Source organism: Desmodus rotundus, chromosome 8 (assembly GCF_022682495.2).
Source record: "Desmodus rotundus isolate HL8 chromosome 8, HLdesRot8A.1, whole genome shotgun sequence".
NCBI lineage: Eukaryota > Metazoa > Chordata > Mammalia > Chiroptera > Phyllostomidae > Desmodus > Desmodus rotundus.
In genome coordinates, this window is record NC_071394.1 from 6735909 (window position 1) to 7310508 (window position 574600).

The 574600-nt window shown below is 47.1% G+C and overlaps 5 protein-coding genes, 1 non-coding gene and 1 pseudogene across 24 annotated transcripts; all 7 read left to right on the forward strand.

Moving 5' to 3' along the window:
• The first annotated feature begins 49484 nt into the window (after positions 1-49484).
• On the forward strand, positions 49485-325283 carry ASAP1 (ArfGAP with SH3 domain, ankyrin repeat and PH domain 1). Of its 4 annotated transcripts, none has more exons than XM_045204925.2 (30): positions 49795-49923; positions 76611-76693; positions 103841-103967; positions 206262-206334; positions 225516-225661; positions 245350-245424; positions 245924-245973; positions 250368-250497; positions 251900-251985; positions 258065-258140; positions 259263-259349; positions 264958-265058; positions 267508-267577; positions 278772-278859; positions 280912-280960; positions 285844-286007; positions 286454-286587; positions 288218-288309; positions 290397-290583; positions 290823-290908; positions 291914-292029; positions 292184-292251; positions 293211-293318; positions 294942-295170; positions 304517-304687; positions 311968-312037; positions 314166-314224; positions 317574-318073; positions 319893-320015; positions 322605-325283. In XM_045204925.2, exons 2-30 carry the CDS (start codon positions 76638-76640, stop codon positions 322677-322679), a joined length of 3396 nt encoding a protein of 1131 aa, XP_045060860.2. In that variant the 5' UTR covers positions 49795-49923; positions 76611-76637; the 3' UTR covers positions 322680-325283. The 4 variants fall into 4 exon arrangements, with proteins under 4 accessions (XP_053785522.1, XP_053785521.1, XP_045060860.2 ...); XM_071222205.1 differs by lacking the exon at positions 49795-49923 and adding an exon at positions 66900-66920; XM_053929546.2 differs by lacking the exon at positions 76611-76693 and having other exon boundaries at positions 49486-49923.
• Positions 325284-327849: 2566 nt separating this feature from the next.
• Positions 327850-327927, forward strand: LOC128781556 (small nucleolar RNA U3; annotated as a pseudogene).
• A 14154-nt stretch (positions 327928-342081) lies between these two features.
• On the forward strand, positions 342082-473819 carry CYRIB (CYFIP related Rac1 interactor B). 16 transcript variants are annotated; one of them, XM_053929602.2, is made up of 14 exons: positions 342082-342561; positions 378048-378100; positions 394589-394793; positions 396075-396195; positions 422584-422622; positions 446340-446461; positions 451883-451988; positions 460205-460341; positions 461356-461433; positions 463558-463674; positions 464715-464794; positions 466006-466132; positions 468484-468554; positions 473082-473819. In XM_053929602.2, the coding sequence occupies exons 3-14, from the start codon at positions 394647-394649 to the stop codon at positions 473143-473145; spliced, it is 1209 nt and encodes a 402-aa protein (XP_053785577.1). In that variant the 5' UTR covers positions 342082-342561; positions 378048-378100; positions 394589-394646; the 3' UTR covers positions 473146-473819. The 16 variants fall into 16 exon arrangements, with proteins under 16 accessions (XP_053785577.1, XP_053785579.1, XP_053785578.1 ...); XM_053929604.2 differs by lacking the exons at positions 394589-394793; positions 396075-396195 and adding an exon at positions 438303-438385 and having other exon boundaries at positions 342092-342561; XM_053929603.2 differs by lacking the exons at positions 394589-394793; positions 396075-396195 and adding an exon at positions 439280-439362 and having other exon boundaries at positions 342095-342561.
• Positions 427062-427129, forward strand: LOC112315811 (small nucleolar RNA SNORD102). Its single transcript, XR_002975949.1, has one exon. It is a non-coding gene; the product is annotated as a small nucleolar RNA SNORD102 (small nucleolar RNA).
• Positions 473820-480033: 6214 nt separating the features above from the next.
• On the forward strand, positions 480034-493438 carry LOC112315384 (gasdermin-C). The gene is made up of 8 exons (XM_053929891.1): positions 480034-480096; positions 480177-480347; positions 482305-482522; positions 483177-483360; positions 488000-488168; positions 490680-490791; positions 492847-492888; positions 493166-493438. Exons 3-8 carry the CDS (start codon positions 482309-482311, stop codon positions 493264-493266), a joined length of 822 nt encoding a protein of 273 aa, XP_053785866.1. The 5' UTR covers positions 480034-480096; positions 480177-480347; positions 482305-482308; the 3' UTR covers positions 493267-493438.
• On the forward strand, positions 493341-497038 carry LOC128781510 (gasdermin-C-like). The gene is made up of 7 exons (XM_053929855.1): positions 493341-493356; positions 493438-493467; positions 493739-493765; positions 494550-494689; positions 495013-495145; positions 495586-495659; positions 496327-497038. The coding sequence occupies exons 1-7, from the start codon at positions 493341-493343 to the stop codon at positions 496564-496566; spliced, it is 660 nt and encodes a 219-aa protein (XP_053785830.1). The 3' UTR covers positions 496567-497038.
• Positions 497039-522710: 25672 nt separating this feature from the next.
• Positions 522711-541206, forward strand: LOC123480915 (gasdermin-C). Its single transcript, XM_071222192.1, has 14 exons — positions 522711-522852; positions 522933-523103; positions 524705-524922; positions 525583-525766; positions 529302-529470; positions 534690-534801; positions 536868-536909; positions 537209-537276; positions 537423-537510; positions 537782-537808; positions 538710-538849; positions 539172-539304; positions 539745-539818; positions 540486-541206. The coding sequence occupies exons 3-14, from the start codon at positions 524709-524711 to the stop codon at positions 540723-540725; spliced, it is 1491 nt and encodes a 496-aa protein (XP_071078293.1). The 5' UTR covers positions 522711-522852; positions 522933-523103; positions 524705-524708; the 3' UTR covers positions 540726-541206.
• Positions 541207-574600: the final 33394 nt, after the last annotated feature.

Below are 574600 nucleotides of genomic sequence, written 5' to 3' on the forward strand. Positions count from 1 at the left end.
TGTTTCTATGGACTTTCCTATTGTAGATCTTCCATATAAATGGACTCATATATACAGCATGTGTTTTTTGTGTCTGGCACACATGCCCAAGGGCTCGGTCCATAGACCTTTCCTCTTTTCCAACTCAGACTCACTCCTTTGGAGATTATCATCCAGTCTCATGGCTTTAAATTTCATTTCCCAACTTATCTCCAGCCAGATGTCTCCCCTGACCCCCAGCCGGCCAACTGAGCATCTCTACCTGAGTTTCTAACAGACAGCACCAACCTCATTGGTCCAAAACAAACCACTGATCTCTTTCTCTCCCCTCACATTAAACCTCGCTCCTTATCTCCTCCTTAAACGAAACTTCATCCTTCCAGACTCAGGCCAAATATCTAGGAGTCCTTGACTTACCTCTATATCACCTCTATCCAATCAGTAAGTGCAGCCGACTCTGCCTTCAGAACATTAGCCAGCATCCCACCACTTCTGGTCCAAGCCACCATAACCTCTCACCTGGATTCCTGCCTCCCAGTTCTTCCTGCCTCTGCCGTGGGCCCCCTTCGATCTGTCAACACAGCAGTTCAGGAGATCCTGTTCAAATATAAGTGAGATCACACCCAGTTACATTTGTGTTTCAGGTGAAAAAAAAAAGAGTAACTTTTAGCATAAGTATGTCCATTGCAAAATTTGGGATATTTTTGCATAGGGCAAACTTACGATTGAACATTATCTGTTGCACCAGTCTAACCAGGGGTCCTGTATTTTTTATTTGCTAAGTCTGGCAGCCCTAACTAAAATTGTAATCATCACCCCAATACTGGCAAACCCCCTTCCCTGCTTTTATTTTTCTCCTTAGCATATCACCATATAACATACTGCATGTGTTATTATACTCACTAGAACAGGGCTGTCTGATAAAGTAGCCACTAGCCACATGTGGCTACTGGGTGTTTGAAATGAGGCTCGCACTATTGAGGAACTGAATGTTTTATTTCGATTATTTTCAATATTAAAATGCACGCCCGATTCCATTGTTAGAAAACTTTTAAGTGTGTTTAGAAAAACTGGCATCTGAGAATATACTTTCCCAACTATACATAGCATTCCAATCGAGATGTGCCACTAGTGCAAACCACACATCGAATTTTGAAGACTTAGTACAGAAGAAAGAACGAAAGTATCTCATTAATAAGTTTTCATACTGATGTTGAAATGATAATACTGAGAGTACACTGGATTAAATGTAACTCTATGAGAACTAACATCGCCTCTTTCTCTTTACTTTTATTAATGTGGCTATAAGAAATTATCTAATTGCCTACGTGGCTCCCATGGTACTTCTTTTGGGCAGCACTGCGCTAAAACACAGCCTCCTTCAGGGCTTGATTTCCCTGACAGCACAGCTACCACCAGACTTGGGAGCCTGTAGTTTATTCCAGAATGTGATATCAGAAGCAGGAATGAGGAACTGGGGATAGTGAGAAAGAAAAGGAAGTCCATATAAGTGTTCATTATCAAGGTCACTGTTGGTAACAGGGGGTCCATTCCATGGAGACTCGCTGAAAAGTTACAGAAAATGCCTCCCAGAATTGTCCGCTGAGACGCAGGAAGCTACAGCCTTTATCCACCATCTCCCAACAGTCTCCCACTATTGAGGGCTGCTTCCAGGGTGTTACTCGTCCACACTTCTGGGCTGCACTTGTTCACAGGACAAAGAATAGAAAATCCCACAGTTCGAGTCATAGGTGGGACACTGGCAGTCTGACTGTCCACCACATCTACAGCTGACCTCAGAGGTGGACCAAGGGACATGACGGATGCACCAGGAGAAATTGTCTTGTTCAGTTTTTAATCCCCAAAGCCTAGAACGGGGCCTGGAACATAGTACATTCTCAATAAATAATTCAGAAAAAGATAAATGAAAATATCTGAGGGGAGTGGGGAGGAGATAGTGGGGAGAGGGGTCTATAGGAGCTACTATAAAGGACAAAATCAAGGGGGAGGGTAGAGGTGGGGGAGGGAGGTGGGACTGGCTGGGGTGGGGTGAAGGGATGGGGAGAAAATGCAGACAATTGTAACTGAATAAAAATAAATACATAAATTTTTTTAAAAAAGAAAATATCTGCCTTCCAAAAAACATTTATTGAGTAACTGCTATGGACTCAGTATACAAAGGCCTAATAAACGACAGTTCTTTGTCTCTATTTTCTCTTTGACTACCAACTTAGAATTCCTGGCCTCAAATTTCAATAGTTTTTCCAACCAGAAATTGTTCTTCTTGCTTCTTATAAACACTTACATCAAATACCTCAACCTTCCCCAGGAAGTCACGGCAACAGTCTTTTCTGAACTTCCTTCCACAAGACCTGAGATAGCAGATGAGGTTGAGAAGTGGAACATGAGTCTCCCCAGCAAGAAAATTAGTCTGCTCCTTCAGACGATGGTCCTCAATGGGAGCAGGAAACCTTGGGTGTTTATTCACAGCCCGTACAAAGTGCTTAGTAAATGTAGTTCTCTCTCCTTTGTAGCATCTCCTATATTTGTGCGCACAGCAAGTGCTCATAAATGCTTACTAACACCTTCCAAGCATCCACGAAAAGGACAGCAAAAAAGGCATCCAGCAAAGCGTCCCCAGTCCCTGGGACTAGCCCCTGGGGAAATGCCTACACTCCCAGCATGCCTACATGCCTATGTAGCATGTGCTGGTAGGCATAAAAAACTGAAGTTGCTACTTGTACCACACGCCTCCTTGGTCGGTAAAATTTATCTCCTGAACTGAGGCACTACAGTTTCCACCTCTAATCAGGGCCCTTAATTACCCACCCTCTTACTCCTGTCTACAACATTCATCTCCTGCAAGGCTGACCTTCCAGGTGTGATTAAGTAAAGCAATTCCTCAGGCTTCGAGAGGCAGCACCTTCCATTTTCCAGAGCAGGTGGAACCCAAGGGTAAAGGAGTGATTCTGAGTCTGCGCACAGTAAGGGGTACAGGAGGACATTCGGCCTTGAACAACACAGGTTTGAACTGTTGGGATTCACTTATGCACAGATTTTTTTTTCAGTGATGATACACTTGGCCCTCCAAATCCCCGAGTTTCGCATCTGCAGATTCAACAACAGCGGCTGGAAAACAGTATTCTTCCATCAGCGGTTGGGAGTCCACGGGTGCCGAGGGCCAACAGGGTGCCTTGTTCCGGGTCATTTTATATGAGGGACTTGTGGGGGATCCTGGAGGCAATCCCTAGTTACCGAGGGCTGATTGTAGTTAAATTTTGGGGGGAGTCAAAAGCTATATGGGATTTTCCACCAGCCCCCACATTGTTCAAGAAGGACACATTCATGTAAAGAAAACAGCAATTCCACAATGGAGACTTGTCAAGCAAAATTACCTTCGAAAACACAGCTTTAACGCAGGCTGAAGCTGAGCCAAGGCCGAAGGTTTCCCGAATCCTATTTCACTTTCCACATCCGGGGTACGTGGAAAGACTACATTTCCCAGCAACCTTTGTAGTTAAGTTGATGCCATGTGACCAGTTCAGGCCAATGGGCTAGGAGCGCAGATGATATAATTAGGACGCCCTTTCCCCCCACCTCATATTGAAAGGCACGGGTTGAGAAGGTGGCACGACTAATGGGGCGATGTAGATCAGGGAATCACTGCAGGCAGGACAGCTGCCCTGGAGAGTCACCAGACTTTGCACGAGTCAGAGACAGGTGCTTGATGGATTCGCCCCAGCAGCATGAGTAAGCCTGGCCCGTCCCAAACAAAACAGAGGCCTTCTGTCATGTTTACAGGGTGTCATAACACATTCAAGAACCTTCTGTTGAGTGTTAAAATTATATAATCCAAGTAGATGGGAAAACAAGTTACAGATTGAAGAGGTGATTTCATTCATTTACGTGCTTTAGTGCCTCTTCCTCTGAGAGGGGAGTAAAAATAACACCTACCTCAGGGTGTGACCATGAGATTCTTAAAAATAATTTACCAAATACGTAGGTTACTTACCCTGGTTACCAATGTTAACATATTCAATCTTTGTTTTAGTTTCTTGTGGCTGCTGTAACAAATCACCGCAAACTGGATGTCATAAAACAATAGAAGTTCATTCTCTTACAGGTCTGGAGCCTAGAAGTCTGGAATCGAGGCTACCCCAGGTCCATGCTCCCTCCAAAGGCTCTAGGGAAGGATATCAGGCTTAAGAAAGGGGACCGGAGGTAGGAGGAAGAACTTATTGTATGCTTCTCCAGGGTGTTTAGATTTCTTTTACAAGATACACACAGTCCTTTTTTTTTTTTAAACACTGACAACACTAATTTAAAAAATAAACTACCTCTACCTGAAAAAGTAGACTCTGTCCCAGTGGAAGGGAATTTCAGGAATCAGTGATAGGTGCAAGGGTGGATTTGTTTACTTTGCTTTTGTTTAACAGGGCAGGGGTGGGGGTCTTGAGGGGTTGGGGTAGGGCAGGAGTCTGGACCAGGGATTCCTCAGCCCTGACCTATCACCTGCCCAGAAGGTTGTCCCTAGAAAGTCTTTCTAACTGGGTGGACATCCGTGGCCACATTTTCTTTCTCTTCTCTGTTCTGTTGTTGTTACAGAAGGTGGGAGTGATATATAATTAGAGATCTCTGATTATTTTTTCCTAATTTCCCTTCTCCTTACCGTTCAAGTATCTTTGTCCACAAAAGACCCACATGCTGTCCCCAGGGACGACCAATTCTTGTCTCCATAAGGTGTTTTTGGTGTATTCAAAACACTAGCAGTGTCCACATGAATTGTTGTTCTCCTTGGTGCCGTGGGAGAATCCAGGCTGGTCGCTGAGGCAACAACTGGCACCCTGTTTCTGCTTTCAACAGGGTGCCCTCATTATATGCCAGTGGCAACATTCTGACAGTTTTGGTCTGTCCAGCTGATGGCTCTGGAATTAGGCAAACCTGGGTTCAAATATGTACTCTGAATTCACTAGCTGTGTGATCTGGGGCAAGCTAATCACATTTGCTGATCAGAGCCAAAAGAATAGAAGGAACACTCTTTACCTGGCATAAGAACACAAGCTCTGGGGCCAAAGAGATACACCTGGGTTTCTACCCACTCCAGACAAGTTACTGCACCTCTCAAAGCCTCAGTTACCTTTCTTCTGATGATGATCCCTCTCATTATGAAGGTTCAGCAAGCCCGTGCTAACAGAGCACTGAGTGCAGTGCCTCTCGCGTACCAAACAGTCAGTGTTGGAGATGATGTTGCTGCTGGGATGGTGACAACTGTGATGATGTGGGCTGGCTCCCTCCTTTCACTCCTCCCCTCGCCTCGCATCTGCTGCCATAGTGCCTTCACAGCATTGGGGTTAATCATGGAAAAGGGACTTTTTTGGTGGTTGTGATGGTGGTTATTGTTATTGTTGATGTTGTTTTTTAAAATTGTAAACAATTTGCTTTCATCTATGAGGGAGAAACACCTCACGGACAGTGCGGGGTAGGGAAACGATTACCACCCGAACGCAGACAGACCTGGGACCTAATTCCAGATCAGCCGCTTGTGAGTGGGGTGGCCTTGGGCAAATGAGTTAATAATTCTGAGTCTCAGCTTCCTTATCTGTAAAACAGGCACAATAATCACCAATTCATTTAACTGATTTGTATTAGGTTTCCTTCAGTGCTAGATACTGTGGTAGGTGCTGAGGATACAAGAGTGGAGAAAAATTCATCCCTAACTTGAAAGAGATCACCATCTGGAGTTCTCTGTGCCAGAGAACTGTGATTACGAGCACGAGTCTTGGGCCCTGCCTGGGTAGCTCAGTTAGTTAGAGCATCATCCTGATATGTCAAGATTGCAGGTTCAATCCCCGGTCAGGGCACATACAAGAATTTAACCAATGAATGCCTGAATAAGCAGAATGACAAATTGGTGTTTCTCTGTCTCTCTCTTCCTTCCTCTCTCTGTAAAAAAAAAAAAAAAAAAATCAATAAATAAAACATTTCTTTAAAAAAAAAAAGAGCATGAGCTTTTGGAATTAGACAAACCTGAGTTCAATTATGTACTCTGAATTCGCTAAGCTGTGTGACCTTGGGCAAGTTAATCAACTTTGCTGATCCTTAGTTCTCTCTTTCAAAATGGAGATGGTAGTAACAGCACCTGTGTCTTAAGTGTTTTTGAGGCCTTTAGTAAATCCTGATGTGAAGCCCTTAGTTTAGTGCCGACACCCAGCAAGCACCCAGCAAAAGTTAGCTGCTGTGACAAAGTGTACTCAAGTGTTGCTGGTGCCATGCACGGATTTTGTGCTGGTTTCAGTGGGAAATTCCATGGGGGGGCCAGGGGTGTGGGCATTAGGAAAGGCTTCAAAGAGGCCGTGATGTCTGGACAGTCTTGAAATGTGACTAGATGTCCGCCAAGAAGAGAAGGGAGAACTGAGTGACATGTTCAGGAAGACCAGAATGACAGGAATGTAATGTCCGGGGTGATTAGCAGGGTGGAAGCGGAGTAAGAGATGGGCCAGAGGCAGACGTTGGCAGGAGCCAGAGCACTGAGCATCTTAAATGAAATTCCAAATTCCCAGGAGCTCAGAATTTCATTTCAGGGGACTGTCCAGCCATTGAGGGCTCTTCAGTAGAGCGATGATGATATTAGGTTAGCGTGAAAAGGACAACCATCTGTCATGTCTATCGGAAAGTTCTATGGAAGGCAGGGCAGAAGATGGCCTGTTGGCCAGGAGCCCAGTGAGGACATGGCGCCAGAGCCCCAGGAGAGATGAGGAAGGCTGCACCAGGGCAGCAGTGAGAGGGGGGCGGAGCCACACGGGCATCCTCCCAGGCAGGCTGAGCTGCTTGTGAAGGCCCTGACGCTTCCTGTGCACCATTTCTCCCTCCTCTCTCCCCTTCTCTGTCACCTGCCAGTGTCTCCTCTCTCCTCCTATCCCCACTCTATCCTCCATCCTTTCTCCTCTCCGTTGGACCTTTGCTTAGAGCCAGGAACTGAAAAACCCAGCTGTGGTTTGACCCAGATGTGCGACATCTCAGGAGGATGGAGCAGGACAGAGAGAAAACAGAAGAACACCGTCATTCACTCCATTTCCAATTTTTCTTTAAAAAAAAAAATCCCTTTTGGTGCCAGGCAAACCCCCCAGGGAAAATTAGCAACCCTTGTGATGATTTCTCCTCCACCCACGTCATTTTGCAAGCCACCCCTGTAGCCAGAGGCCTGGTAGCTGCTGGGTTGCCGCCTTCAATCTTACCTTCTGGCAACAAAACATGATGATAAGCTTACTGCAAGTCAGAAACTGGGCAGGCACGGGGCAAACAGGGACAAATAGGCCAGAGTGCTTACACACGGGAGCTCGGACCCGGTACAGGAGAATACATGTACACAGAGAGTTCCAGGACAGTGCAATAACTCTTCCAGCAGAAGTCCATACAAAGTCCCGCAGGACAACAATCGTAACAACCGATTGATCGAGCTCTTACTAAGTTCGAGGACCAGTGCTAAGCCCTTTATACAAGTGACTGCATCAAAGCCCCAGAATACTCTGCTGGCATACGGTGGGCACTTGGGAAGTATTCACTTGAGAAAAACAGCCCCATTACACGGGTCTCTATTGCCTCCAGCACACAGATGAGGACACTGAGGCTCAGAGAAGTGAGGTGTCTGGTCCGAGGTCACAGAGCAAGTAACAGAGCTGGAAGTTGCACCAGGTCTGCCTCAGCCCATGACCTTGACCACTGTGCACTAGGGCTGGTCATAGGGAGAAAAGCAATGAAATGTCCTGGGGAAGGAAGTGGTTGAGGAAGGCTTTCCGAGGGAGGTGATTCTTGAGCATGAGAGCTGGACATGCAAAGAAGGGGCGTCTGGGAGGGTGGGGGGAGTAGGGCTCAGTCTCCTGTGCCTGAGCATCAGCTGCAACCAGAGAGCAGCAGGAAAGGCTGGAAAGGTGGGGGAGGGGAGGTCAGATGATCTCGTGGGAGACAGAGGCTCATCTTTTCCCCTCTACTTCCCTTCTGTGGCTCTGGTCTGGAAGGTTCCCCTGAACGGTGTAGGCGGATCGTATGCCTGGGTTTGATTTATTTTATAGCTGGAGTTCCGGAGCTTTTGTGGTGGCTGCAACATATAATATGGAATTTCCCTCCCCAGCAATTCTTCCTCTTTGGCAGCCCACTGGAGCGTGAGTTTGGCACGCTGAGGGACGTGGTGGGGGCTCAGCTGGTGCAAGCCCAGGACCCCCTGCAGCTGCCCTGCTAGCTGCTCAGCCAAGGCACCAGGGTCCTGCCGGAGGGCCGAGCCTACCCTGGTGGTGGCATCAGTAATGCATCCTCTTCATTTTCTCCACTTCGCTTTTGTTCTCCATGGAGAGGAGGGAAGAAGCGGGACAGCGTGTTTTCAGCTGTGTCTGTTTCCAGCCCTCCTAGTGTGCTTTCATCTCTGTTGGAATACGCGTCCCCTCCTCCCTTGAGGTCATGAAGACGTCACAGGCTTCTGAATCAAAACTCTGTTGGGTTCCAATCCCAGATCTTGTAGACTGACTTATTGTAGGACCTTGAGGCGGGAATATTCTAACCTCCTCTAAGTACCAGTTTCCTCATCTGCAAGATTGTGATACGTATATCAGAGGGCCGTTCTGAGGTTTAACAATAACTGTGTAAAGCATCAGGGGTGACATTTAGCACATAGTAGGCAGTATGAACTGTATGTTTGCATCTCCTCCAGCTTCATGTAACAAATCCCTCAGCCCCTGTTCTGATGGTGTTTGGAGATGGGGCTTTGGGAGGTGAGTAGAATTAGATGAGGGCACAAAGGGGGAGCCCTGGTCCAGTGTGATTGGTGTCCTTATAAGGAGGAACACTAGACCTCTCTCTCCCCCCACCCCCAACCAGGAAGACAGCACTGACCGAGAACCAAAGCGGCTCTGGGTTAGGTCATTCAGTGTGGTATTTCATTGGGACAGCCCCAGCTAAGACCGCAGACACTCAGCAACTACCAGCTCATTAGTCAGCCGAGGGGCTGAAGGTGCAGAAATGGCACAATCTAGGACATCAGTGTCCTCAGGAGCATCCAACTCTTCGCCATGAAGTCCAAGAACCAGATCCAGTGGCTACATGGCCATACAGCAGTAGGCATCTGTGGGCGACCTGAAGGGCCGACCCAGGACCTCCCGCAGCTGCCGGAGACTGAGCAGCTAGTAGACCACCAGATTCACATCTGCGCCGTGCAGCTGTGGCTGCCAACAGCAATATCCTTGGACTGTCCGGAGGCCGGCCCTGAAGAACAGACCTGGCGGGCTAGGCCCCTCCAAGGGGGACCAGAGAGACTCCCGAGGCCCTGGATTTTGGAGAAGGCCCTGCCTCACAGTGTGACAGTGGACAAGTTCCTGAACCCCTTTGAGCCTCAGATTCATCTGGAAAAGGAGGAAAATACCCACTTCTGAAATTGCACAGATTAAAACAAGAAAAGTTAGTACCAGCAATAACAAACATTTAGTGCAGTGAATGATTCAGTACATAGCTATAGCTTCAGGGTTTGAGACAGAAGTTTTTATTTCTCTTCCATTCACAAAAATAAAAACTTTATTTTAAAATAAGCTCTTTTTGGGGAATACCCACATTATGTTTATAAATTTTGGAGACAACCTCTAATTGACACCAAGATCATGGGACAGAACACACTCTCAGCACCAGGAAACAAAACGAAACAAAGGACCTACCAGGTCATCTTACACACAGCTTCTCTCTGTTCCCCTCGAGGGCAGGATCCATCAGAAATCTTCTCTGTTCCCTATACTGTCAGGTAGAGTGCCTTGTGCAAAATAGAGACCCCTGTAAATATTAGTTGAAAAATTAGTGAGTGGGGAAAAAGTACAAGGGAATGAATGAATGAGTGAGTGAATGAATGGAGAGGAAGAGAGGAAGCCCAAGGAATCCACTGATTCAAGCAGCAGGTTCTCCTTCCTCCAGATCTTCTTGGGGCACAAATATGGATTCACACAGTGGGCAGCCCCCTTTGAGCCCCTCCCAGCTCTTTAGAGCCCCCTGCAGGATGGCCCAGCCTGGGCACTGCTAAGACTTCTTACCCAGGCCACGCCCAAGGCCCTGGAACTCTTGGCATGGAGAGAGGGGCCTCCACCCCAGGCATAATCAGGGTCCCCCACCCTACATCTAAACAGAGGGATCCCCACTCAGTTCTAAGCAGAGAGGCAGCCCACCGCATCTCTGCAGAGGAGGTCCATACCTCAGACCTAATCCGGGGCCCCTACCTTAGATCTGCAGAGAGGTCACACTCCAGGTGTGAACAGAGAAGGGCCCCACCCCAGGCCTGCAAAGAGGTGTTCTCGCAAGACCATAGACTTGCTTAAAGTGGGCATTGCTTAAAGAAAGCCCAGCGCTCAGCGTGTTCACCAATTTGCGTTCCGAAAAGGCCCCCGAGTTCCCCAGCCCTCCCCACACCCTGCCCGTCAGAACGCTGGCATCAGGTTGTTGGCAAAACGCCTTCATTTATAAATGCCTTTGTTCTCCTGTCCCCACAGAGCACCTCCTCAGTCCCCTCTCCCTTGCCTCCCCTCCCCAAGTTCGCACAAAAACACCACTTGTGGGAGCAAGACTCCCAAGCCCTGGCCCAGAGCCACAAAGTGAAGTAATTGTGCAATAGAACTTAATTGCTGGATTTAATTTCGTTTTTGGTTTTCTTTAATTTGTGTCTCAGTTGCTGCAAACATGTAGTTCCACCTTGGGATGTCTGATGAGTTCCTTGTGTCTTCCCCTAGGAAGGGATGAGATTGGGGGAGAGAGAGGCAAGGACAGCTGGCTGGAGTTTTCACCTCAAAGAGAAGTCACAGAGTAAACCTTCCCCAGCTGCTCAAAGCCAAGGAGGAAGAGATTTAACTCCAAGATTTTGTGGCAAAGGATTTTCCCCTTGAGGCCAGATTTTCAGTGACCTTCAACAAAAGCCGTGCCTGGGCTTTGGCAGCTGTGTGGCACTAGCCACCATTCATGGAGCACTTACCACGAGACATCCCATCCAAATCCTCCCAACAACCCTGCCTTCAGAGGGCCACCGTCCATCTCTGTGAGGCTCAGAGAGGTTCAGCAACTCGCCTCAGCTCAACCCAGCTCGTCAATGCTAGAGCTGGAAAGTGAGGGCAGGAGCTAGCTTTTCCCTCCTCCTTTACCCAAAAGGCCTAGCACAGTGCCCCAGAGCCCAGTAGCCACTCCAGAGAATGGGCTCCCGCTGCCCTGCTCCCTGCTTAGGAGCCGGGAGGCTCTGCAGTGGACGCCCTCCACACACAGCCACTCACAAGCTGCAGTGCAGGCCTCGCTGCTCTGCCCCGGCCGCACTGCGTGCAGCCTGTCCTCAGGTCCTCAACAGCCGCCAGCCACGGCTGCTGCCAACGCTTTCCTTCTCGGCCCTGGGTCGCGGCACCACAGCGCCCTCCAGCCTCCTGGGGCATCTTCTGAGAACCAACGGTGTGAAGAGGGCGCCCCACTCTTGGCTCAGGGACGGCCCCCTCCTGCCTTCCCCAGGCGCTGCTGGTGGACACCTTGGAAGCCCAGGAACGTGGATGTGCTGACAGCCAGAGCTCCGAGAAGAGGCATTTGTCTGCCACCTGGCTCGGAGTTCTCGTCTTTCTTGTGTTCAGAGAGCTATCGTCGATGCTAGACGCTTTGGGGGTTTGCTAGATAAAATGCAGTCCTCAGAAACCAGGCTGCGCCCTTTTGTTCTTGTTACCATTCGCATGGTGCCCTAACTGTGTTCTCTTCTGTCCTCCCCATGGGGCAAAGTACTTGCATGTTTCCGCAAACAAGCACCAGCTTGAGTCTGTTGCAGGTCTGCGCCCCGCGGCCCGTGGGCCACATCCAGCTTGCCACTTGGTTTTGAGCAGCCATTGGCCAAAGGATGGTGTCTGCATTTTCCAGTGATTGGCTGGGGAGGGGGAAGGGAATCAGAAGAAAAATACTTATTTGTAACACATGGAAATTATCTGAAATTCAAAGCTGTGTTGATAAAGTTTTGTTGGAACACAGCCACGCTCATTCATTTGTGTACTGTACGCGGAACAGCTGTGACAGAGACCGTATGGCCTGCCATGCCTAAGTTCTCTGCCCTCCAGCCCCTTGCTAACCCCTGGTCTATACCATGTGACTTGCCTCTTACAGCAACTCTGAAGCCCTTTCGACACCTACTTCTCCACCCCACCTGACGGATACCTGTGAGATTCTGAGTTCAGCCCATTCACAGTAATGCCCTGCCACAGGGCGCAGCATCCTAAGGGGACACTGATGGACCCAGACCTTTGCCTGATCCCTGCCGGCAGTGAGAAGGGCCCGGCCAGGGGGTGCGAGTTTGGAACTTAGGTGCCTGAGTATAGATCCTGGATTCTCCCTGGCCCTCCCTCAGTTCCTTCCCTGTAACCGGGGACTGGCAGTGCCCACAGCACCAGGCTGACGTGAGGATTAGGTGAAAGGATTCGGGTACCGAGCTTACCACAGTGCCCATCCCATGCTAAACGCCCAGTACATGGGAAGTCGCTGATGGGCTGAGCAGACAAGACCATGATCCCAAAAGCTTTTCCAGAAACATTCCTGGGCTGTGCACCTGTGTCATTTCCGCAGTTCTACCAGCCGCCTTACTGCCCTTCTCCCCTCCCACCATCCAATGCCTGTCTTTTCCCTTAGTATTAGCAGCTTCACACGTGCCCTTGATTTTCATTTAAAATGCCTTGCAATTCAACTTTCCCGACTGTAAAATGGGCATAGTATTCCCTCTGAATCTGCTTGACAGAACTGCCGAGCCAATGGGACAAGGGAGAGGGTCCGGAGAATCGATTTGGAAATGCCCTACGCAGATGTTACTCCTGACTCCTCCTACCTTGGAAGCAACGGAACTTGTGTTCTGAGCTGAAGAATGTCTCCCCAAAGAGACACATTCAAGTCCTAAGCCCCAGTATGAGTGTGACCTTATTCGGGAAGTGGGTCTTTGTGGATATAATCAAGTTAAAGATGAATTCATACAGGGGTGAGCTGGCTCCTACTGCGTTGACTAGTGTCCTTAGAAGAAGAAGGCAGTGTGGACACACAGAAGAATGCCATATGCTAAGGGAGGCAGACACTGGAGGGACGCAGCTATAAGCCAAAGAATGCCAAGGAATGCCAGCAACCATCACAAACTGGGAAGAGACGAGGAAGAATTCTTCCTTGGAGCCTTCAGAGACAGCCCAGCCCTGCAGTTTCAGACTGTGGCTTCCAGCACTGTGCGGGTAAATTTCTGTTGTCGTCAGCTCCCAAGTTTGTGGTCATTTGTCACGGCAGCTCCACAGTGCAGTGCGCAGTGGGAGGGGGCTGGCACCGGCGAAGCACCCCAGGGCACATGGTGGTAGACGTGCTGTTAACTCTGACAAGACCACCTCCCGGCCAGGTCCCCGTCACACCGGCCCCCCACCACTCTCCACCACCAGCACGCTCGGGTCATATTTTCCTTCCCCTCAATGCTGTGTCTGTCACACTGTGGCTGGCGTGACAAACACAAGGCAGCCTGGTGCACCAGGGCGTCAGCAGAGCAGATGCCTGGTGGCACGGCTGCTGACGTCACTGGGCCCCGTGCCGACAATTGTGTGTGTGCAAGGCCTTCCTTGCTGGGGCCCTTGTTTAGTGGCAAAGGAGAGAAATGGAAAAGAACCCAACCCAGTTAGGGCTGAGCTTCTGCATGGTGCACCTATTTCATCAAGCCCTAATGAAACTCAAAAATTGCCTCTGATGTCCCCAGGGCCAGAGTTCACCTGTGATTCATGAAACCCACCCCTAAATTGAGCTCAGAGGAAGGAGACTTGGTCCTTTTTTTTTTTTTTTTTTTAAACAATGAAAGAAAGTCTCCATCCACTTCCCCTTGCCATGCCTGCCCATTTCCCTGCCTCTGCCATTCTGTTCCTTTCTCTGAGAAGGTCCTTCCCCAGGCCCAGATTAATCCAGCTCAAAGGCCACCTCCTCCATGAAGCTTTCCAGGATCCACTCCAACCAGAGCCATCTCATGGACGTTTGTCCCGTGCAGTCACACAGGCCCCTGAATTCAGAAGGACCTGTGCTTGGGTTAATGATCTGCCTCTATCTTGAAATTCTTAATCCATTTTGCATTTTTATTTTACACTGGGCCTCAAACATTGTGTAGCCGGACCTGACTCCAGCCTTCTGCAGCCCAGTAGACGGAGCCATCCCTCCTCCCTCTGGACCCTCACAATACTCTGCTTCCTGGCAAATCTCTTTGTTCTTCATCCCAGGAAGAGTTAACGAGAACCAGGTAGGGTGTCAGACACTGTTCTAGGCAATGAAGATCCAGCCGGAGCAGCGAACGGGCCAGGCCCAGCCCCTGCTCTCACAGAGCTGGCAGTCCAGCAGGAGGGAGACACGAAAAACAAACTCAGTACGATAATGGAAGCTTCAGAATCCCCTTGCTGTCTGGAAGTAATCACCAGTTTCTACCTGTATGTTAATTTCTATACACTTGTCACTCCTCCATGGCTAATATGTCAGTAGCTCCTAAAATAAGGATCAAAATCCCTCACTGGCCTGTGGGGCCTGACTCCTCCACAGCCTCTGTCCTCTCTGGGTCTGGCTAGGCCTGCGAGGGCTGCTGTAGCAGAGACCGGGTGGCTTAAACGACAGACTTGTATTTTCTCACAGTTCTCAGGGCTGGAGGCCCAAGATCAAGGTGTCAGCAGGACTGGTTTTTCCCAAGGCCCATCTCCTTGGCTTGTAAATTGCCGTCTTTTCTCTGAGTCCTCACGTGGTCTTTGCAATGTGCACGTACATCCCTGGTGTCTCTGCCTCGTATAAGGACACCATGCTATGTGATTAAGACCCCACCCTTGCGGCATGACTCATTTAACCTTAGTCACCTCCTTAAGGCCCAACCTCCAAACACAGTCACATTGGAGGTTAGAGCTTCATATGAATGGGGGGGGGGGTACCATTCAGCTTACAACTCACTTATCACAGGCCTTTGTACACTCAGTGTCCTCTGCTTAAAATGCTCTTTATTTCATAAACTCCTGGGCATCTTCTGGGTCTCAGAACCAGTACCACTGCCTCCCGGAAGCCTTCTCAAATCCCTGAATCTCTCTCCATGTCTCACCCCACCACAGCACCCCAACCACACTTCACCTGGATGTGTGAGTAATGTAGTCACGTGCACCTCCTCCAGCAGTCTGGGGGCCCTGCTGTGAGTTAGGGGTTCATGGCATCTCTTTCATCAGACTGGGGGCCCTGCTGCAACTGGGGCTTGTGCTTCTGCTACCCAGTGTATCCCCAGCACTCAGCCCTGTGCCTGGAACAGAGAAGGCACTTGATTAATAGATGTTGAGCTTACCCAGACAAGAAAGAACTTGAGCTCCTGATGAGACCAGGATCCACCCACATTCCCCCAAGGCAGTTGGCAATTACTAAATAAGTGATCACCCGTAAAAAAAAAAAAGCACCAACTCCGCTCGCTTCTCTCCAACTCCCCCCTCCCTAGTGGTTTTTCCTCCATACAATCCCACTCAACTATTCTCACCCCACCCAATGTGGTATGTGGGGAAGGTAAAGCACCCCCCAGACCTTGCAAAGCCCCAGTAAGGAGGAGGTTTCTTGAAGACACTTTGAAGTCATGAACTCCAGGCTGGAATTGCGGACACAGCGAGGAACTCTGCGGCGCAGGACTCATCATTGAGATGCACACATGTGTGAGCACACACATCACTGCCCCTCAGAGAGCACTCACCATGGCCACGTGTTCCCAGTGGTTTCCCCCTTACAGGGTCTGCTCGGGGAACTTTGGCTCCGGGAATCTCACTCAAAACTGCCAAAAAGGAGAATGTGGGAAGCCCCTCCAGAGGCAACCCTGAGGCCTAAAGATTGTACATTGCACGTGTGTGCCGTGTGTGAAAGCAAACCAGCCATTCCTGGAACTGAGCACAGGTGGGGAGGGCCCGACTCTCACACGCGGCTGCACATAAGCACACCTATGACATGTGTGCAGAAGTAACTTTCTCTGTAGATGTTTGGGTGCGTGCCTCACACACTGCCCACGGCTCCTACCAAAAACAAAAAAAGTCCTTTCTTTTCCCCGCTGCATCTGTTTCTATTCCCCCCCCCCCAACACCTGTTTCTCCCCGCTGCACAGGTGATGATGGCCGCACCCTGGCTGGCTCTGTGCTACTTTAAGAACTAAGTCTTGGCTGCAGACTGGTCTCCTGTCTTCCAGAAGAATGGTGCAGAGGCACTTGGGAGAAGGCTTCCCAGTGCAGAGCAGAGTATGCTAATTAAGTGGCTGGGTCCCCACCCACAGCCTCGCCCCCCTCCTTCTGGGCCCCTGACAGCCGGCTCCACCCACAGGCTGCAGGGAAAAGAAGCGGAGTGCTGCTGGAGAGCCTGAAATGCCAAGCTCTGCACTCCTGCGCTGGAGTCTGGGAGCCGCAATCCTACAGCCGCCGAGGAAGTAGTCTTCCCCCCAAAAATTGAATTTAAATTTGGTTAAGCTTCTTGACCTTTAAATGTGCAGTAGAAGGTTTTGCAACGACGGACACATTCTGTAGTCTGCACTGCCCAGTACCCAATATGGCAACAGTACCCCATGGGGCTACTGGGCACCTGAGATTTAATTTAATCACTTTGTGGCTTCTGGCTACTGGATTGGACAGTGCCACTCTAGGTCACAGTACCGATTTACAGAAATGTGAAGGAAATAAACTATACCATGGGCAGGCACGCCACCAGCAAAGTCCAGGCAGGAGAACAAAGCAAAAAACAGTTTCTTCTACAAGTAAATTGCAATGGTTAAAAAGGAGAGAGACAGAGGGGAATCTTTAGGTTAAAGGATAGTTAAAAGACTTGCAAACCAGTCACAATGTTGGGTGTTGCCTAGATCTGATTCGAGCAAAAGAATTATAAAGAAAAACATGACATTGACTAAACAATTAAAATTTGAACACTACCTGTATAACTGATGATATTAAGGAATATGATTAATCCCTTAGTATGATTATGGTCTTGTGGTTGTGTTTATTAAAGTTTTTATTTTAAAGACATCCCTACAGAAATATTTATGGACAATGTAAGATGATGGCATTTGCTTTAAGATAATAAGGGAGGGGAGATGGATGGGAATAGGACGGAACTGGCCATGAGTTCATGGCCAGGGGCAGGGGTGGTCTCAATCAGGTTCAAGAGACCATTCTGTCTACTTTTGCATATGCTAGAACTTCCCCATATTATAACATTAAATTAAGCAAAACTAACCTGCCCCCAAATAAAAAATATCTCAGGCGTCACCTTGCCAGACCACAGAGACCCCCCCTATGGGTGTGTCATCATAACATCGTTGTCCCAGCCCTGGTTAGCAACAGCTCAACATTTGAGAGACAGCCCTTCTCTCCACTCAGCCAACACCTTTCAGTCTTGTGAAAGCAAAATAAAGCTTAATGGAAGGCGTGCTTTTATTTCTACCTGCAGAGAACCTCTGTTTCCCTCCCAGGCAGTGCGACCCTCTCTCCTGCCTCTTGCACGTGCTGCATTGGCATGTCTGGAATGAGAGTCAGGGCAGGTGCAAAGCCAAGGGCAGGATTACAAGCAGAGCGCAAACCTGAGTTTGAGCGAATTCCGTGAACATTCAAAAAACTGAGCTTCCATCCCATGCAACGGAATGAGGGACATCCTCCATTGGCGGTCACCCTTTCCCTGCAGGATTCCTGGGGCACGTGTCCTTAAATACCAATTAGGATACTGACTAAGACTCTCTAACAGAGAGACCAAGTAAACATCAGTGGCTTAAATGAGACAAGAGCTTCTTTATTTCTCACTTGGCAGGTTTTCAGGAACGGGGCATTTGGCTGGCCCACGATTTGGTCCAGGTAGACCGCCTACCAGGTCTGAAGCCCAGTTTGGTGAGAGCTGCTCTAAGGTCCTGTGTAAAGGGACGCACCTGACTGGGGGCTGTCCATTTGTGCTCACCTGGCCATCTGTGCATCTCAGTGTCTCAAATTTCACAATCAAATCCTGGCAAACCCCTCACCTGGGACACGCTGTGCTTTGCACATAATCAGGACTCAGTAATGGCCCTGCCAAGAGGTTATGAACAGCATGCCCCAGCAATGCTGGAAAGGGCTGCTTTCCACCCTGAGCCCTGTGTGAGCAAGCATCTTCATTTTGGAGGGCGAGCAGGTGAATGCAGTGTCTCACGGGAGTTTTAGTTTGCATCTTTTTATAAGTGAGAGTGAGCATGTTTATATGTTTAAAGGCCACTGGTATCTTTTTTCCTGTGAACTTGGCTGGAACTTTCTGCTGATGCCTTTTCTCCTTCTGCAGGAGTTTACTTAGCTATTGAGGAAATCAGCTCTTTGTCTATATCTCACACATTGGAAAACTTTTCTCCTAACAAAGTTTATTGCTTATCTTTTGACTTTATAGTAATTTTTTTAATTTTTCACTTGCAGTTCACATTCAGTATTATTTTCCATGAGTTTTAGGTTGATAGCATAGTGGTCAGACAATCATCTACTTCACAAAGTGTCCCTCCTGTAAGTCCAGTACCCACGCGGCACCTCGCATGATTATTGTTGTACAATATTATTTCCTATGCTGTACTTTATAGCCCTGTGATTACTGTTTTAAGAGGGGGGGGGAAGGAGGGAGAAAAACATCGATGTGAGAGAACCATCGATCGGTTGCCCTGATCTCGTATGTGCCCTGAGGGCCAAACCTACAACCTAGGCATGTGCCCTGACTGGGAATCGAACTGCAACCTTTAGGTTCATAGGACTACGCCCAGCTAACTGAACCATACCTGCCAGGGCGCCATGGCTATTCTGTAGCTACCCATCAGTACTTCTAACCCCTTCACCTTTTTTACCCAGCCCCCCAACCTCCTTCCCCTCTGGCATCCATCAGTCTGTTCTCTGTGCCTGTAAGTCTGTTTCCATTTTGTGGGCTCATTTTGTTCTTTAGATTCCACCTATAAGTGAAATTATATAGCACTTGTCTTTCTCTGCCTTAGGAAAGCAGAAAATTTTAATTTTGTGATAACATATGTGCCAGTGTTTCCTTTTATGGATTCCGGATTTTGTGTCATGTTTAAAAAGACAAAGTCCTTCCCCATTTGGATAGTATTTAAATAAAATCTCCCATGTTTTCTTTTAATACTTTTATGGGGGTTTTTAAAAAATTTAAATCTTGCCCCATCTGGAGTTTATTTTGGTATAAGAATCTAAGAAGGAATTCTAAAGTTTGTTTTAGATGGCTACCATTTGTCTAAATATCACACCATTTATTAAATAATTTCCTTTCTCCCACTGATTTAAAATGACCTTTTAATCATAAATGAAGTTTCTATGGCTATTTGGATCTATTTCTATGGCTATTTGGACTCGCCACAATGTTTTATTGGTCTGTCTGTCTATTCAAGTGCCATTACCAAACAGCTTAATTTGTTTTAGCTTTATATTTTAATTTCTTTCAGGCCTAGACTAGCTTTTATTTTTCTGATTTTGATTATTCCCATCTGTTTCTTTTTCATATAAACTTTACATATTTAATTCCAGAAGAAGTCATATTTTTTAAAATTAGTGTTACGTTGAATTAAATATTAATTTAGAGACGGTTGGCTTATGTATAGAATGCAGGTTCCTCTCTATGGATATCTTTCCATTTATTGAGGGATTCATATGTAATCCTTAGTAGCATCTTCAAATTTCACTCATACACTTCTTACACATAACTTAGTATTTCCAGGTATGTAATCTGTAGTTATTATAAATGGACTTTTTTCTTTCATTGTATTTTTCTGTCTACTCTATTAGAAGTTACTGACATTGTTACCTGGACACCTTACTGAATTCTACTGCTGGTAATGCTTTCTGAGTGAATATACGGGTGTTGTGAGTATAAAGTCACATCTATGTGCAGAGAGTTGGCCTCCTCTTAATTGCTGCTTCTTATTCTTCCTGCTTTCTAATCACATTGGCTGTGATCGTGACCATCGTCCAGCAGTGACAGACAGACAGATCACAGACATGCCCTGTTCCCAACTGGAAGGGGGCCCCTGGGGTTCGTGGTTTAGCACATGGTTAAGCGTGTGTGTGTTCCCCACTCTCCCCTCCACCCACATTGCCCGTGTGTGCCCTGTTGTTTTCACAGCTGGGACTGGGGGGAGGACAGTCCAAGGGGACAGACGGAGAGCAGAACTGACTCAGAAAATGAGCAAAATAGAGGAAGTCTGTGGCACCAGCCCAGGTACCCACAGAGATGCCTCCTTCTCCTTTCTCCTCATCTCCCGAGCTCTCCGACTGTGGCTGCCCGTGCCCAGGACCTCATACCTCATCGCAAAGGCTCCCTGGAGCTCAGATTCTAGTCCCAGCCCTGCAACTGTCCTGAGCCTGGGCTTTCTCATTGGCCTACCTCCCGGTGTGGGTGTGAAAACCACTTTTTGTAAACAACAGTGCAACCAGGGGATTAGGCAGCTGATGGGCCTCCAGCCGAGCTGCACAAACTGCACTTGAAATGATGCTCAGTCTCTCCAGCCAGCGGGACCTGAATGGAGTCATGTGCCTGCATAGCCATGCGGTTGGACTGTTCCTTTCAGCGGCATCTAGGCTTATACACGGGCTCCGAGGACCGGGCCGGGATGAACCTTCCGGGCCTGTCGGGCCTGGCTCTCAGCCCCTGCAGCAGAGCTCTGCACTTCCCAGGAAAGGAAAATAAATGGTAACAGCATTTCTGGCTGGTGCCCTGGGGCCTCCGAGGGCAGGGCTGCTTCTTCCCCAGTGGAGAAGAGCCTTGACAGCCATGGGCAAACCTTGGCCGCGGCCGATGCCCAGGCCTGTCTGCCTGCCACCGCAGCTGGGCTGCTCCTACACCACGGAGGGGCGGGGTGTCTGCAGGGCCACGGATGGCTCTGTTCCACTCCAGGCAGCCTCTCCCGACTTCCAAAAGCATTTGTCCAAGTGCAACAACAAACAGCAAATGGGGAGTGGGAGACATCCACCACAATTATGAGTGTAAAGCAAATTGCTCAGGGAATCACTGAAACCATCAAGGGATAAATGGACAAGGACATGAACAGTTTCCAGAAGGCACAGCCTTCTTTTAATTTATTCACGGGTGCTCGATGTTCTGCAAAGAGCATTGATATTACTTTGGCAATCAGAGAAGAATTATTGTATTACTCTAGACAGCTATTCAAAAAAGGCCTAAGGTGTCTCCCTTGCTGTCTGTTCACAGCAAAACAGCACCCAGTGTGCACTTAAGTATCAGAAGCTGACAGATACTTGGCACAGGGACTAGGAGCCACCCTGGGCTCGGAGGGGAGGGCCGTGAGTCAGGGCACAGGAGCAGATAGAAGACACAGACTACGAAGGAAAAGAATAGGTGTCATGGCCCGGGATCCATTGTCAGATGTCCCCGTGTATGTACCAGCTTGGCTGCTTAGCAGCTGTGTGACCTTGACCAGCACACTTAGGCTGGCTAAGAGTCATCACCTTTGTAAACTGGGGGCAGTGCTATGTACCTTTCAGGGTCATTGTGAGAAGCCACTGGGATGCTGTGACTATAGAAAGGACTCAACCCTGTGCCCGACACATGGTAAGCATTCAGTAAGTGTAAGCTTCAATCTGCGTGGTTCCTCTGATTGAAGAGGGCTCATTCCAGGGTTGGAAAGAGCACTTTCAGGTGGGGTGTTAGTCCTAGCTGCTGGATTTGTGCTGTGTGGCTTGGGCAAGTCCCATCACTCCTGGGTCTCCGAAGCCTCTTCCAACCCAGACGTTCTGAATCTTGTTCTTAGACCACCCCTGTTGGCCTGCTTCTGGTTGGGCCTCTCTGCCATCTCCATGGAAATGAGGGACAGAGCAGGGTACTGAAAATCCTTCCTTCAGGAAAAGTTTCCTCCCCTCCCCAGGGAGCCAGCATCCCAGTGACTCAGTTTCCTGGATCCACTGAAACCGAAGGGATTTCCCATCCCAGAGGCCTCTGGGGCATTCTGGAGCAAGGAAACGGGGCCAGGTGGCCTTTTGAGGTGACGCCCTGGGGAGCCAGACTGACTGGAGGGTGGCTCTGCCTACACCTGGGCAGCTTTCTTCAGGTTGGCGCCAGATCCTCCCTCTCCTGCGAGTACATGCTTGTCCTTAGGACGCAGGAGGAATTTTCCACAATCCCTGCTCTGGGAACCAAGCTCTCCAGCTCCAGAAGACAAAACCTCATAAAAAGGCCTGGAATGGATGGTCTCTTCTCTCGGCAGAGCTCAGACTGCGAGCACCTCACACCCACCTGGACAAAGCAGGACTCTCGCCTCTTTCCGACACTCCATGCTGACTCAGGAGCAGTGCCTCCTGCCTGAGATCCACTCACCCAGGGCTCCCAACCACAACTGCATAGCCCACAAGTGCAGGGATTGAATGTCCCACTTAGTGGTACTTTGGCCAATGCAAGCCAGAAGCTTCTGGATGTATTATGCCCCTGGGAAAGGTCCCACTATACATTCTACATGGTGTCTTTAGGGCACAGTCCTGTGAATTGAGCAGTTTCACTTACAGATGGCTAGTGTGATATTGTCTCCTTTTGGATTCTTTCCAGAGTGCCCGCAGATTACTGGTTCTGCTTCCTGGAAAAGTGAGTCTGTCCCTCACTATCACTATCAAAATCTGCCTGTTTTGCATAATAATAATAGCAAACATTTATTTAATATTTATTCTGTTCTAATGAATGTCCCTTAGCACTTTGCACCCACTGATTGGAATTCGCACAATAAACTGACGAGACAGGCATTTGACGGGCAGGGAAACTGACGCATGGAGAGGTGTAAGAACCTGCCCACGTTGTCACAGCTGGGAAGCAGTAGATCTAGGATGTGCACCTGGGTACTCTTGCTGCAGAGTCTGCTTTCTTGGAGTTAAACACTGACAGAGCCTCTTGGGGCATCGCTTCCTTACGCCACAGTTTAGGAAGAGTTTTCACACCTGGTTTATCGTATGAGCCTAAACGGCAATCCTGAGCTGCATCCGCAGCGGACACAGTGCTGTCTCGTTTTGCTAGCTGGAAAATCGAGACCCAGAGGCTATTAGGAAGCTTTCCAAAGTCACGAAAAGCTAGCAAGCAGCAGAACTGGTACTAGAAATAGTCCTTATAGTTAATCATACGATAACTTTGTTACCATGTGTCATGCCCTACGCTGAAAGCATTACATGCATCGTGCATTTTTGCTCTTCGACCCCTCCTACAAGGTAGTTGTTAGCTCCCTCATTTTAGAGAGGGCAACGCCAGCATGCAGAGAGGCTTAGCAAGGTGACAACCAGGAAAACGCAGAACTGACATTTCTGGTAAACAGCTTTATTGAGATATAATTCAAACACCATATAGTTTGCCCATTTAAATTTGATGGTTTTTAGTATATCCAGAGTTGTGCAACCATCACCACAGTTAATTGTAGAATATTGTCATCACCGGAGCTGGGGTTTGAACCCACATCCATCTAGCTCCACGTTTATGCACATACTCCCCACATTACATTGCCCCCAAAATGCTGGGTCGAAGCTGCATCCATGGTACAACCCTGTCTCTCAGAATGAAAACCACCACTCCAAGGCCCAGGCACTTTCCACCAAAGGGCCATGCCTTCCACGTGGGATGCAGAAATCCCTGAGGCTGCTGAGGAGGGTGTGGAGAGAACCCCCGAGACCCAAGAGCCGAAGCAAAACTTCCCTCACATTTGTAAACCTCATGCCTCCCTCCTTCCCTGCAAACCCTAGCAAGGCTGGCTGTTTCTCCACCTCCGGGCCTGTCCTAATCACGCAGTCTCAGGTAGCCCCACCTGCCCCAGGCACGGTCAGTTGCATTGACTTATTTCATTTCTTTCATAGCACTTATTTTATCCAGATTTCCCTGTTTGTTACCGGTTTGTTTGTGCGCTGATCTGTCCTGCTGCCCACGAGGAGAACATGAACTCCCTGAGGACAGCCTTTCCTGCCCATCTTGTATGCATTACCTGGCATACCCAGCACCATGCTTGTCACTCTGTGCAGAATTCTAGCCCCTGGCAGAATTCACGTCCCCATAGCAGGCCCGTATTTGCTGAGTAAATGGCCTGGAGGCTCAGTTTAAGTGGAACCATCCATGAAGCCTTTGCCAATTCCCTGGCCTGGACCTCATCTCCCTCTGAATGGCAAAGCCACGCTCTCTCCCTCTGGTAAGGTCCTTGGTACCACACCGTCTGCCAGTGAGCGGCCTGTGCAGTTATTCGTGGGTTTTCCCCTCTCAGACCTCAGGCTCCTCGATCTAGCTTCACGCCTAATTCATCTCTGTGCCTCCCGCCTACTCCCAGCCCTTGGCAAAGTGCCTCCTCGTACACTGTCGTTGCTCCATCAATGCTGAGTGAGTGGTGTTGACTGTTGTCATGGACACCTAAGAATAATTTGGAGTTCCGTGCCTGTGCATACCAAGCACCATGCTTGTCACTCTGTTCAAAAGGTCTGTGGATTGATGGGAATGGGATTCCAAAGATGAATATTGCTGGACAATAGGATCGAATAAACACAGGACTTGGCTGGCAGGTTGTTCCGATGATAATTTCTCCCTGCCTTCAGCATAATTGGAGGGTTGCACCTGGGTTGTTTTACACCATCTCTCTGCAGAGGAGGGTGATTAAATGCAGGGAAGGTGAAAATTAAATGCAACAATCTTATTAAGGAAATGGGAAAATGACAAATGTCACAGGGTCTCTAAGACGACGCAGGGAAGAGAGGGACCTTTTTTCAGTGCTGACTGGAACTTGAATTTAAGGGGTTTTAAGGCTTGTGACTTTGTCTCCTGTCTGGTAGGTTTCCACCCGCAGACTTGACGCTGCAGTAGGTGGTGTGCATTTCGGCAGCATGTTCCACGGTGCTTTCTTGGTACAAGAACTTATCAGTTGTTACCTAGCAGTGGATGGATTTGGGGAACGTTTTGCTTCACCAGGAGAAATGCAGCTCCCTCTGGCACCCACTGTGCCCTCCCCACTCTTCCCTGCCCTCCATGAGCATGCTCCTGCCAAACCACATTACAGCTTCCCAAATGCATCACCTCGCCTTCTCACTGCTGGCGCTCAAGGCTTCTTCCCCAGGGGATGCTCTGTGCTCGCCACCACTTCCACATCCTTCCACCAGGTGGCTTCATATTTGCCCCTTAAGGCCAGCCCCAGCTGCCTGCCCTCAGCAAGTCCTTCCCTGAGCCATCTGTCCTTCCTCGTGACTTCACTACATCTTGTTCTTGCCTTCATCGTGGCAATTGTGTTGAGTTGTCTACGTCTGTCTGCCTCCCCCACCAGACTCTGAGGTCCCAGAGGCAGGGGCTGAGTCTTCATTAGCTCTGTATCCCTCATGCCTAGCCCAGGGCCTGGCACCCAGGAGACACTCAATAAATGTTTGCACAACATGCTATAGGACATGGGTCAAAGTGCCGACTGCTGCCCAGGAGCACACAGTTGGTTCAGGTCCTTGTCAGTTGCCCTGGACCAGTGCAGTGGCCTCCTCCAGAATCTGTCCCCTGGGGCCTTTCTCACTCTGGGTCCCCTGGCCATATTTCTGTGCTGAATCATGGGCCTAATAACTGTGTGCTGAATGAATGACCCTGTATCTTTAAAAACCCAAGTACTACATCACCAGTCAAAGGCATGGTTGGCATTTCTTAGAGACAAGTTGGAGTGAGGATGAGGTCTGAAAGGCCAGAGAAAAGAAATGCACTGACCAATGAGGTGATGCTGGGAGCTCTCTGGAGCTCTGAAGACGGTGGGGGAAAGTTGGCACGTGCCCTCTCAGCTGTAGGAAGCGCCCCTGCCTCCTCATCCTCACCGGTCACAAAGGGAATTCCCGCTCTGTGTGTTCTGTTCTGCAGGGCTTTGAAATATATTTGTACCCCGCCCCTGCTGGGCTGTGAGCTCCTTGAGGACAGGGACCATGTCTTAGTGAGTCTGTGCATCCCCGATGCGTAGTACATTGAAGAGAAGCCAAATGAGTGCTGATGAATTGCACTGCTGGACTCAGACGCCCAGTGATTCCGCCTCACCTGCCTCCGGTCAGGGTCTTCCTTCTCTGCCAAAGCCAACAGGATCCTGTCACACATCCAAGGTCTGAACACACCCCTGTGTGGTTTGCAAGAAGGATAATTTGCTTCTTGTTAGGAGATCTTGTCAGCCTCTTCTTTGTGGAGGTGAAGTTAAAAAAAAATCTTGGCAGAAAACTAATCCAAATGGAAAGCGACTTGGAGGGCGGTTCAGCAACAGTCCAAAAGGTGTCTCTTCCAACAACCTCTTACTTACGTCTCCAGAAACTCAGAGTAACAATCACTGCAGGTCACTACCATCTTCCGCTGCCAACAGTATAATTAAATCAGCTTTGTCAGAGACCACTGGCCCCCATGGACCTTAGAGAAGGAAAGCCAGTCATTCAAATGCAAGTCTGGCACGGGACCCTGTCCTTTGCTGCCCCAACCCAGGCGGGTTTCTCATTCCAGTTTCATGAGTACTATGTGCCAGGGTTACAAGGTGGTTGTTTTAGTAAGGCCCATTTTGCAGCTGCAGGATTGAGGTCCAGAGAAGTCAAGTAACTGCCCAAGGTCACACAGCAATCAGCTCAGCCAGCACTCACAGTGTACATAACCAGTGCCCATAACCATTACACACCCTGCCCACGGTCCTCACTGACCACCAGCCTTCCCAAGTCCTGATCCCCATCTGCCTGGGAAGAGGTCAGCATGACAGCTCCCGACCCCTCGTCTTCAGAGGGAAGGGTGCTCTAAAAACAGAGGGGTAGAAAAACATCTTTCAACTCATTGAACATGTAACAGACCAGACATAAGTTTCCAATCAGACATTCTCCAGCCCTGCCAATGAGTAATAAAAATAGGGAACATTGAATGTCAACTGTAATTGGAAAACAAAATAAAATAAAATCAGGGAACGTTTACTGAGCACTTAGGCGCTGCAGTATTGTCCTCAATAGCTCAGTGGGTGCTGCTGTTATCCCCATTACACAGATGTGGGAACTGAGACAGGGAGAGGTTAGGGAGCTCGCCCAAAGTCGCAGAAGTGGTTGGTGGAGGAGCTGGGATTTCCTCAGGTGAACAGTTCTTTATCGAGTGCCTTCCATGTGTTGTTCCAGGGCTGGGGAATCAGTGAACAAGGTGGTCAGAACCCTCCTGCATCCAAGCTTTCTATTCATCAGTCCACATGCCTGGGGGGATGATGATGACAATGACGACACCGCGACTGCTGCCATTTCCAGGGTACCTGCTATGTGCCAGGCCTCAGTCTGCTCAACTATAAAATGGGGCTTATTGCTTACCTCGTGACAGGGTAGGGGTGTATTGTTTCTTTTAACCCTCAGACAAACTCTGTAAAATACGACAGAGCCCTTTTTACGTTGAACAAAGCACAGCTGAATCAAGTTATGTCCCTTGCCCCTCCCTGACCCGTGAATCCCAAAGCCCCCAGGCTCCAGGGCCCAGCTCAAATCACCTAAGAAGCCTTTCCTGGCCTCCCCAGCCTGGCCAACCCTGGCTCCTCTAGAGTCCTATAACGACAATAATCTGAGCAATCAGGAGGTAGGCATCTGAAACCAGAGCAATGTAAGAGTGCATTGGGCAATGCTTGTAAGTGCTGGCACAGGGTCCGGGCCAGAGCTGCGGCTTGTTTTCACCCTGCCCCCCAAAACCACTGGTTGGAAGAGGCGTCAGGGCTGCAGGGCTGCAGCTTCTCGAAATGTCAGTACCTTCATTCTTTGAACGACAATAAATCATTTATCGGGCTGGATGTGCACAGCCAAACTCAGGTGGTATTACTTTCTTGGAAAGGTGACTTCACTATGTGATATTGTTCATCCCCAGAGAGGAATTGGGTGTGGCTGTCCCTGGGAACACTGCTTATGGTGACAAATGAACTCTGTCTGGACTGTTCTAAACTGAACCAACTGCTTAGGCCTGGCCAGGCCAGATAATCTTCAGGAAAACCAGACAGCTCGTCCCTGGGGCCAAGGGACTGAGTTCCTCGGCCCAGATTCTCATGCCTTTCCTCACAATCTTCACCTGGTAAACCGCTATGCATCCTTCAAAACCCAAACTAAGGACCATCTTCCCTGAATTTTACCTGACTCTCAGAGGCAGCTCAGCCCCTCCTTCATCTGTGTTCCCCATGTACCTTATTCATGTGCTCATTAGAGTATACCACATGTTATAAATGCACATGGGCATTTATACACACATACATATTTAGAATTCTTTTCAGTCTGTGAACTCCACAAGGGCTTGGGCCCCTTTTCCCTATGGTAAACTTCCCCTTCAAGGCCCAGCTCAAATGGCACCTCCTCTATGAAGCCTTCCTTGATTCCCCTGCCCCTACACCTTGTATAACTTTCCACCATCGCATTTGAGCCTTGATGCCTGTGTGTATGAGTGTGTGTGTGTGTGTGTGTGTGTGTAAAATCTGGTGCTTCCTCTAACTGTGAGCTCCTTGAGGGCATGACTATTTTGTAATTTGTTTCTGTATCCCTGAGTCCTTACCCAGTTCCTGACACATGGTGAGTGCTCATTATTGGTATAAGGCTAATAAATCCTGAGGCCCATGTGGCTGGTTTCTGGGTGCTCTTCAGTTGAAAGAACCACAGTCCAGCAACCAACGGCAAGAGTCCTTCCCTTTTTTCTTCCATATCTTTGGTATTCTGCCTTTCTCTACCCATCCTCCCATTTTTAGATTCTTCCCCAAGCCTAGGGAACAAGCTCACAAAATCCTCCCCAGAAATGAGACAAAAAGGATTCAACATGAGCAGGTGGCTGCAGGGGCCACGCAGAGGGCCCAAGGCAGGAAGCACCCACATGGTAAGGAACCTTTACCTGGGCCCCCTGCACTTACTGGCTAATGGGGAGATGGATGCCTGGGCCAGTCTACTCATTTATCCACTCAGCACGTGTCTGCACCGTGCCTACTGTAAACCACTTACAGGCACTAGGCACTGTGTACAGAGTACCTGGGCGGGGGGCATGGGTGGAAATCCCGGTTGGTAAGGTACCTCATCAAGTTTTCCCTTTCCCTGGGAAGAGGGCCATAGTGTGTATTTCCAACCCCCCGGGATGTAGGTTATTCTGTTTTAGGCAAAAATCCCAGAGCTCGTAGCCTTTATCTCCATTTGTTAGATAGGAAACTGAACTCAGAGAAGTCAAGTAAGTTACTCAGAGATCTTCCAGGAGGAAAATACGGGATCCTGGGCCTTCGCTCTTTATCTGAGTTCTTAATGAAGAGATTGTCTTGCTTGGAAAGTCACGATGGAGTCTTTTGGCCCATTAACAGCTGAGTGCAGTTATTTTGGGATCTGGGTTGAGCCAGAAGGCCAAAATTGAGTCATAACATTAATATAATTATTATAACCACAACAAACAGTGAGAGCTACCATTCATCGAGCATCTGCTGTGTGCGAAGCACAGTGCTATACCCTCTACAATGCACGATCTCATGTAATTCTTTCAACAGTCCCACAAGATAGATATTACGGACCAGGAGACTGAAACTACAGTGAGATTAACTAACTTGACCGTGGTCACGCAGTCAGTGCCAGAGTGAAGACTCAAACAGAGGCCTGTGGGATTCAAACTACTGTGCTCTTGGCCCTGATGGTCAACTCCTCTCCATCGTCCCAGATCCCCAGTGCCACTCAGGGGAATCTCCCGGATGCTGTGAGCCAGAGTGATCTTTCTGGCCCATATTTGGTTTCCTACTCCACTTCTTGCTTCTGATTCCTGACCACACACACATGCATACACATACACACACATCTGGTAAAGGCTGTGACTTAGAGAGGTAGTTAGTGGTTAAAGAAAAGGTGACCCACCAGTTGGTGATTAAGAAGCCACGAAGCTCACGCACTGGAACATGGATGTGTTCTGAATAACCTCAGCACCCGGAACAGCTCCACAGCTCCTTCCCACCTGCAGGACAGTGCCCAGTGGAGCCCCTGCAGGAGGCTCCAGGCTTGGGGCACACCTCCAGGGCTGCCTCTCCCTCCCTCCTGAAGCAGCCTGCTCTGCATATCACAGCCTCTGTCCCATATCACAGCCTCAGCCCAGTTTCCACCTCACGCCCAGCCTCTGGGTTGACATTTCATCCACTGCTTCCTTCGGAATGCTGCTTTTCAGCCAGACGAATCATTCTGCCCCTGCAAATGGATATTCTTGGGGAACAGTTAGCAGCCACAGTAGCTTTGGGGAGATCTCCCCCATAAGCATCTTCTCAAAATACTTCTCACAATCACATACTGTATTCTTCTTGGAAGGAACACTGGGATAATTGTTTCTTTCATCTTTCATCTCCAGCACTGGCCAGTTAGGTCCCAACGCCTGGCTAGTGGATCCCTTCTGCATTCCGATCTCTCTAAGCTCCACCCTGAGCCCCTAAGCTGTTCTGCTCACCCCTCAGCTGAGAACAGACTTCCGGAGTCCCCACCAGGTGTAGGAGATCCAAGCTTTAACAGAAAGGGAGTTCAAACAGTACTAGTTCACAGTGTTAACTTTTCTGTGATGTATCTTATAACCGATGTGAACATTCAGTGTGACGGTACATCTGATTGTTTACCCCAAAGCTGTCACTGACTCAGAGAACAGCTTACAATCCGTGGTGTCTTGGAAACTTTGGTAGCCTTAGCTCACCGACACCACTGCATAGCGCACACACCCAGACGGAATTGTTTTGTCTCAGTCTTTCCCCACAGCGCTTTCTGTCTGCCTCTCTTACAGCCCTTGTCGGGAGCATCATCACCGTGTGTTTGTGTGTGTCTCACCCCTAGACAGCGAGCTCCTCCAGGGCAAAGCCCGTCTAATTCACTCTTACACTCCACCGCCAGCACTGTGCCCAGCGCCTGGGAGACAACTGCATTCAATTAGACTGAATTCGAAAGAGAGTGAATTCAAATGACTCATGTAGGGGAGCCATCAGTCCTGGGACCACGAGGTTGCTTTTTGCACTAATTAGGGTCGGTGGCTATGTCTCTCTCTAGGGGGGTTCAGTGCATCTGTCTTGGGGTGAGATGGCCCAGGCTGATGATGGATTTTCAGGGGAACCCCCAGCCCTGACATTGGTCTGCCATGAAGGGCCCCTTCTCCAGAGCCTCAGAGCTCCCTCTCTGGCCCCTGCATCAAGGTCAGGGGCAAGAAATCCAGTGAGTGACTCACAGTGGCAACTGGAAAGAACAAGAGCTTGTATCACAGGGCCCTTGCTGGCAATTGTGTCACTGATTGTTTAGCCTCAGGTTTTCGGTAAGGTCTTTGGGGACTTCACTCCAGACAGATGACCTCACGAGGAAGGAGATTTGTGGCCCTTGAAGCAGGAGGAAGGCTATGAGGTAACGGAGAAAGAGACATAATTGTGCATGAAACTGCATCATTCTCATGTTCCCTAATGAATGAGGTCAAGGCTGAGATGTGGCAGTTGCCATTTTGAGAAGGTATGACAAAATTCACCCACCAGCTTGTCTCTTTTTAGTAATTATAATATTCACCAACATGCGTCTGTGTTTCTGTGTGTCAGATACAGTCCGTGACATATAGTGAGTACTCAATACCTGACTGGACAGAAGGAATGAGTGAGTGCTCTCCCATACTTATCATCTCTTTTAAAGCTCATGACTATGAGGTGGACATTCATAGATCAGTCCTCCGGGGCTGCCACAACAAGGTACCACAAAGTAAGGGAGTGGCTCCAACAGCAGACATTTATTTCCTCACAATTTTGGAGGCTGGAAGCCTGAGATCAAGGTGTCAGCAGGGTCGGTTTCTCCTGAGGCCTCTCTCCTTGGCTTGCAGATGGTCACCTCCTCCCTGTGCCCTCACATGGTCATCTCTCTGTATGTGACATGTCCTAATCTCCTCTTCTTGTAAGGGCACCAGTCAGAGTGATTAGGGCCCATCCTACTGACCTTCTTGGCACACCGTCACCTGCCAATGCAGGTCTTCTATAAGTATTTGGATAGTTTGAAAGTTTTCTCAGTTGGTCTCCCCATCAGCTAGGCTTCCCTCCCTTCTCCCCAGGTCAGAGTGGCCAGGTCAGTGGGGACCACTTGTGAAACACCTTGACGGTGAAGGCTAAGGGGTTTCGTTTTTATCTTTTGGCAACAGGGGGATTTGACTCTTTTTAAGAAGGACCAAGTTGATTTTCCAGGAATGTAACAGGCAGGAAGAGGGAAGATGGAATAGTCTAATCAGAAGTACCAATAATAATACTTTTTGGGGGGACATGTGACCATCCTTCTACGGTTTTCTCATCTGCAACACCCCCCCCCACACACACAAAAAACCCTGAAAACAATATCTGGCTCTAGTGTGGTTGGGAGTCTCAGTCTCAAATAAGGCACTATAGGTGCAATTTGTAAAACCGCACTGGAGTTTAATCTCCAGTGAATGAATTAGCCACCTCTCGGGTGACCAGTGTGCCTCTGCCCGAGATCGGTCCTGACTGGGACCGCTGAACAAAGATGGCAGGAGGAAGGGGCAGGAATCCAGTCTGATTCTAGAGACAGAGCATCGGTCTGACATTCTGACCAGAAGCTCATCAGCCCTGCAGGCAAACACCCTTCCCATACGTCCCAGCAAGTTACGAGTAGCTCCCACAATGCACTGCTGATGTGGCCACTCAGGAACATCAAGGATGCCATAGCCCAGATGAGACATGAGGTCTCAGGGAGGCTCAGACCTCAGCGAAGGGTAAGCAAACACAGAACTGGTTACCTTAATGTTCACGTTCCAAGCTAAAAGGAAATGTGTGCAAACACCACGCTGTCAACTAACCACCAATTGCTGTCTGGGGGAAAAAAAACACATGCCAGTCAGTGCCCCATTTGTATATTTCAGTGAGAAATACCAGGGAGAGATGCTTTGTTTTCCACTTGCGCAATTTACTGCATTTCATGTTTAAATCGAAGTACCCAATTATACAATTATGAATCATCCTGATTCAAATAAAGTTCACCAAAATAATTTCCTTACGTAACATATCTTCCAATATACCTGCTATCTTCGTTTCATTATGTGCTTTTATTCTGCCTGAGTCTAAAGATCTAATTGTATTTTTAAAGTGTCCCATTAAATCAAAATAGCAATTCTGCTACAATAACCATCACGAATGAGCTAGTCAGCCCTGACTTGTATTCCATTTTGAAATGTCATGCTTTTTTTTTTTTAATGGTTGTTTTCCCAAGAGGCTTTACAGCTTTTGCAATTAGGCAGCCTTGTAAAGCATGGTTTTAAATGATTTTAATGTTTTAAACTAACTGAGCATTTCGCACACCAATTTCCTTTGCCTTTTTAAAAAAACTAATAACAATGCCTTTCCTGTAGTTTCGTTCTTTGCAATTGACAACACATGATCACACTTGTTGTTTCCCTTGATGCGACTTCCCTGACCTGGGCTCCGTGCTAGGGAAAGGCCTGGATCCCCAGAGAAGTGGGAGACTCAGGCTCACTCACACACAAAGACTCGGTTGTATGATTTTACCTAAATGTTCTGTCCATTCTATTTTTTATGGCCATTTGGATTATTTCTAGTTGTTTGTTATGGCAGAGTTACTCATTTATGTTTCTCTCAATCTGTATTGCATGTGCCTGCATTGACTCTGTTTTCTATCAGTGGCAGACAGAGGCAAGATCGAGGTTTTAAAATGTAATGAGAGGCCAGTCCTCATATTTTGATAAATAACAAATTAAGCACACACACACACACACACACAAATCAAATAAATCAATAATTATATTAAGTGTACCTGAACTAAATAATCCTATCAAAAGATAAAGATGGTCAGATTGGATTTTTAAAAAAGCAAGCTATATACATGCTACTTTCAAGAGACACACTTTAAAGATATGGAACAGTGGGAAACAACAAGGTAGAAAAAAAAGATACATAATGTAAACCCTTACCAAAAGAAAGCTGGCCTCGCTGTACTGTATCAGAAAATACAGACTTGAGGCCAAGAAGAATTTACAAGACGTAAAAAAGTTAAATCCATTAGGAAGATATAACAATTCTAAATTTAGAGGCATTTAATGATATTGTCTCAAATACAAATAAAGTAAAAGTTGATCGAACTAAAAAGAGAAAGAGAAAAATCTACAATCACTGTGGGAGACTTGAGCACACAGACTCACGTTTCTTTCCTTACTATGTGCTTGCTTCTTCCTCATTTTCAAAAAGATTTCATGGTAATTTGTATTTCAGAGGGTGATCCTAAATTTTTAAAAGAAAACTAGAAATGTAAACAATTACAGATAGTATTTATCACATTGCACTTAAAAGAATTAAGCAAAAATGAATGCAAGCTATAGTTTACTATAACCCAGTGATCAGCTGAGGTCACCTGTCTTCTGATGAACTGAAATAGGCCTAAATCCCCATCCCATGTGTGGCAGGGAACCCTACAACCCTCCCAGTGAATCTAGGGCTGTGGGGGGCAGCATTCCACTCTGATGCCCCACCTCTGCTGGACACCCCTTGCTTCTTGTCTTAGCTTTATGCCCTGGTCCTAGCTCACCATCCTGTGTTGTATAGTGGAAATGAAGCCCTTTTGGATCTTAGTTTTCCTATCTGTAGAGGAGGAAACTAACTGTAAAATCTACCATTGATTTAACACATTTGGTCGGGAATAAAGAATTAGATGGTGAACCTCTTTTGATGACACTGACGCATTCAAATGAGGGGAAATATATTTTCTAGATTTGAAACAACAAATCATATAAAACAGATCAAAAGGGCTATTATAGCTCAGGCTGAAGTGGACACGGGGGCTTGGGACCCTGAAACTCAGCCTCCCTCTCTGTCTTCTTGCCTTTCCCACTACATTTCCCAAGGCACCTTCTCAGAACCCTGCCTAGTGGAAGAGGCTTCTGTTTTAGAATCAGGCAGATATGTGGCCTTGAGCTAGTGGCTTCAAGTGCGTTGAGCTCTGAGCTTCAGTTTCCTCGTCTGGGGATAATAAAATGATTCCACTGACATGAGTACCCAGACAAGCCCAGTTAATAGAGAAAGAAAGTAGAATGGCGGTTGCCAAGGCTTGAGGGAGCGAGGAGTGGGTGGTTAGTGGTTAATGGGGACAGAGCTCCTGTTCAGGAGGGTGAACACGTCCTGGAGATGGATGACGGTGACAGTTATGCAACAGTGTGAATGCACTTATCGCCACTGGACTATACATTTAAAAATGGTTAAAATGGTAAGCTTTGCTATGTTTATTTACCACAATAGAAAGAAAAAAGGCAGCCTTGGCTCCATCTCATCCCAGTCCTCCTAATCCCCCCTTACCCTGCTCTACTGCTCTCTTCAGCTCCATAGACTTTGTCACCTCCCAGATTGCCATTTACTAATTTTCTGCACTCATTTTCCCCACTAGAATTGTAAGCTCCCCAAGGACAGAAATTCTTGTCTCTTTTGTTTATGTTTTTTGTTCACTGAGATATTCTAAGAACCAAGGACAGTATCTGGCCCATTGTTGGTGCTCAGAAAATATCTGTTGAATGAGTGAACCTCGGTGATGCTCAATAAATCCTTGGTGAGTACATGAATCAGTGGGGGAATGGATGGATGGAATTGATGCTGTCACCTGGCTTACTGGGTACCACTTTCCTGCAGGGGTGTCCAACCTTTTGGTGTCTATGGACCACACATTAAATACATTGTGACATGTAATCACAAAAAATCTCAGTGTTTTAAGTAAATTTACAATTTTGTGTTGGGCCACATTCATAGCCATCCTGAGCCGCATGCAGCCCGCAGGCCGCAGGTTGGACACCCCTGATGGTTATTAGAGGCCCCATGAAAGCTTGTTCTACACCTGAGTAAAGTGAGGCACAGACAGGAGTAATGATTTTTCCACAGTTCGAGTAGAAGACTGGCTCAGAGGTGATGTTCAGAGAAAATAGCAAGTCCACTAGGAAAGGAACACTGGCTCTCAGACTCAGAAAAATGAGATTCACCTGCTAATCTTTTTTTAGCATTTGCCCTCAAGGAAAAACTTGTTCAACTTACAGTTTAAAAAAAAATACTTCATGTTTTCTAGCAATATCACTGCTGGATTCCTCTTCCTAGCTGAAACCTTGCCAGTATATAATGGAAAGGAACAGGAAAAGATTGGGGTGATGGGAGAGAGATGGATTGGGTGAACTATTAGGATTTAACACACACATAATTTTGTAATGACTTTAAAAAAATATCTTGAAGTTTGCAGATAAATTTCATGAAGGTGCCTAACTTTATTAGGAATTTTTGGGGCATTTGATTTCCTGGGCAGGGGGGTGGGGATGGATCTCAGGAGACCAGATTTATTTCTGGTTTTAACACTTTACACCGTCTCTCTGCCTAAATAACATCCTGTTGAGTTTCAGGTGGTTCATATGAACGGGATGGGGAGTGGGGGCACAGGAAATGCGATTGGTGATCTGGAGGGTTTCAGAGTTGTGCTTGGATGGCTGTTTTTGCGTACTTTGTGTCAGAGATCGAAGTGGCAAAGACTTCTAAAGAGGCTTCTACGCCGCCTGACCAGTGTGGTTCAGTGGGTTGGGCGTCGTTCCGCAAGGTGAAGCATCCCCGGTTTGATTCCCGGCCAGGGCACGTACATGGGTTGCAGGTTTGGTTCCTGGTCAGGGCACATGCAAGAGGCAGCTGATCAACGTTTCTCTCTCACATTAGTGTTTCTCTCCCTCTGTTTCTCTCTCCTTCACTCCTCTCTAAAAATAAATAAATAAAATAATTTTTAAAAGACAGATTTCTATTGGATTGGGGGTGACTGGTGAAGAGTGAAGGCACAGGAACCCTTGTGTCCATCCCTGCAGAAGGGGCTGGAACAGAAGGGGTTTGGTGAGATGAAGGCATGAACAGAACCAAGTGTTCCGTTTGTGGCTTTGGAGGCTCTGAGGAGACATCAGACTGGGCACGGACTCCCTGTTTTGGTGCCTGGTGCTGGGAACCCTAGTGGGGCCAGGCACCTGTTAGGGGTTGGTGGGGGGGTGGGGGGGCTTCAAGGGCAGAGGGCAGCCACAAAGGGCCTGGAGCAGCAAACCTGAGAGGTCTCTTCAGAGCCCACATGAGAGAGCCGGTGGGGATCCCAGAAATGACCGGGTCAGATTCTGAGGGGAAGGGGGCGAAATGTGGCCAGTGAGGACAACAGCCTGTGAAACACGAGACCTGACTGTGAACGGGTAAGGACTAGAGAAGTTCCGGATGCAAATTAATTATCGCTTCAGAGCAATGGGTGAAAAGGCACTGAAACAATTGGCATGGCTCCGTGACCACTCAGCGGGCGCATAGTGCACCTAAATATTTCAGGCAATCTGAAGTTTTAAATACACTTGTTGATTGAGCTGGGGGCTGACCGAGGGCGTGGGTGATTAAACAGGCTGACTTTGGGTTTATAGTTCAGTTTAAAAACATAACGGATATTTGGATTCAGTTCCGGATCCAGCAAATTGGGGGCCACATCATGGAAATGATAACTTGGCTCTTCCCTGCACTGGTCAGATGCCATCTGGGGCGGGGGGGTTGACTTCTAAGAGCCCTGTTTTAAGAAGACGCTAGTGAACTGCATGGGAACACTTGGGGACTATCAGCCCAGCTGTGTTTGAGCGTATGAATCGCTGCTGGATGGGAAAAGGGGCTGGGCCTGCCCTGTGTTGTTCCAGAAGGTAGAATTTGAACCACAGGAAGGAAAGTTATAAGGACAGAGAGGCCTTGGCTCTAATTAAGAAAGCACTTTTGATCTGACTCTTTCTGCCAAGGAGGCTGTCCTGAGCTGGGTGCTGAGTCCTTTGGGTTTGTCTGGGGTGGGGCCCATTAGCTGTGGGAGTCTGGGGCAGAGACAGCCACTGGGGAAGAGCCACGCCCAGTCCGCAAGGGAGAACAGAACAGTGCCAAGACCACAGGCGGGCCTGGAGGAGAAACCGGGAGAGGGGCCAAGCCTCAGGAGCCAGGCAGAGAGAGATGGATGGGGAGCTAGCAGCACTGGCCCGACCTCAGCTGGCCATCACCCATCAGTGGCTCTGTGAAAAATGTGCAGAGCCATTATCTCAACGAATCCAAGTTATAATAGAGGTCGTGCGCTGGTCCCTGGCACCACCACGGTGTCAGGAAACGCTCCCGTCCTGGGGGTATTCGCGAATGCCTGGTGACCATCCCCACTTGCTCCTCCAAGTTTTTCCTCATGGTAAAGTGTACATGACAGAAAACCTACCGTCTTCCATTTCCTCAGTCTGCACCGTTTTTAGTGTCCATTTCAGTGGCATTACGTAGATTCCCGCTGCTGTGCCACCGTCACCACCATCCGTCTCCGGGACCCGTCTGTCTTATGCAACTGAAACTGTCCCTGTGGAGCACTAAGTCCCCACTCCTCCCACCCCGGCCCCTGGCAGTGCCGTTCTACTTTCTGTCTCTTTGAATGTGACTCTCGAGATACTTACGGTGGTGGAATCGTGCAGTATTTGTCTTTTCGTGACTGGCTTATTTCACTTAGCGTATTCATGTCCTCAAGGTTCAATCCACATTGTAGCACATGTCAGAGGCTTCTTCCATTTTTATGATTGAATAACATATGTATATACCACATCTTGTAATCCATTCACCTATCAATGGCCACTTGGATCAGTTGATTGAATCAATTGATCCAAAATTGGATCAGTTTTGTCTCAGGCCCTCTGGTGATCTCCAAGGACCTCCCAGGTCCTTGGGAGTGGGGGAAAGGGCTGGGGAGGGGTGTGAGAATGTGAGATACGTAAACGGATTTTAATAAGAGCTTTTGATCAATAAAATGGTAAAAAGTCTGCACAGATTATAGTGAGCACACAGCAAAGGGAGACATCAGTTCTGCAGGTGGTACCGGGTAGGACTACTTCTTCAGGAGGCACTGTCTGAGCTCATGAGACCAAGAATGCCAGAGAACCTTTTTTGAAAAACTTGCATCTGAACTACCCTGCAGCCAGTGGCTCCCAAAAGCTGGATCAGTTGCATCTAATTCACTGGGACAGCTTTTTAAAAATGTGGATCCCAGTTTCCAAGCCCAGAAGCACTGACTCAGTGAATCTAGGGTGGAGAGCAGGGCTCAGCCCCTCATGGTGATTTTGATGAATCAACAGGCTTGGCAGGCACTGGGGAAACATTGAAGTTTATCATGTCAGGTTTACATTTTAGATAAACCTCTCTGACCTCACTGTGCAGGGGGCAGAGACGAGGAGTCAAAAAGAACCCAAGGTAGAAGAAGTTGTTCTAGGGCATTAGGACAATATTTCATGGGCAGGAGATGCTGAGGACAGGCTGTGTGGTGTGTTCATCATCCCATTCATTCAAGTAACCTTTCGCACACACCTGCTGTTTGTTACCTGGACTAGACTCCACTGAAAATCCCTTCCATTTCTAAGAATCTCTATCCTATTGATGACATTGGAAGATGCTTTGACCCATAATACAATGTGACAGAAATGAGGCTGTGTGAGCTCAGAGTCCAGGCTGTGAAAAGCCTTTGCAGCTTCCTCTCTTGTTCCTCTCAGAACCCTGCTGCTGTGTCAACAAACCTGGACAAACCTGCTAGAGGGTGAGCAACCACAGAAGAGAGCTAGGCCTTTCCGGCTGCCCTGGGAATGACCCCAAGTGTATAATAAGATCGGAGGAAATCTGCCCCACCCATTCCAGCCAAATTGCCAATCTATAGAATTAAGGGCCAAATGGTTGCTGTTCAAGCCACTAAGTTTTGGGGTGTTTTGTTAGGCAGCAAAAGCTGACTGATACACCGCTGTGACCCTAGGGCTTTTATACACGGTGTTCCCTCTGGTTAAAACTCTTTTCCCTCTTTGCTGAATTAACTCTTATTCATGATGCTGGCTCAGAAAAGTTTTCCTTATCTTAATTAGGGTAAATCCCTCCATTTTGGGCTCACTTCATACTTCTTGCCTCTCTAGCCTTAGCACTGCAGTAGTTGTAACTTTGCATTTATCTGTGTATATTATTTAATTATGGCCTCTCTCCTCGACTAGACCATAAGCTTCATGAGTAGAACAGCATCTGTTTTGTTCACCCTTACATCCCATCACCTAGTCCAGTCCCTAGCACAGAGTAGGTGCTCACCAAAGGCCTATGGAATGAAGAAGGATGCCATTGCCTGGCAGGAAACAAGCCTTTGGTGCTCTTCTTTAAAATAACACCCCTCACACCAGTTCCCCCCTCCCGCTACCACGGGAAGTGGTAAACTAGGTAAAGTTACTATACAAAGTTATGTTGTGTGATTTTTAAAGGACTGCACCAATGTTAGTTATTACTTGTTGGTGCTATTATTCTGGGGTGGCAGCAGCTGGCTTGAGGGGAGTCCTGTCTCTTTCTCAGTCCCCTGAAATGGCCCCAGGCAGTTTCCTAGCAGTTACCAGCAGCTAGGTTAGCAAGTTACTGCTGAAAGTCTCCCCCGAGTTAAAATGTGACTATGCAAATGTTCCTGTCACTGCAACCCAGCAAGAGCTCTCGGGGCTGGTCCGATAATTGCAGAATTTGGTGATAATGATACCAACGCTGAGTCCAATTAAGGACCATTTACAAAACCCCTCGGGGGAAGGATTCCCCTATTTCTGAAACAGTAGGTGCTGACTAGAGGGACCTGTTATTTTTACAGTATCAAATGATGGCTGAGGAACACCTAAGCTCCTTAGGTTCGGAGTCTACCAACTCCAGGCCCTATTTTGACCCACGGAGCTCAGTCTGCAGCAAGAGAGCACGTGGCTGTAGTGAATTGCTCCAAGGAAAATCAGCGCGCCACTTTTCTGAGCCTCAGTTTCTTCACCTGCAAAACCTCCGTATTAATAGTGCTACCTCCTAAATTGACTTTGAGATTAAGTGAGGTAATCACTGGAAAGCGCTATTAGAATCATCAGGAGAGTGTTGGGCGTAAGGTAAGCGCTCGATACATTTTAGCTCTTATTGCTCATTATCATCATTATCGCTACTGTTATTAACACCCACAGCTGCTTCTGCCCTGGACAAGGAACCAGCGTGAGGAGGCCGCTCTGAAAGCCTCCTCACCCGGTTTCACCTACTCAGGAAGTGAGAGGGTTTTCTCACGTAGCTGGTGAGCAGTGATGTTCCCTAAAGTGCGCACTCACCCACAAGACGTGGCCCCATCCATGAGATGTGGCCCCATCCACGAGACGTGGCTGGAGCACATGCCGGGAACTGGCATTCTGATCGGTGCTGCCTGTGTGCAGGTGAATGAGGGAGTCCTCGCCTGCAGGGTCTGAGGGGAGAGGCCGGGGGCTCTACAGTGAACGCTGCACCAGCACTGATCTCCCAGAGGCTTTGGGAACAGAAATGAGAGGCTGCCCCACCCCAAAAGGTCAGGGACGTCTTGTCGGAGGCTGCCTGGGAGTGCCAGGTGGAGAAGAGGGTGAAGCCCTTATTAATGTCACACAAAAGGGAAGATGACCTTCCTTCCTTTAGAAGATTATTGCAATGACTCAACTGGCTTGTCTGACCTTTTATCACAAAGCTCCATTATAGCTGTAAACCTAAGGACAGAAAGCACTTTCCCTTGATGTTCAGCCACCTCTGGAGACAATGCCCCTGGGAGCGTATCTTCCAGGTCCTGGCAGGGTCGGCTTTTGCAAAGAGGGAGTTTCATGGGCACTGTGAAGGGATAGACCTCACCACACCTCACATTCCCGTGACCTGGGCTCACACATGGTGGCGGTGCGATCGACAGCGACTAGACATAGCACCGTGGCCAGGTTCTCGTGGAGAAACGCCTCCCTGGCCAGTAGGAAATCTGGATTCTGTCCCTGCCCAGGCTGGCCAGGCATGTGTGACCCTTGTCCAGTCATTAACTTTTGTGTGAATTGGCAAGTTCAACTTGAGGACGTTTAACAGGCCCTCACAGCTCCAGTGGGGAATCACAGCTCGGCGGCTCGCTGCCCGCTTCTGTCTGCCTCTCTCCACTGGCTTCTCTTGCTTTCCCAACTGGAAAACCAACCAACCACCAACCAACCAACCAAAAGCCTCCCTGGAATCCCCAAAAAGATTCATGTCACTGTTCCATCTCTCTCCTTCATTATTCTGTAACTTGAAAAATAATGATGAAAATGCTGACATCACAATGAAAACACTATTTATTATATTCAAGCACTTTTCTGTGGCTTAATTCATGTTATCCTCCGAAACACTTGATGATATGGGTACTTACCTTATCCCCATTTTATAGCCAGGAAGCTGAGGCTTAACACTCTAAGTTACAGCACTAGGCAAAAATCTCAGTTAGTATGTGAGCCAGAATTTCCACCCAGCTGTGTTCGTGTGAGCTGACGCCACCTCCCATCTCCCTGGCCCTCCTCTTGCCACTCCCCACCATGCTTTCTTCTCTGCACCATGGGTCTCCAGGGGGCCCAAAGAGGAACCTCTTGTGGTGGACATTTCTTTGGTGTGGGTGCCCAGGATCCACTTCCTCTTCCAAAGGCACTTGGTTTCCTGTGGCATTGCCTCTTCCCCAGTGGCTTTTGTTCTGTGGGGCTGCAATCAGGCAGGACCCTGGCCTTCTCCCGGCTAAGGGGCGGGAGAGATGCAGGCTGAATATGAATGGTAAGCAGTGAGGTCAAGGAGGCTGAAGAGTTCAGCATTTTCTTCCACCCATCAGAGCAGGAGCCAACAAATTCAGTAATCAAGATAAAAGTATTTTAATGCAGTATTTTCATTTATTGATTTTGAGAGAGAGAGAAAGAGACCAATTTGGTGTTCCACCTGTTCACACGCCCTTGTATGTGCCCTGACCAGAATTGAACTGGAAACCTTGGGATTTTGACTTATAGGGATGATGCACCAATGAACTGAGCCACTGGCCAGGGCTGAAATATTTTCAAAAAAGAAAAATCAATGTATAAGTTGCAAGATGAACAAAATACCACAGTTTTATATAAAGATAGGGTCAGTGTCACTGAGTTTTTCTTTTGCCTTGGGTTCCAGCGTGGTTGGTTCCACCTGGCACAGCCCCTCGAGTCTTTGTCCCACAGGTGCTGACAGTGTATAAAGGTGGGCCCTGTTTTTACTCCTGTGGCCCTCTCTGCAGGAACAGCCCTTTCTGTCTGCAGCCACGCCACCCCGCACGTACCCGGTCTCATCTGGTCTTGGGAGCTAAGCAGGGTCGGGTCTGGTTAGTGCTTGGGTGGGAGGACAGGCCCTTTCTCCTTCTTCCCCGCCTCTCTGCCGAGCTCATCTCGCTGACCAGCTGGCCCTTCTTTACCAGGGTGCTTCTCTTGAGTCAGTTCGTGTGTATGAAATGGGGATAAAAAGTGGTACCTAAGGCACAACCTTGTTGCGATCCTTCAGTGAGTATTTTTAAATTTTATTGTTCAATCACAGTTGACATTCAATATTATTTTGTATTAGTTTCAGGTGTACAGCACAGTGGTTAGACAGTCATAAACTTTACAAAGTGTCTTCCTGATATTTCCACTACCCACCTGGTACCCTACATGATTATTACAGTATTATTGACTATATTCCCTATGCTGTACTTTACATCTCTGTGATTATTTTCATAACTACCAATTTGTACTTAATCCCTTTACCTCCCCACCCATCCCCCAACCACCTCCCATCTGTCAACCATCAGTCTGATCTCTGTATCCCTGAGTCTGTTTCTATTTTGTTCGTTAGTTTATTTTGCTCTTTAGGTTCCACATATAAATGAAATCACATGGTATTTGTCTTTCTCTCTCTGACTTCTGTCACTTAGCATAATACCCTTTAGGTCCACCCATGCTGTCATAAATTGGTAAGATTTCATTCTTTTTTGTGGCCAAGTAATATTCCATTGTATATATGCACTGCAACATTTTTATCCACTCGTGTACTGATGGGCACGTGGGCTGCTTCCGTATCTTGGCTACTATAAACAATGCTGCAAGGGAACACGGGGGTCAGTGAGCATTACCGTCTACGTAGCACCTGACGCCAGGTGAGCCCTCCGTGACTGCATCAACACCGTCACCACTCCACAGTACCGCCATCAGCTGATGTAGCCCCCCCCAACCCCCAGGTCAGGTGTGCTGCTTAATGTTGGCAGATTTGGAAAACACACACCCAGTTCCCGATCTACATTCGTGGCCACCCAGACCCCCATTACAGACTGTCTTCCTCCAGCTGCTCTGTAAACGGAGGTGTTCCCTGGGGCTCAGTGTTACCAACGACATAGGTGGCGGTGGGACGCTGACTGTGTGTGCTCCGTACAGGCCAAGCACTGCACATGGGTGATTTCTTTTCATCCTCTTACCTTGTTTTACGGGGAAAACAAAACACAACACAACACATCCAAACAACCATAAAACCAGAGGAGCGACCAGGACTTAAACCCAGGCCATCTGACTCCACAGCTGGGGTTAGAAGCTTCTGCTAAAAAACATGGTGCACACCTGCACACCTGCAACATTTTAAAGTGACGTGACAGGGCGGTGGTTCTCAACTGGGTCCAGTTTTGCCCCCCAGGGGATGTTTTGCACTGTCTGGAGACCGTTTGGTTGTCACAACTGGGGGTTTGCTACTGGCATCCCGTGGGTGGAGGCCAGAGGTGCTGTTAATCATCCTACTGAGCATAGGAAGCCCCCACAACACAGAATGATCTGGTTCAGTGTGTTGACAGGGCCAAGGTCGAGAACCACTGAATTAGAAAAGTGGATATGAAACAAGATTGAGAAGCTAGCAAAGGGTTTTGGCTTTTAGATGCTGACTCCCCCACTCACCAGCTGTGCAGGTCCCCCTCCCACCACCCTCAAACCTACCACCCCCTCCTCCCCAGCCCGACAAAGCTGCAGACTCATACCCGCCACCCACACCACCTTCCCACCTTCCCAGCACAAATCACAAACAGGAACTCATTATGTTCCTCCTCAAAACCTTCCCCTCCCTTGCTCTTTATCAGGGTTAAAAACATCACCCTCCTCCTCCCCCTCCTCACAGGTGAGCACCATTGTCCCCACCTTGCATGTTCTCACCCTCCACCCCCCGCCCCACCATTAGTCACCAAGCTGTATCTGTTCTGGCTCCTAGGTCTCTCCTGCTCATCCTCTCCTTCCTACTTCCCTAACCTACTTTGGGCCAAAATAGCTTCTTATGCTATTTCATTACCAGTGATGAGGCTGAAGTCACTTTTTACTCATCTACATTTGAATGAATTCATCTCACCCAGAGCATAAATTTCATGAGGAATTAAACTAGAGGGCTCTTAAGAGCCCACCTAACGCCTAGTCTGTAAATCCAGGGTAAGATCCGATGGAACTTGAGAGTTCTGTACCTGCTCCCTCTGGCGCTCTACTCCCCTGGACGAGATGGCCCTCGATGGGTCCAGTGCTTGTCTCCTCCCACCGCACTCTAGATCCAATCCCCTTTCACCCTCAGGGCCTGTTCCATCAGTGACCTCCCCCCTTCCTCCTCAACCTCTTCCCCTCCCTGGGACCTTTCCATCAACCACAGATGCTCACTCTCCCACCCTCTCTAAAGAATCCTGCGCACTCACCTCCCACCAGCTAGATGGCCATGTTTCTGTAGAGAAGTGTCTACACTTGCTATCTCCCACTCAGTCCTCAACCCACTGCAATCTGGCTTCCAATCCCTCCACTCCATTGAGACAGCTCTGCCAAAAGTTACCAGCCTTCTAATTGCCGGATAAAATGACACTTGCTTTCCAGCCCTGATTGATTGAATTTTCTGGGGCAACCAAGCGTGTTGGCCATTCCTTCCTTTTAGAAGCAATTTCGTCCCTTGACCCCTGGTTTTCCTTCACTCCCTTCCTCTGATCATTCCCTCTGTCTTGTTTGAGGGTACCTCTTCCTCTGCCACCTACAGGGTCCCTCAGTTTTCAACCCTGATCCCAGTATCTTCTCTCTCTATACCTTCCTCATGGGTGAGCTCACCTGCAGCCTGCACCCACAGCTTTGACCACCGAGAGAGGAAGCACAGGTGGTGGGTAAGAGCCCGGACTCCAAAGCGCCTCTACACACTAAGTGTTTGGCCTTGAGCCAGTTACTCAACACTCCTGTACCTCAGTTTCCTCAACTGTAAAATGGTGCAAAGCTTTTTAGTCTCATTGCTTTCCATGCCTGAACATGCACCGTTCCCTCAGACGGTGCTGAACCCTGTAGAGCTACCCAAATAGATTATGTGCTCGTACTCAGTCTCTCAGTCTTTGCTCAGGCCCCCAGGGAGCGCCTGGTCAATATCTGTGAATAAATGAGTGAATGCTGCCCTGGATTGGGTTTCCCCAGAAACAAATCTTGAGACAACGAAGTGGGTGCAGCTGGGTTATTTGGCAGGTGATAGATCCCAGGAAGAACAAATGAGGGAGTGAGAAAGTGAGGCAGGGAAGAGAGATGAAGCATGAATTGTAAGTTAAGGAGAGTCACTTGTGGGTAGCCATCTGACGGAATGTGTTGAAAGTCCTGTAGGGCTGTTTCCCACTTAGGGATGGGAGGCTGGGACCTGCCTCCACTGATTGGTTGGGGGGCTACCCTGAGGCTATTGGGCACTCACAGTCTGGCCAAGATCCCACAGCTCTGGAGAAAGGCCTCAGGCAGAGAGGAGAGGTATGTGCTTCGGGTAGGCAGTTCCTTGGACCAATGGCACAAATTGCAACGGCAGGTGAGCTCAGAGGTGGGCACAGGGACACAGAGCTGAGCATCAGCAGCACCCATGGTTTCTGCTTGGGCTGACAGGCCTGTGCCTCCTTATCTGGCTGGAGAAAGCTCACCTCTTCCCTGAAACTTGGTCTCTGGGTCCCCATTTTTTGAGAGTGGTTTGTAACCTCCTGCTATGGATTAAATGTTTGTGTCCCTGCCCCCCAAACTTATAGGTTGAGATCCTAACCCTCAAAGTGATGGAATTAGGAGGTGAGGTCTTGGAAGGAGATTAGGTCATGAGGGTGGAGCCCTCAGGAATGGGGTTAGTGCCTTACTAAAACAGACCCCAGGGAGCAATCTTGCCCTTGGCCCTTGTACCGTGTGAGGATACAGTGAAAAGATGGCTGTCCATGAATTAGGAAGGAGGTCCTCACCAGATGCCAAATCTGTCCACACCTATGTCAGACTTCCCAGCCTCCAGACCTGTGAGAAATAAATGTGTGTTGTTTAGAAGTCACTGCATCTATGGTATTATTATAGCAACCTGTACAGACTAAGACCCCCCACCAGCTGATACAGGAACGCGCCCCCCCACCCCGCCATGCTCCATACAGCCCCATGACACCCTGGACAGACCTCTTTTAGAGTTATTATCGCTCTGCTTTCTATACAGAACTTTTTTGTCTGTCTTTCTTAGAGAGCAACAAGTTTATCTTTGCTAATCTAGTGCCCCAGAAGGTTTCTGAGCCCATCATAGGCCCTTAACCAATGCCTTTTCATGAGTTCAAATCCACCTTGCCCAGGGCCCCGCTCAGAGTAAGTGCTCAATAAATGCAGGCTCCTTTCTCTCCAACACAAAGGATGTGCCATCTGACGTAGGGGGCCGCTCACCGAGCAAACGTATAACACGATAAATACGTCCTTTAAATGGACATAGTGCAGGGTGGGAGAGCAATTAACTGGGACTGTACCAAGGAGACTGCACTTACCTCCTCTGCCAGTCTTAATTACTTAGAGTTTTCACTTTCCAGAACCACTAACAGAGCCGACCAGCACTTCCTCCATTACACTGGGCTTTCCCATTTGAAAGCTTCTCGGCCAAAGCAGAAGACACAGGCAGCTAAGGGGCAGAGTGAACTTGCAGCTCTCATCTCCTTTGTCCCCTTCGTTCATTGGACGTGTCTTGGTTGAGGGTCCCCTGTGGGCCAGCACTGGTCTTGACACTGAGTGACAGAGACAAGCAGCAGTCCCACTCTCATGCAGCTTTTGCCCGTGCAGGGGAGACAGACAATAAACGGGAAAAATTAAATAGTGACCAAGGCTATGGGGCAATGAAACAGGGCGTGGGATGCGGGGAGAGGTGGGGGTGGGAGCGCAGATGTCGAAGACAAGTAGATCAAATGGCTGGTGGAAGCCCCCTTTGAGGAGCTGACTTGAGTTGAGAGCTGAGTGCCAAGAACAGCAGACTGGAGACTCTACCAGGCAGAGGGAACGGCAGCTGCAAAGGGCCTGGGGCAGGACCCTGGACTCTCAGTGCCAAGCCCGGAGCTCCCACCACCTCTGACCACTGAAGAAGAGTTGCAGAAACGAGAGAAACCTGGGTCTAAAACTGGTGTCCGGTCCTTTGTGGGAGTAGAGGAGCTGATGCCCAACTTTCAGTTCCTCGCAGGTTCATTTCAAGCTTTGGTTTTCACTCATGGGCGTATTGTTCCCTCTTCAAAGTCTAACTGGGTTTCAAGGGAATTTGAAATGCTTGCAGCAAAACCGCCAAGCTGCAGCCTCCACCCAAATGTAGAAAACCCCCAGATGTGGCATTTCCATGGGAAACCACAGTGAATCACTGCCGCCGGCTGCCCAGTTCAGGCCTGACTGGACGGAGATTTACTTCGGTTTTCTCCACCTCTATAAAGCCTCTCCAGACTTCTTCACAAGCCCCGACAACGTCCTGACTCTGGGGTGAAGAGCAAAATCCCCAATTCTGTGCAGTTTGCTGAGTTTCAGATTTCCCCGGAGGAGGGTCTGCCACAGCCCTAACCTTTTCCTCTGCTGAGGGCAGTTTCTGAAACGCTGCAGTCGTCATCGTCGTCATCATCCTCCTCCTCCTCATCATCATTACCACGGGAGATCATCATCATCATCATCACCACGGGAGATTAGGAGGAAAATGATGTTCTAAGGCTTTGTGAGTAGCCACAGAGGTGCACAGCACACACCCCGCAGGTTACACCCCTGCTCTCTCAGGTCTCTGACAGAATAAGACAACGATGGCTGTCATTTCTGTGAGCATTAGCAATGTGTCCATCAGTCCCCGTCTAAACATTCGGTTTCCAAATCAAACCCGAGGGGGCATTATCGCCTCATTTCACATTTAAGGATAGGGAGGCTCAGAGGAGTTCAGCGACTTACCTAAGGTAACACAGCTGGCAAAAAGGCAAAGCCAAATTCCAACCCAGGTCCCAGTCTGAAGTCCACACTATTACTGTTGTACTGTTACTATATACTGTTCTTTCTCTTAACGTTTCTGCCCCTTGACACTGGGCAACATTTGAGGAAATTAGCAGGGCGGAGGCAGCGAAAGGGGCATCCAGGTAAAAAGTCATTTCTTTCATAGAAAACAGGGGAAGGAGCTTGGAGTTTCCAGGTTCGTCCTCTGCAGGATGGGAAGAGAGAGGCCAAGGCACTTTCCTGCAGTCTGGGGCCTTAGAAAGGCATCTTCCTAGGCCAAGGTTTCATGCAGACAAATCCCATGCTTCCACCCCTGCGCAAGGAGGAGACAGGCTGGGGCGGGAGTGGGGCGGAGCGGCAGGACTCCAGACCCCGGGCCGGGCCGGCTCGCTCACCGGAATCCATGGTGCCCGCCTCCAGGCGTTGGAGACCCCGCCCGTCCCGCGCCTTCTGCTGGCTGGCCAAGGGTTAAGCGAGGCGGGAGCCCCCGGCGCGGAGCGGCGGCCGGACGGGAATGCTTAGTCAGGATCCCGATTTCCTGTCGAAGTGTTTGGATTTCCTGAAACCTGCGCCCTCGCAGCGGAGCGGGATCGTCCGAGCAGCGCGCGTCGCTAGGGCCTCCTCCCCCCGGCACATGGTCGCCCGCCCCTTCCTGCGCCGTGCTCGCCGCCCGTGCCTCCCCTGGCCGCCGCCGCTGCGGGCAGGCACTCTGCATTCGGGCAGCCCAGCCCGCGCCCCCCTCCCCGCCTGCCGCTCCCCACCGCACCCTGCGTTCCTCTCCCAGAGCCGCGATCGCTCGGCCGAGGGGGCCCGGGCGCCGGCGTCTGCGGAGCCGTCGCCGAGCCCGCGATGGAATAATGCCCAGCGGCCCGCCTGGTCCCGGTGAGTTGCGGGTCGCCCACTAGTGCAAGGCTGGGTCGCCCTGGGTCATCGGTACCCCTGGCCCACACCCTGCGTGGAGAGGCTCTGGGACAGTGCGCTGGGCTCGCTCCGGGCTGTATTCCCAGTGGGGTGTCTCTATCTGCGGGGAGGGTTCCGGCCAGCCCCAGCTCTGCAGGGCCCAGGGGGTCTGATCCCCAGAGGAGGCGCCCAGGTGGGGCGTGTGGGGCCCTGAGGCGGCTCCGCACATCCTCCGTAGAGGGCCCGGGACAGCCTGGTGGCGGAGCCCAACTGATGGGGCGCCTTCTCGGCGCGGAGCGCGGGCGCTGGCATTGTCTCCCTGGCGTGGCGGAAGAAAGTTCCCCGCCGTTCCTGGAAGGGTTGGCCTGGCCTCTCGGGCCCCTGGATTCCCGGCCCTGCCTGGACGCAGCGCTGCCCGGCAGGCCCCGGGGCACTTGCTTAAAGCAAATGAATCAAAGGGGAAAAAAGATTCCCACTTGGGGCTTGTTGTTTGCTATAGGCAATACTGGGAAGTGGTTTGTGATTTAACACTTACACCATTTGGGGACCTGCTGCATTTTCTGAGAGCGACTTGAAGTTTGAAAGCAAAAAAGAAACTCACTGGCGTCTGGCATTCTGCGGTTTCAGACATCCCGAGAGTTCTCGGGCATTCCTAAAGCGGTTTCCTTTAATAATTTATTTTTCCACTAGGCAGGGGGATGCAGAGCCAAGTGCAGATTACCGTTAACGTGACCTCAACTTTACCTGCACTAATCATGAAGAACAAGAACTTTCTGCCGCTTTTCCCATAGACTTGGTCAGATTGTCTGGGCATCATTGAGCAGACGGCAGGGCTGGGCTGCTGAGTAGTTAATGTTTGAGATTGTAAAGTGTAATTCAGTGTCGAGGCCAGTTTTATGTCTACTGCCACCCCTACTGCAAGGCCTTTCCGTTTTGCAAGTGGAGGGTGAGAGTAATAGAAAAAGATGTAGGTCTTCGGGAAACTCCAACAGTTCATCTCAACAGTTAAGAAGGAAAAAAGGATTTGAGAACAATTGTTTCATCCCCTTCTTGTGCAATACAGTGAGGCTGGGAGACGTGCAATGACTTACCCAGGGTCACACGGCTGTTTTCAGACTCCCAGGCCATTGCTCCTTTCCCTATGCCAGTTTGTGATCTGTCAACCATAACACACTTGGGAATATGTCTTCTTTGCATCGTAACCTTTCTTGTTTAGTGCCATCTCTTGCCCTGTGTTATCTATGACTGCTATTTTTGAAATAGGCCATTACTTCAAACTGCATGTTTTGAGATAAAGAGTTAAAAAAAAATTTCCTAACCCCTGCTGTTCAGACACTAAATGGATTTGGAGATTCAGCCACCAAATGGATTTGAAATATAAAATGAGTGGCTTATTATATAGGGAATTACTTTTCTTGCTCCTATTCTTTTGTAAAAAATAGAAACTTCCAGGTCCAAAAAAGGGCAGCGTCTTAGCACATAATGTACCTTATGATGTTCCCCAGACTCGATTTTCAGCCCTCTTGTATCTTGTGAGCTAAGCAGCCCATCTATTTTCCGCCGAATGGCTGGTTTTTCATTTTTAGTACGTGATAATGTTAGAGAGAAAGGACTTTTTCGCAAGCTTGCCATTTGGTGAAGGAAATTGAAATTCTCTCCACCTCCCTAGTCCTCACCAGCCACAGTGAGCCAGATCTGCAAAGCCAGTTGGAGCCTTGCAGGCCCCCCAATAACCACGTGCGTTCAGATGGGGCCCTTCCTGATCCCTCCTAAGGTCCCCCTGCCCAGCTGGCCTCTCCACGCTGCACCCAGGTGGCTGACGTCGGGAGGAAAGAAGTGACTTTGACTGGATCCTGCATCCCATTCTCATCTTCCCCTCCTGTGTTGCTTCCTCCCACTTCCCTCCCACCCACTGTATCTGGCATGGGCTCGAGAGGAAGCCTTTTCTGTGGGATGCACGAATCAATCCCACATGAGCAACAGTGACAAGGACAGCTAGCATGTATTGAGCCTGTGCTGTCAGCGCTAGACGTGGTGCCTCCTAAGAGGTCCCAAGGAGGAGAGGGAACCCCGTGGGGAGACTTGGCCAGAAAGGACACTTCAGATTCCTGTGGACTGGCCATGCTTTCCTTCAGCCAGTATACATTTGCTGAGTGGCTCCCCTCAGAGTGGGAGGTGCAGGTGTACAGGACGACTGGGACCCTATGTTCAAGGCCTTCTATTTCAAGCCTCATCTTTCAGTGTTAGTCTCACACTTTCTCTTTTAATTAGTCAATTCCACAAGCCTCTGTTGAGCATCTGCCCCATGCTAAGCACTGTGGGAAGTCCCAATGAACCAGATAGACCTGGCCCTGCCCTCATGGAGCCTGCATTCCAGGGGAGGAGCTAGGCAAAAATAAAGAAGCTGGTAACTTCTAACAGATGAAAGGTTGTGATTCTTATTACCAAGGAAACACATAAGGGATGGAAATCATGCCCCCAGTGGAGTGGGGGTAGTCCCAATTTTGCTAGAGAAAGGCTCCTCTGAGACCGAAGAGTTTAGAAGGAACTGGCCAGGTTGCAGGGGAGTACATTCCAGACAGGGGATCAGAACCTGTGAAGTCCTCTGTGCACAAAAGAGCTTGATATGTTCCTGGGAGTGATGGAAGTCGGGGGGCCAGGATGTAAGGGAGCAATGGAGAGAGTGGCATAAGGTGAAGTTTTAGAGGGAGACAGGGGCCAGATTACACAGCAGGTTCTAGGCCATGCTGGGTAGGTTCCTCCCAGCACTACAAAGGGAAGCATTGGTGAGTGTAGCCTCAGCCATGGAATTTGATGGACATTAAGAGAGTACTGCTTTATGAACTACTGATCACAGGGGACAAAAAGTCGAAGCAGGGACACCAGTTAGGACACCATTGGGCCAAGCCAGAAGCCATGATGATAGCTTGGGGGGGGGTGGTAGCAGTGGAGGTGGAGGTAAGTGAGAGTCACCTGTTAAACCTCGGGGATAGGATTAATGAGATTCAGTGATGGATCAAATGGGGGTGGGGCGGGGGAAGGACTCCAGGATGACTGCTGGGTTCTGGCTTGAACAGCTGGGTGGTCACTTGGGGAGACCAGGAAGACTAGTGGAGGAACGTGTTCCTGCAGGGAATGAGTTTCCATACTGGCCATGCTAAGCTGAAATGTCTGTGAGTCATCCAGGTGCAGACTGCAAGCAGACATGAGGGCATGTGATTCTGGATCTCGGAGAAGACTTATGGGCTGGAGACACTAATGCAGGAATTATCAGCCTGGAGCTGAGCCCCCAAAGTGCTTGCCAGCACACATCTGCATCTCATTTCTCTTATGTCCTTCCCCCTGCCTGGGCTTTTCTTCCCCTCTTCCAGGCTAACTCCTACTCATCTTTTAAAATATACCTGTCTTTTTTTTTTTAATCTTCACCCGAGGACATGTTTAATGATTTTAGAGAGAGGGAGGAAGGAAGAGAAAGACAGAAAAACATCAATGTGAGAAAGAAACATCAATCATTTACCTCTAGTATGCACCGTGACTGAGGATCAAACCTGCCACCTAGGTATGTGCCCTGGCTGGGGATCAAACCCACAACCTATCGGTGTACAGGACAATGCTCCAACCAACTGAGCCACTTGGCCAGGGCTATACCTGTGGCTGAATCTTCTTGAAGACCCTCTAGTTCCCTCCTGCACTCTCAGTTCCCTGTGTGTACCTTCCTCTTAGTGGTCTATCAAAGTTACCTTTTCATACTGTGTTGCCTTTAATGAAAAACTTGGTAAAACGCTCAGAAAAGCTGTGCTGCATAGTAAGTGCTCAACAAATGTGAGCTGCAATTATTATTATCATCATCATTACTGAAGGGAGTGTTAGGCATATAATAAAAATTACATTAGCATAAGTATAATGATAAATGGTGCATCAGTTTCTTCTTGCTGCTGTAACAAATTGCCGTAAACTTAGGGGCTTCAACAACACAAACTGATTCTCTCCCAGTGGTCAGAGGTCTGAAATGGGTCTCTCTGGGCTAAAATCAAGGTGTTGGCAGGACTCTGTTCCTTCTGGAGCCTCCAGGGGAGACCCTGTTCCCTTGCCTTTTGTGGTTACTAGAGGCCTCCCGCATTCCTTGGCTCACAGTCTCCTTCTGCTGTCTCCAAAGCCACTGACGTTGGTCTCAGTCCTCATGCTGCCATCTTTCTGTTCCCCTTTTCATTACATCAGGCCACCTGTATAATCTAGAATGATCCCCCTCTTTTAAGGTCACCTGATTAGCAAACCTTACTTCCCTCTTCTGCCTTCATCCCCCATGGCCATGGAGCCTCACTCTTGCATAGTTCCTGGTGGGGTTTGGGATGGGGACGTCTGCAGGAGCTGCTAAGGGAAGGTGTTATGGGAGCTCTGGGAGAGGCGGCCAGGGCAGTCTTAGCAATGGGAGTGACGCATGTGTAGGGGTCAACCTCCTCCTGTGTCCTAATGGTCTCCCCAGATTCACTCCTTCATTGAGGTGTATTCATTCCTACATTCCAGCTCTTCTCCATGCTCGGCTCCATGAGAGGAGTTTGCGTGGAGGATTCATTTCACTGCACGCTTCAGGCTGCAGACCTGATTGTTTATTTTCTGCTCAAGGACACTAACTCTTCTCACCCTGACTCATGAGAAAATGAAGTTCCCCAACCCATGAAAGCCCTCTCCCAGCCCACCTACCCGGTACCCACTCCCAGGACGGAGTAGGAAGCGTGATGAGTTGGTACTCTCTTTAAAAATCGGTGTGGTTCATTTCTGGCACATCATGAATGCCAACACCTGGGCCTTTTGTACAGTCAAAACCTTGGTTCCAGAGCCTTAGCTAGTGCCCTCAGCCTCAGCCAGCCCTGTTCCCAAAGCAAGAGAGACCAGGAAAGAGTGTGTGGTTCAAGCAGGATGCATCCACCCTAACCATGGGGGAGAAAGGAACGCAAGGGCCTGGCCTCGTGTGTGGCAGGTGACCCTATCTTGTGCGAGTCGGGGAAACACCGTGATGTGTGTATAGCCATGGAGCTGCAAGGGCGTAATTAAGACCAGATTTTTAACATCCTCTCAGTTATTTGGAGAAGATGGGCTTCTGTCTCAGGTACTCCCCAGAGATAGGCAGCTCCCTGAGCCCTATAGCACTTTGGAGAGCCACATGACTCCCTGTTGGCCACCAGCGAGCTGGGTTGCAAAGAGACTGAGGTCCCTTGATGCCAAGGTCCCCCTGCCAGTCCCTTCCATCCCCATCCCTTGGAAATGTCACGAACTAGCTTGTCTTGTAATATTTTTGGTGTTTCCTCTTCCTCTCTTGCTCTAAGACAGGAAATGAGAAAGTGCATAGTTTGAAAAACACAGAAGTTAGCAAGTGGTACGTTTCCAATGGAGGCATCTTGGTTGGGGTCCAGTTAAACGCGGGATGAAGAAGAACGCCCATCTGCACTTCCCCCAGATGTGACTGGGAGTTCTGGAGACCAAGTGGGTGCAGGGCACCCGTGGGCAGAACAGGAAGGAGAGAGTCATGGCTTCCACAGAACAAATTGCATTTATTTCCCTCATCAGGGCTAATTATGAGTCTCCCATCAAGGATGCTGCCTTTATAACACCCTCTCTGCCCATAGCTGTATTGGGTGCCTGTTTCATTGTAGTTTTGTGTCTAAATAATTATCCTTTGGTGTAGAAATGCAGACGTGATCTAGTAGAAGGCCATGATAGATACAACTTGCCCTCCAGTGGTTCAGAAAAAAATGATACTATAAGAATTATATGTGAGTGAAAATAAAAAAATAAGGCAAATGGAGTAAAATCTTAATAATAATAATAGGTGAACTTGGCATATTGGGGTTCTTTGCACTATTCTTATTCTTGAAATTATTTCCAAATAAAAAGATTTTGGCAAATTCAAAAAAATGCTCAACTATTCCTTTGTAATTGTGACAAGGTGGTTGAGTGGAATGGTCAGTGGACAAGAAACCCGTAGATTCTGGGGTCTCCCACGGACCCTGCCCTTCCTTCTGTTCCTGTACTTTCTGTACTGAGCTGAGATAATGTAGCAATCCCACACCCGGATTCCATTCTTGTCTGGAAATGTGTTTGCTCAGAGAGTTGCCTTGCCTGCAGACTGAGCATCTTTTGAAGGGGGGTGGAGGGGGAAGGGACTCTGTGTCATTCCTCCTGTCCCCTTGTTCCCATCACATGGCACATGTGAATGTCAGGCACTGACCAAATGCACTGGCTTCTTTTGCTCAGCTGTGTTGCCACGTTTGTTGAATTTTCTCATCATTCAGTTTTTAGTGACTCTGTTTCTCATACTTCTAGAAATTCTCTTTGGTTCTCTTTTCAAATCATCCTGACCTTTGATCCTCGGGTCAAATTCTTTCACTAGAGTTTCTCATTCTTATTTCATATCTTTATTTTAAACAGGCTGACTTCATCCTTCAGATTGCTCTGTTTTGTCCATTCTCTCATTTTCTGCATCTTCTGGTCTTGGGGCATGACAGTTCGAACCCCCTGAGACTGTTCCTGTCCTGGGTCCTGGACAGGTTTTTGCGGTAACTTCTGGGCCCCAGACTTTTAGCTCCACACTGGCGGTGTATGTTTGGGCTCCACACCCGTACGTACGTCGGGCTTTAAAGTTTGCATAGGAGCTTTTTCCTCCCCCATCCAGATCCTGGCAGGCAAAGCTTTCTTGCCATTTCTCCACTCTGACGGGAGAAATGCAGGCATAGTTCAGGCCCTTTTTCTGAGGAGGCTGGGATCCCTCTGGGGTCCTGGCTTTGCAGAGAGGTCTCAGCTCTCCTGTCCTTCTGGTAGACACCACGCGGAAACCAGCCAGAGTAATACATTCAGTCTGCCTTTCCAGACTAGGGAAAGAAAGGCCATTTACAAAAATGACAAAATCGCCATTTTGGGGAGAGAAAATCAGAATCCTTATCAGAATGGCAGCAATAAAAAGATTTGATTCCCATCAGCGAGCACTTACCAAGTACCTCCTTTGTGCGCACCCTGCAGAACAGGGTGGGGGTGGGAGGCGACGGGGTGTCCGCAGCCAGTTGGAGCCCGGTCTTAAAGCGATTTGCTCGTGTTTGTAACCCCTAGCACGGAGAAGACAGATGTTCAGGGAGAAAGGACAGCAGGAAGAAAGAGGGGACATTCTTGTGGTTGAAGAAGACAAATACTGAGGCAGAAGGTGGAATAAGGTAATGAAAATTAGCACTGAATCGAGACTCAGAAGCCCTGAGGTCCAGCCCAGGAATTGATATTGGCTAGTTATGGGACCTTTACGACAGCCACTCGCCCTCTTGGAGCCTCACTTCCTCACTTGCGTAAAGGGGGTGAGTCCTCCTACCCAAGACCCTTTCCCCCAGGTCACAGTGAGGTCATGCAGGTGGGAGGGTTAGGGCTCTTGTCTTCCAGGCAGGTGGGCCTTTGCTCTGAAGAGACCCTCCTCCTCGTCTCAAAACCACGTGGGCGCTGGGTTTCCAGGGAGGGCTGCGGTGTTGCCGATCCTCAAAGCTTGTCCTAACTAAAGGGCTGTCTTTGGTGTGTAGTCAAGAGGTGGGCGTTGGGGAGCTGTGCTTGTTCCTGCCTCACATGATGCTCTTTCTCTTAGAAGTGCCCCCTCGCGGGCCCCCATAAGTGGGTGATGAGCTGCAGCCGACGGCCATTGTGGGGTGGCATTCGGGCATGGCGCTGCCTTCTGTCCTCTGCGGCTGCTCTTCTGGACAGTGGAACTCGCGATCCCTCTGTGGTCTTTCCCCTGGCCGGGCCACTCTTTCTTTCCTGAGCCGATTTGGTGGGTGGAGGGCAGAAGCCTTTGTCATGATGCAATGGGGTGACCGTCGACTTTGGAATCAATAAAGATAGCTAATGTTTATTGTGTATTAATACACGTCAAACACTATACTAAGCAGTTTTTATATTTGAACTCATTCAATCCTCGTAATAACCCTATGAAATAGATACTATCTTCATCCTTATTTTATACATGAGGAAATTGACATTCACAGAGGCTAACTAACTTCCCCCAAGATCATATGACTCATAGGGAGCAAGAGTTTAAGCCAGGTGATCTGTGTTCAGTGCCCACATTCTTGACCATGATGCATTATTGCCTCCAAAGACTTGAACTTCATTGAATTCCATGCCCTCATTCCTTGTGTGGTCCCAGGAAGAGTCTGTCCTTAGCCTTCCCCTGAGCCTCCTGAGCTTGTTTCCTCTTCAGTAAATTTTGTGCAAGTGTGCAGGTTTCTAAAAAGGTGTTCAGTAAAGCGGCACCGAACAAAAGTGGCTCATTTGCATGATCAATAGGGAGAGGAAGCATGGAAGAACTAATTCAACTTCAGGAGGGTCTCCTGCAGACCCTCTCCTGTGCCAGGCACCCAGGACACAAAGATGAGAAATCGTGGTCCACACACTAAGATTTCTTACAGTTGATTAGAAGAGAAAGATGTATAACTGTTCATTAGTTTGGACTGATGTCCACATCATAGGAAAGTTACAAAAGAATAGCCATGAGTGTACAGGGAAGGGAGAGAGTGGTCCCAGAGGGGTGGTCAGAGGAAGTTTGGGGGGAAAGAGGTGCCGTCGGAGCTTACTGTTCCTGGAGCTGGGGAAGCAGGACCTCAGCAAGTGGACAGAGTGGGGAAGGGTTGTCAAGGCTCAGGGTATTTGCATCAAAGTCTTTGTGGTAGAAATGTGCAGATTATTATTTCGGAGGTCTAAGGAAACCATTTGTCCAAGGGGAAAGGTAAAACTCTGAGTTAAGATGAAGTGGCATTTGGGGTTTCTCTCTGGAATGCAGTCCTCCTTGCTATTTCCTACCCCTCACCCCCACTGTCCCAGAACTCCAGACTACAAGAACGAACTGCGTGCGGTATTGTTTACAGGTCTTTCCGTAATAACCATTAGCGATTTCCTCTCCTAGGACAGCTTCTTCCTCAGACCTAAAATAGACCGCCAGAAGGGTGGAGATGTGGGATCTTTGCCTGCTACCCTCTGTTGAGCCGTGTACTTTGGAAATGAGTGGGTGAGAAGGTGTGGGTGGATGCTCTTGGTTGCTGATCAAACCCCCTTTCCCCTTCTTCCTTGCTGACAGAACACTGATCTTCAGAAGTTCAGTCCTAGTGCTATGGGTGAATCACTGTTGTCCTGTCCCCCTTGGCAGTGACTACTTTAGGCACAGGTGTCTCTTCTGTTAGGTACATAGTAGGGTTGGCATGTGATGCCAGGTACTGTTGCAGCCATCTTAGGACCATGAGGGGGCCTTGCTTTGGGAGAATGTTGAGTGTATCAGAGCAGAAAGATGGAAGGAATGAGACACTGCACACTCTCTCTACCTTTAGACTATTTTGAGTTGAGTTTTCTGTTACTTGTAGCCCCAAAATATCTTAACTAATATACAATGGGATGGCCACTTCACATGATATCTAGATGATTCTGGGTCCCCTGCACCCTTCCCCACTCCCCCTGCTTTATGCCACTGTGTTTCAAATCCACCACCAAAACACACTTTTATACTTTTGCGGTCTCACTATTTTTTCCACTTGAATTGCCCTTTCTTTACCTTCCCCGCCTATGAAAAAATCCAACTTATTCTTTAAAGTATGGCTCAAATGTACCTTCTCCATGAAGCCTTTCCCGGTCCTTCCTGTTGCAATTTTTTTTTTTTTTTTTTGAGCATCCATGACATTTGTTGCCCTTCCCTCCTTCCCTCCCTTCCTCCTTCCCTCCCTCCCTCCCTCCTCCCACCTCCCTCCTTCCCTCTTCCCTCCCCTACCATTCTTTACTAAGTGGCTACTGTTCACCCGCTCTTGTGTTACACGCTGACACCCTCCTTTGTGAGCAGGGGCAGGCATGCACAGCACATCATGAGCCAGTGTGTTTTGTGAGGTCATATGGGAACAGAAGGGATCACAGGGTGCTTATGAAGGGGTACCTGACCCCCACCTTGCAGGGCGGGTCTGAGACTTGTTACAGGGTATAATCCTTGAGCTGAATCCTAAATAATGAATAGGAATTAGGCAGAAGAGCAGAGGGAAGGGAGGGGGAGTTCTAGGTATGGGGAACCGCCTAAGTAAAGACGTGGGTGGCAGAAATAGCACACTTTGTGCTGGGAACCTAGTCACTCAATATGGCTGGACCGCATGGTTTGAGCTGGGGTGCCTTGGGGGCAGAAAAGAAGGTGGGAGCTACATCCTGTCTTTAATGTGTGGCCACTGAGGAGCCACTGAAGACTTAAAGCAGGGCAATGATATAACTCTTGCCCTTTAGAAAGATGGTTCTGGCAACATTTGACGGAATGGAGTAGGTGAGAGCAAGGAAAGGAAGCAGGAGGCCGCATAGGATGGGCTTGTCGGGGACTGGGAGTGAGCGGCCCAGGAGATGGAAGGGGCAGGTATCTAGGCTGTAGGATGGCCTTGCCTGGGGACTGGTCGGAGGAGGGGGAGCCCTTGATGACACTGAGCTTTCTGGCTTGTTCGTGAGGCTGAGTCATGTCTGTGTCTCACAAGACTGCCACCTCCTCAGGGTCCTGTCCTTTTGTGGCTCTGCATCCCCTCGAGTGCTGGGTTCCAGATTTCAAGGCAAGACCGGGTGATGAGGAAGCAAGTCTGTCCCTCTCCTTTCTTTTCTTCTCCTCCCACAGCTTGGGCTCTTCAGTTCCCATTTAAGTGGAACAAAAGTGGAGCTGTGACGGGGTTTTCCTGGTGTCCTCGCTTCCTAGGTCTGAGCCTTGAGAAGACGGAGGACTTTCTTAATGCCTGTTGCTCATCGCTTTTCTTTTCATGCCTCTCCCGAACCGAACCAATTCTGAATAAGCCTTTTTAAGTATCTCTGGTCTGGTCCATTCTGTGTGGCCCTGCCTCAGGCCAGGCTTTCCTGGGACCTCCCCTGAGTCATCCAGCCTTTTCCTAACTCTGCGCCCTCCCCTGAGTCCATTCTCCAAGCTACTGCCAGGGGAATCTCCTTAACACTTCAGATGAGGGGCACCCCCCTGCTTGGCAAACTCAGTCCCCCCTCCAATGCCTGGGTGGTCAGATGAGGAAGAAAACAGCCTGGCTTTTCAGCTGCTCAGACCTGGGGCCAGCTGGGTTCTCAGTTTACTTGCCCAGTGCCCTTGGACAAGTCACTTCACTGTGAACTGGAATGAGTGATGCGTGAGTGAAAAACTACATTGAAGTGCCTGCCTGAGACACACACACAGGTTTCCTTTTTCCTCTGCAGTCTTTTTCATCTCGGCGAATCCTTCGAGCCCGCCCCACAGGAGACCAGATGTGTGCTTTGGGTTTGATGAATGAATCATTCCTTCATTCTCTTAGCTGAGAGTTTGACAATCTTTTTTTTTTTTTTTTTTTGATTTTAAGAAATTTTTCCAAGTTGTCCTACCAGGACCAGAAGGAGTGTGGCCCTGACGCTAGGGGGGATTAATCTGGAGGAGGAAACGGAAATCAAGACTCCAGCACCGCTTCCTGACTCTATGCCCACGCTCTTTGCACTGGCCCCTCTGTGACTTCCTGGGCAGTCCGGAGCCCGGGCTCCCGGAAGTACCATCCTGAAAAAGGGTGGGTGCCCTGTGCACAGCTGTGATCGACAACCGCAGATTCAAGCGTTTGCATAAGCAGGGCCGCGTGAATCAGTCTGTGAAGTCTCCGTGCGTTTTTCCGAACGAATCTTAATGGACGTAACATATGTGTGTGGGGGGTGTTCCCGTCCTGGAACAAGTGGGGAGCTGGTTGGGGTGAGCTGAGTTCAGTGCTGATATTTTAGACTGCTGGTTTGAAGGAAGTAACATATGCGATGGGAGCTGTGTTGGAGCTGAAATAGAAAATGTGCAGAGGCTAGCCACATCATCAGAAAACACCTTCTGTGGTGGAGACGACTGGGGAAGGTTTTGGATCCTGGATTTAGGTGGAGTCCTAACTTGGCCTTTTCATGGCCACTTGCTGACCTTGGGCAAGTTCCAAGCCTCTTGGAGTCTCAGTTTTGCTGGTTGTCAGAGAAGCTGAGACTGCCGTCCTCTGGGGTTGTGGTGAGCACTCTGGGCAGTGGTGCCTGGACAGCAGTGAGGGTGGTGCCTGGCCCACGGTGGCCACAGGTGGCAATGGGAGCCATCCTTATGGTGAGGATTGTTCGAGTTTGAATTGTGTCCTCCATGAAGGCTGTGTTGAAGTCCTCCCCCCGCCCAGTGCTTCAGGATGTGACCTTATTTAAAAACAAGGTCCCTACAGAGGTGGTGAAGTTAAAATGATGTCACTAGGGTGGGTGACCCTAATCCACATGACTGGTGTCCTTATAAGAGAGAAGTTTGGACATAGAGGCAGATATTCACAGAGAGAAGGGGATGTGAAGACAGAGGCAGGAGGCAGCCATGTGATTGGAGTGATGCATCTCCCAGCCAAGGGAGATCGCAAAGGATCGCTGGCACCCACCACCGTCTGGGGAGAGGCATGGGAGGGTCTCCCCAGGAACATCAGAGAGAGCACAGCCCTGATGACACCTTGATTTCAGACTTCCAGTCTCCGGAACTGTGGGAGAATACATTTCTTTTGCTTTAAGCCAGTTGTCAGTTGTTGGTACTTTCTTATGGCAGCCCTAGCAAACTAAGATGATGGTGGTGATGATGAGGAGGACAATGATGGAGAAGATGCATCATCGTCAACATCCTCCTCATCCTCCTCCTCATCTGGCCTAAACACTGAACAAGAAGATGCTCATACGTGCTGACTATGGTGGGCTTGTGGCATTAACTCAGCCGACACTGGTGTGGACACACCTTCCCACTGTGTACTCTGGCCATGCCCCCAGGCGACCCTTGTGCAGAGCTTCCTTGGTGCTAAACTAGAAGTCAGCGCTCCTGGTGTTAACGGCGGAGAGGGACCCTGAGGGAGCAGTCCTCAGGAAGCAGAGTGACGTTCAGTCTGCTGCGTGACTGCGTGGAGAAGAGGGTCCTAGATCGGACAAGGGACTTTGGGGCGGAGGGAGAGGCTTGCATAGCACGGGACAGCAGTGTGTGCCGGGGGCGCAAGGAGGGGCACCGTGGTCCCCTCTCAGGACCTCAGTTTTCTCACTTGTAGATTGAAAGGGTTGGCTAATGATATCAAAGTAGAAAGCATTCTACGATTCTGTGACAATCGTAGTGTTTTAGGTCCGCCTGTATTTATTTAGTATCATTGAGTTAGACTTTACGCAGTGTCTCTTTAAATATCAGAACGTAATAAATGAAATGGAAAGCGGCATGAATATGGACTATAGCAATTGTTGCAAACAGACCTAATATTGCACTTTTACACAGACTTCGGTTCTAGATTTGATTTTGCCAACAACTGTGACCCGAAGCCACTGGCTCCACCTCTGAGCGCTCACTCTCCTCATCTCTATGATGAGGGAGATGAAGCAGTGGACATGGAGGTCATCTCCTGCTTCATCTTTATTATTCCTTGTCGAGAGCAATAGAAAGAAGCAACTCTGAGGGAGTGGAGGCTTCCGCCTGCCTACTGACCCATTTGAGGTCCCAGAATTCACAAGCGACTTCTAGATTGGAGCCCAGGCCCGGTGCCTCCAAGCTCTTTTCCCGACTCCAAGCCTCTTGATGGACAATGAACCAGGACCTGCCACAACCATCATTCATCACCCGGCTCCTTCAATGGTCCTGCGAATCCGCTTCAAGAGGTTGATCTGTGGGAGAGAGTTTTGGGAGCACCAAGAAGGAGGAAGGGCAAAGGTGACAGGGGACAAGTCTGGATTTCTAAGGACAACGGGTGAGTCTGGGCACAGAGAATTTAGGAGGAGCTGCAGAGAAGCCAAGATAAATGAAGAGGCAGGAAGAGACGCTGCGTGGAGAGAAACACGGGACAGGGTACGGGAGCCAGGGAGTACCTGGTAATCGGATGCTCGAGATCACCTCTGCAAATTACAGTAGTGAAAACAATGGTTATCATCCATATTTATGCCGCTTTCTATTGAATATTTAGTTACGACATTCTGATAGTGGTATCATGAGCTCTGGCAACCACTCGTCTGCTTTGTGTCTCTGCGGATTTAGCTATTTTGGGTGTTTCATGTAAGTGGAATCATACAATGTGTGACCTTTTGTTTCTGGCTCCTTTCATCTCACTTAGCATCATTTTTTGAGGTTCATCCAGGTTGAAGCAGGTATCAGAGCCTCATTCTTTTCTATGGCTAAACCCTATTCCGTTGTATTTTGTTTGTCCACCCATCCGTTGATAGACAGGTGGGCTGTTTCCACCTCCTAGCTCTTACAAACAAACAGCGCTGCTGCGAACAGCCACATATGCGTATTTGTTTGAACAACCCTTTCCAAGCCTTTGGGGTATGTGCCTATGGACAGAACCAACGAGTCAGCTGGTAGCTCTATGTTGAACTTTTTGAGAACCTGCCAGACTTTCCAAAGTGGCTGCACCATTTTACATTCCCCCCGCAATGTATGAGCGTTCTGATTTCTCCACATCCTCACCAACACTTGTTATTTATGTGGGGTTTTTAAGTTATTATTATAGCTGACCTATTGCATACCAAGTGGTAGGCCATTGTGGTTTTGATTTGCATTTTCCTCATGACTAATGCCCTTGAGCATCTTTTCCTGTGCTCATGGGCCTTTTCATCTTTGCAAAGGTGTGGGCAGGTGTGGCGAATCTCCAGGGATGGTGCAATGGCCAGGGCAGAGGACCTGGGTGAGGAGGGAACAGTAGCTGGAACCTGGAAACAGCAAGGGCCGTGCACAAGGGCCCAACCAGAGCTGAGAGTTGGGTTGACGGCGGCAGCCAGGTCACTGTGACCCCATAGAGAGGGAGCATGGTGAGGGAGGTGGCAGGGGGATGCACGCCTCATTCTCCCCTGTCCATTGGCTCTTGCATCATCAGCCCCTAAGGGTCCCTTTGAGTCACGGAGAAGAGGAAGATGAGGGCGAAGGGAATATGAGGGACATGCAGCACAGTGGGATCCGTTTCCTGTAGTCTGTGTGTCTGTCCATTGTCTGTTCCCTTCCCCTTGCTGGTGGTGACACTGGCCAGCCACCATCATCATGAGTTTCACACATGCATTGCAACATCCAGTGAGGACTAGAGAAAAGACCATTTCCAGAACTGCTTGGGGAGGATGGAGAAAGGGCTTTGCCAGAAACCTGCAGCTTCAAGTCTCATCGACCCCACTGGGCCCACAGGCCCCTCTGAACTAATTTCCTGGCAAATTCCCGGGAAGGTTTTGAGTCAGTTGGGCCCACACCCGGGAACTGCAGGAACTTGCACTTCCTGGGAGAAGGGGAATCCCAAGTGCAATCGAGAAAGAGGAAGGACGGTGGGGGAAACCCACAGTGTCCTTCTCTGGGGCTTCCTTGGGACATGTTTGACAAGAGCCCACACTTTTTCCCCCGCACACCAAGCCCTGGTTGCTGCAGGGCTGATCCTCGGTGGAGTCCTGCGGGCAACATGCCTTCCCAGGCCTCCTCCGAGGGTCTCCAGCCCCTGTGATGTCCCCTCTGGCTCGGGGCCATAGTAACCATTCCAGAGAGTGAGGCCTGACTCTTAGAACCAGAGGCCTGAGTTTAGCCAGGAGTTCAGGAAACAGGATCTGTTTATGGATGTTCCACAAAAGACAGAATTGAAAAAAATCCTATGTATGATGCCATTTATATGAAATCTCCAGAACAGGTAAATCTATAGAAAGTTCACTGTTTCATTGTTGTTATTATTATTATTAATTAATTGATTAATTTTGCCAGGATTGGGTAGAGGTTGGGGAGTAACTGCTGATGGGTATGGGGTTTCTTTTGAGGGAAATGGAAATATTCTAAAATCAGTTGTGGCAATTGTGGCCCAACTCTGTGAACTATATTCAAGCCATCAAACTGTATACTTTAAATTGGTGAATTGGATGGTATATGAATTATATGTTGACAAAGTTGTCATAGAAAAAAGTTACATAAAAGCTTGGTCTGCTTCCGTTTGCTTTTATTTAAAGTTGAAGTTAATTGCTACTGTATTCCCAGTAATAAAAATGATCTGTAGCTTACACCATGTTTCCTTTTCCCTTCCCTTCCTTCCTTCCTCCTTTCCTTCCTTCCTTCCTTCCTTCCTTCCTTCCTTCCTTCCTTCCTTCCTTCCTTCCTTCCTTCCCTCCCTCCTTCCCTCCCTCCCTCCCTCCCTCCCTCTCCCTTCCCTCTCCCTTCTCCCACTCCTGGGAGTGGAACAAAGAGCTGTGGCCTTTGTTTCTGCCATGGGGTTCCCCTTTTTTCTTTCCATTTTGGCTAAGTATTGTAAACCATTGGACCCATTTAAGATTTTACATGTTTGTAACAGGGCAGAAGGGGGCCCATGTCAGCTTGGCCTCCTATGTGACCAGAGCAGCAGGTGTCTGATTATGATGCAGTCTGCTCTGTCACCCTGTCTCCCAGGCAACACAACTCTCAGAACTCAGGCATTGAGGCTGAGCCAACGGAATTTTCCTTAGTTGGTTTTTGTCTTCAGAGCAGGTAACACTTGCTGCACCTTGGAGACAATAACTGCGAAATAGAAGAGATTTTGATCCTCCTCAGGAGGAACAAGTCTTTGATTTTGGAGAAATTTTACTTTCAAAAGAAGTGTTAGAGACATTGGCTGATCTCAGTAAGTTAACAGGCAGGAAGATTCCTAAGAAGCAGAGATGGGTTTCCAGAAAGAAGTTGGAGGGTTGGGGTTATCTCAACAGTGGTGTCCTCTGTCATAAGCTTCCTAGAGTAGGGCCCAAAGGTCGTGTCTTCTGGGGCTTTCTGTTCAGCTGGAGGTGGTGGGGTGGTTCAGGTGTGTGTAGGTCACATGACTTATTTCCCCATGGTTTAAAAGGAGCCTCAGTTTCTCATTTGAACACTCACACAGAAGTCTGTCTGACGTTTCCCTTTCTTGTTTTCTATCTCATTCCGATCGTGTATTCATTCAACAGGTGTTAATTCCGTACCTGTAAAGCCTGTGGCATCATCGTGTCAGGTGAGTTTATTATTGTGTTGAGTCTTAGACACAAACTGCCTCCGCCTTCAGGAATGAGGTGACACTAATGAGTCAGATATCTGCTCTTCCTTTTTCTCTGCCAGACTGTCCTCTCCCTCTTTCAAAGCCATCTTCTTCCAGGAAGCTTTCCTTGATTGAACCTGCCCTTTTGTAACCATTCAGCAAATGCTGCTCTGTGCCTGCTGTACACCTGCCCCAGTGCCATGGCCTTGGGGGTGACAACTACATGAACCTTCAAGACATTATGCTGTGCGTGCTAAGCCAATCACAAAACAGATGAAGTACTGTATGATTCCATGTACTCATATATGAGATACCTAGAGTAGTCAAATTCATACAAAGTAGAATGGTGGTTGCTAGGGGCTGGGGAGGGGGTTGCTAGGGGCGGAATTGTTGGTAAACGGATACAGAGTTTTAGTTTTATAAAATGAAAAAGCTCTGGAGATTGATCGTACAATAATCTGAATATACTTTACTGAACTGTACACTTAAAAATGGTTAGAATGGTAAATTCTATGCCATGTGGATTTTTTTTTTTTTACATAATCAAATTAAAAAATACACATATATTTAACCAGGCCTTTAGAGCAGACATATTCTAAGTACTAAGAATTTTCTGGTGAGTAAGCCAGACAAGGGCCTCGCCTCATGGACCGTCCACTGTAGGCAGAACCCACGATATGCCAGGAACCGCACAACAGTCCCACGAACAGTCCCACGCGGCTGCTGCTAACTGTGCTGCTTGTGCAGATGAGGAAGTAGAAACGGAGATGTGAAACCGCTTGGCCAGGTCCTCAGGATGAAAACCACCTCCAGGGTGGGAGGGCTGAGGACCTGGAGCAGGAGGCTGGCCTGGCGGGGTCGGCAGGAATTGGGCACACAGACAGGGCCTGGCTCAGCATGCGGGTGCAGGGTGCCCAGGAGCGCCGTTCAGCGGGCCGGGCGTCGTGACAGAAGTGTCAGCACTGTGCCTTGGGCATGGCAAGGGGGGCAGCAAACATTTGACCAGTATAAGCTCTTGGTTAGGTTGTGACTTTGAACTTACTGCTCTGTGAACCCAGAAGTCCCTCTTCCTGTCTTTTCTGTCGGGTGCTCCCCCACTCACCCCTCAAAGCCTGGAGGAAGCCACTCTGTGATCGAGCCTCTGTATTGTGACTATGCTTTGTCCAAAGTTCATTTTTACAGCTTTCTGCCTTACAGATGCCCAACTTGGATGGGCACCTAATAGCATCTGTTGAATTGTTATAAGAATGAATATCGATAATAGAGTCAAATATTTATTTCATAGCTGTATCATATAATGGGCATTCATTAGACCTTGTTACCTGTAGACGCGATGAGTGAGGAATTCCCTTCCTTTTCTTATCAGAAGTGCAAATACTGGACTCCAAGCCTGGGATTCCTGAGCCACAGGCAGATGGAGAGTACGGGGTGAAACCTCAGGTGGGGGCAGGTGTGCTCTGATGGATTCTTCGGGTGGTCTGAAGGGGATTGTTTAGGCTCCTCACTTCTCAGATTCACAACCTTTAAGGACTGCACTGGGCTCTAGCCAGATGAGATTTGAAAATTTCTAAGATATACTTTCTTTCCTTTGATAATTTTTTTCTCAAGTTTTAAAAAAAGATATTATTATCATTTTTTAAAATTTTATTGTTCGAGTACAGTGTTTTGGGTTTTTTTTAATTTTATGGTTCAAGTACAGTTTGATTCTGAGATGGCTGTGATTGCCACATGCATTTTTGACATCATCACGGCATTAGAGGTGAAGGCGGAAGCTCTGCCATGTTAAGTTTCATTGCTAGGAAGACACGTGTTTTTCTCAGTAGTGGTAAAATATGAAAATATGGCTGTCACCAAAGGGAAGGAGTAAGGTGACTGCAAACACGGCTGGGTTGCTGGGCAAGGGAGGCTGATTGGACCTACTCCAGGGAGTTAGGAGTGAGCTGGAGTGGTGAGGCTGGCCTCGCTAGCTTGTCACAGGTCTTTTTTTAGTCCTAGTGCCAGGGGAGAGATGCATACAGCAGAGACCTGTCTCCTGAGGCTGCCACTGCTCTGAACGGCTGATGGGATTCGGAGGAAAGAGGAGGCTCCTGGAATCAGACACGTGTAGGTTCCGCACACTGGCTGGGAAAACCCTCGCAAGATGCTCATCCCGTATAGCCTCAGTTTCCATTTCTGTAGAATGGGACAATAGTAATACCTGTCTCCTAGGTTTGAGAGGAGGATTTTAGAAGTTACTGTCTGTGTAGTATCTGATAACAGACAGGAAACATGCAGTATGTGCCGGCTCTAGTATCTTTCTCAATTACTGTTTGCTCAGCCAGAGCTGTGGTCTCCTTTAGGACTGGGTTCATAATGACAGCTGTGCTTCTCCCTGCTTGGAGCTGGGTGAAGAGTCACTAATTGAAGGTACCCACGTGCTGCTCCTGGAAGGTGACTTCCAGGCCTCAGTTACATCCTCCCTGGCTGTCCCTGGGGAAGTGGCCGGTGGCCAACAACACGATGACCAGCTACAGGAACCAAGTCCACAGTGCTAGCCTTGCTGAGTCAGGACCTGCTGACGTCCCTTCTAGTTATGGGTCATCACACCCTGCTCTGGGCTGACATTTCTCATATCCCTGGCTGGGGGCCGTACTTGGGAATAGTAGTTGGTGGGCACTTCTGGCCTGCACTATGGTGGCCCAAGCTCCTGGGCAGAAAGTTTCAGGTGTGACTTCAGTAGCACGTGCTTGGCCTTTAATGGACTTGCGAGCATCAAGACTGTGTGTGGGCAGCATCATAGGCTGCTCCCGTGTCCTTTTTCCAGAAGACAGGCTCAGAGAGGTGAACTTCATTGCCCAAGATCACACAGCAGTTCCATGGGAGAGCCCTTGTGGGAAGGTCTGTCTCCCTGCCCCAAAGTCTGTCCTCCTGTCACTGCTCGGGAAACTCCCCCGGTGCCAGGCTGCCTTCTCCTACTCAGGGAGCCCAGGGGAGCAGCCGCACAGATGGCTCCGTGCTCAGCGTGCTCACAGGGAGTAAACACGCTGTAGTCTGCAAGGCCCTGGTCGTACTGTTAGAACAGGGGGTGGCACCACACACCCTAGGCACATCTCGGGAGATTCCACAGGCCGCACTTGCAGTCTTCCAGGGAACCCTGAGGGGACCGTGTGATTCTGTAGAGGCACAGACTGAGATGAGTCTGCTCCTGCCGGCTTGAGGAGCGGGTGGTGTGGCTGGTGAGTGAGCCTAGCGGGCCTCCCCGCGCCCGGCTCTCAAGGTTCCTCGGCTGTTCTTTCCTTGGGTCACTGAAGCCGTTTCTCTGGCATTCGCTTAGTTTAAGAGTTACGAAATTCTCAGGATGCAACTTTTTAAAATGCTGAGGATTTACTAATTATCTCTGGTACGTAGGTCCCTGTGGCACCCAGTACGTTGCCTTTTTCTAATAACCTGTGAGGTTATTTGATTAAGGTCTGATTCTCTTAAACACGGGCTCTAAGTAAGCAGAGCCAGTCTGTTTTGCTAACCATCATTATATTCTTGATATTTAGCTTAATAAATATTTTTTTCAATAAACGAATGGATGAATGAATGCATTTCCCCAATGGAGGATCCTCATTATGGGATGTTCTGGCCAGTGGGAAGCAGCATGCATAAGGCACTAACTGAATGTCTATGAGGCAGCGCCTAGGACGCTGGGCTCATCCTGTCTGTTGTTTCTAAACCTGTCCTCCTGCCCCCACTGGACTGTCAGCAGAACCTGCTCGACTTCACCTCCCTGCCGCCTGGCCCAGGGTGTGTCCAGTCAGGGAACAGGATGTATTAAGTCATGTGGTCACAGTCATCACGATTCATCACCCAACAAAGCAGCGGCCCTGCTGTTTCTCTCTCTCTCTTTTTCTTAAAGATTTTATTTATTTTTATTTTTAGAGAGAGGGGAAGGGAAGGATAAAGAGAGGAAGAAATACATCAATGTGTGGATTGCCTCTTGCTTGCCCCCAGCTGGGCACCTGGCCGGCAACCCAGGCATGTGCCCTGACTGGGAATCAAACTAGCGACTCTTTGGTTCATAGGCTGGCACTCAATCCACTAAGCCACACCAGCTAGGGCTGGTGTTTCTAATCATGGGTCCTTCACAGTGACTCCTTTGGAGAAGAGAGACCCAGACCATCTTTGATCGTTATTTTAACTAGTGAGTGAAGCAAGGGAATGCGGCCCCAGGTCCAGAGATATCAGCATTGTTAGGCAGAGCACCTCAGCCTTCCTTGGCTTCTTTGGGGTCTTGTCTGCTTCCTTCTATTCCAGACCTTGATTGGGTCATCCTGGGGGTCAGGAGGAGCTGCCCATCCCAAACACTTGCTGGTAGGCAGGGGGTAGGTGGGGTTGGAAGAAATTACAGGAGTCCAGAGTTACCTGGGCAAAGGCCACAGGTGCATAACTTGGGTTTCCTCCGGGCAGGTAGGGAGGCAGGACTTACTGCTTGCTAGTGGATATGGAAACTGAGAGACCTAGTAATTGATATGAAGTCTCAATAACCAACTCCGACATCTCTGGATTCACCATTCAATAATCGGCACAGGAAAGGAGATTTGACTTACCTATTTGAAACAATCAGAAAGTAATACAGAATGAGTTATACTCAATCATAATCCACACTGCCTTGTTTAGCGTAGTGAGTAAAGCCCTGAACTTCAATGTCAAGCCATTCCCAGTTTGAATCCTGAATGTACCATCAGCAACTAGCCATGGGGCTTGGGAAGTGTTACATCACTTTGGGGAGGGAGCCTCAGTTTCCTTATCTGTAAAATGCAGACAGTCACAGCTGCTTGCAGGGTTATGGTGAGGATTGAATGAGATAATGAACATGCCTAGAATGGGCCTACTACATAGGAGTTGCTCAAGAAGGGGTCACTTGTTATTATTACTATTAGTAAGAGTTCAGAAATGGATAGCTTGCTGGGCTGGGGATGTTGGAGGAAGCTTCTGGAAGAAGGGGAATTTCAAGGGAGGGGTGCCTAGAGAAGGTGAGCTTTGGCTAGATGAGAGGAAGATTGGTGTAAATACATGTTGGACTACCTTCTTTTGGTCCCTGATTTTCTAAGTACTGCTTCCACAGAACAGGGAAGACCCGTATCAGTAACTAGGAAGACTGTTTGCAGTGATGTTGTAGGAAACAAGGAATTGTCTAGGCTGTAGCCAGTTGCAGATGACTCAAGAGTTCCTAACATCCTCTGGAAAAGGATGCGAATCCCAACATCCGCAAAGTCCCGTTGAATAAGACTCAACACCTATTTGGGGATTTGGCAGCAACAAAGGGTTTGTGCGCCAGATGATTTATGTCGCTTATTTCTGCCTGGCACGCGGGAATCGCTGTCCTGACTGACATACCGTAAGTCACAGAATAGAATTTCAGCAGAAAAGCAGGAATGTGGGTGGATGAAAAATGCGACGGTTGACGATAATGAATTCTGGTTCACTCTAGCAGGTAGACACTTTAAATCTTTCTTCAGCGGTGGCAGCAGGAAGTGAGAGGTGGTGGAGAAGAGCACGGGGGCTGGTGTCCCGCGTTCACTGATGTATTTATTGAGCACTTACAGACTCTGTGTGCACCCTGCCCATGACTTGAGCCCGCTCCGGAAGGCACAGAAGGGCCTTCTGATCTCTGTCTGAGCCCTTGCCCTGGCCTTGCTCAGGCGTTGGTGCATAAATGCCCCAGTTTCCTTACCCCTGGAGGGCACGACTCTGAGGTGTGTTCTCCACTCTCAGAGGGTCCCAGGGAGGATGGTGCCCGAGGCTCCTAAGTGGTAACCTGCATGACCTTGGGCAAATTCCTTCACCTCTGAGTGTTCGCTTCTTGTGGGAGGATTGTGCAGATTAAATGAGACAATAGTATCACCACCACTGCGGCTGGGACCATTCATTCATCTAGGACCATTCATTCATCGAATACTGGGAAGCAGGCGTGTTGCTCAGTGCTTTCACTCCATGACGTTACTAATTCTCACAGGGACTGGATGAGGTGAGTACTTTATCCCCGTTTCAAAGATGAGGATGTTTCCTTGAGATTACGAATGTTCTTTTGTTCTTGGGTCTTCTTCAGGCATCCAGAAGAATCCCTGGTAATTGATGGTACAAAACAAATATTTGCTTCATGAAAGACTGAATGAATGAAAACAAAATGGAATTCTTTTTCTAGATATTAGTACTTCACTGGTTCTAAGAAAATTATGTTAATTAAAATGCATCATTTATTTTACCCTTACAGAGTCCCAGAAAGGAAATAGCCTTAAAATCCTAACAGTATTTATCTGCAGGTGTTGGGATAATAAGAACTTTTAGTTCCATGCCTTACTATTTTTCAGGATGGACCTGGATTACTTTCATAGCTGGAAAGAAATGACCTATCTCTGTCTGAAAAAAAATCAGTCCCAAAGCATAAATGGGCACCAAAGCCGTGTGGGTGCAACACTCACGTAGCCGCAGAAGCTGGCCTAATTTGAGTGGGTTCACAGGCGAAGGAGCAGGATGTGACCTGACTCCGCTGTCACAGCTCACACGGCTCTTTCACACACCACCTCTCTGGAGGTTCACGCCAGTCGAGTGACGTAGGCCAGGCTAAGATTAGCGTCCTCATTTCACAAACCAAGGGGCCTCAGCACCAAAAAGGCTCACTGACCAGGATGAGGCTTTGCTCGGGCGGAGCTGGGTCAGAACTCAGGGCATCCAACTTTCAGCCCAGTGGCCTTTGCATTCTGTTCTGGGAACCTCTCATGAAAGGAAGTGGAACATAGGCCAGGGTGGACCAGCAACTCCTGTGACAGCTGTTTCTGAGTATCTACAAGACCCTTTTATACAGGGAAAGCCTGGCTGGGACTTTCTGCATTAGACAACCTGGGTTGGAGTCCTACTTCTGCCTCACACTGTCCTGGACACACAACAGCATATCTGTGAGCCTTGATTTGCTCATCGGTAAAGCTGGCCCGAAATTACCTTGCAGGAATGTTGGAGGGCATCACGCCTGTGCTGTTCGTGTGCAAGGCTCTCAGTTTTTCCCAGCCCGTGTTGATACTCACTGGTGTCCATCAGTTAGTGCTCCCGTGTGTATTAGTCTGTTTCTACCACCTAACAAAAACCTCAGAATCGCAGTGGGTTGCTTCAGTGCGTATTTATTTTCATGCTCATGGGTCTGTGGGTCAATTGTAGTCCAGCTGGTCTAAGTTAGTCTTGGCTGGCTCAGGCTCAACCTCAGGGTGCATGCTGGTCTGTCACCCTGTCGTTCACCAGTCTGGGGTCCAGAGGGAAAGGCAGCAGCTGACAGGACCTAGGGAGACTTACTCCTGTCATGGCCCATCAGAGGAGTGCAACAGGGAGGGACTTGGGACCCGCACTTTGTCACCTCTATCCACATTCCATTGGCTTCCAAACAAGTCAGTGGTCCAGTCCAGAATCCAGGGGGACAGGGAACTAACCACCATCCCCCTGTAGCGGGAGGTGCTACAAAGTCCATGGCCAAGGTCACCAAATTCAAGTCGGAAGTGAAGAGTGAGGAGCTGTGATGCAGCCTTTCTAGACACTGTCTCAGCTTGGGCACCTGGGTGAAGCAAGGAAAGCAAAGGCAAAGAAGTTGAATAGCGGGCTGGGAGAGGCACTGATGAGTTATGCCAACAACAAGGCTTTGGTTTTCATAGACGTGTGCTGGGTAAAGTTGCGGCTGGGAGGCGAAAGTTGCAGGAAGATCGTGGTGCGAGATTCTGAGGGAGACACGTTTCCCCCTCTGCCAGGACCACACTGTCTTGATTACTGTAGCTTCCTGGTAGGTTTGGAGATTGGGAGCTGTGAGCCCTCCGACCATGTCCTTCCTTTTCCAGGTCGTCTGGCTGTCCCAAATCCATGACATTTCCATAAGAACTTGGGGATGAGACCGTCAATTCCCCATCTACTTTAAGTGTGTGATTGACAATTCAGAAAGACTCGGTCAGTCACCCTCAGCATTTAAGTTTGAAGGAAGTGGTTCAATCATTTATCTGACAAATATTGATTATTACTATGGAGGGCATTTTATGGTTGAAGTAAGACGTAAGGAAGTATAGGAGTCCATTAAGCAAAGACAGTGAATGTGTCCCAGGCCCAGGGAACAGCATGGGCAAAGGACCTGGGGAAGAAGGACCGGGCGGGTTCCAGGATCTGAAAGCAGGTCATGTGTCTGTAGCAGTGAGCCCAGGTGAGCAAGAAGAGGCCAGAGAAGTGGGCAAGAGTCAGACTGTGTTCAGTGATTTGGGTTTTTATCCTAAAGCACTAAGAGGCCACTGGAAAATGTCACGCTGGGGGTGGAGAGGCGGGTAATGACACGGCCAGGCATGTGGCTTAAAGTTTTCATTCTGCCTGTTGGCCCTTTAGAAGGTGTGGACCTTATTTGGATCTGGATTTTTCAAAAAACAGTTGTTATTTTTTTTTTAACATTTATAAGACTTAGAAATCTGAACATTGAGTATTGGGTAAATTGAGGAATTATCTTTTTAGGTATGACAATAGTATTGTAGTTCTAATTTTATAAAAGACCTTATCTTGCTGTACTATTTATGACTAAAAATTAATATGTCTGGAATTTGCTTTGAAATAATAGTGTCAGGCAGGGGAATGATTAGGGTGCAGATGGAGTTGGATTAGTTTTGAATTGATGGTGGTAGGGGCTGGGTGGTGGGTGTTTGGGGTGCATGATGCTCTTCTCTATTTTTGGTGTTTACAAAATTCTCCATAATAAAACATAAAAAAAGAAAAAGATAATTCTAGCTGCCACGTGGGGGACCAGATGTCAGAAGAAGAAATGATGATGTTGGAGACCAGTTAGGAGGCAGTTGGGGTGGCCCAGGTGGGAATGATGGAGGCTTGGTCCCGGGCTGTGTCTCTGGAGGCTGAGAGAGGGACTAAGGGAGACAGGACTTGGGGATGGATGGGATACAGGAGTGACAGAGATGGTGGGTCAAGAGTGTCCCTCAGTTTTTGGCCACAGGTACAAGTGCCACTCTGAGCTAGGGATCACTGGAGAAGGACCACACGGGTCCCTCTGTTCATCTTATTTTCACAGCCCCCGCTCCACATCCCATCCACTCCCAGATACTGAAGCCGTTCCCTTATGTAACACCTTGTATCCCAGACTTCCTGCGCTCTGTGCACTCAGCGATTAATTAAGCTTTGATATGCACGAATTAATTAAAATCCTCTCTCAGGTTCAGAGGGGCTGAAATATGTATCTTCATCTCTATCTCCCCCTTTCCCGGGGCTAGTTCCTTTTGCTGGGGACACCTCTGCCTTCCCTTGTGCACACAACTGCAGGTGTCTGTCTGTCTGTCACAGCTGTCAGCACACTTTCGTTTCTCGTTTAGGAGTCTAGGTCTAGGGAAGTTAATGACTTGTAAATTGCTCTCCTGTGTAGAGCTAGAAATTGAATATGAGGTGATTCCTGAGCCCTCGCTCGATGCAGCGATGGTGATGTCAGCCCCAAAATGGGTTGCTGACGTGGTGGCTTCCTGGCTGTGTCCCTCCATGTGCCTGGACAGCCACCCTGTGCTGTAAGAACATTCCTGACAAGGGTGCTGGCCTCCAAATGAAATCATAAACTGATCTGAGACACAATCTTCTGCCCAGTCCCACTGGATGACTCTTGTCACTTTCTTCCTGCCCCTCATCCAGGTAATTTTCTGGTGTGACAGCTGAGACATGAGATCTTCAGGCTGCAGGCTCCCCAGTTTTTCGAAAGATTCACTATGGAATCGGTGAGTGGTCTTATCCATCCTGTCCAGAGAGCCTGGCCTGGGAACGTGGAGGGATTCTTTTGGGGGCATTGAAATGCGCAATTTGACCAAGCCCGAGCACACGAATCTGACAGAGATACCGTGAGTGTGAGCACTTGTGGTGAACAGATTGCTAGGGAGCACTTGTAGAGCTGTGGACTTCTCAAAGTGTTTCCTGTCCCCCCACCTGTTCCCTTCATGCAGGAGGAAAGGTGAGGGGTGCTGGACCACAGTGAAGTCAGAAACAGCAATAACACAGGCCCCGCCCACAGTAATAGGCGCTCTTCTAGCTGGGTGGCTTTTCGGAAATACTCCTTCCTTCAGTCCTGCCAATAATCCCACCAGACATGAAGTACTCCATCCATTTCACAGATAAAGAACTTGCCCAGCCGGATGTGAGGTCGTTTTTTCCACGCCTCCTGCCTTTTTCCTCTATCCAGGGGTGTCCAACCTTCTGGCGTCTGTGGGCCACACTGGAAAAAGAATTGTCTTGGGCCACACATTAAATATACAAACACTAACGCAAACAAAAAATCTCACGATGTTTTAAGTAAGTTTACGATTTTGTGTTGGGCTGCCCTCACAGCCGTCCTGGACTGCGTGTAGCCCGCGGGCCATGGCTAGACACCCCTGCATGGTGCCTCTTGGGAAAAGTATGCTTTGCCCCTTTTTGCAGCTGGGACTCCTAGGGCCTGATGTAGGGGCACCCGATGGAGCCTGAGGAGTCTGACCGCAGTGGATGGAGGTTTATGTTAGAGGATGGTAAAAAATTATGCTGGACGGGAAGAGCCATGAAAACTAGGCGGAGGAGATGCCTGCAGTCCGAGAGAATCTCAGATCACCAGGGTGCCTGACCCGGGGTTGACCTGCTGTGGCTGGCTTTTCCCAAGTCAGTTTAGTGGCGGAAAGAGTATGGGGCCTGGAGGGGTGGTTGAATCCTGGCTCTGCCACCGGCTTTTTGTCTGACCGCAGGAAAGTCACCAACCCCTGTATCTTCTGTTTTCTTATCTGCAAAAGGGAGGGAAGTATGATGTTTATTTTTCAGGGTTTTTGTATAGATCAGGAGAAAGTGGTGTATACTATAGTGTCTTCTATAAAGCAGGCACATAGAGTATTATCATTATTCCAAATTTTGGGTTGACAGCAATTTTCAAGGGTAATTAGACAAGCAGAAGTGCCCAGAATGGGTGACAGAGGGGTATGGCTGGAGGGAGGGAGGCCATTCTGAGGGGCTGGATGGGACCCAGATACGAGGTGACAGAGGAGACACGAGGTGACAGGGCTGTTACCACTTCCCTGGATGACAAACGCTTTGCCTGCGTATTGTCAGAGTTTGACAATTACAGGATTATCTGCAGTCATATTTTATTTTGTTTTGTTTTTTAAATTGAGAATCCAACACAGAGGTGACATTAGTTTTGCAGGTGTCTTTTTTGGTGATATGGATTACAATTGCAATAACTCGGTGCATAATTTAGGATGAGGTTTTGTTGTGAATGATGTGAAATCTAAAAGAACATTGGTTTAATGAAGATAGAAGTGTATTTCTGTCTTACCTACAAGTTCAGACACAGGTGGGACAGGCTGCCACAGCCGTGTAGGAGAGACCCAGGCACATAGGGGATAATGACGGGAAGGGACATGGGTGGGCTCCGGAGGGTCAGCGAATGTTCTGTTTCCTGGGCTGGGTGCTGGTTACATGGGTGTAAAAAATTTCTTGAATGGGATACTTCTGACATAGACAATTTTATATACAGTAAGTTCTCACTTAACATCATTTAAGTTCTGTGACTTTGAGCAAAATAACATAGAACAAAACCAGTTTTACCACAGGCTAATTGATGTAAAAAGAGAGTTCAGTTCCAACAGCATCTCATTAATGTTATAATGATGTTAACCGAGGACCTGCTGTATTCATATATGGTTATATTATATGGAAATGTAATATGAATACAGCAAAACCCCAGTCTTTTACCTCTGACATAAGGCCAAACCCCTTTCTTTCTTTCTTTCTTTCTTGGTTGGCTCATTCCTACAACACAGATCAGTTACTTACTACTTCTGTGGCAGGAACAGGGCTAGGTTGCTTGTGATACAAAGATGCAAGCAGCAGACACAGCCCTCTTCTCACAGGGCTTTCTGTCCAGAGGAAAAGGAAAGGTGTAAACATGGTACAGATGGACAGCCACTGGATTAGGCTCAGTGTGGGATGTGCTGGGACATGTAGGTCCAGCCGTGCAAATAACAGAGATTTCTATCTCCACCGGTTCCTTTGATAGGTCGAAGAGATTTAGGAGGCAGAAGAGTTGCAACAACACTTGGTAAGATTGTAGATCACATTAAGGCTACGTTAGAAATATAAAGTAGCTTCCTCTGTTCACTGTCAACCAGCTCACAGAAGGGGTCAGGTTTTCCTTTCCTTGTCTGTCTCTGTGACAGATGCCGACCTCCCCCTGGCATCTGTGGAGCAGACAGGTGTTACAGCTTGGAGTTCAGCAGATGAAAGGGGAACTCACAGCAGCAGAGACTAGTTCCATTCATTAAGACGTAGTCCAGAGACCTCTTACTTTGTTTGGTTATTAAAATAAGTGGGTGAATGAATGAGTGGGTGAATGAATGAATGAATTAATGATATCACACCTCACAACAGTGCATTTGTCATCCCTGGGGAAGCTCATGGCCAGGGGACGAAAGAACATGATGTCTCCTTTATTCACCCCAGATGCCACTAGGATGCCAGGAGGGGAGGGACAGCAGACAGAAGCGGAACTCAGTTCTGAGCCAGCAGTACAAATCCATTGGCCTTATTTTTAGGGGTTTCCTCCATGGGTACAAATGAACTGACCTAAACCCTAGGCTAGACCCCCACCCCCCCACCAAGCCCAAGAGAAACCTCCGTGAATGCTTCCCCGCCTCTGCCTTTCCAGAGGTCAAGGCAGACGCCCTGTCGTCATCATGCCGCCAGCTGTCAGCCCAAATTGAATCTCCCGGAGCACAGCTGATGTCCCTGTTTGGCCGCAGGACAGGGGTCAGGAATAAATGCTGCACACGGACGGGAAATGCATCCCTTGAGCTGAACGCAGAAGCGCTGACCCCTCAACTCTGAGCTGCATTTCTGACATTGTTGGGAGGGTTGGCTGGAAAGCCGTAGGGTTTCTGGATGTGAAAGGAGAAGCAATGTTTTAGAAAAACACTAATACTCAAGTTCAGTATAATTGAGGCTGCTTAAAATCCAACTGGAAATGCCAGGGCAGCAGCCATTCCTCAGTTGGAAACACAGAGGAAGGACGTTTCCACCTGGACTGGGATTGGGAAGTGGTGATCCCGGTCTTGCTTCCTGCCCTCCCGCCCTCCTTTTATTTTGTCCTTCCATCCTTTAAAATTTATCAGGTGCCCTACCCTGAATTTGGGGGCAATAGATGAAAGACATTACAAAGTGTTCCTGAGCTTTACTCCTTTTGTTTTAAAAAGCTTATTCTACAAATATTTATTGAGCACCTAATTTGCTCCAGTCTCTGAGTAAATTACAGTTCCTCCTTCTGCTGAGTTTATGCTTAAGTTTTTTACTTGCTCACTCACCAAGCAGTTTTGGGCACCTACAGTATGCCAGGGACAGGGTCAACGGCTGGGACACCAAGGTGAACAAAACATAGAGTCTGTCTTGATGGAGCTAAAGGATTGGACCAGGGGTGTCAAGCTCATTTTCACCGGGGGCCACATCAGCTTTGCGGTTGCCTTCAAAGGGCTGAATGTATTAGGACTGTGTAAATGTAACTACTTAACAGTTAAGTGAGAGCTCAGCGCTGCCACAGGGTAGAAACAAGGTGGAGGGCTGGATTCAGCCCACGGGCCTTGTGTTTGCCACCTGTGGATTAGACAATGTTGTATTTGTCTCCTAGGGCTGTGGTAACAAAGTACAACCAACTCACTGGCTTAATAGAAATGTATTGTAATTCTGGAGGCTCAAAGTCAGGTACTGCTGTTTTCTCCATCGTGAGGACGTGCTCATGGGGATTTGGAGACTGTGTAAACCCACACTGCTGATAAACTGCCGAAGTGGAATTCAGCTGCAGGGAGCCTGGCCCCGGGCCTGGAACTCCCACTTTTACTGGCTGCTTGTTATTATATCTTCCCCAGGCTCTAAGGAAAGCCTTTTTAAGATAAGCCCTTCCCCACCCCACCCCCAAATCTCAAACCTTGGGGATTATTGTACAGTCAGCTCAGTTTTCCAGAAGGCATTTGACTCAGCCGACCACTCCTTCCCTCTAAAAACCCTGTTTTCTTTGGACTTTGTGGAACACCCCCCCCACCGCCCCCCCCCCGCCCCCCGCTCTGGCCTGGGTTTCTTCCTGTGAATCTGCCCTCTTTCTCGGTCTCATAGCAGGGTACCCCTTGCTCCAGCCAACTTCAGATGTTGTTGAAGACCACCTGTATGCTGACTCCTTCCAGATTATGCCTCTCACTCCACCTGTCCTCTGAGTTCCAGACTTGAGTATCCCAGATGCCTAATTAATATTTCCATTTGGAAGTCTCGCAGGCACCTCAGACTTAGTAAACCCAACATGGCTTTTTCTCCCAGCATCCCCTTGGTGAGAGGCTGTGCCTCTGCCTGAAACCCATCAGTGGTCCCTGGGCCCCTTGCCCATGGTATGTAGAATGAAGTCCAGATTCCTTCCTATGGTATGCAAAGGCCAGCATGACCTAGCCCCCCGCACACTTGTGGGCCCCTGACGTGGGTCACCAGCAAGCAGTGTCTGCGGCGTTGTGGCTGAGACGAGACAAATTCACATGGACTACCAAGTCCTGTGGAGGAAAAGGAACAGCATGGCCACGCTCTCAAGGTGAGAGCACCCTGGAGCGCCTGGGCCACTCTCTCAAGAGGAGGGCACGACCCTGGCCACCACAGGCTTTTATTGGCTTAATTTACATAGGAATACAGGGTGTATATGGAAAGCTCATCAATCATTGTCAGGCAGTAATAATCAAATAGATAACATTCAAAGAACTGGGAGGGCTTATCTAGAGTAAGAGTCAGAGAGCTAAAGGACCATAAAACTTGAGGGAAACAAACTCATTTAATGCTTGGACCCTTATCATTTAAATTGAGGGTATTAGCAAAGCAGGTTTCACAGGATTTTATGCATTCTTTCTTAGGCCTGATCGCCCTAGGGAACCCACCCTTTCCAGCACAGGGCCGCACCCACCTCCAGCGTTGTTTCAGGCTTAGGTCAAGCAGGGGAAGTAAGGCAGCCAAGAGATTAGGAGACTTCTTGCAGACCAAATGAGGACTCAGGCTATGTCAAAGAGGAGGGGCAAGGGTCCATCACTCCCTTTCTCCATAGTCTCCCAAATCCTTCCCTGAGGGCCCCCTCATGACCATGCCTGTCTTAGGTTGTCCCTCTCTTGAGGGATCTTACCTGTCATTGGTTAACCAGTCATGCACTGGGGGCCAGGCAGGGTAAAGTGGGTAGAGGCGGTGCTCCTGCCAGGGAGATAAGCTTTGTCTCCTTAGTGGCTTAGGGTCTCAAGGTCTCTCACAGCCTTAGCCATGTAAGGTTACAGTCTCTGAAACCAGGCAGGGTGGTTCCCAACAGGCCCCTACCCCATTCCCTCTAAGGCTTCAGCTGCTGGCCTCTCTGGTCCCAGCACCCAGCCTCATGCTGTTTTTCTGCCTGCAGGGCCCCTCTTCCCGCACCTCCTGTCCCCCAAGTCCCTACTCTTCCCATGAGTGACAGCCCTTATCCTGGAGTCTGCTCAGGCAGATCTTCCCTCCCCGCCCCCACCCGACCAAAGCTCCCAGTGGACAGTGGTGATGACTGGTTGTCCACTAATGCCACCCTGGAGCCTGGCACCGAGCCTGGCACGTAGTGGATGTTCAGTCAGTACGTTGAAATCAAATCAGTGGCCCCTGCTAAGTGAATCAGAAACATAAAATGCCAGTAGTAGGCCTGTTACTTGTAGGAGAATCCTTTCCCAAGGGAGGCAATCCTAATATGTGTATACAAGTGATTGAAAAGTGGGTGGAAGTGAATAACCAGACTCACGGGTACTGATGACCAGAATGATGGTTACCAGAGGGGAAGGGGGATGGGGAGAGGGCAAAATGGGTAAAGGAGGTCAGGTGTCTGGTGATGGATCTAAACTAGACTTTGGGTGTATGTAGATATCAATTACAATGCTGTACAACTGAAATGTATATAATTTTGTTAACCAACATTATGTCAGCTGAAAAAAGACAGAAAGAAACAGTTGGGTGGGACCTGGGCTTTTTTATATACCTTGGTCTCTGCTTTCACATTTCTCCTTGCTGTGTTATCCAAAATGTTAGCGCTCACAACGATAATCCTAGGGAAAACAGCAGCCCCCGGAGACCCAGTCCATGTTAAAGTTGATTTGATTTGGGTTTAAAATGGAAACTGTGAGTTAATGCATTTTATAGAATTGAATAGAGAACAATTTTCTCTGTTAAAAAAAAAAAAAGAAGAAAGAAAGAGACAGGGAATGCTCTGTGTGGGTTACCGTCGTGCCAAAAGCTCCTGTAAAGGATTCTTTGCAAATATTTGGGGTTTGCTGACCAAAAACAGCTACGCAGGTTTCCCTGAGAATGGATAGCCGCCACAGCAATGCTGTGGCTTCCGAAGCGAGGATGAGCTTGCCACAGGGAGGGGGAGGATGGTGGTGCTGGCTGAGGTTTACAGGGTCGTTGCAGACAGGTCGTCAGCGTGACTGGCTGCCGTGAGCCCCGCCAAGCTCATCATCGCGCCACCTCTTCAGCAGCAGCAAGCAGTCGACTGCTGAGTTCCCCAGCCACAAACCCTGGCTGAGGCGTCAGCTTCTGGCTGCTCCTCCAGGGTGAGTTATGGCTGTCAGACGTTTCCCAACACTGAGAATCTGGTGAGGGAGGAGACTGGAAGTGGAGTTTTCACCTGGAGATCTGTGAGAGATCGTGCGTCTACCGTGGGTAAGGCTCTGTGCTCAGGTCTGTGGCCGGCGTGGTGGCCGAGGCTGCTGGGTGAATTGTCTTGTCCCCTGCACTCCCATCCTCCTCATCACCACATCGGAGGTGGGGGTTCTCTAGGTAGGAGGAAAGGGAAGGTGATCATTATAACCCAGAATGAATGCTTGTCTGCAGACCAAGTCATAACTTACACAGCGATGCTGACGGCTTTGGTGTTGCATCTGAAAAGTTGTAATTGTCCCATCCCTCGTGCGGGTCTGTCTTACGCATGGAGGAAAAGTGGTTTGTGCCTTTATTTTAGTCAGAGAAGACCTTCCCTGCTAACAACCTGAGGTCATCCCATTTCACCTCAGAGTGCTCCGTCTGGTTTGAGTTTTTGATCACTTTGGATGGCCTTTATCTTATTTGGTATTAATGGGCCCGACGGGACCTGGAGGGGCACAACGGAAAGTTGACTTACCACGTTATTAGCACATGTAGTCTTAGAAGCTTCAGGTTCCCTTCCCAGGGACCCAAATGAGAGTAGAGATGAGTGTGGCCTGTGCACAAGGGGCCATCTCCCCCACGAGCTGGGAGAAGGTCTGGTGGCCTGTCCTGGAGGGGAGGCAGGAGACACAGTGCTCCCGTGGTACCCAGACTGATGGAGAGATTGGGCCAGTCCTTTCACTTCTCTAGGATGCTGTGCTGTATCAGTTGGGCATCTTTCCATGGCAAACAGTGGAACAGAAAGAAAAGTCCAAGGGCAGATCTGGATTCAGGCACTCCCAGGTCACCTGGACTCGGTCCTTTCATCTGTGATGGTACCATATATATAAACGTTGAGACTCCCGTCTCATACCTCCTTGCTCTGTGACCTTGGACAAACCACTCACCCCCATGAGCCCTGGTTTCCTCCTGCAGTGAGGACTAAAGGACCCAGTTCAGGGAAGCACCTAGCACAGTTCCTGGTACGCAGCGGGCCCTCTTGGCTCCACCCTTCCCTCAGCTGTCTTTCACCCCTTGCTGGCTTCTAGGGTCTGGGGCTCACAAACTTCTGGCTTCTCATCCACTGTAAAGAGAGTTTCTCTTTCCCAAAAGCAGTCAGGAAGATGAACATAGGTCTCAAGGTCTCTGGCTGCAGGCATGCGCCACCAGCAGGCACATGCTAGCAGCCAGGAGGTTATCTTTAAAGTGGCTGGAGCTTGAGGAGCCCCTTGGGGGAGAGGTCTGAGAAGCAAGCAGCCTGTCTGCCAGATCGGACAAGGGCGGGATGTTATATCCAGGGAAAGGTTGAAAAAAATGAGCCTGCAAACCCTTGTTTTATGAGGGGGTTTACTTAGAGAGGGTGGCAATTAATGTGTCGGCCACATACAACAAGCTCTTCCACGCTTCTGTGCTTTTGCCCATGTTGTTCCCTCTGCCAGGGATGCCATACCCAGCCTGCACACTCCCATTCATCTCCCGAGACGCAGCTCTTCCCTGTAGCCCTCCCAGGCTAAAGTAGCCAGCACCACTGCCCGCCCCAGCCCCTTCCCCTGTCAGTAGTTGCCTTTCCGTTTTGAAACAAGCGTCTATAGGGTGATTGATGGCCCTCTGTGCTGGGAATACAAAAGAGAAGAAATCCCAGTGCCTGCGTCAGAATTAGATTCTTCTCTGCTGTTTCTTCTCCGAGAAGTTATTTGTATATTCACTTAGTCAACATATATTATTAAGCACCTTCTCTTTGCCAGGCATTGCTTTAGGAGCCGGGGATTCAGGGGATAGTGGAAAAGATAGTAAAATGATTAATTAATCAATAATCATATCCTTGGGGGATATGTTCCAAGATGCCCAGTGGGTGCCTGAAACTATGAAGAGTACTGAACTTTATAAGCACTACATTTTCCCCCTATGCATTCATACACACATACGTATGATAAAGTTTATAGATCAGGCACAGAAGGAGAGTGACAACAATGACAACATAGAGCCATTGAAACAAATGCTGTAATAAAAGTTACGTGAATGTGGTTTCTCTCTTTCAAAAGAGCTCCCTGTTCTGTCCTCACCTTTCTTGGGCTGATGGGAGATGACGAGGCGAAGGGAGGGGCTCAGAATGGAGCGCAACTTCACGCACCTGCGTTTTTCGTTTCTGGAATTTTCCAGTTAATAGTTTCAGTTGACCACAGGTAGCTGAAACTGTGGAGAGCAAAACTCCGGATAAGTGGTGAGGACTATAAACGGTAACAAAAAATGAAAATTAATGATGGCGTGTAACTTAACACAATAAACAAAGGTAAAGATTGCCAGAGGGGAGGCGACTTGTGGGAGGGGGCTGGGAGAAGAAGGGGAAGGGATTGAGAAGTACAAACTGGTAGTTACAGAACTGTCACCGGCACCTAAGGTACAGCGTCGGGGACAGAGTCAGTCATACTGCAGACACTGTGTGGTGCCAGGTGGGCGCTACACCTAATCAGGGGTTCACTTCGTAAATTACATAAATGTCTAGTCACTATCCTGTATGCCTGAAACCAGTATAAAATAATCTTGAATGTCACCTGTAATTGAAAATTTAAAACTAAATGTGAAAAACAGAAGTAAAACTAAATAAGGGAAAGGGAGATGAAGAGATGGGGAGCGGGTGGGAGGAGGGAGCCTGGGGCGTGTGAGGAGAAGGGTGACGGGAAGAAGTGTGAAGACGACTGGGTGCAGGGTGTTGGGGGGGGGAGCAGGGGGGGACAGGTGCAGCCGTGACACGTCCCAGAGTGACACGAAGCAGGGCTGCAGCGGAGGAGAGGAGGAAGGTGTGGAAAGGGAGGCCAGGGGCCAGGTCGGGTAAGGCCTGGAGACCCCGTGAGGCCCTGTGTCAGAGGGGAGCTGGTTGCTGAGCACCCAGCTAGTATCCGGGGTGTAGAGAGCTGCCTTGGGTTTTGTTCCAAGTGCCTTGGGAAGCCGCCATTGTCTGTCCTTGTCTGGTCTTGAGTCAGTACGTCTCATTGGTGCCCCAACACTGCTTCCGGTCTGGCAGCCACTGGCCACAAGTGGCCACTAAAGACTGAAGCGTGGCTGGTCTGAACTGAGGTGCCCCGTGAGTATAAAAGCAACCAGTTTCCAAAGACTTTGTCTGAAAAATAAGGGATATCAACTGTGATATTCATAATTCTTCTGTTGATCACATGTTGAAATGGTAATATTTTGGAAATACTAGGATAAGTGACACTAAAGCAAATTTTACTTTTTTAAATGCAGTGACTGAAAACGTACAACTGTTTCCCACCCATGTACCTGGGATCATTTCCTTCCCTCCTCGTCTCAGGCTCTGCTTCTGGGGGACTTGGCCCGAGATGAGGAGGAGACAGAGAGGGGTCATCTGTCCAGCACATCACTGGGTACAGGTGTGGGGGTGAGAGTCAGGGGGATGGGCTCACTGACCAGCCTTCTCCAGCCTTTGGACCTCTGAGCCAGAAGGCAAGGAGCAAGGCCACGGTGCCAGGCATGGGGCATGGTGTCTGGCTGGTCCGTGTGCTTCCAGCTGCCACACCCAGAGGGACAGGTGAGTCAGCAGCTGAGTCAGAGGACGGAGCTGCCCAGAGGAGCTCATGCGGTTCTGGCAGTGGGTCCCAGGAGTCTCTCAGGGGTGGGGGCAGGGAGGGAGTGTTTATGGGTGCAGTGTCTTTTTCTAACGCCACCCATGACCCAGGCGACGTCCCAACTCTGACAGCAGCTGGGTGTGCAGCCATCCATCCATTCACTTCTGACGCTAACTACCCAGAGTCCGTGCAGACCCCGCAGTAGGGCCTCGCGCCCCTGGACTGCTCCTGCTTTGGATGCCAGTCCCAAGTCTCAGGGGTGCTTCTGATCGACAGGCTATAAATTGGGAGGTTTCTACAACCCTCTCACGTTCAGTAATTTGTCAAAATGACTCACTAAACTCAGGAAAGCACTGTACGTACTATTACCCGTGTATTATAAAGAATGCAACTCAGGAACGGCCAGATAGAAGACATACGTAGGGCGAGGTATTCGGTGGGGGTGCGCACAGAGCTTCCGTGACCTCCCTGGGTCGCTGCCCCCCCAGCATGTTGATGTGGTCACTAACCCAGCAGCTCCCCATCTCTGTTGTTTAGGGGTTTTTATGGAGGTTTCATTACATAGGCTTGATTGATTAAGTCATTGGCCATTGGTGATGGAGCTTCAACCCCTCTTCCCTCCCTGGGGGGGGGTCTTTCTGGTCTTCATCATGAAGCTTTTTAGCCCCCTACCTGGGAGTCATCTCATTAGCATACAAAAGACCCCCTTGCCTTCTGCAGGCTCTAAGGGTGTTAGGAGCTCTGTGCCAGGAACCAGGGACAAAGACCAAATATATTTTTTATTACTCTGAAGTGGGGCATAATATTAATGAGATCAGATGAGGAACATGTGGGAAGACCTGTAACTGGCAAGTTGCCTGGATCGTGGCGTGCTATATGTTGGCATGTGTATTGGAAGGAGGGAGCGAGGGAGGTGGTAGATCTCGCTGTATAGAACTGCTGGTGAACGTGCATTCCTCAACAGGCATACAAAGCACCTACTGTGTGCTCATGTTGTGCCCAGATCTGGGCTAACATTGCAGCCAGATGGGAGTTTCTCAGCATCAAATCTGTTCATGACCACTGCCAGCTTAGAAGCTCAGTTTGCTTTTAAGGTAAAGACCAACTCCTTGGCATGACGTCCAAGCCCTTCCCTGGCAGCCCCTGCCTTTCTCTCTGCCCTTGGCTCTGATCCCTCCCAGCATGCGTCCTTCATACTCATTGCATGGAGCCGTTTGCAGGGTCCTACATCTGACATACCTGTCAGACCTCCACCCACTTGTACTTGCTGGTCCCTCTGCCTAGAACACCCTTTGCCAGCCAGTTGACTCGCTCACTCCTCCTCCAGGAGGCAGCTCAGCATCACCTCCTCCAGGCAGTCCGTCCAGATTCTACTATTGCCCTGTCGCTTCTCCATGTCCCGTGTTTATTTCTCTTAGCACTTCAGTCATGCAACAGATACATACTGGCCACTCGCTGTGTTGAAGAGACTGCACAGTTAACTCTAAGAATCTCCCCACTATCTATCAGCATTGACGAAGTGCCAGAGGCTGAGCTGACCAACATCATGTATTTCACTGAATTCTCATGCTGCTGTGTGAAATAGGCACTAGTGTTGACCCACTTTTCAGAGGTGGAAACTGAGGATTAAAGAGGCTAACAGAGATAATAAGTGATGGACCAGGATACACAACCCAAGCAGTCCGACCCCAGAGCTCTTGTACTTCGTTGGGAAAAAACGTTGTCTTTATTGCATTATCCCGCAATTCTCTGTTCACTCTGCCCCCCCAGATCAGTCTGGGTCCCAGCAGGAAGCAGGTGGCACACTCAAAACAGGGTAACTCAAGCAGAGTTTAATGAAGGACTCACTCAAGAGGTGTGGGCAAGGGGTCAGGAAACCGCATGGGGTGGTGGGAGGCTCTAGGTTTCTCTAAAGAGAAGCCTACTTTAATCTGGCTTCTCCCTACTTAAGGTTGGTTGCTATTAATCTCCCTTTGTTATGAATATACATATGTTGGAATCAACCTTGGCAAAGCTCTGAAAGCTCCAGGGACAGAGTTACCATTGGGTTCTGGAATGTGGCTATTTTCTGGCCAGAAGAGGTGCCTCTTTTTTAGAATCATTGAATGTAAAACACAGCTTGGGCCAAATCTTCTATGTGTGAGTTACATATATATGTTTTTATACTCCACTGTATTCCTTAGAGAATAGGGCAAATTGCATTATAAAACATAAAATCGGTGGAAAGATATATGCATACAATTCAAAACCACAAGCACTCTGGAATATCGATACTAAGCGTGGAAGTGTAGCTGTGTATACCTCAGGATCTTACAGAGTTGTTACTTTGAAACTACAGATTTCTTCCTGAGCTTTTTATGCACAGATACGCAGTACTTTCATGAACATTATTGTATGTCTTTTGGTGATCATATGCGTGCATATCTGTTGGGTATATACCCAGGAGTGTAATTACTGGCTCATATTATTCTTTCATCCGAATTGACATCATCAAAGCAAATAATAATTAGGGTAATAGTTTCATGGAAAGCGACGAAGATTACACACAGCACAATTTCAGTTCACGCTGAGTGAACATTATGGGAGACAGTCATTGTGTTCTCGTGCACGTGAGCTCGTTTAGTTTTCACAGCGATGTTGCTGCCATTCTTCCCGCTGCAGACCTGGGGAGTGCTGGGTGTTTCGCCCAGTGTCACACAGCTCGGAAACGGTGGTGCCAGGGTTTGATTCCAGGTCCTTCCCCTCTTGATCTGGGCTCAGCGTGGCCATTGATTCTTTCCTTGAGATATTGGTGTTTTCTGCAAAGCCTTCGAGCACCAAATATTTCTGGTTTTAGGTTATCTTTGCTGATCTGATTGAAAACCCCTCTAAAAGACCTGCCCATAGTAAGGTCCCTTAGAATACAGCATCATGTGCCGAACCTCCTCTGGATGAGAAAGGGTCTTCACTTTGGTTGCCATCAGCTGAGCAGAATGGTTTGCCCGCATCAGCAGCCACATGTATTTAGAATTTCATTTTGGGGGGGGGGTGTGCGTTAGCAAATTTCTACAGTTTTTGTTGGTGTTTTTTCCCTTCTTGGTAGCCCCTTCTCACCATTCCCAACATAACTGCTCCGTTCAGTTTGCCGAAGGCCTAAAAACCAGCTCGCCAAACTTGTTAGCACGGAGTGTAAAGTAAGAGAAAATGGGGGCCAGGCAAGAGCTGAGAGGGCGCTGCTGTGATTAAAATGCGTGCATTTGGTGCACGGGCTTTGTAGAAATGAGTTCGACTCCCTGGGGGTCTGTGTGGTTCTTTACTTCCTGGTTTCTGTGCGCTAGAAGAGATGAGCTAGGGTGTGTGAGTGTGTGTGAGTGTGTGTGTGTGTCCACATGCATAGATGTGCACAATTAGGAAAGGAAAAAGTAGAGTAAAAATTCCACTCCAGTTCTTGAGAAAGGGCTGTAATAAGTTTTCATCTGAATTCTCCTTCTTCTTACTAACTTGCATACGTATGTGGAATGCTGCCTATAATACACAGTAACAGTGGAATTTTTTACCCTCATAAAACATATTTGGGGTACCAGGTCTAGCCGTCCACACAGTGCGTGCAAAATCAGATAGATTAAGCCACAGAATAAAACAGTGTGGGAAAAAAAGACTTTTCTTTCTCCAGATGTTCCATTTTGACTTCTGTCATTGTGGTTTGAATTCTTAACCCTAAATAGAAAGAAGGGTAATGAAAGAAAACCCAGTCTCGACCCCACAATATTGTACCAACCTGCTGTTGGGTCATAAATAATATACAGACTAATAAATATCACATCTGTCTTATGTAAACACATGAGCGAACAACAAAACTGTGATTCTGTTTCATTGTGGAAAGGCCACGACCGTTTGTCTTTGTGGCAGGGAAAATCCGGAATTTTAACTGATCACCCTTGAAAAATAGGGCAGAATGTTGATTCTAAAGCACAGAATTCTTTGAGCATTATCATCCTACTTCCTGTTTGGAATCTGCCCCGTTTCTTCTCTCTTAACCAAATTGTGCAGGGGTTGTGTAAATAAATTTGCCTCTTCAGAAATCCACTCTGGGAGCCTGCTGGCTCCTCTGTGGCTGTATTTCTGAATCCATTCCTGAGATGACATTTAAGTGTTTCTAAGATGTATTGTCTGTACTTGGTAAATTGAGACCAATCTTTTCAGTGATTCCATAACTTCACAAAACAGGCCGTGGTGACTATCCTCAATGTAATTCAACAGGCTTCTAAGCCCCTGCATGTAGAATCCGAACCAGAGAGGACAAGCTGGGGAAAATGACTCTGATAGAATCCTTCTAATTTGACCACTTCTGAGATTTGCTGTGTTTTGGTTTAATCTTTGTTGGTTCAGTGTGTTCCTAGGCCGAACATAAGTTAGAATTAGATTTCAACTGCAGATCAATCAAAATTCAAATAACATTAGCAGTTAGGGCTTTTTTCTTCTCTTTCTCAGACCAAAGAAGTCTGGAATGGTCCAAAGCCAGATGGTGCCTCCATGGTTATCAGGGACCCAAGCTGTTTCTGTCTCTGGCTTTGCCGTCCTTGTCATATTACCTAGTGATCCAACACGGCTGCTGGAGCGTCAGCCATCACACCCACATTACCAGCCGAAGGACGGGAGAAGAGGGGAAGGATAACAGGTCATCTTCTTGCCGAATTAGCTCTTTTTAAGGCACTTTGCCAAAAAGTCCTACAGAACTTACACCTCACAGGCTAGACTTAGGCACACCAGCTGCAGTGGAGGCTGGAAGATGAGTCTTTTAGCTGAACACATGACTGCCCTCAACCGAATGAGGCTCTGTTACTGAAGAAAGGGAGACTAGGTAGAGGGGATAGAACTAGTAGTCCCTGCCACATCCAGCTAGGCACTATTTATATAAAGCCTATAGTATAGTAGAAAGGGCCTGAACTCTGAAATCAGATACGCTTGAATTTGAAGCCTACTTATCTCTTCCTGTTACTAGTTGCGGGACCACTTCTCTGAGCCTCAATTTCCTATCCATTACACAGGAGGAGAGTAATCGCTACTTTGTAGGGCTGTTGTGAGGTTTAAACAAAACACGAATGTGGATTTCCTTGTCCACAGTAGGTACTAAACGGCAGCCATTGTAGCTGTTATTATTAATGGATGCCTTGTGCCTTAAACCGGTATTACCATAGTGATTATTTTTTAAATTGAGGTATAATTTATATAACATAAAATGTACCCTTTTAAGGCGTACAATTCAGCGGCTTTTAGTGTATTCACAAACCTGTATGACCATCACCGCAGTCTAATTCCAAAACATTGTCAGCGCTCCCCCTAAGAAACCCGGTCTCCAATGGCAGTCACTCCCCCTCCCTCCCTTCCCCCAGGCCCTATCTCTCTGGATTTTCCTCTCTGGACGTTTCCTATAAATGGAATCATACGATTTGTGACTTTTGTGTCTTTCCCTTGGCATAATGTGTTTTCAAGTTTCCTCCAGGTTGTAGCATGTATGAGTACTTTATTCATTTTGTGTGTGTGTGGCTGAGTAATATTCCCCTGTGAGGATAGACCATATTTTGTACATTCATTCATCTGTTGATGGAATTTGGGTTCTTCGCACTAAGTTGTCTGTTGTGAATAATGCTACTTACGAACATCCTTGTACCAGGTTTTGTGTGGATGTGCATTTTCACTTCTCTTTGGTACGTACCTAGGAGTGCAACTGCTGGGTCATATGGTGACACTTTCTGAGGAATTGCCAGATGGTTTTCGAAGGCTGCCGCACCATTTTACATTGCCACCAGCAACGGAGGCGGGTTCTGGCGTCTCCACATCCTCTCCAACACTTGTACCTCTCCATCTTTCTTCTTGTAGCCATCCTACTGGGTGTGAAGTGCTGTCTCCTTCTGATTTTGACTTGCGTTTCTTTAATGACTAGTGATGTCGAGCATCTTTTCATGTGCTTATCCACTTTCATATCTTCTTTGGAAAATGTCTTTTCAAAAATTAGTTACTTGTCTTTTTATTGTTGAATTGTAAGAGTTTATGTACTTTCAATACTAGACCCTTATCAGGTACCTGATTTGCAGATATTTCCTCCCATTCTGTTATGTGTGTTACCTGACTCACTCTTTACGACAGTCCTCTGAGGTGGGTGTTAGGGTTCCCATTTCACAGAAGAGGCAGTGACTGGCTTATGCAGGGTAACATGCCTGCTAACTGTGCAGGTGGTTCTGGAACCTGGAAAAAGATTAGCCAGGGCTCTATTAGTTTTATTGGTAGAAACCCATCTTAGACCAGCTTTTGCTGTTATATTGGGTTGGCCAAAAAGTTTGTTTAGTTTTTTCTGTACGATGGCTGTAGTAGTGCTCAGTTGTCTTTAACGTCATCTAAAACTATTGTGTCAGATTGTATGGTGATAGCTGTCATATCAGTGTGCACTTGAAAAAAACTTGTCAGAATTGGTGAACTTCTGTGCAGCCGTTTTAATATTGAAGATGGAAGAGGATAGGCAACATTTTTGGCATATTATGCTTTATTATTTCAAGAAAGGTAAAAACACAACTGAAATTAAAAAAAAAAAAGATTTGTGTAGTGTTTGGAGAAGGTGCTGTGACTGATCAAACGCATCAAAAGTGGTTTGCGAAGTGTTTTGGTCCTATTGACGTTTTGGCCAAATGCTTTGCTGTGAGGCTGTCTTATGCATTGGAAAATGTTTAGCAGCACCTCTGGCCTCTGCCCACTAGAAGCCAATAGAGGGAGAGGGCTGACATACTCAAAATATCCAAATCAATAAAGTTATTGTTGAAAATGAAAAAAGTGTCTTTTATTTTACAGAACAAACTTAACGGACTTTTAGGCCAACCCAAGAGAAGTATAGTTGCTCATATACCCGGGACGTCCGGGGCTGGACTGGCCCAGGCGTGGGATAGGTTCTGTAGACCCAGCGATTCAAGTGATGTCACCAGGACACTCCCTTCCTGTCTCCAACACTTGCCAACTCTTGGTTGGCATCACTCTTAGGCAGGCTCTCTCCCGTGTGGCAGTAGGGCTACCAGCAGCTGAAGGCTTACTAAGTCCTTTGAGTTGGACCTTCTAGAGAAGAAGGATGTTGCTCTCGACTAGCATCCATCTCAGACCTCCATAAGAGCTCCCCAGCTAGCCTCGTTTGAGTTCAACGCCCTCTCAGGGCTGCTTTCAGGAGTCTCGGGAGATCTGACTGGACAGCCTGGGTCCAGCCCTCTGGTTGGGAATGTGGAGACGTATGCTGACGGTGTCTGGAGAATCATGTGGAGTCAGGAAGCTGTAGTTCCTGAGAGAAGGGCATGTGTAGGGCAGACAGAAAACAGAGTCCATGTCTGGCAAGGTGGGTCTGAACTGCTAAGTTCAAGATGCTGAAGTTAGGTGGGGGTAAGTGAAAGTTAATTCCCCAAACCGAATAGAAGAAGAAAAGTCAGCTTGCTCACAAAAGAAAAATGAAAGATACTGAAAATAATTATCTCTAGATCCAGTCGCCACTGTATTCTCTGCTGTCCACTTAAACATAGTAATTTTATAAATTAGCTTGTATTGTTCTTCTAAACTGTTAAGGCCAGCGCAAAAAGACTCCTTTTTTTCAACAACATAAAACAAAATTTAAAACCAGGAACAGAAGCTTGATGTGTTTGTCAAAAGGTTTGCTAGCAATTACAGAGGTTTTTTTTTTAATTTGAACCCCTAATGTGATTCAGAATGTTCACATCTGAGAAAGATGTTAACCAAATAGCATATGCTAAGAAAACTCTGTAGTGAGTGAGCAATTTTCCCTTTGCAAATGGAGCAATGCCCTACATTTGACATAATTACAGAAATATTCTAATACAGCTCATTGTAGATTCAAATACGTTTGCAGGTGAAAGCAAGTTTTTGAAAGGCGACAAGTGGACACTGTGATAGATGCATATAAGGGACACCTCCTAGGGGTCCAGAACTGATGACTTCCAGACTGTTCTTGGCCTACAAGTAGCTCTCGAGGCAGAGCTGGGGACCCCACGGTGTTTGGAGTCGGTTGTAACACTGATGTCCAAAGAGAATTCATTGAATTCTAGGATGGTAGTGCCCTAGAACCTCAGAGAGCTTCTGTCTGAGGCCCTGGTTTTCAGTACAGGGAAAACGAAGCCAAAGGGGGTGAGCTTGCTAGCATTCTGTGTTCCAGCTCAGTACTGAAGTCACAAATAGCTGCCATTAATAAAATTTTTCTTATTGATTAGTGTTTCAGATGATTGGCAGTTTTGAAAAGTAATCATACAAAAAGATCTGACTGGGATTTGGGCAAATCAGAGAGATATCCATACACGAAATAACCTTTTATTGGACTTGACATTCATAGGTACACATTTGTTCTGTTTGAATCCTTCGAGCACTTCATTAGTTGTGCTGAAAACTTGTATCTCTGTCTAAATATGAGGACAGGTGCTGTGTCCTATGTATCTTTTTGGCTTCTAAAGAGTCTAGCATAGGACCTGTTTAGAATACAAATAATAACATTAGAGACTAACATTTATTGATCATTTACTATATACCAGACACTGTGCTAAGCATCTTGCATTGATTATGTCCTTCATACCTTACAACAGCCTTGTAAGAGAGAGATCTTCTCATTATCCTCCTTTTAAAGGCGAAGAAACTGACATTAAGTAATTTGCCTAAAGTTAACAGCCCCTATTAAGTGGCTGAGCTGGGATTTGAACCCAGGTAATCTGAATCCAGATGGTGTACTCTTAACCGCTGGAAAGGTTATAGTCCTGCTTAGTAACTGTGGGATGGAACTGAACCAATGGGTTCCAGCCTAATACCTCTAACCATCCCATTGTGGAATGTCCTCAGGGACCAGGAGATGGTGCCCTCATATCTGAAAATGCCCAAGGGGCAAAGAACTTGCCAGTCAGGAGAGGAAAGTGGACTTGGCCTTAAGGAGAAATCTCACCTACCCTCTGCAGTGTGCTGTAGAGCTGCCGGGGGTGGGGGCAGGGTGGATTGTTTACAGAAATATCACTTGCCATTGATAAGGTCACTGAACATCTCTACCCTTGTTTCTCCTGACTTCTTACCTTTTATAAAGGGGCTCTCAAGGAAGGGCACAGGGTGGGGTGGCGGCCTTAGCCTGTCTACCCACTGCCAGTGGTTGCCCTCAAGTCCCCCAGCTTCATTGGTTCTGGAGAGCAGGAGAGAAGGGAACAAGACAAGGGAATGGAGAAGGAGGTAGGAGTGCTAGCCTGGACTCAGTGTACTCACAGCCTTCTTGCTCAAAACCAGGGCCACCAGTGAGGGGAGCCTGTGCCAAATTTTGTATGGTTGCAGTTTTTAGGTAGCAGGCAAATGTCTGTGTGTGTCCCTGGACACCGTGATGCAAAGACCAGCATGGGCCTTCTGAAATGGGAGTGTGAGGTGTTTTTCTGAAGACTAGGTCTTTAATCCCCTCCTTCCGCTCAGACCCCGAGGGGCACTTGTGTGCTGCCACGGGGCACGTCACGGTCGCCAACCCACCGACACTGGAGCTCCAGAGGCGAGGGAGGACCACCCGTGTCCCCTCCCTGCAGTTGGATGGAGGGGACCCCAACCAGCCTGATGACTGTTCGGCAGAAAAACTGCAGCAGCTAGTGACTGAGAACCTGGGGAAGTCCATCTCTGTCTTTATTAACCGTGATGATGTCACGAGGCCCCATTTCAGAATTGATAAATTTTTATGAGCATTTTGCTGCCTTTTTTCCCCGCTCTCGTTCTAAAAGTCTCATCATGTGTTGTGAACTGTCTTTCTGTAGAATGTAACTGGGAAAGGAGAAAGTGGGACACCCCTTGGGAACCAGGATACCTGGGATCCCGCCCTGGTTCCCCACAGATCTGCCAGGGAATGCTGTGCAAGTCATTCAACTACTTGAGAATCAGCTTCCTCATCTGAAAAATGAAAGGAGGAGAAACTGCATTACCTTTGAAAATCTTTCTGGCCCTGGTGGTTTATGATGTTAGATGGGGGACGAGACTCTTAAGAACCAGGGTTCCTCGTTCTAATTCTCCTCCCCCAATTCCTCTCACACTCCTCTCCCTATAAATGTTCATTCGTTCACTCATTCTTCCATCTATTCAGTGATTATTTCTAAAGCACCTGGGACTCTGGGCCAGTAACAGTGGATGGACAGCCCCCTGGTCTCAAGGAGCTCACGGTCGAATTGGAGAAATATAAATATTTGGAAAATGGTACCATGAAAAAGGGCCATAAAATAGGCATGTTCTCTGTCTTGGGGGCACAGAAGTGGGCACGGCTAAGAGTGGTAACTACAATGAAGACAAACTCATCAAGAAAAGCAAAGAAACCTGAATGTTCTATAAATTCTTTTCATTTTTCAGATTAGTGTTTCTTTTTCAGCAACAAACTAAGATTTAAAACCCCTCACTCCAACAGATTGCAAACTTTTAGGAGTCCCGTGTCACACCATACTTTTTCTTCCCTGGAGGTTGTTTTACTTACGTTGGAAATGATGTGGCTCATAAAAGGGAGTTGGTTTAACCCGAGTCACAATTATTGGGGGCTCTCAGGGGGCTCTACTGGGCAGTGCCTTCTGTGGGGAAGGAAAAGCCTGCAAGGTTGGGATTCAGACTGGCTGTGAATAGCAGGTCTCCACTTAGTAGCTGCTGACCCTGCGTAGAATGTGCATGTCTGAATTCTCTCAGTGGAAAGCATGGTACCCCCTGAGGCTGCCCGGGAGGTTTCAGGAGGTGGTGCTTATGCCAAGCCTGGGCTCTAGGAACCTCCTGTCCGCCCCTCAGTTCCTGGGGGAGGTAGGTGATACAGAGAAGGATATGACTTACTCCCCAGTGTGCTCGGGGTTGCACGCTCTGGGACTTCTAATGCAGGGAACTCAGCAGGAAGATCTGAGTTCTGAGCCGAGCGCAGCCACTAACAGAGCTCCTTGTCACTGGGGAGGTTCTCGGTCTGTCCCTGTGTACACAAGTCTGAAGTCCCTCTGAGTGGTGCCAGCATGGTCCCGTTGCTTACACAGAGTGGGAGGCTGTATTGCAAACACCCCTGTGAAGATGAATCCCAGCTGGAGGACTGGGGTGAGGGGAGCGCTCTCCAGGCCAGACAAGCTGGCATTGGAGTTGGGGTTGTTATAAGTTCCCCAGGAGGAAAAAAAAAACCCACACATAGGCTGAAACAGAAAATTATCCTGAAGCTGTGGACCCATGGTCTTGTATGAGCTCGTGGCTGATCACATGCGCTGTGAAATCTGACTGGTCCTTCTCACTCTACCATCTGCCAAGGTGACCTCTAAGCTTCAGGTTCCCCTCATGTATGAAATGGGAATAATTGCTTTATATGGTTGCTGCAAGTGTTAAGTGAGGTTGTGCCTGCCGTGAATCAGAATAGCGCAGGGAATATAATACACAAGCAGTGATTAGTTGACATTATTCTTTTACAAGACAGAACAGAAATGTATTCCTGAGTTCATTCAGCTGATATTTACACTACGAGTCGACTCTCCTGGGTTTCCCAGCTCTGTCTGACTCTTCTCCTCCTCTTTCTATCAGAAGTAACAATCAGGGAGCAGGGAGGTAAAACTGAGTGGCTTTTGTCTCTCCAAACAAGCCGTGTTCTCTCTACCTTCTGAGAACACTCCAGTGGTTCTACCTGGAGTATTTACACTGAGTACATTTGGGACTGGAGTAGACCTTTGTTGTTGTTGTTGTTATTATTACATGAAACCGCATGAGTGCACTTGGGAGGGACTTATACGAGGCACGTGAAAACAGCAGTCTTTAGCTCAGGTAGAATATGGCCATAGATGTCTGACAGTAAGACAGGTGGAATGAAGTTCATCCTGGCCTCCTCCTGCCCCCCGCAGCTGTTTTTGTTCTTCTGTGGCTTCATTAAGATGACAGAAAACGAATTTGTACGTTCTCAGGTGAAATAAGGAAATGAGAACCCTTTCTCTGGTTGCCTGGGTTGGGAAACATATCTAACAGAGAAGCACAACATGAGGTGTAGTCAAGAGACCGATTTTGCAGGCGGTGGGGAAAGCCCTGGATTTAATCTGCCCGGCTCAGGGACATTCACTTGCGGGGAGACGTCACTGTGTCTCAGTTTCCATTGTCACAGTACTCCCATTTCAGGACTGTCACATGACTGAATTCAGACACTGCATATGTGACAGGCTGTGCGGAGCCTGGCCTGGGGTCGGAGCTCAGAAAGTTGGATCCTGTACCTCAGTAGCCTAACGTTTCTCTCTGGTAAACTAGGGATAATTATACTCGCCTTACGAAATTGCCCTGAAGTTTAAAGGGGGATATGTGTGTGTCCAAAATCTATACTTAGCAAGAGTGTCTGTCGGGGCAGATCCCAGTAAAAATTTTTATAAGGACTATCAGAATTTGTATCTCCAGATAAAGTTTTCAATATCCTGTAAGCTATCTGGAAGCTATTGTCTACCCTGCCAAGCACTTTATGTGCCTAGGCCCATTGAATCCTCGGAGATAGTTACTATTCACTGCCCCCACTTTGCAGAGGAGAAAACTGAGGCTCGGGGTCGTAATTCACTTTAACAAGGTCTGGTAGCCTAGAGAAGTTAATTGCTTTAACAAGGCCTGATAGCCTCAACCTGGCAGAGACCTGAGCCTGTCTTTCTCATGTGTGAGTCAGCCTGTAACTCATGCTCCTGCGAAATAAATGTCTTTCTAGCCTTCAGAAGTTGCCTTGCTCAGAACAGCCTTCTGTGCAGGAACGGTGTTCCATGAAAATGAGGCTTTTATATTATGGCCTCCGCTCACTTCTGGTCTCAATTAGTGTTTATCCTGTTTCTCTAGATAACTGCTTATTTACTTCCCAAATCCATAACCGTTACTAATGGATCTGTCTCACAACAGATCTTTACAAGAATAAGCGAGGTCTCTGAAGATGTTTCCCAAATCCGAGATCCCAAACATTGGGGATTGCTGTGCATGCAGCCTCTCCCTCCACCTCTTCCTTCCCTCCTCCAGGTGACTAATTTAGAGACATATCTGAGTCCTGGAATGCAAAGAGATGTATTTATAGTCACACTTCTCATAAAAAGGGAGTTCAAAGGGAACTAACACTGGTTGATTACTCACTATACGTCAACTGTGTTATTCCCATCTTCTCCTTTTATTTCACGTAACAACCTGTAACATAGTTTTATTATTACCCTAATTTTGCAGATGAGAAAGCAAGGCTAATAATGACAGACTAGAGATTCAAACCCACGTCTCCATCACACAAAGCATTTTCTCTGCCTACACTACCCATTGCCCTGTCCCATGAAGGCCTGGGGACCCTTTGATGAGTGCTGTGATTCCATCCCATCATCTTGGGGTGCTGGTGAGCACTGTCGATGAGAGCACCAATAACCCCTTGGTTTCTTGCACTCAGAGAGCACCCCAAACTCCACCGCTGACTCCCCACCTCTGGTGCGTCGTCAGCTATCTTGCAGAGGTGGTCCCTTGGTGGTTAGGCAGGTGCATGGGAGTGATACCCGCAACTGCAAATATAACTCAGGCAATTCCTGAGGACAGTGGGGTCAGCAGTGCCACCACTGTCCCTGAGGATATGCCACCACTGTTCTGTCTCTTTTCAAGGAAGTAAAAAACATCCCCTCTCAGGCCACTGTCAGCAGTGCTCAGAGTAAGAAACTGGGCTGAGGAGTCCAACGGTGCTGAATAGTCTTTGATGGGGATGATGATGATGGTGATAAGATGACCCCACTTTATACAAAGCTGGCATGCACAAGTGTAAATGTGCGTGTGTCTGCATGCGCATGTGTGACTCCTGGCTCTGGAAAGGATGGTGTATATTTCTGAGCGGCTCCACACAAAAAAATTCAGCGTTTTAAGTTCTGCCCAAATCAGAGTCTATTCACTTGCAGATATCCAGGAATGGTTTTCAGGGTACTTGAGAAAATGAGAGGTGCAGATGGTTTGCACTGGGGCATGGTTTCCAATTTAAAGAGGATGATGGCCCATGAACCCCAGAAATGGTGTGAGCCTTTGAAATTCTAATTGCGGACCCATGTGAGGAGGTATATTCTTACCAGGGCCCAGTATCACATTGTTCACACGTTCCTTTCTTGGCGGGAGGACATGGGGAGGAGGAGCAGATATATAACATAATCTTCAAATGGAAGCGAAACACCAATTGACAGCAAGTTTGGGCTCTGGTGAATTCAGGCAAGAAAGAAATCCGTGGCTGTTTACCATCGCAATCAGCTTGGCTTGTAACGATCTCTCGTATCTGTAGAGCTGAGGGCATACACAGACTCAGCTCCAGCGGGAAGAAATCTGTGCAGTCCTTTGACACATCCCCCCTTTATTTTACAAGTGATGGCACCAAGGCCCAAGGTGACGGCATCAATTATTAGGAGAGAAAGCTCTGGAACACAGGGCTTCTGGAATTGAGGCAGTCATTCACTGACTAGGCTTTTAATAACGGCTCATATTTATTGAGCCATAGTAAGGCTTTTCCTATAAGCCATACATATAGGATGGAAGGAGCTGTCAGCCCAGCAGAGGTGGCAGGCATTAGATGACAAATTGGAATAGAGGGAAGAAAAGAATAAATGCAAAGTTGATGTCTAAATTGATTTGCAGCCTAGAGGAAAGCTCTCTTGGAGTGGATGGAGGTGGAAGTGTTGGTTGTTATGCTCTCAGCTGCTCCATGGCCTAGCACGGGGTTACTGAGGCTCAGAGAACTTAACTAGCCCACACTGACAGGGGCCACATTTCCTCCAAGTCACTGAACCTGCCACATGCAGGATGACCTTGTCACACAAAATGCTTCAAACTCTCAGAACGGCTTTCCTGTGCACAAAGCACTTTCTCATCCATTATCATATAACAGCCTTATGGGGCTGGTGCCCTTATCTTAGCTCTTCATATGAGGCAACTGAAGGCCAAGATCCCTTAGCCAACCGATATCAGTGGGACTTAGCCTATTCTCTCTTCTGCTCGAGGCCTTCTCTGAACATTCCTTTCACCTCCATCATTTTCTTAACTTTATACATAATCCCGTTCATCTGATGTATTTGCTGGCTGACTGTTGCCCTACTGGAAGGTTCCTCACCAGAGCAGGGGCATGGTCACTATTGAATTTCCAGGGCCGTTGGCACCTATTTGTTGACAGTAAGTGAACTGATGCATTTTCATTTGACAACCACTTGGCTACTTATCTGCCCCAGGCCTGATGCAAAGACAAGTTCCCTTACCTTGACATGCTGTTGTAGTTGGGGTTAAAGACCAGAGGACACAGGTAACCTTTCAAGATAGCAGGAGCTCAATCCTGTCGTAGGCCACAGAGCCAGTCGTCTGCCCTAAGGGGGCGCATTTGGGTGCTGAGTTTTGAGGTGGCTATGGAAGGCTCCTACGGGCTCCAATTACAGGAGCCAATCGTGTGTTGCTTCCCAAGTGCCCAGGTTTTGTTTTCTTTTTAAACCAATTTCATCCGCAATCAATAGTGAGAAATTAAATGGATTCTTTGGACCAAGTAGACTGAGCTAGTGAGAAAAATAGACATCTGCCGGGGCCGAGGAATGAGCAATCTGTTGGTGCTTTTTCCGTGGAAATTTGGCATCTGCTTAGCGTTGTACACCATTTGCACCTCGGGAAATGCGTCTTACAGCCTCTGACCCTGGTCTTTCCTCCGGGTTAAAAAAAAATTGGCAATGAAAGATTAGAAAATTGTCAAAAAATAAAAACCCTTTCGTTTGTTTTCAGTTAGCATTTTAGCGACTTACGCGAACTGCACACAGACTAACCTCCCAGTGGACGTGAGCGCCCCGCACAGGGAATGTAGGCGGGAGCAGGGCGAGCAGGCAGCTGCAAGCCTGGGCACCCGGCTGGCTCCTCGCTCCGATCCCCGGCCGCCCCGCGCCCCTCACAGCAGGAGGCGACTCTCCACGCTCGTTTCCTGCACCCACATCGGACTAAAAAAGAATGCGTACAACTTTTTTTGGTCCCCCTTCGCTGCAAACGCTGGCGTAAGGAGCTCGCCGCAGTCCGCGCTCCGGGGCCGCCCCGGCCCCACGCCCGAGACTGAACGCGACACAGGAGGCGGTGCAAGGGCGGGGGCGGGGGCGGGGCCGCGGGCGGCGGGGGCGGGGCGGGGGCCGCAGCGGGGGGCGGGGGCGCGTGCGCAGAGCACTTCCTTGTTTGTTCCCGTGACTATAGCGGGAGCGCCTCCGCCCGCCGCCAGCCCGCCTGCCCGCGGGAGCGTGTGCTCAGTCAGTAGGTGTCCTCGCCGCCGCCTGTCAGAGCATCTGAGGAGGCAGCTGCCCGGCCGGATCCTTCTGCGTCGCGCAGCCCCGTCCCCTCCCCCGCCGCCGAAGAGCCTCCGCCGGCATGACCACAGGGAGGCGGGTCCCCGAGAGCCCCCTGCCTCGCGCGCGGCTCGGAGTTTGAAGGGCTGCCGCCGCCCGCATCGCCCGCCCGCCCTTTCTCCTGCCGCCGCCGCCGCCGCCGCCGCCGGGGACGGGAGCTGCTCCAGGCCGGGCGGCGGGTGGCGGGCTTCGCGGGGCGTTCATGAGCCGTCCGGCGGCCCGCGGCCCCGGGAGCCTGCGCCGTGACTCACCCCCCGCCTGTGTCTCGCCCCCCCGGCAGGATGCCGGACCAGATCTCCGTCTCCGAGTTCATCGCCGAGACCACCGAGGACTACAACTCGCCTACCACGTCCAGCTTCACCACGCGGCTGCACAACTGCAGGAACACCGTTACCCTGCTGGAGGAGGTAGGTCGCGGCCGGCGGCCCCCGCACGCCCCTCCGGGGACCCCTGGCTGCCTCCGCTCACAGCCGCTGCCTAGCAGTTGGATCGCCTTGATTCCTGAGACGGGGATGTTTGGGGCTGGGGAGCCACACCCCCTCGGGGACCCCCGGCTCCTGGCTGGACCGGGGACCTCGGATGTGCAGCCCCCTGCCCCATGTGCCGGGGGCGTCGAACCCCCGGAGGTTGGAGGTGGGCAGAGGACTGAGCAAGCTCCGGACACCCCCAAGAAGAAGAGGGAAGTCTTCCCCCTATCTTTCGCCCGTCCTGGGTGTTAGGCAGTCTGCTAGATGCTTTCCACATCTTTGACCCTGTCATAACCCGCGAAGTAGGTGGTGTCAGGCCACCGAGGGCAGAGCGAGGCTCAGCAACGTGGCCAAGGTCACCAGCAAGGGACAGGGAGATGGTCAGTGAATGCACTTCTCCAGGGCTTGGCCAGGGAGGTTTAGCCGCATAGGCAAGGGAACGCTGGCTGGGGCTGCTCCACCCCAGGATTCCTACCCTTTAGTCCTGGTGCCTAAAGCCCTGAGTGCAAGGAGAGAGCTGTGCAGACAGGTCCCCACCGGGCTCCCCTCAGGAGGCTTTGGTTGCTGCGCCAGCAGGACCTGCCTGCAGGGCACTCATAGCTGTGAAAGAGACCTGAGGCCCTTCTGCCTGGACGCGTTGGCCAGACGCGGAGAAGGGCGGGCGGGGGGTGGGGGGGTGGGGTGCAGAAACTGCAGGAAGAACAGCTCCTTCTATCTAGACCCTCCAGGGAACCCTTGTGAGTGTCTGGGGACAGGGCCAAGGGCATAGCGATTTCCTTTAAAATTGTAAGTGAATTGGTGATAGGGTGGGGTGGGAAGGTAAGGAGGAACCCACACGCCCAAGAGCTGCAGAAGCCTCTGAACCTCAATGAAAATAGGACATCTGCCCTGGAACTTGGCACCATCTGTAAGTGCCATAAAGCACCACTCCCCTCCAAACAAGCCAAACCTATTTCAGCTGAAAAAGACAGCATTGGGGGAAGTTAAGAAAGCAGATCTTTTTTTTTTTTTTTTCTTGGTGGATTATCCTGGGTTGGCTTATTTGAGGTTTGGGGAGTTCCTTCTGATGTAAGCTCACCGTGGCTAGTGCTCTTTTTATGTTGAGAAGCTTGGGCTTCTGTGGGCAAACTGCTCTTGATAATGGAGTTTTAATACTTGCTCTTCAGACCAGGTAACACGTAGGTCTGGTATTCTGAAGCACAGGAGTTCTAAATTATAGGAGAGGAGAGATTTCTGTTAGTACTGGGGGGCGGGGGGAGGGGGAGACGGTCCATCTTGCCTGCTGGGTGCTGCAAATTAGTCTGAACATTTTATGCCTGTTGAGGTTGAGGAAGGTTCGTAGAGTTCTTTCTTCAGTAAATGTTGGGTTATGGAACTGAAATTCAGTTGGAGAAATAGCACCTAACTAGGTTTGTTTGAAAGCCAGAGAGGTAAATGGATCTTTGTGTGTTTGTTTTTTGTGGACTGCCAGTCTCGCACTCGCCTGAAGCTTAGTGTCCAGGATTAGATGGAGTTGCCAGGCATTCCGCCCCATCGAGGGTCTGTCCTGCACTTAATTGTGATCAGTTGGAATATGCTGATATAGGAGCATTTTGCATCCTTTTTCTGCACTAATTGTATATGCCTTTGAAGGATGCAATACTGGTTAGACTGTGACATTATTTTCCTCCTAGACAACTTTTTCAGTGTCTGCTGATAGAACTGTCAGTTATTTTAACTTTCGCTTCCTGCACTTTCAGATAGTGTTACTGTATTCTGTTTGGGTGGGGTGTGATAAGGGTAAGTAGTTGGTGATGCTATTTGTAGGGGTATGTTCCCATATTTTGCAGCAATACCAGAGGATAGGCTTAATGTTGAATTAATGTGCTGTTGCTCTTGGTCTTAGTGTGATGTAACTAAATTTAAAAGCAAATGCAAGAGCTGTGTGTGTGTGTGTGCGCGACAGAGAGAGAGAGAGAGAGAGAGAGAGAGAGAGAGAGAGTGTTTTGCAAGGATAAGTAGAAAAATAGATCCAATCACAATATAAATGTGGTCACCTATGAACTTGAGAAGGAAATTGGAACCAGGCTATAAGTTTAAAAGTGGCATGTTAAAGTGCATGATAGTATTCATTTTCTCAAAAATATAACAGTAAATGTCTTACTCAGAATGGCACAGTAATTTTGTAACTCTCTTTCTGAACTTGAGTACAGTACTGGTCAAGAAGTCATTGTCCCCAGTCTGTATCTTTTAACTCTTGAATCATATCCCATGAGTTTGGACTCATGAGTGATTGCCATTTGCATAAATGTGAACTGTACCCCTTAGTTTCTTATTGATAGATAACCACCACAATTGAATTTTTATTTCCCCCCTTAGCTTACATATATAGCAGGGGTGCATTATTATAAATATCTTCAGCAGATCAGAATTCAGCTCTTAAAAAATATGAGGCTTAAGGTTATTACCCTCAAAATACAAGGAGAAGTTTTGGGGCAAACCACAAACTCTTGTTGGCATTTGCTTCACAAGTGAGATGCTTGGAAACTTGAAGAACACTGTGTTGTCTTGTGGTTATTCTTAGGAATAGAACTTTTGGGTACTTTTTTGGTGATGTGGAAACTCAGGAATGAATAGGAATTAATTTGGGCAGTTTGGAATTATTTCTTTAAAAAAAAGTCTTTTTAAAGAAATAATTCTCGTAGTTGAATGTTCTTGTTTGTTTACTAGCTTTTTTGTTCTTTGGGTTCCTAATTAACATGCATAAGTCTCAACTAAAAAACTATTAGAGCTCCAAGCTTGGAACCCGAGATTAACCCACACTTTCCCTTTTGCTCTGTCATTGGCAAAGAGTGTTGTGCTTTGCAGACGATGGTGCTTTCACTGAAATCTCTCTGTAGGAAATGGGGCAGAAATACAGTAAAGGAGGCAGAGTTTACTTCTGGGCTTCACTGTTGGGGGTGAAGGGTCCCCCGTGATTCTGGGAGTCAGGATGTGGCTGGCACGCAATGAGTGGCTGCCTTTGGGAAGCAAGGATGGATTGGCTGCCAAGGTTTCATCCTGGTGTGTGAGTGTTTTCCAAGCAGAAAGCCAGTGTTTTGCTTATTCAGCAACCAAAGCACACTGACGTGTCTATTTTACTCGTGACCATTTGGAAGTTATGAGTAAATGACTAGGAGGCCAGGAGAAGACAGTTTTCCTGAGAAGGGAGCAAGCAGGCATTCCGGACCACTGTTGAGGGCGGGGGCAGGGGGGTGTAGGAGAGACCCTCCATTTAAAAGCTTGGATTGGTCATTGCTTAGCGCTTGGTGAAAGGGAGACTCCAACGAAGGTTTGCTTGGTTATTTAATATTGGGCTAGCCCTTTGTCCTTGGCGCCTGTGAAGGAGGCTTGTTCTGCCCATTTTTTGAGCGGCTGCTCTGCAGCAGGCCCGTGTGGGCAGCTGGCACGCATGCTCTCTTTGAACCCTCAAAAGAGCTTTAGGGGGGAGGGACAATTGTTAGCTCCATTTTACAGAGAAGAAAATTGAGGCCTGGAGATGAAGTGATTTGTCTCCAGGGTCACATGGCTAGTAAGTAAATGGAGTTAGGAAATACTTCAGCAGTTAAGACAGACAACAGACATTCTAAATGTCTACAAAGACCTGTTTCAGTGGCTTTGTAGAGAGCGTAGGAGGCTGCACTTTCATTGTACCTTTAATTTTGGTCTCATGAAACAGAGGTACCTAAGCTCTTGAGTGGCTTAGTTTTTCCTCAGGCTCACATTCCAGCGCGTTCTTAATTGCAGTACTTAAAGGCACTGTTTTTCCCCCAAGTGCCTTCAAATATTTGGTTATGGTTTTTCAGATTCAAGTGTGGGAACGTACTTGGTTGTAATCCAGGAACCGCATTTACCCAACACCCTTCTTGAGAGCACCTGCCATGTGCAGGTCACTCCGCTAGGCTGAGCCGGGGCGTCGGGGTGGTCATCTGCATTGTGTCACGCAGAAACTAGTGGTCTTTGAGAAAGAGAGAAATAGGGCCGACAATCTTAACAAGGTAGAAAGGGACAGTTCATGGGAAATACTATAGGACATTCACCCCAGCAATACAAGCTAAATCACTCAAATGGCCACCCAGTCAACATACAAGCTGTCCTGTTACGTGCACAGCAGTGTGCCAGACCCCGGGGTTATGCAGACGAACAGCCCTGCCCTCCAGAAGTGCAGCCTGAGTTTTCTTAAGGGGGCTGGCAATCAAGGGAGGGTCTTGTGTTAGAGGCTAGCCTGGCTTAACGTATGCAGGTGATGTGTTCAATCCCCTCTGAAGGCATAGAAATGTTTGGCTGAATGAAGAATGAAGGTGTGGAATGTAGATTATCAATATTCATCCTTTCATAATAACAGTAGTCCCTGGTTGTTAGTGTTCCTGCTAGGTACAAGCCCAATTCATACTGTTACTCATCCTTACATTCCCCCTACCGTTATCGCTGACGCCGTCTTATAGCAGTTATGTCTTGGGCAGGTCATACCAATAGTCATTAGTGGATTTGGGAATTAATCCCATTTCTGTGGCGTTTGTATTCTTGCCAGTCAGACTTCATCTGTGCTCCCTCGCTCTCTGTGTAGGTTTTGCTTTTTACCCGTGTTCTTTTGGGTATCTTCCATGTTGATGACTAGAGGTCATCAGTCACTAATTAAGTGCTTTTAGGTTCTCCCGTGTTCCTCTGTGAAACGTCACACATGAGACCTCAGTGGCCAGAGACTGAGGAATGATCTTGTTCATCGGCTCCCAGTGCTCCAAAATCCAAGTGCATTACTTCTCTTAAATGTTGAAGGCGGATGAGCTTAATAGGAAAGTGCTTATTTATAAAGCAGCTGCTAAACTTGGGTGTAGTCTTACTGGAAAGGTAGTCTCAGGAAGGCTTTACATAAAGTCTAGGCTGGTCCTGTGCATTCTTAAGGTAAAAACCATGTCCTTAGTTTGTCCCTGATCTCGTGAAGATAAAGCAGCAAAAGATGAACAAGCCCTCCCTGGATGCCTTCCCCTGTCTGTGCCACACACAACTCTGGGCTCTGTGGCCCCAGCCCTCTGACCCAGTCCAGAGATACCTAGGGTGAGTTGTTTTGGGGTTTTTTAGACATCACTGGCCAAGGTCAGTGAGTGAAGAATACACTTGCCGGTAGACGCAGAGAGAGAAGGAACCTTCCTTGTGTACCAGAACTCCTGCTTTTCCTAAAACAAGGTGGACATCTATTGGCCAGATATTCTAGTCTAATGCTGTCAGCCCTTTATCCACCCTCTTTAGGGATTAAAAAACATTTCCACACCTACCATCCAATAAAAGCCCTGTCTGATAGCATTCCATCGTTTCTTTACATGTGCAGAGACCATGGGAGACGGAGGCCTAAGGATGGGGAGGAAATCAGGCAGGGGTTTGCCTGCCTCTCAGCCCTTTGCACTGTACTCTCCAAAGGCTCTGGCGGCTGGTTGTATGGGCTGGTGGCAACTCTTCTCTTGTTGTCCCCTAGAACTTGCTTCCAGGTAGGATGGGTGGAGAGCGAGCTTGAATTTAGGAACCTAACCGTGCTGGCCAGTCCGCGCTCTCACAAGGCATACTGTGACCTCTGCAAGGCCGCAGCAGGTCTCACAGGACTCCCTGACGTCGGGCTGAGAGGCCTTCATTAGAAGCACTGGTGTGCTGTTGGATGTTCACATGCCACCCAGGTCTCTGCCTTATGTGTGTGAGTCAAGGGAGCCTCAGAGAGGTGGTTTCCATTTCGGTAACCTAGTCATTTGGGGACTAGAGCCAGACCTTGGCCTCAGCCAGTTCCACATGTATTATTTAAACATGAGTAAGTGATGGGCTAGAGATCACTTTGCAGCTCAGCCTCAGTTTCCTCATTTGATAAATGGAGTTGTATTGAGTCTTAAGAGAGATAATGCATGTGAGGCACTCAAGTGACTTCCTTCTGGTAAAAGGTGGCCCTGTGAAGGGCAGGGTCTGACCAGTCACGTTAGTCAGCTTTTCTGCTGTGGGGTGGGGAGGGAGGAGGCGAGAGGCTTCCACTGGTGGGGAGATGGGCAGAGTTCTCTCCGCTCTGGACCGGTGGTCACCTTTGGGTTGGTGAGGAAGATGGTTCCTTGCCGAGGTTCATTGCAGCCCTGGTGTCTTCTAGTGTGTGTCAGGCAGGGCATCAGGCGGGTCACCGATCCTTCCTGTGCCTCCGTTCCTCGTGGAGACTGTACCTACCTCTTAGTGAGTCAGTGTCCGTGAAGCACTGAGGACAGTGCCTGGCATAGTAAGCACTCAGTAAATGATTATTCTCGTTACCCTCATCGCTCTCGCTGTTCATTGTTATTGGACTAGAGCCTTGACTGTGTAATTGTGAGGAGACTTGGTGGATTTGTTTTGGGGAGTGAGTGGTGAGGTCAGATGATAGAGCCAGCTGTGTACCTTCCAGGACCTGATACCGGAGGTGCAGATGGGACCGGAGGCAATGCTAAACACTTTGAGCCAGTTTGATCTGAAACAGATTGCCAACTCACTTTTACTTTACACTCAGTCCTTGGTGGGTGCTACTCCGAGGTCAGGGCACCAGTGGGCCGTGCTGCCCTCTGACCCAGGCCAGCCCGGTGGGCTCTACTGATGCGGCCTCACTGGGTGGTCTTCCTCATGTCACTGCTGATTCTTTCTGCTTCGCACCCCACCCCCATCCCCACCCCTTCTGCCATGTTTCCTCCACTGGTGCATCAAAGCCAGTAAATGCGGGTATTTGTGGTTATCTGCGCAGAGGCACGGGGGAAGCATCTGTGCCCTGGCCCCGGCCGGGACAGAGCACGGCAGCCAGGCCGTATGTGTTCCTGATGACGGCTTGAAGCACGGAGCCCAAGGGGAATTCTGTCTCGGTTTGGAGGTAGGCTCCTCAAAGAGCAAAGGAGCTACTTGTGTCTCTGGGTGCCTCGTGACCCTTGTCAGTGTCAGTGAAATGAGTTCCAGTTACCTGTGGGGTGGGAGGGTAGGTCGGAGCTGCAGGCACTGGGCTCCATTTGGTCGTTACGGAGTCGGGAGCCCGCAGCGGCTCTTCCTGCCTGGAGCATGTCCCGAGCATCTGTGGGTCATGGTGCCACTTGTGGCCACTTATGTAAGAACTGAATTTTAATGCTGAGGCTATGGTATAATTTTCTCAAAAGAACTGGAACATAGTCCCTTTGAGAAGACAGCACCCAATTTAGCCCCAGGAGCTAGGAAAACAAAAGCAGAACCTCATGCGCCAGGGAGGGAAAGCCCCCAAAACGATTGCATTTTTGGTGCCAACCATGACAGAAAGCAGAGTTGGCTGTGCTGTGCCAGGCTGTCTTTGTCCCTGCCAGGTGCTTCGGATGGAGGAAAATAGAAGCGCTTCCAGGCTCTTCCTGTTACAAGTACAGCCTAGAGAGCTTGTATTTCTGTCGCATGGTGCTCAGTGGCCAGGGCAAGGATGGCCATGTCCCCAGGGCACAGCCTAGCACCTGGCCTGATGACTGTATCATTATGGAGTACACTCCACAGAGCTGGGAAGGGCCTTCCACACCATCTAGCCCAACCCCTCCTTTCTATGGATAAGGAAGCTGAGCCCCAGAACACCCAAGGGTGTTAGGCTTCTTTGTTTTGAGTAACAGGCTCCACCTCACCCCCTAAAATAAAATACAGCTAATTCACGCAAAGGGAAGGCTTATTGGAAGGACTCATGGAATGTGAGTGGCAAAAATAGTAGGAAATGAGGATGTTCTCTTTGGGCAAAACAGCCAAGGATGGCAGCCCCAGCCCTGAATGCCCCCAACTCCAGTGCCTCTCACCAACTGAATCTCCAGGGAGGATTGGATGGGCCCAGCTTGGAAAACACTTTGGCCAGGCTGTCAGGCTTCCCTGATGGGCGGGGCTGAGCCCTGCACTTCAGCAGGGACTGGGTGGGGTGGGGAGGTGAGAGTGGGGGCCAGGTTGCAGTGGTGGACCTCAGAGGGGAGGGAAGCACCCTTTCTGTTTGCCCAGATCACACTAGGAAGCTGGAACTAGGACCTGGGTCTCCGGCGCCATCATCTGCATCTTCCTTTGGAGTGAGAACTCAGTGGAGAGGCCAGTGATTCCCAGAGTTCACAGGAGGACCAGTGGGGCCAGCAGGGCAGCTGTGGGCCTGGCACCCAGCAGCACTGGGAGCGTGTTAGTTTCTCTGCTCTTCTCTCTGCAAGTTTTGCCTCCCTTTGACCTCTCTGCGGGGTACTCATTTGGGACACTTTAAAGGGCTGTGGTCAGAGTACTGTGCTGCCTAGTTGTAACTTTCCTGACGTGGTCAAGAAACACCAACATTCCACACAGGGTGTGGGCAGAGAAGAAACTCCCTATTGATGTTTAAATCCACAGTGATCACATGGTTCTCAAAAATAACCTTCCATAGATACTGCCTATGCTGGGAGTTGGGCTGTTTGGGGGAATTTTCTGGTTCCATCGCCTTCTCTCTGTGTTAAGTAACAGGCGCCTGCTCAAAGGTCTGACAAGGGCGAACAGCTTTCCTTCCATTAAGTGGCTTCTTCACCGACCAGTGACACACAAAATAAAATTTGAGCATCTTCATTTTCTTAAAATGTGGGGAGTCTTCCTTTGTGTTTCATTAATCATTTTTTTTATGAAGCCCATTTCCTTTTCCTTGTAATGTTTATGCACATTAATAGCACTTACATAAAATTAGATACTCCTTATTTCTACAAAGTGCAAATCAAAATCAGCGTTCATGGCTGGCCGGCAGCTGCTGCCGCTTTAATGATAGTAAGATGTTTGTTTCATCGCAGTGCCAGTGAGTGCACTGCCTCCCCGGAAGTAAGTAGATGGTGCCAACACAGATCACGCTGTCACCGTCCCAGGGCATCTGCATTTGTGATAGGAGTTGGAACAAATCAGGATATGTGAGCACTACAGCTAAGCTCCTACTGTGTGCTGGTTGCTATGCTGGATGCCCTGCTTACATCATCTCCTTTAATTTAATCCTTCCAACAGCTCTGCGGGGTGAGTGCTTTCCCCCTATTTCACAAATGACGAGCCAGGCTTAGAAAGGATTTGGCCCAATCCATGCTGATTCTGCCTCCAACTCATTCTCAAGAAAAATTGCTTTATATTGTGCATAGAAGGTTAATGAAATAGAAACATCAGGAAATACTCTTCGGCTGACGCATGAGATATTTAGGTTAGGGTTGAATAAGAACTTCCTGGCAGGGCATTAAAATACCAGTTGGATGGCCACGGAAGTAGCATTTCTTCCTGTGATTTTAGGATAATTGTCATTGACGGGCTAATGAACTAAATTATGTGCTTATTCATGTCCATACATGTCTTCACTTTAGTGGAGTCAGATCAAAAGTACTGCAGAGCCATGGACAACTCCCCCCACCTTTTCTCTTACCTGTTGGTCCTCATAAGTTTGACGAAAACTATGAAGATTGTAGTGAAACTGCATTTGATTTATAATCGTTGAGAGCAGAACTGGTAAAAGTTTTTCAGATTCTGCTGTGTACCTCTTTGGACTTTAGTTACACGCCTGCCAATTGCACAGAACAGTCGGAAAAACCCTCAGTTCTTCCGTTTGCCGAGATGTCGTTTGGCAGATTCATGGCAGACCTGGATGCCCAGCCAGATTCTTGGTCTGCCCTTTCGTGTCTGCCGTCTGTCACTGGCTTAGCCATGTCTGGAATGGTGGTAGCTCCCCCTTTTTGGAGTTCCGACGCTGGACTGAGTACTCTACATAGGTTCTTCCTAACCCACACGTCACCCAGCTCACATGGGATGGAACCCAGCATCAAACCTGGGTCTGTGGGGCTCCCCGTCCCCCACCCTCCCTCCACTGCCCCAACCCCGGAATCTGAGAGTCAGCACAATACTCACTCTCTCGGTGGGAACAAATGCACACACACATAGACAAGACCCTTCTCCCGGTGGGAAAGGAAAACATTTTTCCCTCCTGGTTTGTTTCCTTTACACTGAGTGGGAAGCATTCAAATTTAGGTAATTTCTGTCTGTCGTCGGGGGCAGCCAGTTCATGACGTGGTATTGGAGGGATTAATGAGAGATGTGGTATTTCACAAAGAGTTGACTTCTCTGATTTTCCTTCATAAATGGTAAGTAGTGAATCACACGATTTTATGAGCAGCGGTGCCCCGGGTTTACTCTCCACCATTTCTCTATTGTAACAACTTACAAAGCGCTTTCCTGCGAATTGACTCATTTTACCCACACAACACTTTCTAAAGCAGCAGAGCCACTGCTTCCGCATTTGACAGATAGGAAAACTGAGGCTCAGAAAGTTGCAGTGATGTCACAGGTCACAAGACTGACAAAGTAGCATGCTGATGCTTGAGGTCAGTTCTGCCTTCTAGGGTTGAATGTCCTACCCACCCCCCACCCTGTGCTAATGCGCCATCTGAAAGAGATGGACCTGTGAGATGTTTCGTCAAGTAATTTTCAACCTAATGCATGCTTTTCCAATTAAAAAATGGTTTTTATTGTTGGATAGTTTTGTACTACTTTGCATTATTAGAGTCTCCCCTACGCACACATGTACCTTTCTAGTCCTTTTTCAAGTGGTTTTTTACTTTGGGCGTGTTTCTGTCTGGTTTGTTGGTTTGTTTTTAGCTTGTACACATTTATGAAAGTAGAGCGATCAGTGTGAATCTCGGCACGATGTGTCGCTCAGCTTGCACACCGGTCTGCTTTGGCCAGTCTTGTGTTTATCTCTCCCCCTCCCTGATGTTTAAGAATCAATCCCAGATACTGTTTCACTTCACCCGTAAGTATTTTAGTGTGTATGTCGAAAAGATCAGGACTCGAGAAACAACAACTGAGTCATAGTACCATGACCACATAAAAAAAATTGAACATTTACTCAATATCATTAGTCAGCGTTCAAATTTCCCCAGTTGTCTTTTTTAAAATGACGTGTTCAAATCAGGACCCACGTGAGATCTATGTTGAAAGAGACTGACATCTATTTAAAATCTCTTTAATCTATGGGTATCCCTTCCCCCCTTTTTTATGCTTGTAATTTGTTGACTGAATGGGTTGGTTCTGTGGAGTTTCCCATAGTCTGGATAGAGTTGACTATCTTTCTGGTGTCACTTGACATGTGCTACAATCTCTTTTTAACATAGCATTGTTCCTAATAATTTTTTCATCTTGAAAAATAAAAGGAATGCATGCCCTTTGTTTAAAAAAAAAAAAAAAAAGCCCTAAGGAAAGCATGAGAAACGAAAACTCAGAAGTCATCCCTGATCCCACCAGCTAGCTCGCCTCTGGTGTCACCTCAGGTGTTCCTTCCAGATGGACCCTGTTTGTTCTCATTCGACACATCGTGAGCATTTTCCCGCATTATTAAAAAAATCTTCAGTACAGTTTTATAAGGCATGTCATTGTATTAATGGTACCTCCCTCCAGTCGCCCCCAGTTGAGGAACACAAGCTCAGCCGTTGCTCCAAAGGAAGACCATGTTGAAAAGAGAACAGTGACTGTTTGAATACATCTGTTATTATCTGCACCAGTGTTGATAGGAGTAGTATTATCAGGTCAAAGCCAGGGGTATTCACAAATTTCCGATACAGTTGTCATACTGCCAGATTCCCCCAGGAAGGTGGTCTGAGCCACGTTACACACCCCCAGCCCTGGCCAGCCTGTGAGAGGGTTTTTCCACACAGGGACAGCTTGCAGTGAGGTCTGGGCTTAGAGGAACAGATTGGCCTTCAGGTATGCTGTCGCTCTCCCTCACGTGCAGGTGATGTACAAGTTGCCATGAGTAGCAAGGGGGAAAAGGAGTGAGCGTGGGTGTTTGCAAACTGCTCAGCACAGTGGAGCGCTGAGAGCCCGTGTCAGTTCCGTGTCACGGGGAAGTGGGCAGCTCGGCTTTGCAGCCCGGCAACCTCTTCGTGGTGACTCCTTTCTTCATGAGTTGAGGAATAAAGAAATAACATTTACTAGGAACAGAGGGTATGTGTAGAAACCCAGACGTGCAGTCCAGGGGACTCCTAGCCAGGGCATCACCTGGCCTGAGGTAGCTCCTCTGCTTTCTCTTTGCTGTCTAGACACCTTTATGATCCCCTTCCCACCCCACCGAGGTTGTCCTGGCTTAGGACCTTTATCTTCCTTACCAGAGTCTGTTTCAGCTATCTCTCCTGGAAGAAACTCTCACCAGTGATTCACTTAAATGTATTAATGCCTAATAAGGTGTACAGCCCTCACCTCTCCCAGAGCTGTATGCACTTCTCACAGTGTGTGACTCCCTGACCCAACAGAACCGTGGGCTTTCCGGCCTTGTGGGGAGGTAGTCGTAGTAGGTGTGGAGCATGCAGTATCCTCACCTTAGCGTGTAGCTGGCCGTCTCCCCGTGGCTCAGTCCAGTGAACCCGTAGAAACAATGCCTAGTTAAAGACGTTGCCTAATTTAATCTTTGCATCAGCCTCAGGAGGTGGTTTCTCCAGTCCCGGTGTTACAGATTGTGGAAACAGAGACTCGGAGAGCTGCCAGGCTCTCGACATACATTGTATCGTTCAGTCCTCACAACAAATCTATGATGTAACACTGAATTTTCAGATGAGGAGCCTGAGGCTTGGTGATGGGCCGTTTTGCTGGCTCGGGTTATACTGTTGAAGGGAAAAAACCAAGGTCCAGACTGGGATCTGTCTGTCTTCCAAGTATCCAGGTCTCTACTCTGCTTGTAGTTCTTACCCAAGGTCTCCACCACTGCTGCGTGGTCAAGTCTCCTCAGGGCGCTAGATGCTGTGGGCGCTTCACCCAGACTGACTCTTACAAGCATGAGTAGTGGACAGGAGCTTGACGTTGTGACTCTTGAGTCACATCCATTTGGGGGGGCGGGTGGCCTTCCTGGTGCCCTGCGCCTAATCAGGCATGCTGTGGGCGGTGGGTGTCCTTTACTCTGAAGCTGTCATTGAGAGTTTAGTGTCAAATTCACTTCCTGCTGCAATGCATCATATCACTTGACTTAATGACTTAGGTGTGGTCTATTAGCAGCCCCCCAATCATGTGGCATTGCTAAATTATGCTGAATTCTGGTTTAAAAAAAAAAGAAACTCACTCCATATCACCCCCCTCCCAATAAAAACAAACCTAGTCTTTTGCTAGGAAGCCTTCTGGAAATGTTTCAGCATTCATCACCATGCTGGAACTGTCTTAAGAAGCATTCAGAAGCCATTGTAATGCTGTAATAGCCACAGTTTATTCAGCTCTCTGTGGAACGTAGTGCCATGTCGAGTTCTTTACGTATTTCTGATCCCTAAGACAGCTTAGAGGGAGTTTCTCCACTTTATAGGGAGCAAATAGATGCTTAGAACAGATCAGTAAGTGCTCAGGTGGTACGGCTGGTGCACAGTAGAGCTAAGCTTCTGACCAGATCTGTTTGGCTCCTCGGTGCCACACCACTGCCTTAGGTATCATAGCCTGCTCAAAAGCAGACATGGAATGAGAATTCACACCTTTAAGTCCATAGTTTTTAAATCCGCAGTTTAAATAGATATGTACACTTTATGCATTGAGTACGAAAGTACGAATACCACAAATGTTATTCATCAGATACTCCATTTCCGCTCGTTCTCCTCCCCTAGAAACGTTGTAGAGTGGGAAGGGAGAGAGACTGGCTCCACACCCAGCGTAAATTGTTACCCAGGATGAGTTAATTGGTGTTTATTTCTGAAACGGCAGCGGTTGCTTCCTGAGGGCCTAACCTTGCTTGGCTCTCTTGTGGGATAAATTGCTATGTTAGTCTGTGTCCTCACTCCCGGAGAAGACCCAGTGGCGTTTCATTCCCCAGGCAGTTCCCCTTTGCCCGGGAGCCACCCATTCTTCCTCACGGCTGCACGACGCTTGGAAAACAGAGAATTATCTGGGGTCCCTGCCTTCTCCGATCAGCTCAGCCTTTTCTCCGTGCAGAACCCGCCACATTGAGATGTGGGTGCTGAGTCTGTCACGGTGCTGTTTGGAGGACAGGATGCTGTCTTGTTTGTTTGTCAATCTCCTAAGCCACAGAGCCAGGAGAATGAACCACGTTTGAGTAAATAAATGGACACGCCTGCGTGCACACACGCACACACGCAGTGGGTGGGGGTCTTGGAGGATTTAGGAAAGGTGAACCGTGGAAAAACTGAGAATGTGGCGAGTCTGGGAGAAGTATTGTCTGTGGGACTGACCAGAAGGGGGCAGGGAGGACTTTCAGGTCTCGGAAGAGTTCGAGGGGAATAATATAAACTTGCCGTTTGAGAGCCAGACAGGGCCCTAGAGATCATGGAGGTCAAACACCCCGTTTCCGGACCTTTGAGATTCCTCATCAGCCCTGAGTTTGCAGCCCCCGCCCAGTCAGAGCCCAGAACCGGACAGATGTCTTTGAATGATGGTTTTTATTGGTAGAAACATTTGTGAATCATCCCATTGTGTTGTATGTGTTAAGTAACTGATTTTGTGTTTGAGCCCGAGATCATTTTGTCGGGATGGAAAAACAGTTTGAAAAAATCCTGGAAATTAATGAAAAAGAACAGTGCCTTCTGGTGGGAGAGAATGGCCGCGTGCTGACCCTGTGACAGCCGCAGTCGCCACCCTGCTCCTTCCTCTTCCTCACTTCCCATTCTGGGCTGTTTCCCCCGTGGCCTGCTTGCTCTATTCAAGATGACTTGTACATTCGTTGACTCCTAAAACTCATTCTTTGCAAAGACCTCAGTTTTCTTTCTGCATTCCTTCCACAGCACACTTCTTTAACGTAACAGCTGAGAAGGTTCTGGCATATTAGGTATGTCAGCGCCCTACAGTTTACAAAGAATTATCTTACTCTGTGAGGTATCGATGAAGAACCGATAGTGCAGAGAAGGCAGCTCGCCTAAAACCTTGCAGAGGATGCATGCTGGTTCAGTGTTGATCCCTGGTGACGGGAACTCGAGCCCCCCTCGGCTTCTTCCATGACGAAGACTTGTGTGTGTGTTTATATGTATTTTAAAGTCTCCCTGATGAAGCGTCTCTCTCGGTGTCTATCAAGCTTACCTGGAATCCCTTGAACTTGAGGATTCATTTCCCACCTCTCCTCGGGCACTCCCTGATTCCTGCATGCCAAGGTCAGGGAACAGGTGCCCCTTGGTCCTGGGGTGTTTCTCTTCTCTGCCCCCACCCTGTGAGTTTGACTGTGAGGCCAGCAGCCCCAGGTCTGGGGCAGGCACTCAGCAGAAAGAGCCCGGCAGTAGCTGTCGGGGTTGGGGGTGGGGGTCTGCGTTCTGTGGCAGACACTAGCTGGCCAGGGCAGCAGCAGGACATCCGCGCTGGTGGCACAGGGAAGTGGGGATGGTGCTCTGCACGCAGCTGAGGAAGCCCAGGCCCAGCGATGTTGTGCAGTCAGAAGGCTACAGAACCAGGGCCTCTGCTACCCAGCATGCGCATCTTCCACCACACTGCACCGCGTGCTTTTAATAGCAGAACCGAATGATTTTCACAGCTCAGCATGGCCAGCTAGTCTTTGGAGATATCACAGAGGTTTGCTGGGTGGCTGTGGGCACTGAAGCTATTCAGGAATAGTTGGGATAAAGTCCTTGAAGGAGCATCCCTCTCTGTTCACCTGACACATCTGCGGCTGGCTCCTCTTTGTCGAACACTTCCTGTGTACATGGTCCTCTGAGCAGCTGAGTGTCGTCGAGTGCTTGCTGTGTGTCAGATGCCACTCTCAGTTAACTGCAGCCACTTGTTTAGACCTCGAGGTTGGTGCTGTTCAGGGCCTGCCACTGCCAGTTACTGACTTGCCCAAAGGGGCAAGTTACTGAACGTCTCTGTGCCTTAGGTGCCCACTCCCAGCCTCACCTGGAAATGTGTGCTTCATTCTCCGCTGTAGTGTTTAGACTGGCCACGTGCACAGGGCAGCCGTGCGGGTGAAGTGCAGCGCCCCCCAGGGCCTCAGGGTGTGATCTGGGACCAGCCACGGCAGCCCTCTGAGCCTGCTTCTGTGTCTGTGCTGTGGGCATAACGCGCATTGGAAGCGTGGCTGTGAGAGACCAGCTGTGGGGCACCTTGTGCTACGCCGCGGTACACGTGTCCCCCGTAGCTGTACACTCCTCCCGTCTCCATGGGCATTGGTTCTCACCCTTTTACCTGTAGGCTGCTGGGCCAAGGGGTCCTGTCGACAAGGTTGGCCACTAGCCACTCTGCTCAGACTTCAAAGGGAGGATGATTTGATGGAGAGAGATCTCAGGTTGGGGTAGAGGAGGGTTCAAAGATACGGCAAAACCAAAGGAAATACCAGAAAGCAGGTGGAACAGAAGTCCTCTGAGGAGCTGTGGATAGGTTGGGCCCGACTTTCGTTCTCTACATCATGGGATGGAAGGAAACCCCCCACTATCACCTCCATCCACACCCAGCATTCATTTCCTGGTAGGGTTATATTCCTGTCTTAGTTCACGCTGCTAAAATATCCATAGGCATGGTGGCTTGTAAACCATGGAAATTTGCTTCCCACAGTTCTGGAGGCTGGAAATCCAAGGTCAGTGGCAGCATGGTCGGTCAGGCTCTGGGGAGCACCCTCTTCTGGGGTGTGACCTGCCAGCTTCTTGTGTCCCCACATGGTGGAAGGGGCCAGGGAATTCCCTGAGATCCCATTTGTAAGGGCACTCATCCTGTTCGTGAGGGCTCCACACCCATGACATAACCACCTCCCGAAGGCCACCCCTCCTGGTACCACCAAGCTGGGAGGTTGGGATTTCATCGTATGAATTGGGAAAATGCAAACATTAGTCCTACAACATTTTTTTTTCTGTTAATTATCATAGACATGTCAGGTTTTGATACTGGGGAAGGACTAGCATGCTTCATTAGCATTCAGAATTTCTATTTTATAGTTGAGTCTTTGGAGCGCGTTCATTTTTGTTACACTGTGGAGACATTTCTGAAAAAGCAACACGTTGCATTGATTCCCGGTGAGGGATCAGACGAGCGATTGGTGGTACTATCGGAAGTGAACCCGGCTGTCACTGAATATGGGAGTTGTATCGGTTGATAGTTCTATAATCTAGCTGAAGCTCGCGCCGCGCATTTGGAGTTAAGACGATGGATGTATTAAGTAGATGCCAAATCAGACTTTAAAAATGGTTTAACTTGGAAAACACATTGACATCTTGTGAAATATTTTGGGCTCCATCCCATCCTTTCCACCAGCCTGTGCCTTTATTTTCTTGCTGTCAACCAGCCGAGCCTTTTCTTATTGGCTGATAAAGTTCTGGAATGAGCTTGTCTGACAGCTTAGCTGTTGGTCATTGCCCCTATTATAGTGGTTCTCAAACCGTGGTCTCTGGGGCCTGGGGGGTCCTAAGACCCTTGCTGGGCTTCTGTGAGGTCACAACTTACTTTCATACCCACACCGAGGCAGTATTTGTCCCGTCACTCTTCCTCTCTCAGAACTGCGTAGTGGTGTGGCTACATGCCGTGGGCTGCCGTCATCCTCTGACAGACAGCTCGTTAAGTGTGCATTCTTGACTTTGGAAAACTTTCTCCACTTTAATTTCTCTTGTAGCCAATATCAGTGGGTACAACCCGCTTTCAAATAGTAACAAACCTCTTTGGGATCCTCTCACTTTTTAAAGAAAGGGGTCCTGAGACTAAAATGTTTGAGAACCGTTGCTGTGTTGGGCAGGGCCTGCCCCAGCAGGCCACCTCCTGGGCCACTGCCAGCCAGTGGAAGAGCCTCCCAGGAATCAGATGCCTGCCCTGGGCTGAGGCGTCCGCCCTGGGCAGAGGGCACTGGGGCTGTTTCTCCCAGCAGGGGCGCCCTGGCCGGCGGTCACCCAGGCCGCCAAGCCCGTGTCCTTGCCTTGACCCCAGGGGACCTTTTCTTTCTGTAGATGCAGTGGTTTCAGCTTGTCTTCCTTGAGGCATGGCCTATTTTTGTGAAATGCCTAATTTCGGTTGACATGTGAAGAATTTGAAAACAAAAGGACTGGGGTGTAGTGGAGTTAGATTCCTTCTGGCAGCTGTTGTGCAAGAGTTGTTTTCCGAATGAAAATGAACTAGGAATTGAGGCGGTAGTGATTTTCTTCAGCAATTCGGTGCTCTGTCCATGAGATGAACTGTTGGACGTTGCAGTTTTTCTGGTGGTTTTTAGTGTAGAGCTTTTAGAATGCTCCCAATGTGTGACCCTGGCCTGAATGGCAGAATTCTAACGGCACTAACTGCCCTTCCAGATCCTCTCCCCTTTTCCCTCCTTCCTCTTGTGGTTTGCCAGGAGGCCATCCCTTCGCCCCTCACCCCCTTTTTCCTGGTCTGAAATTCTCGCTTTCTCTGACAGATGTTAGAGGAGTGGAGCACAGAAGAGGGCAGGGTTCAGTGCCAGCTTCCATCCGCTAAGAAGAAGGTGTGCCTTCCCCTAGAGGTGAGGGATGGAGAAGTACAGATTGGTAGTTCCACAATAGTCCCAGGGATATAAGGTACAGCATAGGGGGTATAGTCAGTAGTATTGGAATAACTGTGCATAGTCCCAAGCGGGTTCTTGAAATATCAGGGGCATCACTTCGTAAGTCAATGAGTGACTGGCCACTATGTTGTATACCCGACACTAATATAAAATATTTTTGAATGCTGAAAAAAAGAGGCAGGAAATACCAGAGAGAAAGGAAAAAAAAAAAGAGGGGGTGGTTCAGGATCTCCAGAAAGCCCCTTCTTTCTCCGACAGCTTGTGATCCTTCTGGAGAAACCTTGGGTCCTCCAGCCTGTGCCTTTGGTGACACCAAGGCACCTAGCACCCTCCACTGTTGTTGCTGGTTTACAGGGCTGTCTTCATCCAGACTAAAATCTACAGAGTAACCATGTCTTGCTGCTTCTGTGTTAATACGTAGTCCCTATTTAGAGAGCAGATGTTGCTCATTAAGTATTTATTGCATGAATATATTAACCAGTGACCTCTTTCTCCATGTGGGGGTCAGCCTGAGACAAGGGAGCCCTCTCTACAGCTGGGGCCTCAGAGAGAGAGACTGCTGGCACCAGAGCTCTCCCTCCCCTGTCTTGTCCCCAGCAATTCTGCTCTGACCCCGAGCTTGCATACCTCCCTCCGCCAAACGTGTTCCCGTGGCGCTCTCATCGTCCTGGACTGTGGGCCTACCACTCTCACCTTTTCAGGGAGAAGGAATAGGATATGTATTTTTCCACCTAGCTACTTTACAAGTATATTTTAGTGCTCTGTTTCCATGTATGCCCTGAGGACTGGTCTGGCTGGCACACCCTTGTTTGGGGTCAGTCCCAAGCAGTCGCAGCAGGGTGTCCATAGACACTGGTTGCAGTGTGTGTCTTCATTTCTTTTTACCTGATTTCCTTCCTTCAGGTACTCCCAGGGTGTCTGCTCCCAGCCTAGCACCATCACATAAACAATAGGATCACAACCCAGATCTAGAATGAGTGAATGTACATCTATATTGCTTGAGAGCATTGGACTGCATCCAGGCTTTTCTCATTAGTACCTCAGTGCAGGAAGTTGATCTGATTAGCTGTGTAGCACCCTGGGGAGACCTTGACCTTGAAAAGAAGAGCAGGACATAAGGAGGAGGTCTTATTTCTGGATGCTTAGATTAGGGAGGGAGCAGGTCCTAGAGCCTTTGCCATGAGGGGCTTCAGCCATGGTATCCTGAGGGGGGAGAAGGATATTTCTGCATTTCTGTAGTTCTTTCCCATTTCTGGGGGGTAGGCTGGGGTCTCTCTCTCCTCCCCCCATCTTCTTCCTCCCTCTCTATCCTGTTCCTCCCCTTTTCTCTCTCTTTCCTTCTGCTCTTGGGGGTTAGGTTGGAGACTGTCTGTTTCTCTCTCTCCCTCCCTCTCCCCCTCCTCCCCTTTTATTTCTCTCTTCTTTCCGATTCTGGTGGCAGTGTGTGTAGTTGCCATCGGTAACTGATGAGTAAGTTCTAGGAACTGCGCAGAGCCAAGGAGCTTCGAGTAAGTGACAGAGCTGGAACGCATTAGGTTCTCCTCTCTTGACCCTCCACTTGGTTCTCTTTCCACCAGCCTGGGGAGAGCAGGCTGCCAGGTGCCCCTCCCCAGTGCAGAGAGACTGTTTGGGGGGTGGAGGAGGTGCTCTGACCCCTGAGTCATTTCCCTGCAGCTGGCCTTCTGAGTTAAGTTTGCTGCCATGTGTTTAGTTGTCAGTGGCTTCTATGTGAGCTGTTTTTCCAGAGAAATACAACTGTTTGTTTGTTTCTTTGTTTTGAAGAACCAATATTTTATATTAGAAACATTGTGAATTTTTCTGTTCTGGACTTTGATAAACAGACACGCTGTGCATTTTGGATTTGCATTGGCTGTTAAGGAAAATACCATCTTTGATAAGGTTTTTCGAGCTCCCCACAGGGCATTTTTCAAGCCCCTTCAAGTAAGAGGGAAGCTCCCTATCATAGTCTAGGTATTGCATTATTAATTCCGGCTGAGTGCTATTTAATTATTGATGTTTTATTGAAGGCTGATTTGGCCAGCAGAAGGAAGCAGCTTGACTGGGAAGAGGCCCGCCGGTCCACTGCTGGGTCAGAACCGTCCGCACTGTCCCCTGACTGCTCAGCGACTGTGTCTGAGGGTCCCTCTGCAGCTCAGTGTGTGCTGTTTTCTCCTGGTGAGACGTGAGGGGACTTTTGCTCCTAACTGGAAACGCTCAGTAAAGAGACAGTTCCTCTCCATGTTCTCCGGTCGTCCTGTTGGTGTTTTAACATCGTTCCAGTCCTCCTCCTGCATCTCATGTCTGGTTTGGACACAGGGTAAAATCCCCCATTCTGCTTTCCTAGAATCTGTTACTGAGGATGCAAATAGCTTTCTCGGGAGCAGGGGTTTGGTTTCGTAGCTGACGTGGAAGTGAGGACTGTCACAAAGTGCTGTGTTTCCCGGCTCACCCTGCCTCTCCCAGGCCCTGAGCACGGCAGGATTTCTGACTCCTGCCGTCATCACGTGATCGGTGCTGACACCAGCCCTCCAGCCTCACTCCCTTTCTCACTCACTGTGATTTTTCTTAAAATACCGTATCCTTTAGTTTAGTGCTTTGTCCTTATGTAGCTTGCTTTGACTGTGTTTCATAGTCCCCGGCCATGTTTCTCAAACTACACTGTACATACACATGGCCTGGGGAGTTGGATAAAGTGCCGATTCCGACTTAGCAGGTTTGGGGTGGGCCCAATAATTTGCGTTTCTGACAAGCTCTCAGGTGATGCCGCTGCTGTTGGGGGACTAGTAGGGACGAGAACCCTGGAGCTACAGCCTTGCACACCTGCTCACACGGGTGCACACACACCTTTGTTTAACTTCTCCGCCTTCCCTGCTACTGTGATTTTAAGGGTGTGGTAAGAATCATTGCCTTAGGTTGATTGGTCATTCTTTAAGCAAACATTTATCGCAGGTCCTACAAAGGGTGTGGCCCGATTGTTTACAGAGGGCAGTTTCTGAGGCTTCTTTTTGTAGTGTTTTAATCCCAGGGGTCTGTCTCTGGTGGGCCGTGGTCGGAGTTGATCACTGCATGCCGCTTGTCCCCCCATCCTGGGCCTCCATGCCCCACGTGTCACTTGGAAATCTCCTTTCCCAGTAGTCATACTTCATAGTCATTAATGTAGTTCACAGGTTTTTTTAACATCCTGAAAACTTACTGCAAGTCATCGGACCGACTGAGAGATAATAGTGTCCACAACAGTTTTACCAGCAGCTTCTTGCCTAGGCTCGTGCTTGCAGAGTAGCTACCCCTGATGTGTTTGCAGGGCTTTCTCATGAGCTCCATTTCCCAGCCGCCCCCCACTGTCTGCTTCTGTCTGGCCAAGGAGCCCCAGGAGTCACTGGTGTGGTGGGGTGGGGTGCGGTGGGGAACAGCCCCAGCAGCAGGGTCTGCTGTGTGCCCTCTGTCACCATGACAGGCAAAGTCAGGCCCAGAACCTGCCTCCCAGCTCCTTCCCACGAGGGTGCTTGTATGCTGTTGAGCACTGTGGATTTCTGGCTTTGGATTACAGCCTTCCCATGTTCTGGCATTTGTGAGGAGGGTGAGTCCCGTCATTCACATGGCCGGTTGTGAGTACGAGTAAGCATGGCCGTGGTTCGGGTCTGATGGACCTGGGTTTGGATTCCGGCCACGTTGCTGACTGTCAGTTCACTACACCTCTGTGTGCCTCGTTGCTTCTTTTCTTTTGAGCTTTGGTTTCTCCATCTGTAAAACAGGGCTCATACGCTGACCTTACTGAATGGGAGTGAGGCTCTCATGAATTAGTCTGCTTTAATGCCTGCTGGAGGAGGGTCTGCTGTGTGGTAGGTGTGCCGTTAGTGGGTGTTCTGGTGGTGATGCCGATGACCCGTGTCATCAATTGACAAGGAGCAGAGCACAGTCTGAGGTCATAGTTTGGGGAAGACAGTGCTGATGGGAGGGCAGGAAGGTGCTCTAGCTCTCTGGACCCCAGTCCACTCTGAAGGGGGGAGAGAGTACATCAGCCATGTTTATGCTTCTCGGGTCAGTGACAAACCAGTGTGACCAAAGAGCAATTTGGGACGGGGATGAGCACAGGGAGGTAGTGAAGGAATGAGGGAAAGGAGAAGGGCTTGGTATTCAGAAAGGAAGGGGTGACGGCCTGGCGTGCATTTGGATAATCTGGAGGGAAGGTTTATTAATGAAGTACTTTGTTAGTGGGATGCTTGTTCCTCCTCATATTGCCGTTTTATATTAGTAAATGGAGAGCTGTTGGCATTTGAGAGAGATGCCCAGTTTCTCCAGAGTCTGAAAAGGGATTTTTGTTGGTGTTGTAGTATAAAAAGTACTCTGTGAATACGGTAGCGGGCTGCCAAAAGTGTGAAAGGAAGAGGAAATCACTACACACATGAAATATAACAGATCTTTCATTCATTTTGTGTTCTGCCTTCTCCAGATTGTTAAATAAAAGTTTATTTTTGGTCACACGCTACAGTAGAAGTCATTTTTCAGCCATCAGAGTGGTTGTGAGGAACTGCGGAACAATAACAAGATAACTGTCTGCTTCATGGCGTGGAGTTCTATTTCAATTTGGTTCCTCGTCTTCCGGTTTATAAGTGAAAAACAGATCAAATACATTGTGTCCTGAAGTCTGGCTGACTGAGTGGCACGCAGGCAGAGTACCAGGGAGGCTGAGCTCTGTAGACCTCAGTAGTAAATGAATGAAGATTGGACTTTGTGATAGCATTTTCTGTTTCCATTACCCAAGAAGTGGGCCTAATACACCCCATTCTTGTTACCTGGAAATGAAGGTGTAACCGTTTGTTTGGGTAGCTTTCCATGGCTTATGGGGTAATGTCCCTTCTCCTTAGCAGCCAAGCCTACAGACCGCGTTCCTCTGCCTTCTATTCCCGCTGCCCAAAGGTGCAGAAGCAACTGGAACGCATCTTGCTGTTTCCCATTTCCGTGCCTCCCCCCTTAGCAGATGAGCACTGGTCATCCCGGGCTGAACTCGGGGTGTCACGGCGTGAAGACGCCTTTGCTTGCGCACGCCTGTGGTGCTTTGTAGGACTGACTTTTGGCTGTGGGTGACATCTGTAGTCTCAGCTTCTGTGGGACAGTCCAGCACCATGCTTGTCACATAACGGGCCCTCCAGAAATACTGCTGAATGAGTGAATATATCGAATACTGTGACAGTTTTGTTTTATCAATATGCTCAGTGGAAATGTTAATCTTTTGGTATTGTGACCACTGGGTATAACCTTTCTGCCCCAGGATGGGAAATGCCCTGACCTAACTATTTTTTATATTATAATGGCCATGTCCGCTTATTGTAGGAATAAAGGAGAAACTAAAAATCACCCATAATCCCATCACCCAAAGATGATCATAGTTAACATTTTGGTGTATAATCCTTTGGACACTAATCTTTTCAGTTATCCAACTGGTTTGGACGGGGGCCAGGGCTCGGGAGGCGAGGGGCGGATAGAAAGGTAGTCTAAAGGAGATGTGTAATTGTAACTTCCACTTGAGGATTGAGAGCCACTCGTGTAAAACCGAGCATGACATGGTTGGCCTCCGAACAGAAGTTGACCGTGACAGGTTGAACTGTGTTGCACCAAACCCTTTAAGAATGTTGTTGTTGCTAGTTTTTTTCTCTAATGTGAATACGTTTTTCTTAGTCCGTAACTTTATTGTTTCAGTTCTTAATAAACATTCCTCTGTAGCCATCACACATTTTTTAGATTTTTATATGAAAATATTTTTTAAAGTATTTTTTAATAAAAATGAAGTGAAAATTGTGCCTGTCTGCTGTGCGTGCCTTCAGTTTTCAGATGGACTTTGGCCTGTCGATGGGCTTCAGCTCCAGGAGGGAGGTGGATAAAGCTCACCCTGTTACTTGGAAGAGGTGATAAAGGAAGTAGAAAGTAAATTAGGGTGGGATTGACCAGGGAAGCAGGCTTTTTTCCCCACTACTCTCAGCCATTTAGAACCCGGGGGTGGGGGGCTGGGAGGAGGGGGAGGGGTTTTTTATAAGAAAAGGAAAAGTTCTTGCATTCTGGAATATGATGTTGAATCTATTGATGTTGAATTCCATTTTGGTTGTGGAATTACAAAATTTTTTTAAGTGTCGTAGTAAAACTGGTCACTCTTTTTATTATTTTTTGACAGTAGACAACAATACCACAAATGAACTTAAAATTACATAATCAGAGAAACTAATATAAATGTGGTTACTTAATTTGAAGTGGGGCTGAACATTCAAAAAATCAGGGGGCCTGGATGGGTTTACGGGCAAAATGAGGTTTCCTTTCTGAGCAGGGAGTTAGGCTTTGATGCCAGCTCACTGTGTGACTGTTTTACTTACCACCTGGCTCATCATCTTCAGCGGGTACCCAGGGAGGTGAGGTAAACTGACCACGCTGACTTAGGTGGTAAGGAGTGACCGGTGTTCCTTCCCAGCATCCTAGTGCTGGGTTTGGCAATGAAGTCATCATGGCTCAGAGGGAAGGGTCTAAGAGCAAATGACCTTGTAACAGCAACTAACGTCATAGGATGTGGTCCAAGTGGTGATAGGGGCCCTCCTTGCCCTATTCCCTCAAAATAGCCACAGCCCTCATCTCTTCCTTAAGTAAAATATCCGTCCCTTCTTGTCTAACCCTGGAACCCCCCACACGTATTTTTAAGGTTGGCTGCCACTGAATGTGCGCTGGCCAGGTTCTAGGCCCTTTACTCGTTCTGTCTGTCCCTAACACCGGCCTCTGGGAAGTAGTCTACCCTTATTTTGCACCTCAGGGAAGTGAACATTGGAAAGGCTTGTCAGGCCAAGGCCACAGCTAAAAACCAGCAGGTTTTGGACCCAGATCTTTCTGATGCCAAAGCCTGTTTTGGGCACACTATACCAAGCAAGTGGTGAGAAAAAAGGGAGGGTTTGGGGTTTGTTTGCACCTTCAGGAGCACCCCATGGGGCTGTAGAATTGGATCGGACATATTCGTCTGGGATTCATACATAGCTTGGGGGGCACTTTGGGAAGCTCAAGAAGGATTGTATATAAAGACAGGCAGAATTCCCAGAAGATGACAAAAAGTAACCATGGATTGGCTTGGTAGATCCCGGTACTCTGCCCGTCTCTCCTGTGGAAACGGAGAGCCATCACAAAGCTTACCCATGGGACAAATTCCCTTTGGCAGTAGAAGTCATAAGTGCTTAGGAAGGCCTCACATCAGACTGAGTTCAGTATAATTTGATTCTCACATTGCTTGAGCACCTACCGAGTTCCCGGTCTGTGGTGGATGCTGAGAAAAAGACAGTGAATCGGACATGATTCGTGCTGCAGTGGTGTTCGCAAGTGAACAATGGGAGTGGGCGGAGCGTGCAGGGGCACTAATACAGCCTCCACTGGGGTCAGCGCTGGGAGGGTAGTTCAGGGGACTGAGAGCACAAGGGAAGCCACCACTGATTCTAGCTGTAGAAGGCTTAGAAGTCCTTTCTGACCCGAACCACGAAGGATAGGTGAAGAGCATAGGTGAATAGCAAAGCCCTGAGTGGGAAGTTCAGGGTGGGGTGGGGACTTCCATTAGGTGGGTTAGTAGGGGCCAGCATCCCGTGGTGATGCTATTGGCTTTAGTTCATGCCTGTGCGGTGTGATTTGATGAAGCAATCAATCTCTCTCTGTCTTTCCCTGTTAAATACCTTTTATGTTTTATGTTTTGTTGGGGGTGTATGCGGGAGAGATTCATTCCAGCTGGGGCTAGCCGCTGTGAACATGTCTGACTTGGCAGGTTGAGGAATTGGATCACAAGCCCCTCTCCCTGAAGGCTGGGGCACTAGTTGTAACATCAGACATCCCTCCCTTTGCGGGCAGGACAGGAGGGAAGTGGTGATTTAGGGCTACTGGGTGTGTTGACTGGAAATTACTTGAAAAAACAGGGTTCTGTTGCTCAGTGGATGAATAAATATGGGTCCTCACTGAGCAGCGTGCGTTTTCTCCCAGGAGAACCAGCACGACCTGGGGCTGCCCTAGTGCAGAAATACAGCCTATCAGAGGTGGTCGAATTTTTTATGGAAAGAATTAATGCATTTATGTGGCATGTTCTTTAGTCCTCACTTCACAGCTCTTCTTCTTCTTTTTCAATATGAAGGATTCTCTACTTTTTAAAGTTTGAAAGCACCTGGAATTCTTAGCTAGCTACACGCTTGAGATAAGCCCGTAGCGTACTTGCCTGGGAGATCTGGAGTCTGGAGACCAGTGTCCCTGGTGGAACGTTAAGCGGTTGCGTAGCCACCTTCCCAGGCCACTCTGCATCGGTGAGGTGATGTATCCGGACCAGCTCACCGCCAAGGGCCCCTCACACAGAGCCCCTCGGGAACGGAAGGCATAAATGCAAGGTCCCGGATCCTTGCTCTGCACTGGCTGTGTCCCTGCTGTGCGAGTTGGCACAGTCTTACGTGAGAGGAACCAGGTCAAAGCTGTGAATCACTGTAGTGTCCTCACCGGGGAGGTTCCCAGCCAGGTCTGCACCACGGCCGGTGCCATGTTTTGAGAGGAGCACCAGAGCTCAGCATGGTCACAGAACTGGAAGTCGCCCTGCACCAGTGGTTTAGGGAGTTTCGCAGTGACGCCCAGAGAAGCAGTAGTGATGGAGACACTGGGGGGCACGCTGGCCTTTGGGCACTGGGAGGCCCCACACGCTCTGAGTACTGGCTCACAGTGAGGAAGCGCCACGGTGGTCTGGTCTGCGTGGAAATGAGGCTCCCCAGGGAGCAGCGGGACCGCTTAAGAAGATGCTGTAATCTGACTGTCAGCAGTGAGGCCAAGAGAACCACCGCCCTTCCAGCTAGTCCAGCAGGCCTTGCCTCTTCCAGGTGTTAAGAATCTGTATGAGTCATGAAAAATTCATTGGGTTTTTACAGATTTTTGCCTTAACACTGGAAAAGTTTGCTGCCACTAGCTAAGGAAGCAAGTTGCCACTAGCCAAGGGCTTTCTGTTCTTTCAGAGGGTGCTTTACCATCTGAGTGGGGTGAGAATGTAGGCCTCGTGTATGTTTGTTACAAGAATCTTAAGCATCTGGTGAAAACAGATGAAATTGTAAGCTCCACTGAAAGTTCATAGCCCTATTCAAGCATCCATAAAATCAGAGGCCTGTATTTTCACTGATTTTATGAATTCTGCTTCCTAAACTGATGTAGCATGGAAAAGGATATAATTAATTCTGCTTGAACACATGAGTCATCCAGTGGATGTGCAGTCAGCTCCTGGGGGTCTGATGCCCTTCCTTCCAGCCAGGTGATTCCCTAAGTCAGTTCCTGTCACTGTACCCCCATTTCCTCCTCTGGAGAACGAGGTGGTCAGACTTAGAGTCTCTGAAGACTTTTAACTGTAGTTTATTAAAAAATGACTTTCAGCAAGTGGAACCAGCGCTCCAGATGGGTGTGGAATTCAATCTCCTGATCCTTGCCAGCTTCCAAGTCAGCCAGAGGGCCCTCAGTCGGAGTTCCCAGACCTCTTGGTGCTGGTCTCTGAGGCTTACCTTCTCGTTCTGTTGGAAGAGAAGCTGGCCTAAGATTTCTGGAGGGAAAAGGTTGACAGCCTGAGAAGGGGTAGCTGAGTAATGTTCCTGCAGGATCAGGAGGCCCCTGCCAAAACTGGCCAGATCTTCTGATGAGAAGCTCCCAGCCTTTTACAGAAAGTTGGATCCTGCTGGTGTGATCCAACCGCGGGATCATGGACCTGCGGTTGGATCACTGACCCCGAGGGTTTGGTTAGTTGGTGTCTAAGAGACCTGGCAGGGCAGGGGAGAGAGGACATGTTTCTCAGCCCCTGGCGGAATTTGGGGGGGTGGTGGGGCGGCAGTGTAAGGAAATCCTGGCAGGTCCAGGAGCCCTGGGCGAGAAGGGAAAAGCTCGGTGTTTCTGGGTCTATGTCCAGGTAAGCTGTTCTCGTGCCTGGTGCTGTGCTAGGCTCTGGGATATGAAGATGAGAACAGGCCCCCCGGGACCTTGTAGGCGAGAGCAGAGATACCTACCTCTGCTGAGTGCCCAGCAGACGCTGGCGTGTTCTACACATATGACCCCCTAATTCTCGCACAGTGATCGGAGTTCACAGCAAAGGGCTATGGGAACATAGGGAGAGAAGCATTCTGCCTGGGGATGAGCGATAAGGGGAATAATGGTGTTCGATTTCTTATCCAGCAGTACAGGGACTAACAAAAGTAGGAATTTGTGCCTTGAGAAGACATGTGTTTGTCCTGGGAATGGTCTCCCAGACTTCTCTGCAACACAGGTCTTTGTATCTCTCTTTTTGCCCTTTTCACTTTCTACCCTTTGTTAGTTATTTGTATGCATATTCTGTCTCTCCCACCAGATCGTAAACTCACTTTGGCAAGGACTGTGTTCTATACATTCTCCACAATCCCCAGCCTGAGGATTTGCCACAGTCAGCGTTCAACAAATATTTGTTGAACTGAATCCAGACAGCATTATTTATTCTGAGCGAGGCCCTCATCAAGTGCAAAAGGCATTGTTTTTAGAAAGGCCAATATTTACTTTCCTTTGTCCAATTCTTTGCCCTCAAGTCTGTATTTAGTTAGTTATGTGTTCCATCTGTATCCTGAAGAGTATGGCAGCCAAAAGACTAGGATACAAGGTAAAATGAGGCAGCGGGGGATGAGATCAATAGAATTCTGTAAGAGGCAACAGGGACTCCGACCCTGGAATTCAGCAGATGGTACAATAGCAACTCCACAATTTGTTTGCCTTTAAGCTACGAAGGAATCCTGCTTAGTTACAGTGTTTTCATTGTTTACTAGGCTGCTTCTTGGTGCTAAGCTGGAGGGTGAATTTGTATCTCTTAGGTCCTTAGGCAGTTTCTCACTGCGCATCCCTACCTAGTCAGTCTTCCTTCAGAAGCTGTTTCAGTGAATTTTTTGGGTTTTGTATGTTTCACTTGCTGCTTCTCTGGTCTCCCCTACACCTCATTTTTCTCAACGAGAAACTCTAGAGATTAAGGACTGCGTCAGCACGACCGTGCTCGGTACAATATTTATGGCGTGCTGTCCAGCTCAGGGCGGTCTGCTGCACGTGTTCACAGCCGGTTTCATCTGACAAAGAAAACACATCCGTTCGATTCAGATTGAGCTTCGATCCTTTGACCATCTGGTAGGAGCCAGGCACTTGCATGTACATTATTTCATTTTATCATAAAAAGTTACAACAGGGAGAGAATTCTGTGATTCTTAAGAACTGTGCATCTCATTCTAGCGAGTGAGCTCTCTAGGGGTTTACGCGATAGACTGGACGAGCTGACTGATGTTACAGGACAAGCCTAGGGTGTCTTCCTGGAGCATCAGTTTTACTCAGAGACGGGGGGAGTGCAGACTTAGCTGACTCAAGGTACTAGTTGTTACTGTGAAATATCCCCAGGGGGAGAGACCGGACAAAGAGGCTAACATCTCCAGCATTATCACAGCAAGAGTTTAAGGGAACTTACATACGAGGCACATTGTAGGCAGTGGCAGGATGACGTAAATGTGCTCCACTCCATGTGGCAGGCACTAAAGGGTTATACAGGATGGACAGGGACATGGGGGCGTGACCCGCCCCGAGAAGGCAGAAACACCTCGCTTGCCCAGCACAGGACAAGGGCCTGTTTTAGGCAGTCTCTGTTCTAGCTGGATGTAGCAGGATCTAGCATGAGGGTTCTGCAACAGTCAGGACATGGAACCGTGTCTCCTCCACACAGTAAATTATTTTACATTTAAACCACTATGTTTAAGTTAGAAGTATCTAGACATACAGAGGGGAATGCAAAACCTGCGTGACTGTTGTTGCTAAAACAGAGGCTGCGTTAGGGTTATGTACTGAGAGTGAGTGTTTTAGGGGCTACCCTGTGGCCGGGTGCATTGGGAAAGAGTCAGAGAGAGACCCTGGTCCCGGGGCCTGACACTGAGGTCTCAGAGTTCACGGCCCCGTTGGTGGAGATGTGACTTGCACTCCGAAGGCAATGGTTTCACCTCTGACCCGCCCCATGGCCAACTTCTCCCTGCCCATCAGACGCTGGAGCGCAGGCCCAGAAGTCTATGAGCTCAGATGGTCAGGAGCGGCTGAACTTGAAAGCCCGTTGTCCTCACAGAGGCGGCACAGCATAATAGCAGAGTGAGGACAGGGTAGGTTGTAAGCGCCAACCGCCGGTCTTGGTCTATACCCTGTTCCACTACATTCCACTACAATCCATTTGTTTCTGCAGGAAATTGACTACCCTTTGGAAGACTTAATTAGCTGCTCTTCTAGGACAAGATGACTTAATATGCCAGAAATTAAATTTATGTCTTGCAATCACAGGATTTAAAAATTGAAAGGGTTCTAGGGCTTGTGTCCTCATTTTGTGTGCATATAGGATAGGGCACTAAAGTTTTCTCTGTTTGAAGTTAGATACGTGGCCAGCCTGTTAGGTGTTTACCTGTTTCATTGTCCTGATGCCTTTAACTGAAGACTGGGCGTGTTGCTCTCTCTGGCAGAGTGAACTAGGGCGATGGTGTTGATGTCTGCTGACCCGGTCGTGTCTCTGGGTAGGTAATTTTACTCTTTTCCATAGACAAATTCCACTTTGAGAGTGGCCGACTGGAAACTACGAGAAGCTATGAATTTTCTCTCCTGTTTTAGTGCCTGACACGGAAAAGGAGGAGACTTGTCCCTGTAGTGTGGAAAGCTAGAACTAGGTTGCTTATCACTTTCCCTGTAACTCTTCCTGCCTCAGACATTCCTGGTCTTCTCAGTGTCTCCGTCCGGGTGTCAGGTCTCATTTCTCTCTCCCTCTCTGTTTCTTGTGGTCCCACAGCCTAGGAGCATGGGACGTATGCTCATTGATAGTCTCTTGGGCAGTGAAAACCAGACTCCTTGATAGGCATGATAAATTTGGATTCTGCATTAAAATATGTTGACTTTTCGGATTATGAAAGTAATGTCTCCTTATTATAAGAATACAGAAAAATATAAAGAAACTTGCATACCCCAGACACTTCTAATAGTATTAACTAGACAGGAATATGTTAACGTTTATTTTTCTGTGCATTTATGTACCAATAGTTGGGATTATCTGTAGCACCTGTAATAATTATTGCATGAAGTAGTTATAAGGCTGTGTTGAACAGACTTATGTTCTGCTTTTTTCACTTACAAAGTTTTTCCCTCATCTCATTAAAAATTTTACCCTCTATTTTAGTGGCTGCATGATACTGCATTTTATGGCTCTACTTTAGTATTTGTATTCCCGTTACTGATGTTGGGTTTTCCATTCTTTTTACTGTTCTAATGCACGAATTCCTCTGCTCATCTTCCTGATGACTCCTTTAGGTTTAAGGTTTTTTTGACACATTGCAAAACACTTTGCAGAAATGTTACATTAATCCCACCAGTGAGATCCGAGTGTGTCCTCTCTCTAGTGGCAAGGTGGCTCTGACTCCCCATTCTTAGGGCCTGTAAATATTGGTCCTGGGCTGCCTCAGTGTCCCCACCTCTGCGTCAAAGGAGGCACCCTCCATCGAAGTCATTGTCGCCCTTAGAATTGGCTGCTGCTTCCCCATTGCTTTTGCGTCTTCACTCACAAGTAGCTTCATCTGCACAGGAAGTGCCAGGGATTTTGCTCAACATACTTTTCTCCCCGCCACCCCCCACCCCGCTTTTTTAAGGACAGAAATGGCTCTATTAAAATTAGGCGCAGCTGGGGGCTGTTTCTGGCTACCTGACCCAATGTGACCGTGACTTCAGTGGGGGTGCCACTCTGTCTCTGGCTGTGCACGCACCCTTTGCCGAGATACTCAGCGGCCAGGCAGTTTCTCCTGCAGGCAACCACAGCGGTTGCCACAGGGGAAGTGAAACTGTAAAAACGCTCGGGGAGACTGACAGTAGTGCTGATTGCAGCGGGGACTGCTCTTCAGTTCTAGTGAATGGTGCAGCCTGGCCTTTTCATTCTCCTTGTAGGCCGCAGAGTTGCTAGGTTTTCTCCCTTCCCAGTTCTCCTGAAACTGGCCGGCGTTGCCCCGGAGGGACCCGTGAGCCCTGTTGGCCCCTCCACTCTGAACTGCCCATCTTTTTTCCGTTCATACGTTCTCCCTCTGGTAGGTTTGACTCCACGTCTTATTTCCAAGGTGGAGAGAAAAGGTTTATTCAAGGGTTTGGTCCTTACTGAAGTTAGACAAATGTGGGCTGATCCTGAGCCCTATCACATATTAGTTGTTTTTTTTTTTTTAATTGTGGTATATTTGACATATATTAGTTTCACGTGTACAAAATGATTCAGTACTTGTCTACATTGCAAAATGATCACTACAAGTCCAAATAACAGCCATCACTCTGTGTAGTAACAACAAAGTTGTTGTTTTTTTTTTTTCTTTCTTATAATCAGATAATCTGTTTTAAGACCTTGAGACAGGAACCTAACTTTCACTCGCCATATCCGCCATATCCGTAAAAGGAAATGACAGTGCCCCTCACAGGGCTCCTGGGAGGATGAACCAGCGTGGTGGAGGAAGTGCGCAGAGTGAACGGTGCGCATCTGATCCCCGCTCCGCCCGTTGCCCTTGGGCAGGTTCAGCCCGCGGGCCCGCTGCATTGCCATGCAGATGAGCGGACGAGCACATGCAGTGCCCTCTGCGAGGCCTGCGTGGGGTCGTGTGTCTCCCTCTGACTCCCCCTGCACCCCACCCTGGCACCCACGTCACAGCAGGGGCTCCATCCACATCAGAAAAATGCCATCTGCTTCGTGGGGTCCATCCGACTAGCAAGTGCTCTCCCTTTCCATCTTGTCATTGAAACGCTACCAGGGGGTGCTCTCTGCACATCCATTTGCAAGCAGTTTCCTGTTCCTTATTTTAGCTGTTTCTGTAAAAGTAACAATGAAGCAACCATTTCTTCACCAGTCCTTCCTCAACCTTCCCCTCCACTCTCGCCTTCCCCGGTGTCAGCGGGTCTTGCTTGCTGCCCTGTCAGTGGGCGACTCGTTCGTTCTTTGAGGAAAGGGCCTCCCACCCCACATTCGTCTCCCCTGCCAGTGTTCGCCAGACTAGCAGCGGGCGCTGCTGGACCAAGAGCTGATGTGTAAAGGATGGTGGTGGGTGAGGTCTCAGGAGCCGGTGCCCAGCTCCCTGGCTGGCTCACTGACTCAGTCATCATACCTTTGCCCATTTATTCAGCGACCATTTGTTGAATTTCTGTGTTCTAGACACCCCCAGACAGGGTGGCACTGGAGCCCCAGGCCTCTCCAAAGCTCACAGTGAAGTTCACTAGTTTTGAGGTCAAGTGCAGCAATCTGTGGGAGTGTTAGGAGAGCAGGTGTGCGGGGTCTGGTGGAGGCAGAGATGACGGACTGGACTTTTCCGTTTGGGGGAGGAGGCTATAAACAGCCTTCATGTAGCACTTGGGCTCATCCTGATTCACAGAGCAGGTCGCACCCCTTTCACTTTGAACTCTGAATTGTTCGTGGTGGAATCCGGGACACTCGGGCAGCTCGGTGACTCCCAGAGCTCAGCCCTCCTTCTCCTTGCTGTGGTTGAAACCCTGTCAGTGTCTGACAGCGTTTTGGCTGGTTGTAGTGAAGGCTTTTCCCTGCAAGGGCCACTCGCTCCTTCCAGGCTGAGAAGGGGCGTGTTTTGACCATTTGGGCTGGGTGGTGTCAGCATGAATGGTGGAATGGTGTTGGGGTGGGTGAGAAGATTAAAATGCACCTTCGTTCGCCTGGGTAATATTTATTTGAACTTTGAGAACAAACTCAGAGTTTATGCACATTTTTCAGAATTATTTTTTTCTTTTAATGTATCTGTGGTACTTTCCTGAAATGTTATATCAGAGACACCTATAGAGACTTAAAAGGAAAAGTGAAAGATGAAACTAAGTGCAAAAGGGGAATAAGCCTAAAGGTATAAAATGCACCAAATGATGGCAGGGTCTCCTGTACTTAAAGGATTAGAAAACATTGGCTTCAGTCTCTCTGGACCCTTCCTAATCACCACGGTGGGGACCCTGCCCCTGTTCGTTTCTCTGTTTGGCTGCTACAGTCATGGGCCTGCAATAGGATTAGGTTGAGTTGCATATTACAGGAAAACAACAAAAACAAATGGAGAGGCTTAAATATGATCATTCATTTCTCTCTCACCTCAGAGGAGTCTGGATGTAGCCCTGGATTGTTGGACTCTGGTGCCGTCATGGGTTCAGGTTTCTATTTTCCCACGCCCTCCGCACGCCCCTTCCTCAGCACATGGCTTCTGTCCTCCAGGTCGCACCTTGGTTCAGGATAGATGCTGGAGCTCCAGCTCTCATTTCTCAGGTGTACTGAAGAAGAAAGGGAAAAGTGGATCCTCCCAAGTGAATCCGTTCTCTTCCAGACCCCACAAAACACTCCCATCTTACTGGCTACAGCCGGCTGCCAGAGAGACTGGAACATGGATTTCCTGTTACTAAGAAGAAGAGGAGCCCATACAGATGTTGGGCAGGCAGTCAGCAACGTCCGTCCCCCAATCACATCTGGGGCATTTGGTATAGAGAGGAGATAAAAGCTCAGTGCGTTAGAGAGGTGGCAAAAGTCAGGGTTCATGGTCACTAGCAGAGATACGATGTTGCTGAGAGTGATGTTGGGTGGAAGGAATCGTGGGTTGGATAGTTATTGAATTGTTCGAGTCTCGGGGCTGGGGAGGAAGGTGCTCGGCACAGCCTCAAACAGGAGCCTGTTGGGTGAAGATGGTGAGAGTGGCCACAGGCGGGCTTATGGATGGGTGGGAGCAGGGAGTAGCGAAGACACCCTGCTCTTTGAGAAGTCCTGAGGGAAGGCGTGAAAAAGCAGGCATGCTTCCCTTGCAGCCATAGAAAAGATGGGGAGTTGATTTCACCAAAGAGACCCTAGGGTCACATAGAAGGGATTGATTAAAGCCAGATATGAATGACAAGTGGGGGGGTGTGTAGGACTAAGGTGGTGGTTGTATTGCAAAGAAAAGGGAGCTGGCATTTGGAGGTTAGAGAGAGAGCGGGTGGCGTGTGGGCAGACATGTCAGTGACTTGGTTTGGACCTCAGCGTTGCAGTTTTTGCACTTTTGAGTGTCTTCATGATTGATACACTGTAACGGGCAAGCCATTGAAAATCCCAGTTGTCCAGGAGGCATGTCTGTCTGTCCCGATGAACATGAGAGGCAGGGGCCCTGCTGATGAGGGTGTCCTGGTGTGGACCCTCGTGGGGACACAGGCCTGGGGAGTGCAGAGCATCCTGGTTCTTGACTACACAAGCTAGAGTAGCCTCGTCTCCCTGGAGAAAGGTAGAGGAAGAGCCTCTGCCTTGTGCTGCTCACGCTGCAGGATTTCAGTTCCCACTTGTTTGCGACCCTGTTCCTTGTGAACGTGGCTCACAGGTAGCCCTGGTTTTGAGACTTGCCCCGCCTCAGACCCAGTTTCACCTTTCTGTTACCAGGTCTCAGCCCCGATGCCCTGACTGAGCATGACGAGTATTTTACATGATCTCTCTGGCTTCCATGCAAAGGGACTAGCCATTTTATGGAGCATTCACAGATTTTTTTGGTTTTGTGTCTTTTTCTTTTTTTTAACCCTGGAATGCCCTCCTTGTGCCACTAGCATGATTAGGGGCTGCCTAGCGCTTCCTGCTACAAGTCTCCACTCTACCTGTGCAGCTGCCGTGGAATACTCTCTCCATTTGTGTGGTGCCTTACTTACCACTTCTTTATTATCAGGAGTCACCCAGTTAGCTTGTGGTGGGAGACCTGGGGTTGGAGCACAGGTTGTCTGTCTCGCTTTCTAAAGTGTAGAGGTTCAGAGTAAGCAGGTGAATGTGAATTCTTGGTCTGAACAAAACCTGGTCAGTCAGTCTGCTGTGCCTGAAACAGTTGTCTGCGTATCATGACCACATCTAAAATAGTCTTCAAATGTTTGGTATCGTCTGGGGCTCAGCTCCCTTCTGTTTGCGCTAGTTGGGGCATTTTGTCTATGTAGCACTTCCATCCTGGCCAGATTAAGCAGGTTTATATGCAGGTCCCAGCCTCACAGGACCACTGGGGAGCAGAGCATGCTGTCGTGCAGAAAGCTGGCCAGGCGCTGGTGCTGCACAGGCCTGGGTGTGGGTGGCTCCCAGCGTGGCTGCTAGCTAGCTCTCTTACCCTGGGCACACTTCACGTCTCTGGGCCTCAGCTTCCCCATGGTGCAGTTGGGGCAGACACATGTAGATCTTGGACCGTTTGTTCTCTCTGCAAACCTCCATTCTCTCACCGGTAAAATGGGTGTATGACATCCCCTTTGCCGTGTTGTTAAGATAAAATAAACCAGAGCTCAGCACCATGCCTAGCAGTACATCAGGCACTTAATAAATGCTCCACCTTCTTCCTCTTCCTCCTCCTTCATCTTTACCAAGTGCTTAGAGAGGGGGACGGTGGGACCTCACAACTAGTGAGGTGACATTCACTGCAGACGGAGATTTCCTCATACATATCACAGGGTCCTTGTCCCTTTCCCCCCACAGACTGTTACATTGTTGGAGCTGACAGTGTTAAGTCAAGAGCTTTTTTAGTTTACTCAGAATGTAGACAGTGTTTAAGGGAAGGATTCATAAGCTTTGACTATTCTGGGGCTGATGGTTTTAGGCAGTGAAGTTAATGTTTTCTTTAACTGGAACCTCTGGTTTTCTGTGGGGACGTTGATTATGCGTTCTGCTACCTAACAGAGCTTCCCATTTGCAATTTGCATCTCCAGGTTGGGCAATATAACTGTAATTTGAGAAGACCACAAGGCTAGTCTGTTACTCTGCAGATAATCCAGAGCAAATTTGCATGAAGGCATAACTTCAAAAAAGTTTTCTTTGGTCCATGATTGCAAAGCAAAATAGCAATTTCCTTTCTGAGGCAAGAGATTTGGGAGAAAGGCTGAATTTATGGGATCTCACTGAGAGTGAGCCCAGCAAAGATGAGGAAAGGAATGGACCTTCCAAAATTCTTAAGGTGATTTCTTCTTGTCGAAGATGGCAGTGGATGGAGATGGAAGCTATGTTTTATTTCGGGGACTTGCCAGAATGACAGTCTGTAATAATTTATGTTAAAGCAACTGTTTGTCCTGTAGAGTTTCCCCCATTCTTTGCTGGGATTTTGCTGATTGTATCCCTGTGATGTTTTTAACATGTTCCGCTGCCCCTGGACTTCCTGAAAGTGATCTAGAGACTTAATCACATTCAATTTTTTTTTTCCGGGGGTCGAACACAAAAGTACCACAGAGGTGATGTCGTTTACTTGCATCAAGGAGCTATAATGCCTGGTGTGTCCTTTCTCTTCCTCTCTCATGTTAAGATTGACCAGTCATTTCAGGTATCACCAGCCAGTTTTTTTTATCTCATGTGTCTTTTGGGTTAGCCACTTCCCAGAGGGACACCATCCAGGGAAGTATGAGGTGTAGCATCTGATCATTTTACTTTAGTGAGTGTTAGTTTTACTGTCTGTGCTGTTTTGTTGAATTAACAAAGGCTTTATTCTTATACTTGTTTCCCATTAACATTCCATCCCCAATACTGCTTTCTCTGAGTGACTCTCAGTTTACGCCGGGTACATTGGTCCAGTACCGCGAACTATGGCCATGGCACGTGCCCAAATAGTGCTTCTGGGTGGGCAGTGGGAGGTAGCAGATACCAGGGACTTACAGACCACAGACTGGCTAATGACACGCACACACCCGTGCACACACGCTAGGCACTCTTCAACTGTGTCACTGTCAAAGACCAACCGATTTAATGTCTCTATTTTCTGAACTAAAGGTTACAAACTGATCTGTTCAATGTAGACCGAAGGCAGAAGACTGAGGCATGTTTCTGTGTAGAATGAGCTAGGCGTTGATGTGCAAACGTCACATGGTACTCGAGTGAATGCCATTGTTTTCACAGTATCAGAAAGCGTTCTTCCAGGGGGGAGCTTTAAAGATCATCTCATCTGGTCCCTGAGGCCCTAGGAGAGGAAGGGACTTCCTCAAGATCACACACTGAATTGATGTGCCGGGCTGCACAGTGGCAAGACTGGATTGGCCCAGGAGGTATCTCTGGTATTTAATGCCTACTTACTCTTGCCAAGGAAAGGCCACCTCCTTTTCCTTGGGGACTGAAAGTTACTCAGAGCCCCAGAGGTCTAGCAGCAGAGGTTGGCCTCCTGAGGCATCTGAACTTGACCTGTGCCGTTTGAAGGGCAGGCCATTTTGGCAAGTGAGTTCCAGTGATGTTGGCATCCCAGAACATTTAAAGACAGAATAACAAACTTTTACAGTCCCTGAAAGCATGGAAAAAGAAGTCAGTACATCTCTGTCCTTCAGCTCAAGGCTGTTGGCAGGATCAGGCACCATGTCCCTGTGTCCCCTCCTCAACCAAGGCGGGAAAGGACGAGAGACAGGGTGATGTCATGGAAAGAGCACTGGACTCCGAGTCAGCAGTCTGGCCTTCTTATCTCAGCTTCGCTACTTTTTCCTCATTGCCAGACCCATGTCTCTTCGATGTGTGAAACTAGCTGTTTGGGCCCCAGCTCTGTGAGCTCCAATGCGGTGTTTGGCCTCTCTGAACGAGTTTTCTTCTGTGTGGAGTTGGGGGGCGGGACTGCCTGATGCCACTCCCACATTCCGGAGCTCCGTTTATTTCACATACACGATCACACGCCAAGAAATACGGTGAAAGGGTTTGGTAATCCAGGTATTGGCAGCTCACGCTGCCCCTTTGTTGACTCTCCTTCAGCTCTAGGCCTCGTTGTAACTGATACGCAGTTTATAGAGGTAAAAATTAAAACTGAAAATGGCTGTGAGCTAGGATATTTGTGTTTACTGTGATATTTCAGTAAGAGTGTGAGAAATAGTCTTGCAAACTCTGCGGAAGGGATGACGCATTCATTGGGACTGGAGCAGGCCCAATAAGTAACTTTTCTGCTTTGTAAGTGTTGGGCTACACTGTGAATCAAGACAAAGGACCAAGGCAAGTGGAGGCCAAATGGACCATTGTTCTTACTGGGAAGCATTTGTATTGGGTGGTCTTGTTCCTATCTGTGGGCAGGCAGACCTCCTAATGCTGAGCTGTAGGATTGAAAGCCTCGTAGCAGTGTTAGAGGAGAGAACAGAAGGTGAGCCGCTCACTCCCCAGACGGAGGGGCGAGGAAGCGACTGGGCTCTGCTGCCCCTCTCCTCTGGTCTGTGACTTCCCCTCCCGAGGATGGAGCAGGAAGAAGACAGGGTGACCCACCAGTGTGGTGGTCTAGCATGGAGGGACATCAGCCAGAGGGGGGAAGCGGCCCTCATGTGGAATGATGTGGCATGCAGTCTCTTCCTGTGGTTTTCATGGTAGCCTGGGCAGACACATAGTTCCTACCCTATCAGAAGCTGTATGTTCCTAGCAGGGTGATTTTAAGTTCCTAGGGGGTCAGGTGTTTGCACTAGCATGTTCTTAATGAATCCTCACTTCAGAACAAGTCAGTAGCTGCCATTGTTGTCCCCATTCTATGGGTGAGAAAACTGAGGCTTAGTGAGTTGAAGCAGAGGTCCAGGGATCACACAACTCGTGTGTAGATTAAGAAGTTCGCGCCATTTCGTCCCATTCTGACTCCGCATTACATGCTTGTGTTGTCTGGAATCAAGTGGCTCGGGGAAGGTAGCTGGAATAGCATCGCGGTGAAGGGAAAACTACAGCACCGTGGCTGCGAAAAAGCTGTCGGAGAGATGATCGGAGGCGACCAGTAGGATCACGCTTGCTTGTGGGCACCTGTGCACTGGGGCCGGCTACGAGATACAGATCCGGGCACAGACGGACGCGGGCACCGGTACCTGCTTCCACGTACCGATGGCCTGCTAGGTGCCCGACCCGGGCCAGGTGCTTAGAATATGCTGGTCTCTTTGAAACATTAATGTATATTTGGGACTGGTGACAAGGGCCCATTTCTCTGCCTCACCCTTTAGCACATATATGTGGGACCTCTTGGACCAAAACGCCATTTAATGTGACTGACGAGACAGCCTGTATCTTCACCCTGGAGGCGTTCCTGACGCAGAGGATGTTCACTTCCCAGGGCTCCTGGGAGTGAGAAGGTTGTAGTGTTTCTTTTTCAGCCAGAAGTTCAAGTGTTTTCTTTTTTCTCCTCCTTTTAACAATGTCATATTCTGTTTAAGTATGTTAGATGAAGTTTTGTTCCGGTCAGCTTAGTGTTCAAGCCTGCTTTCAAAGGTGCCGTCCATGTCCAAGTCCAGGGGCTCAGCACAGGCATCCTGCAGGGTGGTGGCCAGCCCCCCTGGGAGCGTCACTTCCATCTTTACAGTGCGTAGCAGTTACTCAGAATTTGATAAGGTGAATAAGCCAGAAGGCACCTGCAAGTCCATGTTCCAGACGGAGTTTGGATCTCCTCGTTTCAAAGTTGTACAATCAATAGCAAATCCTTAGGAGTCACATTTAAATTATCATTGTTTTAAAACTTTGCCATCGTTAGCTGAAGTTTGTATTTTTTAAATTTGGAAGTAGAATTTGAATCATCTAACATTGGCTTACAAGCACTTCCATTTTGTAACTATAGGTAACCTATAATATATAGTGTTTATCCTGCCCTGTTTAAATAAAGGTTTGATAAATTTAAAAAACGCATATGCATTAAGAAAAGTTGGGAAGAGTTAGAACAGTTTCAGTAGAGATGGTCTCTAGATGATAGAATTGGACATTGCTATTTTATTCTCCCGTACTTTCCAAAATTTCCATCTGTGTGGATTGTTATTCTTAATTTTACAATATTCGGCCTTGAGGGAAAGCCTGAAAGCACAGTGGAGTAGGGGAGAGGACGGAAAGGTCACCGGAGCCGCAGGTGCTGGATCGCCCTCGCCTCTTGCAGGCCCGGCAGTGGACGAACGGGCCGCACTTCCCAGGCCTGCTCCACGCATGAGACCGTCTGCCTGCGCAGTGTTTCACAGAGCCACTGTCCTCCCCACACCCCGCCCAGTCTGACTAGCCTCCCTCACAGGGGACCCAAACAGGAACCCTCGGAGGAAACACGACCCCCAGAGAGCGGGTCTCCCACCCCAGACGGCCAGGGCGTGCGTTCTCCCGGAGAGTGTAACCTGCACACCGTGTTGGCTGCGAGCACGGTGTTTGTTTACAGCAAAGCTCGGACGTATGGGGAACTGGGACAGAGTCTGTGCAGAGCCCATTGCGAACATTTTCTGTTGCGTGTGGGCAGAATTTAAACCATTATTTTCCTGTTTCCTTTCACGGGCACGAAGCAGCCCCGTTTCACTTGTCTGTTCAAGAAAGTTGTCAGAGACTTTTTTCTTTAAGGAATATGTGATTTGGTGATGGAATCTATAAATAAAGTGACCCATTTTTTTTTTTTAACTAGATTGCTGGTGTGCTTTTCAGTAGGACTTTGTGGTTTAGCTAATGAAATCTTCCAAAGAAGGTTCTCTGAACCTTCTGTCTAGTTCCATCGCCTCTGCTGCTTCTATGACTTAATTGCCTTTGTGGTTTAATTCACTTCATGACACATCCATCACCACGAAGCTTGCACTGTTCACCTCTGTCTGTCCCAGTATTTGCTTGATGACTCCTGGGGTCAAGGAGAGGCTGAGAGATGGTTTTATGCTATTAAGAAGAAGTGGTTGTTCTGTATGGGCAAATCTGTCTTGTTTAATTAAAACAGTCCTTTTCATTTTATTTAGTGCATTGAGTCAGCTTCCTCCTTCAGTAATTTTCTGTGCTGTTATATGATCAGCTGAGACTGTAATAACATTTCTTTCGTATGTAGAGAGTTTGTAAAATCTTTTCATATTTATTGTTACTTATCACTCCCATATTTTCCTCCCCGAAACCCCACTATGGCAGATACTATTATCCTCATTTTGCAGAATAGGAAACTGAGGCAAAGAAATTGAAGGGACTGCATGCTGGCTTTATTATTAGTAAATAGCAGAACATGGACCATTCCGCTATAGCAACTAGACAGTTGGTGTGTTACAGTGTAGAAAAGAGCTTTTGCTTCATTGTTGTCTGATATTATTGGGATTGCCCTAGCGTTAACACCTTAAACACACCTCGGAAGGCTCGTGTGGAGTCCTGGCTTTGAGGTTTTCAGCTAAACCTAGGAAGCTGGCTTGGTCACCTCTTCCACGTTTGTGGACAAGGCCCGGAGAACATGGGGCAGCACAGCTGGTGAGTCACTAATGACAAAAGTCTAGTTTGGAAGAAACCAGAATCTGTGTTTAGTTGTTTTCTTTGAAGCCAAACTCCATTTACTTTGAGTTTTCTACTTTCCCCCATTCACGAATGAAGTACCAGGAATTTGTAGACAGGTCCCAGCGTAAGCCTTCCTGACCGTGCTGCTCTCTCTGTAAAGCTTCTGGTGGCTCCTCAGTGCTTGCATGGTGACAGCCACACCTCTTGGCAAGCCCACAGCCCCCCCCCCCCCCCCCCCCCCCGCCTAAGCCCCTGTCCCTCCCCACACCTGACTGCTTGTCTCACCTCGTCCCCAGCAGCATTGCCCACACACCTGTGCTTTATTGGCGACATGTTCTTTTACATTGGCCCAGCCATCTCCTGGCTCCCCCACTGATTCTCCTCACGGCGGGACATCAGTCTGAGGACCAGAGCACCCAGAATGCCCCCACATGCTTGCGGAGCCGTCGCCTGCCTCTCCCACGGCACTGCACGGCGCTAGCGCTTCTCAGCTCTGTCTGCAGGGAAACTTGTACACCTGTGTTTCAGTACTTGCTCCATTGAAATGTGTTGCTTACCTGCCTCTCTCTGCCCATCATTCCACCCCCCAAAACTTTTATTTCTTAAAAGTGGGGACTATTCTGAAGCAAACTCTCATGTTTTTAAATAGCAAGCACTCCCAAGAGTGGATAGTTCTTAGCACCCTCACCCTGATGCAGGGCAGGTGCTCCGGTGCACAGTGCTGACCGGTGAAGCACCAAAAAGCCAAGGCTTCCCTGCTCGACCCTGACCTCTGAGTTCTCTGCGCACAGGCTGTGGTTACCTGTGGGGATTCAGGGAACTGAATGGCTCCTTTCCTCCGACTCTGGTGGTTGGAGACTCCTTTCCCTCATTCCGCACATTCACTCCTTGTTAGTTAGGTACTGGGGGAATAGAAATGGTTTTCCTCATCTGTCCAGAAATGCATGTTTGAAAAGCTAAGTCTGTTGCTGAAAAGACCTAAAAATGATTTCTGAACTCTCTATATTTGGGGTTTCCTTCCCCCCATTCTTCCCTGATAGTAATGTTAAGTAAACCTGGTTACATTGTGTTGTTTTAGCAGAGGATCTTACACTTACTGAATTTTTGCTTAACGTCCCACACTAATTTTTAAAAGAACATTTGTATCTTATTCCAAAAAATTCAGTTATTTTTGTATGTAGATATACACAGTGAACCATACGTGTACAACTTGGTTTCAGTCTGTTTGACTCACATTTCATTTGTTGGGTAGTTCACTTTGTCTCTTGGGTCTGCCTGTATTCAGACTGCTCATTTTGATCATTACATACATGGGCTCGGTTGTTTTTTGGGTTGGAGTTTGGAGTTGAGAATCTATATTTATAATCCAGTTGTAGAAAACTCTCTGCTATCTTATAATTTGAATTGGGAAATTGTGAAAATCTTAGCTCACAGAATATCTTTTAATTTTGGAGAAGAATTTTTAAGGCTGTGACTTCTAAAACTTATTAAGATGGGTAGTTAGATATGTTTAAAATATTTCTGTACTAATTAAAGAAACTATCGATAGCATTACAAATTCAAGATGTACTGCTAAGAGCAAATTGACTGGAGGATTTAAAATGCCAACATTTCCCAAATTAATTCTGTATCATAAAATGGAGACAAGTTTTGAGGGAAGAAGCCGCTCACTGAAGTTGTGCTAATATTACTTCTCTCAAGTGTATTTAATACGAAAGCTGTTTTTTTTTTAAATCCATTTTATGCACCTGGAAAGGCCGCTTACTACAGTAGGAGTGAGCATTTCGGAGCCGGAAGTACCTGGTTTCAGGTTCAGCGTCACCACTAACTCCTTTGTGACCTTGATGTAGGATTTTTATTTCCCTGAGCCTCACTGGCAAATTGGAGTGTGGGCCTTGGGAGACGGGGATGTTATTCCTGTCCCTCCTGCCTCGCGAGGCTCTCAGAAGGTGAATTGAGAGGTGGCAGGGAAGTACCTTTGAGCACTATACACACGTCCATATACGGGGTCCGGCACAAACAACGCCCCTTTTGTATTATAGAATCGTAAGCCTGGAATTCTGGAACATAACCATATCACACTCAAGCGCACCATACGACATTTTAGGTGAAATGTTCTAATTAAAACTATACATTATGACACCCCTGTTGTTACCCTTCCAACCGTACTCAAGCAGGCGTTACTTCTGCGGACCGTGTACATGTCTCTCCCATAGAGAGAAGGTTGGGTATTGGGTATTGGGGCTAAAAAGAAAAGAGAAAATCCAGAGGCAGGCAACAGATAAGATGTTACCGGTTTGCTCAGGACTACCCGATCCCTTTGAACCACTGGAGACAAGAGCAGACAGACATTCCTGGTCCGTTTGGTGTGGCTTAGACCAGACCCGGCTCATTGCTGTCGTGTGTACCTGCCATGAGTCAGCTGCCACCATTTTGGGACCTTCTTTATTTTTTGCCACAGGATCCAATACAAATTTGTGACCTTAAATTAGTTAAAGGCATGACTGCACACTCACTATATATATATATATATATATATATATATATATATATATATATATATATATATATTCAAGATGCATTCAACAGAGCACGTACTATGTCAGTAATCGTTCTTGGTGCTGAGGACTACGGCAGTGGGAAAATACAGACAAGACCCCTGAATTCGCAGAGAGTACATTTTAGGAGGAGGCAGACAAAGTAAACCAGTGCTAAAGACGAGCTTAAGTAGTGATGACTGCTGCAGAGAAAACAGCTAGGGGACCTGCTAGAGCGAGGGTGCGTGGTCTTGGTGAGGATGCTCGGCGATGCTGCTGAGCATCCAGGGCAGCTGGCTCTAGTGAACTACATGTTCTTAGCTTTGCTTGGCTGTCTGGTCTTGGCCCAGAAAGACTTACATTTTTCATTGCAAGAGAACAAGCGCCATAGAGACGGAGACTGTAAATAAATGTTAGGTTACATGGTTGGTGCGTTAGGAGTGCTAAGAGATTTACATGGTGCGTTGGAATTCACTTCGAGTGTGCCCTGTACATGTGTGCAAAATAGCTTTGCAGCGCCATCCCTTTATCTTGTGTAAAGAGCTGGCTTTGTTCCGTCTTGGGCACCAAGGTTATCGGCCTCTAACTCTCGGTCTCTTGTTAAAAGTTTACGAGGAGATGAAGGACCAGCTCTGCTCAGACCTTTGACCGATTGATCATGTGAATCCTCAGGGGCTTTGTGTTAATGACAATGGATAAGGTTTTGTCTTTGCTTCTGAATTGATTTTGTGGTTTTAAAAAAGTACATTTATCAAAGGCTAAAGGGATTGTCAATGTGGGGAGAGGGACATTAAAAAAGAAGCCATTACCCAAATGACGGGTGGCCGGGAGTCAGTGTGATGTGCATTTACAGTGACTTGTTAAATAGTGGTGCTTAAAGGCTGACGCATAGCCAGTGCTTGCTCTTTGCCAAACTCCCTGCACTACTGAGGCCTTTCTTTACCCAATTCTCCTGAATCCTCCGAGAACCCCGTAAGGTTGCTGTTGTCATGGCTGGTCTTCAGGTGAGAAACCTAAGGCTTAACTAGTTGTTGACCTCCTTGCTGAAGGTCTCGCAGTCAGTCATGGTGGCTGAGTGGAACTTGGACTTGAGTCTTTCGGACCCAAGCATCCTGCTCCATTGTGACTAGCTGCCCCTGATGATGTTAGGACTGTAAGCAAAGGACATCGAAGCAGTGTTGTCTGGGGAGAAGTGATGCATATGAGTAAGGGGACTCTCTGAGTAAGAGGAACCCAGGTGGCTGATAAAGGGCCTTGAAATAGCTATGGAGGAGCCACTGGGTGTGAAGTTCGTGAGGGTACCGTTCCCAGCGTGTTGTGGGGGCCAGTGAAGCAGCTCCTAGTGAGGTCCATTATTACAACACACACATCATCATTAACTGAAGTCCAGGGTTTACACTAGTGTTTTTTTATCGCCGTGTTGGCCATTCTGTGGGTTTTGACAGATATATGACATGTGTCCACTATTCCTGTATTGTACAGAACAGTATCCCTGCCCTGGAAATCCTCTGTGCTCCTGAGTCATCCCGCCTCTCCTCTGAAGCCCCTGGAAACCCCTGATCTTTAAACTGTTTCCATAGTTTTCCCTTTTCCAGGGTATCTATCATGTAGTTGGATGCATACAGTATGTAGCCTTTTCAGATTGACTTCTTTTGCTTAGCAGTGTTTATTCGAGGTTCCTCCCTGTCTTTTCTGGCTTGATAGCTCATTTCTTTTCGTCGCTGAATTGTCTAGGCACACCACAAGTTTGTTCATGCACCTGCTGAGGGACGTCCTGGTTGCTTCTCTGGAGATGTCTTTGGTTGTCAGCAACTTGGAAGAAGCCAGAGATGCTGCTAAACATCCTACAATACACAGGACACCCCCGCAACAAGGAAAATCCAACTCATAATGTCAGTATTGCTGAGGTTGAGAAGCCCAGTTCTAAGTATATTAAACATAGTAGACACCTAGTATTTATTTAATCAGACACTTTAGTTTGTGGGGCTGGAGCATGGTTGGAGAACCTCAGCCTTACCGCCATCCCAGGAGGCAGGTGTATTGTGAATTCTACTTTGTGGATGAAGAAACGGGCCCACAGATACTAGTTAACTGCCTCCGGTCATTCTGCTAGCAATGGCCAGAGCCGGGATTCACATCTACAGCTCTTGTCTCTAACGCCCAGTAGGCCACCCGCACTCCAGCATATTAGGTATGATTGGGGTCTTCTGCATTATTTATGGATTATTTTGTTTTTAACCCCGGTGCTCTTCCTTTTTTTCCTTGGTGGCCTAAATGTCTTGTAATCCTTTCACTTCAATTCAGTAAAAGTTCTTTGGGTGCATACCAGGTCACTCAGTGTTGTGGTTGCAACAAAGATGTGGTCTCTGGCCTCAGGGAACATTCTTCTAGTTGTCTTCTGGATTCTTATTTCTTCATAGTTTTCTCCCCTTTGATGTGGCTGCCCCAGAAGATAAAGGTGCAGTGACACATGCCCTCAGTGACTCAGCTTGTCTTGTTCTCAGATCCTCAAACCAGTGTGCTCCAGAGATCCATTTGCTTAATGAAGCTAATGACACTTCACCCGCACACACCCCGAGCCTCAGTTGGTGTTTGTCCCCAGGGCTTGGCCGCCACCTCTGTTCTTCCTGTGGCCATGGATCTCATTCCCCCGGCAGGTGGCGGCTGATCTGGATAAAGAAGTCGGCTGTTCTTTTCAGCGCCCATCAGAGGCCTGCTGTCTGGGTCTGTTCTTCCTGTCTCCCTGCAGGACAGCTGGCGGTGCTGGTTTGAAAGCCAGCATTTTTATTTGTTTGGGATTTCTGTCTGTTCATTTTTCACATTTCTTTCTCATTTCTCAGCTGTGGATAGCTGTTCACAGTGGCAAACACTCCATATTTTGGGAAGTGAGCCCCCCGCACCCTCAACACACTATGCCAACACCCCCCCCCACCATAGCCTGTCAAAATATATTTTTCAGCAGCTCGGCCTGATTTCTATTACGTTATTTAATCTTTAGAGAGTTGTCTTATATAAGGTTGGTGCAGTGCCTTTGAACTGGTTAAGGGGAACGGGTGCATGTGGGTTTCCAAATCGTGTGCAGATGAGTGCACGCCTGTCTGTGCATTTATGCACCTGCTACACACAGTGCTGGATCACAGTGACAGCCAGGTTATCTACTTACAGGCCTTTCTCTCCAGCTGGAATGTCAGCTCCTGGAGCATGGAGATGACCAGTACGTAGCGGAGGACTTCCCAGGTAGCAGGCTCTGGGCTGTCGGTATGGGGAAACCTCTGCCTTCAGGGAGACACAGCCTTCCCCTCACATCACTGGCATGGCCGTTCTGCCTCTGCAGAGTTGACCCTCTCCGTGGGCTTTGCTTAGATTTGCAAAAACGTGGCATTCTTACAGGCCAGCGTTAGTGAACTCTGTGAACGGGATGCCATGGCCAGTAATGCACCTGCATGTCTGCCCATGTGGAAGGGTGGTCAGGGTCTGTTAGGTGAAAAACAGCAGGTTATAAAGTCACAGGAAGGATCATCCGTTTTATGTTCATATAAAGAGAAAATTTAAGTGACATGCGGGAAGTGCAGCATTAGGTATCTCTGGACGCTGGAGTTGAAAGACGATGCATTTTTTTCCATAGTGAACGTGTACCGCAGATTTAATCAGATGAAGAAACAGGGCAGAAAAAACACCTCTGTGCTGTGCTCCGGCCCTGGAGGGCCTCCCGTCAGTAGCAGTGACTATCCAGTGCAGCAGACGCTTTTTCATTATTCAGCAGCCATGTACTGAGCACCAGCTCTAGGCTCGGCAGTGTAGCAGAAGCTCAGGCTATGCAGTGGACACAGTAGTTAAAGGCCTTGCCTTCTTAGTGCATCTGTCCAGAACGCAGTTTGTATTCACTTCTGTTGCAGAATGGAAATGTGCATAAAATGCTACTAGATAGCAGGGAAGGAGCAGTAGTGTTTGTAGAGTCCCCCCGGCCTTTCCATTCACAGACACACAGTTTTGTTTGTGGGTGAACTGAATGAAGGATGCCGCCATGTTCTGTGTACATACTGAGAGAATGAGGTTTTCTCCAAGAGTAGACATTGGTACCTGTCATCCCGTAGTCAGGAGGTGGAGGGAGGTAGCCTGCTTCGTTATGCAAGCACTTACCACTAGGGTAGTCTGGGGGGAATGTAAGGTACTATTCCATGTCATGTCCTGTGTTTATGCCAGCTCGCGATGCACTCCTGAACTAATGGGCTTCTTGGCATCATCTCCTTGACTGCATCATAGGGAATGAATTTCTCTGCCAAGAAGCCCCATCAGGGAGGGTTTTGATGTAGCGATAACACTACGTGCTTTCCAGACACAGGATGGCAAGGAGGGAGGGCTGCTGTGAGTCTGTCAGTGCAGGAGCCCCTTAGAATTAAGTCATCTCTCCGACAGATGCTCTCCTGCTGAAAGCTGGACCGACAGAAGGCGAAGGATCGTATGGTGTCTCCTCTTCCCTGTCTTGGCCAAAGGGGCCAGCGGAGGGCTGGGCTTTTCCTCCAACAGCCCAGTTGTTCAGACAGGGGATAACTTCAGCAGGGCAAGATGTTTTCTTTTTAGAAATGATAGGCTTTCTGCTAGTGCAGTCGAGCTTGAGCTCCTCCAGCTTCATTATCTGTTCCAGAAACTGAGAACTGGCAATACTAGTCTGAGAACTGCTGTGACTGGGGTTCCCTACTTCGTCTGCACTTTAGAGTCGTGCTGGGAATAATTAACACTCCCGGGCCACACCCCAGACTGGTTCAGTCGGGAACTCTCGGGGAGGGGCTGCGTGGAAGGCTTTTAAACTGCTCAAACAGAACTTCTGCAGTGTGCTAGTGCCAGCTCCACAAGGCAGGGTTTTACCTCCTAAAACTGAGAAAACTGGGGTACTACAAAAATGTTATCCTTTGCCTGAAAGGAGAAACCTATGACAGGCCGCGTTCGTTTAGATGTCAACTTGGTTTGAGTCTAAACTCGTGCATTTCATTAAGGCTGAAAGCCACATCTGTTGTTCGCCTGTTTCAGGCCTGATCCCCAGGAAATTCTGGGAACTTGCAACTCTTTTGTACTGTGTGTGTGTGTGTGTGTGTGTGTGTGAATTTTCCTTTTTCTTCTTTGGCCAAGAAACTGTATGTGTTAGAGCTTGTTTGTTTTTCCTTCTTTGTTTTGGCTAAACTGTTTTTCAGGGAACTGCCTGACTCCCCATTTAATTAACCTCCATCTCCTGCGTATGTGGCTGATTTCACAATCCACCCTCTCCCATAGTGGTTTTCTATACCATTGGCAGAGATTTGCCTGAAAAAATATATCTACCTAGTCTATCTCTACTCTTTGTTGTTCTGAAGCACAGTAATTCTGATTTCGAAACGTAATGATTTTAAACGTTTTTAATGGGGGTTTGCTCTCCTCTGAACTGCCTGTGTTGTTGCTTCTGTTCCTTCTGCTGTTGAACTTCCTGTAGAAAGTTCCTGCAATGTTTCCATCTTCTTGACCACTGTCTCTTTAAATCATAAATCATTTTGCATTTTTCTCCACTGTCGAAGTGCTACACTTAGTCAGCGTCCAGTTGCCAGCATTGCTGAGTCCCTTTGTGACCTACCTTTATGTCATTGGTCCCCCATGCATACCAGCAGCACTAAAACACGTCCTCGTTGCTGGCACCTCCGAAAGTTGCAAAGAAAACCGGCCACTTTTTCAGGGTCCCCGGGCTCCGTGCAGTGTGGAGCGGGCACATCTGCACACAGCACGATGCACAGCTTGCCCTGGGACGGTTCACAGCCCCTGATGTTGCCCTGCGGCCGCTCACGTTCTCACCCAGCCGCTGGGCAGACGTGCAGAGGCACGTCCTCGTTGGGCTCCCAGCTTACCCCCTCCCTGTTTTCAGCCTCTCCTTTTAGCTTGCCCTCTGTCCCCGCCTTGCACAGTCATGAGGCCATTTGTGTCATCGACAGAGATTTTTGCTTGTTTGTTTGCTCGTTTCTATAGTTTGTGCTCGGTGCCAGGCCCTCTGCTGGGTGCTGGGATGTAACCGAGTACAAGGCAGCTGTGGTTTCTGCCTGCCTGACACCTGCAGTCTGGTGGGGGAGACAGACAAGTAAACAGTTTACAGCCCAGGCTGGTCAGGGAGCAGCACTAGGGCAGGGGACCCACCTAGTCCACTGGGTCAAAGGAGGGATCCCAGAGGAAATGACACCTCAGCTGGGACCTCAAGGCCTGTGGTGGGAGAGAGCCTACCATGTCTGAGAAACCCTGTTTGTTCAAGTTGGGGTGTGACCATGGGGGATGGGGGATGAAAAGGGAGCTGGAAGGACAGCAGGGTGTGGTCCCGAGAGCCCCAGGAAGCCTTCGGGCGTGCAGCAGGGGTCACCTACTCTTGCTTGCCTTTGAGAAGGGCCCCTGTGCCTGAGTGTGGAGAGTGGGTGGGAGAGAGCAGCATCACTGCAGGGCGTCAGGTGCGTGCAGACTGTTAACGATGACCTGGCGAGAGCTATTGGCAGCCTGGCCTAGGAAGGGCAGCTGGGGTGGAGAAGGCTGGACGGAGGGGCTCAAGAAATACTTAACCCGTGACTGCCCTGTGGGGACAAATACCATGCTTGGCCCCAGAACACGAGGACTTGTTCTGCCTGCCCGTTATCTTGGGTCTTCGTCTCTGCTGTGTCATGTTGGAAAGATGCATACTAGCTTCCTCCTAATGAGGACATCCCCAAGGGTTCAGCTGCTTTTACCTGTTCCTCTCCTGTCCATTTCTGGACCATTGGGCTAAAGCATGGGGTTGGTTGGACAGTAGCCATAATCAGCATCTTTGTCATTTATTTAAAATCCTAGCACCCAAGCATTCAGAGCAGAATAATTCCCTGGAGGCCGCCCCATCTCACCCCCAACATTGTTTTAAGCAGTGGGCACTTGGTAGCCCAAAGAAGGGAAATTACTTGCTCAGATTCCCACAGAGAATTGGGACTGAGACCAGATGGGCTGTCTCTGGCCAGGTGAACTACAAAGGTGCTGCTTGTTTTACTTCGTCCACCTGTGTCAGCCGCAGCGGGCTGGTCTAAAAATGCGCAGGCAGGAAATCAGTCGAGGCAGGTAGGTCTTGGGCGTGTGCCTTTCTTCAGGCCCTGGGCTTCTCTGGGAACAGGTGTCACAGTCTGGCACTGCCTTTCCTGTTTCGTCTGTGACAGCAGTGAACTCTGATCCTGGATTCGGCTTGCTGAAGCCCCTTGGGGTGGGACTCTGGGGCCTCGTTTGGGCTTCACTCTGGTGAGAGGAGGCCCAGCTGCGTTTCCGCAGATGACTGACACAGCCTGGCTGCCAGGAGCCTGAGCTAGGAGGTCAGGCTGGGTCTGCATCCCAGCTCTGCCCACTGGGCAAGTTCTCAATAAAGGAACAGGGATGGTCTTCCTTAAGCAGTTAGACTGCAGATTTCCAAGGACTGTGTCTATTAAGAAGTCTGGTTCTGTGCCTGGCACAGAGTCGATGCTGAACAAGGGGTAGCTATGATTAGACTAGATTAGTGCTCTCTGCTCTTCTGCATTACTGCAGTTTCCCAAACCACAGACTCCAGCACTGCGCACCTGCCCCCACCAGTCACCCTCCTACAGGTTCCTTGATGGGGTTTCAGGAGTGTGGGATCTTTGTTTTCACCCTTCTGAGGGGTAGATGTGCACCCTTGTCCCTCTCGCCCTCCCTGAACTACGTCACTTGACCCTGAAAGCTACCAGACTGTGGAGGCCAAGCCAGACCACTGGGCGGGGCCCGAGGTAGAGGGACTGGCGGGACACGTATGGGAGCAGGTGTTCCCTGCTCTGGACACTAGCCTGGTTTTAGGGATTTTTTAAAAAAACTTTTCGTGCAGTCACCCTCATTCTCTGAAGAGACACATGAATGATTGCAAAGAAAGGGCTAAAAAGAAAGCAGCGGAACTAAACTCTGTGGTGCAGAGCCACCAGTCTGTGCTGGGTGCAGGATGCGAGGACCTCGGCTGGCACAAGGATGGGGAAAGCGTGAGGAGTCTCTGGCTGCTGCTCAGCGGGTGACAACATGGGCTTAAAAGAAAAGGGGGCAGTACGGGGGGCTCACTGAAATATAACAAGGCGCCCTGCTTGCCACTTCGCCCAGGAGGGGTCACGGCGGCTGCTGAGCAGGGTTTTCATGAGGAAGGATGACTCATAAACCATGACACCTGTTTTCCCTACAGAGCAGCATCCACATGCAAACATCAGCTCTCTCTGCTGTTTAACCAGATAGAGCTCTGCTTACTGAGAAGGGCCATGCTCAGAGTGGGGAACATCTTGTCCTTTGCAAAGGCAGTGCCCAAACAAGACCACTTGGAGAAAGGGAAGGCCAGGCCTTAACAGGTCTGAGGTCCTTCTGAGGTTAGCTGGAGGGAGTAAAGGCAGACCAGCTGGGGGAAACTACTGGGCGGGGTTTTAGCAGGGAGCTAGGCAGCCCTTTGGCTCATTACAGGAACCTCCAACAGTCCCTGTGATTGGTGGTATTTGGGGAACTAAAAGGATGACTTTGGGAGGCAAAGATGGGACAGTAAAAAAAAATTTTTTTTCTATTTCATACCGCCCAACTCCTGAAATTTCTGTGAAGCCTAGTGAAGGACTGATTTTTAAAAAATCTCCTGTGCCACAGCTTCATGATATTTTTAGGAACCTTTCTGAAACCAATGGCAACACAAATTATACCCCAGCGTCAAGCCCACCTCATGCACATCAGCCAGTGTGCCGTTTATTACAAAAGCCTCTCTGCTCCCTGTTTGGGGCTTTGCGGGGACCAGTCCTGTGTAATTAACAGCTGCGTTCATTGTGTGCTTACTTTTTGCCAGATGTTTTGTATACATTGTCTCCTCTAAACCTCACAGTAACTACCCAGTGGCTGTTTTATGACTGAAGAAAGAAAGGTGGGGCGGGGAGGGCTGAGGGGGAAGGCAGTCATGTAGCTTTCCCTGGGTCACACTGCTAGTAAGAGCCAGCACTTAGAGAACCCAGCTCCGTCTGAAAGAGGACCACACTGGTTCCTGGGGAATCACCGTGGTGCAGTCTCCGCCCACCTCCCTTCCCCCCCGAACCCCCGCCCAAATGAGTTACCTTCAGGATTTTAAATCCATCTGGGAGAAAAATTAGGACATTTTTAATATTCCCCTCATTGTTACATGCTAGGCCCTATCCACATTCCTATAAATTGGCTTTGTTCATCTTTTTGACTTCCAGATATGTTAATTTTAAGAAGGCAGATCATCTTTTTAATGGCCTCTGTTCCTTTTCCAAGTGAAATGGAAGACTCACTTGTAATTTGCGTCGGTAATTGGACTTGGACTTCAAATGGCTGCTGGAGTTGGCCTTCTGCTGCCTTGACTCGTGTTAAAGTCATTCTCTGTTCTCGTCAGCCAAGGGAAGGCCTTGTGACTCTTGGTGCTTGTCCCACATCACTAGCAAAGCGGTGGCCCTGTGAGGGGGAAGAGAGCTGAGCTTTGTGGGAAGTCCACAGTGCACTGGACACTTCAAATACATTAAACACCTTCTAAATATATTTTGTGTCATGTCTTCTTTCCAGGAGCCTCACGAAGGTGCTATTGCAGTTCACAGGGTAGACAGCTGATAAGTGGCGGATTTGGGATCCATACCCAGCTCTGGCCAGCTCCTGTCATATCCTCCTCATCCCGTTTCTCTGTGAGTGACAAGTGGCCAGGGCGGTTCGATGACGCCCAGGAGACGAGTGGGACTCCAGGGGAGACAGTGCTGCCCCTCCGGCTCCATTTCTTAACTGTCTTTCAGGACCCACCACTTAACGCTTCCTGTTAGCACCTCGCACATCAGAAGGGCGTGAGAACGGGTTCCAAGTTGCGGAACTCAGAGTGGGCAAATGGCAGCATGTTTGGGTTCTGAGGTGGAAAACCCCACTGTGGTTGATTGAGAGAAAACCTGCTGCCAATGGCCACCAGCATGTTCTTACTTGCCCGTGGTGTCCTGTTCCCTCATCTGCAGTGTGTGATGTGAACACCAACTCACATGGTTATTGTGAGAAGTGAGAGCTGAGACAACGGTGTGCAGCGTTAGAGCGGCACCAGGGCCTTCGTGGGCTGGGCATAGCTTTGTCTCACCCATCATCGCTTTCTTAGCACCTAGGTCATTGTAAGGCACCTACAGGGCACACATTTGATAAATATCAGTGACTGCTGACTTATTTCCCCCCTTCACTTACTACACTGGCATTGGAGCACCTAGCCTTGTGCCGGACACGGGAGGACATGGGGCACTTACTGCACCGTGGGTTACACGATCGTTTGCCAAAATAATCCAAGGAAAGTGGCCCCGTGGTGAGTGGTGGTCAGGTGGAGATCTTTGCGGTTACGAAATGCACAGCCAGTTTTATAAATTCGGCCCCAGGTCTGGCCGATTGTGCTGGGGGAGGGGTCCCTCGCACCTCCGCCTTTGTTGTCAGAATTGGACCTTGTGCTTTCAGTCTAAGGCAGATGGGACCTGAAAATGTCTTGTCACCACTCGGTGACTGAAGGATGATTTAATATGTCACGAGGCCTTTCGGTCTGAAGAAATGATGGTTTGCTGGGGCGTGGGATGGATGTCAGGATTTACAGAAGAGCTAGAAATTAAAGTGCTGCCTCACTGGGTGACTGAATGTATTTTTCCCCAGCAGGACAGCCACTCGTTGATTTGAAAAGGGCTTGGTGAGCCCCTCATTTCTTGCTGTCTGGGTCTTTCACAGGGTCTGGAGACCTACAGCATCGCCATCTCTGGGAGCAGCTTAGAAATGCTGAGTCTGAGTCTCGCCTCTAGATGTATTGATCGGAGTCCGGTCTTTAATAAGCTCCCCAGGAATTTGCGTGCGGTGTGGGAAGCAGACACTGGAAAAGCAAGGAATGAGAATATTGTTCTGAGTCAGTGAGTGTCAGTCATTGTGCAGGGCTACCAATTAGGTCTAATTTTCTCACTTTCATGCAGTTGCCAAGTATTTTAAGCAACATAATTCCAGACTGAGCTGCTAACTGCATAAAGGTGTATGATTGCTGATGGAAGCAATAGTCCTTTAGAGTTAAAAGCCTTTTTTATATACATCCTCTCCTTTAATCCCACAGTCTCGTGAGATAGTGTCATCTCTGCTTTATCGAGAGTAAAACTGAAACCAGAGAGGTTATGTGACATGCCCAGAGTCACACAGTAAAACCACTAGTAGTATTTGAACTGAGGTCTTAAAGCGCCAAGCTCAGAGCTTGCTTTTCCCCCCCATCATCTAATGTTTCCATGTTGAGATATCAGAAGTCCTCCACCCGTGCCACTGCGTTTGTGTAGGTGTACCTCAGCGCACTGGGGGCATGAGACCATTGTAGGTGGAGAAGCATTGGGATCAGGAACAGAGTTCTGCAGTCGTCCACTTCTGGAAAGTTTCACGTCTGTTTCTGGTTTAGAGCCTGGAGCAGTAAGCTGCTTACTGGCTTCCCATTCACCTTCAGCTCATCTGTAAAGCCCAGCTCACAGGACTCCTGCTCTGTAAAACCGTCCCTGGGGTGGGGGACAGAGAGTTGGTTGCTCCATCAGTGTTTCAGTCATGCTTCTGGTCCAAAGCCAGTCACTGTATCTTAACTACCTGTCTGATCACCCGTCTGTCCAGATAGCCAGTAACTCCCTGTGCCCCTCTTCCCCATGGTAGCCCCACAGCTTGGCTTATTTTGGTCCTCCGTACGTGTGCACAATCCAGACTCTTGTTTTGCCCTTCTTTTTCCCCCCCTATTGTCTGCCTCTTGTGGATTTTTAATAGCATCTGAAAGTGGGGATGGGCAAGAAGTGTACCGATGGGAGATAAACCTGAGATTTTTAGTTTGGCTCTTCTCAGCAGCTTTGGAGAAAGCATTCGAGGGAAGGGAGCCTCACTTGGGGCTGGAGGATGATCTGGTCCATTCGAGTGAATAAACCAGCATTGACAGTGGCTGTGTTTACGTGGAACGCTTGCACGTTATCTTTCTCCCGTGTCCCCTCTAAGTGGTGGAATATAACAAGCAATGTTCTAGGAAGCCCACGAATTCTCTGGCTTTTCCATAGTTCGGAGAACTGGAACCTGTGGTGGCTTGACATCTAACGAATTCATTCACGTCACGAAATGCGAGTGGGAACGACTCTTCCCTCCTGCTCAGTGTTTGGGGGCTTTGGATCTTTTTTCAGGGTGTGAATGAAATGTGTTCATTTATTCGCACCATTTATTTATTTACTCCTGCGCTCTTCCATTCATTCGTCACACCTCACTCCTCTTCCCCTCCTCTGCTCCCTCATCATCTCCGTTCTCGCCTGTGGGAGATAGGGAGATAATAAGCATTTTTGCTGGGTGTTGCCATCCCAAGCCTTCCATTTTTTCCTTGGCTGGGGGCAGTAGTAGGAGGTGACTTCTGCAGACCTTTTCCTTAGTGAGGACGGTTAGCCCTAGAGCACAGCCGTGTGGAGGTGAAGACAAAGGGCAGAAGAACAAGAAACTGGCCTGGGTCTTCTGTAATTGTTTCCCCTGGAATTAGTCCACTGGGAAGATAGACTAGCAAGTGGCTCTCTGGCTTCAGCACTTTTTCTCTGGTGTCACTCCTGGCTTCAGCTCTGAGTTTGCTCGGGAGGAGAATTTGACATTCACTTTGTGGCGGTGTTCTGTAATGTTTCCATTTACATACCACTTTCCCTCCTTTTTGGCTGGAGGGGTATGTCAACATGTACAGGAATCTGAGGTTCATTTCTGGGTTCGGCAGAGGCGAGCCCCAGGGGAAACGTCAAGATAACTGGATTCCTGAAATGGTGACTTGGCAGCTCATGTCTTCTGTTTCTCAGCCTCCAGAATGTTCTTTGGTTTTGGATGATAAGTCATTCCTGCCAATGAAGGTCTTACTGGAGTGATGCATGGAATGCATCAAGAGCCCTTATACTCCTGCTCCCTTTAACCCAACCACATGTCACCGGCTTGAAAGCAAATCAAATCCAGGGACAAAAAGTGTCCTTAGTAGGGCACTAAAACTGGTCATGCCTGCCTTCCTGGCAAACGGAAAGGAAGGAGAAGCAACATCCTACGTGCTAAAGTACAGGTGTTGGGGCGGCTCAAAGCACCTGCAAGAACCGGCCTGAGGAGAAGATCAAGAAAGGGTTTGGGACTGGTGGACAGGGCTGGACATTTTCAAAGGCCTCCTAACAGTGACTGCAGCATGGGGAGGAGGGACCCCCATTGAAATGAGGGAGAGCCGGAAGGACTTAAGGGCTTGCGTGTGAACTTAGGTGCATCCACAGACCATGCGAATGAGGCTAGACCAGAGTGGCATAAAGCCCTGGCTCAGCTGTGCCCCTGTTTCCAAGAAGGCTTCCTCACCTGTGCCACGCAATCCCGTGGTCGAAGCCTGGGAAGGAAGGGGCTCCCAGGTGGATCTCTGGGTAAAGGTGGTTAGCACGTATTTGTTGAATTGATATGCAGGCCAGACCTCTGAATGCCCTTTTCCCCTGGGCCATGGAGATAATGTTGAAGAGCTGGCTGAGCCCTGGAAGCGCACAGGCACACAGGTAGGACAGCACAGCTCCAAACAAAACATTTCCAGGTAAACATTAGCAGGGAGGCCCTACCTGTCAGAGGGGCTCTGTATCCACTCAAAAATAGCCTTTTTATCAACAGTTGTTTCAACAAGGCATGTTTTTCTACAGTAGCTATTGTGAGAGAATGGAATTAATTACTCCAAGGAGTAAGTTCTGGGGGACAAAGTCAAGGACCAATGCCGTTGAAGTCAGATACTAGAACCAAGAAGGTTAGAAATGGACTTCACGTCCCAGCTTTATCAGAGAAAAGCCACCAAGGAGACGTCCCAGGCGCAGCTTGGCTGAGGAGACGAGCGTTCCACATCTGTTGTAGTGAGCGCCGAGTGAGTGGTCTTGACCGCGGGGGCTGGGCGCAGGGGCCAGGAGCAGAGCCTGAGTGCCGGCTGGGCTTTGGGACGCCCTGCTGCTTGGCCATTCCCGGGAGAGGCCCCTGGGCGGGAGGAAAGTCATTGCAGGGACCCAGTGGGGCCACAGAGTGCATGAAATTTTAGGGAAACGTCAGATCAGCTTATCAGCCCTTCTCTGGATCCCTCCTGTGTGCTAGGCTGTGTACAAAGGGCTAGGGATACAGAGTTGACAAAATTCAGGCACAGCCCTTTTGGAGTTCACTCAGTTAAAGGACACAAGTAGCTGGTTAATGGTGTCCTATAAACCATGACATGACTGTGGCCCTTGGCACAATCAGGCATGCTCCTCTTTTCAGGAGGGCTCTGGTGTTTTTGAGCTAGGCCTAATTCCTAGTTTGCACAAGCGAAGCTCAAGTGCAGAGGGTGGGGGGATTTGCCCACAGAGCTGGGTGTCAGTCCCTGTGGCTTAGGTTAAATCCCCATCACTTCATAGAACTGTTTCCCTCGGGCTGGAAAAATTAGCCTAACCAGGCCTCCTCACAAAAATCAGATGGATGGATGGATGGATGGATTGGATAGATAGACAGATAGACAGACAAGATTGATCAGACGGGATGCTCAGCAGTATTCAGAGAAGGGTGTGACTGAGTGAGTGAGTGCATGCCACCCTCTGAGTTGGGGTGTGTTCCATGCGTCCAAGGTCTTACTAATCTGAAGTGACCTCACCTGTCCTGTCTTATCTGTTGTTATTCCCCAGTATCCCCCAGTGGTCCTTCCGCCCTGCTACCCTTTCACCAACCCAGCCCGTATTTGCCTGTCCAGGCACTGTCCTGGGCAGAAATCCACAACGATGATGTCTGAGGTTCAGATTCTGACTCTTGGTGCTTATGTGACCCTGCTTGGCTCAGTTAGAATCAAGTGATTCTGCTTACCCGCCTCTCTAGCCTCTGCTTTCCCCACCGTGCCACTCTCACCCCTGTCGCTCTGTTTCTTGGGGTCCCATTGCTAGGAGCACACTCCCTGCCCCTCCCTGAACTGCTTCTGCAAGGGCTGCCTCCAGACTGGCCTGGGGGGCAGTCTGTCCTCGCATGGGGCCGCTCCCCTCCCCTCCCGCCGCCCTTGCTCCTGCAGCGTGTCCGTCCCTGCTCTCTCGAGACGTTGAGTCACAGCGTTAGTCTGTCTTTGGTTAATAAGCAGGTGCCTGGGTTGAGGCTCCCCGAGGGCATGGGCTTTTGCTTCTGTGTCATTTCAACATGATGAGCACACAGACATTAAGGGTGTTGGCTCATTTGTGCCTTCAGTTAGACAAACAATTTTTAAAGCTCAGTAAGTCTGCTGGAGGCTCCGAATCTCCATCACCCACCTCAGTCCACGCAGGTGATGGAGGCTGACCCGTCCTGAGCACTTAGCGTGTACCAGGCACTCTTAGTTCTTTGCCACTTTAACTTGTTTGAATCCTTCACGGCAGCCCCCACTCACAGAGCCGGAGACACAGCACACAGTGTGAAGCATCGTGCTCAGGCGGGACTGAAACCTCAGGCGCCCCAGCGTCCAGACACCCTCTGAAACGACCACACCGTCAGTACGGGAAAGAGTTCTACCTGCAGTGACTTTACAAAAAATGTTTTGTACATTTTTTTTTAAATATCGAACTAAGTGGTGGGCTTAAACTGTGAGTGGAAGTGGAATCTTATATACCCAGTGAGAGAAACATCAGCAAAATGAATGTCGGCTTCGTTTTTAGTTCATTGAGAATAACTTTGTCAATTCGTTTTGTAACAGCTTTTGATTACGGCACCCTTTTCACCAAAGCCTCAAAGGTCCAGTTTTCAGAATCTTGCTCCACCCATTGATGCTCAAAGACCCGGAGCAAATTACTGTGCTTCTCTGAGCCTTGTTTGCCTCATCTGGAAAACAGAGAGAGTAATACGGTCTGGCCAATTTCTTGTGGAGTTTCAGGGAAAATACACATGGTGTCTCCCAGTTTCATACATGGCATGTTGCTAGATTTTTAGTAACTGATGGCTAACAGAATAAATATTTCAGAAATCTGTCATTAGCAGGAAGTGATTTTGTATTTTAGGCTAGGTACTGAATTATTGAATCAGTGCCACGAAGGCCCTGGCTGCTTATTTTTTGTTTGTTTTTAATCAATGCTGGGAGCATTACTGGTACTTGTCTCAGCAGAGCTAAAACATCGTGCAGTTACAACGGAAACCAGAGGCAAGAACCCTTCCACTGTGATATGCATAGACAGATTTTTCATGTCTTTAAAGAAAGTCTGGTTATTGCCTCTGAAGCACCAAAGCTGATGTCAGCTTTAGTCCAGCGAATCGGACTATCAGAGTGACGCTGAGCGTGGATGCCTTCCCAGAGCTTTCAGAAAAATAAAGCCAACCTGTTGTGTTTCATTATCCAGAGATCTCAGTGTTACAATTGGCTGGGGATTTGAGCTGCTACACATAAGATGACTCTACTCCATTTCAGTAATGAAAACAAAATTTTAAAAAAATAAAGGTGGCCTTGAATAGATGAGCATGATGATAGCGGCATTTTCCCTTGGTTTTGTTTAGTCCACCAAAACTGATTCCAGTGATAAGATAATTTTGTTTTGGCCGATGTACCTAAAATTCTCTTCATTCATCAAATTCCATGTTTGCTAATGCTCACAGGCAGGCACTGAGTCAGTTTTTTTTAGCTTGGGGTTCACAACTGCTTGAGTATTCCGTTTTTACTTGTGTGTGTTTCTGGAAGTTATGTAAGGAAGACAGGCTGGTATGTCATAGTGTTTATTTTGCTCATCCTTTCCCTTTATGCTTCCAGTAAGAATATGGGCGGATTGTCCAACCTTCCTTTTCTTTTTGGCCTAATTCACTCCAAAGCTTGTGATCCAGGAAGACTCCAGGGCTAAGAACCACTAGGGCCGTCATCTCAAGAGATGGTCTTTACTTTCTTGGGTCTGGAGTAGAGTGTGGGGTGGGAGGTTTTCCAGTTCTCTCTCTCAGGCATCCGGATCAGTCTTTGTGGGCAGCCACCCACTCGTGATGAGTGGGGAAAGGGCGAGGGAAGGAAAAATCACTTGCGTTACCTCCGAAGGAGATCACATTTTCTTTATTGGGGGAGGGGTATCAGAGATGTTCTGTTCTTCTTGCAAAGCTGTCATGCCCTGTCTGTGGATGCTAAGATTCTTATAGTTGTGCTACTACGTTACCCCTCCCTCCCAGTGGCTGCATCCCACATCTCAGTCTATGTGTGGTCACTGTGGTTCATTGTCACGGGTTCCCAGACATAACCAGAGGAACCGGTCTTATTGAGTGGTGACGCTTGTCTTCATAAATCCCACCTATACTCTGGCGCATCCCCTTTCCATGTATTCTCAGCCCAGACTCCGTAAGTGCTTGCTTTTCACAAGGCACAGCCCACATACTCTGCCGAAAGTCTGTCTTGGGCACCCCGTCACCTTTAGGGAGACGTTGAATTGCCCCAGTTTGGCTCCTGTTTTTGCCTTTCTGGCTTTCAGTGGAGCTATGATCCCTTGAATTCAATTATATATACAATTTGTGAGGTCTGGTTGTCTTTAGGATGCTGTCATTGCTCCAGCATTTTGAGATCTTAAATTATGATCATTAAATCTCTGAGTCTTATGTATAGGAAATTTTAAGGTACATTTTAGGGCCCCCAGAACTCTCAGGAAACATTGCACATTGGATTGGTGGCCTCAGTCTCTTTCCTGGTGGGGTCCTGCCCGCGAGGACCTCTGCCCCTTGGGTCAGTGACCTAGGAGCTTGGGGTGATGGGTTCGGTGGTGGTGAGTCCGACAGCCGCCCGGATCACATACTCGTCCCCCACGAGGTTTCGTCCACTTAGGCAGTGAAATAGCCGCTCGTGGGCTGTCCAGATTAGCTTGGTGATTTCCCACGTGGGTTGCTTCTCCTGAAGCTCCCCAGGTTGATGTGCTCATGAGAACTTTGCCTCATTCAAGCATGGTTTGTCTTCAGCTGTGGCGCCGTACTTAGGCCCTTAGTCTTGGTTGGAGCTTATTGTGGCTTTTCTATTTAGGTGGCTCCTGACAGTGATTCCACTTTGCCAGCCCACCAGATTCTTCTGCCTGGTTTTAAGGCTGCACCGTCTGGCTCTGCTTCCTGTTTCCACTCTCACAAGTTTCTGTTCTTACCAGGCTGGTCTCTTTCTGCTCCCAAACACTGTTCCCAAACCTCCTTGCCTCTGCTTGGCTTCTCTAGACACCCTCTCCAGCTTGGCTTCTCCTCTCTGCTCTCTGCAAAGAGTGGCCCCGACTGCAGCCTGCGAAGAGAAAGGGTGGTTCTCTCCTCCAGCGGTTCTAGCAGGGCTCCCGCACCGGTGGCCTCTGGCCACCCCCCAGCCCTCAGGTGTTCTGTGTCTTCCACCAGATTTGACCTAGTTGCTGTCATTTAACTTTAAGGAAATGTCACATAAGTATTGGATTTCTGGCTTGTTTAAAAAAATCAGGCAATCTGGTAACAACTGAACTCTCTTTTCCCTAATGGCAAAAGCCAGCTGAAGCTAATTAAATTAGTGGCTGCTTTTCTTAAATGGCAAATGTGGTCATTTTGCCACAGTCATACCCTCTCCCTGTTATAAGAGACTTACTAACGTTCTCTTCCTAGCTCCGGTAAGCATTTGCCTTTGTGATCCCTTGGTTTCTAGTCTGTATCATCCTCTACCCCTACCCTCTTTCTGTTTGCCAGTTGTTACTTGTGTGATTTTTATGAAAGTAGGGATGGCAGCTTTAAAATAAATATATATATATGTATATATACATATATATATATACACACACACACACATATATATGTGTGTGTGTATATATAATTTCCCCAGAGGTATTTATACTCTGATGGGTAACTACTTCACTAAATCTATAATTGGTTTTGATATTTTAGCTTAAATGCCATGGTCGATGTACACATGACAGAACAATTATCTCTTATGTAATGTGCCGTATCTGGCATTAGCAGCATTTGCAAACCTTAGCACTCTAATACCATCACAAACAAATCTACGCCCCATATTTCAGCATCTCCACGGCTAGGCCAGAGCACAGAGCCATGGAACGGGAGCCTCAGCTGGAAGGGAGGGTGCTGGAGGAGAGAGAGAGAAAAGAGAGAGATTTCTTTTGGAGTCTAAGCCTTGATAGCATCACCTTCTTTAGGAAGTTCTGTGGTCCTATGGAGATGTGTTCCCGTTGCATCCTCAACGCACTTACTGAGCACTTCCCTTTGCATACTCTATTTCATGTACTCATTGCGAGGGTCTGGTGAGGTAGCAGCCCTTATCCTGTTTTACAGATGTGGAAATTGAGGCAAGACATTAAGTGATGTTTCCTTGTGAGGACGTTCTACCTAAATTTGTCTTGATTCCAAAATCTGAGGCTTTAAGCACCCCTCTCAACCGCCCCCTGCCCCCGGAATGTATCTGTTGGTACTGATGGGATAGATGTTGTGCCTTTGCTTTCCTGTCCGTGAACTTGTGGATGTTAGGGAATTTACTTACTTTTGCATTCTTAGCGCCTAAACCAAGACAGGGCATTCAGGAAATGTCGGACAGAGGCAGTGGAGGGGGGGGGCGGGGTGTTTGTTTTTCCCCCGGGTGTTTGTAGGTCTGTTTGCCTCTCTCTAGTTAATGTTCTCATGTGGTCCTGTTTGGAAATAGCCTTTTCTCCTTTGGGCAGTGATTTGTATTACAGAAAGAGGAGAGGAACTTAAGATATTTAGCCTTTCAATTTGCCCAAAGGGTATCTTAGTGGTTATGATTACATTCGCAAGTCAGAATTGATCATGGATGCTCATGCAGAGTATAGGCAGCACCATTTTTTAGATGAGATTTTTTTTAATGTTTTGATTCCATGGTTTTTGCAGATACGTTGATAAGAAGTCATTTTTCAAAAGGAAGGGTTAATTTACAAATACAAATGAAACTTATGGTTTTGACCAAGACATCTAAAAATATGGAGTCACAATATCATTTTGTTTGTTTCTCACTTTTCTTCCCTGTGTGGTAAAATACGTAGAGAAATGATGATTTGCTGGATGGATTAATGAATCCCTGGAACACTGGATAATTGCAGGATTTTAGATACTTCAAATCAAATGGGATCATAATTAACCAGCGCTGCAAAGTGTAGAATGTGTGTGAGATGCAGAGCGAGGAAAATGAGCTGGCGTGCACCAGGATTGTGTGACACGCGCTGGCAGTCGTGCGTCTTGATACAGGTATCATTGTATAGATGTGTCTCAGAATAGAAGGAATTAAATTGCTTTTTAAAAAAATAAACCTATGTTTTCAACTATTCATAAATCTTGCAGTCTGAAAAATGGAACCAGTACATTAGTGGTAGATCCATAAGCCCCTGTTCTCAAAAATCTCTGGCATAATCAGGAAATCGAGAACCAAAGAAGGTCGTCGTCCCCTTCCTGAGTAGTGAAGGTTCAAATCCAGTTAATAAGCATATCATATATCAGTCTTTCTATGGCAAAAGAAAAAAGAAAGATTCAGGAACAGTAATGGCATTGACTATAAAGAGATTTGTAAAGACTTAAAAGCATGAGAAAAGGCCATAAATGGTAGGGAAACGTTATTTTCATTGATCTGTAGATATCTCATACTAGTAATCACCTTCTGTGGAGTGCTTGGCTCATTTATTCTTCCAGCAACCCTCTGGGGTATGTAGCAATCTCAGTCTTACAGACGAGGAGCCATGGACATGAAATAACCACTCCAGTGGCACGTGGCCCCACACTGTCTGACCCTGTCCTTTTCACCTGTCCAACGCTGCCACCAAATATGTTGTATTTCCTGTGTGTGTGTTCACACACTCAGTCTAAACCTGAGTGTTGTTTGGAAAAATAACATTGTTTTTCATGTATTGTTTGGAAAAAGGATTGTAAAAATGCACACGTTCATTCACCCATTCTTAGACACACCAGGGACTGTTACGCCGTGTGTGTTCTGGGCATCTGAGTGGATCGATGCTGTGAACACCCAAATATAGTAGATGAATGGCATTGTCACATTTCCCTGTTTTGTTCTTAATTTCACTAAAACTTGGAATGTGGTTGAATTCTAATGTAGAAAATTAAATTCACTTTTGGTAGCTCTCCTAGCTTTGGATACATAATTTTAAGTAACTGGATAATTTTTATCTTTTCATTATTAATTTTCATTATTAAGTAGAATCTCTGATGAGTATTTACGTATCTTTCTGTACTTTTCTGTTGCATTTTATTGTCCTGGATAAATAATTCTACGTCTCAAAGTTGGAAGAGTTCGTTAGTGTGAGTAAATTATGTTGCATGAACGACGCTCTTTGAAAGCTGTCGTCCAGATTCTGAAATGCTGACGTGGTAGACTGCCACTCAGTCGTGGTAGAGTGTGATGTCCAGAACGCCTTCCAGGAATAGTGCTGATTCGTGAGGACCCGGTAGTCAGAGGCACCGTAACCATTGTCACGATTTGACTCTATCCTGAAACTGTTAATCACAATCAAATGTATAGCTCACCACTTTTCTAAGCCTGTGCTCTAGGCCAAAGGTCAATGACCAGTCCTATGCTGATGGAGTCTCCTGATACCCACAGGTGAGGAATAAAGAAAGAAGAAAAGAGGCAGCAAGGAATATTAGAAGGAGCCCTGGTAAAATAATGTTGGCTTGAGTCCAGCTGTGCTACTCACTGGCCTCGGGGCCTTGTTTTAAGGCCTTTTGAGCTCTCCGAACCATGAATTTTACATGTGCAAAATGAAGGCAAAAACATCAGCTCTGTCTGTCTCTTTTCTTTTTTCTTTTCTTTCTTTTTTTTTTTTTTTTGATCAAGCACAATAGGGAACATACAAGTGCCAGTGTGAGATATTCTATTACCAGGGGCAGTTACTGAGCTGAGACACAGACTCATGTTTCTATCTGGTCCATAGCTGATGTTCGCTGAAAGTTAGTTCCCATCTCCTCTCTTTAGCCTTAGGTTTTATATCGGTTATTGGTTCTGGAGGGGCAGTGTGGGTTTGACACAGAGTAGGGTCACTGTTAGTTATGAATGCCCCACACTGCACAGTGGACCAGCTTCCCACCTACCACCCTGTGCTTCTCCTTCTTGCCTGCGCTTCTGTTTTTTCTGTTGTTGTTGTTCCCTCCCCACTGCTGCATTTCTTATTCTTTCTGATCTTCTGTATTGAAATTATAGAACGTTTTTAGAGTCGAGAGAGATCTAGAAATCACCTAGTCACATCTGTTTATCTTATACATGAGGGGACTAAAGCTGGGAGGTGAGTTTAGCTCAAGAACACACAGCGAGGAAACAGCCGGGCTGCTGAGCCCCATATGCTCAGTTTCGAAAGCAGACCTATTTTCACCACACCACGCTGCCTTTTAGATTTTGTTCCCATGGAATGGGGTTTCCCCACCCCCATTTTTAAATATGGTTTCACATCTCTGTAGAGGTGGTTTCTAACACCTGCCGTCGACACTGACTTTGGTGTGAGCCAGGGCCTCACCTTCTCCGGTTGTCGTGTTAAGGCTCCATCCGCGTGGGACAGCTGACGCCTCTTGCAGAGAAGCAGAGTGTGGCAGGTGTGGGTGACTTCAGAACCCCTAACTGCATGATTCAGACCTTACATGAGAAAAGAATAATTAATTTTCTTTGCCTCCCCCACATATTTCTGGGAGAAAGCGACCACAGAGTTCAGAGGAAGGTGTAGGATTTGTGTACCTGTTATTTTTTTCCTCCCTCAAATCTCATTGCCAGTCACGCACTGGAGGTTTGGGCGTTTTGCTTTTGCCTGACAGGCAGACTGAGAGTTGGAAACCTGGATCTGTTCCACTTCATATTAGCCGTATGACCTTCCAGAACACTCCTCTCACTTCTACTTTCTCTTCTGCGATGTGGGTTTGAGGGCTCCCGCCTTGTTTGTCTCAAAGGGTTATTTGAATCAATGAATGGGTGAGAAGGGACTTTATGAACATGGCAGAGGCCCTGCGATGGGAAGGGCTTTGATGAACAGACCTTAGAGCATGAGGCAAAAGACCTGGGTCTGAGTTCTAGTTCTGCGCCCAGCGGGGTTCCTGGTGGGGTGAAGGGATGCTGGGTGGCCCAAAACAACAGCTGTCTCTCCCGTGTTTAACCCCCCCCCCATCTATATTCAGTGAGGGTGTTTCATGCATGTGGATTAAATACCCTAGGAATTATTTGGGGTCTTTTGTCCTTTATCTCTCATCTCTTTTATCATGTGACTTAGTCTAATATGTGTACAAAGAAAGAAAAAAACGTGTATTTGCATGGAAGGCTTTCGCAAAGAAAGAAGAATGTTTTCTTATTGGCAGATAGTTTCTTCATGTGTTTCTAATGAAACAGAAGCCATTTGGTCTCTGGTTTATTTCTTTGTTTCCACTCTGACATTGTTGATGTCAGCAAAAAATGCAGCTTGTTTTTTGGAGAGGGTCATATTTTCTTCTGTGGAGCACAGGACTGGATTCTACCTGCCACGCCCCTCTCACATGACAAAAAAGATCTATTCTCGACCATGGGGTGCAACTACGACTTTCTCTAGATCTGGGCTCAGAAAGTTCTTTTGGAAATGCTCGTGCAACCGCAATGGCAAGCATGCGTAACCCTGGCTGATAATTATTTGCTCTGGCTGTTTCCTCCACACTACCTACTTACTGTCATACAGAGGTAAGAAGCCCATTGGTTCAGGATGTGAGCGGTAATTTAGGTATGTTAACATGGCCCTTTGATTCCCCCCCCCCCCCCAGGTTTTTGAACACACTCATTTCCTGGTGCCTCTTCTCATAGCACCAGGAAAAAAATGTTCAGCCTCATTGAAAACCAGGATTTCTTCCTTTCATTGCTAAGAGTTCGTTTATTGGCACAGTTGAGCTCCACCCAGATGGGGCGAGCTTCCTCCCGTCTCTGTGAAGGCCGTTTGTAGTCTGAACACCGAACCTCCGCGCTCAGAGTGCTGGGCCCACAGCTGCCTGCAGCTGTCACTCAGCACGCGCAGTGTGAGCAGACCGGGCCTTTATATAATCTGGGGGCAAATTTGGAAACTCCCGTGAGAAATCTCACAGGAACCGCTGCCAGATTTGAGCCAATGGCAGCTTTTTTGTGAGTTCCCCAAAGCATTCGAAAGTACATTTTTATATCTGTGCTGCCTCTCTTCCCACCCATCACACTCTCCTTTTTGGTGCCACGTCGTCAGATTTTGAGTACTCTTGACACCAATTTTGGATTTTCTGTCATGAGAACAATTGGTGTGAGTCCTGTTGCTTTTTAAATTTTTTGTTTTTGCTCACATTTTTAAAGATGGTATTGTCTAAACATTTATTTTCATGCTGCAAAATGGAACTGGTATGTCGAATTTGTTTTTGTTGTATTGAATTGGATTTTCTGGTTTTCACCTCAATTCAACTTCAGTTGTTTGATCTTTTTTGTTATATTAAACGTGTTGGTCATAGAGAGCCTGTGTGGCTTATGGCCATTGGTGGTTTCCCCTTGTTGTCTGCAGACATTGTCTGGCTTTCTCCTTACATCCTTGCTACAAAGTGGTTGTTGCAGGGAACCACGCTGGAGGTGAGCAGCCAGACTGGATGAAACAGAGACAGAACGGTTTCTCCTGCTCTCTGATCCTGTTTGGCAGCCACCGTCTCCTCAGTTGTATTCAGGACCGTGGCCTGTGGTCCTTGGCCAGACATGCGTCCTGCACCACGTCCCACTTAGAGATGCTGGCATGCAAGGCCTGGTGTGCGGCCCAATCGCCTGCATTTAAAAGCACTTACAGGGTGGATTCTGATGTGGAGGGGTGGAGGTGGGGCTGAGGCAGGCAGGACTAGACCTACCTGTAGCCAGCTAGGCCTCTCATAGACAGAAACACAGTTGAGGATTGGGAAATCCATTGCCTTCCTAGGAAATGGCCTCTCTTTGCTACTGCTGCTCCTGGCACTATCCGCAAATTGCTGTACAGTTTCCTCTACTTCTGCTCCCTGCCTTCTGTTGACTCCGTTTCTGCCACATGTTTGTGTGTCTGTGTGTGTGTTTCCGTTTGGGCTTGACAACCGTTGGTGTTGGCACCAACTCAGTGCCAATAGGAACCCCCAGTCTGGGGTGCAGTGAAGAGGGAAACTATTCAGTGCAAACAGCTCAATTGTGATACATCACAGGTGGGGAGCAGTGTGGCTGTGAGTCCATGCTGGGGAGAGGCGCCTCGCCAGCTAGACAGCTGTGTCCTGCTTTGGTCTGCTCTGCTCTGGCTAGACGTCTTCAGTGTTCAGCCAGGGACACAGTCTTAAGTCTCCAGTGGAAAGAGAACATGCAGTTCCTGAGCCAGAGGGGAGCCGAGTAGGTAGAGAGAAGTCCCCGCCCTTGGTCCTTAGCTGATGTGTCCTCATACAAATGGGAACCGACTCCAAATCCTTGCAGTTTGATTGGTCCAAAAAGCACTGTTCTGATTGGTTAGAATGTAGCCACTCTGATTGGTCAGTGAATGTGCTAATGGAGATATAGCACCACTTTAGCTGGACAGGGAAAAGTCTCATCCTATTGATTGAAATAGGATTCCAGGAGTTCCTCTATAAGGCCTCAGATGGCAGGAACCCAGTGCAGGCAGGCAGTTCAGGGCAGGGCAGGGCAGGCAGTTTAGCGTAGGCTTCTCCTGAAAGTGTGGCTTGTGTGAGAGGCCCCAGTTTAGAAAGGGCTGCTAGGCCACGCTTTTAAACTTGAGCCAGTTAAACCACAGGAGCCCTTCTTGGTAGCTGTCTTCTTTCTCAGGGTCAATAGACCTATATAATTAAGCGCCGTATTCTTCATTTTTCTCAGTTCAGGTTGGGCCTGCTAATCCCTGGTATCCCTGTGTGGTCCTAGTTTAGGTTGGTGTGCAGCCTCACATGCTCAGCTGTGGCCAGGGTGCGGTCCCTGAAGTTCCTGCGGGGGACCTATTCAGGGTACTCACGCAGGTTTCTTTCCTTCTTAGGGTACCTGTCAGTATTACAGACCCCTAGGTGTCTTAGCAGCTCACTGTTTGTATTTCAGGACAGGGTACAGCAAAACAAACCCTAAATTTTTAACTAAGAATTAGGAGTTCCAGTCCTAGCTGAGCCACTTGGTAGCAGCGTGATTTAGGGCAAGTCCTTTGGCCTTCCTGGCACTCAGCTTTCTTTGTCATGAGGTGGGCCTACCGCAGCTTTTCCCACAGTGTTAGCTGGAATGTCTGTGGAGTCACTGCCTTAACTGTTACACAGATCGGAGACGGTTGTTAGAGCTGGAGCAGTGCAGGCCCCTCCCTCCTTTCTTCCTGATGACTTTTTCCCGGGCGTTACTGAGATGCAGCTGGCCTGTAACGGTGAGTAGGTTTCAGGTGTGCAGCATGGCGACTTTTTGTACGTATATGATACTGCACAGTGGTTACCACAATAAGCCCAGTCAACACATCCGTGGCCTCATGTAGCTAGAATTCTTTTGTGGAGAGAACTTCTAAAATTTACTCTCAGCAACTTCCCAGTAGACAATCCAGCATTATTGACCGTAGACATCATGCTGCGCGTTACATGTCCAGAACTTACTCATCTTATAACTGGAAGTTTATACCCTTTGATTTCCCGCACCGCCCCCACCCCCCATATGTCTTAACAAGTGAGAAGCTGGGCCTAAGCATCCATTCCTTTATAGAAGCTCCTGGTCTGAATCTTTCTCACTCTCTTCCCTTCAGAGAAGCTTGCCTTGGAACTGGTCCCTTTCCTTGATCACTCTGTCTCAGAATCTCTTGTTCTCATAGAGCCTCTGGTGAGCTAATATCACCTGCACCTTGGATGTTAGTGTCTATGTCCTTTTCCAATTCTGTTCTAGTCTTCACGAGGAATGTGAAGTTTTCCACTGGGGGGTTAGAACAAAGAAGGCAAGCAGAATAGATTTATCTAGTCCCTGGTATAGCTCCTTCAGTAACCATTTTATTTCTCAGAGTGCGCACTTAGCTCTGCTCATTCCCATTTCAAAAGTGCTGTCTGGCTCCCATGCCGGCTGGGAGGACAGCACTTGCACACCAGCCGGCCGGGACGTCTCAGGGGGCCCGGTAATGGAGAAAGGGGTATTGACCCTGCAGCCATCAGTTGAATGTGCCTAAGTGGGTAGCAGCCCAAAGCCATTACTGCTGCCTTCCAGGAATCTTGGTAAATGAATTAGGGGGCTTTTTGTAGTCCTTGATGAACCTGTAGAAAGCCCCATACAGGAATCATTTGTTCACCCATTTATTTCCTTTGCTGGGGCCGGAAATCTAACTCCCTGTGTGGAAATCGCCCAGCTGTGGGTTTCAGAGCACTTGGAGGAGGAGGAGGAGCTACCATTTGTTGACTATCTCTAAGTGCTAGGAGCTTTGTATCCTCTCTGACTTCATTCTCGAAAACCCTAGAGATGGTTATGATGATCTCTTCCTATTATACAGATGAAGCGACAGTCTAATAAGAAAGTTAACAAAAAAAACCCTAGTCTCAGATTACCCTGCTACAAGTTCACAGTCAGTATTTTAATATGGAGCTGTGGTCTCAGGAGTCTGTGCTGCTGCATCTCGTCAATGGTCTCCACTCCGAGGGCAGAGCAGGGAGCCGTGGGGCAGCGAGAAGGAGGTTCACTTGCCATTTCTCCCTACAGTGGGGGGGTGGAGAATTATAATTAGTCGTAGCTACGAACCAATCATACTGTGTACTGACAGTGTTGAGGTGGGCTTCGCAATGTGCACATGACCCCTTCAGTTTGCTTAGCTCGCCTCTGCTCTGTGCTGGCACTCAGCTAGGAAAAGAGCCACATTGCCATTCACTCCTCTTGCCCCCAAGGAAATGGACTCTGCTGATCAGACATTAATGAAATAAAATATTGTATCGTCAGGTGTGAATGCCCAAGGCGCATTCTCAACGGTGAATGCCGTCGCTGGCACTGAGAAGAAAGAAGTTGCCATGTTCAGTTGATACTCACTGGCACAAGCAGGAGGTTAAGCATCTGATCCCCTGTTTTCCATTTAGGGAACTTGGGCCTAGTTAAGGTGAATGGCAGTTCAGAGTTGATTGAGTGACCAGTGCAAGGGGTCGGACCAGAAGCCACAGCTTCCTGACTCTTCAGCCTGGTTCTCTATCAATTAGTTATTATCATCTGTTTACCAAGGAAAACAATGCAATCCCCCCATTTCTGTACCACCTCCCCTAAAAAAAAGCCCTCCCCCACCCCCCACGTACAGTGAAATGAAGACTCGGCCTCTCCGAAAAGCACTCAGAAAAGGCCAGCAAGGCCCATCCTCCATGCTCGGGTGATGGGCACGGCACTCCCTCGGTTCTCAGTAACTGACACACTCACGCCCTCTCGCAGTCTCCAGACCTGCCATTCTGACTGTTCGCCCCAGCGGGGCAGCAGTGTAGTGTGAGCAGGGAGGTGCCCGTGACTATGAGGGGATGAATCACGTCCAAGGTATTTTGAATTACTTCGAATTACAGTTTTATACCTGAAGGACTTCTACAGCCAACATTTTCTTTTTAGACATGGGGAAACTGAGGACCAAAATAGATAAAGGCCTGCCGAGATCTCAAATCCAGTTAGTGGCCGAGTCAAGACTAGAACTAGTCTCCTCTCTCTAAGATTCAAGCTCTGTGCCTCCCCCACCCCCTTCATCCCATGGAGGGCACTGGGGGTCCTGGGATTTTGAGCAGGTGTTGGGGGTGAGAATAATGAGCTTTGTGATCAGAGCAGACAAGATCAATAGGTTTCATCTGTGTGCCACCTGCACCCACACAGGGCGGCGAGGGCAACCCTGGCCGCTCCCTCCCTCGCTGCCCTGGGGGGCCCGGAGTGGAGGAGAACCAGCAGGCACGACCCTGCCTGGGCAGGGGCCTTGAAACTTCAAGGTTTTAGATTGCTTTTGATGTTTTTCTCCTTCAAAAAGAAAAGAGGTGTAGGATATAGGCTTTCTTCATATTAGCTTTAGAGCAATGAGTGATGATTACAACACTAAAGTGAATCTTTTAAAAATATATATAAGCTCTATATTGATTTGTTGGTGAATAAGTGGTAGGATTGTATCCTTCTCCATCAGGCCATGCCTTTTGTTGGGTTTACTTTGTGAACGTACCCTTGGCAGCATCACAAGAAATACAACTAGGCACCAGCACAGAGCGTTTCAGGAACAGCCTCTCCCGCTTTCCTCTTGTACGCAAGGACCCCACAAAGCCGTGGTACCACACAGCGTGCTACCAGTTATCTGCAGTACTCTCTAGAAGAGAGAGATGAGCCTTTCTCCCTTCGGAGTTCTTTCACTTTTAGCATATTTAGAACTTCACAGTAATGGCTTTTTTCTTTCTGGTCCTAGGATTTCGTAGTGTGCTTGTTACAAAACAAGCAAAGCCAGAGACACTCGTACGGTGTGTAATGGTACCCCACAGACAAAGAAAACAGTGTATGTGAACGGACAGAAAGCGCCCCTCAGGGACGAACAACTGCAGAGTGCGTTTTCACCTGATACCCTCCGAAACTTGAAATGTGAAAAATTAACACTTTCAAGGGAAAAAACTGCTCGTGTCCCTTTTTTCCTTGTGCAGCTCTCTTTTGCTCACTTAGGGTATTTTCCCCTCACGCCATTGGTTTTGTGTAAGGCGGTAAGGTCAGAGATGTACTGAGGAGTTGTGGCCCAGGGAACCGATTTTTAGAGCTGTGGCCCCGGGTGGCTTCCTCCCCTTCCAACTCTGCACCATACATGACCCCATTGTATGGTTTTAAATAAGTGGGCTTGCTTTCACTTGAGTTCTGCCTGCACATTGCTCTGGTACTGTGTAGACTGCAGGGGTGGCAGACTCATTTTCACCAGGGGCCACAGCAGCCTGGTGGATGCCTTCACAAGGGCCAAATGTAACTTTAGGACTGCGTACACGTAACTACTCATTAACTGGGGGCAAGGAGTTCGGTGCTGCCGCAGGGTAGAAACAAGGTGCCGCGCGGATAAAACGAGGTGGAGGGGCAGATTCGGCCTCGGGCCTTGTTTGCCACCTGTGGTATAGAGGGTTTGAGATATCGATTCTAAAATCTCTGCAATGTTGGAAAACAAGGAGATTTATTAGAGCAGGTACACTGGACACTAATTTAGTTGGATTTTCTGAACGTTGGTGAATGAAGGAAAAATGAACAGTTCTAGAAAACAAATAGAAAAGTAATGTTTGAATTTACAGGTGGCTTTAACAAGTCGCTTTATGTCTCTAACTCTGTCTCTTCACTGTGAAACAAATGTAGCATTATTACTTCACAGGAGCACTATTTAGGGATTGAGAATATTCACATAAAGCGCTTGGCTCCTAAGATTGAGGGCTGGGGTGGGTTGAACAAATCTGGTTGAATATCAATCACCGTCTAGAATCAACTGTGAAGTTTTTATAATGTGGACCATTCTGTGACCAAAGGTCTGAATCTGTGCTTTGGGAGGAAATGTTTTTGTTTGTGTTGTTTTTCTGAAATAAATCAAGTAGTTGCATAAAGTACACTTCAGTTGGAAGGAGGCCATCCCGAAACACTGAGGCACATGCTTTCCTCCAACCAACAAAAATGAGCCACGGACAACAAAATAAAGAATAAGAGAAAGCTAGACCTCTAATTGGATAATTAAGGATCCATCTATTAGTTAATAACTTAGTAATTCTTGCTTTTATTCCCCTTCCAATATAAAAACATGCAGCTTTCATTCCCTCAAGGATTTTATGCATTACAAAAAGAACAAAGTGGGAAAAAATGAACTCCAAAGTGGCACACAAATGTTGTAAACAGGAGACAGGAGAACGGAAAAGTAAATTTAGTGATTTAGGAGTGGCGGCAACCAGGTGAAAATCTAGTGTCACTGGGGACCATTACCTAATGATGGGAAATCCCAGTAGTGAAAGCAAGGTTAGCTCAGTGGGTGATTTACCTAATAGTTTCTAGTTTGTTTAGTTCCATTTTAAAAACCTTGTGTTTTTTTAATCACATTTCTAAAGGAAGCAAAAAGAGACCAAGAGATACAGAAATGTGAGTTGGGAGGGGGTGGAAGCTGAATTTCAAAGTTAGCTGAGTAGCCCCAGCATCTGAGCTCAGCCTGTGGAAGTAGGAGAGGTGCTACTATTGATTTTGGCTTCCTTCTCTCTTTCTCCTTGAGGTGGTAAGAATTCTTTTTGCCGAAACTATACAAGGTGTAATTTCCTGGGAAAGAAAAACAAATTCCTTGGAGTTACATGGCATACAAGCAATGCAGTGCTTTCATACCATATCACTATAATTTGTATTTTATTTTTTTAAAAAGAAGAGCCAGTTAAGGCTGAAGATTCAGGTGGGTCAGCTCTCCCTTTGACACAACATGTGCTGAAGGATTGCTTTTCATCTGCAGCCAGGGCACTTGTCGGTAGATGGCTCCTTAATCCCCGCAGTTTGAAGCGCAGCCCCATTCCTGATTGGAAGAATGGGAATTTGGGGGCCAAGGAGGAACAAGTCACAGCCCGCTGTGCTCACAGGGCATGAGTAGCCCAGCAGCTGATTGTGCTGATCACTGAAGGTCCCCTGGGGACCAGAAGCAGCTCTCGCTTAAGGACAATGTGATCCTCAAACCGCTCCCCACCAGCACGGGCGCCTGGGGAAGAGAGGGTGATTTGTTTGGCCAAGCAGGTTCTTGAGCACTTTTTGGTGTTGGGGACTCATAGGACACTGGCGAAGGACTCCTTGGGTAGTAGTTCTAGGAAAGATTATGTTTCAAACAAGGGAGGTTAATACAAATCACTAGGGGAAAAGATAATTTGAATAGACCTGGGAAGTGGCACTGAGAGGTACAGACGCACACTGGCGTAGAATCTGTACCTCTTGTTTAAGTACTGGGTTTTTTCCTTCCCGAGGTACTTCCGCGTTTTGGAGAGGGTATGTGTTTTTTTTTGTTTGTTTGTTTCTTTAAATTCAGATGTCAGGACCCAATTACTTTCTCCAAAAGAAATATACAGGACTGTCTGGCACAGTCGCGTTGATTTTTAGGTCCTTATCCATGTTTGAGTTGATAGATTATTCTTCATGAAAAACTCTGAATATGTAAGAAACTTGTCTGTACAACTACTTACCCAGTGAACCTTTTTAATGAATGAAGTTATTTCTTTATACTCTTACCTATAAAGAAAGCCCTCTGTATTAGAGATCACAAAGATAGGACTGAAAAATGTTAAAATAGGCAAAGTTCAAGGGACTTAGAAATATTCTAGTCAAACTGCAGCTCACAGTGCATCATCGGGCCATGAAATGATTTAGTGTGATCGTTACCAAAAAAAGGGAGAAGTTTCATCTTACTGTGAGGGAAGCCTAGGTCCAAAAAGGGGAGGGACTTGGTCTAGGTCTTTGTCTTAGATGTCTGATAACTTCTTAAACTTTGAAGTAATGCTTCAAATGACTGTGATTCTGGGGTGCTTAGAACACACACTTGGCCTGTTTATCTGATCCAGAGACCAAATAATGCAAGAATTAAAAATAACTCTGCTCCACTATGATGGCAGGGACCTCATCTTGTAACCAGCGGCCCCTCCCTTTATGACCTTTCAACTTTCCCAAGGGAGTAACTCTGCTGATAGCGGCTTGTCTGGGTGGAAACCTGTCTTGAGTTAGGAAACAGATATCCCTGTTACACATGGGGGAGAGAGCCAGTCACGCACACTTATCCAAGCCTACCTTTTCTATAGGAAGTTGAGATGATGACCCTATATCGAGGGGAATCTTGGCGAGGGACCCTGGCAGGGGGCATGTACAGCTGACCTTTTAAAAACATGGGGGTTAGGGCATCTGACTCCCACAGAGTTGAACTCTGCAGTCAGCACTGGGCAGACAGGATTCCCAGCCTCTGAGTTGACCCTCGGACAATGCAGGTTTGAACCGTGCGGGTCAGGTGAACTGCGGTCAGCTGAAAAAGTTTTATGTCTAAGTCTACACCCACGTAGCCCAAATCTGTGTTGTACAAGGGTCAGCATTACCCGAGTTGCAGTTCTGTGTGTTGGCACACATTGCACATTCTTGCTTCTTTCCTGCTGTTGACCTTCCAAGCATGTGTAAACAGTCATTTGAACTGTCACTACCTGTATTCCCAGGACATCCTGTTAACAATTTTTTTGTCTGCTTCCTTGCAGCAGAGGTCCACGTAGGGTCGCACAATGGCTAAGTATGTGGAAGCCACATCGCAGAAATCTGCATTGGCATTCTGTCTCTGGCTGTGTGGGTAGTTCTGAAAACCTCAGATTTTACTTTCAAATGCATCCGCAGCTAAACCACACTCGGCCTTTTCCCGAAGTCTGAAGAATGCATCCCAGACAAAAGGCCAGTTTCAGTTGACCGTAATTCCCCCTCTGCGGCATTCCGTTAGTTCTGTGTGTTTGAAATGCAAGGCCTGTTCTGGTTTCAAGCACACTTTTCATAGAAGTCTGGAACAGAAATGTATTACTGGGCTGATAATGCCTCGTGGAGGCCAGTAATGGTTTTATGCACAACCACAGTAGTTTTTCTGTTAGTGGCTTAAGTGCCTTTGACGGCCCCTTCTCCTCCCCCCCAGTCCTCCCTCAGGTTTCCAGTGATGCTGAGCAACCTAACAGCTGCTCTTGCCCTGCACAGGGTTGAGCTAACCTTGGCAAAGTTGTCGGGGGAAAGACTTGACTTTAACAAACGGTAGTGAAATTTTGTGGGGAATGCAAATGATTCTGCTGAACTGGAGACTTACCAAGAAACCGAATGCCTTTTTTTTTTTTTAAAATGTAGTATACCATGTAACAATCATGATTTTTAAAAAATATTTGGAGAGTAGAGATCACCCACCATCCCACCACCCTAACCCAGCTCTTTTTAGTCATTCCCATTCAGTCTGTTCTACTTGCGTACATTATTTTACACAGTTGCCATTTTGAATTTTGCTTTTTCACTTTAGAAAAGAGCACAGATATTGCTGTCCAGGTTTGCCATCTTTGATTTTTAAGGACTACGTGATATCATCCTATAGATGTTCCTGAGTGTACTGAACCATCTCTACGTTACTGGGTCTCCAAAGATGGCCTGCATGTTGGCTGAGACCACCAATGCCATAACCCACATGAGTCACAGGCCATTTTTTCTCCCTGTTGAGCGCTCTCCTTGGGATCCAAACCTACATTTTCTCCATGAAGTTGAGATGATCTTTGTATCTAGGTGAAACGTGGAGAGAGGACTTTGGTAGGTGGCATGTTGTGATATTCTTGGGACAAAGGAATGGAGCACCATCTTTTGGGACTTGTGCTGCCACATGGCTTTGTCAGTGTTGGGTGGCTCCACCAGCCACAGAGTCATGGGTTTTGGAAAGAGACTGCATTTCAGCCGCTCCGGCCAGCTCAGGGCTGGTGGCTTACCGGGTCTCTCAACCTCTCCAGATGCCTTAGGAGGCGGTTTCCCCAAGGAGAAAACCTATCAGTCACAGCCAAGATCACTGTTGTTGGCAAGGAAATGTAGCCGACCCAATGATCCCCTCGGGTTTTGGGTTTTTTTTTTTTAACTACTCCCATGGCACAGCAGGAATTCTAGTCCAGGGATCTTCTCCCTGCCCATGCTCACCCCTCTTTCTCAGATGTCTTTTCTTTCCTTTGATGTTGGAGAGCATGTGCTCTTCAAAGGCAGGTGACACACCCCCTTCTCTGGGCCTTGCTCCTGGCCTCCCCCAGCATGGCTCCTGGAGCCTGTCGTGCGGTAGACGTTGTCTCAGGCGCTCCTAATGCTTCCCTCTTGCTGTACCTGCACTGTCGCTGTGCGGCGTGTTGCTAGAAGGAAAGGAATCACCTTTTTTCATGTCTGTCTTCACAGGCAGGGACGGGCACATTGCTTAGCGCATACTAAGCATTTAATAAATTCCTGAATGAATGCAGTATTTGTGTGCATGCAAAGCCAAGTAACAATTCAAGAATACAGTTACAGAGTCAAAAACAACAGGTGGTTGAGATAACCAGTGCTTCCCAGTGTTGGAAAGGGAGAACCCGCCAAGGCTGGTGTATCAAACGTGGCCCTGGGCCCGTTCTCCAAGCACACTGGTGTCTCATGAGGCTGCACATGCGGAGGTGAGTCCCAGCACCCCAGGTCAGCTGCCCAGGACAACACTGCCTTTGCTGATGGAGGAACAGGGAGGACTGGACCAGCCTGAGAAACATGTCTACCTGGACGAGGCGCTGGTGGTCACAGCATTGTGGTCAGCCTCTCCCCACCAGGTGGCCGGGGCAGGCAAGACAAGGCCTCAGCAGTTTCTCTCACAGTTTCAGACAGGATGGCTCAGTGCTTCTCTGACTGGTATTCCTCCTGTGCTTTGCCTTGAGCTGAAGCTCAGCTGCAGAGCTCTCAACTCTTGCTGTCTTTTCTCCCCATAGAAGGTGGCCCTCAAGAAATGACATGTTTGTCCCCATTTACCTCCACATCATGTCATGTCCCTGTCGTGGAACCTGCTGCCTTCTCTACTTGTTCTGGTGGTGGTGGTCTTCTCGTCAGTATTGACCGGGGCTGGGATTTCACAGTTGTCACGGTCTGCATTACAGAGGTGTGCAGCCAGCAGAGCATTCTTAGGACCCAAGGACTGCCCATTCTTACCTATGTGACTGTAAATAAGCTGTCTGGCTTCTCTGATCCTCGGTTTCCTTACAGTGGATGAAATAATGATTCATGCCTACCTTCTGAGTTCATTAACTGTCTGCATGTGCCTGACTCATAGAAGGCGCTCAGAATTGATAGTTGTTATGGAAAGCAGATAGCTTGGTGAATAAGCCTTAGGCTTTGGAGCGAGACATTGCTGGACGAGGTTCTCTGATCTTGCTATTTAATAGCTCTGTGGTCTGCAGAGGTAATCCTGCTTGTGGGGTTGTCTGCGACTGAAATAACAGCGATAAATAATAACAGAGTGCCATTTCAGTTAAGCTCTCTGACGAGCAGAGGCTCACTTAGGCTTACTGACACATGGGGATGGCGGGGAGGTTGGTCCAGACCGCCTCGAGCGTGCTCAGCAGCGTCTCCTTTTGTGCGTTTCTGTCTTTCCTTCTCCTCACGCTCTTGCCCGGCCTGGACCTGCCTCCCCTTTGTATACCTTCTCTCCACTGCGTAGGCGTAGTTCATGTGTCTTCATTAAGGTGTATACACCTGGCTCATCAAGACCTTTCCTCTGTCACTTTTTCTTTTCTCCTTTCTAGTCAGAACTGCCGAGAGGGTCAGATCTGATTGGCCCAGCTCCTCTTTCTTTTCTCCAGCCACACCACGGGTTGCTGGGAGCCCCCTGGGGGAAGCTCCCTTACCTGGGCCAGCTAGCAGTAGCTAGAGGAAAAGGGTGGTTGGTCCCTTGCTACAAAACCTGGCTCTCCCTTACGTGATCTTTGGGTGGGGGAATCGTGAAGGTAGGTGTTGTGATCAACACACATAATCGCTTTCTGCCAGATAAAGCATATATATTAATAAGCACGTGAAGTATTTAGGGGGATCCTTTTCTGTTTCCATGTTACTCAAAGGTGGAAATATTCTTGAGGCAAAGGGTTAAGGGTAACTTTTGGTTCCAGAAACTATTACTTCTTCTCTCTTGGTACAAGGCAGACCTTTGGTGGAATGTAACAGTCTCTGGTGCAATGAGTCAAGACTTCCACTGGTTTGCATTTTTCATTAGCGTGTCATTCAAGGAAATCCTGGCTTTGGGGTCATGGAATAGGCCTCTCTGTTTATCCTTCTGCAGAAGGAAAAAATTTAAAGTATTTCTTAATTCATCTGAAGATAAACTTGTATTTGAGGTCTGTTCTGCCAGAGCTTTTGGGGGGAATTTTCAATGGAGCCTACTTTATAAATATTTTCAAATTTTTGTGATACCCTTTATCCCAACACGGATCATGGAAAGTGAGGGGTTCTTACCATTTAAATATTAGTTACAGACATTTGAGAAACTAGAAATTCCAGCTGACATTCAAACACTACTTTTCTTCATACTTACCGAAGAATTATTTTTCATCCAAGTACTTACTGAAGAGGATAGTGAATAAACATTCTGTAACCCATTAAAAATCCCACATGAATTTTTTTTTTTTTAAGTAGCACGGGAACATGAAGACAATCTATGAAATACATTTTTTCCTTCACATGCTGATTGTTACTAATGAGAAAAGTATGTGTGGTTTATGTTGCCTGTGTCTAGCAATTGCTTTTATTTCTGGAGCATACAGTCTTTTTTTTTTTTTTAAGCAATTGCAAAGTTCATTTGTGTTTCTTTCCCTTTTACACCTGTTAGCCGTACTTATTGATTTGTTCTGCAAGTGTCCGTTGTGTGCATCCAGTGTGTAAGACTTGTGGCAGTTGCTGTGGGTTAGCTATCGGTAGTCATGAAAGCAAAAGCAAAAACAGAGAGAAAGAGAAAGGGCGGTCCCTAGGCTATACCCCGGTGCCCTCCGGAATGCCCCCACCCCAGCTCCCCTTGGCCTACTCTACCCTGACCATTGGCGTGAACTCCTGAGAGTCCAAGGTTCTTACTCTGTGTCAGCTATGTGGTTGTTTTGGGGTACTTCCACGTGAGGGGTTATCAGCATCTAATTTGGACAGACCAGAGTGGGTACTAGACATCATGTGCGAGGTCTTCCTGGAAGTCTTCTCTCAAAATCCGAGATGCCCTAGTCTCCCCGAGGCATTCCCCACCCATCCATACCCTACCCGCATCCCAGTATTTCTCAAGTATCCCATCATTCTGCACCTCTCTCCCTAGTCCTTCTCAAACTTATCACCTGGAAGAAGGGTTGGATTTGATGGGGTGATGAGGTCATCATATTAGGGGGGAGTGGCATGAAGGCAGGAATACCCTTGAAAATTATTTAGGAAGATCCCATGTTGGTAGCCAACATATCCACTGTCCATGTTTTCTTACAGTTCACTGTGTGTTCCTTTGAGCACCAGATGATACAGTTGGCTTACATTTAGGAAGACACGTGCAAGTAATTCCCGCCTCCCTGCCCCTTCCTGCCCATTGTAAGAAACTGAAACCTGTGGAGTCATGGGAGGCACCACAGCGTAAGCGAGTCGGAGAGCGAACCCGAGGAGGTAATGGCGGTTCATTAGGTGTGATTTAAGAACAACATTTCTAATTTATGCTCGTTTTGCCTGACAAAGTTGTATAGTCATAGCCAACCCACAGAAGGCACTTGCTGGATGGACCCCAGCCCTGCTCTCTGGTCTTGGGTGCCCATGTGCGCCTTAGACGTTAGCCGCAGACGGAGAGAGGAGTTGGGCCACAGCGGAGGCCTGCGTCCAGGGCCAGTTAAGTAGAATCTCACAAAAGAGGTCTGGCAAGGGTTTAAAGTGAATTTTAAGCACTTAAACATCCACTTTGAGGTTTTCTTTCCATAGCCTTACCTCGTGAGAACTTACTTCAGTTATTAGCTGAAATGAAACAGAACAAATTTAAAAGGAGTGGAAAATGGGAGAGTGTTTGAAGCTTGTTGGGAACAAATAAAGACTTTGGGGAAATCCCACTGGAGAGTTCTCTGCTATTCAGTAATCCCCAGGCACGGAGGGAGAAAACTCCAGCCCCTCTTAGTGAGTGAGTCATCACTTTATGTCTCTGGATTACGGGCAGATTGTTATTTCTTAAATTAACTCGGGTCATGAATTTTGTGAACCATACTCTGTGGGGAGATTTTTTTCCTTTCTTTTTACCCCTGGCCTTAGGAACATTTTAAAACATGTCATAAGTAAATGGACACATGTCCTTCTGGAATTTATTTTTGAAATTGACAGGGTGAATAGGGAACGCGCTCCCATACCACTCACCCCCAAACTGAAACCAATTAAAGAGACAGGAGCATGGAGACAAGGACGTTTGGACCTTTTTTGTGTTTTAAGGAAGAAATCAACAAGTCAGTGAGTAATCATGCATTCCATCTCTGCCCCAGAGCCGAGACCACTGCGTTTGGAAGGTAACTGAGAGAAAGACCGCCACAATCCGTGGAGTTACGTTGTGCGAACATTGCTGTTTACCAGGCACTCGCTGCGTCCCTGGTCCCCCCGTTGGCCCTGTGAAGTAGTGTGGTGAACTCCCTGAATCCGGGTGGGACTGGGGGGCCTGTGCGCACTCACACGGCTGTTCGAGGCAGAGTCCAAAACCAGGCCCAGGTCACCCGGGCTCCAGTGTCAGCCTTGCTTCCACGGCACTCACACGAAACAGTGGGACGGCACTGAAGGACACGCCCAAGTCTAAAATGTGTCCGTGGGACTTGCGTGAAGGTGGAAGATGGCTTCACAGCTGGAGTAACCATGTACTTTATCCAAAATGGGGTGAGAGTGAGGGCCGCTCAGCCATTCATTCTGCCAGGGTAGCAGTGTAAGCAGCGATCGTCCTCGGCACACCGTGTGGCCGCGAGCTTCCGAAAGGAGGTGGAGGGAGGGTAGGCAGATTATCCGAGCATCTCCCATCAGGCAGCCATTGCTCAGAGTGCAGGTGGGATCCACAGGAGACATTGTGTCCCTGAGGACTGACGGGTCCAGAGGCAGCTGGAGATCCTAGCGTGTACATTCCCCTTGGTCCCCGCTCTTGTTGTTACTGGGAAAGGGGAGTTCAGCTCGACCAGCATTTTTATTTTACATCCCCCAAGTTCGAAATGTCTACAAGCGAATTTAGATACTTACTGAAGATATTAAACTGATCATATATTTTTTAAAAAGCTCATGCAAGTTGGGAGTCACCCATTTGCTCCCTGTGATATGAATTATAACAGATACTCTGGAGCTCTGGGGTGCAAGTCCGTGCTCCCCAGAGTGTGTGGTGTAGAGAAGTAGGGCTGAGATGCTAGTAGGCACTTCTTAAAAAGGGTAGAGGTGGGACGGATGCTTTGGAGGCCACATAAGCTTAGGGAATACTGTGTGAAACAGTTGAAACTTTTTCAAGACGGGCATCTCACAGGCTTTAAATACCTTCATGCTCTGTGCGTCTTCAAAAGGGGAAATATGCAGAGCATTTCTCAGACTTACCGACCGTGGATGCCTTTTTCTCACAGCATTAATTGGGCCAGTTGGCACAGATTTGGGGAAATGCTGATCTAAGTGAGTAGTTCTCAGATTTAAGGGTGCTCTAAATATGGGAAGGCCCTCAAACCCTGTGCTTGAGCACCTTCTAACTGTCAAATGAGAAAGCTCGTGGAATGAAATACTCATTGGGAAGTTTCGAATAGTAGTCCTCCTGCCAAGTCCTCCAGAATCACGCGGTGTGAAAGGTGAGCGGACTTGATACAGAGTTCACTGTGGTGTGACCAGGACTGGGTTTGAACTCGCGTCTGTCCGCAGTGGGCCTTGTCACTGGATGATGCAGGAGCTCTTTGTTCACTTCTGGAAAGTGGAGTCACTTGGGGCGTGTCTGGGGCACCTGATAGTAAAATGTCACTTGGCATTGTACTAAGTGGCACCACGGCAGCTAGAATGTGTACGAAGGGGGTCCTTTCCCGGACAGCAGACGTCACGGTCACTGCCCTGGGCTCACCCAGCTCACCGAGTGCCCACTGAACGTGTTGCTTCCCTGAAGCATCAGCACGGACATTTGGAAATGATTCACTTCGTTTTTCTAAAATTATCAATTATAAGCAAGATACTTCCCTAGAGTGCTCTGGCTCCGCTTTTGAAAATGTTGGTATTTGAAGTGAAAACCACTTCTTAAACCATTAATACTCCTTTAATTTCCTTCCCAGCAGTATGTTAAAGAACCATTCAAAGGAAATTCATCCCCTCCCTTCACAATATAACTCAATGCACAAAATGTAATTTAATAAAAGCTTTTTATATGTATTTCTTGAGAAGACGCTGAATTTTCCATATTCCTGCCTTCAAGCTATATTTCTTTTCTTTAATATTTTAAAAAATTTACCCCATGCTTCACTTCTGGGTGAACACATTTTGCCACAGCAAACTGACCCCAGATGTCATATCAAAGGGAAGCCTTCATGTTGAAAAATGTTTCATATCTAGCTGCCTAATAAATGTGGCTGAAGTACTCTGTCACAGCCCCCACGGTCAGGAGTCATCCCTGTGGCTCTTGACTCTGACCCGCTATTCCCAGGGGACGTTTGTCAGAGGATGAATTCAGAGAGCGGAGATTGAAGTTGTTGTTCAAGCACCGTGTAGCTGCATCCCCACTTCTAGTCAGCTTGGAGTGCAAAAGTCTGGGTGTTGGGGGTGGGGGGTGATCGTTTACACAGGGACTCATTCCGATGGAACAGGAATGTCTCCTATTTGAGGAGAGCATTTCTGAAAGGCTGATGTGCATCTTTAGGGAAAAAAGATTTAATTTCAAAGGTTTATAGAACATTTAATTCAGAGGTTTCTGATTCATAGGAAACTTCAGGTCTTGTAAACGAGAATGTTTACCCTTACGGCAGACAGCACCCAGTGGGGCATACCGTTTTTCTGTGTCTCAGAGCCAGCGTACCTCACCCCTGCTTTCCTCAAGTGTTATCCTGTCGATAGGTCCAGGGCTGTGAGTATTCCCATGCCAATGAGACAGACATTCTGTCTGAATTGGTGGTCTCTAGGGAGCTGTATTTGAAAGGGTACATGTTAAGGACCAACCTGTGTGTGAGTGTGTGTGTGTGTGTGTGTGTGTGTGTGTGTGTGTGTGTGAGTTAGAGCCTGGGGGAGAGGGGGTTGTGGGGGAGGTTAGAGTGGAGGATGGTCCACATTAACCATTGTACCTTCAAGACGCCTACACTTTGAGTTAACCACTGTCCTGCTGTGCACCCAAACTTCATTTGCAGGAGGATTAGTTAGGTCTTTGGGACACATCTGGCATGTGACAGCTTGTTAGAAGTCAAAAACTGAAGACCATTTGTCAGTGTTGTGACTTAGGTCCACGTGAATTATTAATACACTAAAAGGTATCATTAGTGCCACTGATGCTTTGTAATCATGTTTAGAAACATCTGTGACTTGAAATTAATTTCAAAGAAACTTGATTTTTTTGACAACCATGATGAAAAGGTGATCTTAAACATAAATACCTTTATTTATGAAAGTAAAAAAAAAAAAAAAACCCATAAAACTGGCCATTCTGCTCACACTCTGTAATGGGAACATCTAGGAGACGGCTGCCGCACCGGAGTGTCGGAACGCTAGGCAGCCGCGGCGGGGGTCGCGGCCGCCCCATTTGCAGGGGGATGTACAACACCCAGTAGTTAACACAGAGATCATGTCCGTGGGAAAATGTGGGAAGTCAAGATAAAAGATGTTGGAGAGTCATGAAGTTTAAATTTTTTATTTTTAATTTGCTTCAGATTATGTTAACCAAAACCAAAATTTTATGAAGCTTTTCTCTTTGCCAGTAAAGCAGATCTTTTAATTGTTGTAGGAGACCTCTGAGTGGGGAGAAATACCTATTTTTATTTGCTTTTAGCAATGAAATCGCTTTAAGGTTATGGAACACCTGTGAACAGAGTAATTTTTTAAATGGCAGATTTTGATTTGGGAGACATGGGTTGTGAGACAGTATTTATTACCCACATGGGCTTAGTAAGGAGGCACCTTGTTTCCGTGAGCCTCCATGTCCTCGGAAAGGAGAGACCGTGATGGTGTCTGGCAGTTGGGCACATCAGATGCAGAAGAGGAAGAGTAAGAAGAAAATGTACGTTGTTTTATGTTGGGATAGCGTTAACGCCACGTGGCGCCATCCCACAGCCTCGACGAGGGTGGTGTGGTCGGGGTGCTGCTGCTGCTGCTGCTGCAGAGAAACCCACGGGCGTTCGTGTCGGTGCCCCCTAAGCCCTGGACTGCAGTGCCCAGTTCTCCCTGTGCGCAGGTGGCAGAGGCCTCCGGGGCTGTATTCCTTCCTCTTAACCTACATTTCCCACAGTGCCATTCACAGTCGAAAGAAGTAAAACCTAGTGTTTGTTAACAGCAGTGGCTTCGTCCGTCTCATTTGTAAGACCTTTTTGAGCATGCATTTCATGTGCATATATATATATATACACACATATATATAGATTCTTCTCTACTAACACTGTATAAGTATAAAACTTAAAAAAGACAAAGGGCAGCTCTAATATTCTTACTCCCACACCACTGTGGACTGATGTGTGCATTCTAGGGAGATCGCCAGTCTAAAGAGTGGAAGGTTTTACGTCCACACGCCCCTTTCCTTTTCCTTCCTTAGGACCACCACCAGCAATGCAGAATGGTTCTTGCTAACTCCATACCTCTCAGGAACCTTAGGAAAAAAGCAAATCACGGTACCTACCCCTGCAAATTCTAGTGAAACGTTTGTTGAGGGTTGCCTCTCCTCCAGGCACCATTCTGAACTCTTCATTTACATGGTCACCTCACTGAATCCGTGTCACTCCGTGAACTGGGTTACTGAGGAGGAAACTGAGGCACAGCCGGGTTAAGGAGCTGGGCCTGGCTGTGTAGTTAAGAGCAGAGCTCCAAATCCTGTGCTCTAAGCCACCATTTCAAGTCCCAGCATCTAGTCAGCAGTCACACGATTCTCCATTTTAGATAAAATTACGTGATTAAGCCAAAATGCCTGAGAGCTGTCGGTACTGTATTTTGAATCACGGGGTCAGGACCCAGACACACAGGTTTAGCAGGGCGTTATAGAACCTCAGAGCTGTTAGGAAGCCAAAAAGGCTAACTCTAGGTCCATGGTTCCTAATCTGTTCGCTAGTAAAAACTGTTCTGTTACAGAGGTGGGGCAAAGTCCTCATCCATTCTAAAGATTGGGAAGAGATGTGACTCAGGACACTCCTTGCTGGTCTAGGTTTAATTCTTTTAAGGAACTCTCATTATGATAGAACGTGGAAATGGTGTTTTCATGACTTTTTTTTTTTTGGTCTTTAAATATCTCGTTGTACCTATAATTATTATTTTCCTAAGAATGGAGCTGAAATTGCTTCGTGATGAAAAAGCCGTGGTACTTGTGGGTGGGTGAGCCCCGCCGAATGTTAGAACTACAACAGAAATTAGAGGTTCGCAAGGTAATTGCTGTGATTACAGTTTTCTCTTTGGCCCCAGACAGGAGCTCTGGGAACACAATATTCTACTAATTTTTAAATGTACAGTTCGCAAGGCAACAAGGAAATTACTGAGAGTATGTACTATTTCTTCCTCGTTTTTTTTATGAAAGGTAACATCTTGTTGGCTCTCTAGCAATGCCTGAGAAAAAAGCAGACGTTGATTGTATTACATGACGCTCTCCAAAGGCTATAAACATTTTAATACTAAATCCTTATGACACTGTATGAGGGAATTATTTTAAAAGAAAAAAAATTCCTGTTTGTAACAGTCCTAGCTAGCAACCACTTTTCAACATCTCTGTGTATTTCTCTAAACTTTATGTTTCTGGGTAGTCCACATCTCTGTCATATATGTACTTTTACATTCTAAAGGTATTGTACAGTACTTGCATATGTCACATGAAGGACCCTCCTTAACCGCCAGTTCTTACCCCTCCTAAAATTGCATACATAATTTTTAGAAACCATAGCTAAACCCTCCTATTTGTTTCCTGTTTGGCTTTGCCAGTTCCCTGTTAGTGCATTTAGGTTATTTCTTTTTATACTGTAATATCTAGTGACATGTTTTATAGTATCTCATTTTTGTTTCTTATTGAAGGAGGGGTGGTAGTTTTGATAGTTACCAGGAATAAATGAAAGAGCAGTTTTGTGACTTGGATACAGTTTTCCCTTTCTATGGATTGTTACTATTTCTCGGAAGCTCCTCCATTCATTGTTTTTATTTTCCAATTTTTACAGCTTTAGAAGGATAAAAAGATACCTCAGACTTGTTTTAGTTGGAATTTAAAAATTTTCAGTGTGATTGAAATTATTTGCATATTACTGTTATTTACTATTTCCAATTTACTATTATTTACTATTTTCATAAGTACATGAATATTACATAATTATTTACTATTTACTCTTTTCAATTTTTGTGTTAATGTCTTTTGTCCTTATTCTTTTGGACCTCTATCCCAGCTAAATAAGAGTTCCACATACTAATTTTATATTACAGATGCCATTGCTATTGTTGCAATTTATGTTTCCCTCTTAGATCTTTATCTTGGTTTTGTTCAAAATTTATTGAACTCATTTATCTTTTTCCTGATAGTATCTGTTGTTGACATTAAAAAATCATTAGATCTCTTTAACTGATATACATAGTATATATTTTAAGGATTAACTGTTAGATTTTTTAAAAATACAGTTTGCTGTGTAATGTCCCAACATTGTTCTGTAGGGACAAAAAAAAAAGCATTCTGATTTTAATTAATCATTTAAATTATCTTAGTTGAGAATTGCCGGGTTGTATCCTAGTCTTTCATATTCTGATGTGTGGTGAGGACCCAGAGGAGAGGTATAGTTAGCCTATAATATATTTTCTAATTTGTCCCGGCCTCTTTTTCCCCAGGTACCTGGCCCGCGTTTCTCAGAATCAGTTTGCTACAGATCACAGTATAGGAAATGCCACGTTAGTTCATTTCACTGTTTTTGAACCATAAATCAGTCTTTTCAGCAATCATGTTTTTCATGAGACACAATTCTTCAGTTTTAGTAATCTTCATGCAGATGTGTAGCTGGGGTTTCTTGGTCTTCTCTGTCAAATGAGGCCTGTCTGTCTTAATGAAAAGCATTACTTAATGATGACCAGATCTGCAGCCAGCCGCTCTGGTGTTTATTTTGGAGACTACACGAGAGGTCTCAACTCGGCCGGGACAGAGTCGTCGCCAGGGGACGATGCCTTGTTTTCCCATCCAGCCTCCCTCCTCGGAAGATGGGGCTATGACAGCTTAGTGCGGGGCAGACTTGGGCATGATGAGGAGTGGAACAAAGGCCGTGTTATAAATGCAGAGGCCCTCGGATGTGGCAGGAAGACTTAGGAGTTAGACTTTCTGGGCGAAAAGCCTGCTTTCGCCATCACTAGTGTTTTGGGCCTGGACACCGGCTCTGACTCAGTTTCTTCATCGAAGCAAAGGCATTATTTGTGCTTGTTGTCTATGCTTGATGGAGTCTTTGAATACAAACTTCAGGGTGAACTTTTCAAAACACTTCTTGGAGGATGGAGAAGGTAAAGAATGGATGCAAAAATGGCTGGAATTAGACTCTTGAGACCAATGCTGCGGTTTCCCCTCTTTGCGTAGAGACCTTAAATGTGAGGACCTTCCCTGGGGCCTTTCACCATGGACGCCGACTGTGCCACTTTCAAAACACTACATTGTCTTCCCCTGAAAACAGAATCTCCCTGCTGAGTTGGTTGAAGCAATGTACATAGTGTCTCTAAGACATGAAAAATGTTTGTTTTTAGACGATCAGCCAGGAGAGACTGCAGATTGGTCCAGTTTTTCAAATTTACAGATCAGGAATCTGGGAACCCAAGTGGTCTGAGGGGCCGAGTGAGATGGAGATGCCCGTGACTCTGATTATGCTCGGGGTTCTGTCTACACACTGTGACCATCAAGGTCTCCTGGCCCCCGTGCAGCCCCGGGTGGGGGCTCAGGACGCTGGCTCTGTGAAGGGGAAAGGAAGTGAATACTTATGCAGTATTGTAGATTAGTGGCTACCGTTTGTTGGAGGTAGAAGTGTCAGAAAAAAGTCATTCTGGTGAGTGGTGGCACAGCAGTGGGGGATAGAGAACAGACTTCTGCAGTGGGAAGGGGAAGGTTTTGCAGAAGACGGGATAAAACCCAGTCTTGAAGATTGAGCCCGAATCTGTAAGACTGTTAAGGAGATGGTGAAGAAGAGGCAAAAGATAGAAGTATTTTTGAGAAAAGAGAATTCTAGCTACGGAAATTAGCATTTCCAGAGTGACAGTGCCCGCAAAGTGCCTAGGTGTGTTGGGCACCACTCACTGGGATGTGAAGTAAAAGGTCAGCAGACATGAGTGGGCGTCTGCAGAAGGTGGTCTGAGAGCAGTGGGGCAAGGCGGGGACAGGCTTCGTCAGCCGCGGTCTGGATGCTGCACAGATGGAAAGGCTGCTCTGGCATTGGCGTGGAGGGCGGCCGCAGGAACAGCTTTGAGGCTGATAAAGGAGGCCTGGCTGAGCTTCCTGGTGCCATCCTCTGAGGTGCTGAATGGGTGTGGAGGGGACAGGCTTCTTTTAGCAGGAAGCCTGAAGTGCGGGGTATGGTCCTGGAGGAGGAAGTCGATTGAGCCACAACAGAAATAACTTAAAAGAGAAGTTCTGTTTGTGAAATACCCAGCTTCATTGGCTCTTCCCTTTCCAGCCCTGTTCTTTCCATTCCCAGCACATGAGCTGTTATTTCGAAGGTCAGGACTAATCACCTTGTTCTTCTAAAACCCCACTGGCTCTGTGTTCAACTAACCATTGCCCTCAGAATAAAACCCTAACTCCTGTCCGTGGCCTCTCCTCCCAGCATGACCTGGCTCTGGTGCATCCCTTGATCTTCCACGTGGCTGCTTGCTTCTGGCACCTGGTCTCCTTGAGGCTCCAAACACCAAGCACATCTCTCCTTAGAAATGTTGGTGTGTAGTTGTTCGATTTTTTTTCTCCCCACCTTGAAGAAGGAAGGTGTCTCTTCTTCGCCAGGTATCTCCTCATCTAGTGCGGACCTTGGCATCTGAGTGCCAGAGGTGTGTATGGATGGACAAGCCCCATCTGTGGGTCCTCCTCTCCATCCTCCTCCCATTTCTCAGCAAGGACTACACACTCCAGAGACCTTTCTGTGGGCTAGAGCTGGGTTAGAAATACCAGGTGGAGAAGCTAAGCCCTCTTCTTTCTTTGTTTTTTTCTTTTTTTTTTTTAATTAAAAAATTCTTTTTCTTATCCTTACTCAAGGACATTTTTCATTGCTTTTTGAGAGAGAGAAGTATCTGTGCAAGAGAGAAACATCTCAATGCAAGAGAGAAACATCGATCAGTTGCCTCCCATATGCACCTGGACCAGGGATCAAACCTGCAACCTTTTGGTTACAGGACGATGCCCCTAACCAACCGGGCTACGTTGGCCAGGGCTTGGCTCTCTTCTTAAGATTAGCTCCTGTTTTCTTTGCTGACCCCCAAGGATAAGCCAGCTGATTCTTTTTAAGGAATTTTCTACCAATCACCCTCAAGAGTGTTTTTCAATAAGTCGCTGACATTTTAAAGTGTTCCTAGAAACTTTCACAAGCCTGTGCATCCCCATGTGTTATTGAGATTAGTTATTAATGTTAATGCTGTTTTCTGTGTGCGGGTGCACATGCCAGCAATCAGTTTCAGTGCAAATGATGCCCAGTGTCTAGTCTGTGGTTCTCAGTTAGTGAAGCAGTGGAGCTAAGCTAAGCTTCCTGATGGTTTTGACTGATACCCGCCAGCCCAAGCACAAGAGTTAGCCGAGGGACTGATGTGAGGCGGTAGGTGGGCAGCCCCAGCGACTTCTCCCCAGTTTGCTTTTTGTCTCCCTTCCCCTTCACAGAGGATCCCTGCAATGAGGGGGTAAAGGACTCTGAAGTGGTTGGGTTGCCTGGTTCCTAAGTCCTGAGCTGGTTTGGTTTTCTTGAAGGCACCCTTCCTCTGGCCCCCACTGTGTCTGGTTGGAAGGCTGGAGAACACGGTGCTTCTAAAGGCAGGCTTTCGGGTCAGGGAGACTCCGGTTGAACCTTGACTCCGCCTCTGACTAACTGCAGGATCAAGGGCCAGTCTGTGCCTCATCCTCTTTTCTATAAAATAGGGGTAACAGGACCTCCTCAGGGGTTGCTGTGAACAGTAAGATCGATCCTATGTAGAAGCCACATCAATGCTATTTTTATCCTCAACATCAAAAGCAGGGGAAGGGAGGCGAGAGTCAGTCAGTGTAAAAGTCCGAGGACAGTGAGGGAAAGGAAGAGAAGAAAGAAACACTTGTCTGTGCCAGGTGCTGAGAGAGGAAGGCATGAGGATCAGAGGGAATGACTGAGTTGACCACGGTCCCACGGAGCCAAGTAGGAAGTGGTTGATGCCAGGTCTCCAGGGCTCAGAGCCTGTGCTGTTAGCCCTGGCAGCACGCGTCTCAAAGGGGCACCTGGCTCCCCGACCAGGCCCTGCTTCTTCCAAGTCAAGGGGTAAACACCTGTGAACAAGTGATGGTGGATGCCAGAATATTGGTGACCACGTAGAACCGTTGTCTCCCGGTGGTAACCAGTGCCAGATGGCATGGGGCCAGCAAGGGTTCTAGCCTTCCACGTGCAGAGAACGAGCTTCACAAAGAAAAGCAAGGCACAGCTCAGGCCTTAGAGATGGGGTGGGGTCCATTGCAGAACCCATGGAAGCTTCTTTGTGAAGGCAGGCTTCACCTCAGGGGTCGTGAATGTTCCACTTCCTCTGTTCACAGTGCGAGAGGCAGCGGGTTTAGCAAAAAGAGTATTGAGTATGAAAGCGACCTCCGCCTTCCCACTCGCGCCGGCCTCACTCAGGGCAGTGACTTCCTCTCTGGGCCTGCTCCTGCCTCTGGAAGGGGGCACCGTGCAGGGGAGACAGGCCCTGCACTAGGGGCAGCTTCCTTTGCCTGCGTTTCATAGGGGCCTCTCTCTGGAAGGCTTCCTCTGCAGCTGCAGGGCGGTTCATTGAGGGCAGTGTGTCTCATCCCAGCCCTCGGCCCTCATCACTGATGCCTCATGGGTGTGACTGACTTTGGGAAGGCAGGAGGAGCCCTGGGAGATGAGAAATGAATGTTTCTACACGGGTCCCCAAGTCAGAAATGCACGTTCCTGCTGCTGTGTTGATCTTAGTTAGGATGGCGCTTCCTTCCAGCAATAGCAGTAAACACTTGAGCTCTTAAAGTGAATAGCACGTGAGAAATAAACCTGAGCGTTTTCTACCCGCCTTGTTTTTGACACCTTTAATTCTAGACACTTCACAGAGAGGCAGGTTCATTTGACTGGTGGTGTGTACTGAGCCTCTGAGGCTCTGGGCCCAGCAGGGTTCCTGCCCTGGGGATGTGCCCACCCACCACTGGTAGTTCCTGCAGAAACAGGGGAGTGGGCTCTCGTGAATGACTGTTTTCTGCAGCACCTTTTCTATGGCTTGGGCAGGTGATAGGTTGGTGGTATTTTCTTGCCTGGATGGACTCGGTCCTTAGAATGTTCAGGCTGTATTTCTGAAGGTGCACCATGGAATCATCACTGCAGATCTGAACTGTGAAGTGACTTCTCAGGTGGGGCCCAAACCCTTAGTAGTTCAGCATCTACAGGTCTTTGCTGCCCTGGCTTAAATTTTCCTCCAAGCGGCCATTCAGCCATAGATAGAATAGAGGACTGGAAATGTTTCTGAATGAAATCTGTGTGAACACAGGAGAACCTGCATCTGAAGGACCCTTTGTATAGACTAAAATAGCACAGGTAAATGGCTTAAAACCTATCTTTGTAGATGACATGTCAACTTTCCATTTTTTGGCTGCATTATGCAAATTAAAATTTTTTTTAGGTTGATCATTTCCCCTTGTGTAGCAGCCTCATTCAATTCATATTAATCTTGAAACTAACAAATGATAACATCTCTGCTTCCTTTCCTATGAGCTGCTGCTGCCTGTCTGCAGGGTGTCTGTGCTGGTAGTCTGGGGCTGAGCCTCACTGTGACACTGGTGTTGGATAGCTGTCACACGGGACGATTCTCGGTGCCCCATGCACTGAGAATCACAAATGAATAGGGGCTCTGCTTCCAGCACTTGAGCTGAAAGCTGAAAAAAGAGAGAGAGAGAGAAGGAGCAGGCCAGGCCCCTTTAGATCTCGGGGAGAGTTCTGAGAAAAGCATTTCAGCAGAGAGGTCAGCAGTTGCAGAGGCTCTGAGGTGGGAACGAGCTGGGTGGGTTCAAAAGAACTGTGGGCGTGGAGTAGGCATAAGTAGTGGGGAGTGTGGGAACCAACATCAGGGCAGCGGGCTGGGGCACAGAGGGCCTTGCAGGCAGCAGCGAGGACCTGGGTTTTACTCTTGTGACAATGGATTCATTCATTCCTTCTCCCTTGTGTGTGTGTGTGTGTGTGCGCGCACGCGTGCGTGCGCCCGTTTTCCTTTCATTCAATTCAGTAAATTCTTACAGAGCATCTTCTATGCAAAGAAAGAAACGTCAGGATTATCTCTGAGAACTTTTAGCTGATTGAACAGGGGAAGAGACACGGGTACCTAGACACCTAAAAGACGAAGTAAAGAGGGGATTGGTAACGGGAAGTGTGGATAAAGCCCCAGGCCAGCAAGGATTAATACTTTATGAATAACTTCCTTCATTGCTGTTATCCAAAACAGCACCAGGCCTCCTGTTTATTATTCTAGTGAAGGTTTTGTTGTTGTTTTGCTCTGGCAGGTGGAAGTGGGGGACATGCAGCTGGAGAAGCAGAGGTAGATGCAGTATTTGGTTTGCATACTTAGACCAGTTCCTGGCAGAGTAGTGTTCTGCATACGCCAGGTACAGTTACTAATGTGATTAAGCAAGCGAATGATACAGAAACCCCTGTTTGATGATCCTCAGAGCAAACATTCCCGTGCATGATTAGTCCAACCCTTCCTGTTTTTGAGGAAATAGTCCTATTTCATCATTCTCTCTTCTGGCACCTTTATTCACAGTGCGCTTCTTTATCACATTGGATTACTTTCTGGGTTTCTTTCTGATTTATGTTATAATCATACACTCACACATTGTCATGCATGGGGCCTTACGGTGGATAAATAATTTATTGATTTGGCTGTGAGGCGGCATGAGAACTTGTATCAGTTTCATCCTCAGAGCATGTGAATTAGGCATCCAGCCTCTCGAAACGCAAGGTAGTATGATTGCTCAACAAGCTGAAGGCTGGGGCAGTCGGCGTCTGCACCAGTAGGAGGCCCAAGTACTCTGCCCTTTGCTTTCCCTGTGAAAAGACTTACACATAGGTGAGCATTTGCTTTGTGGTGATTATGGGGCAAATGCATCTATTAAAGTGCAATTTCAAAATTGCCTCTCTGAGTGCAACTATAAAGTAATAAAATGGAAACACTTCCTTTTTTTCCAAGTGAGTAAAAATTCTTTTCATTGAAGAAATCGCTTTGCTAGCAGGAGTACTTATTACAGAGGTGTCCTGCTGTGATTGCTCCAAGCATTTCAAGAGTTTCTTCCTTAGAAGCACCTTGAGAGGTAAGGGTAGAGATAGCCAGCAGGTTCTCAGCGCCTGCACTGTGCAAGGCTGGGTGCTGGCCGCCTGCAGATCCATTGGTGTATTTAATCCTCAGTGTCTCGGGAAGGCAGGTGAGAGGTCTGACCCCTCAGCATATCTCTGAGACGTTCTGTGCGGTTATTTTATTGTTACCCACTGCTTTCTTTCTCCGTAAGTGTACACATAGTAGTTAGCTCTTAAGAGTTATGCTTATTTTCAAAAATCACATCTACCCAGAATAAGAGCAGCTTTTTCCACTTGCATATATATTGAAACAAAGGTGCCGTAGACTTAGAAAGTAGTTCTGACATTGAACATCTTAATGTTCAGTGACATCATAATAATGGCATATTATCCAATGACGTTATTGGATAATAACAATAGTACTGCCATTGCTTATTTAACATGAGTATTATATTTCTGTCTTAAATGTTTTTTAAGACAGTTGTTGGAACAATTAAGGTACAAAACTAACTTAAGTGCGTAAGTTCGGTCTGTGCTATTGAACATACATTCACACTTTGGCTATGTAAAAACATTAGGGGAAGAATTATAGACAGCCATGTTTTTTGAGTTCAGAACTTACTTTATTTAACCATTTTCGAGGCAAGGCTTATTTGGCATACTTTTCAGTTTTGCGGAGCTGAGCATACGGAAGAGTTCATTTATTCAGTCATTTGTTACTTCATTTCCTAAGCATTTTTGAGCGTCTACCATCTATCTATCTTCTAGGCACTGGAAATGGGAATTCAGTCACAAACAGGTCACACAAGTGGAGGGAGATAAGGATCACGAAAGTGAATAAGTCTGGAATAGGATCATTTGCGGGGTGCTAGTGCCTTGGGGGAAAGAGTGAGGTGGGTTATGGAGTAGCCAGGTGGGCTGTGGGTGGGCTGCTCTAGGTGGACAGTGGAAGGCCTCTCACAGGAAAGGGCTTTGTGTCTGAGGCCTGTGCAGGGAGAAAGAGCTGGTCATCCGAAGAGCCCAGGGAAGAGAGTGCCAGCAGAGGAACAGCTGGTGCAAGTGCCTGCAGTGGGAGCAAGCACAGCTGGATTCCTGTGCGCCCCTAGAACATCGCGGCCTCAGACGCTTAAGGAATCGTTCATCCTCGTGTCTGTGTGGATCGTTGCCCTGAGTCCTTTGGTCGCCAGCTCTCACATAATGCCTCTGTCGGCGTGGTGGTTTCTCTGGCAGTCTCTCCCTCAGCAGCCTGTATCTTCTGTGTGTTCAGGTGCCCAGACTTGTCAGGATTGGGTGTGAAGTAAAAGTCAGAAGTGCCCTTGTCCCGGCTGGAGTGCTTTTCTAGGTTAATGTCTCTGCTCTTCAGTGGTGGATAGAATGTGAAGTTTTTGTCTTGCAAAATTTTCAATAGGGATAATGCTATTCTATTATTAGAGGTACGCATATTCTCCTAGATTTATTTGTTAATTCCTCCTCCTCTCTCTCTGTCTCTCTATGTCTCTCTCTCTGCTCTCTCTCTCTCTCTCTCTCTCTCTCTCTCTGTAACACACACACACACACACACACACACACACACACACCCCCGCTTTTGAACTGTTCAGCCGTCATAACATACCTTTCGTGGGCTGAGAGATCGAACGCCGCTTTTCTCTTAGCCCTTGTTGAAGTTTACATACACGACATTCCGAAGGCTGTCACTGCAGGTGTTGCTTGTCTGGCAGCCCAGGGAATGGCTTTGCTGCACATTGAGGCATGCCTGTTTCTAGAGGGGGCCTGTCTGACTGAGTGACAGTGTCCCCGAGCTCTCTTACACACGGAGCCCTTCCAAGTGCATTTTCCTTGGCTTCTTTTGCCAGTGGCCAAATACCAGAGTGTAAAAAGAGAAGTGTCACCCAGCCTTAACTGTGACTGGAGCTGTCAAATGCGGATGTTTCTAATAACCTTTGAAAGTAAGTATGTGAACTTGACACCCTATTAGTTTATAGATGAGTTGGTAAAGATGCAACATAAATTCTGAGACTGTTCCCAGGGAAAAAAAGGGAGGGTAGCAGATAGCTCATAAAATGACTCATGAAATGTCATGGCTGAACTCTTCCACAGCCCTTTGTCATTTGGAGTCAGTAACTCTTAACGGCGTGTGGACACTGGTGCCCGTTCATTGAGTCCCCTTACACCCATCCTGGTGTGACCGTCCCTCCCCAGAGCCAAACTGACAGGCTCTTCTCTTCCAGAAGCAGATCTTCTCCTTCCTCAAAAATAATCGAGGGACTACCCATGGGAGACATGGGCACGCTTTCTAGAATGGATAAATGACGAGGTTGAAATAGCAGAGATGAGGTCGTCTTCGCTTACTTGATGGGTGACACTTGGCAAGCTACTTAACTTCTCTAAGGCCCAGGGTTTTTCATCAGGAAAAAAAAAATGGCAATAGTTTATATATAAAAAAGAAGTGGTGACAATTAGGATTATTTTTTAAATGTTGCTATAAAAGCAGGTCACCAAAGGATTGGGTTTGATCTCTTAAATCTGTGCTCATTCGCACATTTGCATTTCTTTCTTTCCCTCACACACCTCTGGCAACCGAAATGTCTTGTAATTTTTTATCCCGAATTTGTCTCTGAAAGCGGGTGGTAGTCCCCGCATCAGATGACACTCTCTCCAGTTCCATTCATCGCAGGTGCCAGTGCCAAGCAGGACCAGGTCTTGGTCGGGAGCTCAGGTTCGGTTGTCAAATCCCAGCTCTGCCACACTGGGCAAGTTAAACTTGCAAAGCCTGTTTCTTCGTCTAAACAAATGAATTTTATCGTAGTACTTATTTCAGAGGGTTTTGTGAAAATTGAGGAAACCTAGGTAAATCTTGGCACCCTTGATGGTTCACAGTAAGCATTTGTTAAAATGTTATTATCTTCCCTCTTTTTTCCTAAAGTACAAATCTCAGATCTTTGAAATAACTCCAACTTGATCTCTTCCCTGAAACTGTCTCATAAAACACTGTTTGCTTCAGCGTAACATGCGGGATCCCTGGTGTGCTATGACATGATCTAATCAGCATTCGTATAGTTAGAGATACATAGTCATTTTTAGGGTGTCATCTGTTCATGGATAGTGATCCTGGTTATCCATTTATGGTAGCTCTTTATGACGTATAGACATAAAAACGAATTTAAATAAAAATAAAAATTAAATGGAGGTACAGGTAGGACACAGACGTGACGTAATGTGGAAATAGTGCTAAACTTGCAGTCTGAACACTGGTTTTCACGCCAGCATCCCGTTAGATTTTGGATTTGGTGGTTAGTGTGAAATGTGACCTGAGCACTTTCTGGATCTGTGGCTTCGGACGAGGTAGTAAATCTTTACCTTCTTCCCTCCCTCCCTACAAATATTATTGAAGTTGTCCTACCCTGTTTCCTTATTTGAAAAATGCAGGGGTTTTGTGAAGGTGCCGTGTAAAGAGAAAAGATAATGAGAGCATATATATTTTTTATCTACTTTGTATGTCTTCTGTACCAAGCCTATGTCTGGTGTAGTAAGTACTCACTCAGTAAACCTTAGCTCTGGGGTTACAAGTGACAGAATCCCAACTTCATCTAGCCTAGAACCAAAGATATTTGCTGTCTCATGTACTCAGTCTGCAGGGAGGTTAGCAGTGACATGTGCCTTGGGGACAGCTGGAAGCAGCCTGCACCCTGTGCATACCGTGTCTCTGGTAACGTCATTCTGCCCAGTCGCGTTTTTCCACACATCTGGAAACGTGACCACCGCTGGGCCGCAGGCCCATCTCACCGGAGGGACACTGCACGTTGTGACTGCTCCCCCCAAGCCCGAAAGTCCTAGGAAGGAGCTTGAGCCCAGTATGAGTCATGTGTCCACTGGGCCAGCCACTGGTGTCCAGAGAACAGGGGCCAAAGGAGGGGCAGCACCCAACTGCACCACGTGTTTGCGGTAGAGGTAAAGACCATTTTCCAGGAGAAAGGGGGGCCCGATGCCATTTCGTTCACCCCTTACAACTCCCTCCGTGTGCAACCTTCAGGGAGACGAGTAGTTAACCTCAGGGGGCTTCGGTCTTCTCATCTGAAGCTTCGAGATTTAGCTGATGTAATGGTCATGCGTGCGCATTTACTGTTTTTAAGTTTGACATATACAAGTTTGTCGTTGTTCCTGCCGTTACTGCTTGTGCCTCCCTAACCCTGACGCAGCATCCAGGGTCTCCAGCACGTGCATCACGGATCTTCTTGGGCAGGCAGAGAGGGGTGCCATGTGTGTATCTACAGCGAATACAGCCTTTTTTAAAAACTTGGTTTTGAGTGTAATGTACACTATGCAAACAGTGTACAGTTTTCACAAGGGAATGAATGCAGCTGTGCCTTCATCACCTGGGTTAAGGACAGCAGTGACAAGCCCCTGGCCCCTCCCCCCACTTCCAACGCTAGCGGACTGATGTCTTGATTCACCCTGTCATTTGAAGTCCAGTTCCAGCATCATGGTAGCGTTTTTTTCCATGCTGTGCTTTTTTAGTAAAGGGAATTTTAAAATGCAACTGTCACTATGCCGTACATTTTTTTTAACTCCACAAGAGATCCTCAGATTTAGAAGTGCTATGAAAAGCTCTTCTGGTCCCTCCTACTTGTTAACAAACCCTGAAGTATTTTCTTTCTGGCTGAAATCACCCTTCTAGGGTAAGACGAGCTTTGTTCCCTGGGTCTGTGTCATCCGCTTGTTCAGCTTGTCTTTTTCCCTTCCCCACTTGAAAAGTGTCCTAGAGAGTGAGGCGGCTCTCTTCTTACTTAGGAGTTCTTAGGCGTCTTGTATTTATTTTCTCTCCTGTGTATAGCTTAGGATGATAACTGACCGGGGGCCACATTATCCACCTCCCTCAACACTGAGCTTTGTGGAATGACTGCATTTATCCCGAAAACACAACCAGTCAGCCCATGGCACTTCCAGCCTCTGGAACAGTTCATTGTTAATAAACACGTCAGTACGCTCTTGCTAATGTAGTTCCAAATGAATACTTATTTTTTAACTTACCAAGTTTTTCAACATCTTTTTCCCCCTCTGTTTTTCTCTTTTAGGCGCTAGACCAAGATAGAACTGCCTTACAGAAGGTGAAGAAGTCTGTAAAAGCAATATATAATTCTGGTCAAGGTGAGTACTTGACAACGCAGATAACATGAATTATGTACAATGTGTCCAGTTTTCTCCATTATTTGTAAGATGCTAAGGACATAGCATCTTATAGAGGACTTGATCCAAATGGAAAAATCAGTAGGTCAAAGAAATTCAGTTTGGTTTTTTTTTTCCTCTCTCTCCTGTCAGTCCAACCCTGTTACTACTTCCAAAGTAACAAGAAAACGTTACTTGCAGCGGGTTGTATTATATGTTAAGAACTTAGTAGGTGGGGAATGACTTTGTAAGTTATATAAATGTCTAACCACCACAGTGTACACCTGAAACAAATATAGTACTGAATGTCAACTGTCATTGAAAAACTTTTTTTTAATTCAAATACTTGGTAGAATTGTAGGTGATTTTACCGCAATTGACGTACGAGATATCTAAAATGTGTAAGCTGGGCAGCCTGTAATTCAGTGGCCTCAGCTAAACACATGAGGACCTTTTCTTTCCAGAGTATACCTGTCCGCTTTGAAAGTCAAGGTTGCTGACAGGCCTGGGTGAGGGCTAGAGGGGAAGAGGGCAAGCAACACGGAATGGAGACCTTGGGCGGACGAGCCAGCCTGGGGCACACCAGGTCACTAAACAGTTTCATTTTGGTCCAGTGACTCTATCACCTTGGAAGCAGAGTACGGTGTCGTGGATAAGAAGTAAACCAAATCAAGATAAACAACAGGGAACCACTCTAAGGTTCCAGCACCCCAGGGAAGGAGAGGCTTGCAAACAGAAAAGGAGTTTCAAGGTCTCTTCCTGACACCTTTTGTCATTTTGCAGTACCAGCTCCTGTCCCCAGAGGTCAGGTCTTTTAAGAAATCATTTGTCTATAAAATAACAAACCCATGGGGACGGCCGCAGGACCTAAAGTAACAGGCACAGGCTTCAAAGATGGGCAGATGGAGGTTTGCCTTCTCGCCCTGCCCCATACGGTTTCTTCACCTTTTTGAACGTTCATTTTCTCCCCTGTAAAAACGGGTTGTTGAAGGGACTTCATGAGTTACTATCTGCAAAGAGCCTACCACCTCTTGAGAGTGTAGCAAGTGCCATGCATTTATATCTTTCTGGATATTATATTTTATTTGTGTTTTTATTCATGATCGCCATAAAAGTACAGCGTTGAAAGGAACTTTGAAAAAAGCCAAACTCTGCCCTCCATACTTTCTGGCTTCCCTCTCTTTAGCAGAGCTGGGCGTCCTGGCTTCTCTGAGTGGCAAGCTGAATAGTCCCTTGCTTTCTTTAAAGCCCTGGGGCCTGCGACACTCTATAATCGTAATTGTTAACACTTTTTATACACCGGTTCCTTGGTACCTCTCTCTCATTTCTTTACATCCAATAAAACACTAACTTCTAATTAAGGCAGACAAATGATAGTTGTCTAGTTACATAGTAACCAAGTGTTGTTTAAAGTTGTGGCCTAAATTATATACCCAATTTATAGCTTCTGTCTTAGCCTCGCTTTCATGAGCTCCCACTGCGTGAGAGGCCTTGATGGATATCAGCCATCTGGGGAGGAGAGTGGGGTAGAGCTAGGAGGTGACGTGGGGCTTCTGCGGTGCTGGTGTTATTCTGTTTCTGGGTTTGAGGGGTGGCTACATGACTATGTTCACTCTTTGATAATTTATTAAAAGCTGCACTTAGGATCTACATACCTTTTTATATGTATGTGTATTATTCACTAATAAAAGTGTTTAAAATTTATATCCAGGTAGGCTCATTGAAGCATTGATTATGATTTGGAAAAACAGCAAATAAATGGGGATTTGTTGAGTAAACAGTAGTATATTATATAATAGAATACTCTACAGCTTTATAAAAAAAGAAAGGTAGTGTAGACCTGAGTTTGAATCCTAGCTTTGCCACCACTTGTAAAGCCAAGTACGTTATTTAACTTGTGACACTTAAATTGCCTCGCTGTAGAATGAGAAAATAATAACTAAGTTGCAGGGTATGGTCTGGACAAGATGAAGTCATATTTAAGGCCTATAACGAACCGCCTGCCACACAGGAGATGCTCGCCAGCCGATTGACGGGGGAATGGCAGCTGAAGCCATAGCATGGGTTCCTTCTCTGTGTTAACTCAGTCGTTCTACAGATAACATGGGGCCAGTCTGATGGTATAAAGAGCTTCCTGAGCTGTCACCGGGCTCAGGAGTCTGTGTCACTTCTCCATGATGCTATGCTTTGTGTTCCAGGCACTCAGCCTATGAGCCTCAGAAGGGAGACCCTGTGTGGGGCTCCATGTGACTGCTTTTATTCCAGTGTCTCTGCTCGGGACACTCTTCTTCCCTTTGCCACACAGCCACGTCATTCAGCAGCTCATGCAAGGCTCTTTTACCTGGGGTGGGGTGAGGTGGGGGAGGAGTACATCACCTGTCCTTTAAACAGGTTTCCTTGGTTACAGCTGTCCTGGATAGGGCTGAAAGGAGAAGTTGTGCCTGGGTGTGTGCGGGGTGGAGAGTTCCAGGGCTGTGTGCACAGTTTGGTTGCCATTTCCTTCACCAGACTGTTCTCTCCTCGTGGTTGGGGCCATAGCTAAGTGAGCTTTGGCCACCTCCCACCACGCCCCCCCTCATCTGGATTAACGCTCCTGTGTTCTTCACCTAGGTCTGTGCTATCTGATATTCTGGTCACATATGGTAGTGTTTCACACTTAAATTCATTAATATAAAAAACTAAAATTCAGGTCCTCGATCTCAGTAGCCACGTGCTGTGTGCCCAGGAGTCACAGGGGACCAGCTCTACAGTATTGGGCTGTGCAGACACAGGGCATTTCCACCGCCGCAGGAAGGTCTTTTGCTGGTGTAGGAGAACGTATATCCCAGCGTATTGCAGTTCTTGACCCGTCTCCTTTGCACCAGACCAGTGAGTCTCAACCCTGGCTGTTCTTTAGAATCACCTGAAGAGCTCTGAAAACACAAAACGGGGATCCCTCAGGCCCGCACACCTGGAATTGTTCCACGGTAGGGCCCAGGTGTTAAAATGAAATTTCAGGATTACAATGAAATTCCTCCCTGGTGATTCGAATGTGCAGCTACAGTAGAGGATCGTTTCCCTGGCCTGTCAGCCCCCGGTGAGGACTGGTCCCGTGTCTTTCGTCTGCGTACTTTGTGTGTTTGTCACCATAGTTTGTTAGTGCATTCAGCAGATGTGTACTGAGCACCTGTCACACGCTCCTATTCTGGATGTTGGGTACATTGGACAATCAGACAGAATCTCTGCCTTGTGAACGTCACAGTCCAGTGGGAGGGAAGTGTTAATCCGGTCATCAAACGGGAAGGGATTGAGAGTTAGGAACCGGGAAGTGCTGTCGAGAGCCGACACGTACAGAGGGAAATGACCAGAGGGACCGGTGTAGCTGGGGGAGGGCACTAAGGGGAGTACCTCTTGGAGGACAGGGCGTTCGCCTGGGGTTGACGCTCTATAGGTTAAGCCAGGTGAGTCTATGAGGGAGGTCTCTGTTATCCCCATGTTATAGACAACGAGGCAGAAGCCTAAAGAGCCAGACTAACTTCGGCAGATGCCACAGCAGCAAGGAATGCAACGAGAACCTAGCCGACTCCTTCTTCGCTGTTTACAGGTACTCTGCCCATCTTCCACCTACCTGACACGCGGCAGGGGCGCAACAAGTGTGGACTGAATTGCCCCTTGTTGGCTGGCTAGGTCCCTGAGGAGCTTTCCGTGAATGGCTGTTAAGTGCTCACGAGTTGTGAGTAGTCATGAACAAACGGATCACAGTGTAACCTCCCAGCAATGTAACCCATGGGATAACTTTGGTCACCGATGACTATAACACACCCGGGTTTCTGGTCAGCTGTGTGGGCAGCACTGTGACATTTGATTCTTAAAAAATAGCTGGATGAGTAAAACAGTGGCGCTGCAGATCTTTCCATGAGACAGGCTCCGTGGAATCCAAGCTGTTCCCATCCAAGGGGTTTTGGCCTCGTCCAAAGAAGCCACAAGAGGCCGAACCCTGATATCTGTTTCCCAATGTGTTTTCATAATTTTCTTGTTTTCTCACAGTACTTAAGTGACACGAAACCCATCTGATGTTCCATAAAGATTTAAGAAGCATTTCTATTTTTCTGGTCTGAGATTTCCAACCCCCCACTCCCCACCCCGCCCCGCCTCCCCACCTTGGATGATTCGAAAGATGGTAGAGATCGGTGGGGGCACTTACTCTTAAAATATCTTCTTGTTGTTACACACGAGTTCTATCAGCATTAATTAGTAAACACTGCAATCGCAGAAATTTTATTACAAAAACAAATTATCTCCATGGACGTCCTTTAGTTTGAAATGGCTTTGGGAATTTGTCTCTTTCTCTTACTCTCCCTGCTGTGTAGGACATTTAAAAAAAAAAAAAAAACAAAAACTGAATTCTGTGGACTGCTTGAATCAAGGGAATGTTTCCCAAGCCTTTCAGTTTTTCTGTGTTGTTTCTAGGTTTTGAAGGCTTGACGTTGATTAATCTGAGAAATAGATTATCATTTAGAAACTTCGCCTGCTGTAGGTGTCCCTCCACACCCACTCCTGCTCCCTCCTCCTCTTCCCTAGCACATGCTTTTGAAAGCTAGTCGATTCTTGAACACTTGTAGAGGCTCTTAAATGAGTTGCAGTCTTTGACACTTTTTTCAAAAGACAAAGCATAGTTCTCTTCCTCACAAATGCCTGCCAGCCTTGTGAACTCCTTTTGAATGAACGGAATGATGCCGTGCGATTTCCAAGGCCACTTCATAGAAGAGAGATCTTCCACCTGGGTGCCCCCCCACCTACCCCTCACCCCCATCATTGGTTTTGGGGGAGCCAGCACCATGTTGTAAGGACACCCAAGCAGCCCCGTAGAGAGAGGTCTCCTGCCAGCTTCAGCCAGCCTTCAGGTGACTGCAGCCCTGGCTGACATCTTGCTCTCAATCTTCGTGTGAGACCCCGGGTCACAGCAGTAGAAACGGGACTGGCCAGCATAGCAGTTCTGCAAACACGGGCATGTGCTTACGTGCCGCAGGCCTGGTGTCAGTCAGTGTCTGTGAGGAAGAAGAGCTTACTGCTTGTCGGTGCTGTTAAATAAAACAAGGCGATACCCACTACACCAGGGCTGTCACACTCATTTTCACCGGGGGCCACAGCAGCCTCACAGTTGCCTTCAAAGGGCCAAATGTAATTTCAACTGCTTAACAGTTAAGGGGTAGTTACATTTATACAGTCATAAAATTATTTCAGCCCTTTGAAGGCAACCATGAGGCTGATGTGGCCCCCGGTGAAATTGAGTTTGACACCCCCGTACTGCGCTTTCACAAAATGGAAGAGACGAATGACTCAGAGTAAGCATGGGTGCACCAAGTCTGTTGTACTGTCGGACGGCTTGCGTAAGTCGAATTCTCTCATCTTTTTGTACAGATGTATTATTGCCTAAACACACACAGGCACACTTTTCCTTGGGAGTAAAGACCTAGGACATTTCTGCTATCGGGTCTTTCCTCTGATAATTATTTTTCCGCACTAATCCAAATGTGTGTGTGTTTTTATTGTCTATGGTGGCTTCCAAGATAATATTTGGAAAGGAAGTCTTACTTCCAAAGTATAACTAGATTGTCATAAACAGTTCCATAGCTTTTTGTTCTTTTGGACAAGTAAAAAGCAGTACCTTAATAAAATACTAACAAAACACGAAAACAATGTCAACATGTTAAAAATTTTGATACGATACTACAGACATGATTTCGATCATATGCAACTGGTAAAATTCACTCCCGGAAAGAAAGCATTGGCTTTCTCATCGCCTCCCCTCTTCCCCCCGCTTTTCGATTAGAATTACATAGTCAGTAGTTTTATATGTTTGCCCAGGTTTTCATTTTGTTAATTTATCTATTTTAAGTAATAGCTCATAGTGTATGATGAAACCGTACTTTTAAAGGTAACCTGCTAACTTAACTTCATCAGTGACAGAAAGTGAATGTTTTCATATTCAAGTAACTTTACTTTTTTTTAGCTAACACATTCTCAGATTTAAATGTAGAGTATGAAATTGATTTTAGCTAGAGTTGGAAATGGTTTGGTGTCTTACCATGGTGTCATTTTTAATCCTCTGGATCCAGTGAGGAGAAAAAGTTTCTTACTACAAATAAGTAAGATATAAAGTAGGTTGGAATTAGAGTAGAAAGAGATGGAAGCATAAATGTCAAAAAGTATACAAAGAGCAACTGGTGTTTCAGAAATTTTTTCTGTATTTGTGTATTTTTTTAATTAAAGTAAACGTTAGTAAAAAAAAACAACTAATTCTAAGCCCCTAGGAGAAGGCTTTAAATTAAAAATCTGTGAACACCTTTCGATAGTGCTAGCGGTTTGAGCAGTCCACAGTTTGGGGGCTTTCAAGGCACGTTGCATTCTTGTGGGTCTATTTCTACTCCATTAGAGGTGAAAACAAATTGAAATAATGAGTTCCTGTAGACTGGTCAAGGAAGGAGGCTTTTTCCAAAAGGGAGTATACTTGTTCAGGAGAGTAGGAATCCTCAAATTATGTGAGGATACATCTGGAGGAATTTAAAATGCTGTCTTTAAAAAATTGAAATCTCTTTGCAGAATAATCTTAGAGCTGTAGACTCTGGGAACTTTCAATTTTTATATTTTGTCTGTTGGCTCAAATACTCTCACTTGAAATAAGAAGCTATGGGTGGGGGGTGTTGCATGTACATTTTCTGCATTTTGCTGGTCTGGAGTGAGGGCTCTCAATTTTTAAATGAGTTAATTTTTTTATAATGTATGTTTCCATCTTGGGCTCATGCTGATTTAACCCCTGATTGGTGGCTAGAAAGCTTGTTGTCAATAAAGCTAGAAAAGTTTTTGCCAAATTTTTTCCAATTTTTCATTTATTCTTATATGTGTCTCTTTTCTTTCTGAGACTCCAGTTACATCTGTGTTCCACTGTTCGATATTGTCCCACAGATCATTGAAACTTTATTTTTAGTTTGTATATGCTCTGTGCTTTGGTTTGGATAGTTTCTCCTTACCTGTCTTCAGGTTTATCTGCTCATTTCTTCTGCAGTGTCCATCTGTTACTAGTGTCATCTAATTTTTTTTTTTAATTTCAGATACTTTGTTTTTTAGTTCTTGGATTTCCATTTGGTTCATTTTAGAATTTGTATCAGCCCTGAAATTCTTCATCTTTTCACTCATTTTATCCATCTTTTTTATAGATTTGAATGTATTTATAATATTTATTTTGAAGTTGTTCTGTACTAAATCCTACGTCTGAGTTACCTCTGGTTCTTTTTCTCTTCATTTTCTCTCCTGATATTCAGCTACATTTTTTCTCTTTCTTTGCATGTCTAGTCATTTCTGTTTGCGTGGTAGACATTGTGAGTTTTATGTTGTGAAGACTCTGGATTCTGTTATTTTCCTATGAAGTGTTTTGTGTTTTATCCTAGTACCCAGTTAAATTGCTGGTGATCATCAGCACCTTGATCCTATAAAAGGCTTATTTAGAGAACGTTTGTTTTAGTTTTGCTCACAATGCTGGGTTGTAATCCATAGACCTGCATTATGCTCCGTACTTCTAAGACATGATCCTTTTGGGCTTTCTGCACCAAGTGTTTACCAAGCCGTGCTAACTTCGTGGGGCTTAAATTACAGACTTTGTCTTCAGCATTGGAAGGGTTCTGAAATGTGCATCACTCTTTACGCGTTGTTTTCCGCTGGACTCCTGGTAGTGTCGTTCATGCATGCGTAGTTCAGGGTCAGCCAAGGATGCGAAGGGAGGATGTGTACGGACTTGAGGCTGCTTCTTTCTGTAACTTCTTCCTTTCTGGAATTTTCCTCCTTGATTTCCAGCTGCTAAAGCATCCCCAAACTCTCTCTGACCTCTGGCACCTTAGCTCAATAAAATGCCACTTTGTGCTTGAATCTCCACCCCCCATTATGCAGTGGGGTCTGCCCTTCAGTGAAAAGCCAGTTAATATGGTTTTCCCTAGTGTGGCTCCCTTCCTTGAAGGCTAACTAATTATTCCTACTGTTTCTGCCTGCTTTTTTGTTTGCTCTCCAGTGGCTTCAGGTGGTGGTTTTTAATATTTTGTCCATTTTTTTAAAGATTTTATTTATTTAATTTTAGAGAGAGGGGGAGGGAGGAAGAGAGGGAGAGAAACATCAATGTGTGGTTGCCTCTCACATGGCCCCCACTGGGGACCTGGCCTGCAACCCAGGCATGTGCCCTGACTGGAAATCGAACTGGTGACCCTCTGTTTCACAGCCTATGCTCAGTCCACTGAGCCACACCAGCCAGGGCTGTCCATCATTTACAATGGTTTTTGGCAAGAGCCAAAAACAGAGTAAGAGCCATGTATCAGAATAATGATTCTGATACAAGTTACTCTGTCAAATTATCGCTGTAGACCTTTAATTGTAAAAGTTATGTATGAGTAATTCATTTACTCTGATCCCTTATTGGGCGTGTAGCTGTAGGGGGCTGACATACCCTCTTGGCTCATGGGGAAGTTACTGCTTTAGGGTAATTGGACTTATAATATATGACCGTATCTGAAAGCAACTTAACAGAGGTATGTCCTCAGCTTAGATTAGTAGATCTCAAATGCCTCAATACGTAAAGTTAGCATTTTATTTATTTGGTCAAAACTATATATTAATTGCTGGAGTGGTGAGTGGATGGTAGAGTTAATAGACTATGCAGTGATTTCTGTACCCTTCCACTTACAGTTCATTGTAAAGTAAATATCTTTACCTTCTAGTCACACTTTGAAGTCAGGTTTAAAGTCTGCGTGTATAGGAAGTGCCCGTGGAGTCAAAACACCCCTTGAAAACCCTTGATGACCTATAAAGTACACTTAATGTACGACTCACATTGTGTACTTACGAGTTATTGGCATTCCTTTAGGAGCTCTGGTATTTCTCACACACACACACACACACACACACACACACACACACACACACACACACACACACACACCACACCCCCCCCCCACTCCCCCTTAGTCGGAAAAGCTCCCCCTGTGAGCAGGTGACAAACGAACAGATGGGCACCAGTCCTGTCACACACGCCCCCACACGCTCACTGACTGGCAGTGGGGCCCCGTGCTGTTCACACTGCTTTCGCGTTCTCTAGTGCTCTCTTCCTCCCCTCCTGTTTTTCTCTTTTTCTCCACTCCCCACCTCGTTCTGGCAGATTGACTAAGTTAAATCTATCAGTTAAAGGCACAGGTGTGCAGCACCATTGTGGTTCCCAGTGGTTCTCAACTAACCCTTTTGCTGTTTACATAAAGCTTCAGGTTGGTGATTAGCTATAGTTTCCTCTAAACCCACCTTTCTGCCTCTTATTCCAAATTGCATGTTGACCTTGCTCTTGGATGGCTTATGTCTCACCAAACTAGGATTGTTTCTTCCTGTATAAAAAATATTGCACTTAAACTGTAGCAGAGTGTCTGGAGGAAGGCGGGGCCTTAGGTTTTATTTCTGTGTGTGGTATTCTCCCCGGATTTGCTTAAATCCAGCCTCTTTTGCACATGCTCTCTGGACCAAGTATCACGTAGGAGGCAAACCCACGACAGTCTTCACATAGACCCCATTTGAAGGCAACCGTGCTCACTGATAGTTGAATTCTGTTTGTGCTTTGGGTGTGGACGTGAGTTTTAAAGTCTATTTCCAGGACTGGAGAGACGCTCCAGCTGAGTCTTCAGCCAGGAAGATAACTACCTATTGATTTTCTGATTCCCTGTTTGGGTATGGAAATCAAGCAAGTGGCTATTGATTCTGAAGTGCTTTTCATGGATAATCAGTGCTGTCTCACAGACAGGGAGATTAGGGGCTGACAGAGGATGACTTCCCACAGCCACATTGTCACTTGCACTCGCAGACAACACTAGGATAGTCTCAGATCTTTCATGCTTCTGAGCATTGATCAGACATACTCTTTCTTTGTGGAGAATCGCAGGGGGCTTCCCCTCGGGGACACCTGGGGGTGATTTTTCCCAGTGGCTTTTTCTGTGTGTTTGCTTGCTTTTTTATTTTTCACGTTGTGAAGGTAAAATGTGCATTAACACATTTGTTGTAGAAAATTCAGATGAGCTAAAAAAAGAAAACACTAATAAGGCATGTTTTTTCATTGTGTGTATTCTGAATTACAGATGGCATGCTTAGGTGGCAAGGCAGAATTTTTCAGTCAATTTTACAGGTTTTGGGGACCTCTGAAATTCAGGTCAGAACTATTGATTGATCCAAATAGTGCATTAGTGTGTAGTCTGTGCATGTAATCTATATAGTATTAATACATGAATAAGTGGTTAAATAAATAAGCACGGATTGGAAATGTGTGCTCTAAAATGCTTTGCTGACAGGTATTGATGACGCAAAGTGGTCTGGCGAGCTGCCCAGGCTGGCCCTATGCTAGTCTATGTCATCTAGGGCAAGAACCCATTGGAGTTTTTTTTATCTTAAATTATTATACACATGACTTATAAACCAGGAAACTAAAGCTAAAAAGGACTAAGGGATGTACCCGAGGCCACAAACCTAGTAACTTAAATAACCTTCGTATCCCAGTGTCGGTGCTGGGTGAAAGCTTATGAATTAAAAACAAAATATGGAGTGGTACTTTTAAATTACAACCTGTTTAGCCCTGGCCAGTGTGGCTCAGTTGGTTGGACTGCTGTCCTGTTTACCAAAAGGTCATGGGTTCAGTTCCTGGCAAGAGCGCATACCTTGGTTGTGGGTTCAATCCCCAGTCCAGGTACGTATGGGAGGTAACTACTCAATACTCATCTCTCGTATCAGTGTTTCTCTCTCTTGTGTCCTCTCTTTCTTCTTCTCTCTCTCTGAAAGCAATGAAAAACAATGTCCTTGGGTGAAGATAAAAAAATTAAATTACTCCTATTTAAAAGCTAGCTTGGCTCCACTGAGCGGTGGGTAGTCATACTGTGGGAGGCTATAGTAGGCTAGGAATTGGGTGTTCCCTTTATAGATTTCCTTGAGGGCCAGACTGCAAAGCATTAAAATTACCCAGAGAGCCGTCAGCAAACCAAAATGTGATGTGTGTGTTAGCTGGCAGCGAGGAAGCCTGAGTGATGGAGCCGGAAGAGGGAGCATTTCTGCCTTTGCCGCAGTGCAGCGCTGTTCAAGTGCCATTCCGGGCTGAGCAGTGGCCCTGTGGAGCTCTGCGGGCATCTTTTCTCGGGGCTCTGTTAGCTGATGGATTTGTCCGTTTCTGCAGAAATGGGAGTCTGCATGCTGAGCTTCAGAAAGCAAACACTCTAGGGGCTGGGGCCGATTCTTGCAGAGGCTGGGCTAGAATTTTGAAGGAACAAATCCAGACTCAAAATGACCTTGAAAAATTAGAGGAATGACTCATCCGCAGTGGTATGGAGAAAGGCAATTTAAAAAAAAAAAATGCCCAGGAGTTTTTGCCTCCCAGGATGTTGCCTTTCATCTCAGTGAGAGACGCATGCAGTGGGAGGTGGTGCCAGCAGAAGGGGAAATGAAGGACCAGGGAAGTGTGGTGACTTGCTGGTCATCACGTGAATGTTGTCCCTAAGCTGGTGAACATCGTGTCTCAGTAAAACACAGCTTGAACTCTAAAGCCAGCCTTCCTCCCCTACTACCATGGGGTCTGTAAAGTTAGAACAGACTGTTTTCACGGCCCCAGGGTGGGTGTAGCTCATTGTCTGGATCAGTGTGGCCCAAAAGGGTCTGAGCTGCACCTTCATCAGGAATGGAGGTCAGTGCTTTCAACACCTGAATCTGCCTGGTTCTAGGTCAAAGACAGTGAGCTCTGGAGAGACCTCGGCTTAGTCTCTCCTTGTCTCTGCCCACTCAGGTAACAGGGTGTGCCGTTACCTCTTACCCGGACTGCACCTTACCCCAGGTTTACTTGTTAACCAGCAGTTTATTCTTCAAGTGCTGCTCAGTTATTGTCTCCTGGAACCTAACCTGCTCTGTTTAAGTTGCGCCATGTGTTTATCTGTCAGATACAAGATGGATGCCTACAGCAGGCCACGTTCAATGAGCAGTATGCTTTTCACACAGAGGAAAGCAAATCAACCTATTGTAGAACTCTCCCTCATGCCATACAAATAAACCCACTGCTGGCTGATTAAATATGTAAATATTAAAAAGAATAAAACTAAATCTTAGAAGGTCTAGGAACATACCTTAATGTCAGAACCCTCCTCATGCTGTATAAACGAATACATTGAATTGGATTGAAGACGTACTTGTTTGTTTTTTTAAAAAATACTAAACATTAGAAAGTTTAGGAACATAAGCAGGGCGGGAAACCCAAAAGTCTTGAGTAGAAGACTGGTATATTGAACTGCATGAAGTTTCAAAAGTTCTGTGGGGCAAAACTAAATGAAGTTGGAAGACAAATGGGGGGAGAATATTTGGCACATGTATTAGGGGAGCACCGTCCCTGTGCAAGGCACTCAGATGGGCAGGAAGAGACCGTGGGGGGAGCCAGCCTCAGGACATGGACAGGCAGAAAAGGGAGCGAGCGAGCGTAAGATCAAACACAGAGAGCCGCTTAGCGCCACGACAGTCAGGTTTTCCCCTCCGAGAGGCAAGAATTTTAAAAATGCGACATCCGGGTGCTGATGAGACGGTAAAGAAGTAGACCCTTTATGTTTGCATTGTTGCTGTTGGGGGCGTGGTTGCCAGGGCCCACCTCCTTGGAAAGAAAATTAACAAAAACCCAAAGTGCGCATCCTCTCCCTCAGCAACTCTGCTTGTGTGAATATATCTTTTCAGAGATAAAGCAACCACGTGTAAGGCCTTGGGTATGAAATACTTACTGCAGCCTTGTTTTTTGTGGCAAAAACTGGAAGTCTCTCAGGAGGTGGATAGTTATATAAATTGTGATAGAGTTTATTATGGACTCTAATCACAGTTAAAATAATTAATTCGATTTAATTGTACTGAAATTCTTGATTTTTTATTTACTAGGGGGGAAAAGCAAGCCATAGAGTCTTATAATAATATCCCATCTATTTCTTAAGTGATAGAAGGGGGAAAAAACCCTTATATTTGTGTGTGTGTGTGTGTGTGTGTGTATGTGTTTAAGCATACAGTAAGTTTTGCTGATACATACTCAGGATTATTACCTTTGCTTATTTCAAGATGGGATTGGGGAAGGGGAAAGGAAATAATTTTTATCTTTCTATATCTTAGTGTATGAATTATCTTGTAATTTAAAAGACAAACGGAATTAAAATTTTTAAAGTGATTTGTACTGCAAAGTATGTATAGGTAGCATAAAAGAATTTATCACCCCCCCCCCAAGGCCAGCACTATAATTTATGGCTCGTATTACATGGCTTCACTATTGCACTTGCAGCTCATTGTATTTTATATGCCTGGCACAGGGCCAACACTAAGTATTTTTTGAAGGAAGGGAAAAGACTTGTTCTAAGAGACCTCACTGTGTGCAGTGAGCATTTTACTGAGCGCTGACTGTGTACCCAGCCAACACGGGGAACTGGACATACAGTGACAGATTAGGTGACGCTGGGAAGCGCGCATTGCAGAAGGCCAGAGAGAGTGAGCGGCAAGCTTGCCTGGGAGGTTACACTTACATTTGACCTTGAAAGAGGCAGTGGGAAAGGATGGGATTTGGAATCCAATGAAACCACATTCTAACCTGGATTCCCCATTGCGTTTCACTTTCTCATCTGTGAAACAACTGCCTTGAGGGAGTGGTAGGATCTTCACCGATGGGTCCCACATCACAGGCAGTGTTTAGTAAGTGGCAGTCATAATTACCGTGACAGGGAACCGAAGGTGGGGTTGGCCGGCTCTCTCCCAGTGAGGTGAGGTCTAACCTGGAGTGACAGTGAGGCAGACACCCTCGGAGAAGGCCTGCGTAGTCGTGGCTGCGGTTCTGAACCCCCTGAGGCGGGCCCAGTGGGAAGAGTAGATAAGGTGTCTGTAGAGAGTGCTGAATCGTCAGGCCTCCCCGAGGCGCGCGTTACTGCCAGCCCTGAGGAGTGTGACCCGGGTGCTGTCAGGGACTTCAGAGCGTGGTTGGGGCCCCTGCCAGCTGGCCGTTCCTGGTGGGCGCCGCTGCAGTGGCCCCAGCTGGGCAGCCTGGTAATGTCATCATTCCTGTTGTCCTCGTCTTCATAAACGTCTACGGGGCTTGTGGTGCACCTGGCAGTGTCTTACTTAATCTCCACAGTACCTGCGTGAGGTAGATACCTTTTTATGTTCATTCCATGGCAGGGGACAGGGGGTTTACAAAGGTGAGGCACTTGACTAAAGTACTACACCAGGGGAGTGACAGTCCCACGTTAGGGTACGGGAAGGTCCTCGGCTCTGAGATCAGAGGCTGCAGGCTCAGTTCCCCTGTTTATGGGCTGCATGACCGTGGGCCTGTTTCGCACCCACACAATGAGGATGACAGCAGCACTTGCCACCTAACTCGTGGGTGAGAGTGGACGGAGTAATGTCTGCAAGGCGCCGCGTGCAGAGACTCGCGTATGCCGAATACTCAGCACACTAGCTCTTGCCACTGTCATTACTGAAGGAGCAAAGCACTGCTTAGGTGCCGCTGTGGGGCTAAATGTTGGAACGTCAGGCCCCTTCAACCTGCGTGGAACATATCACGTGATTAGTATGTATCAGTCATCTCTCCAAAGACATGCCAGCAGTTGAAATCCTGAAGGAGTGGCCCTTTCTGGTTTGGTTGGTAAAATAATACTATTTTGTTCTTTTTTCAGAACTGAAAGGAGTCACCTAGCTCTTAGAATGATCTTATCTGCTGCAACAATACCATGAATGCCAGAAATTCCATACGAATATTTGCAAAGCATGATCTCCATAGTAGATAGATCAGATTTCTCTCTTACCTGTTCTTCTACCCAGTCTCTCTCCTCACCTGTTTTCTCCCCCAGCCCCCACTTTACTGACCTCCCAAAAGTCCCCTAGCAGTTGGATGCACTGAGAATTTTAAAGCGGAGCTTTTTCCTGCTCTCTGAAATGTCCCAAACTGAGCAGGCCGTTTCCTGCCTCATCTGTCCCTCTCGTTCAGTCATGCCCATGGCTGCGACAGGGCTTCCCACCCTCCACCCCCACCAGAGCCTTTATTTTCCTCTTCTTTCCTCAACCCCCGAACTTGCATTCCATTCAAAGTACTTACTGTACTCTGTAGTTCGCCACCCCCCCCATCCCATCCCTTCTGCGCCTGGCCTCCCTCTTCCTCCACCCGAATCGTGGATCCTTGCCCACTCACTGGCCGCCTGTTGAAAGCCTGTGTGGTGAACGCTCACTTTGTACAAAGGCACGTGTGTGTTTGCATCGTCTTCCCAGTGAATTGTCCATCTCAGCTTTATAACACAGTCTGTAAAGAAAAAATACTTAATGTGTGAGACATACGTTGCATGCCTTTTGATATTAAATACATCTCTCTGTATTACATATAACTGATCTCGGGTGTAGAGGCAATAATGTCTGATACTTGAGCGGCTGGCGCTTCATGCCACATGCCAGGCACTGTTCTAAGATACAGTTCACTAATTAGCTCATATTTTCAATTGTGCATCTGTACTAGGAATATGCATATATGTATATGTGTATGGTTAATGTACACACACACGCACATAGATGTACATAGTGACTGTATGGTTATTCAGTCGTGGAAATAGCAAAACATACAGGACCCGTGACCTAGCCTATACTTGCATACCCAGGCTCACCTTCTGCCTCTCTCAGATCACGCTTTGCGTCCCATTGGCCCAGGAAGCCAGTTCTTCCCTTGCAGAGTTCTAGTGAAGGTTAACTGTGGCCCTGTGGAAAGCATTCGGATCAGAGAAGGTTCTCAACAAATGCCAAGGCTCCCTTCCTGTGGCCTTTCTGTGCCTCAGCCAGGTCTGTCACCCCCGACAGACTGAGAGCTTCCTGTAATTCTTCTTCACCCTCGTGAAACCCCAAATTTGGGGTCATGGCTGTGTCTCGGGAGGGAGGGAGCAGTTTGGACTGGGTGGAGGGACAGGAAGGATTGCAGGAGACAGGAAGCATCCCTGAATACTTTCCTTCTGAATTGGTTGTGGGTACATGAGTAATCTAAAGATTTTTATATCATTTGAAATATTTTACCACTTAGAGCAAACAAACCAAAAGCCCGATGCTTATGTTTTATTTACCACTGAGACCTTTTTCTGAAAGCAGTGGGAATTCAGGCAGCTGAGTGCTTTTGTTGCTGGCCGCTGAAAGCAGAGGCTGCTGTCGGGTGGGGAGAGTGCTGTCGTCAGCGTCAGCGTTGAGTGAGGCCCTGTGGCCTCAGGCAGAAGGTGTCAGGAGCAGCAGCCGCTTCCGAGGGAGATGGAACATGCGCATCCTGCCTGTCCGGCTGATGTGGCCTTTCTTTTGTGTCTTTCTGGGCCGCTTCTCTGAGTGAACGTGGGCAGTAACCAGAGCTGCGCTTTATCTTTTTAAACATCTCAGCCGAAATGCTGACATCCACTGTGGGCAACATGAATTTTTAATGCGGTGATGATTAGGAGGCTGCTGGGCCTCTCTTTGTTTCCCCGGGCTGCTGTTTCCCTTGCCGCATGGAGACGCAGCGCAGGCCCGGTTCTGTTCCTTGAATGCCCCTTGCGCCCACACAGTTATTGGGGCTGTCTGTGGGAGTGAAAAATGTTAAAATTTCATCTCTATTATTGAACAACTTCGGAGCTTTAAGAAGGGAGTGCCTCTTAAATCCCTGAAAAAGAAATCAACCAATCCAAGGCAACAGAGACTGACTTGAGTCCTTGCCTGGTGAATCTAGCTCACCGAAAAGTACACAGTTGCGTGTGTGGTGTGGGGACACACACGGTCCCTGACTGCCGTGGTCTGGTGGCTGGGAAAGGTCTTCACTCACACAGATGTGATCCAGTGTGGTGGAAAAGATTGCAGAAGAGGTATGGAGAATTATGGGCGAGGAGAGATCCTTGGCAACTAAGGGAAGGCTTTATAAAGAAAAAGGTGTTAAATTAAGCCTTTAAAGATAGGAGTTAGAAAGATAGGACTTTGTTAGGTACACATTTGTTCCTTTATTCACTCAGTAAACGTTATACATTTCCTGCGGGCCTCCATACCAGTTCATGCTTCCCTGGACTCCACGACAGGAAAAGAGAAATGGACAGTTGAGCACAGGCATCTAAAATGCTTCCACGTCGAAGTGCTACCCGTCACCTCCTTCGTATTTCCCTGGCTCTGCGCAAGTCTCTCCCTCGCCTTATTACTTCAAGGAGGTGGGGATGTTCTGTGCTCCTGCAAAGATTGGGAACCTGGCTGTTCGTGATGAGTAGCCATGTCTGCATAGTCACAAGATCTGATGCACAGCTTAGCAGGACCGCACTGGGTGCACACTGGGTCATCGGCAGTAGGGGAGCAAGAACTGCAATAGAGCGGCTCTTGCCGGAAGCTTTTGCAGTGGCTGAGGCAAGAGGTGGTACCAGATAAGGTAGATAGCCATGGGGATGGTGAGACGCGGTCAGATTTTGGATACGTTTGAAAGAGGCAACAGGATTTGCCAGTGGGTTGCACCTGAGATATGAGAAAGAGGAAAATCAAGTCTGACTTGATGGGTTTCAGCCTGAGCAACTGCAACAATGTGCGGCATTTGCCATTAACTGAAGGAGACACAGGGAACTGCAGAGAACGGAGGGCGGGGCAGCACAGCAGGCCGGAGTTCAGCATGTTTACACTGGCCTCAGCCCCTGGGCATCCCAGCGGGCATATTGCCGGGCGGTTGGTGTGTGAGTCTGTATTTCAGGAGTGGGGTCTGTGCTGGGGATGTAACTTGGGTGGCGAGTTGTCAGCTGATAGAAGTTATTTAAAACCACTCGATTAGGTGAGACCCCAAGAGAGTGAGCACTGATGGAGAAGAATAAAGGCCCAAAGACTGAGGCCACGGCTCTGCCACCTGAGGAGGTCAGGGAGCGGGAGGAGCAGCAGAGAGTGGAGAGGGGCAGCCATGCGGTGGGACAGCGAAGGCCGTGGGACACCCTACAAGCCAGGCGAAGGACGTTTTCACAGACTCACAGGCACAGGCAACAGAGTGAAGGTTACCAGCAGCTGAGGGGGTGGGGAGAGGAAGAAGAGGGTAAAGAGGGTCAAATTTATGGTGACAGAGGGTGATTGGATTTTGGGTGGTGGGCACACAATGCAGTATACAGGTGATATATTTAGAATTGTACACTTAAAACCTATATAATGTTGTTAATCAATGGCACCCCCAATAAAGTTTTTAAAAAGTGTTTCTAGGAAGTAGAAGTTTTTATGGGGCATTCACTGCTGGGAGATTTTTGTATTTTTTTTTATTGCATTTATAGCTGTGGCATAGGCTAATAAAATTACATAGGTTTCAGGTGTACAATTACATAATGCATCATCTGTATATTGTATTGTGTGTTCGCCACTCCAAGTCACATCTCCATCCATTGTCATTTATCTCCCCTTTACCCTCTCCTACCTCCCCCACCCTCTTTCCCACTGGTAACCACCATACTGTTATCTGTGTCTGAGTGTTTTGTTTTGCTTAATTCCGTCACCTTTTTCACCCAAGCACCCAGCCCCCTCCCCTCTGCATCAGTGTTCCTGCGAGAACAGTAGTTGTGTGGAAGTTGAGAAACTAAGGTGGTAAAAGTTCACGGGTGGTGAAACCAAGCCTGAAACTTGAACAGGGGGATCAGCACCTGCACACTTTGAGAGGTGGGATGTGAGAAAGCATTAGAACCCTACTGCTCAGGCCCCGGGGCTTAGAAAAACATTAAAGGAAATTAACGTTAGTTGCAGGAAAAGAAACATGTTGGAACACAGGGAGTTCTCTTTCACACTCCAAGACTGATTAGATTCTAAGGAGAATTTTCTCCTTGTTTCCTGATTACCATAGTTTCTTAATTGCTTGAAAATAGGATGATTATTTGACTCCTCAACCCTCGGGAGTCCGTGGATTAATTGGGACGTGAGTGAGCTAAATGCTGTGACGGGGAAACGGGAACCTCCTTCAGTGGAGAACACTCAGCGCCCTGCTAACCACCTTCTGGACTCGTTCGATAAATAATGGATGACTGTTCCTCTTCACTTTCCTCGTGAGAGTTTCTAATGGTCCATCGCTGTTCCAAGTCACTCGGTATTGTGGCAACTAATAGCTCAGACTCCTCTTTCTTTTTCTCTTTTAGATCATGTACAAAATGAAGAAAACTATGCACAAGTTCTGGATAAGTTTGGGAGTAATTTTTTAAGTCGAGACAACCCAGATCTTGGCACTGCTTTTGTCAAATTTTCTACTCTTACAAAGGAACTGTCCACACTGCTGAAAAATCTGGTAAGCCATTTCATAAGCAACTTTTTAAAAATTACAGCCAAAAAGCTCTTTAGTCCTGGGCATGGGGGCTCATGAAAAGAAAGTGCCATCGTGAAGTTCCTAGAGTTTGTGCCTGTGGCCCTGTGGAGACCGGAGCAGATGTATCGAGTCTGAGAGACGCAGGTTAGCCTGACTTCTGTTCCACGCTCTGCCATCGTTCTGTTCCTGTTCTAGACACCTTCCAGCAGCTGCGCCTCTTAATGAGTTCAGTGATGACGGTTTCTCTGTCGACCATGCGTGTTGGTCTGTGTATGGTCTTTGTCACCATACGTGTTCTGTCTCACTTGTGTGGAGGTGACTGTGCATTTTGATCCCTGATGTACAAATAAGCTCTCCCAACTCCCCACATCCTTTTAACTTGCTACTAAGAAAAAGATGTTGAGATTCAGGGCATTTGGGGTTTCAGAATTAGATGACAAGCATCCCTAAAAATCTGGGACACTGGAGGTGCAACCCTAGGAGGCAAACATAAAGTTGTGGTTGGAGGACCCTTCTGCCAGGCAGTATGGTTTGGGCACCCCTAGGTTGTGCCCACCACCCTCCCCCAGCCTCACTATGTCTACCTTGAGAAAAGTCTGTTTTTGTGAGCTAATTTAATCAAATCTCATTTCTCCTAAGTCCCAAGAGAGAGGAGCACAGGGAGGCTGAAAGGTACCCCCAGGAAAAAGCTGCCATACTTTTCTTGGCCTTTTCCTGAAGAAGAGGAGCTGTTTCCGTCTTTTTTCTCTCCCCCAACCTCCCACTGTTGTACCTTGGCCTCCACTAAGGGTCCAGAACTCACACTCAAGACACCTTGGCCTGGCTCAGTTGCTCAGATATCAGTGAGGCTTTGCATGCTCAGGCGAGAGTCGGATCACCTATCTGTGTGGTACAGATGGCTGGCTTCCAGAGGACTACGCCCTCTCGGACAAATGAAAACTTTCTATGTATACTAACCTGAATATTTGACCAACCAGAGTATTTTTTCCCATCATGCTGGATAAATACATGTGTATATGTGTCTGTCTTCCCGGCAGTTTAATTCTCATTGGGAGTTTATGCTGTTGCCTTAGTCTTACTCAGAGATAATCTTAAAGGAAATAAAGGTTGAACATAGAAATATGTCTTATTTTCAAAAACTTGAGAAAGGATTGTTTTGACCTTAGCACAGTGGGACTGGTTTTGGCACCAGGGACTAGTTTCCTGGAAGACAGTTTCTCCATGAATGGGGGTGAGGGGGGTGGGAGGTGGATGGTTTGGGGATGATTCAAGCATATTACATTCAAGCCACCTCCTGCTCTGAGGCCTGGCTCCTAACAGGCCTGGACCAATACCAGTCTGCGGTCCGGAAGTTGGGGCCCCCTGCCTTAGCACATACGTGTTTCTACACTTTGGGCTTTTTTGATGAACCCATGGTGTTTCTATAAATCTTATATTACTGTATTTGAATGTCTTTTGTTCAGAAGGGGCCTCTCATTTTTCCTTCTTTGGGCTTCACTTGCCTCTTTGCTGGGGCATTGCTCGGAGGGTGGTGTGGTGGGAAGAGAGGAAGTGAAACCAGACTCTGCCAGTGCGCTTTGGTAATATCTGGTAAGAGGCTTGCTGGGGGAGGAAGCTCTGCTTTGGCTGAGGTCACTGTTTTCACAGGGATGTCTTGCTAACCTGCAGTTTCCAAGAGACCACATGTACTTGGCGTAAGTCAAAAGTCATCACTCCCACATTTCCTGAACCGATCCACGCGCGTGCTTCCCTGCTCCGTAGGCCCCTTCGCACATGTGTGTGTGTGCCAGCGGCCGCTCAAACGTCGGCCATCGTCTGCATTTGCTTTTCGAGCCGTGCATCTGCTTACCGCCCCACAAAACAACTGATGTTTACCGCACACTTTCACACGCTATGCACATGCCGGGTTCAGGAGTTTTTTATTTAACAACTTACGACGACCCTGCAGCATGAGGAAACTGAGGCACGGTGACATTATGTAACTTGTTCAGGCATGCTGATAGTAAGTAGATGTGAACCAGACGTTGTCTCTGCATCCGTTGTCTTTACCAGCTGCAGCCACGCTGCCTCTGTCACCTCCCTCTGGGGAGGGGGGAGGTGTCTCCCTAACTGGAAGAGCTGATCTAGCAAGTCCCCTAAACATACCCAAGCTGCAAGTCGCCTTCTTCCAAATCAACTCTCTTTTAAGGAGAAGTCTAAGAAAAATCTAAAGGAAATTGCTAGAAGAGCCAATTCATTTAATTAAAAATATAAAAACCAACATTTTACCTTGAGATGGTGGTGGCACCCCTTTTTTGAAGGGCAAGTGAAAGAATCAGTTTTTACTAGCATTGTGTACTAAGGGAAGGCTATTGATGGAATAAAAGTCAGTCCCAGGAGTTTATACAGCCCAGCAAAGGTCATTCTGCAGCTCGCTGCTTCCCTTTTTATGTTTTGCCAGGAAGGGGAAGAGCACGTGGGGCAGACTGATGGGGCCACGCCTCAGGGCAGAGAGTGCAGAGGAAGCCAAGCCCCCAGGGGCAGAAGGGGTTTCTGAGTCAGCTTGCAGCACCTACAATGCTGGGCTGAGGATTTGGGAGAGCACCCCACCCTCTGGAACACCCCCATCCACGGGAACCAGTATTTCTCAGAAGATTCCCTAACATTTCATTCACTTAGGCTAGTGAAGCCTGGAAATGTTAAGCAATAGTGTATACAGTTGAAATTTAGAAGGTAAGATTCAGTTTTTTAAAAAAGGAACTCTGTTTCTTAGACTTCCTCATGTATCCTCAATTCAATTAGCAAATACCAAATGTTTATTGTGTTCCATGTTCTAATGAAGATGCTGCTTATAACGAGTATTTTAATAGTTTATATTAAAACATTGCTTTTATGGAGGAAAATGAAAGGTAGATTCTGGGGTCAGGTCTAGCTGTCTGTTTTGACTAACTCTGGCTAGGGAAAAACCTGAATTGTTTGTGTTACCTATAAACACTCGGTTTTGCAAGCCTGTTGCGTTCCGGAGTTTCCGAAGGGTTGGTCCCGACAGATTCAGACCCCCTAAGTGATGATGGCTCTCTCAGTCACCATTTAGGTGTCTGTCTTTCCTGTGCTTTCAATGACTGTGGACAGGGTGACGACCCAGTGAGACGTCCCGTGAAAACCCCTAGGAGCTGCGGAGGTGTTGGTGTGAACCTCAGATGGGGCTGAGGCTGGCTGCTGTTAACCAGCTTCTACCTTTACAGTATCTCGGGACCACCAGGCGGGTGACGCTGAGTCCATGCTCCAAGTCAGGGTTCACGTCCCTTGCTTTTCTTACTGCCCCTCTCTGTCACATTCTCAAAAACGGTTTTTGTAAAAAGTTGCTTTACCTCGTCAACATTCACCTTGCCGTATACCATGAGACAGGCTGTGACAGGTAGGTGCAGGGAGGAATGTGGGTTTGGGTGTCAGTCAGACCTGGGACCCCAGCTCCCCGCTCGCTAGCTCTGTGGCCTTAGGCAGGTCGTCTGACTTCTCTCGTGCCAGGTTTCCTTGTTTGTAAAAAGAAGTAACAGACTCCCTGTCCTGGCAGTGGCGGGACTTCACTGAGACCCTAGAACTGATTGTTAAACACCAAACCTGGCACATGGAATTTGCTTCACAAGTACAAGCGTTTATTATTACTCACACCTTCTTATTTGGTCTTTGTGGCAACTCCCAGGGCAAAGGCAGGTAAGGAAAGTCATATCCCATTTTACAGATAAATGCACCACATCCCCACAGAAATAATATGCCTGGGCGGTAGTGGAATCAAGACTTGAACTCATCTTCCCGACTCTGTAGTCATCACTGTCATCACTGTCTCAGTAGTGCTCCCCGCCCCCCCCAAAAAAAAAAATTGTAACGTGACAGCCTTGCCTTTGTAGACCAAAGGGATGCTAAGGGTCCCCGGTATGACCGGGACCTGGACCGATGGTCCTCAAATTCCTGTCTGTGTGTAGCTTGCAAAGTGCTCGCTTTCCTACTTCCCCCTTCACTTTCCTCATCAGTGAGTTACAGCCTGTTGGAAGGAGCAAGAGTGTTGTGTGAGTTAGCCAGTGATCTTAGAACTTTCTGGACCCCAATCTTGAAAATGGTTGAGGACACCAACGAGTTTTTGTTTATGTGGACTATTTCTATCCAGGTACTCCATTAGAAGGTAAAACTCAAACATTTTAAAATCAATTCATTTTGTTGCAGTATGTTGTTTTGGTTGAAATAGACAAAAACAGAAACAAAATAGAGCCTCACACGGGTCTGTATGTTAGGAGGAGAGAAGTACTTTAATTGCCTCTTCCGGTAATTGTCAGTATTCTTCTTTGATGCTACGTCAGAGCTTGACCCGTGGTAGTTTCTTAAGCGCTAGTAGCAATATGCGTCTGAAGTCACACAACATGAACTGGAAGCATCGGGAGGCTGTCAAGCTCATGGTGCCAGATACAAGTCTTCCAAATTTTACCTTTTCTCTGATAGCTCCACTTTTAATGTTAGCGACAGTCGTTGTCCCTTGTTCACCTTGCATGACAGGCTCACTTGATTCATTTCGGAGAAAACGTTTGCCAAATATCCGGGTCTCGGTGCCACAGTTTGTCGGTCATTCTTTCAAGGAAAAAGCCAACAACGGTGCCCCACTCAAAAACTAAAACACCACTCAGTTCAGCTTGCAACTCGAAAGATTACGCAAGCCCTTTTTCGGATAAACCGCCAGTCACGTTTTGGTTCTCCTTGGACGTATTGTTTCATCAAACAGTGCTGAAAAGACACACTTAAGGGTTGATATGGAATAACATCGATAATTTTTACTGTTTCATCAAGGGCATCGTTAAATAAAACTACCTTTTCTTTTTTTCTGTAAGAGCGGGACCCTGGAGAACGCAGGGGCTCCAGTTTGGGACAGTGCGTGTGCCGCACTGAGGCACAGGCCAATTCACCTCCATTACTCTTTGGATTGTCCGTGCAAATGTCAAAACAGCGGGTGGGGGGAGCAGAGAAAACCTCTCATTATTGTTGTGAGCATGCTCTGACCTTGCGAGCCTCTGGGGTCTCTGGGCCCTGCCTGCAGAACCGCTGGTATGCTAAACCACCGGCCCTGGTACAAGTCCAGCCCAGCCTCTGAGTGGGTTAACGCCGCCCGACTCTGGAAGCGTGAGCTTCCTCACCGGTTAAATGAGAAGAAGTGCCTTCTCTGCCTGCCCCCTGCTTCCGTGAGGAAAATCCTGTCACCCACGTGAGCAACTGTGTAAACTGCCCTTGAGGCACACGCAGTGGGTTGTTAGGGTGTAGTAGCCACAGCAGGGGGCTTCACCTAAGCCTGATGGGGGAAACTTCGACTACAAAGAGAAAATTGCAGTTTCTCTTTTATATCCCCCCTACCCTTTGATACTGGGGGCTTATCTTACTAGTTTACTTTCTGCATTTTTTTTTTCAAATAAGCGGGAAATCATACATGGTAAACAATTTTGTATTCCATTAGGTCTCAATTGGGGCTGCCAAATGCACCTGCCCTGTCTGGGACAAGTTAGAGATTTGAAAGGTCCCCACCCTGGCCCTCGGCCCCGCCCACTGCTCTCTCTTCCCCTCCCTATTGGGAGAGCCAGGCCTGGGACACCTGCCTGATGGGGACCTGGGTACTGAGGCAGCGACAGGATCAGGGACTTGCCTCTGCAGGGTCATAGAAGTACATATAAGGTCTTCTTTTACTTCATGTTCTTTCTACCCATGTGGGCATTTGACACCTTAAAGCGAAAATAAGAAGTTTCGTAAAAGAGTGAAACTTTTATTGAGATCACTGTGCCATTTGTGTATTTTTCTGATTGAAGTCTGGGTCATCTAAATTTATAGAGCTGGAGAACAGATCGGTGATTGGCAGAAGCATGGGACTCTGCAGGAGTGTCCCAGGGAGTCTGTGTGGGTAGACACTTCTGTCTGGGCGGTGGCGGAGGTCTAGCTAACCCATACACATGGTGAAATGTCACAGCACTAGACGCAAGGACACGCCAAAAGTGTGTGCACGCAGACACTGCCGACGTGCGGGCGAGGTCTGTACCAGGCTTCTTGTGCCAATGTCGATGTCTGGGGTTTGGTAGGTGAGAGAGAGAGGAAGCGAGCAAGCACATGTTGGGAGGAGCTGGTTGATGGGTACAAGGGACCTCTCTGTACTATTTTTGCATTTTTTTTTTCAAAATAAAAAGTTTAAATAAACATCTAAGTCATCAAACTCAGGGAGAGAAAGAAAGTAGGGAAAACCATGACTAATATAGCTATGGTTTTATAAACATTTCAAGGTAAACCAAATTTATAGAACAAAAACCCAAATCACACTCTCTGCTCTTCCCTTCCCTCAGACCACCGACCTGTGCTCTCACTCCCTTTTCCTGTGGTCGCTATTCCCCAGAGGTGGGGTGACTGGCTGTTTTCCACCTTCGTCATGTCTGAGTGTGGTGGGGAATGCTGCCTCTTAGTGGTGAGAAGCCAGGGAAACGTGGACGGAACCTATTTCGGGGACGGTGTTTGCAGTGTGTCTGTGGCAAGGTTTTAAGTGCATGGGCTTTTGTGTGAAGTGCCTGTCATAGGTTCAGTTCATGGTATACATTGGTAGATCTTAGCATTTTAAAAAAGTATTATATTCCTTTAGTTGACTTAATAATCTCTTTGAACTCATCCTTCCTCCATTAAAGATGCCTTCCTAATTAATGTCAACTCCAGACATATAACAAATTATTTGTTTCACAGAAGCAGAGGCTATTTCTTGTCTCCATGCCTTTTTTTTCTTCCGTTTTATCACTTTGAATGCCCTTTCATTGTAGTTCATGTATTAATGATAAAGGCTTTCTTTATAATGCAACTTCCTTGTCTTTAAAAAAAAAAAAGGAAAAATAAAGAAGGAAAAGAAAGGATGCGGTTGAGTGTTAGCTATTTCCAAATATTTTTTATTATTCATTTGAGTAAATATACAATACAAAAATTATGTTCGATCTTTATTTTTTTTAACCATTTCAAGGAAAGCAGGAAAGTCATTGCCAGTGCCACTCTGTTCCCTTTGTTGGGCCCCCATGGCCGGGGATGCTTGGCCACAGCCTTAAGGAGTCAGCTGAGCATTGCCTTCATTTAATTTCCAAACCACAAAATGTGACCGGAAAGGAGTAACCAGTGGATTGAAATAGCTTCTCAGTGGGCAGAGGAAAACCATTGAAACCAAGAGCCAGCCCCAATGTAGCCGTAGTTTTAGAAAATATACATAAAATCTCTTGTAAAGCCGTAGGAGGTGCCCGAAGGGTCGTGGTCCAGCCAGGACCCTTGGTGCCGCTGGCCCCTGCTCTGCCCTGGCCTGGCACAGAGCCTGGGCTTGCATGAGGGCCTGCGCCTCCTCCGACAGTTAGAGGGCAGATGTTGCTTCAGAGCTGCTGGAGCAAAGCAAAGATTTCTCCAGCTGCATAGCATTTCCTGTGTGCAATTTCTGACTGCAGGGTGTTGTGGCTTGGGGTGAGGGTTTTTTAGCTTTTAGTTTTCTTCTTTTCTTCCCCCTCCAAAGGGAATAGCTGGAAATGTGCAGGCTGGTTTGAGATTGTTAGAAGATTATTTCTCCAGTTCTTTGAAACACTAAAATATGTAGAGGGCTCGGGTGTATATACTCAGTGGTTAGCTGGTAGCCCCTGGTGCCCTGGATTATATCATGCATTTAAAAAACCTCATCTTTTGGCAGAATGGTAACCCGTCATTGTGAGGTTTCGCGTTCGATCTCTCAGACATGCCCTCATGTCCCGATACGCCTCACTGCCAGTTCGTGCTGTGAGGCCGTCCGTGGAATCAGATCCATCCACGTGGGTGGGTGGAGGGTGGGTAAGAGGGAGGCTTTCTTTTTCCCTCCTGTTACAAGCTTTGTACATGCTCAACATAAGAATTTTCAGGAGTATGGAATAAAATAAGGAAATAATGATCATCATATAATTCTAATTTCCGACTGAATATTAATGTTATAGTACATCCTTTGAAACAATTTTATACATTTATACACAGAGACACTGTGTATCTATATCATCTAAATCCACAGTCCCTTATTCAAAGCCCTAGAGGTCAGATGTGTTTCAAAATTCAGAATCCTACAGGTTTCAGAAGGGAGACAGAATGCATTCCGTGTGACACCCCCCAGTGACTTCTGAGGCAGGTCCTCATAATTAAACAGTTTTACCTCTGCAGTGAAAGATGTGAACATTTACGTGAAGGGGGAGAAAGGCTCTCAGGAGCCCCACGGCAATCCAGGTGAGAGCTTCCCACCAAATGAATCCAGATCCGGTCAGGCTTTGCTGCTAAATAAGTTTCCGTTGTTGTTACTGCTGAAGTGCATATATTATACATACATCGGTAGCTTCACATCACCCCTGCCAGGTAGTAGCTGCGGTAATTCTTACCTGACAGCCGAGGAAACTGAGTCAGAGCACCAAGTAGCCATCAGAGCTTGTGTCAGGACCGGGCCGTCTGCTCCGAGTCTGTGCCTTTAAGCAGCACAGTGGACTGCCTCTCAATGGGTATGAATGGACCACCTGTTATGGGCATAATACATAAAATGCTTAATTTATTTAAGTAAAAAGTATTGATTTATACAATAGCAAGTAAACAGTGACACAGATGTTGCAAGAAGCAGACAAACAGGGCTCTGAGGTAATTAACAGCCTTCTATCTGCATGGTCTTGGTCCCAGAAGCCTCCAGAGCTCCTTCTCCAGGCCCAGATCTGGAGGCACGTTGCGAAAAGCAAACATTCGGAGAATTCTGCCCGACTCAGCCTCACACTCCCCTCTGCCCCTCCACTCTTCCTGGAGTCCCCACTTTGCATCCCAGCCATGGTCTCCCACCTGGGTCCTGCCATCCCACTGCTGCAGATGTAATGTTCTGTCTTGAACTGGTTTTGGATTCCTCTGTGGATTGTTCCCTCTGATCTCTCCTCACCTGCATTCTCCGTAGCCCTCAGACCAGGCCACCGACTCGGGACCCGGACTCCTGGGCAGGACTGCACCCCCGGCAGGGTGCTGCTTTCAGGGCTGCTGTCAGCCGGCACCAGGGAACGCAGGCTCATTAGGGGACGGGGCTGTGTTCCGGGCTCCATTAGTACAAGCCAGCTGGGTGCGTTAGCTGTGTCCACCCTGCCAAGCGTGCACAGTGGCCATCCTGGGCCCAGTACTTATAGCTTCCTGTTGCCTGGGAACAGGAGTCTCAGAGTGTGAGATGACTTTTCCTAAGGGTTTTCTTGGAAACACTCATCTCATGCCTGGTTTTGGACAGACATTCTGGATTGGAAAGCACTTCACATTACCCTTGGGGGTTGACAGTGCTCATGTATCTGTTAAAGACTTGACAACATTCCTGCGATGGAGGGACCTGTCCAATTCAAAGACCGCTCCTAACATCCCTGTGTAAGAAGCTCAATCCTCATGGAACTGCTTTGAGAAGTGCTGAGTTAGGTGGTTTGCTGGATCAAGTGATCCATTGCATTTCTTTATTGTCATTTTATTCCATTTCATGACTACACTTCTAGAATTTATTTCTTATTTGCCTTTCAGTATGGGATTTCTGATATTTAGGCTGGTTGCTTCTTTACACTTTGCCTGTTTATTTTTGATTATGCCCTTTGATGCCTTTGGTACCTTTCGGTTTAAACATGGAGAAACAGCCTAGTCATTCAGTCTGGAATGAGCCACTTACTACATCTTTCATGAAAAATAACGGGCCCTCTGCTTGACTAATTTCCCAGCTGTGTTACGCAATTGGATGTTCAGAGAGTGGCAGAAATCCCATGACTTTGAAGTCAGATACAACTGAGTTCAGATCTCCATTCCACCATTGCCCAACCTGGGTCACCAGAGGCAGAGTCTTTCATTCATTCACTCACTCATTCATTCATTCATTCATTCATCCAGAAAACAAGGATGTTAGGAAAGGCCTCAGGGGAGGGAGACCCTTGGGCTGAGCCACAAATAATTAGTAGATACTTATGAAACTATTCTCTTAGGCTTTTAGATGCTCTTTTTTAAGAAATAGAAACACTAAACAGCATTAAGCATTGGTTGGTTGATAACACCTGATATTTAAAGACTGACGTAAGAGTATTTTCAAAAGAAGAAACTTTCTGAATTCTGGCCCTGACTCAGCCAGCATTTACTGAGTGTTCACTCTGTTCCAGGCTCTGTGCTGACCTTGACTGTCACATCCTGTTTACGAGGTTGCTTATGCAGAACATTCAACAGTTCACACTGATGCGCCACTTCATTTTATAGGGGAAGATGGACATGTCCATGGGCCAGGTCTTTGCACTTCCTGCTTCTCGTTGCCCATGAGTAGAGAAAACGTACTCAGTTTCCCGGCAGCGGTGGGCATCCCAGGCGTAATATCGAAGAAGATGCTTTTTCTGCAAGGGTGGTCTTGAAACAGATCAACTGACGGTGGCCACCACAGCCACCATGCAGATAAAAATTCTTTGAGTTCTTAAATTTTCCCTGAGTATCAAGTGCAGCGAGTCTCTGAACACGAAGCTAGGTGCCAAGCAGAGTGGGGCTGTGCGGGCCAAAGGGACAGCAGATGACTGTTTTCTCTTCCGTTAAATGAAGACAGCCTGTCTGCTCTGAGGCCTTGCTGTTCTTCCAGTATCTCTGAGCCCCGGGTGCTTGTTTATTTAACTTAGTAGATCTTAAAATTGTGTTGAGAAGGTGCTTTCTAAGTACAAGTTCGTTGTTGTAAAACATAATGTGCGATGAAGATGTTCAGTGAAGGCAAGGAAAATGTGATTTGATCCCACTAACAGTATGGTTTTGTTCTAGTTGAAACAATAAATTATACACAACATGCGTGGAAATGAAATTAAAGGTCTGAAAGTTGATCGCAAACTAACTGATTAATCATTCCAACGATAAAGAAATCCAAAGGGTTGGGATGTCTTTTTGAAACCATGGCATAGCTAGACAGGCCCTTTTTCTTTCCTATGTATTCTAGTCTTACAAATCCTAGCTACTCCCCCTTTCTTACAGTTGTCCCCACGTGAAATCAGAGGCTGCACATAATGCAAAGGAAATAGCGCTTTTGTTTCACTCGGTGTAGGGAGATGATGATGATGATGAATGTAGCCCATCATTTACTTAAAGTGAATTAGACAACACAGAATCGCATTATCCTACATTAAGGAAGTTTTCTCAGTAAAGCTTTCAGAAGACCCATACTTTTCACCTAACTCAGTCTTGTCGGTTCCTGAAGCCTTTGGCATGCTGGTGGGATTGGGCTTTTGCCCTCCCTTAGTCTTTACCCATCTTCCAGAGCTGCCACTCAACTCTGTTCTTTCTTCACCGTGGTTACGTCTGAGACCACAGGCAGGTGACTGCCACTTTCTGACTGGAGGTCTGCTCTAAAGGAGCTTTGGACGCCCTTAGACTAAGGCAGTGGTGCCCAAACTTGACCTTGCACCCATGTCCCCTAGGTTGTTGGGCCTCACCCTCAGAGTGTCTGATAACTAACTGGGCTTGAGATATCATTTCTAACAAGTTTTCAGGTGGCGCTGACGCTGTCGACGGCCCGAGGACCACACTCGGAGAACCACTAATAACGGCGGTCACTCTGGAGAGATCCAGAGCCCCGTAGCGTTATAGAGAATCCGTACCCTCGTTCCTCTGAACTCACTTCCCAATTAATTATTTTTACCTTCATACATAACGTCTGGTTGGTATCGTGTACTAACCGATGAAATCACAAGTTGAATGAGAAATAGGCTGCTGGTCGATTATATCGCCCTCTTGTGTTTCTGTGTCATATTTCTTCTAATGACTTTCTGAATACAAAAATAATGCCAATTCATTGCTGAAAACTTAGAAAACACGGGGGGAAACACAAATAAAAACCACCTATAACCTTCCAACCCACTACAAAGGAATTGAGATGTGTCTATCTCTATTTGTCCTCTAACCATTTTTCTGTTTACACATATATCTTTTTTATGTGTATTTTTTTAATCATAAACTTTAACAACATTGGGCTCATACTGTAGCACTTATTTTGTAACCAGTTTTTACTTGTTTACATATTTTGAACATGGCTTTTTATTTGGTAAAGTATTATAGCCTAATTGGAACCGGGAAGCAGAGCGGCCCCGGTTACAGCTGGGTGGCAGCCCCCCATTAACACAGCTGCTTGCCCCCATCTCCCCCTCCCCGCCCCCACCCTGTTCTCCACCCTGCGGTCTGCAGAACCCAGAGGCACTGTCCGTGACTTTGTTTCCGACAGCTGTGCGGATGCCCATCATTCCACCGCACTTACTTACCCAGTCTCCTGTTTTGAACATTTCCATTGTTTCCACTTCTCACTGTTCGCAGTAATGCTTGAGGGCACCTTTTGAAGTCTGAGTGTGTGCTATGACTATAGATTATTTAGATGCTGACCTTCATTCATGCGTGAATTCACTGTGTAATATTCTTGTTTTTCCTTCCTTCACGATTGTTTGAGCCCACTAGAAAATGGGCAGAAACAGCCTGTAGCCCAAGGTCCTGTGGTCCTTTCAGTCCTTACTCGGGTCAAGTTAAGAAGCTCATTTTCTTGAGATATTTCATACTTTCTCAAAAGTTGTGTTTATATTATAAAGTTTCATAAGGGACATTGTGAACTATACCAAAAAACTTAGGGTTCTGATAGGAATGGTGACCCTGGTGACCTGTTTAGAATGATCAAGACCTCCCTGAGAAAGTGACATGGAGACTTGAAGGCTGTTGGCCAGCAGCCAAAGGAGAGACGGTCCAGACAGGGCGTGAAGCTGCAAAGAGGCTGGTGTGGTTGAAGGGTAGTGGGAGTGGCCGGAGGGACTCAGGCCGGTGCCCAGGCCAGACCTGAACCAGGCTGGATTCGTATCCAGGTCAGTGGGAAGACTTCAGGTGGTCTTCACCAGGAGAGCAGTGTGACGGCATCATCACGTTGAAAGAGCACTCTAACTTTAGAGCACAGGAAAAGACAGTGACCTCTGGAGTCAGTAAAACCCTTAAAGACCGACTGCCTGCTTGCTCGCTGTTGCGCCTTGGGCAGGAGACTCAACCTCTCTGAGCCTGTTTCCTCATTAACCAGGTGAGACTAAGGCCCACCGTACAGAGTGGTTGTGAGCAGTAACTGCAGGTAGCACGCAGTAAACACACGCCATTTGTCACTTGAATAAATCAGGTTCGGGCTCTCTGCCTAGATCAGAACACGGTATGATGGCGCGTTATCGTGCAGTTTGCGGACATCGTGCAGAGGCAGGCAGGCAAACACGGACTACAAAGGTCACCGATGGAGAGAACGTGGTGTGATGTGGAGGGCGCTTGGGGGTCCCCTCACCCCCACCCAGCCTCAGAAATCCTTTCCATTACCTGGAGGTCTGTCATTGCATTTTTTCCACCACTACTGCTGAGCTTTTCAAGGGTAAAAAGATTCTTTAAAAAAGTCAACCTAGTCTCTGTTGCACCAGGCATTTCGCGTGCATAGGGCCCAGGATCTGGATCACACGTAGTCCCCTCAGTGGCATGTGGAGGAGGTGGCCTTATCACTCCCACTGTATAGGCAGGGAGACCAAGTCTCTCAAATGGCACCCACGTTAGGAGAGTGTTGGGTACCCCTGCACTCCAAATCCCTGGGCAGTGGAGGGGTGATAACTCCAGCTCGGTGTTGGGTTTGTGAGGGCCCTCGACCTGTGAGCAGTATTCTTTGTTTCCCCTTGATGCAGAAGCAAACAAATAAAATAAGGCTGAATTGAATAGGTCAGCAACCGCTGATAATTGTGTATTCGTGTAGATAGGATATTATAGCCTTCAGAACATTCTGATATCTGCAGCCAGTGCTGTAAATGGTTCACCGACTTGGAGTCAAGACCAGGTTTGTGGTTTGACCCCTCTACTTAACTAGCTGAGTGTGTATGAACAGATTACCTAAGGACACCTTGCGGGTTATCAGGGGCAGCCACTGGAGCCGAGTGGAAAAGCAGGAACCGCGTGGTGTTGCTCTCCCTGATCCTCTCACACCGGCGTTGGTTAGTTGAGGAATGTGCTGGAACACTCATTTTCGGAATAGGAAACTGAGTCAGCAAGGTCAACGGTTAGCCAGTTATCCAGGCCTGGAGTGATGAGTGGCCACATACCTCTGGGCTTCCCAGCTGCTGCCGAAAACGCTTTCTCTTCTGTATCTTAATCCCCTGAAAACGGCCTGATGACAAATGAGGCTCCAGTTTTAATAGCTTCAAGGTGGTCAATAGCTCCCTAGGGCGTGAAGGAGTTAACCCACCAGACAGAATGCCTAATTTATGCCAGGGAAATGTCTTCACTGCTGGGAGCTGGCTCATTGTTTTAATTGGATTTTCCAACGTGCTGAGCAAGTCAGCAGATTTGCATTAGCTTTACATTCAGCAAAACCTCTCAGTTTGTGAAGAGGAAGGAGAGAGAACCAACAGGAGGGAGAATGTCAGAAGTAATGCGAGATGACAAAGCAAGCCAATTATGTCCTTGCTAATTGAGGCAGTGGCATGGAGGTGTCCTGGAGGTGCCATCGCAGAGGCGTGCTGCTCTCTGCTGCCCTCACATGGCAGGTCACCCACCTCTCCCGGGGCTGCAGAGGGCAGCACAGACACCTACCCACAGGCCTCCAGAGGCGGCCAGAAAGCACAGGACAGGGTGACCCATGACCCCATCATGGCTTCTGCACTGGGGTCTGGTCAGTGAGTGAGCAAACAGACACGGCACCTCCCTTAAGAATCCTTACTTCCTGGAGAGGAAGGACGGGTGATGAGTCACTCAGCAGATAAATGAGGTCCTTCCATTTTGTGGTAAAGCTATAAAGTTGGGGGGGGGATAAGGACAGAAGGGGGTGTGTGTGTGTGTGTGTGTGTGTGTGTGTGTGTCCCCATAGAGGAAAACTGTCTGTGAAGTCACCACCAAGTCTGGTAGTGTCTAAACAGTGGTAAGGAATGAATGGTTATTTTAATCAAAACCAGTATTAATTACAGCTTACTTGCTTACACAGGTCACTTTTGCATACAGAAAGGTAGACCTCTGCTTCCTCCCGACTGACATATTCCAAATTTCTGATCGGGCTTGATGCCTGTGCTCGCAGGAGAAGTCACCATCTGAGAGGAGGGAAACAAGCAGTGGTGTGTTGGCAACGCAGATGCGTTTACCACACCTGAGCACCAGTCCCAAAGAGGTTTTTACTGTGCCATTGGCTCAGTCCAATGCGAAAGGATGTCCTTCTTAAAACGTGGTCTTCTACCTCTGGTCATGGGGAATCCCCTAAAGAATGCGTTGATTCACTGTTACTGTGAAAGGAGAGGGAACGGGTTATAGCTGAGTAACTGGGAAAGGAGTTGATAGAACTTTAGTAAAATAAGCGGAAAATAACTATGGTAGATTGGAAAGGCTTTTTAATGAAACCCATTGAAGACAGTGAAGGTGCTACCGGATGTCTGCCCCATATTGTCACTGTGTGATGTTGGCCACATTGCAGCTGTCTGCGGGGATGCTTCTGGGACACAGCAGTTTGCAAGTCCTGCTCAGGCCATGAGAAGTGTTCCTGAGAAAACTGGAGAATAAATTTTTTTTAAAAAACAGGAAAAATCACAAAATCCTCCAGCTGCGAAGCTGCGTAATTCATCCCTCACCGCTGAGCAACACCTTAAAATGTCGGAGGAAAGGGTCTTCTCTTCTTGGAGATCTCCAAGGAAGGAGATTCTGCTTTGCCTCTCAACAAGTCATTCCTAAACATTCTCTCCCCTGGAGATGGGTCTGCTTTCTCTTTGCTGTCTCTCTGTATCTTTATAATGACAGGTCGTTACCATTCACTTCTCACTTAAAACAGTCTCCTCTGCTGGCTTTTATAAATGAACGTACTTTTCCCCAGGAAGTAGGTTGGGAGGAGTTTGTAAGTTGTTGTTTTCCTGTGGCCTTTTTCTATAGGCTTGTCACTGGGAAGATTCTGGATTCGTAATACCCTGTATTTTGCCTTCTTGGTTTCTTATCAGCCCCTAGAGTATGTGTGTGGATAACCACAAAGAAGTTCTTCATTCTTGGGGTTTCCCATCAGTGCATCTGCAGCCCACCGCCTCCTGCCCCACGCCTGGCCGCGGTGACGGCGTTGGAAGGTTGAGACGTATGCCCTGCGTTTGCTGTGTGGTCAGTCCTTGGCTTTTGAGGGACTTTGCCTTCCTCACAGCCCCCGCGGTCAGTGCTAACCACAGAGTTGCCTAATTCTTCTCTCATTTTCCTCATGCAGCCTTCAGATCGAGGTGGCAATAGCATCATGCTTTTGTCCCGCTTCATTTCACAAAGGATTTGTGGCATTGGTGACTACACATTAAAAACGGTCTATAACCGCTCTTTTCATTTTTTGTTCTAGAATGTTCTACTTTAAAAAAAAAATAAACCATATAGTACATCCTACCAAATCTTCTTAAAAATGCAAAAAAGTCCAGAGTGAAAAGCTTCCCTCCCCTTGCCCGTGTAGTCTCCAGAGGACCGGTCTCCGCAGTTTCCTCTGTCCTTTCCAAAATAATTCAAGCATAGCGTATTTTGTTCTCTTTTTATACAGATCCTCGCACACTGTGACCGCTGTTGTACACTTTGCTCTCACTCCATAACAACTTGTCTTGGGAGCATTTACAAAGTTAGACATCAAGAGCTTTCTCATTTTTGTGGCTGTGTAGAACTTGCATAATTTATGAGTCAGCCCCTGCTGATGAACAGTGACCTTCCCACCAGGGTGGAGAGTCCTGTAGAGAAGGACCTCGCACTCACGCTTCTGTGTTTCCTTCATTCTGCAAATGTTTATTGAGCGCCCACTCTGTGCCAGGCCATGTTCTAAGTTCTGGAAGTGTACCAGTGAACATACAGACCTCACTCTCAAAGAGCTTGCAATCAAACTGGGGGCACGGCAGACCGATAAGGAAACACATACATAATTGGCTAAGGATGGTAAGGATTTTGAAGAAAAATCATGCGTCCATGAACAAGGAGAGGTCAGTACTCGCTTGATTAGTGGAGGGTGGGGTGGGCACCACCTCCCTCAGCCACCATCCACATAAGGCCTGGGGCACACAGCCTGGCAGGAGGCCAGGGCTCATCTCCCAGGAATGAGATCGTGGGGGACCCAGAGCAAAGTGTTATTTCATCTACCCATCTAGGGCAGAGGATGAGTCCTGTTAGGCTTTATTTTCCCATCTGTACCCAAGACCAAGTGTTTTTTAACTGTACTTTATCATCATCATCATCATCATTATTAATTATTATTATTACCTGCAAACCCGCAACCCAAGGGGCCTGTTTAAAGACATTTTCTTCCTAATCACCTCCCCCATGAAGTTTCAGTACCGTTGGCACTCTCTGTATTGGTGTATGTACTGTGGCCCCTTGGAAAGCCACGAAGCATCGTCATACCTAAGATTCTCTCTCAGTGCACTCCCTGAGAATCAGTGCCCTGGACAGGTGGACGTGGACTGAATCTTTGGCCTCGCACTGCTGGCCAGCCTGCCAGCCAGCTTTCTCTGTATGGGTGGTGGTGAAATTGCATGGATAGAACTGTCTTGGTAAGAATCTCTTTGTCTTTGAAATGAGAAAGTTGGTTGTTTCCGACCCAGCCCGTCTGCTGGCTCGTACTGAAGACTGACTTGTGCATGCAGTGGGGGAGCAGGGAGGGCAGGGGCGAGGGATGACCTGCAAAGAGCGGGAAGCCTGGATGAGAAGCACAGGAAAGGCTTCGGTAGAAGAGGGGCCGAAGGTAGGCCTCCCTGCCCGGCCCCTCTCTGCTCCCACATCGCTCTTCTTGTGTGTAACATCTCATATGATCTTACAAACAAGCAGGTATCCAGCACTTTTCATGTGCATTAACTCATTTGATGTGGACTCCGGCCAGCCGTGTCCATGGTGTTGCAGATGCGACACACAAAGTCACACCGACTGCAGAAGTCTGGTGGAGAAGATGGGCAGCATGGCCACTCTTTGAGTGAGAGAGCGCCCTGACCCTTGCCTGCACAGGCTTTTATTGCTTTTCTGGGGGCATTACTTCAAGGAAGGTCCTCATTCATTACGCACAGGTCTGCTTTAGGTGATTACCTTTTACAGATAACAGAGAAAAGAATGTTGCTGATTACTTCTTACTGATAACAAAGAAAAGGATGTTGCAAATGCAAGGGAAAAAGTGGTTGAACTGGTTACTCTCCATCCTTGGGAGGTTTAGCACAGACTTCAGGAAGTTACTTCAAAGATATGCATTAAACATTTGCTGTCTTAACCCAGGGTGAGGGAGTTTTGGCAAAAGCAAGCCTCAAAGCAGCCTAGATATAATGCAGGCCTGGTTCCCCACCGGAAAACCGGTCTGTGGGCCTGGCTCCTGTGTGCCGCCTCACACCTGTCGGTTTTCCGAACCAGGACCCAGCTACATTCACCACTGCCACGCGGACCAGTTCCCTATGCTCATTCTGACCTCACAGCAGCCATCTGGAGAGGTTAGGATATCCTCACTTTAGAGATGTGGGTAAGAGGGTCACACACGAAGATGGCGAGTGACAGCGCTGGTGGTTCTGGCACCACTGACTCCCTTCCCCTCACGCAACCCACGACGTCCCCGCATAGTAGAGTGTTCACTGGTGCGTACTGACTGCGCTTGTCCCTGGGATGCGAGCCCTCTGAAGGTAGGAGTGCTGTTTTACTCGTCTTTGCCTCCCCAGCCCCTAGTGTAGAGGGTGCCAAAGAATGGTACTTGGTAAATGATGGATGGACGGATGTGCGGACAGACAGACAGACAAATGATGCTTACACATAAGTAAGATCATTTCTCCAGTAAGGGAACCCCCCAACCTCTCCATCTCTGCAGGTGGCTGCAGCCTTGTTTCAGGCTGCTGAAATTGATTTCTTCAAGATACAGCAGGCCCTCCAGTAACAGCCAAGTTTATTCAGTCAACGTTTCGCTATAATGCTGATGAGATGCTGTGGGAACTTAATTCATGTTGATATCACTTAGCCTGTGGTGTAATTGGTTTCACTGTCTCGTGTCCCTTGAAGTCACGGACCCTACCTACGATGTTGAGTGAGGACTCACTATACGAGGGATCTCCTTGAAGACAAGCTGTACTGTACACTCCCCTCAGTCCCGGTGTTGCTGACTCCTGTGCATCCCTCCCTTGGTTTCCCAGCTGCCCTTCACTCCACTGGGTAGCAGCTTCATCTCTCTCCTCTGTAGACTCCTCTTTCTACCATTTTAAAATCAACGCGACCCAGGCCGCTGGCTCAGAACCAGGAAAAACCCTGCACCCCAACAGTAGATGCCACTTCCTGAATACCTGTCTTTCTCGTGAAACCTGGGCACTGAGGCTGCAGCTGTGAGCAGAACAGTCCAGGGTCTGCCCTCATCGAGCTTGCGTTCTGGTCAGGGAGACTAAACACACCTATAGACAAAGCAGATGATTTTAGATCTGATAAATGCCAGAAAAGAATATGAAAAGGAAGTGGTAGGGTGGGGCCAGGGATGGCTCTCTGGCCCCAGGGGTGTTGGTGGGGGGCACTGCTGAGGGTGAAGCCGGTGAGGCCCTGAAGCCTGGTGAGTGGGAAGTGCTCAGTCAGCATCAGCCGGTCTCACTGTTTCACGTGCGTGCGCTTTCTCTTCTAACCGTCTGGCACCTCTGCTTGTTTTTCAGCTCCAGGGTCTGAACCACAATGTGATCTTCACTTTGGATTCCTTGCTAAAGGGAGACCTGAAGGGAGTCAAAGGAGTAAGTGTGCAGAAATTTGATTTCCACTGTAACTTGATTTTTTTTTTTTTTTTGGTCTTTTGAGATCATAGTGGTACTGGTATTTAAAAGGCACTCTGAACCCTTTTAGCATAAAAAATGTTGGAAGATGATCACTGGGAAAGATGTCCCACTTCACATAATGTTAATTGACTGAGGATCACGATCAGACGCTTAGAGGAAGATCGGGAGCCTAGGTGGGTGGAGTGGAGTCTGCCCCTGGGGGCTGGCTCCATTGCTGGGGGCCCCCCCGTGGGCCCAGTGGGGTTCCACTTCACCCTCGTGACCAGGATACTTGCCCTTCCAACTCTTAGGCCTCTCGTCTGTAATGATAATAGTGTGATGTGCATGCAAGTGTCTTGTGTAAAGTTTCGAGCATCCTTTGAAGGAAAACGTTTTTGCTAAGATGTTATTTGAAAAGTGTTTACTCTCCTTTAAGCAACAGTACATTCAATTTCAATTTCATTTTCTCTTTTCTAAGGATCTCAAGAAGCCATTCGACAAAGCCTGGAAAGATTATGAGACGAAGTTGTAAGTTGTTTTTGTGTGGTTTGGTTTTCTGTTTTTTGTTGTTTTTTTTTTTAATAATTGCTGTGAGTTTCCTAAGAAAAAGAACGACTGAGAAAAGGACAGAGCCCTTCACTTACATCTTCTGGACGGCGAACTGTTTTGTGTATGTGTGGAAAGGCTGAGAGGCTGGCCTGTCTGCGGGGGTCGTGAGCTTGAAGCAAGGACACCCGTGAAGCACTGGGGTGCAGGGGCCTGGCGTGTCTCCACACCGTTCCGGATCGCAACACGTTTCTTCAGCGTTACCCCGACACGGCTGTAACGCCAGGCTGTGGGCTGGGGTGGGAGGAGACAGTACTTTAAAGCATTTAATAAAAATCTTGGCTGAAAACGCTATAACTATAAACATAAGAAAATAAAAGCATTTCCGTAGGCGGCGGTAACAGCAAAATGAAAACACAAGCAAAAGAAAAATTCAAGATTAAATGTTCTTCTCCCAAACTACTTTTGTAATTGCTTGCGTAATAAGCGCATTGTTGGAGTGCTGTCTTAGAAACACTTTCGTGCATTGGCAGTTATAAATGCAGCTGTGAACAAAAAGGCCCTTAAAATGGTCACCTGATGTGGACGGATGCTATGGGCCAGCTCATCTCTTTTCTCTGACGGTGGGTTGTGAACGCTCACGCTTGTGACTAAGTACTGCCCTGCCCGGAGGCGACTGTGTGCACTTGGACCTGATAGAACTAAGTACTCATCAAGGGGCTGGGGGTTCACAAAACAGGGAGAAAAACTTCCGCTGTAGACTTGTTGTGGAACACATCTCCTCTGCAGGACACAGGAACAGTAGAACAGGAAGCGTGCTTTGTCAGCTAAAGTGCCGCAGATACAGGTGGTACCGCTGTATTCACACGCAGCTGTGTGTTGTTTGAAGACCTTGGAGTGTCTGGTGGTCGGTATTGTGAATGTCACACAGCATTGTGCTCTAAGATGACCCGGGTGCCATTCACAGCTCCTGTATCAAATGATACATGACTTGTCTGTTCCCTTGTCTGCATTGTCCTCTAGAATCTGAACTCGGTGAGGACAGCGACCACGTGGTCCCTGTGTGCGGAGTTAATTGAATCTCCCAGTGCCCACCAGAGTCATGGACTTGTGGTTGTTGCATAGGGAATATTTAGTGAAGGAATACAGGAATTACCCGGACCCGGAAATGTATAACAGGAATAGCAAGTGGAGTGGGTCCCGACTTGAGGACCTCATCAGGAAGATTTGGGTTTTGGTTTTGTTCTTTAAAGAACCTCTGTCAACCAGTTACTTTCCCCAGATAGGGCTCTTTCTCACTGATGTATAGTGGTCCAGGAAGAAAAGAATGAAACATGTCTATTTGATGGAATTTAATTACAGAAAAAAATCAGTAAGTAAAAAAATATTTTTAAAAAATGGATGATTTTAAAAAAACAGCCATTGTCAATTTCAGTGACGTATTATGATTGAATTTCTATTCTTTTTTTAAAGATTATTTATTTATTTTTAGAGGGGAAGGGAGGGAGAAAGAGAGGGAGAGAAATATCAATGTGTCTTTGCCTCTCACGCGCCCCCTACTGGGGACCTCGCCTGCCACCCAGGCATGTGCTGACTGGGGATTGAACTGGTTACCCTTTGGTTCACAAGCCTGCACTCAGTCCACTGAGCCACACCAGCCAGGGCTGAATTTCCATTCTCAAAGTTCAATTTTTTTGCTTTTTCTTAGTGAAAAAGAAAAAGACCTCTTTTCTACCTTTACTTAGTTCTATATGAATCTTTTGTGAATTTTTGTCTGTTCCAACGGGTTTCTAGCACCTATTAATAATGTTTCTGTTTAGGAAATACATTATCTGTATTATTATAATGATTCTATATCAATTATTAAATTCCCTGGCAGTTCCTTCCTTTCTCTCCTGGAAACATCCTGTCACAGCTTTTTAGGTCAGAGAGGCGCTGTCATCTGGGCTGCCCCCTAGTGGAAGGTCTCCTACTTCCTCCTTCCCCCTGGGAGTCCCTGTTTGGCTGGCACACCCTCCAGGGAACAACTCTAAGGGAGGTGAAATTTTCAGGCATGCCCAAAACTACCTTCATTCTGCTGATGTATAATCATAATTTTATAACCAATTTCTTTCAAGGTGTCAAGAGCATTACTCCATTGCAGATCATGAAAAAATCTGATGCGTCTCTGATTCCCATTTATTTTTCTACAGTGTGGAAGGGGTGGCGGTATTTTCAGTCGGGAAACGTTGAGGTCTTCTTTTCACAAAGAGGTTTTTACAAAGTGTCTTCATGGTGTGCATACTGACCTTCTACTTGCACTTTTTAGTTCTTCAGTTCTGAAAATTTTTTCATGTAATTCCTCTCCTCTGCTTTTATCTTCTCATTCTTCTAAAACTCCTCTCATGTAATACTGGACTTTCAACATTGTTCTTGTAAATCTCCTTTCTTCTCTGTCTACGTTATAGTTCAGGTTATTCCTTCAGCCTTTTCTTCCCACTGTTTCAGTTGAGGCTATAATATTTTAAATTTCTAAAAGCTCTTTTTCTCAGTTAGTTGGGTTTTATGTGGCTGTTTGGTTGGGTTGGATTTTTGGGGGTGGGTTTTTTTTTTGTTTTGTTTTCTTTTTACCTTTAAATAGTTTCTTTTCTTGTTTCATAGATGGATTATTTTAGGTCTCTCAGGATTTGGTTACATTTTACAACATTTTTCTGCTCCCTGTTACCTCTGGTTCCTTTCACCGCCATCCCTGACATTTTTATTTTCATTTCTCACTTTCATTTTGGAGCCTTTCTTCAATTTTCTTACAATCCTTGGCTGCCTATTCATACTTCAGAGCAAGGCTCCCACACGTGGATTGAAAGCTCATATCCATCAGCACGGCTTGTCAGGAAAGCAGTGAGCTGCCTTTTTAGGTTTTAAGCTTTAGGATGTCAAGGCCGCCTTTCTGCCAGGGGCATTCTAAGTGTGGCATCTATAGGCCTGTCATCTGGGGCCACTCAGTTCCCTCAGCGCCCTGTCTAGTGATTGTATATGATAACTTTCTTTCCAGAAGCTACACAGGCCAGGGAGGCAAGGAGCCTATCATTTGGGGTGCAGACTTCCTCTTTTTCGGCCTGCCCTTTCAATCATTTGTAGAATTGTCATCCTTTTTTGTCTCCAACTCTTGTCTTTGGAACATGACACTTTTTTAATGACTTTCCTGTCGTGTCAGCAGGATTGCTGAACAAAGGAGAAATAAACACATGTGGTCAAGTCACCGTGTTAACTCAGAAGTCCATTATGACTCTTAAGCTATGCCTGCCCCTCATGTTTTTTCTCCAGTGTTTATAGCTGCTTGCTTCTCCCGCCCACGCCAGTGAGGAGAGAGCTGCGGTTTACGTTCTTTCTGGCAAAATCCTGCTGTCACGTCCGTGTGACGGCCGAGGTGGCAGGGTGAAAGACTTGCTTCAATACAGCGTTAGGGTATCATTGTGAACCCCAACCATGATTGTAACGGGTTTTCCACTGATTGGGTTGGTGGGTTGGTTTTCCACTGTTTGTGTATAGGCACGGAGCCTGGCTTTCTCTGGGGCTGACTTTCCAACACCACAATTTAAAGGAAGACTTGAAGGCTAAGTCACTTAGTCTTTGCGGTCACAACTGGAAATTACAGGCTGCTTCTGAAATTAGACGTCTGTCTTCAAGCTAAATGGATTTTTGGAAAGAGGACTGTGACCCTTGGCGTTACTACCAGAGTATCCTCTGCCATAGCTGAGCATTAGCCTTGGGTACTGTAGGGTTCAGTGTGGTGCCTCTTCTTTCTTATCATTCTGGGCCCCTCCCCACTGAAGAAGGTTTCATAGATTCCAAATTAGACATTTGGATTCCTCCCAATCCTTCCTTTGTACAATCCAGGGCTGGGCGGTTCGATGATTAAAATGTGTTACTGGGATATGGAAACAGCCCAAGTTTACAGGAGTATTGGCAGTTGCCTTTGACTAATTTCCGTGCATACCCACAAAGACCCGTTATGTACTTTGTCTTGAAATAATTCTAAGTCATCTGTTGAAAATCAAAATATGCTTCAGTTCTTTAACTTTCTGATTCTTTTCATCATAAAGTACTTACCCAAGAAAAAGTAAACTGTCAGAATTTCTTCGTGCCAACCGAAATGTAAGCATTCGTGTAAATCCATTCTGTGTGAGATCAAAGTCAAATGTGAGAAGCTTTCTAGGTGAAAATCCAGACAGTGTGTTTGTTCTCTTTGAACTTAGACTTCTACCGCTGATTGCTGTGGCCAGCTCACCAGTTCCTGCACCTCACCTCCAGTAATTAAGAACTGACCGAGTGGTTCTCGCTGAAGGAAAGACCTGTGCGTGCCCGTGTGTTAATGGTGGCGTCTGCTTTAATTACAGTACAAAAATTGAGAAGGAGAAGAGAGAGCATGCGAAACAGCACGGCATGATCCGCACGGAGATCACTGGGGCCGAGATTGCCGAGGAGATGGAGAAGGAGCGGCGCCTCTTTCAGCTCCAGATGTGTGAAGTAAGCACGGACTTTTCAGCCATTTGCCTAGAGTTTCATTAACTCCGATCCCTCCTGCGAGTCGGCAGTTTTCATGCTTAAAAGCAGACTGTGTTTGATTATTAGAGGAGGGGACTCTTACTTAAGGATTCTAATCTCATTTTTCTCCAAGCCTTTGGGATCATCCATGTCACTGTTGTCTCATATTTTGAGCCTGGGGCCTATGGGGCTCTTTAAGCCCAAACAGGATTCTTTGGTGAGCACTTCAGTATTGCCTGTGAATGAGTGTGGAAAGAAAAATGTTGAGGTAACCGTGGTGAATATTAGATTTTCCTGGGACAGGTTGAGAGCATGTTATTTTGTCTGTCTGTTTGTTTTTTTAACCACGTGTCGAGTTGGAATGAAAGCGTAAATGAAGTGGTCGTTAACAAAGTCTGTGGGTTCTTGGGAAGAACGCAGCGCACAGCATGCTGCCTCAGACTTAGAGCGCGGCTCTCCCACTGTGAGCCCACTGAGCAGCTGCGCCCGTGACCTAGAGACCAGCCCCTCGGACACTGTTTCAGTTTTTCTTCCTTAATGTTTTCTCCACCCCCCCCCTTAGACTTTTGCCTCTTTCTAGAACTTGTCTGCTTGTGAACACTGCGAAACAAGAAACAGTGTCAACAAGCAAACAGTAAAAACCTTGGCCAGTTGTCAAAATCAGAGCCCGTGATGTTTAGTGCATAAAGTAATAATGCGTTGTTTTTATTCTTTTATTTTTAGTAGCAAAAATTCTTTCTAATTCACCTCTGCGGTCTAAAAATTTTAATACCTGCCCTGGCTGGTGCAGCTCAGTGGATTGAATGCCAGCCTGTGAACTGAAAGGTTGCAGGTTTGATTCCAGGTCAGAGCACATGCCTGGATTGCCGGCCAGGTCCCCAGTTGGGGGCATGCAAGAGGTGTAACCAATTGATGTTTCTCTCCCTTTCTCCCTCCCCTCCCCTGTCTCTGAAAATAAATAAATAAAATCTTTAAAAAATAAAAGGTTTAATACCTTACAGCACATTCCTTAGAGAGAATGCTGTTTCGCTTGTTTTCTGCAAAGAATGAGCCATCTCTCGGGCCTTAACCACGCGCACTCTAAGTTTGAGAGCCACTGTAGGAGTGGAGATTAACTGATTATTCCGGAATGTTTTGCTGTGTTTGATTTCCGGTTGTCTAACAAACTAATCTCGAGCACTTACAAAGGCTAACACGCTGACCATTTGTTCAGTGCACATGCGCCTGTGCCCCATCAGCGTTCCCCCATCATGCTCGCCCTGTCTGAAGACAGCCGAGGCCCAGTGACTGGTGCGGACTCACCATCGGGGGTCTGCCACCCGAAACCGTGTCTGAAGAGCCCTGTCGGTAATGCTCAACACCCAATTCTGTTTTATTTCCACAGTATCTCATTAAGGTTAATGAAATCAAGACCAAAAAGGGCGTGGATCTGCTGCAGAACCTTATAAAGTATTATCACGCACAGTGCAAGTAAGTGGACTGTTGTCATCGTAATTAGGAGCTCAAGTAAGGGCCCTTCACTTCGGCCGCCTCCCTTCTTTCTGGTCTTCATTTGGTCACTATGTGGCAATACAATGGCCTTCCACAGCCAGGTGATAAGAAGTAGCATTGTCTTCTGTAGTCATGGTTTTCTGTACATCAGTGACTCGCACCAGTGCAACCACTTGGCTACGTGAAACTGCTACGTTACTTACAAAGGCCAGCGTTGGCTGGAGAGCCCGAGGAGCCCTTATTACAGACACCTGTGTCCCCGTGACCAGAGAGGCCTTCCTGGTGACCCTCTTCCCCTCCCTGCTGTGTTGGTAACTTACTGAGTATTGGGCCATTTGTATCACGTATTCCCACTTGGGATTTTGTTGGGTTTTTTTTATCATCTAAGTTAAGTGAAATTATTAATTCGGTCACTAAGACTACTCTGCATTTATACCTGAATTGCTGGTACATTTTGTGAGATGTCCATGGCTCTATGCCGGCCCCATTTTAGCTGGCTCACGTGGCCAGGCCACATTTTCATGATGTTTGTGGCTCGTGGCACCGCACTTGCTGATTACTTCTTGTTTACCCACTGGGTTAGCATTTGTGGGGCTTCTGGTAGAGTTGTGGTGTGAAAGTAGTGCAAGAACTTTCCGAAGTGGTGCAGGCAGCTCCCGTATTTATAAGTGGAGTAATGTAGAAGTCATTCATTAGGACTGGAACAGGACACATACCCTCCACAGTGTTAAAATTTATAATTTCCTTTGATAAGCTCGCTGTAATCCTTTTACTGATGTTATAGGCAGGCAGATCTTTGCGTTCAAGTGAAACATTCAAGGAGGTCGGCATTAACAGTATGGGAAACGCACAAGGCCTGAGTCACACAGATAGTTGGGTTCAAATCCTGGCTCTGCAGTTAGACAACCACGTGGCCTTTACCAGGTGCTCTCTAAACCTCAGTATCCTCATCAGTCAAGTGGGGTTAAGGTCCACAGACCTGCCTCGGGTTTGGGAGGATGTGCGAGTCACACGAGATAAGAAGACACGTGGCGCGCTCAGCCCCGTGCTTGCTACACGAGTGTGTTTGCTGCTGGGGTGATTCAAAGTGGCTAAAAATCATTCATTCACAGACTTCGTAATGCAGGGTTGATTCTCTTCAGGTAAAGCTTTTTAATCATCCAATTAGTATTTGTATAAAATGATTTAACCTTTTTCCTCTTTCAAAGTAAATTCCACCTTGTATAAATGTGTTTCAGATATAAGAATAATATATTGCAGTGGAAACAGTTTCACATTTATAAGATAAATTTGCCTCTGAAAGCCCCATACTGAAGACCTGGACTAACCTTAGGCTTTCATAGTGTAATGCTGGGGGGGGGGGGGGGGTTGTTGAAACTTGAAATGTGTGTGGTCCCTGATTTTAGTTTAGGGAGAAGATTTTCATCTTCCCTCAATTTTAGTTTTCCTAGAAACATATCATTGCTTTGAAACGTATACAGAAATAAGTGAATTTCTTAGTCTTCTGAATTATAACACTTTGGCAGCAAATCTGATTTCAATTGATTTTAGAAATCTCTTGATCTCAAAATCTCAGTCTGCAAAGGAGGGTTTAACCTACAAAAACAAGTTTCCCAGAATGTAAGATGGTTGGTAAAGTATATATATACACGCCTTTGTTAATAAATGAGGGAAAAAAAGAGCAACTCCAACCTATTTGGCTAACTCACCTTCTCTTTAGTCTTGACTTTTCCCTTGCCACAAATAATTTATCAATCCCTTAACAAAAGCCAGGTACTTTGCTAGGTTCTGGGGTAGAAAGGAAACACAGCCTCTGCCCTCGGGAGTGAATTACCTGGTACAGGAAGTAAGTCAGGTCCATCAGTGATCATGATGGAGCTAGGAAGTGACTGATGACAAGGGGCGTCAAGAAAAGGAGAGACTTGGGGCCATAGAGACTAAGGAAGGCCCCTTGAAGGAGATGGTGGCAGTTGGGATTGGACTTGGACCCCAGGGCAAGAGGTATCAGTGGAAGGCAGCCCTGCACAGTGAAAACCTCCTTGCAGGTAGAGGTGCTCAGAGACATCCAATAGTAGAACTGGGTTATAATGAGACTCAGCCTTGTCCAGCCCCTGGTTGAACCTCAAGAACTTCATCCAGCAGGGAGCCAGTGTTGTTTGCATTTGAGAACCACTGTTACTCTTTCCTGCTTCAGTCAAGCCTTTACGTGCTTCATAGACAAACAGCGGGCCTGTAACGCATCCACTTAGATTAAGAAGAGAGAGATTCATATTCGGAGTACTTATTCCTGTCCCCAGAATGATTTCCAGTGCAAAGTCAGGTGGTGCTCAAGGGCAGGTGTTTTCCGGTAATCGCTTGTATAGTCACGGCCCCTCGGGGGGGATGCGGCAGCTAGAATGGGGGAAAAGAGGGAGCAGAGAAGAAGAGCTTTTGACTTTTGTTACCCATTATGGCTCACTCACACCAAAGACTCCTCACTTTCAGTAACATGCTGCTTTCAAAGCAAACACATTACCCTCGTGTTCGCCACTCCTCTACTACCTGGCCAGTATCGTTGTGATCTGCAGAGTAAAGAGCACGTGCAAACATTATTTTCCTTCACTTTACGGATAATAATAGTTAACATTTATCCAGAGCAATCAGGAAATTGTAGCTCAGAAAGGATGAGTAGCCTGCTCAAAGCCATATCATTCATTTTATAGATGCACAATAAAAATGTGTCCAAACAGACAAAGCCTGAGAAACCAAAGGAAAATAAATAAATACATTGGACTTCAAATCTAAAACTTCTGTGAGTGAAAGGAATGCTATTAAGAAAGTGAATGAACGATCCACAAAATGGGAGAAAATGTGGAAATCATTTATCTTATCTAATAGAGATTTAGTGTCCAGAATGTATAAAGATAAACAACCCAACTTTAAAATGAGCAACGATTTTGACTAACCATTTCTAATATATATATATATATATATATATATACACACACACACACACACATACATATACACATACACACACACAAATGGCCAAAAAGCACACGAACTGAAACACTGAACATTAGTCATTAGGTAAATATCAAATCAAAACCACAATTCAGTAGCCACTTCGCACCCACCAGGATGGCTATAATTAAAGCAACAATGACAATATAACAGAAAATTAGTATTGTGAGAACGCAGAGACTTCTGGCCAAGATTGTGGCGCAGGTATACACCGTACTCACCTACTCCCACAGCCACTCAAAATTACAGCTAAACTACAGAACAACCATTCAGAACTGCCCGAAATCTGACTGAGTGGAAGTCCTACAACTAGGGAATTAAAGAAGCCACTTCAAGACAGGTAGGAGGGACAGAGACGGGGAACAGGCTGGTCCCCCCCACACGTGTGTTAGATAAAAATCAGGAGGGCTCTCTCGGCTGGAGAAGTCCCCCTTGAGGAGCAAGGGGTCCCAGCTCCTTGGGGGTTTTTCTCAGTCTTTTACTTGGTAGGAATTTGTCCCCCTTTCCACTTGCTTTAACCACTAAAAATTAACTATTTTTATCAATGCCCCCACAAACTAAAACAGTGACCTTTTTCTCCTTCAAATATGTGTTTTATAACATTTCTTGTGTGCTGTTTAAATATCAGTTTGCTTATTCTTTATGTCCAATAGAATTTTCTGCAAGGATGGAAATGTTGATTTTTTTGCTGTGTAACATGGTACCCACAAGCCGCATGTCAGTTGAACCGAATTTTAAATTTATTTAAATTAATTGCATATGACCGGTGGCAAACATTATATTGGAAAACAGAGCTAGAGCATTCTCATTTAAACTCACTTTTAAAAAAAAACATGATTAAATTCCCTTCATGTTGAAAGTGAAAATGAAACACCCTTACAAAAATATCTTCAAAGAATCTATCCCTCTGGGAAGGAAATAAGTCCTCATATAATAAACTTGTGCAGCTTCAGTGAAGAAAACCAACATTTACCAAGCACATCCTAACTGCGCGGCACTTTGCTGAGTGGTTTCATATGTGTTAGCTGTACTGTTCACCCCCTTGGATACAGATAACAGGCGCAGAAGTGAAGTGACCTGCCTAGGCCCCATCGCTAGTAGAGTCCTAGAGCCCAGACTCCAGGCCTTCAGCTTCTGACCACACAGCCCTTCCTTTTCCTGGTATAAGAGGTCCTGACAGTGTCCCATCTAACACTGAAGTGTCCTGCCTTCAGAGCCTTTCCCCAGAAATCACTAAAGTGCAGTATCAGAAAACAGTTGGTTTTGCTGTGGTTAACTCGGCAGCTGTATTTCCCTGGTGTAGGAGATGCTGGTTCTTAGGAGGATGTGTTCTGCCTCAGGGATGGGTGACCATGTGAGATACCTGTGACAGGCTTATGGATGGCCTGCTCTGTGCAGAACCTCACTAGCTGCTGTAGGGCTGGTACCTAGGTCTGGGCACAAGCTTAAAGATGCCAACCCCTTGACTGGCAAGATGAGGGAAAGCTGCCTGGGGAGGTTGCAAATGAGCTGAGCAGAAGACAGCGAGAGAGTTAGGCAGGGAAGTGCAGCAGGAAAGGGCATTTCAGCCAGAGGGAGCAGTGTGTACAAAGGCCAGGGGGGCGCCTAGGACTAATGTGGCATGGCCAGAGCCCAGAGTTCTTATGGGGAATGGTGGGACATAAAACCAGAAAGGTATTCAGGGGCCAGAACATACAATAAATGTTACTCAATCCTGCACCAAATTTAACTTTCATCCCCATAGGCAACGATGAAAGCCTGGATGTCAGAAGACAAGGGTTTAAGTGAGTCTTCCCAGTTAAATGGTTAACCAAAAAGCCGTCTTTTCTTTCATCCCTGTCGCTGAACAACTTCCTTAAGATAGTGTTTCTCTTCCTTATAAGGGTTCTCTGCCGAAGACAGGAACCTCAAGGAATTTGCAAACTTGAGGATTTCAGTAATTACTCTGACGGCAGCTCTGACACTGTTGTAGCTTTACCACTGACTGTACAAACCAAGCTAAATATAAGTATATGGAACCCAGCTCGTTCCCTACAAATTCTTGATGTGCTTCAGTCTAACCACTAACTGAGAGAGCATCTGCTCTGTGCCGGGCCCACCGGGGTATGCAAGTGAGAGTCCTCGTCCTTGTTGATCCCGTCCTTTTGTGGGGCGACAGCAACGCAGATGAAGTGTATTGAGAAGTAACCTGTGGTGGGGGCTGCTTTCAGCACAGTAGAGAAAGTTCTAGATGCTGAAACACAGGGGCTCCTGAGTGGACATGTTCAGACAAGAAATGTCTTCCCTGGGTAGGTAAGCGCAGGAGTGTTGGAATCAGAACCTGGACTCAAATCCCATTTCTGCCACTTTCTAGGGGTGTGAGTAACCTGGGCAAGTTATACGCTCACTCTGTGCCTCAGTTTCCCCTTTGAAGTGGAGATGTGATTGAAGTGCTTGTTAACGGAATAGGGTTGTGAGGGGAATATGTGTTAACACACATGAAGTGCCCAGCGTGCTGGGCATGCGATAAATGTTCGGCCAGTGTCAGTGCGTGTTACTGATCAGGGTGAACTGAGGCAACTTCTCATACCCGTGGTAACATAAAGCTTTCCCAGATCCACCGGTGCCGTTGACTCGGCATCCTGTTTCACGTGTGCGTTGGGACGCAGGGACCTCTGGGGAACTGACCGAACGCTGACTTTTCTGCGACCTCTCCTTTGGTTCCGTCCTCTCTCTCCTTCGAGTGTCCAGTTCAATGTCATGGTCCCCCACTGGTTAATGTGCCTCTCTCTCTCTTTGAATTCAAATAAGGCACAACCAGGAGGAGCTACCCTGGGCGTAGATGGACAAACATGTATTGAAGGCTCGGTGCGGGGACAGCAACTGTAATTTGCATCATCTGTGCGGCGTCTCCTAACAGTAGTGCCTCTTTGTAAAACACCAGCGTCCATTGTAGATGCATTTTGTGTAGACATATGGTAGAGAGTGTGTATGTAAGTGTTTTGGGGCTTTTCAGGTAATTATGGTTCATTTCTTTTTTATACTGCTGGTAAATCTCTGGTGTTTTCCATTGTAGTTTCTTTCAGGATGGCTTGAAAACAGCTGATAAACTGAAACAATACATTGAAAAACTGGCTGCTGATTTATATAATGTAAGTTCTTTATTAAAATACCTGCATTTTAACTTGCTTTGTTGTAGCTAAACCAGTAAATGTGAAATTTGTATTAGAAGAATATTCGAGAAAAGAAGACCAGTTCAGTGATGTGTCAGAATAAACCTAGAGAGAGATAAACCTTCCGTTTCTCTGAGACGTCATCAGTGACGGAATATTCCAGAAGGTGTTCTGGGAGCAGGGGAGGAGAGGGGTGGAGAGTGTCATAGCTGCTTCTAGACGACTCTCTGTCCAGGCTCTAGTGGCATCATGGATGTTCGATGGCGACAGAATAAAACTTAGGGGATTGTCGCCGAGTAGGCGGGTTTATGATTTTTTTTTTGGCTTGCTTGTTTTATATTCCCTCTATTTTTTCTAATATCTTGGTTTTGCTTTTATATAACAAAACCAAAAGGAAAACTTTTGAGGAAAAAAAAACTAAATGCAGATACATATAAATGTCAACTTTGATTCCCATAAACCACTTGGCAATGAATAATATTAAAAGTGTGTTTTATGAGTGCAACTGCGTATGCTCAAATACGGTTTTAGCATTACAGTTAATACCCTGTATCTTTATATAACTTTTAAAAGTATATAGCTGTGTATTTTTTCTGATATTCTTTCAATAGTTAACGTGCTTCTGGTTGTGATTAAGTTCCAAGTGTTTAAAAAAAGCAACAACGCGTTGCCCTCCTGGAGGTACTTTGTGAACCTTCCCTCACCCATGTGAGCCCTTTGGATTTGGTCCTTGGAGCTCTCTGCCGGCCCCCTTATCCCATCGCGCTGTTCTCACTGCCACCTTTTGAAAAAGCAGAACCAAGAGACTCAGTGTTATTTCTTAACTTGGTTTAGAATGGACCTTTAGAGTTAATGATCTAGCCTCGGTGTATTATTTAATAAGACAGTATGTTGCATTATTCGCTCATTTCAAAACTCAGTGGTACCTTCCTAAGGTGAGGAAGGCATGCCTCATATCAAAAATGAGACCACGTGAAGGATTTGAGTCAGGAAATGCACTCTGCCATTGAATTGTTTGGTGAGTGCCGTATTTGGGTGAGTTAATCTCTGTTCATCAGTGTGTAATAGATAGTGACACCAATCATTTTTTTCTCTCGTTAGATAAAACAGACACAGGACGAAGAAAAGAAACAGCTCACTGCACTCCGAGACTTAATCAAATCCTCTCTTCAACTCGATCAGAAAGAAGTAGGTGGTCTGTGTTTCCAGCAGGGCTGACCACGCAGGCGGGCCAGTGGCCATGGCCTTGGTCTTTCCTCCTCTGCCAGATGGGGACGCTGACAGCCTCCTGCCAGGGTGCTTGTGGGGACAGATACAAGTGTGTACCTACCACATTGCCCAGGGTAGAACCTGTGTTTTGGTTCTTTTCCCGTCATCTAGAAAAGGTGTCCTGAGCCCCGTTCTACAACTCCACGGCTAGACTTTTTATCCTGGCTTTGCTGACGTGTGTTTCAGGAGTGTGCGCTCTCAGACCACAGAAGGAGAGGCAGTGACGGGCACACCCCTGTCCTCTTTAGCTCGTCTCTCTTTCCAGGCAGCCAAAGCCGGGGGCCTGTCTCATTTTGCCAGGGACATAGAGAACTAGTCTGAGGCAGAATCCTACAGAAGTTTTGCCTATCCCCTCCCACCCCCCTCCCACCCACCCCATTAGGAAAATGAGGGCGAAATAGTCCTTGGATATTGAGATGGAGTCTAGGCAGCGTGGTAGGTGTTAGACCACCACACACAGATCCTTAATTATAAATCCCACGTGTTCATTTGTTGTTCAGACATGTAATTAGTGCCTGCTATGTGCCAGCAACTGTGCTAGGCAGCAAGCAACAGTCCTTCCATGAAGGGAGGTCATTACCTGGTAGAAGGCAGAGGGAGTCAGCCGTTTGAGTGAGCAATCGTACTGAAAGTGATGTGGGTGCTGTAAGAGAGCTGTCAGGTGAGAGGAAGCCAAATAGACTCGGGTGCAAAACTGCCTGGCACCTTCAGCCGGTGACACTTTGGGGTAAGGTGGGTGGAGGCACGAGATGCGGGTTCTGGGGTGAGAACTCAGGCCTGACAAGGGAGTGCCTTGGATGCTCACCAAAGGGTATGGACTCTGTGCTAAGGGTAAATTAAATAGTGAGCACCATTTGTTACATGGGAGAAGATGAAAATATGCCTATTTATACTATGAAATTATTATGCATCGAGTTTAAGTGTAATATTTAAATGCAATATTTACATTTTTAATTCCACATGATATTAACTCACAATGGTTAACTATGTATAAATTTCTAAAATTATTGAAAGGGGTTCACAAGTCTAAATGAAGCCAGGCACACCAAACAACAAAGCAAACCCCCTCCAACATGGGAGGCCTGGCCCAGCGTCCTGATCCCATACAGCAACCCTGAAGGTTCTTTACTGAGTGGCTGCAGCCTTCTCCTCCGCTGCTTCCAGTTGTTACACACGTGTTGGGTTTGCGAAGTGAGAGAAGCCTAGCCCTTTAACACGGGGCCTCTGCTAACCTGTGGCCAGGGGCAGCCGGGTTGATGAGTGCACCCATGTCATGCAGAGCCCCAGCCAGCATCTGCACCCTCCTTGAAGGTCTCCTTGAGGGTACTTGTCGCTGGTGTGCAAGTCCTAGAAGTGGTCTCCTCGAATGATCGCTCAGCGACAGGGCAACAGACAGGTCCAGATTGTGGGGGGAGAGGTCGATCTGTCTGGGGAGAAATTTGCAGTTTCGTACTGACTGGTAAATACTTAACCACTTCCTACCTTTGTTTTGTCACGTAGGATTACTTCCTTCCTAGGTATGGAAGTTTTCTTAGGGAAAAAAGAGGAAACTATTATAGTTCCTTTGTTCTGCATGGAGACCAGTCCGTTCTGCTCATGCTAGTAGCTAAAAGACAAAGTTGTGTACAAGCCAAAGGAGTATGTACTACATGTGGAAGTGCACCTGGCTTGATTGATTTTAACATCATGCCAAATTAATAAATGATGAGCTTTCATGAGCACCATGTCCAGAGTATTTTACAAGTAAAATTGATCTTTGACAGTATGCCTCGTCCATTCTCATGCTATCATCTCTCATTGCAATACACGTGAGAAGGTAATGATTTTTAATGATTTCCATTAAATATGAAAGGAGGCTGTGGCCAGAGATTTCTCACCATCGTGCTAGAATTCCAGAAGAGTGTAATGTCATCTAAGAATGACCCGGGAAAGAAAGGCGCCCAGGAAATCATTGAACAGCCTCACTCACCCCCACCAACCCGGCTCTAACTTGACTCCATGCAAGGACGCTTTGAGAATTCGAGCTGTAAATTGGACCCCCAGATTTTTGGTAGACTCATTTTTTTTATCACCAGAATAAAATTCATCATTGATTCTGTGGATATTCTGTGGAATTAATTATCTTAAGCTTTTATAGTAGCCCAACCTCCCTGAAACACTGCTATGTAACTGTTTTTTGGACTGAAAATAGTTTATTTGTAAGTGATGTCTATACATCATTGCAAAGGTCTGAGCTCCATGTGTGAGTCTCTCCCACTAGCCTGTTGTCGTGTGCCTGTGGTTGGTTTGATAGATTCTGGGTGTTGCCCATCGCTGTCTTCACAGTGTCTGGCACATTGCCGGGCACACACAAGCCACTCCGTAAATATTCAGTGAGACAAACAGAGACGCCTTTGCTGCTCCGTTCATACCTTCCATTAGAGGTCGGAAGCCTCTCTAATAGAGGTTTAGCTTTAGATTGGGTGCCAGAAACATTTATAACCCCATTAAATCAATGAGTGTGTAATTGCTTGCAGTTTAAAAAGGTTTGAGATTTTTCTCCTTAATAATGCATTATAAGGTTTTCTAATAAGAAAGCCAGGTAATTTGTGCTGCTAATAGAGAATGGGGAATTAAGCTAAAAAATAATGCCATAGTTTCATTCTGCAGCTTACAATAATTCTTGGCTCCCATCATGGAATTTCCCCAAGGTTGTAAGTTCATTGTTGAAGTTTAGGTTTGTATTATTTTGCATGAATGATATTTTCATTTGTATTTCTCTTTCCTGAATACATACTGATTTTTATTATGCTGGTAAAGGATTGAGAACCTATTTCATTCCTTCAGTTTTGTTTTGTTTTTAATTATTTTAGCGTTAACAGTTCTCCAAAATTTACATTCTCAGAAAAGAAAATCCTCTTTTCATTCATTTATTTGGAATTCCATGCTAAGCAAGCTGAATGATCATTTTTTTCTTAAACTGCAGAAATAACAATTGGTGTGACTTTCTTACACCATAAAATTCTTAAGCAGTTAACTTAGGATTGTTGGTGCTAGACTTCTGAAATATATTGCTTCCTCCTTCCTCTATTTAATGGAAGAGTCTTTTGAGGTCACAGCCTAGAGTTCAGCCATTTCCTTACCTTTAAAAGCATCTTTGTCTGATGTAAAGCAAAGCCCATTCAATCTGTTTGTTATTTAGAATTTAGAGATTAGTTAGGCTTGTGATAAATATATGTAAGGAATGTCTTCCTAGTACATTTACAAATTATAATAGTTTTGCTAAGTTATCAGCATCTAAATTCTTATTAAATATATGATACTTTTATTTTCAAAACATAGGATTTATTTTAAAGGTTAACAAGTGGATTAAGGTTAGAGAGGCATAATTTTAAAGCGTTCCAACAGACCAGGAATCATGTGGGCCATTGAAGAAAAGTGTCGTTCAATGAAAAAGGTTCCAACAAAGAGAGACCTGCTTTTAATGAGAATTGCTGTCCAAGGAGAGTTTAGATTTTTGTCCTTAATGTTTTGGAGGCAGAGCTGTGGCGAAGACCCCGAGTCCAAACCCGTAGCTGAGCGATGTTGACGCGGTTCCCTTGGGTTCAGGCCGGCAACACCATCGGTTTCTGTGTCCGGCCTCGTGTTTTGTCCCACGTCTCGGCTCTCTCCAGCCCCGTCCAGTCTCGTCCTGCTTGTTCTTAGTGTTGTGGACACATAGCTGCCTCCTTCAGAAAAGCCACATGTGTCCCCACTGTGGTTACCAGGACTGTCCCTGGAGGCATTGGGGGAGGAAGGCTGCCCTCTGCCTGTCCCTTAGGCCTCCTTCCAGAAAACAAGGAAGCACCTGTTGGGGAGGGAGTGCAAGGCGGTGACTGTGGCATTCAGGGCCCTGGACCTGCTATGTTTCAGCTGGAGGTAGTCTGGCTGGTTAAAGACAGAAATGGCTCAGGTTAAGACATTAGAATCTGTGGCCTGTTTAGCATAGACTCAGCTGCCTGGAAAGGTGCATCCGCTCTCACGGCCTGCACAATAAGAGGGGACAGTGAGTGTGAGTGAGTGTCCACCTCAGAGATGGTAGCATCCCAGTCAGTGTCCCCAGTACCTTCCCGGTGCCTGGCTGTAAGGTATTCAGGTCATGCTTTGGAGCATAGAACCCAGCACGTGTAGAACAGCCGTAAAGGGCCATGGTCCTACCTGAAGGCCAGAAAGTCGCCATGCTGCCCCAGGGGCAGGCTGCACACCTGCCTCCAGCAGCCAGCCAGCAGCTCATTGAGCGTCCTGCCTCCTCACATTCACATTTCAAGTGTTGCTACGAACTGGATATTTTTATTCCCTCTGCTCAGAAAAACTGCCTGAAATGTGTGGCTTCTTTTAGATTTTCTGAGCAATTCGTGATGGGTCTCACCAAGGTGTTCCCTGTGCACGCACTTTGAGGCTTGTCAGCCATGTCATCTGGGTGAGACGTGTGGCCCGTGCTCCTCCATTCAGCCTTTACTCCGTTCTCACTCGAATGACCTGAAGTAAAACTTAATACAGACGTTTCGTTGTGCCAAAATTTATCATGGTTCTAAATATCTGTGTGTGTTTGTCCTAATACTGCCTTTATAATGGTGTTTTCTCTGTGTTATAAAAAGTGCTTAAGTTATGAGCAATGAGACTATCAATGAAATTAACTATATTTTCAAATGTTCTGCCTTTTCTCTCTGTTGCTTTTGCCCTTCCTGATCGAAGTCTAGGAGAGTAAGTCATTACTTTTTCTGAGAATGTGTTGTCTGATGTCTGTGTCTGCAGCCCCCTGTCTCCTTGAACAGCCCCACGGGATTAGATCACTTCCTCCACTCCCAGAGCGGCCACTGTCGGGTTGTGCAGCCTGTACGAACAGTGGGAGGTGCCGTGGAGTGCTGATGCCGAGTCAGGCTTCTTGGCATCTGTGTGGTTCTGTTGATCCTTGTCAGCCTTTTCATTATGTAATGCACTTGCAATAGCATCATCAATTTGAATAGAAAGCATGGTTACAGGTACACTGCGCAGAGCACTAATTAGTTACAAAGCAAGAATTTTATAGCAGTGCTTAATACCTTACTCAGAAGGTACACTTCTAATTGTGGGTGTTTCAGCAGAGTATGTGAAGGGGCAAAGGGTATGCCTAAGGGGAGAGCATTTGTTTTCAGGTTGCATGAGCTCTGTTTTGCAGTCTGCTTCAGTTTTTGCAGCCCTTCCTGTGCCTGCCAGTGTGAACTGGCTTAGAAATACAATAGTGTCCCCTGCGGTGTTTGAAGTAGAGCTGGGCTCTGAACTGGAAATAGGAGACCCAGACCCGAGGCCCCAGGCCCCAGATCCCAGGTCTGCCTTGAACTTGCTTGTGACTCTGGCAATCGTCTACCTGCTCAGCTTCCTCCCCTAAAATAAAAGCAAGGACCTGACCGCTCTTAAAGTTCCATAATTCTCAGCCCCATACCGATGGGCCCCGCTCAGTGGCAGAACAGAGTCAGGAACTGGAGAAGTGTCTCCAGCATGTGTATAATGTGCGGTTCATCTTTCCTAGGATTCTCAGAGCCGGCAGGCGGGATACAGCATGCATCAGCTCCAGGGCAATAAGGAATATGGCAGTGAGAAGAAGGGGTACCTGCTGAAGAAAAGTGACGGGTACGTACAGGCCAGCCTCGTGTCCCCGTGTGCCTTAGCGCACTTCCTGAGCATTAGCCACCTGTGGACTTTTTCCCACCTCTCACATAGGAAAGCACACTTAAGAGTTTTCTCATGCACTCTCTCTATACTGTGAGCACACTGGTTTTCCTAGGGTACGTCTGAGATTTAACCTGCTGTCTTTAGAAGAAGCAGTAATCGTTTTCTGGTCCCTGCGTGACACCTATGAATTGTGACATACAGTGTTAGGAGGCAGGAACCAAGTGGACCATAAAGCATGCAGGTGGCTTGCTGACCTCTTGCTCACCTGCCTCTGCTTTTATTCATTGCGGTTTTCTCTGCCTGGGGAGCCCACCTGGCCGCCCAGACCACAGCCTTGGGATTCAGCCCTGACTCCTCTCTTCCCTCGTACATCACAGCAATTTAACAGCAGCCCCTTCCGTTTCTAACAAGAGATAATACGTTTCTTGCCATCTCTGCTGTCCTGCTGTAGGCTAAGCCACCTCCATCTGTCCTGGACTACCTTAGTAGCCTCCTAACTAGTCTCTCTGGGTCTGTCACTCGCTTGTCCCCTTCTCCAGTTCATTGCTACACAGCACTCGGAGTAGCCTTCTAAAAAACGTAAAGCATGGCGGGTCGCTCCCTCCTTGGAGTGCTTGGCTGCTGTCACCCCTGCCTTTCCCTCCAGTCTCATCTCGTGTCATTTACTCCTCTGGTCCTGCCACGCTGGCCCTCTCCCTGTTGTTTGAACAAATGATCCTGCTTCACCATGAGTGCATAAGTAGAATTCACTTCTTCACTTAATTATTCACTTGAATAATTGGCATTCTTTTTAAAAAGCTCCTTGTTTTCTGATTGCTTGTGGATATGTGCTCCTTGACTATATCTAAGCAGCATCCATTTTTTGTTTTGTTTTCATTCATTTGTTAAAATTGCAACTATCTCTCCTGTAAATTTCTGGGGTCCCTGTCAGCTTTGCTCATCATTCTACTTTGCATTCAACGAATATCTCCTGGGAGTCTTGTCTAAACCAGGCACTGTCACAGACACTGGGCATGACGTGGAGCAACAGAAAGTCCTCGTTCTGTCAGGGCTTCCGTTCTCGGGGAGGCAGACAGTGAAGAAGGAAATGTAGGGCCGCAGGCCCTGTCCAGAAAGATAACGCAAGCGGGGGGGGGGGGGGGGGGGGGGGGGGGGATAAAGGGCCCGAGGGGTGGTGGGGGTGGGGTGCTGGTCCTTGCCCTGAAGGAATGACCTGAACAAAGATCTAGGGGGAAAGGGACAAGCATTCGGAGCAGTGTGTTCAATTTAAGTGTAATACTTCAGGTCAGGTGGTGTCAGATTTTTATTGCTGTCTAAGAAAGCTTTGGAGCAGACTAGGCTTCTAACAGTTACACGTTCAAGAAGTCTGTATTATCTGCATTTGGAGTTGGATTTAAGTTCATGTTGTGGCAGGTCTGTTACAAGACTGATTTAAGAAGACAAAGGAACCACAAGGTGATGCTGTTTTTAATGCCTGGGAGAAGCTATAATGGTCTCCTCTAATGTTTGTTTCCGTGGCAACAGAAGGCCTGTGCAGCCTCTAGCCTGGAGGATGCTGTTCCTGGACATTTCTGTTCACCTGATGGAAATGGTCTCGACTAGTGTGTTTGCACCTGCCACCCATGTGCCACACTGCCACATGTAGTCCCTCACCTGTACCTGAAGCTTTACGAAAAAAACACTCTTCCAAGTTGAAACCAGTTTTCCTTGGCTTTTTGCATCCTTCATGTGTGGTCCTTTCCATCCTTCATTTCTGTCCTGTCAGCATCATCAAATCAAAACTTGCAAAGTGTGAGAGTCCCAGACACAGTTAAAACCGTCTCAGCACCACCCCAGCACAGGTCGGAGGCTCCTGCCTGGAGAGGGGTCTTTTGTTGGCGTGGTGCGCCTCTCTCAGGGCTCGTCTGTAAGTTTATGCACACGTGTGTTTGCCCACAGAAACTGCATACGCTATGTCCGAAAAGTTTTTTCCCCATCAATACTAGATCGTACCTGAATTATCTTAAACCGATTTGCTTGTTCCAGTCAACAGTATGCTTTAGGAATCTATGCAGGTCTGTGTACTCGCACATACTTCGTCACTGAAACTCCCGCAGAGTGCTTGAGTGGGAATGTGACCGCGAATGAATACAGTGCACGCACTCATTCTCCCGCGGTCAGGTGCCCACTGTTTCTGTGGTTTCCCGTCTTCGCTCCCCAAACTGTGCCGCAGCGAGCATGCTTGTCCACGCTTCCCCTGAATTACCTTCCACCTGGGCCAATGAAAGGCCACCGAAATGTTCTGGTTCGCGTGGTTTGGGGGTGTGGGGTGGCTTTGTTCTGTACTGGCGGTTACGTGGAACGCTGTGTACCCGCGCGCCCCAGCCGAACCACACACTGAGTCCACTGTGTTTGCCTTGCTCTGCAGGATCCGCAAGGTGTGGCAGAGACGGAAGTGCGCCGTCAAGAACGGGATGCTGACCATCTCCCACGCCACAGTAAGTGCGTCTGTCCTCACACGCGGCCCCTGCTCTGCCGTTCGGTCACGTGGACTAGAAACTAGCAAACGCGTGGTGCCACAGGCACTGGAATGTTCCCCAAGCGCGGTTGGGTGTGGGGTCGGTCAGATAGTCCCGGATATTCTTTTGCGAAGGAAGTCGGTCGTTCCTCATCCCGTGCTGTCTGTCCTGCCGCGTTCTGTCACTCCACCAGAACTCGTTACCTCTGTTCTCAACCCAGATCAGGTAATCTTTTCCTTGATAGCCTCCTCTCTTGGGGAATATTACTCCTTGTTGTGAAAACGTGGTTTTTTGAACTACAAAGGTGACAGAAGATACTCTCTGCATGAAAAATGTGCTGTGGGAAGTGAAACAATGCCTGTAAACATGTCCGGTCTTTTTTATTGTTACTGTTTACTTAAATTACTCAGAAAGTCCATCGTTTATGTTAAAGGGTATATAAAACAGTGAGTAATAAAATTGCCTCGGTTATGACTCCCCTTTCTTCAGTCATAAAGGCAATTTAATAGAAAGGAAGTAGCTACGTTATTAACACTTACACTCTGCAGATTATCGGTGTACGTACATGCACAATACGTACTGATAGTTGATTTCTTATTTTTATTTTTCTTTCGTAGCACCCATTTCCAACTAAAAGTCCTGTCTTGACAAAATCCATATACTTGTCAAAAAAGGTTCAGTCTTGGTGATAGTCAAAGACATAGGCAGTAAAACCAAATCACAATTTTGCCCTTTAAAACTAGCAAGAAATTATTTTTTTGTTGGTAAAAATTACAATGAGAAACGCATCGAGCGGGAATGGAAACAGCAAAGTACTCTGAGTCTTGACACAGGCACCTGTAGGCTGGCCCAGGGGCCCAGCATGGAGAAGAGGCTCCGGCTCCTGTGCCAGGCGCCGCCCTGCGGTTCTGAGCAGGGCTCTGGCTAGCAGCAGGCGGGAGCCGGGAGCAGTTCTCGCCCTGGCAGGTTTTCATCATTCACCGTGGAGTTCAGACTGCCCTCTGTTGAGGAGGAAAGGAAGTACCACTTACTAAGCTCTTCTTCGTGCGAAACCCTTCATAAAAGTTATTGCACTGAATCCTCTGAAACCTTCTCTTTTTTTGCTTGTATGTATTTATTTTGTATTGTTGCTCTATTACAGTTGTCCCAATTCTCCCCTGTTGCTCTCCCCCACCCTGCCCTCCATCCCCTCCCTGCAGCTCCCACAGTCATTCCCCACCCTGTTGTCCATGTCCATGGGTCATTTATACTTGTTCTTTAACGAGGCCCTTCCCCTTCTTTCCTCCCTCCCCCCTCCGGTCACTGTCAGTTTGTTCCTTGATTCCAGGCCTCTGGTTCTGTTTTGCTTGCTTGTTTGTTTTGTTCATTAGGTTCCTGTTATAGGTGAGATCATATGGTATTTGTCTTTCGCCACCTGGCTTATTTCACTTAGCATAATGTTCTCCAGTTCGTAACCTTCGTTTTCACAGATGAAGAAACAAAGGCACAAAGAAGCACCGTGACTCAGCTAGTAGCTGGCAGAGTTGGGAACGCAAGCTTCTGTTTGTCTGCCATTAGTCCGTATGCCCCTTCCGTTCAGCCTCCCATCCCTCAGGGCCCCATCATCTTAGCAGACTGCATGCCCCCCCTTGTTTCAGATGAGGGACCTGGGGTGCAGCAGAGTTCACTTACCAAGGTTACGCAGCTAGCTGGTGGCACAGCTGGGGACCTGGTGGCACAGATCGGAACTCTATCCTTAGACACTCCCTCACACCCCAAGACACTAACTCCCCCTCGCCCGCAACCCAGGTCCTCCCAAGCCGGAGGGCCCAGAAGCCAGCGTTGGGGGGAGGCATGTGCCTAAATGGGGAGGTACAATTCTCCAATGGCCCAAAGCACAGTACGACTCCCCAGAAGTGAGTCATTTATAAGGACAGTATAGTACAGACAACCCTGCACTTCTGTGATAAAAACCTCGGGGTGGCCTCCCCTGGGTCAGAGATCCTTGGGGGGCTTCAAGGTTGACCTATCACTGGGCGAGTTCCAGAAGCATCCCGGGTGATCTGCAGACCTCAGAGCCTGCCGCAGGTAGACCGGCCAGCGCTCTTCAGGTAACGGGTCGTGAGAAGGCTTCGGCTTACAGCTCTGTCGGGTGTAGATGGAACAGGTGGTCAGCATTTGCCCATATGTGATTGTGCCTGGTCTTCAGCCAGCTTCCCTGAGCCAGACATGCGCCCGATACTGTCTGGTGTCATCAGCTGAGTGGCACTACGTGGTGTGACCCTGAGTTGGGTCTGTATTGTGTGTGACCAGAAACGTGACTACTTCTCTACACCTTGGCGGCGTCCTCAGGTTATACTGAAGTGAAAGTTCCCAACCATCTGTCTCTACAGATCTGGAGCTGTGGTCCGAGGTTTTCTGTGTGCCCGTCACTCTCCGGCCAAGTCAGTGTGTCCTTGTCAGGATCCAGGGACTTGCGTTTCCTAGGAACCTGTGGGAAGGCAGCACAGTGTGCTGGGAGGTCACAGGGCTGACGAGAAGCAGTGACACTGCTTGCGAGTAGTTATATGAGTGGGGCAATTTGTTTTAAAAAAGTAATAATAAGTTCTCTTCCATACTCCCTTTTTCTTTCCTGCCAAGCACGTTATTGTGGCCAAGCCAACTGTTTCCGTGTGTTCTTGAGGCTCTAATCAACACCAGATATGACGTCAGCTGTGCTGTTTAGTGGCTTTGAGAAGGGACTGTGGCATCTGTCCCACGAGTCTGCATCCCCACTTGGCCGTTTACCACGTGCCCTGGGAAAGAGTACCTACCTCGTACAGGTGATGGCAAGGATTAAGGGTCATCACACCCTGTGTGTGGGCTTTCCATTCACAGCAGTCGTTGCTGTCCTGTGACCTCATTGGCTGTCGCTGGCAGTACTGAAATCCGGGGACAGGCAACTCACCTGCTACAAATGTTGGAAATGGGGAGTCGCCCTCAGCAGCTCAGGGGAAATGGGTTTCCCCTCCCAACTTCTGATTCCCTCCTGCTGACTTCTCTTTTCTCTTTCCTACTCTTTGTTGGCTCCAGGCCACACTTTTTTGCCGCCAGTGACATCACTTGAGGGCACACCCCTGCGCCGAGGAAGGGTCTCTGCAGCCCGTTTCAGCTGGCTTTTCCTGACCTCGAAAACATCATTGATCACTTAGAATCAGGTGGAAAATTAAGACCAGCAGTTTCCTGGGAAAACACATGGAACTCAGTGGTCTTTAGAAAAGTGGATCAAAGGGCCTTTGTTGTCAGAAAAGTCAGGGCCAGTGTTTGGACCCCTTAACACCTGGGGGTTCCTCCCACTTGAAGGGCCCCCATCAGTGTCAAGGTGAGGTTGTTACCACAGTGACTCGGGAGAGGGCCAAGTGTGGTCCAGACAGCTGCAGCTGCTCTGCTGGCTTGGCTGCCCACATGACCTGCCCCCAGCTCCTAGTCCGGATGGCAGGACCTGCAGCCATCCGAGAGCATCTCACCTGCAGGCTCACTGCTTCCCATGGATCTGTTCCAAGGCACAGAGTTTTTAATTTGCTATTCAAAGTAATGCATCACTGGGAGCCAGAGTCAGTGGGAACGTCTTAATTTGCTATTATGATAATAACATTGATAGCAGCTTCCATCTGTGGACCACCTAGTGTGTTCCAAGTGCAGTGTGCAACCTTTTCATTTCAAACTACCAGTTCTGACAAAGCCATGGCAACCCTGTGTCAGCCTCACAGCTGAAGGATAACACGGTACCCTCTTCTGGTTCCTCTCTGTCTGCCAGGCGGCCCTGCACTCCTTCGGCATCTCTCTGGTTCACAGATGCCAGAGCTCTCTCTGCTGCTCCTCGCCCCGCACACGGTCTGTGGCCCGTGTGACCCTCCTGTCAGACAGGATCTGCTGATCTGCCCGAACTCATGTGACTTAATGGGTCACCTTCCCAGAGGTCGTGCCATGTAGCAAGGAATACTGCATTAATCCAGAGGGAAGTTGGCAACAGGAGAATTTTACGTACCAGCTGTGTGGGCAGCATCAGAGGAAATCCTCGGGAAATAATCAGTAACTGGAAAAACAGTAGCTGGCATTTCTTGAGCACACGCTGCGTGCTAGGTGCTTTGCCCGTGGTTTCCTGCTTTTCATAACGTTTTCATGAGGTAGCTGCTGTTGCCTCCATTTCCAAGGGAAGAAGTCTGAAAGTCACACAACCACCAGGGGCCAGAGCCAGGTTCAAACCCGCGCAGCTCAGCTGCAGAGCCGCACTGCCTCGCACAGGAAGTGGAGCGCCAGACGCGGGTCTCTGTTGCCTTGGCTCATCCTTGGAGAGGCCATCATTCTCCTTCATTGTGATGAGAAGGCTTGGCACTCGGAGAGCTACGGTGCTGTGTGTGGCCCTGTTAGTGGGTGGTTGGGCCTGGACTCACACCCAGGTCTGACTGCCTCCAATATTAAGTGTGTTTCTCTGTTCTACCATGGACCTTGTCGTATGAGTGCACTGCCTCCGTAAGTTAACAGGACATTGCATTGCTCGGCTCCCAAAGTGTGGCTCCGTGACAGCCAGGTATTTTGTGACAGCCTCTTGTTTCTGCCTGAGAGACCAGCCAGCTTCGCACCCTGGGTCCCTCCTTTTGGCACATTCTCTGGAATCCCGGGGTGCCACGGTGCTGATGGGATTTCAGGAACTGCTGCATAATCCCTCCCGCCTTCCCGTTGAGCAGAGAGTAACGAGAACTCCCAAAATGAACTTGTTTCTTAGGTGAAGAAGGGAATGTGAAAATGTAAAGAGATAAGCGGTGACAAGCCCTGGGGAGGGCTGAGGTTTGCAGGCCTGGCCTTGAGGGCCGGGCACAGTGCATGTCGTTCTGTGGCTTCCCTCGTGCTCTGCAGTTCTAGCAGAAATGCGAGTAAAAACCTCATCGATCTGGAGCTCACAGATTCAGAAAGTGTGTCCATTTGGTTACAGGTTAAAAAGACTAAAGAAGATTCTGATTTTCCAAATCTGAAGGACCTGCAGCCTAAAATCAGTCTGTTTTCATATGACTGCCTGTCCCATCCTCCCCAGTGTGGAAATTATGGATTCCTTAAAGCTACTTACCCTTGTTGTGCCTGGGTTTCCTCGTCTATAATAAGGGTGGTACTTACTCGTAGGGTGGCTGTGAGGCTATCACGAGTAAATACGTGTGAACCTCTTAGAGCAGCGTCAGCCCAGTCCCCGTGCTGTGTAATCCTCGGGGTGGTGGCACCACAGTTCAGTTTGAATGAACTGCCACTTGTAAGTCACAGTCATAGGACCCTGTTACAAATTATCGCCACAACTACTCACTGCCCACTTTGTTGATAAATGTAATGAGAATACTTCAAAAAGAAAAACAAAACAGGCTATAGCGGAGATGCTTTATCATCAAATTAATGCATTTTGTACAGTTATTCTAGGAAGGCGTTTCATTTATGCGTTCTTGCCACTGGCAAGGCATGGATGAAAGTGGTCAGTACAGTGAAATAGGAAATGTGTGTTTAAAAGTCCTTCCTGTACTGCCCACACTCGACACACCGACAGGTAGGAGGCACTCAGTACAGGCTTGTAGAAGTGACTGACGGGAGGAATGCCCAGCACAGGCCTGGGACAGGCACAGTGGCAACATCACCCCCACTCCTTATCAGGGGCCTCTGTGCACTTTTTTTTTTTTTTTTTTTACTATTCTGTCACAGCATTTTTCCGTGTTGATTCTCAAAAGTACACCAACAGGTTCTCACTGCAGTAATATTTTCCAGCAAACCCCCCTTTTCAAACTGTGTTTCTTACACATTCTTCCAGCAGGGACTCCCACCTGGTTTGAAGCGGGAGGTTCTAGGGGGTTCGTAGTCATCCACACTCGGGGAAGAATTACTGCAGTTAGACCACCAGCTGACCGTTTTGGAACTTGGAATATGGTGGGAACGGGTGGCATTTCTCAGCAGGAGTATTAACCGATCTCGAGGAAAATGAGGGAACTGGCCATTCAAGGGCAGGAAGAATCAGAAAGGGAAGAAAAGAAAGACGCTTTCACTTACTCTGCAAATGTCCCAACGGCTTGCCCTTCCAGGGAATCAGCGTGAAAAGTGGGAACAGCTCTGGGAAGAAACTTACTCAAATCTAGACTCTGCTTTTTACTTTCTGCAAAACAACAGTCTGTTTGCTTTCGCCTCCCTGGCCCTTGGCTTCCTCAGCTGAACAGTGCGTCCAGGAATAACACAATATTATATTCAGTACATATAGGTCCGCTTAGGTGCGCAATGAAGGAGAACCGTGCCCTTGCCCCGGGTCAGCCGGAATGCTTGCCGAGAGCCAGCACTTACAGTCACGTACAACGTTTTGGAGCTAGGTTCTCTGTGCAGTGGTGGGTGTTCAGCACGTACCTGACTTGTTGCAGCAGGTTGCCGTGGGTCTTGATTGCTTGTCAAGCATGCCTGTCCCTCTAGGGCGTAGAGGTGTCTAAATGCACATTTATTCAGGGAGACAGAGTGGCCACGATCTGTGCGGCTCCGTTACTAAGCACGAGCAGAGGAAGTGAAGACCTGTGTTTTATTTCTACCTCTTTCCACAAAGCAAGCGTGGCCGGGCTGGGTCTGGCTTATTTCTCAGATGATTAGGGGTGCTCACTTCTTGTTTGTGAAGCTGAGCAATGCAACAGCAGGGTGGGGGGAACTCATTTCGTTTCTGGAGACTAATTCCGGTAGCAGCTGTTTTCTGCTAACAGAGGACTGTGCCTGCGCTAGCAGCTTCACACTTCCAGCAAAAACACGCCGCGCTGGTGCGTGCTGAGCTGTCGAAGGACAAATGTGTGGTGTTTGTTTTCCCTGGGAGGCGCAGAAACATGCATCACAATTGACTCACTCTGTTTCCACGTGCACGTCTCCTTACATTTCGGACGACTTTCTGGCTGAGCGGCATTTTCCGTGTGGGGTGGCAGGACATCCTGTCAGAGCAATAATATCTTCATCACTTCTGTTCATGGAACGCGTCCAGCGCTTCCCTGCCAGGAACATTTCCAAAGACCGAAAACTCGAGAGAAGGTCTGCCGTGTGTGTGTACGTGTGTAAAGTGAAGACATCTGTATATGCTGTTAATTGGGAAAAAAACAATTAGTCAAACAATACATACAAGTGGAACCAACCCATGTTTTTCTTTTTTTAACATTTACATTTTAAGAGATTTAGGTGTTTCGTTTTGTTTTTTTTTCACACACATATTTTGTTAAAATCAAGGTATTAACTAACAGGGATTGTCTCTGGGCATAAAAGTGGGATGAGCAGGTAATGTTCAGTTTCTTTCTTGCGCTCTGTCTCCTAGTGTGTCTTCAGTGAATGTGCTTCATTTTGATGACAAGTGAAACCTGTACAAGGACAGGCCTCGGCTGCATTTGGGGTAGAAGCACTTGTCGCCTTGGAAAGGTTTCAGCAGCCGAGCCTGTGGGCACGGTGCACCCAGCCCCCCACGCACCCTTCAAGTGCCTGGACTGGGTGGTCCACATACTCTGTAGAGGTTCCTTTTGGAATAATTTATTAAACGTCTCCCTTTTCGGCTTAATCTTGAGTCCCCGGCTCCCAGCCCCAAACCATGGCCTTAATTCAGGTCCCCGTCATTTCGCATCAGTTTCTCTCTGGGTCACTCCACCAGCCGCCCTCCTGAATGCAGGCCTGATGTGTGCTCTCTCTGATCAGCTCCGGGGCTCCTGGGGCGCGAACGGGAGTTCCTCAGGGCCACGTGCAGTGCCCTCCCTGCGTCCCCATCAGCATCACCTCCTGCCCTCGCCCCTCCACCCCCAGGTGCCTGCACCTGGGCTTCCTCGCTCCTCCCGCTCCTCCGCCTCGTTCATCTCTCTCCCCAGGCTCTCGCTGCAGGCTGGTGCTGCCCGCAGAGCCTGCCCAGGTCCTTGGTGCACCCTCAAACTCAGGCACCCGGCACGTCCTAGGTCCATGGTCAGGGCTGTTTCCCATGTCTGCTTGCTGGTGAAGAGCACATGTTTTTCATATGTGCTTCAAATGCATGAAAAAACCGAGAAGGAAAGTAAAAAGACTTCCCTCACACTTAATATATATAAGGCACCTGGAATGCATTTGTTCGCCTGATATTTCTTGAGTGCCTGCTGTATGCCTGACACGTTTTAGTAAACAAAACAGAAATGTGTGTTTAGTGGAAAGAAAGACAAGAAGCAAAAAAGGAGAAATAAGAGCCAGGGAGGCCATGTAACAGGGTGGGAGGGATGGGTGGCCAGGCCAGGAATCACTCTAAGGACCTGTGGGCTGTGAGTCACCTGGAGGGAGGGTCAAGGAGCTAGAGGAGGAGGGCAGTCTCCGTGTGTGAGTGCTGGAGGGTGGGAGGCCAGTGCCGCTCCCCGGGGGCCCAGCAGGGGGCGCAGCAGATAAAGTGGCTGGAGCTGCAGTCCTGGAAGCCCACGGTCACGGTGCACACAGGTTGATTTTATTCTCTGCTGGTAGGACTCCACTGTCCACGGGAACCACTCAGAACACATGTTTCCTTACTCTTTCCCTGTTTTCCTTTTTCTTTCCAGTATTTAAACAATATGAGAACGTTTTCTAAACTGTTCCACAGTGATGCAGCCCAGGGCAAGTCATTTAGCCCTCTATGTTTGAAGTCTGCCAAACCGCTGGGAAAGATTATACCTTTAATCAATATACCTATAAATTAGTACTAAATGTTGAGAAAGTCTTTGAAATGCTGAAGAGTTATACAAATTTGGAATTACTATTATTACCGTAGTGGTTCCTGAGCCTGCTGGTCCCTTGGTCTGGGGACGTGGGTGGAGCACCCCACTGCACTTTTTCACATGCCTGGCTCAGCGTTGGCTCTGTCAGCAGCTGAGATAGTCAAAAACGGTGTGGTTTTGGCTCCTCAAAGTCACATTTGGGTTGATAGGTTATTTGTCAGATGTCTCACTGGCATTTGGGGGAAGAACAAACACTATACTTAGGCAAGATCAGTGTCTGTGTCCAGTGAAGTTCAAGTTGATGTGGCAAAGTCGGTCCAGTGGACTTGACAAACTTCCCAGGGAATCCATGTCATCTGTCATCCTCACTGAAGTTGTGGTTCAGTCATGAGATGACCTAAACATATAAAATCTTTATTCTCAGAAGCTTTCTGGTAATGCGCTTTGAAGTAGTCCATGCTTAGAGGTGGATGGTGCTGCCTAATTTTCCTGAGTGAGTTAATGCTCAACTCGAGTGTTGTTTTCCTTCTTGAAAATTGTCTATCTGTTTTGTGTTGTATTGGTTGTGTCTGTTGGTAAGGTGGTTTCAGAAATCCTGCGGCAGTAGAAATTTGGGACCAAAAAAACCATCTGATTAACACTCTGCCACATTGAAAAGTGAATGTTGTCTAAAAAATTCTTAAGTTTTTCAAAGAAATTTCTCTACTTAGTTTAAGAAACTTGAAACCTCTTATTATACATAATCAACTTAAGCTTGGGAAGTTCTTTCTTCTGTCTGGCTCAGATCTTCTTCTGCAATTTGAGTGCCTTTCTTCTTGGTCTGTGCAGATGGAAAACAGCTGCCCAGCCTTCCCCCAGCACAACCTTCACGTCCCGAAGGTGGTTATTAAGTCACTCCCTATCCATCTTTTCTCTGGACTAACTAGTGCCTTTAACCCTTCTTCAAAGGTCCCATTTTCTAGTCCTTTAATCATCTCTCCATCTTCCCTAAGCTCTCCTACATCCTTCTTGAAACGTGGATGCCAAATTGGAACAGAGCGTTCTACGGAGAGTCCGTTAACTGGGATTGCTACCTTTTCAGGTTGTCGAATGTCATTGTCATTCATTTGGGAAGTCCAGTGAATTTATCAATATCCAAACAAGATGAGCCACAGGACTGGGCCTGGGTTTGTGGTGTGGCCGCTGGTTGGCGGTCTGAGGCCTCTGGCAACCCAAACTCCAGGTCCGTCCTAAGAAAAACATGCAGTCCCATGCCTCCCTGTTCTGATTTGGCAACCAGCCCGTTTCCTGTGAGGCAGACTGTCCTGTACAGACTCCGCTTCTGGCTTCTGTGTCTAAGTCAAATGCCCGAGGTGTCTCACTTCTCCCCCCAGACAGCTTGCTTTGGAACAGATAAGCACAGGACAAGGGGCTTGTTTTCTGTGTCCAATCTCACTGAAACCCCGAGCAAGATCTTGAAAACTGTCCAGAGAGCACAGGAAGGTGGACAGAAATTGAGTGTTGCCTATTATTGAGACTGAGAAGTGCAGTGGGTCATTGAAATGGCCTTGACCACATGCCATCTCTGTTGTTCAGGACTTTGATTGGTCACTGTTGTGACATCCTCTTCCCCGGCCCCACCACCCCATTTTCCCTAAAAACTTGGGTTGCGTGAGTGGACGCGCTCCTGGCATGGGAACTTTGAGAACCATGCCCGTTAGCTGGGCATGCAGGCCTGGCTAAAGAGTTCCGGTGCCTACTGCAGGAGGCAGATGTGTTGGCCAGTGTGCGACCTCGGACAAATGCAGGCAGGCAGGTCAAGAACGAGTTTCGACCAGAGTGATTACGTGGCAAGACTCCATTTAGGCCAAGCCTGTGTATGTCTGTCTGTATACCGCAGGGCCTGATGGTCAGAGATTTGCTGATGATCAGTGCTGCGATCTTGGCCACGTTTTCCATCTCTCCAGATTTGGGGGCTTGTTAAAGTGTATGCCTCATGGGCAGTAGTTGTCCTTGTACGTTTGAGAGAAATCCTGTAAATTTCACATCGCGGCCAAAACTTGTGGATGCTTGGGACATCGGGTTTGGGATGATTGGTGACTGGGTCATTCTGAATGAATGAATGAATGAATGAATGAATGAATGATAGTCCACTCCATTTCACAGGAAGATACGGTATTAAAAGTGCCATCTGTTTGAATATGAGTGGGTTCCAGAAAGGTGCATTTTCATGGACCATGCCCATTCTTCATTGAAAGGTATATTTTCCTGGTTCCATTCTAATTAATCACCAGATATTATGTATGGTTAAGGACATTTGTTAGACCACCAAAATTATTTTTCCTTCTTTAATGACATTCAGAATCCTGATGGCTGAATAAGACTTTATCAAATTTGCTGCCTGCAACCACCTGCCTCCCCCGACCCCACCCCTGGGCACTGACCCTGCAGGGGAGGGGAAGGTGCTACAGGTCACTTCTCCATGTTCTCTGTTCCAGTCTAACAGGCAGCCAGCGAAGCTGAACCTGCTCACCTGCCAGGTGAAACCGAATGCCGAGGACAAGAAGTCTTTTGACCTGATCTCACGTGAGTGCTTTTTCCCTGCGAGTCGGTCGGTTACGGTGGATGCTGGTGGCTGCCCGTTTCCTTTCTCTGGGCACTGAGGCAGCGGCTTTTCCAAGCAGGGCTCCTCGCTGTCTGCACACGCAGTCCTAGGGAGACCTCTCGGGGCTGAGTTTATGCTGAGCCGTCCGCTCCAGATGAGGGCGGGGCCGTGTCAGATCTGACTTGCAGTGGAATCGAACCTAGATTCGTAAGGTGAATTAGACCAATTCCTGACCGTGGCACACAGCTCTGTCGCCTTGGAGAGACTTTGCTAAGTACATTCCCATTTCTCTCCTAGATCTGCTAAATTGTAGTCTTGGCTGTGAGGCCAGACATCGGTATTTTGTTGAAAGTCCCCAGGTGGTTCTCAGGTATCTTTGGAAAGGCAGGTGTGCCGCTCTATTTGAACAACTGATTTGCTTATACTTTTAAGCCTGCAAACTTGAGCTTTTAAAGGAAAAATTCCCTGCTTCCACTCATCACTGCCTTCAAACTCCATGAATGGATGACACTATGTTCTGTCACTCTCCTGCCCCAGGGATCAGAGAGTGCTTTTCTCCTGTGACTCGGGTACAGAAAGACCTACCCACCAGCCTACACTGTGTGTTCTCAGAGACTTTGGAGAGTTGGTGGGGGAGATCGTTTTCCTCCAGGCTGGCTCCCTGTGCCTGCACCTGGCCCGTGGCTGCACTGTGACGCTCACATAGCTGATGGGACACCTCTTTGTAAAGGCCGTGCCGATACAGTGACTCCCACAAATACCATGGATCCCACAGCACCACCCTTCAGCATCCTTCCCTCTCTGCAGCTCCCCCCGGCCCAGGCAGGCCGACAGCCTGCATGCTCACTCTGTGTGTGTGTAGACCACAAAAGCGCTTCCCTGCACTTGACCTCCTTCAGGTGCCGTCGTGTGAGTCGAAACCCAGAGACAGGATCAGTCCTGGGGCTCTTAGCATGGACTCTGAGCTGGATTTTGTAGCACATATTGAAGTTCTGATCCCCTGTGATTTTTACTACCAAGCAATTTCTTGGGTTATTAATGAGAGTTAAAATATGACTTCAAAAAGCCAAGAACCTCGAGATTTCAGAACCTGTAGGTTATTGAATTGTGCAAGCATAACTGCAGCCTTCAGTTATCAAACATCTAATATGTGCCAGGTGCTTTATGTGCATCATTGCTAATCCTCACAAAAGCCAGTTTCCTATTTGACAGAAAACTGAGGCCCAGAGAGGTTCAGTGACTCACACATAGTCACACAGCATCAAAACAGACATTCAGCTGAGACTCTCCATGGCATGTTCTTGTCTGTGCACACCATCTCTCTCTGGGAGATGGGGGTGTGAATGCCTAGCCTGGAGCAGCCACACAATGAGGGGCTGGCTAGAAGTAAAGGTTCATTTGACCTGATATGTTGAAGCCTCCTAGCAGATTCTTAATTTTAAGAAAGAGCTTCCCTTATAAACAGCTGCCTGAACTATCCAAGGTAGGCCACTCCCTCCTCCCCCCGGGTAGCAGCCTGAGATGCCCGGTGAACTGAGGTCAGGGCCTTCTTCCCTGAAGCCTGCTTTGAGCAGGGAGCAGCCCACACTTCTCTGAGGCAGACTAAGCCCGCTTGTCCGAGCTGCCCTGCGAGTTGTGAATCATTTCTGAAAAAACCATTTGTAAAGGGAACACAATAAAAGGCCAGTTGAAAATGAAAAGTGAAATACTGCAGTGGCAACTAGCACTCCGCAGTGTGTCGCTGGGATCCATTCGAGCGGGTGGGGCCCGCCCCCCTCCCCACTTTTTTCAGAAGTGCCAGATATTTGCGGGGTGTTTGCGGTTGTTTTACTGCATTCCTATGGCACTTCAGAAAAAACAGTATTGACAGATGAATCGTGTAACTGCCGAAACAAAATGGTGTAAAAACAAAAGAATACTAAAATCTACTTCTACTGTGAAGGGTTTTTTTGTAGGAACTTGGGAAGTTTTTATTAGACCTAAAGGTGTTCTGCTTTCTAAGGTTCCACTTTGCTTTCTGTTTTGTATTTTAGATAATAGGACGTATCACTTTCAGGCGGAAGATGAACAGGATTACGTAGCGTAAGTAGCTCTGAAAGGCTGGCACAGCGCACCTCTGTCCAGTGCAAAACGCCAAGGCGAATGCCTTTTGTGACGGAGCACCGCTCCTGGCGGTTCCCCATGCTTGTCTCTCCTCTGTGGGCCTTCCCGCTTTGCTCTCTCTCTGTGGTGCCCGGTAAACTCTGGCACCTCCTTTAAGACTCTGCTCAAGTCCCACCATCCCAGGGGCATGCGCTCTCCTCTCAGCCCCAAAGCCTCTGCCCACCCCCTTGTGAGGCCCCAGTTCAGGCTGAGCCCCTAGAGACCCAGAGCTTCCTGAGGACAAGGATTGTGTCTTCCTGTCTTGCAATCACGTCGCCAGCACTTAGAGGGCGTGCCCAGTGTTTGGTGGCCAGGTGCGTGAGCCAGGCTCCCTGGGATCGTGCTGTCGGGGTGAGGGGCCAGACTGGCAGGAACCCTTCTGTGAGAGAGCCTGGCGTGGGGGGTGAACTGGCCTTGGTGTCTGTCCCTCACTCCTGGGTTGGAATCCTACCCTCACCCGACAGGTGTGCCATCTTAGGCAGACCTTTTTTTCATGTCATCCCTGGCCCGGAGCCATCATCATTCCCTCTTCTGTCCTGTAGCCTGGCGGGGACTGAAACAGCAGTGTGGGACTGCTGCAGCCTCGGCTGCCGGGGCGAGGGGACATTTGTGTGAGCGCTGGCAGTGAGGTCTTTCTACAGTGTTCGGACGGGTAGCTCCTGCGTCTCTGGCAGTGCACAGTGAATACTCTTTTCCTGCCTTAAGTATTCCCGTAGAGCCGCAGAATTCTGCTCACACCCCGTGTCCTGCCACTCACCCCATCTCTCTCTCCTCTTCCTTTCTGTCTCCTCCCGCTCTGGAGAATTTTACTCTTTCCCCATCTCTGGGGAGAAAGGATGGGGATCGGAGAGAGAGAGTAAGAAGTGGATACAAAGGATGTGGAGTTGGGAGAAACAGTGAAAAACTGAGCGAAAGGGTAGGAGAAACCAAGGGAAAAGAGGAGAAAGGTGCACAGGTCATTCCGTCACCTGACAGTTTAATAAATGCCAGCTACATCCTGAGACCGATGCAAAGCATTGAGAATGCAGCACTGAGGTCAACAGAGCCCCTGCCTGGAGGAACTTGGTCTCCCCTGGACGAGAAGGGCAGGCGACATAGTGCGGGGACCGAGGAGGCCGGTGCTGTGGGCACACAGACTGGGGCGCACACCCTCCTGGGTACTTGGGGGTGCTGCTCAGAGATGACTTGAGGAAGAGGAAGGTAAGCAGCCAGAGCTGGCTCAGGAAGGCGTGGGAAGGGCGTAAACACTGCACAGGTGGGAGATCCTGCTGGCCTAGAAGGGGCAGGGAGGAAGAGAAAGGAGACGACAGATGGCCAGACGTTGCCGGGATAGAGTTGGCCAGCTGGAAGGTGACTAGAAACCAGGAAAAATGGGGACAGTCAGGAGGGCTGACCCTCCACCTCAGATTGAGAGAGGTAGTATTTACTCCCAAAATAGGTGACGCACATTGCGATCATACTGTGCTGAGTGCATGTCATGCCTTATTAATCCTCCCGACCACAGAAAGTAGTGACTGTCATCCCTAGTCTGAACGTGAGGAAACAGGGCACAGTGTGCTTGTGGTCACAGTCCTAGTGACTCAAGCATCTCGTGGTCGAGTCATACGTCCTCCAGCATCCAGGACGTCCAGTTGCCCTCACATTGGCGCCTGTTGTGAGCCGAGCAGCAGGGACTCACCTGCACTACCTCTGCTCCTTTCAAACACACCCTGAGGGTGGCAGACCTTCCCCGTTTGGATGGTGAGACTCGGAACAGTAGACGTGCGATTGGAAGCCTGGCTCTGATGCCTGTGCTGTTTCCAGCTCGTCACACAGGTTCCATTGGAGGTTCAGCGCCGCGAGACAGAGGCTAGGAGTGCAGCAGTGAGAGAATTGCAAAGCCCGAGCCGTACGCTTACCTGGGTCTGGCTGGCATCGCTTGGTTTACTTTTAGGAACTTCACTCTCCTTTGTAAGACAAGGGAACAAGAGGTGATTATTTAAGGCCCCTCTTGGAAAGTGGCAGATAGGGTGTGATTGGAGGAGACCAGCATTCCTGGTTGTGAAGGCTGTTAACTGGCTCCTGCTGGAAAAGGTATCGCAGGCTGTCACGTGCATTGGGCAGCCCTGACACATGTCCCATGAAGAGTTTCTAAAGTCACCTTGGAATGTTGCTTTCCCTTCTGTCATTTTGTGCTTTGCTTCTCTTTTCCCTTCCTCACAGCCCTAAGTGGGAGGACAGGCAGGAGATTGGGGGAACACTTCCTTGTTCTCCTCTGTCTCAGACCACGGCCTTTAGTCTTCTGACCTATGGGTAGTTGAGTTGGCCCAAGAGGCATCAGTTTCCTGCTGCGGGACCTCACACCCTGTAGTACAGGGTTGCTGGGCCCCTCCTGCAGTTGTGGCACATCGTGCACTTGGAATCCTCTGGGTGCTCGTGGCGATGTGACAGGGGGACTTTGAGTGATGTAGGAGGTAGTGGCTTTCTGCAGAGGAGGCACGTGCCCCAGAGGGAGGCCTCAGTTCTTCATTTGCTTTCACTGCACCTCTAGGTTTCCCTCTCATGGGAGAGTGTGCAGTGAGGTTGAGTGAAGAAATCACTGCTCGCCGAGGAAGGAGGCAGGTGCAGTAGAAAGAGCAGCTGCACAGTTAAGGCAGGCCGACCTGACAGCTGCTCCCAGCTCTGCCCTTACTACCGCGGCCGATCATCCCACATCCCACCGCAGTCTTCTTGCCAGTTCAGTGGGGACTATGGGCCTCGCTTGCAGACTTTGAGACTTGGGGTAAAAATGTGTAAAGCTCCTGCTACAGTGCCAATTTTTTTAACCCTGTAAACTCAAAGTTACTTTTAAAGTGTTAAAATACAATTAGGCATTATTTTCTTTCTTGTATTTTTGTATGCCTGTTACTTTAAAGTAATTTAAAGTTTTTTTTTTAATTGTCAGAAATAGCTATTTTGATCTCCACCCTTTGGAAAGGTAGCCATTCGATTCCACCAAATTTGAATTACTCCTCCAGGAAACGCATTGTCCTTTCCATGTGTGTTTTCTGATTATTGTGAGAGACTTCCTTATTTCCTTATTTGTCATGACCTCGTGAATAAAGAGGCAAAAACAGCGTAAGGGAGAGAACTCTGCAAACGGGAGTCCCTGGAAGTGTCTTTTCACCCCGTCTGACAGCGCTCCAGCTGCGGCCCTTGGGCTCGCTGTTCAGCCTCTCCAGGCTTGTTTCCTCGTGGATCAGGTGTTGTAGGCGCTTGCTTGGGCTGGTTGGAGGGTTGCACAAGAAAGATTGTAAGTGCCTGGCACGCAGTAGATATGTGTAACGTCAAATAGGCAGAGTGTCGAAATGCGTAAGGAAAACAGAGTAGAGACCCTGCAGGCAGAAAGAGAACTTCAGCCATACCGGTGCCACGGATAACATGCTGTGACCGGTTCTCTTGAGTCTGGGTTCTTAAACTGTTTTTATCAAAACAGTTTCTAGTTTGTAACTTGAGACTAAACAGTGGGAAAAAAACACAGTTTCATGTAAAAGGTGTTAAATAACCCCCTTCCCCGCCCATCCCTAGACTGCTGGTTTTGAGGTGCAGTGAGTGCTTCCTGCATCACAGTAGAAAAGCTAAGCTGTGCACAGGTCATTTCTCACAACAAACTGAAGGTGAGCGCCACCTAGAGTCAAAGGCGGGACTTGCAGGTCACATACTCCAGGTAATTTGGATTGTCTTTTAATTCCCATTACTAATTCAAAACCTGTTGTAGCCAGTCCTTTCTTTCACATCCATTTGATCCTACAAGACACTCAAAAAACTGGAGCCTCATTTCCGGACCTCTGGTTCTCTGCTGAGAATAGCTATTACCTGTCTCTGCAGTAGGTAACAATAAACTGTGGTTTAGAAATGTTTTTCCTTTTCTTCTTAAAAAAAAGTAAATGTGGCTTTTTTTTCCCACTCATGAAAGTAGTACCAGCTCCCTATAGATATGGACAATAACAGAGGCATAGAGCCGAGCAATCCATCCACCCATTTTCCTACAGAAGATCCCTCAGGGGCCCCAACAGCATTTTATGAGTTTCCTTCTAGCCTTTTCTTTTCCAAACAAAAATACATACTCTAGGCATGCATTTAGATGTGAGGCTATATTATATATAATGGTTTTTCCTATTTATTTCACAAAACATTATGTTATGAGCATTTCCCCAATGTTATTCAAAAATTAGTAAAACACTTCAGTTTTAATGCCTGGGTAACCATTCCACTTTCTGGTTATTCCATGCTTTATTAATCAGCCCCCTGTTGCTGGGCATTCGGGTTATTTTGTGCACAGATTGGTGGGAGAGGACTATTTTGTTCAGTACACATTGGGATCATAGTGTATATATAATTTAATAGTCTTCACTTTCCATTGTAGATTAAAATGCCAGCATGTTTCCACGTTAACATACCTTTTCCATAAGCATAGATTTTCGTGGCAGCTAATGAAATGCCCTGTGTAGTGTCCCTGCCAGGGTCCCCCCAGCTGGGCCTCTGGAGAACAGAGGCCTCTCGCTGAACTCTACCCTGCCTCCCAGCCATTCCTCACCGGTCCTTCCTCCTTGTGGCCTAGGGTGTGTCTGTGTAGGTCCTCAGCGATACTGACCCGACCTGTCCCACCTCTTCCTCGCGTCTCTCCCGTTCTCTCTGCTGTGTCCCTTTCCACCCTTTAACTCTCTTTCCTTTAGGTTTCGTTTCTTTCGTTTTCTTCTTTCTTCACTGTTGCGGGGGAGTGGTGTCGCTTCTGGTATCTCTTGGTGAACGCAGGTTTGTTGCAATGCGGAGAAAACAAGGTCTCCTTCCTGTTTCGACAACAGATGGATTTCAGTGTTGACAAACAGCAAAGAAGAGGCCCTGACCATGGCCTTCCGTGGAGAGCAGAGCACGGGCGAGAACAGCCTGGAAGACCTGACCAAAGCCATTATCGAGGACGTCCAGAGGCTCCCTGGAAATGATGTCTGCTGCGACTGTGGCTCGTCAGGTATTGGTCTCCAAAGTGGAGCTGGCTTGTTAAACATCTTTCTCCTCTTGTAGAAGATAAATGAGCGGTAATTTAAAACCCTCTTCCCCTTACGGACGCACCCAACGCATATTCCCAACTGGACTGACCCACACTGTGGGCTGTACCTGGAAAGCTCCCACCTGCTCTCTCCACGTGTTCACCTGCCAAAATGCTACCTTTGCTAGTAAGAATAAAGAACTTAATTTTGTTTTCAATTCAATATTGAAAGGAAGTTTTTTCAAACTTGACTTTCTGCTCTCTAACAAGCTATCCATTTTTGTAGTAGCCCCAGGCCATTCTTCCACGTAAATCCTCCCCCTGTACTTGTTTAAAAGTTTTACTGCTACCGTTGTAGCTTCCTCTGCAGTGGGCACACTAAAATCGGATGCCTTGTTTGTTCATTGTCTTCAAAATCCTCTCCACAGAACCAACCTGGCTTTCCACCAACTTGGGTATTTTGACCTGCATAGAATGTTCCGGCATCCACAGGGAAATGGGGGTTCATATTTCTCGCATCCAGTCTTTGGAACTAGACAAATTAGGGACTTCTGAACTCTTGGTAAGTAGCGACCTGTACTTAGGAAGGAAACTTTAAGTTTGTTGTTGTGAATATACCTAATATATCGCTTTGAGGTTGTTCCTGCTGAGTCCAAAAATTCTAAATCCTGAATTTTGTTTAATTTGCACAGATATTTAAAATGTAAATCTTGTCCTCTGTAATGTTGACTATTTCTGTTTCCTGTTTGAAGAACTGGTGAATCACACACTTCCATACTTAGTCAGTTAAACTGGCCCTTCTGGGGTGGGCTTTTTCAAAGCTGCCTTTTTCTTGCGGATCAGTTTTACAGGATTCACTGAAAAGTAGTAAAGGGTGGTAGGTACCAAAGTCACCTACTCTACCTAGGGGCTTATGTTGTTAAAATGAAGTGTTTTTTCCTCTATTTTTACTGTTTGTAAGTTTGTAAACGTGCACGTGAACGGAGAGTGGCCTGGAAGCTGCTGCCCTGAAACCAATCACTCCTTATGCCAGCACTTCTTAGGCAGCACGGGGAGAGCCGTGTGCAGGTGTGGGGCTGAGCTTTACGGTAGGGAAAAGGGTCGCAAACACTCCCATGTGCTTATAACCCGCCCATCCCATCGTGATTCACCCATATGTGGGGCCCTCATCAGGTCCAAGTTAAATGGCCCCCACAGTACACAGGTAAAGGTGGGGAACATCCCTGGGCATGATGCCTTCTGGTCATAAGCCCCGTGTTGCATAATTTGTATCTGGGGCTCTGGGAGTTGTTATACTAACAATGAAAATGCTGGAAGTAAGGTAGGGCTTCACCTCAGACAGCAGGCCCTTGAGCAAAAAAGGGGGACCAGGAACCTGAAAGCCTGGCTCATCGCTTGCCTCATCTGGAACAGAGTCCCCAAAGGTCAAGGCAGTCAGTCACCTGGCCGGCAGTCTTGGTCGTCTGGCGTGAGGGTCGGTCTTGTGTTGTGGGAGCCCCTCGACTTAGGAGACAGGAAATTCAGAACGTGCGCCGGTACCGGGCTCCCCGTCCACTTCAGGAATCTGATTGCGTGAATGCTCCTTAAACTTCACATAGACCCCAAATTACCTGAATGACCAAAGGACCTTCAGGACCACTGTTTGTGGAAGAACCTTGAACCCAGAAGCAGAATGCCTACTGGAGCCTTTTCACTGGTTGCCTGTCGCATCTAAATTTGTACCCTGAATATAAGGGAGTCCTGATTTCTTTTTTGTCGAGTAGAGCTGCTCCGTCCAGCGTGAGGCATGGTGGCAGTTGCACAGCTGTGGTTGTTCGTTAAGCATTTAACCTGGATTCATGTGGAGCCTGCTGTGTCGGACTCCGATGATGTGGGCGTAGGGCCACACCCTCTTCGGCTCTAGCGTTTATCACGTTGTATTTGTAAAAATTACTGGTTTTCTTACCAGTGGTCCCTCTAGCCCATAGTAAGTTCCTCCAGGGGGGAACGTAGCTTACCGTCTCTATTTCCCAGCTCTAAAGCCTGGCACATAGCAAGTGCTCAGCAAATATCTGTTGACCAGTTGGATAGATGGTTTGTATTCTGAACCAGGTGGGGGAAAGTACATACTCAGAAACCTCAAAAGCAAATAATAGAAACCTTTTAAACCAGGGGTAAAGAGTTTGCTATGTTGTGTTCTGTTTATGTTACAGCTGGCCAAGAATGTAGGAAATAATAGTTTCAATGACATTATGGAAGCGAATTTACCAAGCCCCTCACCTAAACCCACCCCGACAAGTGATATGTAAGTACTTCTAATATCTTGAGTTCTGTACCATTCTGTCATCGTTTCTGAACCCTCACCCAAAACTTCCTAGTGGTTATAGTGCTTTGCCCTGCAAGGGAAACCACATTATGAGGAAAAAGCAGAGCAAAGCAGAGAACTTTCTGGAATGCACAGGTTATTTTCAGCATCACCTTCCCCTAGGGAGTTGCAGCTGCTCGGGAGGATAAATCCTCATGGGGACGATTACTTCTAAGTCATGGCATGTTGTGATAAGTAAGGGACACAGAAGCAGTGGGAGATGTCTGTCAGATTGGCAGAAGTCCAGATGCTTTAACAGCCCACTCAGCAAGACTGTGGGGAAACAAACATTCTAGACTCTGTCCCGTGTTGCTGGTGGGAATGCAAATGCACGCTCCCCGTGAGGAACCAACTCGCCATATTTATCACAGTTAGAAACGTATTTACCTTCAACTGAGCAGGCTCTCTTCTGGGAGTTTATTCCTGCTCTGTGATAGAGCGAGATGAGGAGCAAAAGCAAGCGCCGTCCATAGGCATCTGGCGGACGAGTTTATTGTGTGAGCTGCACAACTACGTGTAAGAATAAGGACACTTCCTGTGTCCTGATTTGGGATGCTCTCCAGGACTGCTGCTGAGCAGAGCAGAGCACTGGGCAAGACACAGCGCCTTCAGGGCAAGGAAGCCGGGGAGGGAGCTGAAAACAAGCATGCTAGCCCTCTTGACCGTCCAGACTCAGGAACTGAGCTTTGGGTAAACTTGCTGATGAATTTCCTCACTTTGAACTCTCGCTATTTCCTATCTGAACTCAGACATCAAATGGATTTGGACGGTGACGGATACGTAAACACATTCATTTGAAATTGTGTTTGGAGAAACCCGAGAAAGCACCCAGGAAGCTTAAGTGCTTACTCTGGGGTGGGTGTGAGCGGGAGACTCCCCCATCAACACCTTTTGATATCACTTTATATTTTTGAGTCATGTGACTCTTTAAACCTATTAAAAAATTGTTACATTGGGTTTGCACTTTAAAAAGTTTTTTTAATGCTGTGGATGAATAGGAAGAAGGATTGAGTCCCAGCCTGTGAGCAGGGAAGGTGTTGTGAAGTAGCCTCCTGCCTAAATGTTTTACCCGCCCCTCCTTGGAAGTTATTCAGGCACCACGTTTGCAAAGCAGTAAAACTATTATGGGGCCATCCGAGAGAAATGTTGTTTTCACTCTGAAACTATATAAAATAAAATCTCCCTGTAGGTCCCTTGACACTTGACTTTCCTTGAATTCAAGAAACGCGTATCAAGCATTCACTCTGTGCCTCATATCATGTTAGCTGCCGGGGAACCAGCAGAACACAGACCAGATACAAACCCTGTTCTCACAACACCAGGAATCTGGAGAGGAAGGTGGGCTGTAACTCAGAAATTCAACAGTTAGCAGTGTGAGCATAACTGTGTAAGTGCCACAGAAGAAAAGTCGGGGGTGCTGGGGAGCAGATGCGGCACCTGGACTTACCTGCGGACATCCAGCTGACAAGAGTGTTCTAGCATCGAGCCCCACGCAGACACTGCTCGGATGTCGGTTCTACACCAATGAGCACAGATTACAGAGAATCGAGGCTTTGATGACAGCCTGTCTGTGCCTCAGTTTCCTTACCTGCTACAATACAGAGTGAGGTCAGGTGACTGACATCCTTTCCATGAAGCTCTGAAACCTTTTCATTGGTCTTTCAGAATCGCTTTCACTTCTGCAGTTTTTCATGTGCCTTGTACACTTCTGTGTGCCTGGGTTTGCAGTTGCAGCACATAGCCAGTGTCTCAGGCTGTTGCCCGTTGGGGAAAAGAACCCTGCTAGGATCTGCGTGCCCGTTAATTTTGTATCTGTGCATAGCTGCACGCGCTGGTGAATACATACCAGGTTCGCCCTTCTGTCTCTGCTGGAATAACTTGATCTACAGCCTGGTGTGTTTGATCGTCGAAAAGAAGTATCTTAATTAAAATAACTCTCTCAAAGAGAACTATGGGTCTGCAAAAATGGACATCTTACTTAGCTCTTGGAAAATAAAAGTACTTGGTCATGTTTTGCTGTCTTTCAGGACCGTACGGAAAGAATACATCACAGCAAAGTATGTAGATCATAGGTTTTCGAGGAAGACCTGTTCTTCTTCATCCGCTAAACTGAACGAATTGCTCGAGGCCGTCAGATCCAGGGATTTGCTTGCACTAATTCAAGTCTATGCAGAGGGCGTGGAGCTCATGGAGCCACTGCTGGAACCCGGGCAGGTGAGGCCGCACTGAAACCCTAGTGACGGAAGGGATGTGGGTGGTCCGTTTCCAAGATACTCACGTGATTAGAATGAGACCTAATGCACCGAGTGGCCCTGTCCAAATCAGGACAGTCTGAGCGTGAAAGGGGGGGCTAGCAATAATTACTTTGGGGTAACTGATGTGAAGGAAGCTGCCCTAGACAGAGTAAGACATCTTACTCCCCTCCCCATTTATACTTATCCTGTCCTTTTTAGGAGCTCGGGGAGACAGCCCTTCATCTTGCAGTCCGAACTGCAGACCAGACGTCTCTCCATTTGGTTGACTTTCTTGTACAAAACTGGTATGGTTTTTTCTTGCTCTGAATATGCCCTGTAAGTTAACAAAGACCCGTCCTATTAGTGGCCTAGATCAGGCAGCAGCAAGCTTTTTCTATAAAGGGCCAGATACTGTTTCAGGCTTTGCGGAGATAAAGTCTCTGTTGCAGCTATTCAACTCTGCTGTATGAAAGCAGCCATAGATGACATGCAAATGAGTGACCATGGCCATGTTCCAATAAAACTTTATTTACAAAAACAGGTGGAGGGCCAGATAAGGCCCACGGGCTATAGTTTGCCAACCCCCGGCCTAAATAAATGTAAAATCCTGTCTCTGGGTCCAAACCCTGCTGCACTAGGGTGGTTGAAAAAGAGAAGACTTAACCGCTCAGGGCCACACAGTGTTCATCACGAGACGGCAATGTATGTGGCTGCTAGCTAATTCACACTTGGGGCATACTCATAAGAATACAGTATTAAACACAGGAGGTTTGGACTTGCTGGATTCTTTATTGGGCAGATCTGTAAGCCACAGATCAGGAGGAGCAACTAGAGCTCATCCAACGGAGAGGGAAGGAAATAGTGAGGGCATTTGAACCCACATGTGACTGAAGCCCCTTACTCAGGGGCGCATTGGTCGAGAACGTTGGCTCTAGATGCAAACTGCCTGTGTTCAGACCCCTGCTCAGTCGTCCATGTCTTGATAATCTTGACTGTGAGCTCTTCATCCTCTCCGTGCCTGAGCCGTTGTCACCCAGAAAAGATGTGCTATTGCACCTGCCCCATTGGCCGTTTGTGAAGATTCAAGGAGAGAAGACGTGTGAAAAGCTAAGAGACAGTGTCTGTCTCCGTATAAATGAGACTCTGTAAATGCTGACTGTGCTGTCATGGTGTTGCTTCTCTGTTGGAGTGGAATATTAGAGACATCATAATTGTGTGGTAGCTCTGAAATGTGACTCAGTGGTTAGCACAGATACAAGGGGTTGATCGGCAGTGAGTAAGTCCTTCTTTCTAACGATTTGATTTTCCAGTGGGAACCCGGATAAGCAGACAGCCCTGGGGAACACAGCTCTGCACTACTGTAGTATGTATGGAAAACCTGAGTGTTTGAAGCTTGTTCTCAGGAGCAAGCCCACTGTGGACGTCGGTAAGAGCATGGCCAGGTGTCTTAGCGGCTATCGTAAGAGCCTTTTTTGGCTAAAACGGAGATTGGCATGTCACACTCTAGTCTGATTATTGTTTCTTGCCTTTTCAAGATCTGTCCTAGATAATCATGCACCTTTGTTTTCCCCTGATTTTAGTTAACCAGGCCGGAGAGACGGCCCTTGACATAGCCAAGAGACTCAGAGCCACCCAGTGTGAAGATTTGGTAAGCAGAAATGGGCGTGGGGTCGCCAGCACTCATGGACTGCCTTCGCATGTCACTCTCAGAACCTGGAGTGGGAGATACAAGCAGCAGATTCATTTGTTGGAACATTGGCTGAAGAAATTGAGATAAGCTCTGTGACTAGGTTTGAAAAAATGATAAATTTGCCGTCCGCCTGCCTGTGGAAGGCATTGGAGAGGTTTTATTACAGATGGGCTTATGCCTTGGGGTCGTGCTTTTTACTTGCCAGACCGTTAGGCTTTCTCTGTAGCTTAACAGCAAAAACCACTTATCTGGGAAGCCAATTCCAAATATAGGGCAAGTAGAATTCAGAGTGCAGTGGCTTTTAAAATGCTGAACACACTGCCTTCCTCTCTCCATGCCCCGGTGTGCACCCACCTTGTTTTGATCCCAGTAGTTGCTGCCTACAACTCCAGGCCTTAGCAGAACGCGATTCTCTTAACCATGGGAATGGATGAGATGGGAAAGATGAGTTCTGTTCCACTGTGTTTCTGCCGAGTGCCAAGTTCCAGACCCGCAGTTGTACTTCTTTTATTACCAAAGACCCCCTTGAGCAAGTTCTGGTTGTCCCTGCCCCATGTATGAATAAGAAAAGTGGGACATGGATGCGCTGGGGCTCTCTGGCTTTAAAGGTCCACCTCTCCCACTTCACTGATTTTGCCTTCCAGCCAAGAATTTGCTGTTTTGAGACCCGTTTTAATAATATTTGAGAAAGCTTTACATTGTGGAGAGAAGTCAACTTATCAAACTAAAAAGGCCCTGCCTGTAATTTTTGCAGTTTCTCTTAAGCCTGGCTGCTGATGGTTCAGCTTGTCCAGTCAGTTTCGCTCATAATGTATCTGCTGATGGTTAACCTGGAAGTAGGAATAAGGTGGGATTGCCCAGTGTTTCTATGATGTTGGCATTTGAATTGAAATGGTGACACCCACTGTTACTTTCAGCTTTCCCAGGCTAAGTCTGGAAAGTTCAACCCACACGTGCACGTGGAATATGAATGGAACCTCCGGCAGGAGGAGATGGATGAGAGCGACGATGATCTGGATGACAAGGTGAGTGTCAAAAATGCCTCCAAACTCCTGAACTCGTCCCCTAATTCTCTACACCGTGTGGACAGCACTCAGTCTTTGTGAGGTGGTTGGTCTCGTGACCGGGCGTACCAGCGCCGTTTTCTTGGCTCAGACTCGGCTCCTTGTTGGGCACCATAGAACAGCTGCACCGGTCAGGGTTCCCCAGAGAATCAGAACCAATAGGATGTGTATATAGAGTGAAAGCATGGAACGTATTTTACGGGACTGGCTCACACACTTGTGAGGCCTGACAAGTCCAAAATGTATGGGGCGGGCTGGAAACCCCAACAGTCTTGGGTCTGAAGGCAGTCTGGAGTCAGAATTCCTTCTCCGTGGGGGACCTCAGTCTTTTCTCTTAAGGCCTTCAACTAACTGGATGAGGCCCACCCACATTATGGAGGGTAATCCCCTCTGCTCAAAATCTGAATGCTTAGCATACTAAAAAATATCTTCAGAGCAACTCCTAGGCTGGTGTTTGACCAAACACCTGGGCACCGTGGCTTAGCCAAGTTGATACATAACTGAAAAAGGAATAAGTTGTCATTTACCGAGCACTTGAATATGGACTAGGCAGCAGCAAGCACGTCACCCGTGTCCCCTCAAGTGGTCTTTACCAAAGGCCCACTGTGGCATTGTCACTGTCCCACATCACAGAGGAGAAAACTGATACACACAGACATTTTGCAACTTGTGTACAGTCTCAGAGCTGGGAAAGGCAGTCTCAGGGATCACGCCTACTTCTGTCTGACTCCCATAGATAGTTCTTAACCTCTTCTGAAGGTTCGTTCATGCACCTTTCACTGGATATGTGCGCAGTATTTCCTCTTTCCCAGGCCAGACGTAAAGAATGGTCAAAGGTGTCCATGCAGAGGTGTCCTGAAGGCCTTCGCCACTTCGAGAGGAGGCCAGTTGTCCTATGTGGATCACTTGTTTGTAATAGGGGCTGGAGGCGATTACTGAAAAGTGCTCAGAGGACAGAGCAGCTGCCTCCACCCCAGCGAACAGTGATGACCTTAGCAAGGAAGTGCAGTTGGAAATGGGCTTCTAAGGGTAGGGAGGCGCTTGCCAGGCAAAGAGGTGAGAAGGAATGCATCATTTCAGGAGGGGGAACAGCATGTGCAAAGGCCCGGGGGTCATACTGGAGCCTAGAAGCCTGAAGACAGGTTTAGAAGCACAGTGTGTGCAGTGACCCTCACATTGGCTGGATGGAGAGGGGCAGGAAGGGCGGGAGCTGGTGGGTTCCTGCACGGGACATGGTGTGAGGTTATTCCTGAGCTCCCTGTGCACAACCTGGTGGCTCTGGATGACGTGAGGTTCCTGACTTGGAAAGTTGCATGGATGCTACAGGTGTCGCCAGGAGTGCAAACACAAGGCCACTGTACAGGCAATTGAAAATGCTTTTGAATCCAGGAGTTTGGAGTTGGACCTACAGGTCTGAGTCATCAGCATTAGACGTCAGCCACGTGGTCCACTTCCTTCCCTTGCACTGTGAGGTGACTCTTGGGCCTTCATCGTGGGTGACCTAATGAAGCCCAGGTTCCCACGGGAGCCTACCCTGCAATAGAGTATTGTCTCACTCACTGCACTGTTTCCCTCATCTGCCAGCCGAGCCCCATCAAGAAGGAGCGCTCCCCGCGACCTCAGAGCTTCTGCCACTCCTCCAGCCTCTCCCCCCAGGACAAGCTGTCACTGCCGGGGTTCGGCACTCCACGGGACAAGCAGCGGCTCTCCTACGGCGCCTTCACCAACCAGATCTTTGCCTCCACGAGCACAGACTCACCTACGTCACCCACCTCGGAGGCGCCTCCACTGCCCCCTAGAAATGCCGGGAAAGGTACGGTCTTTGAGAAGGGCCCTGTGACTCGATCCTCAGAGCTAGGAGTCTGTCCAGCCTGGAGGTAGAAAGTGCGAGGAGCACGAAGTGTGACTGAGGGCAGAGCCAGCTACAGGATAGGCAGCGCTGTGGGCTCTCCTCACACGATCTCTGGGTTCGCCTCAGCAGTCCCGCCTGCTCTGCGCTCTTGGTGCCCATTTTACAGATATGGAAACTGAGGCTCGAGGAGGTAGAGTGGCTGGTCCACGGTCATGTAGCTGGTGAGTGGTAGAGTTGTGATTCAGTCCAAGGTCCACACAGGGTCCAGAACCTGGGCTCTTCCCTCTTTAATACAGGTGGGATTTCAGTTCTTTGACGTCCCTTTCCCTTGCACTAACTTGCCTCTCTTCTGGTGCTAGTGGCAGGAGTGGTGGTCACAGTTCCGGAGCCCTGGAGGCTCCAAGCGCAGCCCTTCTCATTCCATGCTCACAAAGAAGGTGGGCACTGCAGTGCTGGCATGGTGCAGACCAGAGAATCGTGGCTCAGAGATGCTGAGTAAATGACCTTTGGGTCTCGGCTGTCGGCGATGCTAACCCAGGTCCGGTGTGACCTGAGCCCACCCTCCTGTGCTCTCTGATGAGACATGACCTGCGGCAGGATTTTCCCCAGGGGAGGTTATTGAGAGCGCACGTCACTGGCCTCCACGAGGCTAGGGCCAGGTGCCGATGGTCCCCCACCCTGTTCCTAGCAACAGAGTGCTTGTCCTGTATCCTGAATCCACAGAAAGTACCCTGCTCAGGAAGTCTGTGCGTCCCCCTGGACAGGGACAGGTTGGAGCACAGAAATGCCAACATTGAAGGGTCCCCACAGTCGTGGGGGTGGGGGGCGGTGAGAGGTCCCCCGAGCTGTGGTTTTGGGCTTCTTCTCAGTCAGTGCAACCAAATGCAAGGTCCTCCCTGGGTGCTCAGCTCGTGCTAACACAGGATTCCGGGCCTCTCCGCACACAAAGCTGTGCCTATTTGAATCACACTGGGGCCATTTTCTGGGAAATGTGAGCTTTATTCACAACAGTGTTTCTTCGCAGAGCTTACTCTCCATTGAGGCGGTGCTATAAATGGGAGCTGTGTTCTTAGAGAGACCCCAAATGGCCTCATAGATCATAGAGTAACGGAGAGAAGTTAAGTTAAGGCTTTGGCATGACTCGTTCTCATCAAAGATAACCAGTGACCGTGACCGTGACCGTGACAGCACGTGTAAGCCAAAAGCTGAACCCGCCAGTGTTTTTCTTACTGTTCCGTATGTGGGCTTGAGTGCGCCTAAATGAGGCGCCCAGTCTGCCTCCCCCGCGAGACCCCAGGCTGCCGCTCCGTGCTGGGAGAACAGTGTGTTGCAGCTCACCTGGGCAGTGAGGCTCCCCGGGAGGGGAGCAGCCTGGGGAGAGAGGAACATCCCTTTCTAACCCCAAAGAGGACCGTGAGAAGCCTTTAGGCCAAACCGAGTGTTCAGCAACGGTACTCTGAAAGGATTCCCATCCCTTCATTGTGGTTATCGACGATGTGGTAATGACCTGGCTAGACGGGTGACTGAGAACCTTGAAAAAGGTCTGTAGGAGACACTGATGCCAGAGTCCTGGGGACCAGAGTCTCACCTCTGCACCCCTTTCTGTAACTTTATCTCAAGGGGACACAGAATACACCGTCGGACTCAGTGCCAAGCATATCTCTGCCTTGAGTAAATTCTAACTAGCTCTTCACCAAAGGCCCCAAAGACAAAGAGCGAGCTGACGTAATGAGCCAGCTGCTGAAACAAGTCCTTAGGACTTGGCCATCACAACCATGGTCAGCTAAGGATAGACTGCCCCCCTCAAAAAAAGCAATTCCCATAATTGGAAAGAGAAGCCCCTCCCTACTAGAATCAGCATGTCCTTTCAGGCTGCGAATAGCAGGCCATCCGATCGGAGGCTTGACCTTTGGAGGTTTGGCCCGTGCTGGGGAGATGCGCGAGCACAGCCCTGTGACTTTTGTAAGGGACTGAAATACCCTGCTTCTAGCAGGGCTCGCGTTCCCGTGCGCTTGGAAAAGTGGTGATGTTTAGAATGGAGGTCTTAGAAGACCTGGTTGAAGGTCTGTGGATGCTCTGTGTAGAGATAGTTTCCCTGTTTTGTAGCCCTTCCATTTTTTGTGTGTTTTCGGGGGGGTTTTTTCATTTCATTCTGTTGAACTGACAGACCATTTGCATGAAAACAAGGACGTCTTGACTCAATTGGGTTGCCCGTGTTCTGGGGCAAGTCAGGCAGAGGCCTCTGCTTCCAGAAGCCATTCCCACCCTGTGAGCCGGGGCTCTGAGGGATGGTGGCTTCTGGGGAGGCGGAAACAGACTCACAGGCTCAAGTCCCCACTAATCAGGGGAGGGAGGACTGAGGGGAAAAGTAGAATCATTCTGAACCCAACTCAGGAATATTTTCCAGAAACCCCAGCTGCCTCATCAAAATGCAAGGAAGTTTGACTTAAATTGCCTTTGAGCAAAGCCTCCTTGTGCTGGAGCAGAGCTCAGTCAGCGGCGGAAGACTCAGCCATTCAGACCCCCAGACTCACCCTCCCGGAGCCTTAGACAGAAGTGCTCGCTGCCTGACCTCCCTTCACACGTGAGGTCCAGCGAGATCAAATCAGAGCCATAAATTTCAGTGTGCAGAAATTTCTCACCGGTAATGAGCAGCTCCCTCTGCCCCCGATTTACGTTTATTGAAACCAGAAGTCCCTCAGCTTTCTCAGCATTGGTTTGTCTTTCATCTTTATGCTAAAATTAGGCCAAAGAACCAGGATATTTGAGAGCGAGAAGGATGCTGAAAGATCATCGCAATCCACAACCCATCACACGAGAAGGGAACTGAGCCCTGGGAAAATTAAGGAACTTCAGCTCACACGGTGGCTGAACTAGGATGGAAAATTAAAATGGGCCTTAGGACTTGTCAGGCGAGACCTTCTACTTTCCTCTTCTCCATATTGAGGAAGATGGTCCATGTCTGTCTTGCCCCCCTGGTGGCATTGTCATCAGAACCCAGGGGGACAGTCCGTGGAGAAAGCATTTCATGAAGTGTGGAGTCCTGCGCCCCTGTGGGAGGGAGAGCCCTGCTAGGACAGTTAGGCTGTGGCTCCAGGTGCCACCAGAGCATGGGAGGGTGTGGAGAGCAGCCTGACGCCCCACGGGGCAGGTCCTCCACGACAGCTATGACTTGCTTCTAGCTTGTCCGACTCTGTCATTAAATAACTGTAAGCCATAGGGCTGCCGTTTTCCCCGTCGTACGGTTCCCTGCCTTTTATATAGCGATGGCTCAAGCTGTACCTGGGCTGAGCTCGACCGCTGTGGAGACTGGTGAGAAGGGCAGGCGGTGTCCGCTCAGGCTGGCACACAGGCAGTGCCCTGCGGAAGGCAGTGCCGCTGGCCTTGGGCCTGTGCAGCTTTAAACAGGCCCCTGGTTCGGAAACACAAACAACCGAGAGGCCAGTTGCGGTTCATTCCCTGCTGTACGTGCAGGCGTCCCTGAGGCTCGGGCATCACGGGTCCGCTCCGAACACCGTGTGAGTAGGAGTTCCGCACTCAGTGCACCTTCTCCGTAACACGGGCTTCCCACTTCAGTCAGACCTGAGCCTAGCGTGCAAGGGCCTCTGTGAACACCTGTTCACGACTGCCCCATGCCACGGAGAACACAGAACCAGGTGCTACCCCCGCCCTCCCTTTGGTGAAGAGACTGCCCTCATTCAAAGACTGTAGTTTGAGAGGAGCTCTCTGTGGGGGGTGTCAGCCTGGACAGCGTGAGCCCCTGGGGAGCCGAGCTCCCCTTCCTCCTCTTCCAAGATGTCCTCTCTCCCTTGCCCCATACAGGGAGACTGGGACTCCTCCCCCCCGTAGGTGGCAACCCTGTCCCTGGCTTGGTCTCATTTTAACAGTTGGCTGATCTTGCCGAGTTTCAGGGTCTCCATCTGAAAAACCGGGGTTGGCGTCTGCCAGGCTGGGGTGGTGCTGCGAAAACGGGGGACGACACTGCCCATGCAGTGAGCAGACAGCGAGCATTCGGACGGGAGTCCGCTCAGTCCTGTGCATGTGCTCAGCTCCCAGTGTCTCCTGCACACTGGGAGCGGAGCAAGGAGTGGAGGGTGATGCCTCGGAGTTCGCACTCCAGTGGGAGAGAAAGCCGGGACACTGCCTTTAGGGACAGCTGAGTGTGCCGCAGGGGCAGGAAGGAAGGAGCCGCTCGGCTTGGGGGTCAGGAGACAGCAAGAAGTCTGTTGCCCCTTCTCTGGGCACAAGACAGAAGCCCTGAAGCCCAAGGGCTGTGAGCGGGCCTCCTTGCATCCCTGGCCCCTGGCTCAGAGGCGCTGGGCTCTGTCCTGGCTCGTTGAATGCATGAGCAGCGGAACCAGGGAGAGCATGTCCCAGAAGTACGAGGCCATGGTCAGCAGGGGACACCCCTAACACGAAGCCAGATGCCCCAGGGGTGTGGTAGTTGACTTGCTGGAAATCCTCCTCCACGAGGTTGGCAGCCCTAGGCCCAGACTCGGTTGCATCTGCCTTTTATGCACCATCTCTGCCTGTCACTGGAGGTCTGCGGCCGTCAGGGCGGGGCAGAGTGGAACAGGGAGGGCTTCCTCAGGACAGGAAGGCGGCCTGCCCTCCGGACGCGCCCTTCAGCAAGATTCAGACTTGCCTGGGAGATGTTTCCCCATAAGCCACATTATTCTTATGCTAAGGACGGTTTCTGGGGCTTTCTATCTCATAGGGAGACAGCCACTTGAGTGGCTTAATTTTGAAGCTTCCTGTGGGCTGACTCTTACTCATCTTGGATTTGTCTGTTTCTTTGTTTTGGCCCAATTTTGTCTCCCCCAGTCCTTCATGACACACCTGTCCCCTTGCTGGCCAAGATCGTGGCTGTGATTTTTGCCCTTGGCATTGGACTATGGCACAGGCTTGAAGCTTAGAGGCCGGAACTGCCAGGGCGTGGAGGGGAAGTGGAGGAAGTCCTGGTGCGCTCCTGGAATACAGGGTGCACGTGTGATTGCTAAAGAACCACCCCTGAGCCTTGAACCCGGTGCTTTCCCCTTAACTACCTGTGTCCTAGAAGGGGATCGAAGGACAAGTGACTAGCAAGAGCCACGTTCTGGGTGTAGTGCTGTGTCACTCCAGGCATCACACTGCCTGGTGCGAGTCCTGATCGGATCTGCTGATGTCTGTGGTGTCCAGCACACCCACCTCACGGTGCCTTGGTTTCCCCATTTAAGTGCTACGCTGTGAAAACCGTTAGAAAATTAGAAATTTTTCATTGGCATTTTCCACAGTTACATAGATACAAGTTGGGAGTACTGGAATTACACAGACAGCTTTTCTTTCAGAGATTGCCGGGATAATTTGTAAAGCCCCCTTCTGGGTCTTGCTTTCCTTTGAACAAAGTCTACTTTTGTTTGGTCTCCCAGCGTGCAAGACCTGGGCTTTCGGTTTTGGTAACAACCAAAGGTATGAGGACGTTGGAAAAGAACCCTCCCGCCTTATAGCATAGACTGGTGTCAGGTGCCCAGACAGGCCGGGCACGGAGAGGAAGACGATGCAGACTTTGCCCCACAGGAGCCGAAAGCTGGGGAAAGAAGAAAACGTGTGGAACATGTAGTGACGGCAGTCCTATTGGAAGTTCAAGGACAAAAGCAGCAGCTGGGGGCAAAGGGGATGGGTCAGAGGAGGCTTCACGGGAGGTTAGAGCTGACCCCTAGCAGCAGAGGATGCGACAGTGAGGAGGGAGCTCAGCTGTGTGTGACGACCCAGCAGAGGGGATGCGGTGCTGGGCAAGGGAGGGCAGCTGGAGCCTGACTGTCCAAGCTGGGAGTCCAGGCTGGGGTCCCACAGCCAGGGTCATTTGCTGTGACTGGCCAGGGTCCTAATCTCTCTGAGCCTTGGGTCTCTTTGCCCTGAAAGTAGAGGGTCCTGACTGTAATGTGTCGGTAAGGTAAGTTGCAGGTAATGTGTGTAAAACCCATGAGTGTTAGGGCAGGCACACCAGGCTCTCAGGAATTGACAGTTCTAGAGAATTTAGGAAACGGAGGAGGAGATTAGAAAAGCATGTGGATTGTGATTTTAGGAATGGGTGTTTTTTTTTAAACATCTACATGTAGGTGTAGGTGAATGATTTTTTCGGGGCTTAAGGGGATAGACCTCTTTGTCGTTAAAGACGGAGCCCTCTCTGGTGAGGTTTCATTCAAACTACCCCTGTGGTCTAAGAATATACGGTTTGCCCATAAGGGGGCCTGTAGTGAACAGAGGAGATACGAGTTCCTGGGAGAGCTGCAGGGAATAGCTGCAGCCTTGTCAGAGTCGGAGTCCGAGTCGCTGGGACCAGGAGAGCTGACCCTGGTTTTAGCCTGCGGACTGCCCTGCTGGTGCGGGAGCTTCCTGAGCCCTGGCCACACGCTGGGCCCACCTCTGACGTTAGCCCTCAGGGAGAGGCGGCCCTGAGGTGCTCGTGCAGCACAGCCCGAGGGGTGCAGTGGGGACCACTAGAGTGGAAGGCACGGCAGAACTTCAGATGGAGTGACCTTGGGGCTGCCGGAGACACAATGGCCCAGGCGTGTGAGCACTCTGGAGGAGCTGAGATACAGACACTCTGTCTCCCCTGAGAAGACCTTCAACTAGTTTTCTAACCCCATTACTGACCGCAGCTTTGGAAGACTAGGCCCATACAAGAAAAAGGCTTAGAAGGTAATTTGACATAATAGCCACTATCAATGGCAAAAGCAGTTTGGGGTGCGTTCTTACTACCTCAGGCCCCACTGGAGTTAAAGGGAGAAAATCAGCTGTCCAAGCCCCCCCCCCACTTGTTTATCTTGCCTCCTTTTTGAGATCGTTTGATTTTGTTTGTTTATTTTGTTTTGTTTTAGCTTCATTTGGCCAGAATTGCTTCTTTCCTGAATGAGCCAATACTCAGAGCTATTTTGCATACAACATCCTCTTTAGTGCTTAGAGACTAGTTACTCATTTTGAAAGTTTTCTGAGCTGGCTAAATCTTAAAAACAAACTAAGTCAGCTTATCTGGAGTCTAACAGAGTGCTTTTCAACCCTCTTTAACCCTGCCAGCCGAGATGTTGTGGCGTCTTCCGTCCTGTAGCTTCTGTTACAAAACAATAGAAAGGCCTGGGTGTGTTGTGTTTTCTATAATAGTCTTAAACATCCCTCTCTGTACTTGACACTGTCCCCACCACCCCGTTTTCTCTCTAAGTGAGACGTAAGTCTGCCTTAAGAATCAGTCACTAGCCTTAGCATGTTAGAAGTAGCAGTTTATTCATCCATTAATTCAATATTAAATTACTAAATTACTAAATTCAGCCCTCTTACACACCAGAGCCTGGTCCTCGTGGAACCTGCGGGCCAGTGAGGCAGACGGGCAATAACTGCGCAGGCGCAGACGTAGCTTTACAGGCTGTCACAGCTGCTGGGGCGAATGCCTGCAGTGAGAGGTGGAGCACTGACCCCGTCGTCTGAAGTGATGGTTCTGGAGGCGTGGTTTTGCTTGGCTTGCGGTTACCGGACGGCTCTGGTCTGATCACTCCTGACGTCTGGTGCACGCACAAGTTCGATTTGAAGACATTGCTCCGTGAGCATTCCGTCTGGCAGTTTTTGTTTCCGGGCAGGATTTGGAACTGATTGAATGACCTTTGAGATGCAGTGCCTCAGCCAGTCCCTAGGTGGTGATAGAGATGAACTTGCTGGAGAAACTCACTCAGCATTGTCTATTCCCTACTCTCCTTTCATTTCCATGAGGAAAGTTCCATTTCCTTGTGAGCATTCGTTGCTGTCTTTCTCGTGTGCCAAGCACAGGAAATGCTGCCGTGGCTTTCGGGAACAGCAGCATCGTGTGACGGGGTGAGCTCCTCACTGTCCCCACGGGGCTGTCACTCTCAGGACACCAGGCCCCCACTTTCCTGGCGGCAAAGTTGGGGCCGTAATTCCCCGCCCACGTACCTCACCCTGTCGCGATGAAAGTCAAGGGGAACCGCATATATGGACACATTTTGAAAACTACAAAGCATTATACAAGTGCAGGGCCATGATAGCGATGGCTTTACTGTTACAAAACCGAAATAGTTTCTGACGTGGCAGTGACTGGTGCCCTAATTAGGCGTCGATGGGGGTGATGGTAAGGCTTCCCCCGTGTACTGTCTCAGCACTGAGTGGACAAATTAGGTAGCCAGGGCCATTGAATCCTCACGAGATTAACAGCAGTTACGGCCAAGACGAGACTGTCTGAGAAGCAATGGGGAATATCAGAGCTTCTTTTATGAAGGAAGGAGGCCAACGATAATTAAGTTCTTCTTTCCACACATAGCATGTAGAAAGCTCTTTTGGAGCCTTTCTGCATCACCAGGCATCTACCACCCTGTGTTAAACAGCTGGCGTGCAGTGTTCTTAGCTTTCCTTTGTTTCTCTCTCTTTTTTTAACTTTTTTTTTCTTTTAATGCTTGTGAGAATCCCAGAGAATCACAGATAGACGTGTGTTGAAGTACACACACCAGCCACGTCACTGCCACTTTGCACCAACAAAACTAACAACCGCTCCCATAACAGCTTTTACAAACTCCTTTTCTTAGTTCAAAAAAGTCAACTTTTACAGTACTGGGAGGTGTGTGTGTGTGTGTAGCAATGGGATTATCGCTTTCCGGTCTTAACCTCTGGAGAAAGCTGAGTCTTTTTTAAAAATCTCTAGACATCAATATAACCTGTTCAGGCTTTCCATATAATAGGTGGTTTATGATTTTCAGAACAATAGTCAGAATTAAAGGAGAAAAGAGTTTTGGGATTTCTCTTTTTCCTGAGTAGCTCTTTACATTGGATCCTTCGTTGTTTGTAAAAGCCATCTTTTAAAATCGGGCACAGTTCGCTGACTGAAAGAAAAAGCTGTCGTGGAGAGAAAGCGCGTCCTGTGCACGCCTGTCTCCACCTGTGGTGCACACTCTGCTCTTTCTCCATGGATTTTGCTCTGGCAGTGCCGTGTGCCTTCTTCCTCAGTGGATTCTGTGATGATTCCAGTGACTTGCTGGTTTAAAACGTGTGTTTTCTTTTCCCCTTGTACCTAAGTGATCTAAACGTATTAGCGTGGTGTCCTGTTTCATAGAAGCACACACTCGCCTTTCCTTTGTTGTCCTTTCCCACCCCCAGCAATTCTTACAAACCCTATTTGTGAGTTCCTGGGTTGATGGGCCTGGCCACGTCCAGCCTGGTGCTCTTGTCCCTCTCTGTGCCGTGCCACCTTCGATGTGCAGAAGCGACTGCTTACTGGCTGTTCTGTGAGACCGGGATTAACCTTCCTGCCCCATTCGGTTCCTTCTAGGTCCAACTGGCCCACCTTCAACACTCCCTCTAAGCACCCAGACCTCTAGTGGCACCTCCACCCTGTCCAAGAAGCGGCCTCCTCCCCCACCACCCGGACACAAGAGAACCCTGTCTGACCCTCCCAGCCCACTACCTCACGGGCCCCCAAACAAAGGCGCAGTTCCTTGGGGTAAGTCATCCTGAAGTTGGGGCCAGCCAGCGTGTGGGGCTCAGTGTGCTGTGCACACCTACCACACGCAGCAAACGGAACAGGCTGGGCACACGCCAGGGGGGTGGGGCATGAGAATGCTGTGTTGCCGCGGAGAGCCAAGATACATTCTGGAAAACATGGAGGGCCCTTTAAAGACTGTATAATAACACTAAGGTGCTGAGCATTTCCTAGGCACCAGACACTGTGCTAACCTACCAGCCTTCCACGAAATCTCACTCAGTCACAGTGTCAGTTCTGTGAGATAGGAACCCTCAGCCTCATTGACAGATGAGGAAACCAAGGCTCAGAAAAGGCTAGTCTTTCATTCTGCTTGGGGCAGCCACAACGGTTTCCTTAGCAGATAAACCACTCACAGTCAGTGCTCACCCTGTGCTTCAGGTAAATGCAAATTACTTACCCCAGGACATAGAGGGGTCCCGATCAGGCTCTTATCTCCCAACCCTTTCCTGCCACAGCAGCTGTCTGTCACCTGGGGGGCACATCAGGCTCTTTACCTCCTGGGGCTATTCACTCCCTTTCACGAACAGACCCCCCTTCTCAGCTTGCTTGTCTGGGTCCCTGGCCCTCCTCTCTAAAGCCGCTTCCTCCCACCTGTGTCCTCCAGACCACCCCCTCCCAGTTGCCGTGTGTCTTGTGTCTGGTTTTTGGTCTGTGTAAGCATCAGGAGAGCAGGGACCCTGTGTGTCTGGTTCCTTTCTGTGTTTGCAGGGCCCAGGCCACAGCAGGCACTCAGTCGTCACTCCAGAATAAGTAAACCTACTCAGAGTCGGTTCGTTTAGCCGTTTCAATGACGTTGACTAAAAATCACAAATTTCCCCCACGAGAAACATAATTTCCATCTTTATCTACCTTTTTGGCTCAACAAAACTCTCCACCAACCTGTCAGCAGTTAGGTTCAAGAACAAGCCTGTCCCCAGCGCCCAGCAGGGACACACAGCTTTGCACGTGTCATGTCGTCCTTCCAGGGGATTTCCCTGTGGCTTTTTTGCTTGTGACTGATAGGTAAATCGGCTGAGTGCTTTTAAAGGCCTCCTCGAAAGCCCCCATCAGGTGTTCTGAGTTACTAGAGCTTTTGGGAAAAGCCATACTGCCAATTGCAAATTGGCCCACCCATCTGTCAGCTAACGCAAATGCCCAAGTGTGTGTGTGACTGTGTCTGTGTGTGTGTGGCCACTCAGCATCCTTAGGTGCCTGTTGTTGGGGCTTCCACGCCCACATGGAGCTCAGGGGCTGGTGCAGGGGGGCAGGTGAGGGAAGAGTCAGGTAAATGTCCTCACTTACCAAATACTGCGGGGACCTGCTCGAGAAGGCTCCACAGAGCAGGCTATGTTAACTCCCTGCTGAGACGAGCCAGGGAGGAAGAGGAGGATGCCACATCTGCATGTCCTGGAGTTTTCAGAGGCTGCCCTCCAGGGTCTTCAGCAGTCCCCGATTTCTTCCAAAGGGATGGTTCCCCCAAATGACGTTCCATTGACGGTCACAGGCTTCCTGTGCAGATTTTCGTAGCACAGATTTTAGCCTTCTTTCCAGATTTCACTGAACATCGATTCTTCTGTTTAATCGGTCGTTATTTCTGTGACGGGTTTGCAGTGCCTCTGTTCGCCTCACAGACGCAGTCCGTCCACAGCGAGACTGCCCACAGCTCTGGTCCCGGCCTCAGAACCCTCACTTGCTCAGGTCTCTCCCACCCCTCAGCAGTCGGACTAGCAGCTGCTGCGCTTCTGTTTGTTTGGTTCAGTTTTTGAATTTTTCGTGGATAAAGGGCATTTTTCTCTAAACAGAGCTGCCACATTATGAGAGTGAGTTAGTGCCACCGGCTGGGAGCATTCAAGCCTCTCGGAGCTGTGGGCAGCAAGCCGTCTGCTGGGCTCTCTCCGCAGCTTGAGCCTCGCACCTCCAACCAGCCTTGGGGGCAAAACTCAAAGCCTGTCTGCATCCAAAGCAACCGTCGTCCACGTCACTGACTCTGGCAGTCACACTCAGACAGCCCCACATGGTAGTTCTGGGGTGACCAGGGCTGTGCCTGTGTTGAGGCGTGTACACATGTATGACACATACTTAAAGGCAACTCCAGGCAGACACAGGCCGTGGCAGGCTTTGGCACACGCAGCTGGACCTCTCCGTGGGCAGGTCACATTGTCCTGATCCTGGTCCTCGTGCTTTCTGTCGGATGACCGCCACTCGGTTCTGTCCCCATCTGTCTGCCGCTGGTGGTGTTTACGAGGCTGGAGGCAGGGTCAGACTGGGCGTGAACAAAGTCTCCAGGCAGCAGACTTGGGGCAACATCTGATGCCCGCACCTTTCCTGTGACCCCACCCCCTGTGCTCCCTGACCTCCTGAACCCCCTGCCGTCAGCACCAGGTATGAGAAGTGGTACAGGCACAGCCGCCCGGCTCTGTCCAGGCCTACCCGCTGACTCCTGAAATAGGACCTGCCTGTCATCTAGTGCCCCAGGGTCCCAAGCTGCATTCTTTTCCCTAAGACCCGGCCAGGCTCAGCCTTTGCTCACTCTGTGACCTCGACCTAGAGTGCTCTGCCCGTGCGTGGTCAGACTTGGTCACCTTTCCAGGTCTGCTGGTCCAGGGATCTGCTGAAAAGGCCGTCCCCCGTCCGCCACCACTCCCATCCCACTCTGTGTTCCCTGCGGCCCAGGATTGTCCCGGTGGTTCTGCCTGCCTCTCGGACTTGCCCCGCACATCGTGAACTCCTTCCCAGAGCAGTGTGTGCGGTGCCTGTCCCTGTGGAGCAGCGTGCTCCCGTGTGGCCCCTGTGGCACACGCCTAGATTCTAAGCCAAGTATCTTTGAATTGTTTCATACCTGTTTCACCAGCTATAAAACAGGCTGGTTAATAGTACTTATCTAAATCTTAACCACACCCACCCGGTAGGAAACCCTGGGACTCAGAGGGGTTACACCAGGTTCTCCCGCCTGGGCAGTGGGGAGCCTGCGTGCCCCACCCCTCTGGCCTGCAGCGTTCCGCACGGCGCAGCCCCAGGACACCACTGGCCATCCCTGTCCCCACGTTGGTGTCTCTCTGTGAAGCGGAGACTGGAGGAGGTGGCCCGGCAGGTCAGCACTCTCCACCTGGCTGCAGCTCCCTGTCCATCTGCAGTGTGGAGCCCTGGTGTGCGGGGAGGGCCACTCCAGGCTGTCTCCCTACCAGAACCACAGTGTCCGCAGCCCCCAAAATAGCCCCTGCATCACATTCCTGAAGTCCCACGGCCATCTGTCTCAGGGGGCAGCCAAGACAGGCTTCTGAACAGGAAACAAACAGGCTCCTGGGCAGATCTGGGTTTTGTGGGGACTTTGATCTTTGAAGTGGCATGTCATTAAATCTCACCTTTGAGGATAAAATAATTTGCTTATCACCTACGTTTAACAGACCAACACATTTTAACACAATTTAAATAAAGTTAATAAGGAAATGAGGTCCAAAAGAGAATATAGGTAGCAAAGTAACAAAGTCCAAGACTGCGATCTTGTCACAAAATATGTAACATACAGTTACAAACAGTGGCCAAAAATAGACTACCAGTTTGGCACTGAGGTTCTGACAGGCAGGAGCAAAGAAAAAACTCCAAGTGATTATCGGTTCATGGAGCCCATGTGATTAACCCTCTTCTCACACTTGAGAGTTGGGTAACTAATACCTGAGAGCATCCCCCGGGACCTCCATCCTCTGGCAAGAATTCAGAGAAGCACCTATGGCGCCCAGTGTGAGAAACCGTACGTGCACTGAACGAGCATTCTAGAAACCCAAGCTCTGGTGTCCGAGTTCTTCCAGTCTTGGCTCAGTGACCTCTGGAAATCACTTATGTTCCTCAGTTTGGCCACTGGGACTTAAAGTTCTATGGTCTTCTGTTTTTTAATGTTGTAGAGTAAATAACGAAGGAAAAACTATCCCACAACTTGATTCACTTCTCATATGTCAAAGCTAGAACTTCCAGGTGAAAATGCTCCATGGTTAACATGTCTGATCGGAGGCATGCATACCTATTTACTGGAAGTCGTATTGGCTTGTACAAGAGCCACATTCCTTTGGCTAGAAATTTCCTTATTCCTTTTCCTTGGATTTCCCAATATGTTGGGTTGGCCAAAAAGTCCATTCAGTTTGCTCTATAAAATAAAAGACATTTTTTATTTTCATCAATAACGTTATTGATTTGGGTATTTTGAGTATGTCGGCTGTCTCCCTCTATTGGCTTCTAGTGGGTAGAGGCCAGGGGTGCTGCTAAATGTCTTCCATTGCATAAGACGGCCTCACAGCAAAGAATTATTTGGCCAAAATGTCAACAGTACCAAGAAGCTTCACAAACCGCTTTTGACACATTCAATCAGTCACAGCACCTTCTCCACACACTGCACAAATCCCTTTTTGCATTTCAGCTGTGTTTTTAGCTTTCTTGAAATAGTAAAGCATAATGTGCCGGAAAATGTTGTTTATTTTCTCCCATCTTCAATATTAAAATGGCCACACAATAATTCACCAATTTTGATGAGTTTTTTTTTTAATGCACACTGATAGGACAGCTGTTATAATACAATGTAACAAAATTGTTTCAAATGAAGTTAGAGACAAGCGCTCCTAGAGCCATCATAGAGAAAAAAGCTACATGGACTTTTTGGCCGACCCAATATTTTCATGTTTGTCCCCCACGACCCAAGCCCCATTTTGCAAGCATTCATAGAAATGATAACGGCTTCTGCTGCTCAACAATTGTTTGGGAGGTGCCAGATGCCAGTCACTCGTCCACACACTATTTAGCCATCACAGCCATCCTGTCAGACAGGGACTGTCGCTGTCCCTGGTTCACTGATGAGGATTTCAAAGACCAGAGGCATCGAACGGTTTGTATCATATCGCGAATCCAGGGACTTGAGAACCGGTATTTGAACTCGACTGCTCCAGAAAACTCTCAGCCTCTGTGCCAGTCATGCTGGGCCAGTGCCTGCCTGTCTCCCCACAGACGCTTGGCCCCCAGCTTCTGAGCAGAAGTGAGTGACCACAGCTTTCCGTTGCCTGCCCAGCATCTGTCTCCAGCTCTCTTCAACACATCTATATGTTACACTAGGTCCTTTTCCAAATTACACAAAGAGGAAGAAGGACTGAGCTGCTTCTGTGTTTTCGCTCCTCCCTCTAATGCTATCCTATTCTCAGAAATTTTTCTAAACTACACTTTTCCTCCCAGGCATGGCAGGTGGCCCTTGGCCCGCTGGGAGCATGAGGAGGCTCCTTTCTGCCAGGTCACTGGCGCCTCCCCAGGTGTGTAAGAAGTGAAGCAGAGGGCAGAGTCGGTGCTGCTGGTCCTGTCTCCATTCAGCGGGCACCGAGTGGCTGCCCGTATAGGACACTAGCTAGAAAGTGGAGTTTCAAGAAGAACAAGGCAGATGCCCTGTGTTTGGGATGTACATTCATTGAGTAAAATATTGTCTTTGCATTCCACGTCAAAGAACTATGAGTATGCTGGGTCGGGCCCCCTGGGGTCCAGCACTGTGGTCCACCCTCCAGGGTTTTTCTCCAGTAATGTTCATACCCATCTAGTGGGGTGGGGACTCTCGTTCCCATTTTATAGATGGGGACTGAGGCTTCATGGAAAAAGCCATGGAGTCCAGACTCACACCTGCTGGTCGGTGGTATGGCTGCAATGCCAAACCAGGCCTGTCTGGCTCCCGCACCTGCACCCCGAGCCACTCTTCTGTGGTCAGTAGGTGCAGGCACTCAAGAACCAGGGATCAGTCAAGTCCAGCTAGGGGAGAAATATCAGAAGTGGCTTTGGAGATGTTCTTTGAAGGTTGCATGAGAATTTGCCACTAGTGCAAGGGGACTGGTACTGGAGGGAGAAGGAACAGAGGGGCTAAGTTAGAGAGACACCAACACACACCTTTGGAGGGTAGAGAGTCACCGTAAGTGACCAGAGAACATTCTGTCCAGGAGCCCATCCTCCCACACTGCCAGCCTCTCCCTGCCTGGTGGGTTCAAGGGACAGGAGGTGACAGGCTGTGGTACTTTAGTGCAGGCCCTGCAGGTGGGCTGCTTGGCTGCGTGTCCCAGCTCTGATCCTTACCAGCTACTTGACCTTGGGCTTGGCTTGACTTCTCTGTGTGTGAGTGATTGTTTTTATGAGTCTCGTGAATGTAGTTACTGGAGTAAGTGCTGGATAAATAGTGGTTGCCTTTGTCAATGTTAGTACTGGGGAGTCGTGATGGGTCAGGAAAAGCACCCAGACCTGTGGCCGGGACATTCGGGTGCAGCATCTAGCCATGGGACCTGGAGCCATTTGCTCACTTGACCTTGTTTCCTCGTCTTTCAAATGAGGACGATGCCAGGTCCTCACGTCACTGTGAGGAAGAAAAGCATCAGGCCCTTGGAGCAGGCACCCCAGGCAGGGAGCATGATCAGCTCTGTCCGCTCCATCCGCCCTCCTGTTTCTGAGCCACCCCATCCAGTCCCTTCCCAGAGCCACCCGGGAGGGGCCATGGGTGTCCAGGCTGGGTAGCAAAGGGCTGTGCCGAAGGAGGACACTTGGGTTTCCAGAGCAAGGAAGTGAGCTACAGCCCAGCAACAGCTGCAGGTTCCCAGGGTTCCTCCTGGGTGGCCGGCAGCCTGGCCCGGGACGCCCTGCGCTTCCCCCGGTGTGGAGTGGGTCACAGAGGAGCCACTTTTTACTGCAGTTGGTCTTCCCGCCTTCTGGGCAGAGCACACATTCTGGTTCTGGTGCTCCTCCGTTAGAAAGCGCTGCACTGTTCGGGGACCACGTCCCCCAAAGGTGACCGCCCCTCCCTCCCACCAGGCCGGTTTGGACACCGTCTCTTCTCACAGCACTGAGCTCGTCCTGCGGCACTTGTGTGGTTTGTAGTGCCCCTCTCCCTGGCCAGGGCTCACTCTGCCAGAACAGTGGCGTTTTATTTGCTTTTGTGCCTCTTGCTACGCGTTCATGCCCTACACATAGTAGGTGCTTAATAACTGTTAATGTTTGAATGAATGATGAGTGAGTAAAGTGACTGAGGGCCTTGTCCTGCAGCCAGCCAGCTGCCACCACCCTGCTGAGCCGTGTCTGCACACGCGCCCACTTGGGTGGCGTGTTTCTTCTGAGTCTGGGCTCTCCTGGCCTGGGACTCTTCTGGCTCCGGTCTTTTTACTGCTGGAACCTAGGGGGGTCTGTCCTCCCAATCCCATGTCCCCGATTCCACTTCCCCTTCTCAGGATGTGATATTTTACGTTTGATTTTCCCTCTAGGTAACGATATGGGTCCAGCATCATCAAGCAAGACCGCAAACAAGTTTGAGGGACTTTCTCAGCAGTCGAGGTAAGCCACCTCTGTCCTGCTGTGCGGGTAGTTGTGATGCACAGGATTATAAACACGTTTAGCGACAATCTGCTCCAAGTGTGGCCCACTGGCTGCGTCCCTTGTCCCGGGCCTGGTGGCTCTGCAGACCGAGCTTGTGAGTGGACCGCTCTCCTTCACCTGGGCTCCAGGCAGGCCCAAACCTCACATCCTGGAATCACACAGTGTGTCAGAATGAGGTTTTAATTTTTTATTTTTTAAATTAAGTCACTGTGTTTTCTTCCTTTCCCTCCTGGCTCCATTTTGCAGCCTTGGGAATGGAAAGGTAGCCTTCAGTGGAATCCGACAGCCCAGAGATTTTCAAACATAAAAATGTGACTTTCCAAGTTCCCTGGTGATGAGTGTCTCCAGCTAGGCCAGGAGCGGCATGTCTGTTCTCTCCTGTCACTGAGACGGGGACTTGGGAACATCTTCTCTGGGCAGCATTTATCCAGCCCTGATGCAAAGGGTTTTCTCTAGAGGCTGAGCTGAGATGTGGACGCGAAGGGCCACTTCCAGACCCGGAACTTCAGGGAGAAAGTCAGCGGGGGTGTGTGAGCATTGCTTTCCAGAGTTTATCCAAAATTTTTTGAAAAAGCAAAAATCCTCATTTCTCTTAATGCCACCATCCCATGCAGTGGGCCCCCTTAGTACCGTGCTCACTGTCACGGGTGAGGAGGCAGCCCAAGAGGTTAAGTGGTGGCAGTTCTTGGCGCTGGGCTCAAACCCCTGGCTCTCTAGGTTCCCTGTCCCCAAGTTCCCTCCCTGGCACCCTGCCTGGCAGGGCCTTAGAAAAGCACTCCAAAAACGTCTGACGCAAAACCCTTTGGCATCGCCCTGACCAGTGTGGCTCAGTGGGTTGGGCGTCATACCGCAAGGCAAAAGGCCAACAGTTTGATTTCCCCATCAGGGCTCGTACCCGGATTGCAGGTTCAGTCCCTGGTCAGGGTGCATACAAAGAACCAACCAATCAGTGTTCTCTCTCACATTATGTTTCTCTCCCTCTCTTTCTTCTTCTCCTCTCCTCTCTTTAAAAATAAATACAACCTTTTTTAAAAAATTAGAAAATAAAAAAACCTTTGGCATTTACCATTTCCGCTTCAGTAGTGGCTGTATCTCACCCGCAGAGTGACCCTCCCAGAGCCCAAAGGCAGGCGGGACTCCAGGGAGCTGGGAGGGCGTTAAGACCAATGGTGACGTGCGGGCCAGGGTGCAAGAAGACAGGCTTGCCCTCCTCTCTTTGACTCGGCCTCTGTTTGGTTGGTTTGGCTTTCCCTGTTCTTTTAAATGCGGTTGGGATAGCAGGGAAAACAGCCAGTTCTCAGGACACGGAAGGGCGGAAGAGGAGAAGGGAACTATTACAGAGAGCTCTGGGCAGATAGGCTCGGGCACCTGGCTGCTGTTGCTTGTGGCGTCTTCCGCGCTCCCGGGTCCTGATGGTAGTTGTAGCCTCTGTTGAGGGAAGCAGTGGTTCCAACAAACACCACAGATGCCACCTGCAGCGCTGGCATTTCAGTGGGGGTGAGGTGTGGGGGTTTAAATTTGGCTATTCAGAGGACACTGGCAGACCTCTGTCCTGGGGACCTGGGCCTGTTCCCTGCTCACTTACACGTCCTCCCAAAGGAGGCAAAGCTCAGGGACATGGCGGCCTGACACCCCAGCCGTTCCTTTCAGAGGACACGAGAGCCCTGGAGTCCAGCAGAGCTGGGGCTGAATTCCCGTGTCCACCACTGACCAGCCTCGGGACCTTGTGCCTGTCACTGCAGTCACCTCATCTGAAAATGAGGGAGGTGAGGGTCACATTGTGGGGTCATGTGAGGTGAGGTACTTCTCTGGGCCACACAGGGGACACGGTCCCATGTGCCCAGTGCTCCCACAGATGTCACTGGCCCTGGGCCGAGGTCTTGCGAGGAGGAAGGGTGGCCTGAGTCCTGCAGAAACACCCTTCCGCCGTCCTCCCCAGGCAGGCAGAGGGACTGTGACCCTCGGCTAAAGAAACGTTGAAAGGTTTTTAGGTAGTTCGGTAAACACCTGGGATTTCCTTGATTGATCTATCACTGCTGACATCGTAACACTTTTCGGTCCTAAATGATTTTTATTTATTGATTAGCACCGGTTCTGCGAAGACTGCACTTGGTCCAAGAGTTCTTCCTAAACTACCTCAGAAAGGTAAGCTTTCTCTTTTTTGTTTCCACATATAACGAGAGTGTCGCTGTGCCTTCTGAGGGGACACTGTTTCTGTCTGTCTTGGTCACTGTGTTTCCCCAGTGCCTGGAGCGGCACCTGGCATGAAGGAAGTGCCCAATAAATGTGTTCAATGAAGAGCATACTGATAATCTCAGATTTTGTGTTCAGCAAAGCACCTCATTTTCCCTGAAAAAGTACTCTTTCAAAAGACACATCATTAGACTCCCCAGGGCCCACGTCTTCTCCTCCGCCAAGCTAATCAGAAACGGGAACCAGTTCAGCCCTCCCACTTCTGAGCCTGTGGCCTGGCAGGCCCAGGAGCTTCCCCCAGCCTCCGGTTCCTCACCTGCACGTGGGACGAGGATGTCCACTTCCCGAGGCTCTGACAGGACGAAGGGAGTCTTGCTTCCCAGTGCCCCGAGCTGGTGGGTCCCGGGGATGGCGTCTGTCATGTGAAGTGGAGACACGCATGCTCACCAAGTAGGAGACAGTGGTGTCTCTCACGCTGCTGCCCAGCTGGGCCAATGATCCGCTCTCTGGCCAGATCTGTAATTCTGGCCGAGCTTTGCATTGGTAAGACCGACCTGTCCGTCTTTCCTGTCACGGCAGAAATCACAGTGCCCATCCCTTTGTTGCAGTGCGGGGCATTTGGCTCACTCCATCGCCCTCACGTAGGCCCATAAGGCCAGGAGGGCCCACACTAGGTGCAGACGGAGGCCCAGAGGAGCTTGTGGCTGCTCCCTGGGTTTCGTGCCAGCGGTGAGACCTTTGACCCCAGAAGCCAAACTAGGGGTGCATGGTGGGAAGCTGGAATTCAGCACTCTCCCAAGGTCTGTCAGCCAGCTGGCATCTTCGGAGGGGCATGGACTGGTCGGGCCTGGCTCTCCTGTAGGAAGACCAGGGGAGTCCCAGGTGGCTGCGTGCATTCTCCTCGGAATGCAAAGGAAGGCTTCCCCCAGGTTTACTGAGTCTATGTAAAGTCATGGGGCTTTTTGCTTTTAACCTCTGCCCAGGGGGCTGCCTGATCTCTCAGGTTGGAGCCCAGGTTCACAGCCCTGTTCCCACTTCTCCAGAGTCTGCGTCATGCAGCCCAAGGGGTCACTGTTGATCACATGCCCCCACGGGGCCCTCCACCCGCCTGTGCAGCTCACAGTCCACATCCCCTTCGTGTCCTCCCCGCCTGCCGCCCCTGCAGTCTGCCTCCCTCCTAATGCTGCCCTGTGCTGGCCTCTCCTCCCTTGACCAGCACTGGGCCTGACTCCAAGGGCCTGGGTGTGGTGGGGGAAGCACAGGCAGGGGGAGGTCCTGCTCGGCCTTGTGACCAAGGCCCAGCAGCGGCCTCTGTGCCAGCGGCCCTCCCCCCCCAGGACACTGTGTAGTCTGGCTGCAGGGGAGGTGTGCGTGTCTGCCCTTCAGAGTGAGCGCAGGCAGGGAGGAGTTTTCATGGGAGCAGGGAGAACACAGACCCGGCTGGGAAATAAAACAGCAAAGGCTGGAGGCTCTCCTAGAGAGGAGACTATCTCATTTCGTTTCTCATTATGAAAGTGATATACATTCATTCTAGAAGATTTGAAAAATACAGATAAGCAAAAAAGAAGAAAATGCAAATCACTCGAAGTCTTCCCACCGGGATAAACGAGTGGATCTCTCCTTTTACTCTCTTGTTTCTGCTTTTATAAGTTTCCATTTAGGCTGGTTTTTTTCACAGGGTAAGTCAGAAACATTTTCCGTGTCATGAATTACATAACAGTATGGCTGTTACTGGCTGCGTAGTATTCCATCGTCTGGCACCACGCCCTGTCAAGTGGCCTGTTATTTAGGGTGCACAAGGCTGCCTTTCTACAAGTCTGTGGATCTCGCTGTGCCGAGTGATCGTCCCAGCACAGACAGCTCGGGGCCTGGCTTCGACACCTTGTTTAGGATAAATATGTAGGATCAGAGTTGCATATTTGGGGGGTTACGGCTGCCCAGCACTTCCTCACGGTTTCTGTTCCCCCAGAAGTGTGACTCACAGCAAGGCTTTCCAGGCAGACAGCCTCAGGGGATCCCCCGGGTTTGCCCCCATCACTCCCTGCCTCAGACTTCACTCACCGAGACACATCAGCTCAAGCTCAAGGTCCAGCCCATGCGCAGGGTGCCCTTGAATTTGAGTTCCCTGGGACGAGAGGGGGCTGGGCAGGCCGTGGGTGGGAACAGCCACAGTACGGCTCTTGACAATTCACAACACTGTGATTTATCTTTATTTTTTTAACTTGAAGAATATCTTTCTGAATATGCTGGGTTTTCAGGATGACAGTTTTGTTTTGTCTGACTCATTCATTCGGTGTGCTTAGTCAGCTGTTTTCTTGCCAAGCCCTGTGTGACTGGCCCCTGCACCAGGAGCCAAAGCCCCAAGAATGAGTAAGAACATGAATCCTGGCCCCAAGGAACCCTGTCTGACAGAAACAACAAGAACCTTCTTACTACTCAGGGCCCTCCAGGTCCTGTCGGCCAGTTCTTTACACATAGTAAGGCACGTTTGAGAGGTGAGGAAGGCGAGTTTCAGAGAGGTTGTGTAATTGCCCTGGGTCACACAGCTAGAAAGTAAGTGGCGGAGCCGGGTCTGCAGCGTCCTGAGTTTTCCTGGAGAGGGCAGCGCAGGGAGCTGTGGGGATGGTCCACTGCAGCCTGGCCCCCGGTCTGTGGTGAGGACCAGAAGGGACTGGCTTAGGAACGCACCCAAACATACTAAGTAGGAAAATAAATCGAAGTTGCAGACAAGGTACGTGTTGTAGTCCCGTTTATATTCATGAGCAACATGAACCTGTGTCACCTGCGTCACCAAAACATAGTCAAAGGGACAGTGGGGGTGGTGAGAGGAGAAACCTTAATGCTACCGAATTTTTGTTAACATGGCGAATACTGTTGCCAAAACGGTACGTAGATAAAAGTTTTGTATATGGAAGTACATGAAAAAGTCAAAAAGGAAAAATATCAAAATAGTTAAAAAGGCTACAGTTAGGTGATAGCCTTCTGGAAAACTTGCAGGTCTGTACTTGCAGTTTCCTCGATTCTGCATTATATTTATAGTTGTGGGGTTTTAATTGTGGATTAGTTTGGACATCCTTTCCTTATGTAACTGAGGCATAAAATCGTGGGTTGTAATGTGGGTGCCTTCCAGGCTCCCAGCTTTTCTGTTTACAAATAGGGCCGAGTGCGCCCAGATTGGCCCCCGAGCTCCCCCGCTCCAGGTGTTAGGTCAGTTCTCCTCAGGGTGACTGATGGGAGGAGGCAGCGCTCCCCCACCTCCTCTTGCATCCCTGACCTCCCTCTTTGTGGTTGCTTCCCACAGTGGCACTACGGAAAACGGAAACCAGCCATCATCTCTCCCTAGACAAAGCCAACGTCCCACCTGAAATTGTCCAGAAATCTTCACAGCTGGCAGATTTGCCACAAAAGCCACCACCGGGGGACCTGCCCCCGAAGCCCGCCGACCTGGCTCCCAAACCCCAAATTGGAGATTTGCCACCTAAGCCAGGAGAACTGCCCCCCAAGCCGCAGCTGGGTGACCTGCCACCCAAACCCCAGCTCTCAGACTTACCTCCCAAGCCGCAGATGAAGGACCTGCCTCCCAAGCCGCAGCTGACCGACCTGCTGGCGAAATCCCAGCCGGGAGACATCTCGCCCAAGGCTCAGCCACCCTCCGACATGGCCCCGAAGTCACACCCAGTGGATCTCTCCCCAAATGTGCCCGCCCGAGACGCCATCCAAAAGCAAGCCTCTGAGGATGCCAACGACCTGACTCCCACTCTGCCGGAGACGCCCGTCCCGCTGCCCAGGAAGATCAACACGGTGGGTGGGCGCCATGGTGCATGCAGGCTCTTGCAAACTCTGCCCCACTCTGAAGCCTGGGCTGGGGGGATGCAGGGTAGGGGGCAGACAACTCATACAGAAAAAGCAGGAGCTTGCTCACCTGACTGCTCGGGATCTGCGTGGTGCCCGAGCAGGGCCTGCCTGTCATGAGCTCAGCTCAGGACCCACCCACAGTGCCCCCTGTAACTGTGACCTTGGCCAATTGTTCTCCTCCGAGCCTCAGTTTCCTCTCGTACAGAAGGGGGCTGATACCGGAACTGGGCTCAGGGGCGATTACACACACTTAGCTGGCACCTGGGAAACACTCAGCAAGTGGGCGCTTGGATCCAGGAAGCTGGAGGATGAGGCTGCCTTCCCAGGTCACAGGAGAGCGGCCCCCTCCCAGAGCCTGAGAACCTCGCCCTCGGTGTGCCCACTGCCTCCTGGAGGGACTGGAGGCAGACCCCGTGGGGACTCACACAGATGTGGGATTGGGTGACGTCTCACATTTCATAGTTTTCATGAAATGCTTGCTGCTCTTTAATACAGCAACTGTATTTTAATATAAAAATGCTTTTTTCCCTAAAATCTTCCTCTTGGGGAAAGTGGTGCTCGAGGAGGGTGCACGTGTGCTGTCTCTCCTGCTCGCGGCTGCACCCCGACAAGGACGCTGAGCCCCCAGGTTGAGGAGCACAGTTCCTGGGTGGGGCTGTGGGGGGGCTGGACCCAAAGACCTCCTGCAGTGCATGCCAGCCCTGTCCCCACTCACCGCTCATTGTGAAACAGCATTGTGATACAAGGGTCCCTCCGGCACTGAAGGGGCAGGAAGACAGAAACCTGTGCACCCTCTGCTCACATGTCTGTGTGGTGGGTGCCTCTGCTCTTCACGAAGGCAACTCCCGGGACCTCGGGTGCCACCGAGGCCTTGACGGGTGCAGGCTTCCAGATACTCTGTGATCTCACAGAGTCCTCCCATTGTAAGTGGGCACTGGGGGCTTCTCGGTGGCCCGCCGAGCTGGCACTGCGAGGACACATCTGCCACCGGCCCAGTCCCACCAGCTCCACCCACCAGCCCGGGGCAGGCTGCAGCCAGGAGCCGGGGCATCAGGGCCACTGAGGGACCAAGAGGAAAAGGCACTGGACCCAAAATATTTAGAGCTGTGGCTTGCTCTTTTTTTACTGGTATTTACTGAGCTGGGTGCCCAGAACAGCCTCTAGAAGGTCATTTCCCTATTTTCATCTTCCTGTTTGCAAAGAACTAGAAGTTCAACAAATAAGAGCCCAAGTCACGTTGGTCAAAATTCAAAACTTTGGGGGGAACTGCTTAGCGCCCTCCCCGCCTGGCCGGTGGCTGCCCTGTTTGGCGGCTTGTGCTGATGGGCACTTTGTGTGCCAGCCAGAGAATGTGTTTATGCTGCACATTCAGTGCAGAAGCTGCAGGCTTGCTTTACATCATGTTTCCCAAACCCGTCTTTAGCCTCCACTGCCCTCTCTGCCAGCAGCTGCGGGGGCTGGGGGCGGGCCCCGCGCTCTGAGTCTCTGGTGGAGCCGTTTCCTCCCTGCCCCTGTTGTTTGCTTCCCCTTGAAAATAACGGGGGGTACCCGCTCCCCATGCCGGGCTCTGCCATGATGCCAGAGGAAGGGACAGGGACTGTGTATCTTGCGATGTCACAGAACATGGAGCACAGGGCGGACGTCCTCCCCCCAACATAGCTGGGAAACTGAGGCTCAAGGAGCTTCTGTCACTTGCCCAAGCTCCGTGTGCCCTCTTTTTCCTTCATTCCATCCCCGCAGCTAAAACCCTGTTTCTGTGCCGCAGGGGAAAAACAAGGTGAGGCGTGTGAAGACCATTTACGACTGCCAGGCGGACAATGACGACGAGCTGACCTTCATCGAGGGCGAAGTGATTGTGGTCACGGGGGAGGAGGACCAGGAGTGGTGGGTACGTAGACACACCAGGCGTTCCCTCCTGGGTCTGTTCAGCGTGTCCGTGGCACCGAGCTTCACCCTGTACACGTTGCAGAGGGGGAGGCCGGACCCCTGAGCGCCAGGACCCCGCCCTGGTGGCACTTCCCAGCAGCCCTTTGGTTGGGTGTCTTCAGTCACTGTCTTACCTGCTAGATCAACGGTCATGGAGCTTTGAAACTGGGTCGAGAGCATTCATGTTCCAGGCGCTTTACCCCCACCCTCCTCATCACACCACACAGCCTGTGAGCCAGAGGTGTTTGCTGGATTTTCAGATGCAAGTCAAAGCTTCAGAAAGCACGTTGCCCAAGACACACAGCTAGTCAGCAGGCAGTCCCAGTCCCCGAGGCTGTGTGCTCATTGCCATCTGTGCTGCCCCGGGCCACGGGGCCAGAGCTCCATCTCCCATCCACGCAGGCCTCTGTCCGTCCGTGGGGCCCCATGCTTTCCTGTGCGATTTTAGGAGAACATTCCTCAAGAATATCTATAAAAACTCCTTTTCTGTGAAAGCCTGCTGCCCGGGTCTCAGCAAGGAAAGGCATCCCTATCTCACGCAGTGGCTGTTTGGGCACCAGGGGCCCTTGGCAATGCCCAGAGGGAGCCAGCTCTGCCCGCCAGGAGGGACCTGTGGTTCACAGCTGGGCCAGCAGAGCCTCCCGAAGCTCAGAGACACACGTGTGTGCGTGTACACCTCTGGCCTGTGTCCTCTGGGCCCGGACAGCGACTGGTCCTTGATCACAGCTGTAGGGTTTTGCTTGGACTGAAATGGAGGTTCCCAGATGGGGCAGTTTGTCCTGCAGGTACATTTGGTGACATGAGAGACGTTTTGATGGGCAGGACCTGGGAAGGCTGGAAGGCGAGGCTGCTACTGAACGTGCTGCTGTGTCGGGAGGGCCGCTGTCGGGAGTGTGAACCCCGAGACCTAGGTGACAAGGCTGCTGCGCTCTCTGCCAGGGAGGGCCGAGCCGGGGCCGGTGGGGCTGTGCACCTCAGTGAGGGCTGGGCCTGCACCTGGCTTGGAGCCTGTCGGAGAGCCCGTCAGGGCAAGGAAGGGGACTTCGAGCCCCCGGGCAGTCACTTTCTCTGTAGCCTTGGGTAAAAGCCAGCCCCTTCTGTCAGTCTCAGTTTCCTCCTCTGAGAAACAGGCCAGTAGCCACCCTGCCTCCCAGGGCTGTCTGCGAACTCACAGGCCTGGCGCCGGCTCAGGCCCCATGAGGTGGGTAAGTCAGGTCTTACCATTCACTCCACTTTCCAGAGGAGAAAGCCATGTGCAGTGGACTGGGTGACCGCCCAAGGTTACAGCCCTGCAAATAAAGGAACCAGCCATGGGCTGGACACACAGCTGTGCTCCAGCTGCCCTCTGCACTGCAGCTACTTCAAGAGGGAATGATAGCTGGCCTGGCCTGGCTCTCAAAGCCACCTCCTCTCTGATCGTCATGGGAAGCCAGTGTGCTAGTTTAGTTATGCGTTCTCACTAGAGGCTTCTCTGTAACGCAGCTCCTACAGGTGTGACAGACCACTAGAAGCTCTTTGCAGGGAACCATGGCCTCAGGCTCCGGCCCCTGACAGTCAGATTGCCGTAGGCCACAGTCGTCTGGAACTTTCACAGCGCCCTTCCCCCACAGTCCGACGCAGCCCTTACTGACAGAGTATCTTGTGTGGTCTCACAACACGTACGAGAGGAGGGGTCTCTTCACCCCATTGCACAGAAGGGGGCTTAGCAGGCTTGTCCCAGTCGCCCAGCAGCCAGGGCAGTGCGGCCCTGACCAGGAGCACGGACACTGGGCCTGCAGGCCTTGGGGGCCGGGACAGTCCCGCCACCGCCCGCCCCACCCCCACCCCTGCCGGCCCGGCCGAAGGCCCGTTTTCACTTTTTTAAACCAAGTACAAACTTTATTATCTTTGTTTATAAAGGCGTGGTAGCCTCTCAGTTTCCCCCACTGGTGTGTTCACCACACCAAGTCACATCCCCTTCCCTCTCCTTTTATCCCCCCTTTGCCCTCTTCTCCCTCCCCTCGCCCCGTCCCCTCTGGTGACCTCCCTTCTGTTGTCTGCCTCTGTGAGGTTTTCTGTTTTGGGGTTTGGGGGTTTTTCTGCTCAACCCTTTCCCCTTTTTCACACAGCCCCTAAGCCCCCTCCTCTCTGACAGCTGTCAGTCTGTTCTCTGTGTCTGTGAGTCTGTTTCTGTTTTGTTTGCCGGTTCGTTGTATTCCCTGGACCCCACCTGTGAGTGAGATCCTGTGGGGCCTGCCTTCCACTGCCTGGCCCGTCTCCTTCAGCTTCGTGCTCTCCAGGCCCCTTCGTGAATAAATGAGGACCCTTGTGGGGCGGACGTGCTGGCACAGTGAGATCCACGTAACAGTGCTGGTGCGCTGTATAGGCCGCCCTCCGCTCTGTCGTTCGTGCTGGCCCTGTGGTGTGTTGTCCCAGCCCTGCGGGTCCCCGCAGGCACAGAGGGGAAGCCTACCTGCACCCTGGCTCTGTGGGCTCACCCGGGGCCCACAGGGCTTGTCACTGGGCAGCTGTCCTCGGCCTCCAGCCTGACGCCTCCCTTTCCTCCCCACAGATCGGCCACATCGAAGGACAGCCTGAACGAAGAGGGGTCTTCCCGGTGTCCTTTGTTCACATCCTGTCCGACTAGCAAAAAGCAGAACCTTGAGATGGTCCACACCCTTCAAGAGACTGCCGCCCACGTCACCTGTGCACACATGTACATAGCTGCCGCCGCCAGAGCAGACACCCACCGGAGGGCGGGCGCAGGAGTGGACTGTAGCGTTTGTTGTAAATAAATACCCTGTTGTTTTCTGCCTTTGCCAGTATTAGGGGGGCCTGGGACCCGGCGCGCCGTACTGGTTTGCCAAAGCCATCCTTGGCGTCTAGCACTTAGATCTCTGTCTATGCTGTTTTCCAAGCAAACAGGAACAGAGGAGCTGCTGGCTTTGCAAATAGAAGTGGTCTCAGCAGCCGTCAAAAGGCATAGAATGGACTCTCTGTTCCTCACAACACAGTATTCTGAATCACGTTACTGAAAATGCGACGTAAGCAAAGAGGTGGGTTCTGTTTTCCAGGTGACACTCTGAGCTCCGCGACAGGCCAGCCCGTAGTTGTCTGTGTGCACCGTTTACAGCTCCCAGCACCGACTTCGGTATTTATTACAGGAAAGTGCTCAGTGAGACGTAAGTGTTACTCCTTCTGCAAAATCATCACCGACCCCAAAACCTTTGGTGGCAGTTTACTGTGCCCACAGCCTCGGGCAAGTCTAGAGAAGTGGACTTGACACTGTCTTCTGAGGAGTGCCCACCCCTGAGATTTTACCTCATTATGCAAAAATAACATAGCCTTCGTGACTATTTTGACAAAAGTTTAAAGCCCCTTGAGTGAAGTTCAACTGTCAGGAACCAAGGACTGCCAGGAACTACTAGCCTCTACCTTGTGCATGCGTTTAGAAGCTCACCTGAAATCTGCCTTTTATAAAGGAACCGTATGGGTCAGTTGAACTGTACGTTTTTCTAAACCGGATTGCCATTAAAGCAGAAATTATAAGGTTGCAACAATACTTGTTTCTAGTCGGTCCTTTGGCTTTCTCAAGAGTATGGATTTACATATCATATTAAGGATTAGCATCCTTCAAATGTGTTAAAGCATCTCATGCGTCAATTTTAAATTATTTTCATAGTTCTGTTCTTGACACATTTAAGCTCTTAAAAGATTACTCAAGAGGATGATGGATTTAAAAGTCAGCCTTGCACACAGCTCCCCGATGGTAGGACCCAGGTGCTGAATGAAACCAGCTTCTTTTTTCCACTCTTTTTTTCAACCCGGTTGTAGATAAGTTTTCCAATCTCCAGCTCTATTCAGTAGACGAGTTACCTTCGAGTCAATTCATAACCAAGGTTCTAAATGCTGCTGTGAATTGCACTGTGAAAAAGCTCTTCCCATGGTGAGTCCCCCTCCTGGTTTTCTCTTCGCCCCAGTGTGTTTCTCAAACCACGAGTCCGCCGTGCCTATTTCAGCCCTTCGCGTGAGTCGGAATTTTGAAAAGAACAATACATTCGGTTCCCTCCCCCGTCGCGGGGACTGCGCTCTGATTCTGAGGCTCATGTGTCAGTCTGGCATTACATTCACTTAAACTGCTTTGTTGGCAACCGCACAGAAAACTAACATTTTTCAGCAGATGATCTTGGCAATGAGTGAGACTCGTTCATTTCACAGAAGCACAACTCCCAACCGAGCCCTTAGGAAAAGTCGTCATTTCTAGAGTCACAGCGCCCAGTGGGTATGAATTTAGTTCTGCGTGAGTGGTGACTGAGAACTTGGGGGGCCTGCCTAGGTAACAACCCTTGCATGGCAGACCCGCTGCACCATGTCTTCTCAGCCGTTAGTGGAAAGTGATCGAGCAGTTGCTTCCGCGGCACATGTCACTCCCCACAGCAAGAACGGCGGGGGCCAGTGCGTGGCCAACCGCATCTGCAGCCTCCGGATTTCAGCCACACGGGTGTCAGGGCAGGAAGTCGCCGTCCCTAATTCCTTAGTGTCCTGGTTCATTCAATGCCGTCTTTTAAATTGCATTTTAAAACGATTCACTTTGGCAGCCCTACGGTATTTTCAACTGATCTCCAAATAAACTGGTTTCTAAAACAACACAGAAACTAGATGTCTGAAACGACATGGAATCAGTGTCTGTTCTTTATCCCTTTTTGCAGCCACTTAAACACCTTTTTTAATACGTTTTTTTTCCGGGTTTTGTCATTGTTTTCCATCAGGAATCTGAGTTTTCTCTAACCCAGCTGACTGTGGGACATAGGAAAACTAGGTATAAATACCTTTGCTGATCTTGGTTGAGTTGAAATCTGATATTGTTCTTAAACTCAGTGAGCCACTATCTGCGATTTTTGTACATGATATAGTATTTTGAAGGTATGGAACTTTATGAAAAAAAATAGCTAATTAGTTCTTTTTTTCCCTCAGAGGGGAAAGGTATGTTCTGCAAATAGTGTGTGTCTTATTTTACTGTTGAACAGCAATTGCTATTTATTTTTTTATTGCCTAGAACTTCACCCTGTTGTATAGGAGCCCCGTACACCACTAGCTAAACTCCGAATTCTCATCTGGATGTTACGCTCCAACATCAGTACACTCGTCATTTCACATGTATTTAATGTGACAGTTTTTTCAGTACTGTATGTGTTAATTTCTACTTTTTTTAATATTTAAAATTGCTTTTAAATAAACATATTCTCAGTTGATCCCAAACACCTGAAATCAGGCCGTTTTGTGAGTTGTCCTCTCCCCTTCCATTTGGAGAGCATGGCGACCTGCCCTGGCTGCACTTCGAAGGGTGGAGATGGTACCAGTCACCGCGACTCCCACGCACAGGCACGTTGGGATGTGTGCGCCCGTTTCCTTTGCTTCCAAAACACGGCCCTTGGCCTTTCAGTCCACCCCCATTCCCACTCCCACCTCCACACCGCCCGGGTCTGGCCCATTTATATGAGCAGGGCAGGAAGAAGAGGGCGGGGTGCCCGGGCACCGGGGGCTCTCAGGCGACACATGGCTTCGACCTCGTGCGTCTGCCACGTGGCCGTTCCTGCTGGTGCTGCCCTGCAGCGAGCAGGTGGGGCCAGGATCTGCCTGCATCATCCCATCCTCACCAAGCCGGTGGGAGGTAGCGAGCCCTCCGCTGCCCAGAGCTTGAAAATGAGGCTCAGACCCATTCATGCTGGAGATGTCGTGGTTAGTAAACAGCCCGGTCGGGAGTCCAGACGAGTGGTTCTGGTTCCAGGGCCACCATGGGATGCTCACCTCACAGAAGGCAGTCCCCGGCACACGGTTCTAGCCTTTGAGAAACTGTGAGAGAAACGAGGTGGAAAGCGGACCGCGACGATGACATCTAAGATTCTGACCTATTGGTCTCTTGTTTCCTTTCGATGAGATGGGCCCATGGGAACACCTGTTCACCTGCTGAGGCAGGACAAACCTTACCAACTGCCACCAGAGGTGGGCTTGTGCATGGAAACTGACTCAATCATCGTGTTTCTGGGAGAGGCTGACGTAGTGACCTGACTCACTCAGGCAAGGGGCAGCCAGCTTCCAATCTAAAATCACGAACAAATAGGACGTTGGCGTCACTTCGAACCTGGGACAGTGTCTGTTGGAAATTCATGGACTCGCGCCCCCCCTGCATTGGAAGCAGCCCCTCCAGAATGCTGGACCCCGACAGCCCTCTGCCCGATACGGGGCACCAGAGACACCCAATCCCTGGCTCAGCCCTGCAGTGGATGGGCCTGTTTCCTGTACGTACATACCATCCTCTGCAAGGTGGAAGTCCCCCTGAAGCATATGTTCAGGCGAGGAAATTGCTCTCTGAGCTGAAGTGACTTGCCCCAGGTCACCATAAGTCGTGGTGGCAGTGTGAGCCCAAGCCTCCCTAGCCTTGGTGATAGCCTTCCCTTCCCCCCTCCCACCCCACCCCTGCTTCTCTCTCCCCTTCCCTGGCCCTGCATCGCCCTCCCCCACTCCCATGGTGTGGGCGTTTGTGTGGCAGGATGGGCACTTCGGAGCCCATGGGCTCACCTCTCGAGCAGGGGTGCCTGGCTGAGGATGTGCCCCCGGCCCCCCAGTGATGAACGGAACAGGTGCATTCAGCCTGCCTTCTCCTTGTGGTCTGCCCTCTGCAGCCCGCAGCCTGGGGGTGAGGATGAGGGTGAGGTCAGCTCAACCATGTTACATAACTCTCAACGTTCTCTTAAGACAGAGCCAGGCCTGTGGTTGCAAAGACGACGGGCCCTTCACTCTGTCCCTGAGGAGGTCGCAGGCTGGTGGGGGAGGGGGTGGCAGCTGAGTAGCATGGCTGTGGGCTCACCGGGCGGGAGGAAAGGGCACACAGCACATTCGCGTTCATGGACCACACTGTGCAGTAGAGCTCTCGTCTCCCTCACTGCCCAGTCTGGGGGACAGAGGTTCAGAGAAGTTAAGAGTAACTTGCCAAAACCCAAGTTGCTCATGAAGGGCCAAGTCCGGACGTGAACGCTGAGGTCAGGGCCCAAGTGGCTCCCAGCCATGACCCTGGGCTGCCCCTGCTGCCACTGTGTTCCCTGATGCCCTTTCCGAAGAGAAACTGGGTCAAGGCCTTCCACAGCCAGGTCAGCCGGCTAGGGAGTGTAAGCCGTGGAATGAGGTGACAGTGCCCATGCAGAGAAGGCGTGGCATCAGCCAACAGGGCCCGCCAGGAGTGTGCCCTGGACGCTGCTCTGCCTCCGGGGTCAGGGGCAGGGGGTAAGCCAGAGGTCGAGCTGGCTCCCAGGGTCTCCAGCTGCCTGTGGAATGTGACCACGAGGGAGCGGTGAGTGAGTGAGTGTCCATCAGACGCTTAAGCCCCTGAAAACAGGAATTAAAGCTCAGATAAACACAGCTGTTTTGCAAAGATCTTGCCACACAGCAAACCCGAGTCAGTCTCCAAGGCCAAACCTGTGACCTTCTGCAAAACCACCAAGGGACAAACCTTGTTTGGCTTCACACTTTTGGGGACAGAATTTAAAATATGGCATTACAGGGCCAAGCAGGTCTGAGGACAAGAGATGCAAATCTGCCATCTGCACACTGGCCCGAAACTACATGAGGGCCAGGCTTTCCGATTTGGTTGGCATCTCTTGGGTCCTGGATATTAAAACCAGATTCCCAGTCCCTGTCCCTGGAGTCTCAGAGGGACCTAAGAATCTGCACTTGGCCAGCATTCCCAGGTGAATCCCGTGCAACGCTGGAGGCACAGGTCTGTCCTGGACCACTGCTCAGCTCCTAAGAATCTAGAATTGAAGACTATACTTTCAGGGATCATTTCTGTGGTTCGTTACTAGATTGACCCAAAAAGGTGGGTCACCCAGAGTCCAGGATCTCTGCACAGCAGCCCCTTCTAATAATGGTGAGCCCCCTCCTTATGGCTCAGCCCCTACACACCTCCAGCTGTCATTTTCTTACTGTTAGGGTGCAATGACAAAGACGCAGGACTTGGAGTTTGGCAGAACTAGCCCACCCCTGCCTGCACCACTTACCAGCAAATGTGTCCAGCAGACAGGTATTGAGAGACCTTCATATGACCGCCCCCCCTACCCCCCGTATGACCTGGGGCAGCTGCTAAACTCCACGAGCCTCCAGTTTCCCTGCAGGCACCACGGAGCTCGGACTGTGGCTTTGCAGACACAACACAGCTCACTCACCTGCCAGGCTGTGTGTGCCCATCCCTAAAAAGCCAGATGTGCATCTTCCTGGGCTCTGCCCCTGGCTTCCTTGGTGAGTGTGAGTCAGCCTGCAGGGCCCAGGGTCCCCATCATATGCAGCACAGCTTCTGCCCATCCCTAAAAGTGACAACTGTGGGGCCTGGCTTGGCCCGTCATGGCCATTTGTTACCTGGGCCCAGAGGACAGGATAGGGGGAGGTGGAGTCAAGCTTGGGAGCCAGAAAAACACAGACACAGAGCTTTAATCTCTTCAAGCCTCAGTTTCTTTCTCTGCCCAAGTGGGATAATGGTAGTACTGATGTCGTAGAAGGCATGTGAGAGCTAAGAACAATGAGGCACTTCACTGGTGGTAGCACAGAGTTAGCTATTGGCACTCGTCCTCTTAAAAATGATAGGAACTTTGAACGTCACCTTCCCTGGTGACAAGTTAGAAATCAGACCGCAATCTACTCAATGTTTGACATGCCATTGGTGATCACATGAAACCTGATAGAAGTATCTAGAAGAGCACCGGCTGTTGGAAATGGGGGAGGCTAACATGAGGAGCACCCACCCAACCAAAGGTCAAAGCCGGAGCCTTGGGTCCCCACCAGCTCTGCCCACTTTCACTGAACAATGCCGACTCCCGCCCAGTAAACAGGCGTCTGGACAATGGGCCTCTTTTTGTGGAGCTGCAGAACCCAGATTCACAAGAACACATTGTATGAATGTGCAAGCTTAGTTCCTGCTCAGCTGGAACCACTTGGAAAACTCAGACGCAGGACTCCCTGGCCTGCTCCAGCTCTGGGTACCAGGCAACCCCTTCCCTAGCTGGGGCTCGTCCTGTCCCCGCCGCCGTTAAGAAAGCACCGGGGCCCACGGGGCAGCAGGTGCGCCCAGGCTGTCCTGCTTTCCCTCCCACACTCCTGCTGCGGGCCTGGCATCCACGTTCTCACTTTTTGGGTCTGCGACAATGTGGAAGGTGCCAGGTTGGGGAGCCCGCTTGTAAGGAAGGTCGAGGAAGTTAAGGGTGTCAGAGGAGGCAGAGAACAGGAACAAAGTCCAAGCGAAGTTGGCTGAGACTCTGTTAAGCTCCTGACCACATGCATGCCTCGACCCACAGACTCCCAGGTCAGAATGTGAGCGTATTGACCAAAAGAATGTTCTAGAGTGTCCATGACATGTAAGATAGCGTAAACCTGTAAACAGCCCAAATGTCCATCAACAGTGAGAATGGCTGTAAATCTGGTCACTCTGCACACTAACGAGCACACACTGCACAGTAACGAGAGCGAACACTGTGCAACCAGCCAGAACATGTACGGATGAATATCACAAACCATGTCAAGTATAAGAGCCAGACTCAAAATAACGCACCTTCGATTCTCTGTAATGCACAAAAGTAGGTAATATACGTGGTTCCAAGACAGAATCGCGTTGACCCGAAGGGGAAGTTGAAGTGGATGCTGCAAAGAGTGGTCTTAGGGGTGTAAATACTGTTTCTTTCTCCAGGCGCTGGTCCCACAGGGTTTTTCAGTTTGAAAATTCAGGGGGCTGCTCACTTCTGATGCTGTACTTCTCCATATGTGTGTTCCTCTCAGCGGTATGCTGATGAATGTTTAACCAGTTCTCTCTCTCTCTCCTCTCTCTCTCTCTCTCCCCTGTTTGTAGCATTTGCCAATTGCTTAGTGTAAATTTTTCTACCATGGCAGATAAGCCAGCAGGGTGCTGTGACTGAAGACCAGTTGCACCAGCTCCAACAGACTACTGGTTATACTTCAACAAAAGTTTTTTCTGTTTTTGTTTCTAAATGAAGTCTGCTAAAATGCAGAGAAACTAAGGGCTGCTCAGGGTAAGCCCCTCAGACCCAGCTACCTGCTTAGACCCTACTAGCAACGCCCCTCCTGTACCCTCCCACCTCCCTCCACTCTTCTAAAAAAGTTGTATACCAGTTTTATGGAGATATAATTCACATACCATACCATTCACCCATATAAAGTGTACATTTTAGTGGTTTTTATTATATTCACAAAGTTGTGCAACTCTCCCCACTACCAATTTTAGAACATTCTCTCCCCCAAAAGAAACCCTGTACCCGTCAGCAGTCACCCCCACTTCCCCCAGCCCCTGACAGCCGCTAGTACCCTTCCTGTCTCTGTAGTTTGTCTCTTTTGGAAATGTCACACCGGTGGAATCACCCGCCCTGCGGTCCCCTGTGATGGCTTTTTCGCATTGCATTTGCGATGTTCATGCCTGCTGTAGCTCCTATCGGTACTTCCTCTCTCTTCACGGCCAAGTGGCACTCCCCTGCACGGACACACTTCGTCTTGCTTACCCACTGGCCAATGTTTGGGTCGTTTCCACCACGCTGACTATTACAAATACTGCCGTGCGTGTTTGTGATCACATTTCCACGGGGGCGTCTGTTTTCCTCTTTCTTGTGTGTGTAGCTAGGAGTTGAGTTGCTGGGTCACAGGGTGCCTCTATGGGTCCTTATCCGAGAAGCCGCCAGATGGTTCTCCGAAGCAGCTGCCCCACGTGACTCTCCCAGCAGCGGGCGGAGGGGTCCGATTCCTCCAACCCTGGACACCACGTCATTTATCCGTCTGTTTTATTAGGGTAGCCAGACAAGTGGGCGTGAGGTGGGGCCTCACTGTGGCTTTGATTTGCACTTCCCTGGTGACTAATGGTGCCGAACATCTTTCCTGGGCTCACTGGCCGTTTGCGTATCTTCTTCAGAGACCTGGCAAATAGAAACTTGGACCATTTTAAAATTGGATTATGTGTCCTTTCGGTACTGAGTTGTGGCTGTTCGTGCTATATTCTAGATACAGGTTTCTTAGCACATGTATGATTTGCCAAAACGTTTTCCTGTTCTGTGGGTTATCTTTTCCTTTCATCCTTTTGAACATGGGCATGTCTTCAAGACGATGGAAACTTCAGAAATCACAAACCCCAACACCTTAAGAAACAGGGCAAATAAGCTAAGTATGTGAGGCAACCTTTGGGTTTTCTCGGTAACACGCTGTTCAGGCGGAGGCAAGCACTGCTCGGGCGTCTGGGAGCACGGATGTGGACTTCAGGTTCTCTGGCTCTGGGTTCAATGCCGCGTGGTCCCCTCCTGGCTGAGTGAACGTGGGCCAGTCAGCCGGCCTCTCTGAGCCCTAGGGGTGCTGTCCGTGAACTGGGGACATCACCGCTGCCCTCACAAGTGGGACAGCAGACAGATGACCTGGAACATTGTAGAACAGGCCCTCCTGTATAATTTTTGACTGTGCACATTTTACTTTGATAAATATTTTAAAAATAAAATGGATGACGTATTTATGGTATAAACTAAGGGCTCCAGAAATGATAACCCCTCCCTGGCCCTGCCTCTGTGCCGCAGCGCCTGGCACAGCCCCTGCCCCCCTCCACCTCCAGAGGATTCTCGGTGGCTCACAGCTGCCTGCAGTGGCGGAAGCGTGAACCTGCTTCCTCCCCAGGCAGTGCAGAGGGTGAAAGGGCTTTTCATGATTAGGATGAAAGACAAACAGTCGCGTTCTCAGCTTCTGGGGCCAATAAGAACTTGACCGACAATTGAAACCAAAAGAAAGTGTCATTCTTCTCTTCTTGTGAGAGGAAACAGCCCTTTGGCCCAGGAAGGAGTTTCTGAGTCTCCCCCACAGCACCCAGCACCCCGCCTACAGAGGGGAGCCCTGAGGGGCCTTCCGTGCCCCAGAGCCTTTGCTCCCAGACAGCCCAGTGGCTTCCACAGCCAGTTTGCTTCCAAAGCCAGGTTGCCTGTGAGGGGAGGGGCAGGTGGTCTCAGGTCCTGGGGGGCTGCAGGTCTGGTGGCTCTGAAGCTGCTGTGCCCCCTTTAACAAAGGGTCTTCCTGGGGTGGGGGGGCAGGGCTTCGGGGAGGCTCAGACACAGTGCCAAAGGCTGAGCTGTGAGTTTAAAAATAAAAACAAAACTGTAAGAGAAGTTCCTCATCTATGCCCCTGGGGCCTGAACGGTAAGTCACTCCCTGCCCTGAGTCAGGCCTGGGAATGCTGATATCATGATGGGGGCAACACCTCCGGTCAGAGAACCCTCCCTGCGAGGCAGGATCCTTTCCGCCCAGACACACCCAGCCACAGGGGGCAGGTGCTGCTCCCCAGGGCCCTGTGAGGCCCTCGAGGACAGGATGTCCTTGGGGAGCCCTCCCTGCTCCCCTGCCAACCAACCCATTCCCCTCTGTCCAACCTCTGCACCTTGGCTTTCTCTCTACTTCACCTTCAGGAAAAACAAACTCGAGTGTGAAGAATGCGCAACTGGCAAGCCAGGCAGGGAGATCCTGAGTCAGCGGACGGGCCCAGCATCTGCGCTTTTAGCAAACCCACCCAGGTGACTGTGAGGCGGGTGGTCACAGACTGGCCTTTGGAAAATAACTTTCACGTATTTCAATTAAAAAAAAAATCCAAGCAGCATGTGGATAGTAAAGCAAAAGAAGCGCTTAGGTGGGAGCGGCCTGGGTCCCAGTGGCCTCTGCCGCGGAACCTGTCAGGCCCAGCTCCCTCTCCTTAGCCTACAGCCACCCACCTCAAGATCCCCACTCACATCCACAAAGTCTCTTTTACTGGGTCAGATAACGTGTTCACAGGTCCCAGGAATAAGGACATGGACCTCTTTGGGTGGGAGTGATGGTGTGTGGGGGTCCGCTGCCTCTCACAGAGAGAACTTAAACAATTCTCTCAAAGTCACCCAGCTAGAGAGCAGGCCGCCTGAGTCAGATGCCACCCAGGTGGCTCCCTTCCTCAAATCCCCTGTGGTCACACCCTTGTGATCTGTGAACTCCACCCTGGGCTCTTGAGGAGCAGCTCCCAGACCAGCAGCAGACGGCCTAGGCTCGCTGCAGGCTCTGGCCCTCGGACTAGTGAGGCAGCCAGAGCAGAGCAGGAGGCAGGCCCCCAGGTGGCCCTCAGGAATCACAGTCTTGCTCAGCAGGTCTCTAGCCCCCTCCCAGCTTGAGGCAATGTCTCCTGGTGCCCAGAGACCCATCTTCCTAGTCTCACACCCAACCCTCTTCGCTTGAGCCTTGCTTTCTTTCCAGAGCATATACTGGGCACTTACTATGTGTCAGGCCCCCGGGACACAGAGGATAATAAACACCATCTGGGCCTGTGCGGCCCCTCCGAGTCGAGTCAGCAAAGCCGGTGCCCGCAACACTTCCATGAAGCCATTTCCAGGAGGGGCTGGACTGAATAATAATAATCCTTCTGGCAACACATTAGAGGCACCAAAAATATTAACACACTGACCAAAACTCCAACTCCTGGGAATTTTTCCTAAGAAAAATAAAAGATTTGTACTATGCTGTTATTTTAAAAAATACATGTGACTAGTTAATTATGGTACATCCACCCAATAAAATAGTATGTAGTAGCCACACACAAAAAGAAAGAGCTGGAACTACAGAACACACAAACCTGCTTAATACATGCTGTTTCAGGGCCTAACCTAACAACCACCGAGGGGAGGCTGATTTTCAAAATCCAGGGGCATCGTGACCACAACATGCTGACAGTTGTCAAACAGAAGACCTGGGAAGTTCTCCGTGTGACCAACGAGAAAGGTCTCCGTTATGTGCACGACTCACACATGGAAAAATCCTGGGAGGGTTTCGGGGCCATAGTTCTGAGGCCGGAACTATACAGCTGTGCTTTATAAAGTGTGATATATATATATATATATTTATTTATTTCATATATGAAATATAGTATATTTCATATAGTATATATAAACTACATGTGGAATATATTTTATGTGTTCTATGACATGTTATACATAAAATACATAATAAACTGGCAGTCACAAGTCTTGGCATAACCACTTTGGAAAGCGGGCATTGGTGTTTAATAAATTGGAAGCTACACATTTGTACCTATTACTCAGCCCCTGTACCCGGGGGGAAAAAAGACTGTCCTACCTGTGCACAAGGAGGTACAGAGGAGAATGCCCCTGCAAAACACCTTTGAAAGAACGGAGTATTGGCATACCAGAGGCATGGACGAGACAACGGTGGTGAGTTCACACAGCGGAAGAGTCTACAGCGCCGGTCACTTGTCGGAAGGTGCTTGCCGATTTCTCTGGGCTCTGTGCACCAGGCACTGTTCTGACGCCTGCAGGGACCCCGCTACCCGGGAGCTTGCCCTCTAATCTGGGGGCAGCGCACAGAGTGGGAGAGACAGAGGGTCTCCAGGGGTCTCACGTGCTGGTGGTGAGCGCCGCGAATCACTAAATGAGTAGCCCTGGGTGACACGCAGCATCACGAACAAACGCCATTGAGCAAAAAAGAAAGTTGCGGAAGGAGTCGTGCGAATGAGAGCCTTTATACGAAGTTGTTGATGTGTGAGAAATTCTATGTACTGTTTGCGGGTGCACAGGGATGGTCAACTCAAAGTCAGGGCAGTGGTTCTCTCTGAGGAGGGAGGGGCTGGTGGGTGTGGAGGTGATGCAGGGCTTCCCCTGTCTGTCCTCTTCCTACCACAAAGAAGGGAGGGAGAGTGGTAAGGGGTAGGGGGCAGAAGTAAGGGAGGGAAGAAGGAAGGAAGGAAGCAAGGAAGCAAGGAAGCAAGGAAGGTCGGTCAATTGCAAAGATAGCAAAATGTCAGCTCTGGCCGAGGATGCAGAGATGGGAAGTGAGTTGGGCCAGGACGGAAGGCCACGATGTGCCCAAGTTTGGTAGCAAGGAGAGGAAGGGACATTCCAGCAGCAAAGAACTGCCTGAACTGCCTGATGGGTTGCAGGCTGGGTCCCCTGTTGGGGGCGTGCAAGCGGCAACCAACCAATGTTTCTCTCCCTTTTCCCCTCCCTTCCCCCTCTCTAAAAATAAATAAATAAAATCTTTAAATAAATTAAATTAAATTAATTCTCATTTGAGGACATGTTCACTGATTTTTAGAGCAAGGGGAAGAGGAAGAGAGAGAAACATCAATGTGAAACAGAAACATCGATGCCTCCCATTTGCCCCAACTTGCAACCTAGGCCTGTGCCCTGACCGGGAGTCAAACTGGCGACCTTTCGGTTATGGGATGACGCCCAGCCAACCAAGTCACACCAACCAGGGCAAAGTTGCGCTTTTTTTTAAACTGTGAAATGAAAACGTCAAGGGGGACTAGGGTGATTTTAAGAATCTATTTCACTCTTTCTTTATAAAGGCATTTTTTTTCTTTTTGTGCACAGAAAGAATTATGCATTCTTCTCTCCAGTAATGATTCACAACCACTGTTCCTGTCTCAGGAGTTACTGTCCCTGCTGCCTACTTTCCAATGTCTCAAAACAGGTTTTGTGGGGGGGGGGGGGTTTCTGGTTGTTTAAGGCTGGAGGATAAATCCAGTCCCTGCTACCCAGTCTGGGCCAGAAGTCCCCCCAGTTCTGTTTTTATTGGCAAACCCCTTCCTGCTGATGATCCCGATGATCACATTAAGGTGGTTTCCCAGCGACTGGGTTACTAGGTACCCAAGGGTGAATTTGAATTCTAGAGTCAGTTCTCGTCATGGAACTAACCACAGGCTTAGAGTCCGGAGACCAGGTTCTGCTACTGAATAGATGACTTCGGGTGGGTTGCTTGGATTCCTGGCTGCCATCTCCTTGGCTGTCAGGTGGCACTAACTGCCCCTGCCTCACCCTGGGCGCTGGGGTTTGGGAGTTAAAGAGAATGTATGTAATGTCCGTCTGCAAACTTGAGAGACCTGTGGAACTGTAGAGTCTTTTTCCTGGCTGTGTTCACAGGCCAGCCCCGCACCCACCACCCAAACAGAGCCGGTGCTCAGGGAACGGTTTGGAGGGAGGTGAAGCAGCCTGTAATTGTAAATGGGAACGAAAAGCCATGACAACATAGTGAAAACATCCTATGTGTCGAAGGTACGTGGTGCAAATAAATACATGCGGCATTCATCCTTTGAGGATTATCTGTACCGCTTGACACACCTTGGCTTTCATTTGCATGTATAACCAGAACTTTCACTAGAGATCACTTTTCTTCGAACCCTCAAGGGGGCTTTCCTTTTGCATGAGGGTGACAGAGACTAATTCTGACACGTGCACTTCTACCTCCAAATAGCGATAAGGAAATAAGAGTAGTGAGCACTGGCCGCATGGGTAAACTCCCCCTGTGCCCTGTGCCAAGCCGAGGACCTGAGCCGCGTGGCCCACGAATCCTCACGCACCAGGCCCAGGAGCTGGACGGTGGCTGTGCCCATTTTACGGATCAGTAAACTGAGGCTTAGAGATTTGGGGGAGCGAGCGTCAGGTCCTGCTTCCTAAACCCTTCACTATTAAAGCAAATCGAGTCATTGTAAAGCAGCCAGAATGCTTCCAACTAGAACCCTCCACCACCTGTGTGTGGGTGCGCACAGCCACGCACACCCACATTTTTCGGGCCCAGTTAACTTCAAGAAAAAAAGAGATGACTACGTGTATGTTACTAGCTGTTGAGTTGGATCCGACCCCTAGTGACCCCGTGAATGAGTGATGTCCATATGTCCCGCCCTCACAGCCTGCCCCACCCCTGCAGACGGAGGACGCCAATGGCTTCTGTCATGGAGTCAGGCCACCTCCTGTTTGGTTGTCCTCTTTTCCTGCTGCCTTCGATTTCCCCAGCATTACTGTCTTTCCCGCAGAGCCCTGCCGAATTAGGGCAGTTTCAGTTTTGTCATTTTTTTGCCTCCAGCCACGCTTCAGGCTTCGTTTGCTGTGGGCCCCACGTGCTCGCCTTTCTGGTGGCTCAGAGTCTCCACAGGGCTCTCCCCCCAACACTGTGTTCCGAGCGGCCTGTTTCTCTCCCCAGCAGCCTTCTGTCATTCTCTCTAATGAGCATGTTCCATGGCTTTCACAATGGGAAACGTAACTCCTATAAACACTCTCTCTCCCTGTGTGTGTGTGCACGTGGGTGTGCGTGCATTCGAGAGGGGATGTGAGTGCACACACACCTCTGCTTGTGGCCCGGGGTCTGCATGTAGAGAATGGTTTTATTTCAGAGCCACAAGAGCGGGGACATGTCTGTCCCTTCTCACCTAGGGCCATCTGACTTTTCCCTGACCAGGTCGCTGATCCACGATCACCCCTCCACTTCCTTTAGTTTTCTGGACAATGAAAGTTGACCCGTTTCCACGGCGAATCCTCCGTAAGTAACTGTGCCACAGCAGTGTCTCTCAAACCAATTGCGCCCTGGCTGGTGTGACTCAGTGGATCGAGCGCCAGTCTGTGAACTGAAAGGTCGCTGGTTTGATTCCTGGTCAGGGCACATGCCTGGGTTGTGGGCCAGGTCCGCAGCTGGGGATGTGCGAGAGGGAAGCAATCGATGTTTCTTTCACACATCAGTGTTTCTCTCCCTCTTTCACCCTCCATTCCCCTTTCCCCTCTCTCTACAAATTAAAAAAAAAACCACAACCCTTAAAAAAATGAAACAAATTGTATTTCCTAGCTGTTCTTGAGGACTTAGGCTCTGAGTAGAGTGTGAAGGGCTGGTCTCCCCGCCACTAAATGATCCCAGGGCATATTGTCACATTGCCTTTTTGCCCTCAGGGGTCACTGTCACTTTCTAATGTACTGTGACACCCCATTCCTCCTCTCCATCACGACACCTACCATGCACAGGGCACGAGGCACGTGGAAAACCCGTCCTGTAGGTGCTCTGTTGTTGGGGCTGGTCCCGGGCACCAGTGCCTGCGCTGTGGTCTCTGCAGTTCCCCCGAGAACATCTTTGGTCCACTTTCCCACCGGACCCATGTTCTGAAAGGCTGTGGGTGCCATATAGGAACAAAAGTAACAATGACAGCCATTTACAAAGCACCTTCCAGGTGAGACCCCACCATGCCATCTCACCCAGTCCCGTGACGACCCGATGGCAGAGATGTCATCGTCTCCCCATTTTATGTAATGAGGACACCTGAGGCTCAGAGAAGCTACAGGCAATGACCAGGCCCCGCAGCTGATGGGAACGAAGGGCCAGCTGTGAATTCAGGTCTCTCCAACTCCACCCCGAGCTTGGCCACGCTGCCACCGTCTATGATCAGAAACACAAATTAAGTGACAATAACACCAAACCTTCAGTATTCAACACGAATTCCTTCACTTTCGAGTGTCGAAGGATCACGTATGTAAACTGCTGCTCTGCTCGCGAGGAAGGACAGCACCCCGCTGCTAAGATTCTGACATTTTGGTTCATCTGTACAGCCTTATTGTGCACACATTGAAATACCGAAAATATACTAAAGTTCCTGCTGACTAGCTTCCCCCCACCCACCACCGAACTTTTCTTCCTTCCTTCTTTGTCTTTAAGTTAAGGTGAAATTCTCATCACCTATGGTTCCCCATTTTCAAGTGAACAGTTCATTGGCATTCACTGCATTCACCATCTCGATCTAGTCCAGCATATTTTCCTTGCCCCAAAAGGAAACGTCATATCCACTAAGCAGTTACCCCCACTCCCCCCACCCCAGCTACCAGTCCCCGGAAGCCAACACTCACTACTTTTGAAGCCGCCGGTTCTTTGCGCCCAGGTTGGGATCGCTGTTCCACCTCTCTCCACCTCCCAGAGTGGGATTCCCCATCCTGAAGAGGCTCCCTGAGCCCCCTGCCAGCCCCCTCGACGTGGCCCCATGCAATTCCAGGACAGCAGCCCCCAGCAGGCTCAGGCTCGGAGGCTCCTCCCTTCAGTCTTTGCTTTTGGATGTCTGGAGGTGCAGGGACCCTGAGGACCAGGCGAGTAGGATGTTACTGAGTCTGCTTTTGTCCCTGTGAGGGATGGAAACTGCTCAACTGCAAAATATTAACCAGCAGGACAAAAATGGAGTTCCTCCATCCCCTGACTTTCTGCCTCCTTCTGCAGCAAACACTCAGCAGGGAAATGCATGTTCTTGAGGCACTTTTGCATTTATGATGGAATGGCCAGCTACCTGGCTTAGGAGCTGTGTGGACGGCATTGCTGTGGGAGAACGGGATTCTAAGATTGAAACGGAAATGTGCATGCTGTTTCAGAGCTCACAAAGCATCCACAACTCACTGCCCCAACCCTGGCCGGGTGGCGCAGGGTTACAGTGCTGTCCCAATGCGCCGAGGTTGCGGGTCGGACCTGGGTCAGGGCCCGGCAGAGGACAACCAATGAATGCATGGACGGGCGGGGCAGCAGACCTCTCTGGCTCTCTCTTCTCTCTCTGGAAATCTCTCTCATGATCTGTGTAATCTTATCAACTGAAGATAACATTGTTATTCCCTTCTTACATTAAAGGAGTCAGAAGGGGAATGACTTGCCCAGGGAAGCACAGCTGAAAACTGTAGGCTGGCCTTCCTGACCTCCAGGCCAGTGCTCTTTATGGAGTGCTAGGTGTTGTGGACTGAAGGTTCGTGCCCCCCACCCCATTCGGATGTTGAAATCTAGCCCTCCTATGGGGAGGCGGGGCCTTTGGGAAGTCCTGAGGGCAGGGGAGCCTTCAGGAATGAGATGAGTGCCCTTCTAATCAGGACCCCAGAGAGCTCCCTCCCTGCTTCTGTCCTGTGGGGGCACCAACCAGACAGCCATCTATGAGTCCCCTGACCTCAGACTTCCAGGCCTCCAGAAGCGTAAGAAGTAAATGTTTGTTGTGTAAGTCCCCTGGTCTGTGGTACTTTGTTTGCAGTCCCCATGGACTGAGACGCTGGGCTTCTACCTGCCATCGTCAGGGAAACAGAGCAGGTCCCTCAGTGGTGACTTGCCAGAGGTTTTCCCAGGCATTATCCCCAGGTCTGTCCTTGTTTAGATCTGTCCACCCGGTCAGGGCCTGCTTGCACAAGCCAAGGTCAGAGGCCTGAGCGGCGTCTCTGCCTGACTGCATCCAGGAAGTGGAGACACCTGCCCAGGAGCCGGACCTCCCCCCACCCCCGCCCGCAGGCATCTCTGAGTTCAGCCTATTGCAGCCCCTGCCCACGCCTCAGCCCAATCCTCCCTGCTCCCTCACATTTATGCTCTGTTACACTCACGTCAAACTGTTTGCAGTTCCTGAGCATGCCAGAAAGTTCCTTACCTACGCCTTTAAAAAGGACTGTGATGATAGTAACAGTGGTGATAGCTCTCTCCCGGGTCCTACTCCTGTGCTGGTTCTACACACATGTTGTCCCATTTAACTCCCCACAGCCTAGGGAAGTTCTTACTGTCACTCCCTTTTCACAGATGCGCAAACTGAGGCTCAGAGTGGCCTAGGGCTGGGCTAGGGAGGCAGGCCACCTGGGGTTCACACCCAGCTCCTCCGCTCTCTAGTTACAGTGGCCTTGAGCAAATTCCACCGCCCTCCCAGCTGCGGTACCTTGCGAAACACCGAGCTCGATGAACCTGCTTCGTGGGGCTGCGGTGAGAATTCAGCTGGATGGGCACGATGTCAGGTACTTCACCCGGTAGGCACTTCAAAAATGTTTGGAATTATTAATGCCCACTTTAAGCAGCTGAGAGAGAATCTCAGCTCAGCTCTGATTGTTAACCCTTTTCCTGCTTCTGCTCATGTTCATAGTTCAAGACCCAGCTGTTGCAGAGCCCCTCACACCACCAGGCGGAGGTGGGCACCAGCTCCCCTCGATCAGGGATGAACACACTCGTGTTCACACATGCTTCCAGCTGCTCTTTTCCCCCACTTTGCCTAACTGCCTCTCAAAACCTCCAGGACGGGCTTTCTGATCTCATCTCCCACTTGCTCTCTCTCTTGCTTTTTAGTTCCCTCCCTTCAAAGTTCTATATGTACCTTTCACAGCTCTGTCCCCTCTACCTACTTTCTTGCAGGTAGAGCCACACGGCACCCCGTGTGCCCCTCAGGACCAGGAGCCCCTTGGAAGTCATCTCAGTGCCCGCAGCTGCTAGCACGGGGCCTGGGCAAGAGACAGGACTTTGGGCATCTCTGGTAAGGAACCGAATGAGTTGTGACCAGGTCAGTCAGCAGCACTCAGTGCTGTTTGGGCACGTCCCAACCATGCAAATGGTCTCTCAGCACATCCAGGATAGCTGGAGGGGGAAGGTGGAGTCTATGAAAGCTTTTTCTGTGACTCTTTGGATGCCCTGGAGAGATACTTTAAAGAACATTGTCTATACTCCTGAAATTTGGCTGAATTTCAAGGCAATGATAGGATGGGCTTGAGTGCTTGGGGGGGAGGCAGAGGGAAGAATCTCAGTTCCCTAAGCAGGCAGGCCCCGTTACAGAGAAAAGCACATTCTTTGCCACTACAGACAAGGGAAAAGATGGGGTCCCCCATTACACCGGAAGCCGAAATGCTTGTGAGGAGCTCATTGTCTGGAAATTTCTGTGCTAAGAGTCCTTGGAGAGCCACTTGGGGTGTTCACACAGATGCATACGCCTCTCTCTCCCCTCCTGGCCAGCTCGCATTTTCCTCATAGCACTAAGCACCCACACCACACCAGCAGGTATTTTTTTGGTATTGCCTGCCCCGCCCCACCCCGCACACAGGAACCTTGTCTAAGTTCCCACCTGTGTCCCCAGGGCCTAGAAAAACCGGGTACTCTGTAGGTCCTCAGTAAAGGTCTGTCGAGGGCTGAATGAATGTTTTGGGGGCACATGCTCTCCCTGACCCCACTGTGCGGGCGGGCTGGGCACCGATCACCATCCTTCCCAGCACACAGGTGAGGGGGACCCAGATCCACGGCCAGGAACCTGCTGGTGGGAAGGTTAGGGGACTTGGGTTCCAGCTGGCGCCCTGCCCAGCACGCTGTGACCTTGGGCCACCTCTGCGCCTCCCAGGGCTGGGGTTTCCCCCTCCTTGTCAGGAGGGTGAGGAGGCCCCCACTGAAGCCCACGCTGCGTCTGGCTCGCGGGCTGTGACTTGGCCAAGGTCACCCCAGCCCCGGGCCACAGCGCCCGTGCTCTGGGGTGCGCAGGCTGATCGGAGCCTGGTCACCCCCTCCCATGCACCCCGCCGTTGGGTTTTGGGGTGGGGGCCGGCGCGGGGCGGTCCCGGGGCGCCGCGCGCGCTGACGCGGGGCCCGAGGCGGTGGAGACCGGGCGCGGGGGGAGGCGCGTCGGCGGGCGTCCTCCTTTTGTGCGAGCGCCGGCGGCTCGGCTCCGCGAAGGTAAACAGCGTTTCCTCTTCCTCCTCGCGGCGTCTCTTCCTTTTATAGTGATTTCTCGCCTGGCACTCACCCGGGCCGCTGCTGGGGCTGCAGCCGCCGCGGCGGGGCCGCTAGCAAACCTGTGGCGGTGACGTGAGACCCGCCAACCCGGAAACGACGGCGGCGGCAGCACCGAAGCAGAGGCTCCTGCGCTCCAGCGACCGCGGCCGCGCTCCCGTCTCTGCTCGCCCGGCCACCAGGTATGTGCCCGGGGCTCCGCCGGCGCCGCCGCCCGGGCCTCCCGCGCGCGCCCTTGGAGCCGATTGGCACCCGCGGGGACGCGGGGTGCGGGGCGCGGGAGTGATGGGTGCGGGGAGAGGTGGGGGTACCAGTCGGGCCGGGTCGGGTGCCAATGAATTGGAGAGGGGGTTGCCGCAGGGGGCACCCGGAGGATGCTCCTGGGCTGGGCTGGGCTGGGCTGGGCTGGGGCGGGAGGACGCGAGGGGCGCACGCCTGGGGACAGCCGCCGCCTGGTCCACCCAGCTGCGGGGAGCGCGCAGCGGCGTCCCGCACCGGGAGGGAGGGGGGCTCGGGGTGGCGGTTCCCCCTCCTCCCCCCAGACCCCTTCTGCACGCCAGGTGAGGGCGCAGGGTCTGACCCCGGACTCAGGTCAGCCCCCCCAGCAAACTTCCATTGGGGGCTGGAAGGCCAGTCGCTTAGAATTGAGGAACTAGAGGGGGTGAACAAAATCTCCATTGGCCTCAAGACTTCCTCCTGGGGTAAATACCCGCCTATGTTCAAGGAGCACTTCCTCTTTGCCCTTTATCTTTTCATCATCTTTATTTTCAAATGGAAGTTCAGTGTTAACGGTGGATGCTCTTGCATCCTGCAGGGCTCTCCTGGGGCTGTGCAGGCACACACACCCTGGGTGTCCAACCTGGGTGTCCTGTGTTGGGGGTGGGAGGAAAGAGGAACCAAGGACTTCCCTTGCTAGAGTGGGGGGGGCGGTCTTTGATCCCCACCCAACTGCAGAAATGGAGCCGGTGGGGGAGGGGTTGAGCGGGAAGGAGGCCTGGCTGGGGAGTGTCGGGTAGACTGTGCACCTATGGTTTAATTCTTGGTTCTGCCGCTGACAAGCTGTGTGACCTTGGGCAAGTGGCTTTCCCTCTCTTAGTTTTAGGAGCCTGTCTGTAAAATGGGCTGCTTGGAGTTGACCCTAGAGAGAGTGAGCTTGGATTCTGGGCCTGGGATGGGGGGCAACTGAAAATGACACCTTCTGTTACTGTGCCCCCCAACGGCCTAGAAGGGGTGCCTGGGGCACAGGGGAGGTTCTCCTTAGATATTTGGTAAATGAGTAAGTGGGTGTGAATTTTGGGAGGTCAGTGGGTGTGGTTCCACGGTTTTTGGCTTCCTTGCTCTGTCATCTCCGTCCCACAATCCCCAGAGAGCCACATCTTGCCACCTGGAATCTGTAATTAATCACCCCTCCCCACGCAAGGAGGATTGCCATGTGAAAATATTGACTCCCTGTGAAAAGGAGCTTAAACTCTGACTTAGAGCTTCTCCCGTTCTTGGAAGATTGCATTCTGTGGCAATGACAAGGAAGCACCGTTTTGATTGCCACGGCCAGATGACGGGCCGGGGCAGGCAGCCAGGGCTGACAGCCGGGCTGATTTTCCAGGCCTGGGGCTCCTGTCAACGTGGAGGAAGCTGGGGCGAGGTGGGTGTTCTGCCTTGGTGGGGCACGCAGAAGTGGTCAGCCGGCCTGGGTTTTCTTCCTGGGGAGCCAGGCCGTGATTGGCATCGTCTGTGTCCTCGCTGGACTGTTGGCGTGGGGAGGGGCAGAGTGTGAGCTGCAGGACTTGGGTGCCTTCATGACACAGGGACCCCTGGAAATGGCCTTCGCATACAGGCCCAGGATGCCTCTCTGCACTTCATTTTGGGAGATGTTCGAGTAATTTTGCTTTCTCTGACAGCCATCCTCTCCGTCAGCCATCCTGTTCTGTCTCAGCTTCCAGAGGCTTCTGTGCACCCCTTTAGGGTCCTCAGCTGTGTTTTTTCCCCTTTGGAGGCAGGAGAGGGGCCTGAGTGCTACTGGCATCTTCGGTGGCAACAGCAGGCGCCCCTCCGCCAGGCCAGCTGCAGCGTGAGCTGGGGCAGGCGCACTCTGAAGAGTCGGAGTGACCAGGGTTACCTAAGGGTAGTGATCTTATTCTCATTTGGCGGGACTTAGAGTGCAGGATTTGACCCAAGACCCTTGGCCAGTGAGTGGCAGATTCAGCGCCTGCCCCAAGCTCCTTCCTGTAGACTTCGCCCCTGTCCCAGTGGCCTTTGTGTTGCCCTGGCACCTGGTAGGCTGTCTGGCATATGCTGGACTTACAGTGTATGTGTTTGACACAATGGACAAAAGAGTGAGGGTTTCCCTATTGCTCTCTGTGGAGGTACATTCTGTCTCCAACTCAAGGTCAGTGTCAGCGCACTAGCCTGTAGGTGACCTTGACATTGTTTTCTGGCAGTTCCTCCCAAGTGGGTCTAGATTCCCCATTGTGCAATCCCAGTCACTGCCAGCTCTTACGTCAGGACCCAGGGATCGTGACAGGAGGGACCCCTGAGGATTGCTGGAGCCAGGAGGGGGTGGCCTCATGTTCAGCGTTACCACTGTCTCCCTGATTGAAGAGACCACCGTCCTGTGGCCTCGTGGTCTGGGACTTGGCCATCTTCAGCGAAACCATCTTCCTTCCAGTCAGCGTTGTGCAGACAGCAATGTGTCAGTGACAAGTCAGATTTAAAATCATTACACTTAGATTTTAAGGCTGTCCAGGAAGACACAGAGAGGTCACCAGCCTCTCGTAACCCTTTTTTCCTCTTCTGCAAACAGGCAAAATATTCCCCACCTCACCCCACGTGCTTCTTACAAGGTTCCTAGTCACAGGACGAGACCCACTGTCCTGCCTCCCTTTCCCTTGATCGCAGTGGGCACGTTCCCCAGTTTCTGCACCTCTTGAGCCTCAGTGTTCTCGCCTGTAAAATGGGACAGTGTATCATGGGGTTGTTTTGCTCACTGGGATAGAGTGAGTACAAGCAGTTCAAAGGCCAGAACCTCCTCTCTTTGTAAACTTGCATGATAGCTTCTCAGGACAAGTGAGTTGATTGGGGGAAGGGGGAGGCCGATCTTCTTCTTCTCTTTCTGGGTTGGGGACATGGGGTAAAAGTCTGATGAAGAAGGAATCACTATGATCCTGTTTTTCATCCTTTTGTGAGGGCAAAGGTTGTTTTTCCTCTCTTTCATAAAGTCAGCTCTTCATGTGTCTGTGACACTCACTCCATCTAGTCTCGTAACATTCACAGCGACTCCTTCCGGCTGCGACTTGACTCCCCCAGGTTCTCCTGTGTACAAAATTTCTGTCACTTCATGAGAACTTGGGCAGTTAACTGTGCCGGTCTTAAAAGGAAGGGGTGATTGGCCTCAGCAGTTTGGAGGAAAGACAATTTTGTTGTCGAGGATGCATGAGGTTAAGGGCAGTTACATTTTCCTCTATTTCTGTTTCTAGAGGCAGCATGCATATGGGCTTGGGGGCCAGACTGCCTGGGTCCTCACCCTGGTTCTGCTGCTGACTAGCGCTGAGACCTCGGGCAAGATACTCTCTCTCGGGGTCTTCTTCATCTTTCAGATGAGGAATAATAATGTCCACGTGCAAGGGTGTCATGAGGATGAACCCAGAGGTGTATGGAGATCTTCCCAGCACAGTGCATGGCGCACAGCGGGTGCTCATCAGGGACTTTTCTCCTGCCCTCTGGGCTCTTCTGTTCCTATTCCAGCTCCCTCGCCCTGTCCCTCCACTCACAGGGCTCTGGTTCCCTCTGGGAGTCGAGCCCTCGGCTGGCAGCTTCTTTCTAGATTCAAGTTCAAGCCTCCGTTTTCCCAAGTCCATTGTTGGCTGGTTGCAGGGCGGGCACTTCCCGGAATGGCAAGGTCATTGTACCAGAGCTGGTCGAGAAGAGTTAAGTGGGGAGCCCTGGAGTTTACATGCTCTCCCATTGATTTTTTTCTCCTCCTTTTCAAAGACTTACTAGCTGCCATCTGTTCCAAAGGAAGGAGACATTATGTTCATAAATATATAAATAATCGAAGTTGGCGAGGAGATTTGTTTAATGAAGTGTTGCTGAGAGTGATTTTTATAAATATTGAAGATCATCTGAAACCATTAGAGGAATTGCAGGGTTTATTAAAAAGCCGGAAACGTGTTTTGGAAAAGCTCCTCTCCTTCCCCTGTTGAACGGCTGTCGGGAGTAGGACAAGGGAGGGGCAGTTTGGAGCATGGACTCGGGCCCGCGAGGGGCAGGTGGGCCGCCAGTCTGTTTGTCGCTGCTGTCGGAGGTTGGCAGCTGTGCAGCCACCCGTGCATGGGGGCTGGTGGGTGGGAGGATGAGGGCAGGCAAATCCACAGAACCCAGGGTGGACACCAATGTTGGTTGTAAACCAACATTTTCGAAAGCGGTCTGGGCTTCCTTCAGACTCAGGAGCCACTGGGTCGCGCATGCCAGGAATCACCCTGGGTGCTGCACATTTCTGATCCTGCTTGTGAGGGTCAGTGGCAGGCTTCTAGAAGGTTCCTAAGACAGATGTCCTTTGGTTAACGATGTGCTGTGTTTTCCTGAATCCTGCGAAGGCCCACACGTGGGAGGCTTTTTGGTGGTCAAAGTGAGGAGTGTGGGGTAGGTACATGGCAGAAATGGGAGGGGTTTTTGGAGCAGTGCTTCCCAAACTGGAGTGTGCCCCCGAATCTCTTGGGGATCCCCTTGCAGACTCTGAGTCAGAGGCCTGCGGTGGGCCGAGATCCCACACATCCAACACTGTTCCATGTGATTGAGTTTGTGTTCCTTCCACGCTCTGGTGCGTGGACCACACTTTGAGCAGGGAGAGGCCGGACATCCCCACTCCTCTCATTCATGTGAGACCCGACTGAGCCCCAGGGTGCAAATCCGAATAGGACACTGGAGGTTCCTGAGGCAGCTGATCACCCAGTCAGCGGAGGAGGCGGATGATGAGAAGATGGAGGCCTAGACAGGCTGCGGTGGGAACAGAGGGGCACAGGGAGGAGAAGCGCCTCCACCTGCCAGAGCTGCGTGCTAAGCCCTGCGGGGAACTCTGAAAGAGTGAGTTGCGATGGAGCTGGGAGGGAAGAAGGAGAAGTGGCGTGGGCCTCACACGTGACTGTGGCCTGGTAGGACTGAGTGGGAACCTCATTCATGCTCCTGGTTTCAGGTTGTAGGTGTCCAGTATTTTTAATTTAACAGAGGGGGGAACTGGCACCCCGAGGGGGACTCATCTTGCCCAAGAGGCCTCCTGGCTCACAGGCCAGGCCTCTCACAGGGCTCCACAGAGTCTCCCTGTGAGTGCTGTGGGCCCTCCTTAGTGTGAAGCTCTGAGGTCAAGGAGGCAGTGGGACTGGACATCATTCCCCAGCTCCAAGCGGACCTCTGCCCATGACCTTCCTTTGGCAGGGGACTAAGCCCTTAACCTCCACAGGGAAAAAGAAGGCCCAACACGGGATAAGAGACAGCTTTGGAATCACACACCACGTCAGAGACCAATGTCCTCCTTGTCCCACCAGCATCCTCAGATAAGAAGCGGGGAGGACAGTGAGGCCCAGTTGTGTGGAGGAGGTCAGTCTGGGCAGAGGCTTGGGCAGCAAGAGGAAGAAAGCCCTACCGTCCTTTATGCATCTGCTCAGAGAGTCTTCAGAGAGTGCTCTTTGGAATTTAAACCCAATGCTTATTTAGCAAATGCTTTTCCACTGAGGAGCCGACAGACCTTGGGCCAGCCCCTCCATAGCGGAGTGACCTTGGGCAAATCACGGCACCTTGCTGAACCAGAACGGTCACGGGTGACGCTGGGCTAGTCTCATTGGAGGACTGGGTGAGACGATAGGCATAAAAGCTCCTAGCATAGCCCCTGACAGAAACTCTCCCAAAATATACCCCCTCCCCCAAGGCATAGTCACAGGTGGGGGAGAACTGGTCGTCTAGTGCTCGTTTCCACTGCCAGGGCTATACTTCTTTCAAACGGCTGAGGGGGGCTTTTGGCAAAACCGAACCCTCGGGTGGGCCCCTCTGGGGCCCTCCTTTGAAAGGGGACAGTGGGGGGGGGGTTGAAGAACCATGGATCTTGTGGTCAGCTATGCCTCTGTTCACCTCTGTCTCCCTAACTGTGAAGTCTTTTGCAAATTGCATCTTGGTGCCTGTTTTGTAGCTTGTTGTGGCTCTTAATTCAGAAAATGTCTGCATGTGCCTGGCTTGGAGCCTGGCCTCTAACAGGCGCTCAGTAATTAGAGTCCCCTCTCCATGCAGCCTTGGGGCTGGGACTTGGGAGAGGAGCCCGTAGACTAAGGCAGGTCTGTGCATCGGCCCCAGCTTTGCTCAAAACCAGAGTTGAGGTAGAATTCAGAAGGCAATGTGGAAGTGAAACTCAGGCAATAACATCCTGAAATGTCTGCTCTGCTCCCCTGAACTCTGGGTTCGCCTGCGGCTCTGAGCTCCGGAGGCACCAGAGAGGGGCCCGTGCAGATCAAAGAGCCCGTGGAGGAAGGCAGTGGGGTGTTTTACAGTCACGTCTGAACGTGCCTTTGTGGCTGCCCTGAGTTCAGCTCCTTCCAGAGGAATCAGGTCCGTCCTTCGAGTTGGCAATGGTAGTTGAGTAGCTATTGTGTGCTAGGCCCTGGGATGGGTCCCTGTAGGGAATAAAGAGAGTCCTCCTGCCACCCAACACAAGTCCCTCAGGGCCTGAGCAGCATAGAGGAGGGAGGAGTTCTGGGTTTGTTTCCTGGAGTTAACCCCAGCCCAGCTCTGCAGAGCCCTTTCTTGTCACTCAGGAACTGGAAATGTTCTCTGACTAGGCTTGGAGACAGCGGGAAGAGTCACTGGACCCCAGGGAGGACAGAGCGGCTGGTCGATGAAGGGGGGGCAGGAACTGGGAGTGAGGCTGCAAAGCTGAGCCTTTGCATAGGCGGTTTCAGCCCAGCCGCAGCCTGCCTGGTAATGACACAACTCCCTCGACCGTCAGGTTGTGGGTGCTCTGGGGGGGGGTGCATTTTTGTTTGTCTCCCCTGTAATAATGACAACTTTCCCTGAGTGAGCATGGACGACGTGTACCTTGCGTCTTATTTCTTACCTCGCAATCCTTCTGTGAGGCAGCTACTGTCATCCCTGTCTCAGAAAGGAGGAAGCGGAGAACACTTAGGGGCCAAAACAAGCAGACCTGGCACTCCAGTGTGCCCCACCAGCCTCAGCAGCCACCCACTGTTCTTACCCCTTCTCTCACGAACCTCAGACTGCACTCGAAAAATCGCCCCCAAAAATTGTCTACCAAAAAGCTGGTGCTGGCACCGCCGGATGCTGTGAGAGGAGGGTGTGGTTTTCGGGGTGGGCCTCTCAGCCACCAGCATCGCCAGCCCCCTTCTGTGAACTTGCCCGCCAGGGAAATTCAGATTTTATAAGTTATTCTTGCAAGTAGATTACTTGGACTAATTTTAATGGTGAGGTTTTGGGTCAATTCAGTGTGAAAGTGACACATGCTATTAATATGCCCTGATGCGTTTGGTGTTGGGACGTGTGGCATCCTCTGTATTGCTCTGTACCCTCACAGGGGCAAGGTGTGCGGGAAAGTGGGGTGCTGAGGGCTTGTGCTTTGGGAGGATTGACTTTGAAAGGAAAATCCCTGGGCTTGGATAAGGGTCTTTGTAGACTTGAGAAAATAAGTTAGATGCAGGATCGGGACCTCACTAGCAGCACTCCACCCATTTGCAATATCTGAACTTGCCAGAACATTCCATGCATGCGTTCACCCTGTCTTCCTGTCACCTGACCCCAGCTTGGGTGGGAGGGTCAAATACCCACACTTTTAGCCAGTGCTCTCAAGTGAGAGGAGCCCGACTAGAGAAACCGCCGGGGACAGCTGTCCCCTGCCGGTCTCTTTCTAACTCTGGGCAGTGGGTCTAAGATGGAGAGGACATTGAGGGTCACCCAGTCCCATCCTTCCCAGCCTTCTTCACCCGTGGCCTGCACAGGAAAGGGAATTTGTAAGGCGTGGGCTAGATGAGTGGTCAGAGGGACAGCATCTCCCAGCTGGAGGGCACTGACCTGGGGGCTGCCCGTCCCAAGTGCTGGGGCGTCTGCATCTCAACACAGGGTAACCTCCTCTAGGAATCCCACTCTTGGGAAGTCGATTCTCCTCCCAGGTGGGAACCTGTTCAGCCTGCCAGTGGGGGCCCAGAGAGGTGAAGTGAGTTGCCAGAGTCACACAGGTTCGTTCACTTGTTGAAAGAAGGAGGGACCAGGCCAGGGAGGTGGAAACCCTGCTGAGGAGGAGGGCCACTTCCGTGACCAGACAGCCTGTCCTGGGAGGTGGGTCGTAAAGTCCAGGGCTCTGGCCTGGAGCTCACCAGCCTGGGAGGCCTGGTTTCCCGTTCTGATCCGAGACCAATTTTCTGCCTAGTACCTAGTAGGTGGTCCCATTCCTCAAGATCCAAAAGCGCCAAAAGAGGAGGAGCCTTGCACATGGCACTGTGGGGTCCGGAAGCCAGCGCGGCAGACAGACGCGCGTCGGGAAGGGAACTCTGGACAGAGTCCTGACTTGCGCTTGAGGAGTGTTTGCACACCGACGGCTGTGTGCGTGTGTAAAAGTGCGGCGTGGACAGCAGTGTATGATACGCGGTACGCCTCAGGTGAAACAAGCACAAATAGGTACAACCGACAAAATACATTTCTCCATTTAGTTAAGGTTTTCTCTTTAAAGTTACAAAAAGCATTTGGCCCTTTGTGGGTAGTTGAAGTAGCTGAATCCAGTGAGCGGCTCTGCCGTCCTGTCACATGTTGGGGTGCCTTGCAGACACGTTCGGGGTGTGCAGTCAGTCGCCCTGCCCCAGTGCTGGGCCACGTGTGTTCCGTGTGTGTGCAGTTATTCCTGGGTGTTTCCTGCTTGAGTGTGATTGACGTCGGAGAGGATTGTGTGTGTGTGTGGCGGGGGGGCTGTGCACCAGCTGTCCGGTCTGGGAGACCCGTGCACAGGAAGGACGCAGCCTCTCACAGCCGAGTGAGGTCAGACTCTTTGGTCACTACTTCCGGATTTACTTAGGACCATTCTGACTGTCCTTGCTCATGTGGTAGAATGCCCTTTCCTGGGGTCAGCTGAAAGGGGCTCCTGGGCCCCCCGGGGGACCCCAGCCTGCTGTGGGGGGGCCCTGCCTCCCTGGGGCCCTGCCTCAAGTGGAACCTTCTCTTTCCCAAGCAGTGTTTCTCAAAGTTTCGGTGGTGAAACGCAGGGGAAGTGTAGAAAGACGGTATTTGCATACTTCTGGCTTGACGCTGGCAGCAGTTAATGAGGAATGAACAAGGTCTGACCTCTGGAGTGGCCCCACGCGCCCTTTCCCCAGGAGCCCCCGGCCCCCACGATCGTGACCAGGAGTGTGGTTGGAAAATGCCTCTCTCCAGATAAACTGATCTTTGTCTCAGGACCTTGGACACTTAAAACCGAAAGAAAGGAAACCCGATCTTTCGTTCCTGATCCCAGGAAATAGCTGTGGGGACCGGAGCATGGACACATTGGAGTCCAGTGTGGAGCTGACTCTCCTGTGTGGCACAGGGCTGCCACTCAGCAAGGGTGACTTGAAAATGCTCATGTGCAGAGTCTGGAATGTTCCATAAGAGCTCTCGGCAGAGAAAGCCCAGTGGGGGCTCCTGTCCCCGGCCTGTGAGGCCTGTGCAAGGCGTCACCCCACGAAGACACCTGCATCTTCTTGGTGCCAGTGGGGTTCTTCAAAAGCCCTTCTGGGCAACCGGGACAGTTTCTGTCAAGAGCCCAGAAGATGCTTGGGTTCCCCCCCACCCCCCCGCCCAGTTTATTTATTTTTAGAGAGAGGGGAAGGGAGGGAGAAAGAGGGAAAGAAACGCCCCCACCAGGGACCTGGCCTGCAACCCAGGCATGTGACCTGACAGGGATTTGAACCAGCAACCTTTCGGCTCACAGGCTGATGTTCAACCCACTGAGCCACACCAGCCAGGGTGAGAACCAGCGAACCCATTTCTGGGAAGCTTCCCTAAGGAAACAATAGAAAACAAAAAGATCTTCAGCTTGGTTCTTTGTACAATAACAAAAGAAATTGAAAATAACCGAAGTGTCTGACAGTGCCCAAATTCTTGAATTGGTTATACAGTAGTCACTCAGTGTGGGAGCCAAGGAGGCTGGGAGGAAACTGAGAAAAGCAGTCATTTATAAGAAAAAAGCTTGGAAGGAAACACAGACTGAAACGGTGTCAGAGGTCGTGGTAGGGAGTTCCCAACGGGCTGACTTTCTCTCTTTGGCACATTTTCTGTGATGTGGTTGTTACCTTTCCTCCCATCTTCTCTCCTCATCTCGCTTCTCTTCTAAAAAACCTGGAGTTCTACTGTTTCCAGGGAAAGAACCAAACCAAAGTTTAGACCACTTCATAAATGGTATGCAACAACACAGACCAAACTTACTAGAACTTCAGCCCAGGCATTCCTGTGGTTAAAACGCTAACAGGCCTGCCCTGACCTGTATGGCTCAGTTGGCTGGGAGTCATCCTGCAAAGCAAAAGGTCGAGGGTTTGATTCTCGGTCAGGGCACATGCCGAGGTTGCAGGTTTGGCCTGCTGGTCGGGGTGCATACGATAGCTAGCAATTCTTAAAATAGAATAGCTTCCAGGGATCAGACCCTCCTACGCCTGTGGGAAGAAATTGTCACCATTTGATAAGTGAGGTAACCTGGGGTCCAGAGAGCTCACATGACTTTTCTAGACTCGAGCATTCCCTCCCAGTTAGCAGCTGGCGGGGTGAAGGGCATCTAAAGAGACCATAATACCTGCAACTCTCTTCTAGTTGTATGGACGTTATTTTCAGGGCAGGTAGGATGAGTGACAGCTGCTGACTGGCACCCAGAGCAAAGTGTTTTCTGCTCGGGCGGCATCGTTTAGGTCGGTGCCCAAGCAGAGGCGAACTTCCAGTTCCGTGGGGGAGCTGCTCTCCTGTTCCAGTAGAAGACAGGCAGGCTTACGTCCACAGCATTGCGTCTCTCCTCTCCTGCACATTCGGAGAGAGGGGTGCATTGACCTCTGTGGAGGAGTGTCACCCCTTTCCAAAAGCCTCCGCCTGTGCTCTGGGGTGGGGCACGGGAGAGAGTGAAGTGCATGCAGACGGGGGGGGGGGGGGGGGGGGGGGGGGGGGGCATCTAGGTGGGTGGCTGATCTCTAACCGTTGGAGGGAGTGCGGATCTCCAGACAGCCGTTAGGGTATTTAAAGTGTCACTTTCTGTCGAGCTCTCTGCTGCCACGCAGCTCCCTTGTCATCTTCGCCTGCAGGTTGGAGAGGTTCTGATTCAGAACTCCTCAGCTGTATTTTAAGGAAGGCACAAAGGCCTGAAAGGGGCTGAGTACGTAGGTGCCAGATATACCTTTGATGAATACGGGCATGAATTCATTTTCTGCTTTGAGTGGAAATTGAAATTGCTGTATTTTAAACAATTTTGGATGCCAAGGTTCATAATTTGTACATGTGTATATATGTGTTTCTGTGATTAGATCCGAAAGAGGAACACGCTTTTAGCATCTCAAATAGGCGTTCGTGGAGTGTCCAGAAGCCACCCCTTCCTCCCTGTTCCCTCCCGCTCTGTCTTCCCGTACAGTGTCTGGGCTGCGTGCTCCTGAGCACCTTCCAGAGGACCGACTTGTAAGTCAGACAGTCCTGGGTTCTGGATGATGAAGGGAGGGATGGTGGTCCAGCTCCTTGCCCAGCGGCTCCCTGGGCTGACCCTGCTGAGTCACACCCAGTCCTCAGCCTCGTTGTTCCGAGGGCCAGAGCAAGAAAACGAAGGACCAGAACACACAGTGAAAAAGCTGCTGATGGGAGAGGTTTCCCATGGCGTGCACCCTGTCACTGAACCCTCCTCCGCACCACCGCCTCGCCAGAGACCTAGTTCAGCTCAGCAGATCCTTGCTGGCAGCCCTTGGGGAGTGAAGCAGGGCTGGTAAAAGGGAACTCTGGGGTTTTAATTACCTGCAGGTGTGGGTGTCATCTGCTTCCAGGGCTGCAGGAGCCCACCGCCTCACCCCTGCCGTGTGTAACCAGCTCTGCCATTTGCTCTGAGGAAGTCACTTCACTTCCCTGAGCCTCCTTTCCTCAGGCGCGAGGAGGACGAGGTTGGGTGTGTGAGAAGCCCTGGGTGATCAATGTGTCTGTCTCCCTGTGACCACACCCTGAAGGCCCAGACCCCTTCTGACCCCCTCCCGGAGGCAGGGGTGCCTTTTCTAGGTCTACCCCTTTCTCAGGTGCCCCCTTTCTTCCCTGCCCCTCCTCCCATCCCCCCTTCTCTTCCTCCCCGCCTGCCTGTCTCCCTCCCCCAGGCCTTTCTCAGAAACAATGCCTCCGTGGGAGTGAATAATTGAGAACGAACTCTAGGAACAGCCGTCTATGAATAGAGGTGCTGGAAGAAAGCATTTTGGCAGGTTTGAGCTGAGCTGAGCATGGTCAGCGCTGAATTAAAGATGAGCTTCCTGGCTCTCCATTTTAGCATTGACCAAGCCCTGTGTCTTGAGTCTTAAAAAAAAAAGAAGAAGAAGAAGAAGAGGAAGAAAAAAAGCCACTAAGGGGCTTACATGATTGAAAGTAAAGTCTAATAACCACACCTTATATCTGTAGACTACTGCAGGTTTGTGCTGTGGCCTCAGGCCAGGAAACATCCCCCAGCCCAGGGGGCTGCTTTGGTTTTCGGTCCACAGGTCAGGCTCACGGTGGCCTTGCTCCCAGAATGTGTAGAAGGAGTGGATACTTCTTCTGGAAAATGGAAGCCCAGAGAGGTTGAGCGATTTGCCCAAGGCTGCACAGCTGGTTGGGGCTAGAGTTGGGGCTTATTTGCTTAGCACCAGCTCTTTTGAACCTCCACCTGGTGGGCAGATGCTGTTCAGGCTAAGACACAGGCTAATTCACGAAAAGAGCATTTCCTGAGGCCCCATCCCCTCCTTTATTTTCTGCTGCCTGAATTCGCCTGTTCTCTGGGGGTGCGGGGGTCACGTAAACTGTCCCCTCTCCCCTTTCCCTACCCCACCCCCTGCTCATTTGTATGACACTCACTGGGTTTTCCTCAAAGACCCTGGAAGCCACCTGGGTTTCTTAATTAGTAGCTTGCGCTGTGGGAGCTGGGGCTGAAGGAAAGAAGACATTGGCCTCCCGGTGAAGAGGACTTTCACTTTCTGTTACATGGTCCCCACATTGGGTCTCCTCTGGACCAGCCACACTTTCTCGTCCCAGCCTCTCCATTTGCTTATCGGCAGAGGTGGTTATTCATTCACCAAACATGTCCAGAGCCCCTCCTGTGAGCCGGGTACTTCTGTACCTTCTGTTCTTCAGAGTCAGCGGTGCCCCATGCCTTTCCCTTCGGCCAGCTCAGCTCTGGGCGGGGTCTCACTTGCCTCCTGTGCACCTTCATACTCCGGGAGTCAGAGGCCTTCAGAAGGCTGTGCTACAGGCAGGCTCCACCAGGGAAGCCTTCTGCACCCCGCTCCCCACTCCCATTTTGGGCCCAGTGGGTGAAAACTCTGCTCTGTGTGTTTCCTTCTCCCCCTCTATCCCCCATTTTCTATAAGCGTGTGTTAAGCATGAACTGTGTGCCAGGGTTTGGGGTCGGTGCCCCCCGACCTGACAGAGAGATCTGCGGGAAGCGGCCCTGCTCACAGAGGGGCATGCCCTGTGGAGTCAATGGACGTGAACGCAAACCATTGTGTTAACACAAAGTGTTCAGGTTATGACAACTTTGAAACTTGCAAACCAGTGATATTTACAAGTTCCAAACCATTGCTTATGGGAGTGCAATCAGATGTAGTTAAAATATAAAGAAATGCAGGGCAGCGATAAATACCAAATCAGGGTAGTGCTTATTACCTTTAGGGAATTAGGGAGAGGGGGAGGATTGGGTGGGGTATTCACTGTGTTTTATTCCTTAACCTGGGTGGTGAGTATAAGAGGTGGTTGTATTATTCTTCAAAGACTTTTTGTACATTTTAAACCTTGCACAGTAAAACTTTAAAAAGTAGAGTTGCGAGCAAGAGGTTATTTGGGAACCCCAGGCTGGAGGGGCTCCGGCCAAATGTGGGTGTTTCTCCTCCGCACATCTGGGCAAGCCAGGGCTTGGCCAGGCTCACGCACTCAGGACATGTTGAGCTGAACTCTGCTTGGAGGGGCTGGGGAAGGCTTTATAGAGGAAGGTGACAGTTTCAACTGAATTTGAAGGCCAGGGCTGGGAACAGCATTTTAGACAAAGGGAACAGCATATGCAAAACCCCCCAAAAACAACAAAAAAAACCATAGGTAGGCCATCATTCAAGGAACTACAGGATGTGAGTGGGCAGATCAGTTCAGCGTTGGAGCAGTCCTTTGGTGTGTTTTGCTCTTGATCATTTATACTCAGAAAGGTTCAGAATCTGGGTCAGCCTGGAGTTGACTCAGGCTGGACTCCCCTCTGGTATTAAAACCCAGTCAGTTTCCAGGGAGCTCTTTGATCTTTACTGGGACCTCAGCATTGTGAGGCTGGTCCCAGCCCCGAGGAGATTGGCGTCAGCCTCAGGCGCAGAAAGCCCTTGGTAAGCCGAGCCTCTGATAAAGGAGTGGGACCTGCAGACTGCACACGCTGGTGAGAAAGAGAGTCTTTTCGTAAGAGAGCCCAGGTTGCCACCATTGTCTGACGTTAAAGACTCATCTGGGTACCGGCTGCCTGCTCCAGAGAGGGAAGAGGGGAGGAGGCAGGAGGGCCAGTCTCTCTGTTTAGTGGCTTAGGGAATAATGTATATTCAGGATGGTTTTCTTTGAAAATGTCTTGCGAAGCCAATGAAACTCCCCAGGGGTGCCGGATTAAAGCAGTGATGAGGAATTCCATCAGCACTTAATCAAAGACATTGACTGTTTTGTGGGCCTCACTGCTTACCCTCCCATTGTGGTCTCTAATTGTGGAAACTTGTTCATTAGGGTTTCATTAGGGCTGGCACTGCGCCTCGCCCCGCCTTTTCCCCTTTGATCTCTGGGAAGTCATTCTCTTCCTGGGGCCTCCTGGGGGTCCCTTGGGGCTCCTCATTGTCTTTGCCACTCGTGTTCAAATTCAGGCCAGACTCTCACGCATATTTCAAAAGAAAGGTACTTCTCTACACCCCAGGTTCCTGCCTGGACTGAAGAAGAACGTGGTTTGTGGGATGCTGTCATTGGAGAGGACCTTGGCCAGTAATTACTGCAGTGGCCAGATGAGGGGACTGAGGCCCTGCAAGGTGGGATGACAGAGAATGTTCTAGAAGGGGGCAGCCCCAGCTTCTGACATTTCATCAGGGGCCGCTCTCCATTCAAGCGTGCACTCTTCCTCCAAAGGCTGTTCCCAGCTGACCCGCAAGTCCACGGGCCTTTCACCTGCAGCCTTGACCAGCTGCATGGCAACCTAGTGGCAGGAGCAAGGAGGGAAAACCACATTAGCTGCATGTTCCAGAGGAACTTAGCATGATCTCTCACCGGGGACCAATGAATTCTGCAGGAAGTCAAGGCTTACATTGTGCCCTGGAAACCCAGGCGCTGCACACATTCCTGTGCTCGGCTCTCCGCAACTTTGTTCAATCACAGTCATGGTTGAAAACTCCCAGCATTTCCCCCTGGTTTTATTAGCTGGTCCTTACCCACATTTCATCTGCTTTCTCTTAAACACTTTTTTTGGGTCTGTGTTTATAGATGCTGAGTAAACACAAATCCTTGTCTTTAATTAGGAAGCCAGCAACGGCCAGAAAAGGGGGCTCATTCCATCTATTTCTCATGCACTGTGGATGTTGAAAGGAGAAGGAGCGAAGGCAGGGATCCCCTAAGAGCTAACAGAGTGACCTGGGGGTGAGGAATCATATGGTCTTACCCCCTCCCAGCAGGCCATGTGTCTTGAGTCAGTGGAAGTCATGTCCTGACATTACCTGCAATAGAGCACTTGACTTTACCTGCATGTCACTCATTCATTCATTTATTCACTCATTCATTCATTCACTCCCACAGGGGTACCACCTTTTCTGTAGTTCATTCATCCATCCATCCTACCCATCCATCCACCCATCCATCCACCCACCAAAGGGATGCTACCTTTTCGTAACACTGTTTCATGATCAGACCTGAGAGGGCAGTGATGTGTACCTGTGTTCACTCCTATCTGCCCCTAAAATGGAGCGTACCATAGGTGCTCAGGAAATAATTAGTTTGATGAATAAATAACTACCGACGTTCCATCGTCAGGAACCCATTCTTTGTTTTAATCACAGGCTTCTGTCTTCATCGTAACTCACAAAAAGTTCCCCTGGGGGAGGGCACAGATCACACTAGGCCCCTGCAGTAAGTTGTTCCCAGGTAGGCAGATGGTATTCTGGGCCCTGAGGGGAGGGAGGGCCAGAAGGTGGCTGGGGTGTCAGGTGGGGATTGAAATTGGTGTGAAGGGAGTGGGAATAGAGGCCCAGCTAGTTTTATTGGTAAGACTGTCTTGGACAAGTCACCTAAGATCTCTTGAGAGTCTAGATGCTGAGGGGGATCGGTAATGCCAGCTTCTCACCCTAAGAGTCTTACCTGCCCTGTCCCCTTGGTTTTGGTTCCAGATGGCTCCCCGTCTTTCCAGGTGTTTCCATTCATACTTCAGACATTTATTCTGCTCCTGCTGCGCGCCAGGCCCTGGGGATACAGTGGTATATGAGATAGATGAGCTCCTTTTCCATCTCGGCCAGGGAGTTTAGGTCGACAGACAGGCAGTGATGACACAGGGTGCTGCGATACAGGGAAGCCTGAAGTACTGTGGGCTCATGTACCGTGGGGAGGTGGGGACAGCAAACCCACCCCATCCAGAGAGATCAAGGAGGGCTTCTCAGAGGAAGTGGCATCCAAAAGGGCAGGTTCTGTGTTTTATCAGATTCCTGCCTCTAAGCAAAGTGCCTCACACGTAACAGGTGTTCAGTGAATGAATGAGTGAATATATGTCCATGTGTTTTATAAGCCAGAAAGTGCGGTACAAATGGCAGGTGTTGGTATTGTGATTTGTGGAGGGTAGAGCAGGAGAACCTGTGATGAACTTTATCTCCCAGTTTCCTGAGGACCAGCCTGCCCTGGTCCACAGCCAGGTGGGTGACAGTGTCAGCCTCCGCCTCTTGTCCCAGCCCACTCAGGGAAGCAGACTGCCGAAGCTTGACGTTTTTTAGCCAACTCAGTTGCCAGCAGCCCTTCCTGATCGGACCCAGATTGGGACATGCAGCCTTGGTCCTCTGGACGGCAGTCCTAGGGCTGGTGGCTGACTGAGGAGGTAGAGAGCTCCCTGTGCATGTCTGTGCCTGTGCGTGTGTGTGTGTGTGTGAGAGAGAGAGAGAGAGAGAGAGAGAGAGAGAGAGAGAGCCAGAAAATGGTAAAAAAAGGTCCAAAGCACAGATATTCACACCACTAACCTCTAACCCTCTGCTACAATTGTCCTCCCCAAAGTGAAACTTAGCTGAATTTTAGGAAGTCAGGGATGGTGACAGATTCATCTTTGTGCCCTAACACCCAGCACAGGACCTGGCCTGTCTGGGTCTTGGGACAGTCTGTAGAATGAACGAACAAATGAACGAACTTCAGATGGTGGCAATGAAGTTATCCAGAACACAGCTGAAGCCTGATGTCTTTACGGGGTAGGGGGAGAAGACTGTTTCTGGAAACAAGCTTTTGCTACTATTTTAGATGTTTTGCAATAGCAGAGGCTTGAAATTCTGCTTGATACTTGCTCTCTGTGGTGAGAGATGGAGAAACACTTCCTTTGTGCACCCTGGGCCCACAGCTCTGCAGAGCACCCGGAGCCTCTGAGTCCATTCTGTGGGGCCGGCTCCAGTGAGACAGGCCTCATGGGTCTAAATGGACTTCCTTCTGCAGTTGGGTGAGTGGGTATGTCTCATGGGCACTTTCTATATTTTGGGGTGCTCAGCATCCTACCCACCTTCCTGAGGAACTCCCAGTGTGTAGGGCAGAGCTCTGCCTCCCAATATGGAGACCAAAGTGGACCAGACCTTCTTTCTTCCTGCCCCCGGCCGCTCGGGCACCGGTGTATGGCCTCAGAGTGGCCATGTGGCTTAGATTCTGGGCTGAGTACCACAGCGACTCAGGGGCAGTCACAGGTCCTTAGAGGGGAGAGCCCCTTGGTGATGGCAAGTGTCCTAAGCAGATGTCCTGCGGCTTGGACCACAGCTCCCTTACGCTCTGTCTCCCATGGTCCTTTATCCCAGCATGCTTGTCCAGCCTGTCTGTTGCTTCTGCAGGCTTCCCATCATGGTCACCGCTGACTTCTGTTGTCTGTGATCAGTAACTCTGACTGACATGTGTGGCCCAGGCCAGAGTGAGGCTCCGGTCCCTAGGATGGACCTTGGCCACAAGGTGAGCAGGTGAGGTTGCCTTCTTGGCTCCACCACCCAACCTGATCTCATTCCCTGCAGAGCCAGTCTGCTGCAGTTCTGGTCAGTAAACATTGGGCCACCAACTGTATGTGAGGCACTGTGCTCAGCATAGGGACACCTGATAAAGGAACCCTAATGCAGGCGGGTTGGGGGCTTACAGTCCCCAGGCGGGGACAAGCGCATGTTGCATAGTGCTGCCCAGCACGGTGAGACAGTGGGGTCAGGAGCAGGGGCTGTGTTTGCACAGGGCACTCCTAATCCTGATGGGGGACCCGCAGAGGAGAGGCGACATCGGAGCTGAGGTTAGTAGGATGCAAGGAGTTAGTGATGCCAGCTGGCAGTCCGGTGGCAGGTGTTACAGTGGGCGGGAAGGCAGAGGGTGGTGGGTGGTCAGTCCGGAAGGGAAGGCAGATGCCAAAATGTGGGTGACCTGTATGGCAGAGGTCAGGAAACATTTTCTGTAAAGAACCAGATGGTAACTTTTTAGGCTTTGCAGCTTTTACTCTGCCATAGCAGCACTGGAGCAGCCACAGACAATCCATAAATGAGCGGGCATGGCTATGTTCCAATAAAACTTTATCGACCAAAACAGGTAGGAGGCTTGATTTAGCTTGTGAGCTGTAGTCTGCCGATCCCTGTTGTACACACTAAGGGGTCTATACTTTATGGTGAGATTATGGTGAATAGATATATTTCTGGTTGCTGAAAATAGGAAACTCAACTCAAGCCAGCTCATCTAGGAAAGGGGATTAATGGACACTTATAACTGAAATTTGCTGGGGTAGGCCGGGCTTCAGGTGGGGTTTAATCTGGGCTCTGGCTCACTTCTCTGCTGTTCTGTCAGCTCTGCCCTCCGTGTGAGCTTTGCCCTCAGGCTGCCTTCCTTATGGTGGTAATATGGCTGCAGCAGCTCCAGCTTTTACATCCACTTTTCTCCCCCAGTTCTTATTGGACCACCTTAGATCATGTGCATGCCTGGAAATCAGTCCCTGTGGCCTGTGTGCTGATTGACTGAGGCCTGGGTCCTTGTCTTCTTGAACTGCTCACTGTGACTAAGCGATTAGGACCACTGGAACCGCCTGCCTTATGCCACCCAGGGAGATATGTTCAGGCCTGTTCAAGCCTGAGGCCATTTTCTACTGGGAGAGGGTAGAATGAGTCCACTCAGGAGAGAATTGCAAGCAGAAGAGTGATGCAGCCAGATTTACAATTTCTAGAATAATCCCTTTGCTGACATTGTGGAACAGAGCCAGCCTGGAGGCAGGAACCCCTTTAGGCGGTTGTTTCTGGGACAGGGTAGCTGGTTGTTAGGCAGTGGTGCTGGACATTGGAAGGAGAGAATAGATTCGAGAACTGTTTGGGGGATGGCATTTTTAGGACTTGTGACTAATTTAATGTGTGTGAAGTTGATAGGGAGGGAGGAAGTAAGAAAGATGATCGAGAAATGCCCATTTCTAGCTTGGTAACTAGTAGAACTAGAGGAGGAACACATTTTTAAGGGAAGATGTTGAGTTCTGTAATGAGCAAGATGAATGAGGGGGTGCCTGTACCCAAGGTCCCTCTTCCTTGCCTGCCCCAGTTTTTTTTTTCTTTAGAGCCCATTTTTTATTTTTAAAATGTAGTGGCAGCCACATAGAGGAAAGGTTGTGTGTCCTCCACTTTCCTCCTTATCCAGTATCCCTTTTTGCCCCTGCTGTCAGGAAGCTCAGAGCCAAATTCATGCTTAAGCACAGCAGTGATAAGCAGCCCTTAGGTTCAGTGTATTTGCTTTGTTTCCACTGTTAGATTTTTTTCCTTCTTTATCATCTTCATCGATCCTTTGTTATTGTTGCGTGCTACTCAAAGCTCTTTTGGAAGGAGGCAAGGTATAAACAATCTGATAAAGAGAGGAGGAAATAAGGACACTATGTTGATGCAGAGCTCTGAATCCCTGCCCCCTTCCAATCAGAAGTGTTGGTCTGAGTTAAATCCTTTCAGTCTGTGCAAAGCTGGTTGTTCTTGTTGAGATTTTAGACCCTTGGAGGACAGGGCCTGTGTCCCCTCAGCGTCTCCAGTATTTATCACAGTGCCTGGGCATACTAGGTGCTCATTAAATGTCTGAAAAATGGATTGAATCAGGGTGGCTGAGTCTTGTGGGTCTTTCTGAGTGCAATTCAGGGGTGGCCAGTAGTGTCGCTTCTCACTCTCTGACAAGTAGGCAAGGTGGTGGTGGGGGGGCATTTTTCACACCTTCCAATTCATTCTTTACAGTGCACCAGATCTTTTGAAAATGGAAATCAGATCCGACCATCCTTCAGCTTAAAGCTCTCAAAGGCTTCATGTTGTCATTTAAAAACTAAACAAAACACCAGGTCCTGAGGACCCAGCCCCTGCCTTCCCCTGAGCTCCCTGTAGTCTCTCTGCCCTTCCTCCCTGGCTGCAGCCCACCCCCTTTTCTGTTCCACCCTTGGCGCATGCTGTTCCCTCTGCCCGATGCTGTGTCCCTGGGTCTTTGCAAGGTGGACAGACACCTCCTTTGTCAGTTTTGGTCTTTCTTGAACATCCCCCTCTCCTCCCTGGGCAGCCTGTTCCTTCCCTTCAAAGCCCTCCCCTTGGCTAGTATGTAGTGTGTGTGGTTTGCACTCCTGTTTATTAGGTGCCCCCCACCATCCAGAAGGCATAGACTGGGTGCTGGGTAAGCACTTGCTCAGTGAAAGCTCATTGAATGAAAGTAGACTGGCCATTCATCCAGTCAACCAGTGTTTACTGCGCACATACTACATGTCAGGCAGGCACTGTGCTCAGGCTTAGGGATGCAGTGGAGAACGAAAGAGGGGTAACATTTGGCCTTCTAGAGTTCCATTTCAGCCCCTCACCCTGTTCTGCCTTTAAACCATATGTTCTGCACCTATTCTTTCATTAATATGTACATATATGAATTATATATATGTACATACAATGTATGAAACAATCATTTACTGAACACCTATGTTCTGTATATAAAACATACTCTATACATGTGTACATGTGTATGGGAGCAAGCATTCCGGAAATACCAACTGTATGCTACAAACAAAAACCTGTTTATATGCATAAAACATACACATGCCGGATATGCATGTACCTATACATGCAAATGTTCACTGAACACCCACTTTGTGCCCACTTGGTGCTAAACGCTAGGGAGAACACAGACTCATGGAAGAGACGGAGAAGAAAACACCTTTCCCACGTGCTGGGTGGGCCCTAAACCTGGTGAGGGCCAGGCTGAGGGGCGCCTTCGGCAGCTGCCGTAGGGGGTGGTCGTCGGGAGGGCACAGGGCTGCTTCTGGAGCGGAAGGGAGCCCTGGTGCTTTCTCTCCTAAACTCTGTAAGGACAGCCTGGCCCTGGTGCCTGCTGGGAGTGGCTCTGAGTGGCTCCTCACGTATTGATTTAGGTACTTGCCAACATCAGAGATCGTCTGGGACTAACTCAATTTGGGTTCTTTTAAAATAATCAATGCAATGGAAATTTCAGGACGCCGTGAGACTTCCAGCTGCACGGCACTTTTTCCTTGGAATTGACGTAGTCGAGTCAGTAAAAACTAAAAGCTTTCCTCCCATTCCACCCCACCCCCTCTCCCGTTTTGAACTTGACTAATTATCCCAGTCTTCTTGCCAGGATTTGCCATTCTCTTGTCCCATTCCCTCCTAAGTTTTGAAGCCAAAATGAGGACCTTTCCGTTCATTTTTGCTGCATGTGGTATCCTGGACAGGGCCCCTGCGTGATGCTGTGGCGGTGGGGGTTCCAGACAGGTCAGGCCCGATGTGGGGGCCATACCCTACACTGGTGATTTCTTTTTAATTTTAAAAGATTTTGTTTATTTTTAGAGAAAGGGGAAGGGAGGTAGAAAGAGAGGGAGAGAAACATCAATGTGTGAGGGAAACATCAATTGGTTGCCTTTTGCATGCCCACAACCCAGGTATGTGCCCTGACCAGGAATGGAACCAGTGGGATTTAGGTTTGAGGGACGATGCCCAACCCACTGAGCCACACCAGTTAGGGCGTGATTTCTCTCTCTCTCTCTCTTTTTTTTTTAACAGCTTGAATGAGGTATCTGGTAGACAGAAGAATAGCCTGCCAAAAACGTCCTTGCCCTAATCCTTGGAACCTCTGAATACATTACTTTCCATGGCAGAAGGGGCTTTGCAGATGTGGCTGAGCTAAGGATCTCTAGCTGGAAATAGGTTCCTGGAGGATCCAGGTGGGCCTGGTGTAATCACAGGGCTCTTTGTAAAAGGGAACGGGGAGGGTCGCAGCCAGGGATGGAGGTGTGCTGATGGAAATGGAGGGTCAGAATCAGGGATGTGGAGAGGCCACACTGCTGCCTTGGGAGGTGGGGGAAGGGCCCCATCAGCTGCGGAATTTGGCAGCCCTGGAGCCTCTGCAGAGAGCGTGAGCCTGCTGACAGTCTCGTTTCAGTCCGGTGACACCCATTCTGGATTTTCTGACCTCCAGAATTGTGAGATAATAATTCGTGTTGTTTAAGCTGCGACATTGGTGGTACATTGTTTCGGGAGCCAGAGGAAACCAGTGCACGGTGTGTTATTTGTATCCTGCCACCCACCCATGTCCAGTGTATAATTCAGTGACTTTTAGTCCCTCCACCACATGGGGCAGCTGTCCCCCTAATGCGGTTTCAGAATATCGTCATCACCCCAGTAAGATCCTTCATGTCCATTTATGGGTAGTCTCTGTCCTCAGCCCTCGGTAACCACTAATCGACTTTTTGTCTCTTTAAATTTGTCTATAAACTTGCCTTTGGGGCATTTCATACAAGTGGGATCCTATAATGTGTGGTGTCTCGTGTCTGGCTTTCGTTGCTGAGCATAAGAGTTTTGAGGTTCATCCACATTGTCAAGGGCGTCCGTGCTTCGTTCCTTTCTAATCTGGAATAGGCCTCCATTGCACGGCTGGGCACACCGTTCCTCCCCTCCGCAGAGGACGGACGTTTGGGTGTTGCCAGTGTGGGGCCAGTGTGAATAGTGCTGCTGTGAGCCGTCCTGTGCAAGTCTGTGTGACCGTAGGTTTTCATTTCCCCTGGGTCTACACCGAGCAGTGGAATTTGCTGGGTTGTGTGGAGTTTTGTATTTAACTGTTTGAGAAACTGCCAGACGGTTTTCCAAAGGGCGGCCCTCTTTTTCATTCTCTCCAGCAGTTCGTGAGGGCTCCCTCTTCACCGGCTCTTAATTCTCTCAGGGGGGCAGGCAGCAAAAGGGGCTGAGCGTGCACACACGTATGTGGATGCACACACATGCTGGGCACACATGTGTCCACATGTGCGTACCCGGAGAACATCTTCAAGGTGATGTTTCCATGACTTGGAATTGGCTGTGGCAGGAGGTGAGGAAGAGAAGAAAAGCTGCTCTCTTTTCTGGGCTTTGAAGAACTAAGTGGTTACAGCAGCTTCTCCTGCCTCCCACCCCCTCTCTTCCCCCCATATCAGCTCCACAACCCAATAAATAAATAGTCAGTTAGGGTTCCAGATCCACCAGCCTCCATGCATCCTGCATCCTCTTACCACCAGCTTTGTTCTGGGCACTTGCCAAAATTTGGAGTTTGCATGGGGCGAGACCTGATGTTGGTCCTTTTAGGGTAAACAGTGAGGCAGAATATCAGGCTTCCTGCCCATGCCCTTCCTCTTTCCCCCAAGCAGTTCTGCCTGTCACCACACTGGCCCACCGCCTGGCCTCCTGGCTTCTAGCTTCTGCTTGTGAGTTCCGCTCCCCAGACCCTTGGTCTGAGCCAGCCTAGGCTCCCACTGTACGGGGGCAGGGCCTGGGAGCAGGCACCAAGGTTCAGTCTGTAGTAGACGTTGGCCTGGAGGGACTCGGGGAGGCCCTCTGACCCTGCTGTGGGGGGCATGGCGGACGGGGATGGCACCCACATGGAAAGCTGGTCATTCTGATCGGGCTCAGTGGGCAGCAGGCCGCTCGCTATTCCTCAGGGATAGCAGTCGGTGGAGCACAAGCTCGATTTGGGACGGAGATCTTACGGTGAAGGAATCTTGCGAGCATTACATAGTCTATTTGTCACAACATGTGGGACAGGGCCATAGGGACATCAGTGAATTACTTTCAATTCCGTCTGATCCCATGAGGAAAGCCGTGAGTAGTTTTGTAGCGACTGTCAGAGGTTTTTGGCCTTTGAGGAGAACCTTGACCATGGGGTGTCCAGAACACACCAATCGATCAGGGTGTAGTCCCCAGGAAAGGCGGGCAGCCACCTGGGACCTGGTTCTGCACCAGGGAGGTGTGGATGGGACAGTGTTGGCCGGGCTGAGCCTGGTCCCTGAGGAGTGTGGCTGTGAGTTGAGCAGTTGGTGGGTGGCAGGAAGGGACCCCTAGGCAATGACCTGAGTCAGCAGGGTGGCTGAGCCCTGACGGTGAGCTCGCGCTATTGAACCCCTGCTCTGTAGGTGGTGTGACCCCCACTTTTGAAGATGAGGAAATTGAGGCTCAGAGAGGCCAAGCGATGTGTCCAAGGCCTCACAGTAAGAGCTGCAGCCAGAAATCCAAACTCCAGGCTGTTCCTGAAGTCATCCTCTCCTTGCAAGATGCTTTTCCTTCAGAAATGAATGAGAGGTGGAAAAATCACCAGCACCCCGAGTGACACGTGAATGTTCTCACGGCACCGTGCAGGGTCCAGGAGAGGACAGACGTTTTTCCCAAGAACCACCGCTGCCACCGCGGAGGTCCATGTCAGGAAGCAGGGACAGCCTCTCGTTGTGCAACCAGCAGCTGCCCCTGTCAGAGGCACCGGCGTTGGCCGTGTTTACGGGCAGTGGAGAGGGTGAGAAACCACACCAGGGCTAAGGCCTGGAAGCGCCCTTCACTCTGCCAGGAAGCAGAGGCCCCATCTGCAGACGCCCCGTGCGGTGCAGTACAAAATGCAGAAAGTACCTGCGGAGCTGCCCTGTGGCAGACATGTTTCAGTGGGTTGAGTAGGGTTGTAATCAATTACATTAAAATGCAGGTGCGGGTATTTCTAAATGTCAGGGGGAAGAAAGCAGAGGATCAGGTATGTGTCCTGGGTCCTCTGCCTCTTGACCGTGTGGCCCTGGGGTGTCATTTCACTTCTCGGAATCTCAGTTTCCACTTCTGTAAAGTGGAAAGATTGACCAGACCTCTAAACTCTTACCTTGAAATGAACCCTCTTCTGCACATTGCCATTGTAGCTGCTGTCAGTTTATCTTCAGTGTGAAGAGAAGTTTTATCTGTAGACTTTTTTCTGTGGTTTTGGATGAAATTTATGCAGGTGGCCACTTGCCAATTAAAACAGGAAAAAAAAGCTTTAATTTACACAACAAAGGCTTATCTCAGAGCCTCCTCTTGTCTTGGGTGGGTGTTAGGAAGCTTCTGGAAGGTCCTTCATAAATCATCTCGGGGAAGAGGCTTTGTGAGATTCTTTCAAGGGTTATGTCACCCCTATGAACAGTGGGGGTTTTGAACTCAGTGGACAGGTGTGGGTGACAGAACAGGAAGGGTCCCTTTGTTGTCACATTTATGGTGTCACCTGGGATTGGAAAAACTCCAGCCATTACTGTGGGGCGGAGTGTGTCAGTGTGGAGGAGAACACAGGTCCTCGGGGCCAGGCGAAGGTGGCTGTGTAAGGTGTGTTAAAGGAACTTGCGTCATAGTCTGGAGGCGGGGCCTCAGAAGGATTTGTGCATCAGCAAAGGTAACCAGTGGCGGTGCGGAGCCGAGGGTGAGGGACTGGAGTCTGGGGCACCACAGTGAGAGGCAGGTGCTCTGTGTGCGTGAACTTGGGGCCTGGACCCAGCTCCCTGATGCCATCAGAGCCAGCAAGTCAGAGGCCATGGCAGCCAGGGCAGGAAGAGGGACCCGGTAGCAACTGGCAGCTTTTCATTAACTCACTGAGGATGGTGTCAGACTGTCTCCTCCCCTCCTTCTCTCTCCTTCCTCAAACATTTATGTCCCTGCCCTCAGAATCCCTCAGAATTTCCTTTACATTTTTCAGGCCCCTTTCGTGCCCAGGGGTGATGGCCAGAAGGTTTAACGCTGGGTACCCATCAGAGCGCTTTCGGGAGGCCTCCACAGTGCTGGAGGTGAACTCTGTCCTTGCAGGATCCTGGGGGAGGTCTGGGAGCGCTGGGGGAGAAAGTGCAGCATGGCAGCTACGTCCTGACCAGGCTGTGTTTCGGTATCTTACCACCACCTGCCCCAGCCAGCTCGTGGGGGCAGCCAGACACTTCCTGCCGGGCTGGAGGCTTTCAGGGTGGGGCTGCCCTTCTACCCCTCCCACCTCCCTCCTCTCTCACACCCTGGAGTGATGCTCAGTGGGGCTTTCACAGAGACGCAGGGGAGAATGTTCTGGAAACCCCATGCTGTCAGCTGTGCGGTTGTTCTGGGTTGTCCCTCCCAGGCTTGACTGGGTCACCTCCGCCCACACTCACTGTCTTTGCACCTAAGTGGTTTTTTTTTTTTTCTTTTCCCTGAGAGCAGTTCAGATTTATAGGCCTTGGGGAGTGCGCAAATATTTGATTTCAATTAAGCCTGGGCTGCAGAATAGGAGAAGTCGCTTCTTGTTTATTATTTCTGGGGGACCCTGGGATGGGTGGGGATGACACATTACAAGTCACCTGGTCCTCCAGGGTATGCCAGCAGGCCCAGGGGAGCCTGTGGGGGCAGGTGGGGGTGAATAAGGCAAGAGCATGCACACTTTGGAGGTTTTTGTGGGCCAGAATCTGGGGTGTGGAGTAGGTGATGAGGGTGGTGCCTACCACCTGAATAATACCCACCGCCTGCTGGCCCTGCTCCGTAATTCTCACCATCTGTAGTTGTAAATATGATCATCCCCATTTCACAGCCAAGAAAACTGAGCCCAGACAGGTATTGAAATGTGTCCCAAATCACCCAGCTGTTAAGTGGCAACCTGTGTGTGTCAGACTCCAAAGTGTACAAAAACCACCCATGAGTAGAGGCTCCAAAGGTGTTCTTAGAAGACCCCCAGACTCTTCCTGAGGATGGGCGGGGTGTATAAATGAGAGCCTTTAGGCTATCTTTTAAAGATTTCATTTTATATATTTTTAGAGAGAGGGGAAGGGAGGGAGAAAGAGGGAGAGAAACATCAATCGGTTGTCTCCTAAGTGCCCTGACTGGGGATCGAACCTGCAACCTTTCGCTTTTTGGGAGGATGCCCAACCCACCAAGCCACACCAGTCAGGGCACCCTTAGACTATTAAGTGAGATTTTACCCTGACCTGCAGAGCCTTCCTGTTGGCTGTGAGAGGGAGAGGGAAAGGGGTGTGTGGGGGCGAGGCGGGGAGACGATGGGCATGGGGAAGAGAACGAACCCCAGAGCCCGGAGTTCCTGTCCTGGCAGCATCACGGGGCCATGGCTGAGTCATACCATCCCTCAGAGCTGGCTTCCTGTTCAGTGAAACGAGGGTAACAGCCACAATAATAGCATTTATTGTGGGCTTCCTTGGTGCTGGCACTGGCCCTGGGATGCCCTGACCCAGAGGTGCACGGATTAGCGTTTTTGCCCTTGGGTGCTCGGGGGTTCCGTGGGAGAAGGACCTTCCCCACCAGTGCTGCACAGGAGGCATTGGACTGGAAGGTTCTGGTGAAGTGCAGGGTGCTCTGCTGTTGGGGTGGGAGGGAGGGGAGCAGCTGGTGTTCCAGCTGTGGTGTCAGGGCCCTGCAGCCATCTGACTGTGGTTCCTGCCTCCAGCTCAGTGACCGCTAACGGGGATTTCTACCTCCAGCCCTCAGAGCACGTCCCTCTGCTGGTGCTCCCGACATGCACCCCATCCCCAGCCTTGGCTGCTCATTTCCAGGGGATCACTTTGCCCGGTCTCCAGAGGAAACACGCCAAGGCCCCAGCTGTGTAGCACAGTCGCCTGGGAGCCTTCTGCAAACACTGATTACCCCGTTCTGGGGAAGGCTGTTTTTACAAAGCCCCTGGGGTAGTCCTGAGCTGCAGCTGCTTCTCCTGGGACCCACTGCCAGTTCCTGCCACGGAGATGGAGTCATTAGGGCTGCGAGAGGCTCCGGAGAGGATCTGCCAGAGGGGGCTGCACAGCTGCTGTCCCCTCTAGAGGCATGCTGCCCCCATGCTGTGTAGGGTGGACTCCCAGGAGGTCCCCAGTGCACCTTGCCTCATCCCTGGATGCTGCTGGTGGGGGGAGGAGCTCAGGTGAGCACAGCAGGGCCCCTGAGCTTCCTCTGGGTGCTGTGTCCTCCTGCTCTGTGACTGGAGCGGATCCAGGCCTGTGGGACAGTGTAGGGCCATGCTCACGTGACCTGGCACACTACCTCCCAGTTACCCAGTGCCCACTGCTCCGTGACATCTTCTGATGGGGCTCAATGACAGCCAGTCGCAGATTTGGGACCGAAATCAAGGCATGGCCAGCCCAGCAGGACAGCTGGGGTAGTTTAGAATCAGAATTTAAACCTGACAAATTGGCAGTCTGGTAGAAATGATGCCTACTAGTGCACTCATTCTGGTTCAGAATCAGATTTTTCTAGCATTTTTATACCAACTTGGTTTAGCTGCTTCTTCTAAACAAATTCTGTTTCCTGAAGTTCTACTATAAGCCAGCCACTTTCCAAACCGTCTCCTAGTCAATTCATAAGGATTATAGATGAAGAAGCAAGAGACATTAGCAAATGATTGGGTCAGAATTTGGACCAAGCTCCGTCTGACTCCAGAGCTCATTTCTGTCCACAGGGATGGAGCCTAGCTCCATACATGTAAAACCAGAACTGAGCTGTCCAGTACCGTAGCCAGGAGCCACCTGGGGCTATTTAAATTTAAATTAATTAAAGTTGAGTAAAATAAACTCAGTCACACTAGGCAGAGTTGAGGTGCGCAGTAGCCATGTGTGGCCGCTGCCGCCCTGGGGACGGTGCAGCTGCAGGGCGTCTTTATCCCTGTAGAATGTTCTATCAGACAGTGCTGAGGGTGCACAGGGCACGGACAGGGCTCTGGGCCAGGCCTGTACAGCTGAGGATGGTCAGAAGAGGGGAAGTTGTGAGCAGGCTGTTTGTCCCTGTGGGTGTCCACGACGAGTGACCAGCTGTCCTGGGTTGCCCGGGACTGGGAAATTCCCTGTAACTTGGGATGAGTGGGCCACTGTACTCACTGCCCAGTTTCCCTTGTAGATGTCACAATGTGCTCCGGTCTAAGACCCAGAGTTTCACAGTTAGTCCAAGGTCTCGGAGAAGCTGGTTAATAAGTGCTAGCCTGGTTCAGGTTTGAAAGGGAGGCAGCTCTGAGAAAGGAGCACCAGGTAAGATGTGCCCAGCAGGGGCCTCATCTAGACTGAAGTCTCCCAGAAGGCGGCGCACCTGAACTGAGAGCCCACACCTGGGAAGCCGTTAACCAGGTGAAGGAGTTTGAAAGTGAGGGGAAGCTAAATGATCATCCCTGGGTAGTTCAGAGTCGGGCAGGTTGGTAGCTGGTCCTGATTCTGCTGTGATCTGACTGTGCGACCCCAGGCGAGCTCCCTTCCTTTCATGCTTCAGATTCACTTCCCTAGAAAGTCAGGCAGGTAGACCAGATAACCAGAAATACTAGTCTGTACCTCTACCAATGACACTTATTCCAGCAAATAACTGGCATGTCTTTAAAGGCGACACATCCTTACACTGAGGAAGTGTTTGATAATCACTTCTCTGTTATTTCAGAAATGCCATCTTAGCCCTGGCTGGTGTGGCTCAGCAGATTGAGCGCTGGCCTGCAAACCAAAGGATCACTAGTTCGATTCCCTGTTAGGACACATGCCTGGGTTGCAGGCTGGGTCCCCAGTGGGGGGCATGTGAGAGGCAACCACACATTGATGTTTCTCTCCCACCCTTTGTCCTTCCCTTCCCCTCTCTCTAATAACAAATAAATAAAATATATTTTTTAAAAGAAATACCATCTTGAACGAGTTCCTCTCCATTTCTCTCCACTCTTGGAAAAGAAGGACACAATACTACCCAATAATAATGTTATCAGTTTAGAGAGGTGATTGGTTAAAGCTTCAAAGTGTTTATTTTGAATATTTGCCAATATGTTAAGCACCCTACCATGTAGTCTCTTCCTTTCCCCTAAAATATCTGAGAGTTCGTAAGGTTAAAGGCAAATTTTTCAGTTGGGCATAGAGTTGCAAGTACTACAGCTTCATGAAAAAAGCACTTTAAAAAACTTTATAAGCAAGAGATCATGATGCTATGGAATAATTATTATAAATAGCTAACATTTATTGAGTATTTACTATATATTAACCACTGTTCTGGGAGAAAATTGTATTAAAAAAGGGATTAAGGATTGTTAGAAATACTACAGAGTTCTTGTAATTGAATGGGATTATGGGTTTAAGTTTATAATTTTATAAAAAGGCATAGAATGAATCATGGCTAAGAAAAACCAGCAAATAATAAGCCAATAAAATTGCAAGAAGAATTTATTGAAGAGGAGGGCTAATTGTCTGAATTATATATTTTTGGTTAATTAATACTTATTAAGTGTCTTCCGGGTAGCAGGCACTGTTTGGTAGTTTTACATCTGCGATTTGATTTAATTACAATGAGCTCGTCACTTCCAGATCAGATTTCCCATGGGCTTTCTTTGACTAATGAGTTATCCTAGCCCAGTGCTCCTGGGCCCTGTTGGTGCATTACAAGGACCTGGGGAGTGCTGAACAACTCTGGTGCTGGGGTTTCCCCCCTAGGGAGTCTGTTTAATTGTGTAGGGTTGGGGCTGAGCAGCAGTACCTTTAAAACTCTTCCTCTCTCCTCCTCTGTGAACTCTGGTTAAGCCAGAGCGAGAAGCGCTGCATTAGACTATTTGAGATGTTATTTTACTTACAGAAAAATGTTGACCTGAACTCCTCAGCAATAAGCAACTATTGCACACTTCAGGAGGGACTTTGCTAGGCCAGGTGCAATAAGTAAAACACCTGCTTTCCTTGGTCTGTTTCCTATTAACTGAGATGTGGGAAGTGTCAGAAGAATTATAGAATGAAGCAGGCTAGGAAATGTGCTAAATGTCTCAGGCCTAGAATTTCCAGGTGCACTTAATTTGTCGCCTGGTTTTGCTGTGATATTTATCAGAAACATGTCAGTGACTTGCAATGTAAGTGTGTGTTTTTTCCCCCCCAGAAAAAGAGACTATCTACACTAGAGGTAGTTCCTTTTAATGAAATACATACATATGCACGGAATACAGATCTGTGAATAAAAGAGTTTAATAAGACACAGGGAATGATGGGGAATTCTTTGGGTACAGGGGTTATAGGTTGAAAAGGCTTATTTAAAAATTGTCTTTGATGTCATAGTAAATGTTTTATATCAAAACATTTTTTAAAAAAGCCATGATGGAATTAAATGGTTTGGGGAGCTCAACTTTTCTTTGAAAAATTGTTAGGGCCTTAGATCATATAACAGAATATTAACCTAAAAAATGGCCCATAATCAAAAACATATCCAATCCCTAAAAAATTTCTGGTCATCTTCACAAAGAGATTTACGTCAATGGGAACTTTTGGTCCTGCCTAGGAGGTCCCAGCAGTTGTGAAGGTGTGGTGTGATTGGTGGTCAGATAAAGGAGAGGGGCCATCTGACGTGCTAGCATTAAACATTTCCCCCTAAAATAAGCAAGGTTCTGCCCTGGCTGGTGTGGCTCAGTGGGTTGGGCATTGTCCTGTAAACCAAAAGGTCGAGGTTTGATTCCCAATCAGGGCACAATGCCTGGTTGCTGGGGGCGTGCCTGATCGGTGTTTTTCTTGCACATCGATATTTCCCTCCCTCTCTTTCTCCCTCCCTTCCCCTCTCTCTAAAAATAACTAAATAAAATAAAGAAAAAAGCAACCTTTCTGGTAAGGGTGGCCAGATAGCCTTCCATTGAAGAATGTGCCCTTTTAAAAACATTATATTGGTCCTGGCCAGGTAGCTCAGTTGGTTAGAGTGTTGTGCCAAGGTTGCAGGTTTGATCCTCAGTCAGGGCACATGTGAGAATCAACCAATGAATGTGTAAATGAGTGGAACAACTCTCCCTTCCTGTCTCTCTAAAATCAATTAATTGGTAAAAAAGTAAATAAATAAATTAATACATTATATCGCATTTGCTGAGAGACTTGGGCAGTCACATCATTCGCTGGGACTTGGGGCTCTTCACTGGTACAGTACAATGAAGGGACCGCCCGTCTTCAGTGGCACGAAGCCCGTGGTGTCTCCTAGAGAGCGCTGGGGAAGGCTGTTGAGTTGGCAGGTCTCTGGGTCTCCTGCCCTGGCCTCTGTCTGGGGACAGGGAGGGCTCTGTGTGGATGTTCACTTGAGAGAGAAGAAGTCAATTCAATTCTGCAAGCACTCTTTAGGACCTACTGTGTGTCAGGCATGGTACCAGGTGCTGGGGTCACTGGGATGACCAAAACACAGTGTCAGCCCTTGGGTAGCTTAGTGTCCTGGTGGAGACAGGGACACAGGTGATTCCAGCATTTCTCCAGCTAGCTCAGGCGCTGTGGGGGAGAGAAGGGGACAGTCCCGTCAGAAGGCTGATGGAGTATGTGAGCCTGGGTATTTTGTTTTTAGAAACAATACAAGCTCCCTCCTTGAGTCACTGCCCAGTCACTCCCCAGGGGAAAAGAAAGAAGGAGGAGGGCCCACGTGGGATGGGTGGGGCTTCCCTCCCGCCCTGGAGTGGACTCAGGGACTTCAGCCTGCTGGCGAAAGGGTTGTCAGGGGAAGTGGAGGGTCTGGGCTCCGAGACTACAGGATGATCTCTTAGGGAGGAACCTCAGGAGGTCACCGAGTCCAGGCGAGTGACCCTGGCAGGCCTACCTACAGATGCATCCTCCCAGTTCTTATACTTGACCATGTGAACGAGCAATTTAACTGGCGGGCCTTTGCAGTTCTGTTTGGATCCGTTGCTTCCTGGGCTGGGCAACTTCTAACTTGTCTTTTAGTTCTCAGCTTAGATATCACCTCCCCGGGGAAGCCTTACACCCATCACTTTGCATTCCCTGCTGAGTAATTAAATACGCTTTTCTGTGACCGCCCGACACCTGTACTCACCCGTTGTATCACTTTTTCATCCTCCATGGTAATTGCTTGTCTGCCTGTAATTGCCCCATTGATCTGTAGGAGCTCCTGGGTGGCTTGGACGGCCTCATTCCTGGAATCCTCTCCATGGCCACATGCTTGGCATATCATGGGTGCTCTGTAGATCATTCTTTTCTTTTTTTCTTTTTTAAAAAGATTTTATTTATTAATTTTTAGAGAGAAGGGAACAGAGGGAGAAGGAGAGGGAAATACCGATGTACGAGAGATATTTGGGGACCTGGCCCGCAACCCAGGCATATGCCCTGACTGGGAATTGAACCGGCGACCTTTAGATTCACAGGCTGGCACTCAATCCACTGAGACACACCAGCCAGGACTATCATTCTTGAATGAGTATCTTCATTTGTCAGCAGAGGCTGCAGGAGCTCAGAGAGGTTAACTTGCCCAAAGTCACAGAGCTCTGAGAGACTAAGCAGGGGCTGAGTCTCCCCTTCTCCCCTGATGTGAGCCTAAAGAGGAGACAAGATCAGATCCAGTTTCGAGAGCCACAGTCAAGGGTCTCTCTGCCCATGTTGTGCAAGTGAAAAAAAGTCGCCCCTGGTTGGTGGTGGCCGCTTTCCTTCTAGGGGAGCTACACACTATCTCCTGGGTTTACCTCTAAGTGATGCAATGACCAGCTTACTCTTACCCAAGGACATTTTTTTTATTGCTTTTAGAGAGAGAGAGGGAGGGAGACATCAGTGTGAGAGAGAACATCGATTGGTTGCTTTTTCGTACGTACCCTGACCCGGGATTGAACCTACAACCTGGGTATGTGCCTTGACTGGGAATCGAACCCACGGCCCTTTGGTCTAAGGGACCACACTCCAACCAATTGAGCCACACTAGCCAGGGCTCTTCATGTTCTTAAAACAAACAAACAAAAAATCCCCAGAGTTTTGTGAGAGAGAGCTGGTGCACTTTTTCTCATTTCCAGCACCTTTGCCCAAGGCCCTAACATTTTTCCAAGGGAGCAAATTCTCCCCATTTTCAATTTGGTAAATAAATGTGGTCAAAGAATCAGAAAGAAAGAAAAAAAATCCTTTATGGGAGGAGACAGGAGAACTGTAATCATGTTTCTCGGCATCTGCATGTGCACACGTGTGGTGTGTGTATGCATACTCGGGGTGTGGGGCGTATCGCACACATTTGAGGAAACACACACAGCTAGTGAGGATGCTTCCACGGTTCTTGAATTAAACCCCCTCTTTCTCTGGCCGCTGAGCAGTTCTGTGATGATATTTAAAAGGGAATTTTAAACCACATTCATGCAACAAAGACATGGAAAAGAAAACCCGAGCACAAAGCAGCAGAAGAGGCTGGAAGGAGCAGCCCACGGTGTTCGCCCAGGATAGTCACACAGACGTGGCTCCAGACCTTTTGTGAATAAAATGAGGCAGGTTAAGTGGCTTCCGGTAGTTTCCGCACCGCTGAAAAGCAAAGAGAACACACAAAGGCAGCTAAAGATTTCATCAACAAAAAGGGCAGCTGAAGGCATTCTGTTTCCCCACGTGGCAATAGTAAGAGTGTCTACACTCTGACCTTGCTCCCGTCTCCACTCTGAGAGCTGTTGAGTGTGTTCAAACGGGATGTTCATTGTGGTTTTTCTGAAAGCTCCCTTAGAGTCATAAGTTTTTATCAACATCTCCCTGTACCACTTGAGTGTGCCAGGGGTGGTGTAATATACATGCTTGTTTTCCTTTCTCCTCAGTGTAGAAACCTAAAACAGGAAGTGACTCAGGGGGTAGAATGACTAACACCAGTTCAAAGTCTAGCTGAGCTGAGCGTTTTGCTGGGACTGAGACTTGCTGCTGAAGCCCGAATCCTTTATCTGAGAATTCTGGCCCTGCCCTCTGTTCCCCGGACAAAGCAGTCTAGCCAAACTGCCCCTCAGTCGTGGCAGTTTGGTTTGGTTGCTCTTTGGTTGCTGTGCAACCTTCAGCAAATTACTGAACTTCTCTGACTCTCCATTTCTTTATTTGTAATACATAAGACTAAACATCAAATGAGGAAAATGTTTGTGGAGCAACATTGCTCCGTGAACTCCAAGGGTCTGAAGTGGTGGAATTTGGTGTTGGTATTTCAAGGCTGTGTCTTTGGCATGGGAAAAGATAATGGTGCCTGGGATTTATTGGGAGCTTATTGTGTGCTGAGGTCTGTTGCTTCTTGCTAATCCTGGCTATAACTCTGTTTTGCAGGAGAAGAAACTAAGGCCTGGAGTTTGAGTCATTCGTTCAAGGTTACCAAGTTGGTAAGTAGCAGAGCCTTATTTGACCCTGGCCCTCTGACTTCAGCCCCTGTGCCTTTAACCACTTCACTCTGAAGAAAAATTACAGTGGGTGGCAATACCAGGCCAGGGCATAGATTTCAGCTCGTTGAAACGAGAACCTTCTGCCCATGTTGAAATCTGAATCCACATGCATCTTTCATTCCCTCCACGAATGTTTATTAAGAACCTAAAATTATTAATTATTAATTTTAGTAGGAACTATATAACTTTGGAGGGAAGAAGGCATCCTAGCCTCCTACCATCCGTCATAATTATAGCTAACATTTATTGAACACTGTTGAATAGCAGACCTTGTGTTAAGAGTCTCATCTGAATTATCTTGTTTAAACTTCATAACAGCCCTAGAAAGTTGAGGTTTAAAAAAGAGAAGTAACTTGCCCAAGTTCACTCCATGAGTGAGTGGGTGTCTTAGTCCATTCCGGCTGCTATAACAGAAGACCATGGACTGGGGGGCCATGGAAACAACAGAAATTTAATTCTCCTAGTTCTAGAGGCCGACGAGTCCAAGAATCGAGGTGCTGGCAGATTTGGTGTCTGGTGAAGGCCCACTTCCTCATTCATGGGTGGCCATCTTTTTGCTAGAACTTCACAGGGCAGAGGGCCTGGGGTAGCTCTCAGGGGTAGCTCTCTAGGGTAGCTCTCTGGGGTCTCTTTGATAAGGGCAGTAATCCCATTCATAAGGGCTCCACCCTCATGACCTATTCACCTCCCAAGTTCCCACCTCCTAATCCCATCACATTGGGGGTTAAGTGTCAACATATGGATTTTGCAGGAACACAAACAGTCCTGACAGACAGAGTCAGTATTCACCGAGCAGTATGGCTGGAGAGCCAGTGATCTTGACTGCTGGAAACCCATCACTCTTGTAAGGCTGACCCTGGCAAACCAACTCTGCGAGCCTGGGTGCCCTCTAGGCACAACGGGGCACTTCCCTTTCCTGACTCTTCTTTTCCTAGACTTCTTGGCCTCCTCAGGACCCTCCATGGGACTGAGTAGCGTCTGGGCAGGTTTAGCCACAGAATGGAGATCAACTGATGAATGTCATGTAGCAGCCTCTCAGGCACGCTTTCAACTTCTATTTTAATTGAGGTATAACACACTGTAATATGCACAAATCATATTAATCATACAGCTTGGTGAATTTTGTAACCTGTGACGCCCATCTCGCCACCACCCAGAGAAGGGGATGCAATTTTCCCATCACTCCAGCAAGTCCCCTCAGGCCCCTTTGAGTTAGACTCGCTGCTGTTCCAACTTACGGGAATCCTGTCTCTGTCCTATCAGGGATTCCTGCTTGTCACTTATCCAGGCCCAAATATACTTGCTCAACAAAAACAAAACACAGTAGGGATAAAAATAACACTTTCAGCAGTGTGGGTGATCCTGTCATTCCACCCAACTGGCGTCTCTCTCGGAGTGAGTGTGCAAGAGACACAGACCTGCTGTTCCTTCTGCCGGGCTTTGTTCCCATGGCTCTGTGCGCTGTGAGCATGTCGTGCCACCAAGCGTGTTTCTCATATTCGTCGATTTTAGTTACCATACAACATAGCCCCAGAGTCTGAGCCAGCAATTTCCTGTGGTGCTCAACCCCAGAAACCAAATCTGATGCTAGAGAAGAATGGGCTGTGTTGGGCTTCATGGGAGATGGTTTGTCCGGCTCCATGGTGAGACCTGATTGTGGGATTCTCAAGGAGAGTTTTGAGTCCTTTCATTTTTCATATTGCATGCTGACTTTGGACGCTAACCCTGGAGTGAGATGCAGTTGTAATGTGGACATAACTTGATGGGGTAAGGGGGGACTTGAGATTTCGTGACTTGGGACATGGTAGCACCACGATAGGATGTGCTGATCTGGGTGAGTCCTTCCCACTCTGGATGCAGAGTTGACTGAACTCTAAGAATTGTATCCTGGGGAGCTGCTCAGGGCACTCCCCAGGGTACAGTGTATGGAAGGGGCGTCCATGAGTGTCAAAAGTGAAATGAGAAGTCTGCGCCCAATGGTTACGTATAAGCCATAGAGCCTGGGGTGTTGAGATTTTAATTCCACAGCGAGTCTAGACATGAACACCGGGCCCAAGGTGGAACTGAGTACCCAGGAGCCTTAAACATCATACTTCTCCATGAAAAGGGGTCAGAAAAATTCCACTGTCTGGAGGAACAGAGAGGAAGCTCGCCTTGACTGGGAAAACATCACCAGCAAGAGATTAAAAACCTGGGGTTGAACTATATGTGGTTGTGGAATCTATATGGTTATTGTTGATGAGAGGTAAGACCCTCCCAGCTGAGAAATTAACGTAAAACTGGGCCAGTACCCGGGGCATCCCCAGCACAAACACAAAATCACCCCACAGGGATGTTTCACCAACCCAAGCCTAACAGGACTCCTGCAGAGAGAACTGCCTCCTCTGAAGATGAGTTCACAATGAAATAATGTGAACTATGCAGGAAATAAAATTGCTTTGAGTTGAAAATAATAGCACCATAAAAGACTATAAAATAGTGTATTTAAAATGATTAAAGACTGAAGATGATATCAAAAATGTAAGAAAGAGGAAAAAGGAATAGGTTGATTTGAAAAGCAGCCAAATTGTTATGAAAAATAGTCATTGAAATTATCCAACAAAAGGGCTAACTGACAGGTGAGATGTAACTGAAAAGAGAATTAGTGAACTGGAAGGCAACAGTAAGAGTTACATTTGTTGAGCCTTTAGTATGTGCCAGATACTGTTCTGTGTACTCGCATTTAACCCTCAGAACAAACTCACAAGGAAGGCATTACCATTATCGTCCTTATTTTATAGTCGATGAGACTAATGCATAGTAAGTTTAGCCACTTGCCAAGGCCACACAGCTGGCATGTGATGGGGTAGGGATTGGACCCCAGGCTGTCTAGTGTAGCCTAGAGTCTGTGATAATTACTACACTGTGGAAAGTCATCGAGATTAAGTGATAATGAGATACGAATATGAAAGAATGAGAAAGAGGCATAGAGGAGATAATGAGAGGGTACTGCTTAGGTCTAAACAGAGGGACTAGGGGAGAGGCAGTGTTTGAAGACAATGATTAGATGTCCCTTCAGATCTTCTCTAGTCCTGGGTTCCAAGAATTTGTGACCAATTGAGGGTGGCAATTTCCAAAGGATGGTGGCAGAACCTCACTTTCTGCCGTAGAATGCATTGATGTTCTGATGTGTTTGACAAAGTTCTCTCTGACCTCTTTTATCATTTGCTGATTCCTAAGGTGTAAATACCTGCACTACGACCAGTTTGAAGCTACGAACATGAAGTCACTGAACATAGAATTGGGAAGAGAGGTGTAGAGGCAGCTGGCGTGAGCTGTATGAGCCAGCTCCCGCACCCAGAGGCTCTGATGTTCATTCTCTCTTAAGCCCTGATCTCTGCATTGTGCAGCCTAATTTGGGATTTTCAGGAAGTGGTGATGTCTTGTGTGGTATCACAGGGGCAGGGAGAGACAGTGGGACAAGAGAGGAGCTCTGCCCACCTGTCTTCCCTCGTATTAAAAAAAATATTTTTGTGAATGTGGGTGGAGAACCTGGAAAACTTACTACATTACGGGTGACAGCGAACACGAGTACGACGTCTTTGGAGGGCAGTTTGGCACCTCGACCTTGCAAGTGCATGTACCCTTTGACCCTGCAGTTCCACTTTAAGGACTTGATCTGATAAGTCCCACCTGCGCTGTAGTCACATGTCTGTGCAGATGTCTGTTCACGGCAGCTGTGTTTGTGATGGCCGGACCCTGGAAGCAGTTGAATGTGTGTCAGCTGGCGTTGGTTGACTGCAACATAGTGTATTCTTGGAGTATATGGGCCACTGTTTGAAACAGGTCATGTAGAGGGATGTTCTCCAGGTTACGTTTTTAAGTTGTATGCGGTATCCTCCTGCACATGAAAAAATAGAGGGAGGTGTAAATGCTTATTACACCTCTCCACACACAGACACGTGCTTGGTTGCACACGGACTCTCCCTGGAAAGACACCACGAGGAAGGTGGTTGTGGGGATACTGTTTACCTCTTTGGGGACAAAAGGATTGTGGGTCTAAGATGGAAGATACCTTACTCTATATCCTGTTATACTCATTTGAATTTTTAAACATGAGCACATATATTTTTGCTGTTAAAAGCAAGCTAGTTCACAAAAATTTCACTTCGGGAGCTGTCCACATGAAAGCCCCTCTTATTTTCCTAGAAGAATGGCAGGTTTCCATGGCGTTGCTGACCCCCAGCAGATACCTAGCAAACGGCAAGCACCAGGCACTTCCGGTGTGGTCTGGCCTCGTCCTCACACACCCGTCCGCTGTAGGTCTCTCCATCACCTGGCTCTGCCTGGACCACTGTGGTTGCCCAGTCAGGGTATGAGAAATGATAGTCCCGCTGTCGGGAAGTGGGGAGGTGAAGTCTCCGTGTGACGTCATGTGGCATGTAAGGAGAGAGAGTGGGATTCAACAGCAATCTTAAAAGTGAATTTAAGGCTGCTTTTCAGGAATTCCAGTTATGGGGAAGGCGTCGCAAGCCTTTCTTCTCCCTGGCACTCACTCCTGGCGCCTGTCTTGAGACCCCAGGTTCTTTTGGCATTAATTTTTCCAGCTGTACGATTGTTTGCTCTGGGAAGTTGGAGCTGTGTTGTTGGACCACATCAATTGCTGATGTGTTCAGCAACAGTGAAGACAAGGAGACTCGGTCCTGTGGTGCCCTCCTTTTCTGACTTATTCTATCTGCACAGCTGCCCTGTTGAGTATGAACCATGGAAGGACTAGGAGACACCAGCTCTGGTCACTTGAAAAGACCGACCTCCAGGGACTTTCTTAGCCAAATCGGTGTTCCCAGGGGTGCTTCTCGTGTCAGAATTGTCGTCCTCTGCCAATCCGCCACATTGCTAACCCATCACGGAATGTCTTACTGGACCAGGGGCTTTCTCTCTTCTCTCTCCCTTTTTATCATTTGGTGATAAATTCCGTACATAGGTTATTGATCTTGAAAAGATGTTGTTATGATCTGACCAACCGTAATCCAAATGGGCAAGAAAACAGGAGTGAAAAGTTAAGTTTATAAAATCAAAATCACCAAAACTGACCTGAGGATGATTTAAGAGTATGACATCATCCATAACATTTGGGTGCAATTCTTGCAAGTGAGGAAGGACTGCTGACCATGGCCGTTTGCTGTCTCTCTTGGATGCTGTTTTGTGGGTTTATTCAGCGAGTGTCCTTAAGCACTTCAGTTGCCATTGCTCCGAGTGCAATGTGGGACGTAGCGGTTTTTGTTTACGAGAGATGGATGTGTATCAGCAGTGTTATCTGGACTCCCCCAAACAGTAATTTTATCTTCCTTGCCAATGCCAATGCAGAGTTGGTTTAAATGCTATTTCTTATGTGAGCCCTTTCCTGACTCCCCCTCCCTGTGCTCCTATTACGCTGTGTAGAATTTAATTAAGGCAATTATCTTATTGGCTTTAAATAATCGTAGTTGTTTGTAGTTATCTCCACATCAGACTGAGTGCCTGGAAAGATAGCCTGGATCATCTTGCTTCATCTGTGCCTGGCCCGCATGCCGCATATGTCACAGAACTTCAAATTTCATTACTCAGGATCCTTTTGACCTTGAACAGAATCCCAACCGAAACTGGCTTCTGCAGAAAGGGGACTTGCTGGTTTATGTAACTGAAAACTCCAGGGGTGGAACGTAAGGCTTAAATGGTGTTGCTAAAGCTTACATAGTTTTTCTCCATCTCTCAGCACTTGCCTACCATTTCCTTTTGGATTGTGGTGGCAAGACGGCTGTCAGCAGTTCTAGTAGAAGGGAAAAAAAGGCCACTTTTCCAACAATTCAACCAGTCTTGAATTGAGTCCGAATGCCCCTCTGATTGGCCTTCTCTTGGTAACATGCTCATCTCTGAACCAATCCCTATGGCCAGGCAAATGCAATGCTCTGATTGGCCATCGTGGATCAAATGGCCGCCCCCTGAAGAAGCTGGGGTAGGGTCTGCACCTCCCAGAGCCCAAGGATTGAGGCTGAGGGAAAGCCATTCCCAAGACTGTATGGGAACCCTGAGAGAGAGAGAGATACAGAGAGAGAGAGAGAGAGACAGAGAGTGTATGTTGGTAAGGGGAGGCAGGCAAAAGCCAGGATGTCCATTATAGTGGGTTTTTAATCAGCATTTACTCTGTGAATGAATTAACAGATGAATGAGCAAGTGGGAGCGGGCTGCTGTTTCTGCGAGCTGGTTATACAATACCCTGAGTGGGCTTTTAGCAGATGGAACCTTTGCAGAGAGCAGGGATAAAAGAGAGCCTTGAAATCAAGTCATAGATGGATGGCATTAACTTGGCTGAAATATTTAACAAGAAATAAGAGACACAGGAGACACATAAGCCACGTAGGAGAGCTGTTTCCTAGTGTCTAACAGGCATTCGCAGAGATGGGACATTTGCTGGGTCCCCACATTATATCATAGGTGCTTGATATCACCCCACTTATATTTTCACTTTATTAGGCAACCGATATATGGTCGTTCTAGAAAATTCAAAAATGCACAAAGGAAAGAAAAATAAAAGTCCTCCCATAACCTTACCACTTAGGATTCATTGATATTAATATTTTGGTATATCCTTTTAATCTTTTCTCCCTATTTATAGGTGCATTTTAAAAAATATTATTTAATTTCAATGAGTGTGCTTGTCAGGGAAAGAAACTGTGGCTCAGAGATTTTAAGAAGTTGCCTGAGGTCCCAGGCCTGGACACTGGCTTCCAGGGCAAGAATTCAGTCCACATCTAATTAACCTCGGAAACCCTCTCTCATTTCTGGGTCTTTGATTTGCCTGCTGCATGACCAGTCTGTGTACTAACAGATTTCTTTTCAATAACAAATTTATTATTTTTTAAATGACAAATTTTTTTATTGTTAATAAGGCCTTAATATCATTCCAGTGCGTGAATCTTGATTTCATCACTCTTTGCTTATTCGCTCACTTATCTTCATCCATATACACAGGGGATATTTCACTGGGTGCTTTCTGGGTGCTGGGCGTGCACCGGTCAGTGAGACACGGAGCTGACAGTCTAGCTGAGTTCCACATCACTCACACACGGTTAAGCCCAAAGCCTCTAGAGATGTACAGATTTGTGAGACTGCCGATTGTGCAGAAAGAGGTCCCACATCTCTTTCAGGAAGCAGCCAGTGAAGCAAAGAGAAAGCATTATAGTCAGAGAGCTGGACGGCCGAGTCTTATATAGGCCCTCTGCCCAAGACCTCTCTCCTAAGGAGAAAGGGTGTGTGTCGAGGGATGGGAGGCGCAGGGTTGTGTTCCCTGTCCGCACCTTCCCAGGGCTTTCTCTGCTGGGCGATGTGAGGTGTGGCCCACCACTTTGTATATATGACGGCCCTATTTTCTGAACCCCAGCTCAAAATTCATGGTGCAAAGCAGGGTTAGCCAAACAGAAGGGAGGAAACTACTTTCTTGAATGCAGCCTACCCCACGTGCTTTTGCATGGCTCCCTTGCCCAGGGAGCTAGGCATTATTATTCTCCTATTGCAGGGGAGGAAGCTGAGGCTCAGGTGGAGCTGATTTGAATTCAGACCTGTCTGATGGCTCCAGATCCTATGTGCTTCTAATTCATGCTGCTCTGATCCAGGCACTTTTGGGGTGTGGGTCTTTAAAAGGTTCTGAAATGCCAGGTGATTTGGTCAGTTTCGTACCATTCACGTATTTAAAAAGTACTGAGGGCCTGTGTCCAGAAACTTTTTTAGTCCCTGGGAAACTGGGTGACCAAGATTGATGATGGCTCCTGCTCCTAGGCAACTTGAAGTCTGAGTTAAATGGGTGCAAGAGCAATAATGTTTCTGTACAATCCTTTGCTCAGTGTTTCATTCAGCCACACAAGAGGATGTGAGTTGCAAGGGACAGAAAACCCAGCTCAAGTTGAGTGGTTCATGTAACCAGAAAGTTGAGCGGTAGTGTGGATTTCAGGCACACTTTGATCAGGGCTCCAGTTTCATTTCTTTGCGATTCTCTGAGCTCTGTGCTTCTCTGTCTGTTGGCTTTGTTCTCAGGTTGACTGCCTTTGTAGCAGGGAGATGGCTGCTATTCAGCACTAGGAGACACCACTTAGAAAGAGCATGCTTCAAAAGTGTAGAGGAGAGCTGTGTAATGTGGTGGTATGGCTGCTCTTAGTTCTAAGATCACATGCTTGTTTGTTCACATCTGGGGAAAAGAGCTACTGTCTCTGAGCTTCCCAATGATTGGATAATATTGGGACTTGCCCCTATCTCTGAACCAATCATGGTAGCAGAGGAAATGGGATAACATTGATTGGTTTAGTCCTTTGAGGACCCACCCCTGGAATTGGAGATGAGGTCTAATGACTGAAGGAGGCTGCTTGGTCAGAAAGGAATGGGGTCACTAAGGGGGCATTCTCTAGGATCTGCATGTAGCAAGATGGAGTAGGCATTTTCCCTTCTCTTAAAAAGCTCACGTTCTAGTGAACTTCCTGAGATTTTGCCAGTGATCAGAGGAGAGCATTTACCTTTATTGAATGCTAGTTACTTTACATATGTTTTCTCAGTTCTTTGTGTCCCTCTCAAGCAGATAAGTATTTCCATCTTACAGACTAGGAGACAAGTTCAGAGAGGTTAAGTTGCTTGCCAGCAGTCACACACCTCGGAGGACAGCAAAGTGTTCGGAGGCTGTGGATATCACGTTTGGCCTTCGCCGTTTTGTGAGGTTGTAGAGGAAATAGATGCTTAGCAGAGACCCTACAAAGGTTTGCCTAATGACTTCTCAGCAAAAAGCGGGGCCTTGGGAGTAGTTACTGCTTTTCATTTCAAGTTTTATTAGAGAAATCCTGCCTGCTTTTTCTCTTTAATTCTATCTGAGAGGAAAACTCCTCTCCCAGGTCTAGATAAGCAACAGATAATTGAATGAGCTTCTGAGAAAAGCAGGACCACTGTCAGCTTGATGCATCAGAAAACAAGGTTGCATTCAGATAATTTTACAAAAATGTCTCTCTCCTTTTGACTTTGCTGCCTGAGGCTGCCATTCAGTTTTAAAGTGACTCTTATGTAATCCTATACAATGCTGCTTTCCCTTGGGCTCCAGTTAACTCGCATGTTCAAAATACAGAATACATTTTTTGGGGTTAAGAGTTTATGGAAAGGCAGGGTGATTCCTAGATTAAACGGCCCAAACTAGGGCGAACAGGCTGGATTTCCTGGCTTTCTCCTGACTCTATGGAGGCATAATCTTCAACAGAACAGGAGATGATTTGTCAAAAATCATTTCTCAAAAAATCAAATCATTAAAATTCCAATGCGAGGGCTACCTGCTAGATGAATTAATTCACCAACTCGGGGGCTAAGACACAAACTCTGTAGTCTTAAGCTCTCCAGGTGACTCAAGTGTGCAGATAAACCCAGGAACCACGGATCTGTGACAATTGTAACAATGTCATGATTGTTTCAAGAGCAGTAGAGATAATGGTCATGACAGTGGTACAAGCCGTCAGTACCATTTCCGGCTGCTTCCCTGTATGCCAGGCGGTGTCCTGGGTGTCTCACAAACATCCTAACATCTCTGCTGCACTGCCCTGCAGTACAGCTCTCCAGCTGGTTGGAGAAGCAGAAGAGGGGTCGTGTCTTTTAACCTGCTGACAGCTACAGACTTGCTGAATCCCGATTGTCGGGTAAAGTCCAGAAAGATGGAGCTGCTGGGCTCATGTTGTTGACCCCAGAGTGACCACTGTGGTCTTGATTGGGGCTGAGATTTGGGGGTTGTTTGTTACCACAGTGTAACCTGGCTCATCCTGACAGACACAACCATCCTTTTAATAACCACAGGGGATTCAGGAGTCGATATGCAAAAGCACACTTTGCAAAGTTATAAATCGAGGGTGAGTTGATTCTGGCCTGTGGCTTGGAAGGAGAAATGAGTGTAGAAAACCAGGCTATTAATCTTGGGTTGGTTGATTCATCCATCAGAATCACTCAATGTGTTTCAAGGAGTCCGGGTAAATCAATTAATAAAACATTACCTGTGTGTCTGTAGCCCTTTCCTCAATGGGGGACACGGTGCTATACAAACCTCGTGTGATTGCTAGTCTTTCGGACACATGCTGGAAGGACTGTCATGTATGAGCAGGGCCGTGTCCTGCTGTAAGGTATAAACAGGAACTACGTTATGTTGAGACGCTTATCCAGCGTCCATAGAGATGCCTGACTGGAGTGTTGTGGGGTAGGTTGGAGTGTGGCCTGCAGTATGAGAGAGTTGGCAAGGGTGCTCGGAACAGACAGACTGGCGTGGGCAAAGGCCCAGCAGCAGGAAGTAATACATATTTACAGGAACTCTGTAATCAGTTTAGTATCAGTACCAAGAAAGAAACCATCCCCCAGGATGATTGCAACGACCCAGGAAACCTGCATTCCCACTTGTTTCTTCATCGTTAGGCACATGTGTCTCCTAATTTTTTTTTTTTTTTTTTTTACTTTGGAAGAGATTAGTACGTAATGAAGGGCCAGAAAAGCATAATACTTTCATCAGCCTCCTTTACCCTGAAAGATCACACCAGGCGTGATACTAAATGTTGCATACTGTGTACTAGGAGGGATTTTTCTGCAGGACTCTGTTGACGCCTTGGTGATCCGGACTTTTGGAAACCAACTCAGTAGTTGTTTGACAGTGTAGACAGGGACCCCTGTGACCCACACTTGGGACCCAGAGTCCGGGTGGTGGTGGGGGTCCTCCTTTGAGCCCCACTCTGGGTCCCTCTTGGGCCCTCCACTTTCTTAAACATAAAACATTGGATTGAAGGTGAATTCCGAAGTTCCTTTCACATCTAAAATGAGGCGATTCATTCAGAACCTCATTAATGCAACTGGCCGTTCAATAAAAATGCTACATAAATGCTGAAGTGGACCCTGTGGACATTTTATTCGTGTCTGTGGGGTCAGACAAGACCAGAGCTGGAGCAAGGTAGCTGTCCTTTCTACCTCCCTCTGTCCTTTAAAACAGAGTAAATCTTTCTCATTCACCCCGTGTTGTAGCATGAAATCAGCACCAGGATTTTAGAGAGGAAGCTAGCTAAACCAGTTAAGCTTCTTACCTTGGACCATATTGGTTTTCTCTTGGAAAGATTTTTTTCCCCCCAAACCTCACACAATACCTTTTCTTGTACAGCCCCCAAACTCAAAACTCTTTCCATACGCTTAGCTCATGTTTGACATTCCCATTTTCTGTCTAAAGCTCTGTATTTCAACAGTTGGGTCCCACAGCTAGTCACCTAAGCATTTTGGCTACTTTGGGGAGGATTTAAATCTCACCTTCTTGCTTGCCTACCAGATTCCCTGGTTCCAGCGCTGTGTGCACACTGAAGCTTCAGACTAGTGTTAAGGCCCAGGCCTGGATTAACTCAAGCCGGACTGATGCCATCTCTTTGACCAGCTGCAACTGTTGGGTGCAGGCCTAGTGCCAGGCTCTGTGCTAGCCCTGCCCTCATGGAACGCACAGTGTTCAAGGACATGCAGACATCCCCATATAATTCTCTCACCGAGCGCACCGGGTCCTGGGGCCTCCCACAGCGGGGGATCTGACATGGTGTGCTCAAACTTCCCTCCTTCCTGGGAGGGGAGGCCTGTGCCCGCACATGCAGCATCTCTTGTTCCAGACGGATGGATGCCAAAGTGGGTTGGGCAGGTGGGTCCAGGTGGCCAGCACCCTGGAACACTGAGCCATCCTGCTGGAATGGGGTCTGCTGTTCCCACCTGCTTCACCGGACGGGTGTGGGAAGCCCTTCCTTGGAGAGGTGTGATTTACCTCCAAAAATGCCAAAGGGGTAATCCTCTGTGTGACTGAACCACACAACGGGCTGCAAGAGCTGTTTGTGGAAAGAGCAGCACCTCCTGAGCGTGCCCTCTTGGATTTTTCTGCAGCCAGCTCCTCTGTAAACGGGACAATGGGCTTCGGGCTGCAAACTGCTTACAACTTAGGCAAACCCCAGGGACCAGGCTGTCCCTCTCGGGAAAAACTTTGCCTGAAGGCAGGGGGTGGAAGGGAAGAGTGAAGGCCTGCAGAAAGTCTGTCTTTTCCTCTTTTTTACCATTAAAATCTTGTCCAGAAAACATGCTCTTTATTTTGGTCACCTGTATCAACCACAGATTCCCAAACTGAACTCCTAGGCGTTGTCCTGGTTTGTCATACTTCAGCTTTTCTGCTTTCTCAGCTGCACACCAGTTTGCTTCTCTCTCTCTCTCTCTCTTTCTCTCTCTGCCTCTCTCTCTCTCTCTCTGCCTTTCTTTTGGTACTCTCGGAACTGCAGGTGGTAAATGGGTGGTGGGGAGTACAGTTCTGTGGGAATACAGCTCTAAAGCAGTACAAACACTGAGAAAAAAAATGGGAAGCTTGTCAAGAGGGAAGTGCTGTGTTAAAACATTTTACTGTTATTGACATTGAAGAAACCTCCCTTAGGCTTAACACTAGGAGATTTGCTAAATGCTTTTTATGGTATAGCTACCTAGTGAAGTATTATATAGCCTTTAACAATGAGGTAGCTGAAGTACCTTTATTAAGGAAAGGTGATTAAGGTAGAACATGACTTGAAACGCAGCAAATTCCAATTCAGGATGTGAACCAGTTTTATAGAATTATATGCATTATCTTTATATAGCTAGAGACATACAAAAACCATTTGGTAGGATATCCACATGGCGTGAGAAGTTGAATCACGAGGATTTATATTTTCTTTTGTTTATCTGTATTTTCAACTTTTTTCTCCAATCAACCTGTATTATTCATATAACTAGGTAAAAAATGGTACGGAGGACAGGAACCTCTCTCTTAAAAATCATTCCACAAAATTATTAAGGGTCTCCTAGGAGCTGGGTGGGCATAGTGACAGGTATTGGAATGGGCAAGACAGGTCTGGCCTCCATCTTCACAGAGCTGTTGGTTGAGTGAGTGGCTTTCTGTAGGGAAAATATTTTTAAGCTAAAAAATAAAAATAATTAAAGGTTGTGATAAGTGCTGTGAAGGATACAGGAAAGCCAGGGAATACTAAGAAATAACTGAAGGGAGGTTGGCGGTGGTGGTGGTGGGGTCTGACTTTGGGAAGGGTGATGGGGAGGGAGGACCCCTTTCAGGAGGCAGCCCTTGAACCTGGAGGTGGAGAAACAGCCTCCTGCAGAGGCTGGAAGGGGGAAACGAATTGGAGACACAGGGAAGGAGTCAAACCCGAGGCCGTGTGAGCATATTTCCTTCCTGCGGGTCACACGGAGAGCTGGGGAAACAGGTGCTGCCCAGGGTGAGAAATGTGTCACATTCGGGAATGTGATGGAAGCTCCTAGATCTTGTAACTCTGGGGTAATAGGACCATCTGGACAACTTGATGGCTCCTGAGAGGCTGGTTAATGTTTTGCTAAAGAGCAGGAGTGTGCTGGGTGTGGGCTGTTGGCTCCATACTTTGGTTCTTCTTCCATAACAGCTCTGAGGCCATCTTTCACTGCCGGGTTCCCAGGCTTCCTTTTCCAGTCGTCTTCTGCACGCATTCACCTCACCTGCTGGATGCTCATCTGAAAGATACGACCCTGCCGTCTTAGTCCTGAACTTAGAACCCCTGGGGGTAGTGGCAGTGTTTGGGAAGGCACCTTTCTCCTCATGGATTCAATATTCATTCATTTGGTGAAGAGGAGGGAGGAGGCAAGCGATTGACAGAAGTCCCTAAATGTTAGATTGAGGACTACGACTGGGTACATAGGCAGCCAAAACTGTTCAACATGCTTAAACATACTGAAGAGTATATTTGAGTTCATGATGGCGGCAACTATTATGGTTTTCTCTAAGGGCAATTGGGCAACAGAAGTCAAGAACTGTTAACAGTGTTCAGATCCTTTGACCCAGTAATTACAATTCAGGGAATTTCATCTTTTTTTTTTTTTTTTAATGGGGAGAAACCAAGAAAACAATGACATCTATAAATGACAGCAGTAATATGGTTCATAATGGCATTGCACTTTGGGGTTTTGAATGAATTTTCCTGTGCAGGAGTTATGAGTGCTTTGCAACATTCTTTCCTGTTGCAGTAGGTTCTTATGCCCATTTCACAGATGGAAAATGAGAGAGATCGAGGGAGTGGCTCTGGTTCACTCTGGCAGATTCAGTCAAGCTCTGAAGTCATCGAGCACATGGATTGCTGCCTGGTGGGTTTGCTCAGAAACTCAAGAAAATGGTGGGAGGCAAGGAAGCATAGGGAAGGAGCAAGGCTGAAAATAATGACTGGACTTTATGTGGGTTTAGTTGTGGCCCAAGTATCTTACAGGTGTTATCACAGTTAATCCTGACAATGAACTTGTGGGGAAAACTGAGGTGCTAAGAGGTTGTATAACTTGGGTAAATTGTCTAATAGGTTTCACACCCTGGCTGGGCTAAATGCAGAGCTTTGAGGTAGTTTTAGCTGTTTTCTGTTGCCTTCTGCTTCACAAGAATGCATTGCTTATTGAGTGAATAAGTGAACAAATGGATTAGTGGGGTTAGGACATGCCAACCAGCTCCCAGGGAGATTTCGGCCTCAGGATTCCCACAGTCGGTAGGTTCTTTTCCAGTGCTCTGAAGTTTCTACTTGCAGTGTACTCGCCCAACACTCTCCAGGAGAGTTGCTGATTCACTAGCCCTTGAGGCCACATTTTTCCACCACCCTTTACCTACAAGCTCTCTTTCCTCGCTCAACTCATTCATTGCAAAATGCCCAGAGCCAAATAAATCCAGAGTAAACCAGGCATGTGGGGTGTGGACCTTCAGCAACTGAAGGAAACTGAACTATTTCAACATGGTGAAATATTTTGCAGCCATTAAAATGATCAGTGTGACTGTAGAAATGTGAAAAGTATTGGGAAATAGTTGCACATATCTGAAGATTCCAATAGAAGCCATGTGCATATATGTGGGAAAGGTGGGGAGAGAAGGAAGGAAAGCTGCGTAAAGGTCTTCGGACTGGGTGGTGTCACCATTCAATTAGTCTGCTCAGCTAGGAACCTTGGGGTCATGCCCCACAGGTCCTGCTGCTTCTTTGCCCAGATTCAATCAGTCCCAAACTCCTGTAGATTCTGCATCAGTAAGGATCTTGATTCTGGTACCCGTTCTTCGTCTCCACTGCCAGTTTCCTAGACTAGACTCTTGGTATCTCTCGCCTGGACCCCACATCTTCATTGGTCTGCTGGTCTCCATCCTTTCTCCCATCATAATCCATGTTGGACACTGTGGTCAGAGTGATCTTGATATAAAACCCATTTGGTTATGTTTCCTTGCCTAGAAGCTTCTATTTACTTGTTGCCATCAAGAGGCAAGTTTGAACTCCATGGCGTGATGTGAGAGGAGATCCTTTACAATCTCATCACTCCCCCAGCATATCACGAACTCTCCTCCCCCTGCCCTTCTGCCTTTTCTTCTCAGTCCTTCCTCCATCTCTTCAAGACCAAGCTCATCCTCTCTGAGGTGTTCACAGCTGTCCCAGGGAGACTTGGTCGGTTCCTCCGCCCTCCTAAATTACAATGAGTCATGGCTGTGCTGTCATTGTGAGGTTACAGCGCTTCCTCTCACCAAATTCTGAGCCCTTTCAGGGCAGGGACCACACGTCTTACTGTCCTCCATCCTAGACCCTCAGCATGCTACTTAGGACACAGTAGCAGAGCACAAATGTGTGTTGATTGAATGAATCAGTGATTGAGTGAAACAAATGATTCTTTATAGTGTTTCAAAGTTGATTTAGTAATAAGTAACATGTTTCAAGGAAAACAGCATTTAAAGAAAGCCTCAGGATTTCCTGAAATTTACAGAAGCAGACAGAGTGAAGTTAGTGTAAGTGAGGAAACAGACAAACTGTGGAGTTGACAGATTGGGACTAAATTCTGGATCTGACTCATTCTGAGCCTTAGTTTCCTCATTTCTAAACTGGACACGATAATAGTACCATATAGGGTGGTTGTCAAAAGCAAGAGAGGAAGTGCAAACCAATGGCTTAGTACTGTGCTTGGCTCATTGTAAAGACTCAAAAAGATGCCAAAAAGCCAGTGATTAAATCATCACTGAGAGCCTAGTGATCTTATGCAAACATCCTCTTTTGCATCCTTCTGCTTGTTTTTTCAACATGTAACTTTGAAAGCTTTGGCTTCAGCTAAAATATGATTATACTAATGGAGAATGGTGAAGAAGGGATCCAGGAAGAAAAAATTCAGCACTTTTCTTAGGGTCTTGTTTTCTATCCCTCTTTTGGGACATCTAACATGAGGTAGTGGTAGAACTTACTCATGGGTTCTTGCACAGGCCAGGAAGGGGTCTAGGGCTGATAAGGAGAGAGGTGCCTCTGAAAGGAACTCCTCATAGAACTAATTCTATTTTACCGTTGTTACTCATCAATGGATTTCTAAAAAAAGATTTTCCTTTATTTTCAGAGAGAGGGGAAATGAGGGAGAAACCAATGGAGAGAAATATCGATCGGTTGCCTCACGCATGCCCACAACTGGGGACCTGGCCTGCTACCCAGGCATGTGCCCTGATTGGGAATCGAACCAGCATCCTTTTGGTTTGCAGACTGGTGCTCAATCCACTGAGCCACACCAGCCAGAGCAGGAGGATGATGATGATTTTTACTGGGCTGTAAGTTCCTCCCGAAGACCAGCATCATACATCATGTCTGTATTGCTCCCAGAGATAAAATTAGGACCAATGAATGAAAATTGTTGGGCACCTGATGTCTTCTCACTGTAAAAGAACAGGCTCCTCACAATTAGAGGAGGTTGACAACTGTAATGATGAGCTCCCCATAATTGTAGACGTCTGAGCTAAGCTGTATGTTCATGTATTGAGGATACTATGGGAGAGATTTCTCTTGGTGGGAGATTGGGTTAGAGGTGTGTGGTTACTCTGGTTACTCAGAGTTCATGGGGCTGTGCAGGTGTATGAACTCTTCCTCTGGTTCAAACTGAGGACAGTGGGTCTGTACGGACCAGGGTTATTTACGAGTTTCACTGTCACATTTTGGTAAGACAAATGGACCAAAGTTCTCCGATGGTGAAGACTGTTCTATCAGCACCAGTGTTTACAATGTAAATATCAGCTCCCTCTGTTTACTTGAAATTGGTGAAGATTACAGTATAGTACAGAACCCCCAAATCATCCTAAAATATGATATCCTAAAATGTTATGGTAAATGTCTGAGGCTTCGAACTCTTGACCTTAGAGTGTGCCTTGAAAAAAACACCCAATATCTCCATGACTGTCAACATATTTCTGTGTATATGGCCAATACCACTTGGTCTCTATGTAAATAAGGTAAAGGCTGCCCTTTTGTATTTGGAGCAAGGAGTGATTTCTTGGCCACATATGGTAAGGCCCAGAGGGTTCCCGGGATCCTATTTGATTGGAACAAGGGTTCACAATCAGGGTTTCATACATAGGCTTCTTGGATCCATAAATCCCTTGGCATTGTATGCAAATTTGTGTGCATATATGCATTTTCCTGGGGCGAAAAGATCATATTTTTACGGGGTTTTTGGTAGGGCCCTTGAACCCAAAATGTGTAGAACTATTTACCTTTATAGTAGTGATCAGCTGGGCAAACTGAAAATACCCCCAGGAGAAGTAACATTGTAATCACTTACCCTTTAGTATTAAAAAATCAGAGTGTTTCTTAACAGCTTTAGGATGAGCTAGCTAAATGGGATGTTCTGTTTTTGTATGTGAAGAGGGAGTATTTATGTACTAAGAGTGAAAGGGGATTAGGGAAAAACGAAGAGGTTGTGTCCTCTGTCACTTCCAAGTTTTCTGTCCATCAGACATTTTTGCATAGAGCAGACTCCAGAACCAAGTGTCATTTAACTGAAAGAGCTGTGCGTGGCACCGTACAAGTCTCAAGTGGCGCCTGATTTCTGTTCCCAGACTGATCATTTAACACCTCCCAAGGGCGTCTCCAGGATACCATCGCAGGCGATAACGGTGCACCTCTGCGCTCTGCGGAGCACGCCAAGCGCTTCTGCCGCGTCCGGAAGAGCGAACGAGGGTCAGTACCTGGCCGAGGGGGAAGACATGTCCACCACCATTCCAGACTTGGGGGAGGGGGTTGAAGAGTGGGCTGTGACAACTTCGCTGGGTTCAATGAAGAGTCCTGGTCTGCGAGTCCTGAGTTCTTGTTCCTGCCGTTCCCCAGCTCGCTGACCTGAGGCAGGTCACCACCACCTCTGAACCTCAGTTTTCCATTTATAAAACGAGAAGGCTGCAAGACTCAGACCCACGCGGATGCCTTCTCTGTGCGAAGGTGCTGCTCCTTTAAGGAGGGCGGGGGCTGTAAGGAGGTGGCCGCGCCCCCTTCCTCTCCTCTCGGCTCCCTCCCGACCACCTGTCTTCGGCCTCGCCCCGCCCTCTCGGGAGGGGCGGGGCGAAGGGGGCGGGAAAGGATTTACCTTACGGGGCGGGCTGGCGACGCATGCGCACGGCCGGACAGGTCCGCTGCGCCCTCACTTCCTGGCATTCCCCCCTCCCCCTCCTCGCCGTTACCCTGTACATCCGGGTCACTTGCCCTCCCCGCTCGGAGCCGCTGTCGCCGCCGCCGCCTGGCTCGTCGCGGCTCCGCCACAGGGGCAGGTGCGGAGGGGCTCCCGGTCCGGCCGCCGCCGCTGCCCCGCTCCGGGCCCGGGGCTCCCTCTAGCGCCGCTCAGGAGCCTCCGCTGCTGCTCGAGGAGGGCGGAGGAGCGGGGCGGAGAGCCTGCAGGCTCGAGCGCAGGGTGAGTGGTTTATCGTGACCGTTTCCTCGCTTCTCTCTCACCCCTCGCGTGCCAGCGCCCCGGCCCCATTTTGGCGGAGAAGCGGGTGCGGCGGGGCCCGCAGCGGAATGGGGCTTCCTCGTCTCCCGGCGTGGTGGGCCCGCCCCGGCGCTCACCCCCAGAGCTGCGGCTGCACCTCGCGGACGCCCCGGGCCGCCCCGGCGCCCGCTGCTCGGGCCTCGCCCCGCACTCATTCATTCGGATCTCCCATTCGTACGTTCCTTCCTTCCACTCGCCTGTCCACGCACGAGCTCACCGCCCTCTCCCACCCCCAAATCCCGCCGCCGCCCGTGGCGTTTGGCCCCCCGACTCTCTCCGCTCCCCGCCCGCGTCGACGTGCGTCCCCCACCCCCAGCTCCCACCTCTCTTCCCTTCGTGCGGCCGCCTTTCGTCCCTCCCTCCACGCGCTCGTCTCTAGCTCCACACCCCCTTCGCCTCGGACTCCGCACTCCTCGGCCCGGCGGCGCCCAGCCTCCCCGTCCCCGCGTCGGAGTTGGTGTCTTCACTGCCCCCCCCCCCCCCTTCCACCTGTGCGGCCAGACCTCCCGACTGACACAGACTGCCCGGACCTCTGAGTTCCCAGCATTTAAAGTCCAGATGCCCAGTCCCAGGGTGTGGTCTCCGTGTATTTCCAAAACACACAGTTTCTACTATAATTACCCAAATCTATGACTGTCAGGCTGTAGTGGAAGTGGCAATTGCGTGAGTGTGTGTGTGTGTTTTCCTTATGGCTATTCTGGGCCATACCACATATCTTCTCTCCTTTTTTTTTTTTTTTCCTTTCCCTCCGGAGGAGTATCTCTGATGGATTAATTTTCCCTGGATGTGAAATTTGTCAGAAGATTGTTACTCTTTCTGCTCCTCCTACACATTCCTCCGCGCTGGGTTCCCTGGCTGATTTGCAACATTACCTGTTAACACAGTTTGTTGCGGAGACTTTTGCTCATCTGTCAACAGCAGTTAGTGTCCCCTGGTGTGCGAAATACTGATGACCTGCCTGGATTCTCGCAGTACCGAAAAGTGCCCTTCTGGATAAGGCTGATTTTTTGGAATTTGTTTACACTTTTTCCTCCCATCCTATAAATTTATTGAGTTTACTGTCTTTTTACTCCTTAATCTTTATGTGGAAAATGTATGTCAGTCAATTTCGTGTTCTCATAGTCTTGCAGCCTGGCAGACTGACATTCCTGAGAAGTGTTGTATATAGCTGAAGGAATTTCAGTCACTTGGGTGTTTGGGGACTTAATTGTAAATCACTTTAGACTAATGTACCGCAAGAAAAAGACACCGGTCCTTGTAATTTTTTAATTGCCTTTAATAATAGAAACAAACTTTGTGTCTAGCGCAACTTGATAATTGGGGCGTATTTGCAGCCCATTTGTAAAGTGTTGCTGCGGTTCAGTGAAACTGCCTGCTGAACATTCATAAAATGAGGTGATAGCACTTTTTTTTAACTTGACTTTCTTAGTACATAATAATGAACTCCAAGGAAGGTTTTTAGTCCGACGTACATCTGCTTGCTTATCAATAAATACGATGCAGTTGCTGGCAGTATTACTTCTGGGAGCTAGGTGTTACAGAGGCACTTGGCCGTTCGTCACTGTTTAGGTTTTGGATGACCACTCTAGCAGTGAGATTTCTTAGCGCATAGTCAAGATTGCATTGTTTTGGCAGAGCAGTTTTTATTTTTTTTTTTAAGTATTTTTATTTATTTATTTTTAGAGAGAAGGGAAGGGAAGGAAAGAGGGAGAGAATATCAACGTGGATCGGCTGCCTCTTGCATGCCCCCCAACTAGGGACCTGGCCTGCACTGCAACCCAGGTGTGTACCCTGACCGGGAATCCAACCGGTGACCTTTCGATTCAGGCTCTCATTGGCAAAGCAGTTTTTAATTCCTTAAAACTTTAATAGTTATGTAGCTGTCCCAAAGGAAACGTTTGCTTTGTAAAATGTAGGATATATAGTATGAACTCTAGATTATTTGGTAATTACATAGGCCCTGGATCTTTTTCTCTTAAGAAAGTGGTTGATCAAAGGGAGGCATGGTTAGTAAATAGATTGTAGTGGTCCCAGCAAAAATATAATTTCAGAATAGAACTAAGTGAAGGCAGTTTATTTCTGATACATTACAGGTAACATTGAACGCAAGGAAAGTTAAAATTCATTTCTCTGAATTATTCCAAAAATTGATTAAAAACTATGTTAAGTAGCATCACTCTTGAGATTATTTGGCTCATAATCAAATTGGGCCTTTACCTTTACTTAGTAAGTAATTGAGGAGTCTAGAGGGATATTTATTTCATTTTACTCCTAGTCTCCTTGGGGAAAATACTGGACTGCCACTTACACGAGGTTACTCAACTCATTAAGTGTTGATGCACTCAATTGCTAGGGCCTGTAGTTTGCTCTTTCATTGTTTAAGGAGAACAAAGTGATAATATGTGTAAATAGTAGTAATATTAGTTATATTATGCCCACTGGTATTTGTGGTCTCTCCTTTTCTGTTACTGCACCAGAGTTTAGCACAGTGCCTCCCTGTTGAAAAGTGGATACTTAATAAATATTTTGAGTAATCAAATTATCGGTAAGGTCAAAGAGTTTTCCACTCAAACATCATTTTGTAATTATGTGGCAAAAGTTTTAGAGAAATACATTGCTCTCAGCTGCAGTTTTTTCAAGTAGCTTGTGTATTTTGAGGATTGCTCTGTCTGATTATTTAAACTGCTGCGGTATCTGGGGAGACAGTACAGTAGACGCGTCATTTTGTGTTATGCTTTAGTTCATTGAATGGATTTGTTCGCTTAGAATGGGTGTTTCAAATATGGGCCTTGTCAGCATTCGTGAGCAATAGGTAACTCAGATAATTTCTTGTACATTAAAAGTTTCTAAAAGTCAGCATAAAAATTCTTGGATGTGTGTACTCATCGCATATTATGATCAGTTTACTAAATTAGGTTAATTTTTCAAGGCATATTTCATGTAGCAGGAATGGAAGGCATAATCCAGTCCTGTGGCAGTGGGTACTTAATGTGTTAGTGGTGGCAATGATGGTGATGCTAAAGTAACTAACACTTACATAGTAGTTGCTACCTGCCAGACGCTGTTCTAAGACGTGTGATCTTCGCTACAACCTTGTTAGGTAGGTGGTGGTGTTCCCATCTCACAGACTGGGAGACAGGCTACACTAAGATGGCACAGCTCCTACATCATAGGACTGGGTGTTAGCTCTTAATGGTTATGCTATAATAGTGAACACCTACTGTATGCTAAATTCTTCACACGCTTTAAGTTAACCCTGCGAGGTGTAGGGTAATTCCTGTTCCTAACTAACATTAGGAAAGAAAGCCTGAGGCAGTTTAGGTAACTTGTCCAAGTGCACTGCCAAATAGGATGAGGAAGGCTGGCATTTAAACACAGACTTCTGTGACTTGTAGTCTTTACTAAAAGTCTGTTTCAAAGTACTAATTTGAGGTCCTGTATTTGATTTTACATATTTAGAAGGCATGTTTAAAACAGCAAATCTCAAAAGTTTTTCAGCTGGCACCCAGGATGGGTGATGTTCACTTGTTCCCTCCTCTCCTGAGCACGTACAGGATTAGAATGTCTTTCTCACTGGCTGTAGCTTCACCCCTTACCCACTCATGCAAGTATATTGGAATGCAAATGAGTGACATTTGTAAAGCTCTTTAAACAAGGAAATCATTCTTAGAATTTTGATTCTTTAAATATGAACATTTTTTCTGACACATCTTACAGCTTGATGGTAGTACCATGTGTGAGAATGGCTGTTTTCAAAGATACTGGGTGATTTTGTTTAAGTGGAATATCTAATGGGAATATTTTTGTAGCTATGTAATTTATTTTGAAAAGGTAATATTGAATGGCACTATTGTGTGCGACACTGTGAAGCTTTCAGCCCTGTACAGTCATTTTCTCTCATGCAAGTGATCTTTACTCCATGTATTCTGGTTGGTGTGTTACGTCTGGCGTATATTAAATATGGACTGATGCAGACACTTTCAGTCTGCCTGGAATATTTCTTCTAGCAGAAATTGGCATGTTCTCAGATAATCCAAATTACACTGACTACTACCTTAGGTAAGATAATTTCAGGAAATACTTGCTATGAGAAAAATTATGACATATTCCCAGATATTATTATTTGGGGATTATTTATGTCATTTCTCTGTTCTTAGAGTGATAATGAAGTAAAGGCACAAATTTAAATGAAATCTGAGATTTCCTAGGTCTCGAAGTGGACTTTTGTAGTTTGTTTACTTGTACTGTTACTGAGAGACTCCACTCATTGTAAACTTGTAGTGCATATGGACAGAGCCAAACTCTGGTTTGCTCTTGTCTGGGAGTGGGCAGATTCTCGGGCTACCTCTAAAGTGGGAAGAGGAACGGCTGCTCTGTGCCTCACAACACTCTTGTGGAACTTGTATATTAATTTCAGTGCAGTGTAGTGGGGAATACAGAATATAATTTACTAAACTAAGGTGTTTGTAAATGAAGTGATCATTAATTTTTTTTGTTTTGATTATCTGTTTCCTTGACACCTGGCACAGTACTTGATATTGTGATTGCTATTAATCACACAAATAGGTAGCAAGCACTTAAGCAGGGTTATATAACAGTGAATAAAATTTTAGTGTCCCTCCTTATGGTAGAATAGAAGCTAGAGAAAAATAGTCAATGTGAATTCAGTGCTGTGTGTGTGTGTGTGTGTGTGTGTGTGTTGCACAGTTACCTAATCTTACAAGTCAGGATAAAAGTCCATGGTGTGTGTAACGCCATACAAACCAAGACCTGAAGAGTGGACCAGTAGTTGGTCAGGCAAAGGGGAGAATGCATGAGTGTGGGAAGAGAGAGAGGCAGAAAAGCCCAGCAATAGAAGAGGTCATACACATTTTAGGAACAAATACTGGTTCTGTATGCCAGTAATGTAGGGTGGGCAAGAGGTAGACATTGAATCAACTGTAAGGCTGGCTACTTGAGTCCTGTTAACAAGTTCAGGTCAGTTTTTACTGAGTGTTGTGGGGAAACCATTAAAGGATTTTTAAGGGGAGAGAGAATGAAATAGTCAAGTTTATCTTTTCAAAAGATTGTTCTGACAGCTTTTGGAGAAAGCATTGAGGGTGAAGGTAGAATACAGGTAGGCAAGTTAAGAGGCTGCCGATAAAGTCTAAGAAAGAATTGAGTGTTTCAGTACTCGAGTATTGACAATGGAGGGATGATGTTAAATCTATAACATTTAATGATTTACTGGCTGGGGGCTCCATTGAGCCAGCATCTTTGCTTCTGGTGGTGGAGTAGAGCCTAAGTCTCCCCTAAAGGACCTGTTACTATTTCATGTTCTGTCGAGATGCTGCTGGGGCTAAGGCAAAGCCAGTTGTATTCTCAAATACACATTTTTTGGTTGAGTCTCCAGGTTATTAGTCATTGAGTATGAGCTGATCCACCCCAAGTAGAATTATCACCGTGGAGACTCTTGAGGCTTCCATGAGTCAGGCAGTCCGTTTCCTCAAGAGCCCATTTGCAAGCTAATAGCTGCCTTACAGAAGGGGTGTGCCTGGTAGCCGTGTCAGGGGGGCCCAGAGCTCCAGGGCCACCTCCAGGTGCAGACTTCTTCCCATTGTCAGAGGCTCCAATCAGGAGAATTAAGAGTCACAGAGACTTGTAACCCAAAGGGGTCATCAGGGTTGTGAGGCCCCAGTGCTTCTCCACATGCAGCCCTTCCTAATTGGGAGGACCCCCTGTGCACTCACAGGGGAGGAACTGCAGCCACATAACACTTCAGTTCCTGCCACACGTTAGGACGTAGAGGCAACAACAAGAGGGCATCAAATTGCCCCAACCACAGGTCACTTCATTTCCCTTTCCTGCTGTAAAGCCTGCTCAAACTCTATTAGCTGAATCTGGATGTTCCCTCCTTCCATGGCAGCAGATAGGGTGGTGATGACCTGGGTTCCCGTATCCAAGAGAGCCTTAAAACTTTTGAGTCCCACTCTAAGGTTCCCTGGACAGCCTCAGGGGGTATATATGGCCTGGAGTCCCTCTTGTGGGGTCAGGGAGACCTCGGCCTGATCCCTTATCATGTTTCCCTGTAATGCAGAAGAGTTTGGAGGTGCTAGTAGGGAGGGTTGGGGAAGGGGGCACAGAGGGAGAGAGCAATTCCGTACCAGTTAATTAGTCACTTTTGGTCATTCTCCCGTAGTTCAACAGAAAGAACTTCTAATACTTCTAATTTATATAAAGCTGTATATTGGCAGCAAGGTCATTCCTTACACTATCTGTTTTAGCTTTGGGGATTCTTTGGCTCAGCAGTCTGGACCACACTGCCTTTCACCTGGAGACACAGGGCTTCCAGCCCCAGTGTCATGGCACATCTCTCTGCCAGCCCAGAGGAGAATGAACAAGCAGTTCACTTGGGTGGCTTATTTCAGTCCCATTTCTCAATGCTCAGTTTCTAAACATTAATTTAACTTCTTGTCCATTAACAGGTAGGACAGGGGGGATCCTTATTCCCTCCTTCTCCCTACCCACCACTAGGATAACTCTTTCATCCCAGGATGTCTCTCATTTTCCAGAGCTCTGCCCTTGGAATCCTTTACCTTCCTTTCTGGAAAGTTGTAGCTCTGCCCGTAGCCTATCCTTGTTGCCAAAACTGTGTAGAACCATGATGATGTCAGATCTTACCCTACTTGTAAGCTAGTAATTTACCCTGCCACATTTTAATGGATATTGAGGACATGAGACTCCATGGAGGAGATGGACAGTTTACTACTGTCGGTAACAGCAGTAGCCAGAGTATCAGCATTTGTGCTGGTTTCCTGATCCTTAGGTTATGCTTGTATACACAGAGGGCTGTTACTGGAGAGCAGCCCCGAGTTTAGGGAGCCCAAGTCTTTTGTAGTGAGCAGTAGCATGCCTGTCCTTCGCTCAAGGATATCTTATACTGTTACACTGTTACACTAACAGTAAGCATGCCTGTTCCTTTGCTCCAGAGGGAGACATTGTGTCTTTCAACGCTGTTTCCTATGTAGATATTCTTGAAAATATAGTCCGGAGCAAAGGGCAGTCAATACCCTTTGCAACACATTAAAAAAAGACAGACCTGTGCAGGATTGTATCCCAACATAGGTAAATTATACCTTAATAAATCTGACTCTAAAAAAGTACTTGGCATGTAGTAAGAACACAGTACATATTATTACTGGTCTTCATGTCCTCAATCTAATTTGGGGGCAAACCTGTATGTAGAGACCTTGGTGGAATTTTGAGATTAACTTTCTCCAAGGCAATTGGTAACTAACTAATAACATTTATTCAAAAAGTAATGACTAACATGTTCAGACATGTTTTGATTTAAAGAATATCACATGTGTTCTTCTAAGAATTTCGGGGACATTAAAATGAAGTATGAGAAAACTACCTTGCATTGCAGGGTATGAGATTGCTTTGTTTATATCACTCTACATAAAGTTCTCTACTAAAAATTCTGGCAAGTTCTAACAAAATAATGTTAAGCACAAGATGTTAAAGTGAGGCTTCTTTTCCTTTACATCTTGGGACCAGATAGGCTTAGATGGGAGTAAGAGAGGCTAACACAGTTGTGGAGGTTTAAACTGGCAGGTTTGTATGTATATGTTTAAGGGGTAAGGCCTTATTTTATCAGCACCACCTAATTCCTCCCTTCCAGTTATTTTTATGTAAACAAGCATTTGAAAAGTATTATTTTGAAAGCTAATTTTACTTGCTAATGATTATTTGTTACATTTGAACTTGTTTTGACTTAAATATTTAATGTGTACTGTGGTTATATATTTACCAAGTTGTTTTTAAAGTACAGAGAAGTCAGCTTCTTTTATTCCATTTATTTGAGTTAAGCTGAACATGAGTTTACCGACTTGAAAGTGTAAAATAATCTAGCTGTGGTGGAGCTTGTTCTGAGTTGCTAGTGGGTAAAAGTAGGTTGATGCCTCAGTCAAGAGCTGAAGCATTTTGGAAGTAGTCTTGGATAATTGGAACTTACTATGTTAAAAATGTGAATATGTTAAACTAAAGATTTTTCTTTTTATTTATAGAACAGCATGTTGAAGCAGTAGTCAAACTGTGTAGCTTGGGGTTGGCAGCCCTTTGAAACGGGTGTGTGCAGTTCCATTATGGTATGTGTCGTGGTGACAACTGGCCTGTGTCGTGCCTTTGGTATGTGTCATTGGCCCCTTCTTGGTAGTCTGTTAGCTTATTAAATATATCTTGTAAGGACTTCATTTGAGATGATATCCAGTGTTCTTTCATTATAAGCAATTTTTCAAAGTAGTGTGTATTATTTTAAAATCAAATTTCATTTTTAAAACCATTCTCAATTTGTATAGTTTGGGTAGGTAGCTAGCTTATGTATTTAAATAATTTAAAAATATATATATTTTTAAAGATTTTATTTATTTATATTTAGAGAGAGGGGAAGGGAAGGAGAAAGAGAGGGAGAGAAACATCATTGTGTGGTTGCCTCTTGCACACCCCATACTGGAGACCTGGCCTACAACCCAGGCATGTGCCCTGACTGGGAATCGAACCAGTGACCCTTTGGTTCACAGGCCGGTGCTCAATCCACTGAGCCACACCAGCCAGGGCATAATTTAAAAATATTTAAGCGCTTCAAAATTCTTCCTAGGTGAGGTGTACAAGCAGAACTTTTTTTTAAAAAGGAGTTTATTTATTTATTTTTAGAGAGAGGGGAAGGGAGAGAGACAAAGGGAGAGAACCACCAATGTGTGGTTGTCTCTCCAGTGCCCCCTACTGGGAAATCGAATCAGTGACCTTTTGGTTCGCAGGCAGGCACTCAGTCCACGGAGCCACACCAGGTAGGGGAAGCAGAACTTTTTGTGGCATATCTTTCACTGCCTCTGTTCTCTCAGATCTCTAGAACCTTATTTGGGCCTCATAAGTCAGAGATGAAGGAACAGGTTTTTTTTTGGTCCTCACCAGCGTGGCTCAGTTGGTTGGGCATCATCCTGCAAAGCAAAAGGTCTCCAGTTCGATTCCTGGGCAGGGCACATTCCAGGGTTGTGGGCCAGTCCCCAGTTGGGGCACATGTGAGAGGCAACTGATGGATGTTTCTCTCACACATTGATGTTTCTCTCCCCTTTTTTCCCTCCCCTCCCCTCTCTAAAATTAAATGATTAAAATCTGTTTAAAAAGTTTAAAAAAGAGACGAATGAACAGGTTTTAAAAATGTGTAACTGGTTGATAGTATTATAGGACACTGTCCTCAAGTCATAAAGTAGGGCTGCTGCACAGGTGCGCAAAGACGATCTATCCCAGGCAGTTCTTTCCCTTGTAGCAAGTTACGTTACACATCCAGCCTTGTTAACTAATTGACTGAACCTGATTTTCACATGCACCCTCTCCCTCATGCTCTGTAAACAGGAAGCTGTAAGTAACCTTTTCATAAGACAGCTGACAATACAGGAAAAGAGACTGCCAGGAACTAACTATTCATTGCTTGTAGTCAATACATTTAAATATTTAATATATTCTGGTGTTTCATAAACATATTTACCAAGTTGTTTTCAAAAGTACAGAGAAATCAACTTCATTTATTCCGTTCACTTGGGTTAAAGTGTACATGAGTTTATCTTCAGGCCTTCGCCCCTTGTGTTCAGATATGGTCTTGCTGGATTTCTGTCTAAAGAGAGTTCCTGGTTAGACTTTGGACAATCCTGCTTTCTTTTTTTAATCTCTGGAATAGGAATTTCCTGGACCGTGGTCTAGTTTTGAAATGTGTTTATCAACACGATAAGTTCCTGTCCTCTGTCATACTCCATCTTCATTCCCACCCCCGACCCCAGGGAGCCACTTTCTATCTCTCTGGACTTTCCTTCTGGACATTTCTTAAAAACGTAGTCATATGATACACAAGTATGGGGTGTGTGTGTGTGTGTGTGTGTGTGTGTGTGTGTGTGTGTCTGGCTGCCTTCACTTAATGTTGTGAGTCCCATCCTTGTTAAGTGTATCACTGATTTGTTTTATTTTGTTGCTGAGTAGTATTCCTTTATATGGATATGTCACGTTTTATTTATCCATCCACCAGTTGATGGACATTTAGATTGTTTCTGCTTCTCGATTGCCATGAATAAGCCACTGTGAACATTTGTGTGCAAGTAATTGTGTGGCCTTATGTTGCATATCTTTTGGGTAGATGCCTAGGAATGGAGGTGTTGGGTCACATGATAAATTCATGTATAATTTTTAAAGAAACTGATACTTCATTGTCCAGACAATCTCATCTTACATCCCAACAGCAGAGTGAGCGTTTCAGTTCTCTGAATCCAACACTCGCCGTCAGCTTTGCCTCACAGCCGTTTCAGTGGGTGTGCAGTGCTGTGTCACTGTGATTTGAACTTGCACTTCCCTAATGATTAATGACAGACATCTTCTCAAGCCATTTGCATATTTTTTTGTGAAATGTCTTATCAAATTTTTTAATTTAAATCTTTTAATTGGGTTATCTTCTTCCTGAGGTGATAGAATTCTTAATATGTTCTGAATCCAAGTCCTTTATTTGATACATGATTTGCAGATTTTTCTCCTAGTCTGTGGCTTGTCTTTTCATTTTCTTAATGGTATCTTTTGAGGTGCAAGGGTTTGGGATTTTGGTGGAGTCCAGTTTATCTTTATTCTTTTTCTTTTTTTAAGAATCATGCTTTTGGCGCTGTGTTTAAGAAATCTTTGCCTACCCCAAGCTCATGAGATTTAGTTCCATGTTTTCTTCTAAAAGTTGTAGTTTTAGCTCTTATGTTTATACCTATGATCTGTTTTTAAATAATTTTTTTATATTGTGTGAGGAGAATTTCTTAAGTTCATCTTTTTGTATACGGAAGTCCAGTTGACTCCACACAATTTGTTCGTGAGACCCTGCTTTCCCCCATTGTATTTCCTTGGTAGCTTTGTTGATAATCAGCTGACCACAGGTGCAAGTGTTTATTTCAGAACCGTCATTTCCATTTCATTGGTCTACATGTCTGTCCTTCTGCCAGTAGCACTTGTCTTGATTACTGTAGGTTTCTGTGCCATAGTTCAGCAACACAAACGGCATTCTTCTTTTCTGTCCTCATATTTATAAAAAGTTGGAACAACAGAGAAAAGTAAAAGAAGAAAGCAGAAACCACTGTTTTGCTGAACATCTTTCCGACATCTCTGCACATATATGCGTGTCTACGAGCGCACACTTGCCCCCCACGGTTGTCCATAAAGACGCATCAGTATTTGCCCACGCTCATTGTTCTTGTGTACTTTTTGAGTGAATATGTTTATTGTCAGCTGTAAGAGGGAACTGATTATTTTCTTTCTTCAAGCACTTCTGTAATCCTTTGAGTTTTTAATGACATAAACTTCTGAGAAAAGCAAAATTCTTTGGGTAACAACTATGAATGCTTTTTTATTAGTAGCATGTTAAATGGAATTTGTCTCTCACTTTGTTTGCTGAAAGATTCCTTTAAAACAAATTTTTAAATGTGTTCTTTGTGAATGGATGGCAAATTATGTGTGAAACTTTTACAAAATTAATCCCTAAATCCATTTTTAAGCCTTGAACGTTTCCATAAATCTGCTCTTGAGTATTAGATTAACTTTTTGGCAGTTGTGACAGAGCTTGTGGAGCCAGTAAATATATGTGCGTGGTGACAGAGCTTTATTTGCAGTCACATGGGACTGATCCCCAACAGGGCTTGATTTTACCACGTTAATGAAGGATTAACGACCTTTGCTCTTTTGCACTTTGTGAGTTCAGCATTGTAGCCCTGGGGCATGCTGGAGCTGTGGCCAGACTCCGAAGCACTTCTCTTCTGAGAGCAGGTCAAATCCCAGAAACTCCCGACGTTCCCATTTTCCTGTAGTGTGGTTTTTATATGATGGATGCACGGTTTAAAATCTCATTTAGAGGTGCGACAGGTATAGGGGGCCGTATAGATTCTGCTTAATTTTAAAAGATTGGATCTTAGTCTCCGGCAGCGGGGAGCCGTTACAGGTTGTGAGTGTGAGGAGTGAGTCAATGACTCAGGTTTTAGAAAGCCACCGCACACTGGTGTAGTGGGAATTTTGTGTTTGAAAAAGGCATGCTTTTAAATAGTGCAGAAGGTGGGTCGCAAAAGAAATTATTTAAATGAGGCTTTTTGTACAAGGTTTTAAAAAGTTAAAACTTTTCGGATTTCAAATAAACTCTTTACAGAAAGGAAAGCAGTACAGTAAACTGTTAACGGTAGCTACCTCTGTGTGGGATTATGGAATTTTCTTCCTGCTTTTTGTGGGAAATTTAGAAAAACATTAAATACAGGATGGGGCAAAAGTAGGTTTATAGTTATAAGTACTGAAAGAGTTTATTCTTGTATTATTGTTTTAATTATTGTATTATTTTCCAGACAAACAACTGTAAATCTACTTTGCCCACCCTGTGTATTACATAGTAAGGTGTTAAAATGGAGCTCTCTTATTCTTAGTTTGGCCCTAAGTCAGTATAGTGAGTTGTAACACCACCATGCAGGTCTTTCGAAAGAAAGAGCCAGAAAATGGATCTTGTGACTTCTAACACCTGCCCCATTTTCATTGGTATGAAAAGATTCAGGAGTTGGGAATTAGAACAGTTTGTTTTTTTTTAATTCCATGTGCAGATATATTTACTGATTTTAGAGAGAGACACACACAGACATTGATCGGTTGCCCCCTGCGTGTTCCTGGGATTAGGGATCGAGTCCATAACCTTTCGTGCAGGACGATGTTCCCACCAACTGAGCCCCCTGGCCAGGGCGAAAATTAGAAGATTTTTTGCAGTGAGTTGGTGGAAATCAGAAAAGAGTTTTTGAATCAAGTTCTCTGTGTGCTAGGAGTTTCTCCTCATCTTTGACCCTGCCATGTTGGAGTGCTCTCCCTCAAGTGCAGGGGCTTTGTGGTAACAACTTGGAGAGCTTGGGGGGCACAGGTAGATGTCTGTCTTACTTGTGCCTGGGTAAGAGAAAGGTTCGCTGTTCTGCCAGCACAGCAAAGTGAGGTTACTGTGCAGGAGGATGGCCCACCCTCCCGACATTCTTCTGGGCAAGGGGTACATGTTTTCCATAGACCAGAAAGCCAACGGGATCAGCGTGGTATGGGGTGAAGCGGGGGAACAAATGACTAGATTGTCAGAGGGGATGCCTCTTGCTGCATCAAGGGCATTGTTGCCTAGAGATCCCCAGGGCCTGAGTGCTGAGAGCTCCCACGGCATCCCTGATAGCATGGTGGACTGACCAGCATTCGACACTCCACCCTAGGGCATGTGCCCTCCAGTGACAGACACCACAGGTGGAAGACAGAAGGGTGAAGTCTCCCCTTGCACCACCTACTGCTGGCCTGGGACGGGGAGGAGCTATAACCTTGAATGGAAAACTGTGATGATTATATTATACTACACTGGATCTCTCAATTTCTAAACTCAGATCACTTTTATAATTTGAAAGTGACCAAAGTCATAGACCTCCCTAAATAAAAGTTCAGGGACATTAACTGTCGCCACAGAATAACTTCGAAGGACAGTGGTGGACAGAAAGTTGCTTTTAGATTATATCCCACAGATTCTGCTGTTTAGGGTAATGGTTATAATTGTTTTTCTAATAAGAAACATCAATGAAAATGAAATTTTATAAGAAGAATGTGTCCATTGAGACATTTTGTCATGGGATAAAGTGTCACCAACTTTGAGGACCAGGCAGATCTTTGCTTGAGTCATATCAACCCCTTATTAGCTCTGACACAAGGTAAGTAAACCAGTTATTTTTAAAGATTTTATTTATTTATTTGTTTGTTTGTTTGTTTATTTTTAGATAGAGGGGAAGGGAGGGAGAAAGTGAGGGAGAGAAACATTGGTTTCCTCTTGCATTCACCCTGGCCTACAACCCAGGCATGTGCCCTGACTGAGAATCAAACCAGCAACCTTTCGCTTTGCTAGACGACACTCAACCTACTGAGCCATGCCGGTCAGGACAAGTAAACCACTTTTTGAGGTTGATTTTCCTCATTTACTTTTTATAAATAGGTAACATTACCTGTTTTATAGTGTTTATGAAAAAATTATGATTTGCAGTGAAATGTGATACACAATAGGTATTCATATATATTACTAATCCTCTTCCCTTGTTATATAGCAAGGGTTTTCTGTAGTTTAAATATGTTCCTACTCTCCTTAACGTGTGTTGTACTTCTTCTAAACGTATTCCTTAAAAATACCAAATGGAGCCCTGGCTGGTATGGCGCAGTGGATTGAGTGCTGACCTGCAAACCAAAGGGGGTAGCTGGTTCGATTCCCAGTCAAGGGTTGCGGGCCAAGTCCCTGGTTGGGGGCGCCTGAGAGGCAACCACACGTTGATGTTTCTCTCCATCTCCTTCTCCCTCCCTTCCCCTCTCTCTAAAAATAAATAAGTAAATAAAATCTTTAAAAAAACCCAAACCAAATGGATTAGTAGATTCAGTATGATTACAGGATACTATCAAGGAAGTAAGAAATGTTAGTTTTAGTAGAGCTAAAATTTCTACTTTTGATTCGAAATGTGAAGGATATTCAGAAAGAATGGAAAGTAGTTTTTTACTTATGTATTGGTTTCTTGTGAGGAAGCATATGAATTAGGGGTCTAAAGAAATGGTGGGCCCAGGAGGAGAATCTTTTCATTGTTCTCAGAGCAATGTGGAATATGTAAAACAAAAAGACGGCATCATAGCAGAGAGAACTCCTTGTAAGAACTTTTTTTTTTAGTTCTTTATTTGACTGATACATTTTAGAACAGTGTTGGTGTTTTGTTATCTATTCTTTGTGGATGTTCTCATACTTTTTTAAGGTTCAAATTTTGTATTTTAAAACAAAATTTTAGTTTTAATAAATAGGCACCTGTTGAATGTATCAAAAGCTTATTTGTATCATCTTTGTTGTGATAGTATCTTTGATCATTTATACTCTGCATCTCAGTTACATTTATAACATAGTTAAGTTTTGATTCTTTGTAGAAATGGGTTTAAATTAGGAAGGAAATTATAGTTGGCTTTTTACTTAAGTCCAGAACATTCTGTATAATTCAGTCAAGGGTCTTTGGTTGCAAGCTGCAGAAACTGACAGGGTAGCTTGGATGGGAAAAGAATTTATTGGGGAGATGGCAGGTGGCTCAGTTGACCAAAGGAGGGTGAGCATCAGGAAAATAGAGCCCCGTTCATGTTGCATACCAGTCTGATTAGGACATTGTGGCATTGACCTATTTCGGCCACTGGGAATAATTTCTCAAGTTTCCCTTGTTTTGGACCATTCTCTCAAGATAGGAAGTCTTGGGGGTGAAAGAGCAGTGTTTGTGGGCTGACACTTCTGACCTCCCCCCTTGTGCTCCATTGACCCCCCCCCCACAAACCCCGTCCTCATTTGGAGGCCCTTCACATAGCACAAATGGAACTGCTTTTCTGTAAGCTGATACCTGCTCCTTCCCATCTAGGCAGGTTGTCTTAGCAATTGTTCCATAATCTGGACTCATCCGTGTGATGTCTCCTTATAAATAGAATCAGGTTAAACATATTGGACAATTATTTTACTTAGGATTAAATTGAGACTTCCCATTGTATCATGTCACGAGGCACATAATGTCTGTCACATTTTTTGGTGACAATAGGTTTGATCCCTGGATTAAGGTGGTGTTTGCCCGTTATCTCCATTTGTAGGCACGCTTCCCTTTTCCGTTAGTGAAGAACCGGTACTGTAATACTTGTGGACCATGTGAATATATGGCTCCCCCAAACATTTCACCTTATAGTTTAGCTTGGGAGAGGGCAGGCACTTTAATTTAATAATAGCTGTTAATGTGTATCTGAATAGTAACTGTCAGTTATTATTAAGAAGTTATAAAACAAAAAAAACTCCAATGGTTTTAATATAGGAAAGTTAAGTAAATGACTCATAATCATAAAGCTCAAATCTTGAATAGAAGCAGATTTAATCAACATTAATAATCATTCCTTAGTTTGGAATTTAAAAGTAGTAATTGTATGGGTATTTTGTATAATTGTATATTTAACTTTTTTTTCATAAGATTAATAATGCCTGAGAAAAAGGTACCTTAGGCAGGAGGCTGGGTGTACTAGCTAAGATAAACATCTGTACCGCTGATCTGTTACCTTCAGTGCTGAATACTTTCTCTTTATCTGCCACTTAACGTGGATTATCAGTAGTTCTCTCCATACGCATAGTTTCAGTTCCTACAGTTTTCAATTCCTCCAATCCTTAATTCAAGGAAGCCAAGACTACTTCTCAGTTGACTGAAAATTGTTATATGATATCTACTGATCAAGATAGAATTAATTCCTAAGAATGTAATTAAAATGGAAGCTACACAATAAAAGCTCTTACATCTGGTAGAAATTAAGTGAAAAGGAAAGGGGGAAAATGAAAGATGTGTAGATTTTGGTAAGGTTTTACTCAATAAACAGCAAATGGTAAAACAGCAAGGATATTGTGAGTTAATGTTTTCAGGATTAGGTTTATTAAATTCAAAATTTATTTTAAAATTATATCATTTATTTTATTATCTTTTAGTCTGAAATATCTAGGTAAAAATTGCCAATGATATGAAAGTGTTCGTAACAGCAAAGTACAGCAGTGATACATTCGTTGTTCATTTGGTGGGTGTTTATCTGTTAAAAATCATTTAAACTAAGATGTTTAAGTCTATAAAATAAAGAGCATGATACTGATTTCTGACATAACTCAGAGGAATTTTAATTTGTTCATTTGCTTTCTATTCTTGTGTTTATGCTAATGCTTTGAAAATAAAATGCTCATTACATTGTTTTGAGCGTGTAGTACAAAATAGTAAGTGTGCATGTTGGCAGTGATTTCAGGAAATGACAATTCCTTCTTGTTACATAAAGGCAACATGAGGCCATATACATACATACATGTGTACTCCAAAATCTGCAAATACTGAATGTTTTCACTTGACTGCAACTTGTAAAAATTAGGAAAAACAAAGTTCCACTATCGAATTATGAGCTCTTGAGAAACTAACCACCCTTTTTTTCTGTAGCCGTGTGTATCATTTCTCTAGCTTCCCTCTGACTCTGTCCTCTAGATAGAATTCAGTTACTCCCTGTCTGTTTTCCCATAGCAGTTTATCTGTAGAACTCTAGTATAGCATTCCACCTAATTACTTTGTATTGTAGTAATTTGTTTACATGTCATCGTCTCAGACTCGGAGCTTTCGGAGGGCAGGTCTTGTCTTACCCAGCAGTTTATACTATGCCTTTTGTGTAACATCTGGCCTGTCGAAGGTCCTCTTCTAATCTTTGTTGAATTGCCATTAGGAAGCATTTCAGAACTTTTACTATTATTTGACAAAGCTTTTTTAATAGTTGTTTAAAAATCTATTATTTGGTTGCTGCCAATGTGGATAGCTGTGCAGTAATATCAGATATCAAATACACAGTATCTCTTCAGTGTGGTTATCTATGCTTGTTGCAATTGAGTTATTCTGTCAGTCTGGAAAAACCATTCTCTACATGGTCATGGTAGAATATTTTATTTAAAATCTATCCCTTTCATTTTTAGTAGGAGAAATTACACACTTTTCTAATTTTTATCAGTTATCTGCTTATTTATATATTGCTCTGTCCTTATTGCTCATTTTCCCAAGCAAATCCTTTGAGCAGAATGACCCATCAAAACTCTAAACAAATTACATTTATTCTAGTCTCCTTAAATCTTTTATCGTGTTTTCTTATTCAGTCGTCTAGTCATTCAGCATGTGTACACTAGAGACTACAGTGTGTCAGGCATTATGCTTAGTGCAAGGGATACAGTAACAGTGAATGGCTGTGACAACCACATTCACTCCTAGGAGAGAGCCAAACATTTTGAGGAGTGAAATACAGTGTTAGGGGGCCCAGGAAGAGATATTTAACCCACTTGGATTATCATACTCTTCTCTCACTGTCTTGTTCTCTAAGTCTCTATTATGAGTGTAGTCTGTAACAATAATCTGGGGTGGTCAGAATTGTTGTGGACTTGTTACTTTTTATATATGCAAGCATTATTTCCACAGGAAGTCATTAGCCTTTTTGAGGATAAAAATTTTCTTATTTCTCCCCTGGCTGGTGTGTCTTAGTGGATTCAGCACTGGCCTGAGAACCAAAGGGTTGCTAGTTCGATTCCCAGTCTGGGCACATGCCTGGGTTGTGGGCCAGGTCCCCAGGTAGGGGTGTGTGAGAGGCAACCACACATTGACGTTTCTCTCCCTCTCTTTCTCCCTCCCTTCCCCTTTCTCTAAAAATAAATAAATCTTTAAAAATGTTTTTCTTATTTCTTTGTATCACAAGCACTGCTGGAGATACAATGAAGATTTTAATAATATTTGTTGAATTAACAAACACACTTCATAACCACCCTGGTGCTGCTTAAACTCTTTGGGCTCCTAGAACCACAAGGATGGTAGTAACAGCCCCTGTGCAGGGTGCGGTTGGCCAAGCCTGACTGCCAAGACCTGGGGGAAGGGCCAGACTTTAGGAGTAGGTGTTGTCTTTCTTTCTACAAATGAAGAAGTCAAAGCTCTTGAGAGACTTAAGGTTCTTGCTCAAATTTAAAACGTGCTCTTTCTGTCAGGTTACATTACTCATGGATCCATCTTTTTTCCCAGAAGATGGTAAAGCATTTGTTTTGGTTATAGAGCTCTCTGGAATTAGAACGAGGCCTGACAGCCCAAGCACAGAGCTTCTCTTTGCAACTTACAGGCCAAGTGAGGATCAGGTCTGTGATGCTGGCCTGGCCGACACCGAGCTGCAGTAGCCCAGATTGAACAGTGCACTGGCTTTGTAAGCAACACAAATTACCTTTCAGTGTGCCAGATTTTGCAAATTATTTCTCCAGTTTTTAATGATACACTAAAGATAAGAAATTTTCAGAGTGGGATATATGCATTTTATTTAATGGTTCCTAGTTTTCTTTTGCATATGTTGATGTATATGGAATAAGACTAAAAAAATTGCATAGGTGGCTCAAAATACAGCTATGTGTATTTTGAAATTTGTGATACGTTTCTGGTTCAGACCCAGAAGTTAGAGAACATCTTACATGTTTTTGTAGAACATTATCTTAATTTTAGCACTTAGGATTTTGCTACTAAATACTTGTTTATATATTTCCAGCAATAGGAAAAAATTGCTGTGAATTAAGATGTGAATTTAGCTTTGGGACTCTGGATTTTCCAACCATGGACTTGTCTGTGATTCTGTTACTGTATTTTTGAGGTACTCTGCGAAGTGCCCCAACTGTAGGATGACATGGGTAGATGGAAATTGTATTCTTTGCTTCAAAAAGAGACCTTTTATGTAGGTTAGATCTATTGACATTTATGTGTTTTTTCATAGGTTAGGTCTATTAGTGTTTGCTGTCAGTAAAAGTGAGCAGTCGCCCACTTTCTTCCTTGTTGTATAGCTTACAGTTCACAGCAAATGTCATTTTTATGTTTTGGCCAAATTGTCATACTTCTAAGTTTGGATTCACTTCAACATTTTATCCATTGCATTCTCAATGTCATGAAATATATCCAAGAGTTTTTTTAATGACTTTTTTTTTTCCTTTGTGACTTCCTCTGGGTTGTCTTCATCTTTTTCATCAAACTACTTTCCTTGTTCGTGTCGCCTTCACAGAGCTTCCTGGATTGCGGATCTAGTCTCGCTGCTGGCGCTGGCACCGTTCTCCCAGTCAGCCCCTTCTGCTGTGACTCCCTTTATGTTCCTTTAGAATTTGACTTCCCATGTGTGTACCGCTTGTGTTTCTTCGCTGCGCTTTTATCTTTGTTGGCAAATTCCCTTGTTACCCATTTTTGTAAAATGTCTCGTGGATTTGCCGCTGAGAGACAGGGAGGTAACACAACTACACACTTTGCAGCCTGTGCATGACCTGAGCAGGAGGTGGTTCCTGATCACTGGTAGGCTTTGAAAGATGCGATTGGTCAGTGAAAGGATGGCAAAGATGAGAGAAAATTTTTAAAAACTATAAAGCATCCTATACTTATAGTATCTTCATTTCTCATTAAGTTAAAGAGACAACTAGATATTTTAGCAAAAGTATATCTATGGGTATGGTTTATACTATAATAATAATGGGAAGGGCTGAGCAAAAAGGAAAAGAGAAAAACCGACAGACACAGACAACAGTGTGGTGATTTCTGGGGTGGGGAGAGGTACAGGGAGGTGGAGGAGGGGAGGGGGGATGAATGGAGACGGACAGAGACCTGACTTGGGGTGGTGAGCACACAATACAGTGTGCAGATGATGTGTTGTGGACTTACACGTCTGAAACCTGTAGAATTTTGTTAACCAGCGCCACCCCAATAAATGAATAAGAAGGAAAAAAAGTAATGTTCCCAAAGCCTGGTGATCATCTTGATCTTGCCCTTGCCTCAGGTTTTCCAGTTACACTGTTGTGGCTCATTTCTTAAGGAATAACTATTAACTTTATGGTAGAAGTTAGTGGGGAAAAGTATTTATTTTTACAGCAGGTCACATTTACAGAAAGTAATATGGTGATCATTATTGCTTGGCTAGGGCTTCTTCCTGAAAGATACTCCCTCCCCTCCCCCCTATGACTCCGGGCAAGCTACAACCCTTTGAAGCTTCTGTTTTTTTATCAACGAAAACGGGCTAGTAATTTTATTTCATTAGATTGTCAGGCTTCTATGAAATAAATCATGCAAAGTACCAGGGGGATATTTTAAAAAGACTGTATCTAGCTTTATCACATGCACTTACATATTGAATGTCTGATCCAGGAAATTTCAAACATGTCAGTGGTCCTCTTACAGATGAGTAAGGCCTTGATGGAGAAGTGAGAGAGAACTAGTTTTACAATTGTGGAGGAAAAAAAAACTTAACATCATTAATAGTTTAATAAGAAGTGTGAAAGAAGGCACTGTATTGTGTGTGTACACACATATGGGCATGCGAACTTTTTAAACAACGAAGTCGTGTGCAGGGTGCTGAGAGAGGATGCAGGATAATGCACGTTTACAGTATCGTCTTATCTGAAACTTGGTCAGTAGGCTCTTCCATTCAAGTGCTTTTTTCTGTTTCTAAGATGGCTTTTCACATTGCTCACCGAATGTCCAGGGGAACTTAAACAAATTGAACTCAGGTAGATTTTATCATACACCCAGACGAAGAAGGAACACAGTCTGGGTTGCCTAACCAGTTAGATCTGCATACCATCATTTGAAATACTGCAAAGCTGTAAATGAATTTGGTTGACAGAATGCTCTGAAGTCATGACTCTCACATTGTATGTTTTATTGGAGACAAGCAAATTTTACCACTTATTTGAAGAACCTCTAGGTTTGTGGATTTCAGATGCCTGGATGATCTAATTCATGTATTATGTGATAATCAGTATTTGTGACCTGACATTTGATTTCTAAAGGTGAAAACAATTGTGTGTCTTACTACTTCTTGATTTATTAAGGGTATTATACAGGGTAGCCCTGACCGGTATGGCTCAGTCGGTTGGAGCATCACCCTGCAGACCAAAAGGTTGCTGGTTCCGTTACTGGTCAGGGAATGTGCCTGGGATGTGGGTCTGGTCCCTGGTCAGATGCATACAACAGGCAACCAGTTGATATTTCTTAGTCACATGGATGCTTCTCTCCCTTCCCCTCTCTGTTTAAAAAAAAAAAATGTGTGTGTGTGTGTGTGTGTGTGTATAAATATATAAAAGAGACAGGATAAATAGAATTTTCTCCCATGATTTTATTTAAGTGGCACTGGTTTTTCTTCTGTGGTTTATAGAAGTATGAAGGTGACCAGTCAGGCCACTTGTTTTGTTTATTTCTGGGTGGCTGCTGTCAGCCTTAGGGAAGGAAGTTTTTCTTTGGCAGAAAAAGCAAAAAAGTGTTTATTCATTCCATTTGTAGTAACATTGATCCAAGAGGAGCTTTTGAGGAAAACCAGAGGGGTTATTTTTTTGAACATAAATAGCTCTGACCATCTCCTAACTGGTAGAGAAAAGTAAAAGATTAGAATTAATAATACATAAATTATAGGCAATACAAACGTCTAGAGCAGAAGTTGCAAACTGAAGGTTCTTAACCAAATGCAGCCCTCAGACAGTTTCTTTTGGCTTTCTGAGGGTTTATAAAACTTATATAACTTGTTGATAACATCTAAAAATTACTTTACATGTATATCCAGCAACATTGGCATGTTAATAGCAATGGCATCCTTTAGATTAAGTATACACATTTGCTCCAGTTGGCACTTTTAACCTAATTCCCACTAACCCCGTGTGCATTTAACTTTGCAACGCTGTCCTAGAGGCTCTTGAATACTGAAGTAATAGGTGTAATACTGCTAATGCAGCTGAACCTTCAACTTTGAGTTCATAGAAGGTAGAATGGTAGGCATGAAGATTTTAGGCACTGAGAGTTGAGTGGAATATGCGATGTGTAAGAAAGAGTAGTTGTAGAAGAATCCACAGTTTTTACCTAAGCAGCCAGAAGGATAGAGGTTCATCCCTGAGATGGGGGGGGACTACAGAAAGATCAGGTTTCAGGGGGAAGATGAGTTCTGTTTTGGACATGTTAAGTTTGAGGTGTCTAATAAAAATCTTAGTAGAGCCCTGACTAGTGTGGCTGAATGGATTGAGTACCAGACTGTCAACCAAAAGGTCACTGGTTTGATTCCTGGTCAGGCTACATGCCTGGGTTGCAGGATGGGTCCCCAGTGTGGGGCACGAGAGTGGCAACCACACACTGATGTTTCTCTCCCTCTCTTTCTCCTTCCCTTCCCTTCTCTTTAAAAATAAATAAATAAAATCTTAGTGGAGATATTGAGCAGTGTGGCATTGGAGAGAAATGTCTAGACAGCATAAAATTTGGCACAGAGATGATATTTAAAACCATGAGATGACAAGGGGAGTGGAGGACCCTGGCTGAGCCCTCCCTGGGCATGTCAGCGTGCAGAGGGGTTTGAGAGAAGTTCGGCAGAGATTAGGAAGGAGCATCCAGTGAGATGGGATGAAAAGGAAGTGAGTGTGGTGTCCTGAAGGACAAGTGTCTTGACCTTTTTTCTCCCCAAAAGCAGAACCTGAGACAGGGACATCTTAGACAATTTACTTGGGGGCCTGTTAACAGGAAACTGAAGTTGGAGAACTGGGGCATGTGAAACTGGAAGGAAGGACAGTCAGTCCGAGGGTGCGTTACTGACTGATGTGTCTGCTTACTACTACTCTGAGCAGGTGAGACTTGATCCTGAGGAAGCCTCTGAAAGGACAGGGAGAATGTGCCTCTGGTTAGGAAGAGGGGATATTTATCTACCAGATCCCATCCCCCATTGGGCAAGGCTTGCCCACAGGGTTCATTTGTGTCTCAGGTTGGCTGAAGAGTTCCTGTAGGCATCTTAACAGCAAAGCCAGTGAGCTGAGAGCAGCCCAGTAGTGCAGCGAAGGGGAGGTGCCTCAGTGGGAGTGGAAATGTGTGGTGGGGCACAGGAGGTGTCCCGTTTGTTTTGTTTTTTTAAAGATTTTATTTATTTATTTTTAGACAGAAGAGAGGGGAGGGAGAAAGAGAAGGAGAGAAACATCAATGTGTGGTTTGCCTCTTGTGTGCCCCCTACTGGGGACCTGGTCTGTAACCCGGGCATGTGCCCCGACTAGGAATTGAACCAGCAACCCTATGTATGTTTCGCAGGCTGACACTCAGTCCACTAAACCAAACCGGCTGGGGGAGGTGTCCCATTTGGTCCACCCCCTTGTACTCTCCATTAAGCCCTGTCATTTATTCCAACCTCTTACAAAGCTTTCAAGGTGATGGCTGACCACAGTCTTGACATTAGGCTTACAACAGGAGGGGTGGTGGGGTCGTTCTCCTCAGTTCAGTCTTCTGCCACTCACTCTAGATTTTCCTTGCCTTCAGCCAGCGCGTCAACAGTTTGAGGCATTTTCTCTGGTACAGTAACCCAGACCTTCCCCAAGGGGTCAGTGCCCATCGTTGCTTGATCCTTGTTGGGCGGTAGTTGCTGCAGCTGCCCATTTGTAGTTACCACCCAGCATGACAGCCCCAGTTGAGTGCTTCAGGTTCGTAATACACTCCCTCCTGTCACCACTGTTGAGCAGCAGCAGTAAGTCCTCATGGTTGATAGGGTCAGTTTACAAGGGCCCCCCACGCCCACCGTATAGTAACTCCTCCCTTAGCGTGCTGGTCCGAAATAATGAGTTCAAAATGGTCAGGTGCTGGTGGTGGTTTCAGAGTTCTTTCTGTGTCTCTCAGAGCAAGAAACCCCTTTTCTCCTCCCCCAGAGTCAGAATTTCTAATCCAGTGGAGCCCAGGGTTGCCAGTCTTACTTCGATCCACTGGTTCCTGGAGCCATGTTCTATTTTTTTAATCCTCACCCAAGGATATATCCATTTGTTTTAGAGAGAGAAGAAGGAAGGAAGAGAGGGAGGGAGGGAGGGATTGGGGGCAGGGGAAAGGCAGAGGGAGAGAGGAAGAAAGAAACATGGATGTGAGAGAGAGACATTGATTGGTTGCCTCCTGTGTGTGTTCCAACTGGGGGTTGAACTTGCAGCCTAGGTGTGTGCCCTGATGGGGATCAAACCCTCAGTCTTTGGGTGTATGGGAGGACGTTCCAGCGAACTGAGCCACCCGGCCAGGGCTTGTTTTCGTTTCATAATCGTGTCAGAGACACAGCACCACATTTTAGCCTTTGGAGGACAGTGTGAATGTCATGTCATTTTAGGAAGGCGGTGCCCCATCCCTCAAGGTGTTAGCAAACACTTCTCTTCATAGAAATTGTATGTTAAATCCAAGACTCTTGGATTATAGAATAAACAATTAGGGAAAGAAATTTTCACATAAAGGGGACTAAGGTACATTGGTCAAATGTTTCTTCTCATTCTGTGTGAACTAAGCTAGTTTGTTATAGTGGCTGTAGTTGCTCTTAGTTGGAAAATTAGAATAAACTCATTCTTAAGATTTAATTTTATGTAAAATTGTTGTAGGCTTTGAAATAATAAAGTCAGTCCTAGAGAGGACTGTGTGGTTCACTTCAGTTTTGCCTCATGTGCCTCTGGCAAATAATTGGTTATTGTCATGGAATATAAGGATTTTAACGCCTGTAATAAACCCAATTTTTCTTAATAGTACATTGAAACTGAATGAACTTAAACTGTAATAGAATATAGAAATATGCCTCTTTTGATAATTTTAGGCCCCGTTACAAGAATAAAAAAGAATTACTAATTTTCTTCCCTTGTTTTCTGTTTCGTAAACGATAATGAGAATTGTGCACTTTTGTTAGTACACTTATTATTAGTGTTTGAGTGTCTTGAGGGTGACAACTAGGGTGTTTTGTCACCGATTTGTGTTTTCCAGGGTGTAAACTAATGCCTTACTCTTAGTAGGTCCTCCGCAGATAGTCGTCGTGTTAGTCCAAGGAGACCCATGTATACGCACACTTACACGGCATATGCATGTAATGTGTGAGTGCCCTCATGAACTTCATGGTTAGTTTTAGTCAAATTAAAGTTGTTTTAAAGTATAATAATGTTTTAGACTTTCTTCCTTTTTTCTTTCTTTAAACAGATAGAGGGACAAGAACAGAATCACCAGCACTGGCTGAAGGTAAATATGTCTTTGGGGGAAATGATTATTCAAATACAAATAAAAGTCATGATTTAAATTAAAAACTACGTTGGCTAAGCCTAATTTAAGGAAAATGTTCTGTGCATAATATTTAACTGTTAAAAATATCTTTAGAAATAATACCCTATATTGTTTAGTTTGTGGCTTAGACTAGGAAGTAGTGGAGAAATGTAAATTAATTAGAACTTTTTTTTACAGCTTTCTTTCAATATGAGAGGTATGTGTTTTGTTTGTGAATTACCTTTTAAGTCACTTCAGCTATCACCAGTATAGTTGATCAGAAAAGGTCTAAGCCACAATTCTAGTCGTTTAAAATACTTATTTATTTATTTGGAAGCTACAAGAGAGGACACTTTTACATACATTCTTAATAAGAATTCTACCAATGATTGGTTTTGATAATTTTTTAAAAAGTCTTAGAAGTAAACAGTACAACCAAAAATAGTTACTGTTGAATGGTCCTGAGTACTTAAACATTAATAGTCCTGTAATTGTAACAAGTTAATGGGTATTTGAAAATGTCATTTTGCTATAGATTTGGTGTTCTTCAAGTGAAAATGATCAGCTTAAATCTCTTGGTGCTCTTCCTAGTCATAAATAGAGAGATATTTACATTTCAAAACTTGCCTGGCATTCTGTTAGACCTGCGGTGCCAGTTGTCACCACGTCCTTTGGCACTGGGATCACCTCCCCTGCTGTGTACGTCAGTGCGGGGAGTTCTCAGCCATTTTTGCTGCTGTGGCCTCTGGTATTCTGGTGCCTGGGAATCCCTTCTCAGAATAATGATTGTAATAATTGCTTTATGAAGTAAAAGACAGGATTAAAAAGGGAACCAGATGTATTGAAAAAATTAAATATTAAAAATACAAATTTTTGATAGAGTAATGTATATGCTTCTTACTGAGAATAAGCTTTGGTGACAGTTCTGCTGAATACTTAACTGTAATTTTTAAAAGTGAGGCGTTCGTAGTAATTAATAAAATATGAAAATACCTCTGATTTCTATTGATGACAAGTTCATATTGTGGTTTGTTGCCTATACTCTTGTTGGAAGGAATTGCTGAGTTTCACATAGTTAGCGAAAAGTTTCCCATCCGGATTCACAGGCACTGAATTCTCTCTCTGGATCCCAGATTGAAACCAAACTCCTGTTAGTGAAGAATCACCGAGGCCTTTCTTTCTTTATCATATGTGATAAGAGCAGTGTTTTTCCTTTGTTCTATGTAACTGACCTTAAGTGGCACTATACATATATACCTTAAAAATATCCTAATGGTGTAGGCTAGAAGTTTTTGAAATAGCTTTGAAAACACTTCCAATTAATGGTTAATAATCACGAAACAAGATTCTGTGGAAAGTGGTGTAGAAGATAAGCGTTAAACCTTGGAGTTTGCTGCCTCAGAAGAACTCACATTCTAGTTCAAGGAATGTGAACTACACATGTAAAAAATAAAGTAGTTCAAGATGCTGAAAGTTTAGCAAGACAAATGTCATAATTAATTGCCATAGGAAGGATGCAGACAGTAAGTACTCGGATGCTGTGGAAACACACAAACAGGGTCGAGACCGGTAAAACATCCAGTGTTTCTCGGCCGCATCAGCAGGGACTGTGCGATGACCGTGTGCCAGCCTCAGTTAGGAAGAGCCCAGAGTGGTGTCACCTGACTTGAGTGTGTGTTCAGCACCTTGCAGCCGACTGCAGATAAAGGGCAGGGAGGAGCTACTGAAATTCGGTTGGTAGTGAAAACAGCACTAATACTCGTTTTGAAGCGAACACAGTGGGTGTCTGACTTGAGGGATTTTTTGATTCTATCAATATGATCTGACCCTGATGCCATATTTTAAAGATGTTCTCAAAAGCTGTACTGCCAAGGTCATCAGCTTAAGCTCCACTAAAAAAAAAAAAAACCCAAACCTAATTTGTTGCTTTTGCCCAAGTCACCAAGTTTCTGTAGTTCTCAGTCCCTTTAAAAAAAAAAAAATTAAAGTTAGAGAATTGAGCTACATGGTTTCAAGTCATTTCATGAACCCTGTATTCTAGGCTCAGATTTTCTATCCTTTCTCATTTCCGTCACTTCCTTCCTTGCAACTTCAGACATACGGTGAAAATATTCAAAGTAGATAAATCAATTGAACTTTGGTTTAAATAAATATGTTCCTTGTATATGCTATGTAGAACTTTAAAAGCTATAATTATTAGACAACATACTTAGTTTAGAAAACTTTACGTGATACATACATTCTGCATTTGTCTTACTTAACGGTTTGAAAAATCCATTTAAAATTAATATGCTCCACTATAAGAAAACAATGGAATGCCTCCTATTTGTTGCTAATCACTTTTTTGGGGGGGTGATAAATCAGCTTTTACAGTGTTATTTAGTGGAAGGTATCAGGCCTTGTCATTTGAAAGTAGTCATGGAGTATGCCTTTTAAATTTACTCAGGGAGTCTGTCTCCATTGTCCAACTAGTATTTTTTAGAGTGATGCAGTGAAAACACATTCAGTTATAATTACCACCTCCTCTGCAAGGTCAAAATGTAATGACCTCTGTTGCGGTCTTTTTAGCATTGTACGAGATACTGATTTATAAATGTAGAATTATTTAAGTACCTGTCTTAAAAATTACCAAGAAGAGAACATTTATATTTTTCTGTTACATACTGCTTATGATGAGCCTAAAGGAGTTATATTTAACAGAATGATTTTAATTGAAGCTCAGGAACAAGGGAAACATTTGAAAGTGACCTCCTGTAATTTCACTGTATAAATTCCTTTAGTGTGCCAGGCTCAGGTAGAAAGACCTGACAAATGGTAGGGAAATATTTAAGGGCTTCTCTCTCTCTCTCTCTCTGTCTCTCTCTCTCTGTCTCTCTCTCTCTCTCTCTCTCTTTCTTAATTTTCATTAATTGATTTTAAGAGAGAGAGAAAGAGAGAAACTTGGATTTGTTGTTCCATTTAAGTATGCATTCATTAGTTGCTGCTTGTATGTGTCCTGACCATGGATTGAACCTGCAACCTTGGTGTGTTGGGACGGCCCTTCCTCTAACCCAGTGGTCCCCAACCTTTTTGGCACCAGGGACCGTTTTTGTGGAGGTTTCATGGAAGACAGTTTTTCCACGGGCAGGGTGGGATTGGGGGAGGATGATGGAGGTCAGGTGGTAATGCAGTGGGGAGTGGGGCGAAGCTGGGGGGCTTGGAGCTCAGGTGGGTATGTGAGCGATGGGGAACATAATGAAGTTAGCCCGCCACTAACCTCCCGGGGTTTGGGAGCCCTGCTCTAACCAGATGAGCTACCCGGTCAGGGCAGGACGTTTGTTAGTGTACTATCTGTCATCTTTTCCCAGTCACCTTGTTATTTTCTCTCTTATAATCTTATTCCTACTTCAGACATCTTAATACTAGTATTGAATTAATTTCTTTCAGGAACAATTAAAATTTTTTTTTTTTTTTTTTAAATTTATTTATTGTTATTTAATTACAGTTGTATGCCTTTTCCCCCATCCCTTCACCCCACCCCAGGTGAACCCACTTCCCTCCCCCCTCTCCACCCTCCCCCTTGGATTTAGGAACAATTAAAATTTTTTGAAATTTTTTGGATGAATTATGTGTACTTTCATTTATTGACCAGGAAGCAATATGGCAAAATGGTCAAGAGAACTGTTGGAACACAGATTTGCCTGCGTGAGAATTCCAGCTTCACTGTACAGCAAGTTACTTAATCCTTCTGACCTTCAGGTTGCTCAGAAGTAAAATGAGGATTGTAATGCTAACCAACCGCATAAAATGGTCGAGGATTTTGCAAGATAATACTGTGTATACACTGCTTAGCATAGTACTTGGCACACAGTAAGATCTCATTTGTTGGCTTTTGCTTTCATCTAGTACTTAATAGCATCCAAGGCCCTCTGCGAGTGCTTTGGACACAAAGGTGAAGTTGTAGTCATATTCAAAGAAAAATGGTTCCATTGTCCTTACTTCCTTTAGTCTATGTTTAAGAAGGTCCTTATGGTGAGTATTTCCTAAATAACTCCTAAACATTACTTTCTTTCAGAAGCTAAACCCCCATAATTACTAGACAGGAGATAATATTGTTTGTAATTTTTTGCATATGTGAGTATATGCATATTGCCTGTTAGATAACTTTCTTTGGACTTCAGTTTAATGTATAGTAAGATATTTCAAATATTTAATGAGTTGTCAGGTGGCTCAGGGATTGTTATGTTTGGTTCCAGGAGGCCAGGGAGAGCTGGGGCCAATGAGGAGAAATTAATAAATCAGTGAATTTTAGCTTAATACAAGTTTTATGTGATTCTTGGGGGCAAGATTCATGTTAGATTAATTTGCATCATTTGATCATTGGCTGAAGTTTCTAAAAATTGACTAAAGTCTAAAATTTAAATCATTTGAAAATAGGGTGCTTAATGATTGTCTTTCTGATTGCCTAAAGCAACATGAAAAATGCATTTCACCAGCTCTGAGAGCTCTTAAAAAAAATAAAAGTAAATAGCGTGACTTATTTGGTATAGCCATGAGGAATAAAGTATTAAAGTACAGGCTAGTTGGCTGCTTGGCATGGATATCGTAGAATAAATTCATACTAAGGTCAGATGGTCTAGCTTTAGTCTTTCATTCTAGCGTGTGTCTTAGTCAGTTGGGGCTACTGTGACAAAATACCATGAACTAGGTGGCTTACAAACCACAGAAACTTCTTTCTCACAGTTCTGGAGGCTGGAAGTGCCAAGGTCAGGGTGCTAGCTTGGTCGGGTCCTTGTGAGGGCCCACCACCACCTTGCTGTGTCCTCACATGATAGAGGTTGCAAGGGACCCCTCTGGGATCTCTATGATAAAAGCACTAATCCCACTCATGAGGGCTCCACCCTCGTGACTTAATTGTCACCTCCCAAAGGCTCTGTTTGGGTATTAGGACTTCCACACATGAATTTTGAGGGGACACAACATTCGTAGCAGCATGGATAGTTCCTTCCTGGTCTCACATTTTCTTATTCATTGGTAACTGGATACAAGGTCATTCCACTTGATGTCTGCCACTCCTCACAGCGACTGTCTCCCGCTAATGTTAAGAAGGGACCCCAATCCATCAAAAAAGTAAGGAATGCCTTACTTGAGAGAATACTTTATCTTTTAACTCAAATTATGAGAGAAAGAAAGGAGAAGGAAGGGTTTTAGAAACCTCTTGACTAAGTCAGTCAGAGGACGATAATGAGGATTGATGCTCATTCCTTCGTGACAGATCCTGGCAGATTTCCTTGAGTGTGTCATTTACACAGATTGAAAAGCATAACAGAGTACTATGTTCCGTGTGATACACACCTTTGTAGTAGAAAAACTAAATATGTTTGAAAAGGAAGCATGCTTTAAGTTCTGGTTAGCTTAGGAGGTGGGGGGAGAAGAGGGGAGGAGAGTTGGTTGGGGAGGTTGGGACGGTTAACTACACAAAGATGTAGGGAGGCATCTGAAGCAAATATAGCAAAGTGTCCCTGCTTTAATCGGGGTGGTAGAATAGGATTTTTTTATGTTTGAATTGTTTCCTAATTTAAAGAAATCAGGACATAATCAGCCCCATTGGGAAGCCTTTGATAAAGTGTTTCCTTTTCTCTATGATCTTAGTGTTTGTGTACATGCTTCCGTTTGAAAGGAAGCCACACTCTCTTGTGCCGTCTCCTCTACCTTCTGTGGGTTTTTCAGTGCCAGATACTCAGTGTCTGTCATAGAGATTGGCAGACAGGAGCTAAGTAAAGGTAGCGTGACTTAAAACAGCAGCCTCCACCACTGGGCACTGTAATCACTAGATATAGAACTATTCAAAGTTTTACCTAATGGTAAAGCTTTTATTTATCAAATCATTCATGCGTCGTCATATGAGTATTAGAGCTCAAGTACCTGCCCAACCCAGTTGTTTTTTTAAGGCATTTTTGAGTGAGTCACATGTGTTCTTTGAGCAACAATGGCTTCACATTGTTAAAACTTTTCGAATTCTTGATACATAAAAAAGAATGTATATACCTTTATTTGTAAATGTAAAAACCTAAAAAAAAGACTCCCATGAATCTACTGGTAGTTGAGGAACTAGAATATTACCCAGACTTTTGAAATTGGCCTTCCCTCCCCAGAAACGACCACTATCTTAAATTTTGTGTTTATCATTCCCTTGCATTTCAATATATATAGTTTACTAAATATGTATATATATAACTTTTTCATGGATTTCAAAATGGAAAATTTTAAGAAAGTAAATTCAGAATACTGTTTTCAATTTAATGATCCTATTTTTTCAAGAGAAACCGTCATAATTCTTATAAAATAGGTAATTTTGAATTTTGCTTGTTGTTTCATATTTTCATCATACATCATTCTGTGCACTTCTAGGTTTTTTACCTTGGAACTTTGTACTAGCCCTTCTCATACCCCGTGTCTGTACCTGCTGAGAGAGACATAACAGGAAACATTTCTTTGCTTTCTGGTTCTAAATTTGCAGCTGAGGCAGTAATTTGCATTGGTGGTTTAATTTTAATGGCTGGAGGCATGGAAGAGTACTTGTACTAGTAGTCTCTGAGTCAAAGTTAAAGAAGTTGTGACAATTTAATATAATATAATACTATCTTATTATGGTTCACTTCCATTTAAGGGGCAGTATTGATCTCCTAATTTATTATATTTATTGCACATGGTCAGGCATTCTAGTAAGTCTTTTATTTAAATAGCTTAAATAAGATTTTTCATTTTAAAATACTAAATCTAAGTATATCCACTAGATGTCAGCATTAGTAAAGATGCACGTAACATGTAAAATCATTGTCAGAAGCAATGTGAGAGATTTAGTCTAACAAGTAAATGGACTTGTGTGAAGTCGCATATTTTGTGCTAGAGTCAGGACTAGAAATCGAGTCTCCCAATTTCCATTCCATCATGCATTTACGTCACATTTCTTTAAGGCATGTAACTTAACGCCATATAAATACGAGACTAAAATATGCTGATCTTGACATGTGCTAGGGAGTCATGGAGAGATCTTAGTACTACTATGATGGTGCTGTAGCTGGGCACCCTGTGATAACTGGCTCCTGCTTCTCTTGTTTTACATTTTGCCAAGGAAGGAGAAGCACAGATTCACTTTATTAGTGGCTACACCAGTACCAGGCGACGATAGATTAGGTGGTGTTGGTAAGGTTAAAGATTAAGCTATTCTCTAGACCGTCCTCTGTATCTGTCAGATTTCAACCAGGAAAGCACAGACCTTGCTAGGGCTGTTAAATTGGGGATTTAACATATGAATTTACTTACATAGTGTTGGAAGCCCAGAGGTCAGGAGATGGGGCTGAAAGCTCCAAACCTCTAATCATGCCTTGTCTTTCTTTAAGGAGCCTCTGTCTTAAAGCTATTTGGGGCCTGCCAAGATTCACCTCATTAAAACAGAAGAGGTTCCTGTCACTCAGGAAATTCTAGGGGATTAGGAACTCTGTTAGAAACTGGGGATAAAGACCAAATATATTTCGCTTAGCCTAATATTCTCACAATGCAATATGCAAATCATGTATCATAGAAATGTATACTTGATACCTATATGACCCTGTTGGCCAGTGTCAGCCCACTAAATTTAATTTAAAAAGAAAAATAAATAAAATACATTGGAAAAAGACCAAATATATATATTTCTTTTTTTTTAATCACTTGTAATAACTTAGACATTAATGGTAACCACAAGAAGCAAATATCACTTGTAAAGCTGGGGAAACGAAAGGGAAGCAGAAGAGTAGGCAGATTTTAGGAGCTCGAAGAAAGAGCCCTTTCTGTTGGAAGTGGAGCCTGAAGGCGGGGGCCACACTGCACTGCTGCTCCAGGTTCACTGGGAGTCTGAGCCTGGAGCGGAGCTGGTCTTTTGCTGACAGGACTGGAAAACTAGAAAGAGGGTCCTTCTTTCTTTTCACCTTCCAGTCTGTTCTTAGTCCCTCCCATTGACGGAACCTACTGAGAAGTCGGCTGACGAAGTCTGGGAAATACGTTTTGCAGTTCTTAGTCCCAACATCACAAAGCAGAAGGATAGGCTTGGGGTTGAGAGTTCTCCTTTGACTATGCAGCATTTATTTATCCGTGCCGGTTTAAGTATAGCAATATTTTCATGCTTCCTCTCGGAGTTCTAGTTCTTGGATAGCTCATGCTCAAATTGTCTAGGGATACGGGTGGGAGAAAAATACCCTATGGATATAGAGTCCTGGAGGGGATGTTAAGTCTACTCATTTTAAGAGCAGAACCTGGGCGCTCAGGTTCTACTTAGGCATGTTTACCACACAAAGATCAGAAAACAAGGAAGAGCAAGGGAAGAAGGGAAATCTCGGTTATGCCACTTAATGAACAAATAGTCGTTGCCTACTGTTATTGTGCTAGAACAAAAGATACTGTTTAGTAACTCCTCCTGTCGGGAGGAAAGGGGGAACAAGAAGTGAGATGAGTGTGGTGTGGGAAGGAGGCCAGGGCGTGATGTGGGGGAACTGCTGCACATGCTGAGTTGGCTTTTCTCCCCGCCACTCTGGCACTCACCTGTTGGTGGTTTTCAGCATCTTACTAAAGTTAGTCCATTCGATATCATCAGCTGCCATGTTCCTAATGTGAGTTGTAGCCTTATCAGAAGCTTGGAAGGAATTATGATTATGCCTCTCCTTTAAATTATTTTGTACCCAGCTGATCCTTCAAATAGAAGAGGTGCCACTGGATCCCACCTATTTACAGTTATTAAGGTAATTCAGTAGGTATATATTGAATATTTACTCTGCATTATGTTGAGGAATTACTTTGTGTGCTCGTATCAGAGGTGCACCAAATACGTATTTGGCCAATTAAGTCAACACTTAACTACAGCCAAAGCTGAAAGTCATCATAAGATAAACTTTATAGATACATTAAAAAACCTGAAAATGTGTCAAAATTTAATGATTACAATGTTACTAGTTTTAGTAGTCATATTTTGAAAGTTTGACATTGAACATTTTTTGTTCTTACACTATTTATCGTCAGCTGCTAGGTTACTCCTGGAGTCACTCTGCCATTCATTTGCAGTATCAAATCAGTGTTTGCTTTCAAGTGGTGATGTTGCAGTTTCATAGAAGTAGTTCTGCAGAAAGACTGTGCAGTGTTTGAGGAAGGTGGGACCTGGGTATTTCCCGAAGCAGATGTGCTCAGTGAGATTGCTGATGCCATTTGAAATTTTTTGAAGTGCGGAAATGTGGAATTGGAGCCATGCAAGTGGCTTTCAGGATAACAAAACCGTGTGGATCCTGCCTTTCAACTTTGCATTCACCTCGTTGCCTTATTTGCTGTGTACTAGATGGATTAGAAGGACCTTTTCGGCATGTGCCGTAAAATATTTCAGTAATTACTCAATATCTTCAGTAGGTGCCAGCAGGTGAATTAGGTTGTCGAAAGAACCATTGCTTATTAGTAATATTTTTTGTGTTGGTGTTACTATCTTCAGAGTACAATATTAATACTTTTTTATATGAAAGCGGAGTTTTTAACATGCAGTAGTTGCTTGGTTGAGTATATGACAAAGCAGTTCCAGCATCGCTTGTATATCTCTGGTAGTTTGTCTTTGGAAGTAGAATTTTGAAAGTGATTCACTATGTTTTTGCTCATGCAATTGTATTTTGTTATATCACATTGTATTATAGTTTCTGAAAACACAACTGAAGGGTGTGAACAAAACTTAAGCTTGTAATTCTTCAGTCACTCCTGGCCTTCACCATGTAGGTTCCACTGTCCGTGGAAATTGCATCATGTTTTTCATTACTGATTTTCCATTCTGTTAATGTTTCTTCAGATTCATAGTACATGTGGTATGAGAACCAGACATTTCCTGGCAGACAAGTAAAGCCGAAGCATAGTTGAATTTCACATTAACGCAGCATATTGTCGATTTTAAAGATTCCCTATTTCTACAGGTGCGAAAATCTGACTAAGATAAAGAAATAGCACATTTAATATGAAGTAATATTTTTATGCACAACAATATAATTCAGGAACATTTTACAGTGACATACTTTCTAGAAGACTTTTTTGCCAAGGATTCAGAGCTTGGATCGGATACACTGCATTTTCCTCCCTGGAAATGGCCGGCTGTTTCTGGCGATCATCTTGGGAGGTCTCTCTCACATTCACACATGCCTAGCCTCCATGACTTGGAAGGGGTGCACCTGCATGAATTCTCGTGAAATCTGTTTCGGATTTTATTAGAGAGAACGAAGTATGTTTTCAGCGTCTCCTTTTTCTACTATTTCATCATATTTCTTGCATTCTTTATGCAGTTATCCGTGTTGAGGATGATGATGGATGTTGACTTGATTTTGGAGTTTGTCCTCCTCGTAAAATTTTGAGGGGGCAGAATTGACATGCTTTTTAATTCTTTTTCAGAAGATGTGAAAAAATTCGGAGTTTTTCTGGAGGAAATTAAATGAAATTTAATACCAATTTCAAAGTTTATTTGTCTAATGTTATGAATGCTGTTCAGTCTTACAAAGATCAGAAGTGTGATACAGGCTAGTCTTCATTCTTATTTGTATTTTGGAGCCTATTTATGGCCAAAGAAGGATATAATGTTCTTCCTATGGCAAACTGTGGACTTGCTTGATATTCATATTATCTGCTAGTTTATTTCCATAATATTTAACATTTTAGAAATTCTTAATAGTTGTTTATAAAGTTTATGGCTTTTACGCAAAGAGAGGGAGAGAGACTGACTTTATCGGTTTGATTGGGAGGGCAGTAAGTTCTTTCTAAATTCTAACGCCTTGATTTCCAATTCAAAGTTTTCAGTTGTCTCCCCTCTTTGGAACACACTGTGTGTATGTTTAATTATGAGTTATTCAACAAATGTTTGTAACCACCTACAGTATCCCAGGCAGTGTTCTAGGACTTGGGGATGGAGTAGTATATAAAACAAAGACCCTGCCTGCCTGAAGTTTACCCCCAGTGGAAGACAGATAATCAAAGGAATGATAACCATCAGTTTGAGAAGGCCAGAGAGAGGAGAGGGGAGAGATGGATGGACTGGTCAAGGAAGCCCTCTCTGAGGTGGTCTCATGAAGCAGTGACCTGAATTAAAGTAGCTTGTTTGATGATCTGTAGACAGAGCATTCCAGGCCAGGAGGAGATGTTTTCTTTTCTTTCTTTTATTGGTAAAAAAATGTAGTGAAGTCATTTCTTGTGTGTGAGGATAGAGAGATTGTTGGAGGTTAGAGGAGATTGTTTTAAAAAGCCTTCTGGAATGGTCACATGGCAGAGAGGGGAAGAGTACATTCACTGAAGTATGTAGCAGAATTACTAGGCAAAACAGGATGTGCATTTAAAATAGTGATTCTTAATGGAGGAGGGGCAGTTTTGCCCCATGGGGTATCTTTAACATACGGAAATGTTATTGGTTGTCATAGTTGGGCGCTAGAGTAGAAGCCTGGAGTGCTGTTAAACCTCTTACAATGCATTGGACAGACCCCACAGAAGAGAACTGTATGGTTCAAATGCTAATTTTGCCCAGTTTAAGAAACCCCAATTTATAGTGAAGTTAGTCAGTGTGTTGATGAGTTTTTCTTCCTTCTCATCCCCCACTCAGAAATATTTATTGAGTTTCTAAACTGCTCATGGAGAAAACTGACACCAGACAAATAGAGTGATTGAGTTTGTGTTCTGCGTGCTGAAGGAGTAAGTTGGGGGTGTGCTAGAAGGTAGTGGGGCAAGGGTGCAGTTGCCATTGATCAGGTTGGCAGGCCATCCTCGCTGAAGCAGGGGCATCTGAGATGCACCCTGAGGGATGGAAAGAAGCCATCCTTGGGACTGGCATTCCAGGCAGAGGACACAGCAGTATAAAGCCCTTGAGTGTAAAAGAATAAATGAAGTAAAAGTATCTTAAAGGAATTCTCTAGAAAGAGAGAAGAAATAGTATATTAACTGTAGTGCATCATTGTGTTTCTTTTGGTTTCTATTTTAATTAAGGAAACTTCAGATGCTTTGTGGGGAAATGGTCTAATGTAGTTAATTAAGTGCCTTTTGTGAGCTCAGAGACACAGAATCGGCCAGGAAGAGTGTCTTCCTTTCCAGATAAGTCATCAACTTTGAAACAAACTTATAACATAAGAGCTCATTGTCATGAAATTCCTAAACAGGTAAAGGGGAAATGGGTTGAAAGAAACTAGGGTGTCTTAAAACCAGAAGAAAATCTAGCTACTAAACTGACAGAAATGGCAGCTGGAACTCGGAACTAAATGGAATCAGCAACGAGTGACTCCAGGACACTTTCTGTGACCCTGCACTGCAAGTTGACTTCGTTCTTTTGTGACAGTCTGGCTTCTTGTGGCAAGAAGTAAGGCTGCCACACCCTCCGAAACCTCACATTCCCCAGGTTCCACTGCTGGGCTGCTGGGAGCTGGTCCTTTGGTCAGTCAGGCTCTGCAGCAGCCATAGCAGCAGCAGCAGCACAGAGATGGCCAGGCCTGGTACCAAAGTCAGCCATTTACGAGCTCATGAACCCTCTGCGGTGGGTGTTTATCACTGTGTACACGGGGAAGTCAGGAATCTTGACTAAAGTCTCCGAGCTGAAAGTGGCGTTAGGTAGGGTTTGAACCCCAGGCACTCTGGTACCTACCAAAACTGACAGTCAGCCACCGAATCGTATTCACTGAAATCAGCCACACTGAGGGGATGGGAGGTTTTGTTTTGTTTTGTTTTGTTTTTGGCTGAAGATTTAAACAATGCAAGATGGATATGGTTTTAATTTTTTTTTGTTTGTCCTTATAAGAAAAGATATGACAACTAATAATATGAACTGTTTCCAGATCTTTGAAAAAATTCCACAAGCTTTTGTTCAGAGGCACACAGGGTATGGTATGAGCATCTTTACTGCGTGCTGTGTGGCAGGGGGACTTACCGCATTGGACCACTGTTGTACTCCATCAGTGGTTCTCAACTGGTGTGACTTTGCCCCCCCCAGGGGGCATTTGGCAATATCTGTAGTCACATTTAGTTGTCACAACCTGTGTGGTTAATAGTGCTGAGGCTGAGAACCTGTACTGGATAAACTGGGCCATTTTCAAACTAAGAGTCTGCATTGTATTGAAGAGGTTACGAAGTGCTAAATCTTTGAGCACTTGCAGAGAGTGCATAGGTCAGGACCAGGTGTGAAGCAGGGTGAGGGGTGTGGGGTCACATTAGGCTGGGACGCCTTGGAAGAAGGACTAAGTAGTGGAATACGCTGGGAGGAGGGGCTGTAGGGAAGTGGAGCGGACGGTCTTGGCTAGTTTCACTATTTCCCTGAGGATCAACTGTGTGCGTACGAGTGAAAAGCTAAGGAAAGTAATCTCTGCCTTCCCACTCCCTCCTGTACCTGCTGATGGTCTCATAGGACTAAATTTAGGACAGCATTTCTGCAATGTTCTTGACAAAAATGGGCTAAAAATGGGCTTTGTGATATACTGTGACTCGTACCATTGCAGTTAATCGATAAATTGAAAAGTCCGGTTTGTATGAAAAGAAATAGAGCCATTAGTGATTTTTAAAAGTTACTTTGTGTTTTGAGTTACAGTGTTAATGACAGCCAACATTTATTAAAGGCTTTCTGTGTGTCAGACACTGTGTTCCGTCAGTGCTTAATCTCACTGCACTCTCACAATAATCCTTTCAGATAGTTACTATGATTATGTGTATTTTACTGACAAAGAAAACAAGTCCCACAGAGGTTAACTAGCCTTCTCAAGGGCAAACAGCTAGGAGAGCCAGAGTTGGAATTCTGGTTTGATTCCATGGATGGCGTGCTGCCTTGTTCCCCTTGAAGCCAGTTACAGCCTTTCTCAAGCTTGCTTTCCGTCCATCGTTGACACTTTGATACACTCGGTAATTCTTTGCATATTTGGTCTCAGTTCTTGTTAGTGAGAGAATTTATGTGTTTGGAAACATAATTCCATTGTATTTGAAAGCTTTTAGAAATTAAAGCAGTGAAATAGTCTATCTCTAAATGGTTTCTGAAATTTATTAAATGAATTTAGTAACCAATTTCAGGTAGTTATTGGATGTGATGATTTTGGAACAATGCTTATATATTCCTTACATATAAAAGGTTGGTATTGTTAGCATCATCCCTGTATGCCAAGGTTGCAGGTTTGATCCCCAGTCAGGGCACATACAAGAATCAACTGATGAATGCATAAATAAGTGGGGCAACAAATCAATCTCTCTCTCTCTCTCTCTCTCTCTCTCTCTCTCTCTATCTCTCTCTCCATCAATTTTTTAAAACGGGTTCATATTCTAAGCTTTCTTATAATATATAAGATAATTAAGATAAAATAGTTTCTTAGTTTTTAACTCAACTAGTCCATTCGTGTAAAATATTGTACAAAATCTTTCCAGTGAAATTCTGTGTAATAGGGATTTTAGTATCAAAAATAAGACAAATCCTTATATAGCCTCTCCCATTGGGAGACTATTGTTTTGAAAGAGAGGGGACCCTTCATTATTTACCATATTTGTGAATAAATTAGATTGCTTTAACATTTTCTAAAATGTGTGTCAGTCTAACAGGTAACAGTTACACTATTATTTCCTCTTGTGGAGGTTAGGGACATAGACACTGTCCAGGGGGTGGGGAGGGGGAGGGGGGACAATACAGGTGGCCGGAAATGATAACTCTTTTCAGACTTTTTGTAATGGGGATGAGTAATGAGGTATCTCCTTTCATTGATTACAAATATTGTTACTTTTATGTTTAATTTCATTTGTATTTGCTAGCAGTTCCATATTTGGAGAAAAGTATTGAGATGGGGGGAGGGGACTTATAGCTACTGCCATGTCCAGGTTTGAGCCTGGCTTCCTGATGTTCCTGCCACCTCCCTCCACGTCCATCCTCACTGAGTCGTGGCAAATTCTTGGGCAAGATTTATGCCAGTACCTTATTTGTACTGTCTTCCCTCTGCAAACCTACTAAGTTACGGTAATTGTGGGCTCCCTTTGTACTGGTTTGTTGTGTTAACTTTTAAGTTACCTGCTTTGTATGGTTGTATGTAGTTAATATTGTTGAATAATCAGTCTAATGAGTTAAATAATAACATGTTTGATTTATCTTTGGAGTATAGATGAGATAAATAATTGGTTTGTGTGTGGTAAAAATTTTTAAATAGGTCATTAATTGATAACTCCCTTCAGTCTTTAATGGTTAAATGTGATTTGAATACCGCCTTCCTTGTATTCCCAGTAGGTTTGATCTACAGAAGGAAAGTATTCCTGTTATTTAAAAATATGGTCTCAATATTTACTTACTTGGGAAATCTTTTTTTGATGTTAATTTGGATTAAGAATATTTGCCTCAACCATTATAAAGAAGTAACACTAGCATAGATTAATCAAATGTAAATATTGCAAGTTATCTTTAAAAATCTAATCTTTTTCCAATCTTGCTTATGTAACTTTTTTGATATGTGGAAAAGAGGGACAAGAGCTATGAGCTCAGAGCCAACTGTGCTTTTGTTGTTCCAAATTTTCAGTGCCAGGAGCATATAAACTTGCACCTGTTGGTAATTATGAGCAAGCCAGCCTTTGCCGAATCCCAGGCCTCTGCTTAAAAATTTTTTACTGGAACTAAATGATGTTGCCATTTTTATTTTTAGGTTTGCTGGCATGGGTAATCTCATTAAGGTGCTAACCAGGGACATAGACCACAATGCAGCACATTTTTTCTTGGACTTTGAAAGTAAGTCTCTTTAGCCCTTCACAGCTGGTGCATAATGGTAAAGGTGAAAGATTAATTATACTCACACCACAGTGAAGGCCAGCCAGAATATTTGTTAATAAAACATGGGGAATCAAAGCTTGCATGACTCTTTTTCTTAATCGTAGGCAAACATCACCATCATATGTATAATTCTTTAGTTTTTCATTGCTGAAATCATGTTGAGTCTGTAGCCAGTGCTGTCCTTTCATTAGTCCATGAAGCCAGTAGCCTTATGATGAACATTCTGACGGTATGCCTTGGTGGCTACACTTACAGTCCTGTGGCGATTTTGTAAAAAATCGGGAGTGTGCTGCATATCCAGAATCAGTGCTTAAATAACCTCCACAAATTAAGAATCCAAATTTGGTTAGAAATATATGCTTTATTTCATGGCATACAGGAAGTAAGCTTAATATTCTGTTATTTTAAGATGAAATGCAAAGGTGAGCTGTGGCCAAAACTCTAGATATTTGGCTTTGAAATAAATTATTATTTCAGTGCAATTTTAAACAAGATTACATGTGAATAATTCTTGATCAGCAATTTCTTTTTCAGAATTCTAGCACTATTGGAATACTTAAAGAATTTTTCATTATAAGGCCATTAATGAAACTTGTCTTGGGAGAATTTTGAGAAGAAATAGAGCAACAGTCGTGCCATTGTGTACAGGAAAACCACATTTCACCTCCAGGTCCTACACATCAACACGTTGAGCACCCGGTTTGCTGCCTGCCAGAGCACATCTGGGTGACCTGAAGGACGAATTCATGGCCTAATGAACATTTTCCCTGTTACTATTTAAACAGAAAATAAATTTCCGATGTTCTTTTTTATAAAGGGATATTTTCTCTTTTCTTATTCTTGTCTTGACAGGTACCTTAACATGGGGAATCTTCTTAAAGTTTTGACATGCACAGACCTTGAGCAGGGGCCAAATTTTTTCCTTGATTTTGAAAGTGAGAAGATGATTTTATATCTATTTCTCTTTGCCTGCAGTAGACTGCGTTTGTCTTGCACTAAACGAATGTTTCCACTTTGCTCTCTCCTTAACTGCTTTGCATGACTGAGCTATGAATTGTCTGAATAAAATTTCTGGTGCCTTCTAGAACTGACAATCATATATTTTAGATTACATTGTGATAAAATACTTTTCTTTGAATTTTTATAAGAGATTCCTATCTCTTAGTTGGATATTATTTTACAATTTGAGATCGCTAATGAAAACATTTGAGATTCTCTAATGAAAACATTTCTATGAAAAAGTTTTGATGGAAAGGACAAATGCTACTTCACAATTTGTTAATAGAAGCAATGTTTGGGGGAAATTATTGCAGTTGAGAAAAATTAACTATTAACGCTGTGTACCTAATGAAGTATTTTAATACAAATCTGTTCATGAAGGCCATTCAAAGCTCAGTAATTTGGGCATAATATTAAAAGGTAAGTGTGAACCTTAATTATTTAATCTTTGCACATAATTAATTTGAAAAGTTAAACTCATATGTATTTATTTCAGGAGTTAATTTTTTTCTAACTCTAAATAAAAAGAAAACTAATGGGTTCACAGACCTTTGAGTAATTTGCCCTCTGTTTGTTTTATGTTGCATGGCCTGTTGTGATAAGGTCTGAGGGTGGCAGGTAAGTGTGCCGGCCCCTGTGCGTGCCGAAAAGCTTTTGCTGCTTTGGCTGTCAGTGTCGCTTTAGCCTGTCTGGTTGTCAAATCAAGAACAATGATATTAAATTGGTGTTTTAGTGTGAATGTTGCTATTTTAACTGATCATTAGGAAATTGTTAGGAAAGGGTGAAGAGATAGCTTTCAGACTAAATCATGTCATCCCTTGCATTATCATCTGAGGTTAAAACTTTGGAGCAGATTTTTAAAAACTTAAAATTTAAGACCTTTTCTGTTTTTAAAAAGAAAATAAACAAATCCCTTAAATTCTCAGAGAGTCATTGCATTTTTCATCAACCTCAATTTAGTTTATGTGATATTATACAATTAATTCTACTTCATGAATAATTTATATATTTTTTCTTTAAACCAGGATAGTTCATATGAACACATTAATTTATAGCTTTTCTGCATTTTATGGAATAATTTGTGGTCTCTGATATTTTTCTACTTTTACTGCATCCCTGTCGATGTTCCGTAACTAGTGGGGCACTGTGTGCAGGCTAGCAAAGAGTCGCAGTGTCAGCATTGGGACCGTAATAAATTGTTGGGCTTTTAGGAGACATGTAGTTAAACAAATAGTGGTTTTCTTGACCCTTCTCAACAATTTAACAAGGCTATTTTAAGTGCATGTTTAGCATGAATTTTAATCAGCTTTGGGATGTTGAGCAGATTGCTGACTTGAAGGTTATTTTTTCAGATGAGGCAACTTACAGTAAAGCTGTATTTTAGTTTATTTGCATCTGTTTCAAACTTGGTCTTGTATGTGTTTCTGCTATTCTGTCTCTTTTTTACTCTGTCTCAAATCCTGTACATTTGCAGAATCTTGGCTCTGATACAGTCAAGATCTTGTTCAAGACTTGGCACTTGATCGTTTTATACACCCAGCATTCTGTTGTGGTCAAGTGAGAAGCATGAGTTTACTGTAGTGCTCAAAATATTATTTGGTCTTGGTTTTCTAATATGGGTTGGGTTTGGGTCATTATCCTTAAAATTTAAATAAAATTTAGTGGCAGGAAAAGGTTAGAATTGCTAATAATAGCAATTACCAATAATGAAGAGGTATATATGAAGTGTTAACTTTTTAAAGGCAGGTATAAATTAAGGAGTGGTTTGTTGCCTCTATCAGCCAATGTAGAACTTTTGGTTTGGCACTCACTAGTATACTATAAATGAAAATTAGTGAAAATACACTATATACTAGGCCCGAGTTTTTGCTTGTTGTTGTTATTTTTAATCCTGACCCGAGGATGTGTTTATTGATTTGAGAGAGAGAGAGAGAGAGAGAGAGAATCATCGATGTGAGAGAAACATTGAGAGGTTGCCTCTCGTATATGCCCTGATTGGGGATCAAACCTGCAATGTAGGTATGTGCCCTGAATGGGAATAGAACCCACAGCCCTGTGGTGCATAAGATAATGCTCTAACCAGCTGAGCTACCTGGCGAGGGCCTGTTGTTATTTCTTATTTCGATGTTTAAATATGTTTTCTTTTGATTCTAACTTTACAGTTTTCTTCATCAATTTTCTCTCTCATTCATCTTCTTTTTGGAAATTTGCATTTGTAAAAGTTTACCTTACAATTTGGCTACTAGAGTGACCTTAGCCCATCAGATGGGTTCTCTTTTAAACTGTTTTATACCACACTCAAAATGGTCAACATCATTGATTTGCCAGTTTCCTGTGATTACAGAGAATAAAGCCACATTCTTTTATTAAATAAAGTATTTAGTACGACATTGTTTATTTCTAGATGAACAGTAATATTCAGGCTACCAGAGTAGTTTAGGTTTATTATTTCCATCATTCTGATTGGTTAAATTTAGCTCACTGTCTCTTCATGATTGGACAACTATAGAAACAATTCCATACAGATAGACGTACTGGCATTTTGCATCAAGCTGTGTACAAGTGAACTATTCCAGTAGTTTTTAGACATGATTCAGTGGAGTCCTGTAGTTTACAAAGTAAAGACTCTGTCTTTATCGTAAAGCATTACTCCCTTAACTTCTACGTGTGCACACCTGTGCTGGTTTTCACTTCAGTTCCATGTACATTTTCAGCTTGCCTCCCGTGTGCCAACAAGTAGGTGCTGGCGATGCAGGTAACTAAGATACAACCCCTGCCTTTGGGGAGTTCTCAATCTAGTAAAATAAATAGAAATGCATATTAATAATGTTCTTTACATAGTTTACATTCCAGGTACAGATCAGGAAGGGATTAACTTTACCTAGCAGTGAGTAGCTCTGGCGTCATGGTAGGTGTTCCGATGGTGACATTTGAGTTGAGTTGTGGAGGGTGAGTCAGAATGCTTCAGACAAATTTAGTGAAGGACATTGTAGAAGGAACATGTACAAAGGCATGAAATGACAGTCCGTGTTCATTGAAACGTACTGTTACCTGTTCTTTAGGTACTAGAAAGAGGGTCATTTTTTTAAAAGCAAGCTATACCTATATGATAAGATTTTACTTTTAAAAGTGGCTCAATTAACATACAAGCTCAGATTTGCCCCATAAAACTTGGTAGCACTTCTGCTAATGACGGTGTATATGAAAAGCACTGAATTTTCTAGTTCTTCTTTTCTAGAAGAACTAGAAAAGCTTCTTCTAGTTCTTGGAATTTCTTATTTTATAATGACACTTAGTTATTGCTTGTTCTAATGACAAGTCATTAGCCTGAATAAGTAGTATACAGGGGTGAGCAAAGTAGGTTTACTGTTGTGAGTATGCAAAACACAGTTTATTCTTGTATTATTTATTAATTATTATTTCTTTGTATTACAACTGTAATCCTGCTTTGCTCACCTATATATTTAGTTCACTAAATTGTGGTTCTTAGGACGAGAGAGACTTTGATTTACATTTATGTCTCTTCCAACCTCAGAATAGTGTTTTATAAATGATAGAGTTCAGTGTCTGTTAGTCAGTCTTGATTTACTTAACTTCAGTAGGTCAGAGTAGGAGAGCGAATATAGGTGGGTGTTTGTTAATGAGAAATAGAATCTCACTTTCCCTGATTGTTTTAGTGCCTTTCCATTCAGTCATGCATCTCCTCTAATTCTTGTGTCTTTTGTGTTGCCTGTTTGTCCATCTTTGAAAAATATTGATACCCACTTTTTTAGTCTAACTTGATTTTCCATTTTACCTCTTGTATATTTTCCCATTGCTTCAACCCTGCAGTTTGAAATATTTTTATTCTGGTGGCATTTTCCTATAGGTTTTTTTCTAAAATGGTATAGGATTTTATTCAAAGATAAAAATGCATAATGATGTCCTTTAACCCATGTTTATATCTACCATCTCAGTCCCTTTCATTTACTCAACAAATCTTCGTTGTAGAAAAGCAAGGACCTGAGTTTACACATACTGTACAGTGGTATGTACTGTACATTGAGGTCCCTGCCTTGATGAAATTTATGGGGATGGAGTGTAAATATTTATTGAATGAATGAATGCAAGCTTAAATCACATAGACCCCTTACTACAATTATAATTCTTACGATTTGCTTTTTACTTTTTTCTTTTATAGCTGATCATTGCCTCCTTTGTACCATAACAACTTCAATTTTAGCAATTATTTTTAGTGACTTTTATAGGAAAGTGGTGTGAAATTATTTAAATATTTAAATTTACCTTCAAACAACAAGAGCAACTGAACCATGCTGTAATTTCCCTTGAGTTGCTTTTCAGTAAGCCTGGCGAGTAATCACTGTGCCTGCTCTTAGGAGTGGATACATTCTTTTAAAGCAATCAAATGAATGTCCTCTTATTAGCTGGCTAAGTGGTAGTTTTTTTCTTCAACTAATACCATTTGTCATTATTTGCTATGAAAAATCAAAGTGACAAGTCTTGGGTGCATTATATGATACCATTTTTTGAACAAATGCTTTCTTTTATATAGTCGCCCTCTCCCTAGTATGTCACCCTTTGCATGACTTGCTATCTGGTAAAGTAGTGCTTACCTGTCTGCTACTTTCTGTTTGTCTTCATTTCTGCAGCAGTCTTCAGCAGCTTTCAAAATTATAAATGTGACTTTCCTGTGACAGTCTAAAAATGTTTAATCAGTGTGGTGCTGGGTATTTTTTCCACCCCTAGGGGAAACTGAAATCTTTAAGTTTCTTGTCATTTATTAAATCTTTAATAATTATTAATCACTTTCAAGGTCTATTTCAATCTATCTACTTGATAATGTTTCTTTGTATGTAAGTCTCAGTGTCACGTTTTTTTTTTTTAACAATTAGTCACTACACCAACAATACATAGTTTAGTATCTGCAGACTTTATAAATACCTTTTGATATATGAAAGTCAAAATATTGTCTTTTGTCATGAATTCCCTCTTCATGAATTGAAACTGATACATGTCTACTTGGTGTATATGTCTGTAGTTTCATAGTCCATATGCAAATGTATAAAACTGCTGTTTTTGCATGTAAAAAATATTTTTCTCTACTGCACCTGGTGTAAGTATAAAAGTTATGAGGTGTCCTTTTTAAAAGTGTGTCTAACCATTACTTTGGAGAATATGGTCTGGCTAAATATGAAAGGATATTACTGCTAAATGATAAATCCTGATTTTTAAAATATCATTTAGCTATAATATCAGTATTTGCTCCTAGTAATACCTCTGTAGCTTTGGTCACAGTCTCTTTAATTGGCTACTCTTGTGTAATTATTTTGTCATAGTATTTTCATTCAAAAAGTACATGATTTATGAAAAGAAATTTGAAATGTAAGGGTACAGATATGCGAACACAAATTCTTAAGTTGGCTTTGCATGTAAATGTTACTTTATTATTGTTTCTCTGTTACTTTGTTAAGTATGTTGATATTAAAATTTGGTACTGTAATTGTTGATTTTTTAAAATGTGGTATGTTCTTGAGTAGTTGCAGGTTTAGTAGGTGGAGTTGAACTATGACCTGCTCTAAACGCAAAGTAAAGTTACAGTATTTTAGGCATCTGGAGTCCTAGTTTCCCGTGTGAACTAAGTTTCCTTAAATTTTCTAAGGAAAGGAATAAACAGATTGCTGTGTATTGTGGGGAGGCGGCATGGGTCAGAAAACTTTAGGTACTAGTTTTATATGATTGGTAGGCAAAGATTCATCAGAAACATTCTTAATTCATATGATAAATTTGGTCTGCCTCCTCACCCTCTTAAGAGAAAATTTTAGCATGGGGAAATTCTACCAGCACAATTCCTCTCTAAAACATTATGGTAATTATGATGTTTATCATTTTAAGTGCTTTATGCCTTATCTGTAGTAACCTGGCCTAATTGGAAAGATTTAAGAAAAAACTCAGTTTCCTCACAGAGTGCGCAACCTCCAGCTAAAAGTAATGTATTAAATGCAAATGATTTATCCTTAGAGAAACAAATGACCATGCTATTAAAAGCAGAGTTTCTGTTACCTCCAGTCTAGCAGAGAAATCTAGATACAGTCACACTAACATATGTTCTGTGGCTAACACTGCAGGTGGTGGAGATGCCCATCTGTTTGTGTTCCTCATCATGCTTTTTATAACTGAGGGCTCTTCATTTTTTCTCACTGTTCTTCAAGGGTGTAGGAACTCCGTTTTTGCTTTAGTATTACAAAATCTAAATGTTGTAGCTTAAAGTATGTAGTTTTTCAGTAGCCCATGGATTCTGGAACAGTGTCATAATTTGAACTCCTGCGAAGGAATCTTGACCTTGTGTTCATCAGCAGAGAAGTTCTTTGGTACAGAATTTAAAGTGGTCCCTGGAAAAGAGGAGATTCTAAAAACTATTCTTTTAAAATAGTTTTTATGTCAAAATTCAGTCATTAAAGTGAACTTTATAGTAGAATAAAGGCATTTCAGTTTTACACCATAGATTAGGAAGATCCATTAGTAGGCCTTTCATTTCTGTTGCATTAAAATAGATCATTACTCAGCAATTGACAGTCATTACTGATAGTGAATATAATGAAAACACGATTATTAATGCTTTCACAATTTAAATGTCAAATTATAATTCTCAAGTTCACTTAATATACCAAGTCATGATTTGTAACCAAAATAAATGGTAATGTTTGGTGTTCCCTTTCTTCTTTGTGATATTACAAACTTGTGGCTAGTTATTCAAGTGTAGGAGTATGAAAAAATTATCAGTCCTGTCTGAGAAGTGCAGAGTTAACATTGAATAAAATGTTAGTCATCTTTAGAAATTTGGATTGCTTAGAGTTATATGTGTACTAAAAAAATCATGTGACTGTGAATTTTGTTGTGCTTTCCTGCTATATAGATGCCCAGCCTACAGAGTCTGAGAAGGAAATTTATAATCAGGTGAATGTAGTATTAAAAGATGCAGAAGGCATCTTGGAGGACTTGCAGTCATACAGAGGAGCCGGCCATGAAATACGAGAGGTAAATCAGCTGAAATTTGCTGTTTCCCTCTTTTTAATCTCTGTCATTTCCTATGCTTTAGGATTCTCTCGTGCCTAGTAAGTATTGTATTTAAAGGAAGTTCACTTGCATTATTTCAAAAGTGGTTGCAAGATATAAGAGCGAAAGCGGGACAGTGTTCTGCAAATACGTAATCTATGTATACTGAAGAAACTTCTATTTGTTTCACTGCTTGCTCTCACACCTGAAGTTTACTGTGTCCATGGGGGACTATCGGTCCTTTTTTTGGAGGGGAGGAGAGAACATACCTTTCTTAGGCTTTTGTCCTGCCAGTCTATTTTTTCTGCTCCTCCTAAGTTTCCTAGGGAAACGCTGAAATCATCCTTGAGGTCTGGACTCCTCTAACTCTGTCTGACGACCTTACTCCACAGAGCAAATGTTTGGTGTGGTCTCCCTCAGCTTTCTCCTCCCAGACCTCTGAATTTATACAAGTTTCTTTCCGTTCATCTCTTTTTCCACTACTTCTGTTTTTCAGAAGAAGCAGTCCCTCTCTACCCCTTAACTACCAAGGCTTAGTTCTCTACCTTGTTCTCCACCCTTCTCTGGAACTTGACTCTTTTCATTATTTCTTCTCTTAATCACATCCTCTGTGTTTTCCCTTTCATTGACTTTCCCTCGCAGCACGTGCACACTCAGCTGTCTCCTACTACGGGCACTGCCTTTTCTCTCTGCCACGTTTCTTGAAGGCATATCCCATTCTTTGTGTCTTCATTTCCCCCCACCCTTCGTTTCTGTTACTCTTCTTTATAACTAATAGTGCGCAGGCTATCAAGGATCGATCTGATGTACAGTTCACATCCAGTTCAGTTCCTCTAGTGGCATTTGGAGTACTAGGGAAGGCAGAATTAAGTGCCAGCACCAGAAGATGACAATTCAAGAAATGTTTTGGACTCAGGGGCCACTGGTTTTGGTGATTGACTGACTGGATATTTAACATAAAGGAGGAGAGAGAGTGAAGTGATTCCATGGTTTCTAAGTAACATTAGTGGTTGGTGATACCATTAACTGAGGGAGATTACAGGTAACGTGGGCTCTGTTTTCTGCCTCGTGTGCGCCAGACTGCCTGTTTCTGGAATGTCTCGCACAGGTACACTTCCTTGCCTTCGTTTTTGTCTGGAATATACCCTTCCTTTTTTCCTGTTCAGTTCCTATCCTTCTTTGTAACCCAGTGGTCTCCTTCTTCCCCTTTCTCCTTTACCCTAGTACTTGGCATGTTTCTTTTGTGGTAACCATCACATTTTAAAGAGGAAACATTGATATTTGATGTTTTTCTTTCTACCACTGTACCTCCAGCTTGAGGAGGGTAGACTTACGTTTGTGTTGTCAGCACCGGGCGCAGTGCTTCGCCGTGATCGTTAGCTTCAGTAGGACCTTAAGGTTTCAGTTAACGAAGGCATGTAAGCACTCTTGTGAAATTCAAGATCTCTAAGCATTTAAACGTACTTTGAAAAACCAAACATCACTGAGGTGGAAGATTTAAATGATTAAGCAGTATCCTAATTTACTAATTGGTAAGGTATTTTTCCCTACAGGTCATACCAATCAATTCACAAATTGTTCCAAAAATGCTTCATGGTTCTTTCTGTTAATTATTAGTGCTACAGTTTATTTTAAATTGTTCGCCAGTGTTATGTCATTATACTTAATTAAAGTTTGTTTTATAACTGAATTCTTGTAACTAACCAGTTGTCTTCATAAGCAATAAAGAAAAAGTATCATTACTTATTTGATTATTTTTCTGAAGGTAGAACTCAGGATTTTTAAAAACTTCCCAAGTGGGAGGGTTACTCTGTTTCTCTGTGGGAAGTGTTTTCCCCAGAGTCTTCTGTTGACATAATTGAATGCATATTTAGACTCAGTGGCAGCCCTGACCAGCGAGGCTTGGTTGGTTGAGTGTCAACCAAGAAGCAGAAGCTCGCTGGTTAGTTCCTGGTCAGGCAGGGCACATGCCTGGCTTGTGAGCCAGTCCCCCGTCAGGCCCGTGCAAGAGGCAACCAATGGATGTTTCTCTCACATCAATATTTCTCTCCCTCTCTTCCTACCAACCTTCCCCTCTCTCTCAAAATAAATTAGAAAGGTTCCGTTGTACTGTTCTAGAAGGGAATAAGATAACACAAAAGTGTATACATCGGTCATTTGAAAGAGGGCTTGTGGGCTTTTGAGCCTGAGCTGCTAGCACTGTGACCACAGATTGAAGCTGTCTGTAGGGTGCGTAGTCATTAATAGCACTGTGTGGTCCTGAGGGGCTCGCTCACAGTGTTCCACAGTTGGCATTGGGGAAGCAAATAAATGTCTCAAAGTTTTAAAAAGAATTTGTATAGAAAAATAATACCGAAGGACGTTAAGATATCGGGGAGAAAGAATAATCAGTGGTAAGAGATTCACCTGTCCCGGCCCTGAGACTTATTATTATAAGGGAACCATAATTAAACTGTTGGGTAAAGGAATTAAAGGCAGAGAAACAGGTAAATAAAAAATATATATAAAAAATGTAAGCTAGAAAAGTCTTTAAAAAACAGCATTTAAATATTCTGTAGAGGGGGGATGTATGTGTACCTATTCAATAAGTTGAAGAAATTTTCACTGAGAAATGTATATTGTTGTTTGGGTTTAACTATAAAAGCAGAAAGTATTTCCGAATAGTAGACAATTTAAACTAAGAAAGGAAGGTATAAATAAAAGCTGTCTATATGCCAAATATATAAACAACAGATAAAACTAACATACTGTCATAGATCAGTGTGAGGTCTTAGTAGACTTAGTAGAACAAGCATTCTATCTATGAAGAAGCCCTCACAATAGAAAAAATGTTTCGACTCGCTAGTAAGTGCACGTCACTGTCGAGAAGTTTTACCAAATACAATAATATGTTGATGGAAGCTTAGTATTGGTTGGTTTATGAGAAAACAGGTAGTCTCGATGCAAGTAGTATTGTAAAATGGTTGTCTTTTTGGAGGTCAGTTTGGCAATGTATAAAATAAAACCTATAAAATTATTTGTATTCTTGCAGCAGAATCCTACACTTCAGAAAATACTGTCCAAAAGGCTGACATTCAAGAGGAAGATAAATGTGAAAACTTTGATGGCCACTTTGTTCAGGGTAGCAAAAGTGTGGAAGCAGCTCCCAGAGTTGCTCGGAGGATAAAGTTAGGTCACTCGCGTGCTAACGAGCACAGCCCCGTACCTGACACGTGGGGCACAGACTGAGATTTTCCCGTTATCCCCATGCTGATGATGGGGAATTACATGCATTCTTTTAAAATAACACTTTATTAGCAGCACTCTAAGTAGAATAACATTTGATTTAAGATAGAATCTGTTAAATAAACAAAATTTATTCTCTAGGATAAACCATTGAAGATGGAAATAAGAACTGTCTACTAATGTTTTGACATATCTAAGAGTTAGAGTACCTGCTCCCTGATGGCTCACCATTGACATTTACGAAGCACCCGTTGGCAAGTTGGGCTGTGTTGCGGCTGTCCCAGACGTTCTCTAACAGCAATAACACTGGTGTGGAAGGAGAAGGAGTCAGAATTATAAGGAGAACAATAAGATATAGTCATAAAAGAGCAGCCATTGTCTTCAGTTCTGAATCCTGGAAAGGCAGGGAAATTGTTAACTCTACTCACTTATGACAATGGGTGACACTTGCTGGAGCATTTGATGTTAGGAGAATGAGTATATTTAGAAAACCATTTTTAGATCCTTACAAGAAAAGTTGGGTAGAACAAGAAAATTTGTTCTCAAGAGAACAAATTAAAAAATTTTTTTAGTCATTTCTTGAATAATAAGTAAAATAAACAAATTTTTACTACTTGCTATAAAACACTGCTGAGACTGGGCTTGAGATTGAAAGGATTTTTCATATACAGCAGGTTACTATCCCAGTCTCTTTGAAATATTCACATTAACATAGTGTGAAATTAAAATAGGCCCTGGTTGGTGTGGCTCAGTGGATTGCACACAAGACTGTGAACCAGAGAGTCCCCGGTGCAGTTCCCAGTCTAGGTGCATGCCTGGGTTGCGGGCCTGCCCCCCAGTGCAGGGTGCTTGAGAGGCAGCCACACACTGATGTTTCTCTCCCTCTCTTTCTCCCTCCCTTCCCCTCTCTCAAAAACTAAAATCTTTAAAAAAAAAAAAAAAAAAAAGGAAATAAAGATTGTTACCTATTGTAACATCGGTATTTTTTAACATTAAAATATTTCTGGAGAGTTCCATAAGTGGGATTTACTTCAGACTCCTATTGTGTTTAAGCATTGTTTTTAAAATTTAATATTAAAAATATCAAGAAAATTTGAGTGTAGAGGCAGGCTTATAAAGCAAATTGCTTAAATGATTTATAGCCCATTTATTTAGCTCATAGCTGATTTATTCAAGAACATCTTCGAAATTTATCTGGTTTCAATTTTATTTTACATTACTGTTTTCTGGTTTTGTTGAAGATGGAGTTAAGAGTACGGTTGCCGTGGGAAAATCTAAACATGTCAATGCCTCCTGATAATGTTTATAGGCAGCCCCCGTCCCTCCGTCTGGGTTATGAGTTTCAATTTTCAGATGGTATGTTTAACTTGTTTGAAGATGTCAGAGAAAACAAACAAACCAGGATGTTCCATAAAGATGAAAGTAAGAAAATACATTTCTTTGGGAATAACCCACTATATTCACAAAAGATTGCGTAGTGGTCTGAAAGACTGGGCATAGAAAAAAGCACATTCATCTTATAGAGTCTGTAAATTGTGGTTTATTTTCTCCACTTTCAGATTTGAAACTAGTTTTTGCCTTCTTATTCAAGGAAAACCCGAGAAAACTTGGATTCCAGAATGATACTTTTGTTATAGTAAATAAGTATGACAATTTCTGAATCACGTATTTCAGGTTGATTTGGGTTTTTAAGTGTTTGGTGGGTTTCTTAAAGCTAGTTTGGACCCCAGAATTTGAATTATTGAAAGTTTTATACCCTTGTTCCAGAGTTGGCATCTTATTTATTACCTTTTTGGCTTCTTTTTATTCCACTAAAATAATTCTTTGACAAAGAACTGCTAAGAAAGCCTGTCTGTGACATGGGAAACAATAAAACATGGTTTCTTGTGGAGGCTGTAAAACGTACCAAGGTGTAACATATTTAACAAACATGTCTTATGTCGTCTCTTAGTCCATTATAGCCGTGTCCACCTCGAGGGTAACTGGAAGGGTATGATGATAGGCTTCAAGTATCCCTGGAGTTGAGAAGGCCCATTCTTGGCATTCTTGGGTCCGTTATTTTGTATTTTATACATTATACTAGGGCTTCTGACATTTGCTAAAACCTTTATTTTAATTTTAAAATAATACTGGTGTGATTTTTGGAAGTCTAACTATTTTTTCCTTTGGATTTTGAAGGCCATCCAGCATCCAGCTGACGAGAAGTTACAAGAGAAGGCATGGGGTGCTGTTGTCCCACTAGTAGGCAAATTAAAGAAATTTTATGAATTTTCTCAGAGGTTAGGTAAGTTGAAAGTTTTGTAACTATGACTTCCCTAGTGAAAAAGACATTTATTGACAACACTGGAAGTGATTTAGAGTATTTTATGTTCACATTGCTAAATTAATGTTACATACAAAAAGCAAGCTTGTTAGACTGTTAAGATTATAGCATAAACCTAGGTCTTTATTTACATTGTTTTCCTCAACAAATTATAATTTACCCAAGGAAGTCTCTGATTGCATTATAGGTTAAGGGAGCCTAGTGTGAGAAACCACTTGGTAGAATTTTTGTTCAGCTCCACAGCAAATCCTTTTCCATGCGTAGGAAAAAATCCACAGGCCTCTGGATTATTTAGATTTTGGTAATCCTAAAACCGTTGCTGGTTATGATGAGTTTATATATCTAAAACTGTCTAAGTGAAAACTAGGAAGCTAATGATATACCCACAGTTACTAAGGCAAAAAATTGAAAACCATTTGCTTTTTCCCTTGCATGGGAAAAATTATTGTGAGATCAAATCTGTGCCTTCAATACAGTGTGTGAATGAAGTTGGAATTCCCTTTCTTGGAGAAGGAGGCAGAGGTAAGCTTTAGACATTTAGCTGATTGTGTCATTTGAAAGATGTACTGTGGAAGGGCTTTTCCGTTTGAAATTGTGGACCTAGAGGAGGAGCAGTATAGATGTGTCAGAAATTTGAAACATTTACATTTAATTTCTTAACACGTTTTATATAGTTTTGAGTTTTGAATCTTATAAACATGTTATATATTTTAAATGAATACATGCAATTTGGGTAAGAAAAGCATATTGTAAGATAGGCGTCAAACTGGAGCTCCTAAGCTAAATTTAGACCTGCAGTGTGATTTGTTTGGCCCATAGTTTTAAAAAAATTCCTCATTAGTTGCCAGGTTTAAAAATTGGTAATTATTTGTGTTGTGTTGTTTTTAAGTCTCCAGTTGTTTAAGTCCCCAAGGTAAACTCAGTAGCCTAGGCACCAGTTGACCCACTGATCTGCATCTCAGTTGGCCAGAGCTAAGTGACAAACCATCTCTGTTCATTAGTTAGGGCATGGGCTTCCGAGTTTGCAAGAGGTTCCTATTGCTTCCTAGTTTTTTATATCTCGCTTTTCATGTTTATATTAGCTACTTGGCCTTTTGTGTTTACAACTTTTGCTTTAAAGTTGAAGTTCTTTTTTCAAAAAATGCTTATGTTTTTAAAAAGTAAGAGAATCACTGTTACTCCTTAGATACAGTATACACTGTGTATACACTATACACATAAATAATAGTTGAGATAGAAGTATTTTATAAGTTATCCTTTTCTTACTAGAAATAAGAGCTGTAGTTGATTTTCCCAAGCACAGCAGTCACTTCTTTCACACCATTGGCCTTTCAGTCCAGTAGTGACATAGCCTGTAGCCCGGTAGCCTCAGACCACTAGCCTTGGTCTTTTAATCATGGTTATCTTAGCTCCTTCAATGTAGAGGCTTTTTGTGCAGTGAGTTTCTGCTGCATTTATGCTTGGATTGCTTTAGATGGTGCTCTGGTCCTACCAAAGCTCATTTTGATCCCTTAGCGGTTGCCAATAAGAAAAAGAATAATTGTAAAATAGGCCAAAGCAGCCAGGCTTACCTGTTTTCTCGTATCTCAACACCTGGAATCAGATCTGGGCACTGGCCTGTGTTCCTTCATGGGCTCTGTGTTCCCTTTCAGCAGAGGCGCGCAGCAGCACAGGTAATGGCAGAGAGCTGTCAGCTTCCAGGCTATGCTGTGGATGCCTCGAACCTTCCCCATTGTGCTCTGGGGGCTTCCGTAAAGTTATGAGCAAAGTACCAATTTACGATCTGAGGGCTTACTTCTCATCTCTTGTCCAATAACCTGGCTAGTAGTATTTCCAGTTCCTTCGCTTACAGGATGCAGATCCCTGCTTGCACGTGATAGGAGCTGATGTTTGCTGAATGAGTGAGTGATGCATTAATGAATACACACATCTGCAATATGAAATGTGTTGGATATTTAGGAGAAGCAATAAGTGGATCTTGGGCTTTGGCGGCTAACAGCCTATGTTTGAATTTTGGTGTTTGCTTATTAGCTGTGTGGTCTTGGCCACATCACTTACATTCTCTGAGTTTTAGTATCCTGTCTGGACCACCAGTCTGTTGAGTCCTCTGCTTTATGTCCATTAATGTCTCTCGTCTCTTCTCTTCCTGCCTTACTGTTGAGCGAGAGGTGAGAATAAACAACCCCAGACAGCTCACGCAGCACCACACAGCCAACAGAGGAGCACAGTCCTTCAGGATCTTTCCATGTCAAGGAGAGGGTGGCTTGGCCCGAGCACTACCGATACATCATGGGGTGTATGCCAGAAGCAGGACCCTGATCCCTTCCTGGTTTGCACATTTATGGAGGGGCAGAGAATGAATTGCTAAAACAATTTGGAAGATGCTGAGCCTTGCTGAGAGAGCTTAACCTTGCTGGTCTGGGAAATACCCTGTTCTTGTGTGCTTTGGTCTGAGGCCTTCCTGCTTGAGATGTAACCTGAAGGAAGGTTACAGGATCAGACTGTAGACAAACTGCCTTGTCTTTCCTCAGTCTTTCTCCCTCCTGGTCCAGGGGCTTATTATAGGGACCATCTTCAGGGGTCACAGTGAGTGAGTTTTTCCTGCATGTTGACTCCTTTTCACTGGGCTCAATTTACCAAAATCTATCAGGGGTCCCAAAGCGGCCATAATAATTGTGGTCATGTCTCTTGGCTATGTGAAATCCCCCACAGCCCACACCCTTTGGGTTCTCTTCTGAGGACTCAAGGACTGCTCTGTGATAGCAGATGGATGGCAGTTGGTGGGAATAAATGGCTCTTGTCCCTCAGGAGGAACTTTTGGCAGGGGCCTCCTGTCCCAGTCATCACGTTGATTCCCTTCATGCTCTGCCTTGTGGACTAATGGACTAATCTGTCTTTGTTATTTCTCCCAGTCAGTTTCTTTCTTGCCAACTTCTTATATGACTTTGGTTTTTGCACTGGTCTACCAGCTAATTTCTTCCAGAATTTAGGGCTTAGTAGTCCATTAATTTCCTCCTTGTCATCTACCTTTTCTAAGAATCATAACTCTGTGGTTTTGTTTCAGGACCTTCATCGGAGAGACCAATCCCTAGGCCATCCCTTATTTGACCTCCCTTTCCTTCTAACTTAGCTAGAGACCTGGGGCACCTTCTAGAATCCTGTGTCTTTGACTCCTCTCTTGGTGCTGGATGTTTAGGCCAGTAGATCTTTCTTGCATCATCAAAAGAACCCAGGGCAAAAGGCTGAATTAGCTGCTTCAAAGGCAGATAAACAGCCTTACCATCTTGAGTATCCCTTTTACAGTAGATCTGTTGAGAACTTCAGCCATCCATGGACAGAAGTTCTCTAAGTTCACTGGCCATCCCAACTCAGCCAGGTGACCCGAGTCCACCCCTTTCGGAGGAGGTCTACCATCCCTCAAAGTGGTAGAGTGCTTTGAATGCTGATATTAACCCTGATACTTAGTAAACTCTAGGAAATGCAAAATTTTTTGGTAGGAGTCCTTTTTTAAAAAAAGTTTAGTGTTTTTAGAGAGGAAGGGAGAGAGAGAAAGATTGATTTGTTGTTCTGCTTAGTTAGGCATTTATTGGTTGATTCTTATATGTGCCCTGATGAGGGATCGAACCCACAATGTTGGAGTATCGGGATGACTCCCTAACAAACTGAGCTACTTGGCCAGGGCCAACAGTCCTGTTTCGGAATTGGTGTATATTTATTTTTTTAATGGTTTTTCCTGTTTGTATATCTCTCAAACTTTGCTTTTTCCTTAGATTAATGCTGACACATGGAATGAATCTTGGGAGAAATAAACCATTTTTTAAAAAATATTTATTTATTTTTAGGGAGAGGGGAAGGGAGGGAGGAAGAGAGGGAGGGAAACATCAATGCAAGAAAGAAACATTGATCGGTTGCCTCCTGCGTGACCCTAACTGGGGACCAGGCCTGTAACCCAGGCATGTGCCCTGACTGGAAATTGAACCAGCATGCTTTCGGTTTGCAGGACAGCGCCCAACCCACTGAGCCATACAATTCAGGGTGAAATAAACCATTTTTTAAAGTAGCTAAAAAATGTGATTTTTCATAATTGATTTTCACATTTATGTTGCAGCTCTATAAGCTGCCCATAGACCTATAGTCCATTCTCCACACTGCAGATGAAGTGGAGAATTTAAATTCTGATCTGATGGTATCACTCTCCTGCTTAAATAGTTTCCCAGTGCTGTCAGGAGGACAAGGCCAGGATGCTCATGTGGCACACACACTTTATGTGTGTGTCGTTGTAGTCCTAGTTACTCTGGCCCACACGCTCCCCGCCCACCTGTGTTGGTCTTGCACTTTGTGTACTACGCCAGGCTCTGGCTCCCTGCCCTGTCTGTTTGGAAACTCTCACTCATCCTAGTGGACACTCCAGTCTCAGCCCAGGTGTTACTTCCTCAGGGAGGTCTTTTCTGAGCCTTCAGCCAGGTGAGGTCCCATTTTTATACCTTTCCATGATACTGTGTATTTCTTCTTAACACACACCAGACTGTAGTAATTTCTCCTTCTTCTCTCTGTGTAATCAGGCTGTGTGTGGCCATAGGAAGGAAGTACGTCTGCTTCATCTCTGTTTCCCCAGTGCCTGGCACATAGTAGATTCAGTGACTTACTATAAAAAAAGGATAGTAACTACCATTTGGAGTTATTATGTGGATGGCAAATAATATCTATAAAGTGTCTAGCCTAGTACCTGGCACGTTATGGACACATAAGAAGTACATATGATTGGTAGTGATTAGTAGACTAATACTTTATGAGGTTACCGAAGGCTAGGTAGAATGCTGCTTTATTTGAGAAACATCTTATTATGGTGGAAAGAATAGGGCTGTAGTCAGAAACAGCCCTACGCTTCCATTTATACCTACACCTGGGGGTCTAATCTCTTTGAAACTCAGTTCATCCATCTGTAATACCTATGTTGTAATCGGTGGTAAAAGTTGAGTGAGAGACTACACTAAGCTCACAGTATGCATGTTGGCTCACAATTAGGTCTTCATGAATAGTCGAGCTGGTATTTTTTTTTAAGTTAGGTGGTGATCTGACATAAATTTATTATCATTAAGAAATATTTGTTTATTAACCTGACACTCATTAATGTCAGATTACCATCTGGCTCTGTAAGCTATTTTCTCTGAATAGGATCTAGCATTGTTTTCTGGTTTTGTAATCTGTTACTGAATTAGTTTGATTTCTGTGACTTTTTTTAGTGAAATATCACTATTTCCATTTTAAACACAGTACTTCTTAGCTTGGCTTTCCAAAAGTGGCACTTATTTTAAAGGGACCATTTTACTTATGTAATGAAGTAGAATATTTATGTTATCATCCTGAGATGCCAAATTCTTAAGAAACTCAGGAAGCTAATTATCAAACCAAATACTTTGTTTCCTTTAGTAGATGAAAGAAAACAGTTTTGTATATTAACAGCATATTCAAAGTATGAGAAGTTGGTCATTGACTCATAGCCACGCTCAGATTTGACTGCGGGGAGAGCGCTGTAGCAGTGTCTTAGCTGTAGGTGACAACCATTTCATAAAATCAGCACTGTAGAATAGCAAGTATCGTGGAAAATGTGCCCTTTGGGAGAACCAAGATGGCAGTGTAAGTAGACACACTGTGCCTCCTCGCACAACCAGAAATGACGGAAAATCGAATGGCAAGGGGGTCCAACACCAAGGAAATAAAAAATAAACATTCATCCAGACCCGTAGGAGGGGCGGAGACGGGCAGCCGGGGTGGAGAGGACTCTCCTTGCCGTGGCAGGAGACTGGCGGAGTGTGGGATGAACGGGGCAGGCAGTCTGACCACTAGCAGACCCTGCAGCCCCACATTCGCGCAGATAAACCGGAAAAACGGTGGGGAGCGAAGCAGACCGTGCAACCCAGGGCTCCAGCTCGGGGAAATAAAGCCTCAAACCTCTGATTGAAAACGCCCGTGGGGGTTGGGGCGGCAGCAGGAGAGACGCCCAGCCTCACAGGAGAGGTCGTTGGACAGACCCACAGGGGCCTAGAGTGTGCACAAGCCCACCCATTCGGGAACCAGCACCAGAGGGACCCAGTTTGATTGTGGGTAGCGGAGTGAAAGATTGAAGTCCGGTGGAGAGTGAGGCGGGCGCCATTGCTCCCTCTCGGCCCCTCCCCCACGTACAGCATCACAGGGCAGCAACCAGCGTTACCCCGCCCTGGGGAACACCTAAGGCTCCGCCCCTTAAAGTAACAGAAGCGCCAAGACCAAAAAAAAAAAAAAAAAAAGGCCCAAATGACAGAACACTTCAAAGCTCCAGAAAAAATGCAACTAAGCGAGGAAGAGATAGCCAACCTATCAGATGCACAGTTCAAAACACTGGTTATCAAGACGCTCACAGAATTGGTTGAATCTGTTCGAAAACCAGATGAAAAAATGAAGCCTATGCTAAGAGAAACAAAGGAAAATGTACAGGGAACCAATAGGGATGCGAAGGAAACTGGGACTCAAATCAACGGTGTGGACCAGAAGGAAGAAAGAAACATCCAACCAGAAAAGAATGAAGAAACAAGAACTTGGAAAAATGAGGAGAGGCTTAGGAACCTCCAGGACATCTTGAAACGTTCCAACATCCGAATTATAGGGGTGCCAGAAGGAGAAGAGGAAGAACAAAATATTGAAAACTTATTTGAACAAATAATGAAGGAGAACTTCCCTAATCTGGCACAGGAAATAGACTTCCAGGAAGTCCAGGAAGCTCAGAGAGTCCCAAAGAAGCTAGACCCAAGGAGGAACACACCAAGGCACATCATAATTACATTAGCCAAGATGAAACAGAAGGAGAGAATCTTAAAAGCAGCAAGAGAAAAGGAGACAGTTACCTACAAAGGTCTTCCCATAAGTCTGTCAGCTGATTTCTCCAAAGAGACCTTACAGGCAAGAAGGGGCTGGCAAGAAGTATTCCAAGTCATGAAAGGCAAGGACCTACATCCAAGATTACTGTATCCAGTAAAGCTATCATTTAGAATGGAAGGGAAGATAAAGTGCTTCTCAGATAAAGTCAGGTTAAAGAAGTTCATCATCACCAAGCCCTTATTATATGAAATGTTAAAGGGACTTACCTAAGAAAAAGAAGACCAAAAATAGGAACAGTAAAAATGACAGCAAACTCACAGTTATTAACGACCACACCTAAAACAAAAACAAGAGCAAACTAGGCAAACAACTAGAACAGGAACAGAACCATAGAGATGGAGATCACATGGAGGGTTGTCAATAGGGGAGTGGGAGGGGGAGGGGGGAGAAAGGTACAGAGAATAAGTAGCATAGATGATAGGTGTAAAATAGACAGGGGGAGGGTAAGAATAGTGTAGGAAATGTAGAAGCCAAAGAACTTATAAGTATGACCCATGGACATGAACTATAGGGGGGGAATGTGGGAGGGAGGGGATGGGGAGGATAGAGTGGAGTGGGGGGGGGAATGGGACAACTGTAATAGCATAATCAATAAATATATTTAAAAAAAATAAAAAAAATAAAATGCAAATAAAAAAAAAGAAAATGTGCCCTTTGATCCTGATACTTAATTCAGTTACACTTTGCACTATTCTGAATTTGCGTTTATAGAATACAAAATTGAATTAGTCTCTAAGGTTTTTGTTCTATTATACAGTATTCAGTTTGAGTGATTGTATTTAGATAATCTGGGTTTTAAAGAAAATTTAACTGTATTTTGCTGTATGTAGTGTGAACCCATGTTTTTGGCCTAAACTTTCATGAAAAAATCTTTCATTTTAATTTTTAAATTTATTTATTTATTTATTTATATTTAGATACTTGTTTTTTGTATTATAAAGGAATTTTAGCATTTATTTTTGAACATCGTTATGGTACAAGAAATTTTATGTAACAAATAATTACAAAACACAAGAACAAATACAAGGCAGAAGACATTTTAAAAAGAATTAAAAACATTTATATAGATACGAAATTAGTGCTGTCCATGTATAATGCTCAATCTTATTTCTGCCCCAAAAATTTGGGCGAAAGAGTGTGCATTATATGTGACAAATATGGTACTTTTATGGGAATTGGAATCATAACATTTCTGAATTGTTCACTTTCTAATTTACAAATACCAGGAAATATAAACAACATTTCAATCTTTCTTTCTTTAGAAGCAGCATTACGAGGTCTTCTGGGAGCCTTGACAAGTACTCCGTACTCTCCCACCCAGCATCTAGAGCGAGAGCAGGCTCTTGCTAAGCAGTTCGCAGAAATCCTTCATTTCACACTCCGGTTTGATGAGCTCAAGGTAGGATTTCCTGCTGGCCTTGACTGTATGAAAATCTTGAGTCTTTGAGTGAGCACTGGGAGGAACTGCCTGAAGACCATGCTATAAAACGTATTTGAATGATGTCTGATGGTCTTCAGCAAAAATGGAAAACTGGGTTTAAAAATTGTGGTAGGCCTTTTGATATATGTATAGCAAATTGCCCAATTCAGTCTTCGTTTAACTTCATTTAAAAAATACATCTTAAACAACAGTAATGACCTTTGTGATATTTTTTCCTTTGCTGCTCACCCCCAGTTTATCTCAACTTTGTTTTACATGAAAACTTTAAAATGCCCCTCCCCTCCAGTTTACCTATATTTATCTGCCCACCTACTCCCTGCCTTCATTGTGAGAAGGAGTGTGTGTACAGAAACAAGCACTGGGTCTCCTGTCGGGCGGACCTGAGCTCCACCGGGGCCTCGGGGCAGGAACCAGTTGCACAGCCGGTCCTTTGACTTCTGAGGGCCTCAGTCACCTGGTCTAGGAGGTGGGAGAGCTGGGTTCCCAGCTGCAGCATTCTGTGGTTGCGTCATAGACAGCCGGTCTGTCTTACCAACACTCGGAGCCCAAATGATTTAGATGTGAAATCTCAGTCTGTGTGAAGAGTGTCCTGTTGGCCAGGTACGCACATGCTTACTGCAGTTCCAAAACCAGTGCCTACACATTTCTTCTTCTTTTTTTGTATTTGGTAATGCCAATTTTTGGTAAATAACCTTTTAGTGTATTACGTGAAATAATTGAAAAGATGAAGGGAAATGTACTGACCATGACTAGAAAACAGTCTACAGTTTTACGTGTTCAGTAAGGACTAGTACAGCATTAACATAATTTAAGTGAGAAAAGCCATCTTGGTGATACCAGTTTTAGTTATTAAAATGTTATTGCAAATTGGAAATTTATTTAATAGTTAAAACTACTTAGTAGATTTTTCACTTAATTTTTACGGTGTCATTTATGTGTAATCTGTTTTTCTGTCATCAATGTCTTCTTCAGATGACAAACCCTGCCATACAGAATGACTTCAGCTACTATAGAAGGACACTGAGTCGGATGAGGATTAATAATGTCCCAGTAAGTCAGTGCTGTGAGTAGGGGGTGGTGATAACTCATCTCTCAGTTTGTTCAGTTTGTTCATCTATTTCCTCGTTCACTCCGATAAAGTTAAAGCTAGTAATTAAGTTAGTAATGATGGGCAACCACGGCTGAGGGAAGAAAGAGCAAAATGTAGCAAACCATATAGTGTTTACCTTTCTTCCTCCACTTTTTCACTTCAGTTCCTATGACTGCCTCAATAAAATCATTTTTGTGTATATAACATTGATAGTTACAAGACTTCTGTGTGTATTATCATCTTCATGGCATAATGGTTGTGAGTCAGTGGTTTGGAGTATTTTGTTCCTGGGTTCTTGGAATGGAAGACTCCTGGAGAGGAGTAGGCCTGGGACAGAACGTACTAATCTGACAAGAGGGGCCAGTGCGGTTGTGGCCTCGGGGCACTTCCTCGGTCCCTGTCCGTTAGCCGGCAGGGCATCTGCTCTGGTCTCTTCAGGTTTGTAGCCTCTTGACTTCTCATCTAAGTTGTTGAGTACCCTTTCTGCCTCCAGGGAGTCAAGTGAAGTAACACCTTAAATATGAAGAAAATGCTATCTTTTTCTCTGGGTATTTTGAGGGCCTGTATTGTATAGAAAATAGAGAAATTTCTAGGTTCAGCCCTAATGTAGTAGATAGTTTAATAAAGAAATTTTATAGCCCTGGCTGGTGTGGTTCAGTGGACTGAGCACTGGCCTGCAAACCAAAGGGTCATGGTTCGATTCCCAGTCAGGGCACATGCCTGGGTTGCAGGCCAGGACCCGATAGGGGGCACACGAGAGGCAACCACACATCTATGTTTCTCTCCTTCTCTTTTTCCCCTTCCCTTCCCTTCTGTGGAAACATAAATAAATAAAATCTTTTTAAAAAAAAAAGAAATACAAGTATGTAAAGAGTGCTGAGTGACACAAGAGGTTAGGAAAAATACCAAAGGATACCATTCTTCTTTTTCCTTTTTATTGAATCAATATTTTGTGATGTGGTTGCTCCCAAGACAATCCTTGAGTGTGAGGAAAGATTTCTTTTCCATCAGGCATCTGTTCTTTGCATCAGTTCGATTCTGCAGAGTCCAGTTCCTGCTGTGAGACTAACCTCATCATCTGTCTTTTTCATACCTACCATGTAACATAAAAGCAAAACACTTAATTCTCTATTATATCTATCCTGCCATCACTCAAGACCAAAGACATTAAAATCCCCTTGAACGGTCTTTCACCATCCAAAGCTACAGGTAAATCCGGTCCTTTTCAAGTGAAGTGTCTCTCACATCTTCTCCTGTTTCATCCCTCTTGAAAGCCTAATTCTCACCCTCTTTCTGGCAATCACTCTGTAGCAGTAGAACTCATCTTCTGACCTACAGTCTTTCCTCTTGGTACAGTCTGCCCACTGTCATTCGTTAACTTTCTTTAGAAAATTGACCTACTTGTCATTCCTTTCTTCTAATGCTTTAAGTGGTTTACCATCACAGACAAAAGATCTGGCAGCATTTAAGGCCCTCTACAATTCGACCCCCACCTTTCTTTCTGACCTTGTCTCTCACCAGTTGCTGCCCCTTATTATACCAGATACATTGAATTACATGGAATCACACTCTTCCAAGTCATTAGAAAACATGCTCTTCCCCTCCAGCTGACTGGGTGTACCTGCCCATCATCACCTGCAAAGGCTGAACTCTTCTGTGAGTCCATTTGAGATGCTTCCAGTCTAACTTAGTCTCCCCCTGCCCCTTTGCCATCATCACCTCTTCGCATGTTACTGGAGATGCTTGTGTGTTACCAGTGGGGCAGGTGCAATGTTAAGGTCCTCTTCCTGTCCTCCAGAGCATTTGGAATAATCCCTTGAACACAGAAGGCAGCCTGTCAAATGTTTTATTTCATTGCTTAGTATTTAAATTACAGGGTGGGGCAAAATTAAGTTTACAGTTGTGAATACATGAAACACAGAGTTTATTCAAGAATACTTGAGGGTCAAAAACATAGGAGTATGTATTAGATTAATCTAGCAAGCATTAATGAGGCAGGCACTTGGCCTGGGTACTTTTATATGTGAGATAGTATTTAATAATTTATGAACTGATACCATCAGGTGCTCTCATTTTCCACACAGGCAGAAGGGGAAAACGAAGTAAATAATGAATTGGCAAATCGAATGTCTTTGTTTTATGCTGAGGCAACCCCAATGCTGAAAACCTTAAGTGATGCCACAACAAAATTTGTATCAGAGGTAAGCATTGCTAGGGAAGCTATCGTTTGCGTTGTTACTTGTTGCCTGTCGGCAGACACGATGATTACAGTCAATTGCGTGGTGTTAAAGGCCATCTCTAAGCTGATAGACTCCCAGATGTGTCCACTGAGTGCTGGCCCCTTTCCTGAGGCCCACCTGTGCACATATACCTGCCTATTCGCAGCCTCCCACTGGCGGGGTGGTCCACACCTCAATGGTGCTGTGGTTTTGTCCCCAGCCCTGCCGTTTCCCTAGTCTCTCCTGTCTCAGTTAATAGAACCACTGATAGGCATACCTCATTTCATTGTGCTTCACTTTACTGCACCTCACAAATGTTGCATTTTTTACAAATTGAAGACAAGACTTTTCACCGGCCAAAAGATAGACTCGCTTTATTGTGGTCTGGAACCAAACCCACAGTATGTGTAACGTATGCCTGTACAAGCAAATAACTTACGGCTTATTTTTCTGAATCCCCTTGTGCATCTTACCCACTATGTCCCCTCCATCAGACAGTCTTAGTGGCTCTCTCTCCCAAATATGTGCTGAATCTGAAAGCTGCCTGTCCACCCGAGCGCCCCACCCTCTCACCTGCATTGCTGCGTTCCTGTTCCAACTGTTGTTCTTTGTTCCATGCTTGCCCACGAGAGTCCTTTCTCCAAAGAGTAGCCAAGTAATCATAAAACATAAACCACATTCCCTTCCTCCTCTGCTTAAAATGTTTCCAGTGACTCCCCAGTGCAGTGGGGATGAAACCCACACACCTCCTGCCTCCAGGCCCCTTCTGTCTGCATGCCGCGGTGGTCTCCACTCGGCCGCAGCATCCGTGCCACTCAGGAGAGCAGGTCCTGGCTGCCTTGCTTGTGGCTGTGTCTCCAGAGCTTAGAGCAGTGCCTAGAAGCTAGTGCATTGTGTTTACAAAAGAGTAGGAACCAGGTTTTAAAGTTGCTAATTTTTGATGTTATGCTAGGTTTTAAATTGTACTTACACACTAACTTTCTGTCACTTCTACATCTTTTGTTCCCTGTACACATTGACAGAATAAAAATTTACCAATAGAAAATACCACAGACTGTCTAAGCACCATGGCTAGTGTGTGCAGAGTCATGCTGGAAACACCGTGAGTATCAGCTGGTCTTTTTGACTTTCGCAGTCCTGTGAAATGGTTGTCCAGTTATGCATAGGTCATGTTTGGAAGGTGGAAATTAAGTATATCCCAGGTAACCGATGTTAATATATGAATAGAATTAAAATTACTTGGCAGCTTAATGTAACTTTTGATTAACTGTAAAGTACAGTTGGTTTTCAGGTGCCTCAGACCAGTCATACTGTGGATGTTGTGCTTTCTGGGTGGGGTGGGACAGGTAGGGGAAGAGTTTTAAAGTTCTTTGTTTGCTTCTCAGAAACATTCTCCCTTTTCAGTAAAGAACCTTGCCTTATTCTTCTATATATACCTTTCTCTCGATATTAGTTCTCAGTCTTCATTTTTTTCACCCTGGACCTGGATTCTCCTCTGGGCTCCTCCTCTCTCGAGCCATTTATGATGTCTGCCACAGTGTTGTCTGGCTGGATTTTCCTGTCACAGGCAGAATCATTCCATCCTGGGTTCCTGAAGAACTTTTGTTTTTGTGGAGCTTTTGATTTTCCAAAACACTGTTGTATATACTGTCTTATTGGAAAACCTTATGAAGCAGGAGGGTAGCGGTGACTCATCGTCATCATCATCTTCCTCATCCTCCTCCTCGTTTAGGAGAGTGAGGCCCTGGGAAATGAAGGGACCTGTGCACACTGACCGACCCCACACATGACCTGGGTGTCTTCATCCATCCTGCTTCTGCGTGCTTGCACTATGCCAGGCTGCCTTGTGTAGAGACAGAAGTTCTACCTCCTGTTTCCAATGAGAGAATAATATGATTGAATCTTAGAAACTTAAAATCCAGTGATACAATTAATGTGTTTAGTTCAAGTTAGCAGACACACTTGCTCTTAAGCTAGTGACTTTTTTCATCCTATTGGTGATAGCAACCTTTACAAAGTGCCTATTCCCAAACTTTCACTTTGGGGCTACTTTGGATTTCTCTAAAATTGTCTGATTTCTGCTAGCAGAATGGGTAGTACACTAATGTGCATACAGAGACCATAATATGCAAGTGCCAACTGCTCCATACCACCTCATGTCTGGGAACCTCAGACATGAATGGAAGAGGGAGGCTTAATGTTTGTACCTGTTTTAGAGATTAACAGGTTCCTCTTCAAGCATGAGCTTGAGAGTTGAATCAGCTCATTACTGTGTGGTGTGCCTCATCCGTCCATGTCCTTTCTGCCCTCTAGGGAGTACAGAAGCAGATTTACAAACGAAGAGACAGTGTCATTCTGCTTGAGGGTAATGGTGGGCGTCATAATACTCTATGACCATGTACATCCCGTGGGAGCATTTGCCAAAACTTCAAAAATTGATGTAAGTTACTTGTTTTATATACTTGCCAACAGTTTCCACGATGGAAGGGCACAGGCTGTCACTGAAGAGCTGGCAGACTGCTCTCTGTCCCGGAGGTCAGGGTGGGGTGTGTGATCGTGGTGGATTTGGGTCTCCTGCCCTTGCGGTGTTTCTTCCAGCCCGTCTGCAGGTGGGGCAGACTGGTTGAAGGGTAACTGTTGTCTTTGAGAGTATGTCCTTGAGTGGTGGGGCAGCCTCATACTCGTAGGTGGCCCTTTTGTGTGTTGGGCAATATAAATAAATAATCAGATGTAAGAAAAAAGTTTTATTATATCCTTTCATTCCTTGACCAAAGGCCATTTCAAACAACAGATTGATTTCCAAATGTACAGGAAAGGGCAAAAGTAGGTTTATAGTTGTGAGTACACAAAATACAGAGTTTATTCTTGTGTTATGATTCATTAATTATTATTTTCCCATACAAACAACTGTGAATACCTTTGTCCCACCCTGTCTACTAAACATCAATAGAGTGCTCTGATGAAAAAAGCTGAAGATTACACATTTTCCTTTCTCCTCCCATTCATAATAATTTGTGACTGTAGCCTCACTTTTTCTTTTTTGTAATTTCTCTTCTCACCTTCTCATACCTGATTCATCAGAATTACTGGCTTGGCCAAAAAAGTTTGTTTGGTTTTGTTCCCATGAGATGGCTCTAGTAGCGCTTAGTTGTCTTTAACTTCATTTGAAACAATTTTTTAGATTGTATTGTGACAGCTGTCCATCATGTCAGCATGCATTAAAGAAAAACCCATCAAAATTGGTGAATTTTTGTGTAGCCATTTTAATATTGAAGATGAAAGAAAATGCACCACATTTTTTGGCATAATATGCTTTGTTATTTCAAGAAAGGTAAAAAGGCAACCGAAACGCAAAAAACGAAAAGATTTGTGCATATCATATGGAGAAGGTGCTGTGACTATTCGAACACGTCAAAAGTGGTTTGCGAAGTTTCATGCTGGAGATTTCTTGCCAGATGATGCTCCATGGTCAGGTAGAGCGGATGAAGTCAATAGCGATTAAGTAAATTGAGACATTAATTGAGAATAGTCAGCATTATACCATGGAGGAGAGAGCTGACATACTCAAAAATATCCAGATCAATGAAGTTATTGGTGAAAAAGAAAAATTTGTTTTATTTTATGGAAAAAACCATACAGTTTTTGGCCAACCCATTGTAACCAGTGTCGGGTGATAATTATCTTCCAGCTTCCCTTTCACAGTGGGTTCATGCTCTCAGGGTTTCCTACCTGGATTACTGATTGCGTTCACTCGTGTCCATCACAGGGAGAGAGAAATGAGTTTGTTTATTGAGTGATTCCTGTGTCCCAGGAATTTTACATTTGTTCTCTCATTAACTCTGAAAATACTCCTCCAAAATGTAGGCATTATCTCCCCTGTACTAATAATAGAGAAACTGAAGTTTAGGAAATTAAGTACTGTAACTGCTAGTGAATGGTGGAGCGGGATTTTAAATCCACATCTTTGTGGCTTCCAAAGCCTGTGGGTTTCTGCTGTGCTGTGCTTTTTCATAATAAGCAGGCTCATCTTCCTTACATGTCATCTGCAGTGACTTGTTCCCTTTTTTCACAGCCTGTAACAAGTCCCTACTGCCACCTCACTCAGTTCCAAAGGGGTCCGTCCTCCTGGCTTTCAAGGCCTTCTCTAAACTCCCCTATGGGAGTTGCTTCGGTTCCTCAAATTCTGTCCTCTGTGTGCAATATCCTTTATTGTCTTTGTCATGGCGTCCGTCTGTCTGGAGAGCTCCTCTTTTCGTTGCCAGAGTGTCTGTTTCATCCCCGAAAAGGCTACTCAGCGCCCTTTCAGGAAGTCTTCCCTTAGCTGACCCTGAGTTTTCTCATGAGTGTGGGTATGCTTCTTGGTCTTCACTTGGTCTTCAGAAGTTTTCTTTGACACACTGGAAATAATAAGATTGAGGTAAATTTTTCTTTTCCTGTTTTAATAAATACCTTTTGCCCTGGCTGGTGTGGCTTGGTGGATTGAGTGCTGGCCTGCGAACCAAATGGTCAATGGTTCGATTCCCAGTCAGGGCACATGCCTGGGTTGTGGGCCAGGTCCCCAGTAGGGGGTGCACAATAGGCCACACACATAGATGTTTCTTTCCCTTTCTTTCTCCCTCCCTTCCCCCTCTCTTGAAAAGAAATAAAAATCTTTAAAAAAGAAAAAAAAATTACATGTCTGTGGTGTGCTTCCTCATGAGTTCCGTAGTTGTGTTAAAGTATGACTATTTCAAATGTGAATGTTAGATGAAAAAACAGGTGTTTTACTTTTTCTGTTTCCTTTTCTCCCAGATGAAAGGTTGTATCAAAGTTCTAAAGGACCAGCCTCCTAACAGTGTAGAAGGTCTTCTCAATGCTCTCAGGTGTGTATATGTGTGGGTGCACATGGATCAGAAGGGAGATGTAAGAAAGTGCTTCCAAGTGAGAATAGCCCAAAGGAATGAATATTAATGTTAAGTTAGAAATGTAAAGATCTCGTTTTGCTTCAAATATTGGTCACAGTATTTTTACAATGAAGTGTGTGTGTGTGTGTGTGTGTGTGTGTGTAATGAGAATAGCAGCTTTTTTCTTGGCTAAAGAGTTTGGTTTTCATCCTCTGCCCCTCTTGAAGCAGAGGTTGCTTGTTTGTTTACAAGGTTAACGTAAATAAAATCCAGAAACATGGAAGTTTAAAGAGAAAGAAGTCATGAAATCTCACTATTTTGAAACAAACCACTCTTTAACATTCTGGTAAACATCCTTCCAGATTTTTTTCTTTATTCTGATATACAGTCACAGCTCTATTAGATAGTTGTCTTTTTTCAGCTTAGACTCACTTGATTTAGTTACTGAAGCTCCTGAGAATGCTGGGATATTTTTAAGTGAAAATCTTGGCACATGATAATGACTCGACCAACCTAATCTTTATCTAATCTCTATTTTACAGAGATTTAATTAGTAGTAAAATTTCCTCGATGTTAAAGATGATTGTCTCGTTAGTTGTTTTTCTGTGTGTTCAAACACAAAAGTTATATGAAAACAAAGATATTTCTATAGTGACTTTTTGAGGTCACATGCTATCTGCACTTTGTAGTTCACATGATAGAATAAAATGATTTCCAATAGAGTATCATATTCCCATGTTTTATGGAGAACACATGGTCACTCCTGGTACGACATCACAAAGCAAAGTCCAGGCTGTGTCACGCTGGCTGAGTGCAACCGTCAGATAATTATATTACGACTGTGGAAAGCGTTCCGGATCTGCGACTGCCTGAGCAAAGGAGGTCTGTCAAGGAACATAGTAAAACAAGGAAAAAAACCCTTAAATGTAAAATTATTTCAACCACAAGCCTATCAAAAGCCTTAAGTCTTTGGGATGTTTTACTGTGGAGGTTTTTCATTGGTATTGCCAATATTTGATGTGTTTTGAATCTTTCCTACCTGACCCCTTTCTGAAGATGCCCTATGTCCCAGGCAGCCCGGTTCTTCTCCTGAGCCCTTTCTTTTCTGGTGGGCGAGACTCCCCAGAGCCAGCAAGGGACAGGATTCCTTTTCAAACAGTAGGAGGGCCTTGAGGTCTGGGAGGTTTTAGTATTATTTCTTCACCTTGAAGGGACTGTGCTTCAGATATTCATTTTAAAACCCATAGTTTAGTTTTCTTGTCCGAGTTTGAAGCTAGCTCGGTCTCTCTTACTTTAGCATCAAGACAGAGAAGGGCAGTGCAGGGGCGAGGGATGGGGCAGGCTCCGGGAGCCCCGTCAGTCTGTGCTGGAGAGAAAGGGGAGGAAGAGCACCGCGGAGGCAGGCCACCTGTCAGCTTTCTTCCCGAGTTGGTGGACATTCGAAAACAAAGGTTGTAACTCTTGACCTCTTTTTACTCAGTGAACGTATTTTTGCTTCTTGTTTTTATCATGTGCCAAGCTTTGTAAGGTTAATCAGTACACTTGATGTCTTGCAGTGGAGGTTGTAACGAGTGACGTTTCTGTATCACTAACCCTACAATGCAGTTTCATATGTATTACTTTGTATAATCTTTACCACAGCTCTGTGGCGTAGGTAGTGGGTCTGGGTGTTGGGTGCTTTCATTGTACAAAGAGGTACCTTAGCTCTTGAGAAACTAAAGGATTATATAGCTAATAAATGTCAGAATCTATTTTGAAAGTCAGGATGGCTCTCTTGAGAAACGTTTGATGCTGTATCGTTTGCTGTGTGATTGAACTTCAGTGTGCTTTGGAATCACCTGGAGGGATAGGAAAATGCAGATTCCCAGGTTACCACTTCCAGGGAGGCCGTTCCTGAATTAGGTCTGGGTGGGGCTCAGGCACCCCATTTCATAGACACCTTAGCTGGTGTAGGTAATGCTAGTTCCTGGAGAAACACTGCTCCAACGGAATGAGCCTTGGCCCTCGTGCTTCACGGGAAGCAGAAGAGAGGTTGTTGAGGAAGCACTTGGTAGTCCCGAAAGTACTGTGCAAGGGTTCATTGCCATTTACACCTCTGCGCCATGGGACGCATTTTCTCTGAGTCATTTTCTTTTTCAGGAAATAGCCAGTTTACTAGAGATGCTCGCTTCTTTTTCCTCAGATAGTTTTTCTTAGAACCGATAGCAAATAACCAAAAATTTTTAAAAAGGAGTATAATTGTACACGTTAGATATGTTGCTTATTTTGAATGCTTTTCTGTAGTAATTATGTAGTTTCTCCAACTTACCGTGTGTGATTAAGAGGAAACGACAAAACATGTCTGCATTTTATAGGTGGAGGAAAGGAACCTGGTCCTGCAGGAGAAAGAAAGCTAGAACTGGGGGTCAGGGTTCAGGGCTGGGTAACTGCCCTCTTTATTCAGTTCAAGAGTAAAGGGAAAGGATAGTTGCTTTTCTTCAGCAGGAAAAGTCATGTGCACTTGGAAAAGGGGTTTGTGCACAAAGCGAAGTAGTACCTTTCGTGTTCACACGTTGTTTTCACGTGTGCTAGATGCCGTTGGCCTTTGCTTGATGAGAGAGCATGGGGGTGACAGCACACATCTGGCACAGCCCTGTGCTGGGACGCCTGTGAGGGCCGCTGGGGGCTCAGGGTCGCGTCGCTCCCTCAGCAGGAGTGAGAGCTGGTTTTGGGCAGAGAGGAGAGTGCTCGCAGCTCCTGGGATGTCACAGTGCATTGCTGAGCGGTAACACATCAAGTCCTGTGCAGTAGGAATTTTTCTGTGCATGTTACTTGCTCTTTCTACTCTCCAGATGCATGAAGGAAAGGGAAGATTCTTATTTCCTGACATAAATAGGATTATGTGTAACTGAATACACTTAATATGCCATTGGGAAATGAAACAGAAAGGTTAAGTCTTTGCTCCCTCACCTGTCTCTTAATGTGAATATGCCTTTATGGATTTTTCTTTCAGCCTGGCTGCTTCCCTTATCTTCCTAATGCACAAATGATAATTGAGCACCTATTATGTGCCGGGCACTCCGGTGCCTGTGCTGTAATAGGAGAACAATTTGGAAGTGAATTCCAAGTAAAATTGTAGAGAGTTTATCAGGTACCTAATAAGCATGTGTTTGTCTCTTTACCTCTCTCAGCATTTACTTGAGTTCAGATATTTCTTTAGTATTTAAATTGATTTGAAATGAACGTAGTAAGAGTTTAATTTCTTTAATGCAGACAATACATGTATGTCTGTTTAATATATTCATTAAAGACAGGTGACAATGTGAAATTCTTGTGAGCCAAATTAACTGATTCAGCATTAAGTTCTGTCTGAAATATCTCCAGAATGTATCTCACATTCAAGCCTTGAGCACCTGTTTCTCTGCTCCTACTCTCGTCCAGCTCTGGGCCCCTAGGCCCCTGTACCAGCAGCTAGTTGGTCCTTCGGCTGCTCCTCCTGCTCCCTGCAGTGCTGCTTCAGCAGCCAGAGCGATCCTTTCAAACATCAGTGAGATTGTACGTGGCTCCTCCTCTTAGCACCCTCCCTCCCCCGGCCCTCAGTGCCCTCAGCATCATCTCCAAACTTCTCACTATGGCCCCAGTGTCCATGTGACCTGGTCACTCCTGGTCTCTCAGGCCCCGTCCAGTGCTGCCCTCCTCTGCTCCCAGGTGTGCCCCTTCTCTGTGTTAGTAGATACAGTATCATCTTTTCCCTCTTCCAGCTTTTAGCTCCAGGAACCGTGCCTTACACACACAGTAGGCTTGCCTGTTGAATTTTACTATTAACGGAATCCTACGGTGAATGTTCTCGTAACGTAAGAATTGCTCTTGTGATTCTTTTTTGAGTCTTAATTTTGCGTTTACATACTTTGAGCTAAATACATCTGCCTGGTCAGCAAACTTTGAAAGGGGCCAGAGAGGAAACACATATTTTAGGCTTTGTGGGCCGCATGGTGTCTGTCACAGCGACGCCACGCGGCTGTGGTAGTGAGAAGGTAACCATGGACCAAACCTAAATGAACCAGTATGGCTGTGCTTGAGCAAAACTGAAATTTTAATTTTATGTGATTTCCACATTAACATAAAGTGTTACACTTTTTTTGATCCCGGCACCCCCCCCCCATTTAAAAATGTAACAATATGCTTAGCTCACAGGCCATACAAAAATGGGTAGTAGGTGGGATTTGGCTCAAAGGCTACAATTTGCTGGCCCTTGAGATGAAACAATGAGAGTGTTCCTCTGAGTGAGAAGGTGCAGCTAATTGTTTACTTTGGGATGTAACTGGATGGGCTCAAGAAGGTGGTTCTCCTTCCTGAAGCACAACGGCTTCTCTGTGTGAGTGGTGGCGGGGAGGGTGGGCTGGCCGCCCCTGAGCAGGGTCGGAGCTGGGGTGGAGGTTCACCTGGCCAGTGCTTAGCTTGTCAGGTTTGAGACCCTGACGCAGACAGTGTGTGTTTGTTTTCATTGTCAGGTTTTTTCACTTTTAGGTACACAACAAAACATTTGAATGACGAGACTACCTCGAAGCAAATTAAGTCCATGCTGCAATAACACTTGGGGACGAGCACCTGCTGTAGATGGAAGACAGTGTTCTGCAGTGTCTGAGAATGCACAGTTTTTTAGTGATCGCAATTACTTCCTCGTTTACTCGCTTTTTATTTCCTTCCTCTGTTCCTCTTCCCTCTTTTTAAATCATGTTCTTGTTCTTAAGACTTCTTTTCTGTGCCAAAATCAGTAAAGTTACACTCTGAAGGGACATTGTCCTTTCAAACTGGCCATCTAAGGCAGCTAATTATGCATTGCATTGGGGTCTCTACTGAGAAAAATTCTGTGACTTGAACTAAATATTTTTAAATGTGGATTTTTTTTTAAAACTAATATTTAATATTGCTTCTCCTGCATGGCAAAACTGCCTATTCTGCTATTTAAAAACCCTCAACGACTTCCTTTTCTACCGCCGCTTTTTCCCGTTCAGCCCAAACGAAAACGTCTCAGTTAACTGTGTTGTACAAATGGTACCCGATGCACCCTTTTCTAAATCAGTCAGACTCTCGTTCAAGTTTAAGTTTGCATTTTGACTCTTTTGTAAGGACGTATGTTGTGTGTTTAACCTTTATTAACTAACGTTAAAAGCTGTGATGTGTGCGTAGAGTATTACGTATGCATGTTCATGTCTAAAGAATGGCTGTTGATGACAAAATAAAAATCAGCTTTCATTTTTCTAAGTGTGGCTTGGCTTACTGAGGCTTGGGTTTAGGCTTCTAAAGCTTTCCCATGTATATTTTTATGAATTGCATATACACATTACATAATTTCCCTAGTTTTAGGAGAGAGCTGGGTCTTTTTAAAAGTATTCTTCTCTATTATTGTCCATGTGTACCCAGTTTTAATTGCTTTTAAAATCCTGCTAAGTGCGGTAAGAGCAGTGATCTTCTTGTTAATGAGACTTTTATTCTTGCTTCACTCTTGGGTGGACATAGTAACACAAAGGAAGCTCCTCTCTTGCCTGACATTTCCCAGCAGCGAGAAGGTAGCGACGGGAAGCAGAGTGTGGAAGGAAGGAGAGCCTTTCGCACTGGGAGGAGAGTGAGGATCAGGGCACTTTGCAGGAGGAGCCAAAGGCCTTGGTCTCACGAGTGGGAGAAAATGAGCATGTTTGTTACTGTGGGGTCCTAAAACCCTATCTGTGAAATCCGTGCTGACGGGGAGAAGCTGCTCAACCGTCGTCTAGTCCGAGCGTGCCGCTGATGTAATGAGAGGAGAATCTGAGCTCTGATACTGTGAAAAGGGTTAGCTTTGTGAGAAAATCCTGGAGGCTTCCACTCAAACCAGGCTGCACAGTGCTGGCTCAGGAGCCCATAGCCCTTCTGATGGCGTCCCTGCTGGCCTCTCTGCCTTCAGCTCCCGCGCCGCCACTCATACCTGCTCTCCAGCGTTGCCGGCCCCTTGCTGTTTAGATGGCGGTATGCGGTGCCACATCCATAACTCGGGTCTGGAGGCCCCTGAGCCGTCCTCTTCCTCACGCCCATCTGATGAACAGCAGCTCTTAACCTTTGGAGAACCAGCTTGCGCCGCCTCCTTCACAAAGCCTTCAGGATGACGTGAGCCACGTCCTTCTAGGCACCTTTTGAGAGTATTGTCGGGTTAATTGTGAGCCCCCAAAGGCATGCCCACCTGCAACCTGAAAATGTGTCCTTATTGGGAGAAAGCGTTTTTGCAGATGAATTAAGGATCTCTAGTGAAGACCACCTGGGATGAGAGTGGGCCCTACTCTTAACATCAGCTCTTCGTAAGAGGAAAGTAGAGGAAACAGACCCAGAGCAGAGGCCACCTGGAGGTGGCAGCCGGGGGTGGAGCCACGTGCCCATGAGCCAAGGAACTAAGGGTTGCTGGCAGCCACCAGTCGGGCCGGATTCTTCCCATCCTCCAGAAGGAACTATCCCTGCCAGCACCTTGATTTCCAATTTCTCCCTCAGGACTGAGAGAAGACAGCTCTGGTGCTTTCAGCCACTCGTGGCAATCTGTTATGGCAGCCCTAAGAATCTAATACAAGTAACACCTCCGATATTTAACTGCACTTGGGGGTATCTTTTCTGATCCTCTGAGGACTAGGGAGAAGAGCCGTGCTTGATTTTCCTTCAGGGTCCCGAGGCTCTTGCCCCGCACCCGAATTTCAGCCAGTGCAAGTGAATGCTGAGTGTGGTGGGTGAATGTAATAATGACGCAGCCAGAATCAGGCCATCCTGCCGTGGCCTTTGCCATTAACACAGTTCATGCTCTGCATGTTGGAGAGCACAGGAGACTCCCTAACTGCACCGGGGGTTAGCCCACTGGTCTGCGGGCCAGTCTGCCCAAACCATTTTTAAAAGGTTGAAAAAAATCAAAAGAAGGATATTCCATGGCATGTGTAAAGTACATGAAATTCAAGTTCTAGTGTCCATAAATAAAATTTTATTGGAACACGGCTGGCTCGTTTGTTTATGTATTGTTTTAAGCTACTTTTGTGCCATGATAGCAGAATGGAGTTCTTGTGACCGAGGCCGTGTGGCACTCAAAGGTGAAAATACTACCTGGCCCTTCACAGAAGGGCTACCTCCTTGGAGCTCCTTTCTCCCTGGATGCTGTGACACCATGACCTGTAGGGTCTCCTTTTATGGGACTGTGTCCACGCCTCCTTTCCTGAGCCCCTGACTCCTGTCAAACTCTTAAAACTGATTGAACGTTTCTCTACGTGCATGTGAAATCGGCCAGGCAGTGGGCAGGACTGGGGGAGTAGACTCGTGAGGGGCCCTCTGGGAGAGTAAGCAGAAGGGCAGCAGGAAGGAAGCTGGTTTCTGTCCCTGGTGAAGGCCATTCTCCAGTGTTACAGCGCAGGAGTGCCGTGGCCTCCCCAGGCGCTTGTTTGCAGCTCCCACGCCTTGTTCACGACATGGGGGGAGCTCAGGGGTGTTAATGCTGAATGAACCAAGTCAGCTACATATACTGTATAAGCTCACGTGGAAGATAAAGAGCCAAACTCATGGAACAGTAGAATGGTGGCTGCCAGGAGCCAGGAAGGGGGAGATGCTGGCCAAAAGGTTCCAGACCTCCAGTTGTAGATGCGGGGGCATCGAATGCCATCTAGGTGACTAACTAACCATGCTGTGTTGTATACTTGAAGGTGTTACGGATGTAGCTCTCCAATGTTATCCCCACAGAATAAATGGTAATTATGTGAGGCGATGGGGGTGTTAACTAACCCGTGGCAATCATTTTGTAACGTATGTGTATCAGATCCTCACATTTTACACCTTAAGTTTACATGTTAGATGTCATTTTATCTATAAAGCTGAGATAAAATATTTCTCAATAGGGTAAATACTTCCCTATTTTTTCTATAAAATAATAAGATACAGTTTCCAGGTTCCCCTTCAGAGAATCTGATTCAGACACTATGGAGTGAGGACAGGGGTCCTGAGGTTCCACAAACATCCCAGGTGATTCCAATGTAAGGGGTGAAAAAAGCTGCCACATCTGTCCTGGAAGAGAAAAGGCGGAGGCCACAGCTGTGGGGATGTGAGAGACTCCAGCAGGGGTAACCTGGCTTCTTCCCACCCAGACATTCTTCACGTTGCAGAGGATGATCAGGGAAAACCTTTCTACAAGGTGAGTTCCAGATCTCAGCAGATACCTCGATTTTGGGCCCCACTGAGCCCTGACCCCCATCTGAGCCCTCACCCCCATCTGAGGATTAAATGGAAAGCCTGTGTGTCTCCCCAGCCCCAAACCAAGGCTGCTCGAAAGGCTCGGGAAGGCCTCAAAACCATCACCAGTGGGAGGGCAGGAAGGAAGTTTAGGATATGTTGAAAATTAATAGGTGAAATGATTACCAACTGGGAATTAGACCTTAATTTTGGTAAATAGAATAATACATATAGTGATTATTCAGGAAATGTTTCTTAAAGGGATTTAAAAAAAGCCCTGGAGTATTTGGGGATACAACGTAATGATATCTATACTTTAAAATACTTCAATCAATGAAGTATACACAAAACAAAGAACTTAAAGTTCTAATAAATCCACTAAAAATGGGCAAAGGACTTGAATAGACATTTCTCCACGAAAAGATATACAAATGGACAACAAACACATGAACAATGGCTCCACATCCACTAGGGAAATGCAGTTCCAAACTACAGTACAACATCATCTCATACATTCAGGTGGTTGCTACAAAGAAACCAAAATCCAGAAAATAACCGGTGTTGATGAGGATGTGGAGAAACTGGAACCCTTTGCACTCGGTGGTGGTGGTGACATAAAATGGTGCAGCAGATATGGAAAACAGTATGGCAGTTCCTTAAACACAAACATAGAATTACCATAAGATCCGGCAATTCCGCCTTTGGGGATCTATTTACACTGAAAGCAGGGTCTTGAAGAGGTATCTATGCACCCATGTTCACAGCAGCCTCGTTCACAAAAACAAAAAGATGGAAGCAGCCCAAATGTCCATCGACGAAAGAATGGATACACAAATTGTGGTGTATCCACACAACGGAATTTTATTCAGCCTTAAAAAGGGGATTCTGACAGATGCTGCGACGTGGGTAAACCTTGAGGGCATTATGTTAGGTGGAATAAGTGTGTCACAGAAAGAAAATGCTGTGTATGAGGCATCGAGAGGAGTCGGACTCCTAGAAACTACGTAGAACGGGGGTTGCCAGGGGCGGGGATTGGGGCTGGAGGGAGAATGAGGAGTTGTCCAAGGGGCAGAGAGCTTCAGTTCTGCAAGACGGACACGTTCTGGAGATTGGTTGCAATTTGACAGTGAGGGCCTCGCTGAGCAGTGACTTTTGAATTAAGAATTAAAGTGAAACAAGCGGGGAGTGAACTGTAGTTATTTTGGGGAAAAGATTCCAGGAAGAAGAATTAGGAAGCACTAAGACTATAGAGGCAGAAATTCCTGGCATAGAAACAGGTGGAGTGAGAGAAAGACTTCATTGGAAATCAAGGGCAAGTACATGCAGGCCATTGTCGATCATTGTCATGACTTTGTACTTGAGGTAGGCTTGGCAGCAACTGGAGAAGTCTGAAATCACCCATGAAACATGATACATGTTTCAGAAAGATGTTTGTGATTGCCGTGTGGACTGGATACAGAGTAAGGCAGTAAGGGCAGGAGGGGGAGTGTGGTTAGGGGACTGCAATAACCCAGTAGGGGGTGAGGGTGGATGGGGCAGGGTGTTGGAGCTGGAGGTGATGAACTGCTCAGATCCTGGTGTGTGCTGACGGTAGAGGCAACAGCTAGGAAAGAGTGCTGTGTCATGACTTCTTAAGTCTCTGTTGCTCAGGGCGAATCAGGAAATTGCTGTGGATGAGGAAGAAGGGGAGACAGAGAAGCAGGAGTGAGGCAAGGAGGGGCAGGGAGGGGCCCAAGAGAAGAGGCCTCCATGAAAACAAAGCGAAGCTAAAAAGATAACTAGTGGAGAATTTTCCGGAAAATAACGTGTGCTAGGCAATGGCCTCAGCCTCCCTTGAAACCTTAAATTGACATCTCCTACTCTTTGCCACTAATGCAAGGGATAAAGAGCTTCCCTGTGACATGCAAAACCAGAAGACTCCTATGCGAGGTTCCCTAGGAGGGAAGCCATGGGTGCTGTTCACACATTTCAGGAAGGAATATGGAGTGTCTTCTCATGCTTTTCCAAGATTGCTCTTCCCTATCAAGAGGCTGTTCTCAGTATAGACTGCTACACATTTGCTTTTCCAGATTTTCCTGTTTATATCCCTCCTCTGGGATGCTGTAGGGTACTTTGGGATGGAGAACAAGGAGATGGGAAGTAAAGCTATCAGCTGTTTATGATGATGATGATCTTTGATCTAAACTAAGCCTAATCAATAAAACCCTTAGGCTTCCCTGGGCCCACATACCTCACCCTAGAAAGCTGAGTTACTTTTCCTTGGCTTCTAGAATGTCCAAGAACAGTGCAGGTCCCTCAGAATGCTGGCCTGTGGCAGAGAAATATATGTATATACAAAATTTTGTACTTCAAGTCTATTGCTTTTATAATACAAGTACAGAACATAAATTCAGTTTGGGGAAATCATTTGATCTGGTGGCACGTAGAAAGCGCAGCTGTGAGCCCTGTCCCAAATGGAGTGGTGATCTCAGGGTCCCCAGGTGGAGAAGGGCAGGTGTATGGACTTTCATGAGTATTGAAAGGAAGAAAAAAATGATAAATGCATTGTGAATTTCTGTCAGCTGCCACTTTGAGCTTCTGCTCCTAGTTTCCCCTCCAGTGCTCATTTCCCTCCATCCCATAAGGCTCCTGGAGTGATTTCAGAAGTAATTGAAAAGAGAATGGGTGTGGGGCAAGTTGTGTCATTTTAAAATATATCCCTTTTCTTTATCATTACTGCACAGTACTTGGCACAAAGGAGGCATGAAGAACATGAATTCCAATTGCACAGAGGCTCTGCCCAGGGTCCTGCATGTACCTGTCCTTTGTCCTGAAGCTTATTTCTATCTTTCTCACTGATGCGCGGTTACATTTTACATACAGAGCATGTAAGGCACATATGGAGACAGGATAGTAAGAAGCTAGGGAATTCTTGGGCAAGTGGAGTGGGGAAACTGAGACAAGAAAATTAAACAAGACCAAACGGTCTGAGCAATTTACAGCCAGCTGGTGAATTGCAAGACCTTACATCCTCTGAACAAGAACACTTGAGAGCAACTGGTTTAAACCTCTTCTCCCTGACCAGAGAATGCGTAACCTCCCTGGCCATAAACCACAGGTGTTAGGGAGTCAGTTTTGAAAGAAGCCAAATAAGTTGTTCCAACAGTGAATCATTTGTGAATGAATCCACACATCAGACTTGTTCAGCCAGTTCCCTACATGTCGGGAACAGACACACTTTGCTTCCTGAGATCTCTATCTATTCTGCTATGGGACCGCCTCACAGATGTGTAAGTTCTGCCCAACTGCAGTCCATGGACTTTGGCTGAGGACTTGAGAGGTAAGATTGTGCGATCCAGAGCTCAGCTCAGACCTGGTCTTCTGGGGGAGACGAGAGCCCCTCACACGCTTATTTTCCAGGACGCTGCACCGGAAAATTGAGTGAGGGACCTGCTGGTGGAAAGAAAACACCACGAGCAGAGTTGCATTTCTCTGTTTTCTGGATTTTGTCTGACATCGGGCGGTCTGGGGATTGGAAGGAGCTCTACTCATTGGAACCTTTCTCTGTAAGACAAAGCAATACACAATCTGGTAAGTTCTAACCGGGAACCAGGGGATGAATGAGAAGAGCAGACACCATGGTCAGAGACGGGCATGTTCAGGATGGGTTTGTGAAATGAGTAGAGGAGTTTGGGGTTTGTCTCAGTTTGACACCTAGCCACCCCCAAAGTAGGCACTTCTTCCTAAAGTTCTCCCTAATAAAGAAGAATTCTGGGTAGCAGCATGCAGTGTGCAAGGCTAAGGGATGTATCTCTGATTGTTTTCACCCACCCTCAGTACCTCCCCATTGGCAACTGTCGACGCATTGTCTGTATCTATGTGTCTGTTTCTGTTTCGTTTTATTCTCTTTTGTTAAATTGCACATGTAAGTGAAAGTATATGGTATTTGTCTGACTTATTTCACTGAGCATAATACCCTCTAGGGCCATCAAGTTTGTCGCAAATGGCAAGATTTTATTTTTTTATGGCTGAGTTATATTCTATTGTATACATGTCGTCTTTATCTGCACATCTATCGATGGACATCTACCTGTCCTCAGCATCTTCGGCCATGCCAATCCACCTCCGTGTTTGGGTGGGATGGAGGAGAAGCAGGCCTCTTCAAGAGGTCCTGCACAGCTGGGGGAGCTGGGTGCTCACTGGGCTCTCACTTTCCCCCATGGGAGACGTCGTGGGCCAAGGGGTTAGCCTTGGCCTGCACTGTGCTGCCTCGGAGGAGGGGGGTGGGGGGAAGGACACTGCTCTGCTTCCACTCTTGAGTGCATCCTTCTAGGATGTGCTCTGAGGGAGTGCCAGGACTTCTCTGCTGGACTCTGAGCTCCCGCAGAGGTGCTCTTGGCCATGGGTGGTTGTCAAAACTGGTGTTTCTGCGAAGGCCTGAGGACTGAAAAGTCCAGTTCTGCCACCTGCCTGACACCAAAAGTGTTTAAAAGCGGAATGGGAGTGCCATCCGGTTTGGGATGACTACCTCCACCAGGCTCCTGACGTTTAGGAGAAATGAGGCAGTTCATAACGTTGTGCTGAATCACGGTGCATGTGGCACAACAACGCAGGCTCCTGGCTATTTATTTATTTTTAAAGAGTTTATTTATTTTTAGGCAGGGGAAGGGAGGGAGAGAGGGAGAGAAGCATTAATGTGTGGTTGCCTCTCATGCGCCCCCTACTGGGGACCTGGCCTGCAATCCACACATATGACCTAGACTGGGAATCAAACCAAGGACCCTTTGGTTCACAGGCCAGCGCTCGGTCCACTGAGCCATACCAGGCATGGCATGGGCTATTTATTTAACCATCTTATGCCCATATTTGTGAAGGCTACTCTTGCACAGGAACTACTATAAAGGACACATAGACAAAATCAAGGGGGAGGGTGGAGGTGGGGGAGGGAGGTAGGTTCAGCCGGGGTGGGGTGGAGGGATGGGGAGAAAAGGCATACAACTGTAATTGAATAACAATAAAAATTTTTTTAAAGAGCTACTCTTGTTCTATTTCAGGCACAGCAAGATTATATAAAATCTTAAAAAGAGTGGGCTGTGCAGGACTGAAAATAGGAAATTCATACAAACCTAAACATCAGCCCTCAGGGTGGGACTAACAATTACACAGTTTGGCTGGCTTGATCTGAACTGTAGTGGCCTAACGAAGTGGGTACACTTAATTTCGGAAGGAAATTTACCTCCTCTTTGTCAATCACAGTAAATTAAGTAAGGGCTCATTGGTCCCTGACCTGACAGGGACTCCTGGCTAGGTGTCTGATACCTGTTCGCTAAAGATCATCCTGCTGGAGAGTTGTCTAGGGAAGACCTAGGGCCCATTCAGGCTACATGGGAGCCACTTACACACAAATGCTACGTCACTGTGTAGATATGACAAAGGTCTATGAAATAGTCAAGTCACTGTCAGCTCCTTCTGAATGACACATGGAAACTCATTTAATTCATCTGTGAAACCCACGTGATCTTTTTACTTCCCTTCTATCTGCTCCTAGCAACATGCCCTCCATGTTTGAGAAAACTGCCAGGAAACTGGTCAAAGAGTTCGGAGACAAAGAACTCAGGCCTGTCAAAGATGTCGTGAATGCCAGCAAAATACGTCGGTTTTCTCTAATACAGAGGAAGAAGGCTCGCTCATTGTTTTTTGAACTACCTGATGTTCCACTTGATGTCTCCCTCATGGACATCCTCGAGCCAAGTCTTGTGGTCCCAGGTATTGTCAGCCAGGGGCATAGGAGGGAAGGACTGTGAAACAAGGGTGCAGAGAGAAGGGTGCAGCACGCAAGATGTCCTGAGATGCCCACACAGGACTGGCCTCGTCTACAGGCACAGAGCAAGGAAAGAAGAGTGTCTGGGAACTTTCCAGTTATGAACCAGGTTCATTTTAATCCTGAGAGCAGCCTCTTGGGTCAGGAATATGATCCCCATTTTACATAACAGTAAGTGAAAGCTTAGAAAACAATCTGTTCTCAGTTACATAGCTGGGAACTGGTAGAACTGGGACTCAGACCCAAGCCTGTCTCAGTCCAAATCCCAAACATACTCTGTTTTGTGAGCTGCCTTTTGTGGCTGACGCTTAGCGGGGAAAGGTGATGTCATGGGTCTCCTGGACCGGGGTGCAAGGGATGTCATCATTTCTTAGGTTTAGGACATCATCTCAGCTCCTGAGTGGATTCAAACATTTGTCCTCAGGAGTAATTTAAACTCAAAATATTCATTATTGATGAGTTAGCTTCTCAGTTGAGAGATTTAATTAAGTAGGTGAGTTGGGGTAGGCTAGGACTCAGTCATTCCATTTCCATTACAATTCCCATCTGTTCCAGGGTGAATTGCTGGCTAACCCTCAGGCCTTCTTGTCTGTTTCCAGATGCTGCTGTGGAAGTGCCAGCCCTCTTCAGTTACACTGAGGTCTGGAAGCAGCAGGCGGGTGGGAGTGTGAATGCTGGGGCAGAAGTGAGCATCTCGGAGGAGACTACTAGGTGCCAAGGATCCTCCCTCGATTGTAAGATTGTTAGCACCCCGTATGAAACCTGGACAGAACTTCAGAAGAGGTGAGGCCACAGGAGGGGAAGGGTCTGGTCAACAGCCCCAAACTGTGTCCTTCTCTGTAGGCGTCAATAGATTTTGTCCCTGAGGCTCGGAATGAAGAAAGTGACATCCCAGGCTCTGCTGTTCTTGGGTATGCATACATTCGTTCATTCGACTAATGGGTGTCAGTTGTCTGATAAGTATTTTTTAAAGCTGCAATTGTCCATCTCTATGCTATTTTGTGGTGAGAATAGACTAATGACAAGACAGATAAAAATGCCTGTCCTAAAATAAAATATATTTAGGGAGTCAGGGGGACATGCAGTGAGTGAGAAAATAAGCATCAAAATATGTTATTAAAGTATTAATTTAAGCGAGACAAAGACACTGACTCTTTTAAATAAAGTCCATATGCCTCAGTGTCCTAGGGTTTAAGTTAACTTGGTACCAGGGGGAAAGATCGACCTTCGATAATCTTCTAGGGCTTAATAAGGAACTTAAGACTTTATGCCTTTTATTTTTTGTCACATTTTTAAAATTTTATTTTTAAAATATATTTTATTGATTATAATATTAGAGTTGTCCCAATTTTTCCTCCTTTGCTCTCCTCCTCCTGGTACCCCCTTTGCCTCCAGCAATCCCCCCTCCCCTTAGTTCATGTCCATGGGTCATACATATTAGTTCTTTGGCTACTCCATTTCCTATACTATTCTTAGCCTCCCCCTGTCTATTTTGTACCTACATTTATGCTTCTTATTCCCTGTACCTTTTACCCATTCTCCCCACTGCCCCTCCCCACTGATACCCCTCCATGTGATCTACATTTCTGTGATTCTATTCCTGTTCTAGTTGTTTGCTTGGTTGATTTTTGTGTTTTTTAGGTTCAGTTGTTGATAGTTGTTGTCATTTTACTGTTCATATTTTTGGTCATCTTTTTTTTCTTAGATAAGTCCCTTTAATATTTCATGTAACAAGGGCTTGGTGATGATGAACTCCTTTAACTTGACGTTATCTGGGATGCACTTTATCTGCTGTCCCCTTCTAAATGATAGCTTTGCTGGAGTAATCTTGGATGTAGGCCCTTGCCTTTCATGACTTGGAATATTTCTTTCCAGCTCCTTCTTGCCTGTAGGTTTCTTTTGAGAAATCAGCTGATAGTCTTATGGGAAGTCCTTTGTAGGTAACTCTTTCCATTTCTCTCGCTGCTTTTAAGATTCTCTCCTTATCTTAAATCTTGGGTAGTGTAATTATGATGTGCCTTGGTGTGTGCTTCCTTGGGTCCAACTTCTTTGGGACTCTCTGAGCTTTCTAGACTTCTTAGAAGTCCATTTCCTTTGCCAGATTGGGGAAGTTCTCCTTCATTATATTTTCAAATAAGTTTTCAATGTCTTGCTCTTTCTCTTCTTCTGGCACCCCTATGACTCAGATGTTGGAATATTTAAAGTTGTCCCAGAGGTTCCTAAACCTCTCCTCATTTTTTTGAATTCTTTGTTTTGTTTCTTCATTCTGTTCTGGCTGGATGTTTATTTCTTCCTTATGTTCCAAATAATTGATTTGGATTTGATTCCTGTTTCCTTCCCTCCACTGTTGGTTCCCTGTGTATTTTTCTTTATTTCACTTTGCATAGCCTTTACTTTTTCCTCTATTTTGTGACCATACTCAAACACTTCTGTGAGCATCCTGATTACCAGTGTTTTGAACTCTGCATCTGGTAGGTTGACTACCTCTTCATGGCTTAGTTCTATTTTTGGAGTTTTGATATGTTCTTTCTTTCGGGTCATTTTTTTTTTTTGCCTCAGCGCTACTGTTACTTGTAAGGGGTGGAGTCTTAGGTATTGGCCAGGTTGGGGCAAACTGCATTGTGGTGCTGTATGTGAGGGAGGGGTCAGAGAGGGAACAGTGCCACTTGCTCAGCTCTCGGCAGGCTTTCAGTCACTTCCCCACTACCCAGGAGCAAATTGGGCCCTTCTGGTGCTGATTCCCAGGTGGGTGAATTTGTGTACATTCTAGGATCCTGTGGGTCTCTCCAGTGAACTCTTCTGTGAGGCTGGGAGTTTCTCCCACCGTCTCAAACCCCTCAGGTTTTTACAGTCAGAAGTGTTGAGGCTTTATTTCCCCACACTGGAACCCTGGGTTGGGCAGTCTGACTTGCTCCCCAGTTGTTCCTCCTGGTCTATCCACATGCAAATGTGGGACTGCCCGCTCAGCCAGTCGCCACCTCGCCGGCCTGGTCCTGTAGCAGCTACCTTGCCAAGTGTCCTCTCTGCCCATTGGCCCGTCTCGGCCCCTCCTACCAGTGTAAATGAATGTTTCTTCAACTCCTTGGTTGTCGGACTTCCATACAGTTTGATTTCCTGGCAGTTGTGGTTATTTTTTGTTTTTCAATTTGTTGTTGTCCTTGTTTTGGTTGTGCGAGGAGGCACAGTGTATCTACCTATGTCTCCATCTTGGCCAGAAGTCCCAACTTTATGCCTCTTAGAAACAGAGATTTCAATTTACGTCATCTTTCTATCAATGTGAAAAATTACTGAAGTAACCAAGTAGTTAAAAGTCACAGGCTATTTAGAGAATAAAAGTTACTTTGACAGGGCATGGCACAATTTCTGTACTTCTGGTGTCTTGTAAGACTCTTACAATTAAAAAAAAATTTAAATATATTTTATTCATTTTTCTTTTCTTTTTAAAAAGATTTTATTTATTTATTTTAGATATAGGAAGGGAGGAAGAAAGAGAGGGAGAGAAAGATCATTGTGTGGTTGCCTCTCGTGCACCCCCTACTGGGGACCTGGCCCGAAACCCAGGCGTGTGCAGTGACTGGGAATGGAACCGTGACTCTTTTGTTCACAGGCTGACACTCAATCCATTAAGCCACACGTGCCAGGGCTATTTTATTCATTTTTCTATTACAGTTGTCTCAACTGTAATGTAGGTAGTGTACATTGCCCCCTTTGCCCCCTTTGCCCCCCTCCACCTGGTACCCCTCACTTCTCTCCAGCAATCCCCTCTCTTAGTCCATGTCCATGGGTCATGCATGTAAGTTCTTTGACTATACCATTTCCTATACTGTTCTTAACATCCCTGTCTATTTTGTGTGTCCCAATTTGTACTTCTTAATCCCCGCACCTTTTCCCCCATTCTCCTTTTCTGCTCCCAACTGATAACTCTCCAAATGATCTCCATACTTATGATTATGTTTCTGTTCTGCTTGTTTGCTGAGTTTGTTTTTCAATGAAGGAGGTCATGAGCCACCAGTGTGGATTTTCCTGTTGCCCCGGTGGGGGGAGGGGGATTCAGACCGCTTTGGGCGGTATCCAAATCCCTTACTATGTGTCCTCAGAGGTTATGAATTTCTTTCAGCAGCTAAAGTGGCTCCAATTTTAGGGATACATTTTATTATCTAGCACCAAGAAAAAGAAATAAGCCTGACATCAAAACTTGAAATGTGGACAGGAAGGCAATCAGGTACTTCTAATAAATGTACGTGGGACACATAATGTGTTTCACTTAGAGGCAGTTACGGATTGTGCTGGGAGCTCTGAGGTTAATAGGAGTTTGTGAGAAAAGGGCTGGGTGGAAAGGAGTCTATTTAGGTCTCTCTGTGGAGCTAACATTGAACTCAGACCTGAAGAATGAAAGAAGCAAAGAGCAGGAGGAAAGTGGTCCAGATGAGGGTTTGCAGTCCTGGGACAGGGCAGGACAGGACAGGACAGAGCTTGACATTTTCTGGAGCAGCGGGAAGTCAGTGAGGCGGGAGCTTAGCCAACTGGGATGAAGGTGACAAAACTAGGCTTGGAGGTAAGTAAATGTCAGATGACATAACCTCTTAGAGACACAGTAAGGGGTTTGGATACCCCCAAAGGGGCCTGAATTCTCCCCACAGGGCAGTGGGAAAATCCACACTGGAGGCTCCTGACCTCCTCCATTGAAAAGCAATTTGAGGGTGTCTCGTATTGCACTTGGCTGTCATCCAGGGCGCCTGCCCTGGTGGGGCCTTAAGAAGAACCAGAGTTGAGTCTCAGAGCTGCAATGGACATGAAATCCTTCTTCAGCACTTCAAACTCGTCATATCCCCTGCCCAAACCTGTATCTTCAAGTCAGCCCTACCAGCCACTTACCAAGGACAGCCAATCTATAAACACTCCCATGTGCTGGCCATGAATAATCATCCAGAATCTTCCCTGCCTCATCATATTTATCTGTTTGCTCCCCACCCCACGCTGATCATGCTTCTGGACAGTGGGGACTGTGGGTTCCCAGCTTTGACAGTAGGGCTTCCTAAGGACTCCTGTCCACCATGTACACCTGTCTGCTTCCAGCCTCTTCAGGTGAGGGGCCCTGGTACACTGGACATCTGTAATCTACCCTCTAACAAGACCCATATGATTTTGGAAAAGCAGATGCCTTTCACAAAATGGCATGGATACTCTCCTTCCCACACCCCATCAGGAAGTGGGGGCCCCTCCACCCTGCATAGCAAAGCATATGTTTTGCGTTCCTTAGTAACTTAACCCATATGCCAATGTCTCTCTATGCATGGAGGGAACACCTGTCAGAGTCCAAAGTCCCCGTACCCCTTCCAGGTCCTGAGGAGGACGGTAGCCCAGGGTAACCCAGGAAGGCATCTCTTCCCACTCTGACCCTCTTGTTCTTCCCCCACCCCAGGAAAGTGATGGACCCAGAGCCATCACTTCTGAGGCAATGCCGGAGAACAGCAACGAATCTGTATGTTGTGACTGATGTCGTAGAACTGCGGGACAGTTGTGTGATGGAGGATCGCGGCACTGGGAATTTCTCGGGAAAATTGTCCTTCATTGTGAATACTTTTGTCAAGGTATGAGATGGGTTCACCCATCAACAGAATCAGATGTAGGTTTAATTATGTGGTGTTACATTTGCTTTGGGTCAGTGATGGATTATGGCAAGCCTAAGGGGACATCTGCCGCACTGTATAGATGCCAAGTTTTATGCTAACAGCCAACCTCCCTCAATGCCATGACGTCCTCAGAGGGACTGGTAGAAGGGGCGAGACCTAAATACCTTCGTTGGATTTATACAACTGACTTGCTCTCAATAATCAACGATAATTATGTAACCTTTTAATTATATAAACTTTAATTATAATCAACTTTTAATTATATAAACAAGTTCATTTATCATACAGTTTGTGTGTGTTATAATGTGCTTTTATACGTTACATGCTTCATGTGTAGTTGTTCTTTGCTTAGAAGACTTAGAAACCGAAGGAAGAAAACTGAATTGTGAACATCTATTCAGAGCCAGCGCAGCTCTAAAGGTTGGCCACGGGCTGTGATGTTGTTAAAACAGGTGGTGTGTCACTCCTGGTTCGCGGCTGCAGCAACTTTGTTTTGGTCGATCAGACAAAAGACCAACAAGGAAACAGAGGACCTGCAGAGCACCGTATAGACGAATTGAACTATATTCTATAACAGACAGATAGGAACACGCTGCAGAGTATCACACACATTCTACCCGAGCTCACATGGAACGTGCTGTAGCATAGCGCACATGTGAGGCCACCCGGTCAGTCTCACCAGATTTGAGAAGGCTGATGTTATACCAGGTACCTTTTCTGGCCACAGTGGAATGAAACTAGATATTAATAACCCAAGGAAACATAACAAATTCACAAAAATATGGGCATTAAGATGTACACTCTTGAACCCCCAATGGATCAAAGTAGATACCACAAGGGAGGTCAGAAAATATCCAAAACAAATAAAAATGAACACACAATACTGTACTGGACACTTAAAAATGGGGAAGATATTACTTTTTTTTTTTTTTTACCACAATAGAAATCAAATGGAAGAGCTACATAATAATAAAAAAGTTTGCAAAATTCAAATAAGTTTATTCTTTTTTGGGAGAACTAAAATTCATTTTGCTTTTATAGCAAGAAGTGGAGTGTTACTAGTGTCCTCAGATAACTTATTGTCACGTCCCTGTTGAACAAGGTACAGATTCATAAAGAAAAAAAATGGAAACAACAGCAGACAAGAAGTATCTGACTTCTTTCAATATCCTCTGGCTTTTAATATGTTCTCTTCACTTGTGATTTTCTGTAGTTTGAATTTATAGATATAAGATCTATAAGAATTTATAGATATAGATATAAGATTTTCTGTAGTTTGAATTTATAGATAATAAATTTTAAAATTTATTTTTATTTTTATTTATCTTGCTTGGAATTCTCTGAACTTCCTGGATCTGTGGCTTGGCGTCTGACATTAATTTGGGGAAATCCTGTTATTATTGCTTCAGATGTTTTTTTCTGTTCTGTTCTCTCTTTCTTCTTATATTCTCATTACACATATGTTACAACTTTTGTAGTTATCCCACAGTTCTTGGATATTATGCTCCATTTTTTTCAGTCACTTTTCTCCTTGCTTTTTAGTTTTGAGGTTTCTACTGATACATCTTCAAGTGCAGAAGTTTTTCTCTCCCTTGTGTCCAGTCTACTACTAATGCCAATCAAAGACATTGTTTACTACTGTTATGGTATTTTTGATCTCTTAGCATTTATTTTTTAATTTTTTTCCTTAGGATTCCATCTCGCTGCTTACATTACTCATCTGCACTTGCATTTTGTCTGTTTTCCATTGGATATTTTAGCAAATTAACCACAGTGCTTTAAAATTCCTTGTCTATTAATTCCAAGATCCATACTATAATTGAGTCTGATCTCAGCCTGCTCTGTCTCTTCAAACATCTGTTTGTTGCCTTTGAATATGCCTTGTGATTTTCTTGTTGAATGTTGGACACCATGTACGTGATGAAAGGGCCTCTGGTAAATCAGCCTGTGCTGATACTGTGATAAGATATGTGGGGAGGGAAGTATTCTATAGTCCCATCGATAGGTCCAGGGTTTATTTTTAGGGAGCCTGTGCCCCGGGCTGTGAACTCGCAAGAACTTTGCAGTACTCTCTCCCCCTTAGATGTGACAGGACCGTTAGAGGGAGGGAGGGCTGGATATTCCCCTGGCCCTGCATGGAAGCCTGGAAGAGGCTGGAGTTGGTGTTTCCCTTTTATCAATTGCTTCAGCTCTTATAAAGAGTAGAAAAAACCCTCATCATGAAAAAGAGGAAGTGACTAGATACACTGAATCAGAAATAAATCAATTCATGTCAGCATCCACATGAAATTGAGAGATCTGAAGGTAAATATGGGATGAAGCAAGGGAAAAAGGGCAGGAAGTGGAAATCAGGAGTAGGGAGGGTGAGGGCAGGGGCTGCGGATTCCTTTTCTCATGACTTTCTAGATGTATTTGACTTTTAAGACCACATGCATATGTGACGGTATTATACCTGGTTTCTGCCCCCAGGTTGAAGGAGGGGGCGGGGCTCTCAAAGTGACAGAGAAGAAGCATACTGTGCCAAAGGGCTCGGTGATGGCCTACAAGAGGAAGCAGCTGGTTTTCAAGAAGAACAGCTGGGGTAAGCAGGGGCTGAAGGAGGCAGGAGGGAGCGGGAGTCTGCTTCTCCTGGAGAGAGAAATGAGGAGGAAAGACCATCATCAGGCAACTGTGGCTTCCCCACCTGTTCGGAGAGAGAAGCAGCATTCCTCAGCTGTCCAGGGCACACACATTCTCACCACCACGCCCAGCACCTGCAAGCAGGGCCTGGCTGAAATGTTGCTCTGGACAAGTAGAGAGACAGTGTCCTATGTGGAGAGGGTGTAATGGGGTGGCCAATGCCAGGGTGTGTTTAGCACCGGGCAGAGTGTGCTTCTAATTCCAACCATCTCCACTGAAGTTTCCGCCACTCTCAGCAGTTCACCTGGGGGAGCCACAGAGCCCTCCCATGTTACCTATGTCCCCACGGGGAAGCCCACAGATAGTGGCCCCATCAGGAACAAATCTGTGGACATAGTGCCCTGACCACGTAATGCAGAGCTGTTTCAACATCTTTCTCTCCTCAGGAGCCTCCAAATGCACAGTTCCCCAACACACACACTTGGGGTTCTGACTCCACGCAGGAGAAAAACTTTCATGAAGAAGTAACTACAAACCAGGGTGGACTGTGGGTGCTACAAACACAACCAGCTCAGGGTCCTTGGCCCCTCCCGGCCCTAATGCTGAGTCCCAGGTGGAGGTCAGCCTGATACAGCTGGGGTCCAGCTCCTCAGAGGTCGAGGGGTGCCCTCACACACACACACACACACACACACACACACACACACACACACACACGCTGTTCCCTGTAGAAGCCTCAATATAACATCTGGCTAAGGGAGGTCCTTCTGTCACTGACCTCCTGTCAGCAGCCATAGGCAGAACAAGGGAAAACTCTCCAGTCTTTGGGGTCAGTGGCTCAACTCAGTCTTCAAAACCGTGTTGTGTAAGTGTTGACAAGTGTGAAGTAAATGGAGCTGGACTCAAAGGCTGACCTCACAGCAGTGCCTGCAAGCCATGTCCTGCCCACTAGGGGGCGCACGGCACTTGCCTGTTTCTACAATTCCCCCCTAAGGGGGAACCAATGGCTCAGTGCTGTAACCTTTGCACTTCCGTGAAGTGATTTCATCCAATTTCATAGCGAATCGGAGAGGAAAATAATGTGCAGCCCTGTGCAATAATTTGCCGTAGCGATGCTGTGTAGCTTTGGAGAAAATCAGAATTCCTCTGTCACCCATCTTACCTATGAATGAAAATGAGACCTTCTCTCCAGAGCTGGTAGAGAGAAATGTCTGAGAAAGTGGCTGTTTGTCTTCCCTCTCTCCATTCACCTGGACCCTTCCCATGACCTGACGGCGAGATGGGTCCCTGCCATCTCAGAAATGTGCTCACCCGAGTGTCCCCTCACAGCCAACTTCCCTAAAGAATCTTCTACACTCTGCCCCCTCCCTCCCTGGCATCCCCACCTCCACCCACTGCAGTCTGCCCTCCAGCGAGTTCACTCCATGTTGTTACCAATGGCCACACACTTGATCACTCCTTCCTTGGAGCTCCTTTCTCCCTGGATGCTGCCACACCATGATCCATGGCATCTCCTTTAATGGGACTGTTTCTGCCCTTCTTCCTTCATGGGCTCCTGTTTCCTGCCAAAGACATAACTCTGATTGTTAGGCAAGTTTCAGAACTTTGAATGCTTTTCTACATGAAATGTGAAATTGGCCAGGCAGCGGGCAGGACTGGGGGGTAGACTTGTAAGGGGCCCCTCCAGGAGAGTTAGCCAAAGGGCAGCAGGAAGGAAGGCAGTTTCGGTTCTGGTGAAATGGGAGGTTGGAGTGGATACCCATCCCTCAGGTGCTTATTGACAAGGCAGGTTGTAGCTTCCTCTTGAGAGAGCCAGGTTCTGAAGATATGGAAAAGGCAGGGATCCTGAGTTTCCATAAGCATCCCAGGTGATTCTGATGCAAGGGGTCCCAGGTCACCCTGAGAAAAGCTGTCACACCTGAACTGAAGTTGGAAGTGTGGGGTCACAGGTGTGGGGATGTGAGAGACTCCAGTGGGGGTAACCCGGGCTCTGCTGACCTGGCTTCTTTCCACCCAGACATTCTTCACGTCTCAGATGATGAAGAGGACACCTTTCCAAGTGAGTTGTTGGGCAGGTTCTCTGCTTAGACCTCAGGCCCTGCTGAGCCCTTGACCCACTTTAGACCCTACAAAAACCCTGCTGGGGGCTCAGCCCCGACACACCCACAGGCAAACCTTCCCCAGCCAGGCTCCTCTACCATGTCCTCATACACCTGCTGTGACCTGGGCACAGGCCCCTGGTCACAGGGACAGCCACCTATCCTGGGTTGGAGTGTGAGTGTGTTTGGGGGGAGTGGAGACTCAGCTGTTGTGATTACTTCTTTTTCTCTTTCCAGAAAAATACCGGTACCATGAGTACTCATTGAAAATAAGCATGCCTTTAGTACCAGGAAAGTATAATGTGGTCCCTCCACAAGGCCCCATTTTGCCCACATGAAACTCCATGTGATTGCCTTTGCCATCCTCATCTGAGCCACCTGGCTCGGGCTCTCCCTGGAAAGGGCTGGGTGGATGGAAAAAGGGTGTTGTGGAGTAGGTGGTAGAATGTAGAGAAAGAGAGAGTTGGCAGAGACTAACTCTTTGGTGGGGAATTTAATTTCTCTTCTAGGCAGCGGAGTATGCTTCATTGAACCAATACGTGAGTGTTTGCTGGGGCTGGGGAGGGGTCCTATTTGTACTCCTCTGGGGAGCAGGGCCATGCATCCCTGCCTTTTACACAATGGCCCTGGAGCCTGGCCATGTTTTCTGTGGGATGGGAAGGGTCAGGGAGGATGGGGAGGGCTGAGGGATGGAGCAGGAAGAGGTTAAGCAAGAGGGAGGGGGCGTGGAGGGAAGAACCCTCAGAAGTGTCTCTAAAGCACATTTGGGGGATGAGGAAGGGAGATGACCACTTGCTTTTCTCTTTCTAGAAAGAATACAGGAGCCTTTCTTGCTTGGTGAGTGTTTACTAAGGGGGAATAAAGGCCTGCTGGGTAGGAAACTGCAAAGCTCAGAACCCAAATTGGAGGTTTCCAAGCAACTCAGAAAACTGAGCTGTACTTCTTAATTTACACTTTGGTCAGCCCCACTAATTAACTCCTCCCTTCCTTCCTTCCTTCCTTCCTTCCTTCCTTCCTTCCTCCCTCCCTCCTTCCTTCCCTCCCTCCCTTCCTTCCTTTCATTCCTGGATGCATGCAGGAAGCTTTTATGGAGGACTTCTTGGGTATTATTCTGAGCACTGGGGCTTGGGCAGTGAACCAAACAGGAATCCTGCCTCCCTGTCACTTTCATTCTAGTGACTTTTCACTCTCAGAAGCCCACCTGGAGGCCTCCTCAGGTGTCCTAGCAGAGGCAGAGAGCCCCCAACATCCATTCCTTGGTTAATTCTCTATAGACCCAGAGGTACAGGCACAATTGTATGTGGTACCAAGCACTTTATATCCATAAATTCCTCCTGCTAGGTATTTCAGTGCCTGGTCAGTTTCTTCCCCTTCCCATGACCCCTTTCCAGAATCCTCTGCTCCCCTCCCTGCATTTACCCCCCACCTCATTTCAGCTGAGATCTTCCATCTCTCTAGCCTGTTATGGCAGCTCCATCACGGAGCTCAAACATGCCACCTTCAGAGATGCTTGGGGCAGCCACTTAAAGGGAAGAAGAATTTTGCTTATGTTGATGGGAAATGACTGTTCTAATCAAAGAGTTGTCTTCGTCTTCTCGTTGCCATTATCGTCTGAGGGCAGATTTCAAGCGCCTACATGAGGAGGTTTCCGAGAAAGTAATAGCAGCGGCCGAGCTCTCAAAGGACATCAAGGGCGTTGTGTTCTCCAACATCCTGGCCATGCTGGGGGACCGAGGGGCTCTTCAGGACCTTGTGCACATGGTGAGGGGTCCCACTGCTACCGAAGGCCGATCAGACTTGTAAATGGGGGATGTTTCAGAGATCTGACTGCTGAGATATATGGGGAAAACAGGAATGGGGGTAATCTCAGGGGGCTGAAGAGGCTGTCTGAGATTGGGGACCATGGCTCTGTCCCCAGTGAGCAGGGCCAGGGGCTCAGCTCTCACACAGTGACAGTGCTCAGTGTCCCCAGGGGCTGTGTAGAGCCATTACCCTGCTCCTTGGTTAATCACTTATAAACACAGAATTTACAGGCAAAGTCACATGGTATTATCATCCTCATTAATAATACCTGTCTCCTATAGCTTGAACAGGAACCCTTGAAGGGCCATTTGAATGGCCCTGGGGACACCATTCTGAATGAACTGCAGAAGGACTCCAGCTTCGCATGGAATGGCTCGCAGTACTTCATCCTTTACCTGCTTGAAGCCATGATGGGTAAGAGTGATTTGGAGGGACACTGTGGGGGGTCACAATGTTGGTCTCCCAGAGACCCCAGAAGGGCCGCATCAGATGCCACCTCTTCAAAACCCTTGAAATGTTACGATTTTTCACCCTCACCTCACACTTCTCTCCAAGGTCAGCAGGGCTCAGTGTGATAAACTTGCCATGTGACACAGAAAGACCTAGAAAGACCAGCCCAGGTTCATCCAACGTATCACTGAGGGTGGATGATTCCAGGCTCCAGCCACAGAATCCCTCCTCTGGGCCAAGTTAGGGAGCATCCTGGAGACCATCCCAAGAGCCAAAGGAGGCCTTTCCAGGGCAGGGAACTTGACCTTCAAGTCTAAGGAGTCTTATCCCTCTGCCTTAGAGTTCGCCTCTCTATGGAGAGAGGAGTATCTGACTCCCTCTCCCCAAATGTCCCCTGTCCCCAGTGCTGAGTGACGTCCAACTCTGTCTGCTGGCCCCATCCATGGAGAAGAAGATCCTCTCCCAGCAGCGAGATCTGGTAAGAAATCCCCAGGGGCCAGTGTCCTGGGAAGAGGATGAGGGACCTGGAGACAAGAATGATTCTGAGGAGGGAGAGATGAATCAGGTTTCTGCTGGGAAGGAGACAAAGTCCCACTGTGGCCACCAGGAAACCTGGGCTGCATCTCCCTCTGGGAGCAGGCCAGGTGGTCATGAGTCTGCCTGGGGAAGGTCTTTGTTTCCATGACAACCCCCACAGAGGCTCCCCACCAGTTCTCAAATAGTCATATAGGATACATGGTTGGGGAGCTCAGGGTATCTGGGTTATACCCCTCCTTTACGCACATGGTTACCATTTGCAAATTGCATGCTCTCTGTCCCCTTGTACGTACATACAAGTACGTATGCATGCATGACACGTGCATACCCATACACACATGGCACACACGAGCATTCACATATACTATTCCAAACACCACTATTCTGGAGGGTAAATGTTAGCATCCCCATCTAGCAGCTGAGGAGCCAGGGCTCAAGGAGTTCCAATAATGTGTCCTTGGTCACACCAATCACAAGACAGGGCCAGGACATGACTCCAGAGCTCCTGCCCTTGTAGTTGTCCTGCATGACCCCTGGCTCTTGGGACTGAAGGTTCTCTCTTCCTGACCTCAAGGCTGATCTGTAACAGCTGGTCCTGTTTCTTTAAGGTGAGGAGCATCCTGGAGCCCAACTTCAAGTACCCCTGGAGCATTCCCTTCACCCTCAAACCCGAGCTCCTGGCTCCCCTCCAGGGGGAGGGTTTGGCCATAACCTATGGCCTGCTGGATGAGTGTGGCCTGAAGATGGAGCTGCATAGCCCCAGGTCAACCTGGGACCTGGAAGCCAAGAAGCCCCTGTCTGCCCTGTATGGGACCCTCTCTGTGCTGCAGCAGCTGGCCGAGGCCTGAGCCCCCTGGTGGGCAGGCCAGGGGTCAGTCCACTGAGTCAGCCCACAGAGGCTGCTGTTGGTCCTGGTCCTGTCTTCTGCTGCAAACGCCTCCAGGCTGTTCTCTGCTCCTATGAGTTTGTGGGGATTTTCAGATTCCACACGTAAATGATGTACAGCTTGGTCTTTGTCTGTTTGACTTCTTTCACTTAGCATCGGCCTTCAAGGTTCTCCCATGTTGTCACAAGTGGCAGGTGACTCTGGCTGCTGGGTGAGCAGTGGGTCGGAAGGGGAGGCATGCATAACGTAGGGAGGACTTTGAAGGTGTTTCTCTAGTTGTCCAGGCACTCAGGGGTCCTTTTTAAAAGGTAAGAGCTTGAATAGTGGATGTATTATTTAATTCTAGTTTAAATAGATCCCAGGAACACCTTGGGGAGATTATACACACACACACATAATTGGTAGGTATGTATACATAGGATCACATCTTTGTGGTTCAGTAAGAATGACAGTGACTGGAGGTATTTTCTCATGAATTTCCAGCTACTGCCAGAAGGTGGCAGCATTGTCACAGCAGGAAGCTTGGTGGCGATGCCACCCCTGTGCTTCACTTGCTTTGGGACTTTGGAATTCAAGTTAGTCTCCTTTCTTCCATCTCTGTTCTCTGGCCTCCCCTCCCTCCTATGTCCCCTTTCTCCCCCATTAGCTTTCTTCCTGATGCATTAATTTGGAATATGGGGCCGGGGCGGAGGGGGTTGACACTGGCTTCTTTTAATGTCCTCTAGAACCTTCCTTTTCAACACTACCTTGATTGCATTAAATGACCCCCTTAAAGAGCTCTGGGAGGTAAGACCTGAATTATGGGGAAATTAGGGCTATTTTCAATGTTTCAGAAAAGCTATAACTTGGTGAAATGTCCACCTTTTCTGCTGCGATTATTGTGGATTCTGTGATAAGCCTGATTGTCTCATGCTGAGCAAAGGCAAAAGCAGAGGAAGTGTTTGAATGTCTTTCAGTAAGCAGGGTATATTGTTTCTAAATCAATTCAGTCAAGCAAGTGAACTATTCCAAAATATTGGAACCTTGGTCGACACAGGGGAAAGCAGGAAGGTGGGAATGTGGGGATTCTCTGTCCCAGTGGAAATGGAGCTGGTGTTGAAGGAGACAGAGGTCTGCCTCTGGGGTCTGGGTGTGCAGTTTGACAGACCGCTCTGCATGGCTGATATTCGGTAAGCTGTGTTTGAATGAACTGAACTAAGGCAACAGAGACGAGCAGCTTTAGAAGCTGCCTTGTACCTGCTACGGTGCCCACAGGAAGCCTCTAAAGCAGGGTGAGGGGGGCAATTTCTGCTCTAGGACACTGAAGTCACTAGTTTCCATATTTAGATATTCTTAGGCAATTGGGCATATTTAAAAATGGCCCCTCCCTCTCGTCACTGGGACTCTGAGGCTAGATACTGCTTTTCTTGCATACTTCACAGCCTGTAGTGGAGAAAACACTCTTAGTTGGGGTGTTTTTTTTTTTTCTTTTAGCCAGGGTGTTTGCATTTGCATACAGTTAGCCCTCAGTTCTGAGGGTGGCTTTACATCTGCCCCAGCCCCACCCTAGTTGTCACAGAAGGAATAAGACAGGGATTTGCTGCCATTTTTCACCTTCTCTTATTCCTGTGGAGCCTGCAGCTTCCCCAAGACTGACAGTCTCAAAGGATTGGGGACCCTGGGTTTGGGGAATGCTGGTGCTTTGTTCAGACTGTCAGAGGGCAGGAGCTAGTGCTCCCCACCTGCCCCCAGGTGTCCTGGGAGCAGAGGCAGGGGGCTGTCTCCCAGCTCAGTCTGAGTGAAGTCCTTGTCTGTCGTGGCTTCAGGAGGACATCAGGACAATTCCCGAGTGGGATCTGGGAGCTTGTCCCCTTCTGCTTGGACTTCTCAGGCTGGGCCCTTTGTGATTGTCGGTACCCTGGATGCCTCAAGGCCTGTATTCCTTCCCTCCCTCTCACTAGGAGAAAGCCACTGTGCAAATTCTAACAGCAGGCTTTTTAAAAGATAATTTCTAGTAGCTCCTCCTTAAGTAATTTTAAATAGTTGCTGTCCAATGGTTCTTTGTTAAAAAGTCTCTTTTTTATTGGTGAGTGATGCTCCTGTTTCCAGGTGCCCATAAAAGACTGGGGACAAGCCTGTCATAAAATGAAGCTATTTTTTCACTGAGTGAGCACAGGACACCAGGGTTTGGGGATGTAGAGTGAATATAGTAATACGTATGGCGTCTTCTCAAAAAAGGTGAGAGATGATTGTTTTCTACTACATAACAAATCGCCCTAAAACATGGCTTAAGATAGCAAACATTTGATTTGGGTTTCCCTGTTGCTGGGGTTCAGGAATTTAGGAGTGGCCTCCTCTGGGTGGTGCAGGCTGGGGGCTCCCTTGTGAAGGCAGTCTGACCTTGGCAGAGGCCCCAGTTGACCCAAGGCTGCCCTGCAGCTGGAGGACCTGTTTTTTTGTTTGTTTGTTTTAAAGATTTATTTATTTTTAGAGAGAGCTGATGAGAAGGAAAGAGGGAAACATCAATGTGATATATGCACCCAACATAGGTGCACCCAAATATATAAGAAAAATCTCAGAGGACTTCAAGAAAGATATAGACAGCAACACATTTATAGTAGGGGGTTTTAACACCCCACTGTCAAGAATGGATAGATCTTTCAAACAAAATATCAACAAGAATTGTGGAACGGAGGGATATATTAGATCAAATGGATTTACTGATATATAGAAGCTTTTATCCCAAAGAAGCAAATAACACATTCTTTTCAAATGTACATGGAACATTTTCAAGGATAGACCACATGATAGGACATAAAACAAGCCTCAACAAATTCAAGAAAATTGAAATCATATCAAGTACTTTCTTGGACCACAAGTGCTTGAAACCAGAAACCAACCTCAAGGAAAACACTAAAAAACACTCAAATTCTGAGACTCAATAGCATTTTATTAAACAATGAATGAGTTAATAATGTGATCAAGGAAGAAATCAAAAAGTTTCTGGAAACAAATAAAAATGAAACATTCCAAAACTTATGGGACACAGGGAAGGCAGTTCTGAGAGGGAAGTTCATAGCAATACAGGCCCATATAAAAAAGATAGAAACATTTCAACTAAACAACATAACCCTACATCTACAAGAACTAGAGGAACAACAACAAATTAAGCCCAGGGAGAGTAGAAGGAAGGAAATAATCAAAATCAGAGTAGAAGGAAATGACATAGAGACTGAAAGAACAATGCAAAGGATCAATAAATGCAAGAGCTGGTTCTTTGAAAAGATAAACAAAATTGACAAGCCTTTAGCCAGACTCATGAAGAAAAAAGGGAGAAGTGTCAAATAAATAAAATCAGAAATGAAAGAGGAGAAATTACAACTGATAGCACATAAATACAAAGTATTGTAAGAAATTACTATGAACAACTATATGCCAAGCAATTTGAAAACCTGAGTGAAATGGACAAATTTCTAGAAACATATAATCTTCCAAAACTGAATGAAGAAGCAGCAGAAAGCCTGCACAGAGTGTAAGAGCTGGTGAAATTGAAGCTTATTAAAAAACCTACTGGCACACAAAAGCCCTGGATTGGATGGTTTCACAAAACATTTAAGGAAAAGCTAACCCCTATTCTTCTCAGACTATTCCAAAAAATCCAAGAAGGGGGAAGACTCCCAAACTCTTTTTATGAGGCCAGAATCATCCTAATCCTATAATCAGATAAAGACACAACAAAGAAAGAAAACTACAGGCCAATATCGCTGATGAACATAGACGCGAAAATCCTCAACAAAATATTGGCAAACTGCATCCAGAAATACATTAAAAAGATCATACTCCATGATCAAGTGGGTTTCATCCCAGGGATGCAAGGATGGTACAATATTCACAACTCAATAAATGTAATACATCACATAAACAAAAGCAAAGACAAAAATCACATAATCATATCAATAGATGCGGAAAAAGCATTTGATAAGGTACAGCACCCATTTATGATTAAAACACTCAGCAAAGTGGGAGCAGAGGGAGCATTCCTCAACATAATAAAGGCCATGTATGAGAAACCTATAGCCAACCTCATACTCAAGTGGCAAAATCTAAAACTTTCCCCACTAAGATCAGGAACAAGACAAAAGTGTCTTGAACAATAATAATAAAAAAAAATTCAAACATTAAAAAAAAAAGAAACATTGATGTGAGAGAGAAACATCTATTGGTTGCCTCTTGCAAGCCTCTAACGGGGGACCAGACGTGCAACCCAGGCACGTGCACTGACCAGGAAATAAACCGGTAGTTTTCAGGCAGGTGCTACACCAGCCTGAGCTGGAGGACCTGTTCTGAGGACGGTTCTCTCCCATGGCTGTTGGAAGGAGGCCTTGGCTCCTCATCCATAGATGGCCCAAGTGTACCCATGAGAATGTCTGTGAGAGAGATGAGTTTACGTGACCGTGATGTGTTTTGTGGAGGGAGGACTAGGGATTATGTGGAGTGTGAAGGGGCAGTGGGTAAGAAGGATCAGTGTGTTTTGGAACGTGAGAGGTGTGAGAGAGAAGACTGGGGTTCACTCTTCAGTGTGAAGCTGCTGTAGTGAGGGGATATGGTACTCAAAGTTGAATGTAATTGGTTTTGTGGAGAGAGGATTGGACTTGTCCTGGGGGCGAGGTGGGCAGAAGTGCAGTGTGAAGTCACACTTTCCAGGGAGTGTGAAGTGGTAGCAGAGGTGGGAAATCTCTCTGGAGGGGAAGCCCCAAGGCTTGCTCTTAGTGTCAAATATATGTGGGGAGGGAGGGGTGGTACCTGATGTGGAGAGTGAAGTGGTTGCAGAGGGGGAAACATGGGGTTTACTCTGGAATGTCAAGGGTTTATGAGGAGGGAGGACTGGGGTTTCTGTGATGTGGGAATTGGTTGTGCGGGGAGACTGGTTAATTACCATGGGGTGCGAAGTGGGTGTTGGGAGAGAACAGGGCTGCAGTGGGGTGTGAAGTGATTGTGTCAGTGGGAGGGTTATGGCTTCCTTTGGAGTACGATGCGGCCCTCTGGGTTATTTTTGGCCTGCTCTTTTGCTCTCCATTTTTCCACAAACTCTCCCAGCCTGACTAGACCTGTCCTTCCTTGGGAGCCAACTGAAAATCAGGAGAGCTCTTCACCACCCATACATCCCTCTGTTCTTTTTCTTATTCAGCCAATATTACTTGAGCACCGGCGATGTGCCTGGCCCAGTCCTAGGAGCAGGAAAACCAGTATGAAGAAGGCACAGGTTCTTCCCTCAGGATGCTCGGAGGCTGAAAGCAGATAGGCTCGAGCACAGGAAGGGCAAATCCTTGAGTCTTGAGTCCATCTGGACTCCACAGAGTAGTAAAGGGCACCACCTCCCCTATTCACTCCCGTTTTCAGGATGAAATAACACCTGGAATTCTAGACGGGCAGGCTCTTCTGGATAATAAATGTGGGTCAGGCACTAGGTATTTCTGCAAGGACCCTAAACAGCGCATGTGAGGTGTCACAGATGCAAGGTCCCTGCCACTGGTGAGCCCTGGGTCCTCTGGGACAGGGGCATTAGAAGGCTGTACAGGACACAGAATGACATGGCTAAGAACACAGACACTGGGGTTGGCTACATCTGGGCTCCCATCTGAGTTCTGCTTTGTGCTTGACACCTGTTGTTGAGCCCATATAAACTCCTGCTCCACATTTTGATGGTTCTCTAGAGTGTAAGTCTCTCCTTCCCAACAGAGAATTCATTTTTCTTGTTGCAGGATACAGCGTAGGCTCTGTTAGTCAGATGGATCCTGGAGGCCATTTCGGGGACAATGAGATAGATTTACGAAGACGGAGGCTGGGCTGAGGGGATCCGCTCCACTGTCCCAGACTGACACAGGGTGCTGCTCTTGGCTCTTCAGCGGGGGTCGCAGCTCCTGGTCCCCAGTGCCCTGATCACGACAGGACAGCCTCTCTCCAAGTGGGAGTCGTTCCTGGAAGTTCAGCTTAAAATCTCTCAGCCTCTTCACTGATTGTGGGAGCCGACTATGTATCTCAATGGATCTGTTTCTTCTTAAAGTAGCTAGATTTAATCATGTTTTTTTTTTTTTTTTTTTTTTTACTGTTGTTCAATTACAGTTGTCTGGATTTTCTCCCCATCCCTCCACCCCACCCCAGCCAAACTCACCTCCCTCCCCCACCTTAAATATACTTTTAAAGTATATTTTATTTTATTTTTAAAATTTATTTAAACTATTTTTTGTTGTTATTTTATAAATTACTTACTTTATTGTTGTTCAGTTACAGTTGTCTGCATTTTCTCCCCACCCCTCCAGCCAAACCCACCTCTCTTCCCTCACCTACACCCTCCCCCTTGGTTTTGTCCATGTATCCTTTATAGTAGTTCCTGTAAACCCTTCTCCCCACAGTGCCCTTACCCTCTCCCCTCTGGCTATTGTTAGATTGTTCTTAACTTCAATGTCTCTGGTTATATTTTGTTGGGTTTTTTCTTCTGTTGATTATATTCCAGTTAAAGGTGAGATCATATGGTATTTGTCCCTCACCTCCTGGCTTATTTCACTTAGCATAATGCTCTCCAGTTCCATCCATGCTGTTGCAAAGGGCAGGAGCTCCTTCTTTCTTTCTGCTGCATAGAATTCCATTGTGTAAATGTACCACAGTTTTTTGATACACTCATTTGCTAATGGGCACTTAGGTTGCTTCCAGCACTTGGCTATTGTAAGTTGTGCTGCTATGAACATTGGGGTGCATAGGTTCTTTTGGACTGGTGTTTCAGGGTTCTTAGGGTATAATCCCAGCAGTGGAATTGCTGGTCAAAAGGCAGTTCCATTTTTAGTTTTCTGAGGAAATTTCCATATTGTTTTCCACAGTGGCTGCACCAGTCTGCATTCCCACCAACAGTGAACTAGGGTTCCCTTTTCTCTGCATCCTCTCCAACACTTGTTCGTTGATTAATTTATGATGGCCATTCTGACCGGTGTAAGGTGGTAGGTATCTCTTTGTTGTTTTAATTTGCATCTCTCTAATGGCTAGTGATGCTGAGCATCTTTTCATATGTCTCTGGGCCCTCTGTATGTCCTCCTTGGAGAAGTGTCTGTTCAAGTCTTTTGCCCATTTTTTAATTGGGTTTTTTGTCTTTCTTGAGTGGAGTCGTGTGAGTTCTTTATATATTTTGGAGATCAAACCCATGTCTGAGGTATCATTGGCAAATATGTTTTCCCATATAGTTGGTTCTCTCTTCATTTTAATGCTGTTTTCTTTAGCTATGCAAAAGCTTTTTAATTTGATGAGGTCCCATTTGTTTTTTTTTTTTTCCTTTATGTCCCTTACTTTAGGGGACATATCAGTGAAGATGTTGCTGCGTGGAATGTCTGAGGTTTTCTTGCCGATGTTTTCCTCTAGGACTTTTATGGTGTCATGACTTATATTTAAGTTTTTTATCCACCTTGAATTTATTTTTGTATATGGTGTAAGTTGGTGATGGAGTTTCATTTGTTTGTATGTAGCTGTCCAGATCTCCCAACACCATTTGTTGAAGAGGCTATTTTTACTCCATTTTATGCTTTTCCCCCTTTGTCAAATATTAATTGACCATAGAGACTTGGGTTTATTTCTGGGCTCTGTGTTTAAGTATATTTTGTAGATTATGCTGTTACAGTTGTCCCATTTTTTTCTCCCCTTTCTCCCCCTCCACCCTGCGCTCCCCTCCCTCCAGCATTCTCCCTTTAGTTCATGTCTGTGGGTCATACATGTAAGTTCTTTGGCTCCTCCATTTCCCATACTATTCTTAACTTCATCCTATGTATTTTGTACCTACCATTTATGCTTTTTTATTTTATTTTTATTTTTTAAATACATTTTATTGATTATGCTATTAGAGTTGTCCCATTTTTTTCTCCCCTTTCTCCCCCTCCACCCCTCACTCCCCTCCCTCCAGCATTCTCCCCTTTAGTTCATGTCTGTGGGTCATACATGTAAGTTCTTTACCATCTACATTTCCCTTTCTTACCTCTCCCTGTCTATTTTCTACCTACCATTTATGCTTCTTATTCCCTGTAGCTTCTCGCCCTCTCTCCCCCTCCACCTCCCTGCTGTGATTTCCATTTCTGTGATTCTGTTCCTGTTCTACTTGTCTGCTTAGTTTGTTTTTTTATGTTCAGTTGTTGATAGTTGTGAGTTTGTTATCATTTTATTGTACATATTTTTGGTCATCTTCTTTTTCTTAGATAAGTCCCTTTAACATTTCATATATTAAGGGCTTGGTGATGATGAACTTCTGTAACTTGGCTTTAACTGGGAAGCACTTTATCTGCCCTTCCATTCGAAATGATAGCTTTGCTGGATAGAGTAATCTTGGATGTAGGTCCTTGCCTTTCATGACTCTGAACACTTCTTTCCAGCCCCTTCTTGCCTGTAAGGTTTCTTTTGAGAAATCAGCTGATAGTCTAATGGGAACTCCTTTGTAGGTAACTGTCTCCTTTTCTCTTGCTGCTTTTAAGATTCTCTCCTTATCTTTAATCTCGGGTAATGTAATTATGATGTACCTTGGTGTGTGCTTCCTTGGGTCCCACTTCTTTGGGACCCTCTGAGCTTCCTGGACTTCCTGGAAGTCTATTTCCTTCACCAGATTGGGGAAGTTCTCCTTCATTATTTTTTTCAAATAAGTTTTCAATGTCTTGGTCTTCCTCTTCTCCTTCTGGCTCCCCTATGATTCGGATGTTGGAATGTTTAAAGTTGTCCCAGAGGTTCCCAAGCCTCTCCTCATTTTTTTGAATTCTTGTTTCTTCATTCTTTTCTGGTTGAATGTATATATCTTCCTTCTGCTCCAAATTGTTGATTTGAGTCCCCGTTTCCTTTCCTTCACTGTATTTTTCTTTATTTCACTTTGCATCTCCTTCCCTTTTCCCTCTATTTTGTGACCATACTCAACCATTTCTGTGGGCATCCTGATTACTGGTGTTTTGAACTCTGCATCAGATAGTTTGGTTATCTCCTTGTTGCTTAGTTCTGTTTTTTGAGTTTTGATATTCTTTCATTTGGACCATTTTTCTTTGTCTTGGTGCACGTATTATGTAGTAAGGGGCAGAGCCATAGGTATTCTCCAGTGTGGGGCAACCCTCATTGCTGCACTATGGCACTGTATGTGGGGGAGGGGTTCCAGAGGGAACAATGCCACTTGCTCGGCTCCTATCCCACTTTCAATCATTTCACCCACCACCCACAAACAAATTGGACCCTTCTGGTGCTGATTCCCAGGGGAGTGGTTTTGTATACATTCTAGAACCCTGTGGGTCTCCCCAGTGAACTTTTCTGTGAGGTTGGGAGTTTCTTCCACTGCTACAATCCCCAAAGATTTTTATAGCCAGAGGTTTTGGAGGCTTTCTTTTCCTATGTGTAAACGCTGGGTTGTGTATTCTGTCTCACAGGCAAATGTGGGACCACCTCGGTCTGTAGCTGCCACCCCTCTTGCCCAGTCTTCCAGTTGCTGCCTTGCTGCACATCCTCTATGCCCTAGCTGCCCATCTCCACCCCTCCTACCCGTCTGGATGAATATTTCTTCTTTAACTCCTTGGTTGTTGGACTTCTGTACAGTTCTAGTTATTTTTTGTTTTTAAATTTGTTGTTGTTGTTCTTTTTGTTATGTGAAGAGGGCAAGCGTATCTACTTATACCTCCGTCTTGGCTGGAAGTCAAACTAAACTTCTTGGGACAATCCCTCTCTTCCTTTCATTCTCTGGGAGCGTGTGTGACTGCAGAGAGCATACATTCTACACTGCTCTTCCTTGATGCAGGTTTTGCTGAAGAAGGATCCCCCCAACACACACAGAGGCGGGAGACCCTGTGATAGTCTAGCAGTGCTAGAGAATAGGTTTATTCTGGAGGGTTTATTCTGAGGGTTGGATTTATTCTGAGGGTTGATGTTAGGAAAGCCATTACTCGCTTCCCTTTATACTCTGAGTAGTGTTTATCTATAATAATGGTGATAGTCTAATCTCCATCTGCCTAACTCAATGTTTTTTTTCTTGGTTGGGTGTGAACTCAGGCACAAAGCAAGAGGAGTCTTGATGGGCCCTGCAGACCAACATCAGTTTATTCAGTCTTGATAGGTGTTTGATAAATATTCAATGAATAAATGGACCTGCAGGACACCCCAAAGATTATCTATCCCCATTTGCCCTTACAGAAACCCTGAGTACATGTGACTATTCAAAATCACGTACTCAGCTGATCCCCAAATCTCTGCTTCTTCTAACATACACTTTAATGCCATACGCAGGTGGAATATAAAGCAGTGTCTATTACACGGCACATTCTCTCCATAACTTTAGAGAACTTTCCCATGAGGAGGAGGAAGACTTAAAAAGAAAAAAAGGATTAAAATCCTCAGAGTACATAACATACTTTTCTTTGTCAGAATGTGTGTGTTGAGGGGAGGGGGGAGGAGGGTTAATTCTGCCCTCCCCACCACTGCCCACTTCTACCACCTAAACCACTGAATACTTTTGGGTGAATCATTTCCAATCTGAACTGATAATCCTTGCAGCAAACTTTTCTTTCATAAAAATGCAGTGGCGTGTTAATCATACAACTATTTAACCCAGTCCCTCCCTAGTCCTACAGCTGAGCTCCAAGCCCATAATTTATAATCTACCCACCCACACATTGAGATGAGATTGTTGTTTCCACAGAAAAGAACCCTGCCATTGCAAAAGTCCAAACTTTGTTCCAGAGAGTGATAAAAAGGACAAGGAAAAGGCCGGGAGTTGTTTGATAGACTTCTAAGGAAGGCAGAGGAAGGATGAAAGATTACCATCCCGGGTACACAATGTAAAACAATTTCTGGAAACACCTAGAGGGCTCCCACCCTCCACCTGGGCACACTCCCTAGCCCTTTGATCTGGAAGCCATTACAAATTGCTGATAGTTAGAGGGGTGCTCCTGATAAATGCCCTTATCTCTGCCCCCAAAGTAAGAGCAGCCAGGGAGGAAGACTATCCATGAAAAGACCACTGTGGTGAGTGAGAACCCAGGCTGAGGAGCTTGGCACAGCAGGAAGAGAAAAGTCTTTGAGGTCATGTGGACGTGGACTGTGGTCTCAAACCTGCCACTTACTGGGTCTGAGACTCAAAAACACAACTACTAATGGAATCTAGGCACCAAGAACTGCATTAGCCCCTGCAGTTGTAACCATTGGTGGAACCTCAGCAGACTCTCCATCACCTGCCTGAAGCTAGACCTTCCCCTCTTTTAACATGAGGATGATAAATTCTACCCCATGTAATTGCTATAAGTAGAGGAGACCATGTGGGGAAAACGCCTGGCTCACAGTCAGCTTTCAGGCAACAGAAATGATGATTCATCTTCACTCTTTGAGAGAGGCTAGTTGTAAGTTATCTTGGACAATGGGAGATATTTATGGGAGGGCCAAACACTCAGCTACAACTGTGGACAGAGTCCCACCTAAAGAAAGTTTGGGGGCAGAACCAGGGATTGAGCTTCAATTTTTCCGACCATTCTGGAAACCAGAGGAGCGCCTGGATTACAATGACACATCACAGGGATGCTGGAAGAGGGTTGGGAGGGATGGGACCTCTGGGCTGAGAAACTGGAAGAAGGAGTCATAGATGAAGTCACTGGGAGGCTGCTGGAGGTTGGGAAGAACACAGGTGTGCTTGGACTTTCCATCCTTCCTTCTTAGGCAAACGAACAGAGTACATTTACAGTCTGAGCTCGGAAGATGAAGTTCTAGAAGAAAGAGGCAAGGCTGGGGTTCTCCGTGACTCTCCCCAGTCCCTTCCACTGCGCCAGCAAAGCCCAGGTCCTTTGGACACTGTTGCCCCATGCATGGCCCTCCAATGTAGCCTGGAAAACTGTGACCGAACTGCCTATCTCCTCCTAAACTGGAAACTCATCCAGTGCTAGGGTTGTATTGTGTTTGTGTTGGTACTAAGTGCCTCATGTACTGACATACAAAGATATATACACACAGTACACTTAAAAATTAGAATAATATATAAAAATTGTATACCCTCCTTTCTGCTCTTAAAGGTTAGAGTTGTATCCCTACCTTTTTTAGTGGTTGTGAATATTTCATCAAATAGTTATACCATAATTAGCATAAACATTCTACCACTGATGGGTATTTGTAATTTTTCCTGCTCCCATTAATTTGTCACATAAATCACCCAGAGTCTTTGTCTGCATCATTGATTGCAATCCTCAGAGTGGTCATCACTCCATCTTGTGTATAATGAGGCAGTTAAATGGTAAACAACAAAAGCCCTGGAGAACAAAAAATTGCCACATTGACTAGCTGTGTCAACTTGGGTAGGGTATTTAATTTCTCTGAGCCTCAGTTGCTTTACCTCAAACTGTAGCTGACAATAGTAAACTACCAATAAGGTTGTTACAGTGAGTAAATGAAATAATATACATAAACACACAGCACAGTACCTGGCACACAGTAAGTGGTCTATGAATTATTATTATTATTTATATTTACATAGTTGTGTCCCCCAAGACTGGGAGATCCGTGAGGGCAGTGGTCAGCCATGTATTCTAAACTTCCAAAAGTTGGCAGTGAAAAGGAGCTTTGTGCATATTTGCTGAATAAGTAAGCAATGCAGGAAGTCAACCACCAACCTGGTTGTTGCCTAGTGTTCCACAGAAAGTGGTTCATTCATTTGGATTAAATCTCTGCCCCCAAATATATGTGGAAACTTACTAGCCCTCTGCACCTTAGGAAATAAGTATTTAAAACATTTTCTAGAGATAAAGATTGATAAGAGGAAGGAGAAAGACACATGAGGAATCCAAATTCCCTGGAGAAAGAGCAGAGCAGAGGAGAGCATGCAGGAATACAGGAGGCCGACCTGAAGGCAAATGTCAGTGGCTGTCCAATTTTGCCCAAAATAGGTTCTGCATCTGTGAAAGTATATTAGAGTTAGACTCCTAGTCACTTAGTGTGGCTGATCATTCCCCCTTTCATCAATACAATAAGCTTGAAATGAGGAGGCAAACAAGAAAGGAAGCTAATGATTATTGAGTGCATACTATGCAACAAAGGCTTTTAAATAATCTTAATGGTGTTATTGGAATCTCACAGACATGCAGAGAAGTCGGTATTAGTATCCCCTTCCCGTACATGATAAAGCTGAGACACGATCATGCATGGTCATACAGCTGGGAAACACAGAGCAGTGGTTTAATTTCTAACCTGTTGACCTCCCCATTCCGACCCTTCCTTCCTTGGTTAAGTAGAGACCAAGCAGAGCTCATTCCCAAGGAGTGGAGCATTGCAAGTTAGCATTCTGGCTTCCTGCCTCAGACAGGGAAGGAGAGGGTACGATAACTTTAAATCCTATCCATGAAACTGCCATGAAGCAGGCACAGTGATCGGCTTTGGTGTCCGCTTGGGCGCCCTGGTTGAAGATGGGAAGGAATGAAGGTGCTGAAACAGGTAAAAGTAAGCCCGCCCTTGTCTATAAGTGGGAATTTCTAGACATACTGTTTGTTGACTGTTCTGTAGCTGGAGTGAATCCAGCACAGGTGACTATCAGAGGCAGTGTTCCAAGTTTACACAGATTTCCTTTCAATCACCAGCTTCAATCTAGGTTGAAAAGAGAGGAAAAAGGAAGAGAAATAGACTTTTGTTCTTAGTCTTTATTTTTTGACTGTGTCAAGTTGTGATCCTAGTTAAAAAGAAAAAAAATGATTCACTGTCTTGTGCACAAGAGTTTGGTATTTTCTGGAGAAAAATGGAACTATATTTGGAATATATGCATTGCTTAGGCAAATGAATCATTCATATCCTAGAGTAAAGTCTTAGGTTTATTTTCAATGTTGCTTCCAAGGATCTCATAACACAAATGTTCTCTTATTACCTCATGTGTTATCATCTCTTAATGGGAAAATAACACACACACTAAAATTTGTTTTCCCACCTACACAGGTGGCAAACCAAAGGAACTAGGATTAAGTAATTCATCTAAGTATGGAAAAATAAAAGGCTTTTTTTTTAAAAAAAAAGAAAGAAAAATTAACATCCAGTGGCCTAGAATTACAAGCCTCAGGGAGACCTTATTGGATGTCACATCTAACGTTGCCATAATATTGCCACCAACACAGGAATCCTCTCTCGCACATTTTCCTGGGCATTGGCCATCCAAACCCTGCTTTAACACATCCAAAGAAGGGATGCTGTTTTTCCTCTCGGTGGGATCCCAAATTTCAAAGAAAATATTCCACATGAGCAATGCAGATACTTGGCAGGCATCGAACAAGCCTGGGTATGCTGGAATCTGTCTGCAAGGCAGTGCTAATCCCACGTGGTTACCGGTCAGTGACGTGGTTAAGCTGATGGTTTATTGAAGTACGAAGGAATCTGTTTCTTCAGTAACGGTCGTGTATGTGGCTGCTGCAAAAGCTGAGTCATGACTTCACCCTTGCTCATGTTACAGACTCTTTATCTTCAATTTTAAGCTTTGTATGGGGCTTATATTTACAGCCTAAAATGATTGCATATTTACTGAATGCCAAACACAGGTGAAGAACTCCCAGTTTTATCCTTATGGCCACTCTGAGGAAGGACTGTTATCCCCACTTTATAGATGAGAAAACTGAGGGTTATTTGCCCCAGTGAAGGAAGCTGACCAAAGAAGCCATTAGTGGCAAGTGCTACACTTAGGAATTACTTTAGGAATATTTAGAGCCAGGAATTCCAGGTGATGGAGGGTGACCTATTGGAGAGAATGACCCCTGAGGAGAGCCCTGAGAATAAATGAAGGAGAGGAAGGCATTACAAAGGGAACGCATGAAGAAAAGGCGGGGGCCTTGAAAGAAGACAGTGATTTTGCATCACTTCTGTTTTTTCAATTACAGTCGATATACAACATTATATTAGTTCATGTGCACCACCGAGTGATTAGACATGTATGTAGTTTACTAAGTGATCACCCCGATGAGTCTAGTACCCATCTGACATCGTATTCGGTGCAATATCATTGACTATATTTTCTGTGCTGTACTTTACACCCCCGTGGCTATATTTATAACTGGCAATGTGTACTTCTTAATGCCACCACCTTTTTCACACATCCCCCAACCCTCTTCCCACCTGGCATTCATCAGTTTGTTGTCTGTATCTATGGGTTTGTTTCTGTATTGTTTCTTTATTTTGTGTTTAGAATCCACATAGAAGTGAAATAATATGGTATTTGTCTTTTTCTGTCTGACATATTTCACTTAGCATGATACCCTCTAGGTCCCTCCATGTTGTTACAAATGGCAAAATTTCATTCTTTTTTTATAACTGAGTAATAATCTGTCTATAAAGTAGCTCCCCTGACTGCCTGACCTGGCTCTCTTCACTATACCCTGATACAAAGCAGGTGCCTGGTGTGTATTTATTGATTGCCTTCTCTGTGATTCGGATGTCTGACTTCACAGCGCTTACCCCTGGAGATGGGTCTCCAAACTTCAAGTGTGGGATTATCTCTTAAACCCCACTTGATGTCACGGTCACAAGAATGGCGTCAGCTAATCCCCGGGCAGGCAGGGAGTTTATTTCAAGAGCCAGACTTGGATAGACAGAATGCTCTGGCCTTCCAGATCCCTTCATAGCAAGTAGAATGTTTTCGTTTCCCTCAGTGATACCTGTAACAAATTTTGATTTAAGGCAAGAACTGGCTCCAGTCACCAAATGACAAACAACTGTGAGTGTCAACCCTCAGGGAGTCATTCCTCTTTTAAAAAGAAAATGTTCATTTGAATAATGACACACTGGCCTCTGCGTTAATGCAAACCATGGGATGCTCAACCGGGACTTTTTCCGAGGACATGCAAGGCATTATTCGTTATGCTCAATGCTTTTCACCCATTCTGAGCTTGGAGATTAGTCGTGGATCTAGAACATTCTGGGGAGACTGACACTGAGCCAAATGAGAGAAAGGTAGAATCCGGTAGAAAAGTATTAGGAATGGTCTTCTCTAGAGCTTTCAAACTTGTTCTTAATAATGGAAACTCTTCTTCAGCCAGCATCTTAAATGGACACCAAGGTAGGCATCTAATACTCCTGACTTGCCTCCTTCTTGAAAAAGTATACCTAAGTTTTGTTTGAGAAAATACCCTTCCTTTATGGGTATTGTGTGGGATGGACCCCAACCCAGATCCACTGTAGCTACCATTAAAATTCCAGCCTGAGGTCAAAGCTGGCAAAGGATGCAGATCTCTGAAGGACAAAGAAATGAGCACCTAGGGTAAACATCACTAACCTGATGGGTGAAGCTGTACCTGGACTTCTCATCTATTTGGCTCATAAGAGGCTTGGAGGCTGGACAGGAAAAGTGTATAGTCACTGTTTTGCTTCTTGTCTGCCCCTGTAATAGAAGCATAATTCAGGGAATCCTGTGGCACCAGAGGGTGGCTCTGTTTCTTCTCGTGGACCTGCCTTCTGCAGGCAGACTGCTGTCAGCTGCCTCCAGCACCCTCAGGCTAGTCCTCAGAAAACGCTTCCTCTAGAACATCATGACTTTTTAGGCTTCTACTTAATAGAAATGCAAAGAAACCTTCCCTAACCACTCACTCTACCTTTGGCCACCTCCCAGAGATGCCCCTGACATCACTGTTTACTTTCTTCAGAGCACAGGCCGATGATGATCTTGTTTGCTCTCTCACAGGCCTGCTGTCATGCTCTCTGATTCGAAAGCAACAACATGAAGACCAGAACCTTCTCTGTCTTGCTTGCTCTTCTGTCTCCGAAGCTGGTGTAAATGGCTGGTACCTGAGGAATGTTTGCCACATGAAGGTATTATAGAGAAATGCATGCAGTACCACCAGACCAAACGCTCAACACCGTTCTGTAGTCATATGTCAGGCATTCATATGCGACTTCATTCAAAGGTTTTCATAGCACTCCGCTCTCACTGTTTTGACACTATAAGATCTTGAAGGACAGAGACCGTATATTCTTATCTTTGTATCCTAGTGCTAAACACAGTGACCAAGAAAGAGTAGATGTTCAATAAATGTTTGTGAAATGTAATGGAATTTAGAATTAATAATTAAGCTATAAAAATCAAATTATCTTTATATGACCCCAAAGATATAGGTACAATAGATAGAGACATATAAATATTTAGATATTGATTAAACTAAGTGTAATTCTTTATTTTATGAAATATAGCAATTCTTCATGTTTTTCCTAACTCCTGAGGCTTTTACAAGTACTCACCTCCTTTCACTACTCACCTCCCTTCCCCAGCCTCCCGCAAGACCTGACCGAATGATTTTCTGTCTGAAGTTCAACGAGCCTAAAAGTTCAGACCTGTTCCAAGGAGATGATGTAGCATATTAACAGTGTCAGCCTCCCCATCACGTATGACTTTACGACAGGCTCTCTCCCATGTCCAGAGCTGATTCTGGTCACAGAGTGTCCCCTGAAGCCATCCCATCCTATCTTCTCATGCCCCATAAATTTCTGCATCCAGCCAGCTATCTTTCCCTAGCTCCCCAGCACTGCACCTCTCCTTTAGGCAAACTCTCTGTCCCTTTGCATGTAGACAAACCTGCAGATAATACTCCCACCCACCAGGCTGAGTCTCCAACACTTCACCTACTTTCCTTAAAGACTCTCCAGTCATCCCATTTTCCAGGGGAACCGTAGATGAATTGTAGCCCTGAAGATGGAGAGCTAGAGTCTCTTTCTCTGGGCTCCCAAAGCCCCTGCTCTTGCCTCTTTCACAGCATTTATCACAGCATGCCATCTAATCACCAGTGTTTATATCTGTGTATAGCTAAGTTCCCTCATCACATTATAGAAGGAGAATATTGTGCCATCAGGCCCCATCTTGGAACAAAGGAAGAGGCAGCAAAGACTGATGGGGACAGAGAAGAGGAAGTCAGTGAATGACAAAAGGTAGTCAGTTTAGCAATGTGAATTTCACTGGAATGTCCAAACCTTCAGGAAAGAGTTCTGAATTTATATATTCTTAGTGGAGTGTATTTTTATGGAAATGTATAAGTGCTATTTCCTGGAACCACTGTGACTTAAGGCAAAACAAAAAGAAGTTTCAGGTGGCGGGTGACCATATATGAGTTAGTCCCTTCCTCAAGGAAGGACTTTGAATTTCCACAGATCATGAGATTGACAGTAGAACCAAGCTGACCCAGCTCTCTAAGGGACAGGGCCAGAGCTAACCACCCATATAGGAATGCCTGGTGAGTTACAGACACACAGACAGTAAGGCTTCAAATTCAGTGATGTTCTGTACCCTTTCTCCTCCCATTTGAAGTATATTGATTTCCCAGTTTGTTTAGATAGAGACATGGGAAGCAGCTGACATCTGAACTAAGAGGAAAGCAGTGAGGTTGGCAGGTGGTAATAGCAATCAAGTGGTCCTTTCTAGCTCCAAGGCCCAGACTTTATCCCCTTTGTTCCCAATCACCTCTCTGCCCTCTAGTCCAATGCTGTCTCCTGAGGATGACTTAACACAAAAGAGCAGGTGGCTTCACAGGCCTCTCATTTGGGTAATGAGTTAGAACCTTTACCTAGAGCCAAGCCCAAGGACCCATCCAGCTGCTACAGACTGGAAGTTGACAGACAGCAACTTACATGTCTATGTGTGAGTGCGTGGGGAGGGAGGCGGAAATGTCTTTGTAATAATTAACACATTCACAAGGGTTTCTTCTCTTTTTCTTTTTCCTTTCTTTCTGTAAACTGTAACCTGGTTCACTTGCTTCCTTTATGAGGTAATGAAAAAAAAATCAAAACTACCTTTAGGCAATCAGCCACCTCTTCAAGCAATTAGCCTTATGCACATTTTCCAAGGAACTGCTCATTGCCTTTTCTGTGGAAAAAGATAAGAAGGAGATAGCCGAAGGATAATTTAGGGAGAGGCCCCTGGGCACCCTCCTCAGCTCAGCGGAAGGTTAATGAATTGTACTCTGTAGACAAAGAGAACTTTGACAACAGAGAGTTTGATGGTTTTCCTAAGGCAGGAAACGTGGCCATTATCAACCCGGAGTGGGGTGTGCAAACACAATCCACCTGTTTATACACCTTCTCCCAGCCCGTGGACATTGTTTAAATGGGAGGGAAGAAAGTGCAAGAAGGAAATTCTCTTCCTTTTGGCAAGACACACAGAGAACTTCACATGCAGATCCTGCACCTTTTGTCCCAAAGAGCAAGCGTCTCCTCTGCTGTGCTGGGCATCACAGAGAGTTCAAAGGACAGCATCTCCACCATCAACATCATTCGTTCAACAGCCATGTCCTGAGCACCAGTTACGGGACAGTCGCTACACCATGTGCCAGGGTCACAGCAGTGAGCAAAAAGTCAGTGCTCTTCCCTCCGCTCATAGGGGTCATGGTCCACTATTGTTTGGGTTCTGCTTGTCCTGATCATCATCACCTCCATGACTACTGTCTCTCTTCTCTTCCCAGGGCAATGGTGGAAAGTAGTGTGCTTAGGAAATGCCTAAGATACAAATACATATACACATATATATTTAAAAAACTCAAAATGGAAAAATAATCACCTGGGGATTTCATTAAAATGCACATTTCCAGGTACATTTGGCATGCTGTGAATTAGCTTTTCTAGAGATGGGCCCCAGGACTCAACATTTCCAAAACAATCCAAAGGATTCTGATGTAGACATTTCATGGCTCATATTGGGAAAATATAGTCTTATATGTTATAGCAATTTATATGTTTTTGTCATGTTTGTTATATTTTGAATGTCGCAACAACCCAACATAGTAGACAGAATGGGAATTACTCTCAATTTACCAATGAAGGGAATGAATGCATAAATTCTCTATCTAACCTAATGGACTGTAACTGGCATCTAATTTGTTCAAGCTCTGTGTTAGAAGTTGTCGAGACGACTGAGATGTTCAATGAGTTTCCATGAATAGGACTGAGAAGACAAGTACACAAATGTGCTAGGTGCTTTATATGCTACAGTATCTGTAACTTAGTATGTATCTGTGTGTATGTATATATATATATATGCATATAAATGTATTATGTTAACTTTATACTGTACCCCAAGGCTGATAATTCATTCATTCACTAACTTGCTCATTCTTTCACCTAATATGTATTGAGCATTTGTTATGTGCTTGAAATTGACAGTCTAGTAGTGGAAACGAAGATTAAGAAACCACACGATGGTGAAACTCATTCATATTTTAAGGGATCTATCCAGGAACAAGCTGTAAGATTGCTTGGGGCTTAATTGAAAATAACTATTTGTACAAGTGGCACAATTCTGCCTGAGGCTTGCTTTCATCAAAACATTCCTTTCAGAAGTAAGATTGTTGAGGAACAGAGATGGAGGTGTAGGTAAATACACTTTGCCTCCTGGCACAAACAAAAGAAGGACAACAAGTTTAAAAACAAAAAATAACCAGAAGTGCCAGAAAATTGAACTGTATGGAAGTCTGACAACCAAGGAGATAAATAAGAAACATTCATCCAGACCAGTACGAGGGGCAGAGATGGACAGCTGAGGCAGGGAGGACTCGGGCAAGGCAGTGGCTGGCAGACGGCCCCACATTTGTGTGCGGATACACCAGAAGGAACAAGTGGGGAGCGAGACCGGCTGTGCATCCCAGGGTTCCAGCATGGGGAAATAAAGCCTCAAAACCTCTGACTGAAAAAACTAGTGGGGATTGCAGCTGCAGGAGAAACTCCCAGCCTCACAGGAGTGTTTGTTGGAGAGACCCACAGGGTCCTAGAGTGTGCACAAACCCATCCACCTGGGAATCAGAACCCAAAGGGCCCAGTTTGCTTGTGGGTGGTGGAGGAAGTGACTGAAAGCCAGCCAAGAGCCAAACAAGGGGCATTGTTCCCTCTCAGACCCCTCCCCCACATACAGCACCACAACGCAGTGACCTGGGTTGTCCTGGCTTGGTGAATACCTAAGCCTCCACCCCTTACTACTTAACAGGTGCATGGAGACAAAAAAAATATGACCCAAATGAAAGAACAGATCAAAACTCCAAAAATAGAACTAGGTGACGAGGAGATAGCCAACCTATCTGATGCGGAGTTCAAAACACCAGTAATCAGGATGCCCACAAAAAGGCTGAGTATGGTCAAAAAATAGAGGAAAAAGTGAAAGCTATGCAAAGTGAAATAAAGAAAAATACACAGGGAACCAACAGTGACAGGAAGGAAACGGGGACTCAAATCAACAATTTGGAGCAGAAGGAAGATATATACATTCAACCAGAAAAGAATGAAGAAACAAGAATTCAAAAAAATGAGGAGAGGCTTGGGAACCTCTGGGACAACTTTAAACATTCCAACATCCGAATCATAGGGGTGCCAGAAGGAGAAGAGGAAGACCAAGACATTGAAAACTTATTTGAAAAAAATAATGAAGGAGAACTTCCCCAATCTGGTGAAGGAAATAGACTTCCAGGAAGTCCAGGAAGCTCAGAGGGTCCCAAAGAAGTTGGACCCAAGGAAACACACACCAAGGCACATCATAATTACATTACTCGAGATTAAAGATAAGGAGAGAATCTTAAAAGCAGCAAGAGAAAAGGAGACAGTTACCTACAAAGGAGTTCCCATTAGACTATCAGCTGATTTCTCAAAAGAAACCTTACAGGCAAGAAGGGGCTGGAAAGAAGTGTTCAGAGTCATGAAAGGCAAGGACCTACATCCAAGATTACTCTATCCAGCAAAGCTATCATTTCAAATGGAAGGGCAGATAAAGTGCTTCCCAGTTAAAGCCAAGTTACAGAAGTTCATCATCACCAAGCCCTTAATATATGAAATGTTAAAGGGACTTATCTAAGAAAAAGAAGATGACCAAAAATATGTACAATAAAATGATAACAAACTCACAACTATCAACAACTGAACATAAAAAAACAAACTAAGCAGACAAGTAGAACAGGAACAGAATCACAGAAATGGAGATCACGTGGAGGGTTATCAGTGGGAAGGTTGAGCAGGGAGAATGGGGGAAAAACTACAGGGAATAAGAAGCATAAATGGTAGGCACAAAATAGGGTGAGGTTAAGAATAGTATGGGAAATAGAGAAGCCAAAGAACTTGTATGTATGACCCACAGACATGAACTAAAGGGGAGAATGCTGGTGGGAGGGTGTGGTGCAGGGCAGAGGGGAATAAAGGGGAGGAAAAAATGGGACAACTGTAATAGCATAATCAATAAAATATATAAAAATAAGTAAAATTCAATGTTATGACATTAAAAAATAAAAATACACACACAAAAAAGAAGGGTGTTGGGGAGTAGATTCATGGCCCCCCACCTTCCTATAATTCTTCACCAAAGTAATCTTACAGTTGTGAGCAGCCAAAATGACTTGTCAATTCGTAACAGATTGTCTCTCTTAATCTTTTAGAGTAATTCCGCGGTGTAGATAATATTATCTCCATTTTACAGATTAGGCATTTGAGTCTTAAGGTAGTCAAATAATTTCCTGATGTTCAGTTATTAGGTATTGAGTAGCAGAGCCAGGATTTAAACTGGTTTGTTTCCAAAGCCTGTACTATTTTAACTTCCTCACTCTGGTCTAAAGCGATCCTGGTATCACAAATTCTATATGAGCCCAGCTCTCAACGCTTCCCAAAGACCTTCAGTTACCATTGGTCATTCTCTTGTACGTGGCCAACATTCCTCCTGTCTTTTGCCTCCTGCCCAAACTGCTGTCCATGGAGATGCAGTGTAAGGTTCCCTTTCCGAAGAGTTTTCCAGGACCAGTTTTAATTGGTGATGATCATGATCACTTCTTAGTCTGTATTAAATCTTTTCTCCCCCAAGTAACTAATTGAACATTTCCTTGAGATTAAGGAGTATTTTTCCTATTCTTCTCTAATGCGCCACAGCGTGTAGCATGATACAGTGCACACAGAAGGCATGTGTTCCTTTAATTATGTGTAAATTTTAAGTGCACCACTTGGAACACAGGGCCTGACACATAATAGATGCTCAGCAAGTATTTGCATTTGTACATAGGTTCTGGTTAATACAATGGACATGTCTTTCGATTTTAATGATCAGAAATAGAAAATCAATGAGGATTCAGTTTTTAGTTTAAGACACTTTGATTCTAGATACCTATGATTTACTTATTGGTTTGAATATAAGGAGAAGAGGTCTTGGAACAGGAGGTTCATTTTCTTTTTAAATTTTTTTATTGTTGCTCTATTACAGTTGTCCCCATTTTTACCCATATTCTCTCCTGCCCTGCCCACCCCCTGTCCCACATTCAATCCTCCCCCTGTCCCTGTTGTCCTTGTTCATGGGTCCTTTATACATGTTTCTTGACTTGACACTTCCCCTTATTTCCCCCGTTATCTTCCTACCCCACCCCTCTGGTCACTGTTTGTTCTTTATTTCCATGTTTCTGTTTTTCTCACTTATTTATTTTATGGTTTAGGTTCCACTTATAGGTGAGGTCATATGGTATTTGTCTTTCACCACCTGGCTTATTTCACTTAGAATAATACTCTCCAGTTCCACCCATGCTGTCTCAAAGGGTAGGAGCTCATTCTTTCTCTCTGCTGTGTAGTATTGCCTTGTGTAAATATACCACAGTTTTTTGAACCATTCATTTACTGATGGACACTTAGGCAGTTTCCAGCACTTGGCAATACAGAGTGAGGGCAGGGATCCTGAGTTTCCACAAGCATCCCAGCTCATTCTGATGCAAGGGGTCCCCAGGGCACCCTCAGAAAAGCTGCCACACCTGGCCTGGAGGAGGAAGGGTAGGGGCTGCAGGTGCGGGGATAAAACTGGCTCTGCTGACCTGGCTTCTTTCCAGTCAGACATTCTTCACGTTGCAGAGGATAAATAGGAGAGAACCTTTCCAGAAGTGGAGTTCCAGATCTTGGCAGATTCTCGCCTTGATTTTGGGCCCCACTGAGCCCTGACCCCCATCTGAGGATCAAATGGAAAGCCTGTGTGTATCCCCAGTCCCAAACCAAGGCTTTGAGAAAGGCTCAGGAAGATCTCAAAACTATCACCAAGGAGAGGGCAGTAAGGAAGGCTAGGATATGTTGAAAATTAATGGGTGAAATAATTATCAACTGGGAATTAAAATTATTAATTTGGTAGATAGGATAATACATACAGTGATTATGCAGGAAAATTTTTTAAGTGATATCTACTGAAGTATTTGTGGATAGAATGTCATGATATCTATATTAAAATACTTCAATCAATGAAGTAAACACAAAACAAAAAACCCCTTGAAGTTCAATAATAAATAAATAATTCCATTGAAAATGGGCAAAGGAGTTGAATAGACATTTCACCAAAAAAGATATACAAATGGACAACAAGTACCTGAAAAATTGGTCAGCATCACTAATTATTAGGGAAATACAAATCCAAACCACAATGAGATATCATCTCACACGTTCAGATGATTGCTACAAAAAAAAAAAAAATCAGGAAAATAACCGGTGTTGATGAGGATGTGGAGAAACCGGAACCCTTTGCACTCGGTGGTGGTGGTAACGTAAAATGGTGCAGCAGATATGGAAAACAGTATGGCAGTTCCTTAAACACAAACATAGAATTACCATAAGATCCGGCAATTCCGCCTTTGGGGATCTATTTACACTGAAAGCAGGGTCTTGAAGAGGTATCTATGCACCCATGTTCACAGCAGCCTCGTTCACAAAAACAAAAAGATGGAAGCAACCCAAATGTCCATCGACGAAAGAATGGATACACAAATTGTGGTGTATCCACACAACGGAATTTTATTCAGCCTTAAAAAGGGGATTCTGACAGATGCTGCGACGTGGGTAAACCTTGAGGGCATTATGTTAGGTGGAATAAGTGTGTCACAGAAAGAAAATGCTGTGTATGAGGCATCGAGAGGAGTCGAACTCCTAGAAACTACGTAGAACGGGGGTTGCCAGGGGCGGGAATTGGGGCTGGAGGGAGAATGAGGAGTTGTCCAAGGGGCGGAGAGCTTCAGTTCTGCAAGACGAACACGTTCTGGAGATTGGTTGCAATTTGACAGTGAAGGCCTCGCTGAGCAGTGACTTTTGAATTAAGAATTAAAGTGAAACAAGGGGGGAGTGAACTCTAGTTATTTTTGGGAAAAGATTCCAGGAAGAAGAATTAGGAAGCACTAAGACTATAGAGGCAGAAATTCCTGGCATAGAAACAGGTGGAGTGAGAGAAAGACTTCATTGGAAATCAAGGGCAAGTACATGCAGGCCATTGTCGATCATTGTCATGACTTTGTACTTGAGGTAGGCTTGGCAGCAACTGGAGAAGTCTGAAATCACCCATGAAACATGATACATGTTTCAGAAAGATGTTTGTGATTGCCGTGTGGACTGGATACAGAGTAAGGCAGTAAGGGCAGGAGGGGGAGTGTGGTTAGGGGACTGCAATAACCCAGTAGGGGTTGAGGGTGGGTGAGGCAGGGTGTTGGAGCTGGAGGTGATGAACTGATCAGATCCTGGTGTGTGCTGACGGTAGAGGCAACAGCTAGGAAAGAGTGCTGTGTCATGACTTCTTAAGTCTCTGTTGCTCAGGGCGAATCAGGAAATTGCTGTGGATGAGGAAGAAGGGGAGACAGAGAAGCAGGAGTGAGGCAAGGAGGGGCAGGGAGGGGCCCAAGAGAAGAGGCCTCCATGAAAACAAAGCTAAGCTAAAAAGATAACTAGTGGAGAATTTTCAAGAAAATAATGTGACTGGACAATGGCCATTCCCACGTTGGTCTCTTTCTTGCTGATCCGCCGTTACATTTTACATACAGAGCATGTAAGGTGCTTATAGAGACAGGGCAGTAAGAAGCTAGGGAAATTCTTGGGCAAGTGGAGTGGGGAAACTGAGGCAAGAAAAACTGAGACATGAAAATTAAACGAGGCCAAACAATTTGAACAATTTACAGCCAGTGGTGAACTGCACACAAGGCCTTATCTCCTGACTACTGGAGAGCAAACGTTTAAACTTCTTCTCCCTGGCCATAAAGCACAGGGAGTAAACCAAGAGATAACAGGAGAGATAACAACCATTGAGATAACAGGAGAGATGACAACCAGAACTAAGGGGGCCAGTTTTAAAAGAAGCCTCATCAGTTATTCCAACAATCATTCATTTGTGAATGAATCCACACATCAGACTTGTTCTCTTTGGTTCAGGACCAGCCACGTTTTGCTTCCTGGGACCTCTATGCACTCTGCTGTGGGACCGCCTCACAGATATAAGTGCTGCCTGATTCCAGTCCAGACACTTTGGCCGAGGACTTGAGAGGTAAGATTGCGCGATCCAGAGCTCAGCTCAGACCTGGTCTTCTGGGGGAGACGAGAGCCCCTCACACGCTTATTTTCCAGGACGCTGCACCGGAAAATTGAGTGAGGGACCTGCTGGTGGAAAGAAAACACCACAAGCGGAGTTGCATTTCTCTGTTTTCTGTATTTTGTCTGACATTGGGCGGTCTGGGGATTGGAAGGAGCTCTACTCATTGGAACCTTTCTCTGTAAGACAAAGCAATACACAATCTGGTAAGTTCTAACCGGGAACCAGGGGATGAATGAGAAGAGCAGATACCATGGTCAGAGACGGGCATGTCCAGGATGGGTTTGTGAAATGAGTAGAGGAGTTTGGGGTTTGTCTCAGTTTGACACCTAGCCACCCCCAAAGTAGGCACTTCTTCCTAAAGTTCTCCCTAATAAAGAAGAATTCTGGGTAGCAGCATGCAGTGTGCAAGGCTAAGGGATGTATCTCTGATTGTTTTCACCCACCCTCAGTACCTCCCCATTGGCAACTGTCAGCTCATTCTCTGTATCTATGTGTCTGTTTCTATTTTGTTTTAGTTCTTCTTCTATTTTTAGATTGCACACATAAGTGAAAGCATATGGTATTTGCCTTTCTCTGTCTGCCTTATTTCACTGAGCACAATTCCCTCTGGGTCCATGAACATTGTCACAAATGGCAAGATTTTATTCCTCTGTGGCTGAGTCATATTCTGTTATACACACGTACCACATTTCTTTGTCTGCACATCTATCGATGGACATCTACCTGTCCTCAGCATCTTCAGCCATGCCACCTGCCTCTGTATTTTGGGTGGGACGGAGGAGAAGCAGGCCTCTTTGATGTGTCCTGCACAGCTGGGGGAGCAGGGTGCTCACTGGTCTCTCACTCTCCCCCATGGGAGACATCGTGGGCCAAGGGGTTAGCCTTGGCCTGCACTGTGCTGCCTCGGAGGAGGGGGGTGGGGGGAAGGACACTGCTCTGCTTCCACTCTTGAGTGCATCCTTCTGGGATGTGCTCTGAGGGAGTGCCAGGACCTCTCTGCTGGACTCCGAGCTCCCGCAGAGGTGCTCTTGGCCATGGGTGGTTGTCAAAACTGGTGTTTCTGCGAAGGCCTGAGGACTGAAAAGTCCAGTTCTGCCACCTGCCTGACACCAAAAGTGTTTAAAAGCGGAATGGGAGTGCCATCCGGTTTGGGATGACTACCTCCACCAGGCTCCTGACGTGTAGGAGAAGTGAGGCAGTTCGTAACGTTGTGCTGAATCACGGTGCACGTGGCACAACAGTGCGGGCTCCTGGCTATTTATTCAACTATCTTATGCCCATCTACATGAAGGCGACTCTTGCTCTATTTCAGTCACAGCAAGATGGTATAACATCTTTAAAGGCACAGGCTTTGTGGCATTGAACATAAGAAATTCACATGGATGTAAAAATAATTCCTCGGTGTGGGACTAACAATCACACAGTTTGGCTTGCTTGGTCTGACTGTAGTGGCCTAACGAAGTGGGTACACTTAATTTTGAAAGGAAATTTACCTCCTCTTTGTCACTCACAGTAAATTAAGTAAGGGCTCATTGGTCCCTGACCTGGCAGGGACTCCTGGCTAGGTGTCTGATATCTGTTCACTAAAGATCGTCCTGCTGGAGAGTTGTCTAGGGAAGACCTAGGGCCCATTCGGGCTACATGGGGGTCCCTTGCACGCAGATGGTATCACTGTGTAGATATGACACAGGCCTATGAAATACTCAAGTCACTGTCAACTCCCTCTGAATGAGACATGGAGACTCATTTAATCTCATGTGTGAGACCCACCTGATCTTTCTGCTTCCCTTCTATCTGCTCCTAGCAACATGCCCTCCATGTTTGAGAAAACTGCCAGGAAACTGGTCAAAGGGTTCGGAGACAAAGAACTCAGGCCTGTCAAAGATGTCGTGAATGCCAGCAAAATACGTCGGTTTTCTCTAATACAGAGGAAGAAGGCTCGCTCATTGTTTTTGGGACTACCTGATGTTCTACTTGATGTCTCCCTCATGGACATCCTCGAGCCAAGTCTTGTGGTCCCAGGTATTGTCAGCCAGGGGCATAGGAGGGAAGGACTGTGAAACAAGGGTGCAGAGAGAAGGGTGCAGCACGCAAGATGTCCTGAGACGCCCACACAGGACTGGCCTCGTCTACAGGCACAGAGCAAGGAAAGAAGAGTGTCTGGGAACTTTCCAGTTATGAACCAGGTTCATTTAATCCTGAGAACAGCCTCTTGAGTCAGGAATATGATCCCCATTTTACATAACAGTAAGTGAAAGCTTAGAAAACAATCTGTTCTCAGTTACATAGCTGGGAACTGGTAGAACTGGGACTCAGACCCAAAGTCTGTTTTGGTCCAAACCCCAAACAAATTGTTTTGTGATCTGCCTCCTGAGGCTGATGCTGCACAGGGAAAAATGATGTTGTGGGTCTCCTGGACCCGGGTGCAAGGGACATTATGATTTCTTAGGGTTAGGACATCATCCTTGTTATCCAGCCCCTGAGTGGATTCAAATATTTGTCCTCAGGAGTAATTTAAATTCAATATATTCATTATTGATAAGTGAGGTCTTCTTGGTTGAGAGATTTAATTGAGTAGGTGAGTTGGGGCAAGCTAGGACTGTCATTCCACGTCCATTGTGTTTCTCAGCTATTTCAGAGTGAACTTCTGGCTAACCCTTAGGCCTTCTTGTCTGTTTCCAGATGCTGCTGTGGAAGTGCCAACCCTCTTCAGTTACAATGAGGTCTTGAAGCAGCAGGCGGGTGGGAGTGTGAATGCTGGGGCAGAAGTGAGCATCTCGGAGGAGACTATTAGGTGCCAAGGATCCTCCCTCGATTGTAAGATTGTTAGCACCCCGTATGAAACCTGGACAGAACTTCAGAAGAGGTGAGGCCACAGGAGGGGAAGGGTCTGGTCAACAGCCCCAAACTGTGTCCTCCTCTGGAGGCGTCAATAGATTTTGTCCCTGAGGCTCAGAATGAAGAAAGTGACATCCCAGGCTCTGCTGTTCTTGGGTATGCATACATTCGTTCATTTGACTAATGGGTGTCAGTTGTCTGATAAGTACTTTTTAAAGCTGCAATTTTCCATCTCTATGCTATTTTGTGGCGAGAATAGACTAATGACAAGACAGATAAACATCCTGTCCTAAAAGGAAACATATTCAGTGGGGCAGGGACATGCAGTGAGTAAGAAAATAAGCAATTAAAAAAATTAAGTTATCAAAGTTTTAACTGAAGCGAGACAAAGGCTCTGAAATGCTTTGTTTAAATAAAGTCCATATGCCTCAGTGTCCTAGGGTTTAATTTAACTTGGTCATGGGGGGGAAAGACCCACCTTCAATAATCCTCTAAGGCTTAGTAAGAAACTTAAGGGTTTATGCCTCTTAGAAAGAGATTTCAATTTAAATTGTATTTCTATCAATGTGAAAAATTAATAACATAAGCAAGTAGTTAAACATCACAGGCTATATAGAGAACAGAAGTTACTTTGATAGGCCACAGCACAATTTCTGTATTTCTGGTGTCTTGTAAGACTCTGTAAGATTAAAAAAAATTAATATATTTTATTGAATTTGCTATTATAGTTGTCCCAATTTTTCCTCCTTTGCCCCTCTCTGCCTGCTATCCCCATTCCCTCCAGCAATGCCCCTCTTAGTTCATGTCCATGGGTCATGCATATAAGTTCTTTGGCTTCTCCATGTCCTATACTGTTCTTAATATCCCCCTGTCTATTTTGTACCTACCAATTTGTACTTCATAATCACTGCACCTTTCCTCCTATTCTCCCCCTTTCTCCTCCCAGCTGATAACCCTCCAAATAATCTTCATAGTTATGATTCTGTTCCTGTTCCACTTGTTTGCTTAGTTTGTTTTTTAGATTTAGTTGTTGATAGTTGTACATTTATTGCCATTTTAATGTTCATAGTTTTGATATTCTTTTTCTTACATAGTTCCCTTTACCATTTCATATAATAATGGCTTGGTGATGATGAACTCCTTTGGTTTTACCTTGTCTGGAAAGCACTTTATCTGCCCTTCCATTCTAAATGATATTTTGTTGGATAGAGTAACCTGGGTTATAGGTCCTTGCTTTCCATTTTTCATCACTTTGAATACTTCTTGCTAATCCTTTCTTGCCTACAAAGTTTCTTTTGAGAAATTAGCTGACAGTCTTATGGGAACTTCTTTGTATGTTACTCTCTGCTTTTCTCTTGTTGCTTTTAAGAGTCTCTCTTTATCTTTAACCTTTCACATTTTAATTATGACGTGTCTTGGTGTGGTCCTCCTTAAGTCCAACTTGATTGGTACTCTCTGTGCTTCCTGGACTTGTATGTCTATTTCCTTCACCAAATTAGGAAAGTTTTCTTTCATTTTTTTTCAAATAAATTTTCAATGTCTTGCTGTTCCTCTTTTCCTTCTGGCACCCCTGTGATTTGGAGGTTGGTATGTTAGGAAATGTCCAAGAGGCTCCTTATTCTATTCTTGTTTTTTTAAAATCATCTTTCTTCTTGCTGTTCTGACTGAATGCTTTTTTCTTCCTTATGTTCAAGATTGTTGATTTGAATCTCGACCTCATCCCCTCCACTGTTGGTTCCCTGTGGATCTTTCTTTATTTCACTCTTTTCCTGGAGTTTTGTTCTATTCTTTCATTTGGGCCATATTTCTTTATATCTTCAAGTTGACAACCTTCCTGTGTTTGTTTTTGTGTATTAAGTAGAGCTGCTTTGACTCCTTGTCCTGGTAGCATGGCCTATTATAGAAAAGGCATCTGGCTGAATGAATGTGGCTTCTTTAAATCCTTGGTTATTGGACATCCATACAGCTGGATTATCTAATGTATCTGGGTGATGTTTGTTTTGTAGTTTAGTTGTAATTTTTGCTATAGTTGTGTGTGGAGGTGAAGTGGGTTTATGTATGGCTCCATCTTGGCTGAGAGTCTCTTAATCTGCCTGTGGCCAGTCAGGTGGTCCAGGTGGTGGCCCTGCGCAACTACTGTGCCACAGCCATAAGACTCTTATTCAAACTCACATTTACAAAGACAGTTTATGGTGTAAAAGGGTATTTGGGTTTCTTTAGCTGCAAGAAAAAAAAGAAAATTTGTTGTAGAAATTTCAGCACTTAAAGAGGCTCCAATTTTAGGGATACATTTTATTATCTAGCACCAAGAAAAAGAAATAAGCCTGACATCAAAACTTGAAATGTGGACAGGAAGGCAATCAGGTACTTCTAATAAATGTACGTGGGACACATAATGTGTTTCACTTAGAGGCAGTTACGGATTGTGCTGGGAGCTCTGAGGTTAATAGGAGTTTGTGAGAAAAGGGCTGGGTGGAAAGGAGTCTATTTAGGTCTCTCTGTGGAGCTAACATTGAACTCAGACCTGAAGAATGAAAGAAGCAAAGAGCAGGAGGAAAGTGGTCCAGATGAGGGTTTGCAGTCCTGGGACAGGGCAGGACAGGACAGGACAGAGCTTGACATTTTCTGGAGCAGCGGGAAGTCAGTGAGGCGGGAGCTTAGCCAACTGGGATGAAGGTGACAAAACTAGGCTTGGAGGTAAGTAAATGTCAGATGACAGAACCTCTTAGAGACACAGTAAGGGGTTTGGATACCCCCAAAGGGGCCTGAACTCCCCCCACAGGGCAGTGGGAAAATCCACACTGGAGGCTCCTGACCTCCTCCATTGAAAAGCAATTTGAGGGTCTCTCGTATTGCACTTGGCTGTCATCCAGGGCGCCTGCTCTGGTGGGGCCTTAAGAAGAACCAGAGTTGAGTCTCAGAGCTGCAATGGACATGAAATCCTTCTTCAGCACTTCAAACTCGTCATATCCCCTGCCCAAAACTGTATCTTCAAGTCAGCCCTACCAGCCACTTACCAAGGACAGCCAATCTATAAACACTCCCATGTGCTGGCCATGAATAATCATCCAGAATCTTCCCTGCCTCATCATATTTATCTGTTTGCTCCCCACCCCACGCTGATCATGCTTCTGGACAGTGGGGACTGTGGGTTCCCAGCTTTGACAGTAGGGCTTCCTAAGGACTCCTGTCCACCATGTACACCTGTCTGCTTCCAGCCTCTTCAGGTGAGAGGCCTGGTACACTGGACATCTGTAATCTACCCTCTAACAAGACCCATATGATTTTGGAAAAGCAGATACCTTTCACAAAATGGCATGGATACTCTCCTTCCCACACCCCATCAGGAAGTGGGGGCCCCTCCACCCTGCATAGCAAAGAATATGTTTTGCGTTCCTTAGTAACTTAACCCACATGCCGATAGCTTTTTATGCATGGAGGGAACACCTGTCAGAGTCCAAAGTCCCCGCACCCCTTCCAGGTTCTGAGGAGGACAGTAGCCCAGGGTAACCCAGGAAGGCATCTCTTCCCACTCTGACCCTCTTGTTCTTCCCCCGCCCCAGGAAAGTGATGGACCCAGAGCCATCACTTCTGGAGCAATGCCGGAGAACAGCGACCAATCTGTATGTTGTGACTGATGTCGTGGAACTGCGGGACAGTTGTGTGATGGAGGATTGCGGCACTGGGAATTTCTCGGGAAATCTCTCTTTCATTGTGGAGAATGTTGTCAAGGTATGAGATGGGGTCACCTGTCAATACAATAGGATATAGGTTTAATTATGTGGTGTTATATAATTACATATTTGTTTTGGGTAAATGGTGGATTATAGCACATCTAAAGGGACATCTGCCACACTGTACAGATGTCAAGTTTTATTTTGATAGCAAACCTCACTAAATGCCATGACATCCTGAGAAGAATTGATAGATGAATCGAGACTTAAATACCTTTAAGCCCATAGAATTTATATAACTCACTCACAATAACCAACAATAGTACTTTAAAAAAATTATTTTATTGTTGTTCAATTACAGTTGTCTGCATTTACCACCCCCTCCCACCCCAGTCAAACCCACCTCCCTCCCTTGCTTTCAACCCCTCGTTGGTTTTGTCCATGTGTACTTTATAGTTGTTCCTGAAAACCCTTCCTCCCATTATACCTCCCACCTCCCCTCTGGTTATTGTCAGATTGTTCTTAATTTCAATGTCTCTGGTTATATTTTGCTTGCTTTTTTCCTTTGTTAATTAGGTTCCAGTTAAAGGTGAGATCATATGGTGTTTGTTCCTCACCCCCTGGGTTATTTCACTTAGCATAATGCTCTCCAGTTCCATCCATGCTGTCACAGAGGGTAGGATTTCCTTCTTTCTCTCTGTTGCATAGTATTCCATTGTGTAAATGTACCACAGTTTTTTAAAATATATTTTATTGACTATGCTATTACAGTTGTCCCATTTCCCCCCCTTCATTCCCCTCTGCCCTGTACAACCCCTCCCACCCATATTCCCTCCTTTAGTTCATGTCCATGGGTGATACATATAAGTTCTTTGGCTTCTACATTCCCTGTATTGTTCTTATCCTCCCCCTGTCTATTTTCTACCTACCATTTATGCTACTTATTCTCTGTACCTTTTCCCCCTCTCTCCCCCTCCTACTCCCCCACTGATAACCCTCCATGTGATCTCCATTTCTGTGGTTCTGTTCCTGTTCTAGTTGTTTGCTGAGTTTGCTTTTATTTTTGTTTTAGGTGTGGTTGTTACTAACTGTGAGTTTGCTGTCATTTTACTCTTCATATTTTTTATCTTCTTTTTCTTAGATAAATCCCTTCAACATTTCATGTAATAAGGGCTGGGTGATGATGAACTCCTTTAACTTGACTTTATCTGAGAAGCACTTTATCTGCCCTTTCATTCTAAATAAAAGCTTTGCTGGATAGAACAATCTTGGATGTAGGTCCTTGCCTTTCATGACTCTGAACACTTCTTTCCAGCCCCTTCTTGCCTGTAAGGTCTCTTTTGAGAAATCAGCTGATAGTCTAATGGGAACTCCTTTGTAGGTAACTGTCTCCTTTTCTCCTGCTGCTTCTAAGATTATCTCCTTATCTTTAATCTTGGGTAGTGTAATTATGATGTGCCTTGGTGTGTGCTTCCTTGGGTCCAACTTCTTTGGGACTATCTGAGGTTCCTGGACTTCCTGGAATTCTATTTCCTTTGCCAGATTGGGAAAGTTCTCCTTGATTGTTTGTTCAAGTATGTTTTCAATGTCTTAGTCTTCCTCTTCTCCTTCTGGCACCCCTATGATTTGGATGTTGGGATGTTTAAAGATGTCCTGGAGGTTCCTAAGCCTCTCCTCATTTTTTTGAATTCTTTTTGCTTCATTCTTTTTTGGTTGGATGTTTCTTTCTTCCTTCTGGTCCACACCATTGATTTGAGTCACGGTTTCCTTCCTGTCACCATTGGTTCCCTGTACATTTTCCTTTATTTCACTCAGCATAGCCTTCATTTTTTAAAATCTAATTTGCAACCATATTCAACCAATTCTGTGAGCATCCTGATTACCAGTGTTTTGAACTGTGCATCTGATAGGTTGACTATCTCTTCGTTGCTTAGTTGTATTTTTTTTGGAGCTTTTATCTGTTCTTTCATTTGGGCTATTTTTTTTTGTCTTGGCGCACGTGAGCCTAAAGCAGGTTCTGCTGAAAGGACTGATGCGCCTGACTATCTCCGAACGTGCAGGTAAAAATGCTGGAATAACTTGTCCCAGTGTAAAAAGTCTACCCACATCCACATGACTGCGGTTCCTTTGAAGAAAGTGTTCTCGGTGGAAGGGATCACAGCTCTTTTCTTTCCAAGTTTTCCACTTGCTGCATTCCTTCCCTCCAGTGTGTCTGTGTTTGCTGACCTTTTCTATGGAGTTTTGATCTGTTGTTTCATTTGGGCCATTTTTTTTTGTCTTGGTTCACCTATTACATAAAGGGGTGGAGCCTTAGGTATTCACCGGGGTGGGGCAACCCACCTTGCTGCGCTGTGATGCTGTATGTGGGGGAGGGGTCCGAGAAGGAACAATGCCACTTGCTCCACTCTCTGCTGGATTTCAGTCACTTCTTCCGCTACCCACAATCAAATTGGGCCCTTCTGGTGCTGCTTCTCAGTTTGTGGGTTTGTGTGCATTCTAGGACTCTGTGGGTCTCTCCAGTGAACTCTCCTATGAGGCTGGGAGTTTCTCCTGCTGCTGCCTCAATCCCCACCGGTGTTTTCAATCAGAGATTTGAGGCTTTATTTCCCCGTGCTGTAGCCCTGGGTTGCATAGTCTGTTGCTGTGTCTGCCAGCTGCCGCCTTGCCTACCCCAGTCCTCCAGCCACTGCCTTGCTGTGAGTCCTCTCTGCCTGACTGTTCTTCTCCACCCCTCCCACTGGTCTGGATGAAAGTGTCTTCCTTAACTCCTTGGTTGTTGGACTTCCATACAGTTTGATTTTCTGCCAGTTCTGGTTGTTTTTTGTTTTTAAATTGTTGTTGTCCTTCTTTTGGTTGTGTGGGAGGTACAGTGTGTCTGTGTATGCCTCCCATCTTGGTCAGAAGTGTCCCAACAATAGTACTTTTAATTATATAAAAAATTCATTTATTAAATAGTTTGTATGTGTTATAATGGGTTCTTACACATTACATATGTTATGTGTAGTTGGTTCTCGCATAGAAGATTTAGAAACGCAAGGAAAAACACTGAATTGTGAACTAATTTCTCCAAGACTGGTGATTTTGTCCTGGAGGAGGAATGTTTGAACCAAGTAAAACCTTACTCCAGTTTAAAGGGTATATTGACATTCAGCTTTGGGTTTCCATCTGCTTGGGTTGGTGAACTTGGCTTTCTGAGAACAGAGGAAAATCCTGAGCCATTTCACAGAGGGCAGCTGCTTACTGGTGTCTAGGGCCATGGTGACACCTGTTCAGAGCCAGCACAGCTCTAAAGGTTGGCCACGGGCTGTGATGTTGTTAAAACAGGTGGTGTGTCACTCCTGGTCCGCGGCTGCAGCAACTTTGTTTTGGTCGATCAGACAAAAGACCAACAAGGAAACAGAGGACCTGCAGAGCGCCGTATAGACGAATTGAACTATATTCTATAACAGACAGATAGGAACACGCTGCAGAGTATCACACACATTCTACCCGAGCTCACATGGACATGCTGTAGCATAGCGCACATGTGAGGCCATCCGGTCAGTCTCACCAGTCTCACCATCCGGTCAGTCTCACCTGATGTTATACCAGGTACCTTTTCTGGCCACAGTGGAATGAAACTAGAGATTAATAACCCAAGGAAACATAACAAATTCACAAAAATATGGGCATTAAGATATACACTCTTGAACCCCCAATGAATCAAAGAAAATACCACAAGGGAGGTCAGAAAATATCCAAAACAAATAAAAATGAACACACAATACTGTACTGGACACTTAAAAATGGGGAAGATATTACCTTTTTTTTTTTTTTACCACAATGAATTAAATGGAAGAGCTACATAATAATAAAAAAGTTTGCAAAATTCAAATAAGTTTATTCTTTTTCAGGGGGAACTAAAATTAATTTTGCTTTTATAGCAAGAAGTGGAGTGTTACTAGTGTCCTCAGATAACTTATTGTCACGTCCCTGTTGAACAAGGTACAGATTCATAAAGAAAAAAAAATGGAAACAACAGCAGACAAGAAGTATCTGACTTCTTTCAATATCCTCTGGCTTTTAATATGTTTTTATATCTGTATTTTTCTGCAGTTTGAATTTATATGTATAAGATTTTTAAATTTATTTTTATTTATCTTGGTTGGAGTTCTCTGAGATTACTCGATCTGTGGTATTAATTTGGGGGAAATCCTCAGTTATATTGCTTCAGATATTTTTTTTCGGTTCTGTTCTCTCTTCTTATATTCTCATTACACATATGTTACAACTTTTGTAGTTATCCCACACTTCTTGGATATTATGCTCCATTTTTTTCAGTCACTTTTCTCCTTGCTTTTTAGTTTTGAGGTTTCTACTGATACATCTTCAAGTGCAGAAATTTTTCTCTTACTTGTATCCAGTCTACTACTAATGCCAATCAAAGACATTCTTTATTACTGTTACAGTAGTTTTGATCTCTAGCATTTATTTATTTATTTTTTTTTCCCCTTAGGATTCCATCTCTCTGCTTACATTACTCATCTGCACTTGCATTTTGTCTGTTTTCCATCGGATCTTTTAGCAAATTAATCACAGTGGGTTAAGATTCCTTGTCTATTAATTCCAAGATCCATACTATAATTGAGTCTGATCTCAGCCTGCTCTGTCTCTTCAAACAGCTGTTTGTTGCCTTTGAATATGCCTTGTGATTTTCTTGTTGAATGTTGGACACCATGTACGTGATGAAAGGGCCTCTGGTAAATCAGCCTGTGCTGATACTGTGATAAGATATGTGGGGAGGGAAGTATTCTATAGTCCCATCGATAGGTCCAGGGTTTATTTTTAGGGAGCCTGTGCCCTGGGCTGTGAACTCGCAAGAACTTTGCAGTACTCTCTCCCCCTTAGATGTGACAGGACCGTTAGAGGGAGGGAGGGCTGGATATTCCCCTGGCCCTGCATGGAAGCCTGGAAGAGGCTGGAGTTGGTGTTTCCCTTTTATCAATTGCTTCAACTCTTATAAAGAGTAGAAAAAACCCTCATCATGAAAAAGAGGAAGTGACTAGATACACTGAATCAGAAATAAATCAATTCATGTCAGCATCCACATGAAATTGAGAGATCTGAAGGTAAATATGGGATGAAGCAAGGAAAAAAGGACAGGAAGTGGAACTCAGGAATAGGGAGGGTGAGGGCAGGGGCTGCGGATTCCTTTTCTCATAACTTTCTAGATGTATTTGACTTTTAAGACCACATGCATATATGACGGTGTTATTATAAACTGATTTCTGTCCATAGTTTGCAGGAGGGGGCGGGGCTCTCAAAGTGACAGAGAAGAAGCATACTGTGCCAAAGGGCTCGGTGATGGCCTACAAGAGGAAGCAGCTGGTTTTCAAGAAGAACAGCTGGGGTAAGCAGGGGCTGAAGGAGGCAGGAGGGAGCGGGACTCTGCTTCTCCTGGAGAGAGAAATGAGGAGGAAAGACCATCATCAGGCAACTGTGGCTTCCCCACCTGTTCGGAGAGAGAAGCAGCATTCCTCAGCTGTCCAGGGCACACACATTCTCACCACCACGCCCAGCACCTGCAAGCAGGGCCTGGCTGAAATGTTGCTCTGGACAGGTAGAGAGACAGTGTCCTATGTGGAGAGAGTGTAATGGGGTGGCCAACGCCAGGGTGTGTTTAGCACCGGGCAGAGTGTGCTTCTAATTCCAACCATCTCCACTGAAGGTCCCACCACTCTCAGCAGTTCACCTGGGGGAGCCACAGAGCCCTCCCATGTTACCTATGCCCCCATGGGGAAGCCCGCAGATAGTGGCCCCATCAGGAACAAATCTGTGGACATAGTGCCCTGACCACATAATGCAGAGCTGTTTCAACATCTTTCTCTCCTCAGGAGCCTCCAAATGCACAGTTCCCCAACACACACACTTGGGGTTCTGACTCCACGCAGGAGAAAAACTTTCATGAAGAAGTAACTACAAACCAGGGTGGACTGTGGGTGCTACAAACACAACCAGCTCAGGGTCCTTGGCCCCTCCCGGCCCTAATGCTGAGTCCCAGGTGGAGGTCAGCCTGATACAGCTGGGGTCCAGCTCCTCAGAGGTCAAGGGGTGCCCTCACACACACACACACACACACACACACACACACACACACACAAACACACGTGCTATTCCCTGTAGAAGCCTCAATATAACATCTGGCTAAGGGAGGGTCCTTCTGTCACTGACCTCCTGTCAGCGGCCATAGGCAGAACAAGGGAAAACTCTCCAGTCTTTGGGGTCAGTGGCTCAACTCAGTCTTCAAAACCGTGTTGTGTAAGTGTTGACAAGTGTGAAGTAAATGGAGCTGGACTCAAAGGCTGACCTCACAGCAGTGCCTGCAAGCCATGTCCTGCCCACTAGGGGGCGCACGGCGCTTGCCTGTTTCTACAATTCCCGCCTAAGGGGGAACCAATGGCTCAGTGCTGTAACCATTGCACTTCCGTGAAGTGATTTCATCCAATTTCACAGCGAATCGGAGAGGAAAATAATGTGCAGCCCTGTGCAATAATTTGCCGTAGCGATGCTGTGTAGCTTTGGAGAAAATCAGAATTCCTCTGTCACCCATCTTACCTATGAATGAAAATGAGACCTTCTCTGCAGAGCTGGTAGAGAGAAATGTCTGAGAAAGTGGCTGACCCAAGTTTGTCTTCCCTCTCTCCATTCCCCTGGACCCTTCCCATGACCTGACGGCGAGATGGGTCCCTGCCATCTCAGAAATGTGCTCACCCGAGTGTCCCCTCACAGCCAACTTCCCTAAAGAATCTTCTACACTCTGCCCCCTCCCTCCCTGGCATCCCCACCTCCACCCACTGCAGTCTGCCCTCCAGCGAGTTCACTCCATGTTGTTACCAATGGCCACACACTTGATCACTCCTTCCTTGGAGCTCCTTTCTCCCTGGATGCTGCCACACCATGATCCTCGGCGTCTCCTTTAATGGGACTGTTTCTGCTCCTTCTTCCTTCATGGGCTCCTGTTTCCTGCCAAAGACATAACTCTTTGTTAGGCAAGTTTCAGAACTTTGAATGCTTTTCTATATGAAATGTGAAATTGGCCAGGCAGCGGGCAGGACTGGGGGGTAGACTTGTAAGGGGCCCCTCCAGGAGAGTTAGCCAAAGGGCAGCAGGAAGGAAGGCAGTTTCGGTTCTGGTGAAATGGAAGGTTGGAGTGGATACCCATCCCTCAGGTGCTTATTGACAAGGCAGGTTGTAGCTTCCTCTTGAGAGAGCCAGGTTCTGAAGATATGGAAAAGGCAGGGATCCTGAGTTTCCATAAGCATCCCAGGTGATTCTGATGCAAGGGGTCCCAGGTCACCCTGAGAAAAGCTGTCACACCTGTCCTGGAGTTGGAAGTGTGGGGGTCACAGGTGTGGGGATATGAGAGACTCCAGCGGGGGTAACCGGGTTCTGCTGACTTGGCTTCTTTCCACCCAGACATTCTTCACGTCTCAGATGATGAAGAGGACACCTTTCCAAGTGAGTTGTTGGGCAGGTTCTCTGCTTAGACCTCAGGCCCTGCTGAGCCCTTGACCCACTTTAGACCCTACAAAAACCCTCCTGGGGACTCAGCCCTGACACACCCACAGGCAAACCTTCCTCAGCCAGGCTCCTCTAACATGTCCTCATACACCTGCTGTGACCTGGGCACAGGCCCCTGGTCACAGGGACAGCCACCTATCTCCTCTGAGGACCTGGGTTGGAGTGTGAGTGAGTGTGTGTTTGGGGGGAGTGGAGACTCAGCTGTTGTGAGTGATCACTTTTTTTTCTCTTTCCAGAAGAATGCCTGTACCAGTGCCGCTCATTGGAAATAAGCGTGCCTTTAGTACCAGGAAAGTATAATGTGGTCCCTCCACAAGGCCCCATTTTGCCCAAATGAAACTCCATGTGATTGCCTTTGCCATCCTCATCTGAGCCACCTGGCTCGGGCTCTCCCTGGAAAGGGCCGGGTGGATGGAAAAAGGGTGTTGGGGAGTAGGTGGTAGAATGTAGAGAAAGAGAGAGTTGGCAGAGACTAACTCTTTGGTGGGGAATTTAATTTCTCTTCTAGGCAGCGGAGTATGCTTCATTGAACCAATACGTGAGTGTTTGCTGGGGCTGGGGAGGGGTCCTATTTGTACTCCTCTGGGGAGCAGGGCCATGCATCCCTGCCTTTTACACAATGGCCCTGGAGCCTGGCCATGTTTTCTGTGGGATGGGAAGGGTCAGGGAGGATGGGGAGGGCTGAGGGATGGAGCAGGAAGAGGTTAAGCAAGAGGGAGGGGGCATGGAGGGAAGAACCCTCAGAAGTGTCTCTAAAGCACATTTGGGGGATGAGGAAGGGAGATGACCACTTGCCTTTCTCTTTCTAGAAAGAATACAGGAGCCTTTCTTGCTTGGTGAGTGTTTACTAAGAGAGAATATAAGGCCTGCTGGGTAGGAAACTGCAAAGCTCAGAATCCAAATCAGAGGTTTCTAAGCAACTCAGAAAACTGAGCTGTACTTCTTAATTTACACTAATTAACTCCTCCCTCCCTCCCTCCCTTCCTTCCTCTTCCTTCCTTCCTCTTCCTTCCTTCCTTCCTTCCTCTCTCTCTTTCCTCTCTCTCTCTCTCTCTCTCTCTCTCTCTCTCTCTCTCTCTCTGTTTCTTTCTTTCATGCAACAAACATTTATGGAGGACTTTTTCCTATTATTCCAAGCACTGGGGCTTGGACAGTGAACCAAACAGGAATCCGGCCTCCTTGACGCTTTTACTCTAGTGACTTCTCACTGTCAGGAGCCCCCCTTGAGGCCACCTCAGGTGTCCTAGCAGAAGCAGGGAGCACCCAACATCCACTCCTTGGTCAATTCTTTATATATCTAGAAGATACAGGCACAATTGCATGTAGTACCAAGCACTTTATAACCATAAATTTGTATGAGTGTCATGACAGCCTCATTTTAGAGTCCAATGCGAGAATCTCTAGCATTCTCTTCCCTGGAGTGTAATCTAGAATCCACATTATTTTAGACGTGTCCCAGAAATGAGCACCTGGTCAGATTCTTCCCCTCCCCATGACCCCTTTCCAGAATCCTCTGCTCCCCTCCCTGTATTTACCCCCCACCTCATTTCAGCTGAGATCTTCCATCTCTCTAGCCTGTTATGGCAGCTCCATCACGGAGCTCAAACATGCCACCTTCAGAGATGCTTGGGGCAGCCACTTACAGGGAAGGAGAATTTTGCTTATGTTGATGGGAAATAACTGTTCTAATCTAAGAGTTGTCTTCATGTTCTGGTTGCCATTAATGTCTGAGGGCAGATTTCAACCGCCTACATGAGGAAGTTTCCGAGAAAGTAATAGCAGCGGCCGAGCTCTCAAAGGACATCAAGGGCGTTGTGTTCTCCAACATCCTGGCCATGCTGGGGGACCGAGGGGCTCTTCAGGACCTCATGGACATGGTGAGGGGTCCCACTGCTACCAAAGGCCGATCAGACTTGTAAATGGGGGATGTTTCAGAGATCTGACTGCTGAGATATATGGGGAAAACAGGAATGGGGGTAATCTCAGGGGGCTGAAGAGGCTGTCTGAGATTGGGACCATGGCTCTGTCCCCAGTGAGCAGGGCCAGGGGCTCAGCCCTCACACAGTGACAGTGCTCAGTGTCCCCAGGGGCTGTGTAGAGCCATTACCCTGCTCCTTGGTTAATCACTTATAAACACAGAATTTACAGGCAAAGTCACATGGTATTATCATCCTCATTAATAATACCTGTCTCCTATAGCTTGAACAGGAACCCTTGAAGGGCCATTTGAATGGCCCTGGGGGCACCATTCTGAATGAACTGCAGAAGGACTCCAGCTTCGCATGGAATGGCTCACAGTACCTCATCCTTTACCTGCTTGAAGCCATGATGGGTAAGAGTGATTTGGAGGGACACTGTGGGGGGTCACAATGTTGGTCTCCCAGAGACCCCAGAAGGGCCGCATCAGATGCCACCTCTTCAAAACCCTTGAAATGTTACGATTTTTCACCCTCACCTCACACTTCTCTCCAAGGTCAGCAGGGCTCAGTGTGATAAACTTGCCACGTGACACAGAAAGACCTAGAAAGACCAGCCCAGGTTCATCCAACGTATCACTGAGGGTGGATGATTCCAGGCTCCAGCCACAGAATCCCTCCTCTGGGCCAAGTTAGGGAGCATCCTGGAGACCATCCCAAGAGCCAAAGGAGGCCTTTCCAGGGCAGGGAACTTGACCTTCAAGTCTAAGGAGTCTTATCCCTCTGCCTTAGAGTTCGCCCCTCTATGGAGAGAGGAGTATCTGACTCTCTCTCCCCAAATGTCCCCTGTCCCCAGTGCTGAGTGACGTCCAACTCTGTCTGCTGGCCCCATCCATGGAGAAGAAGATCCTCTCCCAGCAGCGGGATCTGGTGAGAAATCCCCAGGGGCCAGTGTCCTGGGAAGAGGGTGAGGGACCCAGAGACAAGAATGATTCTGAGGAGGGAGAGATGAATCAGTTTTCTGCTGGGAAGGAGACAAAGTCCCACTGTGGCCACCAGGAAACCTGGGCTGCATCTCCCTCTGGGAGCAGGCCAGGTGGGCATGAGTCTGCCTGGGGAAGGTCTCCGTTTCCATGACAACCCCCACAGAGGCTCCCCACCAGTTCTCAAATAGTCGTATAGGATACAGGGTTGGGGAGCTCAGGGTATCTGGGTTATACCCCTCCTTTACGCACATGGTTACCAGTTGCAAATTGCATGCTCTCTGTCCCCATGTACGTACATACAAGTACATATGCATGCATGACACGTGCATAACCATACACACATGGCACACACGAGCATTCACATATACTATTCCAAACACCACTATTCTGGAGGGTAAATGTTAGCATCCCCATCTAGCAGCTGAGGAACCAGGGCTCAAGGAGTTCCAATAATGTGTCCTTGGTCACACCAATCACAAGACAGGGCCAGGACAGGACTCCAGAGCTCCTGCCCTTGTAGTTATCCTGCATGACCCCTGGCTCTTGGGACTGAAGGTTCTCTCTTCCTGACCTCAAGGCTGATCTGTAACAGCTGGTCCTGTTTTTTTAAGGTGAGGAGCATCCTGGAGCCCAACTTCAAGTACCCCTGGAGCATTCCCTTCACCCTCAAACCCGAGCTCCTGGCTCCCCTCCAGGGGGAGGGTTTGGCCATAACCTATGGCCTGCTGGATGAGTGTGGCCTGAAGATGGAGCTGCATAGCCCCAGGTCAACCTGGGACCTGGAAGCCAAGAAGCCCCTGTCTGCCCTGTATGGGACCCTCTCTGTGCTGCAGCAGCTGGCCGAGGCCTGAGCCCCCTGGTGGGCAGGCCAGGGGTCAGTCCACTGAGTCAGCCCACAGAGGCTGCTGTTGGTCCTGGTCCTGTCTGCTGCTGCAAACGCCTCCAGGCTGTTCTCTGCTCCTATGAGTTTGTGGGGATTTTCAGATTCCACACGTAAATGATGTACAGCTTGGTCTTTGTCTGTTTGACTTCTTTCACTTAGCATCGGCCTTCAAGGTTCTCCCATGTTGTCACAAGTGGCAGGTGACTCTGGCTGCTGGGTGAGCAGTGGGTCGGAAGGGGAGGCATGCATAACGTAGGGAGGACTTTGAAGGTGTTTCTCTAGTTGTCCAGGCACTCAGGGGTCCTTTTTAAAAGGTAAGAGCTTGAATAGTGGATGTATTATTTAATTCTAGTTTATATAGATCCCAGGAACACCTCGGGGAGATTATACACACACACACATAATTGGTAGGTGTGTATACATAGGATCACATCTTTGTGGTTCAGTATGAATGACAGTGACTGGCGGTATTTTCTCATGAATTTCCAGCTACTGCCAGAAGGTGGCAGCATTGTCACAGCAGGAAGCTTGGTGGCGATGCCACCCCTGTGCTTCACTTGCTTTGGGACTTTGGAATTCAAGTTAGTCTCCTTTCTTCCATCTCTGTTCTCTGGCCTCCCCTCCCTCCTATGTCCCCTTTCTCCCCCATTAGCTTTCTTCCTGATGCATTAATTTGGAATATGGGGCCAGGGCGGAGGGGGTTGACACTGGCTTCTTTTAATGTCCTCTAGAACCTTCCTTTTCAACACTACCTTGATTGCATTAAATGACCCCCTTAAAGAGCTCTGGGAGGTAAGACCTGAATTATGGGGAAATTAGGGCTATTTTCAATGTTTCAGAAAAGCTATAACTTGGTGAAATGTCCACCTTTTCTGCTGCGATTATTGTGGATTCTGTGATAAGCCTGATTGTCTCATGCTGAGCAAAGGCAAAAGCAGAGGAAGTGTTTGAATGTCTTTCAGTAAGCAGGGTATATTGTTTCTAAATCAATTCAGTCAAGCAAGTGAACTATTCCAAAATATTGGAACCTTGGTCGACACAGGGGAAAGCAGGAAGGTGGGAATGTGGGGATTCTCTGTCCCAGTGGAAATGGAGCTGGTGTTGAAGGAGACAGAGGTCTGCCTCTGGGGTCTGGGTGTGCAGTTTGACAGACCGCTCTGCATGGCTGATATTCGGTAAGCTGTGTTTGAATGAACTGAACTAAGGCAACAGAGACGCGCAGCTTTCGAAGCTGCCTTGTACCTGCTACGGTGCCCACAGGAAGCCTCTAAAGCAGGGTGAGGGGGGCAATTTCTGCTCTAGGACACTGAAGTCACTAGTTTCCATATTTAGATATTCTTAGGCAATTGGGCATATTTAAAAATGGCCCCTCCCTCTCGTCACTGGGACTCTGAGGCTAGATACTGCTTTTCTTGCATACTTCACAGCCTGTAGTGGAGAAAACACTCTTAGTTGAGGTTTTTTTTTTTTTTTCTTTTAGCCAGGGTGTTTGCATTTGCATACAGTTAGCCCTCAGTTCTGAGGGTGGCTTTACATCTGCCCCAGCCCCACCCTAGTTGTCACAGAAGGAATAAGACAGGGATTTGCTGCCATTTTTCACCTTCTCTTATTCCTGTGGAGCCTGCAGCTTCCCCAAGACTGACAGTCTCAAAGGATCAGGGACCCTGGGTTTGGGGAATGCTGGTGCTTTGTTCAGACTGGCAGAGGGCAGGAGCGAGTGCTCCCCACCTGCCCCCAGGTGTGCTGGGAGCAGAGGCAGGGGGCTGTCTCCCAGCTCAGTCTGAGTGAAGTCCTTGTCTGAGGTGGCTTCAGGAGGACATCAGGACAATTCCCGAGTGGGATCTGGGAGCTTGTCCCCTTCTGCTTGGACTTCTCAGGCTGGGCCCTTTGTGATTGTCGGTACCCTGGATGCCTCAAGGCCTGTATTCCTTCCCTCCCTCTCACTAGGAGAAAGCCACTGTGCAAATTCTAACAGCAGGCTTTTTAAAAGATAATTTCTAGTAGCTCCTCCTTAAGTAATTTTAAATAGTTGCTGTCCAATGGTTCTTTGTTAAAAAGTCTCTTTTTTATTGGTGAGTGATGCTCCTGTTTCCAGGTGCCCATAAAAGACTGGGGACAAGCCTGTCATAAAATGAAGCTATTTTTTCACTGAGTGAGCACAGGACGCCAGGGTTTGGGGATGTAGAGTGAATATAGTAATACGTATGGCGTCTTCTCAAAAAAGGTGAGAGATGATTGTTTTCTACTACATAACAAATCGCCCCCAAACATGGCTTAAGATAGCAAACATTTGATTTGGGTTTCCCTGTTGCTGGGGTTCAGGAATTTAGGAGTGGCCTCCTCTGGGTGGTGCAGGCCTGGGGCTCCCACGTGAAGGCCGTGGGAGAGGCCCCAGTCAGCCCAAGGCTGCCCTGCAGCTGGAGAACCTGTTCTGAGGTTGGTTCTCTCCCATGGCTATTGGCGGGAGGCCTGGGCTCCTTATCCAGGCCCGACTGTCCCCATGACAGGGCAGGTGGCTTCCGCCAGGGTGACTGAGGAGAGAGAGAGAGAGAGACCTAGACAGAGGGAGAGGGAGGGGAAAGTCCAGTGTCTTTTATGACCTGGACACACAGCGAGTTTTGCCCATTTGTATTTGTTAGAAGTCAGTCACCAAGACCAAGTCCTACTCCAGGTTCAGCTCTTGAACAGAGGAATACTAGAGAACCTGAGGACTTATATTAGAACCACTCTATAAATACATGTCTTTGTTTCGTTTTTAAATTTTATTGACCAGAGGCTGGCTGGCAGGAACCTACTCCTGTATTTCCTTTTATTTTATTATTTTTTTGGTGAGAGAGAGAGAGATTGAGAGAGAGAGAAACATCCATCATTTGCCTCCCGTGTGCGCCCCCAGTGGGGATTGAACCTACCATCTAGGTATGTGCCCTGACTGGGAATTGAACCCGCAGACTTGTGGTGTGTGGGATGACTCTCCAACCAGCTGAGCCACACCCGCCAGGGCCACATCTTTGTTTTTATACACCTTCCCAATTCCCTCAGGATGCAAAGCAGATCCTTTCGCCCTCATGTCCATTTGTTCATTCTCTCGTTCATTCATTCATTCACTGTCACACAACAAGTAGGTATTGAGCGCCCACTACTTGCCAGGAATCCCAGCATTGAAACATTCCTCCTTGTTTCTTCATTGGGACTCTGGAGAGAGTAAAAAATACTTTCAGCTTCCTTAAAAATTTGAAAGGCTATCTTCTACAGTAACCAAGAATTAGATTACCTCACGAAGGTAAAGGTGCACTCCACCCAATCACAAACTAAGGGAGCAATTGTACTTGCTTCAAGTATATTCTGGGTCCATTTTTATTTTGGAAATTCTTCTGCTTTTGTAATGGTTGCCTAGCAACCAGAGCTTTGCTCAGTTCACACTGGGAATGCTGGAGCAGAGTTGCGCAATAACATTAAAATCCACGGGGTTTCCCAAGCAGCAGAGGAACTGCTGAATGCTGAGCCCTGAAGGGCAGCTGGTGCTGCAGCGGGAGGGTGGGCATCCAGGTGGGAAGGCCCTGGGAGGAGCCGACTTGGCCGGTGGTGGAGGGAGGGCTGTGCACACGTGCCTGTCAATTCTCCTTGTAGACCACCAACCCTGACACGATTCCCATCCAGGAGAGGAGAGCATTTGTTCTCACCACGCCCCCGACCCATGCTTTAGCGGCCCGTGATCGAAACGGAATGACATCGATAACAGACATGGCTTGTTTTCAAGGAAGCCCCTCACATCTGTGAACACCCTACAGTTTTATGGTTAGGAGCTATAAATTTTGGGGGTGTAGGCACATAGATAATTCAAATCCAGCTGCTTCCCAAAATCCGTCCTAGCCCAACACAAGAACATCTGATCAGAATCCTTTATTATATGTTCTGAAATAAATTAAACCCAGGAAACACCTACTGGGCACAAGGCTCTGGATTAGGTGCTATCAAAGCGCAAAAAATAATGTTTGGCCCCTCTCCTTCAGTCAATCAGTAAATGTTTATTAAGGGTATGATTTGCCAGGTGCTCTGCTAGACACTGGGATATAGACATAAATAAAATTGATATATTCCCAGTTCTCACAGTGTTACCTTCAGTGGGGCTCACGATAAGGAGGAAGAGAGAAAAACTCACGTGCTCTCTTGGGGAAGGAGAAGGGAGAGCAGACTCTGCTAGGTGGGCGAGGGTTCTGACAGCCACATGGGTAACCCAGAGCTACTCAAACCTGCATTTCCGAATGCTGGCTATGAATGCCACCTACCACGTGTGCCTTCTTACCTAAGGGACTGGCGTACAAGCCTCCCCACCCGAGGGGTCCCACTGGGCTACAGGAAAGAAAACAAAAGCAGAACTCCCCCCCTCTGCCCTCGCTGCAGTGATCATGTCCTGAAAGCTTCACCTCTTTCCAAGTGCCTCCCTCTCATTGAAGGAGGGCTCTGCGATTTCTCGCTGCGTTTGCAAATTGCCATTCCTGGAATGCTACAGGCCTCAGTGGGGAGCCGCTGAAGGCTTGTGAATGGTGGAAAGGAAGGATCAGAGGCGTCTCCAGCGTGAATTCACTTACATGGAATAGAGTTCATTGGAGTAAAGTGAAATTGGAATTAAGGGATTTAATTAAGAGTCATGCTGGACAGATGATCGCTCGCTCTCTGCATCCATCTATCTCTCTATCACCTATCCATTTATCATCTATCTATTCATCGTCTGTCTTACTGATTGGCAGTCCTTCCTTATTTTGGGGTGGCAGCTCCTCAGTTTTGCTTTTGGAACTATCCCTCCCACACTTAGTCATTCTGATGTGGGTGGTGCTGATCTAACCCTGACCCTGGGCTGGCGTCAGTGAACCAGGTCTGGCTAATGAAAGTGCACTCAGCACATGGTTCTCAAACCACAATAATCATTTATGGAATGCTTGTGGGAACCATGGGCAAGGCACCCTCTTTGCAGTGGGGTTGCAATTGGTAGGATGTAAGCCCCCAACCTGGTTTGCTGTCCCATGGAGATAGCATGATTTAGACTGAGGCCAACTCTGAGAATCAGAGCAGAGATATGGGGAATGATGTTTGGTAATGGTGAGGCCCTGGATCCAGCCTTGCCTGAAGTCCAATTTTACATTAGCTGGCAAATTATCTTCTTTATCAAAAACAATTTAACTTGGGATTTCTGCCATTCCCACAAAAAGATTCCTTGATACTCTGGCAGAGTATTTCATGCAGGTGACCAGTAATAAGGTTTTAATAAAGTAATTGAAATTAGGGAAAGTTTTTGAGAACAACAAAAGAACATGGCAGAGGAAGGAGAGGGGGAGGAAGTGATTAGACTTAGCATCTTGAGCCTGATAATTAGGAAGATGGTGAGGTTCATGACTGGGAGTGAGGTGGAGGTGTGGAACCCACTGGGGGTGTGCTGAGTTGACAGTGCTGGTGGGGCATCTGGCCCTGGAGTTGGAAATTTGGAACTGAAGTAAAGGAGAAAGATGACTGCTCTAATGGGGTGGGTTGGGGGGGTGATAACTGAAAAAAAAGTATAGGGAGTGAAGTCATCACAGGAGAGCATGGGAGTGGGTACCTCAGTCAGCTTGAGTTGTCATAAAAAATGCCACAGACTGAGAGGCTTAACAGAAATTCATATTCTCACGGCTCTGATGGCTGGACGTCCAAGATCGGGGTGCCTGCAGGGTGAGCTTCCTTGTCTGCAGATTGCTGTCTTCCTGCTTCTCCTAGGGGTGTGTGCCTGACAGGGTGCGGTGGGGAGAGAGGGAGAGGGAGAGGATGAGAGAGGGGAGGGAGGGATGGACAATGAGAGAACAGCTTCCTCTTCTTATGAGGACCCCAGTCAGATGGGATTAGGGCCCACCCCATCTGACGCATTTTAGGACCCTGATAGAATCATTTTAATTCACTTTAACTTCTTTAAAGGCTCTTTCTCCAAATAAATTATATTCTGAGGTCCTGGGGGTTAAGGCTTCGACATATGCCCATTGGTGGGGGTGAGGAAAACACATTTCAGTCTGTAACAGCGACTCGCTTTAAAAAAAATCAGCAGATAATAGGATTATACCAATGGCAAACTAAATTAGTGAGAAAAAAGGACAGAACATTTCAACAAGCATACAAAGAGGAATTTTGGGAAAACGTAGTTTACCTGATGAATGCCTTTTGCCTTGGACCTTACTATCTCCAGAATTGCCTCTCATTACTGAATGTTTGTTGGATGTTGCATTTCTCAAGGTGTAGTCATTCCTGATCCACCTGTAAGATTTCCGCTGTTATAAAACCTGTGCTGTTATTTGTTGAATATTTTTTAATTTAAATGGACTCCTTCCTTTTATATTTTGTTCAAGAGATGTTGAACAAAAATTTTTATACTACCATAAATGGATTAGAAGTATCTATCACTTATGACATAGAGAGCAACAATAAAAAATATATATACACACACACACACATTATTGAATTTTCTGTTTCTGGCCAGGCACTGGGCATGACCTACGCTCTGTTTTTGTAACAAGTCCTGCCCATTGAGGAACACTGATTGGCTGGCTGGCTGGACAGATGACTAGAGACAGGCTGTTTCTGTGTCTTTATGCATTGAACAAAGATTGATTGAGTCTGTATTCTGTGACGGGCACTGAATGGTGATCCTGGGACAGATGAGGTCAAGGTACTCATGTCACTTTCCTCCTGCAGCTCCTGTGAAGGGCTGGAACCAACCTTCACCCAAGGGCAGGTATGGATGGGACAAAAGCTGGGGTAAGAGGACACCCTGAAAAGACGTGCAGTGGGAAGGTCATTGGAGATCAAGGTCAGGGCCCGCTGCTGCAGGCTGTCTCCCGCAGTAGCATCTCAGGGCTTCCTCCCTGCGTGACCTCCGCCCGATGGGGAGAGTGAGCTGCTCCCTGTGAGGCATTTGCAACCATCTCTTAGTAACGGAATCATCTGTTCCAAACATCTTTACTTAGCATTTAGTGAGAGGCCGACCTTTTTCCACCCAAGGCCATTGCTTCTATCAGTAGCTGCTGTGTGTGCTCTTAGCCAGAATAAACCTGCCCGCCCCACCCACCCTGAGTCAGGGCCAATAGATCATGGGCTCCATCGTTTACGACCTATAAATTAAGGGGTGGCTGGTAAATCTGGCTTCTGTGTCTGGCTGCTCACCCCTTGGATACACAGTGTCACTCTTTTATCGGGGGAGGGGGGTGATGGGGGAGGCTGTCTGGTCTCCTTCGGAACCCCCTGAAAGACAGTATTTACTGGCTATGGAAATACCTTCACCGCATGTTTATTTGTTTGAGATGCTCTGCCCCGAGCTCATTGGCTCCTTGTTCTTGTCTCTGTCCTGAGCTGTCTGGACCTTTAATAGCTTGGCTGGTATGCTCTTCACATTTCCAAGGCTCCTCAGTGGTAGCAGAATATGCCTTAAATCCACCCCCCACCACACCCAGAGCATTTGGGGTTTCATCATGGCAAAGAAGGGCTGTCTTCGGTGCGAGGGAGGTTGCATTCCTGAGACAGGGCGTGCCTCTCTTTCCTCCGAGGCCACAGAGCTCCATTGACGGCTGGGACTGTCCCATCCCTGCTCCTCGAGAGACTTGGCGCCACGCTCGGGGCTCCCGCCTCCCCACGGCCATCACATCACCTCTGAGAACAGGCGCACGCCTGTGGGGCTGCGGATCTCAGGAGGAGTGTTACAGGGAGGCTGCTGTCGGAGGCATCTCTGCCTGGTTCAGATTTTGGAGCTTGGTGCTGTCTCTGCATTTGGAACTAAAGTGTCATCACGTAGAAGCAGTCCTCAGACGTCTAGTGATGGACCAGGCGGGGGTGGGGGTTGCAAGGGAGCGGGCCTGTTGCAATTGTGGGATGGCAGATGGGGCGCTTATGGTCGAGGTTGTCTGGTCCGATGCTTTACCAAATGCAAGAATCCCACCTGTCCTTCCTGACAGGTACTCCTCCAGGTGCAGTCTTGGTAAACACCTTAAAGCTCCATCTATATCTCTCTAGATGCCAAGTTCTCAGGACCCCAGATGTCCCGAGCCCAGAGAGTTTTAAGAAACTCTAGATGAGTTGAATGAAACCAAGCTTCAGCACCCACTTCGGTTATTCCTCTCACCCCATCTTCTGCCCGGTCATCTGGTAGCTGGGACGAGGCTATCCAGGCCCCAGCCTCCCTCCCCCCAGCCCTTCTTGTCCGTGCCCAAGTCCTCCTTCTCACATGCAGGTCTTTCCCAGCCTGCCTTGTGCTCGTAGAGATCTTCTCTCCAGGGATTGCAGCCTAGTCCCTGAGCCCCAGCCCAGTGATTCAGGTCTTGCTGGCAGATGCCAGCTCCTGAGCAGACTTCGGGGAACACACGAGTCCCGACTGCTCGGCACTCTGCTCTGTCTTCAAGGCTTGTAGCGAACCGGAGCTACACCCAGCAGCAGTGAGGCTGCCCTGCACTGGGTCGGCCTGTGGGCTAGATGCTGTCCTAGGCCATGTAGCTCAGTCCATGCACAAAACACTTAATTTCAAATCCTGGACTGTCCTGGACCATGTGTCTCTCTCCTCCACCTGTAGCTAATCAGGAGAGCCCTAAGCACCTACTGAAAAATGAGAATGAATCACCCGAGGTGGGAAATGTAGTGGTAAAATTTGCCCTGTGTTAAATATTTTTCAGACTATAAGATGTACTTTTCTCCCCAAATTTGGGAAGACAATGGGGGTGCATCTTATAGTCCGAATGTAGCTTACCTGGCTTGCTGGGGGGTGGGGAGCAGTGGAGCAGGGTCACAGGAGGCAGGAGCAGGGCCACATTTTTTGCTTCAAAATTTTTTTTCCTATATTCCTTCTCTAAAACCTAGGTGCATCTTACGGTCTGGTGCGTCTCATAGTCTGAAAAACATGGTACTATGGCCAGACACTTTGCTGTGCTCCCCCTGCATCAGATCCCGAAATCCTGAGGTAGGTGATATCATCATCATCATTGTTATTGCTGTGTTTGAGCACAGGCCCTAGAGCTGGAGCCCCTGGATTGAATTCCCTACTTTGTCACTTCCTACCTGGGTACCTTGGATAAACCTCTTCCCCTCTCTGTGACTCAGTTTTCTCATTCATGGGACAGGGCTACCGGTACCCACTTCAAACGTTGCCATGTGTATAGAGCACTTGGAACAGGGCCTCACTAGGTCTACAGATGTTGAGCCACCTGCCTGGCAATATGCAATAAATGATGAAGTTGAGATTTGCAAAAAGGCCCCCTGGCCCTAAGGCCCTCTCTTCTTCTGCATGTCATTGCTTCCTTGCTCAGCCTCGAACCCGGGACAGCAGCCTGGGTAATGCCTTGGGTGGCAAGTCTTCAATTCTGTGCAACAATAGGGCCTTGCTTTCATGGATTTTGAACTTGTCACCTTCCCTCTGGAAAGACCCTCTTATTTATCTGCTTGTCGAGAAAAAAAACCACAGTGTGTCTGGTATCTTGGTTAAGAGAGAGGCATTGGCATTGGGAGCACTTGTATCTGGGACCAGGCTCTGCCAATTTCCAGTTGGTGACCTGGGCCAGTCAGCAAATCTCTTCCTCTGTCTGTTTTCTCCCCTGTACAAGAAGGAGAGTGACATTGACTTCTCGGGGCTGCAGCGGGGCCCCATTCGATGGCACGAATAAGGCTGGGTGTGGCAGCAGCTTGTTAGCTCTCTTCACACTTTGACTTTCCGATGTGGAAAGCGGGCCGATTGGACCCGCCTGTAAGGGTTGAGTGGGAAAACCCACAGAGGAACTGAGCGCCGTGCCTGGCACACAGCGACTCCTCACTATATGCCACTCATTGCCATTGTCACGGTGCTTAAGATGTCCTGTGCAAACATACGTAAACAGGAATTCGGTCACTGTCCTCTGAGGAAGGGTGTCAGCTACACTCTCTGCACAATGCCTGTCCCTCCTGGAAAATGCATGAATTTGCAAGAGGGTTGCCCAGCGCTAACACACGGGCGAGGGCTGTGAAGCACGTTTCTCCTCGGCCTGCAGATAACTAGCCTCCAGAGGGCCTCCAACCTGTGACCCTGTCCTCATTAGCCATGTGAACTGGCTGGCCCAGGCTGCCCTTGGCAATAATTCCTGCCAGGTCACAAAAAATATCCTACCCCGTGAGCCTTGGGTTAATACCAACCTTTGACCCTATTCACTTAAAAGGTAATAAGCAACAGAAGCATTCATTCATTTATCCAGCAAACATTTATCAAGGGACATTCTTGAGTTTCTTAGTTCATGACGACTCAGTGCGCCTGCTGCCGACTCCTTCTGAGCTCCGGAGATAAGAACAAAGTCAGGTATCTGAGTTCCCTTGTATTGAGGCCATTCATCACCTTTTCTCTTCTCTCTGCACCCAATCGAGCCAGGAACTCACATTAAAAGGGCTTTGAGCCGATGACTCTGAGAAAGCCCAGGACCCCGATCCCTTTTCCTTTATGATCCCATTAGCAGGCTGATGGGTGACGACCACGTGAGGGGGCCGAGCACAAGAAAGCCTGACTGACAAATGCAGAACATATGTCTGCTGTCACCAGGATGTGGCACTTCCTTTACGCATGCAGGTCTGCTTAATTCAGCTCAGCCCAGCAAGTTTTGGGTAAGCACCCCGATTGCTCATTCAGTGACTCACGCCTTCATCCATCAAACAGTTTTTGAGTGTTGTATACAAACGCTCTACTGTACTGCACCCTGGGCTGGAAACAAAAGAAATCTATGATGCCGACCCCACCTGCATTCTAATGGGAGATACCATTTGCATTTGCAAAACATCCAGAAAAGAACTACGTGCAGAGGGGAGAAGAAAAAAATATTTACTGCATTGATCATTCCTGAATTCATTCATTCAACAAATTACTTATTAATTACCAACTGTTGGTCATTAATGTGCTGGATGCTGGTACCCAGAGATGAGCAACACAAATATAATCTCTCTGATCCTGGAAACGCAGGGATCGCCTTAGACTAGGTGCTGAAAGAACAGCACAGGTAACCTGAGATCTCAGTTGAGAAAGGGATGGTTATGCCATAAGTGGGGAAAGAACATTCCAGACAGAGGGAACAGCATACGCAAAGCCCTGATGGGGGAAAAGGGTTGACAGTTTTAAGGACTCATTTAGAAAACAGGCTGATGGGATTGGTATCCATGGAAGGGGAGAATGACAAGAGGTGATATTGGAGAATTAGGTGGGGGCAGAGAGTGCAGAGCCTCAGCAGACCAGGACAGGAGTTTGGGATGATGATGATGATAATAATAATAATGATTATTATTATTTTTGAGGGCAAAAGGAAACTGTTGAAGAGTTTGAAGCTGGCCACTTCATAATGCCATTGACTGTGTGCCTCTGATGTGTCAGGCTTTGTGCTGAGGACTCTCATGTTAAAACAAAAGCACATCACTGTGAATTCAGGTTCTCCCCCAAGGCTATTTATCCCCTATTCGCAGTTGCATTCAGTGAGCGGAATGGAACCCATTGCTCCAATGAGTGAGATAGAAAAGCATTTCTCTTGAGTGTTAGGGGGCAGAGTTCAGTGAGAGCTGGAGATACAAGCCTGGCAGATGGGGTAAGACTTGCACAAGGTCTCCCTGGACTCAGAGAATGGGGGGTGGGGCCTGGAAAAGAGAGCAGGATGTGCACAATGAGGGGGAGGGGGGGAGACTAGGGACTCCTTCCTCCCAGTATCCTGGTTCCTTTTCTCTTCATCTGTGTCCTCTCATTTAATCTCCACAACATCTTACAGGGCAGCTGTTACTGTCCCAATCTTCAGATGAGGAAACTGAGGCCCACAAAGCCAAGAACACTCAGCCAGTCGGTGGAGGGACACTTGCCCAGAGTGGAAAGGGTTTATCATCCAGGTGATGCACCAGAGACTAAGCCCAGTTACCCGACAGCCAAAGAGGACTTTGTGCAGGGAGAGGAATTTCAGGCATTTTGTTGCAGTTGGTTGAGGATGGTATTCCAAATTTCCATCTGGCAATGCTTGAACAGGGGTCAGGAGTGGGTCATGTCAGAGGGAAAACGCGGTATTTCTGAGAGGCTGGTCCCATCGAACTCCGGTGCCCCGCCCCCCATTTCCGGTCCTAGGCAGGTCCTGTGCATGCATCTGTGAGAGGCCCATCTGTGGCTGAGGCTGGCATTGCCTGGGCTCTGAGTCCTGGAGAGTGTGGAAATGCTGTCTTCGCTGTTTTTCCCTTTCTAGGTTCAAAGAGGTTATGCTTGTTAACCTTGACCCAGATTTTCTGGATGCAGGCCCCAGCCCCATCAAGAGCTAATTGTGTGACACAGGACAAATCATTTGACCTCCTCTGCCTTCATTCTCACGTCTAAACAGAGGGGACAGTGAGGTGCATGCATTTTACAGTCGCTGTTTAGGTTCAGTGAGCTCCTGCCTGGAGTGTTTGGAGCAGGTTTTAGAATTCAGCAAGTGCTTCTGAGTGTTTGCCACCACTGCGGTGGGTGGTGCGGCCCTCCCTCCATTCTGCCCTAAGGACACGTTCCCTCCAGAAAGGATGAGGGGGCCTATGGGAACCTGGTTCCCTCCCTGAGCCTTCCTCAGCCCCGCTTGTTCCCTGGGGGGAAGGTGTCAGACCCTGCGGAGCGTGACCCAGTGATACATCAACCCCCCCTTTTCTTTATGAGCCTTTATCTTAAAATTTTTTTCCAAGGTTTGTATCTCTTTTTTTTGTTCTTGTACACTATATTATTTTTTTACATTTTTTTATTGCTGTTCAATTACACTTGTCTGCATTTTCTCCCCTCCCCCCCAACCCCACCCCAGACAAACCCACCTCCCTCCCCCACCTCCACCCTCCCTCTTGGTTTTGTCCATGTGTCCTTTATAGTAGTTCCTGTAATCCCCTCCCCCCACTATACCCTCCCGACTCCCCCTGGCTATTGTTAAATTGCTCTTAACTTCAATGTCTCTGGTTATATTTTGTTTGCTTTTTTTCTTTTGTTGATTAGGTTCCAGTTAAAGGTGAGATCATATGGTATTTGTCCCTCACCGCCCGGCTTATTTCACTTAGCATAATGCTCTCCAGTTCCATCCATGCTGTTGCAAAGGGTATAAGCTCCTTCTTTCTCTCTGCTGCGTAGAATTCCACTGTGTAAATGTACCATAGTTTTTGGATCCACTCATTTGCTGATGGGCACTTAGGTTACACCCTTAAATGCAGCATCCGGGATCCAGGTCTTTTGAGGATACAGGATTTCCCCAGAGAGCTCTCACTTTGGAATCTACTGCAGGTAACTTGTGATGCTAATGTGCAAGGAATAGTGTGATTCCTGGGCAGAGCCCTGGGTGGGGAATCAGAGATTTATATCCTTGTTGCAGCTCAGCCATGGCTGCTTTGTGGGGTCTGGGGCAAACCACTCAACTCTGTGTCTCATTTTCTGCTCCTATGAAGTGAGGATAAGGTCAACCACTGTGTCTCTCTCCTGAGGCTGTTGCCAGGATCAAATTACAGTAACAGTGCTTTGAATATAAAAGATGGAAATTAGGAAGAAGGAAGGAAGGAAGGGAGAGAGGGAGGAAGGGAGGGAGGAAGGAAGGGAGGGAGGAAGGAAGGGAGGAAGGAAGGAGGGGAAGGAGGGAGGAGAGAAGGAAGGAATGTAGAAAAGAGGAAAAGAAAGCAAGGAAGAGGCCTAAGGAAGACAACTCCAGTGTCCCCTGGGCTCCCCGGTCTCCTGGTCTCAGACTCCCCTCGGGCTGGCCGTGGCCTCAGCTGCTGCTTGACTGCATGACTGAGTGAGAACAGGGCTGTCTGCAGCTGGTCATGGGCAGCAGGGCCATTAGCTGCAGTGATTTATTGCAGGTCAAAGTGCTGCACTTTTGTGCTGATCACAGAAGCCCTTGAAGCCTCGTGATGAATGAGGAACCAGGTACCACAAGGGGAGATGCTTGGGGTGGGAGCAGCGAGGCTCAGGGGACAGAGCACAGGCCTTGGGCACAGGATGAGGTTGGGCTCTTTTCAATTCTGGGCTAACGGCCAGCATCTCTAGGCAGGCAACTCATCTCTGGACCTCGGCTTCCTACTTGTAACAGGAGGGAGCTGAGCAAGATGCTTTTCTCTGTGTGGAAGGGGGATCAGCAATTTCCTGTGTTCATCTTACTCTGGGCTCCTTAGGAGTGAATAACAACAATGCCCTCCTGTTCTACCACATCCATGTGCCTTAGAGGGTCCAGCCATGGCAGGCAATGTTGTCGACGTCACTTCCTTGCTTTCTTTAATTTCCTTTCCCTTTAAATCCCAAGTCTGTTGCAGAGTCGCTGAGCCTAGTTCACACTCTCGGTTTTGGTCTGTCTCCTCCCTACAACCAAATTCATCTCGCCCCGTTTTTTCCAAGCATCTCTGAGAAACGGGTGAGAGGGTCTCTGTATCACCTTGGGGTATTAGAACCTGCCTTCTGAGACTGAGTTCTGCAGTAGACAGAGGTACAGATCAATCACGAGAGGGGTTTCTTCATGTCCCCGTTAGTCATACCTGACGTCAGTGTTAATTATGTGCTCGAACCAACCCGGCCCTATGGTGGAGCTGAATGCATCCTTCTGCACACCTTAATGCTAAGACCTGAAACATCAAACAAATGTCCTCCTTCCGGGGTAGGGGCAGGGGGCTGACTTGGACTCCATGTCAGACTTCCACGATTACCTGTTCATTTTCTCCTGCTGCGTGGTCAACCTCCTTTGCAAACTCTGTAACACACTTATTTGCTCTATTTCTGCTTCCTGCCCAAACACATAGTTTCAGGATACCTGAGAACTCCTGGGGGCCTCCCGGCTCTCCCCTGCCAAGGCTCCTCGGTGGGCAAGGGGTGAGCTCCGAGGGTGAAGCTCACTGGGGTCAAGGCTGGATCAGGAGGGGCTGGGTGCTGTCAGGAAAAGGTGCCAGTCTGGAGAAGAAAGACTTGAGTCAAGTGAGCGAGGAAAAGATGGAGTCCGGAAAGATGAAAAGAAGAACCCACCAGGCAAGACAAATTAGAGGGAAGGGCCTCCCCCCAGGCAGACGGCCTGTGTGCATAGCTGGGCTAGTGGAATGCAGGGCAGTTGTCAGTCAGGTGCTTCCTGAGGTCAAAACCCGAACCAGCATGTGCTGGTCACAGCACTGGGCTGTTAAAATGAAGACGCTGGAAGCTGGCTGGATGGCCGGGCAGGGGCCGTGCATTTGGAGAGCAGGGGCCTGGGCGCCATGTGCCAGCATTGGTCTGAAAAAGGGAAGCCTCAGCCCGGGGCCTAGAAAAGGAGCGGCGCTTTCAAAGTGTGGTCTGGGAAGACCTGCCTGGAGAGTCACCTGCGTATGCTTGGAAAACATACCTTGTAACTGATCTATGTTGTCAGCTCCCGTTCTGTCCACTGAAGACTTGTAACGCAGATGTGAACCTGGGAGGAGCAGCTCAAAATAGGCCTTTTCAGGGCTGTGTGGTCCAGTTCAATGAAAAAGGTCCAGGAGTAGACTGAACTTGAACGGAAGCAGAGCTCTTCATGGAGGAGGTTTCAGGCTGGGAACTGAGGGGCGTTTGACCCTAAAGAGCTCTCTGACCAGCTCAGCACCCCTGCAAGTCCCCAGCGGACCCCTGCCACACACAGTAGGTACTCAGGGACACGTGTTCCTCCATGTGTGATTGGAGGGTGTTGGCTGTTTGCGTGTTGGCCTGGTTCCCAGCTGTGCCCAGAGCTCTGGGGCATTTCTGCAGACCACGCCCACCCCGCCCCCTGCTCTGGGCTGCTCCCCCTCAGCAGCTGTCCTGCATCCTTTGCCATCCTTTGCGCACTTGAGCAGACCAGAGGGCTGTGTTCCGCTAAGTCGCTGGCCCCCTCCCAGGACCCTGCAGCGAAATGCCTGCTCCTAAGGATGGTGCTGTGCAGAAAGGGGATTTTCTCCGGCCTCTCAGCTGGGCCCAGCTGCTCCCAGCTTGGGAAGGACCCTGCACTCCCTGTTCTTCATTGTTCTGGGATAAAACTTGATCTCACTTCAAGGTTTCTAGACCACCCAGGACTCTGGGCTCTGGGCACCGTAATGGGGCAGGGGTGGGGGCAAGCAGGGTGGGGGAAACAAGGGCCTGGGCACGGGTCCTGGGGGACTGTGGCTTGTGTCTTGGCTCAGACTAGCAGTGACCTTGACACACCGATCCTTGGGCATCGACCTCTCGTCTACACAGTGGGCTGTGAGGCCAGATGGAGTACAGTATGTGCCTGCCATGTCTCAGTTGTGGGTGTGACCTTGGCCAGGGTGGAAGGTGCAGGTCACTGCGGGCCCACCTCGGAGACACCAAGGGTTCGGTTCCTGACCACTGCAATCCTGTGACTCTCCTACTCAAGCGAGTCGCCTGCGTTATTGGCCTCCCAGTGCACACAAACGTTACATTTACGCCCTCGTGTCGTCTAAGTGTGCCTCAGCATTAGGTCTAAAAAATGTACACACCTTAATTAAAAAATACTTTACTGTGAAAAAAGGCTAACCATCACCTGAGCCTTCAGCGAGGTGTGGTCTTCTTGCCGGTGGAGGGTCGAGCCTTGGTGGGCATGGCTGCTGACTGGTCAGGGTGGTGGGACCCAAAGGCTGGGGTGGCTGTGGCAGTTTCGTGAAATAAGACGGTAACAAAGTTTGTCGCATTGACGGGCTACTCCTTTCACAAATGGTTTCTCTGTAGCATGCGGTGCTGTGACAGCCTGTGGCCCACAGAACTTTCAGAATGGGAGTCATCCTCTCCCTCCCTGATGCTGCTTTCTACTACGCTTAGGTGGCATCCTAAATCCCCTAAGTCCTTTGCTGTCACTTCGATCGTCTTCACAGACTCTACACCAGGGAAAAGGAAGCTGATAGACTTGCTCGGTGCAGGGTTGCCACCATCCTTCAACTGGTAAAAAAAAAAAAAAATTCGCTCTCGGTGAAGCACAGTGATGTGCCGTGCACTAAGAGGAGGCTCGCCAGGAGCAGGTGAGCACCACACTATTAGGTGGCTGCGGGCACTGGGGCCAGACGGGGCCAGAGGGGGCTTCCTGCTCGGGCCGGCGTGGAGGTCCGTGACCCCCTTCTCTCTGACCCCCTCCTCATCCTTTCCCCAGCGTGCCCACCCCACGGTGCCTCTGTCTGTCCCCGCCCAGAGTTCATGCTCTGGTTCCACGCATTCCCTCTCCCTATTCACTGACAGTGTCTAGGGTGAAAGAACACCTGAGCTCAAGTAAGTCCCTTTCGTAGCTGAAGGCGGGACGGAGATGAGATGGGGGGAGGCGCAGTGAGGAGGAGACTTTGTCTTGTCTATAAGCAAAACATCGGCAAGACAAGCTTGTTTGCTAATATTGGCCACCTCCGCTGCATGGTTCCAGCATGGGACTATGTTAACAGAGGCTGCATGTTTCTTCTCCTCACTGAGACGCCCTCCCGGGAACGAATGGGGAGGGGTGAAAACCTAACGTCTTGTGCAAAGTCATTGGCGCAGGGCCTGGCCGGCAACACCTGCGGGCCATTGTTACTGTCGACGGCCATGAAAGCGGCTATGGCATTTCCAATGGGCACGTGAAGGTTCTGACCTTATTTCACTAGCATTCCAGGGTGGGGTGAGGGGTGGTGCATTGGTGGGCTGATGTCAGGTGGCCTAGAGCGTGGGACGGAGTCTCAGCCTGGGGGTCTCTGACTGTCACAAGGAGGGATGAGTTATCAGCAGGCCCTGGTAACAGATACCAATGTGTGACCTTCAGCAAACAGGTGGATCTCGGTTGTCAGTCCCCACAGCAGGGAGAAGTCGAGTACTCAGATACGGGCAGTGGCCCAGGTTCGAGTGAACAGCCGTAATCAAAGTGCAGAAAAGCTGCAGCCTGAATTTAAAAATCAGCTCTTTTTGGGGAGGGAGGAGGGATCCAGCTGTTGAGTGTCTGCTCTGTACCTTTGTAGCCACCACTTGAAATAATTATGTTGACCTTTATTTTGGAGGTGGAACAATTACTCAAAGATTAAGTAACTTATTCAAAGACACAGAGGAATGTACAGAGGCAGGATTTAAACCCCAGGCCAGTGAGTGCTGTTCTTGCTCTGTTATGCTGTCTTTCAAAAGGAAGTAAGTTTATCTTCATATTCAAATCTGTATTAGTTTTCTGCTGTTGCTGTGAGAAATTACCACAAACTTAGTGGCAGATAATAATGCAAATTTATTCTGTTGTCGTGTGGAGGCCAGAAGTCCAAAATGAGTCCTGAGTGGCTAAAATCGAGGTGTTGGCTGGCTTCCACTCTTTTTGGAGGTTCCCTTGCTTTTTCCAGCTCTTCGAGGCCGCCCACACTGCTAGACTCAGGGCCAAGGAATCCCCCACGTCCTGCTGTCTCCCTCTGGCTCCATTATCACATCACCCCCTCTGTCCCTGACTCTGACCCCCCCCCTTTCATAAGCACCCTGGTGATTACCCTGGGGCCCATCTGGCTAATCCAGGAAAATCTCCCCTTTGCCAGTCCCTTAACTTGGTCACATCTGCAAAGTCTCGTTTGTCACAGGTCCCAGCGTGAAGGACAGGGGCGTCTTTGGGACTGTTATTCTGCCCACCACACTATCCGAGAAGTACTGTGGTCAGTGCACTCTCAGGGAGATCTCCTCCTTTCTTCAAACCTAATCTGCACCGTCCGGCACAGTTACCATGTTAGAACGAAGACCTGTAGGACTTGGCCGCGTGGTGACAATTGCTAACATTAATTAAGTGCTTACCCTGTGCCTGACACAGCTTTAAGCTGTTTGTTACAACCTCCCTTAATACTCAACTGCCCGATGAGGTCAGCATTATCAGTGTCTGCATTTTCCCGGTGAGGAAAATAACAGCACAGAGAAGTTGAGCAACCTGCCCCAGCCTGCTCAGGTAGGAAGTGGTGGACGGGTACTCAGCTGTTCGGTCCCAGAGCCAGCACCCACACCGTGAACCTGCCTCCGGGGCTGTGAGGTGCAAGAGGACGCAGCCTGAGTTGAGTCTGTTTTCCTGACTGTTGTCTGCCTGGTGTGTCTGCGCCGTGTCTGACCAAAGGGGGCACCAAATACACATGCTATATTCACCAAAGCACAGAACACTGAAAACCGGTGACTTGGTAGTTTCTCCGGGGTGCGTCAATAAGCAGGAGAAGATTAGGCATGGCGGGGAGACTATCAATCCAAGAATGAAACTAGGTGGCATTTTTGCTTCCCGTGGCAGTAAGCAAGATACCAAACCTTTTCTCTTTTCCCAAAAGTTTCTGTTGTCTGAGTGTTGTGGTTAGTGGAGTATCCAGTAGGAAGCTCTCCTAAGGTTGAGGTCATGGTCAGGCCCCACGGATGTGCTCCAGGCTCAGGACCTGGCCCTTTAAGTTGGTGGGTAGCGAGGGTCCTTCAAAGCCCATGTCTGCGTACTTGGCTGTGGTCTGAGTCCAAGAATCATCTTAGTTCAGTGCCAATAAGAAACCGAGCCCAGGACTTTGGGGTTCTAAGCTCATTTTCTGTTTGTGGATCTCCCAAGTTCACACATCTGAGGGCGGGGTGGGGGGGGTGCTCTCAGCAGGTAATCTACATGAAGAGAAGATAAAACAGGTCCCATCTATGAGCTACAGTCAGGGGCTCCGGTGTGGCAATGGTACAGGGCTTGACCCTGTTTGTGCCCAGACCTGGGGCCCCTGTGGGGTTACAGAAGGGAAAACTCTCTCACTCCGGGTCACTTCTCCCGGGGGCTCTGAGGGGAGCCCTCGTCTTCTGTGATAGTCTGTGGACACTCTCTGGAGAGACACAAAGCGTGAAGATGCTAATGAGTCACTTTTCTTACACTAAGTCTAGAACTGAAGAAATGAAAAGCAGAGACAGAGAGAGGCAAAGCCATCAGCTTGATTACTACAAAGAACGTGGCTGTGAGGTGAACCCCCAAGGCGCATCTCTTGCTGGCAAAGCCTGTGATCTTGTCCCATGCACCCTCCTCTCACTGTCCTGGTGGCAGGCCTGGGCCTGGGCCTTGGGGGGCTTCTTGCCAAACCAGTGCCCCTCACATACCAACTTGTTTTTTTGCCACAAAAAAGGCTTAAATCACACCCCTTTCCCCTCTTATTCGGTGGGGTTCAGACCCCAACATTCCCTGGTAATGTATTTGATGCTTAATTCTCTGTGGCCTTGGGGGTGGCCGAATTTGCAACGAGGGAGGGGGCAAGGTGAAGGCAATCCTGGGTTAGGTCCCGGCTCCTGCTCCACGCTTGCACTGCAGGGTGATACCGTCTGTGTCCAGCAGATGGCGATAGTACCACACCTAAGAGGACTTCTGGACGGGTGAGTTTACTGGCCGCCACCTCCCTTTCCAGAAAAAAATTAGCGAGCTCTGGGTTTTCCTTCCTTGAAAAAAGGGGGCAGAGCTTTCTAAAAGGATGCAGACTTCCAAGCTTTAGCTAGGATTTAAAATGAATTTGCATGAAACCGTATCCTCTTCTCAGGCTTATACTATCTTTTCCTTCTGCCGAATTCAACAGTATCCGGGGTTCTTCCCTCCCTTCCCGCCGGCACCATTTTATTTAACACACGGAATTTTCAACAATGTGATGTAAATGAGGGGCCATTACTTTTGTATTTGTTAATTGCACATACAATTCTATTTCAAAAATGCCTAGCGGGGAAAGGACTAGAAAGGAATACAGGGGTGGGGCAAAAGCAGGTTTATAGTTGTGAGTACTGGAAACAGTTTATTCTTGTGTTACTATTTATTAATTATTGTATTATTTTCCAAAAGAGCAGCTGGAAACTACTTTAGCTCACCCTGTGTGCCTGAATGGTAACAGAGGTTACCTCTGTTGGAAGCTGGAATCTAAGTGACTTTTCCTTTTTTGTATTTTATTGATTTTATTTTTTAAGTTATCATATAGCAAAGCTGACATATTTTGCTGTGCCGTTCTGTGAAGTTTAGCACGTGTATAAATTTGTGTATACACCAGATGGCTGCTTTCTCACCGCTTTTCCCCTCACCAGACCTCCTCAGCCTTTCCTAATTCTTCTAGTTTTCTACCCATTCCCTTCTGCTCTCTTTACCTGGCTTCCCTTCTCCGAGTGCCTTTGAAATGCTGGTGTGTTAGCTTTTTTTTTTTTTTTTTTTTTAAGGACTCTCTCCTGGTGGTGGTCTTATCCATGCTCACAGGGATCATGCGAATTATGCAAATGGTTTTCAAGAAACAAAGGTGAAGTTCAAAGATTTTGAGTAACTTGCCCAGAATAACACAGTTGGTGTCAGAACCAGTTTTGTGTGAGTACAACTCTTGTGCTGCTGTTCAGGGTAGGGACTTGGCTTGCTGGGTCCAGGGTAGGGACTTGGCTTGCTGGGTGCTCATTGACTCAGCTTTGAACGGAATTGTTTGTAAGTCAGAAAGTATCTTTCCTTCGGCATGTTCACGGAGCCAAGAAGATTAGGCCTGGCAGTCATTCCCTAATCTTCCACATCTTCCACGGTTGCTGGCATTCAAAGGAAGCCTCCTCAGCACAAATCCTTTAAATGGTTTTTTTTTTTTTTTTTGAGGCAGGAAAGGTGGGAAACCCAGCTCAGTGGGAGAGAGGGGTCACTGTCATCTGGGGCCCAAGTTTCTTCCTCCTCAGACTGCTCCCATAGCCAGCTTGGAACAGAGAGCAGGGTACCTGGGTGCAGAAGCAAGACCACCTGTGGGTCCCACTGGAGCCACTCTTGGCACATGGTGTGGGTCACCGGAACTCTGGGCCCATCTGCTGTCAACTGAAAGAATCAGAAAGCCAGTCCGAGCGTGGAAAGGGCAGGAGGACAGGAGGAGAAGACCCAGGTTCTGGCTCTCACACCCACTAGCTCTGTGCTTTGAGCCAAGAGCCTAATGTCTCTGAGCCTCAGAGTCCCTCCTGGTCACATGCGGGTCATGCTGCTCCCCCCAACGTGAGGATTTAACGAGAAGGCAGTGTTCATAATCTGCAGACTTTACGTCTGGTTCCCCCAGTAACCTGTGAACGAACCCCTTGAGGGCCAAGGACTGTCTTCATCACTATATATATATATATATTTTGTAACTTAAAAATAAAGAGTTAAGATACCATGTATGATGGGCTTCATAACTCTTAATAAATCTAAAGTTTTCTCTTTAGGATTCTGAAGATAATACTCCTGGAGTAATCCATTCATTCTTGAATCTATTCCTCTTTTTCAACAGCTCTGCATCGATCACTTACTGTGCACCAGGCAATCAATGGCTGGGCGCTTGGTAGGTGATAATGAAAAACAAAAAAAAAACCCCCAACCCAACACCACACCCTCTTCCCCCACGAGATAGGAGGAAGTGGGGAGGGTCATAATCAGTGCACAGGCACAGGGCACACTAGCAGAAGTAGAGTTCCAAGAAGGAAACAGTCCAGGGATGAATGTGTTGGGAGGAGGGGCAGAGCTGGTGTTTGGAGGGTGGGCAGGGAGGGTGTGTCTGAGGAAGATGTCAGAGATGTGACCTGAAGGATGAGTAGGAGCTGCCCAAAGAGTAGAGATGGAAGAGACATTCCAAGCAAAAGTCATTCTAAGTCAGGTGTTGTTTGGATTCCACTCAAGGGAGATCCTTTCTGAAACTACCTTTGAAATAAGAGGGTTTCACAGCCCACACTCCAGAAGGAACTGCAGAGTGAGGCTCCTGGCCCCAGGCAAGCTGGAAGCCTAGGTTTTCATGTTGTTACATAGGATAGTGCATCCAGACAGCTGAGGTCAAGGTCCCCCAGGGGTCCAGGGAGGGCGAGGTCTCTGCCAAGGGTCTTGGGGCCATGTGTGGGAGCTGCCAATGACAAAGAGACGTCTGTTCCCACTGGCCTGTCCTCTACTTTGGCCCAGAGACACAGCTCTTCCCTTGACCCCTCCTTCTGTGTCTGTGTGAAGACCCCCACTCCAGGCTGGGAACAGCTGGGAACTGTTGTTAGCTCTGGCAGCATCCTGGAATTTCTTCCTTATGGATCCTCTGCCCCTGAGCTGCTGGGGGCCCCTGCCTGACTTGACCTGAAGTTGAACTTAGCTGAAGGGTCCAGGCCAGGAGTCCATGTCAGCCCCGACAGCAGCATGAAATTGCACAGTCTTTCTAAGAAAGACGAGCTGCTTTTCTAGCCATTCCTGGGGTAGGACGACTATCAGAGGCCACGTGTTCTGCAAATCCATGCACATTTGCCTCGCACAGGGTGGTGCTGCGACAGAGTGACCAGATAAGATGCTTGCTGTTGTCCACAAACATGGGGGGAGGTCCCTGTAGGAGATAGCAGCAGAGAAGGGTGGCTGCAGATAAGATGCTGGTGAAGGAGAATAGCCGTTTTCAAGGGTGGAGGCCAAAACATCCGTTGCTGAGTTTGTCTAAGGGGGAGTCTTTCATTCACAGAATTGGAGCAAGAGGAAATGTAGTGATTCTGGTCTTTTAAAACCCTTCTTTTAAATACAAGTAAAAAGAGGCCAAGAGAAAGAAAGGAATTTTTTCCTAGATCACCCAGCACATGAGAGCGGTAAAGTTCTGTATAGAACTTGGAACCTCTGACATGAGATCCATTGCTTTTCCGACTGTACAACTGCTTAATTTCTCTGTCCCAATACTTCTTCTTTCCCCTTATCTCTCTACTTATTTATCCATCCATCCATCCATCCATCCACCTGTCCATCCATGTGTGCATTCCTTTATGTGTTCGCTCATCAACATTTATGAAGAATGCAAAGATGGCCATGACAGTGCCTCAAGGATCGTGCAGTGTAGTTGCATGGACAGCCATGAGTGCAGAGCATAGGCACCAGCCAAGTGGCCTGGGAGAGGCCATGGTCAGGGGGTCACCGTGTTGAGAATGCAGACGGCTCCCGTGGAGAGATGGCTTCTGAGCTGAGCCTTGAAAGAGAGAAAAGGAATTGCACTTATCGAAGAAGAAAACAAATTCTTTAGCGCTATAGCTCTAGAGGCAGTGTGGGGGACGGATCGAAGAAGGGAAAAGTGGGCACCAAAGAGGTGAGTTATCACAGCCAGACTCTCCGACAAGCCAGCGATCCACATCTTGTGTCTTCAGGGGCCATTCTTGGTGGTGTTGCCCGGGGATGGGAAGATCTACATTTTCCATGAGGAACCGGCCATCTCATGATCACAAAAACCAAGTCTTCTCAGATACAATCGTAAAAGGCAAAGCAAACCCTTCACTGGAGCTGTCAGCCTCGCTCTGCCATTAGCCTGCATGGTGTGTCCGGGGCTGGATTTCTGCCCCTGTGAAATGCTGAGGCCAGGCCTGCCCTCCTGTCCAGGTGAAAAGGAGAGGCAGTGCCCAGGTGTGAGCCTGCTCCTGATGGCTGAGTGGCCGTCAGAGGCTCCTTCCTTACACCAGAGCTCAACTCCTCCTCTGCCATATCCAGGGAATAAAAACCGCATCCCAGGGAGAGCGAGGACTTTCTAGGGGCAGCTGTGGGGGAGTTACCAGGTCATTACCTGCAAAAGAATCTACCTTAAACAAATGCCCCGTGCTCCCATAGCTCCCAGAGCTCTGATTTTTTTTTCTTTTTGGGGTGGGATGGGCAGGATCAATAATATCCTTGCAATAGGGAATGCCCTGCATGAAAGCCGGGGGCAGCTCAGTGAATTTCTACACGGGGGCCTGGGGCCTCTAGGGGCTGGGCCCAGGCGCTCTGCTCATGTCCTGTCTTTCTCTTGGTAGTAAGTTGTTGGACAGCCCTCCCCCTGGACTCATAAATCCGTTCATAGATGAGTGCAGGTGACAGGCATGAACACAGCCACAGGCTGTCTTTGACTTTGTGGGGAAGATGCAGCTTCAGTCATTCATCCTCATTCCTTTTTGGAGGCCCTGTTGGCCTGTTTGGTGGGTCAGAAGCTGAGTCCGCTGGAGGTTAAACTCAGCCACACCCAGAAACAACCTCTTCTCCCCATCGGTCAGCAAATCCATGTCAGTCTTTCTTCTCCATTGTTCTCAGGTCCGCCTCCCCTTTTCCCCTCTCTTTGCAGCCTTACTTCATACCTTTAGACTTCGTGCTTTGCTTCTGGCTCTAGCATCGACTGGTTCTTCCTTCTTCCTTCCAGTCCATTTTGCTCCCATGGCTACAAGATCCTTTCTGCTCTGGTCACGGGATGGCAGCAGAAGCGAAAGACGTGGAGGACTTGAAGGGGCAAGGGGCCGCTGCTTCTTTCCTGTCTGGACTTTGTTCTCATGGGGAGCTTCTCGGCTCTCACTCTGGTTTGTTTTTATAAGGACAATTATTTCATTATAATCTCTTCTTTTTTTCTTCTGTAGAAGGACCAAGTTCAAACACCTGCCACACTGAATCCATCCAGCCTTTTTAGCTTGACTCTTTCAAGTGTAACATAGTGATTAGGAGCATGGACTTCCAATCCAGACTGTGTTCAAATCCTACCTCTGCCACTGACCAGCTGTGTGATTTTGGGCAAGTTACGTAACCCCTCTGTGCCTCTCCGTTTTCATCCATACATTGGGAGTGATTATACTCCACACCTCCCAGGGGTATTGGGAGGGTTAAATGAGACGACACATGTGAAGTTCTTAGAACTTCACTTAGCACAGCGAGCTCTCCGTCAATAGCCCCCATTCCAGAAACGTCCATTCTAACTGAATCCACTTTGTTAATGGCTTTCAGTGTGCTGACTTCCCTGCCTCTGATTTTCAGATGCTTTTCCCTCGCTTGGAATGAACTGTCCTCTTTTGCTTGTGTCCGGTTCCCCCTGTCGTCCATAGCTGGGGAATCTCAGGACATGGCCCGGGCCAGACAGACCCTCGTTCCTACTCTGGCCCCACAGCTGAGTGACTGTGGGAGGTCACTTGGCCTCTCTGGGGTGCGGTCACTCCTCTGTGAAGAGGAGGCATTTATATGGACCTCGTGGGGTTGTTGGAAGTGAAATGCTGAAACTCAGTCAGGTAGTAGGTGCTCAGTGAATGATAGATTGTGTTAAGTTCAGTCTGGCTAGTTCTTTCTGCCTGAATGGCCTCTGGACTCTTCCAGTAATTATTGATCCTACGGTTTATCTGGTTGAATTATTCATTGACCACATGGTACTTTGTATCACCTCTTGGAATGATGATTGGAATCATATTGCCCCTTAGCTTTTCAACCAAACCTCATAATCCTCCTCCCTGCAGTGGGGGTTCCCTGGGGGAAGGCCCTGCACAGACATTCCTATTTTGACTACAGTTGATTGAACCCCCTTCCATGCCAGGAGCCTTTGGGGGGCTCACATTTTCTCTGTGGTACGTCAGCTGGTGCAGCCCTGGGCTTTGGGGCCCAGCTTTCTCATGAGTGTTTATTTTCTTGCATCTTCAGCTTTGTGTGGTGACTCTCCTTCCCTGGCTTTGGTGCCCAGTGGGGGGGCTGACACCAGTCCCTGGGTCCAGAGCTGGTGTCAGGGGTGGATAAGGGCTCCTTCTCACAACGGCTCAGTGATCGCTGGCTGCCTGCTCCTCCTTGTTTTCTTCTCGGAAAACACGTGTTCCAGGAAACATGTCAACGGTCCTGTGCCCTGGACGCCTCGTCACCTGAGATAAGGCCTGAGTGTCGGCTGTGAGGTGGGGAAAGGTTTCCCAGGCAATGATGCCGCCACTGCCAGTGGTGGCCTGGAAATTGGCTGCCGGGGTGCACAGAGACCAAGCCCACCTCCAGAGAAGGGGCTGCTGGCTCTGCCTGGGCAGCCTCTCCCAGCCAAGAGAGGGGCAGGGCACATTGCCTGCAGCGGGAAGTGCTGGTGCCAAGGCTGGTGGAACTCCAAGGCTGTGGCCTTGCGGTCGGGTGGCTGCCGGAGTGGACGGGCCCTGGGTCAAGTCCAGAGTCCAGGATTCTGGTCCTGGCTGCCATCCCCTCACGGGGTGATCCTGGGTACAAGCTCTTTGGACCTCAGCTTTTGGTCTAGAAAATAAGTGTGCCCTATCAGTGATGTAAACATTTGTTAAAAACACACACACACGGAAATGCTTTGCATTGTTTTCTCAAAAAGGAATCATACTCACACTCCAAGATTACAAAACAGATGAAAGAACAGCTCTGTGTGGAGGAGGCCTGACTACCAGGGTTCTGGGCAATTAGCTCTTTCCTGTCATTCTCTGCTGCCACAGGCAATCCCTGAAGCCCATCCTGCAAACCTGGCTCCCCAAACACGATGTGACCCCTTGCATAGTTCCTCTCCAGGGTTGTTCTAGGCCCACCAGGCAGAGCCAGGGATATGCATGTCATTGGAGATGGAAACAGGGCTACGCGTAGGGATGGGGGTGGGGGCACATTTCACCCATTGCGACCCAGCCACAAGCCGATCGGAGAGGATGCTGCTCAGTGTACTAGCTGAATATCAATCCCTTTTTTGTACCAGAATCATAGGCAAAGCATTTCCCAAACACATTTTTGAGCGTCTCATTCAGATTCGTTTGGATAAAAATCGGGGGTTGTGATTTTGAACCATGTCCCCAGGAAATAATAAATGCATCCCCTGAATTAACAACCACAGATCAAAACACTAAAACCTTTATTCTGGACTTTTGGCTGGGTGGGTGTTCTCTGGAGGGAGGAGGAGAAGGAGGAGGGGCCGGGGTTGACTTTGAGTACAGTCAGGCCAAGAATGATACCTGTGGAACTATGGAGCGCTTCCCCTGGACTAGGCTCCACGCTACCCAGTCTGTGAAACGGTGTGTGTTATTTTCCTAGGGCTGCTTTGATAAATTACCACACATTTTGTGGCTTGGAACCCCTCCCTACCCCCCTACCGCCACCAAAATTTATTATCTCACAGCTCTGGAGACCAGAATCTGAACTCAAGCGGTCAGCAGGGCCACACTCTCTTGGAAGGTTCTGGGGAGAGTTCTTACTTGCCTCTTGCATCATCTGGTGGCTCCAGGTATTCCTTGGCTTGTGGCTGCATCACCCCAATCTCTGCTTCCGTCTTCGTGCGGATCTTTTCTCCCTCTGTCTTTCTTGTTACTTGGTTGAGGGCCCACCTGGATAATCCAGGGAGACCTCGAGATCCTTAATTAAACCTGCAAAGACTCCTTTTCCCAATATGGTCACAATGGTAAGTTCTAGAGGTTAGAATGTGGACGTATCTTTGGGGGGCACCTTTCAGCCCACTGCCCAATATTGTCAACCCTGGTGTAGATGTGAGGACACTGGAGTTCAATCCATAGAGGTAATTTTCCCATGGCCACCCAGCTGGTAGGTGGCAAAGTTGGGCTGGGCGTTCCCCTCAGGACCGTTTTATGCGCCACATACTACAAAGGGTTGTGGAACATCAGTCCTTAGGGATCCAGCTTGCAAATCTCCACGTTGCCCACAGAGGGTGCTCAATGCCAGCCTGTCGACTAAATGGTTGATTCTGAGGCAGGGAGCTGAGCTTCTGCAGGGTGAGAAACTGCTCTTCCGCTTCCAAATCCTTAGCACAGTGCAGAAAATGTTGGACAAATAAAATTGAATGCCTGTAAGAAGACACTGTGTTCACATGTCTCGGTACCGGAGAATGTTCCCAGCTTATAATTCGTTAGTGGTAATGCACTGGCCCCATGGAAGAGGCTGTGTGGCAGGCAGAGCTTTGTCTGGGAGCCAGTTCTTGCCTTACTTCCAATCTACTTGAGGGACTCAGATCAGTCACTCTGCCTTGTGCCCTAGTATCTAATTTGGGGCCAATGAGACTCTTCCTGTAGACCCCACACGGTGTTGCTTCGTTTTGTGGGTTTAGAAGGCGCCGTCTGAAGGCAGGAGGGAGTAAAAGATAACATTTCCAAGCCCCTTCCAGCCCTCGGGTTTTAGGAGAAAATGTAACCATGTTTTATACCAGCAGATGTGAGCACATGGTGTGACTGGGAGGCCACATAAAACAGAGAACAATCGTGCTCTTTTACTTCAACCGGAGCAAGAAACTGCCTAAACTTCAATTCGAAGGATGGAGGGCAGACAAAAATCCCTTTGTGATATCAGGAATCCCTGTTTCATGGGAATGGGGCCTGAGCCTGACTTCTCCGAGGGGCGTTTGGGGACCAGGAGGATTGTGGGGTGCAGAGGGCAGGGGTTGAGGATGATGAAACATTTTGACATAAGGAAGACTCTCCAAAAGCTCAGGCTATGAAACCATGCAGTGTGTCTTGGGAATATGAGATGGTCTCAAAATCAACACAGCAGAGGTCAGACCCTTAGTGCTCATCTATTGATTGAGGTCTGCCTGTCTGGTCGAGGGATAAGAGGCCCCCATATCTACACAACTGGTTTAGAGCTTGGGCATTGCAATCAGCTGGACCTGGGTCAAATTCCTCCATTGTCATTTGCCAGTTGTTGACCTTGTACTACTAGTCATGTGAGCATCTGAGCCCCAGGCTCCTTGGCTGCAATAGTGGCAGTGGTACCTGTCTCTGAGGCTGAGTATGAGGATTACAGGGGTCCAGGCATGCTCGGCACACAGTTAAGTATTTAGAATTTCTGATTATATGTGCACAATCCTATCATCCTTTTTTATGCACCGTGGACAGTTTGGAAAATCTCCAGGTTGGGGCAGGAGAGTCCCTGTGCTATTAAATGACAAATGCTTTCAAAATAAAGGCATATCAAACCTTGATATTTTTTTAAATCAAAAACCTTAAGCGAAGTCGAGAGCTGGTGGAGCACCAGAAAGTCCTAGTTTTCTGTGATTGTGGGTCTCACTCGGGCGGAGGGTAGGAATGCCTGTGCTCCCCCTGACTTCCTTCGGCTGCTTCGGTGGCTGCCCACAGACAGGCAGCTCCCAGTCATCTGAAACACCACCAGAAGGCAGGAATTTGCAATCCGTTCCAAGCTGGAAGTGACTTTCATGTGATGGGGCCGCACTGCTCTGTGACTCTGTAACTGATTCTCCCAGCCCTGGCAGCTCTCCAAATTCCTGGGATGTGATCAATTGACCAAGCAATTTCGGGTCAGATTCAGGAGATGCTGTGTCTGGTGAGAGAGCACCCACCATGGGAAAACTCAAACCCCAAGTTTCTTTATGTTTTCTCCTACTCTTTTCAGGGAATCTCGTGTTAAGTAGGGAATATCTGGTACAACTCTCAAAGTTAAAAGCGTTAAGTTAAGGTAAAAAGTAAAAAAAAAAAAGAAAGAAAGAAAGAAAAAAGTTGGAGCTGGAACTTGATGACTGAAGAGATCACTGCAAGTAACAACTGTTTATTTTAATTCAGCCCAAATAAATGGACATGAACTGAATGGCCTTCAACACCTTCTTGTGAGCGTGCTTGGAACATCTGTCACCGTAGAGGTGGCCTTTTAAAAGGAATATTGCCCCGTGAATCCCAAAGCTGGCTTCCTGCACTAGCTGGGCTTCTAACTCACTGTGAAACTTTGGGCAAACTTCTAACTTCTCAAGAAGTCGGTTTCTCTATTTCTAAAATTAGTTGGCTTCAGAGTTTCCTTCCCTATTTAAAATTCTTTGGTGTATTTTCAAGTGTGAGATGAATTTGCCGTTGATAGAGTTATAAAAGAACTCGTAAGGATCTCTTACGTTTTTACACTGCTTCATTGTTGTATGGGTTGTTCGAGAACCTTCTGAGCTCAGCAGGTTGCGTTGCCCCTGCGTGTAGATTAGGAAACCGAGGCTCAGGTAAACGGAGTGCACGGCCATGAATTCTGACTGGTGAAGGGAGGAAAGTGAGAATAAAACTCAGATTTCCAGATACCTTCTCCAGAGTTCTTTCCAATCTTGACATGTAGGATTGTGGACAGAGCAAGAAGCTGTATCCAACTGTGGCTGGTCGCTGCCAGAGGCAGAATTCCACTCAACTTGTTCTGAATAATGGTCATTAGCCAGTTCAAGTGGCGCTGTTTAGGTTCTCCCTTGGAATTCAGTTTATGATAAAATGGGCACCATGTCAAAATGTGGATTTCCAAGGCCTGTGTCTTAAAACCAGTCCTGTGATGGCGATGTGGACACGGTGGACAGCATTGAGGTTGGAACCCAGGCAGGTGGGCATTTCTGCCCCACCACTAACCAGCTGCTCCTATCCCTTCACTTTTACCCCTTGAAAATGGGTGACATAAGCTCTAGTGTTGAGAATACTCAATGCAGTAGTTTTCTTGCTCTCATCTTAATCAGTTGTAAATGGGATACGTGGCATTCATTACAAACGATGTCACATGGGAACACTGAGCACTAGAGAGATGGTTGCAATATATTGCTAGGGGAAAAACGGTACAAAGTAGTGTTTTCTTTCATGAACTCATTTTTTGTATAAAAATACAAAATAAGGATATGATAAAGAGAGAAGGATTATCACACATGGGTTAATAATGTCTTTTCTATACGTGGGGGAACTACAAGTGCTTTTTGCTTCTTTCCTTGCTTTTCTACTTCCTCTTCAATATATACATCAACCATATGTTAATGCGGTAATTAGTTTTCAAAAGTTTCTTCTTTTAAAGGTGTACAGGTGACAATTCTGTTTGATTAGCAAAAAAATTGGATAATTCGTTTATTTCCGGGTGGTTGTTGAATAAGACCAATTCCCAAATATTTTCAAAACAGACGCAAATTGTGTCATCCCTAGTCATTGCTAATTAACCTTCATTTCGTTCAATGAAGACAGCCGCTCTCAGCTGCCCATGAGTCAGTGGGACCGAGGGCGCTCCTGCCAGGCGCAGCCGGGGCCCAGGCGCTGCATCTGATGGCTTGCCTTTGCCAAACAGCTGTGTTCTAGCAGGCAGCATGATGAGAGTCACCTGCGGGAAATGTGGGTCGGGGGCTGGTCTGCAGGCTAGGGGACAAAGAGCTGATGGTCCCACTCCAACAGGTGGGCCAGCCAGTGGAGAAGGGGCTGGAGCAATGAGAAAAGAATGTCTGTTGCTCTTAGTAATGAGCGAGGGTGGCCCAGTTGTTGGATAAGACCCTGGGCAGGATGCTGTTGCAATTTGGCTGAGAACCCACAGTCCCTGGGCTCAGGGCTTACAACACAGAGGATCCTGCTAGGATGTTCCCCTCAAGTTCTGCTGTGGGGCTGGAGAGAGACAGAATGACGGAAAAGGGCATGTGCACGCGGAGAAGCACCAAATGAACACACTTATTCGCTGCTCAAAGGGATACTTTTATCCCACTTCTCTCAGTCTTGTCGGGAGCAGAGAGGGGCACCTTTCTTTTCCCTCAGTAAGCAAAGGCTCCTCCAAATTAGAAATGAGATAACACGATTTCATACACGAATGCATGTTTTTAATTTTAATTTTTGTATTTAAGTGGACTTCTTTTGATGCTTGGGTTTTGTTTTGTTTTGTGGCAAGTGATATTGTTTGTCCATTTGTGAAAGTGACAATGTTCTTTTCAAAGTGCACTGATTTAAGCAAAAACAGAGGGTCACTTACAATGTCATTCATAATATAGTTAGAATGTGGAGCTGGCAAGAATCTGTAAAGTGTGAGGCAAACAGCTGACACATGGGCCGCACTTCTCCTCAGTGGCTGCAGATCCGGGGCACCTGGGGCTCTGCGGTGTAACTTACGGATGGGGTGAATAGAAGTCACCAGCTCCCAAACCTGCCTGTACAGGGGAGTCACATGAGCATGGAGGGAAGGGCTTCAAAAACCACCCAGCGATTCTGATTTAATAGTTCTGAGGTGTGGCCTGGGCTTTGGAATTTGTAACAGATGCCCAGGTGATCCCAATGGCCAGTGTGTGGGGAACCACTGCCAGGAGCCCATCCTTTGAAGTCCCTCGCCTTAGTTTCCTTATCTGTAATACGGGGTGTTGAGTGTCTACTCAACAGGATCTTTCCTGTCCTCCACGTTCTTAAAACAAGAAGCAAATACCTTTGAGGGACTGGTCCACCGTGTTCTCCCTGAGAGGGATTGCTGGGTGGTGGAAGGCACCTGGGTTCTAGGAGGATAAGAGGATGTCAGTGTGGGTCTAGTCTGGGGCTGTGGGCACAACAGGAAGAAGGTGGGACAGAAAATGGAGACGAAAGCTGTGTCCTGCCGACACTGTTTTCTCTAAGCCAGCTTCCCTGACATTTCCCATTTTTAGGTAGAAACAGTCTGGGATGCGGCAGCGCTAAAATCTAGGATTATGTGGACTGCTGTGAGCTAGGGGTGTGACTTTAGGCAAGTCCCTTTACCTCTTTGGGCCTCAGTTTCCCTGTTTGGAAAATAAGAGCATGGATTAATTGAGCATATGAGATCCTTTCCCGTGTGTCTGGGAGATCTGCTAAGATAACCCCCACCCTCAAGTCCTTTCTTGGCTTTTTGCCAGTGGAACCGCCAGACGGTCGGTAGATGGCAGTAGAGGCTTTTGGATTGAGGTTTCAAGGCGGCAGCCCACCCGATTGCAACCTCCCACGGGGTAATGCTGGAAATGCTGCCCTGTAAGTGCTTGCTGTTGAAGGCAACAGCTGCTGTCTGAATTCACGCATCTGTGGGAGACAAGGGGCAGCATTTAAAGGAGCAGCATTTCTGCGGTGTTCCCAGCCCACCTAGGGCTCAGCACAGTAGGACCACGCGTGGAGCTCAGTTCTGTCTTTCCTCTCGCTGTGGTGAGACCTTACCTGTGTCTGACATCTGGCTCATTTCTGACACCTGGCTTATGTTCCTGCGATGATGAATCAGTAAGGGAGCCTGGGAATGAGTAACAGGACTATTGGCATCAGACAGACCCCTGGGCCATTTTTAGGGTAAACCCAGTTTCTGGGGGAGACTTAGATCTACGCATTTCTTGATAGTTTTAAAGGGTGTTTCAACAGTATACATGGACTCCAAAAGCAACTCTTCATGGGAAACAAGACAAAACAAACAGCCCCGGCCTCAGAGGTTGGTGGTTACAGAAGGTCAGGGTGAATGAGAAAGTGATGGGTTCAGTGCCGTCTCGTGCTATGGGGTGATCACACTTGAACTCAAGTCC

Bases quoted from the DNA above. Each gene is read 5' to 3' on its own strand.
- LOC123480915 (XM_071222192.1), top strand. From the start codon at position 524,709: ATGCCCTCCATGTTTGAGAAAACTGCCAGGAAACTGGTCAAAGGGTTC. The intron at 538,850-539,171 runs GTGAGGGGTCCC...TGTCTCCTATAG, and splicing joins TTCAGGACCTCATGGACATG to CTTGAACAGGAACCCTTGAA. The intron at 539,305-539,744 runs GTAAGAGTGATT...CCCTGTCCCCAG, and splicing joins CCTGCTTGAAGCCATGATGG to TGCTGAGTGACGTCCAACTC.
- ASAP1 (XM_053929546.2), top strand. From the start codon at position 49,556: ATGCTTAGTCAGGATCCCGATTTCCTGTCGAAGTGTTTGGATTTCCTG. The intron at 103,968-206,261 runs GTAGGTCGCGGC...TTTCTCTTTTAG, and splicing joins CCGTTACCCTGCTGGAGGAG to GCGCTAGACCAAGATAGAAC. The intron at 250,498-251,899 runs GTAAGCACGGAC...TTATTTCCACAG, and splicing joins TTCAGCTCCAGATGTGTGAA to TATCTCATTAAGGTTAATGA.
- LOC128781510 (XM_053929855.1), top strand. The intron at 493,766-494,549 runs GTGAGTGTTTAC...GTCTGAGGGCAG, and splicing joins ACAGGAGCCTTTCTTGCTTG to ATTTCAAGCGCCTACATGAG. The intron at 494,690-495,012 runs GTGAGGGGTCCC...TGTCTCCTATAG, and splicing joins TTCAGGACCTTGTGCACATG to CTTGAACAGGAACCCTTGAA.
- CYRIB (XM_053929602.2), top strand. From the start codon at position 394,647: ATGCCCACAACTGGGGACCTGGCCTGCTACCCAGGCATGTGCCCTGAT. The intron at 461,434-463,557 runs GTAAGTCAGTGC...TTTTCCACACAG, and splicing joins TGAGGATTAATAATGTCCCA to GCAGAAGGGGAAAACGAAGT. The intron at 464,795-466,005 runs GTGAGTATCAGC...TCTGCCCTCTAG, and splicing joins AGAGTCATGCTGGAAACACC to GGAGTACAGAAGCAGATTTA.
- LOC112315384 (XM_053929891.1), top strand. From the start codon at position 482,309: ATGCCCTCCATGTTTGAGAAAACTGCCAGGAAACTGGTCAAAGAGTTC. The intron at 482,523-483,176 runs GTATTGTCAGCC...GTCTGTTTCCAG, and splicing joins GCCAAGTCTTGTGGTCCCAG to ATGCTGCTGTGGAAGTGCCA. The intron at 483,361-487,999 runs GTGAGGCCACAG...CCCCCACCCCAG, and splicing joins TGGACAGAACTTCAGAAGAG to GAAAGTGATGGACCCAGAGC.